The sequence below is a fragment of the Lithobates pipiens genome, unplaced genomic scaffold (assembly GCF_037356315.1).
Source record: "Lithobates pipiens isolate NorthernLeopardFrog02 unplaced genomic scaffold, aLitPip1_a1.2 Scaffold_8, whole genome shotgun sequence".
Classification (NCBI taxonomy): Eukaryota; Metazoa; Chordata; class Amphibia; order Anura; family Ranidae; genus Lithobates; species Lithobates pipiens.
This window is the reverse complement of record NW_027507903.1, coordinates 96708831-97285546: the sequence shown is the minus strand read 5'-3', so window position 1 is coordinate 97285546 and position 576716 is coordinate 96708831. Positions and strand designations below refer to the sequence as shown.

General features: G+C 43.1%; 1 protein-coding gene across 2 annotated transcripts; it reads left to right on the top strand.

The window, feature by feature from the left end:
* Positions 1-100543: 100543 nt before the first annotated feature.
* On the top strand, positions 100544-513622 carry OTUD7A (OTU deubiquitinase 7A). 2 transcript variants are annotated; one of them, XM_077473039.1, is made up of 14 exons: positions 100544-100681; positions 251974-252082; positions 269266-269414; positions 326741-326894; positions 390200-390382; positions 393446-393664; positions 415869-415970; positions 420372-420499; positions 425305-425417; positions 453385-453512; positions 454325-454474; positions 499913-500027; positions 504690-504774; positions 509284-513622. In XM_077473039.1, exons 4-14 carry the CDS (start codon positions 326810-326812, stop codon positions 510703-510705), a joined length of 2730 nt encoding a protein of 909 aa, XP_077329165.1. In that variant the 5' UTR covers positions 100544-100681; positions 251974-252082; positions 269266-269414; positions 326741-326809; the 3' UTR covers positions 510706-513622. The 2 variants fall into 2 exon arrangements, with proteins under 2 accessions (XP_077329165.1, XP_077329166.1); XM_077473040.1 differs by lacking the exon at positions 251974-252082 and having other exon boundaries at positions 100549-100681.
* The last annotated feature ends 63094 nt before the right edge of the window (positions 513623-576716 follow it).

The window sequence follows — 576716 nt, the reverse complement described above, 5'->3', positions numbered from 1 at the left end:
TTTTCCTCCCTGGTGTCATGTGACTCGTTAGTGTTACAAGGTCTCATGTGTGAATGGGGAGCAGGTGTGTTAAATTTGGTGTTATAGTTCTCACTCTCTCATGCTGGTCACTGGAAGATCAACATGGCACCTCATGGCAAAGAACTCTCTGAGGATCTGGAAAAAAGAATTGTTGCTCTACATAAAGATGGCCTAGACTATAAGAATATTACCAAGACCCTGAAACTGAACTGCAGCACGTTGGCAAAGACCATACAGCGAACAGGTTCCACTCAAAACAGGCCTCGCCATGGTCAATCAAAAAATTTGAGTGCACATGCTCAGTATCATATCCAAAGGTTGTCTTTGGTAAATAGATGTATGAGTGCTGCCAGCATTGCTGCAGAAGTTGAAGGGGTAGGGGGTCAGCCTATCAGTGCTATGACCATATGCCGCACGCTGCATCAAATTGGTCTGCATGGCTGTCATGCCAGAAGGAAGCCTCTTCTAAAGATGATGCACAAGAAAGCCTGCAAACAGTTTGCTGAAGACAAGCAGTCTAAGGACACGAATTACTGGAACCATGTCCTGATGAAACCAAGATAAACTTATTTAGTTCAGATGGTATAAATCGTGTGTCACGGCAACCAGGCTAGGAGTACAAAGACAAAAGTGTGTCTTGCCTACAGTCAAGCATGGTGGTGGGAGTGTCGTGGTCTGGGGCTGTATAAATGCTGCCGGCACTGGGGAGCTACACTTCACTAAGGGAACCATGAATGCCAACATGTACTGTGACATACTGAAGCAGAGCATGATCCCCTCCCTTTGGAGACTGGCCATAGGGCAGTATTCCAACATGATAAAGACCGCAAACACACCTCCAAGACGACCTCTGCCTTGCTAAAGAAGCTGAGGGTAAAGGTGATGGACTGGCCAAGCATGTCTCCAGACCTAAACCCTATTGCGCATCTGTGGAGCATCCTTAACCACTTCAGGACCGCCGTATTGCCATTGTACGTCAACACAATGGCACAGGCAGGCACAATCACGTAGATTTACGTGATTGCCTTCCAGCGGGTGGGGGGTCCGATCGGACCCCCTCCCGCTGTTTACGGCGGTCCGGTTCGGTCCAGGAGCGCTCCGTGATGAGGGGATGGCCGTTGGTTTTCGGCCACCCCCTCTGGATCGCTCCTGGCCAATGAGAAGCTTCCTCCCCTGTGTATTGTTTACACAGGAAGGAGGAAGTGATGTCATTCTCCTCGGGGCGGTCTTTTTGACCGGACTACGAGGAGAAGACTAATAGTAAGTGTGCACCAACACTACACTGACATGTAGGTACACACAGGCACACAAACCCCCCCCCCCCCGATCCCCCCCCCGATCGCCCCCCGATCCCCCCCGCCCCCCCTCCCCCCCCAGTCACAGTGTCACTGATTGCATTGATCATTTCTTTACTGATCAATGCATTCAGTGTCAGTTGTGACAGTAAAAACTGTCAGGACAGTTAGTGTTAGGTCCAGGGTAGCCCCCTATCACCCCCCAATAAAGATTTAACCCCCTGATTGCCCCTAGAGTTAACCCTTTCACCCCTTTTGCCAGTGTCACTAAGCGATCATTTTTCTGATCGCTGCATGTGTCGCTAGGTAGCTAGTTATTTTTTTAGGTTCACCGCCAGGTTTTTATATCGCTAGGTACCCCGATATACTACCCAATAATGGTTTTAACCCCCTGATTGCCGCTAGTTAACCCTTTCACCCCCTTTTGCCAGTGTCACTAAGCGATCGTTTTTCTGATCGCTGCATTAGTGTCGCTACAGTCGCTAGGTAGCTAGTTATTTTTTTAGGTTCACCGCCAGGTTTTTATAGCGCTAGGTACCCCGATATACTACCCAATAATGGTTTTAACCCCCTGATTGCCGCTAGTTAACCCTTTCACCCCCTTTTGCCAGTGTCACTAAGCGATCATTTTTCTGATCGCTGCATGTGTCGCTAGGTAGCTAGTTATTTTTTTAGGTTCACCGCCAGGTTTTTATATCGCTAGGTACCCGATATACTACCCAATAATGGTTTTAACCCCCTGATTGCCGCTAGTTAACCCTTTCACCCCCTTTTGCCAGTGTCACTAAGCGATCGTTTTTCTGATCGCTGCATTAGTGTCGCTACAGTCGCTAGGTAGCTAGTTATTTTTTTAGGTTCACCGCCAGGTTTTTATAGCGCTAGGTACCCTGATATACTACCCAATAATGGTTTTAACCCCCTGATTTCCGCTAGTTAACCCTTTCACCCCCTTTTGCCAGTGTCACTAAGCGATAATTTTTCTGAACGCTGCATCAGTGTCGCTAGTGTCGCTAGGTAGCTAGTTATTTTTTTAGGTTCACCGCCAGGTTTTTATAGCGCTAGGTACCCCGATATACTACCCAATAATGGTTTTAACCCCCTGATTGCTGCTAGTTAACCCTTTCACCCCCTTTCACCAGCGATCACATTATAAGTGTCACTGGTGACGCTGGTTAGCCAGTTAGTTATTTAGGTTCCCCGTCAGGTTTTTATATAGCGCCAGGGACCCCCATATACTACCTAATAAAAATGTGAACCCCCTGATTGCCCCTAGTTAACCCTTTCACCACTGATCACCGTATAAGTGTTACGGGTGACTCTGGTTAGTTTTTTTTTTATAGCATCAGGGCACCCACCATTTATTACCCAATAAAGGTTTAACCCCCTGATCACCCGGCGGGTGATATCAATTAGGTTTTAGGGTCAGGGTCTGCGTCGCCCCAGGCAGCGCTAGGTTAGTGCCAGTACCGCTAACACCCACACGCAAAGCATACACCTCCCGTAGTGGTATAGAATCTGAAAAAATCAATATCTGATCTGATCAGATCTATACTAGCGTCCCCAGCAGTTTAGGGTTCCAAAAAAACGCATTGTTAGCGGGATCAGCCCAGATACCTGCTGGCACCTGCGTTTTGCCCCTCTGCCCAGCCCACCCAAGTGCAGTATCGATCGATCACTGTCACTTACAAAACACTAAACACATAACTGCAGCGATCGCAGAGTCAGGCCTGATCCCTGCCATCGCTAACAGGTTTTTTGGTAGCATTTTATATTCAAATCCGGAAGGCAGTGCTTGGTTTTCGGGGTCCCGTACGTGGCTAGGCTCCCAAAAAATCCCCCACATGTGGTATCCCCGTACTCGGGAGAAGCAGCAGAATTTATTTTGGGGTGTAATTTGACTTCTGCCCATAGCATGTGTGAGCAATATATCATTTAGTGACAACTTTGTGCAAAAAAAAAAAAAGTTTGTAATATTCCCGCAACTTTTGGCAAAATATAAAATATTCCATGGACTCAACATGCCTCTCAGTAAATAGCTTGGGGTGTCTACTTTCCAAAATGGGGTCATTTGGGGGGGTTTTGTGCTATTTTGGCATTTTATGGCCTTCGAAACTGTGATAGGTAGTGAGGAGTTAAATCAAAAATTTGCACCCTTAGAAATCCTGAAGGTGGTGATTGGATTTCGGGGTGCCGTGCGCGACTAGACTCCCAAAAAGTCCCACACATGTGGTATCCCCGTACTCAGGAGAAGCAGTAGAATGTATTTTGGGGTGTCATTTCACATATGCCCATAGCATGTGTGAGCAATATATCATTTAGTGACAACTTTGTGCAAAAAAAAAAAAAAAGTTTGTAATATTCCCGCAACTTTTGGCAAAATATAAAATATTCCATGGACTCAACATGCCTCTCAGTAAATAGCTTGGGGTGTCTACTTTCCAAAATGGGGTCATTTGGGGGGGTTTTGTGCTATTTTGGCATTTTATGGCCTTCGAAACTGTGATAGGTAGTGAGGAGTTAAATCAAAAATTTGCACTCTTAGAAATCCTGAAGGTGGTGATTGGTTTTCGGGGTGCCGTGCGCGACTAGACTCCCAAAAAGTCCCACACATGTGGTATCCCCGTACTCAGGAGAAGCAGAAGAATGTATTTTGGGGTGTCATTTCACATATGCCCATAGCATGTGTGAGCAATATATCATTTAGTGACAACTTTGTGCAAAAAAAAAAAAGTTTGTAATATTCCCGCAACTTTTGGCAAAATATAAAATATTCCATGGACTCAACATGCCTCTCAGTAAATAGCTTGGGGTGTCTACTTTCCAAAATGGGGTCATTTGGGGGGGTTTTGTGCTATTTTGGCATTTTATGGCCTTCGAAACTGTGATAGGTAGTGAGGAGTTAAATCAAAAATTTGCACCCTTAGAAATCCTGAAGGTGGTGATTGGTTTTCGGGGTGCCGTGCGCGACTAGACTCCCAAAAAGTCCCACACATGTGGTATCCCCGTACTCAGGAGAAGCAGCAGAATGTATTTTGGGGTGTCATTTCACATATGCCCATAGCATGTGTGAGCAATATATCATTTAGTGACAACTTTGTGCAAAAAAAAAAAAGTTTGTAATATTCCCGCAACTTGTGGCAAAATATAAAATATTCCATGGACTCAACATGCCTCTCAGTAAATAGCTTGGGGTGTCTACTTTCCAAAATGGGGTCATTTGGGGGGGTTTTGTGCTATTTTGGCATTTTATGGCCTTCGAAACTGTGATAGGTAGTGAGGAGTTAAATCAAAAATTTGCACCCTAATGCCCCGTACACACGAGCGGACTTTTCGACATCCAAACTCCGACGGACTGAGTCCGGCGGACTATCCGATCGTGTGTGGGCTGCAACGGACTTTAGCGAAGCTAAAGTCTGACGGACTTTAGAAATGAAGCATGCTTTAAATTTTCCCGACGGAACTCCGCCGGACCCGGTCCCCTTTGAAAAATCCGCTTGTGTGTGTGCTACTCCGACGGACTAAAACCGACGCTAGGGCAGCTATTGGCTACTGTCTATGAACTTCCTACGTCGAATCCAGTCGTACGTCATCACGTTCGACTCCGTCGGAGTTTGGTGTGATGGTGTGTGGTCAAGTCCGTTCGGTCGAAAAGTCCGCCAGAACTCCGTCGGAACTCCAGCGGAACTCCGGCGGAACTCCTTTGGAGGTCTGTCAGACTTAATTCCTCTCGTGTGTACGGGGCATTAGAAATCCTGAAGGTGGTGATTGGATTTCGGGGTGCCGTGCGCGACTAGACTCCCAAAAAGTCCCACACATGTGGTATCCCCATACTCGGGAGAAGTAGCGGAATATATTTTGGGGTGCAATTCCACATATAACCATGGCATGTGTGAGCAATATATCATTTAGTAAAATATAAAAGTAAAGCCGCGCTTATGGAATGGGTCTTGCTCAGCAGGAATATGTATAAGTCTTAATCTATACCTGGGACCTTGTACTCTTTGTAGTTTTTTATTGGTTTAGATTCTTTTATCTGATTTTAGCCTTATTAGTTTAAAAAGTTTAATGAGAGTCCTTTCCGTTTTTTGAGGTTGCTGCCTCCCTGGTGTACACAGGCTGCACTAAACAACCTGCGTTAATGGAATTATTCTTAATTATAGGTAATTGGCGCTACCTCCAACTAGTTATTTTCAATAAAACTATTAAATTTCTCAGAACTCTTTATATCAATCACCTTGACCTGTCCCCAAGGGCTGCGTGAATTAAATCCGTATTTGGTGTTATATCTCAGCTATATCCCATAAGTGCAATACCTAGGACTCTACAAAGGGTGATTCCACACCACTTTATATCGCCTCTACTAGGTGAACTAGTGCCACTAATTTTTTATGTTAATTTACATATAATTAAATTAATAGCCAAGAAATTCTAATCAAAACCATATATAAAAAGTGATAACTAATATTATATGACTAATATTATAATATTATATACCTAATCAAACCTCTAATGTCAAACCCAAGAAACCCAATACCAAAATCAAAAAGCCAAATAATAATAATAAAAAATAAAAAAAATGTGAAAATTAAAAGACCCAAATTACAAAAAGGAAAAAAACCAAAAAAAACTTCCAACTACCTCGCAGTATAAAGGCCCCTCCCTAAAATAGGGAAAAAACTACCTGCGATTTTCATACAAATCACTTGTGTTGATTAATAGATACACTAAATCCCCCTATATTAATACATGTGAAGGGAAAAAAAGGAAAAATTTCCTCATACATTAGCAGAAAAACAGAAAAATAAATATATAAAAAATATAGAAAACGTGAGAGATATGTTTACATCCAATACAATGTTGACACTAATCCTAAAAGCTTATGAAGATGTGAACAATGCAAACAATATATATGGAGGATAACCAATATATATATATATCATAAAAAATATCATAAAAAATAGAAAATAGAGTGTAAAAAATAAAAATATTAATATTTCAGTCCACAGTGAGTCTTCTATCAGATATATCAGTATACAATTGTGCCTCTTCAGAATACAGGAAAGGTGACTTTCGTGAGAGTGCCTGCGCTTTTATTTGGTGACTTTCGTGCTTGTTCCCCCTCAAGGGTCCCCACTCACCAGATCCATTCACCCCCTAAGGGGTTATGCGCCTTTAATCTGTATCCCGTATGACCGGAGACTCCACCATCCACTTGTGTCTTCAGTAGGTCCTTCTCAGGGTTTTTATTGAAGGTGTAAGTGAGTCCTTATATCCACTATTGGTTCCTCAAAGGAAAAAACATTCCCTCATGGTGTAGTATTTTTTAATTCAAAATTCAAAATTTAGGGGAGGAGAGGGGAGAACAATCTGAAATTCTTCTTAAGAGCAGGTTTTTTTAGTTATGTAGAAACAGTAGGAGGCTAATAATCACTTAAAAAATACTTTATTGCCAAAAAAACTTTTTTACAATGCTCTATAAAAAAGGGGATTTCTTATATGCAAGATGCAGTAAAAAAACCATACATCAGCATACAGCACCGTATGTATATTAATATTATACGGCTCATCAAAAAGAAAAGAAAAGAAAAAAATGCAACAACCCTTTTCAGCAAGAAGAAGGGGGGACAAATTTAAACATCAAAAAATACAGTACTGATTCCAGAAAAAAGAAAAAGAATTTCTTCAAGAATCCACAAGTTATAAAAGTAAAAGGTACATAAAAAATAAAAATAAAAATAAAAATAAAAATAAGCATAAAGATCAAAAACAAAATCAAAAGTCACCTACAGCCCTTTCCATGCGTCCATAGGACGGCTGTACTCAGTCCTAGAAAGCCCTGTTTCCCCAATGTTACAGTCCCCTTTACCCAGTGGGGTTAAATGATGGTCTCCTCAGGGGGCCGTTTACCAGGCTTACATAGGCTGTTAATGGGGCTACGTAGAGAAAAGATCAAAAACGAAAAGAAAGAACCTTATTACTGCTAAAAAAACGTTTTTTATAAAAAAGTTATTGGGCTCGCTTCCACTCAGCCCAAGTATTCAGCTACCCGGTCTGCCACAGAGCTATTCCCTTGAACGCGCGGCGTGCGTTCCAAGCTGCGTTCCAACGGGTCTGGCGCACCGGAAGTGACGTGTGTGCGTAATGACGTCATTACGCACACACGTCACTTCCGGTGCGCCAGACCCGTTGGAACGCAGCTTGGAACGCACGCCGCGCGTTCAAGGGAATAGCTCTGTGGCAGACCGGGTAGCTGAATACTTGGGCTGAGTGGAAGCGAGCCCAATAACTTTTTTATAAAAAACGTTTTTTTAGCAGTAATAAGGTTCTTTCTTTTCGTTTTTGATCTTTTCCCTACGTAGCCCCATTAACAGCCTATGTAAGCCTGGTAAACGGCCCCCTGAGGAGACCATCATTTAACCCCACTGGGTAAAGGGGACTGTAACATTGGGGAAACAGGGCTTTCTAGGACTGAGTACAGCCGTCCTATGGACGCATGGAAAGGGCTGTAGGTGACTTTTGATTTTGTTTTTGATCTTTATGCTTATTTTTATTTTTATTTTTATTTTTATTTTTTATGTACCTTTTACTTTTATAACTTGTGGATTCTTGAAGAAATTCTTTTTCTTTTTTCTGGAATCAATACTGTATTTTTTGATGTTTAAATTTGTCCCCCCTTCTTCTTGCTGAAAAGGGTTGTTGCATTTTTTTCTTTTCTTTTCTTTTTGATGAGCCGTATAATATTAATATACATACGGTGCTGTATGCTGATGTATGGTTTTTTTACTGCATCTTGCATATAAGAAATCCCCTTTTTTATAGAGCATTGTAAAAAAGTTTTTTTGGCAATAAAGTATTTTTTAAGTGATTATTAGCCTCCTACTGTTTCTACATAACTAAAAAAACCTGCTCTTAAGAAGAATTTCAGATTGTTCTCCCCTCTCCTCCCCTAAATTTTGAATTTTGAATTAAAAAATACTACACCATGAGGGAATGTTTTTTCCTTTGAGGAACCAATAGTGGATATAAGGACTCACTTACACCTTCAATAAAAACCCTGAGAAGGACCTACTGAAGACACAAGTGGATGGTGGAGTCTCCGGTCATACGGGATACAGATTAAAGGCGCATAACCCCTTAGGGGGTGAATGGATCTGGTGAGTGGGGACCCTTGAGGGGGAACAAGCACGAAAGTCACCAAATAAAAGCGCAGGCACTCTCACAAAAGTCACCTTTCCTGTATTCTGAAGAGGCACAATTGTATACTGATATATCTGATAGAAGACTCACTGTGGACTGAAATATTAATATTTTTATTTTTTACACTCTATTTTCTATTTTTTATGATATTTTTTATGATATATATATATATTGGTTATCCTCCATATATATTGTTCGCATTGTTCACATCTTCATAAGCTTTTAGGATTAGTGTCAACATTGTATTGGATGTAAACATATCTCTCACGTTTTCTATATTTTTTATATATTTATTTTTCTGTTTTTCTGCTAATGTATGAGGAAATTTTTCCTTTTTTTCCCTTCACATGTATTAATATAGGGGGATTTAGTGTATCTATTAATCAACACAAGTGATTTGTATGAAAATCGCAGGTAGTTTTTTCCCTATTTTAGGGAGGGGCCTTTATACTGCGAGGTAGTTGGAAGTTTTTTTTGGTTTTTTTCCTTTTTGTAATTTGGGTCTTTTAATTTTCACATTTTTTTATTTTTTATTATTATTATTTGGCTTTTTGATTTTGGTATTGGGTTTCTTGGGTTTGACATTAGAGGTTTGATTAGGTATATAATATTATAATATTAGTCATATAATATTAGTTATCACTTTTTATATATGGTTTTGATTAGAATTTCTTGGCTATTAATTTAATTATATGTAAATTAACATAAAAAATTAGTGGCACTAGTTCACCTAGTAGAGGCGATATAAAGTGGTGTGGAATCACCCTTTGTAGAGTCCTAGGTATTGCACTTATGGGATATAGCTGAGATATAACACCAAATACGGATTTAATTCACGCAGCCCTTGGGGACAGGTCAAGGTGATTGATATAAAGAGTTCTGAGAAATGTAATAGTTTTATTGAAAATAACTAGTTGGAGGTAGCGCCAATTACCTATAATTAAGAATAAATATATCATTTAGTGACAACTTTTTGTAAAAATTTTTTTTTTTTTTTTTTTTGTCATTATTCAATCCCTTAGGACAAAAAAAATTAATATTCAATGGGCTCAACATACCCATCAGCAATTTCCTTGGGGTGTCTACTTTCCAAAATGGGGTCATTTGGGGGGGATTTGTACTGCCCTGCCATTTTAGCACCTCAAGAAATGAGATCGGCAGTCATAAATTAAAAGCTGTGTAAATTCCAGAAAATGTACTCTAGTTTGTAGACGCTATAACTTTTGCGCAAACCAAAAAATATACGCTTATTGACATTTTTTTTACTAAAGACATGTGGCTGAATAAATTTTGCCCTCAATGTATGACTAAAATTTAGTTTATTCGATTTTTCTTATAACAAAAAGAAGAAAATATCTTTTTTTTTCAAAATTTTCGCTCTTTTTCCATTTATATCGCAAAAAAAAAAAATCGCAGAGGCAATCAAATACCATCAAAAGAAAGCTCTATTTGTGGGAAGAAAAGGACGCAAATTTCGTTTGGGTGCAATATTGCATGACCGCGCAATTACCAGTTAAAGCAGCGCAGTGCAAAATTGCAAAAACACCTCTGGTCCTTAAGGTGTTTATTGGTCCGGAGCTGAAGTGGTTAAACAGAAGGTGGAGGAGTGCAAGGTCTCTAACATCTACCAGCTCTGTGATGTCATCATGGAGGAGTGGAAAAGGATTCCAATGGAAATCTATGAAGCTCTGGAGAACTCCATGCCCAAGAGGGTTAAGGCAGTGCTGGAAAATAATGGTGGCCACACAAAATATTGACACTTTGGGCCCAATTTGGACATTTTTACTTAGGGGTGTACTCACTTTTGTTGCCAACAGTTTAGACATGAATGGCTGTGTATTGAGTTATTTTGAGCGGACAGCAAATTTACACTGTTATACAAGCTGTACACTCACTACTTTACATTGTAGTAAAGTGTAATTTCTTCAGTGTTGTCACATGAAAAGATATAATAAAATATTTACAAAAATTTGAGGGGTGTACTCACTTTTGTGAGATACTGTATACCCGGGTATACGTGCACAATTCTGGCAGGACTCTTGTTGGGCCCTTTCTTGTTTGTACATTAGATGAATGTACTATTATAATTTTTTTTCTTAAAGTTTGTATTATTTCCATACTAAAGTGCATCTATATACTTATACAGTATTTAATGCTGTATGCTAGTTGCAATAGTTCCTCTGCTCCCAATTACTTTGATTAGATTACTGATTAAAGGAAGATGGTCCCTTCTGTTCATGGAGGCCCTGTCTTGGCTGGAGGCACCGCCATCTTTATTATCAAACCTACTCTTCCACTTTGCTGTTTCTCTTATTTACCTACAGGTTTAGAGCAATATACTGTTATACTCTAGCTCCCCATAAGTAATGCCTCCTCCATCTTCTCCTCCACTGTGCAACAAACCACATTAACTCCGCCCACACTTCCTTATAAATGCCCAATCCAGGAATGTTGAGTGACAGCAGCACTCTAGGAGTAACAAAAAAGGTGGGACCACCCCTTAACGGTCCCCACACTTATGCCAAAAACAGCATCCAATTATAGCGCAAACCTATTTAAACAATGGATACATTTTTCTTAAAGCAGACCTTCAGTCATTTTTTTCAACTTTCCATCTATTAAATCTTCTGCCCTTGTTGGTTTACCTTTGGATAGTAAAACATTTTTTTCTGCCATTAAATACCTTATACAGCCCACTTCCTGTTTCTCGTCTGGTCATTAGCATAGGCTTATGACATTATGCACAGCTCTCTCTATCACTCTAGTGAGAGTTTGCAAGGAACGGGGGGGGGGGGGGGGGGGGAGTCATACGAGGGCCAATGAGAGCTGCATCTGTGTGTTTGTGTAAATCCAGCAAGTGATGAACAGGCAGCAGGTTCAGCTGCCCACAGTTAAAATGGCTGCAGCCAGACTCAGTAGAGAGAGATTTCTTCAGCATATTTGGCAAGTACAGAATCACAGTATATATACAATAATCTGCAAAGTTGTTGGAGGGAAGCTTCAGAATTGCAAAGATGTTTTTATTACAAATTATGTGAGCAGACTGCAGTTCCTCTTTAAGTATATGGGGCCCCTTACATTTCCTTTTAGCTTTGTTGTTGCCTTAGGCCAATGTGAACAGTAATACTCTTCTGTGCAAATTTTGTGTTGTGCCCTTACCTGTTTAAAAAAAGTAATGTTAAAAGTTTCCCCACTATTGTTTGATGTATGTCTAGAGGTCTATGTGTGCTGCACACTCTAGGAAGAACACTGCAGAGAAAGAATGATAGTCTACATCAGTGGTCATCAACCCTGTCCTCAGGGCCTTCTAACAGGCCAGGTTTTATGTATTACCCTGGGGAGCTGCAGACTAGAATACGGCAATCACTGATATCACATGTCATGTATTTCAGTTATCTTGCAAACCTGACCTGTTAGTGGGCCTTGAGGACAGGGTTGATGACCACTGGTCTACATTATTTGAGTATTTAAGTGGTTCCAGCAGCATTTACATCCCTCTCCAGTTTTGCAGCTGGACATACTTGGGAGAGAGTAGCCGTTGGAGAAAATTAAGAATGTATTAGAACTTGTGCATATCCCATCTTATTCTAGAATTTACATTATGACCAATCTGCAATTTACTTAAGATCTGATTGGTAAATTTTAAAATGTTCTTTGTAAGAACCAAATTCACTAATCAAGAGTCGGTCTATTCACTTGAAGTTTTCCATCTCTTGGATTTATTGAAAATTACAAATTTTGCTAAAGGTTATAAAATGTAATAAGAAAAAGGTGTAAAATGCAGGAAATTGAATCCTGCGCTGACACTGAATTTTTAGTATTTGGTAAGCTTTAGTAGCCTCTTAAAACCACATTAACACTTTGAGAATTTGTACTGCAACTCGGTAAAGCATAAATATTGCATTTAGTGCAACCTACTTATCCTAGGTGAATTTAATGTTCAATGCCGATCATTAAAAATTGTCATAGACTCTAAAGGAGAATTCGATTTTACTTATTAATCAATCACTGTGAGTTTTTTTTAACCTCGGGTGCCCTGTGAAACATACATGTTCTTCTCATATGACCTGATGAAACAAATCCCATGCTATTAGAAACAATATCTCCAATACAAAATCAGAAAGCAGCTATCACCAAAAAAAAATAAAAACTGCACTTATCACACCCAAATAAAGAAATTAATATTGAAATAGTGAAGTGCGTTCAGTACATATCCCCCATAACCATGCAATATATAGATATATAAATAAATACAATTCAATCAATCATAAATACATCAACAATTATACATAAACATGTGCAGTTAATAGTGTATTCACTTCATAAATTTATATAACACCTTATGAATGTGAATTGTTTGATAGGTCTTACCCATTGGGGGCCATATATGGGGAAAATAGAACTGAAAGCCAGGGGGTTGTTGCCATTCCTGTTCTATGGCCAAAACAGGAAGTGAGGGAAAATCCCTCCAAAGTAAGGGTGTTCCGGGTGTTCCCATTGGAAGATTTGCTATTTATTTCTGTTCTGGTGAAAACTCAAAATTTGGGATTTTGTTTCACATTCACTTTTGGTGATAATAGTAAACAGGATAAATATAGAGAGTGAATCTCCCCTGGGGGACACAGACAGCAATAAAACCCTGACAGGTGTTCTAATCCCTCTCTACTAAATCCAAAACGAAAAAAAAAGTTTGCTCTTAAAGTGGTTGTAAACCCTGTTACGCCACTTTTACCTGCAGGTAAGCCTATAATAAGGCTTACCAGCAGGTACGGTAAATATCTTCTAAAGTTGCACAGGCTTTTCTTCAGGAGTCGTGCCGTAACCGGCAATCACAGCGCCGGAGCCCACAAACCTGGAAATAACTCCGGGAGACATGTCGCTGGTCACAACTGTGTGCGGGGACCGCTGAAACAGCTTCGATCTAAGGTAAGTATTTCTTAAAGAGCAAGTAAACCCTCTTTGTTTCCCTGCCAGGTAAAGCATAATGGGCTACTATGCATTGCATAGTAGCCCATTATGTGTCACTTACCTGACACAGGAGCCAGTGATGTCCCTGCTATCCCCTGTAACAGGAAGCGTCCATCTTCGTCCGGGTATCGCTGCTCCGGCCACTCACAGCGCCGGAGCAGCGATGACGTCACTCCCACGCATGCGCATGGGAGCCGCCACTAACGACATATCGCCGTTTGCAGCGGCATGCTTAGTGCGCCTGTCTTTTTGCAAATATCTCCTAAACCGTGTAGGTTTAGGAGAGATTTCATGGACCTACAGGTAAGCCTTAATCTAGGCTTACTTGTAGGTCACAGCGGTGTGTAAGGGTTTACAACCACTTTAATGAGCTAGTATGCAACGCTTATGCCTTTGTCTTGCAGTTTTTTTGGGGGAGTTTACAACCACTTTAAATGTACCTTAGGAGATGAAATTTGGCAGGGTGATGCAGTAATCAACCCTTGTTCAATCCCAGTGCAGAAATGGCAGAGAACAAATGCAAAATGGCATCAGACATTTCTAATTTTGTCTACCTTTGCGTCAAACTGTATGAATGCATGCAAGTTAGTATGTAGTTGTACTTTGTACTTTTAACAATAAATTCTGCACATTGAAAAGGGCAGTTGCATTTCCAGGCACAGTGTATGATACTTTAGCACTAAGATCCTCCAGGATGTCTACAACTGCTAAAGGGTGCCAATGGATACTGAAATCATAAGCAGGTATTTATGATTACCCTGGACACATCTAATTTCTTTAATCAATGTGTCACGTAAAGGTATGTGGTGCTGGAAAGGGTTAATTAATGTGAACCTGATACTCTGTTGCTTTGCCTTGCATTGTAAAGCACAGGTTCACTTTAATCCAAATTGATGAACAGTATATATCTTCTCTTGTCCACGTGCACTCACAGTCCACGTGCATTATCATCAAAAACGAAAGTAAAAGAAAATGCCTCAATTTTGTGCTGTCCCCAGAAAAGTAATAGAGGGGAAATTTTCCAATGGGAATGCCGTTCTAACCTTAAGCACTTGTCTTTGAAATGCAAGCTGTGTATAGCTATATGGTATTATAAAAATGCTTCTCTTAGTGTCACAGGCAGTGGACTTTGGAAAAGGACATGAAGAATGTGGTAGTTGTATAAACCCTATCGTACAGGGCATGACTACCAGGTACGGTAGAATGTGCCTAGTTCTGAACAGCCATGAAAAGTATTCATACCCCTTCAAATTTTCCACATTTTGTCACGTTACAACCAAAAATGTTTTTTATTGGGATTTTATGTGATAGACCAACACAAAGTGGCACATAATTGTGAAGTGTAAGGAAAATTATAAATGGTTTTCAAAATGTTTCACAAATAAATATGTAAAAAAGTGTGGCGTGCATATGTATTCAGACCCCTTTACTCTGATACCCCTAACTAAAATCTAGTGGAACCAATTGCCTTCAGAAGTCACCTAATTAGAGTCCAACTGTGTGTAAATTAATCTCAGTATAAATACAGCTGTTCTGTGAAGCCCTCAGAGGTTTGTTAGAGACCCTTAGAGAACAAACAGCATTATGAAGGCCAAGGAACACACCAGATATGTTATGGAGAAGTTTAAAGTAGGGTTAGGTTATAAAAAATATCCAAAGCTTTGAACCATCTTACGGAGCACTGTTCAATCCATCATCTGAAAATGGAAAGAGTATGGCACAACTGCAAACCTACCAAGACATGGCCGCTCACCTAAACTGACAGGCTAGGCAAGGAGAGCATTCAGTAGAGAACAGCCAAAAGCCCATGGTAAATCTGGAGGAGCTGCGGAGATGAACTTTTTGGCCTAAAAGCAAAACACTATTCGTGGGGGGAAAACTAACACTGCACATCACCCTGAACACACCATCCCCACTGTGAAACGTGGTGGTGGCAGGATCATGTTGTAGGGATGCTTTTCTTCAGCAGGGACAGGGAAGCTGGTCAGAGTAGATAGGAAGATGGATGGAGCCAAATATTCGAAGAATATTCATGTTTTAGCAGACCTAAATACAATTCAGAATCTGTGCCAAGACTTAAAAATTGCTGTTCACAGATGCTCCCCATCCAATCTGACAGAGCTTGAGGTATTTTAAGAAGAATGGGCAAAAAAAAATTCACTTTCTAGATATGCAAAGCTGGTAGAGACATCCCCAAAAAGACTTGCAGCTGTAATTGCAGTGAAATGTGGTTCTACAAAATATTGACTCACTGGGCTGAATACAAATGCACTTTTCACATATTTATTTGTAAAACATTTTGAAATCCATTTAGCATTGTATTTTAATTATTGCATGAAGCTTTCATTGAGAGTACGGTTGGCATATTTTTGAGATTCTTAATCAGAAATATGTTTTGAATTGTCTATAGGGTCTATAGAAGTCTATAGAAGTCCTACAAGCAGGTTAGTTTATTTTTGTTTTTGATGTTAATATTCGTTTTTTACTTGGGGGCCACAGGGCTTTGAGTCCAAAATTGAAATTGTATATGAGTATGTCAAACTAAAAAGAAATAAATGATCTGCTTTGCAACATGATTGAACATCTGAAAGAAAAAAGTCAGCCCACAAAACATTAATAATTGGAAGTCCACTCTCCATCCAGTTCAACCTTTGTCTGTGTGTATGTTTACGCACACTGCCATTTCCCATATCCCTGTGTATTGCATTCGCTAAAATGCCCATCTTAGCGTTTTTTTTTTTTTTAGATTATTGACACACCCTGCTGACACCACCAACTTTGGAAGGGAGATCCACATCCTTACTTCTCAAACAGTAAAGAACCCCTTACGCAGTTTAAGGTTAAACCTCTTCCCATCCAACTTCACTGAGTGGCCATGTGTCTTCCTAGGAGATCAAAGACTGAATAGTTTTCTCCCTATACTAGAATCACCATTTTAGATGGGCCATAAATGTCACTTTCTGCAAGGAATATTTACTGTATGTATTGGAGTATACACTGCCATCCTATTGTGAATATTAAATGCTATCTTTAAAACCAAACTGTGACCCGAGATTTTAAATGACATAGTATTAATTTAACACTGCTTATCCATGTAAACCTGCTATTGTTCCAACGAATTACTGCCGTCTATATCCATCGGTACTGAAGAAAATACACCACAAATATTAGCTAGACATCTAAATTCACAATTATGTGAAAAAAACACTTTAATATCTGGTATACATTTCCCTTTATAGAACAATGGTACAGCTTTGCTCTGCAGCCAAGGAAACTATTGATTTACATTTAAATGTCCTTCTCTTTGAGTAGCGATAGGGAGGGGAGTAATCACATCAAGACAGAATTCTATATGGCATCTCATGAATTCGGCTTGCACAAAACGATTACTTGAGCCTGATAATATTCCTGTGTAAAGCTGCCATAATCATCAGGGGGCAGATGGTTTTAAGGCACAATCCAACCATCTTTTTTAATAAAAGATCTTTCCATAATAAACATGAACGGTCATGGGGAGTCAAAATGTTGGGGGGATGGGTGCAATCTGATGGTATCCATAGACATACACATTGGCTGCAATTTGATGACAATTGTCTTATGTCTAAAAAAAAACTTTAAACTTTTCTGAACACAGAGCCCTCCTGTGTGCTCCTTGGTGATCCTTCCAATAACACATTCGATGTCCTAACACTCACTGCACTGTATCTATGGAGCGATACTGTTGTCGCTCTAGGACAAGAAGTCTATTAGGTCTATAGAACACCCCCCCCCCCCCCTTCATCTACATAACATTGGCATTTTTTTTAGTGGAGAATTGTCAGCTCACTACAAGATGTTATAGATGATGAAGGCTACAAGATGTTAAATGTATTTTTCTGCACTTATTGAACAGATATAATAAAACACTTTTTATGGTATATTTAACAGATCAAAAAGGAGCAACCCTTGATGTGAATGAATGAGTGACTTTTATAGTGCTACCTATGCAAACTAAATTGCCTCAGGGTGCTTTTTCCACTGGTGTCCATCTGTGTATAGTGTGGTCCTTTACCCCATAGGGTCCTGACATTCTTACAAATACATACACATATTTTTTGGCCAATTTTTAGACTGGGTCTAATTGGCCTACCAGCATGTCTTTGGATTGTGGGAGGAAGCTGGAGCACCCAGAGGAAACCCATGCAGGCACAGGGAGAACATGCAAACTCCAAGCAGATGGTGTCGTGGTCAGAGTTTGAACCAGCAACCCTATTGCTGCTAGGTGAGAGTGCTAACCACTACACCACTGTGCTGGCCCATAATAATGCATGTACATTAATTAATTAATGCATGTACATTAATTGATCCCCATCTTCTGATGCCCTCTCTAACTTGTATAACAGTCTGGCACTTTAAAACATCGCTACATGCCCCCAGAGGCTGTGTAAGGCTGGGTTCACAACCCGGTTGTTTGTGCAGTTTACATGCTTTTTACACACGGTTTTTAGCCACGGTCCCATTGACTTCTGTTAGGTCTCCCATTTTTACTGCATTTTCTGAAAGCGCATCAAGAGTCCTGCATGCTGCATCTTTGGTGTGTTTTCAGAAAAAGCAGCAAAAATGCACAACCTAATAGAAGGCAATGTGATTGCTGCTAAAAATGCATGAAAATGTACTTAAAACATGCATACACCCGCACTGTAGCCAAAACACAGCACACTAGTGTGAACCCAGCCTAACAGCATAATGCGAGCAATGGTGTGTGCTCATTGGTCAGCGCTAGCTACATAACCGCATTGACAATTGAGAATCCTTTTGAAACTCCTTTCTTCTGTGACCTCCTGAAACAAGGAAGAGATTCTCATTGGTCAGTGCGGTTACGTGGACAGCACTGACCTATGAGTGCTCACCACTACAAGCATTATACTGCTATATAGCTCTGTTTTAAAATGGGCGGAGGATTATACTAGTTGGAGAGGTCCATACCTCCTAACTTTCTGAAATGCGAATGAGGGACACCTATTAGCAAAAGCAGGCAGGTATAGGACACACCCCCTGCTACACCGCCTTAACCACTTTCAGACCGGACCATTTTGCTGGTAAATGACCAGAGGTCTTTTTACACTTTGGCACTGCGCTGCTTTAACTGGTAATTGCGCGGTCATGCAATGTTGTACCCAAACAAAATTTGCGTCCTTTTCTTCCCACAAATAGAGCTTTCTTTTGATGGTATTTGATTGCCTCTGCGATTTTTATTTTTTGCGATATAAACGTAAAAAGACCGCAAATTTTGAAAAAAAATGATATTTTCTACTTTTTGTTATTAGAAAAATCCAATAAACTCAATTTTAGTCATACATTTAGGCCAAAATGTATTCAGCCACATGTCTTTGGTAAAAAAAAAGTCAATAATTGTATATTTATTGGTTTGCACAAAAGTTGTCACATCTACAAACTAAGGTACGTTTTCTGGAATTTACGCAGCTTTTAGTTTACGACTGCCTATCTCATTTCTTGAGGTGCTAAAATGGCAGGGCAGTACAAAACCCCCCCAAATGACCCCATTTTGGAAAGTAGACCCCCTAAGGAAATTGATAAGAGGCATGTTGAGCCCATTGAATATTTTATTTTTTTGCCTCAAGCGATTGAATAATGACAAAAAAAAAAATTTTTTTTTTTTTTTACACAAAGTTGTCACTAAATGATATATTGCTCACACATGCTATGGGCGTATGTGAAATGACACCCCAAAATAAATTCTGCTGCTTCTCCTGAGTATGGGGATACCACATATGTGGGACTTTTTGGGAGCCTAGCCGCGTACGGGGCCCCGAAAACCAAGCACCGCCTTCAGGCTTTCTAAGGGCGTAAATTTTTGAGTTCACTTCTCACTACCTATTACAGTTTTGAAGGCCATAAAATGCCAAGATGGCACAAAACCCCCACAAATGACCCCATTTTAGAAAGTAGACACCCCAAGCTATTTGCTGAGAGGCATGTTGAGTTCATGGAATATTTTATATTTTGCCACAAGTTGCGGGAAAATTACAAACTTTTTTTTTTTTTTTTTTTTAACAAAGTTGTCACTAAATGATATATTGCTCATGCATGCCATGGGCATATGTGAAATGACACCCCAAAATAAATTCTGCTGCTTCTCCTGAGTACGGGGATACCACATATGTGGGACTTTTTGGGAGCCTAGCCGTGTACGGGGCCCCGAAAACCAAGCACCGCCTTCAGGCTTTCTAAGGGCGTAAATTTTTGAGTTCACTTCTCACTACCTATTACAGTTTTGAAGGCCATAAAATGCCAAGATGGCACAAAACCCCCACAAATGACCCCATTTTAGAAAGTAGACACCCCAAGCTATTTGCTGAGAGGCATGTTGAGTCCATGGAATATTTTATATTTTGCCACAAGTTGCGGGAAAATTACAAACTTTTTTTTTTTTTTTTTTCACAAAGTTGTCACTAAATGATATATTGCTCAGGCATGCCATGGGCATATGTGAAATGACACCCCAAAATAAATTCTGCTGCTTCTCCTGAGTACGGGGATACCACATATGTGGGACTTTTTGGGAGCCTAGCCACGTACGGGGCCCCGAAAACCAAGCACCGCCTTCAGGCTTTCTAAGGGCGTTACAGTTTTGAAGGCCATAAAATGCCAAGATGGCACAAACCCCCCCCAAATGACCCCATTTTGGAAAGTAGACACCCCTAAATTTAGGGGTACACTAGTGAGACTAGGTAATAAATGGCGGGTGCCCTGAAACTATAAAAAAATAACTAACCAACCAGCGTCACCTGTAACAGTTATATGGTGATCACTGGTGAAAGGGTTAACTAGGGGGCAATCAGGGGGCTTTATGCGGTAGTATATGGGGGTCCCTGGCGCTATAAAAAGCTGCGGCGAACCTAAATACCTACCTGCCTAACTAGCGTCACCTGTGACACTAATACGGCGATCAGAAAAATGATTGCTTATTAGGCTGGGTTCACACTGGAGCGATGCGGAAACGCCGCAAATCCGCGGCGGGTTCCCGCATTGCATGCCTCCCGGCGGCAGTTCACACTGCCCTATGCGAACTGCTGGGAGTGTCAGTGAAATGTTACTGACACCCCCAGATCAGTTCGCATATCGCAGTGCGATCTGCAAACTCGGATCGCATGGTGTGAACACCCATGCGATCCGATTCTGCTGCGGGCCAAAAAAAGGGTCCCGTGCGAATTTGCGGCGGGTGCGGCGGGTGTGGCGGGTGCGGCGGGTGCGGCGAATGGCTGAACTCGAATCGCACAGAGATCGGATGTGATTTGCACTGCAGTGCGGTGCGAATCACATTCGTTCTCATAAACCGCTGCAATGTGAACCCAGCCTTAGTGACACTGGCGACGGGGGGTGATCACGGGGTTAAACCTTTATTGGGGGGGGTTAGGGGGGTACATTAGAACTAAAGGGGGCTAACTCTAACTGCCCTAACAGTTATTACAGTCACAAATGACACCAATGCAAAAAAATAAAAATAAAATAAAAAATGACATTGGTGTCACTGTGACTGGGGGGCAGGGGTAATTGGGGGGGTGATCGGGGGGTAAAGGGGGGGTGTGAGTGTGCCTGGCATGTTCTACTGTGTGTGTAGAGTGTTGGTGCAACTCACCGATCCGCTCTCCTCCGTGTCGGAACGAAAAATACCGACACGGAGGAGAGAATACATCACTTCCTCTCCTGTGTTTACATTACAGGAGAGGAAGTGATGTCACCGGGGATTTCTATTCGTCGGGAGCGATCGCGAGGGGGTGGCCATGAATGAATGGCCGCCCCCTCGTCCCGGATCGCTCCCGGACGAAAACCGACCGCCGCAGGCACCGGGCGGGGGCCCGATCGGGCCCCCGACCCGCGGGAGGCAAGGGACGTACATGTATGTCCTTATGCCTGCCCGTGCCATTCTACCGACGTACATCGGCGTGCGGCGGTCGGCAACTGGTTAAAGAAGAATTATACAAAAAAAATGATTGGATAAACCCAGAAACCTTTTTTTACCACCACTTTTCTTTTATATTGGCTTTTGAAATTTACAAATGCAGCAATTTAGAAATTGGATGAAAGGTTTAGTGCTGGGAAAGACTTTTTGAAATATATAAAGTGCATTTTATATGCAACTACAGTGCTTTGAAAAAGTATTCATACCCCATTCAAATTTTCCACATTTTGTAATGTTACAAACACATCTTTATAAATGTATTTTATTGGGATTTTATGTGATAGACCAACACGAAATGGCACATAATTGTGAAGTGGAAGGAAAATGATAAATGGTTTTCAAAACTTTTTACAAATAAATATGTGAAAAGTGTGGCGTGCATTTGTATTCGGCCCCCCTGAGTTAATACTTGGTAGAACTGCCTTTCGTTGCAATTACAGCTGCAAGTCTTTTTGGGGATGTCTCTAATGCCGCGTACACACAAACAGACTTCACGTCAAACTGAACTCCGAAGGACTTTTCGACGGAGTTCCGACGGAGTTCTGCCGAAACTGACTTGCTGTCAGGGCTGGCCTAGCCCTTCCTTCTCTGGGCTGGCTGCTCAGCTGTCGGCTAATTGCCAGCTCTCATCTCTCTCCACAGTTACCCAGCTGTTCCTGATCATGCTCATCTGGCCTGCCTACTTAAGGCTGTCCAGCTCACTTCATCTCTGCCTTCGCCTTGGTCACATCTCAAGAAACCATCTCCAGCGCTCCTGTTTAAAGACTGGCTTGATGACATCCCTTCTGGCTCCTTATCCTGCTTGCTGTTCCTCCAATTGGATCCCTGACTTCTGGTCTGGCTGACTACTCGATCCGGTTACTGGACGCTGGCTATGCTTTGACTACGCTTACTTTATTTACCTTTTTTATTTTTTATTAATCAACAAGTGTGATTTAATTGTACTTCTCGGTCTGGTTCATGGTTTATGACACTTGCTTACACGCGATCACACCAAAGTCTGATCATTTAGAACACGATGACATACAATGGGACTAGAAAAAGGAAGTTCAATAGCCAGTAGCCAATAGCTGCTCTTGCATTGTTTTTGGTCCGCCGGAACAGCATACAGACAAGTGGTTTTCTCGATAGGAACCGGCTCCGGCGGAAAGATTTGAAACATGTTCTATTTCTAGGTCTGTCAGAATTTTAGAAAGAAAAAGTCAGATGAAGCCCACACACGATCGGAATGTCCCACAGAATGATTCCATCAGACCTTTTCTGCCGCAAAGTCCGGTCATATTAACAGGGCATAACAGCTTTGCACACCTAGAAAGTGAAATATTTTGCCCATTCTTCTTTGCCAAATACCTATAGCTCTGTCAGATTGGATGGGGAGCGTCTGTGAATAGCAATGTTCAAGTCTTGCCACAGATTCTCAATTGTATTTAGTTCCGCTAACACAGGAATATGCTTTGATCTAAACCATTCAGTTGTAGCTCTGGCTTTATGTTAAGGGAAGGTGAACCTCCGCCCCAGTCTCAAGTCTTTTGTGGACTCGAACAGGTTTTCTTCTAATATTGTCCTGTATATGGCTCCATCCATCTTGACATCAACTCTGACCAGCTTCACTGTCCCTGCTGAAGAAAAACATCCCCACAACATGATGCTGCCACCACCATGTTTCACGGTCGGGATGGTATGTTCAGGGTGATGTGCAGTGTTCGTTTTCCGCCAAACATAGTGTTTTGCTTCTAGGCCAGAAAGTTCAATTTTGGTCTCATCTGACCAGAGCACGTTCTTCCACAAGTTTGCTGTTTTCCTCAAATGACTTCTCACAAACTGCAAATGGGACATTTTATGGCTTTCCTTCAACAATGGTTTTCTTCCTTCCTAACAATCCTTCCTGACAATCCAGAAAACATTGGGCAGGATGAATGGTGGCCAATTGGTCATATGCTTGTGAATACGCCATGGCAATGCTGACAATGCTGATGGCCACTCAAGCATGCACAGCCTACATGGGATTGACAACTCTACTCTGAATTTGGGAGAGATGCAGCTTCATTGCCACACCATCACAAGAAGCTGCATTAGGTGAACTTCGCACACTGGCAAGTAGGAAGAACTACAGAAGGAAAAAGATCCACAGTGAGTAGGGTGACCAACCTGTTGCTATGACAATGTGTTTTGGAGGGCGGAGCCTGCTTTTTCAGGTCCCTTGAGAAATGTACTTGAAAAAGGAGGCTCCACCCTCCAAATCACATTGTCATAGAAACAGGTTGGCCATCCCACCTACAGTGGATCTTAATCCTTCCACAGCTCCAAGCCCCATACTGGCTTTACCGGTGTCCATAAGTGTCCTACCGCTGCCACTTCCATCACTACAGCTTGCTCCATTTATTGAGGCCTTGATTCAGAGCTGGCTCAGACAGCGGTGGCAGTGAGGACCATTCTGCCTTGCTGTTCACCCGAGAAACATTGTGCCAAGCTTAAAGTTGTCTCAGACAGTGGCAGCTCTAAGGAATCCAAAGTAACCACAATGGATGTTATGCTTGATACAAGCCTCTGTTTGTGAGTGCAATCCTTTACTTTGTTTTTATTTTTTGGTTTAATAAAGGTAACTGTACTATGGGCCTATGCACTCTCTCTATCTTTTGTTTTATTATTTTTAGATTACAGTACCTGCTGGGGTTGTTTGAAAGCAGCAAGATTCTTTGGTATTCAGTTACCCAGTCATAAGCTATATCTTCCTGTGATCATGGACCTGATTTATGCAGTAACCCTTGGCATTAGGGCAAATACTAGCTGGTGGTAATTACAGTGAGCATGTGTGATTACAGTGAGCCAATAAGGACAGAGCAGAGGGCGGGGCCAACTTTAGGCCTTTTGTGGACAAAACCCAAGAATCTGTTTTGTCTATATAACCCATCCAATTTTCTAAACTGCAAAGTATTCTAATGTGTTAGCCACAGATATTAATGTTGTGAAAATTGGGATAATTTTTATTTGCTTCCTGAATATATTTTGTTGTTCAAGCTTTTGAAAATAATGATTAAAGCATGATCCAATTTACTCCAATTGGAAAGAAAATTAGATACTGCTTTGATCAACATTCTAGCTATTTAGGTTTTGTGCACTTGGAAACAAATCCTTTCAAGAGCAAATAAAACTTAAACTTATTTTCTTCCAGTTGCAAAGAGTTGCCGTTCATCTTCTTTCCTTTTTTTTTTTTTTTACCTTAAACTTTTCCAGTGAGTTTACTGTATGAACTATATATATCCTTATACAAGGTGGTAAATTTCCCCCTTCTTAACGGGACAATACATTCAGTTCAGTTAATCCTTCATCATAGCTGAGGTTCTGCATACCTAGTGTGTCTGCTGTGTACATATATGCTGTTACATATACAGTGTTTCACTTTTTCCACATTTTGTTATGTTACAGCCTTATTCCAAAATGGATTAAATAATGATCCGCCCCGTGATTATCCGCTCGCTCAGCAGGGATCGCTCCGTTGTCCCCGCTGAGCCGGCGGCGGACAGGGCGGTCTCCGCACACTGTGCAGGGACCGCCCTGTCAGCTCTCTCCGCTTTCCTCTATGGGGATCGGATGAGCACGGACCGTCTGCCCGTTGATTTTCCTCCGTCTGCAGAATCGGACAGTTGCGGAGGCAGACAATAGCGGGTGTCTGCGGATGCTCATCCGCTATCCCATAGGGATGAATGTATGCCCGTATTTCATCCGCAAACGGATGGATGAAATACGGACATACCATCCGCATGTGTGAAAGGGGCCTAAATCTCCTCAAAATTCTACAAATAATTCTACAAATAATACCCCATAATGACAATGTGAAAGAAGTTTGAAATCTTTGCAAATTTATTGAAATTAAAAAACGAAAAAAATCACATGTACATAAGTATTCACACCCTTTGCCATGACACTCAAAATTAAACTCAGGTGCATCCTGTTTCCACGAATCACCCTTGAGATGTTTTTACAACTTGATTCCACCTGTGGTAAATTCAGTTGATTGGACATGATTTGGAAAGGCACACACCTATCTATATAAGGTCCCACAGTTAACAGTGCATGTCAGAACACAAACCAAGCCATGAAGTCCAAGGAATTGTCTGTAGACCTCCCAGACACAGATCTGGGAAAGGATTCAGAAAAAATTCTGCAGCATTGAAGGTCCCAATGAGCACAGTGGCCTCCATCATCCATAAATGAAAGAAGTTTGAAACCATCAAGACTCTTCCTAGAGCGGCAACCTGGCCAAACTGAGCGATTGGGGGACAAGGGCCTTAGTCAGGGAGGTGACCAGGAACTCAATGGTCACTCTGACAGAGCTCCAGCATTTCTCTGTGGAGAGAGGAGAATCCTCCAGAACAACAACCATCTCTGCAGCACTCCACCAATCAGGCCTCTATGGTAGTGGCCAGATGGAAGCCCTGCTCAGTAAAAGGCACATGACAGCCCACCTGGAGTTTGCCAAAAGGGACCTGAAGGACTCTCAGACAAGAAACAAAATTCTCTGGTCTGATGAAACAAAGATTGAACTCATTGGCCTTGATGGCAAGCATTATGTCTGGAGGAAATCAGGCATTGCTAATCACCTGGCCAATACCATCCCTACAGTGAAGCATGGTGGTGGCAGCATCATGCTGTGGGGATGTTTTTCAGTGGTAGAAAATGGGAGACTAGTCAGGATTGAGGGAAAGATGAATGCAGCAATATACAGAGACATTTGTGATGAAAACCTGCTCCAGAACGCTCTGGATCTCAGACTGGGGCAAAGGTTCATCTTCCAACAGGACAACAGGCCTAAGCACACAGCCAACATAACAAAGTAGTGACTACGGGAAAACTCTATGAATGTCCTTGAGTGGCCCAGCCAGAGCCTAGACTTTAACCCATTTGACCATCTCTGCAGAGATCTGAAAATGGCTGTGCACCAACGCTCCTCATGCAACCTGATGGGGCTTGAGAAGTCCTGCAAAGAAGAATGGGAGAAACTGCCCAAAAATAGGTGTGCTAAGCTGGTAGCATCATACTCAAAAAAGATTTGAGGCTGTAATTGGTGCTAAAGTGTTGAGCAAAGGCCATGAATACTTATGTACATGTGATTTTTTTAGTTTTTTAATTATTAATAAATTTGCAAAGATTTCAAACAAACTTCTTTCACATTGTCATTATGGGGTATTGTTGGTAGAATTTTGAGGAAAATAATGAATTTAATCAATTTTGGAATAAGGCTGTAACATAACAAAATGTGGAAAAAGTGAAGTGCTGTGAATACTTTCCAGATGCACTGTATATAAATGCAGGATGCACTTGTTTTTTTGTTTTACATGCACTGATCTATATTTGGTAGTGCCCATATACAAAGCACACAGGTAGGATGTTTTACTAATACCTGCAAAAAAAAGTGTATTTATAATGGATTAAGATCCATTCATAGGGGCATGATTGCATAGCTGGCAGAAGATCCTGCAGAAATTACACATCTAAAGTACTCATGGTTAGACACATTTAGATACATACAGTATTTAGATGTGCACAATTCTTCTTTCATTCAAATTAAGGCCTCATGCACACTGAACGTTTTTTGACATTTTTACAGCAGCTGTCGTTTGGCTGTAGACGTTTTTTTCTACAGTCATTAAACGCTCCATCATATTATCCTATGTGTCCATGCACATATAGACTGTTATCAGCAGTTTTGGGCAGTGTCATTTTTGAGCAGTAAAAAAACCTCAAAATTAGTGGGTTCTGAGAGACATTTGTCAGCTGTAAAAACGTTGTAACGCTGATAAACGCTAATAAACATTGATAAACGCTAAAAACCGTCGCTGACCAGAATTTTTTCATGTTTTTGATCCATTGAAAAAAAATAAAATTTCTTTTATAAAGTGCTAAAACGCTAATGTGGAAAAAATGCTAATAAATGCTAACAAACGCTATTGCATAAACGTTAAAAAAAGTTGAAAAACTCACAAGCTACTGACATTTTTATAACGTTAAGGTCCAGTGTGCATGAGACCAAATTGCTACACATTTACATTCGTATGCTTTTAGGCACGGTAATGCGACTTCATGCATAAAATCTGCAGATCTGTGCAGCCCTGGACACAGTGGTGTTCTTTTTTTTTGCACAGCTAACTTCAGTGCACTTTTTTGCAAGTGCATGCAGTGGTGTGTATGGGCTCACTAATTATTATACTGCTGCATTTAAATGCACACAAAACTGTGCACTGTTTAAAAAAAAATTCTGCCCTCGTGAACGAGCCCCAACAGGAAAAATCACCCAGTGACAGAGCCGGATCATCCACAATCAACTTAGACAGAAGACTAGGGTCCAGTGGATTGCAAACCCAGCTTCAGCCTTCAAGATCCTTCAGTAAACCAGTAAATTCGCTTTTTTTGGGCAAAGCAGTACACCTGCCAGTCACTTCATAGGTAAGGATGCACTTTGGTGCTTTGATGGGTTATGCCTATACAGATGAAGCGAGGGGCATAACTATAGGTGGTACAGCAGTCGCGACCTCAACTGGGCCCTGTGCTGCAGGGGGCCCATGCAGCCCCCTCTACATATGGCCGGCAGCAGCATAGGCAGCTAGGGGTACCAGTGCACCATGCACACGGGTGGCTGGAGGTGGAGGGTGATTAGCAGAGCTCCATGCTCGACTATCGCACTGGCTGCTCTTTAGTTGTGCATTCCCCGCAAGACCTCTGTCCTCGGCCGGCTCCTCAGAGTACCCCTCTCCTGCTCCATGCATTGCCGCTCAGTCCGATGTCTGTTCTCCCCAGCCAGATGGGGCACCTAAAAATAAAAAATAAAAATAATTTTAAAAAACTACTGATGCCAGTGGTGGAACTACAGGGCTCACAAAGGTCATACCTGTGACCACGCCCTGGAGTTCCACCGCCGGACTTGGAGGGAAGGGCCCTGGCTGGGGTTCAGGGGGACCCTTCATGGTTTCTTGCATCGGGGCCCTGAAGGTTCTAGTTACGCCACTGGATGAAGCACATGGGTTATCTTCTCTGTGCCTATTGCAATTTGTATCAATATTAATCAAAAAGATGTGGGGGCAAAATGTCTACCTTGCTTGGGACCCCATTTGGCCTTACTCTGTTTCTGTTTAGTAAATGCTTTAAGCCCCTTTCACACTGGGGTGGGAGGTGCGTTGGCAGTAAAGCGTTGCTATTTTTAGTGGTGCTTTACCGTCGGATTTTCGGCACTATTCGGCCCCTAGCAGGGTGGGTTTCCCCCCGCTAGCGGCCGAGAAAGGGTTAAAAACCACTGCAAAGCGCCTCTGCAGAGGTGCTTTGCCGGCGGTATAGCTGCACTGCCCCATTGATTGCAATGGGCAGGAGCGGTGAAGGAGCAGTATACACACCGCTCCTTCACAGCTCCAAAGATGCTGCTAGAAGGACTTTTTTTACCATCCTGCCAGCGCACCGTTCCAGTGTGAAAGCCCTCGGAGCTTTCACATTGGAGACATAGCAGCGCCTGTTTCTGGTCAGTTTGCAGGCGCTATTTTTAGTGCTGTAGCGCTTGCAAAATGACCCAGTGTGAAAGGGGTCTTAGGCTCCATTCACACCTGAGCGTTTTTCTTTGCCTTTTTTTTTTGTTTTTTATTGTAGTGTTTTTGAATGGGCCTCCCTTTGCTCCAAAAATGCTCCAAAGAAGTTTATGTACCAAATCTAGGCACAGAGCCAGGAGCATTTGCGGTTGCGATTTTTGTCGCGATTGTATTGCGTTTTGTTACCCGACAATTGCAGCAAAATTGCACTGCATTTGGGGGTTCATTAGGAAATAATGGCATCACAAACGTGTTCCGATTTTTGCTACGATTCTGGAATTTGCGGGCAGAATCGCTACGATTCCGCCCGTGATCCAGATCGCTCACGTGTGAACAGAGCCTCACTGCTCTTCACCCAAGAATATTTACCAATATTTGCTTAAAATGCAATGATTTGACAGTTCTGTTTAATTTTATTTACAAACAGGTTGAGTTTTTTTTTTTTTTTAAATAGAATGATTACATGTTACAATAAGGACCTTCCCCTGTTAAAGAACAGATATTGCCCAATGTCCGGTAATGTAATTATTAGTGTGCAAACATCCACTAGTTTTTCTTTATACATAGAGTGAACGTTGGCCAAAGAATTCTGGGCAATTGTTGGATCCATTGCCCAATAATAAGTTCATAAATATACCCCATAAAGTGTTCCACTGCTCTACTCTGACTTCCTAGGAGATGGCGTATGTAATGTTGCACACATGAGTTGATAACATTCCATAAGGTGATAAACACAAATGGATGCACACAAAAAAAGAAATTGCAGAATGTATGCCCAAATCACCATTTTTGTACATGTATACTGTTAAAACAGAGATAATTCTCAACTCGCCAACTTGGTATGTCATCCCATTTAAGGTAAGGTATTATTAAACATAAAATTTGCTTGACTAGAGGTTGATCTGTATGCTTAAAAATGGCATAGGAAAAAATATATAATTTATATAAAACATCAGATTGCAAAGGTCTAGGACTGGACATTTGCTCAAGTGTGGCATTTTATTTATAGAAAAATCCCTTCCAATGCGACACCCTGCTAATGTCACCAGGTGGCCATTTTTGAACATGGTTATTATAAGAAAAAGGCTGCTTTTTTCTATGGAGAATATATATAAAATAGGGCTTCAGAGAACCTTCAAGCCATCTTCAAAATATTCTCCCTAAAAGTGAAATTCTACATTAGTCTAGTTACGTATTTAAGGTAATTGTGGGTCATTTATTTTGACTTTCTCTTCTTTTCAGAGTCTGAGCTATTCATAAACTCTTGAAAAGACAAGAACACAAGTGAACTTGTTCAGTGACCAATAAGGTTTCATCTATTTTTCCCCAGGGAAAATATAGCTAGGAATTGGATTGGTGATAATGGGACATTTCTTCAGCTTTATACATGTTTTCCTTTCTGCAGCACCATGTAATAAAAGGTAAAGTTGAGTTCTTCATTGTATTAAAGAATTAAAGGTGGGTAAGAGACCAGGCTCGGACAGCTTCACAGCTTTGTACTATTGGAAACTTGCTGATGTTCTTGCCCCGCATTTGGCGGCTATGTATAATTCAGTAAAGGAGGGTCACTCATTCACACCAAACTAGCTGACCGCCACCATTGTAATGATCCCTAAGCCAGACAAGGACCTTCTTCTTGGGCCAATTTCCGGCCAATCTCCCTAATTAACATCGACATGAAAATTGTGACAAAGATTATGGCCAATCGTTTGAATTTCTTTCTTCTGCGTTTGATAAAAAAGATCAGGTGGGTTTTGTCCCTCGTAGACAGGCAGGGGAAGCCATTAGATGGCTTTTTCAAATCCAACATATAGTACATGATGAATGAATGAATGAATGAAATACTTGTATAGCGCACAATGCGAACTGAATCGCCTCTAGGAGCTGTGGCGAGCTTTGATCATCTGCTAAAAGAGGAAGGTCTTGAGTTTTTTCCTAAAAGCCAGGTGATTTTCTTCCAGGCGGATGTTGATTGGTAGAGCATTCCATAGCCGAGGCCATTGGACAGCGAATCTCCGATCACCCTTGGATTTATACCGGGCTTTGGGCACGAGGAGGAGGTTTTTGTTGGCTGATCGAAGACTGCGGTTTGGTGTGTAATGATTTATTTTCTCCATTAGGTATTGCGGAGCTTCTCTATGCATGCATTTGTGGGTGAGGCAAAGGGTCTTGAACGTGATCTGATTTTTTACGGTTAGCCAATGTAAGCTCCTCAGTGAAGGAGAAATGGATTCCCAGGTTTTTTTTCCTGTTATCAGCCTTGCCGCCGTGTTTTGGATCAGTTGTAATCGCGCAAGTTGATATTGTGGTAATCCTATGTAAAGCGAGTTTGCGTAGTCCAGTCGTGAATTAATGATTGTTCCAACTACCACTGCTTTGTCATTCTTTGGGATAAAAGGGATGAGTCTGCGAAGCATGCGCAGCAGATGGTGAGATCGACTGACTACAGATCCTATTTGCGCATCCATTGACATTTGTGCGTCTAAAATAACCCCGAGACTCTTCGCTTTGGTCTTTGGGGAGATAGTCTGCCCAAAGACGGTTGGTGGAGACCAGGAGGTTTTGGTTGCGGGCTTATGATTTGGGTGTAAGATAAGAAGCTCTGTCTTTGATTGGTTCAGCTGGAGGGAGTTGGTGGTCATCCAGTCCTCTATTGATTTGAGGCAGTTTTCAAGTCGTTGTTGGTGATCTTTTTTTCCATTGATCCGGAAATAAAGTTGCGTGTCGTCAGCGTAAGAGTGGAAGCAGAGATCTGAGCATCTGATGATTTGAAGGAGTGGGCGAATGTAAATGTTGAAGAGAACAGGTGACAACGGAGAGCCTTGAGGGACTCCGCAGGTGACTGCCCGAGTTTCGGAGAGGAGTTTTCCTAGTTTCACTGTCTGTGACCGATTTCCTAGGAAGGACGCGAACCATTGGAGATCTATGTCTTGGACTCCGGCTACTTCTGTGAGGCGGACGAGTAGAGTATTGTGATCTACTGTATCAAACGCTGCACTTAGGTCTAGCAGTACGAGGAGACACGGCTCTCCGTCATCTGCTGCTTCGAGGGCGTCATCCCAAATCTTGAGGAGAGCTGTTTCTGTTCCATGACCCGGGCGGAAGCCTGATTGCAGCGGGTCCAGGAGTTTGTGAGTATCCAGGTGAAGTTGTAGCTGATGTACTACAGCTTTCTCTATGATCTTAGAAATGGTGTTGAGGCTTGTAATCGGCCTACGGTTGTTTGGATCCTGAGGGTCCAGGTTTGGTTTCTTGAGTAGAGGTTTGACGATGCCTTGTTTGAGGATGCTGGGAACAATCCCTTCGTGGAATGATCGGTTTATGAGGTGGGTTATGGTTGGAGCCACGATGTCGGAGCATTCTTTCAGTAGTTTTGTGGGGATGATGTCAATAGGTGAGGTACTGTCACGCAGTTTATTAATGATGTTTTTTGCGGTGTCTACGGTAATTGGGGATAGTGAAAATTTTGGCGGTTGCGGTATGTTGGTGCAGACATCCTCTTTATGTATTTGCTGGCTGAGGTTGGATGTTTTCTTCTGACAAATTGTTTCCCTGATGGTTTTGACTTTATCGATGAAAAAATCCGACAGTTTGTCACAGTAATCCTGGGATTCGCTTTCTGGGGGTTCTAGGCACACCGGATTCATTGATTGATTAACCAGTTTAAACAGTTCCCATGGTTGGTTTGCGGCCGTTGAGATTGTATATGAGAAGTGGTCCTTTTTGGCTTTGAAGATTGCTTTCCGATAATTCTCTGTCAGACCTTTGTAGTTAAATAGGTTTTCCTCGGTGGGATTTCTTCTCCATGTTCTTTCCGCTCTTCTGCGTTCTTGCTTTAGTACGGAGAGGGAGCTATTAAACCATCCAGCATTTTTCTTCCTGATGAGTGCCCTGCATTTTGGTGCTACCGAGTCTGCTGATTGCAGTAATGCCTTGTTCAGGGAGTTGAGTGTTTCCTCCGTAGAGTGGTTTAAGGTTATTGTAGATATCTTTTTGGACAGAGTGGTTTTGAAGGCTTCGGAGTACAGTTTTTTATGCGATCTGGTCCAGTGCGTTGTTACAGGTTTCCGTTTTTGCGTTGGTGATGTTGGTAGTGATTTTGAATTTGATGGCGTGGTGATCCGTCCATGGCAGAGTTATGTTGTCGAGTATGTTGACGTCGATGTTCTGTTTGAAAATTAGGTCCAGGGTGTGTCCTGACCCATTCGTGGGATTCTTTATCAGTTGCTGTAGACCCAGTTCTTCTAGTTGATTGATGTAGGCAGTCGCGATGGGGTCTTTAGGCTCGTTTGCCCAAAGGTTGAAATCTCCGAGTGCCAGGAAATTTTTGAATTTTAGGGTGTGCATTGCAAAGGATTCCGTGAGGGGTGAAAGAAGATTGGACTTTGGTCCCGGTGGTCTGTAGCACAGTAGAATATGAGTGGTGTCATGGGGTGTTGGTTGAAGATGTAGCGTCAGGGTTTCCATAAAAGGAACTGGGTTCTGAGATGATGGTTTAGTGAGATCCAGGTGACCTTTAAAGATCACTGCTAGGCCTCCTCCTTTTTTAATTTCAATAGTTTTTTATTTATAGTAACAGGTAATAAACAATAACATCAGCCATTAGGTGTAAGCAAAATTCGACTTTCAGAATGACAGCTTTACAACATATAATAAGCAACATAGAGAGTACATGAGGGAATGTAGCAAGTCTGGATGCATGTGACTGGCGGAGTTAACCACGAAGTCTATGAAAATGACAGCCAGAGATAATATGGACCTGGCCCTAGCATGCCTACTCGAGTGGGTCACCTTATAAGGAAAAAAGAGAGCCGGCCATGCACAAACAGTTGGAGAACGAGCGAGGAGGCGAGAACGAGGCCCCTCCTCCGCCCCTGGAGGGATCTTGCTGCGGAGGAGAAGACCCCGACTCCCCCCACTCCCCACGCGCCACCCGCCGCCTAAAAAATAGGAGGCCAGGAAACCAATGCCATCCTGAAAACTGCCGGGTAATTGTGGGCGTATAGGGAGTCTATTGAGGGGGATATGTTCACCCCGAGATATGGGAGGGAAGACTGGCACCAAGTGAATGGAAAGTGGTTCTGTAAGCTTTCGAGACGTTCTGCGGGGACCGTAACGTTAAGTGCTAGAGACTTTGCTGGATTAACGCATAGACCCGAGACCTTACCGAAAGCGTCCAGTACAGAGAATACGTTAGGAGTGGAGATCAGAGGGGAGGTAATATATAATAATAAATCGTCTGCGAATAGCGCACATTTGTGTTCTTGGCCTCCACATCTGACTCCAGAAATATCAGGGTGATTCCTAATGGTAATGGCTAAGGTTTCGATCGCTATAACAAATAGGAGAGGAGATAGGGGGCAACCTTGTCTAGTACCTCTCTCTATTACGAGGGGGTCCGAAAAGCATCCCTGAAGCTTGACTTGAGCAGACGGGGACGAATATAGAGCTCGCAGTGATTGTAAAAAATGTGGGCCAAATCCCCATCTCTGCAGTACATTGAATAAGTAGGACCAAGATATGGTATCAAAGGCTTTTTGTAGGTCTACTGAAAGAAGAAATCCCTCTTGGCTGGGACCCCCATCCCAGCGCGAGTTAAGTAGCGATATAATATCCACTGTTCTCCTAACTTGGTCCGGTCCCTGTCTCCCCGGGACAAAGCCCACCTGGTCTTTGTGGATACATTGGGCAATAAAGGAAGACAGCCTGTTAGAAAGAATTTTCGTAAAGATCTTGATGTCGTTATTGATTAGAGAAATAGGACGAAAATTTGATACTAGTGTGGAGTCCTTGCCCGGTTTTGGAATAACGGAAATGAAAGCCAGGTTCAGGGCCTTGTCCAGGGGAGACCCAGACCCGAGCGAATTGTAGAATTTGGCCATGAAAGGTGCTAGAGTAGTCGCAAATTTTTTGTAGTATCCTACTGAAAAGCCATCTGGGCCAGGGGCCGAGTTCTGTTTTAGGTGTGAAATGACTCCCAGGACTTCCGCTTCAGAAATTGGATCTTCTAGGAGATCCGAATGTTCCGAAGAGAGCCTCGGAAGAGGGACAGCGTCCAAAAATTCATCTAACTGGGAAGAGGTGTCAGGACTATTCTCCTTATATAGGGAACTATAAAATTTGTGAAACGCTTCCATGATACTGCGAGGGTTGTTGGATAGATCACCCGAGAGGACACGAATTTTGGGGAAAGCGTGGAGACGCGGTCTCGGGGTTAACTTTAATGCCAGTTTGGGACCTATTCTGTCTGTTTGGGAGTAGAAGCGGGAACCCGACCATCTCAGTTGTTTCTCCGCCCCAGTGGTAAGGGCTAAGTTTAATGCAGTTCTAGCAGTTTCACAGGCAAGTAGCGACGCCCTGGTAGGGTTGCGTTTATGTGCCTTACTGTAGGAATGAAATTCCCTGGTGAGTCTGTCTATGTCGTTCTGCCGCCCCTTCTTAAGCTGTGTAGAAAGTTGGATGATCTTACCCCTGATCACTGCCTTGTGGGCCGCCCATAATGATTCTGGGGAAATCGAACCCGTGTTATTCAGTACAAAATACTCTTGGATATCTCTTTGAATGGAAACACAATTAGCCATGTCACTTAAAAGGGCCTCGTTTAGCCGCCAAGTAAACCGACGTCCCGAGTCAAAAGTTCTTAACAAATGAACTATGACCATAGAGTGGTCCGAAATGGGAGAGTCTCTAATCAATGCTTTAGAAGCGGTTGGAATGTCACGAGATTGAAGGAAGAGGTGGTCGATTCTTGTGTAAAGTTGGTGTGGGGCTGAATAGTGGGTGTAGTCTTTTGTTCTAGGGTTTAGTTCCCTCCAGATGTCCACCAATCCCAGGGAATACAATGAGGAGGCAATTTTAGTGCTCTGTCTCGGGGGTCTCCGCGAGTTGGGGACTCCCCGAGATGATTTATCAAGAGAATGGTCAAAGGGAAGGTTAGTATCCCCTCCCATAACTACCCTCCCTTCCAGCATAGGGCCAAGAATGGACAACATGGAGGAAAAGAAACCCGCCTGGTTCTTATTTGGAGCGTAATATGAAATAAAGGAATACACCGAGCCCTCAATAGTGCCCTTTACCAAGATGTACCTACCCTCTTTATCACTGAATGTGGAAGTGTGAGAAAAACCTACGTTTTTGCCAAAACAGATAGCAACACCCTTTGTCTTATTACTGGCCTTAGAAAGGAAAAATTGGGGAAAATGCCCGGATAGAAAAGAAGGGTTGTAAGACGTAGGGAAGTGAGTTTCCTGTAATAGCAAGACATCTAAGCGTTGGGAATGGTAAAGGTTAAAAGCTTTCCGGCGTTTGACCGGCGAGTTTAGGCCCTGTACATTGTGTGTAACAATCTTCAGATTGTTGTTTGGTTTGGGATCAGAGGCCACGGACCAGAGTTGGAAAGGACTGCTTTGTGTGGACGGATCTTACCCTGAATCCCCGAAGGGAGAGGCTGAGGATGGGCGACCCAACCAGTTGATTCCGGAAACAAACTGACGGGGGAGGATCCTGGAGTCTGGAAGACCTGTAGGGGGGGTGAAAAGCGGGGACAGAGAAAGCAAGAAGAAAAGAAATCGAGGCACCTGAGAAGAGAGTAGAAAACATTATAGCCACCAAATGCAATTTATAACATAACATATTACAGAAACAAAGCACATTGTAAAGAAGCAACCTAAGCAAGACCGAAGTCTTCCGACTGGGTGGGGAGGTTGCACCCCATCCCATGTCACTTACACAGATCATCATCAGATAATAATAAAAAAATCGGGGTGGGTAAAGAAAAAAAAAAGGGGAGAAAAAACCAAAATAGAGGAAGAGAAACCCCAAAAATAGGGGTCCTCTCAAAGTAGGTCTCAAAGAGGGGAAAAAGGCCACTCTAAGAGAGATGGGAGGCGCGGAGCAGCCGCTCCGACCCGTCCGCCAATCAAATGAAAAACCCCTGAGCTATATGCGAGATTAACAGGTTTGGAGAGGTAAATAAACCTAACTATTCAAAACTATAAAGAAAAGCAAAATACAAGTAGCAAAGAAAAAAGGACAAACCCCAAGTATCAAGTATCCCAACAGAATTATACTCCGAGGAGAGCCACTATTCATTAATTAATAGCACTGGAAAGGATTGTCTTTGGGGCTGTCATAGCGTTCTCAGCCCTAAAAGGGCTCCGGAATCCCCCTCCGCGCCCCCAGAAAAAAGGGGGGGGCGGAGAGGGATCCCAAGGAACATGCCCCACCGCAGCCGGGAACTTAAATAACAAACAAAAAGCTGCATTGCCTGTAAGGTAAAGAGTAAATCAGATATGAGGTCTCAGACCGGGTATGTGATGTCACCCAGTATGCAGCACTACCCAGCAAATAGGAAAAATCGAAAAAAAAAAAAAAAAGGGCTGGTAGGCCGGAAAAAATTGAAAAGGACCTGAGGATGTAATGTTCTCAGGGAGGGTGTCCGTCCTTCGAGCGTTTTGCCTGTTGTTTCTGCCAGAGAGGTTTGGGAGGGCTCGTTGGTGGAGGTCTCTTCGAGGAAAGCGAGAGTTTCGGATCCAACGGTAGGACCGGGGAGGTAGAGATGAGGCCCAGGCGCAGCAAGACGCGTTCGCCGTCAACAAAGGAAGCGAAACTGTAAGACTTATTCTGGTATGAGAAAGAGAGTCGAAATGGAAAGGCCCATCTGTATGGAATGGATTTCTGGGACAGGACCTGCAGGAGAGGCTTCAAGGATCTCCTCCTCTGTATGGTGTAGGGCGAGAGGTCAGCGAACACTTGTACTGGATGTCCTTGAAAAGAAAGTGTGTCGGATTCCCTGGCCTTGCGCATTACATCTACTTTGACTTTGAAAAAATGTGGTTTGACAACAATGTCTCTAGGCAGACCACCTTGTCGGGGGGGTTGCAGTGCCCTGTGTGCACGATCAAGTTCCAGTCTGTGCTCCTGGATATCAGGGAGGAGGCTCTTAATAAAAGACTTAATCACTGAGTCTGTGTCTTTAAATGATTCAGGAATTCCTCTGAGCCTGAAATTATATCTGCGATTCCTGTTTTCCAGGTCATCAATTTTAGAGTACGCTGTCTCAAGTTGGTCATGCAGGTCCTGTATCCTGTCGGTATTTTGTTGGGCCATGGCGATCGTTTGGTCAGTTTTTTGCTCAATCGCTTCTATTCTGGCGCCCAAGTGCTGCAGGTCAGCCTGTATTATAGATGTTATTTGTGAAGCGTTTTGGGCTAGGCCTCTGGAGAGCATGGAAGAGAATGTTTCCATTAGAGATGTAAAGTCTGAGGGGACCCCTGGCTTAAGATGGGCCCCAGAAGGATCTGGGGATGCAGAGATATCCTCCATTGGAGTGAGTGGGGAGCCATTGAGAGTCCTGCCCAATAAAGATTCCGTTGAGGAGGGAGACAATGTGGGCAGATGCAGGGTACTCACAGTCTGTCGATGGTACACCTCTCGTTGCAGAGTTGCGGAGGGCGGATTGGCGATGGATTCGTCCGGATCCTGCTGCAGGCCTCGTGCTGCTCGGGCGGTCGCCATCTTAGGGTAGGCCGCAGGCTGTGGGACGGAGGCCAGTTGGTTCGTCAGGCAGCGTCTGGCTGTATTCCCGTTCATGCGGGTAGATCGAACAGAGCCTCGGGATGCCGCGGGGGTGATCGGCGGTGTCAATCTCCGGCTTATGATAGCTGTGGCGGAGTCGGCGGGTCGGAGCGGAGCGGAGCTCTCAGGACATGCGACCGTCCATGGAGCCGCCGCGCATGCGCCTGGCCTCCTCCTTTTTTCCCTATCCGGTGTTCGGTTAGGATCCTGTAGTTTTCCGGCACCAATTCGGTGAGGATGGTGTTGCAGTCAGAGGTTAACCAGCTTTCGGTGATGAAGAGGCAGTCTACATTGTTCTCGATGATGAAGTCGTGTACTTCCAGTCTATGTTTGACTGCAGACCTGGCGTTAATCAAGGCGCAATCTAATTGTAGTGGTCGAGTAGATGTCTTCCTGTGGTTGGGAGCTGGTTGTCGTCCGGTTTTTAATAGTTGTTCTCTTTGAAGTATTTTTTGTATGGAAGATGGCAATGTGGTGTTGATGTTCCTTAGTCTGTGCAGAACTTCAGCTGAGTATTTGAAGTAGCACATGGTTTGTGGATGCTGTTGATGGTACTATGGGCCTAAGATGATGATCCTGATCAGGGTATTGATCCTGAGGTGGGGCTAGGTATCAGACTTGCCGCCGTGCTTGAGGCTATTAGCGCGCAAGTTGATCAGGGGATGCCTATATGGATGCGGAAGGAGTTGTTGTATTCGGTTGCTGGCTGTTCCAGCTACCTTTACTTAAGGTGGAGGTCTCCGCTCAGAAAAGAAGTCTGGCTGTGATCTGGAATAGTCGTCCTAGGATAGCGTAAAAAATGGAAAGGAGGCCGGAGGTAGGGGTATGCTAACCTATGGTTGTTCCAGAGGAAGGCGAAAAAACCCCTGACAGTAGCAGCCAAACGCACCAGTGGGGCAAAAATTCCTTCCTGACCCCCGTAGGCGGTCGGACGGAGTCCCTGGAACAATCACTGGGGGGGGGGGGAGTGGAGGTGCAAGCTTACCTGGCTGCGGTTGTCCCCTTTAAACACTCTGGTTCCGGTGAATCTAGCTTGCTGTCAGCCTGACGTTTCTGGAAAGCTGTCTGGTTGCCCCATGCAGTGGGATCTTTAAAATGGATGGGAGGATGGATGTAGGATAGAGGTTAGAGACTCCTGTCTTAACTCCTGTTTTCAACTCCTGGTTGTTAACTCTCCACTTGTGCTCACAAAATCCACATGCAAGCCACAATCAGGGAGCAAGCTCCTGGGGGAGTTTGTATAACTACCTTTATACACCTGTGAACAATTAATAATTAACCCTGATAGACCCTGGAAACAATGTTTCTGTCTTTAGATGTCAACAAAGCCTTTGACACTTTGTCTTGACACAGGTACTTAGCCACTATGGCTTTGGCACTTCCTTTATGGTCTCAGCTATCTATGACTCCCCACAGGCCAAAGTGCGATATTATGGATATGAATCGCCCACCTTCCCCATAAGGAGAGGAAGTCATCCGATCCCATGTGGACATTTCAGGGGTTGAAGTGGCGGGCACCTCGCACAAAATGCCACTGTTCGTAGATGACATTTTGTTGACTGTCACTAAACCCAGAATTTCTCTCCCTAAACTGTTCTCTTTTCTAAACTCCTTTACCACGCTCTCGGGCCTATCAGTCAACCCGGCGAAATCCAAAGAGATGTCCATTAACCTTCGGCTCTCAGAATTGGAATCCTTACAATCTACATTCTCCTTCCAGTGGACAACATCATTACCCTACCTGGGGATTAAACTTACTCCGAGGTACTTAGGATTATATAGGCCAACTATCCCCCACTTTTCAGTAAATTGGGGAGCATGCTTGACTCTTGGTCCACTCTTCCACTATCCTGGTTTGGAAGAATAGTGACGGTACGCATGACTTATCTCCCGAAACTGCTCTATTACTTTCGAGTTTTGCCGGTCCAGGTACCCCCCCACATCCTCCGAATTCATCAACGTAAGATCATGCAGTTTGCCTGGGGATCATCGATGGCCACTGTGGGCCATCATTGATTGGGTGGATTCCCACCCAACCCCACTAGCTTCTCTTCCTTGGCTCCTCAGGGCACAGCGCCCACCTAACATAGGCCCTTGTTTGGGCCATTCCCTTCGACTATGGGATGCAGTCAAATACTCAGCAGGCTTAATGTCCCCCCACCTATCATTACTTTGTCTCCTTCATTGCCCATTATTCCCGCCAGGTTGTGACAATCCCTTGCAATTTGCATGGTGGACTGATCGTGGTTTTGTAGATGTTCACTCTATGCTCACCCCGACCAAAATTATCCCATTCACAGCCCTACACTCTTCTCACGACATCCCCCTTAGGGAACATTACAGTTACTTACAACTCTGACATTTTCTTCAACAACTAATAAGGACTTAGACTACCCCCTACATCATGACCCCTTTTGAAAGTTTATGTAGATCGTGCCCCCAATCCTCGGGTCTGATATCTCTCATATATACAGCCATAATTAGCTCTAAGAAACCACCACTGAGACCCTATCATCTCCAATGGGAGGCCGAGCTTGGAAAACAACTGGACCCGGAGGACTGGCAGATTATGGCAACTGCACTATCCAAATGTTCCAAGAACATCCTCTTCTTGGAAAATGCATATAAAGTGTTCTACAGGTGGTACTACACCCCGGCCAGATTAATGAGCTTTATCCCATCTTATTCCCCCTTATGCTTCTGTGGATGCTCTCAGTAGGGTACAATGGCGCACATCTGGTGGATCTGCCCCAGGGTATGCAGACTGTGGGTCCGCATATATATGCGCTACTTCGCAATCTTTTCAGTACTACTATAAAGAGAGACCCTTTTGAGGCCCGTTTATGGAAACCGATCACAGAACTCCTCCGTCCTGAACGCCAACTGGCAGCACATATTTTTACTGCGACTAAACAGCTAAAAATTGCGTGAATGACATTATGGTAAATGAGAAACTCACTGCCGTATTATTGGACACTCATGCTAAGTTTCTACGGGTACGGCAACCCTGGGTGGCTCATATCTGCCCCTCACGATTTGACCCAGCACTCCTCTCCCTTTAATAATCCTCTGTTCCTCCCACCCTGGGGACCCCCCCTTCTTCCCCACCCCCCTCCTTCCTTCTTAACTCCTCTCTTTCCTTCCTTTTCTTAAGCATTAAATGCTTACACTACTTGTTTTTCTAGTTCCTCATTCTCCTCTCTGACTTTCCATTCCTTCTTTCTTCTCTTTTTATGTCACTCTAGCCCACAGGCCTGATCCTGCTGGGACTGGACACTTGATAGGACACAGTTTATCTTATATAGTGGGGAATGTTACCCTTCCTCGTGTAATTCGTTTAGGTTGTTCTTTTTCTTTTATAATAGTCTTTGTTATAAGGTCATCCCGCCATATGATTCACACTTGACCTAGAGCGACAATCAGTATATAATTTTGGGTTAAACATAATGCTATTTTACCAAGACCCATGAGGTATAGACATCTTTTTGCAGGTCACCTAAGTCTCCTCTTGGTCTCATAAGGACTGGCTCAAATTTTTCAAACCTCAGACTAATCTCCTTGAATCCTACAGTTGAACACATGTTAGTATATGATGTGTCCACTACTGTTTTTGTACTTTTCCATTGATGTGAATTTTCAATAAAACTCTTTGTATAAAAAAAAAAAAACAGGTAAAGTTGAATAAGGTGTATAAAAGATCAAGCATTTGTAAGAATGCTGTCTGTAATGTATTGCCTATCTCCAGACAGCACCTTAAAACTCCAACCCTCAACCCCTCTGTAAAGAATCTTAGACCCCTTTCACACTAGCAAACTGACAGGCGGACCCAACTTTCTGACAAAAGATCCAATCGGACCCTCCAGCCTCCTCTGTGGAGTGAGGGGTATCAATAGACACATGTCCCTTGACACCCGCTAACATCTGATCCGATACACTAAAAACAGACGAATAGGGATCCATTCCCCATCTGTCTAGCAGGCGGTCCGTTTACATCTGACTGCCCATAGAGGAGAGCAGGTTGTGTCTGATCTGCATAACCACTTCCCGCCGTGCGCGTGAGACTGTGCCTGCGGTACCCATGGGCTCGATCCCACTGGGATACCCGCAATCGTGTCATGGAGCTCAAAAATGGGGAGATGCTGATGTATACAGCATCTCCCATTCTGCCTAATGACAGGATACTGATCGTCTGCTCCCTGTCATCGGGAGCAGCGATCAGTATCCACGTCACACAAGCCCAGTCAGTTAGAAACACTCCCCTAGGACACACTTAACCCCTCCCCGCCCCCTATGGGTTAACCCCTTCACTACCAGTGACATTTTTACAGTAATCAATGTAATTTTAAAGCATTGATCGCTGTATTAATGCCAATGGTCCCAAAAATGTGTCAAAATTGTCAGATGTGTCAGCCATAATGTCGCAGTCATGATAAAAATCACGCCATTACTAGAAAAAAAAAAATGATTAATAAAAATGCCATAAAACTAACCCCTATTTTGTAGACGCTATAACTTTTGTGCAAAACCAATCAATTAACGCTTATTGCAATTTTTATTTTTTTTACCAAAAATATGTTAAAGAATACGTATCGGCCTAAACTGAGGAAAAAAAAATATATTTTTTATATATTTGGGGGGATATTTATTATAGCAAAAAGTAAAAAATAATGTTTTTTTTTCAAAATTTACGCTATTTTTTTGTGTATAGCGCAAAAAATAAAAACCGCAGAGGTGATCAAATACCACCAAAAGAAAGCTCTGTTTGTGGGAGAAAAAGGACACCAATTTTGTTTGTGAGCCATGTCGCATGACCGTACAATTCTCAGTTAAAGCAACGCAGTGCCGAATTGCAAAAAGTGCTCAGGTCAAGGAGGGGGTAAATCCTTCCGGAGCTGAAGTGGATAAGCAGAGCGGACACAGACCAGCCATCTGTCTGCTCAGTGGGGATCAATCGACAGATTCCCCACTGAGTAGGCAGACTTCAACGGAGCCAGCCTCCTGTGTACAGGGCCCTACTGTTTTTAGTTTTTTTTTTTTCTTTAACTACTTGCTGCCCACGCTATACCTGAAAGACGGCTACAGCGCAGGCTTTAATTCTCAGCCAGCCATTAGCCACACATTCCAACACACATTAGTCTCAAATCAATGGTACCGGTACCTACGGTGCTAATGACAAATATTGTACATGACCAAATCTCTATCTAAGGGGTAAAGTGCAAATCCAGGACACTCAGTTTAGGGTAGTGACAGTCATATGAAACAGATCACTGTTTTTACTACCATGTCTTCTAAACAAGAGAATCATGCATTCAGCTGAGCTAAGGCGTTTCACATTGCAATCATTACAGTTCATGCTGTGAAATCCATAGAGACTGCATAATCTATTAGCAAGTACATTAAATGCATGTAAATAGCCAAGTGTGCAACAGCCTTGTCATACACTGAACCAGAGTTCTTGAGCAAATGATAAATTGCAGCACAGGAGCAAAGCAGGATAAGCAGATATCAAGCAGTGGAAAATGCACCTAGTAGCTAAGGCTTGTACATGCAAAGCTTGTCACGCCATTACAAATTCAGACAATCGGGCTTAGACCTTGTACACACGGTCGGAAATTCCTGCGGAAAATGTCCGATCGGACAGTGTTGTCGGATAATTTGACCTTGTGTGGGCTCCATCTGACTTTTTACGTCGGAACGTCCGACTAACAAAGTTAGAGAGCTGGATATAAAATTTTCAGACAACATGATCCGATGCACGTCAATTCCGATCACGTGTAGACTAGTCCGACGGACAAAGTGCCACGCATGCTCAGAATAAATTCTGAGACGGAAGCGCTCGGTCAGGTAAAACTACCGCTCGTAATCGACATAGCACATTTGTCACGCTGCAATGTTAAAAATTGTTTCATGCAGCGCATTCTCTTTTTATTTATAATGCTACAAGAATGAAGTTGTTTTGCTGCTCATATTCACACACACTTCTCCAAAACCTATTTCTTTATTCTTTTTCCTGATTTCATAAATACAATATTTTAATTCGTCAGATCTCTCATTTTTTTTTTTTCTGTAAATTTTGTGGTTGGTTTTTTAATCAAGATCTCCTTTTATGACATTTTGCTCATCTTCGTAATTTTTTTGGTGTGTTTTGTGTGTCAACTTACCATAACACCATTATTATCTTTTTATTTTATTGGTTTCTTTTTTATTCTCTAGGAGGTTGTTTGATGTTGGTGCCCCTTGTTTTAATTTGACTTTGTATTTTTGAAATGTACCTGCCTACTGACAAATAAACTGCCCTTTTTGAAGTAAAACACATAGGCAAGTATTTCTTGAACCAATAAAAAACCTTTATTTAGGTGTCATAAACAAATAAATTGGGAGGCAGCGCTGGAGAAACTGGGGAAATTAGCAAAGCCTTTGGCCCCCAGGGCACACATCAACTATTTAAACACAAAAATTGGTGGCCTGAGGAGTACATTTCTGAGGGAGAACAGTCTGGTCCAGAAGTCCAAGAAACCCGGAACAGCAGCAGATGACATCTATGTCCCCTGGCTGTGGTAATATCAGTCCTGGATCTTCTGTCAGACCAGACTGAACCCAGGTTATCACACTCTGGTCTTCCTTCCACGCTTCCTTCCAGGCTGTGGCTGTGGTGCTGGAGGTGTGGCAGAAGGAGGAGGAGGAGCATGGTCCAAGTCACACAAGTGTGTTTTTTGTGTGATTTGGCCCTTCAACCCCGTATTCAGAGTTTGTATAATTAGCTCCTCACACATGAGGTGTTGCCCCTCCTCCATTTGCTACAGTTTTCACACAGCCAAGGCAGCAAAGGCCTCTTGATATGTGGGGGTGGCTTTGAGGGCCGTAGAAGCCTCCCCAATTAGCTTGTGCGTTGACTCCTCCACATTCCCCCCTTTTTGGCCCTTTTGGGTGGATGGTGGAGGGGAGGGACTTGTGATTGAGTCAGGCTCCTAGGCCTGCCCACCTCTTGGCTGCCACTTACCCCTGCCTCCTCCTGGCTGCCGCATTCCACACCCTCCTCCTGACTGAGGTCTTCCTGTGTATGAAAAAGGGACATAGTTTTAGTTTTTGGTTCATCAAACACACACAATTTTCAGCTCTTGACTGTTGCAAATTGTTAACAAATACTATCATTCTGAGCCCAGCATTTTTCATTCTTGGCCCAAATATTTTGGCCACTACTGTCTATTGATATGTGAAACACTTTCTAAAATCAGCAATTAGTGAGCAACAATCAAGTTAACATCATTCATTTTTGCTCCAAAAATATGTAGAACAATACTATACCTGGCTCAAGCTGGGCTCCTCCACACCTTCCTGACTTGAAGCCTTAGCAGGGGTGGAATGAAGCGTAGAAGGAAGCTTGGAAGGAAGAGTAGAGAGGGATTCCCTGACCTGAGCCTGGTCTGACAGAAAATGCATCCTCTCATAGTACCACAGCCTGGGGACATAAACGTCATCTGTTGCTGCTCCAGTTTTCATGGACTCCAGCACCTTCTTGCACTCCCTCAGATATGTACTCCTCAGGCCACAAATTTTCATTCTTAAATAGGTGATGACTGCCCTGGGGACCACCGCCTTCACAAACTCCAGCAGTTTCTCCATTGCTGCCTGCCTCTTTAATTTGTTGCTGTAGTGAGGATGTTTAGCTTGCCATATACAGGACAGCTCCCTGTACTTGTCGATGAACAGGGGGAGAAAGCTGTGGTCATTAAACCCATCCATATTATTATCTGCAAGACACAACACAAGACAAACCCTAATATCAGGCTAAACTCTCCTAATCTTCTCCCAATCTAGAAGCAGTATAGGCTAGTGATGTACCAAGTTAAAATTGTACCTTCGTTTGAATTATTGGCGCATCAGCTCCTCCTTCTGCTCACAGATCGTACGTACGACACACGTGTGTGGCGTTTTATATACAGTGCCCATGCATAAAACTCCGCCCGCCCCTGACATTCTTTCTAGTCTATTCCCCGCCCCTTCTCTTTTGGCACAGTGGGGAGAGCACATGGCGGAGACACAGCAGGGGCATGCTAATTCCACTAATGAGGAGGACGAGGAAAGCCCGGAGCCAGAAATGTCCCGATCCCGGAGGAGAGGATTTAAGGCCTCAAATATGTCTTTTAGAGAGATGTTGGAGATGGTGGACATATTGAAGAGGAATGACTATGATGGGAAGCATGGACCTTACCCAAACCAAAATGTCAGAAAGGCCAAGATCATGACTAAAGTTGTGAAGAGTCTTCAGAAGAGTTTTGTGGTATGACGATCCAAGGATCAACTGAGGAAACGCTGGTCAGACCTGAAACTGAGGGAGCACAATCAGTACAGAAGGATCAAGCGAGTTCTTCAAAAAAGTAAGTAGTTGTCATGTGTTCATATTATTATTATTGCTTGCATACTGCTCCATGTGCTTTGATTTAATGTTGTACAGTTTAAAATGCCCACTTTCATGTTCATGGGTTCAATCGTTTGTAATAAACATCGTTCGTTAGCCCACTCCAAAGACAATGTTTTGGCAAGTTGCACTTGACTACATTTGTTCACACAACAGGTAAGTATTCCAGCTTGAGAAAGTATCAAAAATAATGTTTTCACCTTTGAACTAAAAAACACAATTATACGACACTTCCAAGCAATGTTTCATATTCCTATTTCTTCCCTTAAATATCTGTGTGCTAAGTATTCCTTTTTTACATTCTCATAGGGGAGAGAAGACTGGGGACATCTGAGGACACCAGGGACCCCACACCTCCCAAAGAAGGGGAAATACCAACACCAGAAGCAGAGAAGGAGGAGGAAGGAGAGATTGTAGAGATTGGTGAAATTGGCACCCCAACAGGTGAGTGTCTGAGACTACAGCTTTAGGTAAGGTAATCAATGTATTCCTGCATATTTATAATACACAGTGGGTTTTTTTGGTTTATTTTTAGGTGATGTGGATGCTGTGGAAAAAGAATCGCATTTTACCAGTGAAAGTGCCCAGATCCTCATTGGGGAGATAATGGGGTGCAATCGTGATTTAGATAATATCAAGAAAAACATCAATGATGTTCAGCAAAAAATGAGGAACATCATTGATGTTTTAGGGAGAATCTGAAACTAGCTAGCATCCATTTTAATCTTTCCAAAACACTTTTATATTTTTAGAAAAGCCAAATTTGGAAGATGCACACAGTGTGTCAACATGTGCTATCTCCCATCATGGGGGATCAATGTACGTGTTTTGTGGGTGCAACCCCTTCCTTGCTACTAAAGTGGCTGAGATGAAGGGGTTGCACCCCCAAAACAAATACATTGATACCCCATGATGGGGCACATGTTGACATTAGGCATGGGATCAGGAGGAAAATGGCCACTTTTTTAATCACAATTTGTGTGCATCTTTCAAATTTGGCTTTTACAGGGGTGACACCCCATGTGATGAAGGCAATATCAACACAGTTTGTACATACTCATGTCTGATATTGTCTTCACTTTTCAAAGTTGAACTTTGTAAGTTCCTGTGTTCTGTATGTTATGTTTTGATACATGCCTGTTTACACAAAAGTGCCAAGTTAGATAAATATTACCAAAAATTATGTTTTATATACACCAAATATGTTGGTTTGTTGTAAAACCCTTTTCTAAACACACATGTGAATGTGCTTTGAGTCAAAAGTTAAATTATCAACAATGTGTGGCTTCCTTTTTCAATGTGCAAAAGCAGTATTTGTAGTAAAGTTGTTGTTTTCTGTGACAATGGGTGTTATTTACTAAAGGCAAATCCACTTTGCACTCCAAGTGCAGTTTCAGGTGCACGTATGCAGTGCACTTGTAGTGCATAGTGGATTTGCCTTTAGTAAATAACACCCACAGTGCTTTTTAAATTTCCCCAATCAGGCCATTTTCATGGCCCCACATATTTCTGCCACAGTGCTGAAAATGAGAAATATTTTTGTCAGTAATGCACTACATACATTAACAACAAAAACAAGGTGTATGTGTAGCAGACCCACAGCATAAGATTATCTGAAGAAGAGACTGTCACCTCATCTCGCACAGAAATTGGGTTTGCACTGTTGTAGAAAAAGGCCTAAAAAAACCTAGGAGACACCTAAAAGAAAGCCAAGCAGTAAATGAAAACAAAGATTATTGGAGTTTGAAATGCCTCTGAGACATTGTCTGGCATATCAATGGCCCCCCTACCCACAAAGTACTCCACATATCTTGTTCTGACCTCAGGGGCGCTTTGGGGGGGAAAGCCAGGACGGCCAGCTTCAAAGGCCATCAGGTTATCATTTTTAGGTAAGTCTGCATCAAACCAAACTGAGGCCACATAGTTTGCCGAGTGTTTCTTCAAAAAATTGTGCAGAATGCAGCACGAAAGCACAATATGCTTGAGCTTATATTCCGCCCATATGGATTGAAGTCAAAAACAGGCGGAACCGGCTGGCCATTATCCCGATAGTGTTCTCCACTACTCTTCTGGCTCTGGCCAGGCGGGAAATTAAAGATCCTCTGGTCCGGGGTGAGGGTCCTCATCAGGAAAGGCCGCATCAGATGGTTTGCCAGAGCAAACGCCTCATCCGTGACAAAAACAAAGGGGAGTGGCAAGCCTAGACTGGCACTCTGGAGAAGCCAGTAGAACTCCGTCCGTACGAACACTCCACCATTCGACATCTGGCCATTTTTCCCCACGTCCACATACAGGAAGTCATATGTTGCTGACACCACCACCAACATCACAGTATTATTATACCCCTCCTTGTAATTATAATAGTAGGACCCCGAGTTGGGGGGTGGGACCATGCGGACGTGTTTCCCATCAATTGCACCTCCACAATTGGGAAAGTCCCAACGGGTGGCAAAGTGGGAGGCCACAGTCTACCATTCCTGTGGGGTTGAAGGAAACTGTGGAGTCAAACAAGAAAAAAAAAATTGTCATTTTGCACATCAACATTGCAAGCAAATTAGACACAAACATTTTTGCCCAAGATCAGTATAACATTTTTGGAAATTAGTATTTAAAGCCAAACGTATACAGTCCCCTTATCAGATTACTCCCCCCCCCCCCATTCGATGGCCCAGTGCACAAAATTAGGGGTGGGGGGGTGTTTTGGACAGGTAACCCTCTCCACTTCATTGAGAGCTGAATGCATAAATAATCTGTGATACTTTGGCCAGTCCCTCCTTACTTACACTATTGGCAGCCCACTGGACAGGTAAGAAGTGTCATAATACAAAAAAACATTAACAAATGGAAGCACATTTTTTTTTTTTCAATTGTATTTTTATTGAAAATTTTGAGAGAAAATACAAAGAGAAGTACATCAATAGAACAATTGTCAGTGTCAACAATGTTACAGACCATAGGCCAAAGAGCAAGAAAAGGAAAGTAAACAAAAAAAAAAAAGGTAAACACAAGAAAAAAGTAGTATATTGGTTAGGCAATATCAAGTCACAAGTGCAGTTAAAGCAGTAATGCATCCATTAACGGGGGGGATAGGGGGGAAGAGTCAGTAGGGTAGGGGAATAAGGAAGAGCCCAATGGGTGGGTAGGCCAGGTAGCTCTATGTCTACAAGGAAAGCATAGCCAGCCATTGGATCCGGGGCATGCTTATTACCGGGAGGAGCCTATACCAGGTCGAGGCATCCTCGGGGAAAGACATGTACTAACAGGGGGGGGTAAGGAAGAGCATCAGGTAATCCCTAAGGGGGGGCTATAGGGAGTCCCGGATTAAGCTGAGAACGGTCCCATAAGTCCCAGACTCGGGAAAACCTAGGCAGCGTGTCATGAACAACAGCGGTAAGGTACTCCATCCTACGGATCTGTTCCAGAGTTTGCAATATCTGTGGGAGCGTTGGCGGGGATTGTGACAGCCATCTGACTGGTATGGCCCGTCTCGCTGCTAGTAAAATATAGCCTAAAAGTTTCTGGACATTGGCAAGCAGGTCAGGAAAGGGCAAGCCTAATAGAAAGTGGAGCGGGGTTAAAGGAAGGATAGTGTCGGAAAGTTCTTGTAGATATACATGTACAGAGGACCAAAAAGGTTGGATGACCGAACATTCCCAGAAAATATGAAAAAGAGATCCAATAGCCTTCCGACATCGCCAGCAGAGTGGAGAAGCCCGGGGATCATATTTATGTAGGAGCTGTGGTGTCCTGTACCAAAACATTAGAATTTTATAGATTGTCTCCTTCTGTTCTACACACCGAGACGTTTTAAAGGCAGTCTCCCAAATTTTCAGCCATTGGGGGGTGGTAATGGTCTGGCCAAGAAACCTAGACCATTTGGGCATGTAAAGGTGACCTGGGCCAGAAAGAGAGGGAGAGGCCTGTAAGTACTTGTAAATTTCAGAGATAAGTTTCGTTTGGTGTGGGCCCTGGGAGCAAAGAAGTTCAAAAGGGGTAGGGTTATTCAAAGTAAGGGTAGGGTTTTTGGAGCTAAAGTAATGTCTGATTTGAAGATAGGAGTAAAACAGACCTTTGGGGACCTGAAATTTACGTTGGATATCAGCAAAGGATAGAAGCGAATGTGTAATTGGATGTACCAGGTTACGGAGTTGGAAAACACCCGCTTGGGTCCAAGGGAGCATACGCGAGTAGGACAGGCTGTCCAGGATATCAGGGTTAAACAATACGTTTAATAATGGCGAACATGGGGAGGCCAGAGAGAAACGTTGGGCACATTTCTTCCAAATAGAAAGGGTAAAGAGCATGGGGCGCAGAGAAAGGTTCCTGAGTTGAGGAATAGAAGTTTCCAATTCCGCCCAAATCATCGAGCAGGGGTGGACCGGAGCAGTAATGCTCATTTCAATGTCAGACCAAACACTGGATGACATTCTATGTGACCATACTATGACCGGTTTCAAATGTGTAGCATAATAATATTTAAGGAGGTCTGGAGCCCCCAATCCACCCCTAGCTCTGGGAGTGAGCACAACCAAACTAGCTATCCTGTGGGCCTTATAGCGCCATACAAAGTTAAGGAAGGACCTTTGAGTAGCTTTAAGTTGGGGCATGGGAACGGGGATCGGTAGCATCTCAAATAGGTATAAAAGTCGTGGCATGATAGACATCTTCAGGACATTGATGCGACCCATGAGGGAAATGGGAAGAAGGTCCCATTGTCGCAAGAGTCGGTCGATGTCCCGGAAGAGTGGTGGGAAATTAGCATGATATAGGCCAGAGTAGGAGGAGGTGAGGTTGAACCCTAGATATTTGAGGGAGTCCGTACACCAGTGATACGCGTAATTGCGCTGCAGAGGGGCAAGCTCTACAGGGGGAATAAGGATAGGTAGAGCTTCTGTCTTATTAGTGTTGATCTTATATCCAGAGAGCGAACTAAATTGGTGTAGGAGAGCATGTAGACAGGGAAGGGAGGTGTGGGGTCTGGTTAAAGTCAATAGGATATCGTCAGCATAGAGAGACAATTTATACTCTGTTTGGCGTAAATGGACCCCGCAAATGTCAGGATGATTACGGATAGCCGCTGCCAGGGGTTCCAAACAGAGAATAAAGAGCAAGGGGGATAGCGGACAGCCCTGCTTAGTGCCATTGCTGAGAGAAAAGGATGGTGATAAGTAGGAGGACAGTTGAACCTGCGAAGAGGGTCTGGAGTACAGCGCCCTCAGGGCGGTGACAAACGGACCTGTAATGCCAAAGCGAGACAGTGTAGCAAACATAAACGGCCAGCTGAGTCTGTCGAATGCCTTCTGAGCGTCGAGGCTTAATATAAGGGCTGGGCGGTTTAGTTTGTTTAACAAATCAATTAAATCTACGGTTCGTCTAGTATTGTCTCCCGCATGTCTAGCCAGTACAAAACCGACTTGGTCCTTGTGAATGAGCTGCGGTAGTAATCGGGACAGTCTATTCGCCAAAATCTTAGTGAAAATTTTGTAATCGGAATTTAGCAGTGCAATAGGCCTGTAATTATCCCGGGAGGGAGGGGTCTTTACCTGGTTTCGGGATCACCGATACATGAGCATGGAGAAACTGGGGGTCAGGAACGGTGCCTTTTAATAAGGAAGAGAATAGGGAGAGAAGGTGTGGACTCAACAATGGAAGGAAAGTTTTGTAATAAGAGTAAGGTAGGCCATCAGGGCCAGGGGCTTTTTGAGTGGGGAGATTCTCTACTACCGTAGCTAATTCCTCAGGGGAGATAGCGGAATTTAAAGACGGGAGGTGGTCAGGAGAAAGCTGGGGGAGGGGCAGTGATTCCACGAAGGAGTTGAATTTCTCCTGGGTGAAAGAGTATTGATCATCAGTGAGTAGACTTATGGTAGAAGTTGCCAAATGTTTTAGACATTGTAAGAGGGCAGTAGGTGGAGGAACCGTCGGGCTGTTTAAGGGAGGCAGGATAGGCCTGGAAAGGTCTAGGTTTAAGTTTGTTTACAAGTATCCGGTGTGGTTTGTTAGAGTATTCGTAAAACTTCTGCTTTGACCATAGGAGGGATTTGTCTATTTTCTGCAGATCGAGTGATCTAAGAAGGTTGCGTAGGTGGGCAACCATCCTAAGCCCCGACACCGTGGGAGAAGATAGCAAACGGTCTTCGGCCTTGCGAAGTCTAAGAAGAGCCGAGGCTCTTTGGTGTGTGGCATCTTTTTTGAGTCTGGAGCTTATTGCAATACAATGCCCCCTGAGTACAGGTTTATGTGCCTCCCACAGAGTCGAGGGCTCGGAGACGGAGCCAGCGTTAAGCTCAAAATATTCAGTAAGGGACGTGGTCAGTTGAGCTTTAGTCTCAGGGTTACGCAAAAGGGTCTCATTGAGGCGCCAGTGACAGGAGCGGGGGAAGGTCGAGGAAAGAGAGAGATCCAAATGAACCGAGGAATGATCTGACCAGGGGACAGGATTGATTTCCGAGGATACTGCAGCTGTCAAGAGGGGTGTGGAAATGAAAAAGTGGTCTAATCTAGAAAAAAGTTTATGAGGGTGGGAGTAAAAAGTATAGTGTTTCTGAGTAGGGTGTTTGATTCTCCATATGTCTAATAAACGGCGGGCTCTAATAAGTCTGCGAAACGATTTAGAAAGGGAGTCTACCTTGGAGGGGGTTTTAGGAGGGAATAAGACATGTTTGTCCTTACCAGGGGACATGACCATATTAAAATCTCCACCAATCACTGTAAAAGGGTGTGCATATTTATCTAACACATCAAAAACAGCACTAAGAAAGCGGACTTGACCAGAGTTGGGAGCATACACATTGAGGATTGTGATAGGCTGAGATTGAAACATGTAATCCAGAATAATAAATCTGCCCTGGGGGTCCAGGTAAGTAGATTGGATTCGTAACGGGCAGGAGCGACTAATCAGGATTGCCACGCCCGCCTTGCCGGACGGATCCGAAGCCAAAAAGGAGGTCGGAAACGTTTTGCTGGCAAATTTAAGGGAACCCCCAGAACGGAAATGAGTCTCCTGGATCAGTATCACGTCCGCCTTAGAAGCTTTAAACTCTTTCAGAGCTAGCCACCTTTTCCGAACAGAGTTTAAACCTTTCACATTACAGGTAAAAAATTTCAATGACATAGCATTATAAATTGGTGAAAGAACTTAGAGGGAAGCATAGAACAACCAGTGGAGGTTGAGTCTCCAGCAGTAGGGAGGAAGAAGCAAGAAGAGAGAAAGAAACATAAAGAGAGAAAAGGAGAGAGCTTGACTTTAGGTAAATAGTGGTGTGACAATAGTATTGACAATGAAAAAAGAAACTTCCCTGGAAGCACATTTTTACATTCTGCTATTACCTATCAAGATAATAATAGGGGAAAAAATTTTTAAACAGTAGCATTTGAAAGTATTGAGGCAGGCCCTTGCACTACATGTTTTGGTGAATTCATCCATAAATCTGACCACAAAAGAGGTAGGTATAGTGTGTATTGGGTTTGGCAAAGTCGGCAGATAGAGGATTGCTATCAGCTGACCTAGCAGTTGGGGGAGGGGGGTTCCTAATGAGTTTGGACCACCAAAAAAAACCTCTGGCACTCTGCATGAATTTAAGCACACACATAACATTTGTACACGTTTTAGGGGGTGTTTAGGGGAAAGCAATACTATGGAGCTGACAAAATACATTGCTAAGTGACTAGGCTATAGGTTTGTGGGCCCAGAAGAGCATTCTGGGGAAGTTAGTGAAGGCAAATATGCATGACGGACAAAAAAGGAACTTTAAAAGCTTCCAGAATGCATGAGGACAAAGGGACACAGCATATCAATTACAGCATATTGCAATCATGGTAATTAGGGAATGAGGAAGGAAATACAGTACATTAGCAAACATTAAATACATAGAATGTGATGTTAAAGGAGAAAACTTACCTTAATATAGTCCTTCTGCAGGACCTGTATGATGGCAGAACAAATCTCTGGAATAATGATTCCCAGAGCCTGGGGGGAGGTACCTGTCGAGAACTTGAGGTCCTGAAAACTTCTCCCTGTCGCCAAGTACCGCAACGTGGCGATGAGCTTCTGCTCCAGAGTGATGGCTTTCCACATGCAGGTATCCTGCCTGCTGATATAAGGGGACAGCAAAGCCAGCAGACGGTGAAAAACGGGTTCCGTCATCCGGAGATAATTCCTGAAATCATCAGGATTATTCTCCCAGATCTCACAAAGCAAAGGCATGTGCGAGAATTGGTCACGTTGGGGCAACAAATTCTTGATCCATGAACTCCTCCTCGCCCTGTTCATGGATTGGGCTTGTGTCAAAGCTAAAAGCCCAACACCAAGCCCCTGCACAGCATGAACTCTACAACGAGTACGTACACGAAACATGGTTTCAAAACGGTCGGCTGGTCAGAACGGACAACAGAAAGCACCGATAAACAGCAAGGCCTGAAAGAACGCACTGAAAACCAGAAACGAGCAGACAATAAGCACTGAAAATCAAAGCGTACTATACCAAGATATAGTCCGCAATGACCAACAAATGCAAACTGACTACACGCACTGATATGCAGATACGCACCCACAAGCACAAACTGAAGAGCAGTAACGATCTGAAGCACAAATCTGAAAAGCACGAATCGTCTCTAACCAAACTTCTACTAACACGCGATAAACACAAGATCAGCAGAAGGAGCCCAAAGGGTGCCGCACCTGGTGCTGAACTTCCCTTTTCTAGTCCCGTCGTACATGGTTTACGTCACTGCGTTCTTGTCAACCGGAAATTCCGACAACTTTGTCCGACCGTGTGTATGCAACGCCATTTCCGGACTAAATCCGCCGGAAATCATCCAACAGATTTGGTGATCGGAATGTCCGACCGTGTGTACAAGGGCTTACTGCATTGCGAGTATACATAACCTCCACACCAGGGACTCATGGATCCCTTAAGTGAACAGATACAGCATACTCCTTGAACATTTGGTCTACAACTGACTGAGCGACCAACTTGCTGATAATAGTGTTCTTGATCCCCTTCAGTCTGGATTTCATCCTCAACACTCCACAGAAACTGCTCTCCTAAAACTAACAAATTATCTACTAATGGGCAAAACCAATGGACACTATTCTGTTCTCCAACTCCTGGGCCTCTCTACTGCCTTTGATACAGTTGACCACCCCCTCCTCTTCAAAAAACTCCACACCTTAGGTGTTGGTGACTGTACTCTTCACTAGTTCTCTTCCTACTTATCCAACCGCACCTTTAGCGTTACTTACAATTCTACTTCCTCCTCTCCTCTTGCTTTCTCTGTTGGGGTCCCCCAAAATTCTGTTCTTGGACCTCTCCTATTTTCAATCTACACCTCCTCCCAGGGTCAGCCTCCCATGGCTTCCAGAATCATCTCTACGCTGATGACACTCAAATCTATTTTGCTACCCCTCAGCTAAATCTTTCAGTCTCTTCAAGTATCACTAATTTACTTTCAGATATATCAGTCTGGATGTCACACCACTTCCTCAAACTTAATCCATTCAAAACCAAACTTACAATTTTTCCTCCCTCACATACCTCTTCCCCTGATCTCTCTGTCAAAATTGATGGCACAACTAAGTCCAGCCCCACATACCAAGGTCCTAGGTGTAATCCTGGACTCTGAACCCCTTTAAGCCCCACGTCCAATCACTGTCCAAATCTTGCCGCCTCAACCTTCACAACATCTCCAAAATACGCCCCTTTCTAACCAATGACACAACAAAGCTCTTAATTCACTCTCTGGTCATCTCTCGCCTCGACTACTGCAATTTCCTCATTGGCTTTCCTGTACATAGTCTATCCCCCCTTCAATCCATCTTGAGTGCTGCTGCCAGACTCATCCACCTTACCAATCACTCTGTGTCTGCTACTCCTATCTGTCAATCCCTCCACTGGCTTCTGCTCACCCAACTAATTAAATTCAAAATGCTAACAACTACTTACAAAGCCATCCACAACTCTGCCCCCAGCTACATCACTGACCTAGTCTCAAAGTACCAACCTAATCATTCTCTTCATTCTTCTCAAGAGCTCCTGCTCTCTACCTCCCTGTCCCATTATCTCCTACTATCTCCTACTCTATTAGCTTTTAGATGATTCCTGAAAACCCTCCTCTTCAGAGAAGCCTATCCTACCAACACCTAACAAGTTTATTTTCATTTTCTCCATCTGATCGTCCCCCACAGCTGTTACCTCTTGTTTCACTTGACCCTCCCTTCTAGACTGTAAGCTCTAACGAGCAGGGCCCTCTGATCCCTCCTGTATTGAATTGCATTGTAACTGTACTGTCTGCCCCCATGCTGCGCAAACTGTGGCGCTATATAAATCCTGTATTATAATAATAATAATAATAATAATAATAGTCCAGCATAAAAACCTCTACTCAATGCCACATTCAGTTCCCCACGGTGCTGTCATGGGTGTCAGAATGAACATACCCACAGGGGATCAATTTAGAGTGACACCAGAGACCCAATACTTTAATGCCAGACACTTTTACCCACTTCCTACGCAGGCCAATTTTTAGCGCTGTCACACTTTGAATGACAATTCCTCAGTCATTGAACAATGTACTTAAATGACATTTTTAAGATCATAGAGACAGATAGAGCTTGACAATTTTTTTTTTACAATTTGTTTTGCACACTGTCACCAGAACAGTACAGTGTCACTATAGTGACACTGTACTGCTCTGGGGAGGTAATCAGGATTTTTTTAATACTATGATTGCTTATTAAAGTGATGAGCACTGTATAAGCAATCATTTTTACACATGCATGGCATCCATTCATGTGCCATTGTTTACTATTGTGATAGATGTGATTGGCCCCAGCTATCACATGACGCAGGTCCTATGTGATTGACCCTGTACCATGTGATCACTGTGACTAATCACAGAGATCACAATAGCAAGCAATGGCTATGGATGGCAGCTAATGTTTACAACTGACATGTGATTACTGTGAATGGATACAGCGATCACATGATACCAGGGCTGCTCACAGTGTCTCACTGTGTACGGTGGACATAGCGGTGACAGATTGCACCACTGCGCAGCCCCAATGGCACACATAAGGGCAGCGAGTGGGAGAACATCATATGTTGTCTACCCAAAACTAGAGAGCACCTGCCCGGCCGTATTATTATTATACTAGGCTGGGTAAGAAGTGGTTAAAGAGGAACTACGGTTTATCTTGACTAGTAGGTGATGGATGATATAACTCCTGCGCATGTGCAGTTCATTCATTAATCCCGGGACACAGGCACCATATCAGAAATGTACCCTGAGCTGCCCATGTGCAGCTAAGAGTACATTTTATAGGAGACTGTGAACAAGCAAGTACGTTTTTTTTATTTCGGAGGAGACATGACATGTAAACAGCCTGCTTGTAAGCTTTTTTTAAATATTTTTATTATAGACTTTAGTTCTGCTTAATAATGCATGGTTGAAAATCTCACAAGTGGTATTTTTCCTGGCTTTAGGCTCATCACTTTGCAACCAATTAGGTAAGGCCTTGCACCGTTGCACGTACATGCATGGTAGATTGTAATGTGTGTGATGAGCCTTATGCTGCGTACACACGTAGCCGACTATCCGGCGTACTTAGTCTGGCGGACTTCCTGCCGGACTGTCCGCTGGACTTTCCGAAAGGGGGTACTTGCCCACACACGGCACTTTTTCAGCAGACTAATACGGTGTACTAAGTCCGCCGGACTATCCGCCGTACTTTTGAAATGAACGGACTCGCCCACACACGCGGAGGAAAGTCTGCTCATTTTGAGCGCGTCTCCAGGTAGCGGGGCCAGCGAAGGAAGCGTCGCTGACCCCATCACCTGGTATGGACTTAAAGGGGAATCCCTACACCAAAAAATCGGCGTGGGGGTCCCCCCTAGGTCCACATTAGACTCTTATCCGAGCACCCTACCCGGCCGGCCAGGAAAAGGGGTGGGGACGAGCGAGCGCCCCCCCCTCCTGAGCCGTACCAGGCCGTGTGCCCTCAACATGGGGGGTGCCTTGGGGAAGGAGGGCCGTGTGCCCCCCAGCCCAAAGCACCTTGTCCCCATGTTGATGAGGACAAGGGCCTCTTCCTGACAACCCTGGCCGTTGGTACGGCTCAGGGGGGGGGGTGCTCGCTCGTCCCCACCCCCTTTCCTGGCCAGCTGGGTAGCGTGCTCGGACAAGGGTCTGAAATGGATCTGGGGGGGACCCCACGCCGATTTTTCGGCGTAGGGATTCCCCTTTAACCATTCAATACGAGGTGACAGGGCCAGCGAAGCCTCCTTCGGCCCCGGCCCCCGGCTACCTGGAGACACGCTCAAAATGAACGGACTTTTCTCCACGCGGGAAAAGTCCGCTCATTTCAAAAGTACGGCGGACTGGCACATACACGGCCGTACTGTCCGCCGAAAAGCGAGTCCGGCGGACAGATTGGAGTGCAAAAATACTTTCTTAGCCCACCGGACTTTTGGGTAAAAAAAGTCAGCCGGAGGCTACACATGGGCAGATTGTCCGGCGGACTTGAGTTTGCCGGACTTTTCTACCAGATTGTTTGATCGTGTGTACGAGGCATTAGACACATAAAGAGTAAGTAAAAGTATAATATCTTTCTAGCTATTTAGAGTACCATAATTAAGACAAAATGGTAAAGGAAAAGCATTTGATCGTGTAGAAGGAATTGTGGAAGACATTGTTGGTGTCTCTAGGAGTGATAAATTGACTGTCACATGAAATCCAAGGAAAGAAAAATCTATAAACATCAGTTAAAAGAAACAGAAAGGGTTCACAATTTGCTGCGAAAGGTGATCATGCAGCAATAGAGAAGTAAATAAACTTGTTCAAGCATTGAATTCAAGGCGTTGTGATCAGGTCTGACCAGCTCAAATGACAGAGCAGCCTTCAGATTTTAGATTCTGAGAAATTGATTTACTTTTTCATCATACTGGGGGTGACTGCAAAACATTTAATCCTGTATGATCGTGCAATATGAGTATTCATTTCAGTGTGTCTGTCTGTGAACACCCTGTGGTGCTTGAATTGTTTTTTTAATGTCCCATGAATGTCTGATGGTTTACTCAAGGTGGAATCAGGAGTAATGAAACCACACATTTACTTTAGTGTCACGTGCATAGGAATTTAAAGTGACATTAACTGCTTCCGGATCAGCCGCCGCAGTTATACTGCGGCAGGTTGGCTCCCTTGCACGAGCCGTCATAGCTGTATGTTGGCTCTTTAAGACGCTTTAGCAGGCATGCACGTGCAGAAAGTCTCCGGAGTCAATGCGCATGCCAGGTGGGCGCAATGACCGCCGGGCACCCGCGATCGCTCGTGACAGAGCGAGAACCGCGATCTGTAGGTGTAACCACAAATCCCGGTTCCCTCAGGGGAGGAGAGATAGATCGTATGCTCCTACTAAGTAAGAACACCGATCGGTCTCCTGCCCTAGTCAACCCTATCCCCCCACAGATAGAACACAGTTAACCCCTTGATCGCCCCCTAGTGTTAACCCCTTCCCTGCCAATGACATTTATACAGTAATCAATGGCTATTTTTAGCTTAGGCTGTATAAATGTCAATGGTCTAAAAAAGTGTCAAAAGTGTCCGATCTGTCTGCCGCAATGTCACAGTCATGATAAAAATCGCTGATCAACGCCATTACTAGTAAAAAAATAAAATAAAATAAAAATGCCATAAATCTATCCCCTATTTTGCAGACACTATAATTTTTGACACAAACCAATCAATATATGCTTATTGCGATTTTTTTTTGATTTTGGACAATTTCATGGTCCCAACTTTGTGGGAGCAGTTTGGGGTGGCCCCTTCTTGTTCTAACATGACTGTGCACTAGTGCACAAACAAGGTCCATAAAGATACGGATGCGTGCACTTGGGGTGGAGGAACTTGAGTGGCCTTCCCTCAGCCCAACAGAACACCATTGGGATGAATTAGAATGGAGACTGTGAGTCAGGCCTTCACAAATGCACTGGACTGTGAGCCTGACTTCACAAATGCACTTCTGGAAGAATGGTCAAACATAGACACACCTAAACCTTGTGGACAACCTTCCCAGAAGAATTGAAGCTGTTATAGCTGCAAAGGGTGGACCAGCTCAATATTGAACCCTACGGACTAAGACTGGGATGCCATTGCTTTAACATACTTGCCATAACTGAAACCTGACTTCAAGATTCTGACTTCACCTTTTGCCCTCTCCCTGAGTGAGCTGCATGCTGGGCACTCACAGGTCACTCAGCTGTGTTAGAAAAGCGAATCAATATTCCCTTTTCTAACACTAAACCGTCTCTCCGCCAATCAGGTGCTTGGATCTGTTACTCGTCACTTGATTGGCTGAAACGACAGGCGCTGTGATTGAACGCCTATCAGGCATCCAATCACAGCAGGGGACAGGAAGAGAGGATGGGAGAAGACATTGAGGAGCTGCGGTTGATGGGGCAGAGTGAGGCTGCATTTGATGGGCACAGTGAGGCTGCATTTGATGGGCACAGTGAGGCTACATTTGATGGGCACAGTGGCTGCATATGATGTCACAGTAGCTGCATATGATGGGCACAGTGGCTGCATTTGATGGGGCACAGTGGCTGCATACGATGGGCACAGTGGCTGTATTTGATGGGGCACAGTGGCAGCATTTGATGGCACAGTGGGAGCATTTGATATGGCACAGTGGCTGCGTTTGATGGGCACAGTGGCTGCGTTTTATGGGCACAGTTGCAGCAATTGATGGGCACAGTGGCTGCGTTTGTTGGCACAGTGGCTGTGTTTGATGGCGCAGTGCATGTGTTTGATGGTACAGTGAGGCTGCAATTTTTTTTTTCAGAATTTTTCGGTTGATTGCGCCCCCCCCAAAAAATTTCGAGCACCAGCTGCCACTGCATTACAGGGCTCTTGAACTACTGTGGCGTAAAACCAAATCCCTGCAGGACTTCACTATATATATATATATATATATATATATATATATATATATATATATATGTATATATATATATATATATATATATATATATATATATATATATATATATCTGCCCTCCTAAAATACAATTCCTGCCTCCATGCTGCCAAACAAACCTACTTTGTCTCTCTTATTGATACCTTATCATCTAGTACTCGTCAGCTCTTTGCAAACCTACTTTGTCTCTCTTATTGATACCTTATCATCTAGTCCTCGTCAGCTCTTTGCTTCCTTTTTTTCTCCATCGTACTTACCTAGGTGGATGCAGCATCATCTGCATCTGTCCCCAGCCACCTCTACACTGAGAACCGATCGATCAATCACCGCCGATCGCTCAGTTTTCACAGCTTCATGAGCAAAAAGCTGTAGAAGATCAGTCACAGCTCTTTGCTCTTCTCCGTCCTCAACCACTGGAGTGCTGGGCTGTGGAGGGGGTGGGGGCGGCCCTCTCAGGCTCTCAGCGGCTCACTGAGAGGCTGAGCTGGGTGTCAGTCCAGGCATGTGGTGGATCCAGACTCGATGATTGGGATGACGCGGTGCCTGGACTGACATTGGTGACGTCAGCAGAGAGCGGACTTCAGTCTTCACATGAGTGTAAAACTAATTGCACTCCTGTGATCCATAGGAGAAGTACAGCCAAATGAGCTTTGGCTATACTTCTTCTTTCACTTTCTGCTTTGCCCCCACCCCAGTGTTGCCAACCCCCTGAAGTGAAATTTACTGGCAGGATGTCAAAAAATTTTACTGGCAAAAATCATGAAAATTACTGGCAGAGCCACATTTTTTAGTGACACTGCAAAAAAGTACCTAAAATTACTGTTTTCAGTGCTAAACAGTGCAAGTATAAATATTTGAACTATAAACACACAGCTAATAGTGATGGACGAACTTCCGACGGGACGTTTCGCAAATGCGGACCGCGTAACGTTCGCGGCGGGCCCCATTGACTTCAATGGGAGGCAAACTTTGTAAACCTACAGGTCAAATTTGCAGCCACAAAATAATTAATAGCTGTGCAAACAAAGTCCCACCACATGGCCAATGACATAACACATGTATGAGGTGAATTTGGGATTACAAGCATTCTTTTTTTATATGTGAAATTGTTGTGACAATTCAGCACTGTGGAGCGCATGAAGGCAATGGAGGAGAGGGAAGGTCAGGGTAGGCAAAGAAGAGGGTGCAGGAGATGATCACCAGCAGCGTGACATACAGCAATGACACCAGCACCGTGATAGAGAGCACTGACATCAGCAGCGTGACATACAGCAATGACACCTGCACCGTGATAGAGTGATCTGACACCAGCACCGTGATAGAGAACACTGACATCAGCAGCGTGACATAAAGCACTAACACCAGCACCATGATATACAGCACTGACAGCAGCACCGTGATAGAGAGCACTGACATCAGCAGCGTGACATACAGCAATGACACCTGCACCGTGATAGAGTGATCTGACAACAGCATCGGATAGAGAGCACTGACATCAGCAGTGTGACATAAAGCACTAACACCAGCACCGTGACATACAGCACTGACAGCAGCACCGTGATAGAGAGCACTGACATCAGCAGCGTGACATACAGCAATGACACCTGCACCGTGATAGAGTGATCTGACAACAGCATCGGATAGAGAGCACTGACATCAGCAGCGTGACATAAAGCACTAACACCAGCACCGTGATATACAGCACTGACAGCAGCACCATGATAGAGAGCACTGATATCAGCAGCGTGACATACAGCAATGACACCTGCACCGTGATAGAGTGATCTGACAACAGCACCGTGATAGAGAGCACTGACATCAGCAGCGTGACATAAAGCACTAACACCAGCATCGTGGCATTCAGCACTGACAGCAGCACCGTGATAGAGAACACTGACATCAGCAGCGTGACATAAAGCACTCACACCAGCACCGTGATATACAGCACTGACACCAGCACCGTGATATACAGCACTGACACCTGCACCGTAAGCAGCCCCAGAAGGAAGTCAGCATAGCACAGGGATGGTGGGAGCCCCTCATAATGAGCATAGCACAGGGATGGTGGGAGCCCCTCATAATGAGCATAGCACAGGGATGGTGGGAGCCCCTCATAATATGCACAGCAGAGGTACAGCCCCAGGAGGAAGTCAGCACAGCACAGGGATGGTGGGAGCCCCTCATAATAAGCAGCCCCAGGAGGAAGTCAGCACAGCACAGGGATGGTGGGAGCCCCTCATAATAAGCAGCCCCAGTAGAAATATGACACCGTTCAACATCCTCAAACAGGAGGGTACGGGCATATAGTACGTTTTTTTTGGAAAAGGAAGTGAGCCAAAAGCCAAAAGAAAGAAGGTCTGTGTGCTCGATTAAAAAAATTGTTTATAGACATGTGCATGGTCTACTGGTCACATGTGTTGAATTCCTCCGAGATCCATGCCTCATTCATTTATAGAAATGTGAGGTAGTTAACACTGTCGTGAGCTAGGCAAGTACGCTTATTGGTCACGATCCCCCCTGCTGCGCTGAACGTCCTTTTGGACTGGACACTGGACGAGGGGCAAGCCAACAGTTCGATTGCAAATTGGGCAAGCTCTGGCCAGAGGTCAAGCCTGCCCACCCAGTAGTCCAGGGGTTCATCACTCCTCAGAGCGTCCACATCAGCCGTTAACCCGATGTAGTCGGAGACCTGACGGTCTAGGCGTTCCCTGATGCTGGATCCGGATGACACCTGTCGATGGGTCGGCTGGAAGAATGACCTCATATCCGAAATCACCAACACATCTTCAAACCGGCCTCTTCTTGCAGGCGCTGTTGGATTGGTACCCGCAACTCCTTCTCTGGGAGTGGGAATAGCTCCTCTGCCAGCGCACGCAAAAGCAGAATGCAGCATTTCTTGAAGCAAGGCCTGGAAGTGCTCCATTCTGACAGCCCTCTGTGACGGCGGTAACATTTCCGCCATTTTGTGTTTGTACCGGGGGTCTAAGTACGTTGCCACCCAGTACTAGTCCTTGACCCTTATGCTTTTTATACGGGGGTCCCTATTAAAACACTGGAGCATGAAGGCCCCCATTTGCACTAAACTGGAAGCGGTGTGGTGGCCTGGCTCCTGCTCATCATCCAGGATAATGTCGTCCTCTTCATTCTCCTCTCCCCATCCACGCACAACAACAGGGATCCCAGAAAGGTTTAAAGCATGCTCTTCTTGCTCCTCCTCATCCGCCCCGGCACCATCCTCCTCTTCAGACTCCTGTTCTTCTCTTGTCTCAGATAGAGTAGCCCCCCCTGGGAATTCATCCAGCATTGCGACTTCCTCATCTTCCCGCTCCTGCTCCTCCACAGCTTGATCAATGACACGAGGCAATGCATGCTCCATAAAGAAGGCATAAAGTACCATGTCACTGATGGCGCCATGGCTGCGACTGACCAGTTTGGTGATCACCTCAAATGGCCGCAGAAGTCTGCATGCGTCGCGCATGAGCAGCCACTGGCGCGGTGAAAAAAAAAACAGCTCCCCAGAACCTGTTCTGCCGCAGAGTTCATACAGGTAGACATTAACTGCACGTTTCTGCTGGAGCAGCCTATCAAGCATATAGAAGGTTGAGTTCCATCGCGTCGGGCAATCGCAAATAAGACGTCTGACCGGCAGATTGTGTCGCCGCTGAATGTCAGCAAGGCGAGCCATGGCCGTGTAAGATCTTCTGAAATGGGCCGAGATTTTCCTTGCCTGCCGCAAGATGTCCTGGACCCCAGGGTATTTGACAACGAATCGCTGCACGACCAAGTTTAAGACGTGTGCCATGCATGGCACATGCGTAATTTTGCCCTGTTTCAATGCACTAAGCAGATTGGCACCGTTGTCACACACCACTTTACCAACTGTCAAATTGAGCGGTGTTAGCCACTGATCTGCCTGTGAACGCAAAGCTGAAAGGAGTGCCGGACCAGTGTGGCTCTTGGCTTCCAGGCACAACAGATGCAGCATGGCATGGCAACGTCTCACCTGGCATGTCGAATAGGTTCTGGGGAGCTTGGGCGGCGCAGCGGAAGAGACGCTAGCAGTGGAAAAGGAGGAGTCAGCCGAAGAGGAGAGGGAGGAGGATGGAGTAGGAGGAGGAGGAGGAGAAGAAGAGCCAGGCCTGCATGCAATCCGTGGCGGTAAAACCAAATCTCCACGGGTGCCACAGGTTACCTGCTTGACGGCCGTCAGAAGGTTCGCCCAGTGGGCAGTAAAAGTGATATACCTTCCGTGCCCGTGTTTGCTAGACCCTTGTCTGTGGTCAGATGTATCTTGGCACCGACACTGTGTGCCAGAGATACATTCACTTGCCACTGAACATGGCCATATAGCTCTGGGATGCCCTTCTCTGAGAAATACTTCCTTCCTGGGACCTTCCATTGTGGTGTTCCAATGGCCACAAATTTGCGAAAGGCCTCTGAGTCCACCAGTTTATATGGCAGTAGTTGGCGGGCTATCAGTTCTGACAAGCCAACCGTCAACCGTTGGGCAAGAGGGTTATCCGGCGTCATCATTTTTTTACGCTCGAACATTAGGCCCACGAAAGCCTGCCTTTTTGCAGAAAAACGTGAGCTTGGCGTGATGGAAGGTGGAGTGGAGGACAATTGTGAGGAGAGAGGAGAAGGAGAAGTAGAAGACGAGGCTGGACGGTGAGAGCCTGGAGTGTGGCTTTGTGTGTTCCGTTGCTCCCACTGGGCTCGGTGATGGCTGCTCATGTGCCTTCTTAAGGCGGTCGTCCCTAGGTGAGTGTTGGGATTACCACGACTAATGCGTTGACTGCAAAGATTGCAGTTGGCAACGCTATTGTCAGCAGCGGACACGTTAAAAAAATCTCACACTGCGGAGCCATGTGCCGGTGTCCTGGGAGTGCCAGATGTGACCGTACATGGTCGATGACTCGCTCCTGATACATTTGCAGTCTGCTTTGTCCCTCCTGTGCAATGTAAGTTATTCCTGCTTCTCCTCCCTATCTGCTGGTCCATATCTCCCTCTGAACTCCCCTCCTCTTCCTCTCTTGTGGGCACCCACGTGACATCACTAGACACGTCATCATCGACGTCACCTTCCCCACCGCTATAAGTAGAGATCTCGGAGTAGGCAGCAACACCGGGGACCAACCTCCTCCTTGGGCTGATCTGGGTACTGTCGTCAGACTGCTGAGTAGCGGTTGTTGCTACCTCCTCTTCCTGATCCAATACCAAGAGTGGCTGCGCATCAGAAATGTCTTGATATGTTGGTGGTAGTGTCTTTGGGGGTGCACATAGCAGAGAGTGAAGAAGAGGGTGCAGATCGAGAGGATGAGGAGGGTGCAGAAGAGCAAGGCTGAGTGAGCCACTCAACCAAGTCTGGTGCGTCCTTTAAAAGAATAGAACACACCTTCTGCAACTTCCCACTTTGGCTCAAGCCTGTTGCTCCTGCCCTACCCCTACCACCCCTGCGGAAGGGCCTGTCTCTTCCTCTGCCTGTCAGTTTTTAAATGACCCTGTGACAAAACTCTCAGTCCCTATACTGATGAAGGACTGCTGCAGTATAGGGCAGGGGTCAGCAGTAGTGCACCTCAACCCTATGTATTGTGGACCGATACCAGTTGTCAGAGAACTCACCATGCGAAGATCCGTCCCCGTGTAGCAGCAGCTCACTTTCGACCCAAGGATCATGCGCGGTGTCCCGGTCGGAGGCGTGCGAGTTCCGGTACGAACGGACGCACGCCAATACGAACACGTGGACGCACTCGGGCCAACCGAACGTGTGTACGTAATTACGCACGCACGGCCACGTCCACCAATCCGGGCACATCTCACCCTATATAAACAGGATCCTGACGTGATACCAGTGCTGGATCGTCTTCAGCTACTCCTGAGACACCCTGACCATTGTTCCTGTGCTCTTGTTCCTGTGACCTTGTTCCTGATACCCATTAGTTTGGATACTCCTTGTTTTGATCTCCTGGACTACCTCTGACCTCGGCTTGGACTTTCGACTTTGGCTTGCTTCCTGATTTTGTACCTCATTGCTAGCACGTTACCAGACCCTTGCTCGTCCTTGACTACGCACCTGCCTCTTGTTCCTGTACCGCATTGCCTGCCAGTTGCCGACCTTGCTTGTTCCAGACGCGCAGAGTTTCCTGTATACCTGCTGAACCTCCGCTGTCTACCTCCGTGATCAACCAACACCTCTTCCTCCGTGAGGTCCCAGCGTCTCCAGGTCTTCAACTTCCACCTGCAGGCACCTGCACCCTTTCGCTGTCTTCACGCTCCCTGTTACCACCTCCAGGGGTGTGGAGACCGGAACCGTGCAAGAGGCCACCCTCAACAGTCTGACTCCGCTGTAAGGTACGTGACACCAGTCCTTATGGAATAGCAGACTGTACCTCACTCAACCCTATGTACTGTAGCACCCTAGACCTTACCAGTCCTTATAAGGACCTTTGTGGAACAAGTAGGTTGTGAAAGATTAGCAGACTGTACGTCAGTCCCTATACTGATGAAGGACTACTGCAGTATAGGGCAGCGGTCAGCAGTAGTGCACCTCAACCCTATTTATTGTGGACCTATACCAGTCCTTATGGAATAGCAGACTGTACCTCACTCAACCCTATGTACTGTAGCACCCTAGACCTTACCAGTTATTATAAGGACCTTTGTGGAACAAGTAGGCTGTGAATGATTAGCAGACTTTACATCAGTCCCTATACTGATGAAGGACTGCTGCAGTATAGGGCAGCGGTCAACAGTAGTGCACCTCAACCCTATGTATTGTGGACCTATACCAGTCCTTATGGAATAGCAGACTGTACCTCACTCAACCCTATGTACTGTAGCACCCTAGACCTTACCAGTCCTCATAAGGACCTTTGTGGAACAAGTAGGTTGTGAATGATTAGCAGACTGCAGCAGAAGGGCAGCAGTCAAGTATAATATTCTTTCTATATTTGGAAGAAAGAATATTATACGTGTACAAGCCTATTACCATACCAGTCCTGAAAAGAACCTTTGTGGGCCTAATAGTAACAGCTACTGATTAAACTGACTGTCCCTCACTGCTTCACACACAGCTTCCTGCCTGTCCCTATATAAACTGATAAAACAGAGGCTGCTGGAACAATAACTTGAATTGCACTTTTGTGGACCTAATAGTAACAGCTAATGATTACACTGACTGTCCCTGCAGCACACAGCGTCCTGTCCCTTTCTCTACACTGACAAAAGACACTCAGGCTGCTGCAACAATCACTAGCACAGCACTGCCTCAAACCTATATCCTAAACTACACCTAACATCTATACCATGATACCAGTCCTTAAAAGAACTTTTGTGGACCTAATAAATAGCGATTTGGGTCACAGAAGTCTCTCCCTGCTCCACACAGCAACCTCTCCCTATAGTGACAGAAGAAAGAATGTAAAATGGCCGCCGGATCGGGTCTATTTATAAGTTAGGGGGAATGTCCAAGAGTGTCCATGTGCTGTAATGTCTCAATTGTCTCAATCCAAAGACATGCAGGTAGGTTAATTGGCTTCTGTCTAAAATTGGCCCTAGTATATTAATTAGGGACCTTGGATTGTAGGCTCTTTGAGGGTAGGGACCGATGTGAGTGTGCAGGGGTGATTGTAGACACTCACTCAGGTTGAACTGGATGGACTGGTGTCTTTATTCAACCTTACTAACTATGAAAACTATGAAACTATGAATTGGCTGTCCTGTACCCCATGATGGATGTGTCAGCATAGGTCAAAGTTCTTTTACACAGTAAACACAGAAGTCTGCCGGACGAACAGCGGCAATAGTCCGCCGATCGGGCGGATGGCAAACAGCCGAAATTTGCTGCGAAACGACCGCCGGGCGAACCGTTCGGCCATCCCTAACAGCTAGTAGACATGTGCAAAAGGAAAAAATTTGTTTAGTTTCATTTCGTTTTAATTCGTTAATTAATTAATTTTGTTTAGTTATATTCGTTAAATTTGTTAAATTTGTTTTCGGATTTCGTTTTGTTTTCTACCGAATTCGAAAAATCGGTCACATTCAAAAAAAATTTCAACCAAATTCGAAAATATTTCTACCGATTTGGAAATGATTTCAACATGATTCGAAATTATTTCAACCGCATTCAAAACTATTTCAACCGCATTCAAAAATATTTTGCGACCCGACTTTAGGGCCATGTATCTCAGGGTCACTTGGCGCTAGAAACCCCAAATTTGGAGATGTTGTTGTGCTAGGTCTACTGTGTTTGGGGTTTCTAGCTATAAGTGGCCCCGAGATACGTGCCCCAAACTCGGGTCGCAAAATGTCATTCTCTGCTGCAGAAAAGTACTTGGCATATTGCCCATATCTGGGTCACTTGGTGGCAGGTGACGTGGCAAGTGGACAATCCACAACTTGGTCACGTGGCACTCATGGCCAGTCACATGTCACTCGTGTCAGGTCATGTGGCCAGTCACGTGGCACTCGTGGCTGGTCACTTGGCACTTGTGGCCGGTCACGTGGCACTCATGGCAGGTCACGTGGCACTCGTGGCAGGTGTTGTGGCAAGTGGACAATACACAACTTGTGGCAGGTGATGTGGCAAGTGGACAATACACAACTTTTGGCAGGTGACGTGGCAAGTGGACAAATACAATACACAACTTGTGGCAAGTGGACAATGACAAGTGGATGATTCGTTAAATTTGTTAAATTTGTTTTCGGATTTCGTTTTGTTTTCTACCGAATTCGAAAAATCGGTCACATTCAAAAATATTTCAACCAAATTCGAAAATATTTCTACCGATTTGGAAATGATTTCAACATGATTCGAAATTATTTCAACCGCATTCAAAACTATTTCAACCGCATTCAAAAATATTTTGCGACCCGACTTTAGGGCCATGTATCTCAGGGTCACTTGGTGCTAGAAACCCCAAATTTGGAGATGTTGTTGTGCTAGGTCTACTGTGTTTGGGGTTTCTAGATATAAGTGGCCCCGAGATACGTGCCCCAAACTCGGGTCGCAAAATGTCATTCTCTGCTGCAGAAAAGAACTTGGCATATTGCCCATATCTGGGTCACTTGGTGGCAGGTGACGTGGCAAGTGGACAATCCACAACTTATTCGCGTGGCACTCGTGGCCAGTCACATGTCACTCGTGTCAGGTCATGTGGACGGTCACGTGGCACTCGTGGCTGGTCACTTGGCACTTGTGGCCGGTCACGTGGCACTCATGGCAGGTCACGTGGCACTCGTGGCAGGTGTTGTGGCAAGTGGACAATACACAACTTGTGGCAGGTGACGTGGCAAGTGGACAATACACAACTTGTGGCAGGTGATGTGGCAAGTGGACAAATACAATACACAACTTGTGGCAAGTGGACAATGACATACAGCATATGCACTTGCTTTGCGATTGACATCCGTGACTTCTTCAATCAAGCATGCTGACATCTTCATTGATACCATAAATATAAAGAATATCTGCTGAAATAAAGGAAATGGCTGCTCTAGTGCAAAATAAGAAAAGAAAAATGAAATAGATGCTAATATTCTGCAGGAGATCTACAAAAAATTAAATTGATGTTAATATACTCCAGGAGATCTGATGGAAATAAATAGTAATCTGCAAAAAAAATTAAATTGATTCTAACAGTCTACAGGAGATCTGCAAAAAAAAAAAGAAATAGATGCTAATAGTCTGCAGGAGATCTGATGAGAAAATGAAATAGATACTAATAGTCTGCTTTTTATATATATATATAATATAGTCGGTTTTATATATATATAAATAAAACCATCTTCCGAAATTCACATTTAGTATATAATATACAAGGCAAGTACATATGCTGTATGTCATTGTCCACTTGCCACCTCACCTGCCACAAGTTGTGTATTGTCCACTTGCCATGACACCTGCCACGAGTGCCACATGACCGGCCACGAGTGCCACGTGACCTGCCACGAGTGCCACATGACCAAGTTGTGGATTGTCCACTTGCCACGTCACCTGCCAGAAGTTGTGGGGTTCCTAGCACCAAGTGACCCCGAGATATGGACAATATGTCAAGTACTTTTCTGCAGAAGAGAATGAGATTTTGCGACACGACTTTGGGGCCACGTATCTCGGGGCCACTTGTAGCTAGGAACCCCACACAGTAGAGCTAGCACTACAAAATCACCAAATTTGAGGTTTCTAGCATCAAGTGACCCTGAGATACGTGGCCCCAAATTCGGGTCACAAAATGTCATTCTCTGCTGCAGAAAAGTGCTTGACAATTAGGGACCCAACTTTGGGGCCCCCTAACTTATGGTCACTTGGAGCTAGAAACCCCAAATTTGGAGATGTTGTAGTGCTAGTTCTACTAGCTACAAGTGGCCCAGAGATACGTGGCCCCAAATTTGGGTTTCGATTAGAATTTTGTCCGAATTCGGTTGAATTCTTTAACATTGTAATTCGATAATTCAGATGCATCTGAATGTCCGAATAATGAAATTTCGTCCGAATTTCGATTCAGAACGAAATGAAGTGCACATGTCTAACAGGTAGTGCTATTAGCAATGTGTTTAAGTTAAACAAGTCAAAAAACATATTTCTCCATTAACATGAAGGTCAAGTTACTATAACCCAGCCAGCACTGGGATCCCCCCTTACATCAGAGTCTGCAGGGATCCCCCTTACAGTAAAAGGGAACTCTTATGTAAAGGGGAACGCTGCAGATCATGAATATTGTATTCACTCCCCTTACATCAGCAACCCCCCCAGACTGGCCTGGTGGCACTGTCACTGATCTCCCCTCAGGTGCATTGTGCAGGGCTCAGCCTGATGGCTCCAGCTTGGTGGCTTTGGTTTTCCTATGGTCTCCTCTCCACAGTCCACACACGTCTGACTTCTCCCGTGACCCCAATGATCCTGGCGGCACTCCTATTCATGACTCCTCTACAGACTCCCCCTCAGAGACTGCAGACATCTTGTAGGAGATGGTCAGAGGCTGCGGACAGGAACAGGAGATGGACAGAGAAGGCAGACAGGAACAGGAGATGGTCAGAGGCTGCGGACAGGAACAGGAGATGGACAGAGGCTGCGGACAAGAACAGGAGATGGTCAGAGGCTGCGGACAGGAACAGGAGATGGTCAGAGGCTGCGGACAGTAACAGGAGATGGTCAGAGGCCACGGACAGAAATAGGAGATGGTCAGAGGCTGTGGACAGGAACAGGAGATGGTCAGAGGCTGCGGACAGGAACAGGAGATGGTCATAGGCTGTGGACAGGAACAGGAGATGGTCAGAGGCTGCAGGCAGGAGATGGTCACCGTCAGAAGCTGTGGGCATGAGATAGTCAGAGGCTGTGGACAGGAACAGGAGTTGGTCAGAGGCTGTGGGTAGGAGATGGTCAGAGGCTGTGGGCAGGAGATGGTCAGAGGCTGCGGGCAGGAGATGGTTAGAGGCTGCGGGCAGGAGATGGTCAGAGGCTGCGGGCAGGAGATGGTCACGGTCAGAGGCTGCATGCAAGAGATGATCATGGTCAGAGGCTACGTGCAGAAGATGGTCACGGTCAGAGGCTGCGGGCAGGAGATGGTCACGGTCAGAGGCTGTGGGGAGGAGGTGGTTAAAGACTGTAGACATGGTAGTTTCCTCCACTGTCCACTTCATATTACTATACCTGTCCTGTCTCCACATCAGACAGTCAGTGGCAGTGTCCGCCTTCTGTCACTCACTGTGACTGTGTCCAGTCAGTGTCCTTCTCTACCAGGCCAGCTTCACCCCCCCAGTAATGTCCTCTACCGGGGCCATCCCGTGGCTCCTCTCTGCACTCCCCCTGCTGAACCGCAGAGAAGAACGAGTGATGGCCGGTAAAAATGGCGCCAGGTTGCAACATTACGTTACGGCATGCGCCGCCCAGCCGAGCTTTCCCGAGTCCTGCAGGCTTCAGAACGGCGCAGTTGCATGGCCGGCCCGCAAACATCTTTTTTACGGGCACCAGCTGTACGTAACATACATTCACGGACACCCAAAAATGGTGTGAAATTTACGGGGCTGCCCATGAATATATGGGCAGTTGGCAGTACTGCCCCACCCCCTCTAGCCACTAACTCACTCACTGCCCAAGAGATTAACAATCATTTCAATTACAAGATGCAATACATGAGGACATCTCCACTGTACAGATATCTTCCCCACGTAACATACCTTGTCTAACAGCACAGTCAACACTTTCCTCATTTGAACTGGCTACTACTGAAGAGGTTACCAAACCTTTCTCAGATGCCCACCTAACCAACTGTCCTGTGGATCCCATTCCCTCGCAATTACTATGGTCACCTTCTTATTCTATCCTATGCCCTCTCACTCGCATCTTCAATCTTTCCTTCTCTACAGGCACACCCCCCCCCCCCTCTAAAGCGTGCACAGATCACTCCCATACTTAAAAAGCTCTCACTGGACCCCAGGAACCTGAACAACTTAACACCCATTGCGTTTCTCCCATTTACCTCTAAACTATTAGAATGCTCAGTCTACAATGGTCTTAGCTCCTACATCACTGAAAACAAACTTCTTGACCCCTTACAGTTTGGCTTTTGCTTGCAGCACCCCACAGAAGCTGCCCTACTTAAACTCACTAACAATTTACTAACTGCTAAAAACAATGGCCATACTCAATACTCTTTCTTTTTTTTTTTTTTTATCTTTTATTCAAATTTACGTTAAGTACACAGAATACAGTTACAATAGAGCTGCAAAACAGAGTAAAATGGCTCAGTAGCAGTGCTAACAAATGAAATTAACAGATACTCAAAACGTAAGCATCAACATGTAACAGGTAAATAACTATCGAAAAGTAGGATTGTCGACCAGAGTAATAGCTAAGCTATAGGTTATGGGTCAAATATCAAGGGTTAGGAGAACCCAAAAGCACTTATAGAAATCCTTTCACTGTCCTATGATACATCGACTAGAGCATAGTCTTTCAAAGGGGTGTACCAAAAGATCAAATGCTGGGGATGTCAATGACTACAGTGTAACCGGCGTTAGGTGGATGAAGCTCATGTGCGCTATGCATAGCATGATCTAAGGAACTAAAGGGATCAGGAAATCCCATGTTGGAAACTACTCCTGTGTAAAGTTTTGGTATCTGAGTCTCAAGGCGGGGGGACTCCGGTTAACAATTGGTTACATTCAACTGAAGTTCGGAAGTGATGCCAGCAAGCCCAGGTTGCCCAATATTTGGAAGGGGTGTCTTTAGCTTGACAGATCAAATTTTCCATTTCAGCTATATTTGAGGCTCTCTTAATCCAATCAGAGACTGAAGGCGGTGTAGTGGATTTCCATAGTGGAGGAATACACATCTTTGTGGCATTTAACAGGTGTAATGTGAGAGAGCGGTAGTATGTTTTCAGTGGAAGTGCGGAGTGATGGAGAAGCATTGGTGCGGGAGAGAAATCGATAGGGAACGTAGTGATTTGGCAGATAAGGCGGTGTATCTCCCTCCAAAAAGGTTGAAGCCGAGGACAGGACCACCAAATATGTATGAATGATCCTTCGCTATCTGCACATCTCCAGCAAGTGGGAGATATGTTGGGATCACGTTTGTGAAGCTTGATAGGTGTGAGATACCACTTAGTGAAAATTTTGAAACTATTTTCCTGTACCGAGACATTGGAGGAACCTTTATGAATGTGAGTATAAATGTTCGTCCAATTAGAATCTGTCAAGGACAGAGATAAATCAGTTTCCCAGCTGTGAACGGCCAAGTTGGCTTTCGGGCTGTGAGTTGAAAAGAATAGTGCATATATACTAGAAATGACATGGCGTTGCGGTTCCGATTGGTTGCATAATGTTTCAAATGGCGTGAGCTGCCTGGCAAAATCAGGTTTTGATTGGCGGTTCATTAAAAAATGTCTTTGATGATTTGAAAATAAACCCACAGCGGGAAGAGGCGTCCCGAAGGTTGTGTAGGGAGGTCAGGTATAGATAGGAGTCTGGCATTGGAAAAGAAGTGCAGAGCCCTAATGTCAGGTGTGTGCCACACTCCAGAGAGGAAAGCATCTGATTGTCCTGCTGGAAATGCGGGATTATGTTTTATCTGGGTCATTGGGCTGTGTGGAGAGGAAATGTGATGGGCGTAACAAGCCGAACGATACGCTTGTAATGTACCCGCGATTAGTGGGTGTTGTTTGCAAGTTTGGGGCACATGTTCGGGGTTCAACCATGGTAAAAATTTAAGCGGGGATAAGGAAAAAGCATTCTCTATTTGTATCCAGGCTTTAGTATCCGAATGGACATTCCAATCTACAATTCTGGCCAAGTGACTAGCCCAGTAATATTTCTTGACATCAGGTAGGCTAATACCTCCTTTAATTTTCGGTAGGGTCAGTCTGGCAAAGCTTAACCTGGCTCTTTGTCCCTTCCAAATAAAATTGGTACAGAGAAACTGGAACGATTTAAAGAAGGCCGGAGGAAGCTTTATTGGGTTCATTTGAAAAAGATATAACAAGCGTGGGAGGACATTCATTTTAATAATTGAGGCTCTACCGAACCAAGAAAATAGTCCTGTAGACCAGGCTTTAAGGTCTTTCTGGATGGTCTGGAGAAGAGGGATAAAGTTGGCCGAGTATAAATTTCCCAGTCTAGCAGGTAGCTGAATGCCTAAATAGGTGATGGCTGTATTGTTCCAGCGAAAAGGAAAGTCCTTACGGCACAAATCAATCATTTTGGAGTTCAAGGATATGTTCAGGGCTTTAAAAGCTTCAAGGTCTTTAAGGAGGTTAGGGATGGAAACGAGGGGTTCAGTAAGGAAAAGGAGGATGTCATCAGCGAAGGCGGCAATTTTATGAGTCTTAGTTCCAATTTGTATCCCCTTAACGTCTGGATTTGAGTTCAGCCTAAAAAGGAGGGGTTCTAAGGTGAGGACAAATAATAAGGGTGAGAGCGGGCACCCCTGGCGAGTCCCATTGGACACAGGGAAGCGCTCGACAGTTGGCCGTTAATCTTGACCTGGGCCGTTGGGGAAGCATACAGAGCCATAATAAGAGATATCATTCGGTCAGGCAAGCCTATTTTTCTCAAGACTTCTGCCATATAGTCCTAGGCCACTCTGTCGAATGCCTTCTCCGCATCCAACGAGAGGAAAAAACCCTGTTGTGTCGAGGAGGAGGTCAGCCAATGGTGTATTGAAAGCGCTTTGATCGTATTATCTCTACCCTCCCTCCCCGGCACGAATCCCACCTGATCGAGAGACACCAGCCGAGGAAGGAGGGGGAGAAGGTGATTTGCTAACATCTTGGCATAGATCTTCAGATCCACATTAAGTAACGAAATGTGTCTATAGTTCGTCACCTGTGTTTCATCTTTATTGGGTTTTGGGATTACCGTTATATGGGCCCTTAGTAAATCTCTGGGGGGCGGTTTGTCTGGTGTTAATGAATTAAATGCCGCAAGAAAATGTTGTTTTAGGGTGACAATAAAGGATTTATAATAGCAAGTGGTAAGGCCGTCAGAGCCAGGGCTCTTTCCAGGTTTCATTTGTTTGAGGGCTGCTTCAAGTTCCGATGCCGAGAGAGGCTCTTCCAATGAAAGTGCCGTCTCCTGCGAAATGGTTGATGGAGCATATTTGTATAAAAAGTTTTCAATTAAATGCCTTCTGTGTGCCTGTTCCTCCTGTGGTGATTGTTCCCTAATGTTATATAATTTGGAATAATATTGAACAAATTGGTCAGCAATCATGTGGTTAGATACTACTTTGTTACCCTTGGGATCCGTGATGGAATGAATAGTTCTAGTGGCCCGTTGCTTTCTAAGCACTCTGGCCAGTAGTTTACCAGATTTATTGCCATATTCGTAAAAAAATTTACGTGAAAGCATATAGTTCCTCTTGATTCGGGAGTTCAAAATCTGGAGCAGATCTTGCCGAGCTTGGTTCAGTTCAGAAAGGGTGTCTCTGATTCTGGAAAGTTTGTGGGCTTGTTCCAGTGTTTTAATGCGATTGGTAAGCTGCGCTATGTGGTTATTTCTCTCTCTTTTCCTTTTTGCCGCTGCTGCTATGAACTCCCCACGAATTGTGCATTTGTGGGCTTCCCACACTGACATGGGATCTATATTTGGAGAGTGGTTCTCTTTGAAATAATTGGTTAGGTTGTCTTGAATGGATGCTGCAATTACTAGATCGGACAGTAGGGAAGGATCTAGTCGCCAAATTGGTGGAGTGTGGGGGTTATCTGCAATTTGTAAGGTCATAGATATGGGATGATGGTCAGAGATATACATAGCCTCTATAGAGGCGTCGCTGAGGCACGGTAAGTCTCTTTGCGATAAAAATAGGTAATCCAATCTGGAGTACCGATTGTGAGGGATAAGAAAAAAAGGAGTAGTCCTTTCCTCGGGGGTTCAATGTACGCCAGGAATCATGAAGGCATAAGTCTTGTAAGTATGATTTGATGGTGCGTAACGCTTTGTACGGAATCGAAGAGGTACCACTAGATGAGTCTTGGACTGGGTTAAGGGGGACATTGAAGTCCCCTCCCAAAATGAGGACACCCTCCTGGAAAGAGGCAAGCTTAGTCAGGGTCGTTCTGAAAAAAGAGGGTTGCCCTGAGTTGGGTGCATAAATGTTGGCCAAGGTGATAAGTTTGCCCCTCAGTCTGCCTTTAACAAAAAGAAACCTCGCCTCTGGGTCCAGGACGGTGTCCACAATCCGGAGTGGGCAGTGTTTAGATATGAGGATCGAGACGCCTTTAGATTTTGTTGTAGGGTTAGTGGCATGTATGACCGACGGATATCGATAGTTAGAGAGTTTGGGGGTAGAGTTAGTCTTAAAATTTGTTTCCTGTAGGAAGACTATATCAGCCCTGCATTTATGCGTGAAAAGTAGCACTTGCAACCGCTTTCGGGTAAGTTGAGTCCTCTTGTGTTAAATTAAACTAATTTAAGGGAATCTCGAGCGTTCAACGGGCGCTTAGGAGCCATACTATGAGCCAGGTAATGTCGAAGAAACGACCTCTTGAGAAATTGGGTGCCTAGGAGGAGGGCGCTGATCTATGAGTGAAGCCGAAGGAAATAATACGGTGGATACTTAACCGCAATAAAGTGTAAAGCTAAGGGCAGAAAACCGGAGTCCCGCCTGGAGGTGTTTGGGAGTTGCCTAGTGGGATATGGGGGCTTCTCGTAGGAATGGGAAGTGGTCCCACGAGACAGGATGGGCAGTATGCCAGACGAAAACGTCCACTGTCTCCTGATGTATAGTGGTATAAAACTGTGTAACTGCGGACCAGTCACTTGAGGACAGGAGGCTACAGGTGGGGAAGGAGAGAGCCTCCCGGAAGGTGATCCGGTGAAGTGTAAGACCTGCTTGCACTTCCACCACTGCTCGCAAAGAGGCGACTAGAATCCGGAGATAATCGGTGGGCAATCTGGGTGAGGAGTTGCATGTATCTATGCTGGTAGGCACCACTGTGAGGGGTGAAGGCCTAAGGCAACCAAAGAAGTGAAAAAGGGGGTACATCTCATATCCCGCTGACCGAGGAATCAGAAAAGGGTCCTGAGCAACCTGGGACCCCGCAATTAGAGAGGCTAGCTAAAGGGTGATACATGGTGATATATGGGCACTTTCTTGTATGCTCTATGAATATGCACTTAGATGTGTTAGACCACTTAACCGCTAGAGGCAGCTTCACTGACAAGCAATGATGCGGCCAGCTTTCTGTAACGAGGGAATTAACAAAAAAGAGAGATTTTAATGCACATTAAAGTAGAACCATCCGCTCACCTGGGAGACCTAAACTGATGGTTGCAACCAGGGCGGGGAGGTGAAATACAACCATTAAATGAAACAATAATCGACGTTTAGCTCCGGCCTGAGGGCAGGACAGGAAGGATGACCAACTTGCCAAACAAACAAACAACAATACTAAGGGTGAATGGGCTCCCCATGAGGAAATAGACAGAAGGGACGTTGCTAACAGTAATCTCAGCTACACCCCCTCCCGGTGAGATCCCCGGGGCGAGCATGGGGAGTGAGAACGATATCATCCGTTCTCGGAGCACTCCTTTGCGTGGGGCTGGTGAGTTGTGCTGCTTGTGAGGGTTGACTTGTAGACTTCACCTCCGTAACATCTCTAAAATTTGGCCCTTTTTAACTAATGAAACCACCAAGCTACTTATTCACTTGTTATCTCTTGTCCAGACTCAAGCAACTCCTATCTCATTGGCCTACCACTTCACAGGCTATCCTCTCTTCAGTCTATCATGGATGTTGCTACCAGACTTATCTAACTTACCAAAGACTCAACACCTGCCATCCCTCTCTGTCAATCCCTCCACTGGTGAATTAAATTCAAAATGCTAACAACATACAAAGCCATTCACAACTCCCTGAAAACTCATCTTTTCAGGGAAGCCTATCAAGCCTCCAACTAAACTTTTATCACTTCCATCAGCTCATCCCCCACAGTTATAACCTTTTGTTCCACTTGCCCCACCCTATTAGATTTAAGCTCTTATGAGCAGGGCTCTCTTTTCCCTTCTGGTATTTTATTGTATTGTAACTGTACTGTCTACCCAGGGGCGTAACTATAGGGGGTGCAGCAGTCGCGACCGCAACTGGGCCCTGTGATGCAGGGGGCCCATGCAGCCCCCTCTACATACATATGGCCGGCAGCAGCATAGGCAGCTAGGGGTACCAGTGCACCATGCACACGGGTGGTGGAGGGTGACTAGCAAAGCTCCATGCTCAAAAATTGCACTGGCTGCTCTTTAGTTGTGCATTCCCCGCATGACCTGTGTCCTCAGCCGGCTCCTCAGAGTACCCCTCTCCTGCTCCATGCATTGCCGCTCAATCCGATGTCTGTTCTCCCCAGCCAGAGTCCCGCCCCCCCCAGAGTCCGGCTCACACTGCACTGCATACTTCTCCCGGGTAGACAAACTTTAAGCACACAGATGCAGTGCAGCCCTATGAGAGCTGGCTCCCCAGAGAACACTGCAGGCTTGTCTGCCAGACCCCTCCTCCCCCGTCATACACAGATGATGAAAGGTCTTTCTGGGAGATATGCTGATCGCCTGTCCAGCACACTGGGTGGAGCCCAGGCCAACACGGATGAGTGCACGGCCTGCAGCTTGGTCATGGTGAGTGAGAGGACCCCATCCCCCACACACCATTACATACCCCCTCCATCTCCCCCTGGGGTCAGGGGCCCCTTTTCACATGGGGACAGAGACCCCCACCTTCCCTGGGGACAGGGACCCCTTCTCACCTGGGGGCAGTAACTTCATCTGCCCTGGAGAAAAGGACCTCATCTCTTCTGGGGACGGGGACCCCATTCTGCCTAGGGACAGTCCCCCAATGGGGCACCTAAAAATAAAAAAATTTAAAAAACGACTGATACCAGTGGTGGAACTACAGGGCTCACAAAGGTCATACCTGTGACCACGCCCTGGAGTTCCACCACCAGACTCGGAGGGAAGGGCCCTGGCTGGGGTTCAGGGGGGCCCTTCATGGTTTCTTGCATCGGCGCCCTGAAGGTTCTAGTTACACCACTGTGTCTACCTTTTCATATTTAAAGCACTGTACAAACTGTTGCCACTATATAAATCCTGTAGAATAATAATAATAATATGGGGAGAAAAATCAATAATTGGTGTTGCGCTCTGAGTAGTAACTAAAATAACAGTGAGGTATAGAAGGTGTTGTAAGAACCAAAATAAATATAAAGTGGACACATATAAGATCAAGTCCTAAATTCTAATCAAATTCTAATGAAAAGGGAAGAAACCTTTACCATAAAGAGCGTCAGTCCCCTCGGAGGTGGGTCCAGAATGCTTTTGACAATTTTGTCGCGTAACGTGGGGGCTCTTGAATATATAAACTTGGGATTGTCTGGAAGTACCCCTTGAAGATATCTATCTTTTAGAGACAATCCCAAGTTTATATATACAAGAGCACTCACGTTATGCAACAAGATTGTCAGAAGCATTCTAGACCCACCTCCGAGGGGATTGATATTCTTTACGGTAAAGGTTTCTTCACTTGCAAATGCTGCTTTGCATGTACAAAAACAAAACAACCAAATAAGAACAAATTCAAGTACATAGGAAGTACAAAAAGACCATTAAAAGTATGCATAACCACTTAAGGACCGCCGCATGTAATAATACGTCGGCACAATGACACTGACAGGCACAAACACGTACCCGTACGTGCCTGCCTTCCAGCGGGTGGGGGGTCCGACCGGACCCCCTCCCGCTGGCTACGGCAGTCCGTTTCGCTTCAGGAGCGATCCGGGATGAGGGGATGGCTGTTGGTTTCTGGCAATCGCTCCTGGCGATTGAGAAGCTTCCCCTGCCTGTGTAGTGTAAACACAGGCAGGAGGAAGTGATGTCTCTCTCCTCGTGACGGTCTTTTTGACCGGACAGCGAGGAGAGAAGACATCATAGTAAGTGCACCAACACTACACTGACAAATAGGTACACATAGGCACACTTTCACCCCCAGTCACCCCCAGTCACCCCCTGATCACTCCCCCGATCACCCCCCCTCCCAGTCACAGTGTCACTGATTGCAGTGATCATTTATTTACTGATCACTGCATTTAGTGTCAGTTGTAACTGTAAAAAGTGTCAGGGCAGTTAGTGTTAGGTCCAGGGTAGCCCCTTACCCCCCTAATAAAGGTTTAACCCCTTGATTGCCCCCCAGGTAACCCTTTCACTCCCTTTTGCCAGTGTCACTAAGTGATCATTTTTCTGATCGCTGCATTAGTGTCACTGGTGCCGCTTATTTTTTAGGTTCACCGCCAGGTTTTTATAGCATTAGGTACCCCCATATACAACCTAATAAAGGTTTTAACCCCCCGATTGCCCCTAGAGTTAACCCTTTCACCAGTGATCACCGTATAAGTGTCACTGGTGACGCTGGTTAGCCAGTTAGTTATTTAGGTTCCCCATCAGGTTTTTATATAGTGTCAGGGACCCCCATATACTACCTAATAAAGGTTTTAACCCCCTGATTGCCTCTAGAGTGAACCCTTTCACCAGTGATCACCGTATCAGTGTCACTGGTGGCGCTGGTTAGCCAGTTAGTTATTTAGTTATTTAGATTCCCCGTCAGGTTTTTATATAGCGCCAGGTACCCCCATATACTACCTAATAAAGGTTTTAACCCCCTGATTGCCCCTAGTTAACCCTTTCACCAGTGATCACCGTATAAGTGTTACGGATGACGCTGGTTGGTTTGCTTTTCATAGCATCAGGGCACCCGCAATTTATTACCCAATAAAGGTTTAACTCCCTGATCACCCAGCGGGTTATATCAATTAGATTTTAGGGTCAGATAGGGTCTGCGTTGCCCCAGGCAGCACTAGGTTAGTGCCAGTACCACTAACACCCATGCGCAAAGCATATACCTCCCGTAGTGATATAGTATCTGAACAGATCAATATCTGATCTGATCAGATCTATACTAGCGTCCCCAGTAGTTTAGGGTTCCAAAAAACGCATTGTTAGCGGGATCAGTCCAGATACCTGCTAGCACCGGCGTTTTGCCCCTCCAGCCCAACCCACCCAAGTGCAGTATCGATTGATCACTGTCACTTACAAAATACTAAACACATAACAGAGGCGTTCGCAGAGTCAGGCCTGATCCCTGCGATCGCTAACAGTTTTTTTTGGTACCGTTTTATACAGTCGCTGACAGCCTAGGTGCTTTTTAACCTGTGAATCTCACTAGTGTATCACTAAATTTAGAGCCCCAAATGGCAAAGCGAAGGTACACTAGTGAAGAGGCCTACACGTTTCTGAGCATGACAGATAGTGAAGAGGAAGTCACTCATCTGTCAGATTCAGGCTCAGTGAAATAAAAAATGAATGCCCTTAGAAATCCTGAAGGCGGTGCTTGGTTTTCGAGGTCCCCTATGTGGCTAGGCTCCCAAAAAGTCCCACACATGTGGTATCCCCATACTCAGGAGAAGCATCAGAATTTATTTTGGGGTATAATTTCACATATGCCCATAGCATGTGTGAGCAATATATCATTTAGTGACAACTTTGTGCAAAAAAAAAAAGTTTGTAATATTCCCGCAACTTGTGGCAAAATATAAAATATTCCATGGACTCAACATGCCTCTCAGCAAATAGCTTGGGGTATATACTTTACAAAATGGGGTCATTTGGGGGGGTTTTGTGCTATTTTGGCATTTTATGGCCTTCGAAACTGTTATAGGTAGTGAGGAGTGAAATCAAAAATTTGCACCCTTAGAAATCCTGAAGGCGGTGATTGGGTTTCGGGGCGCCGTACTCGGCTAGGCTCCCAAAAAGTCCCACACATGTGGTATCCCCGTACTCAGGAGAAGCAGCAGAATATATTTTGGGGTGCAATTCCACATATAACTATGGCATGTGTGAGCAATATATAATTTAGTGACAACTTTTTGTAAACATTTTTTTTGTCATTATTCAATCACTTGGGAAAAAAAAAATATTCAATGTGCTCAACATGCCCCTCAGCAATTTCCTTGGGGTGTCTACTTTCTAAAATGGGGTCATTTGGGGGGGTTGTACTGCCCTGCCATTTTAGCACCTCAAGAAATGAGATAGGCAGTCATAAATAAAATATATGCTTATTGACATTTTTTTTTACTAAAGACATGTGGCTGAATACATTTTGGCCTAAATGTATGACTAAAATTGAATTTATTCGATTTTTCTTATAACAAAAAGTAGAAAATATCTTTTTTTTTTCAAAATGTTCGGTCTTTTTCCATTTATATCATAAAAATAAAAATCGCAGAGGCAATCAAATACCATCAAAAGAAAACGCTATTTGCTTGAAGAAAAGGATGCAAATTTCATTTGGGTACAACATTGCATGACCGAGCAATTACCAGTTAACGCAGTGCAGTGCCAAATTGTAAAAAGACCTCTGGTCCTTAGGCTGACAATTGGTCCGGGGCTTAAGTGGTTAAAGAACATGTGCAGAACATTCTTAAATGATTCAATAAGCATAGTGTTGTTTCTAAACACTTTGCTATTTGTCACAATAAAGATCCTACTCATTTGAAGTTCTCTGGGGTAGAACGTACAAAAGAGACTGGCGGGGTAGTTAAGACCCTAATCCGGTTAGAATCCAAATGGATTTTTATATTAGATACTTTTACACCTCAGGATTGAACATTGAATTTGATCTTAATTGCTTTATCCATGATTTCTAACATTATTGGGTGTGTGTGGTAGTGCCTCACAATATATAGGTGGGGAAAATCAAAGGAAAATATAAGAATAGACAACAGGGAGGGGGAGGGTAAGGGAAAGGATAGTGTGCAATGGGGCGATGGAAGAGCCTCTATTCTTTCTGTCACCTAGAGAGCACTATCTAGCTTCTTTCTAATATGACACCCTCTTCTCTCTCATTGTTTAGTTTCCCTAGTCTTTATCATTAGTACCTGCTCCTGGCTGTCCCATTATCGTGTACCATTGTACTATTATTTCTTCTGCTTCCCTGGCACCTGTCTATGTTGATTACTGCTGTTATGACATCACTTCCGGTGTCGGCAGTTTTACATTGTGTCTGATTTGACACATCTATAGAAATATATGACCTTTTATCTGGTGCCCGGAGCATGGCCTAGTTTAAGTAATAGTGCGATCATTTTGATTATCTACTGGCCGTTCCACACCTTATGTTTTATCATAGTGTCAAAGTAATTTTATTATGTAGTTGTGTTTTAGCCCATACAGGCAGTCCCCGAGTTACGAACAATAAGGACTGTAAGTTTGTTCGTAAGTGAATTTTGTTCGTAAGTCGGAACACTGCATTTGTAAGTGTAACTTCTGGTCGGAACACCGCATTTGTAAGTGTAACTTCCTCCTGTGCATGGATGTGGGATGTTCCGGCCGCTTGTTATGTTATCTGGGGCTAAGACACATCTTACACTGCAGGTAGTACTGCAGTGTAAGATGTGTCCAGAGGTGCTCGGAGGTATCCAGGACCAGTGTGGAGCACAAGTAGCCAGCATTTAAGGCCGTTCATAAGTAGGAGCTGTTTGTAACTCTGGTGTTCTTAACTCTGGTGTTCGTAACTCGGGGACTGCCTGTACTTTCTAACTATTGTGGTTATGGTAAACCTTAGGACAATAGGAGAAAGATTGTGGTTGTAGATAGTCAGCTATATCCACAATAAATGGCTACCCTACCATTTATTTATATGGGGTTTTATTAAAATGGCCGTTTGTTTTATGTTATATCTCAGTCATAACGTCAGTGTTATAACTGTACCGCCAATGGCTTTCCCACACCTCATGATTGTATTTTAGAACAAATTTGTTTTGTTTTTTTATAATTAATTTCACTGCAACTCAACCTATACCTGTTATAGAAAGACCATCGTCCGCATCAGCAAGCAAATGGTCGCTATATTACATACTAAGTAGGGCTACAAGAAAAAACCTAATGTATCTATTTAAGGATACTTATAGTGCCTATCCATATTCCCTGATGAAGTCACATGACCATGACGCTACGTGTTGGAACAAATAGGCCCTGGAAGTGACGTTAGGTTTCGAGCTCGCCGCTCATGGTGCTGTGTTTGTTTGCATGTTTTTAATTTGAGTATCAAACTGGCTCTTATTTTAAATAAATAAATTCTAGTTTATACATACTTCACGATCTGGGCCCCCTTCTTTCTTCCCCTGTATACATCGTTACTGGATCTGGAAATCTTCCCCTTTTTCATGCATTGCTAAGCTGCACAGAGGAGAAACCCCCAGCTATCTACTACAGGAGTGAGGATTTTGCTGGCTGCTATTTTAATTCTGTGCGCTGTTACCTTACACCGGTAAGGTAAGGGACCAATCAACATAAAGGTGTAATTGCACTAAAGAAATCAACCACCAAGTCAACATTCACATTCTCTGCACAGAATGCCAACTGGAGCAGCACTTCACAGCTTCAGTTGACTCACCTATATGGACACTTTCTTTTGGAGTACTTTTATATCTTTTTGAAGAGTTTTATATGTGGCCATTTTTTATTACTACTCAGTTTTAAGATTGTATGTCACCTCTGTCACTTTCATCACTTATACTTTATATATTAGAATGTATCCTTGTTTAGTGGTTGTTTACACCATTGTTTGATTAGAATTTAGGACTTGATCGTATATGTGTCCACTTTCTATTTATTTTGGTTCTTACAAAACCTTCTATACATCACTGTTATTTTAGTTACTACTCGCAACACCAATTATTGATTTTTTTCCCAATTACTTACTGTTGGTTTTGGTTGACCAATTGGATGTTTACGGCAACTAGTATCCTCATCCCTATAGCCACAGGTAGCGCGGGGATAATTAATTTCTTCACAATAATAATAAGGTGTAACATTAGCTACATACAATACGCAGTGCTGTATTCCAGCAGCAGGATCGGAATTTCCCATCTGCTGCCAAAGCAAAATAAAGTAGGGATTGAGCGCTGTTCAGCCATTCACAGGAAGTCTTGTATTTTATTTGTCTCAAAAAACAAACAGGTATTCAGAATGCGGCATTGTGAAATCACCAAAATAGAAACCACTACTACAGTGATCTCCAATTGCTTCTGGGTTCTGTGCCGAGCAGCTGTCCTGCTGCTTTCTGAACACAGAAAATCAGCCAATTAGCACAGGCGCCATTCAGAGAATGCTTTGCATTTTCTGAGTGAATGTAAAGTGTTCTCTGATTAGACGAATTGAGGGGTGTTGATGTCAATGCAGCATGGCAGCCACTCAACCTATGACCCGGAAGCAAGTGGAAATCTGTTTCAGGATTTTACAGCTTCCAGCTTTTTGGTCAGGTATGGTACAGTATCTCACAAAAGTCAGTACACCCCTCACATTTTTGTAAATAATTTATTATATCTTTTCATGTGACAGTAATTAGACTTTGCTACAATGTGAGTGTACAGCTTGTATAACAGTGTAAATTTGCTGTCCAAAATAATTCAACACACAGCAATTAATGTCTAAACCACTGGCAACAAAAGTGAGTCTGCCCCTAAGTGAAAATGTCCAAATTGGGAAAAATTATCCAATTTTCCTCCCAGGTGTCATGTGACTCGTTAGTGATACAAGGTCTCTGAGGATCTGAAAAAAACAATTGTTGCTCTACATAAAGATGGCATAGGCTATAAAAAGATTGCCAAGACCCTGAAACTGAGCTGCAGCATGGTGGCCAAGACCATACAGCGGTTCAACAGGACAGGTTCCACTCAGAACAGGCCTCACCATGGTCGACCAAAGAAGTTGAGTGCACGTGCTCACGGTCATATCCAGAGGTTGTCTTTGGGAAATAGATATATGAGTGCTGCCAGCATTTCTACAGAGGTTGAAGGGGTGGGGGGGGTCAGCCTGGCAGGGCTCATACCATACGCCGCACACTGCATCAAATTGGTGTGCATCACTGTCATCCCAGAAGAAAGTCTCTTCTAAAGATGATGCACAAGAAAGCCCACAAACAGTTTGCTGAAGACAAGCAGACAAAGGACATGGATTAATGGAATCATGTCCTGTGGTCCGATGAGACCAAGATAAACTTATTTGGTTCAGATGGTGTCAAGTGTGTATGGCGGCAACCAGGAGAGTAGTACAAAGTCAAGTGTGTTTTGCCTACAGTCAAGCAAGGTGGCGGGAGTGTCATGGTCTGCGGCTGCATGAGTGCTGCCAGCACTGGGGAGCTACAGTTCATTAAGGGAACCATGAATGCCAACATGTACTGTGACATACTGAAGCAGAGCATGATCCCCTCCCTTCAGAGACTGGGCCGCAGGGCAGTATTCCAGCATGAAACGACCCCAAACACTTCCAAGACGACCACTGCCTTGTTAAAGAAGCTGAGGGTAAAGGCGATGGACTGGCCAAGCATGTCTCCAGACCTAAACCCTATTGAGCATCTGTGGGGCATCCTTAAACAGAAGGTGGAGGAGCGCAAGGTCTCTAACATCCACCAGCTCTGTGATGTCCTCATGGAGGAGTGGAAAAGGACTCCAGTGGCAACCTGTGAAGCTCTGGTGAACTCCATGTCCAAGAGGGTTAAGGTAGTGCTGGAAGATAATGGTGGCCACACAAAATATTGACACTTTGGGCCCAATTTGGACATTTTTACTTAGGGGTGTACTCACTTTTGTTGCCAGTGGTTTAGACAATAATCGCTGTGTGTTGAGCTATTTTGAGGGGACAGCAAATTTACACTGTCATACAAGCTGTACACTCACTACTTTACATTGTAGCAAAGTGTCATTTCTTCAGTGTTGTCACATGAAAATATATAATAAAATATTTATAAAAATGTGAGGGGTGTACTCACTTTTGTGAGATACTGTATATACAGAATTACATTGGTCTAAGCATTGGTGTTAGTGGACACAACAACCCCCATCACTAGTGTCAGTGAATGTTTGGTGTCAGTGGATGCAAGCATAACCCCCAGCATTAGTGTCAGTGGATGAAATAATAACCCCCAACATCGGTGCCAGTGGACGCAATAATGTCCCCTAACATTGGTGTCTGTGGACGCATTAATAACCCCCAAAACTGGTGTGTCAGTATCACCCATATTGGTGGTCAATGACCAAGAAACCGGCAATGTTGAGGGCCGTAGATGTAGTGTTCGGCCAAGGAAACTTAAAGCTGGGTGCCCATTTAAAAAAAAAAATTAACAGTCAGGAGCTACAAATACTCCAGCTGCTGACTTTTAATAATCTGACACTTACCTGTCCCAGGGTTCAGCGATGCGGGGGATTGAAGCCCTGCTCGTCCCCCCCTCCGTTCAGCGGCGCCGGCACTGTAAGTGTGGCTTCACAGCGGGGCACCCACTGCGCATGCACATCTGGGACCTGTCAAGTGTCCCAGATGATTGACAGGAGGGAGAGGGCAGAGCTGAGCCCTTCCTGCGCCGAGGGGAAGTGATGTCACCAGCCCAGGCACTGAAGCAGGCAGACTACGAGCCCCCCCTAGCAACAGCCATTTAGAGGTGAGTGAAAAAAAAAATCCAAATGTTTTTTTTTAGGAATATTAATGATTTTTTTTTTTTGTGTGCAACCCCACTTTAATGCAGCAGATGAAAGACTTACTTCCCTTTGACAGTGGAGGAAATGCAGCAGTGCCATCAGCACGGAACTGGCAGAAACCAGTGGGACCCAGGTACACTCATCTACTGTTCAAAGAGGTTTGACCAGAAGTGGTGTCCGTGGAAGAATTGAGGTCAAAAAGCCATACCTCCAACCAGGGGCGTTTCTAAGTCTGAAAAAGATCTGGGGCTAGAGCCCATAACATCGGTCACCGACCTTTTTGCAGGTCGGGCTGGGGGGGGGGGAGGGGGCAAGGATGCCAAACCAGTGGTAAGCAATTTTTCGCAGGCAATGGCTGGTGTTGATGTGGAGTGGGCAGAGAGAGATGATGTCATCTCTGTTTGTCCGTCTGCTCGCTTCTCTTCTCTCATCTGCCTCTCTCATGCAGCCCCCCCCCCCCGCCCACCGCAGCCGCAGCCCACTGGTTAGACAGGGACCCTGTGGCAAGAGACTCTGAGCTATGGGCCCCAGATTCTGGGCTATAGCCCCAATAGCCACTCCCTAGCAACGCCACTGCCTCCATCATGGAAACAAGGCTAGGCTACTCGACTATACACAAAAAGATAAAAAACTGGGGTGCAGAAAAATGGCAGCAGGTGCTCTGGACTGATGAATCACAATTTTAAATATTTGGCTGTAGCAGGAGTCAGTTTATTGGCAATACAATAATGAGTGCCTGCAGGTAACAGAAAAGCATGGTGGAGGTTCTTGCAAGTCTGGGACTGCATTTCTGCAAATGGAGTTAGAGATTTGGTCAGGATCAATGGTGTCCCCAATGCTAAGAAATACACGTAGTAACTTATCTATCATGTCATACCATCAGGGAGGCGTGTAATTGGTCCCAAATTTATTGTGCAGCAGGACAACAACCTCAAACATACAGCCAATGTCATTAAGAACTATCTTCAGCATAAATAAAAACAAGGATTTCTGGAACTGATGGTTTGGCCTACACAGAGCCCTGATCGCAACATCATTGAGTCTGTGATTACATGAAGAAATTAAAGGATTTGAGGCAGCCTACATCTATAGAAGATCTGTAGTTAGTTCACCAAGATGTTTGGAACAACCTACTAGCTGAGTTCCTTCAAAAACTGTGTACAAGTGTACCAAGAAGAACTTCAACCCTGCCTAAAACAACACAGTAGAGTGTGTGTGTGTGTGTGTGTGTATGTATATACACTGTATATACTATATATACAGAGAGAATGAAATTGTAAAAAGCGTTTTCTATAAAATGGTATGTGATAGGTTAAATTACAGGTCACTTATTACCAGCCAAACATCTAAAGATATGTCCAAAAGTGTTCAGGAAGCAAAATCCTTGTCCAGTGCAGAGAAAAGAAAATGCTTTTAGCGGACCTTTAGCTTTAATGCAATGTGTACACAAAAGTATATCCAAAATTACAGTGTTTATTTTAGATAATGGCTACTACTTGCTTCCTGAAATTTCAGCAATGTGATGATTGGAATCCAAAAGAATGGCTTCATTTTGGCAGAGATCAGAGATTGCAAACTGCAGGTGTGCCCATCAAACAGAATGGGGCCTTTGTAAATTGCACTTTACATAAAACAGGTTGAAGTCTCATTTAATATAGCTTATATTGTCATTTTAATTTACCACATCCATAAGGTGATTGATGTTGGATTTTGAATTAGGAAATGTTTTCTGTGATAGGTTAAAGAAGATCTATAGTCAAAAAATGTCCTTTCATGTTGTGAGTGCTGCCTGTCTGCATTCCCTGCTTGCTTTGAAGCTTCTCCTCTGCAGTTTACTTTACATTTCTAAGGACAACATATCCCATGGTACCTTGCTGCCTGCGAGCAGTCATTCCTGTCTGACTCCACCTCTCAGCAGTGTAGTTTAGAAGGCAGGCTCTGTGAAATGTGTGACTCAGCAGTGTCTACTCACAGGGCATAGTGACTATGTGTCACAGGAAGTAACTGTGTGAGGATCTTCACAAAGTAAATGGACAAACTTCAAGCTCATTCAGAGTAATAGGAGTAGACAAGAAATAATTGAAATGCAATGTGGAAATGAATATTCAATTTTACATTTTGACCATTAATACCCTTTAAAAAAAAATGAGTATTGCTTTCATGAAATATAGATAGCCTTTAAATTATAACTATTGTTTTGGAAATTTTATAGATAGGCAACTCCTATCCTCATATTGATTAGTGGTTCCAAATGAATAATTACTACTGCATTAGGGAACAGACACACAAGATACACTCTGCATCTTTCCAAAATAACTGTTCTGTTTTATTATGACGCAATTGAAGGTTTTTATACACATGATTATGAAGGTATCACATTAATATTACAATTGTACTTTTATGGTAACAAGGGGCGTAACATAGGCAGGCTAATTCTAATTAGGACTCAAATGAATGCAAACATGTAATGAAAACTTTATTAGTGCCGTGTGCACAATGAGTGCAGTGTGCAATAGAATGAGAGAACATAGTGCCCACTGGCATACCCTCCACACTCCTCTCCTGTACATACTACTCACTGTCATACCCTCCATACTCCTCTCCTATACATAGTGCCCACTGTCATACCCTCCACACTACTATCCTATACATAGTGCCCACTGTCATACCCTCCACACTTCTCTCCTATACATAGTGCCCACTGTCATACCCTCCACACTCCTCTCCTGTACATACTACTCATGGTCATACCCTTCATACTCCTCTCCTATGCATAGTGCCCACCGTCATACCCTCCCTACACACTCCTCTCTTGTAATTACTACTTACTTTCCTACTCTCCACACTTGTCTCCTGTACATAGTGCCCACTGTCATACCCTCCACACTCCTGTAGATATTTCCCACTGTCATACCCTCCACACTCTGCTCTTATACATAGTGCCCAATGTCATACCCTCTACACTCCTCTGCTGAGCTTACTGCCCACTGTCATACCCTTCACACTCCTCTCCTGTACATAGTGCCTTCTGCCATACCCTCTGCACTCCTCTCATGTACATAGTGCCCACTGTTAGACCCTCCACATTCCTCTCCCTCACCTGCACATACTTCCCAATTTTATACCATCCATACTCCTCCCCTATGCCTCTTACCCACAAAATCTGTTCTTTAAAATTATACTGAATATCCTCAATGTTACCAGCTCTAGAATGGGCACACATTTGTTAGTTCAACTAAAGGAAATCTCACAGTCCTCATATTTGTTCTGCCCCATTATTAGTACTTATTTAATTTTGTAATTACTATTGTGATGTATAGAGGAACATAGGAGATGTCAGCTACTCTAAATATAGCACTTGTAAAAAAAAAAAAGTGTCCCTGAAAATATTTTTTAACCACTTTCAGACCGGACCAATTTGCTGGTCAAAGACCAGACCACTTTTTGCGATTCGGCACTGCGTTGCTTTAACTGACAATTGCGCGGTCGTGCGACGTGGCTCCCAAACAAAATTGACGTCCTTTTTTTCCCACAAATAGAGCTTTCTTTTGGTGGTATTTGATCACCCCTGCGGTTTTTATTTTTTGCGCTATAAACAAAAATAGAGCGACAATTTTGAAAAAAACGCATTATTTTTTACTTTTTGTTATAATAAATATCCCCCAAAAATATATAAAAAAACATTTTTTTCCCTCAGTTTAGGCCGATACGTATTCTTCTACATATTTTTGGTAAAAAAAATCGCAATAAGCGATTATTGATTGGTTTGCGCAAAAGTTATAGCGTTTACAAAATAGGGATAGTTTTATAGCATTTTTATTAATAATTTTTTATTATTTTTTTTTACTAGTAATGGCGGCTATCAGCGATTTTTATTGTGACTGCGACATTGTGGGGGACCCATCGGACATTTTTGACACATTTTTGGGACCATTGTCATTTATACAGTAATCACTGCTATATAAATGCAGTGATTCCTGTGTAAATGACACTGGCAGTGAAGGGGTTAACCAGTGGGTGGCAGTGTAGGGGTTAAGTGTTCCTAGGGGTGTGTTACTAACTGCGGGGGGGTTGGGCTTTCATTTAGTGAACACTGATCTCTGCTCCAATCACATGGAGCAGAGATCAGCGTCACTAGTTGCTAGGCAGAATGGAGAAATGTTGTTTACAATGGCACTTCTCCATTCGGCCGCTCCGTGAGACGATCGCGGGGATGCCCGCGGCGACCGGACTCACGGGGGTCCCGACCAGCACGGGAGCGCGCCGGCGGCGGCGCGCTCCCGATGGCAGGGCGGCAAATTTAAAGGGACGTACATGTACGCCCATTTGCCTGCCCGTGCCATTCTGTCGACGTACATCGTCGTGCGCTGGTCGGCAAGTGGTTAAATGTTGACAACTATGTACTTAGGCACTGCCCAAGGGCCACAGGGTCAGTAGGGGGCCCCATGAGAGGCTCCTGTGATATTAAGGCGGTAGTAAAATTTTCCAACATTACTACTTTTTAGAGGTCCTGGGGTAGGATATGCCATAATGTACAAGTATGCCCAGCATACTAGCACATTAGGGTACACTTAAATTGTCAGACTGAGCCCTCCAGTGCTGTGCTGTGATCAGTCCCGCGGGGCCCGGGCACTTCCATCTTCACCCGGTCTTCCTTCTGGGTTCTGTGTCTTCGGTCACTTGCCTTGGCCAGGCTGCATTGATGTCATTCCCACGCATGCTCATGTGTATCCTCTTTCTCTCTCATCCTCCCTCCCTTACCCCTCACACCTCTTTCATCCCCTCTCTCTCTCTCTCATCCTCCCTCTCTCTTTTTAATTTAATTTGTTATAACAAAAAATAGTTTGCATTTTTATTTATTTATTGTTTATAAAAGGCCCCACCAAAATCCTCAGCACCAGGCCCACGATGTACTTAATCTGGCCCTGATCACGGGTGTAATGCCAGGCTCCTGCAGACTCTTCCTCCGGTTTTCTGTCCATACCGAGATATGGGCTTTCCATTGGAGAGCTGGAGGAAGTGTCAATGGACTGTGAGTGCCGTGCAGTATTCTACTGAGAAGCACAGGTCTGTCTGCTATGGTGGTAGTTCATTCATTTACAGATCACTGTGCATAAATGATGCAGATGTGCAGTTTGAGCCCCACATGGCTGCATCAATTATTCAAAGTGACAACATTTGGGGGGAGGATATGGGTGTAATATGTAACATGTTGAAAAATTGGAGTTAGCCTTTAAAGTGTTTGTAAACCTCAGACATGAAATGAGAACAAAGCATATCACGCTATACTGTGTCTCGATCCAGAGCACTGACTGTCATCATTTCTGCCTGTGGCTTCATTTTTCTGCTATTAACACGAGTCACTTTCCTGACACCAAGAGAAAAAAAGGTGACAAGGGAGGGATCTCCAGCTGATTGACAGCAGTGTGCTGTATGAAGGAGGTTGTGCCCCCTCCCTCCAATCAGCACTCAGGGATTTCATCACTAAGCTCTGCAGAGTGTAACTTCAGCTCTGTGCCCCCATTTTTCTGACAGCTCAGACAAGCTTTATAAATTCTGAACTTTTAACAGATGTAGAGAAGAGTAGATTGCAGATACTGTAAGCAGGTAAAACTTATGTTTCATCTCTGTGTATCACCTGAGGCTAGTCACTTCACTGGGTATATATGTAAGAGTGTGATGCTGTATATAGAAACTGATTGGTTGCCAGGCACAGCTGCTCCATATTCTGTCTGCTCCAGTGTTGATCAATGTTCCCATAGTGTGAATGAACCCTTACACCCTATGGGGTTGCAGATCCCATAAGCACCTTTTAATGAAATAATAACCAAACCACAAAAAATAGGAAAGCTTAGCTAACCACTTGCCTACTGGGCACTTTCACCCCCTTCCTGCCCAGGTCAATTTTCAGCTTTCAGCGCTGTCACACTTCAAATGAAAATTGCGCACCCATGCAACACTGTACCCAAATTATATTTTACTAATTTTTTTGGAGACAGATAAAGCTTTCCTTTGCTTGTATTTAATCACCACTGTTTTTTGTTTTTTTTTCCTAAAGAAATGAAAAAAGCTAGACAATTAAAAAAAGTTAGTTTCTGTTATAAAATGTTCTAAAGTAATTTTTCTCCTTCACTGATGGGCACTGATGAGGAGGAACTGATAAGGCTGCATTGATATGTGGACCTGATGGGCCACATACCTGATGGGCACTGATAGGTGGCACTGATAGAAAACACTGATGGGCACTGATAGGCAACACTGATGGGCACTGACAGGCAGCATTGATGGGTACAGATTGGTAGCACTTGTGGGCACTGTTGGGGCTGCACTGATCATCAGGAAACGGGTGATCAGTGCCCCTGATTATCAGTGTAGATGTCCCCTGTGTAGATTTGCCAGTTATCAGCTCTCCTCTCCTCACGCTCTGTCAGGGTGAATAGAGGACTACCAATAACCAGCAAATCCTGTTTACACTGTGATCAGTTGTGACTGGACACAGCTGGTCACCTGGTAAAGAGCTCTGTGATTGGCGCTTTACCCCCCCAAATCTGTGATCAGCTGACGGAAGGACAATGCGACCACAGATCCATGATGATGCGCACCGCAGGGGGTGAACGGGAAGCAAGATCATGGGAAGGCATCCATAGATGCCCTCCCACCAATGTGAGCCCACGCTATAGCTGAAAGATGGTCAGGAGGTGGTTAAATAAAGCAACAAAACCTCTATGAAAATATTAAGCCGTGGTGCTTTAAAGGGGTTTAAAGCATATAAGTCAAATCAATAAACTTTCTTAAAAGTTTTATAACCATAAACAAACCAATCTTTTTTTTAAATAGATACCAAATGTCAAAGCTCAGTCACCAAGACTCAAGCTGAACGTAAAGTTTATAATCACACTGTCCACCCACAATAGTGGGCGACAATTACATTGTTATCCCAGTGGACTTTATCAGACATCCTCCATGTTGCATGCCTTGAGGTGCGATCTGTGATCTGCACAGATCATTGTACAGGGGCCAGCACTGGTATCATGTGATCGCTGCGACCAATCACAACGATCACATGTCAGTTGCACACAATGGCTTTTATTCATATCCATTCATTGTGTACTTTTGTGATCTCTGTGGCTGGTCACAGTGATCACATGGTACAAGGCCAATCTATTTTAAAAAAAGATTAGTTTGTTTATGGTTATAAAAATGTATTGATTTGACGTATATGTTTTTAACCCCTTTAAAGCACCACAACTTAATATTTTCCCAGCCGTGGTGCTTTAAAGGGGTTAAAAACATATAAGTCAAATCAATACATTTTTATAATCATAAACAAACCAATCTTTTTTTTAAATAGATACCAAACGTCAAAGCTCGGTCACCAAGACTCAAGCTGAACGTAAAGTTTATAATCACACTGTCCACCCACAATAGTGGGTGACAATTACATTGTTATCCCGGTGGACTTTATCAGACATCCTCCATGTTGCATGCCTTGAGGTGCGATCTGTGATCCGCACAGATCATTGTACAGGGGCCAGCACTGGTATCATGTGATCGCTGCGACCAATCACAACAATCACATCTCATTTGTACACAATGGCTTTTATTCATATCCATTCATTATGTACTTTTGTGATCTCTGTGATTGGTCACAGTGATCACATGGTACAGGGTCAATCACACAGGACCTGTACTATGTGATAGCTGTGGCCAATCCCAGCTACCACAATAGTGCACAATGGCACATGAATGGATGCCATTCACAAAAGTAAAAATGATTACTTTTCACAGTGATCATCACTGTAATAAGAAGTCATAGTAGAAAAATCCTGATCACGTCCACAGAGCAGTAGAGTACCACCCACCCCCACACCAGTCATATGGTGATGCTGTACTGCTCTGGTGACAGATTGTAAAAAAAAAGGGTAAAAAAAAAAAAAAAAAAAACTGTAAAAAAAATAAACAAAAAGAAAATGTTACAAAATCACAGTGCATTCTAAGTCCTGTTTGGGCAAAGCTTTGTCCCATCAGGCACAGTGAATAGCTGGTTGTTAAGGAGCGGGCCAGAAAGACAGCCGTGGCCTCCTTAAAGCGGAGGTCCACCCTAAAGTGGAGCTTCCGCTCATTGGAACCCTCCCCCCCTCCGGCGCCACAATTGGCACGTTTCAGGGGGGTGCAGATACCTGTACAGTACAGGTATCTGTACCCACTTCCGGCATAGATATCTGCAGAAGCTACGCCCCTTTGCGCAGAATCTACGCCCCTTTCAGAAGGTCCCCCGCTGTCTGCTGGGAAACACACGGATCCCAGAGACAGCGGGGACCATCCTTATTGCGCAGCGCGACTCGCGCATGCGCAGTAGGGAACCGAGAAATGAAGCCGCAAGGCTCCACTTCCTGATTCCCATACCCAAGATGGTGGCGGCAGCACCCGAGAGACAATCGAGAGAGCGGCTTCTGGTGCCGACATCGCGGGCGCGCTGGGCGGGTAAGTGTCATTATTTTAAAAGTCAGCAGCTGCAGTATTTGTAGCTGCTGGCTTTTTAAAAAAAAAACGGCGGACTCCCGCTTTAACAACGGTTGAGTCATCAGCTGTCAACGGGCTTTCCTGCTGACAGATAGATGAAAAAAAAAAAATTGCCAGCAATAAAAAAAAATAATAATTTAACGGCATGGGGGGGGGGGGGCCCACCAATCCATACAGACCCTTTGGGTCTGATATTGATTTTAAGGGGAACTCCATGGCAAAATGTAAAAAAAAAATGGCTCGGGAACACCCACACCTTTTTTTTTAAATGCCGTGCGTGCTCCCATCAGTGATATCACATGGGGGACCACCAGGTGGCATCGCCAGGTGGCCCTCGCTTCTTACCAATATAAAAACTGGCAAACAGCGGAGTCTGCAGTTGGTGGTTCAGCCTGCATTGTGGGCGAAGCTTCTTTTTTTTTTCCGTGCCTGAAGGTGGCGGCGGGCATCATGATTGATGATGGATCTACATCGGGAGGACATTGTATTTTTTTATTTTTAATAAAGAAATTGTCAAAAACTGTTTGTGTTTTTATTTATTTTTTACACTTTTTTGTGAATGGTTTGGGGTAGTTGACAGCATGTGGCCTGGTATTGTTCAGGAGGGGGGGGGGGGGGCGCTCTCGCTCATCTCCCCCTCCATGCCGGGCACTAAACTGCCTCTCCACCAATCAGGAGCTCAGATCTGTTACCTGTCACCTGGTTGGCTGAAACGACAGGCGCTGTGATTGGACGTCTCTCAGGCATCCAATCATAGCAGAGGACGGGAAGAGAAGATGGGAGAAGACATTGAGGAGCTGTCCCACCGCCACCAAGACAGGGTAAGTACAGACACTGGGTGGAGGCACACTGGCAGCATTTGATATGGCACAGTGGCTGTGTTTGATTGGGCACAGTCAGAGCATTTGATGGGGCACATTGGGAGTATTTCATGGGCACTGTGAGGCTGCATTTGATGGGGCACAGTGAGGCTGCATTTGATGCGCACAGTGGCTGTATATGATGGGCACAGTGGCTGCATACGATATCACAGTGGCTGCATACGATGTCACAGTGGCTGCATACGATGTCACAGTGGCTGTATATGATGGGCACAGTGGCTGCATACGATGTCACAGTGGCTGCATTTGATGGGCACAGTGGCTTCTTTTTCATGGGCACAGTGGCTGCATATGATGGGCACAGTGGCTGCATTCGATGCTGCACAGTGGCTTCAATTGATGGGGCATAGTGGCTACATAAGATGGGCACAGTAGCTGTATTTGATGGGGCACAGTGGCTGTGTTTGATGGTACAGTGGCGGTAATTGATGGGGTTTTTTTCAGAATTTTTCCGTTTGTTTGCCCCCCCCCCCCCCCCCACCAAAAAAAAAAATTTGAGCACCAGCCGCCACTGAAATTATATATTTTTTTCAAAATTTGGTGTTTTTTTGTATATAGTGCAAAAAATTTAAAATCTCAGAGGAGATCAAATACCACCAAAAAAAAGCTCTATTAGTGGAAAAAAAAGGTATCAATTTTATTTGGGTACAACATCGCACGACCGCGCAATTGTCGGATAAAGCAGTGCCGTATCGCACAAAATGGCCTGGTCATGAAGGGGGATAAGTCTTCTGGAGGGCAAGTGGTTTAACACACTAAATCACCAGAATGGTGTGAATGGGGTCAGTGATTGGCATTGCCAACGTCCCTGGTGTGTGTTTGCACTGTGATTATATATAGGTGTAGATCTCAGGGATGAGGACTGGGCTCGGCTCACGTGCAGGACACACCGGAGGACCAGCGGAGACTAGTAGTTACGGCGTTCAAGGCAACAGCCAATCACAGCCCTGCTCTCCCCATCACCAAACTCCCCTCGGCCTGTCAGTAAAGCCAGCCCCCTTCTCTTCTCGCGGGCGCCACCTACCGGTCAAATGCTTTGATCGACACACGACTTAGCCAATGAGCCGCCCCCGGCCGCTGTCACTCACCGCCAGAGGCTGGGAGGGTGGGTGTGGGCGGAGCCGGTTCGGTGTCGTCACACATCTTGAAGACAAGGGGGCGGTCCGCCAGTTCTGCAGGGTGAAGTAAGAAGAGATCGGATGCTGTGTACGGAGAATGGAGGCAGCGTCCGCTAAACCTGCTGCAGGGATGTGCCGGGAGGAGGAGGCGGCGGCGGCTGTATGAGGCAGGTGAGCGGGGAGAGTGTGCATTGTGGCTGATGTGTCTGCACTGCAGGGACGGGACAGCGATCACCCTCTGTCCCTGCACGGTCACTCCGCATTGTCTCATCACCTTGAATGGATGGAGCGGGCTGCCAGTGTGCACTGCAGTACCGGCCGCCCCGTCCCTCTACATGTGTCTGACCTCCCCGATGGACGGACACCGACCGGGATGGCGGAACCCCCCTGTGTCTGCACGGAGGAGCCCGGCTGGGCTGGGGCATTGGCCATGGACCATCATCACCCCCAATATTATCATATAGTGTCATCACCTCAATATTATTATTATATACTGTCATCATCCCAATATTATCATATAGTGTCATCATCACCCCCAATATTATCATATAGTGTCATCACCCCAATATTATTATTATATAGTGTCATCATCCCAATATTATCATATAGTGTCATCATCACCCCCAATATTATCATATAGTGTCATCATCACCCCCAATATTATTATATACTGTCATCATCCCAATATTATTATTATATAGTGTCATCATCACCCCCAATATTATCATATAGTGTCATCATCACCCCCAATATTATTATATACTGTCATCATCCCAATATTATCATATATTGTCATCATCACCCAAATATTATCATATATTGTCATCATCACCCCCAATATTATCATATAGTGTCATCACCCCAATATTATTATTATATAGTGTCATCATCCCAATATTATCATATAGTGTCATCATCACCCCCAATATTATCATATAGTGTCATCATCACCCCCAATATTATTATATACTGTCATCATCCCAATATTATCATATATTGTCATCATCACCCCCAATATTATCATATATTGTCATCATCACCCCCAATATTATCATATATTGTCATCATCACCCCCAATATTATCATATAGTGTCATCACCCCAATATTATTATATACTGTCATCCTCCCAATATTATCATATATTGTCATCATCACCCCCAATATTATCATATAGTGTCATCATCACCCCCAATATTATTATATACTGTCATCATCCCAATATTATCATATATTGTCATCATCACCCCCAATATTATCATATAGTGTCATCATCACCCCCAATATTATTATATAGTGTCATCACCCCAATATTATATACTGTCATCCTCCCAATATTATCATATATTGTCATCATCACCCCCAATATTATCATATAGTGTCATCATCACCCCCAATATTATCATATAGTGTCATCACCCCAATATTATTATATACTGTCATCCTCCCAATATTATCATATATTGTCATCATCACCCCCAATATTATTATATACTGTCATCATCCCAATATTATCATATATTGTCATCATCACCCCCAATATTATCATATATTGTCATCATCACCCCCAATATTATCATATAGTGTCATCACCCCAATATTATTATATACTGTCATCCTCCCAATATTATCATATATTGTCATCATCACCCCCAATATTATCATATAGTGTCATCATCACCCCCAATATTATTATATAGTGTCATCATCCCAATATTATCATATATTGTCATCATCACCCCCAATATTATCATATAGTGTCATCATCACCCCCAATATTATCATATAGTGTCATCACCCCAATATTATTATATACTGTCATCCTCCCAATATTATCATATAGTGTCATCATCACCCCCAATATTATCATATAGTGTCATCATCACCCCCAATATTATTATATACTGTCATCATCCCAATATTATCATATATTGTCATCATCACCCCCAATATTATCATATATTGTCATCATCACCCCCAATATTATCATATAGTGTCATCACCCCAATATTATTATATACTGTCATCCTCCCAATATTATCATATATTGTCATCATCACCCCAAATATTATCATATATTGTCATCATCACCCCCAATATTATCATATAGTGTCATCACCCCCAATATTATTATTATATATTGTCATCATCACCCCCAATATTATTATTATATATTGTCATCATCACCCCCAATATTGTCATATATTGTCATCATCATCACCCCCCAGTGTTATCATTATTATATAGTGTCATCATCACCCCCAATATTATTATTATATAGTGTCATCATCATCCCCAATATTATCATATAGTGTCGTCATCATCATCACCCCCCAGTATTATCATTATTATATATTGTCATCATCACCCCCAATATTATAATTATTATATAGTGTCACCATCACCCCCAATATTATATATTGTCATCATCACCCCCAATATTATTATATATTGTCATCATCACCCCCAATATTATCATATAGTGTCATCATCACCCCCAATATTATCATATAGTGTCATCATCACTCCCAATATTATTATCATATAGTGTCATCATCACCCCAATATTATCATAGAGTGTCATCATCACCCCCAATATTATCATATATTGTCATCATCACCCCCTATATTATTATTATTATTATATAGTGTCATCATCACCCCCAATATTATCATAAAGTGTCATCATCACTCCCAATATCATTATCATATAGTGTCATCATCACTCCCAATATTATCATATAGTGTCATCATCACCCCCAATATTATCATATATTGTCATCATCACCCCCTCAATATTATTATTATATAGTGTCATCATCACCCCCAATATTATCATATAGTGTCATCATCACTCCCAATATTATCATATAGTGTCATCCTCACCCCCTCAATATTATTATCATATAGTGTCATCATCACTCCCAATATTATCATATAGTGTCATCATCACTCCCAATATTATCATATAGTGTCATCATCACCCCCTCAATATTATTATTATATAGTGTCATTATCACCCCCAATATTATCATATAGTGTCATCATCACTCCCAATATTATCATATAGTGTCATCATCACCCCCTCAATATTATTATTATATAGTGTCATTATCACCCCCAATATTATCATATAGTGTCATCATCACTCCCAATATTATCATATAGTGTCATCATCACCCCCTCAATATTATTATTATATAGTGTCATTATCACCCCCAATATTATCATATAGTGTCATCATCACCCCCTCAATATTATTATTATATAGTGTCATCATCACCCCCCAATATTATTATTATTATATAGTGTCATCATCACCCCCCAATATTATTATTATTATATAGTGTCATCATCACCCCCAATATTATCATATAGTGTCATCATCACCCCCCAATATTATCATTATCATATAGTGGCATCATCACCCCCAAGATTATCATACATTGTCATCACCACTCCCAAAATTATCATTATTATATATTATCATCACCCCCAAATATTATCGTTATTATATATTGCCATCAGCACCCCCAATATTATCATGTACAATGTACCATGTCATGATCAGAATCACCATAATCCCTATTATTGTTATCATCACAATCATCCCTATTATTATTATCACCATCATCCCTATTATTGTTATCATCATTATCATCATCATGCACCTGTCATAGTCTGTTAATGCAACTCTCAGGGTCATTGATCAGGTGATCACATCCACTAATATCAGGGTGACTCCCCCATCCATTCATCATATCAGGGTGACCAGTGTGGGTGTCATATTGGGGCCATTCATGTGACCTGGTGGGTGTCATTGCCTGTCAGTGCTGATCACAGTTGTCACAGTCAGGATTGTCATGGTAGACACTTGTTTTTTGCACTGCCACCATTACTGCTGTCATGTACAGTTACCATCATGGACATCCCCATGTGCCAGGTGGTTATCACTACAAGGGGACCCTGTGGGCTTCATCATATCACCATTGTAGGTGGGGGTCACATTGTAATGTCACCTCCGGATGGCCGCTGTCATTGTCACTGGCAGTCATGATATCATGGTGTGCAAAGTCACAGGACAAATGTCATTGTGGAAGTTGGCACTGTCATCCCATTATGGCCATGAATGGTGGGGTCCATCAGTTTGGGGCCTCATTCCCACGGCTTTAAAAAAACGAAAATAAAATTACAAGCTTTTTTTATATTATTATTTCTATTATTATCATTGTTATTGTTATTATTAATATCATCATGCACCTGTCATAGTCTGTGATTGCAGCTTTCAGGGTCATTGATCAGGTGATCACATCCTAATATCAGGGTGACTGCTCCATCCATTCATCATATCAGGGTGACCACTGTGGGTGTTTTATGGCTGCCATCCATGTGACCTATCGGGTGTCAGTTCTGAACACAGTTGTCACAGTCAGGATTGTCATGGTAGACATTTGTTTTTTGCACCTATAATTACTGCTGTCATATATAGCTGTAGATGGGCCGTCACTCACTTCAAGGGGACCCCTTCAGGCTTCATCATAAAACTGTTGTAGATGGGGGTCACACTGTCATGTCACCTCGGGGTGGCCCCTGTTATTGTCACCGGCAGTCATGGTGTGCACAGTCACAGGATATGTGTCATTGTGGAAGTTGGCACTGTCATTCCGGTGTGGCGAGATGTCATGGCCATGAATGGTGGAGTCCATCAGTTTGAGGACTAAAAAAACAAAAACAAAACAATTACAAGCTTTTTAAAAAAAAATGTATTATTGTTATTATTATCATTATTGGTATTATCATTATTATGACTGTTATTATTATTAATATCGTTATTATAATCATCATGCACCTGTCATAGTCTGTGATTGCAGCTCTCAGGATGACCCGGTGGGTGGCATTGCCTGTCAGTGCTGATCACAGTCAGGATTGTCATGGTAGACACTTGTTTTTTGCACTGCCACCATTACTGCTTTTATGTACAGTTACCATCGTGGACATCCCCGTGTGCCAGGTGGTTATCACTACAAGGAGACCCCTGTGGGCTTCATCATATCACCATTGTAGATGGGGGTCACACTGTAATGTCATTTCGGGATGGCCCCTGTCATTGTCCTGGCAGTCTTTTGAAGTGTTGTCAGTACGTTGAAACGTTACTACATTCGTGTTTGTTGCCTAAAAAGTCAGACCGTGTGGATGCAATACAAACTTACGGCCAACGCCCTTTGTACAAAAGTCCACGGGAAAGTTTGTACAAAGTCTGATCATGTGTATGGGGCTTTAAACAATATTCGTTTGATCACGCGCCTTCCACTTCACGTGTAGGGCAGCCTGTTCAATTGAATAAGCTACCCTATGCGTGCAGCATGACAACGCACAGAAATGCACACAAATAATATGAAAAATGCGTGTCCAGATGCAAATGTAGCCCTAAAGAGGAGCTTTACCCCCTCCATGTTTTTTTCCCCACTCTTCCCTGGATTGTTGGGTTGCCTCAAAACACATACTTACCCACCCAACAATTCCAGTGTTGTCCTGTTGAGATCTGCTCTTCTTGCATGATCCTGCGCCACTACCATGGTCCTTTTTAAGCTCACCATACACTTTACAATCTGGTTGTACATTTTCCTTTAGATCTACTAACTAACGGACAGGTCTGTCTGATTGGATTTAAATGAATTGGATAGATTAGGTAGGTGTTCATATTACATAGTTTTGGTAGACCTAATGTTGGTTGTAGAGGGATTGTATAGTGAGATTTTAGTGGGAGGTGATTCCCCGTTGGGGGTTCTGAATGACATGCATTGGGCCCGCCCTCTGGCTGCTCTGTGCTCCTGGTGATGTGACGTGGTATCCCAGAAGGCTGCAGGATCAAGGATTCGTCATTCTCTGCTATGTGCAAATGGCAGTTGGGGGCATTTCCCATTGGGAAGGGAGGTGCAGGTTGGATGGCAAGGGAGGTGCAGGTTGGATGGCAAGGGAGGTGCAGGTTGGATGGCAAGGGAGGTGCAGGTTGGATGGGAAGGGAAGTGCGGGTTGGATGAGAAGGGAGGTGCGGGTTGGACGGGAAGGGAGGTGCAGGTTGAATGAGAAGGGAGGTGCATGTTGGATGGGAAGGGAGGTGCGGGTTGGTTGGGAACAAACTCAATTTTTGGGGGTGGAGGTGTGCTTTAAAGTGGATGAGGCTTGGTGAGTTTATTGCACAGAAGTTGAGGATATGTATTATGGTCTGTATTCCTTGTATATCTATCCCAGTATACCTGCGGTTCCTCCATGTCATCACTTTGGGATGGTATATAGTAGACCTGACACTTGCTAGGCCTAAGTAGACATCGCCAGCACTATATCAGGTAATGGGGTACCAGAAGGGCGCACGGAATAGAATATCAATGGCAGTATGGATTGTTGTACTTTAGAAGCAATATGCGGTCTTGTGTATCCAGCAAACGCACTGGATTGTTATTTTCCCGCAGCATTCCCTCAGATTTAGACCCCCCCCCCCCCTCCCCAAGATGACCAGACCCGGAGGTTCTAATCCCATTCAGCACATGAGGACCATAATACTCACTCTGTAAATCTAAAGAGGGGTAATAGAGAGAGATACAATTCACTTTATTAAAGTATATCAAAAAGTATTTGATTTATAAAATGAGAATGGATTTAGAGAAATTGAATCTACTTATATTATGCTTTCCCTGGTGCCTCCCTCCTTCCCACATCAGTAAGCCAATCACATCTTTAAAGGGGTTGTAAAGGCAAGAAGTTTTTTTTTTTATCTTAACGCATTCTATACATTAAGATAAAAAAAACACCTTTTCTGTGCAGCAGCCCTCATAATACTTACCTGAGCCACATCTCTCTCCAGCGATTTCCACAAATGTCTAAGCCATCTCCTCCTGATTGGCTGAGACAAGCAGCAGCACCATTGGCTCCCATGTCTGTCAATCAAAGTCAATCAGCCAATCAGGGGAGAGAGGGGGCAGGGCTGAGTCGGGGCTCTGTGTCTGAATGGACAAACCGAGCTGTGTCTCGGGTGCCCCCAAAGAAAGCTGCTGACTGAGGGGGCACTCAATAGGAGGGAGGGGCCATAAGCACAGAAGAGGAGCCCGAGAAGAGGAGGATTGGGGCTGCTCTGTGCAAAACCACTGTACATAGGAGGTAAGTATAACATGTTTTTTTTATTTTTTTAAACAAGACTTTATAATCACTTTAAATAAAATCTTTTTGTTTTCACTATAGACGTTATTTTGGACGCAGTGTTGTCATCATCACTGGGTCGCTGTGCTTTTCTAGGCAACACAAGCAGATCATGGCTGGGAGGGTGCTGTACATAGCATTGCAGCACTCCTCAGGAGCCCTCAGTCCTGATTCAGGCAAGGGGCTGGCATTTGGGAGAGGTTATGCAAATATGAGCATGTCTTGATGGCGCATTTTCCTAGGCAGACTACTATTTGCATGCAGACTGCCCTGGGTAACGCCCACATTATGTTTTCATATTTGAAGGACTTTGATCCCAGTGATGTTAAGGGGTGGGCCAAGGACAACCAGGTTGGGGAGGAAAGGGCAAGATGCTGGATGACCTCCAATCAGGAGATGGGGTGGGCATGATGTGACTTAATAATGCACACTGTGAGAGATTGACAGTGTGCAGTGAAAGCACTTTCAGTACAGGAGAGGAACATGTACAACTGTGCAAGAGTGAAAGGAAGGCAGGAGTTCCTTCCAGTGACAATTCCAGTCTAGTAATATATGGAGTATCACATCATATTAGAAATTGGCTCCTGTGCCAGAATATTTTGTGTTTTTAGCAGTTTAAAATTTGTTGTTATTTGCATAACTCATTTGTTGGTAATCATGGGATTCATTAATATTACATTTCCTTTTCTAAATGCAATCAGGATGGTGACGGCGTCCCCCGGACAGTTCAGCATTGAAGTGTTGTACTAGCTGCAGTCTCCGCTGTATTTCTCAATATATTTCATTTTTATTTCAGTTTAAACATTTTTATTTGTTTTTTTTTCCATATTTTTTTAGCATATATTATTATTTTAATTTATTATTATTATTATTATTATTGGTTTTATATAATTATTATCTGGGCAGTGTATCCATATGCAGTTCAGCATTGAAGTGTTGTACTAGCAGCAGTCTCCGCTGTATTTCTCCATATATTTCATTTTTATTTCAGTTTAAACATTTTTATACATTTTTCTCCATATTTTTTAGCATATATTATTATTTGTATTTATTATTATTATTATTATTGATTTTATATAATTATTATCTGGGCAGTGTATCCATATGCAGTTTAAAGTGTAAGTTCACCTTCAGCAAGATTTCCCCCAAATCCCCCTATGTAATTTCATGTGCTCTGAAAAGTACATACACAGCGACCTTCCTCGTGTTTTAATTGGTGGACATCCTCTCATTACATATACAGCTGTGGGAGGGGCTTCTCCACAAAGACTGCTGACCCCTTGATCCCCCTATATACTGTTTCTTGCAGATTGGACATTACAGTCGTGCGCCCCCTAGTGTTCATCTAGTCTAGGAGGCATATACTAGACAGAGGGTTCAGTTCACTAAGATATAAATCCTGCGTGAATTTTTGAGTTAAAATAGCTCATGAAGTATTTATCTCAAAAGTAGCCAATTCACTAAAAAAAAATGTTAAATATTTATGTTTTGTGATAGTTACCACATAAAATTAGGGTTGCACTGATACTAGTATCGGTGCTGATACCGAGTATTTGCACAAGTATCGCTACTCGTGCAAATGCACCGTTACCTGAAACCAAAACTTTCAGACTCGGCTCTTTGAGCTGTCAGCGGGTCTCCCCTGTGTTAAAGAAGTCTGGTAATTGTGTCAAAAAATAAAAAAAATAAAAAAGCAGCCGGCAATGTTTATTAACAACATTGCTCAGCCCTAAAACACTAAAATAAAAAGAAACAGTTTTTTTTAAATCTTTCAGTTTCTTCATCTGCAGATCAAAGGGATGAACAAATGTTCCTCTGTTTAACCCTTTATTAACCCTTAATGTACTCTAATCAGCTTTAATTAACTCCCTATTCTCCTCCATTAAATTATTATTTAAATTTTTTCTTTATTCTTTTTTTTTTTTTTTTTTTCAAGTCTATTTTATAAACGATAAACAATTAAAACTTTTTTTTGTTTGCTTTGTTAGTAAATATTTTACACATATATATATTTACATATTTCACAGTGAAAAAGCGCTAAATTAAAAAAAAATCTCTTTATTTCATTTGTAAATAACTTTTCAATGCTTTTTACCATTGCTGACAGCTGAAGTTAAAACAAAACAGTTGCGGTAGGTATCGGTAATTGGTATCGGCGAGTATTAAAAAAAAAAAGTATCGGTACTCGTTGCAAAAAAATGTTATCGGTGCGTCCCTAATTAAAATTAACGTTATTTTAGGTAATTTTTTGCAATTTTTAATCCATGTTAACACTGCATCAGAGGAAGATAGTTCTGTAAATAAATGCACTCAGAAATATTATGAAACTGTGAAAACATTGTAGTGTACTTTCATTCACGGAAGGATTTCCCTCTGGTGAAATGTTACAATTTATTTTTATTGCTCGGCTCAGGACAGAACATTTCCACATTGATACATTGTAAACTTTTAATATACCGGCCAGTGCAGAGTTTTCCCCTCATTGTTGTACTTTGCTAAAATACCGACTGCCTTCTGGCCGGCGATAAATAACCAATCTGTATGTTCTTTACGCCCAGTTCACACCGAATGCGACTATGAAATTGCGCTACTTCAGTGCGATTTCATGTGCATATTCATGCACAGATGGTAATGCAAGTCGCACATGAAATCACCAAAAATAGTGCAGGAACCTTTTTTAAAGTCGGTGTATGTTGAAGTAGCGCCAATTTGAATGGTTCCATAGCCAGAAATGGGGTGCGACTTGTCATGCAACTGTGAAATCGCATGACAAGTTGCACAAGTGTGAATGGGGGCTTAGTGAATTGACTTTATCCACTTGACCTCTGGAAGATTTACCCCCCCCCCCCCCTCCTGAGCAGGCCATTGTTTGTGTAGCGGCACTGCGTTGCTTTAACAATTGCGCAGTCATGTGACACTGTAGCAAAATACAATTTATGTACTTTTTTTTTCCACAAATAGAGCTTTCTTTTGGTGGTATTTGATGACCTCTGCGGTTTTTATTTTTTGCACTATAAACAAAAAAAGACCGATTTTTTTTATTTTTTTTAAAAACTACATTTTTTGCTTTCTGCTATAAAATATATCTTATAAAAAAATCTAATTTCTTCATTAATTTAGGCCAGTATGTATTCTGCTACATATTTTTGGTAAAAAAAAAATCCCAATAATCATATATTAATTGGGTTGCATAAAAGTTATAGCGTCTACAAACCATGGGATATATTTATTTTTTACTAGTAATGGCGGCAATCAGCAACTGATAGCAGGACTGCGATATTACGGCAGACAATCGGATACTAATTGACACTTTTTTGGGAACCAGTGATCCTAATACAGTGATCAGTGCTAAAAATATGCACTGTCACTGTACTAATGACGCTGACAGGGAAAGGGTTAACATCAGGCGCGATCAAAGGGTTAACTGTGTGTTATCTGGTGTCTTATTACAGTGTGGGAGGTGCCTTTACTAGAGGATGACATGGATCAGTGTCTAAACTCCTGACAGAGCGGCAATCTGCCTTGTTTACATAGACAGACTGCTGTTCTGCCTCTGTACCGAGCGATTGTCGGGTGCTGGCGGACATCGGGTCCCATTGTGAATAATGAAAGCGGGAGCGAGCCTGCGGCAGCGTGCTTTCCCGCCCCTTGCCCGGAAGTGCAGGATCACGTTTGTGTGTATATTATTATTATTATTATTATTATACAGGATTTATATAGCGCCAACAGTTTACGCAGCGCTTTACAATATTGGGGTAGACAATACAATACAATTCAAGACAAGGGGAATCAGAGGGCCCTGCTCATTAGAACTTACAATATATATATATATATATATATATATATATATATATATATATATATATATATATATATATATATAATCTGTATCTATCTATCTGTAGCTATCTATCTATCTCTACCTATCTCTATCTACCTATATATATCTACCTGTGTCTGTCTCTGTGTCTGTATCTATCTATCTATCTATCTGACTCCTGTCTGTCTTTCTGTCTGTCTTTCTGTCTGTCTTTCTGTCTGTCTTTCTGTCTGTCTTTCTGTCTCTGCCTCTGTCTGTCTGTCTGTCTGTCTGTCTCTATCTATCTATCTATCTATCTAGCTACTAGAGCTGCACGATTAGGGTTGGTTCACACTGAAGCTGCACGACTTGCAGCGCGTCTGCCTCAGGCGACCTGCATCCGACTTCATCGGCGGCTTGAAAAATGAATTCTGTATAGAAGTCAATGCAAGTCGCCTGAAGTCGCCCCAAAAGTAGTACAGGAGCCTTTTTCTAAGTCGGAGCGACTTGTGTCACTCCTATAATGCCACGTACACACGGTCGGAGAATCAGTCGGAATGCGTCTTATCGGACCGTGTCATCAGATAATCCGACTATGTGGACCCAATTTTCCAACATGTTGGAAATATTCCCCGACCAACTGGGCCGGTCAGACATACTCCGATCATGTGTAGAGAATTTTGATCGGACCAAGTGCCACGCATGCTCAGATCAAATTCCTACATCAAAGCTATTGGCTACTAGCCTGAATGTAGTCCCATCGTAACGAAATTACGTCATCACGTTCTGAAAGATCGGATTTTTCGACAACTTAGTCCGACCGTGTGTATGCAACAGTTTCGGACACAATCTGTCAGACTAAATCTGATGGACAAAATCCGACGGATTTGGTTGGCAGAATCTCTGACCGTGTGTACAGGGGCTTAGAACGGTTCCATTGTACAGAATGGAGCGCGACTTGTCAAACGACTAAGTCGCCTGACAAGTTGCCCCAGTGTGAACCGAGTCTTAATCGTCAAGAATCGTTATCGCGATCTTGACTAAAGCGTTTCACAATTCTTTCTATGCAAAGAATTCTGTCTGCTCTTCTGAAGCCACAGTCATCCAAAGAAAGGAAGAGAAAAACTGGGCAGTCTGCCAAGAATCTAAATATTCTTTATCAGTTGAACTTAAGTATAAACATTGTATCAATTTGTCAATGGAATAGACTTTGTGTGTAAGTGAAAAAAGTTTAACCACTTAAACACTAAACCTTTTTTCTGACATTTGTTGGTTTCAAATAAAGTTTTTTGATAGAAAATTACTTAGAACCCCCAAACACACATATATATATATATATATATATATATATATATATATATATATATATATATATATATATATATAAATTTTTTTTTTTGTAGAAACCCTATAGAATAAAATGGTAGTTGTTGCAATATTTTATGTCGCACTGTATTTGCACAGCGGTCTTTCAAATGCAATTTTTTGGGAAAAAATTACTTTAATGAATTTAAAAAAAAAAAAACTAACCAGTAAAATTAGCCCTTTTTTTTGTATAATGTGAAAGATTTTACGTCGCAAGAATCATGTTTATTCTAAGCAAAGAGAATCGTGATTCTCATTTTGGCCAGAATCATGCAGCTCTATCTATCTATCATTCTGGTTGTTGTTTAACATGTAACTGTGGTCAAAATAAAAAATGACCTGTATGATACAGTCTGTAACTGGTATTAACACAGCAGTCATTGTTTTTCGGAGTTCCCCCATAACATAGTTTAGTACCTAGTGATTCCACCATTAAGGCAGGCCATACATGGGTACAATTTTGAAAGAAAAACGATTTTCTAATCAATGATGAAAGAATCATGCTAGAAATGTAATGAAAATAAGAAATACGCACGTGCATGAAAAGAAAGTTCCTGGAAAGAAAAGAAGATACCCAGCCACAAAAATGATTTTCTGTAACAGCATGAGGTTAAATTGAAAGCTTGGTTGGAAAAATTTCAAAATCAACCATGGCACCATCGGATGCAAAACATTTCAGATTTTCAAAAAAAAAAATATTTCGAAATTTGACCATGTATGGCCATCCTTGGTCTGTTGTTTTTCAACTTCCTGTAGAGCAGAACTACATTCCCCAGTATCCTCCCCTCCTCCTCTTTTCAGGGATGCAGTGGTTACATATCTCACCAGCCGCCTCCATCTTCTTCCTGGGTACTGGATTCTCTGCCTCTTGATTGGTCAGCAGGGGATGTGATGGGAGTAGTTGGCACATTCTGGCACAGCTAAAGTGTGCCGGTAATGCATGCTGATCTGCACATGTGCAGCCCAATGTACATTTGGTAGCAAACAAAAACAAGTACCAGGCACAAATGACCAGCTCCAGCATAACCCAAAGAGTCCATAATTAGTCCATATAAATTAAGATAAATAATAATAATAAAGTACGTAAAGTCTGGGCTGCCACCAATGAGGAATAGAAGCCAAAATTCCAGCCAGGCTGAAAACAACAAGGAAAAGGGCGCCTCTAAGTGTAGAAGTTTAAAAATGCTTTAATAATGACAGACAAATGGCAACTCATATGGGTGAAGACAAAAACAGGCACATCTGTGAGTAAAGCATCCAGAGGCATGATAGGTGATCGAGTAGTAGCGGTTTCTCCAATTCTACACTAATCTCAGGAAGGAGCATGGCAGGCACATCTGTATGTATGATAATCCGGAAGGATAAGGACGGTGACCTGTCAGATGCCTTCGCTGCAAAGCGTAGGGTCCTTGCCGGAAAGCGCTTATGGAAGTTCTTGGCAAGCAGTGTTGATCCCAGAACGAGGCTTGGAGTGCATAGAGCAGAAACGCGTAGGGAAATGACATTGCAAAGGTACGTTTCTGAGCGTGCGTGCTGCGTATGTTATGGTAGCTGCTCTCCTTTGTCAAGCAGGAAATTTTGCGTTTCCTAGAACTTTGCGGTAATAACGTTTGGAATTAAAAATTGGAACTACCATTGTTTTATTCACTAGACTAGGGCGTCTGCTTTCAGAAAATATATAATATCGGAGGATTTTATGTAATTTTCAGGCCTAAAATGATTTTTTTAATGTGTGCAAAAAACGCAAAAATGGCTCTGGCAGCGAAAAGGATTTATATTTTTCCATGCAGTGGGGCTGTACCCACACTGCCGGGGTTAACTGCTCATTTGTGTTTTCGATCGTCCTGAATACAGAGCTTCTCCATGTCCAGCAGTGCACTGCTCCTGGTGTACTCACATCCAAAGCCGGCCTTTGGGCGTGATGACATCAGGAACAGTCCATTCACAAGACCGCTAGCGTGTGTGGGTGTGTGTGGGGGGCAGGGGGTCAGGAGCAGCAGGGACCGGTTTTGTGTTCGGAGGATCAGCGGATTAGGTAAGTATATCTCTGCTCGGCAATCACCTAGACCAGAGGTCTCCAAACTTTTCAAAGGGCCAGTTTATTGTCTTTCAGACTTTAGGAGGGCCGGATTGTGGCCAGCAGGGGCAATAGATGTCATGGGCCCAGCATTAATGAAAATAAATAGGGCCCCAGGGTTGGTGGTCAATAGAAGGAGGCGTAGTAGCGGTATCGGTGAAAGATATATGTAAACCCCATTGTTGGTGTCAGTAGGAGGAATATTGCCTCAGATCAGCGGGAGGAATAGTGCTCCAAGGGCCGGATAAAGGCTAGCAAACATCTGGCCCTCGGGCCGCAGTTTGGAGACCCCATGCCCTAGACAAAAACGAGCAGTTAACCCATTCAGTGCAGGCAAAGCCCCACTGCATGGGAATAATGCCCAGAGTTCTTCTTTAAATAAGGCCTGCAAATAGTCCTGTAATGCTGCGTACACATGGCTGGAATTTCCGATGGAAACAGTCCGATGGGAGCTTTTCATCGGATTTTCCGACCGTGTGTATGCCCATCGGTCTTTTTCTGTCGGCATTTCCAACGGTCTTTAGATTGCGAGCCTGTTCTTAAAAACCTTTCTATCGGATTTTTCGATCATGTGTATGCAATTCCAACACGCAAAATTTTGACGCATGCTCAGAAACAATTCAATGCATGCTCGAAAACATTAAACCTCCCTTTTATAGTGCTGTCGAACGTGTTGTAGGTCGCGGTGTTATTGACCGTCGGAATTTGGTGTGACCGTGTGTAGGCAAGACAGCTTGAGCGAAATTTCATCGGAATTCCGACGGGAAAACCATCAGAGCTTTTTCCAATGAGAATTCCGATCATATGTACATCGTATAAGACGTTTTAGTTCTTATTTATGAACATGTCTCCTAGAAGACAAATCAGTGTTACCCAATGGAAAGAATATTTTATTGAGATGCTTTTGAGTTGTCTGTTAGCGTTCTTCTGAATAATGATTCGGGTCATTCAATGTCCTTCACTAGTGATGAATGTAAATGGGTTGCAGTGGACACAGCTGAAACCAAGCCTTAAGGGATCTTGTTGACCTCCCTATGATCATCATGGCTACAAATAACTTCATCTTCACAGGGATTGAGACTTTTCTACCTCTGTGATCATCTCTGTTGATGCTTGAAGGAATAAAAAAATCATCTGCATAAATTACAATGAGGGGCTTTGGTTCCTCGCCTAAAGCTTAGTACACGTTATTAGAAAATCAGACGAAAATCTCTGTATTCCTTTGATTTTTCTATAGTATACAGCTTTTGAGAGCCAATGTCGACTGTTCAGACAAAAATTTCTGAAGGGACGTGCTGGGCAAATTTTCTTAGTTACCAGAATGAACAGTGTTTTTGTTTAGCTGGTACAGTATTCATCTTTAAAAAGAACTGGCCCTTAGGGCTAGTTCACACCACATGCAAGTCCAGTGTGTTTTCGGACCCTAATATAGTGAAAACTTGGACCCTAATATAGTGGCAAAAAAAAATGGAAAAAGGAAGAAAAAAAGCACCTGGAATGGATCTGGAAATGCACCAAAAACGCACCGGAACACATCAAAAACGCGCATGCAGAAAGGCATCCGGAACGGATCTGGAGTGTGGTTTTGTGGTGTGAACCAGCCCTAAAAGTTTTAAAAAATCAACACACTTTCTACACATCTCTGGTGTAAACTGAACATGTTTATTAAATTTTTAAACTTTATACCAGTTCTCACCATAAAAAAGCAGTCCAGATGTGTTCCAGATGCTTTTCTGCATGTGCGTTTTTGATGCGTTTTTGTAGCAGTCCAGTGCAATCCCCCCCCCCTTTTTTTTGTTTAACCATAAATATAAGGACATGTGTGTTCCAGTGCATTTTTGGTGTGTTAATGTGCTTTCTGGTGCATTTTGATGTGCTTTTGATGCGTTTTTGGGGCAGTCCAGTGCAACCCCGCCCCCTTTTTTTGCTTAACCTTAAATATAAGGACATGTGTGTTCCTGTGCATTTTTGATGCGTTTTACAGTGTTCCAGTGCAGGAAAAATGCAGCATGTTCTACTTTTTTTTTCTTGAACTGGAGTGCACTGGAACTGTAAGCATTGATGAGAACTATGCCATTGAAAACCATATAACCTACTTTCCATGTGTTTTTTATGCAGAAAAAGAAACAAAAAAACGCATTGGACTGCATAGAGTGGCCCTAAAAGTAAACAACTGGGAAAAATAAAGAGCTTAAAAAGTAATATGTTTTATTAAATATGGAAAATGGCATAAATACCTATAAACTGCACACTGACCAATATCGGTAATATCGGCACGTTTCTGGCCAATACCAATTGAAAATTTGTGAATATCGGCCCTAATAATCAGCCACTCCCATAATTGGATGACCCCTAATAGAAACTCTCTGGAAACTGAGCATGTGCAGACTTGCCAACACAGATAGAGATAGAGAGCAGCAGGAGCCACCAGGTTTTTTGCAGAATACAGAAAACGAATCTCATATTGACTGAGTGAGTATGAACAGCATGTAATACACTGTTTATTGATTTTTTTTTTTTTTTTTTTTATGATGTGGGTTTAGTGACACTTTAATAGCGCTTTAACCCCTTGCCGACCAGTGCACAATGATACATCAGCACAATGGCATGGCTGGGCAAATGGGCATACAGATATGTCACCTTTAAGATGCAGCATTGTGGGCGCATGCGAGCCGCATGCTCCGTGACTCGATGACCACTAGGTGCCCGCGATTGTGTCATGGAGTGGAAGAGAGGGGAGATGCTTATGTAAACAAGGCATTTCCCCGTTCTGCCTAGTGACATGACAGAGATCATTGCTCGCTGTCATCGGGAGTAGTGATCGCTGTCATGTGAGTGGAAGCCCATCCCCCCACAGTTAGAATCACTCCCTAGGACAAACTTAACCCCTTGATCGCCCCCTCGTGTTTAACCTCTTCCCTGTCAGTGTCAGTTACACAGTAAGGCTGCTTTCACACTGGGGCGGTATTCAGGCGTTACAGCGCTAAAAATAGCGCCTGTGTAACGCCTGAAAAAAACCAGCCCCTTTAACTCCAGTGTGAAAGCCGGAGGGCTTTCACACTAGAGCGATGCGCTGGCAGGACGGTGAAAAAAGTCCTGCTAGCCGCATCTTTGCAGCGGTGAAGGAGCGGTGTATTCACCGCTCCTAAACCGCTCCTACCCATTGAAATCAATGGGACACCGCGGCAATACCGCCGGCAAAGCGCCGTTGCAGTGGCGCTTTGCGGGCGGGTTTAACCCCTTTTCGGCCGCTAGCGGGGGTTAAAACCACCCCGCTAGCGCCCGCAGACCGCCGCTAAAACGACGGTAAAGCGCCGCTAAAAATAGCGGCACTTTACCGCCGACGCCGCTCCCGCTGCAGTGTGAAAGCAGCCTAAGCAGTGCATTTTTATAGCAATGATTGCTGTATAAATGACAATGGTCCCAAAATAGTGTCAAAAGTGTCCGATGTGTCCGCCATAATGTCACAGTCACCATGAAAATCACAGATCGCCACCATTACTAATAAAAAAAAATTATAATAAAAATGCCATAAAACTATCCTGTTTACTCTGTTTTGTAGACACTATAACTTTTGCGCAAACCAATCAATATACGCTTATTTTCCAAAAAATATGTAGAAGAACACATATCGGCCTAAACTGAGGAAAGAATTTGTTTTTTTTAATATATTTTTGGGGGGTATTTATTATAGCAAAAAGTAAAAAAATATTGCTTTTTTTTCAAAATTGTTGGATTTATTTTGTTTATAGCGCAAAAAATAAAAACCGCAGAGGGGATCAAATACCACCAAAAGAAAGATCTATTTGTGGGGAAAAAGGACGTCAATTTTGTTTGGGTGCAATGTCGCACGACCGCTCAATTGTCAGTTAAAGCGGCACAGTGCCGAAACGCAAAAAGTGCTCTAGTCAGGAAGGGGGTAAAATCTTCCGGGGCTAAAGTGGTTAAACTTCTTGTAGTATACACAGCAGGTACTTACTGAGCAGAATTCTCACCTCTTTAGAATGACTGAAACAATCTTAAATGTGAATTTTTTTAGCCTAAAAAAAAAAAATCTAAAATACGCCAAGGAATTTCTACCGTAGAGAGAAAGCTGGATTATGCGTTTCTACTCTGCGATCTGGGCATCTGCCATTTTCTTACTCATTTGCTTGTTCTGCGTGTGTATATTGGGTTGCTGTGTATTCTGATCCCCCAGGAATGGGAAGAATTGTTGAATCAAGATTGCAGAATGTATGCTTGAAATATCAAATGTCAGTATAGAAAGTAAACAAGTCGGTAATCAAATGCAAGTTGTGCGACGTCTAACCATTTCATCGCATACGAAGACCGGGTATAATCGCAGCCCGGGCTAATCTTATAATTGGCCGCTGTTCCAGGACTGATCAAAAAACAAGGCAGCGCGAGTATGTAACCAGAAACTGTTCACCTCAGCAGTCTCATGACCGCACAGCCAACGTCTATGAGCCTACACTAAAATCTTGTGTCTCAGTGCCTGCAGATGCTGGCGCGGTGCCCGACTAGACACCCGAGTCCTCCATATAGTTCATAAATCACAGCTGTAATCGCAGCAAGGGTTTGTTATTTAAAAGAAAATAGATTGAACACTATGTGAAGCGTCTAGAACAACCAGTAGGGTGGATGTAATCAAATACTAATTAAAAGGCACTTTTCCATGTATCAGATCCTGTAAGTACATTCTACCTCCGCTGCAAATGACACGCAGCCAAAGCGAAAGCCATTGTTTACACTTGATTACATCTTGCTGCACATTTTTCCACCGAAACAACATTTCTGCCCCTTTTACGCTTATTGTATCGGTTATATACTGTAGGGGTCATTTGGAAAAGAATTAATAAAATACATAAAAGCAAAAAAGAAAAAAAAAGAAATTTAAAGCCTAAGTACATCTAAAATAAATTTAATTAAAAAAAAAATTATAAAAAAATGAGCATAGCTTACAGTCAGTAGGATGTGTCCCTTGTGCTGATTCTTCTTCTGTTGTATGAAATCCTCCTCCATCCATCACCCCCCCCTCCCACCACCTTAATCTTCCAGTGTGGCATAGGTTAATAGGGCACACAGTGGGCGGCACAGTGGTGCAGTGGTTAGCACTCTCACCTAGTAAAAAAGGGTCGCTGGTTCAAATCCCAACCAAAACACCACCTGCCTGGAGTTTGCATGCTCTTCCTGTGCCTGCATGGGCTTCCTCCAGGTACTCCGGCTTCCTCCCGCACTCCAAAGACATGCAGGTAGGTTAATTGGCTTCTGTCCAAAATTGGCCCTAGTATATGAATGGGAACCTTGTATTGTGGGCTCCTTGAGGGTAGGGACCAATGTGAGTGTGTGCAATGTACAGGGATAGGGACAATTGTAGACACTCACTCAAGTTGAACTGGATGGACTGGTGTCTTTATTCAACCTTACTAACTATGTAATAGAATCCCCAACTATGCTCATCCTTTCCACCATTCATAGAATATATACTATTATTATTAGAATAGAAAAACACATGTGTGAGCTACTGGTGCTGCACACCCTGAAACATTTATATAATGGAAAAATCCCCTCATTTTTTAGCAGCCAAGAAATTGTTCAAAGGTCGTTAATTTAAATTCTTTATTGTATCAAAAAGCTATTTGACAGTTACATGGGAGTTATAAAAAAAATGAGCTCCGGCATTCACATGAAAATGACAAAACCATCAATCAAGATGGAACGACATATTGTATGAATATATCTAATCACACAAAGAGATGTATATTTACCAAGCAAGACGATGGAAGAGAGAAAAACATGTCCTATAGCCAGAGATTTCTTTTAAATTAGATATATTGGCAAACAAAGCAAATGATTACTAAAATTTTAAATACTTCCTTTTTTCTTTGCATAGAATAAAATGCCTCCCTGAAGAAGACCACAGTTAGAAGGGTCGAAACGCGTAGGAGTTTTTATGTTGAAGACCATTTTTTGCAGTAAAATGCAGTTTTATTAAGATTTCATGCAATATGTAGTTCCATCTTAATTGATTATTTTGTCATTCCCATGTAACTGTCAAATTGCTTTTTGATACAATAAAGAATTTTAATTAACTACCTTTGAACTATTATTATTATACAGGATTTATATAGCGCCAACAGTTTGCACAGTGCTTTACAATGTGAGGGCAGACAGTACAGTTACAATTCAATGCAGGAGGAATCAGAGGGCCCTGCTACAGCTTCTATGAATGAAACACCAGCTATGAATGGAGGATGGGCGGTTGGTTAAAACCTCCATTCATAAATCACATTGGAGGAGCTGGCGGAAAGGGTGGGCATAGTCGGGTATTCTTGATGAGATCCTGTGACAGCTCCCCCAGTACTGTTAACCCCGCTTGCCGCTGTAATCTTCTGGAAAGGGGGGTGGGGGCCGGCAACATTAGTACCAGGAACACATCCTACTAACAGTAACTTATGTCCCTTATATTGATGCACTTAAAAGAGATGTATGTTTTTTTTTTTTTTGTATCATACTTACCTAGGTGGATGCAGCATCGGTCCCCCAGGGCCTCTAACACTAAAAACCGAGCGACTGAACACTGCCGATTCCTCAGTTCTCACTGCTCTGTGAGCAGAGAGCTGTAGACTGTCAGTCATCGGCTCTCTGCTCTGCCGCCCCCCCCCCCCCCCACTATGCTTTGGAGGAGGTGCGAGCGGCCGGTGTTCTGTGGAATACTGTCTCCTGTTGAAAAATACCTCCGATGGGTCTGCGCATGTGCAGTACGGAACGTCACTCCAGCTCATATGTTGATCAGCTGCCAGGAGTTGAACGTAACGTATGCACAGATTGTCCATTGCATTATCCAATGCTATGCAAACATGTGCTATGTTCAGGTCCTGCCAGCTGATCAACATACTGCATCAGCTGGAGTGGAGTTCCATACCGCGCATGCGCAGACCCATCAGGGGCTAGACGGGGGGCAGTATTCGGTAGAACACCGACTCAGACTCTCAGCTGATCCGGGTGCTGGTCCAGGCACGTGGGTGGATCCCGACTTTACGTAAGCAGAGAGCGGACTTCAAACGGGTTGCATTAATGCAAAATGAAGTGCACTCCAGTGATCAACAGGAGAAGTACAGCCAAACAAGCTTTGGCTGTATGTCTCTTTTAAACTGTTTTTTTTTTCTAAAACATAGAAAGTTTTATTGAGTATAAAACAGACAAATACAAAGTGAGCAGCATGATAACCATACAGCAGGGATTTGAAATTAGCGGACCTCCAGCTATTGCCCAATGACAAGTCCCATCATGCCTCTGGGTGTCATGCTTGTGGCTGTCAGAGTCTTGCTATGCCTCATGGGACTTGTAATTCTGCAACAGCTGGAGGTCCGCTAATTGCATATCCCTGCCATACAGGAAACAAATAGGGGAAACATGAGTACAATAAAACCTTGGTTTGAGAGTAACTTGGTTTGAGAGTGTTTTACAAGACGAGCACAATTTTTTTAATAAATTTTGACTTGATATACAAGAAGCGTCATGTCACAACTGAGTATAAAAGAGAAGAGAGGCGCCTCTAAGTGTAGCAATACAGCTACATTTACTGAAGGTTCAACATTTATAACATCAATGGTGGTGAGAAGAATGGTCTATGTGGACAGCTTTACCCCGGACTCCTGCATACTTACATATGTCTGTTTTAATCATCAACCATGTGAGTTGCTAAATGTTGTACCTTCATTAACCACTTCCATACCGGGTCTATTCTGGCACTTCTATCATTTATGTACAAATCATAATTTTTTCACACTTGTGCGACTTAGGACTACAAAGTCGCATGACAAGTCGTACCCCCATGATTTTCGCCGTTTATCTTCGGCTATTTTCGTAATGTGGTTGTCCTGTGTACTGCGCATGTGCAGTACACAGCGGACACTATCCGATGGGGGATATTATGTGATAGGACACTCCTTCCCTCCAATCAGCTCTCTGATATCTCACCGCGATCTGCAGAGTGTAACTTCAGCTCTTCGCCCCCTTTTTTATGAACTCTCATGCTTTATAATTCATTTAAACAGATGTATAGAAGACCTCAGATAAACAGGTACAACTTATGCAGGAGGATATGTTTCTTCTCTGTGTATGACCTGAGGCCAGTCACTTCACTGAGTGTACAACTTAAGCTGGTCGTACCTGGTTACTTTTTTTGCAGGGCTTTTTTTCTCAGAGAAAAGGTGCAGGAACCCCCCCCCACACACCAGGTCACGACTCTACCCGCCCTAGAACCCCCCCTCCTAGGTCACGCCCCTAAAACCACCCCTTTAGAGCACAGGGAACCACGTATAATTTGGGGGCCTATACAAGTCATTTGTATGGAATCATAAAAGGAAACGCAGTAAAATGTGCAAAAATGAAATATCCGTTACTTACCAAAGTAAGCTCAGAGACACTTTCAGCATTCTTGTATCCGAACATACATGAGCTCATCCCTACTGTTCAGCTTTAACAGCCCATGTGCATGAGCCCTGTGAGTGCAGTAAAAGCAATAATAGACCCACCACAGCAAGAATAGATCCCTCCAGCATCAATAGACAGCCCCCATATAATTAGCAAGATATTCCCAAATATCCAGCAAAATGAGACAGCCACATCCAGCAATAGACAGCCGACATATCCATCAAGAGACAGCCACAGCCAGCAAGAGACAGCCACAGCCCAATCCAGCACGAGACAGCCACAGCCCAATCCAGCACGAGACAGCCACAGCCCAATCCAGCACGAGACAGCCACAGCCCAATCCAGCACGAGACAGCCACAGCCCAATCCAGCAAGAGACAGCCACAGCCAGCACGAGACAGCCACAGCCAGCACGAGACAGCCGTAGCCCAATCCAGAAAGAGACAGCCACAGCCCCATCCAGCAAGAGACAGCCACAGCCAGCACGAGACAGCCACAGCCCAATCCAGCACGAGACAGCCACAGCCAGCACGAGACAGCCACAGCCAGCACGAGACAGCCGTAGCCCAATCCAGAAAGAGACAGCCACAGCCCCATCCAGCAAGAGACAGCCACAGCCAGCACGAGACAGCCACAGCCCAATCCAGCACGAGACAGCCACAGCCCAATCCAGAAAGAGACAGCCACAGCCCCATCCAGCAAGAGACAGCCACAGCCCAATCCAGCACGAGACAGCCACAGCCCAATCCAGCAAGAGACAGCTACATCCAGCAAGAGACAGCTACATCCAGCAAGAGACAGCCACAGCCCAATCCAGCAAGAGACAGCTACATCCCAATCCAGCAAGAGACAGCCATATCCCAATCCAGCAAGAGACAGCCACAGCCCAATCCAGCAAGAGACAGCTACATCCAGCAAGAGACAGCCACAGCCCAATCCAGCAAGAGACAGCGACATCCAGCAAGAGACAGCCACAGCCCAATCCAGCAAGAGACAGCGACATCCAGCAAGAGACAGCCACAGCCCAATCCAGCAATAGACAGCCACATCCCAATCCAGCAAGAGACAGCCACATCCCAATCCAGCAAGAGACAGCCACATCCCAATCCAGCGAGAGACAGCCACATCCCAATCCAGCAAGAGACAGCCACAACTCAATCCAGCAATAGATAGCCACATCCCAGTCCAGCAAGAGACAGCCGTAGACCAGTCCAGCAAGAGACAGCCACAGCCCAATCCAGCAAGAGACAGCCACAGCCCAATCCAGCAAGAGACAGCCACAGCCCAATCCAGCAAGAGACAGTCACATCCCAATCCAGCAAGAGACAGCCACAGCTCAATCCAGCAATAGATAGCCACATCCCAGTCCAGCAAGAGACAGCCGTAGACCAGTCCAGCAAGAGACAGCCGCAGCCCAATCCAGCAAGAGACAGCCGCAGCCCAATCCAGCAAGAGACAGCCGCAGCCCAATCCAGCAAGAGACAGCCGCAGCCCAATCCAGCAAGAGACAGCCGCAGCCCAATCCAGCAAGAGACAGCCGTAGACCAGTCCAGGAAGAGACAGCCGCAGCCCAATCCAGCAAGAGACAGCCGTAGACCAGTCCAGGAAGAGACAGCCACATCCCAGTCTAGCAAGAGACAGCCGCAGTTCAGTCTAGCAAGAGACAGCCGCAGTTCAGTCTAGCAAGAGACAGCCGTAGACCAGTCCAGCAAGAGACAGCCCTAGACCAGTCCAGCAAGAGGCAGCCGTAGACCAGTCCAGCAAGAGGCAGCCGTAGACCAGTCCAGCAAGAGACAGCCATAGACCAGTCCAGCAAGAGACAGCCGTAGACCAGTCCAGAAAGAGACAGCCGTAGACCAGTCCAGCAAGAGACAGCCGTAGACCAGTCCAGCAAGAGACAGCCGTAGACCAGTCCAGCAAGAGACAGCCGTAGACCAGTCCAGCAAGAGACAGCCGTAGACCAGTCCAGCAAGAGACAGCCGTAGACCAGTCCAGCAAGAGACAGCCGTAGACCAGTCCAGCAAGAGACAGCCGTAGACCAGTCCAGCAAGAGACAGCCGTAGACCAGTCCAGCAAGAGACAGCCGTAGACCAGTCCAGCAAGAGACAGCCGTAGACCAGTCCAGGAAGAGACAGCCGCAGCCCAATCCAGGAAGAGACAGCCGTAGACCAGTCCAGGAAGAGACAGCCACATCCCAGTCTAGCAAGAGACAGCCGCAGTTCAGTCTAGCAAGAGACAGCCGTAGACCAGTCTAGCAAGAGACAGCCGTAGACCAGTCTAGCAAGAGACAGCCGTAGACCAGTCTAGCAAGAGACAGCCGTAGACCAGTCCAGCAAGAGACAGCCGTAGACCAGTCCAGCAAGAGACAGCCGTAGACCAGTCCAGCAAGAGACAGCCGTAGACCAGTCCAGCAAGAGACAGCCGTAGACCAGTCCAGCAAGAGACAGCCGTAGACCAGTCCAGCAAGAGACAGCCGTAGACCAGTCCAGCAAGAGACAGCCGTAGACCAGTCCAGCAAGAGACAGCCGTAGACCAGTCCAGCAAGAGACAGCCGTAGACCAGTCCAGCAAGAGACAGCCGTAGACCAGTCCAGCAAGAGACAGCCGTAGACCAGTCCAGCAAGAGACAGCCGTAGACCAGTCCAGCAAGAGACAGCCGTAGACCAGTCCAGCAAGAGACAGCCGTAGACCAGTCCAGCAAGAGACAGCCGTAGACCAGTCCAGCAAGAGACAGCTGTAGATCAGTCCGGCAGGAGACAGCCCAGCCCAGCTCAGCAAGAGACAGCTGTAGATCAGTCCAGCAAGAGACAGACACAGCCCAGTCCAGCAAGAGACAGCCACAGCCCAGTCCAACAAGAGACAGCAGCAGCCTTTTTTTTGTAAATGTTTTCTGATAATTATTGGTGAGATATCTGTGCTTGGGGGTCTTGGGCCTGCACACCTGTTGTAGCTTTTATGAGAGGTCCCGCTCTCCATGTTCTCCATGAGACTCTATTCCTCCGCTCAACCAACTAACAGTGGGGCACTATTCCTCTCCTAGTACCAAATATGAGGCATTGTTTACTCCCACTGACGTCAGGTCAATTTCTACTCCCACTGGCAGCAGACCGACCCACCTAAAGTCTGAAGGACTTACACTGGCCCTTTGTTTATAAAGTTTGGAGAGCCTTGTCATTAAGCAGTGGTCTCCTAACTGCGGCCTGGGGGCTGGATGTGGCCCTTTGCTTGCTTTTATCTGACCCTGGGGGCATTATTCCACCCACTGTCAGCAACAGTGGGGCATAGTTCCTAGTACTGACAGCGACAATGGGGGCACTAGTCCTCTCACTGATACTAATTATGACGCACTATTCCTCCCATTGATACCAATGATGGGGCACTATTTCTCCTATTGATACCAACAGTGGAGCAGTATTCCTTCCATTGCTGCCAATGATGGAGCACTATTTCTCCCACTGATCCCAATGATGGGGCACTATTTTTCCCACTGATCCCAATGATGGGGCACTATTCCTCCCACTGACACCAACAATGGGACACTATTCTTCCTATTGATACCAACGATGGGACACTAATACCCCCCTAATACCAATTATGGGTCAATGTTTAATCCCACTGATGCCAAGACCTTTTCTTCTTCCACTGGCCACAGTCCAGCCCCCCCCTAAAGTTTGAAGGACGGTAACCTGGCCCATTGTTTAGAAAGTTAGGCGGCCCCTGTCCTAAAGTATGCAAAGGTGGGTGAGAGCATCTGAAACTCTTCAAGGAGCCAGAAACTGAGTTGGGAATTACAGCAGAAGGTTCCCGCTGTTGGAGTATCCAAGATATACAAGTCTGTGGGAGTGCAAAACTCAATTTAATCAGGTCAAATGCAGGTCAATTGTACCCACTAATGAATTCCGAATGATTTCTGAAGCATTTCAAGCTGGTATCAAACTGAAGCCATTATCACAAACCCATAGCCTAGTGACACAGGCCCTTAATTTGGCAAATGTGGTGTTGGCTAAATCTGAGCTAGGCAGAGAAGTATCACAATATTCAAAATAACATTTGAAAAAAATACATCATACACATTCCTGGCCTGTGCTGGAAAAAAGCCTAAGCTTCAATTATTTGACATTATGAATGCATTATGTGGCACAAGGCCCCTTGCATGGCAAAGTAATGTCCCCTGTAGGGGAAGTGCTGAGAATTTTAATTTAAACACATGGAACCTCAAGCTATGCTTGTCTAAATATAACCATATGTAAATTATGGTCATAGCATCATTACTGAATTCATTTTTGAGAATAAGTAAATCTGGTATTGGCAAATTTTATTACTTTCTAAACATCGTACCAATTACTGGCTTGGTTATTTTGCCCAAGAGGCAACACATGCATAGAGCATACAGAGATACTCCAATAAACAAGCCAAAATTCCCATCTGTAGGGCAGCAGTATTAACCGAAACCACCCAACGGTACTAACTAAAACCACCCAACAATACTATCTAAAACCACCCAACAGTACTAACTAAACCACCCAACAGTACTAACTAAAACCACCCAACGGTACTAACTAAAACCACCCAACGGTACTAACTAAAACCACCCAACAGTACTAACTAAAACCACCCAATGTTACAAACTGAAACCACCCAACGTTACAAACTAAAACCACCCAACAATACTATCTTAAACCACCCAACGGTACAAACTAAAACCACCCAACGGTACAAACTAAAACCACCCAACGGTACAAACTAAAACCACCCAACGGTACAAACTAAAACCACCCAACGGTACAAACTAAAACCACCCAACGGTACTAACTAAAACCACCCAACGTTACAAACTAAAACCACCCAACGGTACTAACTAAGACCACCCAACACTGCTAACCAAAACCACCCAACGGTACGAACTAAAACACCCAACAGTACTAACCAAAACCACCCAATGGTACTAACTAAAATCCCCCAACAGTACTAACCAAAACCACCCAACGGTACTAACCAAAACCACCCAACGGTACTAACCAAAACCACCCAACGGTACTAACTAAAACCACCCAACAGTACTAACTAAAACCAACCAACAGTACTAACTAAAACCAACCAACCCCGCTGACATCATGTGATTGTGGCTTCATCAGCAGGTATAGTGATTAGTCCATGATGAGTAAACCTTAGGCCGCGTACACACGGGCGGACTGTTCGCCCAACCTTGTCCGCTGAACAGTGTTTGGGCGGACAGTCCGCTCGTGTGTGGGGCTTCAGCGGACAGTTTCAGCGGACAGTTGGACGAACAAGGTCTTACGGAAATTCCGAAAAACTGTCCGCTGAAACAAGGTTTCAGCGGACTGTTCGCTCGTGTGTAGGCTTGTTCGGCCAACTAAGTCTCGCGCATGCTCAGAAAGGATTTCCACGTCGGAAGGTTGCATTGCAGTGTATAGGACGTCGTATTTTTCGTCCCGTCGTACGTGCCGTTCACGTCATCGCGCACGGTTTCAGCAAACTGTTCGTCCGTCGTGTGTGGCCATGTCCGTCCATGCTAAGTTTGAGCGGACTGTTTGCCGAAACTGTTGGACGGACAAAGTTGGGCGAACAGTCCGCGCGTGTGTACGCGGCCTTAGATTTCTGTGGATTCGTTTTACCAGATCCACTTGAATAATTAGTTCATTGTTCATATAGCAGATCTTCTTGTCCTATTGTAACTAGTTGCAGGATCACGACTTGAGATTTGTGTTCCTGTTGTTGCTGTAGAGATTCGCAAGGAAATGGAAAGAATCTGGCAAACTGACAGGGAGAACCATCAGTGGAATATGATGGCAAATGCAGCTTTGTGAATATGTGCTCCTTAGAGACTCAGCCAATGTACATACCTTCTTCACTCTTAAAAAATATAAATGTATTTGATTAGATTCCTTCTTGCAGAGTTTGCACTTAAAGTGGTATTAAAGCGGTAGCAATCTTTCACCAATAAAAAAAAATGCTGCTGCAAAGCAATGTCATAATGTAAATACTTACCTTAGAACGAAGCCCTCCAGCGGCACGCTGTCACAGCTAACAGGGCTTCCATCTTCACCTGGTCTTCCTTCTGGGTTTGTGGCCTACGGCCACTTGATTGGCCAAGCCACAATGATGCCACTCCCGCTCATGCGCGCGAAAGTCAAGGCTGCGGCATGGAACTCTAAAGGGACAGCATGAGTATGCCGTTCCTTCAGAGCGTATGCGCAGCTGACATCATTGGCTGCAGAAACAGAGAATATCTCGTAAACAGTGCATGTTTAGGACATATTCCTTGTACCATCAGGTAAGCTTTATTATAAGTGTAAACCAGGGCAGTGTACCAGCGCTGTTTGCTACCGCCTTAAACCCAAAAGCAAAGATTGTTTATATAGCAGCTTTCCAATTCTTGGATTTGATGGCTGCATTTGTTTTCTTTTGTGGACATTCTTTCCTTTATTTTCACCTGGTGATCTGGCCAGTAAGTCTGCTGTTTTTCAACAGAACAAGCTGTCCTGCAGATCTAGCAGTTACAGGATTGGGACAAGCCATTTAACACTGGAAGGGGTGCTTACAATGGTCAACTCTTATTTATTTATGTAAAACCTTTATCCCAATAGGGATAAAATGTTACTGTACCTGCTTATAAAGTGTTAGCTGGACTTCAGATTTAATCTATTAGTGTATCTAAATCTGCTAATACATCCAGGGCCACCGATAAGCCAGTACAACCGCCCCTATTATACCGGGCCCAGCATCATCAGCTCAGCAAGGGGGCACAGGCAGCTTCACAGACAGTTCAGAGTAGAAAAAAAGGGCTTTCTAAATTACACCGCCGCTCTTCCGCTCTTACTAGCTTAGGGGGTTTTACTACTATTTGCTGGGCCCCTCTCTGATGATGTGATGGTGGAGCATACCAAGGCAAGGCATACCTCCCAACATTTTGAGATTGGAATGAGGGACACCTACTAGCACATGTATGTAGACGTAGGACACACCCCCGCCACACCCCCTTAAAGGAGAATTAACCCAAAAATAAGGTTAATTAAATCCACAAGTGCTTTTTTTACCACTACTATTCCTTTATATTGGCTTTTAAAATGTACAAATGCAGCAATTTAGAAATTGGATGAAAGGTTTAGTACTGGGAAACATGTTTTGAAAGATAAAAAGTGCATTTTATATACAGCTATATAGATCAGACCAAAATAAGGGACAAATGAGGAGGAATGAGGGACAGAGGGACATTGCTCCAAATCAGGGACAGTCCTTCGAAATCAGGGACAGTTGGGAGGTATGGTCAAGGGCCTTGTTTACAATTTTCGGGGTCATGTGCATTACACATGTAGCCAATCACAGCACAAGGACAAACCTGCACTTTGTTCCAAGGTGGGGTCTGGGGAGGGGCCAGGGGTGGGGCTGAGGGTGGAGCTGAAGGGGGTCCATAAGGTGGGCTGTACAGGGACCAATGAGTTCTATTAGCGGCCCTGAGTACATCTAACACTCCTCTCCCCCTAGATTAACAATGCTGCTGCCCAAAGGTGTCTCTGTTGCTCCTTCATACACAGTGTAGGCAGTGATACTGACTGGATCACCACGTGAAAACAGTGGGGAAAAAAGCCTAACAAAGGAAAACTAATGCAGCCAGCACATCTAATGACTAGTAGGCTACAATGGAGATGATTTGCAAAATCTGGTGAAGCTCTGCTTAGAAACCAATCAGCTTCCAGTTTTTTTCTTTGTCAAAGCGTAATTGAACAAGCTGAAGTTAGAAGCTGATTGGCTGCCATGCGCGGCTGCACCAGATTTCGCACTCTCCAGTTTTAGTAAATCAACCCCAATATGTCACATTTTCGGGTTTGGGTTTAATACCACTTTAAGACATTCGTTGGCCTTACAAGATCACTTGTGACCTTGTAAAAAGTATTGCTTTTCTATTTTTTTAGCTCTAGCATTCAGTAAAGGGCACACATTTTTTTGTAATTCTTCAATACATTTGTTTATTTTTGAAATGACTCCAAACTATACATCCAACACAGGAATTTGGTCACATCCCAAGGCAACATATGACAAAATATACGGACAGAGCAGCATACAATAAGCTGCATGCACTGCAGAAAAAAACAGCAAATGGCAAATATTAAAGCCCAGTTGAACTTTCATTTTAACCACTTGAAGACGAGGCTTATTCTGACACTTTTTGTTTACAAGTAAAAATCAGCATTTTTTTTTTTTTTTGCTGGAAAATTACTTAGACCCCCCAAATATTATATATTTTTCAGCAGAGGCCCTAGAGAAGAAAATGATGGGCGTTGCAATTTTTTATTTCACACGGTATTTACGCTGCGTTTTTTTTTTTAATGCAATTTTTTGTGAAAAATACACTTTAATGAATTTAACATAAACATGTCACACTTTAAAATTGCGCACACTTGTGGAATGGCAAAAAAATACGACACTTAAAAAATCTCCATAGGTGAAGCTTTAAAGATTTTTAAATGCTGCAGAAAAGTACAGAAATATTCTACTTTATTCAAAAATAAATACAAAACTCAATTGGGGCCCAACTATAAGTACACAGGTGTACATGGACACTATTGTAAATGATTTATGACTTGTATATCTTGAATATAAAACATTTATTTTACCTTTATTGTATACAGGTGCAATGCATTTTCTGAGGAATACATTTTAAGTTATAGTCAAAGGAATTCTAAGGGCCAGTTTACACCACATGCAGTCCAGTGAGTTGTTTTTTTCTGCATCAAAAACTTATGGAAAGTAGGTTATATGATTTCCAAAAGCATAGTTTACACCAGTGCGGTCATTTTCAGGGCATAAAAAAAAAAGTAGAACATGCTGCATTTTTCCTGTACTGAAACGCTGTAAAACGCAATGCATTAAAAACGCGCTGGACCCTAGTACAGTGAAAAAATCAGGAAAAAAGAAAAAGAGCACCTGGAGTGCATCCGGAAACACATTAAAAATGCATCAATAAAAACGCACATGCAGAAATGCATCTGGAACGGATCTGGATCGCGTTTTTGTGGTTTGAACCAGTCCTTAAAGTTCACTTTTAAAGCGAGCCTGTCACAAAAGTATTGGATTACACAACCCTAAAGCTCCAGGCTCACTGAAGCGCATAAACGTCCTTTTTTTGGGAGTTTAGGCGCTTTTTTTTTTTAACAGCCCATAAACGCCCCTCTATGTTATCCTATGTGTCCATGAATACATGGACGTTTTTGGACGTTTATCAGCAGGTGCGTTCACGGGCTGTTGTCTGAACCCCCTAAAATCGCATTAAGTGCAGTCCTGAAAACGCCAGAAGCTGTTAAACACAGGTTAATGCTGTAAACAGAGCATTAAGCCTCATCAGGTGTTTCTCTGCCTCTATTAAAAATCAATAGTTCCCAATGGTAGCCCATTGAATTGAATAGAAGTCTCACCAGAAATCGGATCAAGATGATCCGACTTGCGGTGCGACTTGTGTGCTGAAGATGAAGGGGAACCCCCACCAAAATGAAAAAAATAATTGGCATGGGGTTCCCCCCCTCAGACGATACCAGACCCTGCGGTCTGGTATGGATTTTAAGGGGAACTCCCAAATCCATGCCAAACCCTTATCCAAACACGCAGCATGGCAGTTCAGGATTGGGGGGGCCGAGCGAGCTCCCCCCTCCTGGACCATACCAGTCCCTCAACATGGTGGGTGTGTGCTTTGGGGCAGGGGGGGCCCTGCGCCCCCACCCCAAAGCACCTTGTCCCCATGTTGATGAGGACAAGGGCCTCTTCCCCACAACCCTGGCCAGTGGTTGTCGGTGTCTGCGGGCAGGGGCTTATAGGAATCCGGCCCCCCCACCCTAGGTGAATGAGTATGGGGTACATTATACCCTTACCAATTCACCTAAAAAAAAGTGTCAAAAATAAACACAGTACACAGGTTTTTAAAGTATTTTATTAAGATTTTTTTAAGGCAGCTCCGGCATCTCTTTCTGATTTCTCCTCCCCTCTCCGGCTCATCTCCCTCCTCCAGTCCTTCTCTCTCCCCGGTTCTTCTCTCCTCTCTGGCCTTTCTCCTCTCTGCGCTGTCTTCTCGCTCTTTTGCCAGGTAAATAGATTAGCAGATAGCTTGTCTATTCACAGCACAGCTCTGCAAATATCTTCATTCTTCTGCCTATGCGGATGGGGGGTGTGTGCCTTTCCTCCAATCAGCTATCACACAGTGTATGCCAAGACTCCCTTCCCCCTGTTGGAAAAGGAAGAGCAATTTCAAAAACGATGTGCACTTTCTAAAGAATATAGCAAGCTGAAGAGAGCAGATATACATGTAAAACGTATGTAGGGAGATTTGTTTCATAGGTATCATCTGAGACTGTTCACATCACTGGGTGTATGTGAGGGTTTACATCCACTTTAACTACCCACCAACTGAGTAAATATACTGCGAGCGGGTTGCAGGTACAGGCACAATCACGTATGGCCTTCTTCCGAGTTTGGCACATGCTGGTTTGGGCTGATATTGGACACAGCTCAAGTTTGGCAGCAGATTTCAGCCAATAATTTCAGCTGAAATCAGCTGATCCGCTGTGTCCAATCACACACAGAGTTCTGTGTACAGGCAGCAGCAGCGATCTGGTTGTTTCTTCTCCCTGAAAAGCAGGGAGAAAAAACAGCCAGATAGTAAAGTAAAAGCAGCACACATCACTCTGGTTAGGCACACAGTTAACCCCTTGATTGCCTCTAGATGTTAACCCCTTCCCAGCTGTGGGAGCATTTTAGAAGCGTTACACCTTTTTTTTCTGCTGGAAAAACGCTCCAAAAAAAGTTACAAATTTATTTTTTTCTGCTCCTAAATGCTGAAGCTCAAAAAATGCTAAAAGCCTAAAGTCGTGTGCGTGGGCACATAGGATAACACTATTTAGCTTTTAGGAGCAGAAAAAAAAATGCTAATACCTACTAGGAGCATAAAATAATGCTAGTATGCATGGAGCCTCAGGCTTACTTTCTTCCTTTTTCATCTGGTAATCCAGCCAGCAAGTTTTTGTTGTTTTTGAAAAGCCCAAGTTCTTCAGCAGAATATATCAGTTTACATGGATGAGACAAACCACTTAACACTGACAGGGGTGATTAATCTCTTCACACTGGTGCCTACCGGTTCTTTAAGGCCTCTTACTCAATACACCGGTTTGAGCATTTGCTTTTTTAGACTTCTTTTATGGATGTATTTGCACCCATTTACGTGCATTTTCGCGTATATGCGTTTGCGAGCACTTTCATGCAAATGCGCCATAACGTATTCTCGTGTTCTGTACAATATAAAAATGGGCATTTGCATGCATTAGGCATAAATTACTGACCAAAAAAGCAGAATTTTAAATTTTTTTTACTGAACAAAACACATCGCTTGTTTGCGCGCCTGTGTGCATAGGCACATTACAATTAATGGGCAGTATTTTAGCTCAGTTAAAAAAAAGCTGTACTGAGTTTTCCAAGCTGCAGTGTGCAAGAGGCCTAAAGCCCCATACACACTATCAGATTTTCTGCTGATTTTTTCCTTCAGATTTACCAAAACCATATAATATGAGGTCAAACCTTAGGAGTTTCAATTTGTATTTAATCAGGCAGACCCTTGCACTACATGGTTTTGGTAAATCTGAAGGAAAAACTCAGCAGAAAATCTGATAGTGTGTATACAGCGATTGGGAGCTTTCGTCTAGATGCTGGTGACTGTGTCGGGAGCGTGCAGGGCGCATGCTCTGGGCACAGCGCTATTGATTGCAATTCACGCAAATATGTAGCCTCTCGGCACTGAGGCTGAGTACAGTTTGTACTGCGGCAGAATGGCACGGCTGGGCGAAACAACATTATGTAACGTCACTTTGCCCTGTGGCCACTAGGAGGCCCCCTGCTCGCCCACGGAGCCGATGCTCCCTCAATCGCTCGGGTCAAATGGAGAACTGGGATCTGTATGTGTGAACACACAGTTTCCAGTTCTCTGAGGGGAACAGAGTCAGAGTATGAACAGCGATCCATCTCTTCCCCTGCACAGTCCCCTCCCCCTTCAGTTAGAACACACACTAGGGAACACATTAACCCCTTGATTGCCCCTAGTGGTTAACCCCTTCATTGCCAGTGACATTTTTACAGTAATCAGTGCATTTTTATAGCACTGATTGCTGAAAAAATGACAATTGTCCCAAAAATGTGTCAAAATTGTAATAATCTCGTAGTCCCGATAAAAATCACAGATCGCCGTCAATACTAATAAAAAAAATGAATAACAAAAATGCCATAAAACGATCCCCTATTTTGTAGATGCTATAACTCTTGCGCAAACCAATCAATATACGCTTATTGCGTTTTTTTTTTTTTTTTACCAAAAATATGTAGAAAAATACATAAACTGAGGGAAAAAAAATGTTTTCCTATATTTTTGGGGGATATTTACGTCTACGTTTTTTTTCAAATTGTTAGTCTTTTTTTGTTTATAGCTTTAAAAAATGAAAAACCCCAGAGGTGATCAAATACCACCAAAAGAAAGCTCTATTTGTGGGAAAAAAAAGGGATGTCCATTTTGTTTGGATGCAACGTCGCACGACCGTGCAATTGTCAGTTAAAGCGTCGCAGTGCCGAATCACAAACAGTGCTCTGGTCAGGAAGGGGGTAAAATTTTCCGGGGCTGAAGCGGTTAAAAAAAAGATAGTTGACTCAAAAAATGTTCTGATGATTTATTTTCCAGGTTTTCCTTATGAATGTTCTAATGAAAATCTAACCGCGTATGGCCAGCTTTATGTTGCGTACTTGTAGGCTTTGGAATTCTATGATAAACTGGCTTTTTTTTCCGTTCGTAGTATTTTGCGTATTTTCTCAAGTCACATCAGCTTCTTGTGTGCTGCTCTTTGTTTAGCGCTGCAATTGTAGCAGGTATGTAGAACACTGTAGTCATCTCCATCCAGACATACAGTAATACATCCTTATCTGCAGACTCAAGGTTATGTAGAGGGGCATGTGTGCCAGCAGTGAAATAAGTGAAATATTTCCCAGTCACTTCGATGGCCAATTTTCTACGGTAAAAATTCCATAAACACTTCTTTTTAACACCAGAATGCATTTAGGCAATTATTTTAGATCTCGCTCGGTAAAGACGGCTTTATAAATAATTCAGCATTGTGAAATAAATAATATTTGCAAGCTCAAAATATCCCTGTCTCTAAGGACAGGGGAGATCAGTCTCTCATTCATAAGCAATTATTTTTGCATTTTTACCTGGAGCTCACTGTATTTTTCCTGTAATTTAAAGCCTAAATGGTATGTAGAACTTCAACAGAATCGCCCACTGGGACCTTCCTTCCCATGTAATTTATTTCTTAATTCCACTCTGTGTGTGGTCACCTAGTGCAGTTGTCATGTCTTGTATAAGCTGCCTCTGCACAATGGAAATTAGGTTAAAGAAAGCTGGACGCTTCATCTTGTGGTTCTGTGGCACCTCGAAGACCCTTGGCTGTCTGTGCCTGCAGAACATGCACGTTTTCTCTAAATATTGCCTACTGCCTTCACTTGGCATTGAGTTCACATAAAAGCCTCATTTACATGGGTACTGCCATGCAGAGGGCCATGCAGAGTGCAGTTTTGCCAACCCCCCAAAGTAAAATTAACTGGCAGGACCCTAAAATTTACAAACGCACAGGAAAAACCCATTAGAGGTGCCCGGGGCAGGCTTAGGCCCCCAGACCGACTACCTTTAAGTTGATCTCCCCCTCACCATTATACCCTATAGCTAGGGGTAGAGTCATTCACCCCACAGTACTGCTGGTTAAACCATACTGGGCTTATGTTAAAGATTCACTGTATTACTTAAAGTGGGAGTAAAACCGCTGAAGTTTTTTTTTTTTTGTGGAAAAGGCATAATGAGCTAGTATGCACTGACCTTAAAACGAGGCCCCGACATCTGGCCTGATCCACGCTGAGGGAGCTGATCCCTCGGCGTGTCTTCCGGGTATCGCGGCTCTGGTCACTCCCGTGGATGCACGCAGGAGATTTCTTTCCGGCAGGGCCCGGCGTCTGCCGGACTTTCAGCCGAGAATCCCCTGTGTGCATGCGCTGCTGCAGTCAGCGGCGCATTGCGAGGGGAATATCTCCTAAACCGTACAGGTTTAGGAGATATTTTTTTTTACCTACAGGTAAGCCTTATTATAGGCTTACCTGTAGGTAAAAGTAAAAAAAATGACTATACAACCACTTTAAGCATCTGTTATATTGTGTTACGTGACCTACCTTGGGTCGAAGATTTGATATGCCTATATTTTGTTTGACTTTGAGAAATTAATAAAAATGATTGAAAGTAAAATTTACAAACGCCACCAATTTTCTTTACTGTCAAAAATCATGAAATTTACGGACAAAGCCACATTTATTTACTGGCACTGGAAGAAAATACCTGCAATGCCCGTTTTTCAGTGCTAAACAGTGCAAATATCAATAGTTAAACTATAAACATGTAGCTAGTGGTATTAGCAATGTATTTGAGTTAAACAAAAGTCCAAAACCATATTTCTCCATTTACATGGTACAGGAGGGGGTCAGAGGCTGTGCGGACATGGTACAGGGGTCAGGGGCTGTGCGGACATGGCACAGGGGTCAGAGGCTGTGCGGACATGGCACAGGGGTCAGAGGCTGTGCGGACATGGCACAGGGGTCATAGGCTGTGCGGACATGGCACAGGGGTCAGAGGCTGTGCGGACATGGCACAGGGGTCATAGGCTGTGCGGACATGGCACAGGGGTCATAGGCTGTGCGGACATGGCACAGGGGTCAGAGGCTGTGCGGACATGGCACAGGGGTCATAGGCTGTGCGGACATGGCACAGGGGTCATAGACTGTGCGGACATGGCACAGGGGTCATAGACTGTGCGGACATGGCACAGGGGTCAGAGGCTGTGCGGACATGGTACAGAAGGGGGTCTGTCTCTGTGGGTGGCTCTGCTCCTGCTCAGCCGCTCTGTCCTATCTGTCCTCCCTCCTCCTCCACTTCTTGGCTTAGTATAGATCAGCACAATGCACATCTGAGGTCTGACTGACCTGGATGGATGGTCAGTCAGTGTTCCATTCCAGAATCCTATCAAGGCCAGGCACTGACATCATTGACCTCCCCGGACCCGCCTGCGGTGCCCGGCTGAGCGTGTACACGTTCTTCTCAGCAGGCTTCGGAAAGGCGCATGCGCAGTTGCGCTGTCGGCCCACAGCCATCTTTTTTACGGACACTGCTGCCCGCAATGGACATTTACGGGCACTCCGAAAATTAGGTTGAATTTCCCACGCTGCCCGTAAAAATTAACGGGCGGTTGCCAACACTGGCAGAGTGCGTCACAGCGCACAGGGACAGAGCCCGACACCAAATTCAAAAGGTGCAAAAAAAAAAAAAAAAAAACCCACATACAGTACACTGTAATCTTGCAGATTACATTAATGTATCAAATTATTTTCACTCCCCTTTGCCCAGTGCCCTGCATGCAGTTTTATATAGAAAGCAAGAGTCTGTGGGACTTTAAATGAGGGAATGCCATGTCACGAGAAAACAACAACATTGGAATGAAGTTACAGTACATGATTTATTTATTACAATCTAGAATACATATCAGATATTTTGTATTTGTAGTCATAAGACTAAATATGCTGCTCATAGCATGCAATGCACATAAAAAATAGACATGGCAAATATACACGGTATAGTAAATCGATTGAAAAATATATGTAATAGAGACAAGTAACTGTTGGCATCTAGTGGCACTCAATGCGTTTCCTGGCATTACAGCCATTCATCAGGAGTGTTGTGAGTGTTTAGTGTAAGTCTTGTGACTACTTATCTATTTGATACAAAATATCTGATATGTATTCTAGATTGTAATAAATAAATCATGTACTGTAACTTCATTCCTATGTTGTTGTTTTCTCGTGACATGGCGTTCCCTCATATAAAGTCCCACAAACTCTTCCTTTCTACCTACTAAATCAGGGATGGAGGTCACCATGTGTTTCCATGCAAAACAATTGTACCGCTTTGAGCTTCAAAAATCTGACATAATCATACCGCCAGGGAGGTTAAGCACATTTTTTCACCTTTTTTCCTGCCAGGAGAAAAGGCGTTTAGAGGAGCTGGGCAAATGCCCTTTGTGAATGAGGCCTTAGTTCAGGGATATGCAATTAGCAGACCTCCAGCTGTTGTAGAACTACAAGTCCCATGAGGCATAGCAAGACTCTGATCGCAAACAAGTATGACACCCAGAGGCAGATGCATGATGGGACTTGTAGTTTTGCAACAGCTGGAGGTCCGCTAATTGCATATCCCTGCCTTAGTCTATGAAATAAATCTACATTGGCCTTTATGGTGATTCATAAATGAATATTTGGTGGCTCCCAATCATGTAGAGTTCCTGCTCCTGCAGCCAGGGGTGAGAAGGGAAACTCAGAGCCTGCAGTGGAGTACAATTCTGTTGATTTACACTGATATTAAAATGATTGATACACATAGGGGTCTAGTTACTAAATGCAAATAGACTATGCACTTTGCAGGTGCAGTTGCACTCATGTTCCCCAGAGCTTGGTGAATGTGAAGCTCCGCTTTGTAAAGAATACCCAATCAGATGCAAAAAAAAAAAAGATGTTTGTTTGCACATGATTAACCACTTGCCGACTGCTGCACACCGATATACGTTGGTACAATGGCAGCGGTGGGCAAATGGGCATACCTGTACATCCCCTTTAAGAGGCGAGGATAGCAGGCATGTGTACAGCGTGACCGTGCCCCATGGACCAGCAGACTCTATGTCCGTCGGTCTCCCGGCGATCGTGTCACGGAGCCGCAGAACAGGGAAACGAGGCATTTCCCCGTTCTGCCTTGTGTCATGACCGAGATCACTGTTCCTTGTCATCAGGAGCCGTGATCGCTGTCATGTCAGTGGTAGCCCATACCCCCCGCAGTTAGAACACCTCCCTAAGACACACTTAACCCCTTCATCACCCCCTAGTGGTTAACCTCTTCCCTGCCAGTGCCATTTACACAGTATTCAGTGCATTTTTATAGCCCCGAATGCTGTATAAATGACAATGGTCCCAAAATAGTGTCAAAAGTGTCCGATGTGCCCACCATAATGTTGTAGTCCTGATAAAAATTGCAGATCGCCATCATTACTAATAATAAAAAAAATATATAATAAAAATGCCATAAAACTATCCCCTATTTTGTAGACGCTGTAACTTTTGCGCAAACCAATCAATATACGCTTATTTTACCAAAAATATGTAGAAGAATACATATCAGCCTAAACTATATATACTATATATAGTGTATATATATAACTATATATTTTTGGGGGATATTTATTCTAGCAAAAAGTAAAAAAAATCAAATTTTTTTGTTCATATCGCAAAAAATAAAAAGCGCAGAGGTGATCAAATGCCACCAAAAGAAAGCTCTATTTGTGCGAAAAAAAGCACGTCAATTTTGTTCATGGCAACGGCACATGACCGTGCAATTGTCAGTTAAAGCGATACAGTGCCGAATCGCAAAAAGTGCTCTGGTCAGGAAGGGGGTAAAATCTTCCAGTTAAATGATGAAAATTAGCCTCATTCACTAATCTCTGGGGAAAATAAATGACACTGCACCTGCGAAGTGCACAGTCTAGTTGCCTATAGTAAATCAACTTCATAGACATGAGCTAAACACAAAGTACTGACATGAATTTTCAGTAGAATGCAGAAAAATAGTCAAGTTTAAGTGAATCACAAAATAGGGATACTAATATATTGCATTGGGCTGAGATTATGATTCTTCATTAGACGGGTATTGTTCTGTTAAAAAAAAGTAGATGGATGGAGAAATTGTACACACTGCCGGTGCTTGTTGATTACTTGGAGAATGTTTAGCTATTGGTCATTTTTATTGACAGATCGATCTGACTGGTGGCTGGTATTGATAAAATGTGATGTCTGTGAAAATGAGAATATATAGGTTGTGCCTATCTTTAGATGCATGTACAGTATGTAATAAATAGCTAATATGCGTAGCCCAAAATATTTGGACCATTTCTAAAGATGAAGAATTTATGGTTATATCATTGCTGTTGGTGTGTACTACCACCACTTTAATAATCTGTCGCTACAATGGCAACAGATTCTTAAAGTGGTTGTAAACCTCAGACATGAAATAGGAACAAAGCATATCCCTCTATAGTGTGTACTTGTCTCAGTTAAGGGCACTAAGTGTCATTTCTGTCTACTGCTTCGTTTTTTATGCTATCAGCATGAATACATTTTTCCTGACACCTGAAGAGAAAAATGGTGACAGGGAGGGACTTTCCAGCAGACAGCCTCAGCTCATTTTCTGTGTGCTGTGTGAAGGGGGTGGGTCTCTTCCTTCCAATCAGCTCTCAGAGCTCTCCTCACTGAGATCTGCAGAGTGTAACTTCAGCTCTCCACCCCTTTTTTGGAACTCTCAGACAAGCTTCATAAATTCTTGACTTTAAATAGATGTAGAGAAGAGAAGACAGCAGACAAACAGGTACAACTTACATAGGAGGATTTGTTTTATTTCTGTGTATCACCTGAAAATAGTCCCTCCACTGGGTAAATGTGAGGGTTTATAACCACTTAAAAGAAGTAGGCCCCATTCCCATGGGACATTTTAATCTGTTCCCTATGCAAGGGCATGTATCATCCTAATGCCAGCAGTCCCAGCTGACTCGAGCCATAAGGCAAGTGCCCTGATTAGAAACTAGTTCCTACAGCTGCAGCGCCTATTAGGTGAGCAGAGCCAGTTGGGGAACTGGGAGACCAGTTCCCCATCAGTGTGTAGGTCAAATAGCACCAAAGGAAAAATCCTTTGGAGTCCAAAGTTAAAGCGGTGTTCTGGTCGAATTTTAACTTTTTAGATAAAAATACCCCTATAATACTCATGTTTAGTGTTGTCTACTACTGTAAACTAAGGCCCATTTTTATATATGTGCAGCATTTTTGTCTTACCTTAGGAAGTCCCAGCACGCCGTGACCATCTCCTGTGTGGGCATCTGAAGCCGCAGTGTATTACTTCCTGGATTCCATGCATGCTTGCTACCCAGCATGCACCTACCGATCTCACGCATGCGCAGTGCGGCGCGAATAGTATAATAGCTTGTAGGTCGGGTTTCCATATCCCCTATTGCCTATTGCGTCTTGATATTGATGGCACACATCTCCCAGGACACATTACAAAGCTGGAAATGACGTGGTGCTTTGGGGCAGGGGGCCTTTGCCCCTCCCCACTCCAAAGTACTTTGTCCCCATGTTGATAGGGACAAGGGCCCCTTCCCAACAACCCTGGCTGGTGGTTGTGGGGATCTGTTGGCGGGGGGCTTATCGGAATCTGGAAGCCCCCTTTAACAATGGGTACCCATTCACCGAAAAAGTGCTAAAAGTGAGTAAAGATACAACACAAGTTTTTTCTTTTTTAATATTTTTTTTTTTAAATGTTCCCCAGTGTAGATCCATCATAATTTACGATGCCCGCCGCACCGCTGGACTTGAAAAAGAAAAGGAAAAAAAACCTCCGGTCTTGTTGAAGGCTCCTGCTGTCAGCCATTTCTTAAATAACTAAGGGACGGAGTCACCCAATGCCATCTTTTTTTTCGGTCTTTTTTTTTTTTATATCGCAAAAGATAAAAACCCCATTGGTGATCAAATGCCACCCAAAGAAAGCTCTATTTGTGTGTAAAAATTATAACATTTAGTTTGGGCACAACGTAACTGCGCAATTACTAGTTAAAGTAGCGCAGTGCTAAATAGCAAAAAATAGGCTGGTCATAAAGGGGTAAAATCTTCCTAATCTCAAGTGGTTAAAGAAGACATGTTTACTTTTAATCTATAAATCACATGTGTACAGTTCGGTCTGTCTGAATCTGTGCACTTGGGCTTCTGTACGGGATGTGTTAGTAGCTCAATGCTGCTAGTCAGGGCGCTGACACTTTAGCATCTATGTATGTAGTTCACTTCATTATTATTCTTAGATGATCTGCCTGTCTGGATGAAGACTGAACATAATTTGACACTCTGCAAAATACACTCACAATAATGCAAAATTCTTATGTGATACACACCAAACTGATTTTCTCAGGAAATGTATGTTAAAGCAGTATTAAACCCAAAATCCAACATTGCAGCTTACCAATTATTAGATGTGATGTTTTTTTTGGCTTTCTTTCATTTATTTTTAGCTGGTGATCCTGCCTGTAAGTCTGTTGTTTTTCTGGTACAATAACGTTTAATGTAAAAAAGGGAAGCATACCAGTACAATAACTGTTCACCCATGCAGGGGTACAACAAAACAAACATAACTTCCAGACATGGGCAAGAAAAGACATATGAGCAGTTAACTTTTGAAGAATGACTGACTACTGGCGGCGCAAGCCGCAGGTCCACTTATGTCATCTAGACCCAAAGGCCAATAGAGGGAGCCCATGGGTCAGGTGCACCAGTTTGCGCTAAGGGGTAAGGTGCGTATAAGTCTACTGGGCATCCCCAGTTGCTAGTCAGGATGAGTGACTAATAACGAAAGGGGGAAAAACGCATCCAGTAGAACAACTCAGTGGGAAAAACGCAAAAAGATTGACCTAAAGCAAGTCAACAAAAGTTCCCTAGGACCGGGGACTTAGGGTAACACAAAAATAAGGAGGGGCGGAGGGCGGTCAAGTGTCCAGCTTCGGCATAAAAAAAAGGAAACAAGAAATAGAGAAAATATCTCTATGCAGTGGTAAATATACATAACCAACTATATGGTTAGGGAGCAAAATCTCTAATCCACTCTGAAAATAACAGACAAAAGAGATATATTGTATATACTATTGGAGGTTGAATCTGGTAAATATCATCGGACTCAGAGATCACATTTTTTATTTAGACCCCTTTCACACTGGGACGCATGTAATGTGCCCTGCTCCCACATAATGTGCCCTGCCTCCGTGCTATGTCCCTTGTTTCCCATGTGCCCTGCCCTCATGTAATATGCCCTGCCTCCTTGAAATGTGCCCTGCTACCACATAATGTGCCCTGCCCTCACGTATTTTGCCCTGCTCCCACGTAATGTGCCCCACCCTCATGTAATGTGTCCTTCTCCCACGTAATGTGGCTTGCTTCCATGTAAAAGTTTACTTTAAATGTAATTATAATGCCTTCTATTACCTCCATTGTATCAGCCGCCACCTTCTCTGGGTTCAGATACTGATCTTCCCTGCACAGTCTTTAAAGCCATTTTTTTTAAAACAACAAACATTTATACTTTCCTGCTCTATGTAATGGTTTTGCACAGAGCAGCCCCAATTCTTCTCTTCTGGGGTCCCCCATCGATGCTTCTGGCTCCTCCTGCCTTTAGAGTGCCCCAATAGCAAGCTGCACATTATAATATAGAGTGCCCCTATAGCAAGGTAAAAAAAATTCTGCCTTTAGACCCACTCACTTCCTGCCCAGGACTACATGTTCCATGAGGCATTGCTCCTCACATTCACATTCACAAGTTCTCAGGCACTTACTGACATGTATGGACGGTGTACTGAGCTGTATGTGTCCTGCACTGTATTTCCTGACATGTAAACAAATAATGCATTCTGTATGCAGGCCAACTAATCGACTGGCCGATTAATCAATTATGAAAATAGTTGACAACTATTTTCATAATCAGTTAGTCGATTAGTTGTTTCAGCCCTAATGTTGTATATACTTGCACAATATTACTAAAAAGAATACATATACCCGTAAACATCTAATATTGTAGTAGTGGGTAAAAGGAATATAAACTGAAAAAATAGTAACAGTAATAATAATAATAATAATACCATATAAATATGAATTGTAAATAATATATTGATTGAATACAATGAGGCATGAGAAATATGCTCAATAGAAAAGGCATGTATGTGCATATATTTATACATGCACATACACACACATCGTTCATCCCTCATACAACCATAATTCTAAAAACGTATGAAACAAAAAAACAATCATAATTATAATCAGAGCATCAGGCATAATTAACCACTTGACCACTGGGCACTTAAACACCCTTAATAACCAGACCAATTTTCAGCTTTCAGTGCTCTCACAATTTGAATGACAATTACTCGGTCATGCAACACTGTACCCATCTGAAATTTTCGTCCTTTTTTTCCCACAAATAGAGCTTTCTTTTGGTGGTATTTGATCACCTCTGCGTTTTTTATTTTTTGTGCTATTAATGAAAAAATACCGAAAATTTTGTAAAAAAAAGCATTTTTCTTCATTTCTATTAAAATTTTTTGCAAATAAGTAATTTTTCTTCATAAATTTGGCCAAAAATGTATACTGCTAAATGTCTTTAGTAAAAATAACCCAAATTAGTGGATATTATTTATTCTGCGTGAAAGTTATAGGGTCTACAAGCTATGGTGCCAATCACTGAAAATGTATCAATTTGATCACAGCTGATGTACTGACAGTCTATCTCATTTCTGGAGACCCTAACAAGCCAGTAATGTACAAAAACCCCCCAAATGACCCCTTTTTGGAAAGTAGACATTCCAAGGTATTTAGTACGTGGCACGGTTAGTTTTTTGAAGTTGTAATTTTTTCCCACAATTCTTTGCAAAATAAAGATTTTTTTTATTTTAATTTTTTTTCACACCAAATTGTCATTTTACCAGGCTATTTCTCTCACACGGCATATACATTCCACAAATGAAACCCCAAAATACATTCTGCTGCTCCTCCTGAGTACGGTGATACCACATGTGTTAGACTTTTACACAGCCTGGCCACATACACAAGTCCAACATTGAAGTAGCAACTTCAGGCGTTCTAGGAGCATAAATTACACATCTAATACCTCAACCACCTATTACACTTATGAAGGCCCTGGAGCACCAGGACAATGGAAACGCCCACAAAGTGACCCCATTTTGGAAAGCTAACACCCCGACGTATAATCTATGAGGCATAATGAGTCTTTGGAACGGTTCATTTTTTTCCCAAAGTTTTTGGAAATTGTGGAAAAAAATGAAAATGCATTTTTTTTTACTAAAAGTTGTCCATTTATAAGATATTTCCAACACATAGCATGTACATAGCAAAAATGACACCCCAAAATATATTCTGCTACTCCTCCTGAGTATGGCGATACCACATGTGTTAGACTTTTACACAGCCTGGCCACATACACAAGTCCAACATTGAAGTAGCAACTTCAGGCGTTCTAGGAGCATAAATTACACATCTAATACCTCAACCACCTATTACACTTATGAAGGCCCTGGAGCACCAGGACAATGGAAACGCCCACAAAGTGACCCCATTTTGGAAAGCTAACACCCCGACGTATAATCTATGAGGCATAATGAGTCTTTGGAATGGTTCATTTTTTTCCCAAAGTTTTTGGAAATTGTGGAAAAAAATGAAAATGCATTTTTTTTTACTAAAAGTTGTCCATTTATAAGATATTTCCAACACATAGCATGTACATAGCAAAAATGACACCCCAAAATATATTCTGCTACTCCTCCTGAGTATGGCGATACCACATGTGTTAGACTTTTACACAGCCTGGCCACATACACAAGTCCAACATTGAAGTAGCAACTTCAGGCGTTCTAGGAGCATAAATTACACATCTAATACCTCAACCACCTATTACACTTATGAAGGCCCTGGAGCACCAGGACAATGGAAACGCCCACAAAGTGACCCCATTTTGGAAAGCTAACACCCCGACGTATAATCTATGAGGCATAATGAGTCTTTGGAACGGTTCATTTTTTTCCCAAAGTTTTTGGAAATTGTGGAAAAAAATGAAAATGCATTTTTTTTTACTAAAAGTTGTCCATTTATAAGATATTTCCAACACATAGCATGTACATAGCAAAAATGACACCCCAAAATATATTCTGCTACTCCTCCTGAGTATGGCGATACCACATGTGTTAGACTTTTACACAGCCTGGCCACATACACAAGTCCAACATTGAAGTAGCAACTTCAGGCGTTCTAGGAGCATAAATTACACATCTAATACCTCAACCACCTATTACACTTATGAAGGCCCTGGAGCACCAGGACAATGGAAACGCCCACAAAGTGACCCCATTTTGGAAAGCTAACACCCCGACGTATAATCTATGAGGCATAATGAGTCTTTGGAACGGTTCATTTTTTTCCCAAAGTTTTTGGAAATTGTGGAAAAAAATGAAAATGCATTTTTTTTTACTAAAAGTTGTCCATTTATAAGATATTTCCAACACATAGCATGTACATAGCAAAAATGACACCCCAAAATATATTCTGTTACTCCTCCTGAGTATGGCGATACCACATGTGTGAGACTTTTACACAGCCTGGCCACATACAAAGGCCCAACATTGACGTAGCAACTTCAGGCGTTCTAGGAGCATAAATTGTGCAGCCAATTTCCTTACAATCTATCACATTTTTGAAGGCCCTTCATATTTCTAACATAGCACGTACATACCAATAATTACACCCTAAAATACATTCTTCTGAGTAAGGGGTAAACAAAAAAAATTACCTGTGGTTTTAGTAGTCCAATTGTCCGCAGGAGAGCCCTGATCCAGGCAGCAGGCAGGGACATGGTCAGCGACAGTAAATGGAATTGTCCAGGTAGCAGGCAGGAATATTGTCCATCCTGGGAGTAAGCAGGGACATGGTCCGAGTAGCAGGCTATGAAATAATGGGGACAGGGGTAGAGGCTTCTCCCGCCCAAATCTCTTTGAAGCCTCCGAGTCTCCAGACCCTAATCCGGGAATGAGAAAACTAAAAAATTAGTTTTCTTCACCCAGAAAACAATTCTGGAGCCCCTCACATATGTGAGACCCCTTTGTTCCCACTAGCCTAGCAGGGTAAAAGATCAATCCAAGAGGCAGGCAAAAAACGTGGTCAAACAGTCCATGGTCAGTTCCAGAGCAGGCAGAGGTAGGTACAGTTTAGCGTTAGGCAGAAGCATGGTCGTATAACAGGCCAGGGTCAGTTCCGGAGAAGGCAGAAGTATTTTAGCGTTAGGCAGAAGCTTGGTTGTATAACAGGCCAGGGTCGGTTCCGGAGAAGGCAGAGGTACGTTTAGCGTTAGGCAGGAGCTTGGTCGTATAACAGGCAAGGGTCAGTTCCGGAGAAGGCAGAGGTATGTGTACAGTTCAGTGCAGTGGCATAAAGGGTGTGGAGGAAAATGACAGGAAATGAGAATTACGTTTACCATACTTCCCTAATAATGTAGAGAAGTATGGTAACGGCGGAAGCATTCACCTATACAGAGGCCTGGTTGGGAAGGACAATCGGGACAATAAAACGTGGTGTCTCTTCTAATTCCTCTTCTGGAGCACACCCGGCATTTCTTCTGACGCCTGTGGCCTGTTTCGGGGAGGGGGATTTTGTCAGGAAAGTGGCGCTCGTGGAGTCTGCTCACACAATCAGAGCGAATAGTTTCTGGTGGGCCTTCAGGGTACAAAAGGGCGGAAATAACTTCTTCTTGGTAGTACAGATAGGATACGGGGTTCACTGTAGATTTTTGGTAAAGGACATAAGTATTATACATGGCCAAACTGAAAAGATAAATGGACACTTTTTTATACCAGTGGCGGGATTTTCTTGTGGGAAGGTAGGGTTCAATCATCTGATCGTTAAAGTCCACTCCTCCCATAAACAAATTGTAATCATAGATGCAGGCTGGTTTCTGGATTGGGCCGTTTCTTCTGGAGACTTCTATGTAGGTGTCATTATGTATTGTCGTCAGCATGTGGACGTTTCGTTTGTCCCTCCACTTGACAGCCAATAGCTCCTGGTTCCGCAAAGATGCTGTCTCCCCTCGTTGTAGCCTTTCATTGACTAGTTTTTGCGGGAAGCCCTTTCTATTGGCCCTCACTGTACCACATGCTGGGGTGTCTCTCCGGTGAAGATTGCGGAAGAGGGGCAAGCTCGTATAAAAATTATCCACATAAAGATGGTATCCCTTTCCAAGGAGTGGATAGACAAGCTGCCAGACCACTCTTCCGCTGGCTCCAATGTAGTCTGGGCATTCAGGGGGGTGCAGTTGGGAGTCCTTTCCTTCGTACACCAGGAAGGAGTAGATGTACCCCGTGGCTCGTTCGCAAAGTTTGTACATTTTAACCCCATATCGGGCCCTTTTGCTGGGGATAAACTGTTTGATGCCAAGCCTGCCTGAGAATTTTACAAGGGACTCATCCACGGAAATGTTCTGATCGGGGGTATATAATTGGGGAAATTTTTCTGAGAAATAATTTAGGAGTGGCCGAATTTTAAATAATTTGTCAAAAGCTGGGTCATTTCGGGGAAGGCACTGGGTGTTGTCATTGTAGTGGAGGAACCGCAAAATCATTAGGTATCGTGATCTTGGCATATGGAATGAGAAGAGTGGAATGTGGTGGACAGGTTTGATAGACCAATAGGAGTACAATTGGTTTTTTTTTGAAAGTCCCATTGAAAAAGTTAGGCCTAAGAAAATTTTGAATTCCTCTACGGTTATTTCTCTCCACTGAAAGGGACGGGCATAACTAGAGCCAGGGTTGCTTACTATGTGCTGCTGTGCGTAGAGGTTGCACTGGGCCACAATGGATGATAGTAAGTCTTCGGTGAAAGCCAAATGAAAAAAATCTAGCATTGAAAAATCATCGGTGTTCACCTGGACACCTGGCTGGGCGGTGAAGGGGGGGATATTTGCTTCTCCGGAATTAGAGGGCAGCCACAGGGGGTGTTGAAGGGCATAGGGAAGGCTGGCATGGCCCCTATTCAAGGTGGACGGCACTGCTCTCAGGGTGGGCGGCACTGCTCTCGGGGTGGGCGGCACTGCTCTCGGGGTGGGCGGCACTGCTCTCGGGGTGGGCGGCACTGCTCTCGGGGTTGACGGCACTGCTCTTGAGGTTGACGGCACTGCTCTTGAGGTGGACGGCTCTGCTCTCGAGGTGGACGGCTCTGCTCTGCCGTCCATGGTAGTAGGCTGCGGCTCCACACCAGAACGCCTTCTTTTCACTGGCACACATTCCTCTTCTGATTCTGTATCAGACCCGCTGCTTGTAACGGGTTCATAGGCCGAATCCGTATCAGACTGAGACTCAGAGAGCTCCCCGCTGCTCTCGCTGGTCATACTTAGAAGCTTGTAGGCTTCCTCACTACTAAAATATTTTTTTGCCATTCTTGTGGCTGGTGAGGCTGCACTGCAGAGCACTGTCGTGGCACAGGCGGCACAGGTGGGCACTGATGGACACAGGCGGCACAGGTGGGCACTGATGGGCACAGGTGGGCACTGATGGGCACAGGTGGGCACTGATGGACACAGGCGGCACTGATGGACACAGGCGGCACTGATGGACACAGGCGGCACTGATGGACACAGGCGGCACTGATGGGGCACTGCAGTGGCACAGGTGGCACTGATGGGCGCAGGTGGCACTGATGGGCGCAGGTGGCACTGATGGGCACAGGTGGCACTGATGGGCACTATAGTGACTTTGGTGACACTGGTGTGGCTCTGGTGGCACTGATTAGCACACAGATGGCACTGGTGGGCACAGGCGGCACTGGTGGGCACAGGCGGCACTGGTGGGCACAGGCGGCACTGGTGGGCACAGACGGCACTGATGTGGCACTGCAGTGGCGCAGATGAGCACTGATGGGCACAGATGGCACTGATGGGCACAGGTGGCACTGATGGGCACAGGTGGCACTGATGGGCACAGGTGGCACTGGTGTGGCACTGGTGTGGCACTGGTATGGCACTGGTATGCACTGTAGTGGCACTGGTATGCACTGGTATGCACTGGGGTGGCACTGGGGTGGCTCTGCTGGCACAGAGGTGGCACAGAGGTGGCACAGAGGTGGCACAGAGGTGGCACAGAGGTGGCACAGAGGTGGCAAAGGTGGCACAGGTCGCACAGGTGGCACAGATGTGGCACAGGTGATAGATGGCACTGGTCTGTCACTGGTCTGGCACTGTTGTGGCACTATTTGGGCACTGCTGGGCACTGCTGGGCACTCACGGTTATCTTTTATTTTCACTGGGATGTTCTCCTCTCCTCTCACGCTGCATCGGTGTGAGGAGAGGAGACTGATGACCTTAGCTTGACCCGGCAAGCCGAATTGTTTACATTTGTGATCGCTCCGTCATTGGACGGAGCGATCACGTGGTAAAGGACCGCTGCCATTGGTCCTTTACCGCGATCCGTGTTGCGCCGGGTCCCGTGAACTCGGCGAGCACGGATGTTCCGGCGTGCGCGCCCCAGGGGGGCGCGCACGAACGATTCTCCGGGAGGCCGTTAATTAACGGCCTCTTAGAGATAGCAAACCGACCTATAGCCGTTAATCGGCTATAGGCCGGTTATTAAGTGGTTAAAGGTATATATCATCTCTCTATGATGAATTATAAAGATGAAACCATAAAAAATGGGTGTGATATATAATACTGGTTATTTTCTTAGAAGACATAATTAGTGAGCACATCTCACATTGACCAAAAATCTGAGGAACAAGGTAGATGGTATACTTATAGATATTGGGGAATCTCATGTTAAGTGGACACAGATCACAAACGTTATGCCTGCCACCCCCAATAAAACAGACTCCTCAGAGAAAGTGATAAAAACATTATGAGTCAAATGGTATAAAACAAGGAAGGGTGGGGGAAAAACATAATACCAGAGTAAGAGGACTAGAGAACAGTGGCAATTTAAATTCCCTTGTTCAAACCTCCTGGCGAAAGGACATCAAGATTGTAAATCCATAAGGTTTCCCTGGCACATAATTTTTTGAAACGTTCGGCCTCAGGGAGGGATATGGGCATCTGTTCAATAACCCACACTTGTAGTCCAACAGTAGTTTGTTGGTGGAACTCAGCAGAATGTTGTGGGACGCTGTGTTGATCTTTGCTTTCTTCTATGTTGGCCGAACCGCTGCCTTAGAGGATGGATGGTGCGGCCAACATAGATCAATCCACGTAAGCCCATAAACAATAAATTCTGAGGAGCAATTATAAAAATTGTCCAGCTGATAAGTTTTCCCTTTAGAGCAGAATATTTTTTTTACCATGCTGGACAAATGTACAGGTTTTACACAGGGCTTTGCGGCTCTGATACTACTAGGGGTATCAGAACCGAAGGGCTAGGTCTACTGTCAATGGGTTCGAGTTTGCTTGGTGCAATTATATTTTTATGGTTAGGGGCCTTTCGGTAGGTAACTCTGGGATATTCCGGAAGAATATTTTTTAGATGGGGATCTTGTAATATATTTCAATGGTTGGCAAGGATTCCTTCTATTTTTTTGTGTTGGAAATGGAAGGTAGTAATAAACCTGGTGGAATGGTCACCAGGTTCCTGGACTGTTTTGGGAGTTTTTCCTTTTATATAGAACTCATAGGCTTGATCTACCAACCGTTCTGGGTATTGTTTATCTATAAATTTTCTTTTGAGAGCCACACTCTTTTTCAGTATCTGGTGTTCAGTTTTGTCGCAAGTGGAAAAACTGCCCTTTTGGGATATTCTGAATCCACTTTGGGGTAATGACAACACTTGTGATGTAAGAAGGAGTTGCCTGCAGTGGGCTTGGTATAGTTTTTGGCATAGATGGTATCATCTTGATGACCCAACTCTAAATGCAAAAAAGCCAAGGTGCTAGGATCTGTAACATATATGTAAATAACAGACCATAGGTGTTGTTATTACAATAATTGACAAATGGAAGCAATAAGGTCGACAAATCCATCCCAAATGATGATAATATCATCAATGTATCTTCCAAAGAAGACAAACAATATGTACAGAGAATGGGTTCTGTTGCCAAATATGATTAGTTTCCCAGTAGCCCATTGCCAGAATGGCATAGGACAGTGCAAAGTTAACCCCCATAGCAGTACCCCGTAACTGCAAGTAAAATCCGCCATTAAATTAAAATAATTGTGAGTAAGTGTCATGTACCTGATGTTTAGAGAGGGCTTCTTCTGCACCTCCTGTCCAATACCCCTGATAGAGATGACAGGGAGTGTAGGACATAGAGTGGCATGAGGGCTAGTATAGCAGTAGGCACCAGCTGAGGCTTGACAGGAACCCAATGGCCGTAGATCACCAGACAGGGACTGGGAACTGGAAATCCATGTTGCTAAATCAGCAGACAGAAGCATAGCCATAAAATAAGCCAGGGGGTCGCCAACTGCTGGGCAGAGCAGACAGTAGATTGAAGCCGAGACAAGATACAAGCTAGGTTCTGTAAACAATCGGCAGCAAGGTACAGGAGCATGAGAGAGGAGCAGAGTCAAACACAGCCCAAGGTCACAGGTAGGCAGGAGGAAGTCCAGAGGAGGGTTCACGTGAAGCCGGGTCAAACGCAGGTAAACTGGAACAGATCAGGGCACAGGTCAACAGGAACAAGCTAAAAGACCACTCAGCAATGCATATGTGTCATTGCTCAGTTTAAATAGGCTTTCTGGTGCCAGTACATGCATGTGTGTTGTGCACTCACGCCTACACGCGCTCATGCATGTGCCAATACATGTCTCTTCTTGTGCATACACTGGTGTGCCCGCGCCTGCGTGCCAATGCACGTTTGTTAACCGTACTTCTCTTACAGTAAGGCAAAAATTGGTTGTTTCCAAAATGAAAGCAGCCTGTCTAGGGTTGATTAGTGGATCTTTGGCAAGAAAAAATTCCACAGCTAGCAAACCAGAACTATGGGGAATGGAGGTATATAAAGAATTGAAATCTAGCCACACATATGTGGATTCTCACTTATATGGGGATAGAAGTTCTAAAAGATGTGTCACATTCCTAATGTATGGTTGTAGCTGATGGACCAGTGGCTCCAGATACTGATCTACTGTATATATTGGCTGACACCTGTGGTCACACTGTCTATTGCAGCCACTATTGGCCTGCCTGGAGGGGATTGTAGATCTTTGTGGATCTTTGAAAGATGATAGAAATACGGAATTTGGTAAAAATCCCTACGACAAAAATGAAGCCTCTATTTTGTGATTCCCTCCTGAAGAGCTGATTTTACCAAGATATCGACTTTGTGTGCAAAGTCTGAGGTGGGGTCTTTTCTGAGTTTGATGCATGTAGTATTGTCAGAGAGGAGCCTATTAAAGAGGAAGTAAACCCTTCCAAACAACTTGGACCTATAGGTAAGCCTAGATTAAGGCTTACCTGTAGGTCCAGGCAATATCTCCTAAACCTATATGGTTTAGGAGATATTTGCCCGAAAATGGGAACCGCTGTCTACGGCGCATGCGCCGTAGACAGCGGCGCGCAGGCGCACTAAATGCGGCAAATCCAAGAATGGATTTGCCTAATTTGTCGACTCCCGTGCGCATGCGCGGGAGTGACGTCATCGCGGCTTCGCCGTATGGCAGCGGCGGAGCTGCGAGGCGCGACTCCCGTGCGCATGCGCGGGAGTGACGTCATCGCGGCTGCGCCGCTGTGATTCGTCGGAGCTGCGAGACGCCACCAGCAACATGGATGCGGCGGACTACAGGGGACAGCGGCGACTTCGCTGGCTCCTGTGTCAGGTAAGTGACACATAATGAGCTACTATGCGATGCATAGTAGTCCATTATGCTTTACCTTTGCAGGGAAAAAAAGAGGAAGTAAACCCATCAGGGTTTACTTCCTCTTTAACTTCTGCTAAATAGTTCTGTAACTATTCTGTTCATCCTTTGTCAGCATATTTAATAATGATATCTGCTGCTTGCAACGGAGGGAGAAAGGTTATGGTTATTGGGAGTGGACGACAATCGACATAATTTTAGGAAGTTAGCATATACAACCCTATAGAAGCTCTCTAGGTAGGGACCTTTTACATGAGCAGGATAGAAGATGGATTTTGGTCTATGGGAGGAGTGGACTATGGGAGGGGAGGTGGCTATGTCACAGATCAGCTGTGGAGCTGATCTGTGTCTCACCTTTACTGCAGTGGGTCGGCTGGCATCTGTTGTCCACTGTCAGGTGTTCAGCTCTGTGCACTCTGCAGCTATAGGCGTCAACGCCCTTCACCTGTTGCCTGATATGTTTCCTTCCTGCTACTTCCTGTCCAGCCCCTCATGTGCTTCTCTATTTAAATCCCTTCCTAACTTGCTACCATTGTTTGAGCAACGTTTGTTTCTGAAGCTCCCCCGTGTAACCTGTTTTACCTGACTTCTCGTGAACTGATCTTCTGTGTACCGACCCGGCTTGTTCTGATTACGTTGTCTGTGGCCCACCCTGACCTTGGCTCCCTACCTGGCTTTCCTTGCTTCATCCATCCATCCTTGTCTACAGTGTCTTCTGGTACTTCCCTAGCGAGCAGGGTGAACCCGGGGGTCGTGACCTGGGGTCAACACGCAGCTAAGTCCAAACCTTCGTGAGAGGGTCCCTGGCCGAACACCGGCTGACTCTTAGATTCCACGCCCTGGGAGATCCCGTGTCACCTGCTCGCCTGTGGGTTTGCTGTAAGTAGTACCGCGACAGGCTAGATGTTGTGTAAATAAATTGAGCGAGCCATCCTCCATGGATAGTGAATTCAATGTGTCAATTATGTCAGTATCACACTCAAAAAGCCTAGGGGATAGAATGGGTGGGTCAATGTCTGTAGAGTCCGTATCTGGGACAGATTTCTCTTTGGCTTGTTTAATATTATAATATCTTTTTAAAGTGAGATTACAAATGTATCTATTTAGATCTTTGAATAACAAAAAAAGGATTGGGTTTATTAATTGGAGCAAAATTCAATTCTCGGCTCAGAAAGGAGGTATCAGTGGTGGAGAAAACATGCAATGATAAATTAAATATTTTCACAGTTTGCGGGATTTCTGGATGTTTGGTTTTGGACCTGGTCCGTCCTCTACAACCTCCCCTGTGAATTTTCTTTTTTAGGAGGTGGCCGGAGGAGGACTGTACTAAAAAGATATGTCTATAGGAAGAGGTTGTGTAGTTATATTCAATTTTGGCATACTAACTACTGGAGAAGTAGGGGCAACGGTAGCCTGTCTAGCTGATGTGGAGAAGTCCAGTATGCCAACAAAAGGTGGTTGGGTGTTATCTTGATCTATATGACTTATATCATCACCTGTATGGGTGACATCTGATGGTCTTTTTCTGGAGGAGTTACCTAATAGGGCAGATTTGTCACTCTGTTTTTTTTCGTAGTGGGCAGTGGCCTGAGGGTGGTCAGATGCATGGAGAGAAACCCTGGAGCCATGCTCCAGAGTATTCTCAGCACTAGGTGCCTCCATGCATCTGTTCAGTCGATTCAGATCAGCCAAGATTTCAACATTCTTATTATTAACTTTGGCTGTCTAGAATTTAATTTGGGGGGGGGGGGGGGTCAGGACAGGTGATTCCGCTCGGTGACGACAGACTCATCCGAGGGAGAGGAAGAAAGGGGGGGGGGGGGTGGGAGGGAAAAGGGACGTGTCAGGGGAGAAAAGGAAGGCAGTGTTCTAGTGAATGGATGTATAGTTTTTTGTTTCCAAGAGAAGACTCGTCAGAGTTATAATCGTCCAGATCTCTTCTGACCTTCCCTACTTTAATTCCAATTAAAGTATCTTCATCTTGCCCATGCTTTTTCTGCCCAATTTCCTCAAGGTTTTCCACAATTGACTGAATCATAATTAGAACAAATAACTAGAAGGAGACTGGAAAAGAAACCAATATCTCAACTTTATGTCAACTTATTTAGTGAAAACTGCATTATTAGAGATAAGTAAGTTACAAGCACGTTGGATGAGAGATGTCCCAATGGGGATTCACTTTTCCAGATATAGATTATATAGAATGTGCCAATTGAACCCTCCGAATTGTTGGTGATGTGGGTATACTCCAGGGGATTTTTTTCCATACAGTCTAGTCTTGCCCCTCTGTATGCCCCTCTGTATCGGCATTTTGGAAAGAGGGTATAAATGTAACCACTACATTTACATCAGTGGCTTCAGAACAGGATGCAGAGAAGAACAAGTAAGTCTGTTTCTTTTCTATGCGAGAAAGGCAATAGTACTGAATTGGAAAAAAACACAGAAGCTCCCTCATTAGCCTTTTGGAAATATTTAGTAAATTTCAACTTGCCGCTGAATAGAGAAATATATTGTAGTAGAGGATGTGATGAAAAATATGAGAGTTTGGGCAAGCTGGATAGTAGAATCTACAACGGCTTCTGGGAAACCTAAAGAGCGAACAACTAGAATAATAAGAAAGAAAGTACCGGTAACTAGATGTTGGATAGGAAAGTGAAGGGGAACAACAAACCACACCATCAACAAAAAGGTTTAGGGGGAAAAAATGAATGTTTTTATTTGTTGTGATTATTAAGAAAAATTATGTGAAAGCTCCTGCGAAAGTGAGAACGTAGAAGATTGAAAGTACATGTTGTAATATGTTTTTCTATTGGAAAAAAAAAAAGTATCTTGGACTTCATGAGTGGGTTTATCAAACCTATATGATCTATGTTGGACGAGTACATCCATCCACTTAGATGTATAAGATTCAGAAATTCCTTGCTTGTAAAGTGTTAGCTGGAGTTTAGTCTCAATTTGTTAGTGTATCTAAATCTGCTAGTGCATCTAACACTACCCCCAGATGATCAGTGCTGCAGTCCAAAGGTATCTCTGTTGCACCTTCATCCAGACTGGGGGTGGCACTCTAATACAGGTGGTGTGTTTCTGGCCAGATCCCTAGGTGAAAACAGAGGAGAAAAAAGAGAAAGGGATTTAATACAGCCACCTCATCTAATGATTGCAGAACTGCAATATTTAAACATTTTGGCTTGGAGTTTAATACCACTTTTTTTCTCCTCTCCTAAATTCTTCCAATGTGAAGGATGACAGTGATTGGGATGAACATACTGATATATTGCAGAAAGCCACTTTACTGATTGCAGATTAGTCTACACTTAATCAAACTGATAGGTCTAAGATGAGATTTAGAAGGTCTTACAGGCATCTTAATTGTGAAATATTGCAAACACCCTCGGCTTTGTTTTTGTTTTTTTCTGAAAATATGGGAACTGTTATCAGGAACAAATCAGTGGTCAGTGTTTGCATTGTGGCACAAGCATTGTGGCACAAGCATATAGAGAACATACTGTAGATCCAACCTCCCTTTCAGCCCCTAAAGCGCCTGCTGGTTCTGATTTTGATTCTGTAGTAGAACTATTATCTACAAAAAAACAAAAACAAATGGATTTCCATATAAAGGTGTCACCTAATAAAGATGATCAGCATTCCCAAGAGTAAATAGTCAAGAAATGGTGTCCATATTTTTAAAGCTAAACTTTAGGCAGATGGAACAATTTATTCATGGAATGCCATGCATTTTGACATAACTAGCCAACGTGTGCACATCCCAGAATGAGAGTGTATTGGGTATATACCAAACAATGCAAGAAGTGCCTTAGGGGGCAATAGATGCTGGAGAATACTATGAGTGGAATGGCAGCAGGCACTATGTGCAGGAGAGGAGTACAGAGGGTATGACAGTGGGCAGTATGTGCAGGAGAGGAGTGCAGAGGCTATGACAGTGGACAGTATGTGCAGGAGAGGGGTGCAGAGGGTATGACAGTGGGAAGTATGTGCATGAGATGGGTGCAGAGAGTATGACAGTGGGCAGGATGTGAGGGAGAAGGGTGGAGAGGGTATGAAAGAAGGCAGTATAAGCAGAGGAAGAGTGCAGAGGGTTTTACAGTGAGCTCTATGTGCAGAAGTGGAATGCAGAAGGTATGACAGCGAGCAGTATGTATAAGGGAGAAGTGCAGAGGGTTTGATCGTGTGCAGTATGTGCAGGAGAGGAGTGAAGAGTCTATGACAGTGAGCAGTGTGTACAAGAGAAGATTGCAGAGGGTATGACAATGAGCAGTATGTGCAGAAGAGGAGGGTATGACAGTAGGAAGTATTTACAGGAGAGGAGTGTGGATGGTATGGGTACAGTGAGGGGGGGTGAGAGAGGATGGGGGCTACCCTATTCCCCCATCATACACCAGGAGACCTTCCCCAAAGAAATTGCAGAGGGGGAAATCCCCCCCCCCCCCGACAGATTTCAGTAGGGTTCCCTGAGCACTACATCAGCCGTGGTGAAGGAGTCAGTGTCCATTCATCTAATATTATGGACTTCTCTCACCTGGGATTGCAATCTGCCCTGCCACTACATGACATGTAAGCTACTTCCGGGATTGGAGATCTCTGGGATGCCTTCTCCTCCCATCCCCTCACCGTCACTAGCAATCCCCTGCTGGTTGGATACACACTTCTCCCACCTCCTCATCCACTCCCATCCTGGACTCCCCTCAACCTCCTGCTATATATACTGCCCCTTGTGTGATATATGTGGAGGCTTTCATGGGGCCCCCTACTGACCCAGGCACTTGGGCACTTGTCAGCCCCCCATCCCATTGGAAGATTTCCACTCTATTATTTTTCTGGGGACAAAATTTGGGATTTTCTTTTACTTTCACTTTCAGCAGTAATGGTAAACAGGACAAATAGGGTGAATCTCCCTAATAGGGGCACAGACAGCAATAAAAACTGACAGGGGTTCTAATCCCTCTCCAATCTATCCAAAACTAAAACAAAAGTTTTGCCTTTGGTTATACTTCAAGGATTCCCTTGTCAAGCATTAATGCGCATTATGACCTGTGTTAACGCAAGTTTGAATGGGCCCTTTGAGTCTTTTGGCATTACATAATTTACATGTAGTTGTGTTTATCTTTTGGACTACATATATACTGATTAAAATCTCCATGAAGCTCTGACACAAGCTAGCTTATTGTTGTCTCTAGGGTTGCACCAATGCCAGTACCAGTACTCGTGCAAATGCTCCGATGCTTAATACCTGTTGTACTGAGCCCGGCATCCTCAGCGTAGCATGGGGGGCTGGGCAGCCTCACAGATGATTGCTGCAGTGATGGGGGCAGTTACAAGCTCCAATCTCCCTGTATTGCTTTCATTGATCCCTGACTCAATTTACGATGCTCAGTTACGTATGGACAATGTTTACAATGCTTCAGTTTATGAATGAACAGGAGCCGCTGTCTCCTGTCCATTCATCTTCAGTGCAGCTGGGGCTACAGAGAAAGGGACTGGGGAATCTGTGTCCTCAGTCCCTTTTCCCTGTCTCAAAAGGGAGATGTCAGGTGTCTGTTTAGACCCCTGATATCTCACCAAAGCCACACCAACAGGGCTGATAAAAATAAATATATAAAAGAAAGAATTGTAATAAAAATGTCCACCCTCCCCAAAGAAAGAAAGCATTGTTAAAAAAACAAAAACACATTTTTTTTTAAAAAGAATAAAAAAAGAAAATTGTAGAAAAAAATAAATACTGACACAGTCCACGCCTCATTAGTGCTCATCAGTGCTGCTAATGAGTGCCACCTCATCAGTGCCCATGAGTGCCACCTGTCAGTGCCCACCAGTGCTGCATATTAATGCCACCCCGTCAGTACCACCTATCAGTGCCCATCAGTGCTGCATATTAGTGGCACTGTCACATGACATTATAAAACGTTTTGGTAATCGGTATCGGCGAGTACTTGAAACAAAGTATCAGTACTGGTACTATGTCTTAAAAAAGTGGTATCGGTGCATCCCTAGTTGTTTATAGGGCACTTGTAAAGCTTATAGTTAACTGTCTTTTATGCCGTTTATCCTTTTTTTTTATCTCATCTAATTGATCTTTTCTCCCTTTCCTGTCTGCATGATATGTACATATGGATCTGATACAAATCTCATCTCTTTTTGCAGCAATATAACAAGGCTGTATAATCATATCACTGAATGTAATGCCTTATATACAGTAAATGTATATTCTGTATAGGCTGTGTATTACGCATACAGAGGGGTAGCTCTTCCTTTATGATTCCTTTTACAATTTGACACAAAAAAATTAAGACCTTTTAATGAGCCCATGATAACACTTGGTGGTATTTATAAAACTGGTAATAATAAGAGAGGTGTATTTCAGACGGTGCTGTGGTTTTGTGGTCTTTTCTCTATCTCTGAGTGTATGTTATAAGCAGGACATGATGTGTTTACATTGCACTGTCTGCTGTTGCTACATTACGCTTTGTGATGGAAAGTAAAGTTGAGGCTCTTCTTCTACGTATGTCTTTGTGGCTTTCTGCCTCGTATGCAGTATTTCATCTCTATACCTTTAGTTCTATGCGCAGCCAACATTAAAGTAGATTTGTGGTTGTGGACCTGTTGTGGGTGGGGGTCGTGTCTGTCATATATACAGTGGGACAAAGAAGCAGAATAAAATAAATGCAGATATCAGGTTTTTAAAAGTCCTATATTAAAAAAACTGTGAGCAGACAACAGAATAAAGATGCGTTTAGGAGAGACAATTAGGCCTCATACACACTAGGCTGGGCAAGTTTAGGAGAGACAGTTAGGCCTCATACACACTAGGGTGGGCAAGTTTAGGAGAGACAGTTAGGCCACATACACACTAGGCTGTGCAAGTTTAGGAGAGACAGTTAGGCCTCATACACACTAGGGTGGGCAAGTTTAGGAGAGACAGTTAGGCCTCATACACACTAGGCTGTGCAAGTTTAAGAGAGACAGTTAGGCCTCATACACACTAGGCTCTTCTGAGCCCTTTCCTCTTGACAGGAGAAAAGCAGCGTTAAAAATGCGCCAAAAGCTGCGTTTTTCAAACACGTTTAGGCAAGTTTGAATTTGTCCAGGTGCATAAAACATTTGGGCGTTTATTAATTTAATTGGCAAGAATATTACGGTAACTTATTCTGGCCATTGAAATGAATAAAAGCTCAAGCACAGCATCTAGCGTTTAGGCACGCCACGTGTTTTTAATTTTGCCCCAAACGTTCCTCTCCTGAATGCAATTTTGGTGCACTCAGATTTCTGCCCCTAAATTCCCCTGCCTGTAAACTTTTCTAAAAAAGACACATAGGCTAACATAGGGCATTTAAGGGCAGGAAAAAAAAGTCAAAGGCCTGTAAAATGGGTGTTTGACAGCTGCAGTATGCATGAGTCCTTACAAGTTACTAGATGTTGACAAGGAATTTACATATTAAAGCAGAACTAAGGTCCGCAATACCTCTCCTTCAATGGTCTGAAGTCTGTTAACGGCACAGGCATATTCGAGACATGCAACATCTCTTCCACAAACATGTTATACTTACCTGCTCCGTGTAATGGTTTTGCACAGAGCAGCCTTGGTCCTCCTCTTCTGGGGTCCCCCGTTAGCGCTCCTGGCTCCTCCCCCCTGCCAAGTGCCCCCATAGCCAGCTGCCCGAGCCCCACTCCCTCCTCATTGGCTGTGATTAATAGCCAATTGCTCTCACTGCTGTGTCTGTACCAATGAGGACAGAGAGAGCCAAGAGAACCGCTGGATCGAAAACCCACTGCACAGGTTTTTAAAATAATTTATTAGGCAGCTCCAGGGGTCTCTTCCTTCTTCTCCACGCTCTCTCGCCTCTTCTCCATGTTCTCCAGTTCTTCTGCCGATGTCCGGTATCTTCTGCAGGGCCCCCCCTGCCCCAAAGCATCTACCCCCCCATGTTGAGGGCATGCGGCCTGGTATGGTTTAGGAGGGGGGGCACTCAACCCCACCCCTTTTTCTGATCGGCCAGGTTGAGTGATAAGGATCTGGTATGGATTTTTGGGGGGACCCCATGCCGTTTTTTCAGCAAAGAGGGTTCCCCTTAAAATCCATACCAGACCAAAGGGTCTGGTATCGTCTGAGGGGGGGGACCCCACACCAATTTTTTCTTCTTTTTGGCGGGGTTCCCCTTCATCCTCAGCACACAGGTCACACAGCAAGCCGGGTCATGATGATCTGACTTCTGGTGTGACTTCTATTCAAATCAATGGGCTCCCATAGGGAACCATTGATTTTGAATAGGGGCAGAAAAACGCAGAATGAGGCTCTTTTTACAGCATTAACCCGCGTTTAACACATTTTACCTGTGGCTGGCATTTCCAGTACTGCTCTATGGCGTTCAGAGAACAGCCCATAAACTCCACTGCTGATAAACGTCCAACAACGTCCATGTGTGCACGGACACATAGGATAACATAGAGTGGAGTTTATGGGCTTTTAAAAAAAACGCCCAAACTCCAAAAAATGGCTGTTTATGAGCTCCAGTGTGCATGAAGCCTTATGGTAAAACCTTGTACATTTACAACCACTTTTATTAAAAAAAAGAAAAAAAAACTTTTGACTTTAGGACCACTTTAATTTTTTCATTTGCCTGCACCCTGAGATCTCCAGTTCCTACTCCGGTAGGGGCCTATGTTTGGAAATAGTATCCCATTTAACATTGCACTTCCTCCCACAGAAGAGTCATTTTCCATCACATGATTGTAGCCCTTGCAGTGCTTGATTTTCCTCAGCTTTATCCCACTGCTGAGGGGCCTAGTAAACTAAAGGGTCAACAAGGATCAGTCCCTACTGTTCCCTTCCCTAGTGAGGGCATGACTCTTCAGTGCCTTCCAGCAATTTTGGATCTGGCTTACAACACCGACCCTAATGTCCTTTCTAGTGCCTTTTCCTGGCATCCCACACTCAGGAGACCTTTCCTGAAGATTTTTGCAGCTTGTGTAAAGATGTGCATGGCATTTTCTTTAATGCATTCCTGTGTGCAAAAATATACTCTGCTACTGTGGCTTCTGGGTGCAACAATTGTACCTTGCTCTGTTCGCCTGTACTCTGAAAATTAGGACTGGGTGTAAGAGCCCTAAATGTTTTCCTATTGGAGCAGTTCTCTGTGGACAGACTGAACCCTTTTGACAAACACACCCATGGTTACATTTATAGAAAGCAAAGCTCTCTACACCCAATCCTTATCCTGACCGTGAAGCATGGCGGAGGGATTAGAAGTGTTGCAGCTCTGCTTTGTCATACAGGTATAGATGACTTGTAATCAATGAGATCCAATAAATTCCAACTTGCTTGGTGAAATTTCAGAGCAATATAATAGGAAGCGTGTGATCAAATATTCAAAAAAACCTTGGTAATGCAACATGGCACCAATCCCAATTGAATGAGTAAATGAACAACAGAGTGCCTTGTACATAAATGACATGTTTTGGAATCGCTAAGTCAGTTTTCTGATATCTGTTCTGAATAATGCTGCTGCTACCCTAAAGCAGGTAGTTCTAGCAAAACATCAGATAACTATACATGAATAAAATCATTTTATATCCAGTAAAGGAGCACAATACTTCCTAAGGCCTCTTGCACACAGTACTGATGTTTGGGCATCCGCTTTTTTGGATGTAATTTCAAGCGTTGGTTTTCCCCCCTGCAATATTAGGCCTCGTTCACATCTGGCCATTTGGAATTGCGGGCAGAATTGCTGCGATTCTGCCATGATTCCAAATTGCACTGCAATAGTGGCAAACTGCAGCATGTGTGTTTGAGTGTCATTCAGTTTTAATGGCACCTCAAATGCAGTGAGGTTTTGCCCGATTGTCTCAAGTGTATGACACAGTAAAAGCAAAAGCCATCTAAAGCATGCAATGTATTTGTTGATATCTAGGAATATGGATTTTTTTAAGGATTCTTATAATATTTTTTTCCATGGGAATTCTGGATTGAATCTTTGGAGACCTAATCTAGGAAGTTTGTCTTGGACACTTCTTATTAATTCCTGCCATTGATTTCCAGATGGTCCAATCAAGGGTACATTACTTAGTAGCAAGACATTTAAATTGTCTCTGAAGCCCAAGTTTTGGAAATTGACTTATCATTTTATGGTGACAGGTAAATCCTCTGCATCTGTCACACTCCAATACAAAGCAAAAACTCCTTCAAGGGTTACCTTTTGAGTAGGAGGACAGATGTGTGACTTTTCAATTGAGAGTCTCAATTGGAGTATGGGAACGCCATGGTACCTGGAAAGATTTCTGAAAGGATCCTGAGTGAAATGTAATTTTTTTATCGTTCACTGAGGGCCTATTTAATCCTTTGGAGCACAGGGCACTAGTATTATAGATAGGCCGAAGAAAAAAACCCAATAATAATAAGCAAAGGGTTGGCATGACTAGGTAAACTAAGAAACAGGCAGATACAGCTCAATCAGCAGATAGGAAGTTACACCACCACGATTGATGGGCTTCAGGGATTAGGAGAGGCTTGTGGTATAGGTGGGATTAAGGAGTATTTCATGCAGTTTAATCTCAATGGACGAACAAGAAACTTCCCACCCTCCAGCACAGATGCTTGGATCGTAGTGACTTGGATATTGGGATCTTTGGAGGTCTTCTAAGCCCTTGTACACACGGTCGGAGATTCCGACAACCAAATCCGTCGGATTTTGTCCGACGGATTTTATCCGAAACTGTTGCATACACACGGTCGGACAAAGTTGTCGGAAAATCTGACGTGATTACGTGATTTCATTACGACTATGTTCACGCTAGTAGCCAATAGCTTTAGTGTAGGAATTTGATCTGAGCATGCGTGGCACTTTGTCCGATCGGAATTCTCTACACATGATTGGAGTATCTCCGATCGGAGCATTTTGTCGGAAAATTTTACCAACAATTTGGAAAACTTGGTCCGTCGGATACTCAGACGGAAACAGTCCGACGTAGACCACACACAGTCGGAATATCCATCAAAACGGTCCGATCGGACACATTCCGTCGGAATCTCCGACCGTGTGTACAAGGGCTAATAATGCATAGTGGGGACTCATCTATGGTATGGTGTCTTCCAGAAAATTCCAGTTAACGTTGGATTAACTGGGTATTTGGGACATGGAGAACATCGGAGGATTAACGGGGCATTTGGGACATGGAGAATATCGGAGGATTAACTGGGCATTTGGGACATGGAAAACATCGGAGGATTAACTGGGCATTTGGGACATCTAGAACATCGGAGGATTAACAGGGCATTTGGGACATGGAGAACATCGGAGGATTAACTGGGCATTTGGGACATGGAGAACATCTGAGGATTAACTGGGCATTTGGGACATGGAGAATATCGGAGGATTAACTGGGCATTTGGGACATGGAAAACATCGGAGGAGTAACTGGGCATTTGGGACATGGAGAATATCGGAGGATTAACTGGGCATTTGGGACATGGAGAATATCGGAGGATTAACTGGGCATTTGGGACATGGAGAATAAAAGGAGAATTAACTGGGCATTTGGGACATGGAGAACATCTGCGGAGAATGTGGAGAGCTGGAATTGTCACTGAGTCAGTGTGTTGTGGCTGGGGATCTGTAAATGGTTACCCAGATACAAAAACACATTTTTGGTTCTTCAGTGCCTTTAAAAATCAGCAACCCTTACTATTGTTTATCGTTGATATTATGATGTTTCTGTTTAATGGAATGTTTTGTATTGGTTATATGTTAAAGTGGATGTAAACCCATTCTGCTTTTACAGGCGTTTGTGCTTTTTCTTTTCTCTGCCTCTTATCTCCCCTTCATCTTAACCTATGTGTCCATGCACACTATAGGCATTTACAAGAGTTTAGAGGTAGAAAAAAACCATCACTTGTGTGTTAAAGAGAGGAGCATTTCGCCAGAAAAAAAAAAAACACCTGACACGGATAAACTCATCTAAACACGCTTTAATGCTAGGCGCTTGAGCAATTTATTTCAATGGGCAGAATAAATGAATATTCTGGCCAATGAAATCAATAATTGCCTAAGTACTTGACACACCTAAACGCGCCTAAATGTATTTGTAAGTGTTTTTGCATCTGCTTTTCTCCTGCCAGTAGAAAAACGTAGAAGATCCCCAGTGTGCATGAATCCTAAGGCCTCATGTACACTGCGGCTGCTAAACGAACGTTCAGAGGCAGTTGGATGTTTTTTTCAGCTGCCCCTGAACTCATCCAATGTTATCTTAAGTATACATGTACACAGGTTTGTTTAATGTCATTTTTTAGGCAGTTGCATTTAGAGGCTTTTCTTTGAAGGCAAAAAAATGAGTTCAGACGCCGAAGTTTCCGACGTTTTAGATGAGAAAACGCATCTAAACTCGGTACCGCCATTTAGCCGCATTTTCCTTTAGAAGTGTTTTTATAGGTGCCCTATTTTTTTTACATTACAAAATTTAAAAATGATAGCAAATGATGAAAAACCACAAAATAAATATATTTTTAAACTTGTAATTGCTTGCAATGCTTCATAGATCATTTTTATACCCCTAATGAGCCCATGATCCAATCCAATACACCGCTAGCATTGCTGTTAGCCAAAGTTGAATTGGAATTTGGCCTGTATGTTGTTAGATTTGAACCAGATGAACTCTGGTCCTCGCACACAATTTTCCACGCCTTTCCAGCCTCATCAGCAGCAACGTCAGGAGCATTTCCCCACATATACTCATTATGGGATCCTTGAGGTAGATACAAGTACATTGCTGCTCTCTCAGCTGCTGCTACTCACTCTCTTCTCACTGAATGGCTGAAATAGTTAAATAATTCAGTTTTTGTGCTTTGTGAGGGTCTTATCATGTTATCTTAAATAAACGCTCCTAGAAGCAAACGCAGCAAAATGCTGCTAAACGCGGAATGCAAATGCGGCTAAATAGGCACTTTTAAACGCCGGTTTCAAGCTGTCAAAAAAATCGTTCAGAAGAGGTTGCCTCAGCGTCAAACACAGAGCCATGACCCGGGCCCACCCCCTTTCTCCTCTGATTGGCTCACTGACTTTGATTGATAGCCGTGGAAGCCAATGACACCGCTGCTGTGTCCCAGGAGGCGAGTCCCGGACGGCTTAGACATTAGTGGACATCGCTGGAGAGAGGGGGCTCAGGTTAGTATTGGGGGGGTGCTGGGGAGGCTGCTACACACAAAAGGCTTTTTATCTTAATACATAGAATGCATTAGGATAAAAACCTTCTGGGTCCTTCTCCAATTGGCCACTGCACTGACTACCAATATAAGAAGGCACTTTTCCACTGACCACATTTTTCAGCATTGGTGTTTATTTTCTGTCCATTAACCACTTCAATACAGGGCATTTGCACCCCCTTCCTGCCCAAGCCAATTTTCAGTTGCAATTTGAATGACAATTGCGCGATCATGTAACACTGCACCCAAATTTTTATCATTTTTCTTCCCCACAAATAGAGCTTTTTTTGGTGATATTTGATCGCCTCTGCGGTTTTTATTTTTTGCGCTATGAACAAAAGAAGAGCGCCAAGTTTGAAGAAAAAAAAAGCACATTTTTTTTCTCAGTTTAGGCCTATATGTATCCATCTACATATTTTTGGTAAAAATAAAAAAAATCGCAATAAGCGTATTTTGAACGGTTTGCGCAAAATGTATAGCATTTACAAAAAAGGAAATAGTTTATGGCATTTTTATTATTATTATTATTTAACTAGTAATGGCGGAAATCTTGCGATTTTTATCGCGACTGCGACATTGCGGCAGACATATCGGACACTTTTGACACTATTTTGGGACCATTCACATTTATACAGCGATTAGTGCTATACGAATGCATTGATTACTGTATAAATGTCACTGGCAGGGAAGGGGTTAACACTAGGGAGTGATCATGGGGTTAATTGGGTTACCTGGGGAGTGATTCTAACTGTAGGGGAGGGGACTCCCAAGGGGAGGAGACCGATCGGTGTTCCTCTGTACTGGGAACACACGATCTGTCTCCTCTCACCTGACAGGATGTGGAACTGTGTGTTTACACACACAGATCCACAGTCCTGCTCTGATAATGGGCAATTGCGGGTGCTCGGCGGACATCGCGGCCTCTGGGCATGTACATCAGCTCCCAAGTGACGCGCAGGGGGAGCGTGTGCAGAAGGCCGGGAAGCCCTGGACATCATATGACACCCGCCCAGGATGGGAGAAACTTCCTGCGGATGTCATATGACTATGGCTGGGATGAGAAGTGGTTAAACATTAAAGTATAACTAAAGACAAAACTTTTTTTTTTTTCGGATAGAGTGGAGATGGAGTAGAACTATTGTCCATTTTTATTGTTGTCTGTGTCCCCGTTAAAGTACAGCTAAGTAGAGGTCGACCGATATGGTTTTTTCTCTGGCCGATGCTGATGCCGATATTTAGAAATCATGGCGGCCGATGGCCGATATAGGATGCCGATTTTTTTTTTTGGGCCGATATGTTAGGCCGATTTTTTATTTTTTATTTTTATTTTTTCCTTTGCCGTGTGACATAAAATATTGCAACAACCGCTATTTTATTCCCTAGGATTTCTGCTAAAAAATATATATATAATTTTTGGGGGGTCAAGTGATTTTCTGGCAGAAAATACAGGATTTTTACTTGTAAGCAACAAGTGTCAGAAAAGATTTAGTCTTTAAATGGTTAAACTGAGAACTTCTACACACAGAGATGAGTTCATTCATTCAAGTTTAAACATTGTATCTTTTTGCTCTTTTCTTGGCAGACTGCCCAGAGAGGAGGAAAGTGTTTCTATGACGACTCAGGCAACTTGCACTGACTTCTATTACAGAAGTCATTTCCAAGTCCCGCTGTTCTAAATCTGCCTTTTTATCAGCTCAATCGGCCGATGCGGATTAATTAAAAAACTGCAAATATCGGCCGATATATCGGTCGACCTCTACAGCTAAGGGCAAAACCTTTTTTTTTCAGTTTTGGACAGAGTGGAGAGGGACTAGAATGCTTGTCAGTATTTATTGCGGTCTTTGCCCCCATTAGGAAGATTTGCCCTCTCTATTTGTCCTGTTTACTATTATCATTGAAAGTGAAAGTAGAAGAAAATCACAAATTTTGGGTTGTCCCCAGAAAAGTAATAGAGGGGAAATCGTCCAATGGGGATGCTGGTTCTGCTGACCTGGGGGGGCCCCAAGGGATTCCTTTAATTTGCAGGTATTTCCTCTCACTTCCTGTTTTGGCTATGGGACAGGAAGTGAGGGGATATCTCCCCAATGTGACAAAGATGGCAAAATAAACCTCCGCCATGTTAGGTTAAGGGGGCTGTCGGGGGGGGTTTGTAGTAAAAATGTGGATCAGCTTAGTTTCCTGGTGCTTGTTTACATTAGAAGACTGGCAGGCTACCAAGATTGGTGCTCTCTATGGAAAATATAGCTAAGATTTCAAGATTTCAATTTTAAGATTGCATTTCTCCAAAGTGTCCAAAGCTACAGAGGTAGGAGATAAATAAGCGATGTTTTAAAGTGCTTTTACTGCTAATTCAGTTTATGGAATTTAATTAGTGTGCATAGTCTGTGCACAGGTTCATTTTACAAAAAAAATGATAAAAGCATTCACACTCCTTGCTAATTGCAGAATTTTACTGGTGACAAGCTGGGATGAGGGTGCATCCTAACACTGCAGAGACTGCCTCTCTTAACATTGCCCACCAACCCTCGAGCCTAGTACGCATGGGCCAAATGTTGGCCAGCATCGGCTGGTTCAATAGAAGCCGGCCGACATTTGGCCCATGTGTATGGCAGCTGATCCGACAGAAGGCTGTTGAAGGCTCATGACTGAAAAAGGTTTGCCTACTAGCTCCTGTTTAGGGATGAGCCCAGGCGTGTTCGCCTATTCCATGCGCAGAGCCCGCCAGGAAATCGGCGCAGCGCTGCGCTAATCACAAGCAGTGAGACATTGCCCGATCTCTGCAGCCGCGCATCGGGGCAATGTCTCACTGCACGTGGAGTATGCGAACACGCTTGAGCTCATCCTTAGTCCTGATCAGTGCTCACAGCCAATGGCTGAGAACGCTGACCAGAGTGTTCTGACGCCCCCTTGTCAGAACACAATAGTTCAGCAGGGGAGATGTGCTGGGCTAATGCCAGATTGTAAGTATAGCAATTTGAACCTAAACTGTTTTTTTTTTTTTTTTCAACCTGCTGGCCATAGATGGGTAATTAGATGAAATTAGGCTAGCCATAGACAAGTCTTTTTTTTTTTTTTTATTGTTTCAACTAGCACAGTGGTCTCCAAACTGCCAGTTTGCTTGCTTTTATCCGGCCTTGGGGCACTATTTTCATCCACTGATACCAACAATGGGGCATAATCCTACACCCCACAGACACCTATGAAGGGGCAGAATTACTCTAAATGACACCAAAGATGGGGTACAATTCCTCCCAATGACACCATCAATGGGGCACCATTCCTCCCACTGACATCAAAGATGGGGCATTGTTTATTCCCATGTGGGGACCTTTTCTACTCCCAATGCCCACAATCCGGCCCCCCTTAAGTCTGAAGGACCGTAAACTGGCCCTTTGTTTAAAAAGCTTGGAGACCCCTGAACTAGCAGGTTTAAACCCCCCCAAAAAAAGAAATGTCTTGATTCCTCCATCCACACTTTTGATGTGAATGGGAAATCCTTCCCTCTGCACTATTGCATTCTGAAAGCAGGGAGATTTCCCTATCATCAGAATACACATATCAGCATTGCAGGCGATAGCCGGCGGCACTGATCAAATGGCGGCAATACAACAGGGCGGTTGTACAGAAGGTGATCGGTAGATCGACTTCTGTACAACCACCCTGCCTATACATGGATCAAAGTTTGGTCGGTCTATGCTGAACTGGCTGAATTGTGATCCATGTATGGCTGGCTTTTGCTGCATCTTCTGGATGGGTACAGATTTTCTTTCAGTTGTAGACAGGGGCGTAACTATAGGGGGTGCAGCAGTCGCGACCGCAACTGGGCCCTGTGCTGCAGGGGGCCCATGCAGCCCCCTCTACATATGGCCGGCAGCAGCATAGGCAGCTAGGGGTACCAGTGCACCATGCACACGGGTGGCTGGAGGGTGACTAGCAGAGCTCCATGCTCGACTATCGAACTGGCTGCTCTTTAGTTGTGCATTCCCCGCATGACCTGTGTCCTCGGGCCTGCTCCTCAGAGTACCCCTCTCCTGCATTGCCGCTCAGTCCGATGTCTGTTCTCCCCAGCCCCTCCCCCCCCCCGAGTCCGGCCCACACTGCACTGCATACTTCTCCCAGGTAAACAAACTTTAAGCACCCAGATGCAGTGCAGCCCTATGAGAGCCCCCCTCCTCCCCCGTCATACACAGATGATGAAAGGTCTTTCTGGGAGATATGCTGATCACCCGTCCTGCACACTGGATGAAGCCCAGGCCGACATGGATGAGTGCGCGGCCTGCAGCTTGGTCATGGTGAGTGAGAGGACCCCATCCCCCACATACCATTACATACCCCTCCATCTCCCCCCTGGGGACAGGGACCCCTTCTCACCTGGGGGAAGTAACTTCATCTGCCCTGGAGAAAAGCACCTCATCTCTTCTGGGGACGGGGACCCCATCTTGCCTAGGGACAGTCCCCCAAAAATAATAATAAAAAAACTACTGATGCCAGTGGTGGAACTACAGGGCTCACAAAGGTCATACCTGTGACCACGCCCTGGAGTTCCACCGCCGGACTTGGAGGGAAGGACCCTGGCTTGGGTTCAGGGGGGCACTTCATGGTTTCTTGCATCGGGGGCCCTGGAAGGTTCTAGTTACGCCACTGGTTGTAGAAGGGGAGCTTTGTAAAAAAAAAAACTGGACAGTAGCACAAAATAGCTTACAACCAGATCCCTCTGTAGACCAAAATCCACTGAACAAATAATATTGTTCAATTGCAGGTGCAAAATCCTCCTATCCAGTGTGCATCTACTACCGAATCAAAAGGCTTTACATAGGATATTATCCATCCATAAAATCCACTTGTTGTATCTATCTGAGTCTGTGAGATTGCAAAGTGCATGTCACCAAATGATATTACAATATCATATAGTGTATCCAGAGCAGCTGCAGAAAGCAATGTAAGCAAACCCACCTGTTCAATGTCACATTGGTATGAATGTGTTTTGTTTAAGTAAGAAATGGCGTTCCTCACACTCTCTTTCCTTCCGTGCTTTAAACATAAATGCCGGAAATATTGGTTGTATCAGGATTATGGGCTGCATCTGACCTGCTTTTTCCTGCAACACAAGCAGATCTCATTGAGACCAGCTGTGCCCAAACAAATTCCAAACAAAGCAGGTCAGATAAATGCATGGTCAGAATGGTCATCTACACAATACAAAGTAAATCGAAATAAATCGAAATCTATTTTTTAAACTTGTAAGCAGGACTCCTTTGAAAAGGACCATGTCCGTGATCAGCAGGAGGTGATCCATGAACAGATCCCATGCTGAATTGGAGCAGAACATCAAGAATGGAACTTTTATTCCATCCCTGTTTTCATCAGTTTCTGGAGCTTTGCAGACTCATATTGGATCCATGGGCAACCAGATGTAAACAGCACTTGAGTTTATCAGACTACCTCCGATCCGACACGCTTAAGTTGGAAAAAACAAAAAAGGACATGGGGCGTTTTTCATTTTTTTTTCTCAGCTTGGTGGACAACTCTGAGGTAATGAGATGTAAACGGTTGTACGTCTATATATCTGCCTGCCCATAGACTTGCTGTACATGCAGCTTCTGATCATGTCCACCTGAAAATCTGATGGGCCTGAATAGGTGTAGGACTATGTATAGGAATTCATAGGATTTATTGAGCGTACAGATATAAACACAACAGGAGGTATTTTTATTCTAAGGCTGCTTTCACACTGAGGCGCCATAGCGCTAAACATAGCGCCTGCAAAGCGCCTCTCCTCTCACTCCAGTGTGAAAGCCCGAGTTCTTTCACACGGGCAGTGTACTGGGAGGACACTAAAGAAAGTCCTGCAAGCAGCATCTTTTGAGGCGCTATAGAAGCAGTGTATACACCGTTCCTATAGCGCCCCTGACCATTGAAATCAATGGGCAGTGCCGCCGTAGTGCCAGAAAAGCACCGCTGCAGCAGTGGTTTGCGGGCAATTTTACCCCTATTTTGGCCGTTAGCGGGGATTAAAAGCACCCCGCTAGCAGCCTAAAAGTGCCACAAAAAGGACGGTAAAGCACAGCTAAAAGGACGCTTTACCTTCGATGTCCCCCAACGCCCCAGTGTGACAGGTGGCCTAATAATCACAGCACGCTTCAGGGGTTGCACATTTTGGGCATTATATTTATTTATTTCATTTTGTTAAGTGTTTTTTGAGTGCTAGACCTTTATTTGGATTTTTAAGTCTGGAATTATAACCCATATTTATTTATTTATTACAGGTACGTATATATCTCTGTCAATTTCTGTAGCCCTTTTACATATACAGTATATTACACATTCACATCAGCAGTGTGGCCCCTTGCACCTAAATGGGTCACATTTGCCAGGCAGTACTGTCCGCTGAACCTGACAGAATAATTTTTGCCATGAGGCAAAGCACCTCGCCCGCTGCAATGCAGCTGCCTAGTGCCTTTCAGAGGGTGTAGCACATGCCTAGTGCGACCCATCTAAGTGAGTGGGGCAGCTCTGGAAAGCATGCTTTTAATGAGTTAAAGTAGTTGTAAAGGCACAAGGTTTTTTACCTTCATACATTGAATGCATGAAGGTAAATAAACCTTCCGTGTGCAGCAGTCCTCCCAGCCCCCCCCCCCCCCCCCCACTGCTTACCCGTATCCCCTCTCAATCCAGTGAACAGCCTTTATTCTCCTGGGACTCACACTCCCGATATGCTTGTGGCAGTAGCAGTGGGAGCCATTGACTCCTGCTGCTGTCAATCACAACCAGTGAGCCAATTAGGAGTTGAAGTGGACCAGGCTGCGCCCCTGCTCCATGTGTGAATGGACACATGGAGCTGTTGATCAGGAGCGTGCCTGCAGCTGCTTGCTGTGGGGGCACCCGGCAGAAGGTAGAAGCCAGGAATACTGGTGGGGGACATAAGAAGAGGAGGATGCAAAACCATCACACAGAGCAGGTAAGTATAACATGTTTGTTAGAAAAAGCCAAAAAACTGACTTTACAATCACTTTAAAGCAGGTAGTAAATAGGCAATACAACGCCTGCTCATCGCCTGTCAAATGCTCTCTGAGGAGTGCTGTGAATGTGGATCGCTCAAAGCACGTGTGAATGAGCCCCGAGAGGAATGTTGTAAACGTGTTTAGATGCGCTTGCGTATGTTCAATGAAGGCTTTTAGGAACTGTTTCCATGACAAGAATCTCATGCTCAATTTGATCATTTAGAATTTGCTGGTAGTCTTGTGTTTGTTGCATTTAAAAGCTGTTGGTGGAAAGAAAAAGCAAAAAAAAAGCAAGTGATGTTATAAGATGTGACAGCCATCGAGGGATGACAGCAATTCTATTCCCTTTGCTTTGTGTCCAGTGGTGAGAAAACCTGGGGCTGATGAACTGGGACTTCAAACGCGACTCCGGCTGGCTGGAGGCGCATTTTGTGATTGCGATTTCAATGCTCGATATGCCGCAAACAGCTGGGACGTCGTTAATTTCCAGCAGAAGAGGCTCGGGCTCTGCTGAACATCACCTGATCACATCATGATCACTTTGACACTGCAGATACAGCCTCGCTTTTTTTTTTTCTACATCTGTCGTTTTTGTCCTCATTTTATTTCTCATTTCCCTACAAGTCTGACACAGATACATTTCAAATATCAGGAAACCTTCACGTCCTCAGGGAGTGGAAAAAAATGAGTTATCAGAGCGCGGTCATAGGTTACGGACAGGATTCCCAAACGCCGTGCTGCATGACTGCAGAGATGACTGTTGACTGCTGTGCAGATCATTACGGTGTGTTGTGTTTTGCCTAAGGAATATGAACGAGCAGATGTCGCTTTAACAGCACCTGCCATCCTATAATAAACGCTGCAAAGGAGATTGACGGAGCTGCCTAGCCACCGCCTGTTTGTTTACATCACATGACGGCTGTGTCCAATGTGATCAGGAGGGTCAATCACAGAGCCCTCCTTCCGATCCGAGATGCTCTGTGTCCCGGATGACACAAGCGCATCGGGATCGCGCCACTGCGCGGGCAGACGCGCACGATCCCCCTCCTTCTGAAGGACGTTCCTGAATGCCCAGTAAGATGCACCGTGTATATGTATATGTACATTGGCTGGGTGGGAAGTAGTTAAGAAATGGCGCATCGGGATCGCACCACTGCGCGGGCACGTGCGCACAATCCCCCTCCTTCTGAAGGATGTTCCTGAACGTCCAGTAAGATGCGCCGTGTATATGTATATGTACATTGGCTGGGTGGGAAGTAGTTAAGAAATGCTTACCTTAGATCAGTGCTCTGGATCAGCATCACCCCTCCGAGTACAGCGCGAACATCTTCCACCAGAGTCACTTCCAGTTTTGCAGCTCCGGCACTGTGATTGGCTGGAGCCGCAATGACGTCACTCCCAGGCATACATGCAGGAGCCGCCGGTCATGGCACGACTCCTGAAGAAACGGCACCAGCGGCCTGTTTCTTCATGCGCCGATGAAGTTGGCAGCAGCGCATATACTAAACATCTCCTAAACTGTGCAAGTTTAGGAGATATTCAAGGTAGCTACATGTAAGCCTTGTTATAGGCTTAAATGTAGGTAAAAGTGGTGTAACAGAGTTTACAACCACTTTAAGAAAATATTATCTAAAAAAAAAAAAAACTCAAAGGAGCTTGAAAAAGCTTGAAGAAGCAGAATAAAAACGTGCACAAGACTACAAAAAAAGCACAAGCTTCTTCAAGCTGAAATAAAAGCTCAAATGCCTGTAAAAGCTGTTTTTTTTTAGCTGCAGTGTGTATGAGTTCCTAAAGGTTGTAGTATGTTTTGTAAGAGTGGTATTAAGCCCTGCCTCCTTAACATTTAGCCACACCCACCGTATCATTAAAGCAGACTTCCAGTCCCCCAAATCTTCTCTTTTTTAAATTTTTAAACACTTCTCCATACTTGTCTAAACATATACAGCAACGTTTAGAACATGCCAAACGTTTAGAACATTTTTTGAATACTAACCATATCTCAGAGGCAAGCAGGCTCCATGTCAGCTGTGGGCATCTGAAACCTCCTCTCTTCATTCCCGGGATTCAGTGGAAATGGCTACCCAGCATGCACCTCCCCATCTCGCGCCGGTGCAGTAATGCCACTTTTGTGGCTCTCCGTCTTCCTGACAGGTTGCAATAGCAATGGAATAGGTAAGTGACTCCAGCGCTGTCAAATTTAGAACTAAGGGTACACTGCAGCAAACACCTGATAAACTGTTCCTGAAAAGATGGGGTGAAATGAATAAGACCCCTTTCACACTAAGCCGCCGCCGGCGTCAGTGGTAAAGTGGTGTTAATTTTAGCACCACTTTTCCCGTCGTTTTAGTGGTGCTATTCTTTAAAACCGCCCCGCTAGCATCCGAAAAGGGGTTAAATCTGCCCACAAAATGCCGCTAGAGTGGAGTTTTGCCAGCGGTATCCCAGCGCTGCCCCATTGATTTCAATGTGGAACTCACCGCTCCTTCACCGCTCCAAAGAATCTGCTGCCAGGACTTTTTCTGACGCCCCGGCCAGCGCGCCGCTCCAGTTTGAAAGCCCTCTGCCTTTCACACTGGAGTAAATGGAGCAGCTGTTTTCGGGCGTTTTGCTGGTGCTATAGCATTAAAAATGTGAAAAAGGTCTAAATGATGGTGTAGCGCTGTGTAAATACTAATAAACTAAAAGCATGTGCAGCAGAAAGCTACATAAGGGTCGGTTCACACTTGTGCGATGTGAGAACCCTGCGAATCCACTGCGGGTTCCCGCATTGCACCCGACACGCACGGCAGTTCACACTGCCATATGCGAACTGCAGGGGAGCGTCATTCAATGTTAACGACATCCATTTCAGCTCGCATATCGCACTGCGAACTGACAATTCAGACATGAATCAGATCGCATATGTGTGAACACACATGCGATCCGATTCTAGTCCGAACTGAAAAAAGGGTCCTGTGCGTGTTTTCACAGAATGCGGTGCGATATCAGCCATACTATCTGTATGGCTGACATCACACCCACACAGACATCGCATGTAATATGAACAGCCGTGCACTACGCATTACATGCGATGTCTGTCATCGCACAAGTGTGAACCGGCCCTTAGTGTCATCAGGGAATGAAGTCACGTGATGTGACAATCCGCATTGGGATTGGAGCAATTGGCACCGACGGACGGACGTGACGCCACCCGCAGCCATTGCTGAAGTGTACACATACATGCTGTTTTACCTGGCACTTGGTCTTAAAGGGGTTGTAAAGCTTCGTTTTTTTATTTTCTAAATAGGTTCCTTGTTGCTTCACTTACCTTTTGCTTTGAATTCTCTTCTAAATGTTTTTTTTCTTTGTCTAAATTTCTCACTTCCTGTTTCTCCTCTGTAAACTTCACACCATTATCCAAGCGGTGTTTAGTCAGCCAGAACAGCTTACTGAGGAGGAACAGGAAGTGAGATATTCAGACAAAGAAAAAAAACATTTCGACGGGAAATCGAAGGAAAAGGTAATTGAACCAACAATACACTAGCTTAAAGGAACCTATTTAGAAAATAAAAAATGAACCTTTACAACCCCTTTAAGTGCCATTTTTGTGAGTTTTATTTGTATTCATTATATTATTAAATTGTGCATATACGCAGAGAACACTATGAGTTGTTTTTTATGTTTATGACATATGTGGCTTTGGAGTGTATAGCACTGAACAGTAAGCCCAGTCTTAAATGGTCCTTTTGAACACTAACTGTGGATCCACCCTTTGATACCCCGAGCGGGAAGGCTTGTTAGACCCTCTGTAATGAAAGGGTCCATATAGTGAGGTGAGCTGCCATCTTTACTGTGTTTCCCACAAAGTCACCTGCATGCAACATTGTGTTCATCACTGAAGATTTCAAGGATTCTATTTATTCAGATTTCTTATATGGACTTGTTTGTCTTTTTTTGCTTGCTGCAATAAATACATTTTTAAACGGGATTACGCTATGGGCACATCTCTTTCCTAGTTTTAACTCTGGCATATCGAGCATATCAGTGAAGGAAGCCTCATTCATAACCAAGAGGGATCTCTGAAGACCACTGCCAGTGATCTATTTATGCTGTAACTTTACGGCAGTAAAGTGAGGGACTTGGGCACACATAGGTGCCATCACAGAGGATTGGCCAGGCACCCCCTTTTGTTGGTTCATGGTGGAGGGATCTACTCTGCATTTTTGGATCACATCTTTTAATCGTTGGATTGTTTCAAACTTGTTTTAATTATACTTGCATATCCTATATTTAATTGTGCACTTTTGATACTTTGTTTCACTTATTCATCTGCTTGATGTTCATTATATGTTTTGGATTCAGCTTTTACTTTCAATTATCACTGTTTATTTGTGCCATTTCTCACATAATATTATTTTAACACTTATGTAGCTTTCTGCTGCACATACTTTTAGTTTATTAGTATTTACACAGCACTGCACCATCATTTATTCATTGCCATAGCAATGGCGCCGTCGGCGGCAGTTCCTGCCCCATTGCTATAGCAACCTGTCAATCAAATCCTCTGTTTGCATCATTTCCGGTCTAGAAATAACACAAGATTTTGTCACTAGGAAATCTAGTTGGACGCATGGACTCCTGAGATACACAACGTCGCTATCCCCAGAGTCCTTGTGAATCGCCTAGTGACGGCGTCGCCTAGGTGACCGCAGCCGCAAAGGCTGCTAAAAATACAAGAAAAAAGGTATTTACTTAAAACAAAAAATAAATAAAAATAATTGCCATTGCCATTGCCATTGCCATTGAATTGCCCCCCCCCCCCCCAATACTTACCTGAGCTCCCTCTCAATCCAACATTGCACTCAACAGCATCCACTCTCCCTTCTAATTGGCCTGGTTGGGTGCCCCCATTGCAAACTGTCTCCCCTGGGGGCACTCGACAGGGGGGAAGGGCCAGGAGCACTGGTGGGGGACCAGTGAAGAGGAGGATTGGGGCTGCTTTGTACAAAACCACTGCACAGAGCAAATAAGTATGACACATTTGTTATTAAAGAAAAAAAATCTTTAACCACTTAAAGACCGGAAAGGATTTGCCTCCTTAATGACCAGTCCAGTTTTTGTGATATGGCACTGCATCAGTTTAACTGATAATTGCGGGATCATGCGACTTTGTACCCAAACAAAAACGTCCTTTTTCTCACACAAATAGAGCTTTCTTTTGGTGGTATTTGATCACCTCTGCGGTTTTTATTTTTTGCGCTATAAAATAACAAAGACAATTTTGAAAAAAACTACATTTTTTTAACTTTTTGCTATCATACATGTACAAAAAAAAATATATATATATATATAAAAAAAAATATTTTTTGCATCAGTTTAGGCCAATATATATTCTTCTACATATTTTTGGTAAAAAAAAAAAATCGCAATAGGTGTATATTGATTGTTTTGCGCAAAAGTTATGCAGTCTGCAAACTATGGGATATATTTAGGGATTTTTTTATTGTGTTTACTGGTAATGACGCCACTCTGTGATTTTTATTGGGACTGCAACATTGCGGCGCACAAATCTGGCCTCAAATGACACTTTTTGGGGACCAGTGACATTGCAATGATCAGTGCTATAAAAATTCACCGATCAATGTAAAAATGACACTGGCAGGGAAGGGGTTGACACTAGGGGGCGATCAAGGGGTTAAGTATATTCTCTATGTGTGTTTTAACTGTAGGGGGGAGTGGCTGCCAGGGACATGACAGAAATCACTATTCCCGATCACTTGGAACAGAAGATCTCTGATGTTCCCTGTCAGAACAGCAATCCTCTTGTTCACACTGGCAGATCCCTGTTCTGCCTCTGTACTAGGAGATCGCGGTTCTCCGGCGGACATTGAGTCAGCCTCACAGCGGACACGCTCTCACAGCATGCAATGGGAGCAAGAGCGCACTGGCGGTGGGATGCGCCCACAACTTGCACCTGTGCGAGCCGCCATACAGGTTCGGCGATTTAAGCAGGAGAGCCGACCTGCCGCCATATAACGATGGCGGCTGGTCGGCAAGTGGTCAATATCACTTTAAGGCCCGACCCTTTGTGTATTGATTTTCCATGACACCTGTAAACCAAATATGAGATTGGCCCATATAGGAACGTTACCACCCTTGCTGGTGAGTTAACACAAGCATCATGCACACCATGTTCAATTAAATTTGTTGTAAATCTCTGAAATGAAAAATGAACAGAGCACATCCCTTGATAGAGTGTACTTGCCTCAGCTCAAAGCACCTGGTGTGATTTCTCTCGGCTCTGTCAATACCCTCCTTGCACGACTCACATCTAACAAGTCATGCCAACACCACAGAATCCCAGGAGGGGCCCACACTCTCTCCAGTACACAGCAGGTGATTGGCAGCCTCTGCTGTGTATGTTTCCCTATGACACTGTGTAGAGGAGTTGTGTCCCCCCCCCCCCCCCCCCACTCAAGTCTCATATTACACTCAGCTCTACTCATTATGCTGTGCTATTTGTGACATCAGATCCCAACCCCCTGCCTGCTGGAGCTGATAAATAGCATGTGATCTGTGTGTTTTAGAAAGCTGTAGAGGAGCAGGCTACCGATACAGGTACAGTTTATGTAGGAGGATATGTTTCATCTATGTGTATCACCTGAGGCTAATCACTTCAGTGGGTATATGTAAGGGTTTATGACCACTTTCATTTTAATGGCAACCCAGCATACTAAAGGAATGCGCCCCAGACACACCTGCAGTAACATACTACCATACCTTGCCATGCTTTGCATTGTAAAAAATAACACAGGCGTGAATTATTGTCCATTGTGACGCATTGCAAGTTCATATAAATGATTGAGCTACCCTAATGCAACGCATGTTAATAGCATGTGCACTGCTGGAAAATTTGTTCGTTTTCATTATATTCATTTTTTTATTTTTATTTTTTGGAAATTTGGAAATTTTCGAAAATTCAAAAATCCGGAAATTCGAAGATTTGAAAATCCAAAAATAAAAAAATAAAATCAGAAAATTTGAAAGAACGAAAATCCAAAAATTCAAAATAGCTAACTAATAATAACTATTAAATTACAGGTATTGGAATATCCTTTTAAATTTGGCTGTTAGTGAACGTAACGAATACAAATTTATCTGAAGTTACCAATTATCCGAAATAACGAATGCTGCATCCAAATGGAACAGAATGAAGTAATGATAAATAATAATACAGTGGAACCTTGGATTATGAGCATAATCCGTTCCAGGAGAATGCTTGTAATCCAAAACACTTGTATATCAAAGAGAATTTCCCCATAGAAGTCAATAGAAGCAAAGATAATTTGTTCCACATTGACTTCTATTGCATGCAATACCGCATGTGACAAGAGGTGGGGGGGCACCAGAGAGCTTCAGAAATACTTGGGGACAGCTCGGCTGAACTCAGAAACCTTCGAAAAGGCTCGGAAACACTCGGGAACTGAGTATTTCCAAGTGATTCAAGTATTTCCAGACGGCTCCGAACCATTCCGAGTGTCACTGGCGCCCCTGCATCTCTGGCCAAATGTGGTACTGCACACCACATTAGCTTGAATTCTGCTCGTTTCGCGAGACAACACTCGCAAACTGAGTCAGAATTTTTTTTAAAAAAAAGTTGCTCGTCTTTCAAAATGCTCATTATCTGTGTTACTCATTAACCAAGGTTCAACTGTACGTTTTTATTATCATTATTTATTATTATTCGCTACATTCCATTCGTTGAGCTACGGCATTCGTTATCACGAAAAATTTGTAAGATAAATTTGTATTCGTTACGTTCACTAACGGCCAAATTTGAAAGGAAATTCCAATACCTATAATTTAATAGTTAGAAATAGTTAAGTTATTATTAGTTAGTTATTTTGATTTCGGATTTTTGAATTTTCAGACTTTCGTTCTTATTTTTCGGCTTTTTGTGCTTTTGAATTTTTTGATTTTTATTTTTGGATTTCTGAATTTTCAAATTTTACGTTTCCGAATGATGGAATTTCTGAATTTTGAATTTCAGAATTTTTAAATTTCCGAATATTTGGAAAAAATCTGAAATTTGGATATTTCCGAATTAACGAATTTGTCTAAATTTGTTAAAAAACGAATTTGGAACTAAATGAATTGCACATGTCTAAATTTTAATACGAGACATAGTAGCATGCGACAATACACTGCTCTGCACCGAAAGGTCTCAATGGGACCTTAGTGCCCTTCTCCTCAGCAGTACATAATGGTTTTTCTTTGTTCCCTGCTGCTCTGTTCAGCTGCTGGAAGTGAAGAAATAAGGTATTAATTGTGGGTGTGGAGGAGCGTGTGAATGATTGGATATCATGCAAGAAATACCCAATTGGTTTAAGTCTTTCACACGACGGTCCATTCTCCCCTATGGACAGCCGAGTGTAAACCAACTTGTGTCCGTTTTACACCTGTGTACCACCCATCCGATCCCTTAAAATAAAAACAGAAGGGTATCCGTCCACCATCTACGTGGATTGGATCGGAGGGCAGGTGGGTGTAAACAGACAGCGCAGTCCGTGAACTCCTGGCCACCCATAAAGCAGAGTGGGTTCTGTTCATATCCACCTCCTTAAATGCTGCACCACTGCTCCACAAATGCATGGTTTGGATGTGATTGTGGGGTAGTTTTGTTGCAACACTCATGTTGCATGGGTTGAGTTTGTGTGATGGCCTTCAAATGTGACTTGCTGTTTAATCTTTCTTGTGGCAACTAGGCACAGCATCGCAGGCGCGGCATGTGTTCAGGCGGTGGGAGGGGGGGTGGGTTTCTGTAAAACCAAAGTTCAGCCTCCTGGTCTTACCACCCCCTAGCTTAATGTGTGAACGAACCACACAGTACAGCAGGGGGCATTGAGGTGCTGCATGAAAAAATAGTTGCATCCATGAAAATGAATTGGCTTCTTTAACACAGCCCACCTAAAAGTGGAGGACCACCCTAAAAATAAAAATAGCATTAATATTCTTTAAAAAAAAAAAAAATAGAATTATTTTTTTTACTTACCAGAAACCCCTGTTGCCAAGCAGTCTTCCTAATCTGCCTCTTCCTATTCCGCGGTGCTTCCTCCTCTTCGGCGAGCGGCCCCATTGCCTTCTGGAACATGTGTGTGTCCCAGAATACAACGGGGCCATTCACAAAGCGCCGCGCATGCGCAGTAGGAAACGGCCACTGCCTGTTTCCCTTAGTGAGGATGGCGGTGCCGGGACACGATACCAGGGACGTATCAGCCGGGGAGGGAGGGGGGTTTGGCCGACATCGCAGGTGCCCTGGACAGGTAAGTGTCTTTATTAAAAGTCAGCAGCTACAGTTTTTGTAGCTGCTGACTTAATTTTTTTTTTTAAGGCTGGAAAGGCTCTTTAACATATGATAATCCAAAATGATTTATGTACCACTAGAAACAAGGGTTAAGGGTAAATCTTCCAAATGGGGGCACCTGTTCCAGCACCAGCATCTAAGAAGGGAATTTATTGTAATGTCTTTGGGACAGGAAGTGAAAGGAAATCTCCCAGCGGAAGAGAGACAGCAAAAATGAAGGCAACATATATATATATATATTTTTTTACATTTTTCCCTACTTATAAAAAATAAAAATCTGGCTAAAAATGCTGTCAATAAACCAGACAGACATTATACAAACTTTAATATTTATCCATATTAAACTTTATGTCACTCCCATTGAAAGTCTGATTTACGCAAAATGTCAAGTGTGTGAATAAACATTGTAACACTTCCTCTGTTTTTAATTATTTTAGGATTTCTATTTGTTTTTTTGGTTATTAAATATTACGTGACTGAAATATCATTGTGCATCTTGAATAGGAAATCACCACCTGTGAATCACAGCATTGAAAATTCACACTGCGGAGTAGTTAGGGCAGCAATTAGTCATGTATTTATGCCTTTTCAGAAAACGTTCCATTTAACATTATATTAAAAGAAAAATACCATGTCAGTCTATTAGATGAAAGGGCACCTTGTGCCTTTACCCTTTAACTTGTGGAAATAATGACTCATTAAGTGGGAAGTTTTTATTGCACATATGTGTGCAGCTTTGGGATAAATTAGTGCTATGTTGGTAAATTTAAACAGATATTAAAAGTCTCCCCAGCCACTTGATTTCGATTTTTAACCCCTTACCACTGCCTGTACACAGGGGCTTATATCTACCGCGAGGCAAACAAGGCATCTGCCTGGGGCGGCATTTTTCAGGGGGGGGCGCCGCCTGTACTGGGATGATGCCTGCAGCTGCGGGCATCACCCCAGTATAGTTTTTTTAGAGCCTGTGGTCAGATCTCTTATAATAGCAATCGGAACGGCTTACTACCTGCTCGATTGCTATTATATTCAGCAGTAGGGGACACCCCCCCCTTCCACCGCCTTGTGTGGCCATCGGGAGACCCAAGCCACCAGCTGGTGTGTCTTGGTGGGACAGCCAAGAAAAGCTATTCTATTCTGCTATTCGTAACAGTAAACCGGAAATGATGACATGACATCGCCTTGTAGACCTTATAGAGTCCCCTCCATAAAGAGTACCTGTCACTGCCTATTAGTGTCACAAGGAATCTTACATTCCTTGTCACTGTAATAAAAGTGATAAAATAAATAATTAAAGCAACAGTGTAAAAATAAAACATAGAAAATGTATTATTAATAATAATAAAATATTTTTAAAGTGCCCCCGACCTCCCATGGACGCATGCAAAGGCAATTGCGCATGTCGTTACCCACACAAATGCAAGCAGCGATCGTTCCACACATGTGAGATATCGCAGCGAACGTCAGATCATGGGCAGTAATTCCAGCACCAGACCTCCTCTTTAAATCTAAAGTGATAACCTGTAAAGGCTGTTAAAGCTTTGCCTATGCATAGTAAAATTTACGTTGTTTGTCGCCGCTGCACGGGTGTGTGCAATTTTGTAAGGGCTGGGGTGGGATAAATTTAAATGGGGGGGTACTTTTTTTAGGGCAGCACAAAATCAAAATACACCACTGCCTGTACAATGCACTCCCAGCACAGTGATCAGCCTCTCAGTGGGAGGCCAGGCCTCATACTAATGATTGAGAACCAGGGCTCCCATTCCCCAATTACCTGCAATAGAGGGGGCTTTTGGGACTTTGAATGAGACGCATGGTAACATGCATCTCCATCCCTATTCAAGTACATAGTGAAAGAGGGTCTGGACTTTAAATGATGTGTCTATATTGTGGCTAATAGAAGGAGTAAAAGTGAAACACGAACAAGTATTTATTTGTTTGCCATGATTGAGTCGGTACATGGCAGACCATACATGCAATAATGGCACATAATATAACAAATCATGTATCCAAAACATTTACATGTTAAAAGCATGAATAGAATATACAATAATATTGTCCTCAATAATAAAAAATCATTATAATATAACAGTTATAATCCACGGCATTGCCTGAATCCAAAGACCATGTAAATATCTATGCATTGCATCTAGATTAGGTCCAGCGCGTTTCATGGGATCTATCCAATCATCAGGTATGGATGCATGATACATCTATAAAAAGAGGTAAGTATATCAAAATCAACCATTCATAGACAAAAATGGAATTCCCCAATTACCTGGTCTCTGTGATAGCCTCTGATTGGCTATCACAGTGATCAGTCATTGTGCAGCATGCCCATGTGTTTTTGTTTTTCCCTCTAAATGGAGAGAAGGATACATTGCATCTGTCTCTCCTTGCCAAGGGCTAAAGATGTAAATAAACAAAAGTGTGAAAATCAAAAAATATTTATAGTAAAAAGAAAAGAAAATGACTAGATCAAGGCTTGATCTAGGTCAGTGGCAGCCCTTGTACACACGGTCGGAAATTCCAACCACAAAATCCGTCTGATTTTTTTCCGATGGACTTTGTCCAAAACTGGTGTTGCATACACGCGGTCGGAGAAAGTTGTCGGAAAATTCGATCGCTCGGAACGTGATGACGTTCGTTCAGACGGTACTACGTTCAGCCTAGTAGCCATTAGCTTTGCTCTCGTACTTTGATCTGAGCATGCGTGGTACTTTGTCCGATCGGAATTCTCTACAAACTATCGGAAAAAGTCTGATTGGATTTTGTTGTCGGATAGAGCCCACACATGATCTAATTTTCCGACAATATAATCTGATCGGACCGTTTCTGTCAGAATTTCCGACCATGTGTAAAAGGGCTCAGGGTTAGTGTTAGGGTAAGGATCAAGGCCCGGGTCAGAGGGCCAGCAAAATGAATCTTCGCCTGTGTAGAGAAAAATTCCTTGCACCAGTCTTGTCTTTAACCACTTTGTATCCGAGGCATGTTTTCAAATTTTCACATACTGTACATATTAAAATTTGCATTTTTTCTAGAAAATGACTTATAACCCCCAAACAATTATATATTTTCTGAAACTAGAGGCCCTGTAGAATGGTAGCAGTTGAAGTTATTTGTGTTACATGGTATTTGTGCAACTGTTTATCAAAATGCTAATTTTTAACACAAAATGCAATAAAATTAATTTTAGCACACATAAGCACAAAAAAAAAAAAACTTTTTTTATCAAATAAAATATGGGGTAGCAGCAAGTAAATAGATAAAAAAACATGTCAAGAATAAAAAAAACTGAGTATGCCTGTGCAATAGTAAAAACTACAGAACCTAAAATTTTTCTTAAGTGATGCTTTTAAAGCCTTTACATGTTTAGAGTTTGTCATGAACTAAGTCACTAGAATTATTGCTCTCACCCAGACGCTTGTGTGACACAATCATTCTTTACATACACTCGCGAACCCTATGTGCGCTTAGTTTCACAAAAGGAGGGGGAGGGGTGCGTAAACCCTGTTACACTCCTTTTACCTACAGGTTAGCCTATAATAAGGCTTACCTGTAGGTACCGTGAATTTCTCCCAAACTTGCACCGTTTAGGAGTTATTCACTATATGTGCATGTGCCAAAGTCTGCACTTGCACATTGAAGAATTAGCTCACTCGTGACGTTTCTTCAAGAGCTGTGCCATGACCAGCGGCTCCTGCGCGCATGCGGCCAGTCACATCATCGGAGCCTGCGAACCCAGAAGTAACTCCGGGAGACAGTTCGCCGGTCACATAGGTGTAGGGGGACTGCTGCAACAGCTTCGATCTAAGGTAAGTATTTAATAATGGGCTAGTATGCAATGCATGCTAGCTCATTTATGCCTTTGTCTTGCGGGGTTGTTTATTTTTTTTTTTAGTTTACAACCACTTTAAAAAAATGCATTTATCATTTTTATTTATTTTGTTATAATTTTATTTATTTTTTTACACTTTTTTCATTTTTCTTTTCATCTAACTCTATTGCTATCACAGTTCCTTGCCAAAACAGTGATCAAAAAAGCTTTATGTTTACTGAACAACTGTTTGCTGGCTGAAAAATATGATGCTTTGAAGTCATGAGCTTTTTTTAACTTTAATTTGAATTCCAGAACATTTTTCAAATAGTAAATTATTAAAATGTATTTAAAACCAACGCATTATTTTTTTATGGTTTTGTATAGAGTGGTAAACTCTTAGAACCCCTGTCTTTTTTTTTCAGTTTTAGGTCCCTGTTCAGTACAGTGTATGTGTTCTCCTAAAATTATAATGCTAAATACCTTCTTTCCAGAGCCGTGCTGTGCAGACATGTGACCTCCCCCTGCTAGCTTGTATTCAAGGAGAATCTCGGCCCCCCCCACTGTGCTCACTTAGGAAGGGAAGCAGAGGGAGGTCACATGACAGGGCAGGAACCTGCAAAGAAGGTTTTTAGCATTGTAATTTTAGTATAACGCACACTGTTCTGAATAGGAACCTAAAACAGAGAGACTCAACGTAATTAATACATGAGACTTTACAACTACGTTCATTCTTAAAATGAATGGTTTGCCCTAAACACGATGAATGGGAACGCATGTGCGCCAACGCACCTCTGAGTTGTGAATGGAGCCTTAAAGATCACACAGGGACCTCGGGAGGTGTCGGGGTTGAGATTTTATTGAGCATTAGCATATCATTTTAGCTGTTGATATCTGTGGATCTGCAATTTTGATCCTTCAGCTTTTGTAGTATTTCATAATGTATTTCAGATTGTCCAGGTTTTTGGCAACTAAAAAAAACTATGCTGTCTAATACCATTCATGATATTTTTGTATTGTGTTTTTTGTTTTTTTAAAGTTAATTAATCCGACTTTATCTCCAGTACAGAGCTTCATCCTGGAGTAAGATTTTAGTAGTAGTTCTTGTTATGCAACAATGGCAGCAAGCAGCGTGTTGTCTAATTGTCCCACTTTTATTGCATCTGTATTCTAGAACAGCTGGCAGTATTTAAGAACCTTCTGTGTAAGCATGTATTCCTGTCTGTTAGGCAGCCAAACATATTTTTCCCAGTGTGCTATACAGGACACCCTTAGGGTAGTCACTGGTACCTTGCTTTTAAGATTATTTTTAATTTATCTTTAATGCTGATATGTTTTTTTTTTCCTGTTAGAGCTCTAACACATTAAGTGTAGCTTTAAGTCATTCACATTAGTCCTTGTATCATTAGAACTGGCAATCTAATTTCGCTGTCTAGTGGTTTTGCAAAAAATAGTCTGTCACCTTTTGTTTACACCTATAATGCTATTATTGCAAAATTTATTCAAAAGAAGGAAACATGGACTTTAGAGGCACATCTGCGGCATTGAAATGCAAAATGGACCTTTATTCATCTTTAAAATTCACACTATTGACATGATATGTTAACCACTTGCCAGCCAGCCGCTGCAGTTGTACTGTGGCAGAATGGCACGGCTGGGAGAAACGACATTATGTTACGTCACTTTGCCCTGTGGCCACTAGGGGCACGCACATGCCCGCTGCTCGCCCCCGAAGCCGATGTGAGTGCCCGGCTCCCGCGATCGCTGCTGACACATGCAGAACCAGGATCTGTGTGTGTCTCTGAGGGGAGAAGAGACAGATCGTCTGTTCATACAGAGTATAAACAGCGATCTGTCATCTCCCCTACACAGTCCTCCCCCCCCCTTCAGTTAGAACACACACTAGGGAACACACTTAGCCCCTTGCTTGCCCCCTAGTGTTGACCCATTCCCTACCAGTGAAATTTTTACAGTAATCAGTACATTTTTATAGTACTAATCGCTGTATAAATTCCAATGGTCCCAAAAATGTGTCAACATTTTGTGATGTGACCGCCATTGTGTTGCAGTCCCGATAAAAATTGCAGACCGTCATTACTAGTAAAAAAAGAGAAAAAAATGACACAAAACTATCCCCTATTTTGTAGATGCTACAACTTTTGCGTAAAACAATCAATATATGCTTATTGCGATTTTTTTTTTATTATTGATTTTTTTACCAAAAATATGTACAAGAATACATATTGGCCTAAACTGAGAAAAAAAATATTTTTTTTATATAGTTTTGGGGGATATTTATTATAACAAAAAGTAAAAAATATTGCGTTTTTTTTCAAAGTGGTCGCTCTTTTTTTGTTTGTAGCGCAAAAAAATAAAACTCACAGAGGTGATCAAATAACACCAAAAGAAAGCTTAAAAAGGACGTCAATTTTGTTTGGGTGCAATGTCGCACAATCGCGCAATTGTCAGTTAAAGCAACGCAGTGCTGAATCGCAAAAAAGTGCTCTGATCAGGAAGGAGGTAAAATATTCCAGGACTGAAGTGGTTAAAAACAAAGCACAGTGTTTGGTCTAAACGACAGTCATGTGTATGGTACTAGTGCCCGGTTTAAAGTTCCCTAATTTGCCTGTTGAGGATATGGTTATTACCACCGTCCCATACAAGTTCTAAGGACCCTTCGGTAAGCACCTTTTGAACTCCATACACCATCCTTGGCTGTTTTTTACAGATAGGGTGTTTCTCTTGTGCCTTGTTTTTCTATACGTATAGACACATACATATTTGTGCACTTTCTTCTAGAGCTCTATATTGCTTAAGGAATGAGAAACCTCTGATTGGTGGATGATCCCGCTAGGTTTGCCTGTGTATACTGTTTCGTATACTATGCACCGTAAGTATGCTTCCTCGCTGTTTCATACTAGCAGTTACCTACCTTAGGAGATCATGTTGGTACAGTTTTATACGCCCCTGCAATTGGGTTGTGTCCGCCTATGATCACATGTTTTCTGGGTTGGTTGCTTCCCAAGGGTTTTTTTGAGGGGTAGGGGTGAGGGGCAGACTTCTTGACATGTTAGTTTTTGTCTACACTATTATTAAACAAATGATTGTTACATTATCAGTTCTGATTGATTATTCGGCTGTTTTTGTTTTTTAATTATTTTTATTGTTTTCATGTATATATTAGACTGCAAGCTCCTGAAGAAGCGCTTAAGGGCACGTAACATGTTGAGTTTTCTTCACTACGCCTCTACCACCAACCATTGTAATATGAAGGAAAAGGGATCTCACCGCTCCAGGAGCACAAATGCAGACTGTAAACTGTTCTCTTCGGCTGGGAAGCCACAGGTGCTAGCTATTACCAATAACAACAGACGAAAAACAAGCTCTGGACTGCCATACTCTTCAGAAAACCACTTTCTTTTATTGGAAAATCACATCACAGCTCAATAAACACAGCGAACAAGGAAAAATTGCTGACATTTCGCACTAGCTGTAGTGCTTAATCATAGCTATGATTAAGCACTACAGCTAGTGTGAAACGTCAGCAATTTTTCCTTTTTCGCTGTGTTTGTTGAGCTGTGATGTGATTTTTCCAATAAAAGAAAGTGGTTTTCTGAAGAGTGCTGCAGTCCAGAGCTTGTTTTTCGTCTTTTGTTCTACCACCAACCAGCTGCTCCTTCCATTTGACATCATCTCATTTTGAATCATTATTGATTGATCTGTTCCACTGTGGTAATAACTCAAACAATAGTATAGTGAAAGAAAAAACGCACCCCTTTTCCTTCTTACACCACCACTGCGCACAAAGAATACTAAAGAAAATATGTGTACAATAAACCTCCAGCAGCTACTTATAAATAATATATAAATGTGTGATTTCAAATGAATAAAATAGTAGCACTAATATTCACAAGTAAATGAATAAACCTAAACAATCGCCCTGTGAGAAAAGTGATCAATAATAGTGTCCATAAAATCCAAACTCAAGTCCGTGAATAATTAATTAAATAATTAATTAAAACATCCAAGTGATAAGACTCCAAAAGTGAACAGGCAATCTTGAAGTGACTTGAAGCAATCTTCCACCACACCATATGTGTTCAGTGTCACTCACCAATAGAACATGCCTTGCACGCTCATGCTTGGCAATATCACTTAATATTTCCCCAAGGGTATCAAACGACCCCAAAGGTGTTATTTAAGAAATTTGCACTCCACATGTAAAGATAAAAAGTGCTTCCAATAGCGAAGTATAGTAAAACTATTTATTAACCCCTTCAATACTGGGCACTTAAACACCTTCCTGCCCAGACCAATTTTGAGCTTTCAGCGCTGTCGCACTTTGAAGGACAATTGCGCGGTCATGCTACACTGTACCCAAATTAAATTTTTATAATTTTTTCCCCACAAATAGAGCTTTCTTTTGGTGGTATTTGATCACCTCTACATTTTTTATTTTTTGCTAAACAAATAAAAAAAAATACTGAAAATTTTGAAAAAAAAATGTTTTTTTGTTTCAGTTTCAAAACTTTCTAAATAAGTACGTTTTCTCCTTCACTGATGGGCACTGATAAGGCCGCACTGATGGGCACCAATGAAGTGGCACTGATGAGGTGGCATTGATGGACACTGATATGTGGCACTGATAGGCGGCACTGATGGGTGGCACGGATGGGCACTGATAGGTGGCACAAATTGGCACTGATAGCTGGCACGGATTGGCATGGATGGGCGGCATAGTTGGGCATGGATGGGCGGCACAGATGGGCATGGATAGGCGGCACAGATGGTCATGGATAGGCGGCACAGATGGGCATGGATGGGCACTGATAGGCGGCACGGATGGGCACTGATAGGCGGCACAGGTGGGCACTGATAGGCGGCACAGGTGGGCACTGATAGGCGGCATTGTATTATGTTGTACTGTACTAATGGATGCCAATCAGTGCCAAACAATAATGCTTGCCAATCAGTGATGCCCATTGTGGGCACTGATTGGCATCAATTATGGGCACTGATTGGCATCCATTGTGGGCACTGACTGGCATCCCTGGTGGTCTAGGGAGGATTACCTTGTCCTGGGCATCCCTGGTGGTCTGGTGGCGTCCCTGGTGGTCCAGTGTGGGCATCCTCGGGGGGGGGGGGCTGCGCTGATAATCGATCAGCACAGACCCCCCCTGTCAGAGGAGCAGCCGATCGGCTCTCCTCTACTCCGGCTTTTCCTATTTACACTGTGATCAGCCATGATTGGACACGGCTGATCACTTGGTAAAGAGTCTCCGTCGGAGACTCTTTACCGAGATCGTAGTTGCAGGGTGTCAGACTGACACCCCGCAACAACGATCGCCGCGATGCACGCCCCCAGGGGCGCACAGCGGCTCAAAATCCTGATCACGTCATATGACGTCCGATCAGGATTATGAAACCACTTTGCCACCGTCAATTGCCTATAGGGCGGGCGGCAAGTGGTTAAAACAGCACACAAAATCTTCAGTTATTGCACTTACATCCTTTTCAACAAACAAAGGCACTGCAACATAAACTTTCCAAAGTGGGGAGTTCGCAGTGGTAACGCGATGCGGACCCAAAAACAGCTGGTAAGTTTCGCCCTCCACTCCGCTCGCTCTCCTATCCACTCCACTTTTCTCCACTTCAAAAGCACTGCACATTCAATGGCGGGTAAATCCGAAAGGTGAAAAGCTCCTAATGGTTGCCATGTAGCCACACCCAGACATGTTTCGTCAATATGACTTAATCATTGGGGTGCAAATTGCAGATAGATAGGCTTATATTGTCAGAGGAGTAAGTGGAGGGTGCAAAAGTTCTACCTTTTGAAGTTAGATTCGCTACTTTGGGGTTCCAGAAACATTCATGAAAATAATAAAGAGACATTTGGATTTTCCATAGACTACATGAATAATATTTTAAATCTTAAAAATATATATATATTTTTTAAAGTGGTTGTAACCATAAAAAAGAAAAAAAGATCCTGTTCCTTTAAGGCAGTGCTTGTGCCATGTAATTTGTCCCATCCTATGTTGTCATATACCTAGTTGATCCTGCCTGTCCCTTTGTCTCCCTGTCTGTGCTGACGACGTTAATCATGGCTGCTGATCCATGATATTGTGGTCAGGTTACGTGCCTCCGTCAGCCTGCTCTCTGCTGTGAGTTGCTCCCCTCTCCCCCACCCTCCCTGTCTGTCAGCGTGAGAGCAGCTCTCCCATCTGCCCCTCCCACTGGTATTCAGCAAAAATACATGTACCCCCCTGGATTATTCTGGCATTATCTACAGTGTGTGTGGCTAAATACCTTTTCCCACACCGCCGCTGTGTGGTCACATGACTTCCTTTGGCTAGCTGGCTGCTGTCTCAGCCCCTCCTGCTTCTCTCCATAGATAGGGAAAGAAGAGTGGGAGAAAAGGTATTTAGCCTTTTCATTAAAAAAACAAAACACATACACTGTAGTTAATGGCAGCGTCATCCAGACAGGATACCAGTAAAGTCACTATGTGACTTTACAAGCACTTTAAGGTAGTTCTAAAGTTAAAATATCTTTGGATGTACACAGCCTGGCTCGGAAGCGACCCTTCACATGTGCCCCCATAGCAAGCAAGGGAATTTTTCTTTGCTTAAAGTGGTTGTAAACCTTACATATATCCATTGAAGTTAGCGGCCTCAGGTGATATACAGAGATGTCCTACATAAGTTGTACCTGTTTATCTGCCGCCATTTTTTCTTTACATTACCGTTCAAAGTGCTGAATTTTAAACCTTGTCTGAGAGTTCAGAAAAAGGGGTGGAGAGCTGAAGCTGTGCTCTGCAGAGCTCAGTGAGGAGAGGTCTGAGAGCTGATTGGAAGGAAGGGACACACCCCCTTCCTACAGCACACAGGAACAGAGCTGAGACTGTCAATCAGCTGGAGGTCCCTCCCCTGTCACCATTTTTCCCTTGGTGTCAGAAAAACGTGTATAAAGTGATTCATGCTGATAGCAGCAGACAAAAATTATACTTATTGCTATTAATTGAGACAAGTACACACTAAAGAGGAGGGATATTCTTTGTTCATATTTCATGTCTGAGGTTTACAACCACTTTAACTGATCCCGACCAGCCTCCACAGTTATACTGCGGCAGGTTGGCTCTCCTGGGAGAGCCGTCGTAGCTGTATGTTGGCCGCTTTAAGAGGTATAGGGGGCACCCACCTCAGCACTGAGGAGCCGATGTGCATGCCCATTGGCCCGTGATGCCCGCCGGGTACCCGAGATCGCTCCTGACAGAGCCCGAATGGGAATGTATGTGTGTGTAAACACACAAATCCACATTATGGCAGAGGAGAGGAGACAGATTGTGTGTTCCTTGTATGGCAGTCCCTCCCCCCTACAGTTAGAACACACTGAGGGAACACATTTAACCCCTTGATCGCCCCCCAGTGTTAACCCCTTCCCTGCCAGTGACATTTATACAGTAATCAGTGGCTATTTTTTTAGCTCTGATTGCTCTATAAATGTCACTGGTCCCAAAAAAAGTATCAAAAGTGTCTGCTGTATCTGTCCGCCGTAATGTCGCAGTCCCGATAAAAATTCTCCATTATTAGTAAAAAAATAAATAAATAAATAATAATAAAAACGCCATAAATCTATCCCTAATATATATGCAATTTTTTTTTAACAAAAATATATATCGGCCTAAACCGAGGAAGAAATTTGTTTTTGTTTTTTGTGATATTTATTATAGTAAAAAGTAAAAAATATTGTGTTTTTTTTTTTTTCCAAAATTGTTGGTCGTTTTTTGTTTATAGCACAAAAAATAAAAACGCAGAGGTGATCAAATACCACCAAAAGAAAACTCTATTTGTCAGAAAAAAAGGACATACATTTTGTTTGGGTACAGCGTCGCACGACCGTGCAGTTGTCAGGTAAAGCGTCTCAGTGCCGTATCGCTAAAATAAAATGGCCTGGTCAGGAAGGGGGTTAAGGAATAAAGTGAAGCTCTGCTAACTTCTATCACCTACTCATGTGCTAGCAAAAATACTGTTTTTTATTTTCCATGCATATGATTAAGTAAATTTCATACCATTTCCTAAGCTATGGGAAAAGTCTCTTTCTGAACAAACTATTTGCCTTTTATTAAATCAACTCCAAAATACCAAGTGACAATTAGACACTTCTCAAGATATGGAGAAAGATCATTATGTAATTTTTCTACAGAGACCACATTTTGATGGAATTTTCTTCTGTGTGTAATATACCTGTCATCTATTCCATCCTTATAAAGCCTACAATGAATTTATTATTAGTAATATGGAATCTTTCAAATACTGAGAAACAAAATAGCGAGAAGCTGTCAGAATATGGTTAATCATCTTCTGTATTAGTGAATTAAAAGGTATTATGTTTCCTAAAAAATACTTTTTTCCAGAAGTCTCGTATTTTCAGACAAAACCAAAATATGGTCTACAAAGCCTTGTTGACCAGAGTTATGGAAATGTTATTTAGGCATAGTGGATTATAATACCAATAACGTTTTTTTTTTTTTTTTTTTTTATTAAGCAGTACTTCAAAAATTATTAAAATTTCCACCACCCCAGTCGATAAAGGATTTAACACTCAATTTTGTCATTTTTTTTACTCTATGACCACCATCTGTCTGTTCTGATGGAATGTGGGTGGGTGATTCTGCTGTCTTTTGAAAATTCCCTCCTGGCTCCATCCCTCTGAGTGCAGCCTGCCATGTTAAAAATGTACCTTCCTCCCCTTTTTTAGTGATCTTTATTGTGTGTCCTTGCCCAGCAGCACACATCAGTTCTTATGCATATGTCACTGCCAGGTCCTCGGAATATGTACATGTGCCGGTGACCTGCTCATTCAAGATGGCTGGAGCATGACTTACCCATAGAACCAATTGGGGCTACAGCACATGTGTGCAGTTAAAAAAAAGTATTCTTTGAAAGAAAGGCTGTATGGAATTGGGCAGGGCTTCCCAATGCCACACAGTGAAGATCGCACTGAAGATAACTAAAATGGGGAGGAAGGTAAGTATTGAACACAACAGGTTGCGCTCAAGGACATTCTTTTTTTTTTTTTAGAAAGGGCCTCCTGCAGGGTTATTCCATGATGTGCTAGTATGCACTGTATACTCACACATTATGACATATTTACCTGTAAAATGCAGTCCTCCAGCACTGCTCTGTGAATGCTCCCGGTGCTTCCATCTTCACCTGGTCTTCCTTCTGGGTTCGTGCTTTCCGGCTTTTGAATGGCCATGCCACCTTGAAGTCACTCCTGCTTATGAACATGGTAGTCACACTCACAACCTTGTGACACTCACTATGCCATGAATGCACTGGTACTGTGCATGTGCTGGTGACGTGAATGGCTTGAGCTGACTTGCATCTTTCTTAAATACCGCAAGTTTAGGAGATGCAAAAAACATACAGGAGGGCGCAACCACCTTGTGAATTACCATTGATAAATTTTATTGAATCCACAAAGACAAATGGATACTAAGGCCGCGTACACACGGGCGGATTGTCTGTCCAACTTAGTCCGCTGAACCGTGTTTCAGCGGACAATCCGCTCGTGTGTGGGCTTCAGCGGACTTTTTCAGCGGACAATCTGACGAACAAAGTCTTACGGAATTTCAGTAAGACAGTCCGTTCAAACTTGGTTTTGTCCGTCCAAACTTGGTTTCAGCGGACAGTCCGCTTGTGTGTAGGCAAGTTGGACGGACTAAGTATGGCGCATGCTCAGAAAGGGTTTACACGGCCGAAGGTTGCATTGCAGTGTTTAGGACGTCGTTTTTCTAGTCCCGTCGTACGTGCTGTACACGTCATCACGTACGCTTTCAGCGGACTGTCTGCTCATCGTGTGTGGTCAAGTCCGTTCATGCAAATTTTGAATGGACTGTCTGTCGGATTGTCTGCCGAACTTAGTTGGGCAGACAATCCGCCCGTGTGTACGCGGCCTAACATGCCAATAATATACATCAAGTAAAACAGATCTGCTCCAGCTTGAGCTCTCAGGAAAGGGGCACGATCCCCCGAAACGTGTCAGACATCCAACCATTTGTTCCTAGGATGAGTCATATTGCGTTCAAGCTGGAGAATGCAAATATCCATGTGTCTTTGTGGATTCAATAAAACATATCAGTGGTAATGAATGAAGTGGTGGCACCCTCCTGTATGTTTGCAGTTCGTTTGGATGACTTCCCAGTCGTTTGACATTGTGAAAAGAAGCAAGATTGAAGATTCCCCTTGGGTTTAGTGCCAAAGTGTTTTTTGGACAGCAACTTCAGGGGATATTGGCCGTACCTACAAGTAATTCTTGTTATAAGCTTAAAGCGGAGTTCCAATAATAAAAAAAAAATAATTAAAAGTCAGCAGCTACAAATACTGCAGCTGCTGACTTTTAATAATCAGACACTTACCTGTCCCAGGGTCCAGCGATACGGGGGAACGAGGATCCGCTCATCTCTCCCTCCTCTCTGCGGCGCCGCCATTGTCACTGTGGGTGGCCGGCTGTTGCTTCACAGCTGGGCACGCACTGCGCATGCACGAGTCGCGCTGTGACTGGCCGGGCAATCAACTGTCAGGGGTCACCTTCCCTTAAAGCGGAGTTGCACCCAAAAATGGAACTTCCGCTTTAAGTGTAGGTATAAGTTTTAATTTAGAGTTTAATCTCTCTTTAAAGTGCATGTGCACTTTTAATAAAGGAGTATGAAGTTTAAGGTATATCTATATATTTTTGGGAAACTATGTACTTACCTTTTTTTATTGTGGTCTGGTTACACGATACTGCAGCTTTGGCCTCCCTGTGTCAGTGAGTGGTGAGGAGTGATCCTGGACAATGGCTAGGCCATGGGAGCCTATGGGTGATGTCACGGTTCCCAGAATTCCTAGACATTGTGTTCCCTGAGCCAGAGCTGCAGGATCACATGACTAGACCGTAGAGGACAAAAAAAAAAGGAAGAAGGCAAGATAAGTAGGATGAGTGGGAAGGGATATTTTTTTAAGAATCTTTGTATTAGGCTTGAATACCACTTTCATTGTTAAAAAATAATTTTTTATTTCTGTCTATGTTGCTGGTAGTTTCCATCACCTGCCTGGTGAAAGGGTTTTAACAGATCAGAAAGTGAAGTAAAATCTCTCAAACAGGACAGCAGTAAAACATGACAGGGTTTCTAATCCTTCTGAACTCCATCCAAACTAGGAAGCTAAAGATGTACTTTAATTATAGTTATTTCAGGTACTTTTATAGCACCCTCAATTTGCGCATCACTTTACACATATATTGTACGTTCACATCAGTCCCTGCAATCAAGGAGCTTACAATCTAAGGGTCCCTACCCTAATGGAGCTTACAATCTAAGGGTCCCTACCCTAATGGAGCTTACAATCTAAGGGTCCCTGCCCTCAAGTAGCTTACAATCTAAGGGTCCCTGGCCTCAAGGAGCTTACAATCTAAGGGTCCTTGCCCTCAAGGAGCTTACAATCTAAGGGTCCCTACCCTAATGAAGCTTACAATCTAAGGGTCCCTACCCTAATGGAGCTTACAATCTAAGGGTCCCTGCCCTCAAGGAGTTTACAATCTAAGGGTCCCTACCCTAATGGAGTTTACAATCTAAGGGTCCCTGTCCTCAAGAAGCTTACAATCTAAGGGTCCCTGCCCTCAAGGAGCTTCCAATCTAAGGGTCCTTGCCCTCAAGGAGCTTACAATATAAGGTTCTTAACTCTTATTCATATACACACACATACTAGGGCCAGTTTGGAAAGCAGCCAGTTAACCTACCAGCATGTCTTTGGAGTGTGGGAGGAAATGGGATTATCAAGAAGAAACCCACGCAGGCACAAGGAGAACATGCAAACTCAATGCAGGTAGTGTCGTGGTTGGGATTTAAACCAATAACCCTAGTGCTGCCCCGCGGAAGTGCTAACTACTTAGTCACTGTGCTATATACAGGTTTCCATCACTTCTATCTTCTTTACATAGCTTGATTCAGGGCAAAGTGACAGCCTCTCCGATAGTCCACCCTCCTTAGCAGGGAATACTTACTCCAGCTCCATGCTGCCTCAGAAGTCCTCCCAGGGTATGCTGTATTGTGGGGTCATATCAGAGATTACCCAGGTCAATGATGTCACTGCCATCCACAAATTAGCTTTAAAATTATATAAAAAAAAATGTTAGCCCTACAGATAGACTCCAGAGCAAAGGCGGATCCAGAGTCAAGTCTCGGGAGGGGCACTGCCAAAATTCTTGCTCTTTTTCTATTTATATCGCAAAAAATAAAAAACACAGAGATGATCAAATGCCACCAAAAGAAAGCTCTATTTGTGGGAAAAAAAGGACATCAATTTTATTTCGGTACAGCGTTGCACAACCGCGCAATTATCAGCCAGTCAAAGTAACGCAGTGCAGTATCACAAGAAACAATCATACATAATGGCACACATGTATTTTGCGATTTGTCACATGACATTCATTCAGGGGAGGGCTGGCAGCCTTAGGCCTGGGGGGAAAGTCCAGTCAAGTGGCCCATAGAGCTAGTGGTGGCAAAGTGATGGATCAGGGAAAACAATCTAAGGTTTTACATTATCACAAAGGTGGGTTAGGGGCAGGGAGGACAATGTGGCCCTCCAGGGTCCATTTGGGACTTGTATCACCATGGCCTCCAGGAACTAAAGTGAAAACAAGTCTCTGATTGAATCCCTCAGAGCTGAGGAAGCTGGGGACCTGACCCCCCTGCAACTATTGAAGGACTAAAAGTCCAAGCATTAACGCCTGAGATCTAAGGATGTGACCCCCCCCCCCCCCCAATTAGCTCCGGAGTACAAGTCATAGCATGAACACCTGAGATTTAAGGATGTGACCCCCTTAGATATCAAGGATTCATGCTGTGACCTGTAATTCACTAGTGGGGGGGGGGCGTTGTGACACATCCTGAGTGCTGAGGAGTTCATGTTGGGACCTGTATTCCTTCACTTTGGGGGTCACATCCTCAAAAGTGAAGGACTAAAGCAAGTCCCAGCATGAACTCCAGAGATTTAAGGATGTGGCCCCTTAGTCCTACACTATTACGGGGGTGTGACACATCCTGAGTGCTGAGGGGTTCATGCTGGGGACCTGTAGTCCTTCACTAGTTTAAGGGCCGGGGGACACGTCCTCAGTTCTGAGGGGTTTAAGCTGGGACTGTGGGACCTGTAGTAAAACAACCCCCCTATTGGAATGCATGTATCCGACATCCTGAAAGGGGTTGGGTGCATGAATGGATGGCGGCAGCAGGGATTTGGGGGGCGGTTCCCACAATACATGGGCTGCTACATTTGTATTGTTGCCCCACACAACAGATCAGGGGGTCTGTGACAAGTAACCTGTGGCCGACCATGTTGCTGCTTCCAGAAAAGGGTCATCACCTTGCTCAGCTGCAGTGTCTTCCCAGCAGGGAAAGGGGAAATAATTCTTCCCTCTCAGGCTCCTCAGGCTTCAACTCGTACTCACTGCCTCATGATCCCCTCTCATCTCCCTCGATGTCCTTTGCAGCCTCCTGGTGTTCTCTCCCCTCCCCCTGTGCATGCTGCGGGCTACAATCAATTCTTAGGCAATCACCATTTTTCCACTGGTACTTGGGACTTCATATCCCATGATCCTCTCCTGCTCTGACACCTCCCTCTCATTGGCTCTGGCCAGGGCCAATGAGCGAAGCAGACGAAAGGCAGTGTCTATGTGAAGAGGAAAGGGAGGGGGAGGAAATCCCCCCGCAGCTGAAGGTTATATCCCTTCACCTAGCCTGTCAGTGTCTGCGCCGCTGCCTTGTGGATCCTGTGGCAGCGGCAGCTGGTAGTATGTCCGCATGGGGGCCAAACATGGACTATAAAGCTGCCACCTGATGGGGTTGTACTCGGCCAATTGCGGAACTGCGCATGCGATGTTCACCACTGGCAGCACAATAGCACATCAGCCTTTTTCTGGGGAATCAGAGCGGCCCAGGGGGCAATATTATCCCTGCCCCCCGGCCCAGCCCGCCCCTGCACATAACATTGACTCTCCTGTCCCTGGCTGCCTGACCTGTTCTCCAGCAGCTCCGCCTCCGTCACATTGGCTCAGTCTGAGAGTGAGACTCCCTCCCACGTCACTCACTCAGACTGACGTCACTCGTTGCTAGACGCCAGGCGGCCCAGGCGTTAGCAACGAGTGCAGGAGAGAGGCTCCACCCACCGCTGTTCCTCCTCCTGATATCCTGGTCAGTGCTGGGCGTAACTACAAGTCGAGTCTCTCTCTGCGCTGCTGATCGGGTTATTTGAGAGAGACTCGGGCAGAGGAGGCAGCGGCACGGCAGCGCAGACAGAGCAAATGAGAATGTGACAATGACATGTCACTGTCACTGCTACTATTTCAGGGGGGGGGGCAATTGCCCTGTTGCCCCCCCCCCCCTGGATCCGCCCCTGCTCCAGAGGTGCTTTCTTAAGAAGTTGGAAGCCTTTCTTAACCTTCAAGGAGGCATAGGTCTGGGAACCACCATCCTAGAATTTACATCTCTGATAAGATAATTTTCATCTTCAGAGATCTGATTTGAGAATGGTTAAATATAAATATTAAAATACTTCCTTTAGAATGAAATAACTGCATTGTAGTATAGATTAGGCCTGCCATGAAGCCTCAGTTACAATTTTAAAATATGTTCTTTTTAGATTAACATATATATATATATATATATATATATACAGTATAAACTTGCATATGCCTAATGGCCTTCTATAATATTGTATACAGTCATTGTTCTAATGCTTGGTTGTTCTTCCTTTTTCTAATTTCTAACAAAATTGCAGTTGACCATTGCCCTTTATCCAGTGTTGCCTTGGAAATGTTTTGTGAAGAATCAATGAGGATGCTCAAACATTAGCAAGGAGAAATATATAAATCAGCTATTATAAATGAGGATCATAGTGCATTTCATATTATACAGGATTTATTTCTGTATGTGTTTGATTTTAGCTACTGGCATAATATCAAAGGGTCCGTCTAACCAAAATTGGTTAGTTCTGGATACTGATAGGGTGGGATGAACCCCTCCCTGGCTTCTTTTCTTTTGGGGACTCCAGAGACAAGATATACCCACCTTTGTTCATGGGGCTTTTCCATTTTTCAATGGATATTTACTGCTGCTGTTGAGACAAGTCTCACTTCAACTGCTTTTTCTTTTCTTACCTGTAAAGTAAAAGCAAAATGTGCTAGTATGCATCGCATACGAAGCTCTCGTTGTCCACACTGGAGGCCGCTTCCATCACCACCCATCTTCCTTCCGGGTCCACAGACTCTGGCTGTGTGACTGGCCAGAGTCATGTGACGTCACTCCCACACATGCGGGCGTGGGCTACCAGTCACGGCACACTCACCTGGTAAAACGGCATGGGCAGCCGTTCCGTCAGAGGGCATGTGCCGACGCCATCACTGGCACAGTATACAGTAAATATCTCCTAAACGGCGCACGTTTAGGAGATATTTACAGTATACAGTACCTACATTGGATATAAAAAGTCTACACAAGCCTTGTTAAAATGTCAGGTTTCTGTGATGTAAAAAAATGAGACAAAGATAAATAATTTCAGAACTCAGTTGAACAACAAACTAAAATCTTTTAGGTGGATGGAAGCAAAAATAAAAATATTAAATAATGTGGTTGCATAAGTGTACACACCCTCTTATAACTGGGGATGTAGCTGTGTTCAGAATTAAGGAATCACATTCAAACATTTGTGAAATAGTAGTAGGTACACACCTTTCATCATTTAAAATGCCTCTGATTAACCCCAAATAAAGTTCAGCTGTTCTAGTAGGTCTTTCCTGACATTTTCTTAGTTGATTCCTACAGCAAAAGCCATGGCCTGCAGAGAGCTTCCAAAGCATCAGAGGGATCTCATTGTTAAAAGGTATCGGTCAGGAGAAGGGTACAAAAGAATTTCCAAGGCATTAGATATACCATGGAACACAGTGAAGACAGTCATCGTCAAGTGGAGAAAATATGGCACAACAGTGACATTACCAAGAACTGGATGTCCCTCCAAAATTGATGAAAAGACGAGAAGAAAACTGGTCAGGGAGGCTGCGTTTTTTTTCTAATTTCCCTAAAGCCTCATACACACGATCGGACTTTGTGCAAACTTTCCCGTGGATTTTTGTGCAAAAGGCGTTGGCCGAGAACTTGTATTGCATACACACGGCAGGAATTTTTCAGCCAACTTTCACCAAATCACATGGTTTTTCTGCTCTTTACCGCGACCTTTGGTCAACTTCTGTATTGTTGTCTGATCTTTTGCATTGGTTCTGAGCATGCGTGTTTGTACTTTGTACAAAAGTCCTATGGTTTTCTGTACACACGATCAGACTTTGCTCCATCTGACTTTTGTTGCCAGAAAGTTTGTCCGTTCACACAGCCAACAAAAGTCCGAAGAAAACCCGAAAAAGTTTGTCCGATGGAGTGTACACACAGTCGGATGTTGCTCAAAAACAGCTAATTTGCATGTTTGTTGTCAAAAAGTCAGATCGTGTGTATGGGTCTTAAGCCTGACTTACTCAGAATCATGTTCTTTCTGTGTGAGAGCACAAAGTGCTTTGTACTCTTCACTTGGAAGAGTTTTTTACACCATATGAAGATTATTTCATCCTTAATTCACAGTGGCCTTTTTTGTTTCTATGGACATTCTATTATAGACACACACTTTAGACTGTTGATCAGTTTTGTTTTTGTTTTATGAGCACTTCACTTAAGTTTAGGCTTATTTGATATTACTATTTGGTACCTGTTTGCCTTTTTTCTTTGGGACTTTCGTCCTATGTCACTGCGCTGAGGTACGTCACCTCCACAGTTGCATGCGGCCCTCCTCCTTCCCCCACTGCCTTCTGGGACACACAAATGGGTCTCAGAACGACGATAGGACCATTCATAAAGCGCTGCGCGACTTCCACATGCACAGTAGGAAACCGGATGTCAAGCCTGCAGGCTTCACTGCAGATTTCCCTTACTTGCAATGCCATCACCGGTGTCCAAATGAGCGGCTTGGGGTGCCGACATTGCGGGCTCCCTAGACAGGTAAGTGTCCTTATATTAGTAGTCAGCAGCTACAGTATTTATAGCTGCTGACTTAAAAAAATGTTTTCCCCAGGCTGGAACTCTGCTTTAAGCTATGGAAAATGTTACCCCTTTCATGACCAGGGTTCAGCACTGTGCTACTTTAACCGGTAATTGCGTGGAATGAATGCAACACTATACCCAAATGAAATGCATATACGTTTTTTTCCACACAATTAGAGCTTTCTTTTGGTGGTATTTGATCACCACTGTATTTTTTATTTTTTATGGTATAACCGAAATTTTGAAAAGAAAACAAAATAGATTTTTTACTTTTTGCTATAAAACATGTCCAATAAAAAAAAAGTAAATCTACAAATGATGATGCCGATTATATACTGTAAATAAAAAATAGATTTCGATAATACTAATGGGTGGTAATCAGTGACTTATAGTTGGACTGTGCGGCGGATAATCTGCCACTAACTGACACTAGGTGGGAACTGCCACTGACATCAAGGCTTCCTTTCCCTATGAGGCTCAAGGGGCCTTCATTACGCTGTTTCTTAAATCAGACCTTGCACTCCATACAAGGCCAGTCTGATTGGTGAAAGCCCCCCTCCCGGGTAATGCCCTTTAAAAGAACACACTTTTGGGGGATAAATCCTTCAGGAGATATCCTATTCTCACTAGAATGACACTTAGGAAACCTGCATTCTGTGCTGGTTTCCCACACTTCAAATTGCACAGCCCTTGCGATTTGCAGTAGGTATCAGTGCAAAGTTAACGACACCCCAAAAGCAGGTTAAAGACCAGATTGCATGGTAGTTTTCTACCAGTTGCAGTGTGTTTCCGAAGGTAGTGCATGCACTGCTTTTGGTGTGGTGTGGTGCAATTTCAGCCCATTCGCAATGAGTGGACTGAAATTGTACTGCACAGAACTGCGTGTGAATCGCAGAGGAACAGACATCGCTTTCCTGTGCTATTCACATGCAGTTTTGAGTGTGAATGGACCCTAAATGAGATTATTCTGCAGCAAAGGCACAGTACAATAGCATCTTCTAGCAAGATCAGGGCTTCTTGCAATTTCCCAAGATATTGCCAAAAAAGATGCTGATGTCACCCTTTGCCTAGGTGCTCCGGAAACGGCAATAGTTACATAGTTAGTAAGGTTGAATAAAGACAGTCCATCCAGTTCAACCTGAGTGTGTGTCTACAATTGTCCCTATCCCTGTGCGTTGCATCTCATTAAGATGCTCCTCTCTTATATTATTATTTATTTAAGGTACCCATATAGCGCCATCAATTTACACATACAATGCACACTCACATCGGTCCCTACCCTCAAGGAGCCCACAATCCAAGGTCCCCAACCCACATTCATATACTAGGGCCAATTTTGGGCAGAAGCCAATTAACCTACCAGCATGTCTTTGGAGTCTTTGGCAATACGGTACTTATGTTCAGTTTTTTCCCCTGTATATTTTGTTCTTCATTTTTTTGCAGCATTTTGCAATTGGATACCAATGCCATAAGCAGATTTGCAATTTTAGTGCAACATCCACTTTAAAAAGATGGTTGCAGAGCTTTCACAATAGCCCTACCACAGTTACTTAGCCATTGATGGGGTTACTGAAGTGGACTAGAGGTTTCCACATTGTTGATTGGAATGCAAAGACATCTGGTTGATCCCCAAAAGTATGGAGGATCATCAAAGGCCTCCCCAGCAGATCATCAAAGGCCCCCCCAGCAGAGTAAAAGAATCCAGATGTCTGGTCAAAGGCATCATCAGTGTGGGGCCACATATGCACTATTGTGGTTCAGGGATGGTGTACTTTTGGTTAGGCTGGTGAGAAATCTTTCCTGATGGCTAAAGATTAAAAGATTAAATGGCTTCTTGTGCATTTATTAAAACATGCATTTTGTATGCCATCTGTTGCTTCTGCTAAGGAAATGACAATATACTGTATTTACGGTGTAGGGTGGGTAGACTATTGCTTAGAGATATTGTTACTATGCTTGAGACCTAGCAACAGAGTCAACAATCCCTATAGGATTAAAAATAGTCCACAGAAACAAATATGTATTTGATGAATGAACACGACACAATCACATTTTTTTCTGACTATGACCCTGATTCAAAGAAAACATTGTTGCAACAACGAACTGTGCAACATTTCAAATTCAATTTGCCTCAATTTATGCAACACCTTGCAACTTTTTTGATGAGCTTTTCACAATGCGTGTGAGCGGGGCTAAAGTCTCTTGAATCCGTTTGATTCTGTACAGAATTACAGCTTCTGGTCACATGATTCTTTTCAGTGTAGCCTCCTGTGCAATCACCTGTGTGTTCAGGTGTGAATGTAGGGGCTCAAATATATGGCATCATTAAAAATAAAAGGCTGGGCAGAATAAGAGCTATGTATACTGTTATTGGTAAAGGAGACCACAAAATCAGAATGCAATATGTATGGATAGCTTAACCACTTCAGCCCTGGAAGAATTTGCCCCCTTAATGACCAGGCCATTTTTTGCGATAGGGCACTGCGTCACCTTAACTGACAAGGGCGCGATCGTGCGACGCGGTACCTAAACAAAACTGAATTCCTTTTTTACCCACAGATAGAGCTTTAGTTTGGTGGTATTTGATCAACGCTGCGGTTTTTATTTTTTGCACAACAAAAAATAAAAACAAAAAATAAAGACCAACAATTAACAACAATTACTTTTTGCTATAATACATATTAAAAAAAAAAAAAAAAAAAAAAAAATATATATATATATATATATATATATATATATATATATATAAAAAACAAAATGTATTCATCAGTTTAGGCTGATATATATTTTTCTACATATTTTTGTTAAAACAAAATCTGACTTATATTGATTGGTTTGCACAAAACTTATCACATCTACAAACTACGGGATAGATTTAGGGACTTTTATATATTTTTTATTGTTTTTACTAGTAATGGCGGCGAGCTGCGATTTATAGTGGGGCTTTGACATTGCAGCAGACAAACATGACCCCAAATGACACTTTTTGCGGACCAGTGACATTATTACATTGATCAGTGCTATAAAAATGCACTGATCAATGTAGAAATGTCACTAGCAGGGCAGGGGTTAACACTAGGGGGCGATCAAGGGGTTAGGTGTGTATCCTCAGCATGTTTTAACTGTAGGGGGATGGGCTTACTGGAACATGACAGAGATCACTGTTCCTGATCACCGGGAACAGTAGATCTCTGTCATGTCATCTGGCAAAATGGGGAATCGCCTTGTTTACATAGGCAGTTCACCGCTCTGCCTCTCCTCACCATGATCGCGGGTTTCCAGCAGACATCAAGTCTGCAGGACCTGCAGGCATGCTCCCGCTGCAGGCACGTGCACTGGTTCGCGCAGGAGAGCCGATCTGCCGCAGTATATCTGTGTGAGCTGGTCGGCAAGTGGTTAAAATGGATTCATGAAATTTGAGCTGGGCACATATATCTGCAGTGTTTTCTTATCTCTCTTCAAAGCACTAAGTCCTGTGGCTTTCTGCTGCTCATTTCTTTTATCAGCCTGATAACTTCTGAGAATTTCTCTGTCAACTGAGATAAAAGCAGCCTGAGTTTAGATTAGCAGAAAGTTGAACTATTTAAACATCTGAAAGTTTCTACCTATGAGGAGAGGGGGTGTGTGCCTTTCCTCCAATCAGCTGTCTTGGCTCTATTCCCAGGCTTCACTGCAGTGCTGAACAGAAAGATAAAATCTTCTAACCTGATCTGAGCATTCTAAAGAATATGTAAAGCTGAAGACAGCAGATATACATGTACAACTTATGTAGGGAGATTTGTTTCATCCCTGTGTATCATCTGGGGCTGGTCACTTCACTGAGTATATGTGAGGGTATCTGATCACCATTGCGTTTTTTATTTATATTATCAATTAAAAAAAAAAAAGATATTTGCTATTTTCTGTTATAAAAAAAATATATAAAACAAAATCAAATTTCTTCATAAATTTGGGACAAAATATATTCTGCTTTATGTCGCAAATGCTATCAGTGAGTTTTTGGGGACACTATATTATTGGGGACACTAGTATAGTTCTGACTGTGACCAGGATACCGATCCATACAGACACTATACTAGTAATGGTGGTGATCATCAATTTGTAGTGTGACTGTGATAGTGTGGTGGGCAATCCGGGACTGGCGCTGACACTGTCTGGGAGGAACGCTAACTGACTCTGACACTATCTGATCTCACTAGTGACTCTAATACAGTGATCAGTGATAATACTGTACACGGACACTGTCTGGGAGACAGGGGTGATCAAGAGGGCAATCAGAGGGTTAACTGTGTGCCTAACAAGTATGTGCTGATTTAACTTAGGCTGGCTGACTGTCCTCCCTGATTTCATCCCTGAACAGTAAGTGAAATTGGGGAGAAAAACAAAACCAGACAGATTTGTGTTGTGTTTACTAACACACACAGAACTGTGCTGTGATTGGCCGCAGCAATCAGCAGGTTCACAGCCAAAATGATTGGCTGTGTGCCTTCTGACAAACTCGTGCAGTGTCCAAGCACAGCACAAGAGGCAGGGGGCGCATGCGCCTGTAAAACAGTAATTTTGGCAAAACGCAAGGTTACGTTGCGGTGCTCTGGGGATCTGCCAGCCAGTACTAAAATTACTACTGTCCAGTCGGCAAGTGGTTAATGTCTGATGTAAACACCAGCCATGTGCTCTTTGGGGGCGAGGGGGGAGCAGAGGGACTTTTATTTGATGTTATCAACTTGATCAACGTCTTTTCAACCACCCTGTTTAGATTCCTTTCCAGCTGATCAGTCCTGCAGGCTATAGACTGCAGCACTGATTAGTGTATTCTAATGGCAGGGAAGTCTCTCTGCTGTCAGAATACAATGTCACAGCAGGGAGGTTTCTTCCATAAAATGTGTGAATGGGGAATAAGATAATTTTTCTCATTCAACCCGCTGATTGAATGAAAAAATATGACTAATATATGGGCAGCTTACCTTTAGGCACAGCTAGCTAGGAGATGGCTTTTGCCTATATAACAAACGATATAATATATAATATAATCTAATATTCTCAGCCAGAAAACGTTCTGTATAAATACGGGGATTCTTTAGGTGAGATGTTAATTTGATTGTCAATGAATGTGCGCATTAAATATTATATACGCACTTGTTTGAGGTCAGCGGGTCGGCATGAAAGCCGGGTAACCAATATTTACAGAAGGAGATCAATAACTGCAGCCTACCTTTTTTTTTCCCCAGCGTAGGTGACCGCAATGTGTACGTTAATATTTCTTATCATGATGCACTGTGCTGAGAGAACGTTCATCTAAATTTCCTTTCACAGCTTGGAGTGCACAGCTCTGCTCACTTTTAGCTCTGAAACTACACTGAAACTGACAGCTTTTGGTCTCTGCTAGCCAAAGGGAGCCAATTAGTGTCCTTTTCCACCTTCATGGTCCATGATGTGTTCGCTGTGTTAGCTATAACAAACCGCTATTGTTCCAGGTGACAGTTTATTGCTTCCTCTGCGCATAAAGAAATGCATTTTTTTTAAATGAGCATGAATGAATATATATATATATATATATTATACACACACACACACTATATTGGGGCACCTGCCTTTACACGCACATAAACTTTAATGGCATCCCAGTCTTAGTCCGTAGGTTTCAATATTGAGTTGGCCCACCATTTGCAGTGATAACAGCTTCAACTCCACAAGGTTTAGGAGTGTGTCTATGGGACTGTTTGACCATTCTCCCAAATTTTCTCCATGTCTATATGGACCTTGGTTTGTGCACTGGTGCCCAGTCATGTTGGAACAGGAAGGGGTCATCCCCAAACTGTTCCCACAAAGTTAAGAGCATAAAATTGTCCAAAATGTTTTGGTATGCTGACGCCTTAAGAGTTCCCTTCACTGCAACTAAGAGGACAAACCCAACCCCTGAAAAACAACCCCACACCATAATCCCCCCTCCACAAATCAAGGTCCATAAAGACATGGAGGAGTGAGTTTGGGGTGGAGAAACTTGACTGGCCTAACCTGATAGAACACCTTTGGGATGAATTAGAGCAGAGACTGCGAGCCAGGCCTTCTCAGCCACATCAGTGCCTGACCTCACAAACGCACTTCTGGAAGAATGGTCAAACATTCCCATAGACACCCTCCTAAACCTTGTGGACAGCCTTCCCAGAAGAGATGAAGCTGGTATAGCTGCAAAGGGTGGGCCAAATCAATATCGAACCCTATGGACTAAGACTGGGATGCCATTACATTTCATGTGCATATATATATATATATATATATATATATATATATATATATATATATATATATATATATATATATATATATATACACACACATGAAATAGTTATGTAGCATGAGGCTGTATATTCTGCAATATTTACATTTTTGGTAAACTCATTCAATGAATCTAAGCTCTGCAAGCTGAGATAACATGCACTGCATTGATGCATTCACACAATTTTACAGTAACCATGAGATAAAAAAAGTTCAGGAATATTCCTTTATCCCATTGTTTTGCAAATCTATGTACACTACAAACTGTATGATTGAATCAGTTCTGATATCGCTGTTTTACTAACCTGACAGCTTATTATTCTAAATTAGAAACTTTCATTCTGTTTGCAAATATTAAAGATTCTAACAGCAAGAATAAGTGCTTATGTTTAAAGAGCACCTGTCATTTCAGATCCATCATGGCAGCACCTGTTAGCTGGCATTCACTCACCTGCTGCCACCACATCCCTCACCTTGTTGTGTCACTGCCGCATCACCAGCCGTCCCTTTAAAGTGAATGACACTGTCGGTGAGTCAACAGCGGGTCAGAGGAGGAGCCACTGCGGGACAGAGATGACAGCTGCTCTTTAAAAATTATGATTTAAATCGATATATATATATGTTCTTCAAAAAGTTTCCACACGTTTTTTTAACTCTATTAAACAGAAAAAAGTGTGGAAACTTGTTGAAGACCCCTCGTATGCTGTGTGTGTATATCTATCTATCTATCTATCTGTATGTGTGTGTGTGTGTGTGTGTATATATATATATATATATATATATATATATATATATATATATATATTATTTATTTATTTTGATAGCCAATAATAATACATATGAGCACAGTGTCCCAAATAAGAGCCTTGCATGCCCTTTAAAAAGGTCTGTTAAAACATTTCTTAAGGTATTTCTAAAGGTAATTTTTTTTCTCTTTTTTTTTCCCACAAAACAACAAACATGTCATACTTACCTGCTCTGTGCAATGGTTTTGCACAGAGCAGCCCCAATACTTTTTTTTTTTGGGTCCTCCAAGGGCGTTCCTGGCTCCTCCTCTTCATCCAGTCCCCTTATAGGAAGCTGCTTCCTAAGGGGGCACTCTTGCGGGCTCGCTCTTGAGCCCCACTGCCCGCGTCCATAGACACAGACAGTGGGACACGACCCCACCCCCTGCTCCCTCATCACAGAGTTTGATTGACATCTACTATGTATCAACCCTGTAAGTAGGTGCTGAATCGCAATGGGTCTCGGGCAATCATGGGGGGGGGGGGGGGCAGCTGAGGGAGGATCTGGATAAAGAAGTAGATTACATGAAGGCATAGGATGCAATAAGGTGAAAAAAAAAACTTCAGCCTTTAGAACTACTTTAAGTAGGTAACTTATTCGTAAAGTTAATATCATGCTAACCGCTAACGTAGCTGAATTTGGTCTGGACATCCACACATAATTGGCCTCTGGTCATGAAAGGGTTAAACCTCTCTTTGATTGACTGATTACTATGCTGTATATTTACTAAAATGGTTCCCCAAACCCTGGTAGCTTTTTTAATTTCATGTTTGTTTTTGTAATTTCGTTTCGTGTTTTACGCACATGCTGCTCTATACCAAAATCCTTTTCCTTCATTCACAGAAAATATATTTGGATTTGGCTATTTGCCTGTTTTTCATGGGCGATCGATAATGTTTTATGTTTATATACAGTTTAATTCTATACTAGTTAAATAACAGAAATGTCAAGAATAAAATTGGAGCTATCTGTGTCTGGCCATTGTGTAGGTTTACCCAAGTCAATTTAAACACAGTTGGGTTGATTTACTAAAGGCAAATAGACTGTGCACTTTACAAAGTGCAGTTGCTCCTGAGCTTAGTAAATGAGGTAGGACTATACTTTGCAAAGAATACCCAATCACATGCAAGGAAAATTAAAAAAAAAAAACAACATGTTTGCTTGCACATGATTGGATGATGGGAGTCAGCAGAGCTGCTGCTCATTTACTAAGCTCTGGAGCAACTGCACTTTGCAATGTGCACAGTCTATTTGCCTTTAGTAAATCAACCTCAATGCTTTGATGATTGAAATAAAGAGATCATACTTTATGTGCAGTGGTTTAAGCAGACATATCATTAAACTGTCAATGCAATTTGATTTTGTGTATACAGCAGGTGTTCTAGCATGTTAAATTTGTTTTTCAATAATACTCTTATGCACGGACTCAATGTTTATATCTTAGTTTTTTTTTTTTTTTGTTTTTTTTTCTTGCGTCTAAACTTTTTTGAACACACTATTTAAATGCAAATATTAATGTGTCCTCGTACATTTATTTTTTTCTTCTGTCATGATAGGTAATGCGCAATCACCATCTTAATCCTTTTGCCTGCCCCTGCTGGCTCTTAACTGCTATTATCTTGGCTGTTGTCCCCTGTGACAGCTCAATGAGCAATGCTGGAAGATTACATTTGACGAGGATGCATTTTGAGAAGCGTTACATAATGGATGATTTTTCTATCATTACATAGTAAGCAGTGAAAGTGTTCCTCTCCAGTCTGACCCGCATGCTATTGACATTATTTTGCCATGTTGGAGCAAGTCATTGCAGTGTATGTGATGAAGATGAATTTTCATTTTAATTACAAAAAAAAAAAAAAAAGGTTAGATTGTTGTGGAAAATATCATGTAGAGTGCCACAAATACAGTAGTTTTATACCAATTATAACACATTTATCCCTTTCATGACTAAGCCTATTTTTGGAATTTGGTGTTTACAAGTTAAAATCCATATTTTTTGCTAGAAAATTACTTGGAACCCCCAAACATTATATATATTTTTTTAGCAGAGGCTCTAGAGAATAAAACGGCGATTGTTGCAATATTTTATGTCACACGGTATTTGCGCAGTGGTGTTTTAAACGCAACTTTTTGGGAAAAGGGACACTTTCATGAATAAAAAAAAAAACAAAACAGTAAAATTAGCCCAATTTTTTTGCGTAATGTGAAAGATAATGTTACGCCGAGTAAATAGATACCAGACATGTCACACTTTATAATTGCGCGCACTTGTAGATTGACGACAAAGTACGGTACCTAAAAATCTCAATAGGCGACGCTTTAAAATTTTTTTACGGTTACCAGGTTAGCGTTACAGAGGAGGTCTACTGGTAGAATTATTGCTCTCGCTCTGACGATCGCGGCGATACCTCACATGTGTGATTTGAACACCGTTTACATACGCGGGCGCGACTTCCGTATGCGTTTTCTTTGCTTCGCGAGCTCGCGGGGACGGCGGGCGCTTTGAAAATGTTTTTTTATTTTTTTATTTATTTTATTTATTTTAAAATGACTAAATTGTTTTTAAAAATAAAATAAAAATTTGATCACTTTTATTGCTGTCACAAGGAATGTAAACATCACTTGTGACAGTAATAGGTGGTGACAGGTACTCTTTATGGAGGGATCGGGGGTCTAAAAGACCCCCCACCCCTCCTTTACACTTCAATGTATTCAGATCGCCGAAAACGGCGATTCTGAATACCGGATATTTTTTTAAAACCGGCGCCATTGGCAGCCGAGTAAACGGGAAGTGACGTCATGACGTCGCTTCCGTGTTTACGATAAGGAGACTGGAACGAAGCCGATTACGGCTTCGTTCCAGTTCCTCCGCAGCAGCCAGAGCCGACGGATCGCTAATCGGTGCTCCCGATCGAGCGGGAGCACCGGTAACAGCGGCGAGAGGCGGCGGGAGGGGGGGGACGTCCCCTCCCGCTCCTCCGGCATAACAGCCGAGCGGCTTTTAGCCGCATCGGTTGTTATGGCTGGAAAGCCAATCGCCCGCTGTAAAAAACGGTACCGGGATGATGCCTGCAGGTGCGGGCATCATCCCGGTATACCCCCCGGAAGCCGAGTACGCAGATCTGCGTACGCTCGGCGGGAAGGGGTTATAACACATATAACAACATCTGTAGAAATATATATATATATATATATATATATATATATATATATATATATATATATATATACATACACACACACACACACAGTATCTCACAAAAGTGAGTACACCCCTCACATTTTTGTAAATATTTTATTATATCTTTTCATGTGACAACACTGAAAAAATGACACGTTGCTACAATGTAAAGTAGTGAGTGTACAGCTTGTATAACAGTGTAAATTTGCTGCCCCCTCAAAATAAGTCAACACACAGCTATTAATGTCTAAACCGCTGGCAACAAAAGGGAGTACACCCCTAAGTGAAAATGTCCAAATCGGGCCCAATTAGCCATTTTTCCCTCCCCGGTGTCATGTGACACGTTGGTGTTACAGGGTCTTCGATGTGAATGGGGAGCAGGTGGGTTAAATTTGGTGTTATCGCTCTCACTCTATCATACTGGTCAATGGAAATTCAACATGGCCAAGAACTCTCTGAGGATCTGAAAAAAAAAATTGTTGCTCTACATAAAAATGACCTAGGCTATAAGAAGATTCCCAAGACCCTGAAATTGATCTGGTGGACAAGACCATACAACAGTTTAAGAGGACAGGTTCCACTCAGAACAGGCCTCATCATGGTCGACCAAAGAAGTTGAGTGCACGTGCTCAGCGTCATATCCAGAGGTTGTCTTTGGGAAATAGACATATGAGTGCTGCCAGCATTGCGGCAGAGGTTGAAGGGGTGGGGGGTGAGCCTGTCAGTGCTCAGACCATACGCCACACACTGCATCAAATTGGGCTGCATGGCTGTCATACCAGAAGGAAGCCTCTTCTAAAGATGATGCACAAGAAAGCCTGCAAACAGTTTGCTGAAGACAAGCAGACTAAGGACATGGATTACTGGAACCATGTCCTGTGGTCTGATGAGACCAAGATAAACTTATTTGGTTCAGATGGTGTCAAGCATGTGTGGCGGCAACCAGGTGAGGAGTACAAAGACAAGTGTGCCTAGAGTCAAGCATTGTGGTTGGAGTGTCATGGTCTGGGGCTGCATGAGTGCTGCCAGCACTGGAGAGCTACAGTTCATTGAGGGAACCATGAATGCCAACATGTACTGTGACATACTGAAGCAGAGCATGATCCCCTCCCTTTAGAGACTGGGCTGCAGGGCAGTATTCCAGCATGATAACGACCCCAAACACACCTCCAAGACGACCACTGCCTCCTTTAAAGAAGCTGAGGGTAAAGGTGATGGACTGGCCAAGCATGTTTCCAGACCTAAACCCTATTAAACATCTGTGGGGCATCCTCAAATGGAAGGTGGAGGAGCGCAAGGTCTCTAACATCCACCAGCTCTGTGATGTAGTCATGGAGAAGTAGAAGAGGACTCCAGTGGCAACCTGTGAAGCTCTGGTGAACTCCATGCCCAAGAGGGTTAAGGCAGTGCTGGAAAATAATGGTGGCCACACAAAATTTTGACACTTTCAGCCCAATTTGGACATTTTGGTTTAGACATTAATGGCTGTGTGTTGAGTTATTTTGAGGGGACAGCAAATTTAGACAAGTTGTACACTCACTACTTCACATTAGCAAAGTGTCAATTCCTCAGTGTTGTCACTTGAAAAGATATAATAAAATATTTACAAAAATGTAAGGGGTGTACTCACTTGAGATGCTGTGATCAGGGCAGGACTTACCATTGGGCTTGACTGGGCTCAAGCCCATGGGCCCCTCCAAATAGGGGGCCCCGCTGAGATACATAGCCGAGTGTACTCAGCTCAGCTCCGCTCACAGTCATGCCCAGTCCCGCACTATGATGGACATAACACAGGGACTGGGCGTGAACGTGAGCCAAGCCGAGTACACTCGGATACTCTCTGCACCGCTCGTGGACTTCGACAGGACCCAAGAGCCACCAAGAGGACCCGAGAGCTGCCGAGATGTATCACAGTGACGCCATTTTTAAATTTCAAGACTGCAATGACAAAGGCTTCACTGACAAGGCTGCAATGACATGGACAAGGCTGCAGATGGATGGGCAAGGCTGCAGATGGACACAGATAAGGCTGCATTGATGGGCATTTAAATGTAAGTTTTTTTCCTTAAACTTCCCTCCTAAAAGTTTTTTTTCCTTAAAATCTCCTCCTAAACTTCGGGTGCGTGTTATACGCCGGTGCGTGTTATAAGCCGATAAATCCGATAATGTATAGAAGGTAGGGCCCGAAAATGACTCAAGCCCAGGGGCCCCCACCACCCTAAGTCCTGCCCTGGCTGTGATGCTATATCATAGTTGCATAGTTAGTCAGGTTTAAAAAAGACACAAGTCCATCTAGTTCTACCAAAAAAAAAATAATACAATCCCATATACACAATTCTTCACCCACAGTTGATACAGAGGAAGGCGAAAACACCCAGAAAAGCGTGCTCCATTTTGCTACAGCCGGGGGAACAAATCCTTCCTCATCCCCCGACAGGCAATCAGATTTTAGAAGTAGCATTTATTTAGTTAAATTCAGTAATTAAATCATGAACTTCAGTCCTAAAACCCTTGTAACTCAACCCCCTCCACAATTCTTAATGCCACATTTTACTTTTTAGATTTATTTACCTTTTTTCTTACGCTTCTAACTCCAGTCTGCCCCCCAACTCCATTCCAACCTAGGTAAGAATGGTGTGTCCCTTCCTCCAGCAGCTTTTTGGGAGTCCTACGTCAGATATCACAGATGGCATTGACCTCCACAGTGCAGATGGAGGAGGGCAGATCTGTGGCTGAAGAAGGGCAGACCTGTGGCTGAAGGAGGGCAGACCTGTGGCTGAAGGAAGGCAGACCTGTAGCTGGAGGAGGTGCATCATCGGTGACTGGCTGAAAAAACTCAAGACCTGGATCCTATTAACATAAAATTAAAAATTGAAAATGGTGTTGCAAGACCCAGCGTGCATCGGGGGATCAGAGCAGACTATGCTGTATTTGCTTGGCATGTGAGTTTGGTAATTGTAGATAGCCCCAGCAACAAAAGTAAGTAGGGATATTAAAGCGGGAGTCTGCCGGGACTCCGCGTTTTTTTTTTTTTTTAAAAGCCAGCAGCTACAAATACTGCAGCTGCTGACTTTTAAAATAGTGACACTTACCTGTCCAGCGCGCCCGCGATGTCGGCACCCGAAGCCGATCTCTAGATCGGTACTCGGGTGCTGCCGCCGCCATCTTGGGTATGGGAATCAAGAAATGGATTATCCAGGTAACTGCACCCCCCTCCCCCCTGAAAGGTGCCAATTGTGGCGCCGGAGGGGGGGAGGATTCCGATGAGCGGAAGGTCCATTTTAGGGTGGACCTCCGCTTTAAAGAAAAAAAAAGCATTGGAGGATGAAGTTCATGTATAAAATTTATCATAGACAGTTCTATTACTGGAGTTGGCAACTGGATGATAAGACCCACATGTACTGTGCTGCCGACCAATGCTTTATATCATTCATGTTCATTATTAGAAAGATACTTGTATTAAGGGTGTAAGTGGTTCTATGTGTCACCTTTGTTGGTGTCAGCTGGTAGGTGACTGGTAACTTGTTTGTTAGTTTAGAGATATTTTATGTAATGTCTTGCCTCCATTATTGGCCTACTTCTGGGAGAGCTTCCAACCAAAGACCGTAAAGCAAAACAATGATTTAATTTGCCCTTTTGAGATATTTTTCTCCCTAGAGAAAGACAGATTAGCTTGGTGCCATAGATCCAAAATGGACAAATAATGTAATTAGTATTTGTCCTCTAGTCTCCACAATACAAACAGAGTAATTGAAATGGACATGAGTCCGTATTAGGAGATGAATCAACGTGTCTCAGTATTTCCAGCTTCTTATCGACAAAGCTGAAGCTCTGCAAGTTTAGTGCTGTCAATATTTTGATTTGATCATTAAAGGTGGCATAGGTCTGTCCAAACGCATGTCCCAAGTGGCCAGAGAGTGACGTGTCATCGTCATCAGGAGAATATCTTAATGAACTTCATTAGTGCTTGTGTAGTTTTGTAGCATTATGGGAATTAAGCTTCCGCATCTCCTGTGCGCATTGAAGTGGTAATGGAACACTGAATAACAAACATTGTAACGGTACATACTCTAGTTTGTGTCCAGGATTTTCGGACTCAACAGGCAATAAGAAAGGTATTTTAATACGATATCTCTCTGTATGATGTTTATTATACCATTGGGTTTTTTGAGAAGAATAATGTTGGAAATTAACAGTGACCACATAACCATTAGGATAAATCAACTAGTTGTTTAATCTAGAGGATAGATATCTACAGACAAAACAGACTATAAGCGGAATTTCTTCCCTCAGACATTTAAAAATGAGACCCAAAGTATCCAGGAAGTGCCTTACCAAAGTCCTTCATGACTGATGAAGGCCTCCTGACCATCCAAAAAATGACCCATCCTGTCGTGACAGAAACTGATGGGAAATCTCCCTTAGCAAAGATACAGACAGCAATAGAAACCCGACAGTGGCACTAACCTTTCCCTGTTTTATCCAAAAGAAGTAAACGATTTTGACTGGAGTTGGGTTTGTTGCAAGCTGCCAGCAAAACCAACCCAGTTGTGAGGACACTGGGAAAGGTCTTTCAGCTTGTATTTTGTAGATTTTTATATACCATTAGGAAAATCCAATATAACTATAACAACTCTTTTCTGCTGGTAGTTTCCTTAAGACCTGCCTGCACTTAATTCAGGCAAGCATTTTCTGCAGTGTCAATAACATTGCCAACAGGTGTGGCACTGGCAATTTCAGGTAGTTCTTGCTATTGCCACTTTTAGAACCCGTTGCTATGGCAAACAAAATTGATTGAAGGCTACCTATAGGTTAGGGACTGGAACCTAAGCCACATCCCATATCAAAGAGAAAAAACAAAAAAGGGGTGCCTCAGGGTTTTTATGGGCGAGGGTAAAGACCAGATGAAGGCGTTCATCTGTTCTTTACCCTTGCCCATACAATCCCTGGGGCACCCCCTTTTTGCTTTTTCTGTTGCTTTGGCAGTGACAAACTTGATGAATTTCTGACAGTTCTCAGCAAAAGAAGCTGGGAATAATTAAGTACAAGTTTGAGTTGGTGACAGAGGTATCCCAATTGGACATGTCTATGCTGGGAAACTGTCATGTATGTGACAGCTTCCCATAAAGTGCTCTAGCACCAACATCATTCAGCTGTTAAGCGGCAATGTCCATAATTTGGAAAATGACTTGTCACTGGCTGGGTGGAGTCTAATGGGGAACTAAAGCCAAATATACAGCGCTGCTGCCATCTCTCCCTAATTAAGTTGAGTGTATGCAGGGATGTACCTGTGGCGAGGCAAACCAGGCATTTACCTTGGATGGCATTTTTAAGGGGGACAACGCCACCACTCTAGCAACCGTGCTATAGCTGAATGACGACTACAGCATGGTCGGCTCAGTCTATAATCCCTGTGTCCTCTGGACACAGGGATCACAGATCGTGGTAAAGAGCCAGTCACAGTGGCTTTTTGCCATGTGATCAGCTGTATCCAATCAATGCTGATCACGATCGAAACACGCCAGATATTGGCATTCTTTTCCTAATGCTGTCACAGCGCCAGAAGAGGAGAGAGCCCATAACCAGCTAGTGTAAAAGGAGACATCTACACTGATAATCAGGGCACTGATCATCAGTGTCCTGATGATCAGTGCAGCCCCAACAGTGCGCAGCCCCAACAGTGCCCATCAGTGCTGCCAATGAGTGCTGCCAATCAGGGCTTCCTCATCATTCCCCGTCAGTGCCGCCTATTAGTGCCCATCGGTGCCTGCTCATCAGAGCCCATCAGTGCGGCCTCTTCCTCTGTCCTGCTGACCCCATCCTATATCATTCTGACCCCATCCTTTGCTCCATTGATATGTGGCACTTGGAAGAATTATGTCATCTTCCTCATCAGACCTGAGACAAGAACTGTATACCGCTGCTGGGGTTGGACAAATTTATATGGGGGGGGTCACCTGATTTTAGTCTTGCCTAGGGCAACACAAAACAAAAATACACCGAGTGTATGCAGCGGTGCTCTGGCTGTTGGCTGCTGTGAACCCCGTAGAGACTGAATCTTGATAGAATGCCAACACTTAGGTAAAATCCACAGGTAAGTAGCCTTTATTTAAAAAAAGCAAAGCATGAAATACACACAAAGGTCCAATGTGTTTCGTCCATCAGGCCTTAATCATGGCTGGCAATGTTTTGCAAATGCATACTATATATATAAATAAATAAACCACATACACCTAGCGGGAAGGACAAATGAAAGCTGGGTAATATATAAAAATTTGAATTAAAGGAAATATGGATACAAAAATAATATACCGCATAAAGATATACCAAATCACATGATGTACATAATAACTATTTCAGATTATTTCAGATATATATCTACATCCCAATGATAACTGAGACCATCTGGTGCATGAGTTTGTAATTTTATATATCCACCATATCTAAAAACTTGCAATATCTGTCACCATCTCTGTCTGTAAAAGTTACCTTTTCTGTGGCAGAAAATACAAATGGTGACATATTGCCACTGTGTGCAGTTCTACAGTGTCTAGATACACTGGAAATATTTTTGTCAATTGCATTGACCGTATCACAGTAATGTTCCCCTATCCTTGTAATTAGGGGGAGAGTAGTACAACCCACGTATTGCAGTTTATCACTTACAGCTATGCTGAATATCCATGGGGGGGTAGGTTCCCCCCCCCTTGCTAATTTATAAATAAGGTAGTGGCAGGAGCTTTACATCTTTCACCCACATAACTCTATTTGCCAATAATTTTTATTGACACGGCCATTTTATTGATGAACTGCTTATTATATGCCAGGGGGACCCAGATCAAACTTTACAACAGTAAAATAGTTATGTACATCGTCTGATTTGGTATATCCTTATGTTTCTATGGTATATTAAATTTGTATCCACATTCCCTTCCGTTCTGATGCAATTTTCATATATTACCCAGCTTTCTTTTGTCCTTCTCCCTAATTAAATGTGGTTTCTTTATTTCTATATATGGTATGTATTTGCACAAAATTGCCAGCCATGATTAAGGCCCAATGGCCAAAACATGTTGGATCTTTGTGTGCATTTGTTCTTCTTAAATGAAGGTTACTTGCTTGTGGATTATACTGAATTGTATCAAGATTCAGGAAATAAAATACTAGTTTCCCATCAGGTCTTCTTTACTTTTGATTGAGCGCACACTGCAGTGGGTGGATTCAAAAGTTGTTGGATTTGCCCACTGCTGTACACAGTCAATCAGAAGTGGAGTGGGCCTAATGGCAAACTAGTCTCTCAGTTCCCTATTGGGATCTACCCTCCACTAGTACACAACTTCTCTGCCATGCGTCTGCCAGTATGATGAGTGTAGTGATGACGGAGTGTTCAGGATGTGTCTGACAGATTCATAAATTGGGTGCAAGCACCAACACTTTCACTACTACACCCCAACAGAATCCTACGACAACATTTATGAAGTTTCCCCAATATGCATTAGTTAATGCGAACTGCAATAATACGTGTCTGTGAAAGCATAAGGAGCACCGTTTTACTTTGATGTAAACCATGACTTCCTTATGGATATTGATATTTTAGAGAGGAAGTCTGTCCTACTTCCCATATCACGAACATGGATTAACGGATAGTCTGCTCTGCTAGTGACTGAATATATTAAAGAAATCCCTTCTTGACTAGATTATAATTTTGTATTCGTTATTTATTTCTATTTGGACTGAGAGAGGATGAAAAATCACCAGAATGGTCAGACATACAGAATATTTCCTTACAGTTAGAGCTGCATGATTCTAGATAAAATGAGAATCACAATTTTGGGCTACCTTTAAGCCCCATACACACTATCAGATTTTCTGCTGATTTTTGTCTTCAGATTTACCAAAACCATATAGTGCCTGATTGCGTACAAATTGAAACTCCTAAGGTTTGACCTCATATTATATGGTTTTGGTAAATCTGAAGACAAAAATCAGGGGCTTTACTGTTTTTTTTTTAAATTAATTGAAGTGTATTTTTTCCCTAAGAATTGCACAAATACAGTGTGACATAAAATATTACACTGTAACCACCGCCATTTTATTCTTTAGCGTCTCTGCTAAAACAAAATATATAATGTTTGGGGGTTCTAAGTCATTTTGTAGCAAAAAATACTGAATACATAACTTGTAAGCAACAGGTGTCAGAAAAAGGCTTATGCCTTGTACACACGGTCGGAAATTCAGTCGGAAAATGTCTGATTGGATTATATTGCCGGAAAATCCGATTGTGTGTGGGCTCTATCTGACTTTTTCCATCGGAAATTCAGACGGAAAAAATTTGAGAGCAGGACTTTTTCCGATCGTTTGTAGAGAATTCTGATCGGACAAAGTGCCACGCATGCTCAGATCAAATTGCCAGACCAAAGCTATTGGCTACTAGCCTCAACTTAGTCGTGTCGTAACGAAGGAACATCATCACGTTCCGAACGATTGGATTTTCCGACAACTTTGTCCGACCGTGTGTATGCAACACCAGTTTAGGGCAAAATCCGTCGGAAAAAATCAGATGGATTTTGTGGTCGGAATGTCCGACCCTGTGTACAAGGCATTAGTCTTTAAGTGTTTAAACTGACCTCTTTTACAGACCGAAGTTCCATCACTTTGATCTAAAAGAACCAAATGATACAAATGTTTCTTTTTATCTCTCAGCTCTGAGAAATGTTGTGATAAATTTTGCCAGCTTTTTTTTTTTTTTTTATGACAGCTCTGATCAGAGAACTGCTCTGCACTTGTTACATGAATCTTGGAAGTGCCTGATTAAGATCATGAGGGGGGTTGAATCGTGATTTTTTTAATGGTTAATTGGTTTAATGGGTAATTATGGCAGAGAATTAGAATAGGGTTTCTGTTGACAAAGTTAGCACCTTGGTGGGTTTATCGGAATGTGTGGTGATAAAGGCCATTGTGGATTATTTTTCTGAATATTAGTTCTTTATGGCTGTGCAACTGAGGCAATGACATTGGTGTGTCCTTTGTACATTTTGTCACCGGCCCATCACTCTCCCCATCTAGGTCACGGCGGCTGTGGGTGGCCGCTTCCCTGCATCACACTGTGTCTCTCCTCCGACGGTCTTCCTGAAGGACTTTTGACGGAGTTACGACTGATTTCCGATTGAACGGACTTGCTGACACACAAACTGAATAAAGTCCATTCATTTTAAATGTGATGACGTACAATGGGACTAGAAAAGGAAGTTCAATAGCCAGTAGCCAATAGCTGCCCTTGCGTCATATTTGGTCCGTCGGACCAGCATACAGAAGACCGGTTTTCCTGATAGGAATTGAGTCCTTCGGACAGATTTGAAACATGTTCTATTTCTAGGTCCGTCTGAATTTTTTTAAAGAAAAATGATCAGACTCTCCCACACGATTGGACTGTCTGACGGAATGATTCTGTCAGACCTATTCTGCCAGAAAGTCCAGTCGGGCGTACCCAGGAAAAGCATTTGCTTGTGCCTTCTCTATGTTCCTGGAATTTTCTGAGTAAATTAAAATGAAAGAGTATCTCAAGCCAACATTTTTTTTCATTTAAGGTGTAAAAAAATCCTCCAACTGAGATATGCCCACCCAGCGTTATCCAAAACGTCTTTCCCATGGCATTGCCTGAACTACAGTTGGTGCTGGATCCTGAATTGTGGATAACCAGGGTATTCTTTATCTTTCCCATGTAATAGCAAATTAAGTAATTAAACAGTTTTCTACTTTGCAGACTGAATTCTCTCTACCCAATTTTATGATATTTCGGTTTCTTCATTTACATCATGCTCTCAGATCCCAATTTGCATTTTGGACTCCAGAGTTCCCTTCCCTGGAGCTTGTAGAAGTTTTACATGATGAAGAGTCCAGTAAATTCATCTGTAACTTTTACAATCTTCTCCTCAGTCATTCAGCAAACAGATTGGCCTATGCCCTTAAGGCTCAGTGGGAACCTGATATGGGGGAACTGGATGATGAGGAGTGGGGTGAGATTTTAGAAAATTGTAAAAATATGTCCCTAAAAATCTCTTATCGTTTAGTTCACTTGTACGAGGTGGTATCAAAATGTTTCAAAGCTAGTTTTGTAACACGCCAACAGATGGTTGCACGCACAGTCACAGGGAGCACTGACCTTCATAAGTCAGTGTGCCAAAAGACATCGTCCTATGTACATCGGGAGCTGTGCAACTGGTACTATTCTGACCATGTGCGTTACCACGTCTGCTATTTCATCATGGACAGCAAGTTAGAACAAAGAGCAAACCTTAAATTCTGCGTGAAACTGGGCAAATCTACCACAGAGACATTTTACATGACAAAGCGACACTCATGTTTTCACACAGCAGTGCGGTGTGTTGCGCTGCTATGTGGTGATATGCGGTGCCAACCTACGCACTTCCAGGCAGTGTTCCAGTGTGAAAGGGCCACACTTAATGGTGACTGGCGTATATCCAGTACAGAAAATTGCCAGTCACCGCACTCACTGCACTGTTTGTGAATGAGCCCTTAAACATAAGCATTCATTACAGCAAAACACCCTTTAAACAGGACTACACTTTGGGAGAATCACACCACTTTACGTGGAACTGTTTGTCATTACACTCATCTTTAACTGCTTGCCGCCCGCCCACCATCAAATGGCTGGGCAGCGCGGCTCTCATCATATGACGGCGTCCCAGAATGGCCGTTCTCGCACTCCCATGAGGGCGCACGGCGATCGTGTTGCTAGGACATGGCGCGACCCCGATCTCTGTAAAGAGCTGTGTCCGCGGCTTTTTAACCATGTAATCGGCTGTATCCAATCACAGTTGGTCACATGTAAACACGGAGAGGGCGGTAATTGTCTCTCCTCGCCTCACACTGACAGAGTGTGTGGCGACGAGAGCCAATCAGTGGCATCTCCATGCAGGGGAACATCTAGGAATGTAATCAGGGCACTGATCATCAGTGCCCTGATTACAATATAGCAATACAGCATCACCAATCAGTACCCACCAATGCCAGCAATCAGTGCCTACCAGTAGCAGCAATCAGTGCCTGCAAGTGCCACCAATCACTGCCCATTAGCGATGCCAGTCAGTGCTGGCAATCAGCACCACCTATCAGTGCTGCCCATCAATGCCCATCGCTGCTGTCGATCAATGCCCACCAGTGCCGCCTATTAGTGCCCATCAGTGCCACCTAACAGTGCCCATCAGTGAAGGTAAAAAATTACTTATTTACAAAATTGACAGAAAAAAAGTAAAAAACTTTTTTTTGGTCTTTTTTTGTAAAAATAAAATAAAAAAAAACAGCAGTGAATAAAGACCACCAAAAGAAAGCTCTATTTGTGTGAAGAAAATTATAAACAATTTGGGTACAGTGTAGCACAACCGCGCAATTGTTATTCAAAGTGTGACAGTGCTGAAAGCTGAAAAATGGCTTGGGCAGGAAGGGGTGTAAGTGGCCAGTAGGCAAGTGGTTAAACAATGACTCCACTGCACACCGCTCTGTGTTGTTGTTGTTCGCACTGATAACATTTGAACGATGCTTAGATTTGACATCCTGTTTGAAAATCATTTTCTCCGTGTTTGCCAGTCATTTTTGTAAATGAAATAGCCCAATTATTGTCAGTATTTAGCAAATCTTTGTCATATTGGAAAAAAAAATGTTCTGCCTATGATGAGCCAAGGTTTATGCAAGTATTTAGAATTCAACTTTGTTTTAACCTAATCTATTAAAATTTGGTTAGTCTACTAATCTTCATTTTTTTCTGGCTTTAAAGTGAATTTTCCCAGGCTGTGAAAATTCTATTTCCATAAAGTTTGTTTTTTATGGATGGTTTTCTGAAAGCATCCACAGCCTAAGTGGAAAAGCCTGTACCCCGCCATCATGATCGAAAAAAGAACCCCCTGCTCTCTTTGTGGAAGCCATGTTGTCTTTGTAGATGTCTGACACCCCCAGCTGATTCAGTACTACGGCTACCAAGGAAGGGTCCCGCTGTACATTTTTTTGGGCTGGGGACAAACTGTTACGCCCTGTACACACGGTCAGACTTTCCAATGTAAAATGTGCGATCTGATTGTGTTGTCGTTTAATTTCCGATCATGTGTGGGCTCCATCTGACTTTTTCTGTCGGAATTTCCGACACACAAAGTTTGAGATCTGGATCGAAAATTTTCCGACAACAAAATCCGATCATTTAAATTCCCATCGTGTGAAGACAATTCCGACGCACAAAGTGCCATGCATGCTCAGAGTAAATTATGAGACGAAAGCTATTGGCTACTGGCCTCTTTATAGTCCCGTCATACGTGTTGTACGTCACCTCGTTCTGAAAGATCGGATTTTCCGATAATTTTGTGTGTGTGTATGCAAGACAAGTTTTGAGCCAAATTTTGTTGTCGGAATGTCCGACCGTGTTTACAGGGAATAAGACTTCACATTGTCTCCATGTTGCAGCACTATCCTCCCCATCTTTCTCGCATCATGGCTGCCAGTCCTCTTCTGGTTTGCGTTGCCCAGCATCATTCAACTAACTTCCTGTGAGCCCATCTGTCATAGACACCCCCCTGGGGGTGCATCATCAGACAGCTAGGGTTTAGAGAAGAAGGCTGCAGAGAACAATGCTCTACAGCAATAGAGAGCTAAGCTGCATGAGAGAAAACTTAAAGCAGAGCTCCACCCAAAAGTGCAACTTCGGCCTATATGCTCCCTCCCCCCTCCAATGTCACATTTGCCACCTTTTTGGGGGGAAGGGGTAACGGGCCCCTGTTTATTAAAGTTCAGCCCCCCTCCTCCTTCCCCCACCTCTGGGCCAATTAGGTAGTGCATCACGCTTCACACATGTGAAGTAGAGAAATCAGCAGTGAAGCCAAAAGACTTAACAGGAATGGCAGCAGCAGCACCCAGGAGCCGATCCGAAGATCGACTGGGGTACCGACATTGCAGGCTCCCTGGACATGCAAGTGCCCTAATATTAAAAGTCAATAGTTGCAGTATTTGTAGCTGGGAACTGTCACATGGCCCAGATGAATGACAAGAGGGAGGGGGCAGAGCTAAGCCCTTCCTGCGCCGAGGGGAAGTGACGTCAAGGGCCCAGGCACTGAAGGAGGCAGACTACGAGGAACCCCTTAGAAACAGCCGTTTTAGAGGTGAGTAAAAAAAAAAAAATCCACATTTTTATTTTCATTTTTTTTTTAGGCACGTTCATGAATTTGTTTTGTTTTTTTGGGTTGAACACCACTTTAAGGACATAACTTTAGTGCTATAAATACTTCTGTTGTGAAACTTGAGGATGAATTGCTCCACAGTGCCTGTAGCTACAGAGGCTTGTTTTAAAGCTCATTTACTGCTTGTTAGGAAAAGTGTATGTCCATGGCATGCCAAAGGTTCACTTCCAAGTAAGTATATGTAAGTGGAATAGTAACTCTTAACCACTTGCCGACCGCCGCACGACGATATACGTCGGCAGAATGGCACGGGCAGGCATAAGGGCGTATATATAAGTCCCTGCCTTCCCGCGGGTGGGGGGCCCGATCGCCCCCCCCCCCGGTGCCTGCGGCGGTCGGCATTCGTTCGGGAGCGATCCCGGACGAGGGGACGGCCATTCATTCATGGCCACCCCCTCGCGATCGCTCCCGACAAATGGAAATCCTTCGTGACATCACTTCCTCTCCTGTAATGTAAACACAGGAGAGGAAGTGATGTATTCTCTCCTCCGTGTCGGTATTTTTCGTTCCGGCACCGAGGAGAGAGCATCGGTGAGTTGCACCAACACACCACACATACAGTAGAACATGCCAGGCACACTCACACCCCCCCTTTACCCCCCGATCACCCCCCCCAATTACCCCTGCCCCCCCAGTCACAGTGACACCAATTGCATTTATTTTTTATTTTTTTGCATTGGTGTCATTTGTGACTGTAATAACTGTTAGGGCAGTTAGGGTTAGCCCCCTTTAGTTCTAATGTACCCCCCTAACCCCCCCAATAAAGGTTTAACCCCGTGATCACCCCCCGTCGCCAGTGTCACTAAGGCTGGGTTCACATTGCAGCGGTTTATGAGAACGGATGTGATTCGCACCGCACTGCAGTGCAAATCACATCCGATCTCTGTGCGATTCGAGTTCAGCCATACAGACAGTATGGCTGAATTCGCATCACACCCGCCGCACCCGCCGCAAATTCGCACGGGACCCTTTTTTTGGTCCGCAGCAGAATCGGATCGCATGGGTGTTCACACCATGCGATCCGAGTTTGCAGATTGCACTGCGATATGCGAACTGATCTGGGTGTGTCATTAACATTTCACTGACACTCCCAGCAGTTCGCATAGGGCACTGTGAACTGCCGCCGGGAGGCATGCGATGCGGGAACCCGCCGCGGATTCGTGGCGTTCCCGCATCGCTCCAGTGTGAACCCAGCCTAATAAGCGGTCATTTTTCTGATCGCTGTATTAGTGTCACAGGTGACGCTAGTTAGGCAGGTAGGTATTTAGGTTCGCCGCAACTTTTTATAGCGCCAGGGACCCCCATAGACTACTACCCCTGATTGCCCCCTAGTTAACCCTTTCACCAGTGATCACCATATAACTGTTACAGGTGATGCTGGTTGGTTAGTTATTTTTTTATAGTTTCAGGGCACCCGCCATTTATTACCTAATAAAGGTTTAACCCCCTGATCACCCGGCGGGTGTCATTTGTGACTGTAATAACTGTTAGGGCAGTTAGGGTTAGCCCCCTTTAGTTCTAAGGTACCCCCCTAACCCCCCCAATAAAGGTTTAACCCCGTGATCACCCCCCGTCGCCAGTGTCACTAAGGCTGGGTTCACATTGCAGCGGTTTATGAGAACGGATGTGATTCGCACCGCACTGCAGTGCAAATCACATCCGATCTCTGTGCGATTCGAGTTCAGCCATACAGATAGTATGGCTGAATTCGTGTCGCACCCGCCGCAAACTCGCACGGGACCCTTTTTTTGGTCCGCAGCAGAATCGGATCGCATGGGTGTTCACACCATGCGATCCGAGTTTGCAGATTGCACTGCGATATGCGAACTGATCTGGGTGTGTCATTAACATTTCACTGACACTCCCAGCAGTTCGCATAGGGCACTGTGAACTGCCGCCGGGAGGCATGCGATGCGGGAACCCGCCGCGGATTCGTGGCGTTCCCGCATCGCTCCAGTGTGAACCCAGCCTAATAAGCGATCATTTTTCTGATCGCTGTATTAGTGTCACAGGTGACGCTAGTTAGGCAGGTAGGTATTTAGGTTCGCCGCAGCTTTTTATAGCGCCAGGGACCCCCATATACTACCGCATAAAGCCCCCTGATTGCCCCCTAGTTAACCCTTTCACCAGTGATCACCATATAAAGGTTACAGGTGACGCTGGTTGGTTAGTTATTTTTTTATAGTTTCAGGGCACCCGCCATTTATTACCTAGTCTCATTAGTGTACCCCTAAATTTAGGGGTGTCTACTTTCCAAAATGGGGTCATTTGGGGGGGTTTGTGCCATCTTGGCATTTTATGGCCTTCAAAACTGTAACGCCCTTAGAAAGCCTGAAGGCGGTGCTTGGTTTTCGGGGCCCCGTATGCGGCTAGGCTCCCAAAAAGTCCCACATATGTGGTATCCCCGTACTCGGGAGAAGCAGCAGAATTTATTTTGGGGTGTCATTTCACATATGCCCATGGCATGCGTGAGCAATATATCATTTAGTGACAACTTTGTGAAAAAAAATAATAAAAAAAAAAGTTTGTAATTTTCCCGCAACTTGTGGCAAAATATAAAATATTCCATGGACTCAACATGCCTCTCAGCAAATAGCTTGGGGTGTCTACTTTCTAAAATGGGGTCATTTGTGGGGGTTTTGTGCCATCTTGGCATTTTATGGCCTTCAAAACTGTAATAGGTAGTGAGGAGTGAAGTCAAATATTTACGCCCTTAGAAAACCTGAAGGCGGTGCTTGGCTTTCGGGGCCCCGTACGCGGCTAGGCTCCCAAAAAATCCCACACGTGTGGTATCCCCGTACTCAGGAGAAGCAGCAGAATTTATTTTGGGGTGTCATTTCACATATGCCCATAGCATGTGTGAGCAATATATCATTTAGTGACAACTTTGTGTAAAAAAAAAAAAAAAATTTTTTTTTTGTCATTATTCAATCGCTTGAGGCAAAAAAATAAAATATTCAATGGGCTCAACATGCCACTTATCAATTTCCTTAGGGGGTCTACTTTCCAAAATGGGGTAATTTGGGGGGGTTTTGTACTGCCCTGCCATTTTAGCACCTCAAGAAATGAGATAGGCAGTCGTAAACTAAAAGCTGCGTAAATTCCAGAAAACGTACCTTAGTTTGTAGATGTGACAACTTTTGCGCAAACCAATAAATATACAGTTATTGACTTTTTTTTTACCAAAGACATGTGGCTGAATACATTTTGGCCTAAATGTATGACTAAAATTGAGTTTATTGGATTTTTCTAATAACAAAAAGTAGAAAATATCATTTTTTTTCAAAATTTGCGGTCTTTTTCCATTTATATCGCAAAAAATAAAAATCGCAGAGGCAATCAAATACCATCAAAAGAAAGCTCTATTTGTGGGAAGAAAAGGACGCAAATTTTGTTTGGGTACAACATTGCATGACCGCGCAATTACCAGTTAAAGCAGCGCAGTGCCAAATTGTAAAAAGACCTCTGGTCATTTACCAGCAAAATGGTCCGGTCTGAAAGTGGTTAAAGATAACTGACATTTGGCAGTACAATTGTCTGGGGACATTCGGGGGCAAACATTTTTATAAGCAAACTGAAAACGTTAAGATTTGTAAAAAGATGTTGCTTGTAATGGCCATTTTTAAAAAAAATTTAATTTTTTTCTATAAACCATTTGAGAGCACATAATCTTTGTGTGTGTTTTTATTTTTTTATTTTTTTTGTAATATAAAAATATAGAAAGTACCCATGTTAGACGTCAAAATATTGCTATACTTTTTTTTAGGGGAAATTTGAAATGATGAATGGTATGTCTAGGATACACAATGTTCCTCACGAAGCAGATATTACTGTATCTTTATTCTTTACGCATTTATTTTCCATTGCACATTATGCATGCAGCAGCACAAACAACTTGCCAGAAGAGGTTGGCGTCTTTAAATATAGCTCATCTTGTAGGAGGAAGGAAGTTAGCTTTTTCTTTCTCTGTCTTTTAATTCACCGTTTTATGGAAATAATGATTCTTCTTTACATATAACTTTTCCAAGAATCAAGCAGTTGAAGTTGAACTAAAAAAGTAGCGACAATGCATATAATATATACAGCTTGTATATATGATGTATCCATACTGTATATACACATGTCAATGACAGCATTAAAATTGACTATATTCTCAATAAACAGTTTGCTTTCCATCAGTCAAAAAATTGTGCTTGCTAGGAATCATGGTCTTACAGATTATTTGATCACAAACAAGTTGAGTGTTAAGCCCCGTACACATGCGGTGAACATCGGGCGGTCAGCTCATTAGAAACAGGCTGACATTCGGCCTGTGTGTACGGCAGTCGGTACAAAAGAAGACGGCCAAACATCCAGCTTCTGTCGAAGAGGCATGACCAAAAAAGGTCTGCCAGAGTGTTCTGGCGGGGGGCATTCCCCTGTTGGAACACGATAGCTCAGCGTGGAGATTACTGTACTAACATCGGATTGTTAGTACATGATCTCCCCCCTGAGCTTTTTAGTTTTTTACATTCAGCCTGCTGGGTTGAACAGAAAAAAAACTGATAGTGTGTACTAGGCTTTACACTTTGCGTTGATCTGGGGTGGCAGATTTCCATTGCTCTGAGGCTCACCAAAGCCAATAACTTCTACCCCTCATCGGCTTAATGTACAGTATCTCATAAAAGTGAGTACACCCCTCCACATTTTTGTAAATATTTTATTATATCTTTTCATGTGATAACACTGAAGAAATTACTCTTTGCTGCATTGTAAAGTAGTGAGTGTACAGCTTGTATAACAGTGTACATTTGCTGTCCCCTCAAAATAACTCAACGCACAGCCATTAATGTCTAAACCACTGGCAACAAAAGTGAGTACTCCCTTAAGTGAAAATGTCCAAATTGAGCCCAATTAGCCATTTTCCCTCCCCAGTGTCATGTGACTCATTAGTGTTACAAGGGCTCAGGTGTGAATGGGGAGCAGGTGTGTTAGATATGGTGTTCTCACTCTCTCATACTGGTCACTGGAAGATCAACATGACACCTCATGGCAAAGAATTATCTGAGTATCTGAAACAGGGCAGTATTCCAACATAACTACCCCAAACTGTCACGTACCTGGTGGAGATCGAGCTGTAGAGAGGGCTTCTCTTGCACCTCCTGTCCAACGCCCCTGGTAAATATGACAGGGAGTGAAGGACATAGAGTGAAACGAGGGCTGATGTAGCAGGTGGCACCGGCTGGGCCTTGACAGGAACCTGTTGGCTGCAGATCACCAGATTGGCACTGAGAACTGGAACTCCGTGTCGCTGGACCAGCAGGCAGAAGCATGGTTGAAACGTAAGCCAGTGGTCATCAACAGCTGGTCAGAGCAGGTACAGGAACGTGAGGCAGAAGCTAAGACAGGATACAGGCCAGGTTCGGTACACAGTCGGGCAGTGAGGTACAGAAGCATAAAACAGTAGCAGGGTCAAACACAAGCCAGGGTCTCAGGTAGGCAGGCGGAAGTCCAAGGGAAGGTTCAGGTGAAGCTGGGTCAAACGCAGGAAACTGGAACAGATCAAGGCACAGGTAAACAGGAACAAGCTGAAAGACCATTCAGCAAAGTGTATGTGTCATTGCTCCGTTTAAATAGGCTGACTGGTGCCAGTACGTACATGTGCGCCTGCTCGCACATGTGCGCCTGCTAGCACCATGCATGCGCCAGTACGTGTTATCCTTTGTGCACGCACTGGTGTGCCCGCGCCTGTGCGCCAATGCGCTTCTGCTAACCGGACTTCTCTTACAGTGCCCCCCCAATGGGCAACCTCTGGATGCCCATCTGTAACCTTTTTTCAGGGTGAGCCTGGAAGAATGCACGTATCAATCTCTTGGCATGAAGATTGGATTCTGGTTCCCAAGAGTTGTCTTCAGGTCCGTAGCCTTTCCATTTAATTAAAAACTGGATCTCGAACCTTCTTTTCCTACAATCCACAATTGTCTTGATCTCATATATCTTGTTACCATCGATTATAGTAAGTGCAGGTGGACCTGACTCATGACCAGGAAAAGGGCCTAACCTTGCGGTTTTTAGTAAGGAAACATGGAAGACAGGGTGAATTTTGTATGTCTCAGGGAGTGAAAGTTCCTAGGCTGCTGGATTAATGTGCCTTTTGACAGGAAAAGGACCGGTATATCTAGGTCCGAGCTTCTTAAATGGACATAATTTTAAGTTGGCAGTGGATAACCAGACCTTGTCTCCTACTTGATGTTTTAGGTCTCCTCTTCTTTTCCTGTCAAATAATTTTTTATTATATTGTTGTGCTTTAGAAATGGCATCTTGCAATACTTTGTTGTTCGATTGAAGAGCGTTTATCCCTTTTTGGACTGCAGGAACCGAGAAATCAGGCAAGATGTCGGGTAGGAAGGTTGGGAAGTACCCATAATTAGCAAAAAATGGGGCTTGTTCTGTAGCCGAGTGAACTGCATCATTGTATGCAATCTCTGCCAGGTGTAAAAGTGATACCCAGTCATCCTGGACAAAGGGTGAGAAGCACCGAAGATACTGTTCCAGAGTCTGATTTGTGCATTCAGTTTGGCCATTTGTCTGGGGGTGGTAGGCTGATGAGAAACAAGTTTTGATTTTTAATATCCTGCAAAGATCTTTCCAGAATCTGGATGTAAATTGTACCCCTCGATCAGAGGTGATGCTGCTGGGTACCCCGTGGAGTCTAACCACTGCCTTGATGAAGGTGCAAGTGGTCTCTGTTGCTGAAGGGGTCCTAACATAGGAACAAAATGGGCCATCTTTGGTAATCTGTCTATGATCACAAAGATGGTGGTGAATTTTTCAGATGGCGAGAGCTCAACAATAAAGTCCATATTGATCATTTCCCAGGGCCTCTTGGGAATGGGTAATGGCCTTAACAGACCCCAGGATTTGGTTTTATCGTTCTTGTTTCAAGTGCAGACCCCACAGGTACTGACATAATTCTTGCAGTCAGACCTTTGTCCTGGCCACCAAAAGGACCATTGCCCTAGCACCATTGTCTTGGTTACCCCAACATGTCCCACCCAGGGATGGTCATGACACAGGGTAAGGATCTTGGAGCGCAGACTTGGGGGAACAAACGCCTTTTGGTTATGTAGGAATAATCTCTATTGTTCCTGGAAGCAAACACTTGGTAGTAGAACATCCCTTGTGGATGCCTGTTTAAGCTGGGTGGTTAGGTCAACTTGTAGTATCAGAAAACTTTGGGCTGGCAGGATTGTGTCTGTTTGGAGAAGTTCTTCCTCTGGGTACATGCGCGATAGCGCATCAGGCTTGCTATTCTTGGAACCCGGTCTGAAAGTAATGTGGAAGGAGAAACGGGAAAAGAACAATACCCACCTGGCCTGCCGAGGGCTTAGTCGTTTGGCTGTTCTAAGATATTCGAGATTCTTGTGATCGGTAAAGATCAAAATAGGGTGTGCTGTTCCCTCCAGCAAATAACGCCATTCTTCTAGGACTGTCTTTACGGGTAATAATTCTCGGTCTCCCACATCGTAATTTCTCTCTGCAGGGCTTCTTCCTAGAAAAGAAGGCAATGAGATGTAACAGCGACTTCATTCCCTGGCGCTGTGACAGGATGGCACCCATAGCATTCTCTGAAGCATCCACCTCGAGAACATATGGTGATGCAGGATCTGGGTGTTGTAAGATGGGTGCTGAGGTAAACAGAGTCTTTAACTGACCAAAAGCTGCTTGTCCTGCAGGTGTCCCCTGAAAACGGGTATTCTATTTGTTCAGCTGGGTGATGGGGCTGATAATGGTGGAGAAATTTTTAATAAACTTGCAATAAAAGTTGGCAAATCCAGTGAACCTCTGTGTGCTCCTCCTCTCTGTAGGAGTGGGCCATTCGAGGATGAATTTGACCTTTTGGGGATCCATGGAGATGCCTGAAGTGGAAATGATAAGTCCCAAGAATTGGATAGTTTCCTTTTCAAATTCGCACTTCTCTGCCTTTGCATATAGTCCATGGTCTCTTAATCAAACTTTTTCACATGTTCATGGTGTGCTGAGATGGAATTAGAAAAGATAAGGATGTCGTCTAAGTATACGATCAGGAATGGGTCAAGGAAGTCTCTAAAAATATCATTGACAAAATGCTGGAATGTACTGGAGCATTGCACAGCCTGAAGGGCAAAATGAGATATTCATAATCTTCTAATCTAGTGTGGAAGGCCGTCTTCCATTCGTCCCCTTTGTGGATCCGTACCAGGTTATCTTAGAACAGCCAAATGAATAAGCCCTCGGCAGGCCAGGTGGGCACAGTTTTTTCCCATTTCTCCTTCCACATTTCAGAACGGGTTCCAAGAATGGCTTGATGCAATATCGCGCATATACCCAGAGGAAGAAGAACTTCAAGGAGGAGTGGAAGAGCACTCCAGTGGCAACCTGTGAAGCTCTGGTGAACTCCAGGCCCAAGAGGTTTAAGGCAGTGCTGGAAAATAATGGCGGCCACACAAAATATTGACACTTTGGACCCAATTTGAATGTTTTCACTTAGGGGTGTACTCACTTTTGTTGCCAGCGATTTAGACATTAATGGCTGTGTGATGAGTTATTTTGAGGGGACAGCAAATTTACACTGTTATATAAGCTGTACACTCACTACTTTACATTGTAGCAAAGTGTCATTTCTTCAGTATTGTCACATGAAAACATAATAAAATGTTTATCTCACTTTTGTGAGCTACTGTATTTAGAATCTATTTTCGCTTTCCTGGTTAAAATTTTATTGAACTCATATTTCCAAAAAATGCTGACAGGCAGGATTTTTATAGCAAAGGGGACTCTAGTGTTCTCTGCTGTCCCCGCCTGTAAGTGGCAATGTGATCTGAGCCACGCATGGCGCAGCTCAGAACACATTTATGGCACCTTCTGTATGTCGTGGTAATGTGACTCCTGCACACATGTGCAGGAGTGACTTAATTGCAGCCTGGCCCTTCAAGTGGCTGAAGAGACAGAATCTAGAAGGAAGTCCGGGCAAAGATGGAAGCACCTAGGATCAGCAGGAGTGGCTACAACACTGAATGCGGTGCATAGTAGCACATTATGACTTAAATCTGTAGGAGGCCATTTAAATTTCTTTTTTTTTTTTTTTATAGTTTAACACAACTATAATTTGAAAATACAAGGATAAACAGTAAAAAGGAATCTTTGTCAGTACAGTTTATAACTGATCAAATTTTTTTACTTTATGGTTGTGTTGGACTATTCATTGTGTTGAATTATATTTATTACCACTGGAAAGCTGTAGAGCAGGGTTTCTCAACCAGGGGTTGTTAGGGGTTCCTTGAGCAATGAGCAATATATGCCTCTCAGATAGGTTCCCACTGACACCAATAATTTTTTATAGGTATCTTTAACTTCTTCAGATCCGCGCTATACCCGAATAACGGCTACAGCATGGACCTACTTTGCCGGGAGTGCGTCAATAGACGTCCTCCCATGCCCAAGCGGCCTGCAACCCCCCCCTGTAGGGAGTGTGCGGCGTGCTCTGAGATCAGCGAGTCTATGATTGGTCACAGCTGATCACATGGTATAAAGCCTCTGTCAGATGCTTCATACAACGATCGGAGCTGCAGTGTGTCAGACTGACACACAGCACCTCTGGTCACCACACTGTGTGCCCCTGCGGGCGCATGCCGGCTCTGTTATCCTAACCATGTCATATGATGTCCGATCAGGATAACTAAACTACTTTGCCACCATTATTTTGCTATATGGCTGGTGGCAAGTGGTTAAACTTTATTTTCCATATATCAATGGTTAAATAAGAACATTTTATAATTATAACATGTTAAAATCACAGTTAGTGTTACTTGGTCCAGGACATGCTGATCCTGACAGGAAGGAGCAAAACGGATGGCCTATGCATTTCACGGGGAGCCCCGCTTCGTCAGGGCCTTAAAGTAGCGCGAATCTGGTACAAATATTATAATAACTTATGAATGAAATATTGACAAGCTTATAAGTAAGTGCTAGTAGATGCTTAAATCATTATAAGAGCATATCATTTAGAAGATTTATGAGGCATTCACAAATGCCCAAATAGCATTGCAGTTTAATATAGCATAAAACTTGACAAATTAAAGTTGCATTCTATTTGTTTGATGTCCAACAATGTGTCAAGAAACCAAGAACAAAGCAAAGGAACAAATATCGTATTTATTGGCTTATAACACGCACTTTTTTACCCCTAAAATCGGGGAAATCGGGAGTGCGTGTTATACACCGATCCCCCACTGTTTCTAACCCTTTCTGCCGTTCTCTGCGGCTTCCGGGTATTTTCGGCCGCACTCGGCCGTTCTGGGGTATCTTTGGCCATTCTCTGCTATTTTCGGCTGTTCTCAGCTATTTTCGGCCGCACTCGGCCATTCTCGGGAAAGCCACCGAGAACGGCCGAGTGTAGCTGAAAATAGCTGGGAACGGCCAAGTGTGGCCGAAAATAGCAGAGAATGACTCGTGTTATATGCCGATAAATACGGTAGATCAATTAATGCCTATAGCTCAAATTATATTAATGTATTGTTCTTTCACCTATATAATGTCGATGATGCAGTCAGTCCAATTCCGGGGGAAGCAGCCTTTTTGATTTTAGTTGAAATACTGTTTGTAGTTATTAGAGAATAAATGGCATTTGTAGGATCTTGAGTTGGCTCAAAAGTTAATCTCCTTTCACAGATGGGTGGATTCCCATCAATAGGTTACGCTTTTCTGTTTTTAGAATTGTATTGATTGATGGTCCATCACTCATTTATATTTCATAGAAATTGGTAACACTAGAATAGGAAACATGGTATTAATCAATTACTACCGTAGGAGGCAAGGAAATTGAGGGAACCATTAAATGGGAGAAGTTTGTCTCTGCTCATAAAGATTTGGGGTTTGGATTAATTTGTCAGATGGTTTTAGGAAATCCCATTTATAATAGACTGGTCACTTTATTTTCCAACTTCATACCGTGTTTCCCCGAAAGTAAGACAGTGTCTTACTTTCTTTTTATCCCCAAAAGCCCCACTATGTCTTACTTTCGGGGTATGTCTTATATTGGAAAAAAATTGTCGAATTTTTTGTTTTAACCATAAAATTAACATCCTATGCCTGGCACCCCCCCCCCACCTTAAAATGTAAAAACACCTCACTACAAGTCCCAGCAAGCAAGGCTGCACTGCATTACAGAGGACTACAAGTCCCAGCATGCAAGGCTGCACTATGGAGGACTACAAGTCCAAGCATACAAAGCTGCTATGCTCAGCAGAGGAGAACTGTAAGCCCACACAGCCCGGTATGTTGGGACTTGTAGTCCTCCTCAGATGCATCTTGCGGTTACATACCGGTAATACCGTAAGAGCTGCAGAGAATCTCTTCACACCCCCCCTCCCCCTCCTTGGTCTCTCTCTGTATCAGCACTGACCTGTACCGGGAGGACACAGAGCCAGTGACACCTGTCGTCAGTGATCCGGGACCTGGCGCAATAATCCCCTTCTCTGTGGTTGCGTCGCGCCGTTCTGATCAGTCTCGGGCAGCAGCTGTCACTCACAGCCGAGCAGAGTGAAGCCACCTCCCCATCCTCTTGTATGGCTACACAGTGCTGTGTATGGAGGAGGAGGAGGAGGGGGAGGCGGCTTCAGTGAAGCCGCCTCCCCCTCCTTCTCCTTTATGGACAGCACTGTGTAGCCATACAAGAGGAGGGGGAGGCGGCTTCACTCTGCTCGGCTGTGAGTGACAGCTGCTGCCCGAGACTGATCAGAACGGCGCTGTCTCTTCAGTCGGAGGGGGAGGGCGCTGGCCTGGCACCCCCCCCAGGGTGTGGCACCCGGTGCGGCCCGCACCCACCGTCCCACTCTTAGTACGCCACTGGAGGCAGCAATACCCCCGTGTTTCCCCGAAAGTAAGACATACGTCTTACTTTCGGGGTACGGCTTATATTAGCCGACCCCTCTGAAACTCCCGATACGTCTTACAATCGGGGGTGTCTTACTTTCGGGGAAACACGGTATTAAAGGATTGGATAAAATCTGGCACTTCAGACTCCTGGCACTTGAAGCCACCCATCAACTAATAAATACCATATTTATCGGTGTATAACACGAACAGGCGTATAACACGCACCCCAATTTAAAAGGGAAGTTTCAGGGGAAAAAATTATTTTTAAAATAAACCACTTTGAAGCAAAATAATGGTCCATGACCATCAATGCAGCCTGATTAGTGCCCATCTGCAGCCTCAATGCAGCCTAATCTGTGCCCATCTGCAGATTCGGTGCAGCCTGATCTGCATCCTGATCTGTACCCATCTGCAGCCTTATCTGCACCCATCTGCATCCTGATCTGTACCCATCTGCAGCCTGATCTGTGCCCATCTACAGCCTGATCTGCGCCCATCTGCAGCCTGATCTGCGCCCATCTGCAGCCTGATCTACACCCATCTACAGCCTGATCTGCGCCCATCTCCCCCATCAATGCAGCTCACCATCACTCATCTCTAGCAGAAAATCACTGAGCCATCATCTCCTGTTTACTCGGCTCTCAGTCAGCAGCCACATGCGCAGTCCCGCCTCCACCATTGGACCAGCTCCTGTGATAGACAGAACACTGGTCCGGTGGCAGAGGCGGGACTGTGTGTGTGACATGAGAGCCAAGTGGAGAGGAGATGGAGGCTCTGTGAATTCTGGCGGCACTCATCCCCCTCCTTCCCCTCCGAGGCAGGCATGTACTGGCCATCGGGACTACCGGGAGTTTCCCGGTGGGCCGATGGCTCAGTGGGCCAGTTTCAGTGACAGCCTGCCAAATTAATGGCTGCGCTACTCGCGCGGCCATTAATTTGAGCACCGCTGTACTTCCGAGCGCAGAGCGGCGCACTTCGGCTCTTTCCGCCCCCACTCGGTGCTTGCAGAACACTGCACAGATCTTCGGCCACCTCCGGCCCACATTCGTCCTTTTTCGTCACCGCTCGGCTTCCCCCGCCCCCTCCTCTCCGACAGCTCTTCAGCTATGAAAACTCGGCTATCTCCGGCGGCCCCCGTGGTAACGGACGCTGTGAATTTAAATGAGCCGGGGCCGCCGTGTGATGTCATGAGAGCAGCCGACACCGACAGGCAGAGAAGTCCCTGGCAGATGAGGGAGGCCGGAGGATGGTGGTGCTGCTGGAACCCGCCCAGGTAACCGGCCGGCCCAGCACAGCCATTGCATATGGCTGTATATATATATATATATATATATATATATATATATATATATATATATATATATATATATATATATATATATATATATATATATATATATATACTGTATATAGCTGTATATAGAATATGGCTGTATATATATATATATATATATATATATATATATATATATAGAGCAAAGGATGTGACGCTAAATAAAATAACATGTATATATACTGTATATAGCATATGGCTGTATATATATATATTGTATATAGCTATATCTATCTATCTATCTACACACTGCATATCTATCTACACACTGCATATAGCTATATATATATATATATATATATATATATATATATATATATATATATATATATACACACACACTGCATATAGCTATATATATATATATATATATATATATATATATATATATATATAGAGCAAAGGATGTGGCGCTAAATAAAATAACATAGAAAATCAATTTGGTGAAAATAATGATTAAAATAATATGCAAAATCCAACATACGGTAGCTAAAAGTTCGCCAAAACTGTCAATTAATATAAAAATGTGCATAAAAATATTGAAAAAATAAAAAAAAATTCATATATAAACCATGCTTATAATTAAAACCCCCCTTTTTTTTTTTGCATTCTTTTTGCGCTTTAATACCAAGGACATACCGTATATACTCGAGTATAGGCCGACCCGAATATAAGCCGAGGCCCCCAATTTACCCCCAAAAAACTGGAAAACTTATTGACTCGTGTATAAGCCGAGGGTGAGACATGGCTGTCCATCCCTGTGTGTCCGTCCATCCCTGTGTGTGTGTCCGTCCATCCATCCCTGTGTGTGTGTCCATCCATCCATCCCTGTGTGTGTGTCCGTCCATCCATCCCTGTGTGTGTATCCATCCATCCATCCATCCCTGTGTGTGTGTGTGTGTGTGTGTGTGTGTGTATTCATCCATCCATCCATCCCTGTGTGTGTGTGTGTATCCATCCATCCATCCATCCCTGTGTGTGTGTGTGTGTGTGTGTGTGTGTGTGTGTGTGTGTGTGTCCGTGCAGCCTTGTGTGTGTGTCCAGCCTACCTGTGTCCCAAGCCTCCGTCCCGAGCCGCCGTCGTCCCGAGCCTCCTCTGTCCCGTGCCTCCTCTGTCCCGTGCCTCCTCTGTCCCGTGCCTCCTCTGTCCCGTGCCTCCTCTGTCCCGTGCCTCCTCCGTCCCGTGCCTCCTCCGTCCCGTGTCGTGCCGATGGATCGCCGCTCCAGGATCGCCGCTCTTCTCGGCGGCCATTCTACAATTCAAAAGCCGCGCCTCCTTCTCCGCCTCCGCCTGTGATAGGCGGAACACTCAATTTCCCAGCAGCCTGTGTTCCGCCTATCACGGACATCCTCTCATACTCGTCCGTAGTATGAGAATGAACGGATGTCCGTGATAGGCGGAACACTGACTGCTGGGAAATTCAGTGTTCCGCCTATCACAGGCGGAGGCGGAGAAGGAGGCGCGGCTTTTGAATTTTAATGTCCGCCGTCTGTCTGCTCGATACGCTGATCGAGCAGTCAGACAGCGGTGACTCGAGTATAAGCCGAGGGGGCACTTTCAGCCTCAAAAAAGAGGCTGAAAATCTCGGCTTATACTCGAGTATATACGGTAGTTTGGATATAATGGTTGCAATTATGAAACCATTATATCCAATGGTTATAATGGTTTTATAATGAATGGTTTATATATGAATTTTTTGCTGAAATTTTTTTTATGCACATTTCAATATTAATTGACACTTTTGATGTACTTTTAGCTATGTTGGATTTTGTATATTATTTGAATCATTATTTGCACCAAATGGATTTTTTATGTTATTCTGGTTAGCGTCACATCCTTTTCTATAAATGCAATTTATCTGTGGATTTGTGTTAACCTGTTTGATGTTGGCAGCTACTCACTACTGCGGTTGATCAAAAATAAGTGTGTGCATTAGTTGTTTATTTTAAAATATATAATGCAGAGCCAGACTTTGGGCAGGTGACAGGGGGACACCAGGGGGTAGAGAGGGACTGGAAAATAAAAGATCACCAGGGGACCCATGGAATGAAGAGGCTTTTGTGGGAAGAAGGGGTCCTAAGGCATAAAGATTTGAGATGTAGAGGCCCTATCAGAAGGACCCTATGGAATGAAGGGGGCCCCCAATGGGAAGAAGGACCCTATGGGATGTAGGGGTTGTATGGTATGTAGGGGGCCTAGAAGAAGGACCCTATGGAATGAAGGGGGCCCAATGGGAAAAATGGTGTTATGGTTTCTGCATCAGTCTTGATGACATCAGAAGACATTGGAGCATGGGGGGAGAAGACTCTGAGCACCAGTCTAACAGGATGGAGGATCAAGTAAGCAAATCTTCCTGTTTCATGCTGCCTGGACCTAAACAAGCCCTTACAGTGTGGGGACGATTTTATTGTCAGATGACAAACTGACCTTTGAAGCAAAGCCCTCCAGTAGTGCGCTGTCACTGCTGCCGGGGGCTTCCCCCTTCACCTGGTCTTCCTTCTGAGTTTGCATACTCCTGCTATGTGGCTAGCCGGGCCGTGATGACGTCACTCTCATGCAAGTGCGCAGCATACTGTTTTTGTGCGTGTTTTCAAAATTGGAGTGGGCCGGTCTTGATGAAGTCCAGGGCCAAATTTTTGTCCCAGTCCAGCCCTGCTCCGAGGTACGCTGTCGGAGTATAAAACACACCCATAATTTTTCCCCTATTTTCAGGGGGGAAAAGTGCATGTTATATTCCGATAAATACAGTATTTAAAAAGAAAACATTAACAGGTGAAAAGAAATGTGAACGGTCTCAGCCTTGCACTCCTTCTGATGCATTTCACTCCACCCATTGGGCTTTAAGATCTCTATAATTATGGCCCAATGAGCGTGGGGAAATGCATCAGACAGGGCTCAGGAGGAGCTCAAGGCACCCTGCACCCTATATTTCTGTGAGACACCAGATCTACCAGAGCACCTTGAGCAGTATTGTATTGGGTATAGTGGTTTTAAATGCTTATTTGCAGTGTTTTTTCCCTTCAATAAATGCTTTTTATTCAGAAAAGTGTACTGCTCTAGGAGAGTCAATTCCCTTGCACAAACCTTTCCTTCCTTGCACGACATAGCTCTCTCCTCTTTTGGAAGTATCTAGTTATGACATAACCTTTATTATAACTTCTGGGGGGGGGGCCTGCTGTCTGCTGGGACTGCTGACATCACATTCAAGATGGCGGCACCGAGCAGTAGTCATAGGGATTTTTATATGTTTAAACAAGGGAGCCTTTTAAGTTAAATAATATGCCTAAATTATGTTAAATGCAAATATAATTTATTGTGAAGGTTTCTGTTGAAATGAGTAGCATAGCATTCCTTTATTTAATTTTTCCCATTCTCCCACAAAAGAATGTGTATGTTTAATCATAAACTTCAGGGAACTTTAAAGGAGAAGTAGGACCAAAACTTTTTTTTTTTGGCCCTACTACTATGGATCACAGGAGTGCAGTTCGTTCTGCAGCCCCATGATTCATTTTCAGCCGACAGCCGGTCCAGGCCCTGGATCGATCACGACTTTCCAGTCAGGATCCACCCATATGCCTGGACTTGCAGCTTGCTCCGCCTTTCAGCTAGCCGCTAGGAGACTGAGCCAGCCGCTCCTGCCCCCTCCACAGCCCGATGCTCCAGTGAGCGCTGGAGGGGCAGAGCAGAGAGTCAGTGACTGGCAGTCACTGGCTCTCTGCTCACTGAAGCCTGAGAACTGAGCGATCATAAGAATGTAGGTCCCACACATTGACTAAAAATAGTATTAAATAAAAAAATACTCAACACAATAAAATTCAAATATCAGTAAGTAAATAAATATATATTAAAAAATTTAAATAAACTTAAACTTTTTTTTCTGCTTTTTGGCTTCATAGACTTTAATGGCTCAAAAACGTGTATTGAAAAAGGCAAAATGCACCTGGAATATACAAAGTGCAACCTGCATGGGTGTGAACCAGGCCAACGTGATTGTAAATGACCACCTTGTAAAAGAACACATTCAGTTTAAAATAGAAATGAATAGCAAAACATTTTTGTATAGCTATACAAAGATTATAGATTATAAAACAACATTATAAATACCTTTCCTTTTTTTATAAGTGATCACATTTCCTCTGTTCTCAGCTGCATAAAAGCTGGGGGAGTAGAAACAGCAGCACACTGAGCTTCCCAGTAAATGGCTGGGCAGCGGGGGCGTGTCAGGACAGGTCTAATCATTGAAGGAGAGTACACTGAGTTCCCAGCGTAACTACAGAACTGACCACGCTGTGTTCTCCTGCTTACTGTTGTCAGTTTTTAATAGGAAAGTAGAGGAACTGGCAGGAACACTGGGGATTTCACACAAAACAAGCAGATAACAGTATACTTTCTCATACAAGTACATGGTACAGCAGGCACTTATCAAGAATATGAAGTAACAAACTCTTTAAAGTGGTGTTGCCCCCCAAAAAATAAAACTACTTAAAATTCTTAAAAAAAATCAAAAAAAAATAATTGGCAAAAAAAAAAAATTTTTACTCACCTCTAAATACCGGTTGCTAGGGGGTCCCTCGTAGTCTGCCTTCTTCATTGCCCGGGCTGGTGACATCACTTCCCCTCACGCCGCACATTCACCTGGGACCTGTCACGTGTCCCAGGTGACTGTACGGCGTATCACGGCGCCCTGCGCCGCTCGCGCATGCGCAGTGGGTGCCCGGCTGTGAAGCCACAGCCGGGTGCCCACAGTATGCATGACGGCGCCGCGAGCGGAGCGGGGAGCGAGGGGGGGCTTCGTTCCCCCGCATCGCTGGACCCTGGGGCAGGTAAGTGTCCGATTATTAAAAGCCAGCAGCTGCAGTATTTGTAGCTGCTGACTTTTAATTTTTTTTTTTTAGGGGGTACCCCACTTTAAGATAAACTAGTCACCTTATCTTTAAGCAATATTTTTAGCACCTGTGGATTGGTGGTGTTAGCTTTTGGTATAAGACTAGTTTGGGGCACATAATAGGGTTAGTATGCTTCTCAGGGGGAGTTAGATTAGTGCTAGTCCTAGGGAAAATATCTGCATTATTGGGCTGCTAACACAAACATTATCTGCAACACTAACTTTATCAATTTACATTACCCATAAAGAGTTCCATTGTCACTTAGCACCCTCCATCCCCCAACAAATAACCCCAAAAAATAACCCTTAACAACCAAATGAGTCAATCATGCCCCAATTGAGCAGAGACCAGGAGAAAAAGTGGGAGAAAAAGCTGCAAGAGGGATCCTTCTAAGAATAGTATTCCGTTTGTACATGGAAAGTATAGTAAAAAATGTAGTAAGCTAATACTCACACATTAAAGTTGCTGGATACCTATCCTAGGGTATTTTAGCACGAGGAGAATAAAACTGTCTCCGTGCATAGTATCGGCAATTGCATTCGAATGTTGGTTAGGGTTTTCCGGAGATTCTTGCACTATGCTAGGCTAAGATCAGATACAGTGAACAATGGTAAAGAGAATAAAGCCCCAAAATGGAACCAATGTGTGCTCAGCAGAGGCGCCCATTAAATAAAAAAGATACTTCCAAGTGGATTCTTCCGGAAGGTTGGTATTTATTGATCATAAGAACAGGCTAAACACCATCAATGGCTCTTTAGTGACCACTTTGCCAGGAAAAGGTGTACAGAACACTGGATGAAATTCCTAAAAATATAAAGAAAACATTTTCAATGTGCACCGAAGGGGGGAAAAAATATACACTGATTGTACAGTGATTGTATTGTATGTAAATTTCATGATCGCCCCTTTACTCTGATCTGTGATCAGCCGAGTCCCAAGGACTCAGCGATCACAGAGCGTGCTGCCCACGCGTGAGGATCTCCATGTACGCCCACCAGGCATTTTAAGCCCACGCTGTAGTCGTTTTTCGGCTATAGTGCAGGTGTGAAATGGTTAAGTATTCTCGAGTAAAGGTGTGCAAGTGTGTAGACGAGTTAAATTCTTTATTGCCATTATTGGGGCACTATTTCATCCACTGACACCAATTATAGGGTGCCGTTCCTCCCACAGACACCAATTATGGGGCAATATTCCTCCCATTGATACCAATGATGGAGCACTATTCCTCCCACTGACACCAATAATAGGGAAACCATTTCTCCCATTTCTCCCCAATGATGGGCCACCTTTCCTCCCACCAACACCAATGATGGGCCACCTTTCCTCCCACCAACACCAATGATGGTGCACCATTCCTCCCACCAAAACCAATGATGGGACACCATTCCTCCCACCAACACCAATGACGGGGCACCATTCCTCCCACAAACACCAATAATGGGGCACCATTCCTCCCACTGACACCAATAATAGGGAAACCATTTCTCCCACTGATACCAATGATGGGCCACCTTTCCTCCCACCAACACCAATGATGGGCCACCTTTCCTCCCACCAACACCAATGATGGTGCACCATTCCTCCCACCAAAACCAATGATGGGACACCATTCCTCCCACCAACACCAATGACGGGGCACCATTCCTCCCACAAACACCAATAATGGGGCACCATTCCTCCCACTGACACCAATAATAGGGAAACCATTTCTCCCACTGATACCAATGATGGGCCACCATTCCTCCCACCAACACCAATGATGGGGCACCATTCCTCCCACCAAAACCAATGATGGGACACCATTCCTCCCACCAACACCAATGACGGGGCACCATTCCTCCCACAAACACCAATAATGGGGCACTATTCCTCCCACCAACACAAATGATGAGGCACCATCCCCCCACAGACACAAATGATGGGGCGCCATTCCCCCCCACAGACACAAATGATGAAGCATTATTCCTCCCACTGACACCAATGATGGGGCACTATTCCTCCCTTGAATACCAACAATAGGACATTATACCTCCCACTAGAATCAATGAGGGTATTGTTTACACCCACTGATGCCGGGGCATTTTCTACTCCTACTGGACACTGTCCTCTAAAGTCTGAGGGACAGTAACCTGGCCATTTGCTTAGAAAGTTTGGAGACCCCTTTGATATGAGACTAGCATGCAAAACAAAAAGGATGATAATTTATCCGATAAACTCGTGTGTACCAGGCGTTCGTTCTCTACACCTAACCCACTTACCTAGTCACCCAAGGTTTACCCCTATCTCACAGCATATTATTTCCTAAATCAGATACTCGTGTGCGTCGTGCAGTGAAATCATACAGCACCAAGGTCCCAGCACTAGAAACAACTTCACTGCAGTGAGCACATAATCATCTACTAATTGCATCAACATAATATTAGTTCAGAATTATTTAATGGCTATCAATGAATGGGAAAGAAATGCATGAGATGAATGACTAATTGCATTTCTACTCTCCATTTTCTGTTAATTTCGTTTAGATATTGTGAAACAAAATGGGTGTCTCAGCAAGGCCTGATTTGACCTTCTTTTCAATGGAAAAAGAGACCTGCGGGGAAGACATCACTACTGGGAGTGTTTCATTTAGCTTTGTCTGCTTGTGGGGTTTCATATGATTTATTTAAGTAGTACAGGGAATTCCTTGGCATTTCGTTTGTTTTAAGTTTATCCACACCATTTACCTCATGGTTGCCTAAAATATTCTCCTCTTAGTTTCATTTGTGTTTATCTTTCATTTAGACTGCTTGGATATATCATTGGAATGTGTCTAAAACGAGTTATTTGGGAACCACTATTGGGCATTTAGGGAACATGCCAAATCTTCAGTTCTACAGAAAACGCTTTACTTTTTGGTGATTATATGTGTTTTTAGGCAAGGCCGCGGCTTCGGCCTAGTCTGCGAGGCCAGACGTCATGGACTTGCCTAAAAACTCCTGCCCGCAGCTCCTCAGGACTGGCGCGGTGTCCATAAAAAAAAAAAAAACTTGATTTGAATCGTGAATCGAGGTTTTTTTTTAAAAATGGCAGATTTTTTTTTTTACAAAATCGCCCAGCTCTACGATGCACATATTGCAGCACAATGGTGTGATTGGTGCTGACTATGTGCAAGCAAAATAGGTGGGTTTTTTTGTTAGATTTTTTTATTTTGTTGCATGTGATTAGGTAATCTTTACAAAGGGAAGCTTCCCCTCATTTAGTTAGCTCGGGAGCAAATGCCCTTGCAGAGTGCAACAGCAGTTGTGAAGTGTACAGTCTTTAACCGCATGCCGACCAGCCGCTGCAGTTATACTTCGGCAACATGTCTCGGCTGCGATAATCGCCGTCATGGTACGTCGGTACCATAGTCGCCCATGGAACTGATGCAAGTGCCCGGTGGTCGAGATCACCGCCGGGCTTCCGCGATCGCTTGGGGCACATAAGAACTGGGATCTGTGTGTGTAAACACACAATTTCCGGTTTTCTGAGGATAGAACAAACGGATCGTCTTTTCATACAGAGTATGAACAGACGATCTGTCATCTCCCCTGCACAGTCCCATCCCCCCTTCAGTTAGAACACATATTAGGACACACAAAACCCCTTCACTGCCCCCTAGTGGTTAACCCCTTCACTGCCAGTGACATTTTCACAGTAATCAATGCAATTTTGTAGCATTGATCACTGTAAAAATGCCAGTGTTCCAAAAATGTGTCAAAATTGTCCGACGTGTCCGCCATAATGTCGCAGTCCCGCTAAAAATCGCAGATCGCTGCCGTTACTAGTAAAATAAAAATAATAATAATAATAGAAAAGCCATAAAACTATCCCCTATTTTGTAGACGCTATAACTTTTGCACAATCAATATACACTTATTGTGATTTTTTTTTACCAAAAATATGTAGAAGAATACGTGTCGGCCTAAACTGAGGAAAAAATATGTTTTTTTTTAAAAAATTTTAGGGGAGATTTATTATCGCAAAAAGTTAAAAATATTGGGTTATTTACAAAAGGAAAATCCACTTTGCACTGCAAGTGCACTTGAAAGTAAAGTCGCTGTAGATCCGAGGGGGACATGCAAGGAAAATAAAAAACAGCATTTTAGCTTGCACATGATTGGATGATAAAATCAGCAGAGCTTCCACTCATTTCAGATCTACCCCTTAGATTTAGAGTGACTGCACTTCCAAGTGCACTTGCAGTGTAAAGTGGAGTTGCCTTTTGTAAATAACCCCCAATGTGTTTTTTCAAAATTGTTGCTCTTTTTTTGTTTATAACGCAAAAAATAAAAATGGTATAGGCGATCAAATACCACCAAAAGAAAGCTCTATTTGTGGGGAAAAAGGACGTTAATTTTATTTGGGTGCAGCAGCGCACGACCGCGCAATTGTCAGTTAAAGCGACGCAGTGCGAAATTGCAAAAATTGCTCTGGTCAGGAAGGGGGTAAAATCTTCCGGGGCTGAAGTGGTTTAATAAACCAACCCTGCATTGCCTAGCTATTCTATAGAATGCCTGATTTCACATATTGCCTGTAACATATATAATACTTTTTTTTTTAGCCAAATTACTGTTATAATTGATTTCTTTATGCAGCTGCAATAATTTGTTTAGTTCTTTCATATATTCGTATCCATATCCTTTCTACTTTCTTTGGTTCCAGAAGCCGATCATTGATTTCCTCAGTTTTAGAAGCCATCACTCTTTGTTGTTTATGTTCTGAATTCCCATACAGGTCTGTCTTGCAGTCATTTGCTATTTTCAATTCTGGGTGCGAGTGTGGCTGTTCTATTTTTACTTTTCACACATTCTCAGTGAATGTGTAATTCAGTGCATTACCGCAGCAGCAGCTCCTCGCTCACTTCTATTTGTTTTCGTGCGTTTTGCAGGGCAGACATCCTTCAAAACAATAGTTGGACGGGTGTCAATCCAGCTTCCCCTACGAGTGTAATCAGCCATGATGTCTGGAAACAGCTAACCTGACAAAGGCAACCAAAAGTGAGTGCTCCCGTGGAAGCCTGCCTTCCCTTCACTGTGTTTTTGTTGTAAGCATCTTATGTGCCGAATTAGCTGCGCTCAGCTTCATATCCCATCCCCCGTGAATTGGCTGCTGCACTAATTCCATTCATCTCGCTATAACTGCATTTTATTCTTCGTGATGAGTAACTCCACCTGCAAGTTCATTTTATCCTGGAGATGGACCCCCATACCCTTTTCTGACACTTTTCTTGCCAGAAAATTAGTTCGAACCCCCAAACATTGATATATTTTTTTTAAAGCAGAGATTAAAATTGTAAGTTTTGCAATAATGTTACACGGTATTTGCGCAGGTTTTTTTAACCACTTTAAGACCAAGCCTATTTTTCAAACTTGTTGTTTACAAGTTAAAATGTTTTGTTTTTTGTTTTGCTAGAAAATTACTTAGAACCCTCAAATATTATATATATTTTTTCTAACACCTTAGAGAATAAAATGGAGGTCGTTGCAATACTTTCTGTCACACCGCAGCGCAGCGGTCTTACAAGCGCACTTTTGTAAACATGCCTTGTGACAGCAATGGGCATGTGACAGGTACTCTTTATGGAGAGATCTGGGGTCTATAAGACCACAAAGTCCTCCTCTACCCTTAGATTACAGAAAGATTGCTTTTGATTTTTGAATATGGCGCCGTTGACATCCAGGTAAACTGGAAGTGGCGTCAGGTTATCGCTTCTGGGTTACTGGCTTCTGGGTTACCATAGCCGAAAGCCCAACAAAGCTGATCTGGTCTTTCTCGGGAGAGCCCTCAACATCCCCTACCTTTGTCCGCAATGTCCCCTCCCTCTACTTGTAAAAGCAATCCAGGGGCTAGTTAGCTGCTAGGATTGATGTTACAGGAGACAGACCTCTGACTCTAAAAAAACATTTTGGGATGATGTCTACAGCTGCAGGCATCATCCCGGTATAACCACTTGAAGTCTAGTGACATACAGGTATGTCACTGGTTGTCAAGTGGTTAAATTGCCAGTCTAATGTTGGCCATACAATCTGTGAAGCCCCAGACACACTATTCGATTTTCTGCTGATTTTTTTCCTTCAGATTTACCAAAATCATGTAGTGCAAGAGCCTGTCTGATTGCATACAAATGGAAACTCCTAAGGTTTGACTTCATATTATATGGTTTTGGTAAATCTGAAGGAAAAAATCGGCAGAAAATCTGACTTCGGGCTTTAGACACATTTTGCAATTTCAAACAGCATTCAGTTGTCAAAAAATGCTGTATGGTTTAAAGCTGAACCTTTGGGCAGATATAAAAGACACATATTACCAATTCCAGTCCAAGCCAATTCTGACGCTTCTCTCCTAAATGTAAAAAACATTTGTTTTTGCTAGAAAATTACTTAGAAACCTCAATCATTCTATATATTTTTTAAGCAGGGGCCCTAGAGAAAAAAATGGTGGATGTATATTTTTCACTGTCCATTCATTAGTTGGGTTATTGAATTCTTGTCTGGATGGGCTTTTTTTTTTTGCTTCAAGCGGGTTTTACATTCCCATACAAGTTTATAAAAATGCAAAACCCCCTTGAGGCAGGTCAGAAGGAGGTCAACTGCACCTGTCAATGAATTCTAAATTATCTCAGAAATGTTGCAACGTGTTGTGAAACTGATTATTGACACAAGCCAAATCTCAGCCGATGAATACAATCCGATTTAAAAATGACAGTCACCTAACTATAAATATCCTTGTTTAACCACTTTAGCCCCGGAAGAATTTACCCATTCCTGACCAGAGCATTTTTTGCGATTCGTCACTGTGTCGATTTAACTGACAATTGCGCGGTCGTGCGGCGTTGCACCCAAAGAAAATGTACGTCCTTTTTTCCCCACAAATAGAGCTTTCTTTTGGTGGTATTTGATCACCTCTGCGGTTTTTATTTTTTGCGCTATAAACAAAAAAATGCGACTATTTTGAAAAAAAATATTTTGTACTTTTTGCTATAATAAATATCCCCCATTTTTTAAAAAAAAGCTAATTTTTCTCAGTTTAGGCCGATATGTATTCTTCTACATATTTTTGGTTAAAAACAAAAACGCAATAAGCGTATATTGATTGGTTTGCACAAAAGTTATAGTGTCTACAAGATAATGGATAGATTTATAGCACTTTTATTATTATTATTTTTTTTTACTAGTAATGGCAGCGATCTTCAGTTTTTATTGTTACTGCGACATTATGGTGGACGCATCGGACAATTCTGACACATTTTTCGGATCATTGGCATTAATACATTGATTACTGTAAACATGTCACTGGCAGTGAAGGGTTTAACACAAGGGGGCGATCAAGGGGGTAACTGTGTTCCCTGGGAGGTGATTCTAACTGAAGGGAGGGGACTGACTAGAGGAAGTGATGGGTCATGGTTCCTAGCTAATAGGAACACACGATCTGTCACTGACAGATCAAGTAAGTGTGTGTTTATCGCCACCGTCTGCAATGACCTGTCTACCAGCAGGAGCTCCCTCACCGTCACCATTTTTCTCTTGGTGTCAGGAAAACTTGTCAGAAGTGATTCATACTGATGGCAGAGGAACGAAGCAGCAGATAGTGCAGTGTACTTGTAGTGCAAAGTGGCTTGGCCTTTTGTAAATAACCCCCTTAGTGCTCTTAATTTAGACAAGTACACACTACAGAAGGAAATCCTTTGTTCATATTTAATGTCTCCTCCCACATACATTGTATCTGTTTATCTGCAGTCTTCTCTTCTCTACATCCATTAAAAGTCCAGAATTTATAAAGCTTGTCTGAGCTGTCAGAACACAAGGGGAGGGGAACTGAAGTTACACTCTGCAGAGCTCAGTGAGGAGAGCTATGAGAGGTGATTGCAGGGAAGAGACCCACCCCCTTCACACAGCACACAGGAACAGACCTGAGGATGTCAATCAGCAGGAGCTCCCTCCCCTGTCACCATTTTTCTCTTGGTGTCAGGAAAACTTGGCAGAAGTGATTCATACTGATAGCAGAGGAACGAAGCAGAAATTAGACTTAGTGCTCTTAATTGAGACAAGTACACACTACAGAAGGATGAGCTTTGTTCATATTTCATGTGTGAGGTTCACAACCACATTTTATTTTATACCTATTATATGGATAGATAGATAGATAGATAGATAGATAGATAGATAGATAGATAGATAGATAGATAGATAGATAGATAAATACCGGTAGATAGATGAGATATTCCCAGATGACCAGATAGTTACTATGGAATCATTTTTAAAAATGACAAGTAGCAGTTATAGAAAACTAGGAAGAATGAAAAGTCTGCTATAGAATATTAATAAGCTTTCATTTAGGGCCCGTTCGCACCAAAGCGTGGTGCAGAAAACCTTTCTACGCGTTTTCCACACCATGTTCAAAACGAACTGGAGGTGTGATCTGCTGCAGGTATCAATGTATTCCTAACGACAACCCAAAGCACATGACAAACGCAGTGTGTTTGCCGGCACCAGATTGTATGGTGGTCCGTTTGCAGTACACGTAGCGCATGCAGTACTTTCAGTGCAGTCCAATGTATTTTGAGCACATTCAAAAGAGTGGGCTGAAAATCGCATTACACCGTATCGCACAGGAAAGCGCGTTCTGTGTTCTTGTGCGATTTCAGTGTAAATCAGCACTAATAACTCCAGGAATCTGGATTGTCTGTTATTTATTATGTTAGTACCAATATTAAGCAGACCCGCATATAAAACAAATTGCAACAACACATTGTGTGCTCTATGGGTGTGTTAATCAGCAGAGCAGTGTGAAATTCGGCAGTACCGTATTATAAAGTAATAACACACAGAGAAGACCTGAGCTTGGGCTCTTTTCATTCACCACTATTAAAGAAAAAAAAGATTGAATATATACAGTACATATGCGTTTATATAGACTCCAGTATCATCAGGGACCTCCAGACACACAGCTAAATACAAAGTTACATACATGTTTACATACATGTTTACCTGCCAAAGGACTTTTCTAATTGGCATATATTTTCCACAAGCTAAATGTGAGGCACTCGTAGTTACCACCTCAGGAATTCAGCTTTTTATATCCCTCCAGCTTTTAATTGTCTTTCTTTTGTGACCGGATTACTCTGTCTGTCCCTCTTTTGCCGTCCCTTTTTGGTTTGATGTATATACCTCTTTAACCGCTTGCCGTCCATGGCAATTTTGACATTTTTCATATACATGGTAAAGTCAGCATTTATTTTTTGCTAGGAAATTACTTAGAACCCTCAAACATTATCGATTTTCTGAAAGCAGAGGCCCTGGAGAATAAAATGGTGGCTGCTGTAATTTTTTATGTTGTGCGATATTTGCGCAGCCATTTATCAAACCCAAATTTGTAGGAAAAATATATTTAAATGAAAGTGCACACAAAGTATTGTACCTATTTTTTTTTGGTAAAATGTAAAAGATGATGTTGTACCAAATATGTTAAGATTAAAAATGTTGCGTGCCTGTGAAATGGCAACATACTAAAATACCTAAAACCGTCCATAGGCAACGCTTTAAAAGCTAGGTTCACACATGTCCGATGCAAATTTTCCTTCAGTTTTCACTGTAAATTTCCAAAGCAGCTGTTCAGCTGAGATTTAGATGCGGTTCAAGTGTGAGTTTTTGGAGCCGGCGGTCACCGGCATCTTTATCATCAGCTGGTTGTTAAGGAGAGGGCCAGGTTCCCCGCTGACAAAACAAAACCATTGGCAGCAATAAAAAAATGCCAAGGTGTAGGTGGACAAGTAAATGTGATAAAAAGAACAAGCATGGAAAAGAAGGGAAAAGAAAAAAAGGAAGAAAAAGAGAAAAGGAAAGGAAAGAAAAAGGGGGAAAAAAAAGAAAAAAACTAAAAGACCATGAGACAGGTAAAGGTGACACAATAAAAGTGAGTAATGTATGAGCATAAACAGGAAAGAAAAAAACATGTAATTACCTGTTTAGGATATAAAAGTGGGTGCCATGTGATGTGCAGTTTTGATGTTGATTGGGACAAGGGCCTCTTCCCCACAACTCTGGCTGGTGGTTGTAGGGGGTCTGTGGGCAGGGAGTTTATCAGAATCTAGAAGATCCCAGACTCCCAGATCCCCCCCCATTTAAATGAGTAGGGATACATACCCCTACTCGTTCACCCAAAAAAATGTCAAAAAAATAAAAACACAGAGACTATTTTTTTAATAAAGGAATTGTCAAAAACGATGTCCCCCGGTGTAGATCCATCGTCAATCAGGACGCCTGCTGCCACCGGCTGCCAGAATAAAGAAAAAAGGCTCTGCTCACACCGTCTGCCTGCTCTGCCGACACATTCCTTAAAATCTAAGGGGCGGGACCACCCAGTGACATTACCAGGGACACTGCCCCTTGTGACATCACTGCCACAGCATGCATCAGTTGATAATGTCACAAGGGGGCAGTGCCACCAGGTGACGTTGCCAGATGGCCCTACGCTTTAGCTATAAAGGAAATGTCAGATGGCGGGAGCATTTGTTACATGTGTTTGCGGAGCTTTTTTTTTTTGGGTCGGTGGTGACGGTGGGCATCGTAATTGATGATTAATCTACTCAGGGGGATGTTATTTAAAGCGGTAGTAAACCCGCTATTTTATTTTATTTTTTTAACACCTGCAAAGCAAAAGGCATAATGAGCTAGTATGCACCGCATACTAGCTCATTATGATATACTTACCTTAGAACGAGGCCCCGACATCTGCCACGATCCACGCCGAGGGAGCTGACATGCTCCCTCTGCGTTTCTTCCGGGTATCGCGGCTCCGGCGCTGTGAGTGGCCGGAGCCGCGATATCGTCACTCCCGCGCTTGCGCGCGGGAGATTTCTTTCCGGCCGCCGGCCACTGCCGGATTTTCAGGTTTAGGGGATATTTTTTTTACCTACAGGTAAGCCTTATTATAGGCTTTCCTGTAGGTAAAAGTTACAAAAAAGAGTATACAACCACTTTAATAAAGGGATTGTCAAAAACTGTCTCTGTGTTTTTACTTCTTTTAGACACTTTTTTTGGTACAATGCATCCCATACTCATTCACATGGGGTGGTGGGGCAGGATCTGAGGTGCTTCCAGATTTGGATAAGCCCCCTGCCTGCAGACCCCCACAACCACCGGCCAGGGTTGTGGGAAAGAGGCCCCATAAGCAGAGCCACCCCAAAGCACTCCCCCATGTTGAGGTCATGTGCCAGGGTATGGTTCAGGAGGGAGGGCTGCTCACTTGTTTATTTTCAATCAGCTGTGTTTACTCTTTTTAAATCATAATCACAACAGAAACTACCCAAATTACCCTGATCAAAAGTTTACATACCCTGGTTATTTTGGCCTGATAACATGCACACAAGTTGACACAAAGGGGTTTGAATGGCTATTAAATGTAACCATCTTCACCTGTGATCTGTTTGCTTGTAATTAGTGTGTGTGTCTAAAAGGTAAATGAGTTTCTGGACTCCTGACAGACCCTTGCATCTTTCATCCAGTGCTGCACTGATGTTTCGGGATTCTGAGTCATGGGGAAGGCAAAAGAATTGTCAAAGGATCTTTGGGAAAAGGTAGTTGCTCTGTATAAAACAGGAAAGGGATATAAAAAGATATCCAAGGAATAGAGAATGCCAATCAGCAGTGTTCAAACTCTAATCAAGAAGTGGAAAATGAGGGGGTCTGTTGAACCCAAACCACAGTCAGCTAGACCAACTACCTGTTCAGTCACAACTGCCAGGAAAATTGTTTGGAATGCAAAGAAAAACCCACAAATAACTTCAGGTGAAATACAGGACTCTCTGAAAACATGTGGTGTGGCTGTTTCAAGATGCACAATAAGGAGACACTTGAAGAAAGATGGGCTGCATGGTCGAGTTGCCAGAAGAAAGCCATTACTATGCAAATGCCACAAAGTATCCGACTTACAATACGCCAAACAGCACAGAGACAAGCCTCAAACCTTCTGGCACAAAGTCATTTGGAGTGATGAGACCAAAATTTAGCTTTTTGGCCACAGGCATAAACACTGTTTTAGAAAAGAGTCAACAAGGCCTATGATGAAAGATACACCATTCCTACTGTGAAACACGGAGGTGGATCGCTGATGTTTTGGGGATGTGTGAGCTACAAGGCCACAGGAAATTATGTCAAAATTGTTGGCAAGATGAATGCAGTATGTTATCAAAAAACACTAGAGGAACATTTGCATTCATCAGCCAGGAAGCTTTGCATGGGACGTACTTGGACATTCCAACATGACAATGATCCAAAACACAAGGCCAAGTCGACCTGTCATTGGCTACAGCAGAATAAAGTGAAGGTTCTGGAGTGGCCATCTCAGTCTCCTGACCTCAATATCATTGAGCCACTCTGGGGAGATCTCAACCGTGCAGTTCATGCAAGACAGCCCAAGAATTTACAGGAACTGGAGGCTTTTTGCCAAGAGGAATGGGCAGCTTTACCATCTGAGAAGATAAAGAGCCTCAACCACAAATACTACAAAAGACTTCAATCTGTCTTTGATGTTAAAGGGGCAAATACAAGGTATTAAGAACTGGGGTATGTAAACTTTTAATCAGGGTCATTTGGGTAGTTTGTGTTGTCATTATAATTGAAAATAAATGGCTTCAGCCAAATAACCATGAGTGAAAGAAAAGTTTTTGTGTTATCATTCATATTCTCTGAAAAATGGCCAAGAAATCATAAATTCTGCCAGGGTATGTAAACTTATGAGCACAACTGTATATGTGAACAGAGCCTTACAGGTTATCAGTTTAGATTTGAAGTATAACTAAGGCCCCCTTCACACTGGGGTGGGAGAAGTGTCGGCGGTAAAGCGCCACTATTTTTAGGGGTGCTTTACCGTTGGATTTGTGGTGCTATTCGGTCGCTAGCGGGGCAGTTTTACCGCCCCCGCTATTGGCCGAGAAAGGGTTAAAAACCACTGCTATACCACCACTTTGCCGGCGGTGTAGCTACACTGCCCCATTGATTTCAATCCAAAGATGCTGCTTGCAGGACTTTTTTTACCGTCCTGCTAGCGCACCGCTCCAGTGTGAAAGCCCTCTGGACTTTCACATTGGAGAGACAGCAGCGGCTGTTTCAGGTTGGTTTGCAGGTGCTATTTTTTAGCGCTGTAGCGCCTGCAAAACGACTCGAAAGGTGGGAAAGGGGTCTAAAGGCAAAATCTGTTTTTTTTATTAGTTTTGGATATAGTGGAGAGGAATTAGAACACCTGTCAGTTTTTATTGCTGTCTGTGTCCCTGATAGGGAGATTCACCCTCTCTATTAGTCCTGTCTGCCTTTACAACCATGTAAGGACATTTTAAGCCTATGTTATTACATGTGGTTAGTAAAGGGATTTGGTAATTTAGGTCAAGTCCAAATTGGTAGCTTTTAGTAACAGCGTTTTACTATAAGAAAATGTTTGTCATTTTCAATTTCCCCAAAATGATCGTTCTTTATGAATTTTATGTGTATAAACAACCTTGCAGCCTATAGATTACTCCTACTCAGACGTTTTTTGAAAGTGAAAATTGTCCATTGAGCGCTCCCCTTCTATTATTTTGTGCCTGGCAGTACAATGTACATATTGTATATTTTCTCTATATATATTATGCATTAGGGTGTCCTCTGCATGAAATCTGAGGCAGCCAAAGTCCCCCAGGAGAAGGAGGCTGCTTTAACCTGCATTCCGGTAAACTCCTCATCTATTGCTTTAACCCATACAGGCGCAGGCCTAATGGCTAAATGTGCCACTTAAATGAACATCAATTGGAGATTTCTTTTACCGGCACAGCAAATGCAATAATGTAAGGTAATAAAAAATACATTTGTGAAAATGCTTTGCCGAGGAGAAAAGTTTGGATAGAAAATATGTCTTTGTCTTGTGATCTATTATAGTTGGATAACAGTTCATGAAGGATCTTATCCATGGCAGTTTTTTATTGTAAACTGGAAATTTTTCATAATGCTATAACCTAGGTGAATATGACAGTCAAGGACCATTACTTTTAAAAACTGATGAGAATAGAATTGATGACATTTATACTGTATATACTTTGCGGTTTTGACGCGGTTTACTGGGGCTATGGCTGTAGCTGTCAGCTGTGAATAAAAAATTTTTTAGTTAAGAATTCTCTTTTTCTTAAACGCGATCCGAACGGCTGCCTTTTAGCTGCTCACAGGTGCTTCCCGAGCTTACCCGTCTCACCGGGAAGCCCCTGGCATCCGATCCGGCGGGTTGTGGCTGGCCATAGAGGTGAAGGGGGACCAGATCGGTTGTGATCACCTCTATGATCTAGGAGGGAGGGAAGTGACGCCATGACATCACTTCCGGTTTAGGGCAGATGTAAACACTGTCTTTTTCTTTTCTTTTTTTCAAGAAAGCAGTAGATCAATGATTTATTATTATTATTTTTTTTTGATCTGATGTCTTTAAGCCCAGGTTCGCACTGAATGCGGGTTTGAAATCGTGCGAGTTCAGATGAACTCGCACAATTTCAAACTGGCATTCCAGTCTGACTTCGAAGGCGATTTGAGAGACATCTGTGCGGGTTCATGCACATGAAAAATCGCACATATCTCCACTGAAGTTGCCAAAAGTAGTACAGAATTTACTTTTGGGAATCTGCGCGGCCTGCACAGTTGGTATCGCATGGATTCGGACGGTGCCGTTGCGGACAATAAGCTCTGATTTGGCATTCAATTTGACATGTCAAATCGCATGTCAAATCGGGCCGGTGTGAACAAGGGCTAAGGGTAGGGAAGAGATCTGGGGTCTTAGGTACCCCAGATGTCTCCATAAAGTGGACCTGTCATGCTTTTTTATCACAAAGGATGTTTACATTTCTTGTAATAAAAATAAGGCCCCTTTCACACTGGGGCGGTGCGGGCGTCGGCGGTAAAGCACTGCTATTTTTAGCGGCGATTTACCGCCGTTTTAGCGGAAGTATGCGGCCGCTAGTAGGGCAGTTTTAACCCCCGCTAGCGGCTGAAAAAGGGTTAAAACCGCCCGCAAAGCGCCGCTGCAGGGGGCGCTTTGCCAGTGGTATAGTCGCGCTGCCCCATTGATTTTAAATGGGTAGGAGCGGTTTAGGAGTGGTGTATACACCACTCCTTTACCGCTCCAAAGATGCGGCTAGCAGGACTTTTTTCACCGTCCTGCCAGCGCACCGCTTCAGTGTGAAAGACCTCCGGCTTTCACACTGGAGTGAAAGGGGCCATTTTTTCAGGTGCTACACAGACCCTATTTTTAGAGCTGTAGCGCGTGAAAATCGCCTCGGTGTGAAAGGGGCCGAAAAGTGATTTAAAAAAAGTAAAGGGACTGTGTAAAAATATATATATTTTTTTTAAATAAAATAAATAATGAAAAAAAAAATGTAAATCACCCCTATTTGTACCACACATGTAAGGTATCTCCATGAATGTTTTAGCAAGAGCAATAATTCCAGCTCCAGAGCTCCTTTGCAACTGGTAACCTGTAAACATTTTAAAGTATCGCCTATGGAGATTTTTAAGTATCGTAGTTTGTCGCCATTCCACAAGCGTGCTCATTTTTAAAATGTGACATGTTAAGTATGAATTTGCTCAGTATAACATCATCTTTCATATTTTAAAATAAAATTGGGTTATCTATTTTTTTTTTGCATTAAAATTCATTAACCTCCCTGGCGGTATGATTAGTTCTGGTTTTAGGTGCTGAAAGCGGTACAATTATTTTGCATGGAAATTTGGCGTTTTATAATGTAGTCCTGTAATTCTTAGGCCGCGTACACACGGGCGGACTGTCTGACGGACTTGGTCTGCTGAAACGTGTTTCAGCGGACAGTCCGCTCGTGTGTGGGCTTCAGCGGACTTTTTCAGCGGACAGTCTGGCGGACTAAGTCTTTCGGAATTTCCGTAATATTGTCCATCCAAACTTGGTTTCAGCGGACAGTCCGCTCGTGAGTAGGCAAGTTGGACGGACTAAGTATGGCGCATGCTCAGAAAGGATTTACACGGCCGAAGGTTGCATTGCAGTGTATCGGACGTCGTATTTCTAGTCCCGTCGTACGTGCTGTACACGTCATCGCGCAAGCTTTCAGCGGACTGTTCGTTCATCGTGTGTGGTCAAGTCCGTTCATTCAAAAGTAGGACGGACTGTCTGTCGGATTGTCTGACGGACTTAGTTGGACGGATAGTCCGCCCGTGTGTACGCGGCCTTAGGAATAACTCTCTTAAATCTACTCATACCAGAGTCTAGCAGACATCCCGGGTATGATGAAGTTTATAATATAATAAATAATAATAAAAAATTATTCAATAATGTAATCAAATCCAAAAACACAGAAATTTGCTCATTTGGAGAATTGTCGCTGTCATTAGATTTAGTGTTTGATGACGAATTTCCCCACAACTCGCTATCGCTCAATTCTGCAAGTGATTCTAATTTATTATCGCTGTTTTCTAGTTGGTCTAAAATCATTTTTGACATAAAGGGACACTTTTTGGTTGCTATGGACAATCGTCAAATTCCAGGCAGAAAAAACTGTATTTATAATATAAAAGTGCATGCAGGGCACTGGACAGACCACTAGGGGCAAAGGGGGTGTGTAATTTTTTTATACAGTACTGTAATCTGTAAGATTACAGTACTGTGTGTGTTTTGTGTCTTTTAACTTTTTTGAATTTGGCGCCAATCTCCGATCCTGTGCGCCGCAACGTCGCAGGGAACGGAGCTCGGTGGTACTCGGGCACTGTGTGAATCGAGTGGAGGACAGCTCGATCACACAGTGCGGAGGACATCGCTGGATCCAGGGGACAGGGTAAGTAACCTCTCCCTGTATCCAGCGATGCGATCCTGAGTCTGATAGTAAAATCCTAACCCGAGCCAGACTTGGGATTACCGCCAGGGAGGTTAAAGAGATACTAATATTTTTTGGGTTTAAAATAACAAACATGTTATGCTTACCTGCTCTGTACAGTTGGTTTTGCACAGGGCAGCCCAAATCCTCCTCTCCTCGGGTCTCTCTTCAGTGCTCCTGACCCCTCCCTCCTGCCGAGTGCCCCCACAGAAAGCAGCTTGCCCCCTCTCTCCTCATTGGCTCACTGACTTTGATTGACAGCAGCGGGAGCCAATGGCACCTTGTGCTGTCTCAGCCAATGAGGAGATGATGGGGCTCAGTATTAAAATAGCTTTTTAAAATCCGCTGCACAAATACCGCGTGACATAAAAAATTGCAACAACCGCTATTTTATTCTCTAGGGTCTGTGTTAAACAAAATATATAATATTTGGGGGTTCTAAGATAGTTTTCTAGCAAAAAATACAGATTTTTACTTGTAAACAAAAAGTGTCAGAAAAGGCCTGGTCTTAAAGTGGTTAATTGGCTTTGCTGATGGTTGGGTTTTCTGTACTGGTTGAGATGATGACTGTGTTTGGAGATCTTTTGGATACACCTGGTGAATCGGGTCACACATTGAGGCTGGGTTCACACCAGCTGCGGCCGCGGCTCGCAGCATGGGGTCCGGTGCGTCTTTGTTCTCCATTTCAGGGGCACATTTTTGCTTCAATTTGGATCTGAAAAGGAGCCAAAGATGCACAGGACCCTTTTCCTGTGGGGACTGTGTGAAGTAGGTCCATAGAGAGTCGGTCACAGTCTGCTATAATGCGAATTGGATGCAGGGAAAGCAGAATCCAATTCGCATCAGTGTGAACCCAGCCTAACAAGTTGCTGTGTGTATATATGTATATATATATATATATATATATTTAAATATATTTTTTTATATATTTATTTTTGTGGTTTCTTATCATCTAATTGTATTCTTTACTCTTTATCTAATTGAAGCATATGCTGTACTGGGAAACATGTTAGGGTTTAAAACTATTGTTTTCGCATATGCCGGCTTTCCATGTACTGTTGATTTATTTGCTATTTACTGAGCACAGACCTTCCTCCTTCAAGCTGCTGTGTGTCGCAAAATTCTTCTGGTCCTATAGTTTAATCCTATTAACTCTTGTTTCAGTGTTGTCATACTGTTAAAGCGGTATTAAACCCAAAACCAATAATATAATATATTGCAGCTTACCAATCATTAGCTGAGGTGGCTGCATGTTTGCTGTACTGCACAAGATTACAGGGCATTCGCAGAGTGGCCTCATTCACTTGAATGGGTCATGTTTGACAGGCGCTACACCAACCAATCATAACAGGGTGTATAACTCTTGCTGCGGTTGCAACATTTGTATACCTTTTGGCCCTTGCATCTAAAGGGGGTGCAGTTGGGGCAGGGGTGGAAAAAACACGTCTTAAAGGGGTTGTAAAGGTAAATGTATTAAGGTGAAAAAACATCTCACAGTGCCGGCGCCCCCCCCCCCCCCCCGTTTTACTTGCCTCACCCCTCGAAAGTCCCGTGCTTGCCCCCGCCGTCCTCTTCACCGCTCAGCCTGGCCACTGATTGGCTGGAGTGAATGGATTGAAGCCAGCGCAGCCATTGGCTCGCGCTGCTGTCAATCACATCCAATGATGCGGCATGCCAGGGGGCGGGCCGTGTGATACAGCGAGCTGCTATAGTCGCCGGCTGTATTACGGGAGCACGCCCGTAAGTGCTTCTCACCATGCGAGGGAGCTCGCATGAACGTGAGAAGTACCTGCGGGAGGAAGCAGAGACAGCCACAGAGGGACCCCAAAAGAGCAGGTTCAGGGCCACCCTGTGCAAAACGAGCTGCACAGTGTAGGTAAGTATAACATGTTTGTTATTTTAAGAAAAAAATAATTTACTTTACAATCCCTTTAACTATGGGGTTTTATCACCCACAAAACTACAAATGTAAATTAATGCTTACTGTTCTGAGCCCCCTATAAGGCTGCTTCCACACTGATGCGCTGCGGTTTACCCACACTGCGGGTGCAGCGCAGTGCATCTGTGACCTTCCTGGGTTAGCTGCGCTTTGCCGTAGACTTCTATTATATCCTGCAGATGTGATGCACTTTCTGAAAGTGCACTAAAACTCCTGCATTCAGAAGGTGCACCAAACTCACAGGATATAATAGAAGTCTAAGGCTAAACCCCCAGGAAAGCTGCAGGTACACTGCAGTGCATCTGCGGTGTGGGTAAACCACGGCACATCAGCGTGAAAGCAGTCCTATAGCATTATGCCCAGTGTATTGCTTTACACTGACCTGAAGATCTCTTCTCTTTGCTGCTGCTGGCACCACTCTTGAGACCGCTAGCTGGGATAAGAGGTGGAGTACAGTTGGTATCACTCCGCACAGGACATGAGCCAACACTACAGAGGAGACATCAGCTTATGCCCTCATGCTCCCTACTACAACTCCAACTTTACAAGTAGTCCCTCTGTATTGCCCTCTGTTTGATGCTCTGGGATGGCAGGTCAGCAAGCCCAGACCGCGATCTACCAGTCGTCTGGCCTTGATCTACTGGTTGCTGACCCCCATTTTAGAAGAAACACGTTATTGGCGTAATGCATACATGGCTAAATTCAGTAGGGTTAAGAAGCATGGTGCAGCCTTTTATCTTTCTTAAAGTGTGCCGCCCTAGGCCCAAAGCTGGTGTGACCTTGGGCCATTTGAAGAACTAGATCTTTCAGAACACAAGAAGGCCCATGAAAGTCATGCAGTCAGATTCTTGCTTTGAATCAAATCCCTTAGTGCAGCACGTCTTTTTGGCTTATGACATAAAAGGTTGGTTGTTGTATCGAATACTTTTTCCTCTGGAGGGTACTTCACAGAGACAACGTTGGTTTGAGATCTGCAGTTACCTGGACGAAGATGATAGGATTATAACATTAATAGTTGTCTTATATTGTAAATTGCAGCCATAACAGTTATAGCTACTATATAGATGTATACACATTATAGATTTTTTATATACAGGTATAGAATGAGTTCTTTAGGAATCCATTATCCAGGATCTTCCCAAAGCCAGGAAGACAAAGTAGTAAATAATTCATGCTGTCAAGTAATAACACACTCAGACATGATTACAAAGCACTTTCTCCTAGGATAATTATGTGAAGCATGGCTAAGCAGTTTAAAGAGCATAGTAATATTGGAAGCAATGCAGGGAAAACTGTTTATTTTTAAATGCAATTTAATGTAGATTAAATGTTTAATGTTCTGTTTACTTTTTAACTATTTCATGAATGAAATTAATATTTTTAACTATCTTTATTCTATAAAGGGGCTGTATGTATTTGATATGTAGCTTACAGAAAGATAAAGCAAAGGGATAACCCTTTCAGTTTACTACTTTTCCCTCACTGACCAGTATTAATCTGGGGCAGAGAGGTGGCCAAGTAATACCACTTTAGCACAGTGGAGAGAAGTGTGGTCACCAGCCTTCTATTGACAATGGCACCTGGATCATATATACTAATGATATCAATATACCTAATGTCCACTTAAAGTGACACAAAACTTTGGTTTAAAAAGAATAAAGAATTCTATACAAGATACAAGTATGTATGCTTAACTCAGAAAAGTACCTCATATTGCCCTCAACCTCTTCCAAATCCCCCAAATGGGAAAACGTTTCTGTAACTGCTTGAAAAGTATTAGCTGGCCATAGATGGTTCAAATCTCGGCTAGTTTAGCAGGTTTGGACCATGTATGGGTGGGCTGAATGTACCCAAGTTGATCAATCGATCAACTTGGCTACAACCAGCATGTCAGATTCTACATGTCATTATTGCTAGTGGCTGTTATAACCTCTAGCAATAATTACTGTGTGGGGTGGGGAAAGCCGTCCCCGCCAGGAGCACACAATGGCTCAGTGGGAGGGATGCCCCTGTCAACACTGTCTGTGGTTTTGTGGTTGCATGAAAGAAAACCAATCTTTGGCTAGTCTTCGGCTTTAATTTGTAAGATACTAATGTAAATATACTAGGCCATCTAATGCCCTGTACACATGACCGGTTTTCCCGTCGGAATAAACTCTGAAGGTTTTTCAGATGGAATTCCGCTGAAACTGTCTTGAATACACACGATCACACCACAAGTCTGACCGTCAAGAACGCGGTGACGTACGACACATACGACTGGACTACAAAAAGGAAGTTCAATAGCCAGTAGCCAATAGCTTCCGTCTCGTAATTGGTCGGAACAGCATACAGACAAGCGGTTTTCCCAATAGGAATTGGTTCCGTCGGAAAAATTTAGAACATGTTCTCTTTCTAGGTCCGTCAGAATTTTCAACGTAAAAAGTCTGATGGGGCATACACACGATCGGAATATACGATGAAAAGGTCCCATCTGACTTTTTCTGTCGGACATTTCGCTTGTGTGTACACGGCATAACACTATCCTCTCTAGAGATTTCTGCTGTTCACAGGTGTCTTTGTTGCTCCTAGATAGAGGAGCCACCCCAATGCCTGGTACACACGATGAGATTATCGAACTGGTTTTCTTTTTTGTATGCTAGTCTACATATTAAGAGTTTACTAAAGTAACAAATTCTTGTACGACAAAATAAAAATTCAGAAGTGATGTAATGTGTTGTAGTGTATTTGTATTGTATTTTTGGCCGAAAATTATACTGATTAAAAGAAAATGATCTGGTATCGTACGGGAAACATTTTCATGATTCAGATTTTGTATTGTGTGTACGGTCCATAAGATTGGAAGTTTCATAGTGTTCAGATCACCAGGTGAAAATATATATATTTTTTTTGCAGAGGGTTTGGATACGCTTTAAATACCTGAATCTGTTTGTATATAACCTTAAAGCAGGATTCCACCCTAAAGTGGAACCTCCGCTGATCGGATCCCTCCCCCCCTCCGGTGTCACAATTGACACCTTTCAGGGGGGAGGGGGGTGGAGATACCTGTCAAAGACAGGTATTTTCACCCACTTCCGGGCATAGACTCCCGTGGGAGTCTACGCCATTTCCTGTCCTGCCGCACTGCCTGCTGGGACGCCAGTCAGGACAGCAGCATTAAACAGTTAATGTTGATTTGTAGAATTTAGTTGCGCTTTATATATTTCACATAAATTCTGTGAAGACACATAAGAACCAGGACTCTTCTTATTAGTAAGGGCCTGTTGTTTTCATCACTTCAGATGGTCGTTACTTTATTGTATGCTTCGTCACGTTCTCCACGTTGCATTGTAGAATATTTTTTTCTGTAACCAAGAATTTTTTAACATATTTTTTAAAATTTTTAATTTCAGATTCTTTTTAAGAAAACTCTGACTGTAATCGCATTGCCTGGGCCGAAAGGAAATCTACACCAGAGCACGATGGAATGTAAAGTTCCTTCATACAGCATGTTACCTGCTTGAAGCATTTCTTCATGCATTTCTTTCAAAGCCTAATAAAAGTAAGTGCAAGGTGCTTCATGAATGCCTTCAGAGCTGGTTCCCACCAGATGCAGTCCAGTGCCTTTTTAATCTACATCTAAAACGCATGTGCAGTGTTTTCCATGGATTCCAATGGTCCTAGCTCACAGCAGTGCAGTGCTTTCCAGTGTATTTTTTTTTATGTTTGGAACGCAGCAAAACAAATCAAAATTGCACCAAAGCGCACCGGAAAGCACACGTCTTGTATTGAGGTGATGATAAAAAAGGGGAAAACGCATTGGAATGCATCATAAACAAGCATGGAAATCCAGAACACAGAAATTGTGGCGTGAACCAGCCCTTAAAGTGTTACTAAACCCACAACAGTAAAATCAGTCTGTATATGCATTAAAGCATGCTTGTTAGGCCTCATGTACACAAGATGTTTTTAAAATCTCCTGAACGATTTAACTTGACAGATAGTAACCCACGTTTAAAATGTCAGTTTTGCCGCGTTTACATGCCACGTTTAGCGGCGTTTTGCAGTGTTCGCTTTTAGAAGCATTAATATATATATATATATATATATATATATATATATATATATATATATATATATATATATATATATATATATATATATATATATATATATATAATTTTTTTTTTTTTCTTCAAAATAGCCAAAAATTAAAAACACCTGTAAACAAAAAGTGGCTAAACGCGAGTTACATCGTTTAGCCGGGTTTCTAAGCGCTTGGCGCTTGAAATGCCTCCAAACTCAGCGTCTGAACCCATTTTTTTGCGTTACAAAAAAAGCCTCTAAACTCAACTGCCTAGAAACCACTATAAACGACCCTGTGTACCGATAAGATAACTCAGAGGAGAGTTTGGGGGCAGTTGAAAAAAATGCCCAACTGCTCCTAAACGTCCATTTAGCAGCAGCAGTGTACACGAGGCCTTATACTCGCTATGGAATCTAAGGGGTTAATCCTCAGCATAGTGTAAAAAGGCTGTTTCATAATCCCCTTCCTCCACTGTCCCCAAACCATCTTCTTATAGAACAGAGCCTGGAGTGAAAGCTGCGCATGCTCAGTTTGGTGTATATTGCTAGAGAGTTTTTTTTTTTTTCTCTTGGGAAAGTGCATGTGATCAGCACAGGGCCAATCAGCACTGTCCAGACAGAGGATTTAGGGGTCCAGCAGCCTCGTAGGACAGTCAGAGCAGAATGAAAACTCCTCCTACAAGCTTTAATCAGACACTAATAGAAGTCACAAAACTGTTCTAATGATGAGAAAGGGTGTTTAAAGTGTAACTCCACTTTTGTTGAGAAAAAAAACATTCCCCTCTGGGTGATCTATGTACATTACAAGGATTGTAATAACCTTTGTGGCAGATTCCTACCTTTTGTTATTCTGAAGAAATCCATGTGTGTTTGTCTGTGCCCCTGTACTGAGTGGGTCTAATGGGAGTGGTTTCATAATTAACTGTCAGGTGTGCAGCTGCAGGGCACTAATGAGGAAATCTGCTGGGCCTGCATCCCTTTAGACACACTCCTATTGAAAGTATCTCTCAAAAAATGACATTTTTGTTGCAGGGGATGCCGTAAATCTGACTTGTATCTTAGGCAGACTTCTGGGGAAATTGGTGAGCCAATCACACAAGCAGGAAATGATGTTCTGGGCAGTGGTCAGTCCACATTCTGTATAAAGAACAACTCCATGTAGCCATATTGCATTGCATTCTCAGAAAATTACAGTGGCTACAGATTCAAAATGAAAGGTCATTTTTAATAACATTCAATTACAATATGATTATTGTCACAATTATATGTGTGTTATTATTTTTTCTTTATTTGCTATTTTTTTTCCCCACGAAAGTTGAGTTACCCTTTAACAGTTTACATTTACTGAAACTATTGCATTTCCATGTTCTGTGTACTGTGGGAGATCAGATATAGTGAATGCAGGGTCCTGGGTTTAGTAACACTTTAAGCCCAGTACACACGATGAGTATAACGAACGAATTATCGTTTTTTGCATGCTACTCTCAATAGATTACTAAAGTTCCGAAAATTTGCGTAAGACAGACTACACCACGGAAGTGATATAATAGATTGTATTGTATTGCAATTGTATTCTTTCATTTCTGAGCATGCGTGGTCTTGGTCACACAGCTTTTTTCATACAAATACTATACTAATTACACGAAAATCGTTTGTTATGGTATCGTCCAAGAAAAATTTAGCAAGAACTGTCCTGATCGGCTCTCGAAAGCTGTGTACTAAGGACCAGATTATCGGAGGATCACTTTCCGAAATAAATATTTTGCGTTCGATATTCTCATGTGTACTAGGAATTAATCAGCTCCAGAGTCGTTCATTGCTATGACTAACAGTATCAAGGGACCTCGATTTGTTCCAGCTGAATGTGAACAATTGTTATCTGCTCTTCAAAGGCAATATACTTTATAGAGGCTCCAAATGCTGGGGTTTAATCTGTTGGCAGCTGAATTGGCATTACAGCTAGTGAGAAATAAAGAAAGTTTGTACTAATCTGTCATTATTAATTCAGCTGTGAAAGAGAACTGACAATAAATGGTTAATGCACCATGGGGTTATATTAATTTGAGGACAAAAAGAACAATTTTAGGCATGGCTGCTTGGTTTCAGAAGAGGTAATGAGGATATTATTTTTGCAGTAGTTATCCTTAAAAAGTGGGGGTCATCAATTTTGTTTAATTCATTCATCTGTTTTTTCATGAGCAGTGATTTTAATAATGCTTAAAGTGAAACAATAAAAATGAAATATTCCTTTTAATATCATGCCTGGGGGGTGTCCTTAGTATGCCTGTAAAGTAGTGCATCTTTCTTGTGTTTAGAACAGTACCACAGCAAAATGACATTTATAAAGGATAAAAATGTCATTTAAAACTGCTTGCGGCTGTAATGAATTGCCGGATCCCAGCAATATAGATAAAAATCATTGAAAAAAACGGGCGCCCCCTCCCCCCCATTACTAGGCCCTTTGGGTCTGGTATGTATATTAAGGGGAACCCCTCACCAAAATTTTAAAAAATAAGTGTGTGGGGGATTTTAAGCAGAACCCTGAGCCAAAATTGTAAAAAATTGCATAGAGGTCACCCCAAAAATCCATACCAGACCCTTATCCAAGCACGCAACCTGGCAGGCCACAGGAAAAGGGGGGACGAGAGAGCCCCCCCCAACCATACTAGGCCACATCCCACCCTAAGCACCTTGTCCCCATATTGATGGGAACAAGGGCCTCATTCCCACAACCCTTGCCCGGTGGTTGTGGGGGTCTGCAGGCAGGGGGGCTTATCAGAATCTGGAAGCCCCTATTAACAAGGGTACCCCCACATCCTCCCCATGTGAATGGGTATCGGGTACATTGTACCCCTACACATTCACCCAAAAAAGTGTCAAAATTATAAAAGTGACAGGAGACAGTTTGGGACAACTCCTTTATTTAAAAAAAAAAGTGTAATTCCATCTTCGATCACAACATCTGATGACCCAAAAAGAAAACCCGGAAAAAACTCCACCTCGATGGGAGGCTCCTGCTGACTGCAGGCTTTTTCCAATGACAGCTGTTATATAGCTCAGGGTGGGGCCACCAGGTGACGTAAATGGGTGACCCACCCCCTCTGATGTTACGTGAAGCACGCAACCTGGCAGGCCGCAGGAAATGGGGGAGCAAGAGAGCGCCCCCCCTCCTGAACCGTACCATGCCACATGGGCAGGGTGCTTTGCGGTCCCCCCAAAGCACCAAGTCCCCATGATGATGGGGACAAGGGCCTCATCCCCACAACCCTTGCCCCCAGATTCCACCCTCCCCTATGTGAATGGGTATCAGGTACATTCTAAAAAAAGTGTCCCCTCGATGTCCATTCATCTTCGATCACAGCGTCCAATGACCCAAAAAACCCCAAAAAAACGTAAAAAACTCCACCTCCATGGTTAGGCTCCTGCTGACTGCAGGCTTTCTGCATTGACAGCTGTTATATAGCTGAGGGCGGGGCCACCCGGTGATGTAAGTGGATGACCAGCCCCCTTCTGATGTCATGTGACATCATGTAACATCAGAGAGGGGTAGGGTGACCTGTTTACGTCACCGGTTGGCCCCACCCTCAGCTATATAACAGCTGTCATTGGAAAAAGCTTGCAGTCAGTTTTTTTTTGGGGTCATCGGACGCATTGATAGAAGATGGAGTTACATCACGGGACTCTTTTTTTTTTTTTTTTTTTTAAATAAAGGACTTGTCCCAAACTATCTGTAATTTTTAAAATTTTTACACTTTCTTGAGTGAATGTGTACCCGATAGGGCAAGGGTTGTGGGAATAAGGCCCTTGTTCCCATCAACATTGGGACAAGGTACTTTGGGGGGATATGGACTAGTATGGTTCGGGGGGGGGGGCGCTCTCTCACCCCCTCTTTCCTGCAGCCTGTCAGGTTGCATGCTCGGATAAGGGTCTGGTATGGATTTTGGGGGGGGGACCTACGCCATTATTTTTTAATTTTGGCTTGGAGTTCCCCTTAAAATCTATACTAGACCTGACGGGCATGGTATGGATTTTGGGGGGACCTCCACAAAATTTTTATTGACATATTGGACCAGGGTTCCCCTTAATATCCATGCCAGACCAAAAGGCCCTTGTAATGGACTGGGGGGGGGGGCCCATTCCATTTTTCAATGATTTTTATCTATATTGCTGGGATCCGACAATACATTACAGCCGTGAGCAGTTTTAAATTAAATTTTTTTCCTTTACAAATGTAATTTTGCTGCTCTCATTCATACAACTATGTATGCCGTGTAAGCAGCCTTACATAGTGTGGGCTGTGGACTCAGCCCTCTGAGCCATGTTTGGCCAATCATGGCTCTCACAGCAGAGAGTGCTGTGATTGGACAAAGCATGCAGGTCAAGTGCATGCTTTGGCCAATCAGCAGCCATAAGTGGATCATGGACATTATTTTGCATTTTGTAATAGATAACTTATTTCTCAATTGTTTTAGCTTCTTACAACTGTTGATTACTGTATCCTTTGGGGACTATAAAATGTACGTGTTTTGACAGATCAACTGAAGTAGAGGTGCACTCATTAGTGATGGTGGGTCCATTAGGATTCTCTGCATTCTATTATATCTCAAACAGTCTCTGGTGACATATTTTCAAGATGTGTACCCAACTAATTATGCGTTTTCATGCTGTTAATGCCAGATCCAGAAACAAGAACATCTGTTTTATTTTTCTCAGGATTGACACATTAGGCATTGCCGACATTGTCTTCTGCTAATATTTTAACATCATGGGAGAATCTTGTATGAATAGTTTTGTAGCAAACATTTTTTTATTTTGTTTACAGTACAAATGCAAGTTATGTTTTAATTATGTAGAAATACAAATTAAAATTATCATATAATTTCCTATAGTTTTAACCCATATGAGGGTAAATGTACTCTTATGCCGCGTACACACGATCAAACAAGCGGGTGGAAAAGTCCAGCAAACTCAAGTCCGCCAGACAATCCCCCCGTGTGTAGCCTCCGGCATACTTTTTTGACCCGAAAGTACGGCGGACTTAGAAGGCAGTGTTGCACTCCAATCTTCCCGCCGGACTCGCATTTCGGCGGACATTCCGGCCGTGTGTATGCCGTACTTTTGAAATGAGCGGACTTTTCCCGCGAGGAGAAAAGTCCGCTCATTTAGAGCGGGTCTGCAGGTAGGCGGGGCCCGCGAAGGAGACGCCGCTGGCCCCGCCACCTGATATGGACTTAAAGGGGAACCCCAACGCCGAAAAAAATCGGCGTGGGGGTCCCCCCAAAGTCCACAACAGACCCTTGTCCGAGCACGCTACCCGGCCGGCCAGGGAAGGAGGGGCGAGCGAGCGCCTCCCCCTCCTGAGCCGTACCAGGCCGCGTGCCCTCAACATGGGGGGTGCATTGGGGAAGGGGGGGCCGCGCGGCCCCCCCACCCCAAAGCAGCTTGTCCCCATGTTGATGAGGACAAGGGCCTCTTCCCGACAACCCTGGCCGTTGGTTGTCGGGGTCTGCGGGCGGGGGGCTTATCGGAATCCGGGAGCCCCCTTTAATTAGGGGGCCCCCGGATACCGGCCCCCCACCCTATGTGAATGAGTATGGGGTACAATGTACCCCTACTCATTCACCTGTCAAATAAAGTACAAAAAAAACACAACACACAAGATAAAATAGTTTATTGCACAGCTCCGGGGGTCTTCTCGCCGGACTCCTCCGCTATCTTCTTGTAGCTCTTTTACTAGCGGAGGAGCCCGGCATTCTTCTTCGTCGCCGCGGCCTCTTCTTCCGACTTCGGGGTCATGTCCCCCTCTTCGGTTCTTCTGCCGGGCCACCGCCTGTAAAAGAGCTAGAAGAAGTCGCGGTGGCCCGGTCTTCTGTCGCCGCCGCCTTCCGTTCTTCTGTTCTTCTCTTCTTCTTCTTCTTCTTCTTCTTCTTCAGATGTTGCCTCGACGAGCCCTCCGCTCACAATGACGGGGACCGGGCACGCGGCGACTTATATAGGGACAAGGGGCGGGGTCTTCGGTGGATGTCACATGGGTTCATGTCACATGGCGACAGTCCCAGCATCCTCCGGGACTGTCATCGTAAGGGGGCGGGGTCACCATGTGACATCAACCCATGTGACATGAACCCATGTGACATCCACTGAAGACCCCGCCCCTTGTCCCTATATAAGTCGCTGCGTGCCCGGTCCCCGTCATTGTGAGCAGAGGACTCGGCGAGGCAACATCTGAAGAAGAAGAAGAAGAACAGAAGAACGGAAGGCGGCAGCGACAGCGGCGGCGATAGAAGAACCGAAGAGGGGGACAAGACCCCCGAAGTCGGAAGAAGAGGCCGCGGCGACGAAGAAGAATGCCGGGCTCCTCCGCTAGTAAAAGAGCTACAAGAAGATAGCGGAGGAGTCCGGCGAGAAGACCCCCGAAGACAGAAGACCCCCGGAGCTGTGCAATAAACTATTTTATCTTGTGTGTTGTGTTTTTTTTGTACTTTATTTTACAGGTGAATGGGTAGGGGTACATTGTACCCCATACTCATTCACATAGGGTGGGGGGCCGGTATCCGGGGCCCCCTTATTAAAGGGGGCTCCCGGATTCCGATAAGCCCCCCGCTCGCAGACCCCGACAACCAACGGCCAGGGTTGTCGGGAAGAGGCCCTTGTCCTCATCAACATGGGGACAAGGGGCTTTGGGGTGGGGGGCCGCGCGGCCCCCCCTTCCCCAAGGCACCCCCCATGTTGAGGGCACGCGGCCTGGTACAGCTCAGGAGGGGGGGGGGGGCGCTCGCTCGCCCCTCCTTTCCTGGCCGGCCGGGTAGCGTGCTCGGACAAGGGTCTGTTGTGGACTTTGGGGGGACCCCCACGCCGATTTTTTTCGGCGTTGGGGTTCCCCTTTAAGTCCATACCAGGTGGCGGGGCCAGCGGCGTCTCCTTCGCGGGCCCCGCCTACCTGGAGACGCGCTCGAAATGAGCGGACTTTCCTCCGCGTGTGTGGGCGAGTCCGTTCATTTCAAAAGTAGGGCGGATAGTACGGCGGACTTAGTACGCCGTATTAGTCCGCTGAAAAAGTGCCGTGTGTGGGCAAGTAGCCCGTTCGGAAAGTCCGACGGACAGTCTGGCGGTAAGTCCGCCAGACTAAGTACGTCGGACAGACGGCTACGTGTGTACGCGGCTTTACTACATAATTGGTAAATGGACTCTTACTTAGAGTTTCTAAGCAAACTTTCTAAGCAAGGGCCGGTTTTCAGTCCTTCAGGCTTTGGGGGAACCAGACTGAGGACAGTGGGCATAGAAAATGCCCCAGCATCAGTGCCCCATTGTTGGTTTTAATTGGAGGAATAGTGCCCCATTAATGGTGTCGGTTGGGGGAATGGTGGCCTATCATTGGTGTCAGTAGGTGGAATTATGCCCCTAGGGCCAGATAAAGGCAAACAAAGGGCTTCATTTGGGCCGCAGTTTGGAGACCACTGATATAGAGTAATGTTAGCTTCATATAGTGAGAACCAAGCAGCTTAAAGATAATGAATATACTTTCCATAACACTTCAAACATATCAAACATATCAATAATACAGGTATACCGGAACTTTGCTAAAAAAAGTTCATTACTGCTGGTTCTACCCCTATCCCCAGCCTGTAACTGAGTTATAGTTTTTATTTGGGAGGGGGGCGAGTAACAATTTTTATAATTGCATGATCCCACAATCCTCCTCTAGGTGAGAACGATGCCACTTGCCTGCCCCCTCCCACCCTGCGGCCTCCTGGTATATGATACATGTCCTAGGAGACAGCACCAAGTAAATAGACACCCAACATGTCAAACTTAAATTTGTGTGCGCCCGTGAAATGGTGACAAGCTTCAGTACCCTATATTTTCCATAGGAAAATCTTTAAAAGCTCCCTACAGGTTATCTTGGTCATCAGTTTAGTGGTATGAATGAGGTTTGTTTCTAGAAATATTGCTCTCACTCCGGCCTGACCAGCGATTTGTAATGTATCTCAATCAACGTTTTTCATATGTAGGCACCCTCAATGTGTGCGTTTGTGTTTGTTGGTGTGTATATGTGGATGGGTCTTAAAATTTCGGGAGGAACTTTATGTGCTTGGGTGTCACTTTCATATATTTTTTTTTTTACTTAATTTTTTACTCCACTGAATGTAATGCAATGCAGATCACATTGCATTACATCCTTTCCCAGCCATGCTGCCAGGAACACTGAGAGGCAGACCCGGAAGTGATATGTTGCTTTCTGGGTCAGCAACAAAGAGGGGAGGAGAGCGGATGTGAATTTGCTCAGATCCCTCCCCTCTACCCGGCTATGCCAGTCCTGGGCCCGCAGATGAGCAAGCAAAGCCTGGGATACATGGTGGGGGTGGGCACATTACTGAGAGTATGTGGAAGAAATCAGGCAGCAGCTCAGCTGGATGCATAATGTGTGTAAAACTCTCTATGACATATGGACCTGGCAGTAAAAGGGTTAAAGTGGTATTAAAACCAAACACAAACATTTGTTATATTGCAGCTTGTCTCTGTGATGGCTGTAATCATTTTATTTTTTAGGTCTCTTTGTTCTACTTTTATCTGGTGATCAAGCCAGTAAGTCTTTTGGTTTTCAAAAGAACAAGCTCTCCAGCAAAATGTATCAGTTACAGAGATGAGACAAACCATTTAATACTAGCAGGGGTGCTTACAGTGATCAATTTTTATTTATGTAAAACATTTATCCCAAAAGTTGTAGCTGCTGACTTTTAATAAACAGACCCTCGCCTGTCCCAGGATCTAGAGCTGTGCTCACCTGAGCCATTTTTTCCATAGTCCCTGGTGCCTGCATCTTAACTGGACACCCGGCTATGATAGCTTGCGGCTTCATACCCGGCTGCCCACTGCGAATGTGCAAGCTTCGCTGCATACTGTGAATTTTACTTGTCCCAAAAGACTGCGGGGGGGGGGGGAACTTCTGCTCGGATCGCCTAGGTAAACCTGTCAAACTAGGTGCCCGCTCAGCCCAACCGCCCCCCCCCCCCCCCACAAAAAAAATTGGCCTAATGTTAAAAAAGGTCGTGGGTGGAAGCCTAAATCAGGACTTCCCCTTTTGGTAAAGTTCTGCTTAAAATATTTTTTATCCTCTGTTACTAGCATTAGGGAAAAATATGTCCAAGGCTCTTTTGGCCCTACTTCAACTGTGGGTCACAGGAGTGCACTTAGTTCGGGCTAACGGCTGATGTCACTCCAGGTCCAGACTCTGGAGCAATTCCAGCTATAATCTTGGGATCCACCCAGATGAACCGGCAGCTAGCTTAGCTCAGCCTCTCAGCAAGCCGTTGAAAGCCTGAGCTAGCAGCTCCCATCCCCTCCACGGCCTGGGTCTCCAGTGAGTGCTGGAGGGGCAGAGCAGAGAGCTGGTAGCTGACAGTCACCGCCTCTATGCTCACTGAAGACCGAGAACTGAGCAATCAGTGGTCTTTGATCATTCAGTTCTTGAGTTCTTGGTCTTAAAGGCGACAGGGAACAAATACAGCAGCAGACTGATGCTGCATCCACCTAGGTGAGTATGTAGTTGTGGTTTTTTATTCCGATACGTCTTATTTAGTAAATAGATAGAAAGGTATATTATATTTACTTGCTTTTAGACCCCTTTCACATTGAGGCTATTTTCAGGCATTTTAGCACTAAAAATAGTGCCTGTAAAGCTTCTGAAAAGCGCCTCTCATGCTTCCCCAGTGTGAAAGCCCAAGTGGTTTCACACTGGGGAGATGCGTTTGCGGTACGGGAAAAAAAATCCTGCAAGCAGCAGGGGCGGTGTGGGAATGGTGTATACAATGCTCCCAAAACACCCTGCCCATTGAAATGAATAGGCAGCGCTGCCGGAGCGCCTGCAAAGCGCTTACACGGATGCTTTTAACCCTTTCTTTGGCCCTTAGTTTTTTATTTATTTACATTTTCTCAGTTGCTTCCTGGTTTCTGGCCTAGGCCAAAAGGTCTGAAAGGTGTGAGGGATAGAAAATATCAGAAGAGACATCAGAAACGTAATATATACAGTCTGGAGGGAAGATGGGAAAGGGGAGACGTGATTGAAACTTTTAAATACATCAAGGGAGTGAGTAAGGTTCAGGAGGGCAGTATTTTCAATATGAAGCCAATATCAAGAACACGGGGACATGACCTCAAACTAACTGGAAGAAAGTTCAAAATGAATCTTAGAAAGTATTATTTTACTGAAAAGGCAGTTGTTTCACATGGTCGGATTTTCCGACAACAGCCTGACATCCAACATTTCCTGTTGGAAAGTCCGATCGTATGTACGGGTCTTTAGAATAAATTTCCAGCAGAGGTAGTGAGTCAGTCAACAGTAAGTTGGTTCAAACGTGCCTGGGACAAACATAGATCTATACTTAGTCAAAAAAAAACTTCATGAAACCCCCCCCCCCCCCAAAATAAAAATAAAAAATAAAATAAAATAAAATAAAAAAGGTACAGACCACTTGGTCTTTTTTCTGCCATCAGTTTTCTGTGTTTCTAGGATTCCTCGTGGCTATTTTTCTCTTTCAGCTGGAGGTGGGAAGGGGGGGGGGGGGGGCTTTCTCAGCTAATCGCACCCTCCTGCCTGCATGCCTGAGGTAAGGGCAGATGGACTCCAGGAAGTAAATGCTACATGGATCATGTGCCGTTACTCAAGATGGCTGCAGCTAGAGATGCTAGAGGGGTGTTTTCTCAACAAAATAAAACACAGAGACATAGAAAGATGATGTAATTTTCTAGCAAAAACATGATGAATTTTACATGTAGGAGAGAAATGTCAGAATTGCCCTGGATTGGAAGTGGTTAAAAATTAATTAAAACACAGATAATTAAAACAAAGTTGGGTGCCCCCTAAAAAAAAAAAAAAAAGCTACAAATACTGCAGCTGCTGACTTTTAATAATCAGACACTTGCCTGTCCCAGAGTCCAGCGATGCGGAGGAACGAAGCCCCCCCCCCCCCCCCGTTCCCCACTCCGCTTGCAGCGCCGGAAATTCTTACTGTGGACACCCGGCTGTGGCTTTACAGCTGGCCACTCACAGAGCATGCGCAGGCGGCGCCGGGCGCTGTGATACGCCGCACAGTCATCTGGGACACGTGACAGGTCCCAGATGACTGTGTGGCGCGAGGGGAAGTGATGTCACCAGCCTGGGCATTGAAAAAGGCAGACTACGAGGGACCCCCCTAGCAACAGGCATTTAGAGGTGAGTAAAAAATTAATAATAATTTTCCAATTATTATTTATTTATTTATTTTTTAGGAATTTTGAGCTATTTTTTTTATTTTTTTTGGTGCCAACACCACTTTAAATTCCACTTTAAGTTGCATTGAGCTGCTTTCAATTTGCTTTTACACTCGCATGGACTTGTATGGAAAAAAAAGCATCTAAAACAAAAAACAAAAGCATGTGTATACGACCCCTCACTAAATACAATCAAAATACACATTTTCATCAAAATGACATTTTTGGTTTTGAGCATTTTTCTCCTTTGTTCTGGTTCGGCCTGCTGGAGGCAGCCATTTAATTTGCTTTAGACTAAAAGTCAGCTCAGCCTTTCATATAGTTACCGTATGTTAGCAAGTCAATAATACTCCATGATAGTAGCATTTTCAAGGCTTGTGCTCCCTGTCCAGTGGCATGTTGGTTTTCCCTCTTCAGCTCACATTAATCATCACACTTGTGATCAGACTGCATTTGTTAGTGTCAGGTATCGCCTGCTACTGGCTAATGCTGAGTAGTCACATTACTGGTTTACAGTGCAATATTTTGATTTGCGTCTTTTGTCAGCCATATAAGGTCCCTTGGGTTTGGTTGCTGCAAGCTAGTCCTGAACACAAATATTTCTTTGTAACGTGCATTTTGTTACTTTCTCTAAAGCAAGATGTATCAAATTATAAAAAAAGAACATTTTCCAATATTCTACAAATCTGATTATTCTTGTATGGTCTTTATGTAAATATGGCAGTTTAGCGCTAGGCTGTATGCAATTTCAATGTAATGAACTGCAAAAAAGCCTCATCTCTGCCCATTATTGTGCTGTAACCTGGAAGATTGAATTGTGACTCTTTGCATAAACAGTGATTTTGTATAAACAGATTTTATTAAACTTTTACAGTTTTTACATGGTGAATAAACTGCCTTTTATAAAGATACAGCTTTGTTATCTTCTTTCATACAAGAAGAAATGCAAGGCAAAAGAACATACTGGTACATTTGCTTTTATCAAATATAGTCCAGTGACGGTGAACTTTGGCACCTCAGATGTTTTGGAACTACATTTCCCATGATGCTCACCTGCACTGCAGCACAGTACAAGGGCAGCACAGTGGTGTATTGGTTAGTACTGCCACCTAGCAACAATGGGGTCGCTGGTTCAAATCCATCTGCCTGGAGTTTCCATGTTCTCCCTGTGCCTGCACGGGTTTCCACCGGGTACTCTGGTTTCCTCTCACGTTCCAAAGACATGCTGGTAGGTAAATTAGATCCTGTTGAAAAGTTGGCCAAATATGTTTATGTGTTTGTAAGCTAGTTGGGACTCCATGGGGCAAGGACCACACTATACCGCAGATGGACACCAGTGGCAAAAGCACCCTGAGGCAATTCAATTCGCATAGATAGCACTATACAAGTCACTCATTCATTCACTGCACTAGGTGACCCCTCCCTCCCTAGGCGGCCCCTCCCTTTTGGCAATCTTCTGGGACACGTCACAGGTCCGAGAAGATTGCCTGTCCACTCGGATAGCGCAGCGTGACCTGCGCATGTGCAGTGCGCGCCCGCTTGTGAAGCCGCAAGCTGACTTTTAACCTCTTGCTTACTAGGCACTTAAACCCCCCTCCTGCCCAGACCAATTTTCAACTTTTCTGCGCTGTCACACTTAGAATGACAATTGCGCGGTCATACTACACTGTACTCAAATTACATTTTTATCATTTCTTTCACACAAATGGAGCTTTATTTTGGTGCTATTTAATCACCATTTGGGTTTTTATTTTTTGCTAAACAAACAAAAAAAGACAGACATTTTTGAAAAAAAAATATTTCATAGTTTGTTATAAAATTTTGCAAACGGTAATTTTTCTCCTTGATATTCGCTGATGAGGCTGCACTGATGGACACTGAAGGGCTGCACTGATGGGCACAGATAAGACGACACTGATGGGCACTGATAAGACTCGCTAATCACGCAGGGGGCACGCAGGCCGCTCAAGCATGAGAGGATGTTCAGGGACGACCTCCCGGCAACTTAAGTCTGCGCTGCAGCCGTCTTTCAGGCTATGGCAAGGCCGGGAAGTGGTTAGTAAGCGAAAAAAGCCTGGAACTCCGCTTTAAGGAAGCACTGTCATGTTTTTTGTTCTGTCCCTTATGGGACACAGCACATGTAGTGTCAAGCTCTGCATATATATTGTCACTGCTTATCTATAGAAAGTGCTTACAGCTGAGACAAGCTACATTTATGAATCAGCTGTATTACAGTATTATTTATTATATAACCATCTCATAAATGGTAAATCTGGATTTTTTAGATGAAAACCATTCCACTACAAGACAGTTCAAAGCATCAAGGAGATTGTTTTTTCTACCTACTATTGTGATTTTGTAAAAGATCAAAATACAAATCAGTGTTTATATAGATATAGATAGCTTAGTTTTGTGAATATCTGAAGACTGACTGCCACATCCCAATTACCAGAAGTGTACCAGAGAGAAGAGCCCCGATAAGATATAAAATTAAGAACAAGACGATATTAAACATACATAAATACTAATGTTATGATGCTCATAGTCTGGAACACACGGTTGGTCTCAAATTGTGAGAGGCCAACCCAAGGAAGGGTTCACAGGAAATTCCCTACATGTTTTGGAAACTAACATAATTCTTTCTTCAGTGGAAGGTCAGAGCAAAATATAGTTTTCTATGGGTATAATAATAACATATCAGTATGTACATAAGTGTATATGGCCTTAATTGCCTACCCTTCAGTCTATTATTAACGCTGCTATTAGACTAATACACTTCACTAGTTGATCCGTGACTGCTGCCCCTCTCTGCCAATCCCTTCACTGGCTTGTCCTACCCCACCATATCAAAATTCAAAATGATAACCACAACATACAAGGCCATCCACAACATCGCCCTCAGCTACATCACCAACCTCATTTGCAGATATTGCCCAAATCGTCCCATCCGCTCCTCCCAGCTTTCTAGCTCCTTTGTTACCTCCTCTCATGCTCACTTTCAGGACTTCTCCAGAGCCTTTCCCATCCTCTAGAACTCCCTGCCCCGGTATATACAATCAGCCCCTAACCGGTCCACCTTTAAGAGATCCATGAAAACTCACTTATTCAAGGAAGCCTGTCCCTAACAACTGTCCCAGAGCCACCCCCCATCAAATCATTCCCTGCATCTGTTACCTTTTGTACCACCACCCCCTCCCTTTAGAATGTAAAGGGAGGGGGTGGTGGTTCAATACAGAAGGTGGTCCCTGAACTGTACTGTAATTGTGCTGTCCCCCCTCTACATTGTAAAGCACTGTGTAAACTGTTGGCGCTATATAAATCATGTATAATAATATATATTCTACAGTTAGTATCAATACAGATAAAGCATCCAATATAGCAACAGATTTTTATACTCACAATGTATAACTATGTCAAAAGCAATATGCAAAAAACGGTGTGCCCCACCGCATTGGACCCAGAGTGAGGGTGGTATGTAAAGGGATAGAGGTTATCCCGTGCAATAAAGTGGTGAGCAGATGAAAAACAGATGTTGGATGAAGCCACAAATCAGTGTTCGGTTTCCAGATGCATTGCCATGCATTTGTTAGGTAAGGAAATAACAAGTCTGTCTTCAAAATATGTCAACCTTTAAGGTGAATGTGTAGTGTGGATTCCAAACATGGGTATGTCATATATATTATTTTCAAGTATGTTTATTACACTGTATATTTTCTAAATTTGGTGTGGATAGTTATAATGAAATATTTGTAGTAAAACTCGTAACTATCAATGTACGGTAGTTGCCAGTAGCGGAGATGAGTAAACAAAGCCAGACAAGGTCCCTTCTGAACTGGGCTTGTTGCCACACAGCCTGAATACCCCCCAGTGTCTGTGAAAGCAGTCAGTATGCCCATCAGCATTGGGCCATTCTATTAAAAGATAAGGGGCCCAAAGGAAATGTGTACCATTTCAAACACCAGCCAAGTGTTGTGTTCCAATACATAATTGGCAGCAGTTGTAGTTACAAATATTTGTAGTTACCCAGTCAAAGAATAGAGAAACAACCTGCAGTATACATTTTGGGTTTAGGGAATAAGGATAATTTAGCGCTGATGATGAAAACCCACTGATGACTCTTTATGCTGGATATTTTTATGGTCATCAAAAAAACGTTCACAGTAAATAGCAAAGCATTGTGTTATTACCAAACTACAATTTGTGTGAAGGTTTTCCTAAGGCTAAGAGTTTCATCCATTGTACATCAATATACAAACCTAGTACCTGCATTGTAAGTTAAAGTGGACCGTTCATGTTTTGCCTTTTTGCTACGTGACCTTTTAAAAATAGTTGCTTTATCATGTAATAGACCATAGACAGTTGCCTGTTTTCCATTTTCTTCTTTCTGTTTGCGTTGATGAGATCATTTAGCCTTGTACCATAATGTAAGCGTTAAGCCATCCACTTTATAAGAAGAGTGGAAAAATAACAGAGCAGTCGGTTCAAGAGGTTCGTTTTTATTATCACAATACATATTACTAACCAGTGGGTGATTTTAGTTCTTTTGGCCCTTTAGACATAGACTTCTAAATGAGATGTGTGTCACATCGTAATAATAGATATTTGGGATTGAGGGTGAATAGGATAGCAGGATATGAAGATTAATATAATACAGTGCCTTGCGAAAGTATTCGGCCCCCTTGAACTTTTCAACCTTTTGCCACATTTCAGGCTTCAAACATAAAGATATAAAATTTTTATTTTTTGTGAAGAATCACCAACAAGTGGGACACAATTGTGAAGTGGAACGAAATCTATTGGATATTTTAAACTTTTTTAGCAAATAAAAAAATGAAAAGTGGTGGGTGCAAAAATATTTGGCCCCTTTACTTTCAGTGCAGTAAACTCACTCCAGAAGTTCAGCGAGGATCTCTGAATGATCCAATGTTGTCCTAAATGACTGATGGTGATAAATAGAATCCACCTGTGTGTAATCAAGTCTCTGTATAAATGCACCTGCTCTGCGATAGTCTCAGGGTTCTGTTGAAAGCGCAGAGAGCATCATGAAGACCAAGGAACACACCAGGCAGGTCCGTAATACTGTTGTGGAGAAGTTTAAATCTGGATTTGGATACAAAAAGATTTCCCAAGCTTTAAACATCCCAAGGAGCACTGTGCAAGTGATCATTTTGAAATGGAAGGAGTATCAGACCACTGCAAATCTACCAAGACCTGGCGGTCCCTCTAAACTTTCAGCTCAGACAAGGAGAAGACTGATCAGAGATGCAGCCAAGAGGCCCATGATCACTCTGGATGAACTGCAGAGAACTACAGCTGAGGTGGGAGAGTCTGTCCATAGGACAACAATCAGTCGTACACTGCACAAATCTGGCCTTTATGGAAGAGTGGCAAGAAGAAAGCCATTTCTCAAAGATATCCATAAAAAGTCTTGTCTAAAGTTTGCCACAAGCCACCTGGGAGACACACCAAACATGTGGAAGAAGGTGCTCTGGTCAGATGAAACCAAAATCAAACTTTTTGCCCACAATGCAAAACGATATGTTTGGCGTAAAAGCAACACAGCTCATCACCCTCAACACACCATCCCCACTGTCAAACATGGTGGTGGCAGCATCATGGTTTGGGCCTGCTTTTCTTCAGCAGGGACAGGGAAGATGGTTAAAATTGAGAGGGAGATGGATGCAGCCAAATACAGGACCATTCTGGATGAAAACCTGTTGGAGTCTGCAAAAGACCTGAAACTGGGACGGAGATTTATCTTCCAACAAGACAATGATCCCAAACATACAGCAAAATCTACAAAGGAATGGTTCACAAATAAACGTATCCAGGTGTTAGAATGGCCAAGTCAAAGTCCAGACCTGAATCCAATCGAGAATCTGTGGAAAGAGCTGAAAACTGCTGTTCACAAATGCTCTCCATCCAACCTCACTGAGCTTGAGCTGTTTTGCAAGGAAGAATGGGCAAGAATTTCAGTCTCTCAATGTGCAAAACTGATAGAGACATACCCCAAGCGACTTGCAGCTGTAATCGCAGCAAAAGGTGGCTCTACAAAGTATTAACGCAAGGGGGCCGAATCATTTTGCACGCCCCACTTTTCATTTTTTTATTAGTTAAAAAGGTTTCAAAAATCCAATAGATTTCGTTCCACTTCACAATTGTGTCCCACTTGTTGGTGATTCTTCACAAAAAATAAAATTTTTATATCTTTATGTTTGAAGCCTGAAATGTGGCAAAGGGTTGAAAAGTTCAAGGGGGCCGAATACTTTCGCAAGGCACTGTATACACATACATAATTGCACAAAATTGTGCAGATCCAATGAATCCTATGAAATATAAAACATTGCTCAACTGTGGTATATTAGTGAAAATGAACAGGAAATAATAATTCACTACATTCAAAAATGTCCTTGATAACAAGAAGGATATTAATCGCAGTCTTATTATTAATTCTCCAAAAATTGATAATAGTGATCCAGAAAGTGAAATAATATATACCGTCTAATAATGTGACTTTAGTGAAGAAGATTGATAGAAGATCCACCACCATATACTCTTAAAGGCTTACCGGAAGGATTGGACCCAGGTGTACACCCACTGAGTCAATCAGGCTTAAATGGTAATAGGCCCGAGAGGAGGCTACCTCAACAGACACGAACTCCAGGGAACCAATAAAATGAACTTCCGAAGGGTTAATGAGCCCAAACGGATACATATCAATGTTGCAAGAGGAAGAAGAAAACAGGAGGGCACATAGCGTGATTCCGTGAAATAATTCACAGCATATTTATTAAATGAAAGTGTAAGACCTTGTACACACGGTTGGACATTCTGACAACAAAATCCGTCGGATTTTGTCTGACGGATTTTGTCCGAAACTGGTGTTGCATACACACAGTCAGACAAAGTTGTCAGAAAATCCGATCGTACGTAACGTGATGATGTTATTTTGTTACGACGGGACTACGTTCTGGCTAGTAGCCAATAGCTTTGGTCTAGGAATTTGATCTGAGCATGCGTGGCACTTTGTCCGTCAGAGTAGGCTATTCGGATCAGATTCGGATTCGATCCAAATTCTCTACACACAATCGGACAAAGTCCGATCGGATCATGTTGTCGGAAAGTTTTATAGCCCAGCTCTAAAACTTTGTCCCTCGGATATTCCGACGGAAACAGTCCGATGGAGCCCACACACAGTCGGATTATCCGACAACACGGTCCGATTGGACATTTTCCGTCGGAATGTCCGACCGTGTGTACAAGGGCTAACACTCACATTTATGATGATATAAAAGCGCTTTAGAATAAAAATGGCAGTAACAGTGGCATCAGCAAACCTTCCTTGGCATCTGGGTCCAGTCCTTCCGGCAAGCCTTTAAGAGTATATGGTGGCGGATCTTCTGTCAATCTGTTTCACTAAAGTCACATTATTAGACGGCATATATTATTTTACTTTCTGGATCACTATTATCAATTTTTGGACAATTAATAATAAGGCTGCGATTGATATCCTTCTTGTTATCAAGGACAATTTTGAATGTAGTGAATTATTATTTCCTGTTCATTTTCTCTAATATACCGCAGCTCAGTAGTGTTTTATGTTTCATAGGATTCATTGGATTTGCACAATTAATGTATGTGTATATTATATATTGATCACCATTCTCAGTAGGAATCTGAGATTTTTCATTTTAGCTCTGCACTTTACCACTTTATCTTACACTTTGCAAAATTGATCCTCTGCCGTGCTAGCTGCTTTTTGTTGATTTAAAGGGACAGTGCGGTATATATGTTTTTTCTTTTTTCTATTAAGACAAATGACAAAATCTAGCCATACAGGGATCAAAATTTCAATCCCTGTATGGCCACTGTGGTTGAATAGAAGTCGATCTACTGATCAATTTCTGTTCATCCATCCAGTCGTATTTTAACTGCTTGATCAGTGCTGCAAGCTATACACTGTAGTGCTGATCTGTGTGCTCTGATTCATGTTAGAACACAAAGAAACAGAGGGAAGGATTCCCCCATCCACATGAATGTGTGGATGGAGGGATCGGGTCAGTTTTTTCCATTAAAACCACTTGTTGGATGAGAAAAAAGTGACTCCCCTATGGGCTGCCTAAAGCCTGGTACACACGAATGCCACATACAGACAATCAGAATTTCCGACAACAAATGTTCGATGTGAGCTTGTTGTCGGAAATTCCGACCATGTGTATGCTGCATCGAACATTTGCTGTCTTAATTTCCGACAACAACTGTTTGAGAGCTGGTTCTCAAATTTTCCTACACAATTCTGACATACAAAAGTCCATGCATGCTCGAAATCAAGCAGAAGAGCCGCAATGGCTATTATACTTCATTTTTCTTGGCTTGTCGTACATGTTTTATGTCACCACGTTCTTGGCGATCGGAATTTCTGACAACATTTGTGCGACCGTGTGTATGCTAGACAAGTTTGAGCCAACATCCGTCAGGAAAAAATCCACAGTTTGGTTGTCGGAATGTTCGATTGTCTGTACGTGGCATAACAGTTTTCTTTCGTTCAACCCAGCGGGCTGAAAGAAAAAAAAAAACCTGACAGCTCCAGTCAGAGCTGCTGTACTACCCATCCAACCTTAGTACAGCAATCTCCCTAGCTGTTGTGTTCTAACATGGAGATTCCCCCCCTGCCAGAACACTCGTATCAGCACTCTCCGCCACTGGCTGAAAGCCCTGATCGGAAGCTGGTCGGCTGCTGGTTGCCAGCATGTTCATACGACAGAAGCTGGCCAAACGGCCGACTTCTGTCACACCAACTGACATACACACGGGATGGAGCAAATGTTGGAAGTTTTTTTATTGAATCGGCCGATGTCTCCCGACATTCGGCCCGTGTATACGGGGCTTTAGTGCACACGAATGTCTACACTTCATCCAAAGGACGGGGAGGTTTAGCTTCTGTTTCAAAACCTCTTTTGTTCCGAATAATTCGTAACCACTTCAGCTCTCACACCTGTTCACCCCTTATGGACCAGATCAATTTTCAAATGTCTTCTATTAACCTGTTTATTCAGCGATAATTGTGTCACTAAGTAAGATAACAACGTAATATATACAGTATTTCACAAAACTTGTAAATATTTTCTTCTATCTCTTCATGTGACAACACTGAAGAAATGACACTTTGCTACAATGTAAAGTAGTGAGTGTACAGCTTGTATAACAGTGTAAATTTGCTGTCCCCTCAAAATAACTCAACACACAGCCATTAATGTCTAAACCGCTGGCAACAAAAGTGAGTACACCCCTAAGTGAAAATGTCCCAATTCAGCCCAATTAGCCATTTCCCCTCCCCGGTCTCATGTGACTTGTTAGTGTTACAAGGTCTCAGATGTGAATGGGGAGCAGGTGTGTTAAATTTGTGGTGTTATTGCTCTCACTCTCTCCTACTGGCCACCAGGGCCGCCATCAGGGGGGTACAGGCATTACACCTGTAAGGAGCCCGAATGTTCCCAGGGGCCCGACCACCTCCCATTCTCAGCTCGTGGCTGAGAGTAGAGAAAACACTTTCATTTTGGCAGTTCCTCCCCCCGCTCTCATGTCGCGGCTGGAGAGAGGAGAGAAAATGGTCACAGCAGACTTGCAGTTCAGTCCAGCTGTCATTCAGCCGCCCCCCCCCCCTCCTCCTATCACGTGTCCCTGCGGTGATCTCTCCTCCCCCTGATCCTCGGTGGAGTCCGTCCCAGCCTGCCAGTGACCGTCTCAGCAATGATGGTGAGCGGCGGAGGGGAGGGCGGGGGAATGGATGAATGGATTGGCGCCTGTGCAGGGCATAGTGCTGGCTGTGGGGCCCGGGGGCTCTGTGAGGAGGGTGTGTTTTGTTCTCTCTTTGTAGCAGGAAGTGGTAGAAGCCTTTCAAGGAGCCAATCCATTCATGCACTGACAAGACGCTTACTGATAGAAAGTTAAGGCAGAGGGGTGAGCTCATCATTGTGTGTATAGATACCTCCCATGGCATACACTACTTCCCATCCATTCACCTCCCTGGCATAGTCTGTGTCTTATTCACTGACCCCGTCATAGACTGCCCCCTATTCACTGAGCCCCCTGTCATAGACTGCCCCCTATTCACTGACCCCCCGTCATAGACTGACCCCTATTCACTGACCCCCCGTCATAGACTGACCCCTATTCACTGCCCCCCTATTCACTGACCCCCCATCATAGACCGGCCCCTATTAACTCTGACCCCCCCGTCATAGACTGACCCCTATTCACTGACCCCCATCATAGACTGATCCCTATTCACTAACCCCGCCGTCATAAACTGAACCCTATTCACTGACCCCCCCAGTCATAGACTGACCCCTATTCACTGACCCCCCTGTCATAGACTGACCCCTATTCACTGACCCCCCTGTCATAGACTGACCCCTATTCACTGACCCCCCTGTCATAGACTGACCCCTATTTACTGACCCCCCATCATAGACTGACCCCTATTCACCGACCCCCCCCCCCTGTCATAGACTGGCCCCTATTCACTGACCCCCCCGTCATAGACTTCTCCCTAGTCACTGACCTGCCCCCTATTCACTGACCCCCCATCATAGACTTCCGGGGCCGCCATCAGGGTGATACAGGCAGCACCCCCCTGTTTCTCAACTTGCTGCAGGAGAAGGAAGAGGAGGTGAGATGACACTTGAATTTTTAGCCCCCCGGTTCTCTGCTCCAGGGGGCCCATGCCTGAAGCTATGTAAGGGGCCCCAAAATTTCTGTTGGCAGCCCTGCTGGTCACTTGGAGTTCAACATGGCACCTCATGGCAAAGAACTCTTTGAGGATCTGAAAAAATTGTTACTCTACATAAAGATGGCCTAGGCTATAAGAAAATTGCCAATACTCTGAAACTGAGCTGCAGCATGGTGGCCAAGACCATCAACCAACAAAAATCAGCCAACAAAAACCTCCTCCTCATGCCCAAAGCCTAAATCCAAGGGGGATCGGAGATTCGCTGTCCAAGGGCCTCGGCTATGGAATGCTCTACCAATCAACATCCACCTGGAAGAAAATCACCTGGCTTTTAGGAAAAAACTCAAGACCTTCCTCTTTTAGCAGATGATCAAAGCTCGCCACAGCGCCTAGAGGTGATTCAGTTCGCATTGTGCGCTATACAAATATTTCATTCATTCATTCATTCATACAGTGGTTTAACAGGACAGGTTCCAATCAGAACAGGCCTCGCCATGGTCGACCAAAGAAGTTGAGTACATGTACTCAGCGCCATGTCCAGAGGTTGTCTTTGGGAAATAGATGTATGAGTGCTGCCAGCATTGCTGCAGAGATTGAAGGGGTGAGGGGTCAGCCTATCAGTGCTCAGACCATACACCGCACACTGCATCAAATTGGTCTGCATGGCTGTTGTCCCAAAAGGAAATATCTTCTAATGATGCACAAGAAAGCCCGCAAACAGTTTGCTGAAGACAGGCAGACTAAGGGCATGGATTACTGGAACCATGTCCTGTGGTCTGATGAGACCAAGATAAACTTATTTGGTTCAGATGGTGTCAAGCGTGTGTGGTGGCAACCAGGTGGGGAGTACGAAGACAGGTGTGTCTTGCCTAAAGTCAAGCATGGTGGTGGGAGTGTCATGGTCTGGGGCTGCATGAGTGCTGCTAGCACTGGGGAGCTACAGTTCATTTAGGGAACCATGAATGCCAACATGCACAGTGACATACTGAAGGAGAGCATGATCCCCTCCCTTCAGAGACTGGGCCGCAGGGCAGTATTCCAACATAACGACCCCAAACACACTTCCAAGATGACCACTGCCTTGCTAAAGAAGCTGAGGGTAAAGGTGATGGACTGGCCAAGCATGTCTCCAGACCTAAACCCTATTGAGCATCTATGGAGGAGCCCAAGGTCTCTAACATCCACCAGCTCCGTGATGTCATCATGGAGGATTGGAAGAGGATGACAGTGGCAACCTGTGAAGCTCTGCTGAACTCCATGCCCAAGAGGGTTAAGGCAGTGCTGTCACATGAAACAATATAATAAAATATTTACAAAAATGTGAGGGGTGTACTCACATTTGTGAGATACTGTATATTGATTTTTTAAGGACAAATGGCTTTCTTTTTGTGAATATTGTCCTGCAACAATGATTTTTTTTTCACATTCTTTAGACAATTAAACTTGATAAAACTAAACAAAAGGCACTTTTTTTGAGCAGTGTATAAAAATAAATAGTGTTACTGCATGTAAAAATTATGATTTTTGTACAAAGCATTGCAAAGTTTTTTTACAAATGAAGTAAAGTTGTTTTTTAAATTTTGTGCTTTTTTCAGTGTGATACCTGTAAATTATATGTAAAAGGTGTAAAAATATTATGAAACAAAGCAAACAAAAACAGAAAAAAGGTGAAATAATAGTTAACCACTTCCCGCCCCGGCCTATAGAAAAATGACGGCCGGGAAGTGGTTCAGTTATCCTGACTGGGCATCATATGACGTCCAGCAGGATAACAAGCCAGCGTGCGCCTGCGGGGGGCGTGCAGTGCGACAATCGATGGTGTGGTGGGTCACTCTGACACATGCCGCATCTCCGATCGTGGTACAGAGCCACTGATGGAAGCTCTTTACCTTGTGATCAGCTGTGACCAATCACAGCGTGAACCAGGAAATGCCGGTAATCGACTTTCCTCAATTCACACTGACATGGAAAGCCAATCGGCGGCTCTCATGTCAGAGGGGGCGTGTGTGCAGCCCCCATCAGAGGTGCCCACCACAAAGCCAATCAGTGCCCTTCCACTGCCAGTCAGTGCCCACCAAAAATCGCCAATCAGTGCCCATCAGTAACGCCTGTCAGTTCCCGTCACAGATGCCCATCAGTAATGCCTGTCAGTACCTCCTCATCAGTGCTGCCTATCAGTGCCATCTATTAGTGCCCATCAGTGTTGTATGACCGTGTAATTGTCATTCAAAATGTGACAGCGCTGAAAGCTGAAAATTGTCTTGGGCAGGAAGGGGGGAAAGTAGCCTATATTGAAGTGGTTAGTAAAATAGAAAAAAAAAAATCACCAGGGAAATTATATTGAATGGAGAAGAATAATGAGTTAATTGCGGCTAATTAGAGTAAACTAAGGGTTAATAAGGGGTTCAACAATAAATCTAAGGGGTAGATCTGAAATGAGTGGAAGCTCTGCTGATTTTATCATCCAATCATGTGCAAGCCAAAATGCTGCTTTTTTAAATTTTCCTTGCATGTCCCCCTCAGATCTACAGCGACTTTACTTCCAAGTGCAATTTCAGTGCACTTTCAAGTGCACTTGCAGTGCAAAGTGGATTTTCCTTTAGTAAATAACCCCCAATGTTTCATTGTAGCTTTCTGTATTTTCGGCTGAGCAATGTTGTCGATAAACATTGCCAGACTGCTTTCTTTTCTTTTCTTTTTTTAAGCTCCTGCTTCTGGGACCTTTGCTGTCCACTCGGCAATGTCCTCTTGAAATTTGAGGTAGGTTAGGAAACTTGGAAAAGATAACCTATGAATTGCACAGGGCTAGCTGAAACAAGTAAATGGTGACTTTCTTATACCAAAACCGTGATCTCCCGGTGGCCAAGTAGGTTTGCATCAGCTGGTTATTCATATCAACTCCCCCTTAAATAGGTTATATTCCTGTACACATTTTGGCTTCTGGACAGGACCTCGTCTTGTCTGAAGTTCCACCAAGGTGTCATCATGTATTGCGGAAAGGATGTACATGTCTCTTTTATCTCTCTACTTTAGGGCTAGTACCTCTTTATTATGCAAACTGGCTTTCCCCCATTTCAATTTTGTGGTGACCAATTTCTGTGGGAAGCTCTTGCAGTTGTGGTTCCACGGGCCACAGCCTTCTTCATGTAGAGATGGCGGAATAGTAGAAATAATCAACATAGAGGTGGTAACCCTTCCCGAACAGCGGTAAAAAGGCTCATTATGCCTCATAGAATATACATGGGTGTGTTTGCTTTCCAACATGGGGTCATTTTGTGGGTAAATCCATTGTCCTGGTTCTCCAGGGCCTTAAAAAAATGTGATAGGTAGTCAGGAAAATAAATGTGTAATTTATGCCTTTAGAACACCTGACGGTGCTACTTGGATGTTGGGCCTCTGTATGTTGCCAGGCTGTGGAAAAGTCTCACATATGTGATATTGCCATACTCAGGAAGAGTAGCAGAATATATTTTAGGGTGTAATTGCATGTATGCCTATGCCATGTGTGAGAAATAACTTGTTAATATGACAATTTTGTGGGCACTATGCCTCTTACTTAATACCTTGGACTGTCATCTTTACAAAAAGGGGTAATTTGGAGGATATTTGTACTTTCCTCACATTTTAGGGCCTCAAGAAATGAGATAGGCATTCAGTGCATCGGGATTAATCAATTTCCAGTAATACGTAGCATAGCTTGTAGACACTATAACTTTCACATAAACCAATTATCATACACTTATCAGGATTTTTTTTTTACCAAAGACATGTAGCAGAATATATTTTGATTTTATTGCATTTTTTTTTTTTAAACAAAAAGAAAAAATATAGTTATTTTTTTATTAAATGTTCGCTCTTTTTTCACTAATATTTCAAAAAATAAAAAACCCAGTGGTGAATAAAAATTACCAAAAGAAAGCTCTATTTGTGTGAAAAAAATGATAAAAATTAATTTGGGTACAATGTAGCATGACTGAGAAATTGTCATTTAAAGTGAGAGAGCACTGAAAGCTGAAAATTGGTCTGGGTAGGAAGGGGGTGAAAGTGCCCGGTATTGAGGTGGTTAATGAGAGCTGAATTGCTGTGTACTGGGATGGAGGACTGGACTTCCTAGACACATCCTGGGTACAATGACTACATTTTTTGGGCGTGTCTAATACGGCCAGAGTCTGTGTCAGGGATCCCGTGCAGTAAAGTGCTCATTCCCATGCAGTAAAGTGCTCATTCCCGTGCAGAAAGGTGCTCATTCCTATTTAGCAGCTGCTAATTCCCATTCAGCAAGTGCTAATTCTAATGCGGATGTGCAGAGCCACAAGCATAATATCCAAAGATCCCCATTGGTGCATATGTGCGAGTACGTGCGTGTACACATTAGCACACGCATCCACAGATTCTGACACCCAGCTACCTATTTATACTGAGAGTCTGCCTGCCTTCAATGCTGGATTGTCTTCAGCTTTGGTTCCTGTGTCCCCGATTCTAATCTATGTCTGCTAACCTTGTTCCTGGCCTGGCTATGTCGGACACCTCTCTCAGATCACCCCTGCCTGCTATATCTGCTTCTTGCTTATGTTAGATTTATGACCACGTCTCCGTCTTCTGATTTGGCACCCCACCGCTAGCACATTACCGACATCTGCCTGTTCTTGACCTTGAAAATGATCCTGATTCTGAACCTGTCTGCCTGGCTCCTGCTGAACAAGGCTTGTGACCAAGCTCCACTCCACCACTGGAAGGACACCTGTGTCTTCAAGCTACAGCTCACTCCTACAGCTGCCAAGCTCCTGCACCCTTCCACTGCACTAGCAGTCCCTGTCTCCACTACCAGGGGTGCTTGGATGGGAATTGTGCAAGAGGCCACCCTCGTCATCTCGGGCTCCACAGTCAGGGACGTCACAGTCTGCAACTGGATAAGGAGCTGAGAATTCCACCTGCTGTCTGTTTGTGAAATGTAAGAGGTTCATATGAAATATGTGTTATTGGCCCAGTTTAAAGTATCTAAAGCTATAGATGATGATTGTAAAGGTTTGTTTTTTTCCTAAAATAATAAGCATTTCACCTGCTGTGTAGATGGTTTTGCACAGAGCTGCCCCGATCCTCCTCTTCTAGGGTCTCCCACTGCTCCTGGCTCCTCCTGTCTTCCGAGTGCCCCATAACAGTCCACTTCCTATGGGGGCACCCGTGTAGGCTCAATCCTAAGCCACACTGTGTGCGCTGTTGGCACACACAGTGCGGCCCAGACCCCCCCCCCCCCCCCCCACACTCTGTTCACAGGATTTTATTGACAGCAGCAGGAGCCATTGCAGAGCCTCCTGTGAAAAGAGAGGAGAAAATAGTTTTTTTTACCTTAATGCAGAAAATGCAATAAAGGATAAGTTCACCTTTTGGAACATGTTACATGTTCCACCCGTATTTAGGGTGGAACATGGAACACGTTCCAACAGCTGTAGCCCCCCCTCTCCAGTGACAGCGAGCCGCCATCTTCTCCAGGAAGCCACTATCACTGTTTGAAAATAACGTGGCTGTGCGGGGCTCCATCCACCCGGCCACGTCATTCATTCACAGTCCTCTGTGGATGGGGAAACTACAAGTACCGACATGATTTGTGGCTGTTGGCTTGTAGTTTCAATGAACTAACGTGGCACTGTTAAGAGCTTTGGTAGTTCATTCTCTCTTCAGGTCAGTTTGTATCTGCCTGACTGTACGAGGTATGAACAGATAGATATACAGACAAGTGTAGGAGTCCTGGATGGCACCTGTGATCTGCTGATTGTGCGTGCAATGCTTTACAGGTAAAAGAATAATAAATGCACATTTTTTTTACCTGCAAAAAGATGTGCACTTATTATTTTTTTTTAAGAGGTAAACTTCTTCCTTAAGGTTAAAAACCTTTTATCTTTGCAGACATTTGAAGAAAGATTTTTCATAGATTAACTGCTTCAGCCCTGGAAGATTTTACCCCCTTCCTGACCAGAGAACTTTTTGGCACTGTGTCGCTTTAACTGACAATTGCTACGTTGCACCCAAACAAAATAGAGGATAGTTTTAGAGCTTTTTTTTTTTTTTTTTTTTTTTTTTTTTTACTAGTAATGGCGGTGATCTGCGATTTTTATTGTGACTGCGACATTATGGTGGACACATCGGACACTTTTGACACTATTTTGGGACCATTGTCATTTATACAGTGATCAGTGCTATAAAAATGCACTGGTTACTGTGTAAATGACACTGGCAGGGAAGGGGTTAAACACTAGGGAGTGATCAAGGGGTTAAGTGCGCCTAAGGAGTGATTCTAACTGTGGGGGGGGGGCTTCCACTGACATAACAGCGATCACGGCTCCCGTTGACAGGGAACAGTGATCTCTGTTATGTCACAAGGCAGAACTGGGAAATGCCTTGTTTACATAGGCACTTGCCCGTTCTGCGGCCTCCGTGACAAGATTGCTGGGAGACCAGTGGACATCGAGGCCATGGATCCCGCGGGCATGGTCACGCTGTTTGCGGTGGGCGCCCTTTAGCCCCGCCAGTTAAAGGGGACATACAGGTAGAACCATTTGCCCACCGCTGCCATTGTGCCGACGTATATCGTGTGCAGCGGTCGGCATGTGATTAAGGAAGGTTTTAAAACCCTGGCAGGTGAATATTGCTGTTTATGTTACCAATTTGTCCTGGTGATCATTGTCAAAAATTTTACAGACTCCTTAATCTATCCAAAACTTAAACAAATTGGCTTTAGGTATACTGACCATAATAAAGGAACAAAATATGTACAAAACTGATACAGTGCCTTGCGAAAGTATTCAGCCCCCTTGAACTTTTCAACCTTTTGCCACATTTCAGGCTTCAAACATAAAGATATAACATTTTTATTTTTTGTGAAGAATCACCAACAAGTGGGACACAATTGTGAAGTGGAACGAAATCTATTGGATTTTTAAAACTTTTTTAACGAATAAAAAAATGAAAAGTGGGGCGTGCAAAATTATTCGGCCCCCTTGCATTAATACTTTGTAGAGCCACCTTTTGCTGCGATTACAGCTGCAAGTCGCTTGGGGTATGTCTCTATCAGTTTTGCACATCGAGAGACTGAAATTCTTGCCCATTCTTCCTTGCAAAACAGCTCGAGCTCAGTGAAGTTGGATGGAGAGCGTTTGTGAACAGCAGTTTTCAGCTCTTTCCACAGATTCTCGATTGGATTCAGGTCTGGACTTTGACTTGGCCATTCTAACACCTAGATACGTTTATTTGTGAACCATTCCTTTGTAGATTTTTCTGTATGTTTGGGATCATTGTCTTGTTGGAAGATAAATCTCCGTCCCAGTTTCAGGTCTTTTGCAGACTCCAACAGGTTTTCATCCAGAATGGTCCTGTATTTGGCTGCATCCATCTTCCCCTCAATTTTAACCATCTTCCCTGTCCCTGCTGAAGAAAAGCAGGCCCAAACCATGATGCTGCCACCACCATGTTTGACAGTGGGGATGGTGTGTTGAGGGTGATGAGCTGTGTTGCTTTTATGCCAAACATATCGTTTTGCATTGTGGGCAAAAAGTTCGATTTTGGTTTCATCTGACCAGAGCACCTTCTTCCACATGTTTGGTGTGTCTCCCAGGTGACTTGTGGCAAACTTTAGACAAGACTTTTTATGGATATCTTTGAGAAATGGCTTTCTTCTTGCCACTCTTCCATAAAGGCCAGATTTGTGCAGTGTACGACTGATTGTTGTCCTATGGACAGACTCTCCCACCTCAGCTGTAGTGCTCTGCAGTTCATCCAGAGTGATCATGGGCCTCTTGGCTGCATCTCTGATCAGTCTTCTCCTTGTCTGAGCTGAAAGTTTAGAGGGACGGCCAGGTCTTGGTAGATTTGCAGTGGTCTGATACTCCTTCCATTTCAAAATGATCGCTTGCACTGTGCTCCTTGGGATGTTTAAAGCTTGGGAAATCTTTTTGTATCCAAATTCGGCTTTAAACTTCTCCACAACAGTATTACGGACCTGCCTGGTGTGTTCCTTGGTCTTCATGATGCTCTCTGCGCTTTCAACAGAACCCTGAGACTATCACAGAGCAGGTGCATTTATACAGAGACTTGATTACACACAGGTGGATTCTATTTATCACCATCAGTCATTTAGGACAACATTGGATCATTCAGAGATCCTCGCTGAACTTCTGGAGTGAGTTTGCTGCACTGAAAGTAAAGGGGCCGAATAATTTTGCACGCACTTTTCAGTTTTTTTTTTTTTCTAAAAAAGTTTCAAAAATCCAATAGATTTCTTTCCACTTCACAATTGTGTCCCACTTGTTGGTGATTCTTTACAAAAAATTTAAATTTTATATCTTTATGTTTGAAGCCTGAAATGTGGCAAAAGGTTGAAAAGTTCAAGGGGGCCGAATACTTTCGCAAGGCACTGTATATAGTCCAGTGTTTCTCAACTCCAGTCCTCAAGACAACCCAACAGGTCATATTTTCAGGCTTTACATTATTTTGCACAGGCGATTTGCTCAGTTTCACGGCCTCAGTAATTACCACAGCCCTTTCATCTGAGGGGAAATCCTGAAAACATGAGCTGTTGGGACGCCTTGAGGGCTGGAGTTGAGAAACCCTGATATAGTCTTTTTGATAGAATTTTCTTATTTGGTTTAAACACTTATGCCCCATACACACAAGTGGATTTTCCGTCTGAAAAATCTTGGATGGTTTTTCTGACGGAATTCCGCTCAAGCTTGGCTTGCATACACACGATCACACAAAAGTTCTCTGAACTTTCAACCGCCAAGAACGCGGTGACATACAACATTATGATGAGCTGAGAAAAGGAAGTTCAATGCTTCAGAGCATGCGTCAAATTGATTCTGAGCATGAGTAGGAATTTTGTGCGTTGGAATTGCTACAGACAATCGGAATTTCCGATCTGAACTTTTTCCGACTGAAAATTTTAGAACCTGCTCTCAATATTTTTCTGGCGGGAATTCTGCTAGCAAAAGTCCGATAGAGCATACACGGTCTGAATTTTCGACCAAAAGCTCACATTGGACTTTTGCTGGTGGAATTTCCAATCGTGTGTACGGGGCATTAGGCTCCATGCATACTAGTGTTTTTTTAAGTGCCTAGAAGCTGTTATTAGCATTTTTTCTGCTCTAAATAGTGTTATCCTATGTGTTTGTTTAGGCTATTTTGCGTTTTTGAGCTTCAGCGTCTAGGAGTAGAATAAAAAAAAGAATTGGAGCGTTTTTCCAGTAGAAACGCTCCTAATAGCATTTCTTTAGCCTTTTTTTCCCCTTTTACTGCGAAAATGCTAACGCTCCTAAACGGCTGCTAAAACACTACTACAAAAAGCTATTATCAGCGCTTTTTTTCCAGAATTTGTTCCCGTGTTTTTTTAGCTTAAAAACAAAAAACGCTAGTGTGCATGGAGCCTTAAAGGTTTTTACAACTCGTTGATATTTGTGAAACTGCTGGTGACAAGTAATGCAGTATTGTTACTTTTATAATGACAGGGGAGATGTCTGAGAGCTTATCTGACTTTACAGTACCTGTGATCCTAAAACATGAAATTCCATTTTATGTAGAGAAGTACGGTTATGTACACAGAGATGTAATGCAGTAATTGTCAGCTAAATCAAGTGTGGACAGCCTTGCTTGCAGTGACATGACAGATAATCTTGTTGGTATGTTTTGTGTTTGAATGGTACCTCTTATGTTATTATCCAGTGTCTATGGGGATGTAAAAACGGATTTGCTATATGTTCTTTGTCATTTAGGATGATGTTTTAAATCAAATCCAATAAGGTAGTAGAGCTTTACAGGACATGTTCTTTGCTATGTGAGTCTGTTAATGGAGAGACTCACAAGAAGCTCTAACAATGATCAGTGGCATCTCTTTAGTCACCATATTATTTTGCTGTAAAAGAAATGAGCTTATATATCTTGTGATTCTACATAGTAAAAATAAAATTTACTTAACCACTTGCTTACTGGGCACCTAAACCCCCCTCCTGCCCAGACCAATTTTCAGCTTTTAGCGCTGTCACTCTTTGAATGACAATTGCACGGTTATGCTACACTGTACCCAAATTACATTTTTATCATTTTTTCCCCACAAATAGAGCTTTCTTTTGGCGGTATTTGATCACCTCCTGGGATTTTTATTTTTTGTTAAAAAAATTAAGAAAGACTGATTTTTTTGAAAAAAAAAATACAAAATCATTTTATATTTTGTTAATTCATTTTGCAAACAGGTAATTTTTCTCCTTCATTGATGTACTCTGATGAGGCTCCACTGAGGAGCACTGATAGGCTGCATTGATGGGGACTGATAAGGCAGCACTGATGGCCACCAATAGGTGGCACTGATATGGTGGCATTGGTGGGCCCTGATAGGTGGCACTGATGGGCGGCACTGAAGGGCATTGATAGGTGGCACTGAAGGGCACTAATAGGTGGCACTGATAGCTGGCACTGATGGGCACTGATAGCTAGCACTTGTGGGCACTGATAGGTGGCAGTGTTGGGCACTGATCAGCACTGGTAGCGCTGTAGGGGTTAAGCGTGTCCTAGGGAGCGATTCTAACTGTGGGAGCAAGGGGCTGTGTGTGACACAACACTGATCACCGCTCCCGATTACATGGAGCGGTGATCAGTGTCCTGTCACTAGGCAGAACGGGGAAATGCTTGTTTACATCAGCATTTCCCCATTCTACCTGTCAGTGAGATGATCGCGGGGATCAGCAATCACGCTCACAAAGCTTCCTGTGCGTGCCCGCAACCTGCCACGTACAGGTACATGATTCTGCCTGTACGTGTCTTTCTGCCACAGTATATTTGCGTGAGGCGGTCAGGAAGCAGTTAAAGTCTTGTTTTTTTTTTTTTTTTAAATAACAAACATTTTATACTTACCTGCTCTGTGCATTGGTTTTGCACAGATCAGCCCAGATCCCCCTATTCTCAGGTCCCTCGTCTGCACTCTCGGCCCCTCCCTCATGCCAAGTGCCCCCAGAGCAAGAGCAAGCAGATTAATATAGGGGCACCCAAGCCGTGCCACTGCTCTGTGTGTCCATTCAGACACGGAGCCACAGCTCGGCCCCACCTCCTTTCCTCATTGACTCACCGAGTTTGACTGCAGTGGGAGCCAATTTGGACATTTTTGGGTTGTCCTCAGAAATAGAGGGGGCATCTTCTAATGGGGACATTAGTTCTGGTGATCTGGGGGTCCCCAGGGAATTCCTTAAATTTGCAGAGATTTCCTCTCACTTCCTGGTTGGCTATGGGACAGGAAGTGAAGGGAAATCTCCAAAATGGGACACAGATGGGGGAAAAAAAATCTGAGGGTGGGTTATAGCTTCCCTTGCTCTATTTTTTATGTTTTGCCTGTAGTTCTACTTAAGCCCTTGGGAAGTAGTTCTTCATAGGCCCTCTTACCACCAACAAACTAACTAATAAAAAAGTAAAAAATAGTGTAGCGCTTCTATAATAGTGAATGTGATCAACACGCACACAAAAAATTCTATATAAAGTAAATGGTCACATGGAGAAGTCCATAATTATATGAAACAAAGTCCAATTAGAATGGATAAACACTTCCGTGATGTAACTGGTGCAGAGATGGTTAGACCGCTTCAAGGAAGATAGGGGTCTTGCTAAACAGATATGCCCATGTAAATCAGCTTGTCTGTCTCACGGATGGAACATCGGGATGATTTCTTATCCAGCTCAAAACGTGGCACGATCAACGCAGGTACCCCGGTCACCCCAAAATGGGGTGGAAGATGTTATGGGTTTTAGGCCAAAAAAGAGAAAGGAAAAAAAGAGCTCCACATGGTGCGGGTCAGACGGTATTAAACGGCAAATTTATTTAAAAGTCACAAAATATATAAAACATTTTTTTCCTCATGCCCCTGTCGAAGACATTTATGTCAAAACGCGTCGGGCTAGCTGTTGGCACCCTACATTGCTTTTATTTTTATTCTTATTCAATCTCTTTGTGATCACTAAGTCATACATTTTTTTTTATTTCAATAATTTTTATTGAAGATTTTCAGCAGAACAAAGCAAAATAGATGAACATTCCTTATAATAAGCAAGTAAAATCCACTTTTGCAGAAACAAGGGTAATCTAGAAGAACAAAGATCTAGACAAAAACCTAAAAGTACATATCTGTATAACAACTAGACATGGTGTTTCCATATCAACTGCAGTGTCATGGACCCATAGCATTCAATTAATTCCCAACCGTGGAAAATGTCCAGGCAAGGCTCACAAGCCCGTAGCCCCTGATGCCCCAAACGGGATCAAGCTGCAGACCAGGGGCTGGGCTCGCTCACCAAGACCAGGGCACTCCCCATCCATCTCCTCCGAGGTAGTCATACATTTTTTTTATATATTTTGTGACTTTTAAATAAATTTGCCGTTTAATACCGTCTGACCCGCACCATGTGGAGCTCTTTTTTTCCTTTCTCTTTTTTGGCCTAAAACCCATAACATCTTCCACCCCATTTTGGGGTGACCGGGGTACCTGCGTTGATCGTGCCACGTTTTGAGCTGGATAAGAAATCATCCCGATGTTCCATCCGTGAGACACACCGCTTGGTATACAGTTGGTTGGAGTTTCCTCACCAGTTTGACGGACCTACATCGATCCACCCTTTGGTCCTAGGTTGGGACCCCAAGCCTTTCAGACTCAACCGTCATATGACCGTGTGAGTCCAACACAGTTGGTAAGAGTATTTATCTACCTTTCTAATGTCTACAGACAAGCTGATTTACATGGGCATATCTGTTTAGCAAGACCCCTATCTTCCTTGAAGCGGTCTAACCATCTCTGCACCAGTTACATCACGGAAGTGTTTATCCATTCTAATTGGACTTTGTTTCATATAATTATGGACTTCTCCATGTGACCATTTACTTTATATAGAATTTTTTGTGTGGGTGTTGATCACATTCACTATTATAGAAGCGCTACACTATTTTTTACTTTTTGATTGTTGAACTTTGTTTGTTTTAAGTGTTGGCAGCTGCTTTCTTATTTAGTCATAGCGCAGTGCTTTCCCCCACTTTTCCAAACTAACTAATAACCCATACTTTTTTTGCCACTCATCAGACTATAGCCAAAGCATGGAGACTACCCTCCCTAAGCTTAATAGAGGTAAAGCAGTGGACAATGGCACAATGATTGAGAAACTCACCTCTATATTAAATAACTCACGTTACAAATTCCTAAAGATATGGCCCTTGTGGATGGACTAACCTCTCTACTTTCACCAGGAAGCTCTTGGGTTGAATGTGGGGGGTTTTCTTGGCAAGTCCCCGATGCCCCTTCCCTCTCCTTCCTCCATCATTATTTCCTCTCCTCTTTCCTGCTCACAGCTGATGTGGCAGAGCTGCTCCAGAATCTGGAAGGATCCCAACAATATTGTCATGACCCACCAAGATGCCTCTGCCTCTCAGCGCACTTCCGAGAGCTGGAGTCAACCACTTCTGCTCCTCTCCTGCCCAGTGCTCCAGTGAGCGCTGGAGGAAGAGAACAGAGAACAGTGACTGTCAGTCATTGGTCTCTGCCGGAGACTCATTTCTTCTTTGCAATCAAAGAACACTTTGCTTTTACAATGCAGCAGGGCAACTGCTCAGTTCAAAAAAAAAAATGCCATAAATCTATCCCCTATTTTGTAGACGCTATAACTTTTGAGCAAACCAATCAATATACGCTTATTGTGATTTTTTTTTTTTTATCAAAAATATGTAGAAGAATACATATTGTCCTAAACTGATGAAGAAATTAGTTTTTTTACTTTTTTGCGGGGGGGGGTGGATATTTATTATAGCAGAAAGTTAAAAAAAAAAAAAAAATTTCAAAATTGTCGCTCTTTTTTTTGTTTATAGCGCAAAAATAAAAACCGCAGAGGTCATCAAATACCACCAAAAGAAAGCTCTATTTGTGGGAAAACAAAGAACATCATTTTTTTTTGGGTACAGAGTCGCACGACTGCACAATTGTCAGTTAAATCGGCTCAGTGCCGTATCGCACAAAATGGCCTTGTCATTAAGGGGGAAAATCTTTCGGTCCTCAGGGCCCCTTTCCCACTGGGGCGTTTTTCAGGCTACAGCGCTAAAAATAGTGCCTGTAAAGCGCCTGAAAAAATCTGGCCCCTTTCACTCCGGTGTGAAAGCCGGAGGGCTTTCACACTGGAGCGGTGCGCTAGCAGGACGGTGAAAAAAGTCCTGCTACCAGCATCTTTGGAGCGTTGTATTCACCGCTCCTAAACAGCTCCTACCCATTGAAATCAATGGGGTAATGTACGCTTTTCGGGCGCTAGCGGGGGTTAAAACCTCCCTGCTAGTGGCCGCATAGCACCGCTAAAACGGCGGTAAAGCGGCACTAAAAATAGCGCCGCTTTACTGCCAAAGGCACACCCTCCAGATTGCGCATTGCAAGTACCTGGAAGCATTTTGTTCATAAAGGACCCAGAACATATAGAAAACTGTTGATTTTGAAGGGGGTAGATTTTAGCACAGAAAAGGCCAGCCTTCTTCAGAGATTATCATGGTGAAGGAGGGGTATTCAAGTACAATTTGTGGATGATGAGGTTATGTGGGGTAACTGAAAAGCTAAATTATCTGTTCTCATACTAGATTCTGTGAATCTCTTTAGTGTTCAGACCTTAAAAGCAATATAGTGTAATAAAGTCAGTAAATCCAGTCTATTTTTTTGTCAATTTCAGTCTCAGAAATCCTCTGCATTCTGATGCTTCAGGCTTTCCCTGGTGCTTCTGCAGCCTTTTATTACATCGTTCTATACATCATCTCTCTGACAGTCCAGCGTGTGTAGGCAAGACTGCAGTGGGTGCAAAATCAGGTGGATGCTAACTAGGGAAGAGATGATCCCATTATTTGCAGGCACATATTCAGACCTTTCCAGAGGTTATCTCTATAGAGGTTTATTGTATTAAGCAGTCTGGTACTGGAGCAATTTACTACTCTTCTCACCCATTCCTTCATTGAGGGGGAGAGAAGCATCAAGGATAATCAGTAACTGCTCAATCATCCCCTCCCTACTGCTGTTTAATTCTAAATGTCCACACCTGACTGTTATGCCGCGTACACACGATCGGAATTTCAGCCAGTAAAAGACAGATGAGAGCTTTTCATCAGAAAATGCGACCGTGTGTATGCTCCATCGGAATTTAGCTGGCCAAATTCCCGACAGAAAAAATTTGAGAGCATGTTCTCAATTTTCACGATGGAAAAACTTTGTATTGGAAATTCCGATCGTGTGTATTCAATTCCGACATGCAAAAACTCACGCATGCTCAGATTCAACTACGAGATGGAAGCTATTGGCTACTGGGTATTGAACTTCCTTTTTCTAGCCCCGTTGTACGTGTTGTACGCCACCGCATTCTTGGCGGTCGGAATTTGGTGTGACCGTGTGTATGCAAGACAGCTTGAGCCAAATCCCATCGGAATTCCGTCGGGAAAACCATCAGAGTTTTTTCTGACCAAAATTCCGATCGTGTGTACGTGGCATTAGGACTATTGAAAGGTGATAAACGCTCTTTATTAATCACAACCACAGTCACAAGAAAATTCAAAGTAACAGGATGGAAATTTTTCGAACAAACAAATTTCTAACATTGAATGTTGTTTTCATTCAAGAAAGTCCATCCACTCTAGAATTGAATACTAAAAACCAACGGGTAGTACTCCATATTCATACTCTTATGCCGCGTACACACAACCGGTTTTCCCATCGGAATAAAAGTTGAAGGATGAAGGTTTTTCCGACGAAGTTCTGCTGAAACTGTCATACGTACACACGATCACACCTTAGTCCGATCGTTAAGAACGCAGTGACGTACAACACGTATGACATTACTCTAAAAAGGAAGTTCGGTAGCCAATAGCCTCTGTCTCGTACTTGCTTCAGAGCATGCGTTGTTTTTGGTCCATCGGAACAGCATACAGACGAGCGGTTTTCCTGATAAGAATTGGTTCTGTCGGAAATATTTAAAATATGTTTTATTTCTAGGTCCTTCAGAAATTTCGGGGAAAAAAAATGTCCGATGCGGCATATACGATCGGAATATACGATGAAAAACTTCAGTCTGACTTTTTCTGTCGGACATTCTGCTCATGTGTACACGGCATTAGACCTTTTTGCTGCCTTTGACACAGTTGACCACCCACTCCTCTTCAATAAACTCCACTCTCTTGGCCTCTGACGCTCTGCTCTCTCCTGGTTCTCCTCTTACCTTCCAGTGTCACATACAACACCAGCTCCTTTTCCTCTTTCTGTTGAGGTACCCCAAGACTCCGTCCTTGGGCCCCTCCTATTCTCTCTCTATACCTCTTCCCTGGGATGGTTGATAACCTCCCATGGCTTCCAATACCACCTCTATCTCTCCACTCCCCAACGCACCCCCTTGAACCCCTCATATATCACAAACTTACTGAGCGACACATCAGTATAAATGTCGCATCACTTTCTCACCACAAACTCAATCTTTCTAAAACTGAGCTTGTAATATTTTGCTCCTCCCTGATCCCCTCATGACTTTACCATTAAGATAAACGGCACCACCAATTGGTCTCTCCACACATGCCAGGGTGCTAAGTGTAACCCTAGACCAGTGATGGCGAACCTTGGCACCCCAGATGCTTCGGAACTACTTTTCCCATGATGCTCATGCACTCTGCAGTGTAGTTGAGAATCATGGGAAATGTAGTTCCAAAACATCTGGAGTGCCAAGGTTCGCCATCACTGCCCTAGACTCTGACCTCTCCTTTGGCCCTGACTTCCAATCACTGGCTAAATCTTGCTGCCTTAACCTCCTCAACATTTCAGAATTCGCCACTTCCTAACAACACCACAAAACAACGTATTCACTCCTTGATTATTTCCGCCTTGACTACTGCAACTCCCTTGTCACTGGTCTACCTTTGCACAGGCTATCCCCCCTTCAATCTCTTATGAATGCTGCTGCTAGACTAATATACCTTACTAAGTGATCTGTGACTGCTGTCCTTTCTGTCAATCTCTTCACTGGTTTCTGGTAGCCCAATGTATACAATTCTAAATACTAACCACATCGTACAAAGCCATCCACAACATCGCTCCCAGCTACATCAGCAACTTCATCTGCAGATATCACCCAAATCGTCCTCTCCGCTCCCCCCAAGACATCTTGCTCCTTGCTCTTGCTTGTTACTTCCTCCCATGCTCGCCTCCTCTTCCATCCTCTGGAACTCCCTATCCCAGTATGTCTGGCCAGCTCCTACCCTGTGCATCTTTAGGTAATCCTTGAAAACTCATTTATTTAGGGAAGCCTACCCCACCTCCACCTAAGAACTGTACCCGAGTCACCTCCATCCGATCCTCCCTTGCAGATATCACCTTTTGTATCACTTCCCCTCCTTTTAGATTATAAGCTCCATGAGCAGGGCCCTCCTATTCCTTCTGTATTGAATGGTATTTTAATTGTACTGTCCCCTTTATATTGTTGTGTAAACTGTTGGTGCTATATAAATCCTGTATAATTATAATAATTAATAATAAAACCAATTTTTTTTTTTATGACATTCGACTTGTTCATGTTAAGAGTTTTCATGTTAATGTAAATATTCATACAAATCTACTAGTGTATGGCCAGCTTAACCCTTATCAATAAATCAAATGTCAGTTCATTTAAATATAGATATTATTTCTGATTCCTTGCTGTGGGTAACTGCATTTTGACCATAATCTTTCCTGTGTTACTTTACTTGGTTATTATTTTATATGGTATCTTTTAATGTACTGTACAGCCGATATTCAACTTGGACATTTGTAGAAACATAGTTGGTTCCTAGGGAAGCTATGCCGCTTATCCAGAAAGTCACCTTATGTTCCCAAATTAGTATCGCTCCAGGCAGGACTATAGAATCCTGTTGCTGTCCACGGGTACTCAGACCAAGCAGGAACTGTCTGCTTCTAAATTGTCTGTTCCCCGAGTAGACAAGACTTTCCTATGGTCCGGCGGTGGACGGTCCCTCAACGTCCTTATGTTCAGTGCAGGACTATGGATCATGTATCAATCTTGATGAGATCGAGACCTTAAACAGAGCATGGGGGTGAAGAGGCTGTGGGAAAAAGTCTAGCAGTGCAGAAGAGCGGAGGATTGGGTAAGTAAGTCTACTTTTCCATGCCCGCTAGACCTAAACGAGATGTTAATTTTCAACTTTCCCGGAGTTCAGCTTTAAAAGATGAATTACAGGTATAGATATTTTATTGATATGTTGCATTGGTCCAGCTTTGACCAATGTATCTATGTATAGTCAACACCACTACTCCGGTCATTTTCACTTGCTTGCATGTCCTGCGCTGAGTGGCTACCCTGTTGCATTCTAAAAACAGGAGGTCGGACTTTTTGCATGGGCGCCATTCATTGAATGATTTGCCTTTGCTGAATGAATGCAAAGCGTTCTCTGATTGGACGAGGTGGAGAAGTGGGGCTGTAACCTAACAATATCCACCTTATCCAATCAGAGAACACTTTGTGTTCAGAATGCAGCAGGGCAGCAACTCAGCCTGGATCTGGAAGCAATTGGAGATCCCAGAGTATTTGGTGTCTATTTCAGTGATTTCCAGCTTCCAGGGGCTTTGGCCAGGTATGGTATATGCATAACTACATTAGTCCAAGCTGGACGTAACTATGTATGTAACTATGTACTGTGTTTCCCCCAAAAATAAGCCAGGGTCCTATATTAATTTTGGCAACAAAAGACACAATAGGGCTTATTTTCAGGGGTAATGTGATGTCTTCTCTCTCCCTCTCAGTCCCTTCCCTGTCAGGAATCCTCCATGTGAACCGAGTTAAAATGGTTGTAAAATCCTATAATCCACGCTATTACAGTATTATATAATCTGCAATGTGTTTGTTTCTGTAATATAAATGTGCCAAATACCTTCGTTATAGCTCCGCTTGGTACTTCCGTGCCCCGCCGCAGCTCTCTTCCCCATCCCGAGCATTGCAGTGGGGGGCCGTATGGAAGGTATTTGGCACAATTATATTACAGAAACACACACATTGTACATCATATACTACTAAAATAGAGTGGATTATAGGATTTTACAAGCATTTTAAACTAGGGCTTATTTACAGGGTAGGGCTTATATTGCAGCTCTCCTGGGAAATAAAACTAGGTCTTATTTTTGGGGAAACACAGTATAACCACTTCTCTTCCAGTGACATAAAAGTTTGCCGCTGGATCGGAAGAGTGATATCTCGGTCATTGCTGCGATTGCCTTCATGGTAAAAGTAATCCTAGTGGTTATGGAACCGCTGCATTACAGGTGGTGGTCCCACCCACCACTGCTGCTGCCGCCACATTTACCGGGCTCTCCCATGCATTAAGGGAGCTCAACAAGGATGTGACTGGTGCCATCTGGTTCCTGGGACGTGGTGGGAGGAACTGATGTTGTCATAAACCGGAAAGCAAAGAGGATTGTCATTTCTGCCTTCAGTCTCTAAATGTAAACAAGCCATTACCGGCTTGGTAATACAATCCATTACCCGCTTGTATAAGTGTGAGATCAAACCAATCTTGGTTTGCTCTAATAGATCTAATAGACACCAGATCTCTCCTTAAAGAGGGCCTGTCATCACAAGGGATATTGTTCATCCTTTGTGATAGCAATAAAGTTGATCAAAAATAAGTAAATAAAGGTACAATGTTACTTTTTTAAATAAAATAAATAATACAAACATTTTTAAGCACCCCTATTCCCCCGTGCTCATGCACAAATGCGAATGTACACATTGAGTGGGAGCAAAAATTCTAGCACCAGACCTCCTGTGTAACTCCACACTAACTTGTAAAGGCTTTCAAACTGTTGCCTATGGAGATTTTTAGGTACTGTAGTCTGGTGCTGTTCCACGGGCATACGCAAGTTTAAAGTGTGACATGTTTTGTATCTATTTACTCGGCGTAACATAATGTTTTATATTTTACCCCGAAAATTGGGTATTATTTTGTGTTATTGTGCATTAAAATTCATCAAAATGTATTTTTTCCAAAAAAATTACATTTGAAAAACGACACGCGTATATTGTTTGACATAAAAATATGCAACACAACTAAGATGGTTGATGTGACTTATTCCACGTTTGGAACTTGGTTAAGATTTGTGTTCAGCTATTGAACTATTAGTTGTTTATTTAAGCTTCGATGACTTATCCTGTCATGCCTAATTTGATGCGATATCTTATTCATTGCCTGTATTTTCATGTATGACTACTCTATCATAATAAAACTTTGTGAAAAAAAAAAAAAAAAAAAAATATGCAACACCTGCTATTTTATTCTCTAGGGCCTCTGTTTAAAATATGTATAATGTTTGAGGGTTGTAAGTAGTTTTCTGCATGTAGGAGAGGGATGTCAGAATTGGCTCAGACTGGAAGCGGCCTAAAGCAGGGGTGCCCAACCTTTTGAAGAGCGATGGCCATTTAAGTGAATTGGTAACTGGTCGCAGGCCACAATGAGCGGAGCAGGAGGATGACAGGTCCGTGTCCACAGACACAGCCCTCTCTACTCTATGGGCCCTCTGATCCAATCCGATTCGTCCAGACAAAAGGGGCAGATCCCTTTCTATTTTTTTTTCTTTTTAGGTAGGCGGGTGTAAACAGACACAAGTCCGTTTACATCTGCTGCTCCATACAGGTGAATAGTAAGTCCGGTTGCGTCTGACCAATCATGTAAAAGGGGCCTAAGGCTGCTTTCACACTGATGCACTACTATTTACCCAAAGTGTGGGTGCAGCGCAGTGAACCTGTGGATTTTCTTCGGGATAGGTGCACTTTGCCATAAACTTCTATTATATCCTGCAGGTGTGGCGCACTTTCTGAAGGCGCAACAAACCTGCAGGTAATAACAGAAATCTATGGCTCAATGCAGGTAACCCGCAGGTGCACTGATCAGTTTGAAAGCAGTCCAGTAACCACTGCAAAACAGATATATCCATATCTACTGTGAATTTAGTAGTAAACTTACCTTTAATAACTGTCTTCCATTAAGATATCACTGACTGTTGCGGCCCTAGGTGGAGTGCATTTGGTATCACTCCGCCTGTGACAGGAGTGGGCGCTATACAGGAAGCATTGGCTTATGTGGCTCTGCTCCGCAGCCACTTGCTTCCACTACCAGTGGCTTCATTCACAAAACTGCTGCTCTGGGATGACTGGTCGGCAACCCATGATCTGGGCTTGCCAACCTGCCATCTTAAAGCAGGAGGTCGAGGGCCACATCAGAGGGCCCCGTGGGCCACATGTTGCCCCCGGGCCACTGGTTGGGCACCCCTGGCCTAAAGTGACCCTGAATCATATTATAGAATTTCAATGCCCTGGTCATATTATAGCATTCTTTCTATCAATAGGTACAGCAGAAGCTATGGCTTCTTCTTTTCCTTCATTTGCAGGATTCATGCAGTTTATTGTGTAGGAATATATTTTGTTAGGTTTTTTATTCTTTGAATGGATTATAACTGTTGGGGGAGGGGGGGGGGTCATATAAAGTTCCTGCCTCTGCTTTGGCTGGTATTTACTCTCGGGTGCCCTTGGCTGTTGTACCTACTTGCTGGATTCAGTGAATGTAGCTTGAACAGCTTTTCATATGTGAATGTTCTCACCTGAATGCCGGATACAATAGATCATACTGCTTCCAAGGTCTATCCAGCATTTTATATTGTGTTTTTCATTGATAGCAATGATCTGTATGCTGACATCCATTCACCCTGTCTCTACTATGAACCGAGGCCTGTAACGAATACATCTAAATAAAACCGTTCTCCCAATTAGAACACATTGAGACGGAACTTGTACGACAATGCTAACACCGAACGTCAAATTACGAAAATAATTGCAAATCCTTTGTGTCCACCCCTTCCTGTAAGCACTGCATTCATCGCAAGTATGGACAACACTTTCTCAGTAATTAAACCCCCTTCAGATACAATGAAGCTTGACTGCTAATACATTAAGTCGAAATGTCGAGAATCACAATTTCCGAGTAATGCTGAAAAACAAGTGTGTATTTGCATATGAGCCGCTATATCTGAGCTCCCTTCAGCTTTTCTGTTAGTCGCCAATGAGTCATTGTCACACAGAGCAGCATTTGTTGCTCTTCTGAGCAGAAGCAGCATGGTACAGGCAGCCCACGGTAAGCACTAACCATTGGCACACTGTGTATTTTCCCTTCTAATAGAGATCGCCTATTCAGCAAAGGAAACCAGACTTCCCAAGACTCCTTTCAGATCATTTCATGTTAAAATGTCCTTTTTTTTTTTTTTTTTTTCAAAGACACACTTAGCAGCTTCTTGGCAGCCAGCCTTGATTTGCTTTTCCATTGATAAACTACTCTGTTTGGATTGTACTTGCTTATTTTATTTGTATGGCATGTTTTTTTGTGTTTAGTCTTTTTTTATTAGTGTAGCGCCAGTTTTATGGGGCATACTGGGCTGAGAGGCAAATTAGTCTAGCGCCCCCATAAAACGGTCGCACTGCTTCCAGTATGCGGGCTGCCGGCTTTCCACAACTGTGCGGGGGGGGGGCACAGCTTCTGATTTTGACTGTCCTATCATCCTGGACCACAAACCTTCCTCACTGTGTGCTATGTTTTCTGCTGCACCATTATCATGGTTATATCGTCTTAGTCCTCTCTATAAAATTATCAGAAATTTGTGCTTAAAGTAGAACTATAGACAACACTTTTTTTTCCATTTTGGATAGAGTTAAGGAGGGTTATAGCCCCTGTCAGTTTATTTTTTTAACATTCCTGTCCCATTCTAGAGATTTCCCTTCACTTCCTGCCCCATAGCCAAACAGGAAGTGAGAGGAAATCTATGCAAATTAAGGGAATCCATTGCCGCCCCCCCCCCCAGGCCCCGAGAACTAGTGTCCCCACTTGAAAATTTGAGCGTAGCTCTTAAACAGCAAGGGGTGTGGCCTTGACAGATAGGGGTGGGTCATAATTAAAATTAAGGGGTACACGAGTTTAGTCAGGCCTAGGGCAGCACAAAACCTAAATACGCTACTGTGCGTATCCCATGGCCTGCAGACAGCAGCTTTTGCACAAAATTTCCCGTGTTGTTTCCCCTCTTATATAAAAAGAAAGTGGCTGCACACTGAAATACCAAAAGTCCATTTATTGCAAAATCCCAGTAAAATACATGATACACACCACAGATGCAAAAGCTGGTACAGAGGTTAACGCGTTTCACACGTTTCACAGTTACATTGTGCTTACATGTGTGAGCAAGCACAATGTAACTATGAAGCGTGTTAACCTCTGTACCAGCTATTGTGCGTGTCAGGTATTTTGCTGGAATTTTTCAATAAATGGATTTTCAGACCCCTTTCACACTGAGCCGTGCCGGGTGTCAGTGGTAAAGTGGCGCTATTTTTAGTGCCGCTTTACCATCATTTTAGCAGTACTATTTGTGGTTTTAACCCCCGCTAGCGGGCAAAAAAGGGTTAAATCTGCCTGCAAAACACTGCTGCAGCGGTGCTGTGCTGGCAGTATGGCAGCGCTGCCCCATTGTTTTAAATGGGCAGGAGCGGTGGAGGATTAGTATATTTGCCACTCCTACACTGCTGCAAAGAAGCTGCTGTCAGGACTTTTTGTGATGCCCTGCCAGCGCAGCGCCCCAGTGTGAAAGCACTCAGGCTTTCACACTGGGTTTGCAGCTGAGGCATTTTTATGGCGCTATGCAGGCACTATTTTTAGCGCTGTAGTGCCTGAAAAATGCCTCCAGTGTGAAAGGGGTCTAATGTCGCATACACATGAGCGGAATGTCCAACAGAAAAAGTCAGACGGGACCAATTCCTATCAGGAAAACCGCTTGTCCGACGGACCAAAAACTATGCATGCTCTGAAGCAAGTACGAGACGGAAGCTATTGGCTACTGGCTATTGAACTTCCTTTTTCTAGTCCCGTCGCATGTGTTGTACATCACTGCGTTCTTCATGGTCGGACTTTGGTGTGATTCTGTGTACACAAGACAGTTTCAGCGGGATTTCTTTGGAATTCCATTGGAAAAAGCTTCAGAGTTTATTCCGACCGGAAAACCGGTCGTGTGTACAGGGCATTAGTATTTTGGTGTGCAGCCACTTTCTTTTGACATGAATATCATATGGCTGGCATGCCGAGGCGTGCACCCATGAGAAGAGTCCCATCCATTGAAGTCAAACATTGTGTCCCCTCCCAGCCATTGGGTACTGCCTAGAGCATTCTCTCTCTCTCTGTCACTCACCTTCCTACATCTTCCGCCATTCATAGAACTTGGTTTACTACACTCCCATGATGCACTGAGTTATGTGAATGGAGCAGTTGAATGACAACAGTGTGTAGTAAGTTCTATGGATGGTGGAAGATGCAGGAGGGGGCAGGCAGCAAGTGCAACCCTCCGCATTTGCTCTGGGCAACATGTGGAGGCTGTGAAGGGGACACATCATGGGGGATTTTGAGTAGATGCAGATGCCTGCAGGTAATAACACAACATTACACATAAGTAATATGTATGATGCTAAATAAAAAGAGAAAACAGGGCACCAGGTCATTGTGGATAAAAACAACAACACTTTATTCCAATATCCACTTACATCTAAAAATCTTGCACACTAGATGTAGAGGTGCTGTGGGATAATGCGTGGTAATCCAAGATGGTAGACTGGAGGGCTGCTAGGAATGTCCGGACCCACTGGAGATGACAACTGGGGCTAATGGCATAAGCAAACTCCAAGACTCCCACGCTGAGTGACCCGAGGTAAATGGCCAGATGACGAGACAGCCACTCACACAAGCCTAGACCCACTGCATAAGAGTGCAGGAGAGCGGCGGTGTCACAGGCTCACACGCACCAGAATAAGCTGCAACAAGACAAGGCACATAAGCTGGGGAGGGGAGGGGGCGGGCCGAAACGTGTTTCCGAGGCCCTGTCTCCTTCATCAGGCTAAAGAAGGCAGCCTGTTTTTTCCTTTTATTTCTGTTCTTGAGGGAATCCCATACCTAATGAGCTTCCGTCTTGTGTGATTTCTATCCAGTCATCACCTGCCGTTTTTTCCCATTGGCCTTGTCATCATGTGATTTCACCCATTGATGGACTACATGGACTTGATTCACTATTATAATTGTATTTTCTGTTTTCATCAGTCTGCATATTTTTATCTTTATTATTTTTTTTTCTAACTTATTACATATAGATCTCATCCAATGTCAGTGAGCGTTGACTCACTTACTTTCAGTTGGTGAATTGCTTGCATAATGTGTATGGTGCTGTGTAGAAATTTGCAGAATGGAAAAAAAATAATTTTGTTTTGTTTCGATTCATCATTTTACATAACTTAGTTTAGTTAAATTTGTTAAATTCATTTAATTCCTTTTTGAAATTCGTCTTGTTTGAATTTGATTCAAATTTTCTGAATAGTTAACACCCAGCTACCTCCGATCCGTCACATCTGACAAAAAAAAGAAGGAGATCCATTCCCCTCCATCTGAAGTGGGCAGAGTGGGCTGTTTCTGTGTCCATTCTACATAAGCGGAGCGGACTCGGACCTGTCATCCGGCCGCTCCTCTTAATGCAGAAGGGAATCCGCGGGCAGATCTCCTGCTGAGCAAAACAGATCTAGCCCATGTAAAAGGGGCCTTAGGGGTTACATTGCACAATTTGCCCTCTTGCACACGGCTGCCTAAAAATGCAGCAGTTTTAGGCATACATGTCTTTTGTAAATACAGACCATTATTTTCAATGTGCCTGTTCACACAGGCACGTAAACATACTCTGTGTATAGATCAGTAAAAAAATATACAGAAATCTATGTTGCCAGTCACTATCGTTTTGCACATATGTGTGTATATGTGCAAATAAATGCATATGGCACACTCCCTTGAATAAAATAAAACTAGAAGAATTTCTACATGTGCACACAAATGTGTGTGAATATGCACAAGTGATGTACAGCCCATATTTTCATTTTTTTCTGCCAGGAATGTCTGATATTCACACATCAGTACAGTGTGCAGGTTCCCTTGGGGCTAGTTCACATCTGCGTTCCTATGAGACTCAAAGTTGTGCGATTTTTCAGCCCTTACATTTGAGTGGGCTGAAATCACACTGCATTGCACCAAAAATGCATGCACTACTTTCCAAAAATGCACTGCACCGGATTGCATCATACAAGCAAAAAGCACTGCATTTGTGATCTGCGTTTGGGGTGCCATTAGCATTATATAGACACCTGCATCACAGTGCACACCTAGTGCGTTTTGAACACGGTGTGGGAAACACGCACAAAATCTGGGTGAGAACAAGCCCTTAAACTAGATGTAAATTTTAACTTGATTCATAAATAATTACCATATCCTTTTTTTTTTTGAAAAATACATTGTTTTAATAATGTATTTATTTATCAAATATTTTTTTAATAGTTTACGTTATTTTAATAAACATACAGTATTTATTTCATTTTAGAAAATTGTGGTGCTGATCTCCCACAGCCTCTTTTAGCTACCTCCTGTTTACATGCTTCTCTTCAGAGGTAGCTACATGTCTTTGCTCTGGGACAGCTTCCAGACAATGATATTAGCACAGCGTGTGCACAGCCACTTATAGGCTTCGAGTAGAGAGGGTGACAACACAGAAAAACCATTTAGGGAAAACATGTTTCCTTATACCAGTCAATGCCTAAACATGACCCTTGGCAGGATCATAAGGTATTATTTTAATGAAATCTGTGGATTTAAAAAAAAATCTGATTACTTCAAAGTTAGTTTAACATGTAAAAGCATTCAAAAGAATGATTTGGGTTTGGATCTACTTGAAAGTGATACAAAACACACACTTTTTCGTTGACATTGCCCCTTTTATTACTGTATGTGGATGATGGCACTGTAATTATTTTATTTGGAAAAATCAAAGTACCTTTTTCCTAATTAATATATACAACTGTCACATGACCCAGATCTTTCCCAGCCTGTCTGCAGGGAAACATAAGCAGGAGGAGCTTCTAGTCCTTTGCTGCTGGTCACATGTTCATAATAAAAATAAATAAAAAAATATAAAAAAAATATATATACAGAGTAAAAATAAATAAATATTATCAGTAAACTGTTTTAAATTATCATACAACTATATATTTGAAATACAATTTTTATTAAGGTTAACATGGTTTGGACAAGATTTCTGCCAGTCACGGGCTGTGTCACACCCCTCCAGCCTGTGTCTTGAAATAGGAGGAAGATGAAGCCTCCATCAATCTACATGCAATATCCCATCCCCATTGTGTTCAGCTGGTTAGTGGGCATGGAGGAGGAGGGAGGGACTGGGCTGTCATTTACCACTCTGTATACACCCACATGTGCGACTCTATAGTCACATGGGCTGCTCAGATGTGAGAGGGAGGAAATGCTCAACATAGAAACTCACTGAAAACTGAGCATGTGCAGAGCTGCCAACATTGCTCTGAAAAATCTCTAGCTGGAAGAGGGGGATAGAGAACAGCAGGGGCATCCAGGTTTTTAGGCAGAATACAGAAAATTAATCTCATATTAACTGAGTAAGTATGAACAGCATGTGATACAGCATATATTATTTGTTTGTTTATAACAGTTTTAGAAATCTTACAATGTGATACAAAGAATAGGGCATTTCAACATAAATAAGCATTACATATACAGATGAGTGTGACATATCAGGATCATGGTATAGTCAAATAATAAGGTTTTTCATCTCAGGTCAGCAACACATACAGTGGTGTGAAAAAGTGTTTGCCCCCTTCCTCATTTCCTGTTCCTTTGCATGTTTGTCACACTTAAGTGTTTCGGAACATCAAACCAATTTAAACAATAGTCAAGGACAACACAAGTAAACACAAAATGCAATTTGTAAATGAAGGTGTTTATTATTAAAGGTGAAAAAAAATCCAAACCATCATGGCCCTGTGTGAAAAAGTGATTGCCCCCCTTGTTAAAACATACTATAACTGTGGTTGTCCACACCTGAGTTCAATTTCTCTAGCCACACCCAGGCCTGATTATTGCCACACCTGTTCACAATCAAGGCATCACTTAAATAGGAGCTGCTTGACACAGTAAGGTCCACCAGAAGATCCTTAAAAGCTACACATCATGCCGAGACCCAAAGAAATTCAGGAACAATTGAGAAAGAAAGTAATTGAGATCTATCAGTCTGGAAAGGGTTATAAAGCCATTTCCAAAGCTTTGGGAATCCAGCGAACCACAGTGAGAGCCATTATCCACAAATGGCGAAGACATGGAACAGTGGTGAACCTTCCCAGGAGTGGCCGGCCGCCCAAAATTACCCCAAGAGCGCAGCGATGACTCATCCAAGAGGTCACAAAAGACCCCACAACAACGTCCAAGGAACTGCAGGCCTCACTTGCCTCAGTTAAGGTCAGCGTTCATGCCTCCACCATCAGGAAAAGACTGGGCAAAAATGGCCTGCATGGCAGAGTTCCAAGGAGAAAACCACTGCTGAGCAAAAAGAACATCAAAGCTCGTCTCAATTTCTCCACAACACATCTTGATGATCCCCAAGACTTTTGGGACAACATTCTGTGGACCGATGAGACAAAAGTGGAACTCTTTGGAAGGTGTGTGTCCAAGTATATCTGGCGTAGAAGGAACACTGCATTTCATAAAAAGAACATTATACCAACCGTAAAATATGGTGGTGGTAGTGTGATGGTCTGGGGCTGTTTTGCTGCTTCAGGACCTGGAAGACTTGCCGTGATAAAAGGAACTATGAATTCTGCTGTCTACCAAGAGATCCTGAAGGAGAATGTCCGACCATCTGTTCGTGTACTCAAGCTGAAACGAACTTGGGTTCTGCAGCAGGACAATGATCCTAAACACACCAGCAAGTCCACCACCGAATGGCTGAAGAAAAACAAAATGAAGACTTTGGAGTGGCCTAGCCAAAGTCCTGACCTGAATCCTATTGAGATGTTGTGGTATGACCTTAAAAAGGCCGTTCATGCTCGAAAACCCTCTAATGTAACCGAATTAGGACAATTCTGCAAAGATGAGTGGGCCAAAATTCCTCCAGGACGCTGTAAAAGCCTCATTGCACGTTATCGCAAACGCTTGGTTGCAGTTGTTGCTGCTAAGGGTGGCCCAACCAGTTATTAGGTTTAGGGGGCAATCACTTTTTCACACTGGGCCATGATGGTTTGGATTTTATTTCACCTTTAATAATAAACACCTTCATTTACAAATTGCATTTTGTGTTTACTTGTGTTGTCCTTGACTATTGTTTAAATTGGTTTGATGTTCCGAAACACTTAAGTGTGACAAACATGCAAAGGAACAGGAAATGAGGAAGGGGGCAAAAACTTTTTCACACCACTGTATGTACCATACCATGCAAAATTGTAAAAATAAATAAAACATCAAAGAACTATGAAGACAGTATAACAAATAAATAGCACCAAGGAGACCAAAGATCGCAAACGTTACCAGAAACATAACGGGAGTTGTATACGGGACAATTATTTAAGATTCATTATTTTCAGGAGAGTACTCAGATTCATCCCAAACTTTCCAAATCTTATAAAAAGAAGGTAATGAGTCATTGATCAATGCAGTTAGATGTTCCATCGAATATCAGCCACTGTAGAAAGAAATTGATGGAAAGTAGGAGGGGAAGTGGATAGCCAGTATCTAGGTATAACTCGTTTTGCAGCTAGTAAAATGAAAGACATTAATCTCTCTAAGGCTTTAGAGATGCCTGAAAAAGGGAGGCCTAATAGTAAGTGTATGGGGCTCAGAGGTATGGGGGTGTTCAGTAACTTCTGCAAGAACTCTTGGATTTGAACCCAGAAAGGGCTAATAGAGCAACACTCCCAAAATATATGATAGTGGGTGCCAGTAGCTTCATTACATCTCCAACATTGTCTAGAGGCTGCTAGACAATTCCCACGAATGTCAGGATGGGACCTGATGGCCAAAGCAAGGGGTTCCAAACTTAGAATAAAAAACAAGGGTGAAAGAGGGAAACCCTGTCTGGTGCTGTTATTCAGGGGGAACGTCTGTGACGGATGAGAAGACAGCCACACTTGGGAAGAAGGTTTTGAATATAGAGCCTTTAAAGCCTGAATGAAAGGACCCGAGAACCCATATCTGGAAAGGACTGCAAACATAAATGGCCAGCTTAAGCAATTGAAGGCTTTTTGTGCATCCAAGCTTAAAACAATGGCAGAGCGTTGTGTCTTAGGAGATCTATCAAGTCTATTGTATGCCTTGTGTTATGCCCTGCGTGTCTTGTTGGAACAAAGCCTACCTGATCTCTATGTATTAATGACGGCAACAATAGAGAAAGTCTGTTGGCTAGACTTTTTGTAAATATTTTATAATCCGAATTTAATAATGAGATGGGTCAATAGTTAATAGTCGGATGCCACAAAAGCAGTAGGGAAATGCTTGGAGGCAAACTTGAAAGAACCCCCGGGTCGGAAATGAGTCTCCTTAATCATGATAACATCCACTCTGGAAAAATTGAATTCCTTCAAGGCTATCCATCTTTTTTGAATGTAATTCAAGCCCTTCACATTGCAAGAAAAGACTGTAAGAGCCATTCTATATCATAGAGGCATGTAGCTAATGTAGTACAAATAATAGTCAGACAAACACTGATCCATGGAGCAAAAAACGTGAAATACACTAAGGCAAGCATGTTGAAATGGTGCATAGAAGCATAACTGAACCCCCCACCCCTCCCAACAAAAAAAATAGAAAAAATTCCAAGAATTTTTTTTTTGAGAGGCCTGAAGGAAAAAACATCTTCAGGAATCCAAGGCAAAAGCCTAGGACTATGGTGAGGTGCTTGGCTACCTGCAATATCAAACGTGAGGTCCTGTCTTCTCTTAGAAGCATATAACAAACTTCAGAGGGAGACAACCAGAGTAACAAAGGAGAAAAAAACCTCAAGACAGCAGAAGCGATCTTCAAGGTAGCAGTATATGACTCAAGCATTGGAGTCCATAGCCTAGACAAACTAGTCGCTGTCTGTCCATGAAATTGAAGATCTGCTGGAGGTGGGGAGTCATCAGGTGGGAAATCTGGAAGGGGTAGCTCATTGAAGAGTTAAAGAAGCCTTCTGCGATCTGGGGGTCCAGATCTTGGCTGGTGTCAAGTGGCTTTGGGTTTGGGACAGGAAGCTGAAGTTCATCCTCAGGAATGGGTGGAAGTCCCAAATTGCAAATGAAGGCTTCACTCTCATGGAGGTCTCTCAATGAGAACAGGACACTATCTTTAGAGGCAGATAGGCGAAAGTGGAAACCCCAGCGGTAGGTAACTTGGTGGTTTTGTAGGTGAGTGATGACAGGGCGTATTTGAATCTTAGAGTGCTTAAAGCGGGGTTCCACCCTAAAGTGGAACTTCCACTGATCGGAACCCTCCCCTCCTCCAGTGTCACAATTGGCACCTTACAGGGGGAGAGGGGTGGAGATACCTGTCAAAGACAGGTATTTACACCCACTTCCGGGCATAGACTCCCATGGGAGTCTATGTCATTTCCTGTCCTGCCGCGCTGTCTGCTGGGACACACACGGGTCCCAGTGACAGCGCGGACAATTCCTATTGCACTGCGCGACTCGCGCATGCGCAGTAGGGAACCGGGAAGTGAAGCCGATTCGCTTCACTTCCTGATTCCCTCACCTAGAATGGTGATGGCAGCAGCCGAGAGCCGAGCGATCGATCAGCCTCGGCTGCCGGCATCGCTGGAACCCGGGACAGGTGAGTGTCCATTTATTAAAAGTCAGCAGCTGTAGTATTTATAGCTGCTGGCTTTTAATATTTTTTTTTTAGGTGGAATCCCTCTTTAAAGTCTATGCGAGATTTATTACATGTTGCAATAGTGAGAGCTTCCTTGCTTTCCTATTAGTGAAAGCAAACAATAATGTCTCTTGGATTAGAGCCAGGAGGTGGCTTGGGGCAAGAGACTTGCAAGCTCTATCAAGGCGACAATCAATATCCGGGATATGGGGTGCCAAAGTGACAAACAAGGCCAGAAGATATAGATGCAGTTCCTTGTCACTGATAGTTTCAGAGACACCAAGGATCCTTAAATTTTGATGGCGTTCCCTATTCTCCAAATCTTCTTGTTGCAATTGGAGTTGAGAGACTGTGTGTTTAATACCAGCATTATCTTCTTCTAGGACATGCACATACTGAACAAGCTCATCAAGTTTGTTTTCTAATGTATCGGTGCATTCCCCAAGTAGGTTAATCTCCCCTCTAAGGTCAGTTGCAATTTTACCAACCTCTTTGGCAATGTTGTGAGTCAGGTCCTTTGATTTGAGCACATGATTTAGTTGTTTGAGTAGTGCTACACTATTTTATTATGATCTGTGTGTGATTTAATATGCTAAAAACAAATTCTAAATTCTATAATCGGAAGAAATATGAGTTGAAGGTTGGGTAAGGACAAAAAGCCTTATAGTTGGAAATGTAACTGGCGCCTTCAGGTCAGGGCCCCAGTACAAGAAACCATAAAGGGCCCTCCCGATCCCTGGTTGCGCCCCCCCCCCCCGTGACATATATCCACTTCCCGACCTGCGCACGCTGATGTACGTCGGCAGAATGGCACGGGCAGGCATATTGGCGTGGAGGTACGTCCATTCGTCCATTTTTATATGCCGCCCTGTGCCGGTCGGGACCCCCGTGAGTCTGGTCGTGGGTCCCGCGGACTCGATCACCGTGGGGATACCCATGATCGTCTCACAGGGCGGCTGAACAGGGAGATGCCGTTGTAAACAGCATCTCCCCGTTCTGCCAACAAGTGATGCTGATCTCTGCTCCATGTGATTGGAGCAGAGATCAGTGTTCACTAACACAAAGCCCAGCCCCCCCCCCACGGTTAGTAACACGCCCCTAGGAACATTTAACCCCTACACTGCCTCCCCCTGGTTAACCCCTTCAATGCCAGTGTCATTTACACAGGAATCACTGCATTTGCATAGCATTGATTGCTGTATAAATGACAATGGTCCCAAAAATGTGTCAAAAATGTCAAAGATGTGTCTGCCACAATGTCGCAGTCACAATAAAAATCGCTGATTGCCGCCATTACTAGTAAAAAAAAAAAATTATTAATAAAAATTTCATAAAAATATCCCCTATTTTGTAAACGCTATAACTTTTGCAAAAACCAATCAATAATTGCTTATTGCGATTTTTTTTACCAAAAATACGTATCAGCCTAAACTGAGGGAAAAAAATTTTTTTATATATTTTTGGGGGATATTTATTATAACAAAAAGTAAAAATAATGCGTTTTTTTTAAAAACCGCAGGGGTGATCAAATACCACCAAAAGAAAGCTCTATTTGTGGGGAAAAAATGACGTCAATTTTGTTTGGGAGCCACATTGCATGACCGCGCAATTGTCAGTAAAATTGTTGTATGTATATGATGTCTGGTGACATACCGTATGTCTCTAATGGAGAATGAAGTTTTTGTTTTTATATATATAAAATATTTTTAATAAACTCAAGTGTTGCAAAGGTAATGCGCAAAGCTGGTGCACCCTTTTTTCTTTTAGAATCAGAAGGCAGGCGTTGAAATAGAGCTTCACGATTCTGGCCAAAATGAGAATCACAATATTTTTGCTTTGCATAAAAAGATCACGATTCTGACTGTAATGTCGGGACCTTTCCCTTGGTTGGTGTTTAATAAAACTTATACTTGAAAAAAAAAGATCACGATTCTTACCACGTAAAATCTTTCACATTATACAAAGAAGAATAGGCTAACTTTACTGTTTTTTTTTTTTTTTTTTAAATTCATTAAAGTAATTTGTTTCCAAAAAATTGCATTTGAAAGACCCCTGTACAAATACAGTGTGACATAAAATATTACAACAAGCACCATTTTATTCACTATTGTCTCTACTAAAAAAAATATATATATAATGTTTGGGGGTTCTAAGTAATTTTCTAGCAAAAAAATATATATTTTAAGTTGAAAACAACAAATGTTAGAAAAAGGTTTAGTGTTTAAGTGGTTAAACTTTCCTCATTTACACACAGTCTATTCCTTTCACAAATTGTTACAATGTTTATACTTAAGTTCCACTGCTAAAGAATGTTGTGATTCTTGGCAGACTGCCTGTTTTTTTTTTTTTTCTTCCTTTCTTTTGAGACTGTGGCTTCAGAAGAGCAGAGAGAATTCTTTGCATAGAAAGAATCGTGAAACGCTTTTGTCAGGATCGCAACGGGGAAAAAATTGCGATAACGATTCTTGACGATTCATCGTGCAGCTCTACACTGATATATCTGCTTAGTACAAAAGATGTTTTGGTATTGTGAATGTGCACATCATTATGGCAAAACAAATTGTACGGTTCACAATGTGCTGCCATATAGACTGCTTTCACACTTGCTCCATTGCAATAACATGGTAAACATGTATATGTGCTTTAGCTGCATTTCTAGTGTGCTTTGCACTTGTGAAAAAGACAGGTAACTCCAAAACCGCAACAAAAAATGCAACCATTTTTACCATGATTTATTTTTGCCTCATTTTTTCCATTCATTTCAATGGAGAAGTGCGTTTTTGGTGCATTTTTTTTTTCACCACACCAAAAATGCAGTATGCAATGCAGGACTTTTAAAAATGCAACTGAAAAATGAAAATGCAGGATTTAATGGTCATGCTTTTTTCTTCTGCTTTTTGTAAGACAAAATCAGAAGAAAATCTGATAACGATTTGATTCAATGACACCTTATTATTTTATTGGTATGAGACTGACCTGTCTGCTTTGTTCTGTATTTCAGATGGAATCATTTTACTAGCATCATTCTGGTCCTGCTGCTGCTGGGCGAGCAGCGTCACTACATGATCACATGACTCTGGATATGGACTCAGTCCTGTCAGACTTTGTTCGGTCTACAGGGGCTGAACCTGGTCTGGCAAGGGACTTGCTGGAAGGTAAGGTGACTTACCTGACTTTTTTTGTATTTCTTGTGTTGTTACGTTGTTGTTTTTTAAAAAGTAGTCCAGGCAAACAGCAGATGGCATAACACAGGAATGGATTTACTTGCCAAAAATTTAAAACGTTCTACCTACTCTATGTAATCACCAGTGCAACACTGCAAAGCCTGCAAGGTGACACCCCTGTCTCCTGCTGCAGGTTTGAGGCTCCATGGTGTCACCTGCCCTCTCATTGGACAACAAAGGAGCATAATCACACTGCTGTGTTCTTCCTCTACACTTCCTACAAACTGTCCTTTCCAACCTCCAGTGCCAATCTGGTTCATAATACACACAGTAACTACCCACTTCTATGTTGGAAACTCAGATATGAACTGCCTGACCAACAAAATGTTAATGAATACAGTTCACGTCCGTATAAAGTATTTTCCAGTATATATATATATATATATATATATATATATATATGTATATATGTATATATGTCTTTATATTATTAAGTCACATTTCAGTAACCAGTGTACATGACAGTTCCAGTCGATCAGTAAATTATATATAGGGGATACCCTATGGATTTATTATTTAATGGCAGGAACAGTATATACTGAGTTGCCACACTCTTGTATTTTTCATAGCACATTTTATCGATCATGTGTACACTGATTTACCTGCCAAAGACAGAGCCTGTTAACCAAAAATATACACAGTACTGTACTTTGAAATATTTGACGCTAAGATCTGCTGTACTTTGTACAATTAATGTTCTGTTTACTGCAGCAGGATCAATTAGGATCAGATGGGAGGTTTTGGGTCACTACACTATATGCAGAGTTCGTTCACTTTGCACTGTCTACCGAAATAAGCAAAATTAAACTGCATTCTGATGACTTATTGAGGTTAGATTTACACTTGTACATTGCAGCAATAAGGGATAAAACACGCAATTGACTGTGCTTTACTACAATACATGGATATACGTGCCATCTGAATGTCACCCCGATATACATAAGCAATGACAAAAAAAAAAACATTCTATAGCACGCTACAATCCACAGACCTGAATACTTTGAATACTCTGCCAAAAATATTGCTTTTATGCCATTCTCCCCCTAGGTCTCCAAACTTTTTGAACAAAGGGGCCAGTTGTTAAAAAATGCTGTGGTGTCAGTGAAAGCAATGTCCATCATTGGTTTTAGTGGAAGGAATAGTGCCCTATTGCTGGTATTCAAGGTAGGAATGTTGCCCCATCACTGGTATCTGTGGGAGGAATTGTGCCCCATCATTGGTGTTTGTGGGAGGAATGGTGCCCCATCATTGATGTTTGTGGGAGAAATGGTGCCCCATCATTGGTGTGTGTAGGAGGAATGGTTGTGCCCTATCATTGGTGTCTGTTGGAGGAATCGAGTCCCATCGTTGGTGTCTGTAAGAGAAATGGCGTCCCATCATTGGTGTCTGTAAGAGAAATGGTGCTCCATCATTGGTGTCTGTGAGAGGATTGGTGCCACATCATTGGTGTCTGTAGGAGGAATGATGCCCCATCTTTGGTGTCAGTGGGAGGAATGATGCCCCATCATTGCTATCTGTGAGAGGAATGGTGCCACATCATTGGTGTCTGTAGGAGGAATGGTGCCCCACCATTAGTGTGTGTTGGAGGAATGGGGCCCCATCATTGGTATCTGTAAGAGGAATGGTGCCCCATCATTTGTGTCAGTGGAAGGAATAATGCCACATCAATGGTGTCTGTGGGAGGAGTGGTACCCCACCATTAGTGTGTGTGGGAGGAACGGTGCCCCATCATTGGTATCTGTAAGAGGAATGGTGCCCCATCATTGGTGTCAGTGGAAGGAATAATGCCACATCATTGGTGTCTGTGGGAGGAATGGTGCCCCATCATTGGTGTCCATGGGAGAAATGGTGTCCGATCATTGGTGTCTGTGGGAGGAATGATGCCACATCATTTGTGTCTGTAAGAGGAATGGTGCCCTATCATTGGTATATGTAGGAGGAATGGCGCCCCATCACTGCTGTGTGTGGGGGGAATGTTGCCCCTACATTGGCATCTGTAAGAGGAATAGTGCCCCATCATTGGTGTCAGTGGAAGGAATAGTGCCCCATCATTGTCTGTGGGAGGAATGGTTCCCCATCATTAGTGTCTGTGGGAGGAATGGTCCCCCATCATTGGTGTCAGTGGAAGGAGTGGTCCTCCATCATTGTTGTCTGTGGGAGGAATGGTTCCCCCTCATTGGTGTCTGTGGTAGGAATGGTCCTCCATCATTGGTGTCTGTGGGAGGAATGGTCCTCCATCATTGCTGTCTGTGGAAGGAATGGTCCTCCATCATTGGTGTCTGTGGTAGGAATGGTCCTCCATCATTGGTGTCTGTAGGAGGAATGGTCCCCATCATTGGTGCCTTTGGGAGGAATGGTCGCCTATCATTGGTGTCTGTAGATGACATGGTACTTTATTGTACTTGATTGGTGTCAGTAGAGGTCATATTGTACTTTGCTCATTTACAATATGATTAGACTTGGACTCTAAACCTGTATTTTTTGGTACTGGTCCTACAGATTTGGTCATACGTCCATTGATTGTCCCATCCAATTGATTCAAAAGAGATGTAAGAAGGATGAGTCGTTTTGTGCATTGAAATTTTGGATTTTGGTTTCCTGCATTATTCCTTTAGAGATTCTTATTTTTATATGTTTGATTACAGATTTTAAATGTCTGAGGTTTGTTGGTACAGATTCGGATTGTTCCAGCAGCATCGCCCCATCTTCATCATGAAGTCTCGGTGTACACGGTGTTCTTAGTTGTACTCAACCCATTTAGGCAGGTGTAAGAAATGACTAACGACAGCTTGTATATATAACAGAGACCATTTCAGATGAGGTTGCAGGTTTACGGAAATGAGAATTCATCTATTTTTAATAAACCTACGTATGTACAGTACATGCATCAGTTGCTTTTCTGCTGAGAAGAGCAGACATAGCAGAAATATTTCCCTACTGCGATTCCTAAGGTGACTTAAAGCAAGTTATATTGTTGATTAGTGATTTATTTTGTTTGATGTCTTTATTTCCAAATTCTGGTTGTAATATGAGAATTATACTTTTCATATTCTATAAGTTTCAGTCAAATTATAAACATTTAATAAAAGTGTTATTAAACCCAAAATCATTAGATGTGGTGACTGCATCAGTTTTCTTTTTTTAGGCTTTTTTCACCTGGTGAACTGCCCAGTAAAACACCTCCTGTATTAGAGTGTCCCCACTCTGGATGGAGGAGCGCAGGGGGTACCTTTGGACAGCAACATTATCATTCTAGGGGGGGGGGAGTGTTAGATGTACTAGGAGATTTAGATACACTAACAAATTTATGCTGATCTCCAGCTAACCCTCTTTCACTAGTTGCCGGCCGTCAAATGACGGCCAGGCGGCGCGGCTCTTGTGGCGGGAGGGCATCATATGACATCCTCCAATGTAAACAGGGAATGCATGCGATCGTGTGCGCGCATCCCTGTTCCTGTCACAGAGACACCGCTCGCCACTGAGGGGGGTGAACAGCCATTGGGTATGGCTGTTTACCACGTGATCGGACGTGACTTCATATCACAGATAGTTCCACCCCCACTGTGCACGGCGCATGCGCATGCACGTGATCGAGAGCGCGCTGCGCGTGCACGTCTGTGGCATGTTCCTGGGAACACTGCTTGTCATTGACGGTGGTAAACAGCCATTGGCCAGCTGTTTACCCACGTGATCGGCTGTGATCCTTTCACAGCCGATCACTAAATGTAAACAAACCGCAGTAACAAGATGTTACCAGGTTCTCCTCCTCACACACCGATCGTGTGTGAGGAGGAGATTGCGGTAACATCTCGTTACTGCCTACAGTGTACACCAGCACACACTGATTGCCCCCCCCCCCCCTCCCCAATAAAAAGGACCTGTCACCACCCATCATAATACCTATCACTCACAGTCCATCAGAGTACCTGAGTACCTGTAACAGTCCATCGGAGTACCCGAGTACCTGTCACAGTCCATCAGAGTACCCGAGTACCTGTCACAGTCCATCAGAGTACCTGTCACAGTCCATCAGAGTACCTGAGTACCTGTCACAGTCCATCAGAGTACCCGAGTACCCGTCACAGTCCATCAGAGTACCCGAGTACCTGTTACAGTCCATCAGAGTACCCGAGTACCTGTTACAGGCCATCAGAGTACCCGAGTACCTGTCACAGTCCATCAGAGTACCTGTCACACTCCATATGAGTACCCGAGTACCTGTCACACTCTATATGAGTACCCAAGTACCTGTCCCAGTCCATCTGAGTTACCGAGTACCTGTCTCAGTCCATCTGAGTACCTGTCATAATCCATATGAGTACCTGAGTACCTGTCACAGTTCATCTGAGTACCCGAGTACCTGCCACAGTCCATATGAGTACCCGGGTACCTATCACCACCCTTCAGAGTAGCCAAATACCAATCACCAGGCCATCAGAGTACCCGAGTACCTGTCACAGTCCATCAGAGTACCCGAGTACCTGTCACAGTCCATCAGAGTACCCGAGTACCTGTCACCAGCCCGTCAGAGTACCCGAGTACCTATTTGCAGCCCATGCCTCATAGAATATACGTTGGGGTGTTTGCTTTCCAAAATGGGGTCATTTTGTGGGTAATTCCATTGTCCTGGTGCTCCAGGACTTTCAAAAGTGTGATAGGTAGGAATGCAATTAGATGTGTCATGTATGCTCCTAGCTTGCCTGAAGGTACTACTTCAATGTTCGGCCTCTGTATGTGGCCAGGTTGTGTAAAAGTATCACATATGTGGTATTGCCATACTTGGGAAGAGTAGCAGAATGTATTTTGGGGTGGAATTTTTGCTGTACACATGCTATGTGTTAGAAATATCTTATGAATTGACAACTTTGTGTAAAATAAAATGCGTTTTCATTTTTTTCCCACATTTTCCAAAAACGTCTGGAAAAAAATGAACCATACAAAAGACTCATTCTGCCTCATAGATTATACGTTGGGGTGTTAGCTTTCCAAATGGGGTCATTTTGTGGGCAATTCCATTGTCTTGGTACTCCAGGGGCTTCAAAAGTGTAATAGGTGGTTGAGGAATGAGATGTGTCATTTTTGCTCATAGAATGCCTGAACTACAATGTTGGTGCTCTGTATGTGGCCAGGCTGTGTAAAAATCTCACACATGTGGTATCGCCATACTAGGGAAGAGTAGCAGAATGTATTTTGGGGTGTAATTTGTTGTATGCATATCCCTCCCTTTTGTTGTATGCATATGCTGTGTGTGAGAAATAACCTGATAATATGACAATGTTGTAAATAAATAAATAACAAATAAACAAAAACTTAATGTTGCAAAAAATTGTGGGAAAAAATTACAACTTAAAAAAAACCTCACAATGCTACTTACTTAAAGCGGAGGTCCACCCTAAAATGGACCTCCGCTCATCGGAATCCCCCCCCCCCCCCTGCCACAATCGGCACCTTTCAGGGGGGAGGGGGGTGCAGTTACCTGGATAATCCAGGTAACTGCACCCACTTCCGGGCTAGCTCTCTGCGGAAAGGGGCGTACGTTACGCCCTTTTCCGCAAGCGCCCGCCCCCTTCAGCAAGTGCCCCGCTGCCTGCTGGGAAACACACAGCTCCCAGAGGCAGCGGGGACCGTCCGGATTGCGCCGCGCGGCTCGCGCATGCGCAGTAGGGAACCGGGAAATGAAGCCGAAAGGCTCCATTTCCTGATTCCCATACCCAAGATGGCGGCGGCAGGACCCGCCAGACGAGCGAGCGATCAGCTTCGGGTGCCGACATCGCGGGCGCGCTGGACAGGTAAGTGTCACTATTTAAAAGTCAGCAGCTGCAGTATTTGTAGCTGCTGGCTTTTAAAAAAAAAAAAAAAACGCGGAGTCCCGGTGGACTCCCGCTTTAATACCTTGGAATGTCTACTTTCTAAAAAGGTGTAATTTTGGGGGGTATTTGTACTTTCCTGACTTGTTAGTGTCTCAAGAAATGAGATACACCTTATGTACTGAAGGCCTGATCAGATGTGATCAATTTTCAGTGATTGGCACCATAGTTTGTAGACTCTATAACTTTCACAAAGACCAAATAATATACACTAATGTGGGTTATTTTTACCAGAGATATGTAGCAGTATAAATTTTGGCCAAAATTTATGAAGAAAAATTGCTAATTAGCAAAATTTTATGACAGAAACAAAGAAAAAGGCATTTTTTTTCACAAAATGTACTTTTGTTTAATTTATAGCACAAAAAATAAAATACCCACTAGTGACAAGTAATTGTCATTCAAACTGTGAGAGCGCTGAAAGATAAAAATTGGTCTGGGCAGGAAGGGGTGTAAGTGCCCTGTATTGAGGTGGTTAAGCAATTACAGCAAACTGTTTTTTTTTTTCCTTTTGGGATAAAGGTTTTACATAAATGAATAAAAGCACCTCCTTCAGTTGTAAATTGTTTGTCTCAGCCCTTTAACGGCTACATCTGCAGGACAGCTTATTTTTTTGAAAGACATCAGACTTACTGGCCAGATCGACAGGTGAAAATAAAAGAAAGAAAGCCAAATTGTGTATGGCAACCTATCAGCTCCTAACTTCAGCTTGTTCTGTTAGCCTTTGAAAATGAAAGCTAGAAGCTGATTGGTTGCCATACACAGCTGCTCCAGTTTTGATAAATTGCCCTCTTTATCCGGAAAGTTCTGTAAAGTTGGTATTGGCTAGTAGTTCCGAATTCAACCATAATGATGGTATGGGAATTCCATGCTCTTGGCACACTTGGTGATTATTCAATTCACCTATTTAATCATCTGTACTTTTGGATTATTTGAAAAAAATATTTGTTGTGGAAGCTGGAATTTCCCTTTAACCGCTTCCCGCCCGCCCTATAGCCGAATGACGGCTATAGAGCGGACGCTCTCGTCCGGGAGGCCGTTCCTGGATGTCCTCGTGTTTACTTCCGCAATGCGCGCTGCCGCGGGCGCGCGTCGGGGAAGTTTTGTGTTTGCCGTGTCCCCCGGAGACAGGCAAACACAGATTGCTGTAAACGGCCAATCACAGTGGCCGTTTACAGTGCGATCGGCCTATCCAATGAGAGATGATCTCATATGTAAACATATGAGATCATCTCTCAGCGCCGCTCTCCCTCCTCACACAGACAGCGTGTGAGAGGGGAGAGATGAACGGCTGCAGCGGCCGTAAGTGAAAAAAGTAAAAAAGTTTAAAAAAGTGTCATCCGCCCCAGTGCCATCCTCCCCCAGAGCCATCCTCCCCCAGAGCCATCCTCCCCCAGTGCCATCCGCCCCAGTGCCATCCTCGCCCAGTGCCATCCTCCCCAGTGCTATCTGTCCCCAGTGCCACCTGTTAGTGCTATCTGTCCCCAGTGCCACCTGTTGTCAGTGCCATTTGTCCCCAGTGCCATCTGTCATCAGTGCCACGTATAAGTGCCATCTGTCATCAGTGCCACGTGTCATCAGTGCCACATAGTGCCATCTGTCATCAGTGCCACATATTAGTGTCATCTGTCATCAGTGCCACGTATCAGTGCCATTTGTCATCAGTGCCACCTGTCAGTGTCATGTGCCATCTGTTGTCAGTGTCACATGTCATCAATGCCACTTATCAGTGCCATCTGTCATCAGTGTCACGTGTCATCGGTGCCACATATTAGTGTCATCTGTCATCGGTGCCACGTATTAGTGCCACGTATTAGTGCCATCTGTCATCAGTGCCACGTATTAGTGCCATCTGTCATCAGTGCCACAGATAAGTGCCATCTGTCATCAGTGCCACGTATATGTGCCATCTGTCATCAGTGCCACATATTAGTGCCATCTGTCATCAGTGCCACGTGTCATCAGTGCCACGTATAAGTGTCATCATTGCCACATATCAGTGCCATCTGTCATCAGTGTCACGTGTCATTGTCCTGGTGCTCCAGGGCCTTCAAAAGTGTAATAGGTAGTCAACAAGTTAGATGTGTAATTTATGCTCCTAGAACACATGATGGCGCTCCCTGCATGTTGGGCCTCTCTATGTGGCCAGGCTGTGAAAAAGTCCCACACATGTGGTATTGTAATACTCAGGAGGAGTAGCAGAATTTTTTGGGGGGTGTCATTTGTGGTATACACATGCCATGTGAGAAAAATAACCTATTACAATGACAATTTTGTGGAAAAAAAATAAAAAAATAAAAAATCTTAATTTTGCAAAGAATTGTGGGAAAAAATGACAACATCAAAAAGCTCACTATGCCTCTTACTAAATACCTTGGAATGTCTACTTTCCAAAAAGGGGTCATTTGGGGGGTATTTGTACTTTCCTGGCTTGTTCGGGTCACAAGAAGTGAGATAGGCCACCAGTACATCAGATGTGATAAATTTTGTATGATTCGCACCACAGCTTGTAGACCAAAGATATGTAGCAGTATAAATAGTGGCCAAAATTTATGACGAAAAATTAATAATTTGCATAGTTTTGTCACAGAAACAAAGAAATATGCGTTTTTAAAAAAACATTTCGGTCTTTTTTCATTTATAGCGCAAAAAATAAAAACCCCAGAGGTGATCAAATACCACCAAAAGAAAGCTCTATTTGTGGGAAAAAAGGAAAAAAAATCATTTGGGTACAGTGTTGCATGACTGAGTAATTGTAATTCAAAGTGTGAGAGCACCGAAAGCTGAAAATTGGTCTGGGCAGGAAGGGTGTTTAAAGAGGAGCTGCACCTAAAAAAAAAAAATATTAAAAGCCAGCAGCTACTAATATTGCAGCTGCTGACTTTTAATAATATCACACTTACCTGTCCCAGGTTCCAGCGATGTCGGCAGCAGATAACGAGCGATCGCTCGTCTCGCTGCAGCCACCGCCGCCATCCTCTGTCAGGGAATCGGGAAGTGAAGCATGAGGGCTTCACTGCCCGGTTCCCTACTGCGCATGCGCGAGTTGCGCTGCGCTTCTCTTATGGTCCCCCGCTGTGTCTCTGGGAACTGTGTGTTTCCCAGAACACAACGGGGGGGGGGGGGGGGGGGGGGGGCGGAGCCATGCGGGGGTGGGCGGAGCCATGCGGCGGTCTGGCCGGAAGTGGGTGCAGATACCTGAATTATCCAGGTAACTGCACCCCCCTCCCCCCCAAAAGGTGCCGATTGTGGCACCGGAGGGGGGGAGGGATAATACTAGCGGAACTTCCCCTTTAGGGTGAAGAACCGCTTTAAGTGCCCAGTAAGCAAGTGGTTAAAGGAGAACTACAGACAAAGCTTGTTTATCTGTACTTCTCCTATGGCTCACAGGATCCACCCAGACTGGCACCCAGCTTAGCCTCTCAGTAAGCCACTGAGTGCCTGAGCGGGTCTACTCCCACGCCCTCTACAGCACAGTGCTCCAATGGCAGAGCAGAGAGCCGGAGACTGACAGTCAGCAGCTCTCTGCTCAAGGAGCTGTGAGAACCGAGCGATCAGCGGTGTTTGATCACTCAGTTCTCAGTCTTAGATTAGGCAGGGGACAGATGCAGCATCAGACTGATACTGCATCCACCTAGGTAAGTATGAATAAAAAAACCCCCAAAAAAACATTCCCATACGTCTCTTTTAAAGTCAACAATTTTTATTATTTTAAAGGGGTTGTAAAGGTTCGTGTTTTTTCACCTTAATGCATCCTATGCATTAAGGTGAAAAAACCTTGCAGTCACCGGCCCCTAGCCCCCCGTTTTGCTTACCTGAGCCCCGAATTTCTGTTGGCGTGTCCCCACCGTGCATCTCTCCGCGGGTTCCCGTCTCTTGATTGGATAGATTGATAGCAGCGCAGCCAATGGCTCCCGCTGCTGTCAATCAAAACGATCCTTTGGTATCACTTTAAGGTTATGCGTATTTTTGCAAAAAGCAAGATATTTTGTAAAACAGCTGTATAATGAAAGGCTTACTTGGCCAGTAGCTGCATTAGAGAACCATTTTATATTTTAGCCCTGATTCACATTGATGTGATTTGGCATGCGATTTGACATGTCAAATCTCATTCCGAATCGGTGGCTATTGCCCACAATGGAACCGTCCGAATTCCCAAAAATGGTTTCTGTACTACTTTTGGTAATTTCCGGTGTGATTTCAATAGACATCTGTGCAGGAAACCACACAGATGTCTCTGAAATCATCAGACTGACATGCGGGAATGAAATTGTGTGAGTTCAGCTAAACTATCCCACCAGTCTTGCTTCTGGGTTCACGGACTCTGGCTCTGTGACTGGCCACTCCCAGGCAAATGCGCGCAGGAGCTGCCGGTCAAGGCATAGGACTCTGAAGGAACAACACGGGTGGCCGTTCCTTCAGAGCGCATGTGCCAGTGATGTCACTGGCTGCATGTACAGTAAATATCACCTAAAGGGTGTACGTAGTACTGAGTACCGATACTTTGCGGTGCAATTTGCATCAATACAGGAAAAAAATTGGCACAATTTGCACGGCAAAAAATCGCATGCAATTAGAACTGGGCTGCAGTGCAATTCCTGTCTGAATTGCATGCAATTTTCCCCACCGCTCTTGTGTGTACATGTATAGAAAGGGTTTAAATTGCCATCTAGTGGGCAGTTTAAATAAAATGTTAGAAATCACTGGCCACATGCAAAATAATCAACATAGCTGTCCTGGTCCACCGATGGTAGCAAATCAGGGCCACTGGAGGTGCTCCCTGGGCTGGAGGAGACGTTCCGGGACCCCATGGGTATGGGGCGGAAGTGATGTCAGCTTGGGGGCGGACCTCATCTACATGTCCTCCAGCCCTCTGAACACTTCCAGTGGCCATGATTTGCTGCCAGATATGTACTGTAAATCCCCCCCAAAAAAAACTGCCCACTAGATGGCGCTTTAATCCCTTTTTTTTAAGACACAGCAGCGGCGGGGGAAATTGCATGCGTTTCGGAAAGGAATCGCAAATTGCATGCAATTCTTTGCAGTGCGATTTGCACCCATTCATTTAGTATTGATGCCAATTGCACTGAAAAGTATCGGTTTCGGTATCAGGTCCATTTGAACAAGTACTGATACTCACACAAATGCTTGGTATCAGGACCAATACCAGTATCGGTGCATCCCGATTCCCTACACACTGGTCTTTCCAGTGAATGGCAGTGCAGGGGGGGGGGGGGGTGAGATCAGAGGGAATTTAACACCAGAGATTTCATACAAAGAGGAAGCAATACAAAGAGAACAGGATACCTTTTCATACAAGTACATGGCACAGCGGGCACATATCAGGAATATGAAATTTTGCATTGACATATTCTTTAAAGAAGTTAGGCAGAAGGTTTTTTTTTATGTTAAAGCGGTGTTCCAGGCGTTTTTTTTTTTTTTCGTTTTTTTTTTTAAGTCAGCAACTACAAACACTGTAGCTTTTGACTTTTAATAAGGGCACTTACCTGCCCACGATGTTGGCTCCCTGAGGACGATCCATCCATCAGATCGGATGCTGGCACTGCCATCCTAATTAAGGGAGACAGGCAGTGGAGCCTTGCGGCTTTTCACTGCCCGCTTCCTACTGCGCATGCACTTTGTGGATGACCCTGTTGTGTGTCCCAGAAGGCAGCGGGGCAGCTTGCAGAAGAGGAGGAAGTAACCAAACAGATCCACGGAATAGGAAAAGGTAGATTAGGAAGACTGCATAGCAACAGGGGTTTCTGGTAAGTGAAAAAAAAAATGTTTTCTATGTTTTTTCATTTATTTCAAAGAAATTATTCATGTATAAATGTGTTTTAGGGTGGACCTCCGCTTTAATGCATTCTATGCATTAAGATAAAAACCTTCTGTGTGTAGCAGCCTCCCCAGCACCCCCTGATTACTTACCTGAGCCCATCTCTCTTCAGTGATGTCCACGAATGTCTAAGCTATCCAGGACACTCCTCCTAATTGTCTGAGACACAGCAGCAGCACCATTGGCTCCCGTGGCTGTCAAAGTCAGTCAGCCAATTAGGGGAGAGAGGGGGCGGGGCTGGGTCAGATGACTGTGACTTGGCTCCAGTGCCCCCATAGAAAGCTGCTTGCGGTTGGGGCACTTGATAGGAGGGAGGGGCCAGGGGCAACGAAGAGGGACCCCAGAAGAGGAGGATCTGGGCTGCTCTGTGAAAAAACACTGCACAGAGGTGGGAAGTATAACATGTTTGTTATTTGAAAAAAAAAAATAAGACTTAACAATCACTTTAAGGTGTAACATGGTGCAAATGCTTCCTTCCCCCCTTCCCCTGCTGCCACAGCAGATGGACTTGTAGTTCTCAGTGGAATGTGAATGTGGTGATTAGTACCAGGTCAGTAACTGATGTTTGTACCGTGGTTTTGACATAAAGTGAGAGGAAAGTTCCATACACACCATACAGGTGCGACTGCGTGCGCGCACGTTTTCAGTATGTTCCCACACATCACGGTTAGGGCAGCCCATGAATTTCAAAGTGTTTCCCTACATGCAAGAAACAACACAAAAGAAGTGCTTTATTCTTTTCAAAAATCGGCCAGCTCCAATATACATGGTACCCATTGTGTTTTGACATGTACAAATGCATGTGTATTAGCAAGATGCATTAGGGTTTTAATAAGAATTAATGAAATTAAAGAGGAAGTAAACCCTATAGGGTTTTACCTCCTCTTTTGTTCCCTTAAAACCCTGCAAAGTAAAAGCATAATGGGCTAGTATGCCATTATGTGGCACTTACATGTAAACGAAGCCGCGTAGTTCCCGCTGGAGGCCGCATCTATCTTCGTCCCTCTTCCTTCCGGGGCCTCCGGCTGTGTGACTGGCAGAAGCCGCGTGATGTCACTCCCACGCATGCATACCGGAGCTGCCAGTCACGGCACTCGCTCGGGTAGATATGGCTCAGAGGGCCGTTTCTTCACAGCGCATGTGCCGATGACATCATTGGCGCACTACAATGTAAATATCTCCTAAACGGTGCACGTTTACGAGATATATACAGTACCTATAGGTGAGCCTTATTCTAGGCTTACCTATAGGTACAGGTTCTAAAAAGGGGTTTACAACCACTTAAAAGAATTAATGGCACCACCACATACAGAAGTGCTTCGTGTTTTTGAGCATTGTGGGAAAGCGCATGAATTTGTGTGCCTTCCTGCAATGCACATGTGTGATTGAAGCCAAAGAGTTTGCGGGAGAGCCTGGCATTGCACCCGCAATCCATTAATCGCAGTTGTACTGCTTTGCAGGCTGATTTGCAAAAAAATCAATAAAAAAATTACAAATGCAATTTTTTTTTCCTTGCAAATATATGTGCATTTATTATATTTCTGTAAAAGGTGGGCTTTTCCCTTAACCACAACAGTTAATTTTTATTACAATACATTTTTTAAATGTTCAGTTAAACACAAAACAATTGCTTTTTCGTGAGGATATTAAACCATTAACAGCCTCTATTTTTCATGATTTTTTTTTTTTCTCTTCACCTGATATTGACACCTCCCTCACCATTGAGACATCTCTGTGGGAAGAATACCTAACACCCCCCCAGTGGTCAGAGAGCCCCCCATATGGAGCTGACAAGTGATAATTGCCTCATTGTGCAGTTTCTATGCAGGATACTCTCCCAGCCAGAAGGATCTTTTGTCTATGGGAACCGTGCAATTGGCCAAGTAATAAGTGTTGTTTATCACAGATGTAAACAAACATATGGCTCTATATTAACATATCTGAGAACAGTGGGGGGGGGCTGGCAGTGTACTCCTGTGAGGAATTGGTATCTCAGAGCCTTGCTCGGGGCAGAAGTCTAATCTGTTGGGAGTGTCCCTCTCCTTAGTATCCCTTCCGAGATCCCTGAGGGTTAGGGGTAGAGAGCTGAGGGCTGTGTCATGTATGTGACTGTCATCCTTTCACACATACAGTATCTCACAAAAGTGAGTACACCCCTCACATATTTGTACAGATTGTATCCCTTTTCATGTGACAACACTGAAGAAATTACACTTTGCTACAATGTAAAGTAGTGAGTGTACAGCTTGTATAACAGTGTAAGTTTGCTGTCCCCTCAAAGTAACTCAACACACAGCCATTAATGTCTAAACCGCTGGCAACAAAAGTGAGTACACCCCTAAGTGAAAATGTCCAAATGCAGTGTGCGATGTATGGTATGAGCCCTGACAGGCTGACAGCCCACCCCTTCAACCTCTGCAGCAATGCTGGCAGCACTCATACGTCTACTTCCCAAAGACAACCTCTGGATATGATGTTGAGCGTGTGCACTCAGCTTCTTTGGTTGACCATGGTGAGGCCTGTTCTGAGTGGAACCTGTCCTGTTAAAGCGCTGTATGGTCTTGGCCACCGTGCTGCAGCTCAGTTTCAGTGTCTTGACAATCTTCTTATAGCCTAGGCCATCTTTATGTAGAGCAACAATTTTTTTTTCAGATTCTCAGAGAGTTATTTGCCATGAGGTGCCATGTTGAACTTCCAGTGACAAGTATGAGAGAGTAAGAGTGATAATACCAAATTTAACACGCCTGCTCCCCATTCACACCTGAGACCTTGTAACACTAACGAGTCACATGACACTGGGAGGGAAAATGGCTAATTTGGCCCAATTTGGACATTTTCACTTAGGGGTGTACTCACTTTTGTTGCCAGCGGTTTAGACATTAATGGCTGTGTGTTGAGTTATTTTGAGGGGACAGCAAATTTACACTGTTATACAAGCTGTACACTCACTACTTTACATTGTAGCTGCGTGTCATTTCTTCAGTGTTGTCACATGAAGTTCTCACTTTTGTGAGATACTGTATATATTCTAGGTGATTATACTCTGGTAGGCCTTGTCCTTTATGTACAAGTCATGGGAAAACGGCTTTTTTTTTTTTTACATGTGAACGTAACTGAGCCTTTCTGGATTTGCAGCAAGCTGTTCCAAAATGTACTTCCTGATCAAAACTGCCAATTCCTGCCTTTTATGTCTTTAAGAAATCTTCCGATGTTTCTTGAGCCATTGATGTAATTGCTAGGCTGACTGGAAGGACTTAAATGAAAGGCATTGTGCAGTGATGGGAACTAATAATCTGCCAAAAGAGCTGCAAATCAGAAGCTGCATGCTTGCCTTCTCCTTGAATAGTTCTGGCTGTAGTAGTGCTGGCTGAAGAGTCATATTCATAAAGTGGAATAAATAACTACCTACAGTGTCTTCTGCCCTAAATGGTGTAAACTCATCCAATCATTTAAAGGTCCGCTGTCATTAAACTAAGGGATCCATATGCATATAGTGTTTTCTTACCAATTGTATACTGATTTTTCTTCCATCTTTCCACATCTGCCCAGATTTAATTACACTGAGAAGTACCATCTCATACCTCCCAACATTTTGATATGGGAATGAGGGACACCTATCGGCAAAAGTATGCAGACATAGGACACACCCCTTGTCACGCCCCCTTAAAGGGGAATTGTACAAATAAACAAGATTGGTTAAACCCACAAGTGTTTTTTTACCACTACTATTCCTTCATATTGGCTTTTGGGATTTACAAATGCAGCAATTTAGAAATCAGATGAAAGGTTTAGCGCTGGAAAACACTTTTTGATAGATAAAAATTGCATTTTATATACAGCTGCAGGGCTTTTTTTCTCAGAGAATAGGTGCAGGAACTCCCCCTTTCTGAGTCACCCCTTTTCTCCGCTGCACCCTCTACCTACCTCCCATCACTGCCCTTTTAGAGAATACAGAACCAAGTATCATTTTGTGGTGATAAGGAATTTGTTAATGATAAATGTAAATGTAAATGTTACTGTATCCAGTAACAATAGATCCCAACATTAACAATAGGCCACCTGAAACAAAATCCCCCGACAGCAACAACAGAGCTCCTCACAGCCAGCATCAATAGACTCTCCAGCAGCCAGCAACAATAGTCGCCTCCCTCAACAGTAGATCTCTCCCAGCCATAACTGACCCCTCAGCGATATTAAACCCACCTCAGCAACAATAGGTCCCCCACCAGTAAGAATAGATCCCCCTGCAAAAATAGATCCTGTCCAGGTAGAATAGATCCTTCAGCAGTCAGCATCAGTAGACCCTGCAATACACCCCAGCACCCCTTACCATCACATACAGTCAATGCTGGAAGGTGCTGGAGGTGCCGGAACTGCGTTCCCCCACGTTCCTGCTGAAAAATGCCCTGTACAGCTGTATAGATCAGACCAAAATGAGGGACAGATGAGGAGGAATGAGGGACAGAGGGACATTGCGCCAAATCAGAGACAGTCCCTCGAAATCAGGGACATTTGGGAGCTATGTAATTTCATTGTTTGTCAAATCAGGTGTTTTAGCTCTTCTAATCATAGGTAATTATTCTCTATGCTTGTATTATTTCAGAGAAGCTTTCCTAATAATGTAACAACAGCAGTAAGTCTTGGGTAGTGATGTGAGGGTTAAGGCCGGAGAGGCCTCTCTGTATTACTTGAGCTACCAGAGCATTAAACTGAAAATTCCCTTTAAAGTACTCATTTGAAGGATCTGCTAAGGGAAGCTGTGTGCAGGCTCGTCTCTGAAGATGAATATTGAAAGCTTTGTGCATGTAAGTCTCTCCTTGCCTGTGGTTACCCCCTCTACCCCCCTTATCTCTTTCCTTTCCTGTGTTTTTCTGTCTGTCTTTACCTGTCTGTATATCCCCGATGGCTTCCCGAGTGTCTGTTTGCTTTGTCTCTTCCTGTCTGTGTCCCTTTTGTCTTAAACCGTTTTGCTCTGTCTGTGCTTTTCTATCCCCATTTGATTGTACCTGTTGTGTTTTTCCCTCTCTGTCTCCAATACCTTTGTCTGTCTGTATATCCCTATCTGTGTTTTATCTCTCTTTACTTGTGTTTATCTTTATCTACCTCTGTCCCTTCATCCTTACCCGTCAATGTCTGGTCCTACCTGCCTGTGTCTGTCTTTGTGTCCATGTTACTTTTACCAGTCTGTTTGCATAGCTCCCAACTGTCCCTGATTTCGAGGGACTGTCCCTGATTTGGAGCAATGTCCCTCTGTCCCTAATTCCTACTCATTTATCCCTCATTTTGGTCTGATCTATATAATGCACTTTTTATCTATCAAAAAGTGTTTTCCAGTGCTAAACCTTTCATCTGATTCCTAAATTGCTGCATTTGTAAATTTTAAAAGCCAATATAAAGGAATATTAGTGGTAAAAAAAGCACCTGTGGGCTTAACCAATCGTGTTTTTTTTGTACAATTCTCCTTTAAGGGGGTGTGACAAGGGGTGTGTCCTATGCCTGCATACTTTTGCTGATAGGTGTCCCTCATTCCCATCTCAAAAAGTTGGGAGGTATGGGTTTGTGTCTCAATCTACCTGTTAATCCTTTCCCTGTCTCTTTCTGTCTTCTTCCTCCAACTGTGACGTCTACAGTGCCTTCAAAAAGTATTCCATCCCCTTGAAATGTTCCACATTTTGTCATGTTACAACCAAAAACATAAATGTATTTTATTGGGATTTTATGTGATAGACCAACACAGAAGTGGAGTGAAAATGATAAATGGTTTTCAACATTTTTTACAAATATGTGAAAAATGTGGGGGGCATTTGTATTCAGCTCCCTTTACTCTGATACCACTAACTCAGATCTAGAGGAACCAATTGCCTTCAGAATTACCTAATTAGTAAATAGAGTCCAAAGAAGTTTAAAGCAGGGTTTGGTTATACAAAAATATCTCAAGCTTTGAACATCTCACGGAGCACTGTTCAATCCATCATCTGAAAATGGAAAGAGTGTGGCACAACTTCAAATCTACCAAGACATGGCCGTCCACCTCAACTGACAGGCCGGGCAAGGAGAACATTAATCAGAGAAGCAGCCAAGAGGCCCATGGTAACTCTGGAGGAGCTGCAGAGATCCACAGCTCAGGTGGGAGAATCTGTCCACAGGATAACTATTAGCCCTTGTACACACGGTCGGAGATTCCGACAACCAAATCCGTTGGATTTTGTCCAACGGATTTTGTCCGAAACTGTTGCATACACACGGTTGGACAAAGTTGTCGGAAAATCCGACGTGATTACGTTATTTCGTTACGACGGGACTACATTCACGCTAGTAGCCAATAGCTTTGGTGTAGGAATTTGATCTGAGCATGCATGGCACTTTGTCCGATCGGAGTTCTCTACACATGAGCGGAGTATGTCCGATCGGAGCATTTTGTCTGAAAAAATGTAACCAACTAGTTGGAAAACTTGGTCCCTCGGATACTCCGACGGAAACAGTCCAGTGTAGACCACACACAGTCGGAATATCTGACAAAACGGTCCGATCGGACACATTCCGTCGGAATCTCCGACCGTGTGTACAAGGGCTTAGTCGTGCACTCCACAAATCTAGGCTTTATGGAAGAGTGGTAAGAAGAAAGCCATAGTTGAAAAAAAGCCATAAGAAGTCCTGTTTGCAGTTTGCGAGAAGCCATGTGGGGGACACAGCAAACATATAGAAGAAGGTGCTCTGGTCAGAAGAGACCAAAATTTAACTTTTTGGCCTAAAAGCAAAACACTATGTTTTTGGCGAAAAACTAACACTGCACATCATCCTGAACACACCATCCCCACTGTGAAACATGGTGCTGGCAGCATCGTGTAGGGATGCTTTTCTTCAGCAGGGACAGGGCATTCTTTACATTTAGAGGAAAAGAGATTTCATCTTCAAATACGGAAAGGTTTCTTCACAGTAAGAGCTGTGAAAATGTGGAATAGACTCCCTCCAGAGGTGGTTCTGGCCAGCTCAGTAGATTGGCCTGGATTATTTCCTAAGTGTACATAATATAACTGGGTACTAACATTTATAGGTAAAGTTGATCCAGGGAAAATCTGTTAGCCTCTCTGGAATCAGGAAGGAATTGTTTCCCCTGCTGTAGAAAATTGGTTCCAGATTGTATGGGGGGGGGGTGCCTTCCTTTGGATCAACTGTGGGTATAGTATTGGGTATATGGGATTGTATAATATTTTTAATTTAAAACATTTTTTTTAATGGTTGAACTAGATGGACTTGTGTCTTTTTTCAACCTGACTAACTATGTAACTATGATCAGAGTTGATGGGAAGATGGATGGAGCCAAATACAGGGCAATCTTAGAAGAAAACCTGTTCCAGTCTGCAAAAGACTTGAGACTGGGGCAGAGGTTCACCTTCCATCAGGGCAAGGACCCTAAACATACAGGCAGAGCTACAATGAAATGGCTTAGATCAAAGCATATTCATGTGTTAGAATGGCCCAGTCAAAGTCCAGGCCTAAATCCAATTGAGATTCTGTGGCAAGACTTGAAAATTTGCTGTTCATAGATGCTCTCCATCCAATCTAACAGAGCTTAGGCTATTTTGCAAAGAAGAATGGGCAAAAATGTCATTCTATAGATGTGCAAAGCTGGTAGAGACATACCCTAAAAGACTTGCAGCTGTAATTGCAGTAAAAGGTGGTTCCACAAAGTATTGACTCAGGGGGGGCTGAGGTTTCTAATTTTGTGCCACTTTGTGTTCGTCTATCACATAAAATCCCAATAAAATAAACGTATGTTTCTGGTTGTAACATAAAACATTTGGAAAATTTCAAGGGGTATGAATACTTTTTTAAGGCATTGCAGCTATTCCTATTCCTCCCAATTTGTGCCCCTTCTGTTCATATTAAACAAACCATAGATTATGCAATTTTCTTCCTTTCACCATGAGCACTGCGCTTTTTAGGATTATATTCATGTGATTATTTGTTTGGACACTGGGTAGATTGATTTCTTTGGACTTTATTATTTACACATAATAGTGGAAAGTGGAGAGTGCAAAAACTGGTGCAGCTCTGCATAGAAACCAATCCTCTTCCAGGTTTTATGGCCAAAGCTTAACCCCCCTGGCTCGGGGTGGAGATTTTGTACCAAAAGACTTGGGACCGCATCGCTGAATGCAGGGAGACTTTACTTACCTTCTCTCCTGCATCCAGTGATGTCCCTCCGCTGTACGAGCGAGCCGTGTCTCGCTCGATGTATCACGGAGGTGGTCTCCGTTCCCTGTGAGCGTTGCGACGCATGGGGACGGAGAACGGCGCCAAATTCATAAAGTGAAACACACACATTACATACAGTATAATGTAATCTTGCAGATTACATTGCTGTATGTAATAATTTCACATCCCCTTTGTCCCTAGTGGTCTGCCCAGTGTCCTGCATGCAGTTTTATAATATAAAAACTGTTCTTTATGCCTGGAAACTGGAGATTGTCCATAGCAACCAAAACTGTCCCTTTACATCAAAAATGATTTTAGACCAGCTAGAAAACAGCGATAATAAATGAGAATCACTCGCAGAATTGAGCGACATCGATTTGTTGGGAGATCCGTCATCAAATACTGAAAAGTAATGACAGTGACAATTCTGCAACTGAGCAAATTTCAGTGTTTTAGATTTGATTACATTATTGAATCATTTTATTATTGTTATATTATTATTTGGTATAATTATTTATAGTTATTTATTATATTATAATTTATGATTTCATTTTTCAAACTTTATCATACCCGGGATGTCTGCTAGACTCTGGTTTGGACAGATTTAAGTGAGTTATTCCTAAGAATTACAGGACTACAATATAAAACGCCAAATTTTCATGCAAAATAATTGTACCGCTTTCAGCACCTAAAATCTGAAATAATCATACCACCAGGGAGGTTAATTGAACAAACTGAGGTTAGAAGCTGATTGGCTACCATACACAGCGCTTCCAGATTCTGAGTGTTCCAGCTTTAGTAAATCCCTTTCATGGTTTGCTTGATATTTGATTGCGAGTATTGTTTGTGGAGCATTTTGTATAGTTGTAGTACGTCAGAATTTAATCACATCAGCACTTTGTGTAGATCTTTAGATTATCCAGGTGAAGCATTGCTTTGAGGATTCTGATTGATTATCTTTATATTTATTTTTTGAGTGGGATTTAAGTGGAACTTCGCCCTAAAGTGGGAAGTGGGAAACACTTTTTGAATGATAAATGCATTTTATATACAACTATATAGATCAGACCAAAATGAGGGACAAATGAGGAGGAAAGAGGGACAATCAGGGGACAGTCCCTCGAAATCAGGAACAGTTGGGAGCTATGCTAGTGTGACAGTGCTTGGGCCTGAGAGGCTAGTCAGCAGACCCAAAAACTGGCAGGTGGGTGAGGCAGTGACGTTACCCATCCGGGTAAGTGCCAACACCTTTTGATTCTGACACATACCTAGGATGAACTCCTACAGCTGGGAGTTGGAGAAGGAGTGCAAAAGAGAATGCTGGGGTAGGTGGGCTATCGGGACACACTGTCATTTTGCCCATTTAGGTTCTCCCTTTAACTTACAGGTGCCCCCCAAATCAGCTGCAAATTGTTCTTTAGCCCAGGTTCACACTGAGCTGTGGGAATGAAGCCATGTGAGTTCAGCTGAACTTGCACAATTTCACTCCCGCATGTTAATCCAGATTTTGGCCAAGATTTCAGAGACATCTGTGCTGGTTTCTGCACAGATGTCAATGTAAATCGCTGCCCGAAATTGCAAAAAGTAGTACAGAAACTACTTTTTGAAATCAGTGGCGCGCCGCAAATGCAGCATCACACCGATTAGGATGGTGCCATTGCCGGCAATTGCCGCTGATTTGAAATGCGATTTGCGATGTCAAATCACATGTCAAATCGTACCAATGTGAACCACGGTTCAAACATAACGTTTTATGGAAGACCCTCGGGCAGCTTTGTGAGATTTTAGAAAGCTAATAACGTTGCAGTAAATGTTCTTATTACAAGCATGATAATCTGCATCTGTTCCAAGAGAAAGAGGTGCCAGTTTTACATGATGTACTTTTCATGTTGTCAACTGCTTATTTCCAGTAATGGTACTTGGCAAAGCCCTTACAGTTCACACTGATTGCCTCTGCCACCTAAATGTATTTGTATTCAAGCACTTCTCAAACAGAGTAAGTGGCAGAATACGTGTCACAGGCAAATTCAATTAGTTATTGATATGGATTTCCCTTGGCACATCTTGGAAGCAGCCCTTTAACAAACCTTGCTTGCCAGCATACCATATTTAACAGGTTTGATGCAAAGTGCTTAGAGATTTTTTTTTGAGGCTCAGAACCTTAAAAGGATAGTTCACCTTTACAAAAATCCTGCCTATGCAGTTAAGATTAAAACAAACTGTGCAGCTCTGACTAAAGATTAATTTTACTCTTGCTGTAGCCTGACTGCAATATTCTCAGGACGTTGCTAAGTACTCCTAGAACATTAAGTGAGGCCTAGTCATCACTAATCACCTCCACCATCACAGGACTGAGCTCTTTCTCTGCTTCAGCCCCTCACATACTTTTTCTTCCCCCTGATGCAGTAGCTCTGAGCTCAGCATTTAAGCGCTCACTCCTGTGATAGTGGAGAATGACTAGACCTCACATAGCAACGTCCTTGGAGTACCTAGCAATGTCCTGGTTGTATTCCAGACAGGTTTCATAAGGTATGTAAACAGCATACACTTGTAGTCAGAATCTTCAATTGGAAATGCGATACCCTGACTACCAAGGTCTGAGGAGTGCCTTGGCCTAGCTGGTCAGTACGCCTGAAAAAGAGGGAATACCCTGGATGTATGAATATGAAAAATGTATGATGTGTAAGTAAATGAAGATTTGGGGAAAAAAGGATGGGTGGGAACCTCGAATGCGAGCCGACCCAGGAACACGCAGAGGAGGAGTGATATGTACCCCTCAGAGTCCTCCTACAAATGGAGGCTAGCATGCCCAGATGGCTTCAGTATACGGATCCGGTGTATCAGCTACAACAGGATAAACAACAACGTCCCATGAATTGATGATAAGAAGGCCCCCCCTGCTTGGAACCTGCAACTGCCCAGAACCAACATGATAGCCCATAACCGATTTGGATTAAGCCCAATTTCCGAGAAAACCCAGACATGGGAACGAACTGCTTGTGCGAGAGGAAACGTGAGGGGAAAGGGCTGACCCGAGAATCCCTTGTGAAATAATGACAGAGAAGCACAAACGCTACGAATGGACACCAGTTAAATAGCTCCCTGGAATTCCCATGAACCCCTGGCCTGTCTATACTTGGTATGGGGAAGTTTTAGAGGGTGAGCTGCAAAAATGGATGAACTGACAGGAGTTGTTAGTGGTCTGAATTGCTGGATACCTGATGAATATGTTTGATAGTGTTGGCGGTTAAGGCCAATATGCTGTGGCAATAAGCACCGTAAAACATAGAGAAACCATACCAGACACCCAGAAACTGATCCCACACTATATAAATCGGGCCATGCATCTGCTTGGGACCCGACAACTGAGTTTGAGTCCTGACCAGAGGAAGGAGGGCGAGACTGCATCCTGGGGAATAAGTCTCATGGCATGATTCAGCATACCCAAAGTGACTGTAAGCCCCCCTTTTGAAACAGACTGGGGATCGGACAAAAGATGACTGGTCTAACATACCTGAGCAGTTCTTCAGGCAACATCGTAATCAAGAGATTGCACCACGAGTGGAACCCAGAATAATGATAACCGGAACCCACCACTTTTTGGGCCATCAAGGGGGCATTGGCCCAGCACACACCCTGAGAGAGACTATAGATCGCTGGGTGGTAACCAGGGTCTCCATGACAGGACATAACTGAATGAATTAACCCCTGACACCCCTGCAGGTACCCAAGACCCAAAGCAGTGCTTGGCAAGGTTTTCGAAGCAAGGACTGATTTCGACCCAAGGGTGAGCCCAGTGGTGAAACAACATAATAGGTAAAGAACCAGACCAAGTACCCTTAGGAAATACCGCCTCCGGTAACTTGAATGGCAGCGAAAGCATGACTGTCAGCTGAAGCCAAGATACTACAAACAAAAGAATCTGACGAGATAGAGATGAGGCCTGTGTGCAGGCTTGAGAAATGCTGCAGTAGGGCTGTCTGAAGACCGGGAATGGGAAATTTCCAACACCGCCCCTGACAAGGAACATGCTTGGCTCAGGCATATAAACCAGAAGGCTTGACAAGACCGGTGAACTGAGGGGATGTAAAAAGAGCAGGCGCTGGGGGTCCGCTGACACCCCATCTGACCAGGCAAGCTTTGATCACCTCCAATCCTGTCTTGGAACCATAACAGACCGTGAAGAGCACATCTGCCCACCAGAATCTGCATTAAAGAATACTGCCCAGAACCTGTTCCATGCTGGCAGGTGGAAGTAGCTGGGACGGAATTGGAACCAACCTGAAGTGTACCGCCTTCCCGGCTGTGGCTTGAAAAGTAAAACCCATGTGACAAAGCACTGCTCACATGGAGCAACTCCTTGATGACGGAGTGCTACCATGCTCCGAACCCCCCTCCCGTGAGGTTGAAGGGATGAACATGAATTGGTTGCTTCTGAAACGTGCTGCATGCCCAACCCAAGGAAACAGAAACTAGAGAAGAGACAACAGACAACCAGACATGAGAATGCCACCCCTCTGTGCCTATGAGGACATAACCAGAAATGACAAGACCACAGCGCGTGAATGAAGCTGATGACAAACCCCCCCACCACCACCCCCCCCCCCCCCCCCTCTAGTGTAGAGACAGGTAGTAAAACTGAACACTCAGGGCTAGTGTACCCACAGACCATGGTGGGTAGTCGTACAGGTGTAATGAAATGAAACATGCATCGTTTGACGTATGGTATACGGGCAAGAAGATTGTGGTCAACAATCATTTAAAAACCGAAACCTCAGCCCATATGGATCTGTAGATGTGACAGATCCTGAGATGTGAGCACTGATATCTAAACCCAGGTGTATGAAGAACACTGAACAAAGGGTAAAATGAGACATGGAAACAGACGAAGAAGAAACGACTATTGGTGTATGTCGTATGGCACCGATGTGCTACAACAGAACATGCTGTAACATGACCGCTATGACAGAAGCGCAACAACAGAAATGCTATGGCGAACACGCTGTGACAGAACCGCAGAGCAGGCTAAGACAAGAACCGCTGCGACTGAAACCCGCTGCTAAGCCAGAAACGCTAAGGCAGAAACGCTGTCACGTACCTGGTGTTGGAGCCCAGAATGCAGGGAGCGGCCTCTCATAAGCCTCTGGCTCACGAACCCCTGGTAGAGGAGACAGGGACTCAAGAGTTCAGAGGGCACAAGTGCCTGATAGATGGCAGGTGAGGGACTGGTCTGGACCTCTGAAGTAGCAGTAGAAAGGCAGGCAGGAACAGCAAGCTGGAACTGGTGACCGGAACACCGCAGACCGCTGGGAGTTCTGTAGTGCAGCAGGAGCGCAGGATCTGCAGGCTGCGAAGTGGTGCACAGAAACTTGGCACTGGAACAGTGGAAGTATGCCTGAGCTTGGCAGGGACTCTGAAACAGCTGACAGCGAGGAGGTGTCCTGTAGTACAGCAGGTAGCAGGAAGGTACTCAGAGGTCAGGCAGGAACACGGCAGAGTCAGACAGGCCAGATCAATACTAGCTGGCAGAGCAGGTACCACACAGAGGCAGAAGGGTAGTCGAGGTACAGGCCGGGTCGGTATCAGGCGGGCAGCGATCAGTCCAAAGGAAGAGGCAGTAGCGTAGTCAGGCAGGCCGGGGTCGGAGGCAGGTAACAGGTAGCAGGGTCACAGGAAACGCTGTAGGCTGGACAGCAAGGAGGCACAGTGACTTAATAGCCTTCTGGGTGCCAAAAACAGTCACACGGCGCGTCTGCGTGCGCCAGTTCGCGCCATCGCGCACCCGTGTGCGCCCGTTCGCGCTAACGCGCACTTACCTATAGCAAGGGCTTTATTCAACTATAGTCAGAGCTGCATCGTTTGTTTTTATCTGTAGATGCCCCTTATCTGCATAAGCAGTTTTGTAGTAAAGGTGAACTATCCCTTTAAGGTGTTGCTGTCTGAGCATCCTTTGATATAATCCACCACAACTTTATCATGTCAATGTCTGCTTGTGCATTGCCCCTAAGCCTACAGCTGTTGCTACCACCCGATACTGTGGTGTAAATGAAAGGCAAAGTTTTGAGCAAACCTGTGTTTTCTCCATTCTAGACATATCTCGGGTATACTTTAATACCCCCTTTAGTTAGTATTAGTGCTGGTCAGTGAAGGAAATGACCAGTAACTCTGGGTATAGAGGGGCATATGACTCACTTGATAGGTCAATCTGTGCTGTGACATTGAGGAGATTATAGTCCTGTGTAGCTACAATGCTGGTGGCTCATAGTTTACACGGGACTTTTCTTGGCTCCCAGGGAATGTGTCAGCCAACATTCCCAACAGTTCATGTGGAACTAGATATTACCAACCACAAGATGCCCTTATATTAAAGAGGAACTTCACTCTTATCTTAAAATCGAACTTCACTCCCTCAACATTGACTATTTGTAATCCTTATGTTAATAGTATTAGTAAATAGATAGGAAAGTATGTCATATTTACTTGTGTTAAACTTTTTTTACATTTCTTCAGTTACTTCCTGGTTTCCAGGCCTAGGAAAATAATGTCATACATCCCAGGAGTCTTCAGGAAGGAAGCACACCCTCTTGTCAGCATGCCTGAGCTAAGGGATGGATTCCAGGAAGTAAATGCTACATTAATCATCTGCCCTTACTTAAAGAGGAGTTCCACCCAAAAATTGAACCTCCAGTTTAAGGGAAGGTAACCCCCTGACATGCCACATTTGGAATGTAATTTTTTTTGGGGGGGGGGGGAAGCGGAAACCCTCTTTTTAGAGGGTTACAGCTCCAACTTCCTCCCGGGGAACCGCGGCGCTGGAAGGAAGTTCACCTCTCCCCCTCCCTCTCGGGAATCATCTGGGACATGTCACAGGTCCCAGATGATTACCCAGCCAGTCACAGCGCGCAGCGCAGCTTGCGCATGCGAAGTGCGTGCCCACAGTAACAATGCTGGTGCTGCAGAGAGGACGGGAAGACGAGCAGGACTTCGTTCCCCCACATCGCTAGACCCTGGGGCAGGTAAGTGTCCGATTATTAAAAGTCAGCAGCTGCAGTATTTGTAGCTGCTGACTTTAATTTTTATTAATTTTTTTGGTGGAACTCCGCTTTAAGATGGCCACAACCAGAAATGCAAGGGGAGTGTTTTTCAAAGTGTTTTTTAAACAAAATAAAGGATGAAGGCATGGATGGGGTAGTTTGCTTTGAATATTAAAATGTTTTAAATTAAGTAGAGTTTTTGGTTTGTGGTGCTCAGGTGCAGTGTATTTCTTCTTTAAACCTTACAAAAAAGGCCCCTTTTATAAATGCTTAATAATGGCAGTCTACAAACAGATTGATATAGTTAATTGCAAGTTTTTTTTTTTTTCCTTGCATACCTTATTTTTATTTTTCTCCGCATTCTTCTCAGGGTGGTCATTTGCACTAAGAGCAGGTGAATCCATTTCCCTTTACTAACTCCTGGAACATGCAAAGACACTGGTGATGTAGCCTTCCCAGGATGCATCTATGGGGCCAGGGTTACATCACCAGTGCCTCACTCAATCAGGAAGTGGTAAAATGGTAATTGTAGGTAAAAGCAAAAAGTGTTTGTTTCACTGATGAATATAGATGCATGCTGATGTTGTTTTTAGTAAAAGGAGTGAAAGGGCTGCTTTATGTGGTGTAGATACATACATAGATGCATACTGGACCAATGTCCCCCTTTGCTATTCCCCACTTACTGTATCTCCTATTTTTACTGCACCCCGCCCTTACTGTCCCCTTTCCTGCATGCCACCACTTTTCTGCTCATAGCATATGATATAGGCAGGGAACACCGCTGAGGGAAAAAATGCTGCAGTAAGAGCCTCCATGCAAGAGTTGTGGAGCAAAGCTGCTAAGAGCCAGTATACAGTACTGTGAGGCTTATCCATTCCCTTGGTCCTATTATCGGTTATAACATAAACCCAAGGATGTGTGTTACAATCACTGTATTCTGCATCAGCCCCCATGCCATCCTTACACAGTGAATCATAGCTCACTACACTATGCCTAATAATAACTGTTTTTATATACCAGGGGGAGCTTTAAAGGTGGATATGGGGGCCTTGGCACAGAGGATTGTCTACAGCTACAAATACTTAAACCCTTTTTCCTACACTTCTGGTGCTAATTTAACCTCCCTGGCAGTATGATCAGTTCTGATTTTAGGTGCTGAAAGCGGTACAATTATTTTGCATGGAAATTTGGCGTTTTATATTGTAGGCCTGCAATTCTTAGGAATAACTCACTTAAATCTGTTCAAACCAGAGTCTAGCAGACATCCCGGGTATGATAAAATTTATAATATAATAAATAATGATAATAAATAATAATAAAAATTATTCAATAATGTGATCAAATCCAAAACACTGAAATTTGCAGAATTGTCGCTGTCATTAGATTTAGTGTTTGATGACGGATCTCCCCACAAATCACTATCGCTCAATTCTGCAAGTGATTCTAATTTATTATCGCTGTTTTCTAGTTGGTCTAAAATCACTTTTGACATAAAGGGACAGTTTTTTGTTGCTATGGACAATCTCCAAATTCCAGGCAGAAAAAAACTGTATTTATAATATAAAAGTGCATGCAGGGCACTGGACAGACCACTAGGGGCAAAGGGTGTGTGTATTTTTTTTATACAATACTGTAATCTGTAAGATTACAGTACTGTATGTGTATTGTGTGTTTTTACTTTTTTTAATTTGGCGCCGATCTCCGCTCCCGTGCGTCGCAACGTCGCAGGGAACGGAGCTCAGCGGCACTCGGGCACTGTGTGAATCGAGCGGAGGACAGCTGGATCCAGGGGAAAAGGTAAGTAACCTCTCCCTGTATCCTCCCTGTATCCAGTGATGTGATCCCGAGTCTGGCTCGGGGTTACCGCTCATGGTACTGAAATCCCAGCCCGAGCCAGACTCAGGATCACCACTAGGGAGGTTAAAGAACATCACAGGAAGCACCCTCATGGCTAACAGGGGACAGAATTAGAATTAGACTTGGGAAAATTAACTTTAATAAATCACCGGGACCAGATGGCTTGCACCCGAGGGTACTTAGGAAACTCAGTCAAGTAATTGCCAGACCATTGTTCCTAATTTTTACTGACAGTCTACTGACTGGAATGGTACCAGCTGATTGGAGAAAAGCCAATTTAGCACCAGTATTTAAAAAGGGCCTAAAATACATCCCTGGGAATTACAGACTAGTTAGCCTAACATCAATAGTATGCAAGCTCTTGAAGGTGATGATAAAGGACTATATACAAGATTTTAGTAATGAAAACGGTATCATCAGCAGTAATCAGCATGGATTCATGAATAATCATTCTTGCCAAACCAATCTATTGACCTTTTATGAGGAGGTGAGTTGCCAACTAGATAAAGGAAGGCCTATAGGTGTGTCAGGATTTTACTGTACAAAATAAGGTCCGTTGGCATGCACCGTACATGGATTGAAAACTAGCTACCAGGGCGATTTCAGAGGGTGGTGATAAATGGGGAGTACTCAGAATGGTCAGGGGTGGGAAGTGGGGCCCCCCAGGATTCTGTGCTAGGACCAATCCTATTTAATTTGTTCATAAATGACCTGGAGGATTGGGTAAACAGTTCAATCTCTGTATTTGCGGATGATACTAAGCTAAGCAGGGCTATAACGTTTCTGCAGGATGTAGAAACCTTGCAAAAAGATCTGAACAAATTAATGGGGTGGGCAACTACATGGAAAATGAGGTTTAATGTAGAAAAATGTAAAATAATGTATTTGGGTGTTCAAAAATATGAATGCAATATATACACTGGGGGGAGAACCTCTGGGGGAATCTAGGATGGAAAATGACCTGGGGGTCCTAGTAAATGATAGGCTCAGCAATGGCATGCAATGCTAAGCTGCTGCTAACAAGGCAAAAAAAAATATTGGCATGCATTAAAAAGTGATTAACTTCAAGGATAAAGTGATAATTCTCCCGCTCTACAAGACTCTGGTCCGGCCTCACCTGGAGTATGCTGTGCAGATCTGGGCACCAGTCCTCAGGTAGGATGTACTGGAAATGGAGTGAGTACAAAGAAGGGCAACAAAGCTAATAAAGGGTCTGGAGGCTATTAGTTATGAATAACTTATTCTCTCTGGAGAAGAGACACTTGAAAGAGGGGACATGATTTAAATTTACAAATACCATACTGGTGACCCCACAATAGGGATAACATTTTTTGCGGAAAGGAGTTGAACAAGACACGTGACCACTCACTAAAATTTGTAGAAAAGAGGTTTAAACCTAAACTACGTAGAGGGTTTTTTATTGTAAGAGCGGCAAGGATGTGGACTTCCCTTCCACAGGCGGTGGTCTCCGCGGGGGAGGGGGGGCATTGATAGTTTCAAAAAACTATTAGATAAGCACCTGAACGACCGCAACACACAGGGATATACAATGTAATACTGACCTATAATCACACAGGTTGGATTTGATGGACTTGTGTCTTTGTGTCTGTAACTATATGTAACTCTCTTGTTCATTGCTTTAATGGCTACTTACTTTAACCAATTTATTTAAGTGTCTCCAACTTGTTATCTGCCTGTCAATTAAGATTTTTTTTTCAGTGAAATAATTTGTCTCATGCATATACGGTACTGTCAATAAGAAGTCACTGCGGCCTGATTTACAATAACCAGAGCAAAGAAAATGCAGCTGTCATCAAATCGAATTTATTAATGTAGGATGGAGTTGGATGGAGTATGGATGTTGCTATGGTTATTGTGATTTTATGATTTTTTTTCTAGTGTTTCTGAAACTGTAATAGTGGTCCGAGAGATGGCACATTTTTCCAGCAAGGTCTAAGATGACAATTTTTCTTAATAGTAGTAGTATGCTTTTTTGTATAGTAGATGCTGTCTACATCCTCATTAGTAAGATCCCCCCACTTCTTGTCCCAGTGACTTTGGTCACTCAGGAAGGGTAAGCTTTTGAGCTCAACCTCAATGTAAAAAATATATATGCAATGTATGTGTTACAAGGTGACCTAGTAAAGTAGTCTTACACATGTAACAATATAGAAAACAACTTTATCTCCTCCTTATTGTAATATTTTAATGTGTAGCTTATAATTTGATGTTTTTGTGGATTCCTAAATATGGATCCTTTGGTAGAATATATTCCAGGACTAGTTTAAAGTTTAATTTAATTTCAAATCCATTAGAAGATCTCATGGGTGAACAGAAATCCAATCCACATATGGACAATATCGTCCCCGTATGGCCAGTAGTATTATAATTCCTTTGGGCTGTAGCATTAAAAGAAAACACATATAAATGATATAATGGGCCACTACATGCGGTTAATGGCATTTAACCACTTCAGCCCCTGAGCATTTGGCTGGCCAAAGACCAGAGCACTTTTTGTGATTCGGCACTGCGTCGCTTTAACTGACAATTGCGCGGTTGTGCGACATAGCTCCCAAACAAAATTGACGTCCTTTTTTTTCCCACAAATAGAGCTTTCTTTTGATGATATTTGATCACCCCAGCGTTTTTTATTTTTTGCGCTATAAACAAAAAAAGAGCGACAATTTTGAAAAAAAAATACATTATTTTTTACTTTTTGCTATAATAAATATCCTCAAATAATATATAAAAAACATTTTTTTTCCTCAGTTTAGACCAATACATATTCTTCTACGTATTTTTGGTAAAAAAAAATCGCAATAAATGTTTATTGATTGGTTTGCGCAAAAGTTATAGCATCTAAAAAAATAGGGGATAGTTTTATGGCATTTTTATTAATAATTTTTTTTAATACTAATGGTGTCGATTTTATCGTGACTGCGACATTATGGAGGACACATCAGACACTTTTGGGACCATTCACATTTATACAGTGATCAGTGCGATTAAAAATGAACTGATTACTGTGTAAATGCAACTGGTAGTGAAGGGGTTAACCACTAGGTTGCACTGTAGGGGTTAAGTGTGTCCTAGGGAGTGATTCTAACTCTGGGGGGGAGGGGCTATGTGTGACACAACACTGATCACTGCTCCCGATTACAGGGAGTGGTTATCAATGTCCTGTCACTAGGCAGAACAGGGAAATGCTGGTTTACACCAGCATTTCCCCGTTCTTCCTCTCTGTGAGACGATCGCGGGTATCCCCGTAGACATCGAGTCCGCGGGACCCACGGTTGGACTCATGACTCGGGCACGCGCCTGCTAGCCAAGTCTCGCGAGATCACATACCATAACGTGATTTTGCGCAGCGGAGCCAACTTGCGGCAGTAAAACTGCGGAGGCTGGTCCGCAAGCGGTTAAAGTCCATGAAGGTGTCCTGTGTAAGACCAACCCCCATATAAACAGCATGGAGTCAGAGTGAATATGGCACTTGTGTAGCTTAATATCATGGCATCTTCTACTTTCCCTTTGTTGACAATTAGATAAACACAGGATGTAATTCATCATTGCCCAATGTGGGAGCCATCAGTCTAAATCAAAGGAGAATGTCCAAGCCATATAACACTCAAATAGAAAAAGTGTTCTTAGCCATCCATGTGGTTCTTGAACAATCCGAGCAGTAACAAACATCCATATCCAGAGAGATCTTGGTCCCTTAAAAGAATGTAAGAGATAGGGGAGGAGGTATTCCAGAAGCTGGCAACGTGGGAGCAAGGCTGGAAGCCTGACTGGTTTCATCGGTCACGCCATCTGCTTCAGGTGATAATTGCCTCTTCCCTTTTCTCATACACTGGGGAAAATAATTATTGGATACCCTGCAGATTTTGTAAGTTTACCCATTTACAAAGAAATGAAGGGTCTAAAATGTTTTATCATAGGTGTATTATAAATGATAGAGACAGAATATCAACCAAAAAAAAACACATAATACAAACTGACAGTCACTGCTCTCTGCTCAGAATGGACCGAGAACTGAGTGATCAGCAGATACGACTTGGAGTCAGCAGGGGACAGCTGCAGCTTTACAGTGATGCTGCAGCATGAAGATGAGTATGTATGTGTTTTTTATAACCCCAAATGTCTTTTTTTTTTTTTAAATAACACCTGGTAATACCCTCTTGAGGGTCCATGTTCAGGCAATGTTGTGGGATGACAACTATTTCTTATGCCGCGTACACACGAGCGGATTGTATGGCGTACTTAGTCCGTCATACAATCCGACGGACAATCCGTCGTAGTTTCCACTGAACGGACTTGACCACACACGGATACACAAACAGTCCGTCGAAAGCTTGCGCGATGACGTGTACAGCACGTACAACGGGACTAGAAATAGGAAGTCCAAGACACAGCAAAGCACCCTTCTGCCGTGTAAATCCTTTCTGGGCATGCGCCATTCTTAGTCCGTTGAACTAGCATACTGACGACCGTATTGTCCGCTGAAACCAAAGTACGTCGGACAGATTTTTGGAAAATCCGAAATTCTTAGTACTCCGGACTGCACGCTGAAAAAGTCAGCTGAAGCCCACACAGGAGCGGATTGTCCGCTGAAATGTGTTTCAACGGACTAAGTACATCAAACAGTTCGACCGTGTGTACGCGGCATTAGTTTTATTCCTGTGTGGTCAACTTATCACAAGTGTTCCTGTTGAAGACTGCTGGTGGTTGTGCCGACATACTATGCACAGGCATGGCCACCATTGTCAGGGATCATTAGGTCCAGAGCAATGATTTGCAGCCAATGCTGGAGTAAGTGCCTGTAGACACAAAGGGGGTTATTTACGAAAGGCAAATCCACTTTGCGCTGCAAGTGCACTTGGAAGTGCAGTCGCTCTAAATCTAAGGGGTAGATCTGACATGAGGGGAAGCTCTGCTGATTTTATCATCCAATCACGTGCAAGCTAAAATGCTGTTTTTTATTTTCTTTGCATGTCCCCCTCAGATCTACAGTGACTTTACTTCCAAGTGCGCTTGAAGTGCAAAGTGGATTTTCCTTTAGACCCCTTTCACACCAGGGCGTTTTGCAAGCGCTATAGCGTTAGAAATAGCGCCTGCAATCCGCCCAAAAAAAGCTTCACCATTGTCTGTAGTGTGAAAGCCCGAGGGCTTCCACACTACGGCGGTGCGCTGGCAGGACGTCAGGGAAAATTCCTGCCAGCAGCTTCTTTGGAGCGGTGAAGGAGTGGTGTGTTTACCGCTCCTCCACCGCTGCTCCCCATTGAAATCAATGGGGTGTAGCGCTGTAATACCGCCGGCAAAACGCCGCTATTGCGGCGTATTAACGGTGGTTTTAACCCTTTCTCGGCCGGTAAAATAGCGTTTTATCGCCCACGCTATGGGCGGTGTGGTGTGAAAGGGGTCTTAGTAAATAACCCCCAAAGTGTCTGAAAAAGGCAGAAGGAGATCAACAGCCCTAATGGCCCATACACACGATCCGAATATCGTACGACCGATCGTACGACCGTTTTTGTTTAATTGTAGAAATTAAATAGCTAAATAAAGTCACAAAAAAATTCTTGTACGATAGAAAAAAAAATCGGAAGTGATGTCATGTGTTGTAATGTATTTGTATTGAATTTTCAGAGGACAACTATACTGACTAACCAAAAATCGTACGATCTGGAATCGTACGAGCAAAATTTTCGTGAATGCCCGAACGAATAAGATCGGATGAACGGTTGTGATTGGCTGTCGAAAAGTAGTGTATACACGGTCCAAAAATCGTATGATCCTCCCTCAGACGACCGTTTTGGTACGATATTGGGATTGTTTGTAACATTACATTTTTGCTAGTTCTGTCGGTTCACAACACTTCATGTCTTAAGATAGCCTTGTATTACACCTGCTTGTTTCTGTGTCATTTACAGGAAGCTAAAAATTATACCCCAGAATTGAAGTCATTTTCTTAATTAGGATTGTATTTTCTCTGTTTCATTTAAACTCAGCATAGACAGAACTGATTGATGCACAGTTTTGGTATGCGTCTTTTATTAGTCTAATACAGTACTAAGATGGTGTGAAGAACATGTGAATCTCTAAAATACACTCATAAACAAACATTAAAGTCAATGGCTGACATTAAGGGTTCTATTTATAAACATATATCCTAGCCATTCACCCAGCCTGTACATTCATTCTTTGTGAATTGGACAAAAAAGAATGTTTTTAAAGTGTATGTTACCCTAAAATACTGTTTTGATCTATGTGAATGTTTGTCAATGTACAGTTGTGCTCATAAGTTTACATACCCTGGCAGAATTTATGATTTCTTCGCCATTTTTCAGAGAATATGAATAATAAAAACTTTTCTTTCACTCATGGTTAGTGTTTGGCTAAAGCCATTTATTATAAATCAACCGTGTTTACTCTATTTAAATCATAATCACAACAGAAACTACCCAAATGACCCTGATTAAAAGTTTACATACCCCTGTTCTTAATACCGTGTATTGCACTCTTTAACATCAATGACCGATTGAAGTCTTTTGTGGTACTTGTGGATGAGGCTCTTTATCTTCTCAGATGGTAAAGCTGCCCATTCCTCTTGGCAAAAAGCCTGCAGTTACTGTAAATTCTTGAGCTGTCTTGTATGAACTGCACATTCGAGATCTCCGCAGAGTGGCTCAATGATACTGAGGTCAGGAGACTGAGATGACCACTCCAGAACAGTCACTTTATTCTGCTGTAGCCAATTATAGGTTGACTTGGCCTTGTGTTTTGGATCATTGTCATGTTAGAATGTCCAAGTACGTCCCATGCGCAGCTTCCTGGCTGATGAATGCAAATGTTCCTCTAGTACTTTTTTATAACCTATCACATTCATCTTGCCATCAATTTTAACCAAATTTCCTGTGGCTTTGTAGCTCACACATCCCCAAAACATCAGCGATCCACCTCCAGGTTTCACAGTAGGAATGGTGAACCTTTCATCATAGGCCTTGTTGACTCCTCTTCAAATGTAGCTTTTATGGTTGTGGCCAAAAAGCTAAATTTTCTTCTCATCACTCCAAATGACTTAGTGCTAGAAGGTTTGAGGCTTGTCTCTGTGCTGTTTGTTGTATTGTAAGCCGGATAACTGTTGCATTTGCGTAGCAATGGCTTTCTTCTGGTGACTCGACCATGCAGCCCATCTTTCTTCAAGTGCCTCCTTATGGTGCATCTCGAAAACAGCCACACCACATGTTTTCAGAGAGTCCTGTATTTCACTAAGTTATTGGTGGGTTTTTCTTTGCACCCCGAATAACTTTCTTGGCAGCTGTGGCTGAAAGTTTAGTTGGTCTACCTGACCGTGGTTTGGTTTCAACTGAACCCCTCATTTTCCACTTCTTGATTAGAGTTTGAAAACGGCTGATTGGCGTTCCTAATTTATTGGATATCTTTTTTTTATACCCCTTTCCTGTTTTATACAGTTCAACTACCTTTTCCCGTAGATCCTTTGACAATTCTTTTGCTTTCTCCATGACTCAGAATCCAGAAACGTCAGTGCAGCACTGGATGAAAGATGCAAGGGTCTGTCAGGAGTCCAGAAACTCATTTACCTTTTATACACACACACTAATTACAAGCAAACAGATCACAGGTGAGGATGGTTACCTTTAATAGCCATTCAAACCCCTTTGTGTCAACTTGTGTGCATGTTATCAGGCCAAAATCACCAGGGTATGTAAACTTTTGATCAGGATCATATGGCCAAGGGGAATGGGCAGCTTTACCACCTGAGAAGATAAAGAGCCTCACCCACAAATATAACAAAAGACTTCAAGCTGTCATTGATGTTAAAGGGGGAAATACAAGGTATTAAGAACTGGGGTATGTAAACTTTTAATCGGGGTCATTTGGGTAGTTTTTGTTGTCATTATGATTGAAAAAGGGTAAACACAGTTGATTGATAATAAATGGCTTCAGCCAAACACTACCCATGAGTGAAAGAAAAATGTTTGAGTTATCTTTCATATTCTCTGAAAAATGGAAAAGAAATCATAAATTCTGTAAACTTATGAGCACACCGTTATATGTTTCTTTTCTATGCCTTTCATATACCTGGCTGATCCTGCCAGTCCACCTTCTTCCTTTCTGTAAGCTGACCACACCAGGCACAGAAGCAGATTCATGGTCAGTTTGTGTTCAGATACAGAATGCTGTGCCTATGCATGGTGTGCCTGTATCTCCTGTAGTCTGTTTACTGATCATGCCCTCAGTCCTGCCTTATTGATTGACAAGCACTCCCAGCCTGAGCTTCAATGTCGAACCCGCAGCTGCTAGTACTGTAAAGCAGCAGACTTCTCATTTAAAAATCTGAATTACACAGTTTCAAGAAATTCTACACTCTTTCTGCAGCAGCAGTAGCTTCAAAGTAGCCATGAAGCATTAGCCAATCACAGCCTGCCACTTGCAGCTTCAGCCTATAGTAAGATAAATTGCAGAAGGCACAGCCTTCTGAAACACATAGTACACAGACAGGGAATATACTGTATTTATACAAAAGAAATACTGCGCTTGTGCAAAAAAAATCATACATATAAAATTAAACCATTACAGTGTAAATATCCAGCAGCACCACTAAAGTGAGATATAATCGCTATACATAGCATATACAAAAAACAGTGTTGTGCTAAACATACATTTTGCTCATAAAGTGTTACAAAAAGTCCAATTGTGACAAAACTAAAAAAAAAACGAATCTGTGAAATTGCAGATGAATCCACAAGACCCTCCACCTCGTGCATATACCACCACCACCACATGCAATATAGACTCTTACCAGAGAGCCTGGACCCTTTATTACAGAGGGTCAATCAGGCTTGATGGAATAATCTTTTCAGGGGTCATCAGCTGGAGATGTGTCCTCAGATCAAATTAGGAACTTTAATTGGATAATCAAACCAGGCTCCATTCTCCCCACGACCAGATTTAACCATGCAAATGAAGGAGATGCCAGATAGTGTAAAATCTCAAAGGACTCATTTATTAAAAGTATTGCACTTACATTTGTTCAGATCAAAACCAGCATTGTATACAACATAGGCGGCCACCATTAAAACATCCAGATACTGTAAACAGGAATGCGATACGATAGCAAGAAACAGCTCCTTTACCCAATCGGTTTAGTCACTAAGGCCGCGTACACACGGGCGGACTGTTCGCCCAACTAAGTTCGTCAGACAATCCGACAAACAGTCCGTTCAAAATTTGCATGAACGGACTTGACCACACACGATGAGCAGACAGTCCGCTGAAAGCGTGCGCGATGACGTGAACGGCACGTACGACGGGACGAGAAATTCGACGTCCAATACACTGCAATGCAACCTTCGCCGTGTAAATCCTTTCTGAGCATGCGCCAAACTTAGTCTGTCGAACTAGCCTACACACGAGCGGACTGTCCGCTGAAACCAAGTTTGGACGGACTGTCTTACGGAAATTCCGTAAGACTTTGTTTGTCAGACTGTCCGCTGAAACAGTCCGCTGAAGCCCACACATGAGCGGATTGTCCGCTGAAACACTGTTTAGCGGACTAAGTTGGGCGAACAGTCCGCCCGTGTGTACGAGGCCTAAGAGGACTTCTTCCAGGGCATGTATATTTTAAGGCCCTTTTCTCTTCTGAAAGCGCGTTCTTTTATTATGGGCAGTACTAAAATACTTATGGTCACTGTATGGCGCTAAGGAGCATAGGAAATACTTATGCATTTGTAGCAAGAGATACAATTCAACAATACTAGAGAATGATAGAGTGAATTAGCTAATAAATTAAACAATGGTTATGTTCACCAGCTATAGGATCGATGATGGATAAACTATTCATCCCTCCTGCAGAGTCTGAGGCCGCGTACACACGCGCGGACTGTTCGCCCAACTTTGTCCGTCAAACAGTTTCGGCAAACAGTCCGCTCAAAATTAGCATGGACGGACATGGCCACACACGACGGATGAACAGTTTGCTGAAACCGTGCGCGATGACGTGAACGGCACGTACGACGGGACGAAAAATACGACGTCCTATACACTGCATTATAACTTTCGGCGTGAAAATCCTTTCTGAGCATGCGCGGAAATTTGTTTGACGAACAAGCCTACACACGAGCGGACTGTTCGCTGAAACAAGGTTTCAGCGGACAGTTTTTCGGAAATTCAGAAAAACCTTGTCCGTCAAACTGTCCGCTGAAAGCCCACACACGAGCGGACTGTCCGCCCAAACACTGTTCAGCGGACAAAGTTGGGCGAACAGTCCGCCCGTGTGTACGCGGCCTCACCAGTGAGGGACTGATTCTGTGGAAACAGATATTTTCTCTGCACTCTGCTGATCTTGTTGATGAGCTGTCACTAGTAACAGAAACCTAAAAAGCAGTGGCGGAGTCATGTTTTGCTTGGGGATCAAATACTTATTTTACTTACTGAACTGCAACTTACTTAGAATTAGTTTTATGTGTTTTTTCTGGATTTTTGGTTGATATTCTGTCTCTATCATTTAAAATACACCAAAGATACTTGTGTATGACACAAATTGTGCAATGATTGAGTCCCGTCTTGCATTGGGCCCTGTTGGTGGCTAAAGCCCCTTGCACACTATTAGATTTTCTGCAGATTTTTGTCTTCAGATTTACCAAAACCATGTAGTACAAGGGCCTGCCTGATTGTATACAAATTGAAACTCTTAAGGTTTGGCCTCATATTAAATGGTTTTGGTAAATCTGAAGACAAAAATCTAATAGTGTGTATGGGGCTTAAAGTGGTTGTAAACCCTTACAGACCACTTTTACCTACAGGTAAGCATAGATTAAAGCTTACCTGTAGGTACAAGAAATATCTCCTAAACCTATATGGTTTAGGAGATATTTGCAAAAGACAGGCACCATAGACATTGGCGCGCAGATGCACTGAGCATGCACGGGAGTGACGTCATCGCGGCTCTGGCCAGTCATATCCCGGTCAGTCCGGGATAGATGGCGGCGTCGGAGAAGGACAACGAGGGTCGCTTCTGGGGCTTCCATCTCAGGTAAGTTATTCATAATGAGCTAGTATGCTATGCATACTAGCTCATTATGCCTTTGCCTTGCAGGGTCTATTTTTTTTTGTTTGTCTTTACTTCCTCTTAAAGACCTCTCTCTTTTTCTGTTTTCATTGTTGGTCTTTTCACATTGGAGAGAGGTGGAGGCCTCAAATGCTTGTTTGATGGTACAGCTCGCCTGTAAACCCTGCCTTTCACAGTTCCTGATGAAGCAAGTCAACTGACTTGAGAAATGCGTAGAACTCATCTGGACCTCACCATTGTAGCCAACATGCAAGATTAAATTGATATTTAATCTTATTATAATGGATATATCTAATGTGTATGTACAGTATTTCGGCTGTACGACAGTACATGGAAAGTCCCAGTGGATAATAGAGTGTTTTTTGCATTGAGTGAAGTGAATCCACTACATGCTAAGCCTGGTACACACACAGATTTTAATTTCACTCAACCCAATGGGCTGAACGAAAAAAAGAGGAGCTCGGGAGGAGCGCCCTGTATTAATGCTAAGCAGACATTTACAAAATGTTGTTAGAAGAAGAGGGGATATTACACCATGGTAAACATGGCCCTATCCCAACTTTTTTTGGAATTGGAGTTTTACTTTGCCAGCTTTTTGTTGCCCTGTCCCAACTTTTCTGAGACATGTTACTGCCATCAATTTCAAAATTACCTTATTTGTTTTCTTAAAATGGTACATTTTCTCAATTTAAACATTTGATATGTTTTCTATTTCTATCGTGCGACGTGGCTCCCAAACAAAATTTACGTCCTTTTTTTCCCACAAATATAGCTTTCTTTTGGTGGTAATTGATCACCCCTGCGGTTTTTATTTTTTGCGCTATAAACAAAAAAAGAGCAACAATTTTGAAAAAAAATCATTTTTTTAATCTTTTTGCTATAATAAATATCCCCCAAAAATATATTTAAAAAAAAAAATTTTTTCCTTAGTTTAGGCCGATATGTATTCTTCTACATATTTTTGGTAAAAAAATTGCAATAAGCGATTATTGATTGGTTTGCGCAAATTTTATAGCGTTTACAAAATAGGGGATAGTTTTATGGCATTTTTATTACTAATTAGTTTTTTACTAGTAATGGCGGTGATCAGCGATTTTTATTGTGACTGCGACATTATGGCGGACACATCGGACACTTTTGACACATTTTTGGGACCATTGTCATTTATACAGCAATCAGTGCTATACAAATGCACTGATTCCTGTGTAAATGACACTGGCAGTGAAGAGGTTAACCAGGGGGTGGCAGTGTAGGAGTTAAGTTTGTCCTAGGGGCGTGTTATTAACTGTGGGGGGCTGGGCTGTGTGCTAGTGAACACTGACCTCCGCTGCAATCACAGGAAGCAGAGATCAGTGTCACTTGTTGCTAGGCAGAACGGGGAGTTGCTGTTTACAACAATCTCTGTTCCCTGCGAGCGTTGCGACGCATGGGGACAGAGAACGGCGCCAAATTCAAAAATTGTTTACAACGGCATCTCCCCGTTCTCCTTCCCCGTGAGACGGTCGCGGGTCCTTCGACCGGACTCACGGGGGTCCCGACCGGCACGCACGCACGCGATGGCAGGGCGGCAAATTGAACTGGACGTACCTGTACGCCAGTTTGCCTGCCTGTGCCATTCTGCCAACGTACATTGTCGTGCGCCGGTCGGGAACTGGTTAAGAGGCTCCTCTGTCATCCACTCATTACCTGTATTAATGGCATCTGTTTGAACTTGTTGTCAGTATAAAAGACACCTGTCCACAACCTCAAACAGTCACACATAGTTGAGGTATACCTATGATGACAATTACAGGCCCCTCTCATCTTTTTAAGTGGGAGAACTTGCATAATTGGTGGCTGACTAAATACTTTTTTGTCCCACTGTATAGTCGTTTCCTAAGTACTTATTTTAGTGAATTATGTTCAGGACTGCTAAGATAAAAATTAAAAACCTTCTTTAGATTTAGTAAATATGAAATACTATGTGTTAACATTTTGCATTCTGCTTTACAGACCACACTTGGAGTCTTCTTTTCAGGTTTAGCTAATTTCTTACAGAATTCAGTCAGCAGTGACTCATCCTTTATCAGACAGTAGGAGGTTTTAATCAGACAAAGAATGCTTCTGCTTTGCTGTTTCTTTAGATAACCCATGGTGCTCTAATAATCCTTTGTCCGATGACCATTAGAGCATTCCATTAACCCCCTTGGCGGTATTCCCGAGTCTGGCTCGGGGTGGAGATTTTATACCAAAAGTGGTAACCCCGAGCCAGACTCGGGACCGCATCGCTGAATGCAGGGAGATGTTACTTACCTTGTCTCCTGGATCCAGCGATGTCCCCCCCCTGTACGAGCAAGCCGTGTTCCGCTCGATCTATCACGGAGCCGATCTCCATTCCCTGCGAGCGTTGCGACGCATGGGGACGGAGAACGGGGCCAAATTCAAAAAGTGAAACACACACAATACATACAGTATAATGTATTAATACAGATTACATTGCTGTATGTAATTATTTCACATTCCCTTTGTCCCTCGTGGTTTCTCCAGTGCCCTGAATGCAGTTTTATCTTATAAAAACTGTTCTTTATGCCTGGAAACTGGAGATTGTCCATAGCAACCAAAACTGTCCCTTAACATCAAAAATGGTTTTAGACCAGTTAGAAAACAGCGATAATAAATTGGAATCGAGCGATAGCGATTTGTGGGGAGATCCGTCACCAAATACTGAAAAATAATGACAGTGACAATTCTGCAACTGCAACTTTTATTATTGTTATATTATTATTTGGTATAATTATTTATAGTTATTTATTATATTATAATTTATGATTTCATTTTTCAAACTTTATCATACCCGGGATGTCTGCTAGACTCTGGTTTGGACAGATTTAAGTGAGTTATTCCTAAGAATTACAGGACTACAATATAAAACGCCAAATTTTCATGCAAAATAATTGTACCGCTTTCAGCACCTCAAATCTGAAATAATCGTACCCCCAGGGAGGTTAAATGTCTTCTATGAAGTAATGATGTCTTAAATAGTTACCACCTGTCAGCACTGAATAAATTCTAGCAAACATTGCTTCATATAGCTGTAATTTACCATTCAATGAAAAACCCATGAAAACGCACATTCATTTGATAATGTTTTTGCGTCCCATTTGACTACCTTATTTTAAAGGCACTACATAGAACAATGAGAATGCAAGACAAAGCAACCCATAACAATTAATCAGAAATGAATTAATTTAAATGAATCATCAAATTTTTCAGTACTAATTGAAATATTATTTAACCACTTGCTGTCCGCCATATAGCAAAATGATGTCGGCAAAGTGGTTGTGTTATCTTGACATCTGGCATATGATGTCTTTCAGGATAACAAGTCACGGCGCACCCCCAGGGGCGTGCATCCCGGCGATCGCTTCGGTGTTTCAGTCACCGCAACTTCGATCTAGGTTAAGAGTCTCTGACGGAGACTCTTTACCACGTGATCAGCCGTGTCCAATCACAGTGTAAACAGGAAGAGCCGTTGATCGGCTTTTCCTCACTTGCGTCTGTCAGATGTGAGTAGAGGAGAGTCGATCGGCTGTTCCTCTGACAAGGGAGGTCTATGCTGATTTATTAGCGCAGCCCCCCCCCTCCCCCCCGAGGATGCCCACAATGGACCACCAGGGATGCCACCAGGACCACCAGGGATGCCCACCACTAGTCACCATCAGGTATGCCACCCATGGCCACCAGGGATGCCAATCAGTATCCACAATGGATGCCAATCAGTCCCCACAATGAATGCCAATTGGTGGCAAACAATAATGCCTGCCAATCAGTGATGCCCCTCAGTACCATCCATTAGTGTACAGTGGCCATCCGTGCGACCTATCAGTGCCCATCCGTGCCACCTATCCCTACCGCCTTTCAGTGCCCAGCAATGCCACTTATGTGTACCCATCAGTGCTGCATATCAGTGCCACCTATCAGTGCCGCCTATCAGTGTCCCATCAGTGCCGCATATTGGTGCCCATCATCACTGCCACCTCATCGGTGCCCATCAGTGCTGCCTTATCAGTGTCTGTCAGTGCAACCCCCTCAGTGAAGGAGAAAACTTACTTATTTACAAAGTTTTGTAACAGAAAATATTCGGTCTTTTTTTTATTTGTTTAGCAGAAAATAAAAATCCCAGAGGTGATCAAATAGCACCAAAAGAAAGCTATATTTGTGGGAACAAAATGATACAAATTAAGTTTGGGTACAGTGTAGCATGACCGTGCAATTGTCATTCAAAGTGCGACAGTGCTGAAAGCTGAAAATTGGTCTGGTCAGGAAGGGGTATTTTCTTAGCTGATCCTTTCCTCCACTTTTCTTATTCATTTACATAGTTACATTGTTAGTCTGGTTGAAAAAAAGTCCATTTTGTTCAACCAATAAAAGTGAAATGCCCATGTGCCTATAGAGTGGACACAGTGGGTTACAGCACTCAGTACCCAGGCCGCTGTGAGTGGCCAGGGTATCATGTGATTGCTATGATTGGTCATAGCGTTCGCATGGTTACGATATAAACAAAACAGCCATGAATGTCTTCCATTCGTGCCTGTTTTGCTTACTGTTGTGATGTTGTGATTGGCCCACAGCTATCGCATGGTACTTGTACATGTGATTACCTGTAGCCAATGACAGATCATAATATCAAACAAGCTTTCATGAATGAAATCCATTCATGACAGCTAAAACTATTGCTTATAACAGTGTCATCACTGTTATATGCAATAAATGTTAAAAAAAAATTAAAATTTTTCCTTTTTTTTTTACACACTATCACTGGTGACAGAATGTAAAAAAATATATATATATTTATATATATATATATATATATATATATATATACATCTAAAAAGTATCAACCAAAAAAACAAAAAAGAAGAGAAAAGAAAAGGTATTAGCTAGCAAGAGGGTTCATTGCTATATCAGAATAGACCAAGCTAGAGATGTATTACATAGCCCCTTTTTATCAAAGCCTGTATAGAAGGGGAATGCTTACCCAAGATCTAAGTTGATATGCTATCGTAGTGAATCAAAGATGAAGTCCAAGTAGATTGTAATGCCTGTAGTGCGATGGAGGGGCTCACCACACTATACTGACATGAGAACAATCCAAGCTTTGACCACTCATAGAAATAAAGTGATAGATTGATAGCACATTGTCCACCTCAGATAAAAATGGTAACTATGCTTACCCTCAGGTGTGAATGATGGACAAATGACGCATAAAGCAGCAATAATTCCCAAAAAGGGCCCAATTGGCTCAGACAAATAAGTGCAAACCACATATGCTCCTATTGGTAGCTGCTTTCCACTTCTGAGCCAGCTTGGGTAGCACATAGTCTACAGAACTGCTGAGAATGCCTTCTTTTCATATACCTCTGTATTGCAAGAGCCTTGTGCCTGCTGACTGCTTTATTGTCTAATAAAAGGAAATCTGAACTGCCATTGTCCTTGATGATCCTAGGAGAGATTTTATAGACTAGCGGTATAAATGTACTAAATCTTAGATATTTTGAACTTGCACTTATTCGTTAACAGATGTCTTTTTCCTCCATGATGTGAGTGCACAGCGCCATTTCACAGATCAAATCTAAATGTTTTCTCAATGTGTCAGAGAATCCAAGAATAGAAAGTGTTACCAAAGGACATTGTATTGCAGTGTTAATGGGTATTTAGCTCAGGTTATAGATCTAAATAATGCAAGCTAAACAGAGGAAAATGTGCAGGGAAGATAGATAGAAAAATGTGCACAGCAGCAAATATTCCAGGTAGGAGGAGATCACATTGAAAGATAATAAAGAGTGCATAGCCTTCTTTGGAAAAAAATGTACTGTAAGTGTTCATGTGCACACTGTCAGCAGCATGTACAAATCAAAGTCTGGCTGACGGACTTCATGGCTAGATGCAGGGGCGTAACTATAGGGGGTGCAGCAGTCACGACCGCAACTGGGCCCTGTGATGCAGGGGGCCCATTCAGCCCCCTCTACATATGGCCGGCAGCAGCATAGGCAGCTAGGGGTACCAGTGCACCATGCACATGGGTGGCTGGAGGTAGAGGGTGACTAGCAGAGCTCCATGCTTGACTATGGCACTGGCTGCTCTTTAGTTGTGCATTCCCTGCATGACCTGTGTCCTCGGCCGGCTCCTCAGAGTACCACTCTCCTGCTCCATGCATTGCCGCTCAGTCCGATGTCTGTTCTCCCCAGCCAGAGTCCCGCTCCCCCCGAGTCCGGCCCACACTGCACTGCCTACTTCTCCCGGGTAAACAAACTTTAAGCACATAGATGCAGTGCAGCCCCTGGAGATATGCTGATCGCCTGTCCAGCACACTGGATGGAGCCCAGGCCAACAAGGATGAGTGTGCAACCTGCAGCTTGGTCATGGCGAGTGAGAGGACCCCATCCCCCACACACCATTACATACCCCCTCCATCTCCCCCTGGGGACAGGGACCCCTTCTCACGTGGGGACAGGAACCCCCATCTCCCCTGGGGACAGGGACTCCTTCTCACCTGGGGGCAGTAACTTCATCTGCCCTGGAGAAAAGGACCTCGTCTCTTCTGGGGACGGGGACCCCATCCTGCCTAGGGACAGTCCCCCAATGGGGCACCTAAAAAAAAAAACGAATAAAAAAAACTACTGATGCCAGTGGTGGAACTACAGGGCTCACAAATGTCATACCTGTGACCACACCCGGAGTTCCACCTTGGAGGGAAGGGCCCTGGCTGGGGTTCAGGGGGGCCCTTCATGGTTTCTTGCATCGGGGCCCTGAAGGTTCTAGTTACGCCACCGGCTAGATGCATATAACCATACAAGTAGATAAGCGGCCTTGGATGCAGACTGTCAGGGGCTGCTCATCCATCCCTGTGAGGATGTAACTGCTCAGTTGTGCATTTACATGCAGACAGCCGCCACATCTGTCAGCCTGCCATTGATTTGTATAGGCTGCTGGCTGCAGCTGTAAGCACACATGAGACTACCAGGCATAGAAATACACTTACAATATGTACACAAATGTAATAATAGATCACCTTTTAGACTCGGTTCACACTGCCGCAACTTGAAAGTTGCATGACTTACAGTGCAACTTTGCCAGGCTACGCAAGAGAGACTTAGAAGCGACTTGAAGCTCATTTAAGCAGCCTTGAAGCAATTTCAGCGAATGCCTGGGTAATCTTCCTGTAATATCGGATCTAGGGTTGCCACCTGTCCAGGATTCACCCAAACAGTCCGGGTTTTGATCGTGTCTGGGTTTCAGTCTGCCTGAAATCTGGACACATTATTCAGACTAGGCTCTTGCCCTCCAAGTGTCTGAGATAGTTGGACAAAAATCTGTTGCTGTCTGGGAGCTGTGGGCTGCAGTCTGGGGGCAGATTCGGCATCACTGGGATGGGTGTTTGGCAGATCGATGATGTCAGAAAGACAGTAAGAGCAGTTTGGCCATGCCCACTGTTCACTGCAGTGCGCTGCTTTATCACTCTCCTTGGGGCACCCTAAGCCCTTGTACACACGGTCGGACATTCTGACGGAAAATGTTTGATCGGACCATGTTGTTGGATAATCTGATCGTGTGTGGGCTCCATCGGACTTTTTCGGTCTGAATGTCCGACCAACAAAGTTTGAGAGCTGGATATAAAATTTTCCGACAACATGATCCGATCGGACTTTATCCGATCGTTTGTAGAGAATTCCGATTGGACAAAGAGCCACGCATGCTCAGATCAAATTACGAGACCAAAGCTATTGGCTTCTAGCCTGAACGTAGTCCCGTTGTAACGAACAAACGTCATCATGTTATGAACAATTGGATTTTACGACAACTTTGTCCAACTGTGTGTATGCAACACCAGTTTCGGACAAAATCCGTCTGAAAAAATCTGACGGATTTTGTGGTCGGAATGTCCGACCGTGTGTACAAGGGCTAAGGTGTCCCAGGTCTTTCCTAATCCTATAGTGTATACTACGGGAAAAAAATTGCCCTGTGCAACTAAAGTGTCCAGGTTTGGCTTCATGAAAAGGTGGCAACCCTAGCTGGATCCGAATCACATCAATGATGATCCAACTTGGAGGCGACTTCTATTAAAGTCTATGGGCACAAGTCGGATAGAAGTCGCCTTGAAGTAGTACAGGAACCTTTTCTAAAGTCAGAGCAACTTCAGTAGTACTAAGACAGCTCTCATTGACTAACATGGGATTTCACATCATACAACTTGGGGTCTCAGATCCCAAGTCATGGCAGTGTGAACCAAACCTTACTCTGCGCTTCTGGATATTTGCTCAATAGTGCAAAATAACATCAAATCAATTTAGGTGCATTAAATCAAGAGAACCTGGTATAAATTATAGCAAAAATGTATATGCAGCGCTAATAATTATTAATGGATTGAAAACCTTACTCCACAAAATCATAACCTCAAACTTCCATACCTTGTATAAAGATTACATAAAAATACATACAACTCCAAACCAAACATCAGTGTACAATCCAATTAAATTTGTGCAACACATTTAAATAAATTAATAAAAGTCCAAAAAGTTAATAAAAATTTACTTCAGCATATTAAACTTTGCTGGGGTCCAACCCCTCATCACTTTAATCTAAGCTAAAAAAAATACACTTAAAAATCTTTATAATAAATAGAAATATGTATTGCTTGGCTCATTGTGAACCCAGAGAATGACTACATACAAAGGCATTTGTAGTTTTATTAGGTAGGCATAACATTTCTACCATTATTAGTGCTCAGATAGTCTGCAACATACAAGGAGTAAAGTTTCATATACGGTATATACCCAATGATTTTCTTCTTCCCAAGAAGGCTATTAGAGACCTATATGTTATGAGTATATGGATGTATGAACAGCCTGCCACCTAGTGGATGGAAATGGGATTATAACAAAAGAATACAGTGTGATCCCAACCAACAATGAGAGGAACAATCATAATTTATTTTCCACTGATCACTGAGTCTGGCTGTTACGGATTACCATAGCTTTACTTTTTGCACTTTGTAAAGTTGAACAATCCCTTTAGATATAGGAATGCACATTGTACATATAGCTATTATAGCTGTTTACCCCATTTGGATCAAAATACATATTATATTTCAACTATGGGCTTAGGGATCAGACAATAATGTTATCATTATTAATAACATTAAAGAGCTAATGCTGTTTGTGGGAGGATAATACAAGGCTTTTTTTTTTACTTTTTTTGGTTCTAATGTCTTTTTTTTCTGGTTCTATTGTCTTTTTTTTACTTTTTTTAAAATTTACTAGGCCTCATGCACATGGACAGAAAAAAAAACACTGCTTCTAAAAATCACTGCTTCTTTTTTTATTTTTTATTATTGCCTCTGAACACAGTTGTATTTCAGGCAATGTGTCCATGGCACATTGTGGCGTTTAAATTCATATTTTAGAGCAGCGTTCAGAGGCATAAAAAAAAAAAAACTCCCCAAACCTGCATTTAGAGAGGTGCTTAATGACATAATTTATGTACATAAATGCATTCTGATTTCCGTCTAGGACCTAGAATAAAGAATCTGACCAGTAGAATGAATTTAGGTTTCATATGCTTCTAAATGCCATACAACTGTAAACGTGAACTACACACCAAAGCGAGCATTTTTTACATTTGATTTTTCTGTTAGCTCCTGGAATAAAGATCCAGCATTGATAGGAGTATTTTAATATGTCTGTGTGCATGCAGCCTTAGGTTTTAGAACAAAATCTGCAGGGAAAAAACTGATTAGAAGAATACAAGCTATTTTGTTTTTGTTTTATTTTATTTTATTTTTTATTTAGGCCTCATGATACATTGGCAGCCCATTAAATAAATAACCCACCTTAACACAATGTATATTAATGTGCAACATAACACACTGCAAAGGTCTTAATCTTGTTTAATAACCTATAAGGATTATAACAAATGAGCCAAAATGAGAAAACAAAACATAAAAAATATTTTGAGTATAAAAGTAATTAAATCTCCAATGCCATAATTTCAAAAAGGCCAATATTCACAAGGCTATAATAAAATGACTGATTATAAATGCAGAATGTACATTGGGGGTACAGTTTTGGTCAGCATTACAGAGAAAAAAAGATTGGGGGGTACTTACAGGCATATCCCACTTTTAAGTACACAATGGGCTTTATTTACTAAAGCTGCAAAGTGCAAAATCAGGCTCACTTCTGCATAGAAACCAATGAGCTTCCAGGTTTTATTACCAAAGCTTAATTGAACAAGCTGGGGTTAGAAGCTCATTGGTTTCTATGCAGTAGTGAGCCTGATTTCGCACTGTACAACTTTAGTAAATAAACCCCATTGTGATTGTGTACTTAAAAGTGGGGTATGCCTGTATTTCAGATGATTGCAAAATGAGAAAACAGTGTGACCAGATGGTGGGGAAAGTGAAAAGAATTCTAGGATGCTTCACTAGGGATCACCAGCAGGAGGAAGGAGGTTCTAAATCCTCTAGATCTTTTTTTTTTTTTTCAAATAACAATTTTTATTGAGGTTTTTTTTTTTTTTTTTTACCAAAAAACTAAGAAAAATAACATTCAAGAATATGAGCACTATGTTCATAACAAGTAAAGATCACCCATAATTGCAGGAAAAACATTTTGAGGCAGTCATAACAGTGGCAGCCACAATTATATAGGTCTTTAGTTATCACTAGAGGGATCACCAACAGGATGAAGGAGGTCCTGATTCTCCAATATAGATATTTAGTGAGACCTCATTTAGACTACTGTGTCCAGTTCTGGAGACCTCCCTTACAGAAAGATATTGATAAGATAGAACGAGTCCAGAGACCGCTGGACCGAGTCCAGAGACAAAAATGGTGACAGGTCTGGGTGGAAAAAACATATTGAGAGCGACTTCAAGAACCTATTATGTACAGCCTGGAGGAAAGAAGGGAAAGGGGAGATGTGATTGAAACCTTTAAATATATCAAGAGGGTGAAGAAGGAAAATATTCAGTATGAAACCAAAATCAAGAACATGGGGACATGACCTCAAACTAACTGGAGGAAAGTTTAAAACTGATCTCTGCAAATATTATTTTACTGAAAGGGTAGTTGATGCTTGGAATAAACTTCCAGCATAGGTAATGACAGTCAACAGTAAATGGCTTCAAACATGCGTGGGACAAACATAGGTTTATACTCAGGGAAAAAAGTTAACAAAAAATAAAATAAAATAAAAATGGGCAGACTCAATGCATTACTGTCTTTTTTCTGCTGTCAATTTTCTGTTTCTGATGTTGCTGTCAGAAAGGTCCTGCATAAAAAATGCAAGTATGGTCCTTCAAGTGCATGCTTTTTTATAGGCACGTAAACATGCGCATGCATTTACACATGTAAAATTCATATATTTTTTGCAAGCCAGGATTTAAATTATGCGTATACGTATATGCATGCGTACACAATTACACACACCAAGTGCCCATTCACACAGGGGCGACGCGACTTGCAGCGCGACTCACAGACGCGACCTGCACACGACTTCAGCGCCGACTTGTAAAACGACATCTGTATAGAAGTCAATGCAAGTCACCTGAAGTCACCCCAAAAATAGTACAGGAACCTTTTTCTAAGTCGGAGCGACTTGAGTCGCTCCTATTAGAACGGTTCCATAGTACAGAACGGGGCGTGACTTGTCAGGCGGCTAAGTCGCCTGACAAGTCGCGGTAGTGTGAACGGGCACTTACACGTGTTATGTGTGTTATGTGTGTAAACACATACATTTCTGGCCTCAGCTGCAGGTTCTTCGATTAAGGGTTTTGTGAATCTAAATTCAGCACAGTTTTACAGATTTTTATGCATTGTGTACGTGGACCTGTAGAAAAAAAGTAGAACTGCATCCAGATCCTTAAAAAAACAATTGGTATCGATGTCAATGCGATTTTATATGCGGCTACATGCGTGAGCCCATACTTCAGTCAGGCTGGTGTATATGTAGACTGAAATGTGTATACAACCCCAATTAAAAAAAAGTTGGGATGCTGTGTAAAGTCTACATAAAAAGCACAAAGATTTGCAAATCTCATAAACCCAAATTTTAATCACAATAGAAAATGGAAAACATCAAATGTTTAAACTCAGAAATTTGAATAATAAAAAAATTTATGGCAGCAACACGTCTCGAAAAAGCTGGGACAGGGCCATGTTGACCGTGGTGTAGCATCCCCCTTTCTTTAACCACTTCAATACTGGACACTTTTACCCCCTTCCTGCCCAGGCCAATTTTCAGCTTTCAGCACTGTGGCACTTTGAATGACAATTGCACGGTCATGCAACACTGTACCCAAACTAAATTTGTATCATTTTGTTCACACAAATAGAGCTTTCTTCTGGTGGTATTTAATCACTACTGGGTATTTTTTTTCCCTAAATAAACAAGAAAAGAACAAAAAAAAAACTATTCCTTCGCTACTGTTTGCTAATAAATAATTAGTCTTTATCATTTTCTTTGGTGAAAATAACCCAAATCAGTGTTTATTATAGTATGTAGGAAAGTTATAGAGTCCACAAACTATGGTATATATATATATATATATATATATATATATATATATATATATATATATGAAAATTGATCAATCCTGATTTACTGATGGCCTCTCATTTCTTGAGGCCCAAAAATGCCAGAACTGTACAGGTATTCCCCCAAATAAACTCCTTTTAGAAAAAAGTAGACAGTCCAAGGTATTTAATAAGAGGCATGGCAAGTTTTTTGAAGGTGTAATTTTTCTTGTCATAAGTTTTGGAAATTGAAGAAACACATATTTTTTATTAATTTTTTTACATACTGTCACTGACCGGTGACAGTACAAAAATAATAATAATAATTTTTTTATTATTTTTTTTTTCTATTTTTACGATTTGATTAGTATTTTTTATTTTTTTTAGACATTATGTTTGCCTATAGCAATGCATTACATTGCTATATGCAAGCATTTTACTGAATGAAATTGATTCATTCAGTTTATTTTGTTGTGATTAGCTGTGATTGGACAGAGCTAATCACATGGTACAGATGGGCTGTGATTGGCCCAGTCTGTACTATGTGATCACACTGACCAATCACAGCTAGCAAAACACTCGTATACAATGGATGACTTGAAAGAAAGCCATCTATTGTATACAACTGTCATGTCACCTGCTGTGATTGGTTACAGCAGTCATATGGTACCGGCAGTTGGCCGGTATAGTGATCAGTCATCAGCTGTGTCCAGTGCCATGCGTGCGGCGAGCTCGCACGCAGAAGCAAACGCATACATAAGTCGTGCCTGCATATGAAAACGGTGTTCAAACCACACAAGTGAGGTATCGCCGCGATCGTTACAGCAAGAGCAATAATTTGAGTAAAATACCTCCTCTGTAACTCAAAACTGGTAACCTGTAGACATTTTTAAATGTTGCTTATGGAGATTTTTAAGTGTCAAAGTTTGTTGCCATTCTACGAGCGGGTGCAATTTTGAAGCATGACATGTTGGGTATCAATTTACTCTGTGTAATATTATCTTTCACAATATATAAAATAAGATTGGGCGAACTGTACTATTTCCTTATTGTTTCATTTTAAAAAAAAAAGTGTATTTTTTCCCAAAAAATTGTGTTTGTAAGACCGCTGCGCAAATACGGTGTGACGCAAAGTATTGCAACGACTGCCATTTTATTCTCTAGGGTGTCTGAAAAAAAATATATAATGTTTGGGGGTTCTAAGTAATTTTCTAATTAAAAAAAAAATTATTTTAACTTGTAAACAACAAGCTTGAAAAATAGGCCTGGTCCTTAAGTGGTTAAATGAGCCTTGGCCCAGAGAAGACCGTGGCATGTGTGGATCATGTTCACATATGGCTTCTTCTTTGTATGATAAAGCTTTAATTTGCATTTTTTGGATGGCATAGTGAACTGTGTTCACAGACGGTGATTTTTGGAAATATTCCTGAGTCCATGCAGTGATGTCTATCACAGAATCATTCCTGTTTTTAATGCAGTGCCATCTGAGGGCCTAAAGATCAAGCATCTAATATTACACTTGGCCTTGTTCCTTGTGCACAGAGATCTCTCCAGATTCTCTGAATCTTTCAATGATATTATATACTGTAGACAATGATATATGTATGCAATTTTATGTTGAGGAACATTATTCTAAAATAGTTCAACAGTTTTTAGACCCAGCTTTTCACAGATTGGTGAATCTCTGCCTACATTTACTTAAACTTAAACATTTGATATATTTTGTCCTCTATGGGCTGATGAGATTTGAAAAAACATTGCATTGTGTATCTTTTAGGGCACTTTCACACTGGGGTCATGCCGCATTAGCAATAAGGCACCGCTAGCTTCAGCGGCACTTTACTGTCACTTAGCTACACTTGCAGCTGAAGAAAGGGTTAAAACCACCCACATTGCAGCACTTTCGAATCGCTTTTCCAGGCGCTTAAGAAGCACTGCCCATGCATTCCAATGGGCAGGGGTGGTGTAGGAGCGATGTATATAAGCTTTTGAGCGTTTATGGACTCCATTGGCCAGAATATTAATTTATTCTGGCCAGTGAAATGCATGAATGCTTAAGTGCTAAACATTTTTACATGCGTCTAGGCATGCCAAGCATTTGTTTCTGCCCAAAAGCTCCTCAGGTGGTGTTGATAATTCAAAAGATGGGCATCTTAGCAAACACAATATACAGGGATATGGAAAATGATAGAGACATAAATACAGTGGTGTGAAAAAGTGTTTGCCCCCTTCCTCATTTCCTGTTCCTTTGCATGTTTGTCACACTTAAGTGTTTTGGAACATCAAACCAATTTAAACAATAGTCAAGGACAACACAAGTAAACACAAAATGCAATTTGTAAATGAAGGTGTTTATTATTAAAGGTGAAAAAAAATCCAAACCATCATGGCCCTGTGTGAAAAAGTGATTGCCCCCTAAACCTAATAACTGGTTGGGCCACCCTTAGCAGCAACAACTGCAACCAAGCGTTTGCGATAACGTGCAATGAGGCTTTTACAGCGTCCTGGAGGAATTTTGGCCCACTCATCTTTGCAGAATTGTCCTTATTCAGTTACATTAGAGGGTTTTCGAGCATGAACGGCCTTTTTAAGGTCATACCACAACATCTCAATAGGATTCAGGTCAGGACTTTGGCTAGGCCACTCCAAAGTCTTCATTTTGTTTTTCTTCAGCCATTCGGTGGTGGACTTGCTGGTGTGTTTAGGATCATTGTCCTGCTGCAGAACCCAAGTTCGTTTCAGCTTGAGTACACGAACAGATGGTCGGACATTCTCCTTCAGGATCTCTTGGTAGACAGCAGAATTCATAGTTCCTTTTATCACGGCAAGTCTTCCAGGTCCTGAAGCAGCAAAACAGCCCCAGACCATCACACTACCACCACCATATTTTACTGTTGGTATAATGTTCTTTTTATGAAATGCAGTGTTCCTTCTACGCCAGATATATTTGGACACACACCTTCCAAAGAGTTCCACTTTTGTCTCATCGGTCCACAGAATGTTGTCCCAAAAGTCTTGGGGATCATCAAGATGTGTTGTGGAGAAATTGAGACGAGCTTTGATGTTCTTTTTGCTCAAAAGTGGTTTTCTCCTTGGAACTCTGCCATGCAGGCCATTTTTGCCCAGTCTTTTCCTGATGTTGCAGGCATGAACGCTGACCTTAACTGAGGCAAGTGAGGCCTGCAGTTCCTTGGACGTTGTTGTGGGGTCTTTTGTGACCTCTTGGATGAGTCGTCGCTGCGCTCTTGGGGTAATTTTGGGCGGCCGGCCACTCCTGGGAAGGTTCACCACTGTTCCATGTCTTCGCCATTTGTGGATAATGGCTCTCACTGTGGTTTGCTGGATTCCCAAAGCTTTGGAAATGGCTTTATAACCCTTTCCAGACTGATAGATCTCAATTACTTTCTTTCTCAATTGTTCCTGAATTTCTTTGGGTCTCGGCATGATGTGTAGCTTTTAAGGATCTTCTGGTGGACCTTACTGTGTCAAGCAGCTCCTATTTAAGTGATGCCTTGATTGTGAACAGGTGTGGCAATAATCAGGCCTGGGTGTGGCTAGAGAAATTGAACTCAGGTGTGGACAACCACAGTTATAGTATGTTTTAACAAGGGGGGCAATCACTTTTTCACACAGGGTCATGATGGTTTGGATTTTTTTTCACCTTTAATAATAAACACCTTCATTTACAAATTGCATTTTGTGTTTACTTGTGTTGTCCTTGACTATTGTTTAAATTGGTTTGATGTTCCGAAACACTTAAGTGTGACAAACATGCAAAGGAACAGGAAATGAGGAAGGGGGCAAACACTTTTTCACACCACTGTACATATACACTTATACACCCACACAGGATGAACTGGATAGACTAATTTCTATATTCAACCTTTCCAACTATGTAATGATGCCCTGCCACCATACCAGTCCCACTCTAAGGTTTGGTGTATCCCATCTGCTTCCGGAATCCCAAAGAGAAATCTCTCACAGTTCAGAAACTTTTCCTCTCCGGTAGCTGCCTGTTTCTGACCATGGTAGGGAGCAGTATGGTGCACAATTCAGCGCATCGCACACAGCTCCCTTTTTGATTGTTTTTGTACAAACTTTATTAAGTGTATGAAAGTACACTTTGTTCATGTTGGTTTAGAGCAATGCGATGCTGTGCCATGCTGTTCTATACAGAGGTGCGCAGTGATAAAATGTAGCATCTACAGTGCAGCTGAGCTTAGGGCTGTATTAATGGGATAACGTAGTAAACTGCCTGTCACCAAACTATGTGTGAATTCACCCTCAATCCCAAGATAGTTCAGCCTGCTAATTCAGCTGTGTCCAGCCCTGTCTCACTGCCAGGTGCCGACTGCTTCCTCTTCCTTTTCTGGACTCTTAGGCATCTGGGTTAACCCCTTCAGGACCAGAGTCCCCGTTCCTCCCTCCACCCAATGTTTCCTGCTGCTGTATCTGAGCCAATGGGGAACAAGAGAGCCTGAGGGAGCCTCCGCTCTCATGCACATCACTGGATTGAGATCAGGCTTAGATATGTTTTTAGGGGGGCTGCGGGGAGAGCTACATGCAGAAGTGTTTTTACTCTTATACATAGAATGGCTTCTGCCTTTAGAACTACTTTAAATGGACCACAACCCAAATAGTGAGGAAATATACAGTACCTGCTATCCAGGACCCGTCCCTGGTATGCTGTGATATAGAGATAATATACGCTGGGCACTGCTCCTTTGCACTAGGGCACACACAGGGTCCTGTAACCTTGCACTGGAGCACCCTATACATTGGGCACACAGAGACTGCATTATATTTTGGCACTACCATACCCAGTATAGACCACTTGCTGTTCTCTTGCACAAAAAGAAGGCATTGTACCCATGCATATTTTATGTACATCATATACACTTTGTTGGGGACACAGTTCAAATGTATGCCCTGACACTAAGGCTACTGTACCCTGGCACATGGTGTATACAATGAGCAGTGCCCTCAGCAGGAAGCACAGTACATATGTCACCCCCACCCCCTGGGCAGAGGTCAGTGTACTCATAAAACATATCGGTAGTTATGTAAAAGAACCACACGGTTCTCCTTACAACATTGCAGAGTCAGATAATGGGGTCTCCAGTACCAGAGCCATGCAAAGACTGACACTTATCACCACTCCCCAGCCAGTTTGAGACCCCTGACTCTGCAGAGCATAGAAGAATCCGTTGAATGTGGTATGGGAGGCGTGGTTGTATGGCCTGGCCACTGTTGGTAGGCTTCAGTATCAGTCATTTGTTAACATATTAACTACTGATGTGCATGCTCCTCTCTCCCCACCAGATTTGTTTCCTTGTATCATTGCCAGCAACACATCCATCTGAAAATTAGAACATTTTAGGGTACCGTACACAGCCCAATGCATGTATCAGTTGCAAGGAGAGGGGAGTCAGAGAGAGGCGCCAGGCAAACACTCACTGGAGCGATGGGCTGTGTCAGGGTTGGGAGCGGCTGGCTCAGGCTCTCAGCAGCTCACAGTCAGTGGTCATAAAGTTGTATCTGTCTGGTGTATGCATGAGTATATGGCGGTGTGCAAAGATCTGTTGACCAGACACACAAGTCAGGGAACACCATGGTTTTCTCTGCCACTTATTTAGCCCATAAGGGGCTGCAACAGGTTTTAGGCACCTTACAGATGGAGCGGATCCACCTGCTCAGCGGGGGATCTCTCCGCTGATTCCCGCTGTTCAGGCAGGTCTGTGTCCGCTCTCCTCTATGGGGCGGTCGGGTGGAAGTGGACCGCATGTTTGTTTCCATCTGATTGTCATTCCAATCACCATCCGTCTGTTTTTAGCGCCCCGGATCAGATCTGATGCCGGCGGGTGTCAGTAGACACATGGCGCTGACATCCACCGCCCCATAGAGATCAAGTGGGGGTCCGATCGGGACGGCTGGTGTGAAAGGGGCCTTAGGGTGCACACATGTCTGACCGCTATTTGTTTTTAGAAAAATATCTGTTTATGATCAGCTTTATTAGCACAGCCATTTATATAAACACTGCTCATGAAACACTGGGGGTGATTCAGTAGAGCATTTGCAAAATTTTATTGGCGTTATGGCTGTATTAAAAGTGATGGGCCAAAATTCGGAAAGCTGTGTAACAATTTGTTAGATATGTCTAACGCATGTGACAAATCCCGGTAGTTCTTTTGTGTGATACTTTTACATTCAGACCTTAACTTTGAAAATTCAGTAGGGGAATCAACCATATCAGTGATAATAAAAGTGAAGGTAAATAAGACTCTTCCATGTTGGAATACAATTTTTCACATGTGTAAGTATTGTGTCCATGACAAAATTCTGTCTGTGGCATTTTATCACCAGATTTTTACAGTATTTAGTTGCACCATTTGTTGCAAGGGCAGGAGGCAGATTTCTTTTCAATTAATTTTTATTATAAATTTGACAGTCAAAACAATGGCAAAATACAAAATATAAAAATTGAGAGTCACACAATAATACATCGTATACATCACTCAATTATCTTGGAATACAAAAGTATCTCTAGTAATTTAAAGGACAAATGGTTTCATCATTTTTTAGAGTGGTTGAGCAAAGTTATTCCCAACCATTTCCTGAGTAGCGGTGATACCACTGTAGTTCCGGAACCCCTAATGGGAACTAACTGTGCCTCGAACCACAGGGCCGCACCAGTGGATAATAGCTTCCACATGACCGTCTGTCTTTATTTCTATATTCTATTCCATTAGGTGTAGCTCTCAAAATTGAGCACAAAGGAAATAAAATTATGACTGTGTTAACGTAAGCCATATTTACATATAATAACATATAACATGTACCACCAACAAGCGTTATGAGTAAGATCTCCAACTTTATTAAATAGGATAATATGCTTCCCATGTTTCCCAACAGGAATTAAAACTGGTCGTATTCTGGGCCCTGATGGCAAAGAATTTTTCATACGTATTTTGTGTTTGAACTCTATATATGACTTTTGATAGAAGAGGTGTGGAAGCATTTAGAGGTTATGGTTAACTTTTTCTGCTATCAATATGTTTGTAACTAGGGATCTATATTTTGTGGGAGTGAGTGCACCCCTACGTTAACAATGGCCAGCTGTGGCACGGGTACAATGGTTTCTCCTGTAACTTTGTTTAGCAGGGAAAATACCTCTTTCCAAAAGCTTTTAGTTACTTTACAGTTCCATTGTATATTTAGGGTGCCACCTTTTCCCCCCACACTCCCTCCAACAATCAGGGGAGGAGTCTGGGTAAATCCATGCCAACCTCTGTGATTTACACAGTGGGAATATTGAAAATGGGATTGGATAGCTTTCTGCCATTCCTTCTGCGTAAAAAGAGTTCCCAGTTCCCTTTACCAATTTTGCATATTCGTGGATTTCTGGAATTTGCCACTGTACTGTTGTAAAACCATGACAGTCCTTTTGTACTATCTCGGTCTGACTTCAAGCGTGACCAAGTTTCCCTATGTATATTGTAGTGTATATTTGGGTTATTTTTATGAAAGTGAGTTGGATATGGGAGAATGAAGTGGACCTAGGATATTTATTTACTAATTCTTTGTAGGTCTGTATCCCTTCTCTTGTCCATTGATGAGTATTAAAATGTGGTATAATATGTTCATAAATTTGCAGTGGAATATCCGTACATTAATCTGTAGTGTCTTGAGGTACTGTGTTATGGAAGTTCTTCTACGCTAAAAGCGTGGCATCTATAGAGGGGAAGGGTTTCAGGAGGCAGATTTCTAATAAATGCCCACAACACTGATTTTCATGTCTGGTCTTTACTAGGGAAGAACAAAGGTTTAGTCCGAACTTGGGTTCAGGCTTAAAGCAAAACTATAGGCAAAACTTTTCTTTTCATTTTGGATAGCGTAAGGGAGGGTTAAAGTGGTTGTAAACCCTTACAAACCACTTTGACCTACAGGTAAGCCTAGATTAAGGCTTACCTGTAGGTCCAAGAAATATCTCCTAAACCTACATGGTTTAGTAGATATTTACTAAAAGACAGTCACAGTTATCTACGGCGCGCAGGCGCACTATAGCCGTTAGCAGCATGCGCGGGAGTGACGTCATCACTGCTCCAGCGCTGTGAGTGGCCGGAGCAGTGATACCCGGAAGAAGATGGATGCTCCGGACTACAGGGGACAGCGGTGACATCGCTGGTTTCTGTGTTAGGTAAGTGACACATAATGGGCTACTATGCGATGCATAGTAGCCCATTATGCTTTACCTTTGCAGGGAGACAAAAAGAAAGTAAACCCATCAGGGTTTACTTCCTCTATAAAATCCTGTTAGTTTTTTATTTTGCCAGCGAAAGCAACAGTATACTGATCTTCCCAGTGAATAGCTGTGCAGGAAGGGTGTTTACCCTGTGTCCCATTGGGGAGGTTTATCTTTATTTTCTGTCCCATAGGCAAAACAGGAAGTGAGGGGAAATTCCTGCAAATTCAGGGAATTACTGAGGGATCCCTGGTCACCAGAACTAGTGCCTCCATTGTAAGATTTCCCCTCTAGCCCCTCTATTACATTTCTGGAGACAACATAAAATTTGGGATTTTCTTTTGCTTTCACTTTTGATCTTTTGGATCTCCCTAAGGGCCGGTTCACACTGCGGGCGATGCGAGGCGACACGACTCGCCTCGCCGCTATCTTACAAGTCGCCCCCGTTCTGTACAATGGAACCGTTCTGAGAGGAGCGACTCGAGTCGCTCCGACTCAGAAAAAAGGTTCCTGTACTACTTTCGGGCGACTTCGGGGCGACTTGCATTGACTTCTATACAGAAGTCATCTGCAAGTCGCCGCTGAGGTCGCGGCAGGTCGCGGCGAGGCAAGTCGGTGTCGCCTCGCATCGCCTGCAGTGTGAACCGGCCCTAACAAGGGCACACGCAGCAAAAAGCAAAAAACAAAAACAAACAAAAAAAAAAGAAACGAAAGGCGTTCTAATGTCTCTTCATTCCATCCACAACTTAAAAAAAAAAGTTTGTCTGTACTTTAATTAAATTGGAGTTCCACCCAAAAGTAAAACTTCCACTTATCTGCTTCCCCCCTCCGGTGCCACATTTGGCACCTTTTGGGGGGGGGGGGGGTAACGGGTACTTGTGCGCACTTCTCGCATGTGCAGTAGGGAACTGGAAAGGCTTCATTGCCAGTTTCCCTTACAATGAATGGAGGGAGGAACACCTGACAGCCCATCCGAAAATTGGCTGGCGTGCCAACATTGTCGGCTCCCTGGGCAGGTAAGTGTCCATATATTAAAATTCAGCAGCTACAGCATTTGTAGCTGCTGACTTATATATATATTTTTTTCCCCAGGCGGAACTCCTCTAAGCAAGAAAGAAACTGCTACTCCCACTACTGCCCAATCATCTGCAACCAGGGCACTTACTCAAAGGGGTGGGAATGCCCATGACATCATTGCCCTGGTATTGTCATGTGGCCATTTTGGGTCAATGTCATTATATATACAAAACTAGGTCAATGATGTTACAAGCATCCCCATCCTTTTTTGTACATGCAGATGTGGAGCAGAGAATGCTCTGGCCGTAGTTGATTAAAGTAATAGGAACCCTTACCTTGCAGAACAAACCATTTAGTTTAAAATAGAAATGCAAGACAAAACATTGTGTATATACTGTATATACATGTATACACACACATTAGAAATACCTTTTTATTCCCATAATTTCTGTTCTCAGCTGCATTAGGGGCTTAGAGAGGTGGGGGTGGAGAAGCAACAGAACACCGATCTTCCCAGTGAATAGCTGTGCAGGAGGATGTCAGTACAAGTCTTATCATTGGAGGACTCTCTCAGCACACCCCAGAAATCTGACCACACTGGGATGGATGTGCTCTCAGGCCTATCGTGGTCAGTTTGAAATAGCAAAGCTGGGGACTGGGGCAGGATAACCAGGTATTTCACCCAAATGAAGCAATAAAAAGAGAACAAGATACTTTTTAAAGTGTTACTAAACCCACAATAGTCAAATAAGTCTGTATATGCAGTAAAGCATGCTTGTTATACTCACTGGGGAACCTAAGGGGTTAACCTTCTGCATTGTGTAAAAAGGCTGTTTGATCCTGTCTTCTCTGATCCTCCCCTTCTTACACTGACACCAAAGCAGGTCTGGAAAAGACAGAGTTACTGGAGTCAGGCTGCACATGATCAGTTCGATGTGTATTGCTAGAGAATTTTTTTTATTCTTGGGAGAGTGCATGTGATCAGCACAGGGCCAATCAGCACTGTCCAGATAGAGGGCCAGGGGTCCTGGATCCTTATAGGACAGCTCAGTGCACTATGAAAACTCCTCCTACAAGCTTTAACCAGACACTGATAGAAGTCACAAGACTGCTATGTACTGCTGATTGGTAAAGGTATTTAGCAGTTTATATTTACGAAAATAATCACATTTCCATGTTCTGTGTACTGTGGGAGACCAGATATAGTGAATGCAGGGTCCTGGGTTTAGTAACACTAACACAAGTAAGTACATGGTACAACAGGGACATATCAGGACTATGAAAGGTTGGGGTAACATATTGTTAAGGTGTCAGTGGGCGGGAGTGACTGATTTCTTTTAGGTCTAGACCAAGCATGTGCTTGTCACTAGTCTTTACAACCCATCTAAATGCTTAATGATTTCTTTGCTTGTGAAATATTGTACTAATGCTATTACAATGAAAATGAATAAAGGCCACAAGCTGTCTCTTTAACTGCTGCACATGTTGTCACTTGCTGTATAGTTGTTAATCGGCTTGTCGAACGTTTCTGCTTGTCAGGAAAGAACTGGGACCTCACAGCTGCTCTAAGTGACTATGAACAACTACGGCAGGTGCACACGGCAAATTTGCCTCAAGTGTTTAATGAAGGAAAATACTATAAGCAGCAGGACAGAGAAATCACCCAGCATATCAACAAGATCGACAGACCCAACCTCCAAAGACAGGATGATATTGCTCAAGGTACGGTGGCTTTTTAAAAGTAATTTATGGTGATCACACAGAGGATTGTATATTTAACATTATGTTTACTTTGCTACCTATTAAAGGCAACTGATTAGAGTGGATATATGGAAGCTGTCCTTGACAGCATTTTTTATCGCTTTATATACAGGTTAGGTGTTCCGACTTCCCTGGCTGCCTGCTTGTTCCAAGCCTGGGGATCACTAAATAGTGAAGTAAGGCTATGGGTAACAAGATGGCATTGACAGTTTCCATTTTTCCATCTTGACAAGCTTCTTTTATGCTTTTTATAAAATCTTCTCTACCCAAGCCATTTCAATATACATTTATGTAAACATTAAAGAGCCTGATGCTATAAAGGAATTAGGGATAGGGGTGGATTTTGTTTGTCTTTAACCACTTAAGGACCTGGCCTATTTTTCAGACTCGATTTTTATAAGTTAAAACCTGTTTTTTTTTTTTGCTAGAAAATCACTTAGAACCCCCAAATATTATATATTTTTTTCAGACACCCTAGAGAATAAAATGGTGGTTGTGGCAATACTTTTTGTCACACCGTATTTGCGCAGCGGTCTTACAAATGCACTTTACAACAGTAAAGTTAGACAATTTTTTTTTTTCTACATTGTGAAAGATAATGTTACGCCTAGTAAATTGATACCCAACTGTCACGCTTCAGAATTGCACCCGCTCGTGGAATGGCGACAAACTCATACCCTTAAAAATCTCCATAGGCAACGTTTGAAAATTTCTACAGGTTACCAGTTTTGAGTTACAAAGGAGGTCTAGGGCTAGAACTATTTCTCTCACTCAAGCGATCGCGGTGATACCTCACATGTGGGGTTTGAACACCGTTTTCATATGCGGGCGCGGCTTACGTATGCGTTCGCTTCTGCGTGAGAGCTCGGCGGGACAGTGTGCTTATTTATTTATTTTTTTATTATATATATATATATATATATATATATATATATATATATATATATATATATATATATATATATATATATATATATAATTGTTTTTTTTTTTTTGTTTTTTTTTTGTTTTTTTGGGTTACATCCCTTGTAATAGAAAAAAAGCATTGCAGGACCTCTTAAATGTGAGATCAAAAAGAGCTGAGATCTCATATTCACACTAAAATGCAATAAAAAAGAAAAAAAGAAATGTAAAGTAATTTGAAAAAAAACCTCCCCTTTAAGAGCTTCGGGCGGAAGTGGCGTTTGATGTCGCTTCCGCTCTCCAATGCTTAGGAGCCCAGCAGGGGTCACCATTCCCTCACTCTGCATCCATGCAGTGAGGGGAGAGGAACCAATTGGCTCCACCATTACCGACGACTGGAGTGCTGTCGATAAAAGTGATTTTGCAGAGAATCCGCAGCAGAGACCACTTTTATCCTAAAAAGGGCAGTTTTAAAAATACTGGAGCTATGGCAGCTAGCTGCTGCCATAACAACGGTATTTAATGTCAAAGTAGTTCTTAAAAAATAAGAAAACAGTAAAGTTAGCCAATTTATTCTCTTTATATTGTGAAAGATAATGTTATGCTGAGTAAATTGATACCCAACATGTCACACTTCAAAATTTGGCCCTCTTGTGGAATGGAGACAACCTTATACCCTTAAAAATCTCCATAGGCGATGTTTAAAAAATTATACAGTTTGCATTTTTTAAAGTTACAGAGGAGGTCTAGGGCTAGAATTATTGCTCTCACTCTACTGACCACAGCAATACCTCACATGTGTTCCTTGAACACCATTTTCATATGCGGGTCACTTTTATTCCTATTACAATGAATGTAAACATCCCTTGTAATAGAAAAAAGCACGGCAGGACCCCTTAAATATGAGATCTGGGGTCGAAAAGACCTTAGATCTCATATTTACATTAAAATGCCATAAAAAAAAAAGAATATTTTTTGTAATTTAAAACAAATTAAAAAAAAATGGCCCTTTAAGAGCTATGAGCGGAAGTGAAGTTTTGACATCGTCTCCATACACAGCAAGGGGACAGACACGATCACCTCTGTCGCTGCCGGCGGCTCTGGTAAGCAATGGAGGGCACCGGATCGCAGTGGTGGGGGGGGGGATAAAATTGATCTGTAGAGACCACTTTTATCTTAAACCGGACGGCCTGCTGAGAAGGTGCTAGTTGCTGCCATAACAACAATATCCTCCTTCAAAGTACCAACGTAAAACTACGGTGGGTGGTCCGGAAGTGGTTAAAGAGGTTCTAAAGCCTCAATGTTTTCACCTTAATGCATTCTATGCATTAAAGTGAAAAACCATCTCTGCTGCAGCACCCCTCCAGACCCCCCTTTTTCTTACCTGAGCCCGATCCAAACCAATCCAGCGATGTGCATGAGCGCAGTGGCTCTCACCGTTGTTTCTCCCCTCGGACAGTTTGATAGCAGCAGGAGCCCACTGCTGTCAATCAAATCCTGTGACACTGGAGTGAGGGGCGGGCCGAGTCCCACTGTCTGCGCCAATGGATTCAGCAGTGAGACTCATGAGCGAGCCTGCATGGGTAGCCCCCGGCAAAGCAACTTTTCTTGGGGGACCCCAATGAGAAAGAGGGGCCTGGAGCAGAGAAGAGGATTGGGGCTGTGCTGTCCAAAACGATTGCACAGAGCAGGTAAGTGTTTGTTATGTTTGTTGTCACGTTTGTTATTTTTAAAAATTTAAGGTTTACAACTACCGGTACTTTGAATCCAGGTTCTAAATGGTCATATAACATTACGAATCTTCTCTAGTGAAATCAGTGGGTGGTCATTATTCCTACACAGAGCTGCACTCATGTAATGACATGTGCGCACCATTCTTTGTAGCAGGACTGTGGGCTCACAGGAAGTGGGTTAAATGACACTGGGTGTAATTCAACCTAGAAAAGGAGCGCCATCTAGTCAATGAATGGACATCACGGATTGATAATTATGCTTGCAGCAATAGCTGTTTCTTTTTTTCTTAATAAGTGTCGGGCAATTTATTTACAATATTTTTTCATTATGAAGTGGACTGTGGCTTTAATAAGTTCTGTGTTTTTCCTTTCTGTTTCTTGCATGTAGAAAAAAGACTGTCGAGAGGCATATCTCATGCCAGTTCAGCCATTGTGTCCCTGGCTCGTCTGCATGTGGCCAATGAATGCAGCAGTGATCCCTTTCCCCTAGAGATGCCCATTTATACATTCCAGCTACCAGACCTCAGTGTTTACAGCGAGGACTTCAGAGTCTTTATAGAAAGAGATTTAATTGAACAGTCCACAATGGTGGCTTTGGAGCAGGCAGGTAAGCGGTTATATCCACTTCTCCTTGTGGAGGTATTCAGATTTTTATTATGCACAAGAGTGAAATGTAATTCACTATGTTTAATATTTTATATTGCTGCAATTTGCAAAGAAAAACCTATCTGTACAGCTTTTCTTCATTTTGATAATGTGCTGATTTTTTCAGTTAAATAAAGATTTTAGGAAAGGGGAACAGACATTGTGTGTTTTATCAAAGACACGGTATTTATGTGTTTTGGTCTTAAAGAGAATATATGTTTTTTTCAATAATGTGAATGTACATTATGTTAAACTTTGTGTAAGGGCTCTTTAACATGGGGTGCTTTACTGCGGGCCCTGTGGAGGTCATTGTTTTCCCAGCATGGGGATGCACAGGTGTTGTGTGCATTCCCATGCTAGCGTCTCATTAATTTCTATTGGGACACGCAACAGCACAGACACAGTCACTATGTCCTAATATGACATACGGGTGTGTGCGGGTCCCCGAACACACCCCGTATGCCACATGTCATGTTAGGACACAGTGATTGTGTCAGTGCAACTGCATGTCCCAATAGAAATGAACGCACACAACACCTGTGCATCCCCGTCCTGAGAAAGCACAGACCTGCACAGGGAATGCAGTAAAGCACTTCTTGTGAACGAGCCCTAACACAGAGTTCTACATACTGTGCACAGTAAAGCATCCTAAATTGTCAACACTTTATAGTAAATGCTTGTTGTAATAAGTAAATACATTATTTATTTTAGTTATGAAGACATTAGCTCAATGTAAATCGTTTTATCTATTCATATTAATGTTTGAATGATTACAGTGAGGTCCATAGATATTTGGACACAGGCACAATTTTAGTTTTTTTCAGGTATTTGCCAAAATATATTCAAGCTATAGTTATATAATGGATATGGGCTAAAAGTGCACACTCTCAGGTTTAATTTGATGGTATGTACATCCAAATCGGAGTAAGGCCCCTTTCACACAGGCTTACTGATTAGGTCAGTTTTTCAGGCAGACCTGATCGGACGTTCCATTCACCCCTACGGGGAATTGGATGTCAGCGGTGACATGTCCGCTCACATCCACTGCTATCCGATCCAAACCTGCCTGCCAAATGCAGATGGATGGTGACCCTATTTTACAACTGTCTGGTGGATCGGATGAAAATGGACAGACATCCCCATAGCATAGAGCATGACTCTGACAAGTCCAAGTCAGCACAGCAAACAGAGACGGACCTGTCAGCCACCTGATCAGCGGGGATCAGTGGATCAATCCCCCCCCCCCCCCCCCCCCCCGCATAGCAAGAAAAGTCTGTCAAATGGACAAGGCCGTGTGGAAGAAGCCGAAGAGTTTAGGAATTACAGCTTTTAAGAATAGCCACCCCCCCCCCCCCCCTCTTTTTCAAGGGACTAAAAGTACTTGGACAATTGAATCAAAAGCTGTTTCATGGCCAGGTAAGGCTTCAAAAATGAAACAAATCCATTAGACAGATAGCAGCAACATTAGGAGTGGCCTAATTAACAGTTTGGTACATTCTGAGGAAAGAGGAACGCACAGGTGAGCTCAGCAACATAATAAGGCCTGGACGTCCACGGAAGACAACAGCGTGGATGATTGCAGGATCCTCTCTATGGTAAATAAAAACCCATTCACAACATCCAGACAATTGAAGGACACTCTCCAGGAGGTGGGCGTAACATTGGCAAAGTCTACAATCAAGAGAAGACTTCACGAGAGCAAATACAGAGGGTTCAAAAAGCCAGTTTAGATTTTGCCCAAAAAAAAATCTAAAAAAGTCAGACCAGTTCTGGAAAAGAATTATTTGGACAGATGAAACTAAGATTAATCTGTACCAGAATGACAGGAAGAAAAAAGTGTGGAGAAGTCTTGGAACTGCTCATGATCCAAAGCAGACAACGTCATCTGTAAAACATGGTGGAGGGAGTGTGATGACATGGGCATGCATGGCTTCCAGTGGCACTGGGTCATTGGTGTTTATTGATGATGTAATAGATGACAGAAGCAGCCGGATGAATTCTGCAGTGTTTAGAGATATACCCTCAGCCCAGATTCAGCCACATGCAGCAAAGTTGATTGGACGAGATGGACACTGATCCAAAACATGCTGCAAAAGCAACCTATGAGTATTTGAAGGAAAGTAAGTGGAATGTTCTGCAATGGCCGAGTCAATCACCTTATCTTAAACCAATGGAGCATGCATTTCACTTCCTGAAGGCAAAACTAAAGGCAGAAAGACCCACACACAAAGAACAACTGAAGACAGCTGCAGTTAGAGCCTGGCAAAGCATAAGAGAGATGAAACCCAGTCTTTGGTAATGTCCATGGGTTCCAGACTTCAGGCAGTCATTGCCAGTAAAGGATTCTCAACAAAATATTAAAAATTAACATTTTATTTATGATTATATTAATTTGTCCAATTGCATTTGCGCCCCTGAAAATGGGGTTCTGTGTATAAAAATGGTTGCAGTTCCTAAAATTTGTACTTGATATATATGTTCAACCTTTTGAATTAAAGCTGAAAGTCTGCAGTTCAAATTCATTTGGATTGTTTAATTTTAGTTTTATTCTGGTGGCATACAGTGCCAGTCTGGAAATCGTGCCTGTGTCCAAATATATATGGACCTAACTGTATGTACATTTTTTTTTTTTTTTTGCATTTTCTTTCTTTTTCTACACAATAGTTTTGCCTTTGCAATGCATGCCAGGTTACAACTGACACACTGAAAACAATGCACTTCTTTAGTGACTGATATCTTTTAACAACAGTTGTTCAGCTAGCCATACGTTAGTAAAATTTGTACAAACATTCATATGAAAATTCTCAGTACATTTTATCATTTTATCGTTTGAAAGTACTTCAAAATTTCATCTGCTTTTTGGAACGAATGGACCTTATTGACTAAAAAGCACATTTACTGTTAAAAATTATTTTATTCAAGAATTTTTTTTTCCTCCAACTCCTTTGAATTTTTTTTCACTGCAGTTAAAAACAAATGTTGATTTGACCCCACTAATGATTAGAAAATTAAATTAATATTCTAAAAATGAACAATTTGGGATAAAATTCTACTAGTGTATAGCCAGCTCTAGGCAGAGTCAAATCTATCTATTCTTCCTCTAGGGACTGAGCTAAAAATCCTTTCATTAAAGCAGAACGTCACTCAAAATGTTTTATTTTATTGGTACCTGCTCCCACTTCCACAACCATTAGGCTTTAGGACCATTTACAGAGCTGTGCACAAGCTCATGCATACACAGTGGGGTGCTGGCTGTGGCTCGCTCCCCAGGAAGCCACAGCCAACTCCTGTATCCAAGATGGCAGAACTAGCTTCCCAAAGACAGTGAGTACCTAATATTTAAGTCAGCAGCTACAGTATTTGTAACTGCCAGCTGAAAAAAAACGAAAGTTCCTCTTTAAACAGATTAGCAAAAATATGCAAGACCGAGCATGTGAAAACAACACGGAAAAAAACATGACAAAAAAATGCAAAAAGAAATTGATATAACTTTACTGAAAATACAGTATACTTTCCATTTGAAAAAACAACATTTCTCAACTTTGCTTCCATGGCATAGTATTATGTTTGCAGCAGGACCTCCGAGAACTTTCTTCCCCAGGTTTTGTAATTGGCTCCCTGCTTAACCTAAAAATCTGCACAAAGCTTGAGGTAAAATTACATACAACCTGTTATTTGGACTACTTTATCTTTTGGTGACAAACCTCTCACTTTGAACTCATTTTAAATGAATTCAAGAATCTTTCAACCCAATCCAACTGATATTTTAGTTTTTGGTAGGTTTCTGAAGCGTTAAACCACCTACAAATTTCTTGGGTATTTCATTGGTAAGATCACTTTTGTGAGGTTCCTGGGTCTGCATACCTGCAATGGTAGTTATGGAGGTGGAGGGGGTGCCACGCTCCCTGTTGGATTTATGGGTATTATAGTGTACATAGAAGAATACAACATGAAGTGCTGGAAAGCCCATAGAAGAGCAGGAACGCCCAAATCTTAATAGCACTGACAACATGCAACATGTCTCTTAATGTTGACATTGTACAGGATGTCAGGGATGGGCCCAGGAAGGGAGGTATGTTTCCTAGTTATTTGGTTGTGGTCCGTTTAAGGGGGATGATGAGACATTTTTGAGTACTCAGGAGGTTCTCTCTCATATAGGGTGAGGGATTCCAGGGTAGACCATTGGAGAGGAGAGGACTGATTTACAGTCCTGTCAGGATTGATTAGTTCTCACGATTACAGGGACATTGGTTCTGAAAGGGTTAACCTGGCTACAGGGGAGGTCAGAAAACAAGAAAGGGTCAGCACCTGTCTGTGAGGTAGAGTGAAGCAATTCACAGCCGTGAGAAACCATACAATGTCTTATGACTAAGACATTGTTTGCTGAGCTCCTGCGTCCTTTCTTGTACCCTAAAGCAGAGGGGAACCTTACACCCAGGCGTGGGACTGGTATACTGGTGGGGAGCCACTGTATTATTTTCAATACACCAGAACTATGGACTGTTTATATTTACATTGCTGAAGAAGAATGTTTTGTTTGCTCAGTTTTGAAAGAACAATAAAGTTCAACATACTTTTACAAACAGCTGGCTGGTGATCCCTGGCTCCCCATATTACAATACATATAGTATTCACTACATACAGTACAAGCAGTTAACATATAGTATAATGGTCAGCTAAATCCTTATGAAATATTGAGGGTGAATAATTATTAGTTGTATTTTATGTTTTTTTTTATTGAAAAGTTGCATAGTAAGTTACAGTACATCTGACCAGTCAATAAACACAGAACGGCTTTCATACAGTTGTGCTCAAAAGTTTGCACACCCTGGCAGAAATCATTACATTTTGGCATTGATATGATTTGTCATGCAAAAAAAACTTTTATTTAGGGATAGTGATCATATGAAGCCATTTATCACATAGTTGTGTGGCTCCTTTTTAAATCATAATGATAACAGAAATTGCCTAAATGGTCATAATCAAATGTTTACATACCCTGCAAAATTTTGCCATGGTACAGACACACACAGGTTAAAATTGAAAATAAAGGTTCATTTCCCACATCTGTGGCTTTTTAAATTGCAATTATTGTCTGTGTATAGATAGTCAATGAGTTTGTTAGCTCTCATCTGGATGCACTGAGCAGGCTATATACTGAGCCGTGGGGAGCAGGAAAGAACTGTCAAAAGACCTGCCAAGGTAATGGAACTTTATAAAGATGGAAAATATATAAAAAGATATCCAAAGCATTGAATATGCCATTCTGTACTGTTAAATCACTTAATAACCAGTTGTCGACCATCCTGTTGTAGCTTTACTGCTGCAGGGAGGCTGCTCTGTGCAGAATCACGTATATATAGTATACGTAATTCTGCAATTCCGGGTAAGGGGCACATCGCTTCTGCTGTGATTAGTCACAGCAGAAGCTGATAAGCGGGTGGCAGCCAATAGATGACCACCGGGCCCCGGTGAGGCGACACACTGGATGGAGCTCAGTAAACATATAAACAATGCAGAGCTCTGTACTGTTAGCGGGGATGTGCTGGATTTGGTTTCCCTACAAAGCAGGGATACAATCCAGAATGTCGCTTAGTCAAATCACCATACTGTACACACAAAAACACTGGTTAGGCACACATTTAACACTTTGCTCACCGTACTGTAGATGTTTAACCTCTTCCCTGCCAGTGTCATTACCGTGATAGTGCATATGTTTATGCACCCCCATCAAATCATTCCCTGCATCTATTACCTTTTGTACCACCATCCCCTCCCTTTAGAATGTAAGCTCTATGAGCAGGGCCCTCCTGTCTCTTCTGTATTGAACTGTGCTGTAATTGGGCTGTCCCCCCTCTACATTGTAAAGCACTGCATAAACTGTTGGCGCTATATAAATCGTGAATAATAATAATATGTTTAGGACTGATTACTGTATTAATGTCACTGGTATCCAAAAGGTGTCAGTTAGTGTCAGATTGCAATATTGCTGTCCTGCTATAAGTCACTGATTACTAGTATAAAAATAATTTCAGTATATATACCATAGTTTGTAGATGCTATAACTTTTATTGGGGTTTTTTTCCAGATATGTAGCAGAATACATATTGGCCTAAATTTATGAAGAAGTTCAATTTAAAAAAAATAACACACTGTAAACTGGAGGGATGGAACCAAAATGTGATGGGGGCTTATGGTCACAACCATAAGTGCTCGCTTTGCAGAGGGGTCAACAAGGCTTATAGTGAATACCATCCTCACTGTGAAGCATGGTGGTGGCTCACTGGTGTTATAGGGGTGTGTGAGCTCTAAAGGCACCAGGAATCTTGTGGAAATTGTTGCCAAGATGAATGCCGCATGTCATCATTATATACTGGCAGATAATTGGCATTCTTCTGCACAAAATCTACGCATGGAACACTCTTGAACTTTCCAGCTTGACAATGACCACAAGGCCAAGTTGACCCTCCAATGGTTACAGCAGAAAAAGGTGAAGGTTCTGGAGTGGCCATCACAGTTTCCTGACTTTAATATCAAGCCACTCTGGGGAGATCTCAAATGTGCAGTTCATGCAAGACGGCCAAAGAGTTTGCATGGCCTGGGGGCATTTTGCCAAGATGAATGGGCAGCTATACCGCCTGCAAGAATTTAGGGCCTCATAGACATCTATTACAAAAGACTGCAAGCTGTCATTGATGCTAAAGGGAGCAATACACGGTATTAAGAACTTGGGGTATGCAGACTTTTGAACAGGAGTCATTTAATTTGTTTACTTGTTGCCAGGTTTTGTTTTATGATGGTACCATTCTGTTATGACCTACAGCTAGAGAATATGAATCCCATAAGAAATAAAAGAACTGTGGTTTGCCTGCTCACTCATCTTTTCTTTAAAAATGGTACATACTGTATATTACAAATTCTCCAAGGGTATGCAAACTTTTTAGCACACCGAGGTTTCTATAGTTTTACCCTTTGTAGTTTTACCATACAGTTTGTGTATGTTCCAGAGATAGAAATAAACAGCAGCAATTAAAGTTTGCAAATATTAGAAAGTGAACATTTCTGAGCATTTGCAGTTAAAAAACAAAAACAAGCAATAAGAATGTGAATGCAATGAGCTGAATAGCTACTTGGAAATTAAACATCCTAACATCTTGTTATAGCGGTGTTTCCACATGGGAACTTTTGTTTTCTAGGCCTGTGACCACATTTACTTGTCTTGCTGTTCAGAGAAGTGAAATGAGAATGACCCAGTGCACATGCACGGCTAACCTCTGGAAAACCGGCTCTTTTATGCCTGACCTAGTTTACTTAACCTCCCGGCGTCCCACTATAATTCATATATCAAGATTTCTTATTTAATTGGATGCCCCAACTGGGCCGCACATTTTATATTTCAAGGACATATGTAAACAGTTATATTACCAACACCACTAGGGACACCAAGACTAACAACAGTGCGTCTGTTCATTAATTGGTAGAAATATATTCAAACGGGGAAAATTGAGTGTATGGCTATGGGAAACTGAAGTGTTGATGTTTTGGTGTATTGCGCTCACTAATTAAAAATAACTTATATACCAATTAATAAAGGATCTGATTCCCGGAAGGAAAAATTGTAAAATGAACTTTATGCCAACCTGTAGGAAAATAAGTCAAACAAATTATTATCAGGCAGGTGGAAGCAAAAATTGCCAACACATACTTTTTATTTTATCACCCAGGGCACTACCAGTATGCCTATACTACATTATGGTGGGGAATAGCTTCCCCTCGGCCCAGTTCCCCAATGTCCAATGCCTAGACATTGTGTTGGCAAGCAAAATCTTTGCCACATGGGGGGTTGCCTAGGCTAGGCAGATATTCCCTTTGGGAAAGTTATATATATATATATATATATATATATATATATATATATATATATATATATATATACATGCAGGTCCAACAGGAGGCACAGGTCCTAAATCCAAAAGTATGTACTGAAAGCTTGTCATTCTGTCAACTGTCTGCTTTATCTACTAGTATGCATGGTTTCTTCTCCTGATAGGCTCACAATACATATATGAATTGCAAATCTGATGATTAAAATAAAACAGTATAAACATATTTATGTTGGAGAGGGGAAACATCATGAAGTTATGTGTGCTCACTAATTTGGCAGAGGAGGCAAGAAGAGAACTAATGGTACCCAATTAAAAACTGTTAACTGGAGATCAGCCCAAAACTGGTAAAAGGGGGCATCAGGCTACACCACAGAAGAGACACACCCCTACTCCTATTAACTAATGGAGGGAAAGAGAGGGGCGAAACTGGTTTCAATGCACCGTGGCATCATGATGTTGCTGCAGGCAACTCGCGTAAGTGCCGCACGAAACTCAAAGTGGAAGGCATTCCATTATTACAAATCTCTGCTTCATCTAAAACGTCAGAATTTTACCCCACCCCAATTCCACATTATTGATCAGAAAGTTTGTCCATCACTTTTTTTAGATCAATTACAAGGGTTGAGGAAGGCAAACATTGATTTCCTAGATCAGGGGACTCCAAATTTTTCAGTGCAAAAGCCAAATCGTTTATATTACAAATGCGGCCTGAAACTTTTAATGAATGAATAAACAAGCTCCAAGAAATAACTTCATATCAGAAGCCCCCCCATCACATCAGACATCTCCCTTTACACCAGAAGCTTCCCCATCATTTCCGAGTCTGCCTTCACATCAGAGTTTCCCTTTCACATCAGAAGTCCCCCATCATTTCAGAGCCCCCTCCTTACATCAGGGTCCCTATCAGAGTTCTACCATACATTAGGTACCCCATCAAAGTCTCCCTTTCACATTGGAAGTGATTACTGCCAGTAATCATTGTACTCTGCCAGCAGAGAAGGCTCCCCTCACCCCCTCTCGGCAGAATACCATAGCGCTGCAAGAGCATTCCCCCATCAACACTGCATGAGGAAAGCATATAGAATAGTCTACGGGCAGCTTAAAATGATTGTAAAGGCGTCTTTTTTTTCTTTATAATAACAAGCATGTTATACTTACCTGCTTCAGCCTCCTATTCTTGGCCCCCCGCCGGCACTCCTGACCCCTCCCTCCTGTCATGTGCCCCCACAGTAAGCAGCTTACTGTGGGGACACCTGAGCAGACTCACTCCTGAGTTGATGCTCTGTGTGTCCATTCACACACAGCTGCGGCTTGGCCCCACCCTCTGCTCTCACCTCATTGGCTCACTGGCTGTGATTGACAGTAGTGGGAGCCAGTGGCTCCTGCTGCTGTCTCAGCCAATGAGGAGGGAGAAACCTGGGACAGCTGAGGCTCTCGTGCACATCGCTGGATCAAGATGGGGATCAGGTAAGTATTGGGGGGGCTGGGGGGGGGCTGCTGCTGCACACAGAAGGTTTTTTATCCTCATGCATGGAATGCATGAAGATAACAAACCTTGAGCCTTTACAGCTATACTACATTATAGGATATGCCACTAATCCTAGCTGTGGTCCAAATAAACTGTCTAACCGGACCGTAGTTTGAAGACCTCCCTACCCCAAATGAGAGTTTACATAATAGAATGACCTATGTTTTTGGGGTTCCCAGGGCTCTTTGTTTTACAAACTTTTGAGTTCCTGCTGTAATTTTGTTAGTATTCTAGTGCCAGTTCAACTACATATAGGTCAGTACAGCTATAGCTTAAGCCAGAGGGACTGTCTGTATTAGTTATTAGTCAGAGGGCGCCGTCAAACATGCAGGCATTGCTGAGATTTTTACTAGAATGCTTTGCGCACACAGTGAATATACCTCGTAGCGTAAGTTTTTTTTTTTTTCTTTTTTTATATATATGAATAGGAAAATGGTATAAAGCAGTCTTCAAACTTTCAAAACCATTATACTTTTCTCTTATGAGCTATGGAGGGTTGTCTCTGTGCATAACTGCTCTGGCAGGATATCAAAATGCCAAAGGCATGAGAGGCTGTCACCATACATGACAGTATTCCCTAGCTGTTACACACACCTAGGATGAGCACTAGCTGCTCTCCATTTCGTCTTTGTACGTAAAGCCTTGCAATTATCACCAGTGAGTCTTTAAGGCACTGGGTTCCCATGGGATAAACTCCAGCTAGTCAACAAGATAGGGTCATAAAATAAGGACATTCAGCTAACATCGCATCCCCCTGCTATTTTACAAAGATCAGTTAAATAGCGTTAACATGAATAGGGGTAAAATCCCCTGTTGAAGGTGCAGGGTAAGTAAACGGGGAGCTTTGCTCTACATTACCATTACCATACCTAGTGTGATAGATTGTGCAAACAGTATATATAATGCTACCAATGACATTTATTTATGTTCTGAATCAGATTAAAAAAAAAAAGTATACCAAGGCTAATACCACCTGCACTTCCCTTCAGCGATTCTGAGATTCCTATAATTAATTTGACAGTAACCAGACTTATGAAAAGTTATTTTTTGAATCCAACAAGTGAGTATTATAGAGGTAGGGGATCATAATAGCATATAGCATTATCTCTACAGAGCACAGTGGGGATTGGGATCCACCTATCTACCCCAACAAATTTGTTTCCTAGTCTACCAGGATAATCTACAACTTTTATTTTCTATCCTTCAAAAGGCACATGAGAACTAGTATCTGGTTGCTATGGTCAGCAGATTCTTATTTTTTAAAGGGGGATTCCACTTACAATTCCATTTCAATCTGAAGCCTCTGGAATTTTCTAAAAATAGCAAAACATTTAATGCAGTATGAAAATAATATAGCAACCGGGGTAAAATGGCGCTACCTAAAAACAGGTTCTCACTTCATCTGGACTCATAAAAGATAGATGTAGGTGAAAGCCAGGGTTTTTTTCAAAGACCCCAATAGCCCCCCTGTACCTTATATTAATGAACCCAGGAATAAATGCAAAAAACCACAGCTTCACCCAGAAAATGTTATATCAAACAGTATGTGTAATAAGTCTCCAGACCAGCAAAAATATTGTTTTCAAAAACTGTAATTCTAATAGCAGGGACTACTAATCAAACAAATTATATAATGTGTCTCCAATCCAACGGAGATTCTGAAATCAAAAACTGATAATGCTAACTGTGATAAATCACAGAAACAAATCAGTGCTGAAATAGGCCAAAAAACTCCCCACTGAGTATAATACGACAACCTCAATCCCAAAAACTCAAAAATGTAATCAAAAAATCGTAAGATCCCACGTGTAACAAACTCCATGTATGGCCCAGTGCGATTATAACTCAAGTCACATATATGCAAACATATATATAAAAAGTGTCATTCAATAGTAAACCTATTAACCTAAAATCCCATAAGTGCACTATACCAGTGTTTAATGGAAAAAATGTATATATAATGTATCAATCAATAAAAAACCTGTCAACCTGAAATCACATAGGTACACTATATAGGTGTTTAGTGACAAAGATATATAACCAATAAATAAATGTGAAAAATGTGCAAACACTCAGAAATCAAAAAACATGACAATACCAAGTGAAAAATGTGGAAAATGTGTATGTCTATACACACAGGGGGTACTATGAAACCTAAAAATATAGCACAACCCCTAGTGATGAAAACCCAAAGAAATACTTATAAAACATAAAAGACTTATAAATATGTGAAAAATACAAAATACGGATAGAAATAAAAATAAAAGTAAAAATAAAATAAAAATAAAAAATAAAAATGAAGAGCAAAAAAATATATATAAAAATATATATCTGATAAATAACAAGAAAAAATATATATTAAATGAGTCCCAAATAAATGTCCATTAGTGCAGATCCAGAAAACATAGTTTTTTAGAAATTGACTTTAGTGCTTCCTGTGCAATCTTCACCGTGACTTCTGTGCTCCCCCACCAGGAACCCCACTCACCAGAAGTAAATACCCCTGCAGGGGTTGTTCGCCTTTAAGATCAATCTCCGAATATCCGGTTCTTTACTTCGTAATTGGTGACTGAACGTATTCCAACATGGATTCCATATATCCTCATAAGAAAAAAATGGGAGCCTCCATAGTATAATCCATATAAAATTTGATTTATTTGCACAAAAAAGTAAAAATATATAAAAACAACCGTAAAAAACAAAAGGACAAAACAAAAAATAAAAATACTGAATATAACCACAACTCTCGTATAATGAGATACACTGTGGAAAACACAGTCCACCAAGGGGATTAATATAATGATCACCCCAAATGTTCCAGAATAAATCCAGAGGATGCCATAAAAATATATATAATCTTAATAACAGAACAAACGCTGATGTGATCTCTGTCTCAGGGAAACCATAAAAACCTCCTACTAGGGAAATAAAACATCGGAATAGAAAAGGAGCGCCTTTTTTAGGTGCTTAGCCGGAATTTACCCTGTGAAGGTGGAGAAACTATCACTGTGTTCCCCCCTGGGATAGAGTCTTTAGCGCGTAATGTTCAAAAAATCTCCTCGGAAGCCGTACGGTGGATACGCGGTTTGCACTCCACCTGCGTTCCAACCACCGAACGCGTTTCGTCATTGACGTCTTCAGCGGCGGTCTTGACGAAACGCGTTCGACGGAGCTACGCTGAATACGTCACTTCCGGGTTGCCGTCGGTGGTTGGAACGCAGGTGGAGCGCAAACCGCGTATCCACCGTACGGCTTCCGAGGAGATTTTTTGAACATTACGCGCTAAAGACTCTATCCCAGGGGGGAACACAGTGATAGTTTCTCCACCTTCACAGGGTAAATTCCGGCTAGGCACCCAAAAAAGGAGCTCCTTTTCTATTCCGATGTTTTATTTCCCTAGTAGGAGGTTTTTATGGTTTCCCTGAGACAGAGATCACATCAGCGTTTGTTCTGTTATTAAGATTATATATATTTTTATGGCATCCTCTGGATTTATTCTGGAACATTTGGGGTGATCATTATATTAATCCCCTTGGTGGACTGTGTTTTCCACAGTGTATCTCATTATACGAGAGTTGTGGTTATATTCAGTATTTTTATTTTTTGTTTTGTCCTTTTGTTTTTTACGGTTGTTTTTATATATTTTTACTTTTTTGTGCAAATAAATCAAATTTTATATGGATTACACTATGGAGGCTCCCATTTTTTTCTTATGAGGATATATGGAATCCATGTTGGAATACGTTCAGTCACCAATTACGAAGTAAAGAACCGGATATTCTGAGATTGATCTTAAAGGCGAACAACCCCTGCAGGGGTATTTACTTCTGGTGAGTGGGGTTCCTGGTGGGGGAGCACAGAAGTCACGGTGAAGATTGCACAGGAAGCACTAAAGTCACTTTCTAAAAAACAATTTTTTCTGGATCTGCACTAATGGACATTTATTTGGGACTCATTTAATATATATTTTTTCTTGTTATTTATCAGATATATATTTTTATATATATTTTTTTGCTCTTCATTTTTATTTTTTATTTTTTATTTTATTTTTATTTTTATTTTATTTTTACTTTTATTTTTATTTCTATCCGTATTTTGTATTTTTCACATATTTATAAGTCTTTTATGTTTTATAAGTATTTCTTTGGGTTTTCATCACTAGGGGTTGTGCTATATTATTAGGTTTCATAGTACCCCCTGTGTGTATAGACATACACATTTTCCACATTTTTCACTTGGTATTGTCATGTTTTTTGATTTCTGAGTGTTTGCACATTTTTCACATTTATTTATTGGTTATATATCTTTGTCACTAAACACCTATATAGTGTACCTATGTGATTTCAGGTTGACAGGTTTTTTATTGATTGATACATTATATATACATTTTTTCCATTAAACACTGGTATAGTGCACTTATGGGATTTTAGGTTAATAGGTTTACTATTGAATGACACTTTATATATATGTTTGCATATATGCGACTTGAGTTATAATCGCACTGGGCCATACATGGAGTTTGTTACACGTGGGATCTTACGATTTTTTGATTAAATTTTTGAGTTTTTGGGATTGAGGTTGTCGTATTATACTCAGTGGGGAGTTTTTTGGCCTATTTCAGCACTGATTTGTTTCTGTGATTTATCACAGTTAGCATTATCAGTTTTTGATTTCAGAATCTCCGTTGGATTGGAGACACATTATATAATTTGTTTGATTAGTAGTCCCTGCTATTAGAATTACAGTTTTTGAAAACAATATTTTTGCTGGTCTGGAGACTTATTACACATACTGTTTGATATAACATTTTCTGGGTGAAGCTGTGGTTTTTTGCGTTTATTCCTGGGTTCATTAATATAAGGTACAGGGGGGCTATTGGGATCTTTGAAAAAAACCCTGGCTTTCACCTACATCTATCTTTTATGAGTCCAGATGAAGTGAGAACCTGTTTTTAGGTAGCGCCATTTTGCCCCGGTTGCTATATTATTTTCATTCTTGTAAGAAACCCAATAGGGGGTTTCTTTTCTTCGGGGGGCAGCAGCCTATATAGAGTTTTATATACAGGTATACTAGACACATAGAGAATTTATATCTATCCGGCTAAGGCTTGGGTTTACCTACTCCTGGTGGTGATTAGCGCGGTTCTTCCATCCTTACTATTTCATGCAGTATGGCAGCCAGTTGGTATACAAAACGCCACCAGGAAATGTAATTTCCTGCTTGTGTGATAGGATTAAGGATTTTGGCAGATGTTAGCTTTGAGATACAAGTAACGTTTTTGGCATCCCCTGCAATAGGGATTTTAATTTTGGTGAAAAATTCCGAAAATCTTATAAAAGATTTTCGTTTAAATTTCGCACCATTGGTGAGTTGCAGCAACGGTCAATTTTCATGCGGCCATCGAATTTCAGTGATCAGCATGTTGGAAATTTTTTTGAAAAACCAATGATTTTCTAATCAATGATGTGAGAATCATGTCAGAAATATATTCCAAAAAGAAATGAGTGCAAGAAAAGAATAAAAAAAATATATATTTTCTGTAGAAACATTAGGTGAAATTTAAAGAGGAAGTAAAGGCTAAAAAACAAAAACAAAAAAACACACTCTGTAAGGCAAAGGCATAATGAGCTAGTATGCATAGCATACTAGCTCATTATGAATAACTTACTTGAGAATGAAGCCCCCGAAGCGGTCCTCCGTCTTCATGTCCGCTGCTGCCATGGATCCCGGAGTGACTTCCGGGTCTCGCTGCTCCGGCGCTGTGATTCGCCGGAGCAACGATGACGTCACTCCCGCGCATGCACATGGGAGCCGACACTCACGGCATATTGCCGCGATCTGCGGCCTGCCCAGTGCACCTGCGCATGCGCCATACACAGCGGTGGCTGTCTTCGGGTAAATATCTCCTAAACCGTATAGGTTTAGGAGATATTTCTTGGACCTACAGGTAAGCCTTAATCTAGGCTTACCTGTAGGTCAAAGTTGGTTGTAAGGGTTTACAACCACTTTAAAGAGGAACTAAACCCTGATGGGTTTACTTCCTCTTTGTCTCCCCGCTAAGGTAAAGCATAATGGGCTACTATGCATCGCTTACCTGACACAGGAGCCAGCAATGTCACCGCTGTCCCCTGTAGTCCGGAGCATCCATCTTCTTCCGGGTATAACAAGGGGGCCCCCAGATCCTGCCCCCCCATGTGAATGGGTAGGGGTACATTGTACCCCTACCCATTCACCAAAAAAGGGTCAAAAAGTAAAAACCACAATAGACAGTTTTTGACAATTCCTTTATTTAAAAAAAAGGGGTCCAACCATGTACATGGAAGCCCTGTCAGTGGTGACAGTGTGCGGATCGAGGGCTTTGTTCTAAGGTAAGTCATTTATAATGTTCTAGTATGCGATGCACATTATGCAATCGTCTTATAGGGGAATTTTTTTTTTTTTTTCTGCATTACTGCATCGGTTTACAGCCACTTTAAGCCAACTTGGCTGGATGTTAGTATCCATATCTGATATCCTTATGGCTGTTGGGGAAACTGAAAATCACTGCAGTAGTCTTTGCTACATACAGTGATAGTCATGATCATCTGCAGCTAACCCTCTGCACACTGCATAGTTGCTTGGTGCTGCTGGCAATCAAACAAACGGCTTGCATTTATTTTGTTTCCAATAAATACAGTGTTCACTAATTGGATGTACTTTGCAGAACAGCAGTGCCAAGTAAGTGACCCCCTGTGTTCAGTGTGCAGAGTGGAAGCCGCTGGAGCAGCACCTGGAAGATCACGACCATTGCTGTATGTAGTGTGGACTGCAACAGTGATTCTCAGCATCCTCAACAGCCCTCCAGATATGAGATATAAATACTTACATTGAGCGAAACGGGACCAATGTAAGTTTGCAGAAAGGGTTAGTCCTGGAATTCTGCTTTAACCACTTTGTTATAGAATGTTTGCCCTGAAGAGCACTATTTCCTTCAATAAGAACATCACATATTTAGGTGTAAGTGCAGGTCTAGAAATGATTTGTGGTTGAACTATTCCACAGTCAGTATCCTGGACACTCCATCTCTTCCTCAGCTGAGAGAAAAAATCACAGATAAATCCAACAATATCTTATATTTCTTGAACCTGATAATCACATGCCTGGGAAGCAAAGGTATTGATTGCTTCCTTCCACTTCAGAAATTATAAATGGATTTAAATGTAGACCAGATTATAGGAAACAATTTGTATCTAGGGCTTTGCAAGTTTTATAGCAGGTCTTTACCTTAACCACACAGAAAGAAATTACTTATTGATCTGTACACAGTCCCAGTACAACCCAACACCACATTGCATGCAGAGTACTGAGACAAAGGAAAGGGATGATGTGGCAAGGGCAGTAAAGCTGGCCATACACTGGTAGAATTTTCTTTGAAGATTTTTGTTTTCAAAGTCCTTGTTGGCTTTTGTAATGGTCATCTTGGGTCAACTAAATACTAATTTTTGACTATAGCCTTTAGAAATTTGAAGGATCGGGATGGAAATTGTTTTTCGAAGAAACAAAATTCAAACTGTAAACGCAGTCTTCGTAAAGAAAAAAATCGCACATATTGTAATGAAACTCATTTAACACATCTGGCATTCCATTCAAATAACAGGTCTGGACGAAATCTTAAGGCCGCGTACACACGGGCGGACTGTTCGCCCAACTTTGTCCGCTGAACAGTGTTTCAGCGGACAGTCCGCTCGTGTGTGGGCTTCAGCGGACAGTTTCAGCGGACAGTCTGACGAACAAAGTTTTTCGGAATTCCCGAAAGACAGTCCGCTGAAACTTGGTTTCAGCGGACAGTCCGCTCGTGTGTAGGCTTGTTCGACAAACTAAGTTTCGCGCATGCTCAGAAAGGATTTACACGGCGAAGGTTGCATTGCAGTGTATTGGACGTCGAATTTCTCGTCCCGTCGTACGTGCCATTCACGTCATCGCGCACGCTTTCAGCGGACTGTTCGTTCATCGTGTGTGGTCAAGTCCGTTCATGCAAATTTTGAGCGGACTGTTTGTCGGATTGTTTGACGAACAAAGTTGGGCGAACAGTCCGCCCGTGTGTACGCGGCCTTAGGGCTTTAAAATGAAATTAGTTGACTTCAAATATCAAATGATCAACTGTGTATGGTCAGCTTAACCCTAAGCAACCAATCAGATTTCAATTCACTGCAGGCACTGTACTACCATGGACAGTTATAAACAGATAGGGATGCACAATTTATAAAGTGCATAGTACTAGCAAAGAAAGCAGCTGAACACATATAGGAAAACCTAGTCACAGTTCTAAAAGAGATTTTATCTCCAAAAGAAAAAACAATGGCTTTGGGTATCAAGTGCAGACATCTAGAAGTACCTGCAGTAACCTGAAAAACCTGCAGTTACAAGCAAATAATGAGCGTTCTGACAGCGAAGACTCTGGCACTTCCTCATAGTGTTCTGGCCTGACTACTCCTTCCTGCCTCCTGCACATCCCTATTGACCACTGAGGCAACCTTTTGTAGTGGGCCAAAAGGAATGTGGGGAGATAGGACTTAGCAGTAGCAAGCTCTGACACTACCAAGAGGTATTGGCAGTTTGCCTGATAGAAGAACCCTTGAGCGCTCATTCACACTGAAGTCGTGCGAGTTCATCTGAACTTGCATGATTTCAAATCCGCATTTCAGTCCGACTTCAGGGGTGATTTGAAAGACATCTGTCTGGGTTCATGCACAGATGTCTATTGAAATCACCCCCAAAGTCACCAAAAATAGTGCAGGAACTACTTTTAGAGATCGGAGCAGCGCTGCAAAGTCGGCGTTGCACCGATTGGGACACTCCTATTGCCAGGAATAGGCTGCGATTCGACATGCGATTTGACCTGTCAAATTGCATGTCGAATCGCACCAATGTTAACTGGGCTTATTCAGGTCTTTCAAGACTGCTGCTGATTATGTGATGGCTGCAGTGGTCAGTAGGAGCTCAGCCTCACTGAGGATGAAGTGTTTGTATGGACACTCCAGCCTCGTCATGCCTCCGTATGACAGATGTTGGTGCTTGCTCCGAATGCACCTGTTTCCAGCAATACTACTCCAAAGACATGCTGGTAGGTTAATTGGCTTCTGTCCAAAATAAATTAGCCCTAGTATATGAATGTGAGTTGGGGACTTTGGATTGTGGGCACCTTGAGGGTAGGGACCGATGTGAGTGTGCGATGCATGTGCTTAAATTGATGGCGCTATATTTATAGGTTTTCAAATATCGCCTGTGTAGCGCCTGAAAAAAACAGCCCCTTTCACTCCAGTGTGAAAGCCGGAGGGCTATCACGCTGGAGCGGTGTGCTAGCAGAACAGTGAAAAAAGTCCTGCTAGCTGCATCTTTGGAGCGGTGTATTCACCGCTCATAAAACGCTCCTACCCATTGAAATCAATGGGGCAGCGCGGCTATACCGCCGGCAAAGCACCGCTGCGGCACCGCTTTGCGGGTGGTTTTAACCCTTTTTCGGCTGCTAGCGGGGGTTAAAACTGCCCTGCTAGCGGCCACAGACCGCCACTAAAATGACGGTAAAGCGCCGCTAAAAATAGCGGCGCTTTACCGCCAACGCCCGCACCGCCCCAGTGTGAAAGGGGCCTAAATAAATGATAATAATAGCTGAGCATCTTAATGAGACACAATTTACAGGGATAGGGACAATTGTAGGCATACACCCACACTCACTCAGGTTGAACTGGATGGACTGGTGTCTTTATTCAACCTTACTAACTATGTAACTAATACTATAGAGACATCATTGACACTCTTCATGAATTCCTTGGAGGGTCTCTGTAAAGTCCAGAGTGTCAGGCTGTAGCTGACCACTGAAACCTCAACAAAAGTGTAACGTTTAGACAAAGTACCTCCACTCTTTTTTAACAGTTCAAAAGGTTTTTTTGTTTTTTTATTACAACCTAACACAGAACAAAAGCTTGTACCACAAATCATGTACAGCATACAAAACAGGCTCATATAGAAAAGACCTGTTACCCATATAAGTGTCCCAGAATAACTCCGCTTTTATTGAGAAATAAACAATCCCTTCTGGTAGATCAATGCGCATTGCAAGGATTTTAACAAACGTTGTTGCAGATTCCTTCCTGTTTCTGATCTAAAGGAATAGCTCTATGCTTGGTTATTTGGTTATGTCAGTGGCAAAGTGAATCTAAATGGGAGTGACTTTTTCATTAGTAATCAGGTGATGCACTTGCAGTGTTCTAATGAGGAAAGTGGCAGTGTTTGCATCCCTTGTAGAAGTAATTAACCTTGTGGGTGTATTTTACCTAAAATTTGACTCTTAGTGCAGACATCTAGAAAATACAGTGAGCCAATTACACAAGCAGGAAATTACGGTTTCAGGGAACGTATGTACACCAACTGTGTACAGAACGCCTCTAGGTTGCCATATTGCTATGAATTTTACAGAATATTACAGCGCTGCAGGTTGAAAAGGAATGGCTATTTACATTATTTTTTTACTCATGAAAGTAGAGTTACCATTTAACACCTATCCGTCCAGAAGGGTTCCCTTACGTGGCTATGCAGCAGCACGATCTGTCACCAGCTGTGTCCACTGGACTGATCAGTGTACCGGCTTGCTGCTGGTACCATGTGACTGCTGTGACCAATCACAGCAAAATGAGGATACTTGCCAAGCACATCATGGATCGACAAGTAGCATTCAAACTGATTTTTTTTTTTATTGAAGCATGATCACACACGACCCCTTCGTCAGGCGTGTAGTATCAATCACAGCAGAACACATGACAGTTGGAAACAATGGATAGCTTCCTTTCATGCCATCCATTGTGTACAATTGTGTTGCTAGCTGTGACTGGTTAATGTGATCACATGGTACAGACAGGGCAATCACAGCCCATCTGTACCATGTGATTAGCTCTGGCCAATCACAGCTAATCACAACAAAACATACTGAATGAATCAGCTTCATTCAGTAAAATGCTTGCTTATAGCAATGAAATTCACTGCTATAAGCAATCATTGAAAAAAAAAAACTTAAAAAGAAAAAAAAAAACCTGATCACTTCTCCAGAGTAGTATAGTAATATTAAATTGCTCTGGTTACAGTGTGTTATAAAATATTGTAAAAAAAAAAAAGTAATATGCAATAAAAAAATCAATTATTACAAAACTACTGTCAAAATTACTGTCATCAGTCAGTGTCCCTGATCACTGCCACACCAGATTTATGGTGATGATGTACTTCACTGGTGACAGTATGTAAAAAAAAAGTGAAACTTCTTTTTTAAAATTACTTCATTTTCCAAAAAATTATGGCAAGAAAAATTACAACTTCAAAAAACTTGCCACTTAGTAAAGTGGGCTATGCCTCTTACTAAATACCTTGGACTGTGTACTTTCCAAAAAGGGGTCATTGGGGGTACTTTTACTATCCTGACATTTTTGGGCCTCAAGAAATTAGATAGTCTGTTAGTACATCAGGATTGATCAACTTTCAGATATATACCATAGTTTTGTGATCTCTATATCTTTTCTACAGATTAAATAATATACACTGATTTGGGTTATTTTCACCAAAGAAATGTAGCAGAATACATTTTGCCCTAAATTTATGAAGAACAATTATTTATTTGCAAAGTTTGATAACATAAACGAAAAGAACCCCAGTATTAATTAAATACCACCAAAAGAAAGCTCTAGTTGTATGAACAAAATGATAACAATTTTGTTTGGGTACAGTGTTGCAGTCAAAGTGTGACAGTGCTGAAAGCCGAAAATTGGCCTGGGCAGAAAGGGGGTAAAAGTGGACTTTTACATAAGCCTGTAGTTGCTTGACTCTTTTTAAAGAATAAGGGTGCTTTAAGTAAAAGTAACCTAACCCCCTATGACCTAATCTTTCTTGTAAAAACCACTCAACCCAACTACTTTCCTCTGGAAGACAGCCATTTGTTTACATTGTTCGCCTATGTCCTTTACAATTCTGGGTAGTGCCTGTGCAGTGAGCTTTCATAGACTCACCATCTACAATGTACTTAATTTTTAGCACCAATTACTGACACTTATATAAGACATAAAAGCAGCCAAAAATTCCTACATCTTGGATATAAACAAAAAAGTCAGTGCTACTACTCATACATCACATAGATAGCAGAGCTCCCAGGTGCTCGATCCACAGTCGTTGGCTGAGTAGGGAAATGAGGAAAAGATGATCCGCACTCCGGTGATTGCTCTTAAAAAATGTAGTATTTATTAACAAGCCACAGTGACCAAACGCAAATAAGAAAGGTTGATGCGTTTCAGCCTATTAGGCCTTAGTCATAATGACTAAGGCCTAATAGGCTGAAACGCATCAACCTATCTTAATTGCGTTTGGTCACTGTGGCTTGTTAATAAATACTACATTTTTTAAGAGCAATCATCGGAGTGCGGATCATCTTTTCCTTATTCCTACATCCTGTCTAGAACTAAAAAATTATTGTTATTATTTTTTGGCTGACGTTGGAATTTACTTTATCTACCTTTACCTACAGATAAATACCCAACAAGTCCAACTGACATTTTTTTAGACTGACCACTTTATACAGTATAAAGAAGACAAGAAATATTTTCAATTCACAAGTGACAGTTCTCTGTAGAAGTTCTCTGATCAAATGATTAGACATCAGTGGAAAGTCTGATCCTGCAGAAACCTGGGCATTGCCAAGCCGTTCCTTCTGGTAACATTCTCTCCTTTTATCCCAGGGAGACTGAACTGGTGGTCTACAACATGCTCAAGCTGCAAACGTCTTCTGCCTTTAGCAACAACCGGAGATGGAAACTGTCTACTTCATGCTGCTTCTTTAGGTAGGAGATAAGTAGTAATAATAAAACTAAAAAGGATTATTTTTTTATATAGCGCATATATATATATATATATATATATATATATATATATATTTTTTTTTTTTTTTATAGGTCTTTTCTTAAAGCGCTGAGCAAAGAGCGAGAAAAAAATCCTGGACGGCCGCACACCAATACAACACCTTTATTTGTGAAGTAAAATCCAAAACAGTCAGTCCATGCTATGCAGAGGTAGAGGAACTTACGCATTTCACACTGTGAGTTAGTGCTTTATCATAACTATCATCAGCTATGATCAAGCACCAACTCATGGTGTGAAACGCGTAAGCTATTTGCCGCTACCTCTGCGTAGCATGGACTGACTGTTTTGTATTTTAATTCACGAATAAAGGTGTTGTATCTGTGTGTGGCCGTCCAGGATTTTTTCTTGCTCTTTCATCCATTGCAGAGCCTGCACCTGTGTGCCTTATCAGGACACGTGTCTCAAGGAACTCTTGTCTGGAGTGGCATTTCTTTCTTTTGGCTTTACAAAGAGCCCTTTACAGTTACAAAGCTATTTATATTTGTCCTAGAATTCAGTCCAATAATAAAAACAATTTATTTGTGAATACTATATTATTTATTAAACAGTGATTTTGACATCCTTAACCCCTATAACTCTACCAACAGCTAACATGGTCATCTTACTACCATCTATAGCAAAGCCCCAGCCCTCATGAAATTACCTGAAAACAGAATGAGTGTGGAAAGCATGAGTAATCTGCTACCCTACTAACATCCCTTTCTGACCTACTACTCTGCAAACATTGCATCCTAACCTGCTACTCTGCTAACAACCCATTCTAATGTTTGCCTTGCTAACATACCATTTGATGTGCATTCCTGCTAACATTAGCCTGACCTGCTACACCGCTAACATTCCATCCTAACCTGTTAATCTGCTGTCATCTCTTCCTGTCCTGTTATCCTATTAACATACCATCCTGCCCTGCTAACATCCCATTCTGATCCACCTCTCTGCTGACATCACAGTTGATCTGCTTTCTAGCTAACGTCCAATCCTGACCTACTGCCCTGCTAACATCCCATCCTAACCTGTTACCCTGTTGTCCTCTCATCCTGACCTGCCAGCATCCCATTCTGACTGGCTTCCCTGCTAACATCATGTACTAATCTGTTTTGTTGCTAACATCCCATCCTAAACTGCTACCCTACTAATATCCTATTCTGGTGTGCCACGTTACTGTCTGCTAGACTTGTCTAAACCCATTATATGTGCTGTCAAGACATTGTAAATGTTATTATCATGGAGCTGCAGGCACCTGTTAATCACCTGTTACTATTTACTTTACTAGCCAAATCTGTAAGTTAAATATATACACTATATTACCAAATGTATTGGGACGCCTGCCTTTACACACTTATGAAACTTAATGATATCCCAGTCTACATACACACTATCAGATTTTCTGCCGATTTTTTTTCCTTCAGATTTACCAAAACCATATAATATGAGGTCAAACCTTAGGAGTTTGCATTTGTATGCAATCAGACAGGCCCTTGCACTACATGGTTTTGGTAAATCTGAAGGAAGAAATCAGCAGAAAATCTGATAGTGTGTATGGGGCTTTAGTCCGTAGGGTTCAATATTGAGTTGGCCCACCCTTTGCCGCTATAACGGCTTTAAATCTTATGGAAAGGCTGTCCACAATTTTTAGGAGTGTGTCTATGGAAATGTTTGACTATTCTTCCGGAAGCTCATTTGTGAGGCCAGGTACTGATGTGGACAAGAAGGCCTGGCTTGCAGTCTCCGCTCAAATGCATCCCAACAGTGTTCTATCAGGTTGGGGTCAGGACTCTGTGAAGGCCAGTCAAGTTCCTCCACCCCAAACTCGCTCATCCATATCTTTATAAACTTTGCTTTGTGCACTAGTCCAAATCATTTGGTGTAGGGGGAATTATGGCATGGGGTTGTTTTCCAGGGGTTGGGCTTGGCCCCTTAGTTCCAGTGAAGGGAATTCTTAAGCTGTCGGCATACCAAGACATTTTGGACAATTTCATGGTCCCAACTTTGTGGGAACAGTTTGGGGATGGCCCCTTACTATTCCAACATGACTGCACACTAGTGCACAAAGCAAGGTCCATAAAGACATGGATGAGTGAGTTTGGGTTGGAGGAACTTGACTGGCCGGCACAACCCAAGCCAAGTCTTGACCTCAACCCAATTAGTCACCTTTGGAGACTGAGAGCCAGGACTTCATGTCCACATCAGTGCCTGACCTCACAAATGCGCTTCTGGAAGAATGGTCAAACATTCCCATAGACACACTCCTAAACCTTGTGGGCAGCCTTCCCAGAAGAGTTGAAGCTGTTATAGCTGCAAAGGGTGGACCAACTCAATATTGAACCCTATTGAGTAAGACTGGGATACCATTAAAGTTTATGTGCATGTAAAGGTAGGCATCCCAATACTTTTGGCAATATAGTGTATGTGTGTCTATAATTAGATTTATGTGCTGCTTAAAATATATTTCCATATCCAAGGTATATAAGCAGTGTGTTTTAGATACACATTTAATATAGAGCAACTTGATGGAAATACTCCTTTCACACTGGGGTGTATTTATAAAAAGGTTGCTCAGTAAAAGTGCATGTACATTTAGTTTAGATCAGGTTTTTTCAACTCAGGTTATTCCAGAGGTTGCTAGGGGTTTCTTGAGCAAGTAGAAATTAATGATACTCAAATAGGTTGCCACTGAAACTGATGATCTTTTTAGCTATGTGTAATAGCGGGATTATTCATACAGATTACAAATGTAAGGAACATTCTTCTCCTTGACCATCACACAAATGTACGGTGAGCTGAATATGCAGTATTTTTCATTCATTAGTATAAACCAGGGGTCTCCAAACTTTCTAAACAAAGGGCCAGTTTACTGTCCTTCAAAGTTTAGGGGTGCCAAACTTTTGCCAGTGGGAGAAGAAAATGCCCAATGCCAGTGGGAATAGACAAGGTCTCAGGCTTGGTGGTTGGAGTAAAAAAATGTAATAATGCCTGTGGTCAATAGAATGTAGAATAGTACAAAAGGAAAAAACAACGGCGCCCTCTAAATGCAGCGTGTTTTACAATAAGTTTAATATAAATGTATTAAAAACACTGATATGGGAACAGTAAAATTTCAGCGTGTAAAATTCCAATAGATCATCCGCAATGGTATAAGGTTCACGGGCTGATAGAAGCGATCCTCAGTCCTGTAGCTGTCCAGTCGTACTGCATGCACACAGCACTTTCGGGAGGCTGGACCATAGATCGTGAATGCTCCGTGGTGCTGTGATGTCATCACATCCGGGAACGGTGTTGTTGGGCGGTGCTTTGCGTTTGGACCATGCATGCTCCTTCCTCAGGCTAGCCTTTTTTTTTTAGTTCTTTTTTACTTTTGTCTTGTTCCAGAGCCTTCCAGCTTTTATGGACTGGCTGCCTTCTATATGTTAAGCAACTTATCATCCTTACATGGACACATTTATTATGGATCTGTTCTGAAATACCCATATCTACTACCAGTTCCCTTTCCCAGTTCATGTCCCCCCCCTTTTTTTCAGCTATTTGTATACAGCCACATCCAGAGTACACCATATTAACCCCTTGTTTTTTGAATGTGGAATAGTGCCCCTTGCTGGTATTAGTGGGGTGCCCAATTGTTGGTGTTGTTGGGAGGAATAGTGCCCCATCGTTGGTTTCAGTTGGAGGTGTGGCGCCCCATTGTTGGTATCCGTAGGAGAAATAGTACCCCATTGTTGTTTTCAGTAGGAGGAATAGTGCCCCATTGCTGATATCTGCGGGAGGAATGGTGGCCTATTGTTGATATCAGTGGGAGGAATAGTACCCAATGGATTTAAGTGGGAGGAATAGAACCCAATGGATTTAAGTGGGAGGAATAGTGCACCATCATTGGTGTCAATGAGAGGAATGATGCCCCACTGTCGGTGTCAGTGAAAGGAATGGTGTTTCATTGTTGGTTTCAGTGGGAAAAATAATGCCCCAAGGCCTGGATAAAACCTAGCAAAGGACCACATCTACCCCGCAGGCCGCATTTTGGAGACCACTGGTTTAAACTGTTGGAAAGTTGATTTCTTATTGGTTTCTTTGGTTTGTTATTTCTCACTGTGTTTTTCTTTTGGTATTATATAACCAGAGGAAGATAGCTTAATTTCTGTAAACTGTTCATATGCTGTTATTTAAACACAATTCATATTTCTTTTATTGGTTCACAAGGTAACACTCACACCTAATACATTCATCGAAGAGGGAACAGTTAGATCCTTGCCCTTCTTGGTTTCCCCATAGATCAGGCTTTGTAGTTATCAGCACGTTGTCTGCTTCACTGCTTGTGTCTTGTCTCTTAGGGATGTGGGGATTTCATGACCGAGACCTTGTTCTAAGGAAAGCTCTTTATACCATGATGAGAAGTGGAGCAGAGAGGGAGGCACTGAAGAGGAGATGGAGGTGGCAGCAGACGCAGCAGAACAAGGAGGTATTAGTGTCTGGCTGTTTAACGCCTGCTGATGAGCACATAACGATATCTTCGTGTACCTTGTTATTATCACATTGCCGTCACATGAGTTACATGCTGATACCTGTCCAGAGCAACACACTTCTGATCTTACAATATACACCCTAATTAGGCTCTGGTGGAATAGTCTGCATTTCACTTTTTTCATTGGTTCATTGCAGAACACTCTAGAGTCTTCTTGAAGTCCTGCCAAGGTTACCCTGAGATAACCCTCAAAATCACCATTGTTTAATGTGTTTTTCTTGGAAAGGCAAACAATATCACAGGTATCAAGAATGGGGTTAGTGATGATGATTAAACAGCATTCCCTCAGTATTTCCATGTACATGGGGCAGTTGAAAAACCTCTTCTGAATGCTGGAAAATGACAGCTGATAAATGACAGTGAAAAACTTCAGTTTAACAGCTTTTACATACTGAGTTTAGCAGCAGTTATCAGCAGTTGAGGTTAGAAGCTTTTTGGAAAGATAACCTCAGGAGACCCCCCCAAATGTCCACAATGCAGGGAAAACATGTCAATTATTAACTATTTCAGCCATTCTGTGAGAAGAGAGAGCAGTGCGCTTTAACTATGGAGTCTTTATCTCACGCTGTGCCAATCCCTCTCTCTCTCTCTCTCTCTCTCTCTCTCTGCCTCTCTCTCTGCCTATCTGTCTCTCTCTCTCTCTGCCTATCTGTCTCTCTCTCTCTCTGCCTGTCTCTCTCTCTCTCTGCCTCTCTCTCTGCCTATCTGTCTCTCTCTCTCTCTGCCTGTCTCTCTCTCTCTCTCTCTCTCTCTCTGCCTCTCTCTCTGCCTATCTGTCTCTCTCTCTCTCTGCCTGTCTCTCTCTCTCTCTGCCTCTCTCTCTGCCTATCTGTCTCTCTCTCTCTCTGCCTGTCTCTCTCTCTCTCTCTCTCTCTCTCTGCCTCTCTCTCTGCCTATCTGTCTCTCTCTCTCTCTCTGCCCGTCTCTCTCTCTCTCTCTCTCTCTCTCTGCCTGTCTCTCTCTCTCTCTCTCTCTCTCTCTGCCTGTCTCTCTCTCTCTCTCTCTCTCTCTCTCTCTGCCTCTCTCTCTGCCTGTGTCTCTCTCTGCCTATCTCTCTCTCTCTCTCTCTGTCCGTCTCTCTCTGCCTGTCTCTCTCTCTCTCTCTGCCTGTCTCTCTCTCTCTCTGTCTGTCTCTCTCTCTGCCTGTCTCTCTCTCTCTCTCTCTGCCTGTCTCTCTCTGGCTGTGTCTCTATGCCTGTCTGTCTCTCTCTCTCTCTGCCTGTCTGTCTCTCTCTCTCTGCCCGTCTCTCTCTCTCTGCCCGTCTCTCTCTGCCCGTCTCTCTCTGCCTGTCTCTCTCTGCCTGTCTCTCTCTGCCTGTGTGTCTCTCTCTCTGTCTGTCTGCATCTCTGTCTGTCCGTCTCTCTCTGTCTGTGTGTCTCTGCCTGTGTGTGTGTCTCTCTCTCTGTCTGTCTGCCTCTCTGCCTCTCTCTGTCTTTGTCTCTCTCTCTGCCTGTCTTTCTCTTTCTCTTCCTGCCTCTCTCTGCCTGTGTGTGTGTGTCTCTCTCTCTCTCTCTGCCTGTGTGTGTGTCTCTCTCTCTCTCTCTGCCTGTGTGTGTGTCTCTCTCTCTCTGCCTGTGTGTGTGTCTCTCTCTGCCTGTGTGTGTGTGTGTGTCTCTCTCTCTGCCTGTGTCTTTCTCTCTGCCTGTCTCTCTCTCTACCTCTCTCTCTCTGCCTGTCTCTCTCTCTCTCTGCCTGCCTGTCTCTCTCTCTTTCTGCCTGTCTCTTTCTTTGCCTGTGTGTGTCTCTCTCTCTGCCTGTGTCTCTCTCTGTCTCTCTCTCTCTGCCTGTCTCTCTCTGTCTCTCTTTGCCTGTGTGTGTGTGTCTCTCTCTGTCTCTCTCTCTCTGCCTGTCTCTCTCTGTCTCTCTTTGCCTGTGTGTGTGTCTCTCTCTGTCTCTCTGTCTGTCTCACCCTCTCCCCCCCTGCAGACTACAGCATGTGGTGAAAATTGTGTTTTTCCCATATCTTACATGTTCCTCTTTAGGAACGCTTAGGCTTAATGTACATGGGATCTTTTTATAACCTCTCCTGAACGATTTAACTTGACAGATAGCAACCCATGTTTAAAACGTCTGTTTTGCCACGTTTACATGCTGTGTTTAGTGGCGTTTTGACGCGTTTAGGTTTATTTTATTTTTATTTTTTTAAATAGCCAAAAATGAAAAACACCTGTGAACGAAATGCAGCTAAATGTGAGTTACCGCGTGTAGAAGAGTTTGACGCTTGAAATGCCTCTAAACTCAGCGTCTGAACTCTAAACTCAACTGCCTAGAAATGACTATAAACGACCCTGTGTACATAGAGGAGAGTTCAGGAGCAGTTGAAAAAAATGCCCAACTGTTCCTAAACGTCCGTTTACCAGCAGCAGTGTACATGAGGCCAAGATGAACTGCTGCCCTCCAGCATAAAGTTAACATAGGAAATTTGAATGATGACCAAAATTATATACTGCTTTTCCACTTCTCCAAGAAGTCATTTTAAGCAGAAAAAGAATATAGGTGTTTAGTAAGAGAGTGCGGTATATTCGTGTGGAAAATGGGAACTTGGATACAATATAAATAAAAGTCATTTTTAAACCATGTAAATGTGGATTTATAGCACGTGGTATTTTTTTAATTGGCCATATGCATAGTTACATAGGTTGAAAAAAGACACAAGTCCATCAAGCTCAACCAAAAAAATAAATAAATACAATCCCATAAAAAAATTAATAAATAAATAAAAAAACAGAAACAAATTTGTGTGATCATTAGTGGGTTTCATGCCACATCTTGGTCATCAAAGTGTCACTAAACCCAGTCCAAAAAAAACAAACAAATGTAATATTCCTTGCCTACTTAAAGCAGTTCTTCACCCTAAAGGGGAAGTTCCGCTAGTATTATCCCTCCCCCCCTCCGGTGCCACAATCGGCACCTTTCGGGGGGGAGGGGGGTGCAGTTACCTGGATAATCCAGGTAACTGCACCCACTTCCGGCCAGACCGCCGCAGACCCCCGCATCGCTCCGCCCCCCTCCCCCCCCCCCCGTTGTGTTCTGGGAAACACACAGTTCCCAGAGACACAGCGGGGAACCAGTGCAGCGCGACTCGCGCATGCGCAGTAGGGAACCGGGCAGTGAAGCCCTCATGCTTCACTTCCCGATTCCCTGACAGAGGATGGCGGCGGTGGCTGCAGCGAGACGAGCGATCGCTCGTCATCTGCCGCCGACATCGCTGGAACCTGGGACAGGCAAGTGTGATATTATTAAAAGTCAGCAGCTGCAATATTAGTAGCTGCTGGCTTTTAATATTTTTTTTTAGGTGCAGCTCCTCTTTAAGTCCTCATCTACATACCTATAAATACCAATGTCATATTGTATATGAAGAAATATATATGTAATTATCCTGCTCAGCTGACTTCCTTTATGAGGTTGGCTACTATAGGTAGAATGTAGCCACTTTCCTTGCTGCACTCCCACTATAGACTACACCCAGTTTAGTAATCATAACATAAAATTTGTTGGCAGTGAGAAATGCAGTCCATTAATCGCTGATCCACCCTTGCAGCATGGCACTGAATCTTGGGAGATGAAGTCTGTGTAAAGCAGTGCACGGTCATATAATACACGTGCACTTTCACTGCTCATAACACAAAACAGAAAGTGTGGGAATAGCAGGGATAGCACAATAAGGGGATCACCAGTAAAAGTAAGCACTGTTTGTTGATTCAAAAAAATAGTCTTTTTATATAATGCTCGATTGCAAGCTTGTTTTTAGTTGCAGGGTTTAGTGACAAATCAATCGATCTTGAACACAAACGAACCTCTTAGCCCTTGTACACACAGTCGGAGATTCCGACGGAATGTTTCCTATCGGACCGTTTTGTCGGATATTCCGACTGTGTGTGGTCTGCATCGGACTGTTTCCGTCGGAATATCTGACGGACCAAGTTTTCCAACTTGCCGGTAAAATTTTCAGACAAAATGCTCCGATCGGACATACTCCGATCATGTGAAGCCTACTCCCACGGACAAAATGCCACGCATGCTCAGATCAAATTTCCTAGACCAAAGCTATTGGCTACTAGCCTGAACGTAGTCCCGTCGTAACGAAATAACGTCATCACGTTATGTACAATCGGATTTTCCGACAACTTAGTCCGACCGTGTGTATGCAACATCACTCTCGGACCTCTTCCGGAATTAATCCGTCGGAATTACTCCGACGGATTTGGTTGTCGGAATCTCCGACCGTGTGTACAAGGGCTTAAGCTAGGTATCAATTGAAAGTAGAATACTGCTCATGATTGCCTGAATTTGTCTCAGTTGGTCACTGTATTTAGTTTTATTGTGTTTTAATCAGTTTGAATAAATTGTGAAAATCATAAATGCATTGGCTGGTTGGCTCTGGTCATGATGGGGTATAACTAATCTTCATTAAGGAACTTTGCTTCCTAAAAGATCTCTGCAGTTTTTTCTGGAATTTTCTCGAAAGTGTATGTGAACCATTGGAGGTCCGCTTTATGTAGTAGACCTCAAGTTTGGCCCCTGATATCACCAAAGGCCGCACATAATATTCAATGCTTGCATTCTAGACACTGTTCCACACTAAATGCATGAATGATGTCTGGCTTTTGACTTGAGGTTGTCTATAAAATTATTATATTCAGAACAAAAAAAAATTCAACAGTTCTGTCTAGTGCGACTAGCCAGAACTAAAAAAAAAGTATATGAATTCAAAATGATGTCTATTTTTTCCTTTGTACAGTCTGGACTGGTTTACACAGAGGATGAATGGGAGAGAGAGTGGAACGAGCTTCTCAAACTAGCATCTAGTGAGCCTCGGACACACTTCAGCAAGAATGGAGGCTCTGGTGGTGGGTAAGTTTTAACTAATACATTATGTAGAAAAATGAATAAATTGTAAAAAAAAAAAATCATCCCAACACTGTATAATCTAAAACTTGAATCTTCTAATGCTATCTTGAATGTCTAAAGTGTATTTCTCATATTTATTTAACAGAAGTGGCTCGCCGTCTTCTGTTGATCTACCCCAGTGAGGGCAAACCTTGGCACCCCAGATGTTTTGGAACTACATTTCCCATGATGCTCATGCACTCTGCAGTGTAGTTGAGCATCATGGAAAATGTAGTTCCAAAAGATCTGCGGTGGCAAGGTTTGCCATCACTGATCTACCCCTTCTTGTGTGGTCTATGTCCCTTTCAATCTCTCCGTTGAGATAGAGAGTTTGAATTTTGGGCAAGGCACCAAGAAGTCCCAGAGGCTGTTCACTGGACTGGATGGTCACTGGACTAGATTGTCCCATCGCCGTTTTTGGGAGGACTTCCCTCACTTGCTTGCTTAATGGAATTCTTGCTTGCCCCTTAACTCTGGTTCCCCAGAACAGTTTCTGAGTTGTCGGGGGACCCCTCTGTTGTTGGTCTTCTGACTTGACCTCTGTTGGACAACTTCTGGATACTGCAAGATCTTTACCTTTCAAAAGCTTTGAGAACACCCCCATAACAAACTGGATGACCTACTCTGTACGCTAAGCAGCATTGAGTATGAAAATCGTGACTACACGGTCTTTCCTAGAATCAAAGTATTGCCTTTTGGATCCCCTCATCTAAGAATCCCTATCTTGAAGGGTTAGGGCAGTGATGGCGAACCTTGGCACCCCAGATGTTTTGGAACTACATTTCCCATGATGCTCAACTACACTGCAGAGTCCTCTTTTTGTGAATGACCTTCAGGCTTTGGGGAAATCTATTTGATACCTTCCCTTTTTATATTCTCTATCAGGTGAATACCTATCAGGCTGTCACTGAGATTTTTACCCCTCACTCCTTGATCCAGCCTTTACGTGGGTAGGCTGGATGATTCCTAGAATCCTTTAATTAATAACTGATTAGGCAGGTTTGCTGTGTGGCTATCACCTGTAGGTGTTGATTGGAAGGACTACTACTCATCCTTCTGGTCATGTTATCATACAAAGGATTGCAGTATATCCCAATCCCTGCTTCCCTTTTTTAAGGGTGTTGTTGATCACCCCACCCCTAAATTTTTCCAGTTTATTGAATTTTCCCTCTCTCCATTTATGTTTTATGCTCCAACATCCATGGATATCGGATAGTCATTTAATCAGGTACCGACCTTCCATATTATAGACCTCCCTTTTTCTGCAGCCAAGGATTAGGAACGCTCAGCTTTGGACTGGTTCATCTTTTCTCTGAACATGCTATGTCTGTTCAGACATCCTTTCACTGTCAAGGTTTATGTAGGCTAGGCTTAAAGTGGAATGCCAGTCAAAATGAAAAATATACCCTTTATTTCTGTGGATAATATTAAAAACTTTTATATTAAGCACTATTTGAATTGCTAAATGTCTGATTAGAAAAACTGTCTAATCTAGACATTCGTCAGCCTTCCTGTCTTTTACCGACAGTTGCTTTATGCAGCTGAATATAGCTGCACACAGGCTGTGATTTCCTGATACTATTATTGGTCTCTGTTCAAGCTGCCCCACACCGCCCCATCCAGACATCACAGGCTCTCTCATGAATGAGAGTGTAAAAAACAAGAGAAAACCAATGGCAGTATAAGAAATAAAACAGACAAATCATTTACACAATAAGGATTGCAGAAGGTTAGGTCTACATATGCAGCTCTGCAGGGCTCTGAATCATTACTGGCAGCGGATGAAGGGAGCTGTATCGGGAGATCTGTCAGTGCAGCGTTAAGTGCTGTGGGCTGTCAGCACAACTCACATTGCAGGGTTAATTGTCCCACGGCACCCGTTTTGTAAATGATGACCCAGAAGAAACACCCCAACCCAAGGCAGAGTAGAGAAGACAGCACTGCAGCCTGCTGGAGCGAGTTGTAAGCTACGTATTATAGCCTTTCAGATTCCTCTTAGATCTAATAAGAATTTATCTCTTGTAGTGCAAGCAGCCCAATTACAATTTTTTTTCTCCACCAGAGTTGGGCTTTACATATTTCCTGTAGTTAACCAAATAATTTTTTTCTATTAGCCCTTGTACACACGGTCGGACATTTCGACAACCAAATCCGTTGGATTTTGTCCAACGGATTTTGTCCGAAACTGTTGCATACACACAGTCGGACAAAGTTGTCAGAAAATCCGATCATGCTTAACGTAATGACATTATTTCGTTAGGACGGGACTACATTCAGGCTAGTAGCCAATAGCTTTGGTCTAGGAATTTGATCTTAGCGTGCGTTGCACTTTGTCTGATCGGAATTCTCTACACATGATCGCACAAAGTCCGATCGGAGCATATTATCAGAAAATTTTATAGACAAGTTGGAAAACTTGGTCTGTTGGATACTCCGATGGAAACAGTCCGATGGAGCCCACACACTGTCGGATTATCCGACAACACGGTCCTATCGGAAACTGTTCATCGGTGTACCGTGTGCATGATATGTCTGCTCAAACTTCCCCTAGAGATTTGTTTTTTTCAGTTAATAGTTTCTTGTTGACCACATTAGTTGTTGGTTGTGTTTTCTCCTGCTCGCAGTATGTTGTAGTATGTCCGTAGTATGTTGTTCTACCTGTAATTTTGTGATAATTGCTTGGTCTTCCATTTCATTGATCGCGGTTCATTGCTCATTCAAGTAGCCATTCCCTGGTGCCTGCTTCTTGGTAATGCCAATTTCTATATTTGGTTTGGCCCTTCCTCATCCAGCCTTTGTTCAGGCATTGATTCCTTATGATACTCTCTGTAGTATGATCTCCACATCTGTTGGATTTCTTGGAGGCTATTGTCCACCCCTCAGTTGGAATGTTTTGGACATCCCGACCGTTTAAGAATTCCTGTATCCCTCAATAGACAATACAAAAGCTAAAATGTTTGTGATTGCTGTGAAATCTTTTTCTTGAAGTTCATTGAGGGACACAAGTCCCGGCCCTCTGTCATTGGCTGTTGTACTGCTTGCTTATAAAACTAAAGGCTTTCAGGTGGGCTTAAGTTTTGGATAGAGTGGAGAGGGATTAGAATACCTTTCAGGTTTATTGATGTCTGTGCCCCCATTAAGGAGATCCACCCTCTCTATTTGTTCTGTTTACCATTATCATTGAAAGTGAAAGTAAAAGAGAATCCAAAATTTTGTGTTGCCCCCAGAAAGGTAATAGTGTGGAAGTCTTCCAATGGGGACACTAGTTTCAGTGATCTGAGGGTCCCCCTAATTTGCAGGCATTTCCTCTTACTTTCTGTTTGGCTATCCTGGCTTCCCAGCTGAATCAGCGCCATTTGTTTGAATGCAGAGGCTGGGTGCGATGTTATGATGTCATGCCCGGCATCTGCATTCAAACGAATGGCGCTGATTCAGCTGGGATGATTATATGTTTACCATTATCATTGAAAGTGAAAGTAAAAGAGAATCGAAAATTTTGTGTTGCCCCCAGAAAGGTAATAGCATGGAAGTCTTCCAATGGGGACACTAGTTTCGGTGATCTGAGGGTCCCCAAGGAATCCCCCTAATTTACAGGCATTTCCTCTTACTTCCTGTTTGGCTATCCTGGCTTCCCAGCTGAATCAGCGCCATTCGTTTGAATGCAGAGGCCGGGCGCGATGTTATGATGTCATGCCCGGCATCTGCATTCAAACGAATGGCGCTGATTCAGCTGGGACGATTATAGAAACTCTGGTGACAATCTGGTCTGCCAGAAATCTCTATGATGAACACCCAGGGCCGGCGGATCCTATGTCCGACTCACCGATCATAGTGGTGAGTCGGTAGAAGCACCGGAGGGCTACGGGTGGGGGGGGGCGTCCCCTCTCACCTCTCGTAAAAACCATCAAGTGGCGAAACAGCTATGCTCATTCTTATGGTGCACAGCCGGCTCTAAAAGACGATATCTGAATAATGCCTGTAGCTTCAAAACAGGGGACGTCATTTGGCGTATGGCGGGCGGGAAGCGGTTAATCAGTGGCATTAAAACTCAACTGTTTAACCACTTGAAACCTAGCTGCTGTTTTAAAATGGTGCTGTTATAGCGGACATTTATTACAGCTCTATTTTAAAATGACACCTAGAATCAGCTGCTCCTGCGTGTCCCAGCATCCAGCACTAAGCCCAAGAGCTGAAAGATCAGCAAAATGCTTCAGAGCTACAGTTAACACTATGCTTCCACGTAGTGTTTATATCAAGAGCGGCTGATCAAATTCCTTTTTCTTAGCAATCCCAATTGACAGAAGTCGATTCACCAATTGACTTCTGTTGAATAAGGAGGGCCAGACATAGAATAAAATTCAGCCAGTCCTTACTGAACTGGCCAATTTTCAAACTGTGGGTACCCAGCTAAGGTAACATTCTGACCACCATTATAAGATGAGCATTTGTGGCACTGGCCCGCAATGAATTCATTTTGGAAGAGGTTTTTTGAGCCCTAAAAAATATTTAAATCATCAGGGTTGCTGTAGAGCATGATTTATCACGACAAAGCCCAGCCTTAAATTATTATTACATTTTCACATTAATCTGAATACTGATATAATCTGTATAAATCCGTTATTCTTTAATGCCGGCCATAGATGGTTTGAATAAGTCCCTGCTGAACCGGTTGAGATTCGAACCATTTTACCCAAGTTGATCAATCAATCAACTTGGGTACAACTAGCCTGTTGGATTTTTCATGCAATTATTGACTGTGTTGATGGGGGGAATCAGGTGTTTTTCTTTCCTGTGACCTGTGGTTGCAGAAAAGAAAAGTGTACCTTTTTATGGCCGGCTTTAATCTGATTAGAAAATTGCAAATTAAGCTCTCATTTATAGGTAACAGATTCTCTTTAACAACCTTCCTTACATAATCTATATTTTGCTTTCTGAGAATTACAACCCCTGAGATGTGGGAGAGTTAATAGTAGTGGTACTTTAAAAGCACACAAGAAATGAGTAAAACTCATTTAGCAGCTATTGAATTGAGCAGATATTTTTCAATGGCATTTGCGCAAGTGTCGAGGGAAGCCTGACTGCATACAGATTAATCTGCACTGCAAATTGAAAATGAACAGCACTGCAGTAACTGCTCATCAGCTAAACGAACAATGTTTCACAGTGAATGAAGCATAATTACTTAGAATAAAAATTTGTTATTATTACAATCATACGGGAAGACGTGCCGCTTTGTGAGCAATTCTGTATGTCACTCTGTGCCACAGATAGTAGATGCCTAGATTAAAATTCAGTCTCTCTAGGTGTGTACGTATGATTTAAGGCCTATGTATTGCTGAAGAATAGACTGAAGAATGGTACTGGTCAAAATAAGCAATTTATGTAAATGCATTTAAAGCAGAACTAAACTTAAAGTGTTACTAAAGTCAGATTTTTTTTGATTTTTTTTAATTAAAATAACAAACATGTTATACGTACCTGCTCTGTGCAGTCGTATTGCTCAGAGTGGCCCCGATCCTCCTCTTTCTGGTGGCGATATTGGCTCCTCTTCTTCTTTGTGTGACCCCATAGGACAAACGGTGCATACTTGCGCCTGACCTTTGTGTCTATGGAGCTGCACTCCATAGACTTACACAACACAACGGGACTTAGGCCCGCCCCCCTACTTACTCTTCACTGCATATGATTGCTAGCAGCAAGAGCCAATGGCTGCTGCTCGAATGCTGTGTAAAGAGGATGTAAGGGGAGAATAGATGCAGCCATGCACAGCTCTGATCTCTTCTCCCCTCTCTTGCCCTTCACACAGGGAAGGGGGGCGCAGGGAAACTGATTTTTTTTTTTTATCTTAATGTAAGCAATGCATTTAGATAAAAAAGGCTTTTAGGTTTAGTAACACTTTAAAGCTGAACTCCAGCTTTACCTTCACAGTTATACATGCTCATATCCTGCACTGAAGAGGCTTAGTCTGAGGCTTAGGCCGCGTACACACGGGCGGATTGTCTGCCCAACTAAGTTCGTCAGACAATCCGACAGACAGTCCGTTCAAAATTTGAATGAACGGACTTGACCACACACGATGAGCAGACAGTCCGCTGAAAGCGTGCGTGATGACGTGTACAGCACGTACGACGGGACTAGAAAAACGACGTCCTATACACTGCAATGCAACCTTCGGCCGTGTAAATCCTTTCTGAGCATGCGCCATACTTAGTCCGTCCAACTTGCCTACACACGAGCGGACTGTCCGCTGAAACCAAGTTTGGATGGACAAAACCACGTTTGAACGGACAAAATTACGGAAATTCCGTAAGGCCGCGTACACACGCGGGGACTGTTCGCCCAACTTTGTCCGTCAAACAGTTTCGGCAAACAGTCCCCTCAAAATTAGCATGGACGGACATGGCCACACACGACGAACGAACAGTTTGCTGAAACCGTGCGCGATGACGTGAACGGCACGTACGACGGGACGAAAAATACGACGTCCTATACACTGCATTATAACTTTCGGCGTGTAAATCCTTTCTGAGCATGCGCGGAACTTAGTTTGACGAACAAGCCTACACACGGGCGGACTGTTCGCTCAAACAAGGTTTCAGCGGACAGTTTTACGGAATTTCCGAAAAACCTTGTTCGTCAAACTGTCCGCTGAAAGCCCACACACGAGCGGACTGTCCGCCCAAACACTGTTCAGCGGACAAAGTTGGGCTAACAGTCCGCGCGTGTGTACGCGGCCTAAGACTTTGTTCGTCAGACAGTCTGCTGAAAAAGTCCGCTGAAGCCCACACGCGAGCGGATTGTTCGCTGAAACACGGTTCAGCGGACTAAGTTGGACAGACAATCCGCCCGTGTGTACGCGGCCTTAGTCTGATTTCACTGCACACTCTGATCTTCTGCAAGTGAGCATTCGATGCTGCAGCAATTCAGATAGAGCCTCTCATTACCTATCTGGAGGACATCCAGCATCATCCAGTTCTGGCTATCTCTTGCCCTCCCCTTTCATTTATTGGATGTCAGTTCTTTCAATCATGAAGTCTCAGCATCATGCGTGGGCATTACCTAGGGCAATCTGCTTGCAAATGCAGCCTGTTTAGGAATGCTTGCATCTCCTGACTAAGATAGTTACATAGTGAGGTTGAAAAAAGGCACAAGTCCGTCAAGTCCATCCTATGTGTGTGATTATATGTCAGTATTACATTGTATATCCCTGTATGTTGTGGTCGTTCAGGTTCTTATATAATAGTTTTTTTTAAACTATTGCTACCCCCCCCCCCCCACTGAGACCAGCGCCTGTGGAAGAGAATTCCACATCCTTATCGCTTTTACAGTAAAGAACTCTCTGGTTAAACCTCTTTTCTTCTAATTTTAATGAGTGGCCACGTCTTGTTAAACTCCCTTCCGCAAAAAAGTTTTATCCCTATTGTGGGGTCACCGGTATGGTATTTGTAAATTGAAATCATATCCCCTCTCAAGCGTCTCTTCTCCAGAGAGAATAAGTTCAGTCCTCGCAACCTTTCTCAATAACTAACATCCTCCAGACCCTTTATTAGCTTTGTTGCCCTTCTTTGTACTCACTCCATTTCCAGTACAACCTTCTTGAGGACTGGTGCCCAGAACTGGACAGCATACTCCAGGTAAGGCTGGACCAGAGTCTTGTAGAGTTTGCGAATTATCACTTTATCCCTGGAGTTAATCCCTTTTTTAATGCATGCCAATATTCTGTTTGTTTTGTTAGCAGCAGCTTGGCATTGCATGCCATTGCTAAACCTATCATCTACTAGGACCCCCAGGTCCTTTTGCATCCTAAATTCCCCCAGAGGTTCTCCCCCCAGTGTATAGATTGCATTAATATTTTTGCCACCCAAATGCATTATTTTACATTTTTCTACATTGAACCTCATTTGCCATGTAGTTGCCCACCCCATTAATTTGTTCAGATCTTCTTGCAAGGTTTACACATCCTGCAGAAAAGTCATTGCCCTGCTTAGCTTAGTATCATCTGCAAATACAGAGATTGAACTGTTTACCCCATCCTCCAGGTCATTTATGAACAAATTAAATAGGATTGGTCCCATCACAGAACCCTGTGGGACCCCACTACCCACCCCTGACCATTATGCATATTCCCTATTTATCACCACCCTCTGAACTCGCCCTGGTAGCCAGTTTTCAATCCATGTACTCACTCTATGGTCCATGCCAATGGACCTTATTTTGTACAGTTAACGTTTAAGGGGAACTGTGTCAAATGCTTTGCAAAATCCAGATACACCACGTCTATGGGCCTTCCTTTTTCTAGCTGGCAATTCACTTCCCCATAGAAGGTTAATACATTGGTTTGGCAAGAACGATTCTTAATGAATCCATGCTGATTACTGCTAATGATACCGTTTTCATTACTAAAATCTTGTATATAGTCCCTTATCATCTCCTCCAAGAGCTTACATACTATTGATGTTTGACTAACTAGTCTGTAATTCCCAGGGAAGTATTTTGGGCCCTTTTTAAATATTGGTGCTACATTGGCTTTTCTCTAATCCGCTGGTACCATTCCAGTCAGTAGACTGTCCGCAAAAATCAGGAACAATGGTCTGGCAATTACTTGACTGAATTCCCTAAGTACCCTCGGGTGCAAGCCCTGGCGATTTATTAATGTTAAGTTTCCCAAGACTAATGCCCTGTACACGCGGTCGGAAATTCCGACGGAAAAGGTCTGATCGGATTATGTTGTCGGAAAATCCGATCTTGTTTGGGCTCTATCAGACTTTTTCAGTCGGAGATTCCGATGGAAAAAGTTTGAGAGCTGGATCTAAAATTTTCCTACAACAAAATCCGATCAGACTTTTTCTGATCGTTTGTAAAGAATTCCGATGGACAAAGTGCCATGCATGCTCAGAATAAATTACAAGACAAAAGCTATTGGCTACTGGCCTCTTGGTAGTCCCGTCGCATGTAATGAACGTCACCTTGTTCCGAACGATTGGATTTTCCAACAACTTTGTCCAACCGTGTGTATGCAACACACATTTTGGGCCAAAATCCATCGGAAAAAATCTGACCGATTTTGTGGACGGAATGTCCGACCGTGTGTACAGGGCATTATTCTGTCCTCTGTTAGCCATGTGGGTGATTCCTGTGATGTGTAACGAGGACAAAGACTGCAGTTTTGGTTACTGAAGCCCCCCGATTCCCTCGTGAAGACTGAGGAGAAGAATAAATTCAATGCCTTCGCCATCTCCCCATCCTTTGTAGCCAGATGTCCTTCCTCATTCTTTATGGGGCCAATATGGTCTGTCCTCCCTTTTTTACTGTTTACATACTTAAAGAATTTCTTGGGATTTTTCTTTGCTCTCCTCCGCTATGTGTCTTTCATGTTCTATCTTAGCTGCTATAATTACACCCGTACATTGATTGTTGCATTCTTTATAAAGTTTGAATGCTGATGATGATCCCTCAACCTTGTATTTTTTGAAGGCCTTCTCTTTTGCTTTTATATGCCTTTTTACATTGGCGTTAAGCCATCCAGGACTTTTGTTCATTCTTTATTTATTACCCAATGGGATGCACTGGCTAATGCCCTTATTTAATATGCTCTTAAAGCGAACCCATCTCTCCTCCGTGTTCTTTGTTCCTAATGCCGCGTACATATGACCGGACTTTTCGATTGACTAGGTCCAGTGGTCTTCCCGATGGACTTTTGGTGGACTTGGCCACACACAAGCAAAATGACGGATTCAAACGTGATGACGTATGACCAGACTAGAATAAGGAAGTTCATAGCCAGTAGCCAATAGCTGCCCTAGCGTCGGTTTCCGTCCCTCGGACTAGCATACAGACGAACTGATTTTTCAACCAGACTCAAGTCCGTCGTAAAGATTTGAAACGTGTTTTATTTCTAGGTCCGTCTGACTTTTGGGAAAAAAGGTCCGCTGGAGCCCATACACGATCGTAATATCCAACGGATTCATTCTGTCGGACTTAGTTCGTCGAAAAGTCCAGTCCTGTGTACACGGCATAAGATTTTATCTCAATGTATATCTTATATCAAGATTCATATTTTAGGGAGGTTGATTCTTTTGAAATCCAGTGTCTTTGTATTTCCCTTATGTTTCCTATTTGTGTAATTTATACTGAAGCCAACTGACCTGTGATCGCTGTTTCCTAAATTGCCCTGTATTTCCACATCTGTGATCAGGTCTGTATTGTTGGTAATCAGTAGATCTAGTGACGCTTTATTTATAGTTGGTGCGTCTACCATCTGACCTATGAAATTGTCCTACAAGACATTTAGGAACTGGCGAGCCTTAGACTAATGTGTGGTTCCCTCTGCCCATTCTATGTCTGGATAATGAAAATCCCCCATTAGGATAATGCTTCCCATACATGCTGCTAATCCAAATTGTGATAGGAGGTCCGCTTCCCCCTCCTCCCTCAGGTTAAGGGGCCTATAGCATATGTTATAAACAAGGCCAAGGATAAATCCAAGGAAACAAAACAAGGGTAACTTACCTATAGCATACTCCTAGTATTATTTTCCCCTTAGCTTCATCCCTTTGGAGCTTTACCCATAAGGATTGCACCTCCTCCCTAGCTCCCTTAGTGATGTCATCTCTCACATTCACTTGTACATTGTTCTTGATATACAGGCATACCCCTCCCCCTTTTTACCTTCTCTATCCCTGCGATAAAGGGTATAACCTTGAATGGTTGCCAGCCAATCATGAGAGCTTTTGAACCAAGTCTCTGAAATTCCCACAAAATCCAAATGCTCCCTGTACAACAATAACTCTAGTTCACCCATCTTGTCCGACAGGCTCCTGGCATTGGTGAGCATGCCACGTAGTTTAGACCAGTCACATACTATCCTCTTATTGGGTGTTCCCGAGATTGCAACTAGCACTTGTTACTATACTTACCTTGGGTTTATGTGCTTTAGTCAACCTACCACCAATGCCCCCAATACTACCCTCTGGACTATGTTCTGCTCTGACTATCTCTATCTCTGGACCCTCCCCCCGTCGCCTAGTTTAACAACCCCTCTAACTTTTTGGCCATCTTTACTCCCAGCAGATCTGCTCCCTCCTCATTTAGGCATACATCCATTAGGTATTTTCATATTTAACTAACTCCTCCCTGCCATCCCCTCCATCCATTTACAGTATCTCAAAAAAGTGAGTACACCCCTCACAACACTGAAGAAATTATACTTTTGTACAATGTAAAATAGTGAGTATACATCTTGTATAACAGAGTAAATGTGTTGCCCCCTCAAAATAACTCAACACACAGCCATTAATGTCTAAATTGCTGGCAACAAAAGTGAGTACACCCCTAAGTCATAATGTCCAAAGTGGGCCCAATTAGCCATTTTCCCTCCCTAGTGTCATGTGACTCGTTAGTGTTACAAGGTCTCAGGTGTGAGTGAGGAGAAGGTGTGTTAAATTTGGTGTTATTGCTCTCACTCTCTCATAATGGTCACTGGAAGTTCAACATGGCACCTCATGGCAAAGAACTCTCTGAGGATCTGAAAAAAAAGAATTGTTGCTCTACAAAAAGGTGGTCTAGGCTATAATAAGATTGCCAAGACCCTGGAACTGAGCTGCAGCATGATGGCCAAAACCATACAGCGGTTTAACAGGACAAGTTCCACTCAGAACAGGCCTCGCCATGTTCGACCAAAGAAGTTAAGTGCATGTGCTCAGCATCATATCCAGAGATTGTCTTTGGGAAACAGACATATGAGTGCTGCCAGCATTGCTGCAGAGGTTAAAGAGGTGGGGGGTCAGCCTGTCCGTGCTCAGACCATACTCCACACACTGCATCAAATTGGTGTGCATGGCTGTTGTCCCAGATGGAAGCCTCTTCTAAAGATGATGCACAAGAAATCCCACAAACAGTTTGCTGAACAACCAAACTAAGGACTTGGATTGCTGGAACCATGTCCTGTGATCTAATGAGACCAAGTTAAATGTATTTGGTTCAGATGGCTTCAAATGTGTGTGGCGGCAACCAAGGAAGGAGTACAAAGACAAGTGTCAAGCATGGTGGGGGGAGTGTCATGGTCTGGGCCTGCATGAGTGCTGCCGGCACTGGGGAGCTACAGTTCATTGAGGGAACCATGAATGCCAACATGTACTGTGACATACTGAAGCAGAAAAACAACAAATTCTCCTGCGCTCTGGTTTCTTGGTCTTTAAAATGTGATATATACAGTTTGAAGTGGTGTTGTCACTAAGTCTTGCAGCCCTCCTTTAGAACATTGGGTGTTCAAATACTAGAGAGAAACAATACAAAAAGGGAGAAGGCGCACTGACCTAGTGCATTACCAAAAAACAGCTTTATTTAAATAAAACAAATAGCAAAATGGCTACTCACAAACGAGTGTTGGTCAAAGGCAAAATCAATAAAAATGAATCCATCGCACCAGACGTTTGGCGAATCCAGACTAGATGTCAGAGGAATTGGTAGATACCTCTACGGAAATGGCTCAGCCTTTGACCAACACTTGTTTGTGAGTAGCCATTTTGCTATTTGTTTTATTTAAAAAAAGCTGTTTTTTGTATTGTTTCTACATACTGAAGCAGAGCATGATCCCCTCCCTTTGGAGACTGAGGCGCAGGGCAGTTTTCCAACATAACGATCCCAAACACACCTCCAAGACAACCACTGCCTTGTTAAAGAAGCTGAGGGTAAAGGTGATGGACTGGCCAAGCATGTCTCGAGACCTAAACCCTATTGAGCATCTGTAGGGCATCCTCAAATGAAAGGTGAAGGAGTGCAAGGTCTGTAACATCCACCAGCTCTGTGATGTCGTGATGGAGGAGTGGAAGAGTACTCCAGTGTCAATATATGAAGTTCTGGTGAACTCCATGCTCAAGAGGGGTTAAGGCAGTGCGGGAAAATAATGGTGGCCACACAAAATATTGACACTTTGGCCCCAATTTGGACATTTTCACTTAGGAGTGCACTCACTTTTGTTGCCAGCAGTTTAGACATGGCTGTGTGTTGAGTTATTTTGAGGGTACAGCTAATTTTCACTGTCATACAAGCTGTTCACTACTTTACATTGTAGCAAAGTGTAATTTCTTCAGTGTTGTCACATGAAAAGATATAATAAAATATTTACAAAAATGTGAGTGGTGTACTCACTTTTGTGAGATACTGTATGGCCTAACTACATTGCATAGAGAAGCACAGAGATCTAATGATGACATAACTGGGTCTAGAAAAAGCAATGTATTGAAAATGGAAGGATTTTATTTGACAATTTTACTAGCATGTTGATGACTGGAAAAGTAGGAGCCAGGAAAGGCCAAATACATCTTTAAAATGTCCCCTTCCTCTTTCTTCTACCGATCCTGCATACCCTGTATAAAAACAAAAAATAAATAAAAAATAAAATTAAGATCTAAATATAGACCTGTGTAACAAAAAGATGTGTACTTACCTTTTTTGGTACAGTCATGTGATCAGGAGCTGTGACTTCCCAGAGCTGCAATGTCACCCATAGGCTTACATGGCCCATCTATTGGTGGCGCAGCTGCCACTCACTGACACTGGATAAGGTTATAGTCAGATTTTTCTTCCACTTTAAGCACAGTTGTGTTTACTGAATTCTTAAAAGTGCTATTAATGCTTTCGCTTATTTCCTGTAATTGCTGTTTAAAGTTGACCAAAAACTACCAAGATTTAATTATTCTTATGATAGAGATCCAGAAGACAAGGCTCTTTCATCAGGAGCACATTTAGCTTATCCATCTGTGGTGAAGCAATGATGTCATTGTGGATACACTGCATGGTAGGGAGTCTTTACAGTTGGCTGCAGTGTGAGAAAGCCTTTGCATGCTCAGACATAATATTGACGCAGTAGCTCCAAAAGGCAGGACTGGCATCAGGGGAAAAAACTCGGGATGGTTTGATGACCACCTCTCTCTACTAAAGCAGGAACGTAGAAGAGCTGAAAGAACATGGAGAAGAAATCCCACAGAGGAAAACCACATAAACTACAAAGGACTCATGGTGAATTATCGCAAAGCAATCTTCGAAGCCAAAAAGGACCATTTCTCGAAGGCAATCTCAACGGCACTAAACCGCCCTCGGGAACTCTTTAAAATAGTCGCTCAATCGATGAACCCGGTATGCTTAGAGCCCCCAGCAAACGAAACCCAAGATTTCTGCAATGAATTATCAGATTTTTTCATCAACAAAATCGAAACCATCAGGAAAACAATTCATCAGAAAAAAACAGCCAACCACAGTCAACAAAAACAAAAAGAAGATATCTACACCAACATCCCACAACTGCCAAAGTTTTCACTGACCCCAACTACCACTGACCTCACTAAAAACATTGTCAGAAACCTTTGTGACAGTACATCACCTATTGATATCATCCCCACAAAACTCCTGAAAGAATGCTCTGACATTGTGGCTCCCACCATAATCCACCTCATAAATCAGTTGTTTAAAGAAGGGACTGTTCTGGGCACCCTCAAACAAGGGATCATCAAACCCCTGCTAAAGCAACCTAACCTCGACCCTCAGGACCCAAACAATCGCAGGCCGATTACAAACCTCATCACCATCTCCAAGATCATGGAGAAAGCGGTAGTTCAACAGATCCAACACTGCCTGGATACACACAAGCCTGGGCCATTTAACAGAAACAGCACTTCTTTAAGATATGGGACGACACCCTCGAAGCAGCGGATGACGGAGAATCGTGTCTCCTGGTACTGTTGGACCTCAGTGCAGCATTTGATACAGTGGACCACAATACTCTACTCATCCGCCTCACAGAAGTAGCAGGAGTCACAGGCTCAGATCTTCAATGGTTCGCATCCTTCCTAGGAAATCGGTCACAGACAGTGAAACTAGGAGAATTCACCTCTGAAACCAAGGCAGTCTCCTGCGGAGTCCCCCAAGGATCGCCCTTGTCGCCAGTGCTCTTCAACATATACATCCACCCACTCCTCAATATCATCAGATCATCAGACCTCAGCTTCCACTCGTACGCTGATGACGCGCAACTTTACTTTCGTATCACTGAACAAAAAGTCCATCATCAGCAATTAGAAAATTGCCTCGCTCTGATAGAAGACTGGATGACCACTAACTCCCTCAAACTCAACAAATCAAAAACAGAGCTTCTCATCCTCCACGCAAACCATAAGTCCCGAACCAAGATCCCCTGGACACCCCCCACCATTTTTGGACAGACCGTCATCCCAAAGACTAAGGCAAAGAGTCTCGGGGTCATCTTTGACTCGCAAATGTCTATGAATGCCCAAATAGGAGCAGTAGTCAGTGGCTCTCACCATCTGCTCCGCCTGCTATGCAGACTAATACCATTCATCCCACAGAAGGACAAAGCAGTGGTAGTTGGAACAGTCATTAATTTGCAGCTTGATTACGCAAACTCCCTTTACTTAGGATTACCCCAATATCAACTTGCGCACTTACAACTTATCCAAAACACGGTGGCAAGGCTGATAACAGGAAAAAAAACCTGGGAATCAATCTCCCCTACCCTGAGGAGCCTACACTGGCTAACCGTAAAGAATCGAATCACATTCAAGACCCTCTGCCTCACCCACAAATGCATGCATGGAGACGCTCCTCAATACCTATTCGAGAAAATAAAACAATACACGCCCAACCGCAGTCTTCGATCCTCTAACCAAAACCTCCTCCTCGTTCCCAAATCTCGGTACAAATCTAAGGGGTAACAGAGATTCGCTGTCCAAGGACCACGGCTATGCAACGCTTTACCAACCAACATCCGATTGGAAGAAAACCTCCAGGTCTTCAGGAAAAAACTCAGGACCTTCCTCTTCTAGAAGCTGGACAGCAAAGCTCCGCACAGCGCCTTGATGCGATTCAGTTCACTTTGAGCACTATACAAATTATTCATTCATTCATTCATTGAGACCCACAGATCTAGGAGGGAGTATAGTGAAGGTTGGAGCTTTTACCTGTGCATGTTTTAAATTAACTGCAAACAGAAAAGCTTGGGCTGGTGGTGTGTTGTTTTTTTTTTTTGTTTTTTTTAACAAAAGGCTGGAGTTTTTTAAAATATAGGTTTTGGTCAGAAGCTTTAGAATGCTAAGATTAACCCAGTACAACAGCTGCAATAGACCTTAGACTGGCCATAGATGTAACGATTTTCTTTCCTGCAACCACAGTCATTCCTCCCGTGGAGCCATTAGGGTTGCTTTACTATAACTGGAGAGTTCAAAATCTGGTGTGGCTGTGCACAGAAAACCATCTTCCGGGGTTTTTGTCAAAGCTTAATTGAACAATCTGAATTTAGAAGCTGATTGGCTACCACACACAGCTGCACCAGATTTTGCACTCTTCAGTTTTAGTAATCAGCCCCATTGTCTTCTCCTGGAGGGGGGCCCCATTGGTAGAGCACAGCAGGTATAACAGCCTCTAGCAATTATTGCATTTAAAATTCGATAGGTTGGTTGTACCCAAGTTGATCGATTGATCAACTTGGGTACATTCAGGCTACCAATACATGGTTTATATCTCGGCCGGTTCAGGAAAAAAACAGCAATGGCCAACTTTATCTGCTACAGCAGTAAGCCTAAGTTCTAGGAAACTCTACCACTCCACCACAGTCATTGCTGTTACTGTTTTCCCTGCAAGCATCAGATTCTGAAACCCTAAGGGTGCATTCACACTTGCAAATGCACTCGCAGTCCAAATACATGCAAGAACTCCAGCAGAGGTTTCGATGACTACATGCAAGAACTCCAGCAGAGGTTTCAATGACTAGCTGTGAGAGGCAATTCAAAGAAATAGTAGGTGGGAAACAACCTAATCATCTAATTGCACCTACTTGCATGTAATCTCTCATGCTGCGATCACATATAAGTGATCAGCCCAGCATGCAGACTGCCTCTCCCAGCTAATTGCGGGAACTCCTGCTGGTGTTCTTGCATGTAATCTGACTGCAAACACCTGAAGAGACTTGAAGGCACCCTGGTTGAAAAAGGCTGATCTAGGGTTCTGTTGCTTTTAAAGACACTAAGAAAAAAAAAAAGCATGCATCAATGGAAGGAGCCAGACCAAATGATAAGTGTCCAAATTAATTTACTGGTTTACACTAAGAAAATAGCCAATGTGTTTCGGGGGCCAGAAGAAACTCCCCCTTCATTAGAGTTTCAGTTAAAGTGATATAAGGCACAATGTAAATTATACAGTGTGTGTTTAGTATTTCTGTATATGGATGGTGGCACTGTAATTATTTTAATAAACATCTAAGTACCTTTTCTCTTTCGTTCGTTGACAGACACAGCTCCATTAATTCTTGACCTTAGGGTTATCATGCCACCTTCAGGAGAGGACTAGGCAGAACATGTAAGACATGTAAAAACAGCAAGACTGCACAGCACCGCCCAGGGGGTGGTCCCTCTGGCTTTAACCCCTCACTTTGCTTCCTGCAGCTCAGTTTTTTTCTGCCTAGTGTAGGGGAAGGACTTGGCTCCCTGAGGGGACCATTGGTCCTGGGAATTATTTCATTTTCTCTACAATTTTGATCCTGTGATCTACAATCAACAGCCGGGCTGGGTGACAGGCTGGATAATATAGAACCTTGTAGTCTCCCCAGCCTGGCCATTGAGCGTGAGCAGACCCTAGCTACGCGCTGGATTGACCACAACATGCCCCTTCTTCTCCAAGGGCGGCCGTTAAGCTATATGCTCCGGGGCGCACATATGACCGGGCTACTGCTGTCCGTGTCACAGTGTGCCATGGCCAGCAGCCACCTCGTACTGCTCGGGTGATGGGTCTGTGATGGAATGTGTCCAGCAATCCCAACAGGTGGGGTAAGTATGGCTCTCCCTGCTTCGGCAGGATAGAACAGCTGGGCATTCAATGGGAGGTTGACTAGGGGGTCTCTCACTCTCCCTTTCCTCTCTCCCTGTCCCTCATTCCCTCCTCCCCCTGCTGGGGCCGCTGTGTGACTGGGCATGAGGTGCAGTGTATGTACCTTCCTCCGGGCTTTGGCAAGGGGTTGCGCTGGCTGTTAGGGTCCTTTTTACCTTTTCTGCCCTTTTTTCTTCACTGTGAGGTGCTTGGGCTGTTTGAGCATTTTCCTGTAGTCTTATGCAATGTTTGTGCCATCAGCCATTTTCTAGAAGGTTCGGCAGCCATTTTCTTGGTGATTTTTTTGCTAGGACTGCCGGTGGCCATTTTCTTGTAGCCCCAGCACGGTTTACCTCTTGAGCTGGTGTCTGTCTACCTCAGAACAATGCGGTTTTTACTCTGGGCACTTCATAACTGACACAGGGCAGTGCGGTCAGCAGAAGCACAGCGCAGCACTCGGTCAGGGTGCTGAGTCCTGCGGGGAGGGCCCTCAGTCTGCTAGCAGCTAGGAGGGTGGGATTTGTGTACTTTGCTTTAAGTCCCTAAGTTGTGGCAGGCGAGTGAGGGTCAGCATGACATCATAAGCTGGCGCTTCTTCCCCAGACATCCCTGCTATTGCAACCGGCTCATCTGCTAAAACTGTGGTGCCCATGGACGCTTTGTCTGTGGTCCTGGAGACCTTTGTTGCCAGGGTAGAAGCGGCGTGTGGGCGCAGGGGGGGTAAAAAACACCCCTTGCCTCTCCCTGTCTTCTGGAGAGAGCTCTGATTCAGACTCGGCCCCCGTGGTGACTGGCGGCCCCTGTTCTGAGGTGTCAGAGGATGCGGACCAGGACTATTCGGACAGTGAGAATGACTCTGTGTCCGGGTTAGCGCAGGAAAAAGCATTAGTAGGAGCACTTATCACTGCAGTGTGGGATAACCTGAAGATACGGGATACAGCAGGAACTTCTGCTGAGGTGGTGGTCCCTTTTGGGTCCCGCAAACTGGCCCGCATGCCTAAGGTGTTTCCGTATTTGACTTATTTTGATAAGTTCATCTACAAGGAATGGGGAAGTCCGCAGCGGGCCTTTTCAGTCCCAAGAAGAATGGCGGTTCGTTACCGCTTTGAGGAGAGCCTCCTGGAAAAATGGACGTCTCCTCCGGTTGTTGACCCCCCAGTATCCAGGTTAAATAAAGTAACCATAATTACAGTAGAAGGGACTCCAGGCTTCAAGGACCTTGCTGACAGGAGGGCCGAGGCAGTGGCCCAGTCCATGTTTAGGTTAGTAGGGTCAGCGTTATGACCTGTGCGGGCCACAGCCTTGGTGACACAGACATTTACTGATTGGGCAAAGTTGTTGCACCGTCAGTTGGAGAAGCAACAGTCTGCGTAGAGCTGGCAGACCAGTTGGTGCATGGCCTTAAGTATGTCTGTGATGCGGCCCTGGATACGGCCCCCCTGCTCTCTAGAGCATCAGTATCAGCAGTGGTGCTATGGCGCCTGATTACGCTGAAATGCTGGTCTGCGGACCAGGCATCTAAAAAGTACTGGTGGATTTGCCCTTCCAAGGTGAGAGGCTATTTGGAGCTTTGCTGGATGACATTTTTAAAAATGTTACCTGTGGGAAGAGCACGTTGCTCCCACAGTCCAGGAAGGGTTAGGAGCCACACCATAGGCAAGGGCCCTCTTTTTCTGCTCAGAAACAGCTTTTTCGCCCGCCCGGGTTGGCAGGTAAGCATTCCCAGTCTGACAAGGTGCCTGCTGAAGGACAGAAGCGTCCCTGGTTTCACAAACCAAACAAGTCTGCAAGCAAAAATGTTACTGCGTGAAGGTTTGCCCCTGCCCAACTCTCGGGTGGGGGGGGTCCCCTTCGGGAGTTTGCAGCTTGGTGGACCTCTCTGCTGTTCGACCAATGGGTCTGCGAACTGGTTTCATCGGAATACAAGATTTCTTTCTTTAGAGTTTCTTTCTTGTCCACCAAACAGATTTTTTTCCCTACAACCTACCTCTACTTCTGGCTCGTCTGGAAGCCCTGTTCAGGGCAGTACAGGATCTGCTACTGCGTGGGGTGATAATACCTGTAGTGACGCTGGAAAGGTTTCAGGGATTCTACTCCAATCTGTTTGTAGTCCCCAAAAAGGAAGGGGTACGTCCAATCCTTGAAGGCCCTCAACAGCTTCAGGATGGAATCAGTTCGCTCCGTGGTCGCTGCACTCCATCAGGGTGCGTCCCTGGATATCCAGGATGCGTACTTACATGTACCCATATGCCTCATGCATCAGAGGTTTCTGTGATTTGCAGTCGGGGAAGAACTCTACCAGCTTGTGGCTCTCCCTTTTGGCCTGGCGTCAGCACCCCGAGCCTTTACCAAAGTGTTAGCTCCAATTCTGGCACTGTTAAGGCAATGTGGGATCGCAATCGTGGGTTACCTAGACTACCTCCTTCTGATGGCAGCTTCAGCCTCAGTATTAAGGGAGGATGTAGCGATCACCATGCAGACTCCCTGTGAGTTTGGTTGGATGCTGAACCTAAAGAAATTGGTGTTAGTGCTGACTCAATGCCTGGAGTACCTGGGCTTACTGTTGGACTCCTCAGAAGCGACAGTTTTTCTCCCTTCAGACAAGCTACAGACTCTTCAAGCTGCAGTGAGGTTATTGGTGAACCGCAGGTGGTCGTCGCTTCGCTTCTGCATGCGAGTTCTTTGCCTCATGGTAGCCACTTTCGAAGCAATACCGTATGCACAATTTCACACTCGAGTCCTACCAAAGGAGATTTTATCAAAATGGGACAAATCTCCGTTATCCCTGGATTGCCAAATTCGGGTGGGCCAGCTAATCCGGGATTCCCTTCTCTGATGGCTGAGGTCTCCGACCCTCTGGTCTAGGAGATCATTTCTTCCTCTCCATTGGACAGTGATCACAACAGACGCCAGCCTGACAGGTTGGGGGGGAGTTCTGGGAGTACAGTCGGCCCAGGGCCTTTGGTTGCGGGAAGAATCCCAACTGCCAATCAACATGCTCGAGCTTCGGGTGATCAGGCTTTGCCTCTCCACATGGTCAAGGAGGCTACAAGGGCGTCCGATCAGGATCCAGTCGGACAATGCCACGGCGATGGTGTACGTCAACCATCAAGGAGGAACAAGGAGCTCAGATGCAGCACAGTAGGTCCTTCAGTGGGAAGAGCGACACGTGCCGACCCTGTCCGCCATACACATTCCGGTCGTAGAAAACTGACAGGTGTACTACCTAAGTCGACAGATGCTGGACACAGGGGAATAGTCGTTGCATCCGGATGTATTCCAGCTCCTTTGCCTAAGGTGGGGTACACTAGATGTTGACCTCCTGGCCTTGGCTCAATCAGAAGGTGCAGAGGTTTGTGTCTTGGACAAGAGACCCCTGGGCGGATGGATCAGACTCAGTGGCTCCATGGGGGCATTATCGGCTGATTTATGCCTTCCCCCCACTCAAACTTCTACCACGTCTGCTGCACAGAGTGGAGGCCGAGGGGATTCCAGTAATTCTGATTGCCCCAGATTGGCCTCGGCATCCTTGGTACGATGACTTAGTACAACTGGTGACGGATGTTCCTTGGCAGCTACCGATGCGAGAGGACCTTCTATCGCAAGGTCCAATACTTCATCCTGCTTTACCGTTGCTGATTTTAACGGCATTGCTGTTGAAAACCAGGTGCTAAGGGACCGAGGTCTGTCAGACTCTGTAATTTCCACTATGCTGATGGCACGGAAGTCATCTTCTCTGAAGATTTACCATTGTACGTGGAAGGCTTGCATCCCCATGTGGGAGGAGATGGGGTAGCATCCGCGCACTTATTCAGTTTCCAGGATCCTGCTGTTTTTGCAGCGAGGAGTGGTTCAGAAACTTGCCTTAAGCACTATCAAGGGACAGATATCAGCCTTGACTGTCTTTTTTCAAGGTCCCTTGGCGACTCACTCATTGGTGGGTACTTTTGTGCAAGGGGTTTAACACGTAGTCCCTCCGGTTTGACCTCCAATACCTCCGTGGGATCTGAATCTGGTGCTATCGGCGCTCCAAAAAACACCATTTGAAAACATTAGGGAAATTCCCTTGTTGACTCTTTCTCAGAAAGTAGTCTTCCTAGTGGCTATTACAGTTTCCGAGTTGGCGGCCTTGTCATGCAAGTCTCCCTACCTGGTCATCCATAAGGATAAGGCGGTGCTATGTCCGCAGCCTTCTTTCCTTCCAAAGATGGTTTCGGCATTCTATCTAAATGAGGACATTGTGTTACCATGCCTTTGTCCTAAGCTGACACACCCAAAATACGTGGGCCGGGCTCTACGGGTGTATCTGTCTGTTACAGCTCCCTTCCGGAAGTCAGACTCTCTGTTTGTTTCAGTGGCTGGTCCGAAAAAAGGTCTGGTGGTCTCGTCTTCCACCATTTCTAGGTGGATCAGACAGACCGTGGTTCAGGCCTATGCCTTAAAGGGGCAGGTGCCCCCTTTTTCTGTCACTGCTCATTCCACCAGGGCAATTGGAACCTCCTGGGCTTTCTGACATCAAGGCGGCGACTTGGTCGTCCGTTCACACATTCACTAAATTCTACAAAGTTGACGTAAGCACATCTTCGGATGCTTGTTTTGGCCGCAAGGTTTTGCAGGCGGCTGTGCAAGGTTGCAAATTATGCTTTCTTAAGTTAAAAGTTTTGTTGTGAATTCATGTTTTGATGCATAAGTTGGCTGTAGGTTTTGATGGCGGCCGTTTAAGACGGCAACTCCTCTGTTGAGGTGTTCCTTTTGTTGTGGGTGAAGTTATGTTTTGCTGTCCCCCCCCATGTTTTTTGACACTGCTTGGGGACGTCCCTAAGGTCAAGAATTAATAAAGCTGTGTCTGTCAATGAATGAAAGAGAAAATGGGATTTTTGTACTCACCGTAAAATCCTTTTCTCTGAAGTTTATTGACGGACACAGCACCCACCCCTCCTATTTATGTTTGTACTGCTTTTTGACGAACTGAGCTGCAGAAATCAGGGTGAGGGGTTATAGCCAGAGGGACCGCCCCCTGGGTGGTTCTGTGCAATCTTGCTGTTTTTACATGTTCTGCCTAGTCCTCTCCTGAAGGTGGCGTGATAACCCTAAGGTCAAGAATTAATGGAGCTGTGTCCATCAATGAACTTCAGAGAAAAGGATTTAAGGGTGAGTACAAAAATCAAATTTTTCCTAATTGATATACAGCTGTCACATGACCCAGGTCTTTCCCAATCTGTCTGCAGGAAAACAGTGGCAGGAGGAGCTTATAGTCCTCTGCTGCTGCTCACTTGTTCAAAATAAAAATAAATTAAAAAAACAGCCTTTGGAATACAGAGGGAAATGTAAATCATTATTATCAGTAAACTGTTTTAAACTGTCATAGAAATATTTATTTGAAATCAAATCTTTATTATTTTTTGGCAATAACACAGTGTGGGCAGATTTCTGCCATGTCACACCCCTCCAGCCTTTGTCTTAGAATAAGTGGGAGGTGAAACTCAACTATGAGTTATATCTCAGCCATCTTTTTTGAAGAAGAAATACATTTCTTTGGTAAAAATTCAAATTTGGCCTTACCTACCTGATTATCAGTGAAACATACCCATACTTGGGCATTGAGAGGGCTGATTTCCATACCTGACTTGAGAAGAATGAGTTGGCAGTACTGAGCACTGAGTCAGAGGGTGATTGGCGGAATTGATCTTGGTCGTTAGAGATGCAGAATCAGATCCGGCACAAACAATATTTGTGAAATTGTTTAGGACCAGGAAGAAACCAGTGACAGAAGCAGCTGAATGAATTCCTCAGATGCAATCAGCAGAGCATGATTACCATCAAACACCCTGCTTGGCCTCAGTTCTGCTTTTCAGTATCTGCCTCCTGATTGTATGTTTTTTTTTTCCTGAATCAATTTTCACTTGCTTGAAAAAATTAGCTTAGCAGCCGCTATTATATATGCATTCATTAAATCTCAGGCAAAATGTATTTTTAAATGCCTCAGATTAACTGTAATAAAGAGTATACCAGGCTCCGGAGAATATTGTTCTGCATTATTGTAAAACAGACATACCCTTATGGGAAAAATAAATAGTTTACTAATGGATGTATATGATGAATAAGACCAGTGTGCTGGTATTGCTTATGGAGCCACATTTCTCAGAATCCCCTTTGTTGCTTGTGGGCAGATTCTATAATGATGCTTTTCTTTATAAAGCTTGTTGACTTTGCTCTCTGGGGTTGTAGAGAGAGACTTCCTCTGCAGCTGCGGCAGCACATGCCGCTCAGACTGAGACCTTTATTTCATAGTGCAAAGAGCAATTACAAATTGTGTGAACTGTGGCAGCCATTAGTGTCACAATTTGTACACATCGGAAGGAGTTTACCGCTAGTGTCCAAAAGCATAGTATTCAGACTGGGCATCTTGGAAAAGGGTTATGGGTGGTTCCATGCAAAATGGTAAATAAATTGATGTATGGGAACTGCTGCCCCTACAGATACACCTAGGTGGGGATGTAGAGATTAAAGGATAAAATTAGGTGTGGCGCTGTTCTAAAATCCTAGGATTTTTTTTGGAGTGCTCCAAATTCCCAATCCTAACCAGTGACTTGTATATCTAAACACTCTTGAGTGTGTTATTAAAAGTGACTGGTGCTAAACATAATTATTGTGCAAACAGTGCAATCATAAAAAAGTGACAAGTGCTGCAAAATTAATTGATTGATGTGCCCAGTGTTGATCTAAAAGTCCAAAATGACCAGTGCTCTTGAATTGTGTGTGTTTTCTTCTATAAAAAAAATAATATTTACAGTCCTTATAAAACATATAATATTCCAAAGTGACAAGTGCTCTTCAATCCGGTGTCTGCTGTGCTAGTGCTTCTTTACAGTGCACCTAATGGTAATGCACACACCAGAAATATTTATCCCTCAAAGGGGTATTGCGCATTCATAGTATTTGCCACTGTGCAGCAGTATCCAGATCTACGCCTCGAGTTACTCCTAATATGTATTCTTCCGAGTCTCCCACATACAGAAGAAAAATTCTCCCATAGTGTGATAACGTTTCCAAAAGCTTTATTAAGCATAGTGGCGCCCCCTGGGCGGTGCTTCTAGCATCTTTGCGTCACTTCCGGTTTGAATCTGTGGATCGTGAATTGTCCCGGCTCCCTTTTTAAACAAACGCTTACATATACCATCGTGGTGGTGGAACTGCGCTAAAAATTGATATTGTGATAAGAAGGTCTATCACACAGATTTAGAATTAGGTAAATCCAAATTTGATTATAACACACCAAAGTATAAATAATTTAAGATAGAGAAAAGTCCATAAATAGCGAAACATAAATGAACTCTTGAGTTGTCTTCAAACCACCACCATAAATGCGTGCACTACCACCACATAAAGTGCGTGCTTACTAGAAGGCAAGCTGTTATGAGCCTGCAGCTAAAACCCAGCCAGGGTCTTTATCCAGGGAATGTATATCACCAGCTTGGGATAACTTGATTGGTAGGGTGGATTGGTACAGCAAAAAACGACCAGGGAACTCGATCACTCACTGATCAAAATGAATGACCAGGTATTACCCAAAATATAAAGGGGCTCACTTTAGTGTAAATCGTTTCATACAATAATTTATTAAAAATGTTCACTTACAAAGGTAGAATATAAATGTCACGGTTTTGTGAAAGCCGGCCGATTGTTTAGCTGAGAGGACGGGTGTTCGCAAGCCAGCTGGCTTTTACAAAACCGTGACATTTATATTCTACCTTTGTAAGTGCAACTTTTACGTTTTTTTTTTATAAATTCTTGTATGAATCGATTTACACTATGGTGAGCTCCTTTCTATTTTGGGTAATACCTGGTCATTAATCTTGACCATTGAGTGACTGAGTTCCCTGGTCGTTTCTTGCTGTACCAATCAAGTTGTCCCGAGCTGGTGATATACATTGCCTGGGTAAAGGCCCTGACTGGGTTTTAGCCGCATGCTCATAGCAGCTTGCCTTCCGGTAAGCACACACTTTATGTGGTGGTAGTGCATGGATTCATGGTGGTGGTTTGAAGACAATTCAAGAGTTCATTTATGTTTCGCTATTTATGGACTTTTCTCTATCCTTATATTGTTTACACTTTGATGGATTTACCTAATTCTAAATCTGTATGATAGACCTGCTTATCACAATATACATTTTTAGCGTAGTTCCATTACTATTATTGTTTGTATTTATGTGTGTATCCCCCTTTTGAGCTGCTGCTCCTTTGTATTAGTTTCACTTAGCGCAATATTTTACTTTTATTAATGCTTACATATACCAAACAGATCTAAATATGTTTTTTACTGCTTATGGTTAATAAAGCTTTTGGAAACGTTATCACACTATGGGAGTATTTTTCTTCTGTATGTGGGAGACTTGCAAGAATACATATTAGGAGTAACCCAAGGCGTAGATCCGGATACTGCTGCATAGTTGCAAATACTGGGGGGGAGTGAGAGAGGGGGTGAGGGGGGGGGGGAAAGTGGGGGAGTGAGAGAGAAAGAGAGAGGGGAGGGGGGATAAAGAGAGAGGGGGTATCCCCATACTACACTAGGAGGTTTCCCCCCCCCCACAAAAACTACACCAGACTCTCCACTTTCCACAGACCGCTGGTTCCTTTTTACCATCTGTGTCTAGTGAGGCTGCCGAGGCACAATCATAGCCTAGGACTCTGACTTGCTCTGCCAAGTTAGCTACTTCCAGGATCGAAGGCTGCAGTCACTGCTTCCACTTTGCTCCCCTGTCACCGATCGGTCAGTCTGCATCAGCCCTTGGTGTCACCCAGCAGTGGTCTACACCCCCATAGTGATGCCACTGCTCATAGTGCAACTGCTTGGGCCGCCCCCCCCCCCCCTAGAAAACTGCCGCCCAAGGCAAATGCCTTGTTTGCCTTGCGGTAGATATGCCCATGGTCGGGACTCCTTTTGCATGAATTACTCCATCAATGTGGTTTGGCTTGTAGGAGATCAGCCTGTGGCACTGCTGAGATATTATGGAAGCCCAGGTTGCTTTGATAGCTCCCTTCAACTCGTCTGCATTGTTGGGTTTGGTGTCTCTCATCTTCCTCTTGACAATACCCCACGGATTCTCTATGGGGTTTAGGTCAGGTGAATTTGCTGGCCAATCAAGCACAGTGATACCATGATTATTAAACCAGGTATTGGTACATTTGGCAGTGTGGGCAGGTGCCAAGTCTAAAATACAGTGGACCAACACGAGCAGATGACATGGCTCCCCAAATCATCACGAACTATGGAAAATTTTGCATTTCACTTGGAAACAAGGTCCCAGAGTCTGAAGGAAGAGTGAAGAGGCACAGAATCCAAATTGCATGAGGTCCAGTGTGAATTTTCTGCAGTCATTGATGATATGGGGAGCCATGTCATCTTCTGGTGTTGGTCTTCTGTGTTTTTTCAAGTCCAAAGTAGGCACAGCCCTCTACCAGGAAATTCTAGGACACTTCATGCTTCCCTCTGCTGACCAGCTTTTTGGAGATGCTGATTTATTTTCCAGTAGGACTTGGCACCTGCCCACACTGCCAAAAGTGCCAATACCTGGTTTAATGATAATGGTATCACTGTGCTTGATTGACCAAGAGAAGACGTACCATGTGAGCTCCGAGTCACTCTGGATAGAACTTATACAAGCCTGAGAACTTTTGCTTAATTGTCCTGTCACCCAGCATGTACTCTCGAACAAAAAAAAGAACGAGTTGCATGTTCTGTATGACTGGACCTAGCAGGCATTTAATTTTACTCCCATTGCCTTTTAAAATGTGCTATATTGTTAACATCATACATCCAGAAGGTAGTACTGACATATTTTGATATAATGGTACAAGATTATGTGTGATATAGGTTGTCTGCAGTGGGCCTCAGTGAAGTTTGTGCATGATAAAATGTCACTTCTTCCCTTCTCATATGACTTTTAACTATAATTGATTTCACAGACCGATTGTCTTTTGAAAAAAAAAAAGTAGGCAGTATGAAGCAGAAAACTATTAATTTATGTATTTGAATTTGTTAATTATATTTCCCTAGAGTTGACAATGCAGAAGATCCCGTGTATGAAAGTTTAGAAGAATTCCATGTCTTTGTCCTTGCTCATATACTAAGAAGACCAATAGTTGTTGTGGCTGATACAATGCTTCGTGACTCTGGAGGAGAAGGTACATGTAAAAGCCATTTTATATTTTTTTTTCTTGGTTAGCCCTGTACCTTTTTGTTACTCTTTGCAAAGATTATTATGTCACAGGCAAACTGTGGAAAACACGTGCGCTTTTTTTGGAAATAAGATGTCTCGGCTCATTGCCCAACAGTTTACGTTACGCAAACTGTCAATACCTCAGGAAAATACTACTGAAATAACAGTAAATTATGAAGGTTACTTTGAAATGGTACTTGCATTTATCACAGAGGTGACTTTCCTTGTATCTTTGATCTTCATCTTTGACCACGGAAAATTAATTTGAAAAAACAACATTATTTTTAAACATTTTTCTATCTAGAATGTATGTGACACTTTATCATGTAAGAGCAGAGATAGATAGGCATTTGTCCTTGAGAAATGACTGCATGTGATGTATTTGAGCTGACAGTGCTTGGGGTTATACAATGAAAAGGTCTATTTATATATTTTTATTGGAATTCCCTGTCTTCCGCTGTGCTAAATATTGAAACTTTCATTTGCCCTGTTCTTGTCAAAGACATGTAGGCTTATACTTAAAGACTGATTGATGCCTGCTAAATATTAAAAAAAAAGTGTTGACCCAAGCAGCCATTTGGATGTTAGGTTTCATTCTCCAACCTGCTCTGGGAAAATGAAACCCGGAATCTGATTGGTTGTTTTACTCAACACAGATCATTTCTTATATTATCTCCAGTCTTTTCCTCCGCATGAATTTAGTTACTGTTTAGGTAGCATTTGACCTACTGTGATAGCTTTAAAGCTTTAATTTTAACCGGATTTATGCTTTTTCAGCCTTTGCACCTATCCCATTTGGTGGAATTTACTTACCCCTTGAAGTCCCTCCCAATAGATGTCACTGCTCACCACTGGTCCTGGCCTACGATCAAGCTCATTTTTCAGCTCTGGTGTCCATGGAGCAGAAAGATCAACAACGTGAACAAGGTAGGAGTACCGGTCCTTTGTTAGGAAAGTTTGACATCCACAAAATCGAATCCCTTGATTATGTTTACGTTTTCTGTGATAGTTTCTGTAGAATGGAGACCTGATGTATCATTTTTTTAACACCTTGTTTTATTATAATTGTTCATAGTTTAGTTTGATTTCCAGAATAATAGTACACATTTTGTCTTTTAGGTTTATCTTAAAGCAAAGCTCCACCCAAAAGGGGAAGCTCCAGTTGTTCACCTCCTCCCCCCCCCTCGACTGCCACATTTGGCACTTTTTGGGGGGGAGGGGGAGGTACCCCCCTCCCCCCCAGGTACCCACTCCCACTTCCGGGTAAGATCGACAATCTAAGACATTTCGGCCCCTCCTTCCCCCTGCTGCCTTCTGGGACACATACAGGTAGACAGCAGGACCATTCAAGAGGCACAGCACTACTCACGCACATGCAGTATTTGTAGCTGCTGAATTTTTTTTTTTACTTTCCAAACTGGAGCTCCTCTTTAATGAAGGAAGAAATGCTAATTAAAGATGGTATAAATGGTTTAAATTCTAGCTTGTGCTTTTGTTCATGTTAGTTTTTATGTTTGTGGTCATTCTGAATCTCCAAAAAAATATCAACTCTGCAATGTGTATGTTTTACGTTGGAAGTTAAAGCAAAATTAAAATCTTCAATTTTTTTTTATTATTATTATTAAATGCCTCCTCTTCCCGAGACCTTTATGCCATAATGTACTATTATGCACCGCACATTTTGGCAGACTTACCTGTCAAAAAATGCGCTGTCATAGCTCTTCCCTGTCATGGGCGCTTCCATTTTCTTCCGGTCTTCCTTCCGGGTTCACTCTGTTCGGCCACTTTGGCAACATCATCTTTTACATTTTACCAAAAAATTGGCTATTGCATTTTGTTTGTCTGCACTAAAATTCATTTATGATACAAATTTAGAAGAGTATCTGAAATAATTCCACACCGTCCATCTTGTAAGCATCATCTGCTTCTTGTTAGCATCAGATTTATCCTTTCCCAAGAGATCAGTTTTTTCATATGGCTAATGGAATCCATTTCACAAGCCCATTCAACTAGAGGTGGAGTGTCAGGTTTTTGCCAATTTCTGGCAATCACAGTGTATGCTGAAGTTAGGAAATGTCTGAGTAAATGTTTTTGTTTTATTTGTAGGATTCAGACATCATTGACAGCGGGGTGATTGAGGGGTGATAGGGATCTTATTACCCACAAGCTTATAATAAAGCTGAATTTTTTTTTACCAGAAGGGCGACAAGTGCCCCATATATGTGTCATGGTACCAGGGGCCTGCAAACATCTCCAGCAGGTGTCAAGAATGGATGAATCTATATTATGTGAAACTGTTGGGCAGTGATACCACCTGAATAGAATTTTGTAATTAAGCTCTAGTGCTTGAAATAAATGTCCTGTATGTAAACGCCAGTACCTTGTTCCAATCCAACTCATCAGAAGAAATGCCCATTTCACGCGACCATTCAGATATAAACTGTGGACCTTGTAGATAGCATTCTTCAACGGAATTTGATATATCAAGGGAAAATGGTCAGGTCTGGTGGACTGGGAGAGTAAGGGCTCAGTCAGTATACAATCTGGTGAGAAAGTCCATAGGGAGAATGTTCCCAAGATATTGTTGCAATTGGAAATATTCAAGCCTCGTGCTGGAGGGATTGTGACAAGTCGGAAAACTACCCCCCTCCCCCCCAAATGGTATGTTTTATTCTCGATTTCTTATGTTGTCATGTGAGGTTGTGTATAACTTTAATGACAGCAGAGAAAGCCTGATAGTGGGACTGTTTGAAAAGTCTAGAGTAACTTAGGTAATATATCCATCTTTATGACGTTCCTATGTCCAAACCAAAAGATATTTGGTTTATTGTATGGTATAAGACACTTTTGTGCTAAAAATTAAGAATTTGAATGTACATTGTAAGTGAGGTTGAAAAAATACCTTTTTTCCATCAAGTCCATCAAGTCCAACCTGTGATTATATGTCAGTATTACGTTGTATATCCCTGTATGTTGTAGCCATTCAGGTGCTTATCTAAAAGTTTTTTGGAAACTATCGATGCTCCCCGCTGAAACCACCGCCTGTGGAATGGAATTCCACATCCTTGCCGCTCTTGCAGTAAAGAACCCTTTACGTAGTGTAAGGGATCTTCCCGGGGTAGGGTGTGTTTGGACACAGTTCACAGCAGACTTGGAATTTGATAAATCAGATCTTGGCGTTTATTCGTGGTACAAACAGTCCAGCAAACAAAATATACAGCAACACCGTGCTTTCTAAGTACAACAAAAATAAAAGTCCTAGCCCGGCTGGGCGCTTACTAACAGGTTCTGCTCACCTATCTGACACTTACAAACACAGCGTCTTTCGCCTGGATATCGCAGGGTGAGTTTTAGCTCCAGCAGTGGCTGTGCTTGCAGCTTCCTTCAACACACAGATTGTTCATTCCCTGGCTGAGAAGCAATCACCTGCAGACCCTACAGAGCCTTTAGCTTCCCAGGCTAATTAGGATCCAAGCTCACCTGATCCCAAACCCAGAACTGGATCGGGGGATGTGGAATGACAGGTCCCACTACCAAACCTACCTGCCATTCCATATAAACCCAGGCCCGGCAAAATTAAATAACAACTCAGCAGCATATCGCTGCTGAGAAACTGATCCATCCTGGATTTACCATCTCACACTGTGTAGCAACCTAGGTGAGATGTACACCCCCTCGATCACTTCTCCAGTGACATGTCTACATATCCCCCCCCTCTTTTTCAGACCGGAGGGCTGAGCCTTTTGTCCCCACAGACAACTTACCCTTGACAATGCGTCAGCATTTGCCTGTAATTTCCCTGGCCTGTGTTCCACAGTGAAATTAAAGTTTTGTAGGGAGAGAAACCATCTAGTCACTCTTGCATTTCTCTCCTTGTTTAACTTCATCCATGTTAGGGGGGCATGGTCTGTCACCAACTTGAATTTCCTGCCTAGCAAGTAATACTTTAAAGATTCTAGGGCCCACTTCACTGCCAAACATTCTCGCTCCACAATGGCATAATTTTTCTCGGCCGGGGTTAGTTTTCTACTCAAGTACGTCACCGGATGCTCCTCATCATTCACTACTTGTGAGAGTACTGCACCTAAGCCTGTGCTAGAGGCATCTGTCTGGACCAGAAATTCTCGCCTGAAATCGGGGGTGACTAACACAGGTGGTTGGCACAAGGCAGACTTAAGGCTTTGGAAAGCCTCCTCGGCCTCTGGGGTCCACGTGACCATTGCTGTCTTTCCGCCCTTTGTCAAGTCAGTTAGCGGAGCAGCAACTGAGGCAAAGTTCGGCACAAATCTACGGTAATAACCCGTAATACCCAGGAAAGCTCTAACCTGTTTCCTTGTCAGGGGTCTAGGCCAATTCTGTATTGCCTCAATTACCCCCAGAGCAAGCATACGTTTTACCTCGGCAGATACGGCTTCCCTACGTGCCTCGGGTATCCTATAGGGCTTAAGGTTTACTCTGCTTCTAGGCTCAGTTTCAATGTGACGATGGATGAGGTGTGTACGCCCTGGGAGGTCAGAGAACTTGTTTTTGTTTTTCTGTAAAAATTCCTGAGCCTCCTGTTTCTGTGACACTGATAGAGTATCACCTACCTTGACTGGAGGGATTGGTTGTGACAAATTATTAACAGTATTTGTCGCCCCCAAGGATTCCCTGTCTTTCCAGGGCTTGATCAAGTTTATGTGATAAACTTGGAAAGGCTTCCTTCTACCTGGTTGGTGCACCTTGTAGTTCACCTCACTGATCTTTTCAACAATTTCATAAGGACCTTGCCACTTCGCCAAGAATTTACTCTCAACAGTGGGGACTAGTATAAGGACCCTATCGCCTGGGTTGAATGTCCTGATTCTTGCGGACCGGTTGTAAATTCTACTTTGGGCCTCTTGAGCTCTCTGGAGGTGTTCCCTTACCAGGGGCATTACAGTGGCTATACGGTCCTGCATTTGTGCTACATGCTCAATAACACTCTTGTATGGGGTGGACTCATTCTCCCATGTCTCTTTTGCAATGTCTAGTAGACCCCTAGGGTGATGACCATAGACCAACTCGAATGGTGAGAACCCTGTGGACGCTTGGGGCACCTCCCTAATAGCAAACATGAGGTAGGGTAATAAATGATCCCAGTCACGACCATCTTTTGCCACCACTTTCTTCAACATATGTTTCAAAGTTTTATTAAATCTCTCCACCAATCCGTCCGTCTGGGGGTGGTACACAGAGGTACGGATGTGTGAGATTTTAAATAGTCTGCATAATTCCTTCATTACTTTCGACATAAATGGCGTACCTTGGTCAGTTAGGATTTCTTTGGGGATCCCAGTCCTAGAGAACATATAAAACAACTCACGTGCAATTGTTTTAGATGCAGTGTTTCTTAAGGGTACAGCCTCAGGATAGCGGGTCGCATAATCCAGGATTACCAAAATATACTGGTGTCCTCTAGCTGACTTTACAATGGGACCCACTAAATCCATGGCAATACGCTCAAAAGGCACCTCTATAATAGGGAGCGAAACCAAAGGACTGCGAAAATGTGACACTGGGGCACTAACCTGACATGTGGGGCACGACTCACAGTATTTTTTAATGTCATCATATATGGCCGGCCAAAAAACCCTCTGGAGAACCCTCTCTCGCGTTTTGTCAGTCCCCAAGTGTCCCCCAAGAACATGGTTATGTGCCATGTCAAGCACCTGACGCCGGTACGGCTTAGGTACCAGAAGCTGTTCCACAATCTCATCCTTAACCTTATTGACTCTATAGAAAAGATCATTAGTCACCGAAAAATGTGGAAATCTTTTTTCAGCATCTGGTTCCTGAGGTACCCCGTTCATAACAGCAACCTGCTCTCTCGCATTTTTGAGAGTGGGGTCCTGTAATTGGGCAGCCCCAAAATTATCCCTAGACACCTCTAAGTCTAGTATATTTTGCTCAGTGGGAGGAGCCTCCTCCTCCCCAGCCAGGACCTGCAAAGGAAAACAATTATTTTCATCCTGTACACTTTTATCATTTACAGTGGACAAGGCAACCACCTTAGAGGTATCCTCACTCCTTTTGGGGATTTTTCTTTTTTCCCAGAGAGCCCAGAATAAAGGAAAATCGCGCCCCAATATTACATTATGCATGAGGTTTTTAACCACACCCACTTCATATTGTACTGTGCCTTGTTCAGTCCCGACTTTAGCCAGCACTATAGGGTACACTTTTGTATCACCATGTATACACACAACGCTCATATGCTTTTTAGACTCTAAGTCCCCAGTCACCAGGCTAGCATGCACCAAGGTTACAAGGCTTCCTGAGTCCATTAACGCTTTAACAGGAAAGTCATTGATTGTGATGTTGCAGATTTGCGGTTCAGTCTCTAGTCCAGGAACTGCAGCACAAGATGGTTCCGCAAATAGCGACTGACGCCTGCTAGCGTCACATTCCATGGGTTCAGAGGTAAGAGGGCAATGGGCCGACACGTGTCCCGCCTCATGGCATCTCCAACACTGGATAGGGCCTGGTCTCTTTGGCAAGGAGTCCTTTTCAGAGCCCCTTAGCCACCCGGGACCATCACCAGTCTTTTGTCCCTGGGACACCACTTGAGCCCTTTTCCCCCCATCAGCACCCCTCCACACTCCCCCAATAGATGGAAGTCTCTTACCAGCTGACGGCACAGATCTGGCGCTCCGGGGAGGTGAAGATGCTGCAGGAACATCACGGAGGTAGTCCTCAGTCGCCTGGAACCTCTCCACAAGGTTGACAAGTTCGTTTGCATTCTTAGGATCACCTTGTCCCACCCAGCGTTGCAAGTCAGTAGGAAGGGCTCGGAGGTAGCGATCCATCACAACCTTCTCTAGGATTTGTGCAGGAGTAGAAGTGTCTGGCTCCAACCACTTTCTTGCCAAATGGATTAGGTCATACATCTGGGACCTCGCTGATTTGTCCAGACTGTAGCTCCAGTTGCGTACCCTCCGGGCACGGACTGCAGTAGTAACTCCTAGTCGGGCAAGCATCTCCTCTTTTAGCCGAGTATAGTCCTTAACCTCTTGCTCACTGAGGTCATAGTAGGCCTTTTGAGGTTCACCTGTTAAATAGGGCGCAATTACCTCTGCCCACTCAGCGGCTGGTAACTTCTCTCGCTCAGCCACGCGCTCAAATACTGTTAGATAGGCCTCAACATCGTCCTCAGCAGTCATCTTTTGCAGCGCTTTCTGCACAGTCCTTCTCCCAGAAAAAATCTCTGGAGCGGCTCCCTCCATTGTGGGTGGATTAGCAACCACAGGCGCCTCTCGATTTACTATCAGGTGCTCGATAAGTTGTTGTTGGCTTTGGCGCAAAGCTTGCAACTCTTCCTTATGCATCCGCTGTTGTGCAGCCATCATCTGCTGTTGTGCAGCCATGGACTGTTCATGTCGTCTATTGGCCTCTGTCTGCGCCTGCTGTTGTGCAGCCATCATCTGCTGTTGTTCAGCCATGGACTGTTCATGTCGTCTATTGGCCTCTGTCTGAGCCTGCTGTTGTTGCAAACTCACTTGCATAAACTGCTTCAGCATCTCCTCCATGTTGCTGGACTGTTTTTGGAGTGTAGTTGCAGCTTTCACCCAGGACATCAGCAGCTGTAGCCAAGTCTGTCCACACCGTTGCCCCTAGCAACCGCGTTGCCCGCATTCTCCACCAATTGTAAGGGATCTTCCCGGGGTAGGGTGTGTTTGGACACAGTTCACAGCAGACTTGGAATTTGATAAATCAGATCTTGGCGTTTATTCGTGGTACAAACAGTCCAGCAAACAAAATATACAGCAACACCGTGCTTTCTAAGTACAACAAAAATAAAAGTCCTAGCCCGGCTGGGCGCTTACTAACAGGTTCTGCTCACCTATCTGACACTTACAAACACAGCGTCTTTCGCCTGGATATCGCAGGGTGAGTTTTATCTCCAGCAGTGGCTGTGCTTGCAGCTTCCTTCAACACACAGATTGTTCATTCCCTGGCTGAGAAGCAATCACCTGCAGACCCTACAGAGCCTTTAGCTTCCCAGGCTAATTAGGATCCAAGCTCACCTGATCCCAAACCCAGAACTGGATCGGGGGATGTGGAATGACAGGTCCCACTACCAAACCTACCTGCCATTCCATATAAACCCAGGCCCGGCAAAATTAAATAACAACTCAGCAGCATATCGCTGCTGAGAAACTGATCCATCCTGGATTTACCATCTCACACTGTGTAGCAACCTAGGTGAGATGTACACCCCCTCGATCACTTCTCCAGTGACATGTCTACAGTAGTTTAAGGTAAACCTCTTTTTTCTTCTAATTTTAAGGAGTGGCCACGTGTCCACGTGTCTTGTTAAAATCCCTTCCATGAAAAAGTTTTAATAATACTAGTAATATTACATTTTATTTATAGTGCCCTTTTCATCAAAAGATCTCAAAGAGCTAGAGGTTAAAAACAAAAAAGAAAATTGTGTAATTTATACGATGAAACAAACATCTTAAAGGAACAAAAGGCTTTGCTAAAAAGTAATGTCTTAAGACATTTTTTAAAACCGTCAGTTGATTGAGGCGCCCTCAAGGTGTCAGGTAGGGCATTCCACAGGCGCGTGGCAGCTGCACAAAAGGCCTGTCTCCCATTGTCCTAAGTCTAGTTCTGGGTATATGAAGAAGGTTTGAGTGAATGGAGCCAAGGGGACATGATGTGTTTTGTGGTTTGAGAAGTTCTTTGAGGTAGGGAGGGGCATGTCCATATATACACTGGTGTGTCAGTAGGGAAACCTTGTACTCAATCCTGGCGGAGACAGGAAGCCAGTGGAGTGAGTGAAGAATGGGAGTAATGTGCTCATGTTTCCGCACTCTCATCAGGATCCTTGCTGCAGAGTTTTGGATATACTGCAGCCTCTGCAGACTCTTTCTAGGAATCCCAATGAGAAGAGTGTTACAGTAGTCCAGTGTGGAGGAGACAAAAGCATGAACCAGCTTTTTGGCATCTCAGGGAGAGAATGGGATGGAGCTTAGAGATGTTACAGAGGTGGTAGAAAGAAGTCTTGCATAGGTGATTTATATGGGCGTCAAAAGTAAGTTGGGAGTCCATTTTTACATCAATATTTGTGACTATTGATGAGAAAGGGATGTTAGAACTAGAAAAGGTGATGCTGGTTAGGGTTTTATCCCTATTGTGGGGTCAACAGTATGGTATTTGTAAATTTAAATCATATCCCCTCTCAAGCGTCTCTTCTCCAGAGAGAATAAGTTCAGTGCTCATAACCTTTCCTCATAACTAATATCCTCCAGACCCTTTATTAGCTTTGTTGCCCTTCTTTGTACTCGCTTCATTTCCAGTACATCCTTCCTGAGGACTGGTGCCCAGAACTGGACAGCATGCTCCAGGTGCGGCCGGAGCAGAGTCTTGTAGAGCGGGAGAATTATCATTTTATCTCTGGAGTTAGATTCCCCCAAGGGTTCTCACCCCGTATATAGATTGCATTCATATTTTTGCCACCCAAAAGCATTATTTTACATTTTTCTACATTAAACCTCATTTGCTATGTAGTTGCCCACCCCATTCATTTGTTCAGATCTTTTTGCAAGGTTTACACATCCTGCGGAGAAGTTATTGCCCTACTTAGCTTAGTATTGTCCGCAAATACAAAGATTGAACATTACTTCAACTTTAGGTATTAACAGTTAATTGTAGGGGTGAGTTAACCTGTCAAACTCCTCAGGTTTATTACTAATGTGTAAGGGTGATGATAAGTTTAAGGGAATAGGTTATTCCAGTGAATTTTATATTTGTTTCCAACATCCCTAGTGTTGGGTTGGCAGCACCAAAAACGTCTGTACTGGGGAGGTGCAAACAGAGTAGATAGCACAGTGGGCCATAAGTGTGCGCAGCATATTGCATTATGGTGTGCACCCCTAAGCTCAAACACACATGCCTTTCTCTGCAGCTTTAGCTGCATGGGGAAGTGAATGAATAGGAAGAGCTCTGTGCTGAGTGGCTTCCTATTCATTCACAGACTGAAAAAGAGGGCTGGTAAGTTACATTTACTAGCCCCTTCCCCTGCTCTCTATCCTGAAACATACCCCACAGCAGCCAGGGGGAAAGGAGAGGAGGGAAGCCAGGTGCACTGTGGGGTGGGGGACCAACAGGGGAGGGGGGCTGGGCAGTAGGGGGAATCGCCACCACACATAGTGGTTAGGGTGTGGCCCAGGCACACTTAGCACACCCCCTGTGCATACATATGCAATGGGCTAAGAATGTGCACAGCAAAGCAGATCGACTGTATTCAAAACCAGACTGATCCTTACAACCATTATGTAAAACTTTGGACAGTTAACAGCTTTAAATTATTTTAGAAGAAATACGCCAACTGCACAAATTAATGAGATCATATGAAAGGAATCTAATGCACTAGACCAGTGTCTCCAAACTGCAACCTGTGGGCCAGATGCAGCTTTTTGCTTGCCTATATCTGTCCCTCGGACACTATCCCTCCCACTGATATGAGGCACTATTCCTTCCAGTGACACCAATGATGAGGCACAATATTTTCCACTTACACCAACAATAGGGCATTATTCCTATCATTTACAGCAACGATGAGGCATTATTATTTCCACTGACACCAATAATGGGGCATAGTTCCTCCCACTGATATAAAAGTTGGAACACTATTCCTCCCACTCATACCAAATAGGATAATATTCCTCTCACTGGTACCAAAGATGCGGCACTATTCCTCCCACTGAAACCAACAGTGAGGTACTATTCCGTTCACTGACTCCAATAATGGGGCACTTTTACTCCCACTGAAAGATGGGGGCAATATTTCTTCCACTGACTCCAGTGATGAGGCATTCTTCCTCCTTCTACTGACCACAGGTGCTACAGTATATCATTTTTAATTACACCCAATAACCACAAAGCCAGAGACAATGTTTATTCCCAACTCATAAATCCATATACAGTGCCTTGAAAAAGTATTTATACCCCCTTGAAATTTTCCACATTTTGTCACGTTATAACCAAAAACGTAAATGTATTTTATTGGGATTTTATGTGATAGAGCAACACAAAGTGGCACATAATTGTGAAGTCAAAGGAAAATGATAAAAGGTTTTAATTTTTTTTCCAAATAAATATCTGAAAGTGTGGCGTGCATTTGTATTCAGCCCCCTTTACTCTGAAACAATGAGAGGAAAAAATATTTGACTCCCTGCTAATTTTGTATCTTTGCCCACTGACAAAGAAATGATCAGTCTATAATTTTAATGGTATGTTTATTTTTACTGTGAGAGATAGAAAAACAACAAAAGTATCCAGAAAAAGTAATAAATTGATTTTCATTTTAATGAGTGAAATAAGTATTTGATCCCTTATAAATCAGCCAGATTTCTGGCTCCCAGGTGTCTTCTATACAGGTAATGAGTTGAGATTAGGAGCAATCTCTTAGCCCTTGTACACAAGGTCAGACATTCAGACGGAAAATGTCAGATCGGACCGTGTTGTCGTATAATCCGACCGTGTGTGGGCTACATTGGACTGTTTCCATCGGAGTATCCGACAGACCAAGTTTTCCAACTTGTCTATAAAATTTTCCGACAACATGATCCGATCGGACATTGTCTGATCGTTTGTAGAGAATTCCGATCGGACAAAGTGCCACGCATGCTCAGATCAAATTCCTAGACCAAAGCTATTGGCTACTAGCCTGAACGTAGTCCCGTCGTAACGAAATAACGTCATCACGTTCTGACCGATCGGGTTTTCCGGCAATTTTGTCCGACCGTGTGTATGCAACACCAGTTTCAGACAAAATCCATCGGACAAAATCAGACGGATTTTGTTGTCGGAATGTCCGACCGTGTGTACAAGGGTTAAAAGGGAGTGTTCCTAATCTCCGCTTGTTACCTGTATAAAAGATACCTGTCCACAGAAGCAATCAATCAGATTCCATTTTCTCCACCATGAAAAAAACCAAAGAGCTGTCCAAGGATGTCGGGGACAAGATTGTAGACCTACATAAGTCTGGAATGGGCTATAAGACCATCACCAAGCAGCTTGGTGAGAGGATGCCAACAGTGCTATTAGTCGAAAATGGAAGAAACACAAAATAACTGTCAATCTCCCTCGGTCTGGGGCTCAATGCAAGACCTTGCCTCGTGGAGTTTTAATGATCATGAGAACAGTGAGGAATCAGCCCAGAACTACACGGGAGAATCTTGTCAATGATCTTAAGGCAGCTGGGACCATAGTCACCAAGAAAACAATTGGTAACACACTACGCTGTGAAGGACTGATATCCTGCAGTGCCCGCAAGGTCCCACTGCTCAAGAGAGCACATGTACAGGCCCTTCTGAAGTTTGCTAATAAACATCTGAATGTTTCAGGGGAGAACTGGGTGAAAGTGTCGTGGTCAGATGAGACCAAAATCAAGCTCTTTGGCATCAACTCAACTCGCCATGTTTGGAGGAGGAAAAAAAAAATCTTCACATAGAGGGGTCACTGTATGGAATGAAGAGACACCTGTCACTTCATAGTTTGAGCGGTTAAGATTGGAGCACCACTCTTCACTCCTCACACCTGCAATTCCAGGGTTATTTTAGAGACATTATTTATTTTACACTTTATCGATTGAGATGTCGATGTTTATTCTTATGAGCACTGATTTATTTCTATATAAGATTTTTGTTTGCTTTGGATATCTTGCATCACAGCTGCATTTGGAAGGTTCCTTTGCATTTACATGTTTGGTTTCTACTGCCACCTTGTGCACAATTTCAGTATTACTTTCTACTTTACACCCTGTGGCACGTAGGTTACGCTGCAGTTCAAATAACAGCGCAGCACCATTCATGATACACATACTATATTGGTCACCGATTCACCTATCAGTGTTTGCAGCAGTTTTGTTTTTTTGTTTTGTTTTTACACATTGCTTTTCACCTTCAGTGATAGCGTGGTACTATTCCTTTATTATTTTCCCATTGTTGAAAGAAAGCCATAAGAAGTCCTGTTTGCAATTTGCGTGAAGCCATGTTGGGGCCAACATGTGGAAGAAGGTGAACTTTTTGGCCTAAAAGCAAAATGCTAACACTGCATAGCACCCTGAACACACCATCCCCACCATGAAGCACAGAGATGGCAGCATCATGTTGTGGGGATGCTTTTCTTCAGCAGGGACAGGGAAGCTGGTCAGATTTGATGGGAAGATGGATGAGCCAAACACAGGACACTCTTAAAAGAAAACCTGTTTGTCTACAAAACTTTTGAGACTGGGATGGAGGTTCACCTTCCAGCAAGACAACAACCCTAAACATACAGCCAGAGCTACAATGGAATGGTTTAGGGTTGAAAATAAATTTATTAACGATTTGACAGATAACACAGTGAACAACATAGAAAATAATAATCCAGAGACAGTCGCAAGTAAACATGGGTAAGGAGTCAGCCCAATGGCTATCGCCCATAGCTTGACTCCTATTCTCTAACATTTTTGCCCTAGGGTGAAAGACCGGCCTCTGTTACAAGGAATAATTCTGACTAATGAGCCTTGATGTTCATAACAAAAATTAACATATATGTAGGTTTTAGAGGGTAAAAAGAGAAAACCAAGTCAGAGAAAGGAAAGAGAGAGAAGGAGGAAAAAGAAAAAGGTAGAGAAAGAGAGAGAAAAAGGGGGGAAAGGGGAAAAGTCAATAAGGAGCAAAAGGGCTGCTGAGGAGACATTCGCATAGATAAGTAGATGTTAGGGTAGAGGGTGGGGGACTAGTGGATATGTGCACCCCATGGATAGGATGCTTGCTAGGATAATCCTAACGGGTTCAATAGTATGTTTGTGAGGGTATCTGAGGCGGTGAAAAGGAGCCAGATAGACCACAGCACCTTGTACTTATCATAAGTGTCATTGTCCAGGGCCAACATCTCCTCCATTCTCATGGTATCATTCATGATCGAAACCCAACATGACAAGGGAGGAGTGGTGGTTGTCCTCCAATATGATGGAATGAGCTGTCTCGCTGAAGACCTAAAGAAACGTAGTAGGTTCCGTTTCTGGGCTGTTATAGACGCGGGAAGTGTGGAGAGGAGAGCAATCTTTGAGGAGGTCGTTAGCGTTTCATCATAAATTTCATTATAACATTCAAATACCTGAGTCCAGAAGGGGCTGATCCTCTCACATTCCTACAATGGAATGGTTTAGATCTAAGGCCCCTTTCACACAACAGGGGCGCTTTGCAGGCGCTACAGCGCTAAAAATATCACATACAAAGTGCCCTGAAACAGCCGCTGCTGTGTCTGCAGTGTGAAAGCCTAAGGGCCTAAGGGCTTTCACACTGGAGCGGTGCGCTTTCAGGATGTTAAAAAAACTCCTGCAAGCAGCATCTTTGGAGCAGTCAAAGAGCGGCATGTACACTGCTCCTTCACCGCTCCTGCCCATTAAAATCAATGGGTCAGCCCGGCTATACCACCGACAAAGCGGTGCTTTGCCAGTGGTTTTAACCCTTTTTCGGCCCCTAGCAGGGGTTAAAACCATCCCACTAATGGCCGAATTGTGCTGCTAAAACTATGGTGAAGCGATGTTTTACCGCCGACGCCACTCCCGCCCCAGTGTGAAAGGGGCCTTACAATATTCATGTGTTAGAATGGCCCAGTCAAAGTCCAGACCTAAGTCCAATTGATATTCTGTGGCAAGACACTCTCCATCCAATCTGACAGAGCTTGAGCTATTTTGCAAACAAGAATGGGCAAAAATTGCACCCTCTACCTGTGCAAAGCTGGTAGAGACATCCCCAAAAACACTTGCAGCTGGTTCTACAAAGTATTGATTCAGGGGGGCTGAATACAAATGCACGCCATACTTTTCACATATTTATTTGTAAACAATCTTGAAAAACATTTATCATTTTTCTTCTTCTTCACAATTATGTGACACTTTATGTTGGTCTATCACATAAAATTGCAAATAAATAAGTTTACATTTTTGGTTGTAAAATTACAAAATGTGGAAAATTTCAAGGGGTATGAATACTTTTTCAAGGCACTGTAATGTGAAACAAAGGATGTCGACCTAAAATATTTATACTTTTCTGGAAATGAGCTGCCTTGCAGCAATGCTTGTTTCTGAGATGTAGAAGTAACTTTGGGGAATAATAGATCCATATAAAACAGGAATTTTCTTTTAAGTGTTGATGGTATGTCATGATTTGAAAAAAAAGTGTGTTTAGTGCTTATTTTATAGTTTGGTAACATAATCTTGATGTGCTTTGAAGAGAGATGCTTAGTTCTGTAGAACTTGTAAATAAATTATCAGTTGTCATATTTGGTAATGTTTCAAAAGGTTCTCAAGGTTCTTTGTTCTTTATTTTGTCAGTTATATGTCCCAGTTTGTGGTAAAATCACCCTAGTTGAGTTAAAAGGTTATGTCATGAAGGAATCTCAATTTTATTTAATTTTTTAGAGATAAACTGTAGAAAAATAATAGGTACAGATATTATTTTCCCTTGTCAATCATTCTATGTTGTAGATTTCTATTGTCTGGCCTTCAGATGTTGTTACTGTATTTGATTGCTTGTAGGTCACCTAGCACAAAATGAGGGAATTGTGAATTCTGAAAGTTCTGAAAGTTTTATTTTGGATAAAAAAAACAAAAAAAAAACATTCAACTGTATTAGTGAATCACTGTATCACTGAACAGCTGGAAACATGGGAGTTGAGTTACTAAAGGCAAATAGGCTATTCACGTTGCAAGAACTGGGGGAGACCCAGATCTTAGTACAACTCTGTTGACTTCCATCATCCAATCTTGTGCAAGTAAAAATAATATTTTTTTTTCCTTGAACATTATTGGGTATTCTTTGAAACGTGAAGTTTCACAGCATTCACGAAAATCTGGGGGCAATTCTCTTGCAGGGTGTAAATTCAGTAGCAAAGTGAACCGTGTATTTAGCTTTAGTAAATCAACCAAATTACAATGAACCTGATTGCAGTGTATTAAACTACAGTGGGAAGCCAATATTTTTTAATATGTTTTAAGTATCTTACTTGTATGATAGATGTAGATTTGTAAGTGCTTTTTGAAGTGGGAAAAATATATTTTTTTTAGTTATGAAGGACTGTGCTTTTCTCAAATTTCACCCTTTTAAGACCATAACCCCCCAGCAGATGACGGGGGCTCACTAGAGGTGTGGAGTCTAAGCACAAGCTGATTTTCACTAAAGCTCCTGATGGTGAAGATGGACTGCATGCTGGTACCAGGTTGTGGCCCACAAGATTGCCCCACCAAGGGGTGAGATAGGTCAAAAAAAGGCTACAATGTGGAGAATGTACACTGTGGTTTCTGTATGAGAATACTCAGGCAGGGGTTGAGGCAATCTGAATTATAACATAGCTCTTAAAAAGACTCAGCACCGGCCACATCCAGGGCTGTTGACTAAATACCCCTCTAGGTCAGAGGACACATCCAATATCATTTCGGGAAGCACTGGAAGTCCTGGCAAGGATACGTTGAATACCATTGAAAGTACTGATAATGATGCGCTAACACCTGGTAGGGATTCTGTGATCAGAATTGGAAATACAGGCAGAGATCCTGTGAGGGCCATTGAAAATACTGGCAGGCAGGGTTTTTTTTTAGCCGGAACGTGCTGGAACGAAGTCTCGCCACCTCCGACGCTATCCCTTTCCCACCACTCACTGCTGTCACTTCTACACAGAGAAGCTTCTGTGTGTACAGGTGACAGGTTCCTCTGCAGCGGGAGACAGGCTTTTTTCCCGGCAGTGCGCACCTCTCCCAGCGAAGTATTCACAGCCCTCTCTACCCTGCACTATCTTTAAAAGCAGAGAAGGGAGGGCCAGGGTGATGTGTACAGCAGCTCTAATGGCCCAACGGCAGCCTATACAAGCCCTGAAACTGTAAGTTGTAGCTGCCCCTCTCTCTTCTCTAGGGTACTCTCTAGGTCTGTGCCCAACCTTTTGAAGAGCAAGGGCCACTTAAGCAACTTGGTAACCAGTTGTGGGCCACAATGAGCAGAGCAGGTGGATGACAGGTCCGTGTCTACTCTGCATATGCAGGGCAGACACAAACACAGCTCACTTTCCCTCCGTTCTGATCCACCCAGATGGAAGGGGGCAGATCCCCTTTTGTTTTGTTGTTTTTTTAGCTGATCGGATTGGAGGTAGGCGGGTGTAAACGGACACAAGTAGTAGTAATTGGTCATGTCTATGCCCTTGTACACACGGTCGGACATTCCGACAACAAAATACGTCAGATTTTGTCCGATGGATTTTGTCCGAAACTGGTGTTGCATACACACGGTCGGACAAAGTTGTAGGAAAATCCGATCGTTCAGAACGTGATGGCGTTCTTTCATTACGACGGGACTACGTTCAGGCTAATAGCCAATAGCTTTGGTCTAGGAATTTGATCTGAGCATGCGTGGCACTTTGTCCGATCGGAATTCTCTACAAACGATCGGACAAAGTCCGATCAGATCATGTTGTCGGAAAATTTTATAGCCCAGCTCTAAAACTTTGTCAGTCGGATATTCCAAAGGAAACAGTCAGATGGAGCCCACACACGTTCGGATTATCTGACATTTTCCGTCGGAATGTCCGATCGTGTGTACAAGGGCTAAGAGTCTCATGTGGCTAGTCTGTCCGGCAAGCTAGCTGACCTTGCAGTTTATTATAAAAGTTGTCACTCTGTGGTGAAGATTGCTGTGAAACTTATTAAAAAATATGTTTCTTGTTTCTAGTTTCTGTATCTATGCTGACTCAGATACTAGCTTTAGCACATGATGTTTAAATTCTGTAGCTAAGCACTATTGGCCAAATTAAGGATGTACCCTGTTTTTATTGGTATCTAAAATATCCATAAAGTACAGACACAACACAGTCAACGTATTACATAATATTGGTGTTCTGCTTTGTCTCTACGCTTTATAAATGATTGTTATATATTTTTCTAGTTTGCTGCCTTTTCTATATAGCAAATTAATAGTATGTTGGCAGCTTGAGATACAGTCTGCATTGCCTTGGCTTATCACTGTGCTTCTAGTGCGTCCCATGAATTAGTATTAATAACCTTTTCACTTTTTTAATGTGCAAAAGCAATGGAGAAGAAAGGCTTTCTTGTATTGATAGTTGCTGGTGACAGGCATTTAAGACTCCCAGGATGTAGGGCTGGTTTACCATTCAATATGAAATGTGTCAAGATTGGTTAGAATTTGAAAGAATCTGACAATATTAAGTTAATTTTTTCATAAGATATTTTTATGAAATACGTCTAATATCTGCTGACAGTTGAAGGATGTGCACTGAATGTTCAGTAGATATCTTTTTCATTTTTATGATCTACAGACCTATGCTCACAATTAAAGTGGTTCTAAATGCTTTTTTACCTTCATACATTCTATACATGAAGGTAAGAAACCTTCTGTGTGTCCCTCAGCTCCACAAAATATGTACTTGAGCCTGATCTTGATCCAGTAATGTGCACAAGAGCAGTGGCTTTTCCAGCTCTCTGTCTCCTCATTGGCTCAGACACAGCAGCGGGAGCCATTAGCTCTTGCTGATTTCAGTTACAGCCAGTGAGGAGGGAGCAGGGGCATGAGGCTGATCCATGCTCTGTGTGTCTTGTGGACACACAGAGCGGGACTCGGGAGCGAGCACGCATGAGTGCCACCATAGCAAGTGTAGGCAATCAGCAGGGAGGAGCCAGAAGATCCGACGTGGGACCAGAGAAGAAGAGGATTGGGGCTGCTCTATGCAAAGCCATTACACAGAGCAGGAAAGTATGATATTTTGTTATTTTCAAAAAAGTCTAGCTTTAGGATCGTTTTAAGTAAAGTAGTAGTCAATGTACTGTCCTGAGTATATTTACTCATGCCTTCTGTTGCCAGGTAAGATGGGTGGGTTTTGACCTTTGGAGAGCAGGAACTTCCCACAAGAACTGCAGTTTTGGAGTTACTCTGACCCGGTTGTCAAGTCATTAAAATTTGGCCCTTGTGCTCAAATCCTTACACTTGCCTATTTTTTCTGCTTTCAACACATCAACTTCAGGGAAACATGTTCACTTGCTGCCTAATATATGCCACCTACTTGTCGGTGGTCATAATGTTATGGTTGATTGGTGTATACAGTATATAGTTTGACTGTGCTGTGCCCTGCCATTGCCATTGGGTTGAAATAGGTAAAAAATTACACAGGGTTCTCAAGGAGCCAGATTGAGGGGTTCCAGAAAATCTGTTCAGAGCAGAGAAAACTGGTCTTTCGATTTCTCTGAGTTTTTCTCCTGGATTGGAGTCTGGATTTCAGAGACTTCAAAGGGCCCCAGAGGACCAGCAGGCTATGTGTACAAATGTACACAACCTTTATAATCTAAGGCTTGGCCATAGTTTAGGTCTCCACCCAGGTCATGGCATGGGCCCCATGCAGCAGGGAGCTGCAAGAAATATGCAGAGGATGCATGAGAGAGGTGCATAGATAGCATGTGAACCAATCAGTTTGAGGCCTGTGCAGCGTCACTGCAAAAGTGTGCCAGGAGGCTGAAGGAAAAACCTGTGTATTCTATGGCATTGGAGAAAAACTCTTGCGAGGGAAACCTTTGGTTTTGAGCAACTATTACTTTTGTTTTAGATAAAAGTGGCCATCAAACCCTGAAACATAGTTCCTGGCTAGCAAGAACTCACTAGAAAGGCACTACAAGCATTGAGTGAATTCTGAACTGGGGAGGAGTCCGGTGACGTCGATGTCCATGACATCACCGGACAGCCTGGACAGTGATGGTAAATATGGATGTGGTTAACTGGGATCATTCAGTGAGCTAAGTGTAGGCACATTTTTTGATAACCTCCGTTTATAACATTGTTGTCCTTAGAGGCTGATAAGCTGTGATATTTTTGCCGTGTGGCTCGGCTTCTGCTGTTGCAATGACGGTGGCGCTTGCTTTCGATTGACGTGTGATGTCCTAGCCATGCCCCGCTATGTCCGGCTTTGGCCATTGCCATAACAACGGTGCTATTTAAATAGACTGTAGAGTGATGACTACTTGCCTACTATAAAGTGTCTGACCGTCAATATACTAGATACGTTTTATAATGAGTTAAACTAACTTTCTAAGTTTTTCTTAAAGTTTAATAAAAACATTACTTACGTCAGTGCTACAGTTTGAATTTAAAACATATTTGTGTGAACTGTGAAGTTAAGTCATGGATTGTGGAAACTAACTAGTGTTGGGTGATTGTATATAGTGTATACCACATTTACCACTGACTAATGCAGAGTTGCAATGCAAGGAGATCAGCTAAAAGTAGTTGGATCTGTATGTGCATTATAATTAATCGAAATTAATCGATTTAAAAAATTGATTAATTGAACAAGAAATTGATATATATATATATATATATATATATATATACACATATATATCTATAAAGGCCAGTATTTATGGGAGGAGCCTGGGGGGGTTCCTGTGTGCCATTCGTTACGTCACTAGGCCGACTCTTCCAACTCATTGGCGTTTTTGAGCTGCATGTTCGAAATATTCAGAGGCTTTCGGTTCCCGTTCAGTTTTTCGTACAACGCGTCTTGCTCGGCTGTCGCAGGTAAAGTTTCGTATAACATTTCTTCATTTCATGTATCACCATTTTCTAGATGTCTTGTGTCATCCAAAGCCCAAGACGGAACTTATAAGTCATCCGTTAAAAAGCCCCACACGTAGCCATAATTTTCAGACATCGATTTTGCCTCTGTTATAACAAAATATTTCATTTATTTTAACGTACCTCACTCCAATTCGAATCCCGGTTTGTTTCCGGCATGTCTCAGTTGTTGTCTCATTTTACATCTCAACGGTCATATGCACAACAAAGTTACACGACCCGGCACTCCGTCACCTCCTAAATTTAGATAGTCAAGCTTCTCACCATAGTCGTCAGTCGTTTCTCCTCTAGGTCAGTCAAGTCAGTAGTTCCATCCTGCACCAGGTTGGACGTTTTTTTCCCTCAGGTGTAAAAAAAAAAAAAAGGAGGGGTAAGAGGGAGAAAGAGTATACATATGCATATATGTATAATTAAAAAAAAAGGAGAGAGTGAAGCCCCATACACACTATTAGTTTTTCTGCTGAGTTTTTCCTTAAGATTTATCAAAACCATATAATATGAGATCAAACCTTAGGAGTTTCAATTTGTATGCAATCAGGCAGGCCCTTGCACTACATGATTTTGGTCAAACTGAAGAAAAAAAATCTGCAGAAAATCTGATAGTGTGTATGCGGCATAAGAGAAACAGCCTTGACTTTCATGTCACCCTTAATACTGGTTCCGGTCGATCGGGTTTCGACCTCAAAGACTGGGACTTTGCGTCTAGGTCACAAGTCAGCCAAAGCCATGTCACAGGACGGCAGCGAAGACCTCACATTGGCCCTTCTGTCACCTTCTTCGGCTTCAGAGAGCGGCAGCGTGCAGTCCCTCAGGGGATGAACCATCCCCAAGTTGACAAGGAAACAGGCGCAGACATGTGCCCTTCCCTGCTATGGCCAGGAAGGCCGAGCTCTTCAGGCTCCTCTTCCCTCCACCAGCCACAGACGGACCCAGCAGGCATCTCTTCAATCCATATCTGCCGCCATCTCTTGGCTCCACACCATTGTGTCATCCCTGTCCACCGCAGTCATGGACGTTCAGGCCAGAGTGGGACTCATGGAGGCTCGCCTGGCTACGGCCATCCCTGACTCAGTTGCAGTCCAGGTTCTGACAACCCCTCTTTCAGGCACCACAGGGAAGAGTTCCACGGTTTTCCCAGCACACTTGGTCCCAGCCAGCATCAGGAAGGACATTCTGGACGGCAAGGACATAAACCTTGCCTCCCCTCTCATTTCGGTCCACGACCTGGCAGAAAATAAGTCTTATGCCTGGGGAGATGTTTCAGTGGTCCTCAAGGCCAAAGATCCCAGGCTCAACCGCAAATTATCCATAGCAGAGTTTGTGTTGACCTTTGGGATGCTGAGGAATGTCCTGTGCTCAGCCAATCCCAGCAGGAGGGAAGAGCTGGACCTATATCTACACCCCGTGGTGGACCTGGGCTATAAGTTTGGGGGATTCTTGTTTTACGATTACCATTGTTCCTTCTCGGCCAAAGCAGTAGCTAGGCTCATGCAATTCCAAACAGGCATGGATTGGAGCCTCTTATTCACAGAGTTGTTCTGCCGCCACTTTGCCTGCCTATGCTCACCACTATGTGCCATCTGCCAGTCCTCCACCCACACCACTGCCTGGTGCGCCAACACAGCAGTCAGACACCCCTTCGAATTCCCCTCTGCCTCCAGTGCAGCTCAGGACCTCGGCCCCAGTACAGATGCTCCAGGTGGACAAGTTCGGACGTCCCGTTCAGACAGTAGGGGGAGCAGCCATCTACAATAATTTTAATTATGGAACATGCAATTTCAGCCAATGCTGGTTGCTCCATGTCTGTGTCATATGTCATAGAGCACATCCTACAGCTCTATGCCAGGTCAAGCAACAGAAAAAGTCCTGACTAAGCTGTATTAACGTCCTATGGCTGGGGCTTTACCTCACCTCACACCCCACTCCCTCTCTGGCCACCTTCCTTATCCAAGGATTTACAGCAAGATTTCATACTGGCCTAATTTCACTGACCCACATGACCCACAAATGCAGCAATTTTCACTCAGCAGCCACCACCAAACAGCATAGAGCAGCTTTTACAGGCCGAATTTGAATGAGGCTTCATCATGGGCCCTTTTTCTCAGCCCCCTTTCAAGACCTGGAGAGTTAGCCCTTTTGGGCTTGTCACAGGCACTTCTACGCAATCTACACCCCAATCAGTACTCCGGTCATTGGAGCAGCCTCGGCCGCATTCCAGCATGGGGTTCCAGATCACATTATCAAGAGACTGGGCAGGTGGAAGTCTGCCTGCTTTGCTCAGTACATCTCGAATCCTCAAGTAGAAATGGCATGAGCATTCACCAAGCTCGCGCAGTGAGTGACACTAAACTAATAAAAGCTACACCCCTACCTGAATGTTTTTTCCCCCTTATTTGGTATACCGACCAGCAGAACAGGGCACACTTCAGGTCCATTTCATATTGTAAGTCTTATGGCAAGTTTATGTTGTTCACATCCATCCAGCCATAGGACTTCGATCATAAATAAGAAGGCCAGTATGGTGGCCTGAATTTATGGAAGCAACCTGAGGGGTATTTAAGCAGCCCGCTCCCCTGTGGTCTTTGTCGGTTCCTGTGCGCGATACCCACCCTCCCATCCCCTTTTCAGGTCATTTCTTAAATTCATTTCTCTTCACAATTTTATTTCTAACCATGGGTATGCCCCCTTATTTGGTATACTGACCAGCATCCGGCTATAGGACTTTGATCATAAATATATGTGTGTGTGTGTATATATATAGATAGATAGATAGATATACACACACAATGCCTTGAAAAAGTATTCATACCCCTTAAATTGTTCCACATTTTGTCATGCTACAACCACAAACGTAAATGTATTTTATTGGGATTTTATGTGATAGACCAACACAAAGTTGCACATTATTGTGAAGTGGAAGGAAAATTATAAAATGGTTTTCAATTTTTTTTACAAATAAATATCTGAAATGTGTGGCGTGCATTTGTATACAGCCCCCTTTTACTCTGATACCCCTAACTAAAAGCTAGTGGAACCAATTACCTTCAGAAGTCACTTAATTGTAAATAGAGTCCACCTGTGTGTAATTTAATCTCAGTATAAATACTGTTCTGCAAAGCCCTCAGGGGTTTGTTAGAGAACTTTAGTGAACAAACCGCATCATGAAGGCCAAGGAACACACTAAACAGGTCAGGGATAAAGTTGTGGAGAAGTTTAAAGCAGGGTTAGGTTATAAAAAAAATCCCAAACTTTGAACATCTCACGGAGAACTGTTCAATCCATCATCCTAAAATGAAAAGAGTGTGGCACAACTGCAGACCTACCAAGACATGGCTGTCCACCTAAACTGACAGGGCGGGCAAGGAGAGCATTAATTAGAGAATCAGCCAAGAGGCCCATGGTAACTCTGGAGGAGCTGCAGAGATCCACAGCTCAGGTGAGAGAATCTGTCCACAGGGCAACTATTAGTTGTGCACTCCACAAATCTGGCCTTTATGGAAGAGTGGGAGGAAGAAAGACAGTTTGAAGTTTATGAAAAGTCATGTGGGGGGCACATGGAAGACACAAGAAGGTGCTCTGGTCAGATGAGACCAAAATGTAACTTTTTGGCCTAAAAGCAAAACGCTATGTATGGCAAAAAACAAACACATCGCTCGGAACACACCATCCCGCCGTGAAACATGGTGGCAGCATCATGTTGTGGGGATTCTTTTCTTCAGCAGGGACAGGGAAGCTAGTCAGAGTTTATGGGAAGATGGTTGGCACCAAATACAGGGCAATCTTAGAAGGTAAACAGTTAAAGTCTGAAAAAGCAGGACAACGACTCAAACCATACAGCCAGAGCTACAATGGAATGGTTTAGATCAAAGCATATTTATGTGTTAGAATTGCCCAGTCAAAGTCCAGATCTAAATCCAAATGAAAATCTGTGGCAAGACTTGAAAATTTCTGTTCACATACACTCTCTATCCAATCTGACAAAGCTTGAGCTATTTTGCAAAGAAGAATGGGCAAAAATGTCACTCTATAGATATGCAAAGCTGGTAGAGATGTGCCCAAAAAGTCTTGCAGCTGTAATTGCAGCAAAAGGTGGTTCTACAAGGGGGCTAAAAATGCAAGCCACACTTTTCACATATTTATTTGTAAAAAAAAATAAAAAGCCATTTATCATTTTCCTTTCACTTCTCAATTATGTACCACATAATAATTTGTGTTGGTCTATCACATAAAATCTCAAAAAAATACATTTACATTTTGGTTATAACATGACAAAATGTGGAAAATTTCAAAGGGTGTGAATACTTTTTCAAGGCACTTTATATGTATATACAGTGCTGTGAAAAATAATTGCCCCCTTCCATGCTGAATCATATTTGGGACAGCTGAGTTAAATTTCACTTTCCACACCCAGGTCTGATTACTGCTGAATTAAAAAAATCACTTAAATAGAATCTCTCTGACAAAGAGAAGCAAGCAAAAAGAAATTCAAGAATAGATGAGAAACAAAGTCATTAACACATATCAGTCTGGAAAGGATTACAAAGCCATTTCTAAAGCCCCATACACACTCTCGGATTTTCTGCTGGTTTTTGTCTTCAGATTTACCAAAACCATTTAGTGCAAGGACCTGTCTGATTGCATACAAATTGAAACTCCTAAGGTTTGACCTCATATTATATGGTTTTAGTAAATCTGAAGGAAAAAATCAGCAGAAAATCTGATGTGTATGGGGCTTAAGGCTTTAGGACATCAGCGAACCATAGTGAGAGCCATTATCCGCAAATGGAGAAAACTTGGAACAGTGGTGAACCTTACCAACCGTCGACTCATCCAGGAGGTCATAAAAGAACCCAGAACAACATCTAAAGAACAGTTTTTCTCACTTGCCTCAGGTAAGATCGGTATTCATGATTCAACAATAAGAAAGAGACTGGGCACCAATGGCATCCATGGGAGAGTTGCTCGTCTCACATTTACCAAAAAACAGCTTGATTATCCGCTAGACTTTTAGGCAAATATTCTGTGGACAGTCAGACATGGTGGTGGTAGCATGATGGTCTGGGGCTGCATGGCAGCTTCAGGACCTGGACAACTTACCATAATTAATGGAACCATGAGTTCTGAGCTCTACCAGAAAATCCTAAAGGAGAATGTCCTGCCATCAGTTTGTGACCTCAAGCTCAAGTGCACTTGGGTTATGCAGCAAGACAATTATCCAAAACACAACAGCAGGTACACCTCCAAATAGTTCAAACAAACCAAAATTTAGGTTTTGGAGTGGCCTAGTCAAAGCCTGGACTCAAATCCAATTCAGATGCCGTATCATGACCTTACACAGGCCATTCATGCTGGAAAATCTTCCAATGTGGCTGAATTAAAACAATTCTGCAAAGAGTGGGCCAAAATTGCTCCACAGCAATGTGAAAGACTCATTGCCAGTCATCGCAAATGCTTGATTGCAGTTGTTGCTGCCAAGGGTGGCACAACCAGTTATTAAGTTTAGGGGGCAATTACTTTTTCACATAAAGCCAGGCAGGTTTGGACACCTTTTTTTGCCTTAATAAATGAAACTATCATTTAAAAACTGCATTTTGTATTTACTCGGGTTATCTTTGTATAGTAATAACAATTGTTTGATGATCTGAGTCATTTACGTGTGACAAATTTACAAAAAATAAAATAATCAGAAAGGGGCAAATACTTTTTCACACAACTGTGTGTGTGTATTATATATATATATATATATATATATATATATATATATATATATATATATATATATATATATATATATATATATATATATATATATATATATATATATATATCTTATATATATCTTACAGTATTCTACCCCTTCTTTAAATGCATACAATCATGTTGGAATTTCTTACATGGATTCATAAGCAGGTTTCTATTTATTTTATTCAATTTTTTGTGGTGATATTTTGAAATGTATTCATTTCCATAAACTGCTGTGTGCAAGTCAAAAAGAAGACATTTATTGAATGGTTATATTGATTGGAAATTATTATTAACAATAATCATTATTCCAGTTATATCTCACTCTAGAAGAAGGTACTAACTGCAATCTGTAGCCTAAATGACATTTGGATCAATGAATGTTATATGCTAATGATGCTGTACAGAATGTCCTAGAATCTAGAATGACTATGTACATTATGTTATTATGTATTAATTATATAGAGTGATGCCTTCCAAAAGTATGTGGGTGACCAGCTCATAAATAATACACTTTTTTTTTTGAGTTTGCTCGTAAAGTAATATTATTTGAGTGGTTGTTTTATATGTGATTGGATATCTGTTTACCCTGTTGGCTCTGTGATATCTAATTCTATTAGATAGTATTGCCCATAGTATTATGCAAGCTTTCTTTTACTGACCTACATGACAACAGTGTCAGATGAAACCTGATTGACTGCCACAGGAAACACCTTTATCGCCTTTGTTGCTGGGTTCTCTTCAAATAGGGATTGCATTGCTATATAAGTATGGGTAGGGCCAAACACCCCCCATGTTCGGTTCACTGTAGAACTCCCGAACAAGGTAAAAATTTCTGACCTGAATGGCGAACCCAATTGAAGACTATGAGAGCTGAACAGGAAAAATCAAAAGTGCCCATTTGAAGGCTTATATGCAAGTAATTGGCCCCATGTCTCTGTGGGTCATGTTTCAATGCAAACATTTTTATGTTTTTAAAACAATTGTTTTTTCAGGAGCAGTGATTTTAATTATGCTTAAAGTGCAACAATAAAAAAGTCCTTTAAATATAGTGCCTGGGGGTCCCTTTAGTCTGTCTGTAAAGTGGCACGTCTGTAGCATGTATAGAACATGTTGCAGCAAAAATGAAATTTTTAAAGAAAAGAAAACACTGTGTTGTTAAATTTTCATATAATTTGTGTTCTCATACACTGTACAATCCCATTACCATCACAATTTTACTCTCGCCTGCTTTATTTGAGCCAAACTCAATCAGTTCTACTGCACGTTCCCCTTTAAGCCTTGGTTCACATGAGTGCGGCTTTGAAATCACACTACTTCAGCTCGACTTCAAAGCTGCAGATTAGTGCAATTTGGATCTTCAATTCAAATATTAAATTAAATTCAATTCGACAGAAGTCAATGCAAGTTGCAATAAAATCGAAAAAAGTAGTGCAGGAACCTTTTGAAAGTCACTTAGACTTGAGGTGCGATGATTTGAATGGTTCCATTGCCGGCAATGGCACAGTATAGAAATTGTCCAGCAAACCACTGATCCTTAACTGCTTGCCGACCTGCCCCTTCCCTTCTACAATGGCAGTTTGGCTCTCCTCCTCGAATTGCCATAGCTGTACCTGGGATCAGATGTCTGTGTTCATTGTTTACATTTAATAAATTACATTTTAAAGTCTTTTTCACATCAATCTACTAGTCCCTTTTGATGCGCTGTTTTTGATCGTTTTTTTTTTTTGTACCTCGGCTGGTGCAGGCACACTTACACTGCTGGCGATCTGCGATCACCTAGTACAGAGGCAGAATGGGGTTCTGCCTTTGTAAACAAGGCGAATCCCTATTCTGACAGGGGACATGACAGAGATCTACTGTTACCAGTGATCGGCAACCATAATCTCTGTCATGTCCCTGGCAGCCCATCCGCCATACAGTTGGAACACACCCAGGGAACACAGTTAGCCCCTTGATCACCCCCTAATGTCATTCTCTGCCAGTGTCATTTTTATATTGATCCGTGCATTTTTATAATACTGATCAATGTAATAATGTCACCTGCTAATTTGGGGTCCGATATGTCCACCACAATCTCGCTGTCCCATAGTTTGTAGACACGATAACTTTTGCGCAAACCAATCAATATACACCTGTGGGGATTTTTTTTTACCAAAAATATGTATAATATATATCAACCTAAACTGACAAATCACACTGATGTAAACCAGAGCTAACTGTGGGTATAGGATTGGGTTTATAAGATTGTATTCTTTTTTTCTCTCTCTTTTATTGGTTGAACTAGATGGACTTTTTTTAACATGAATAACTATGTAAATGGGGTCTGTAAATGCTGACTGGTAACTCCTTCACCATTTCTGGAAAATCAGTCCTCCTCTATCCTTAGCCATCTATGGGAATAACGTCACAATTCACCCAAAAAAATAATGATACTACTAGTGCTCACTGTATTCCCACCTTTATTTAAATAGCCACTTGCATAGCTTAGCGCACTGTTCTGGTGCACTTCAGAGATTACAGCATGTATTTCCCTTTAAAATTACAGCCTGTTGGTACCTCTCCAAAATGGCATTCCGCACCCTTCCTCTTACGGCATGACAACATTGGCTCCTCCCTACGCGTTTATGTCACTAGGACATGTGAATGTGGTATATAGTGTATTTTACAAATACTGGACTTTTGATTTTCTGGGCACCTAATATATTTGAGAATAGGGGTGAATTACACTATGATTTGTGTTTGATAAGTTTGTACAGTTGATTGGTAGTATTTACCATATATAAGAACACAGATAAATATTGTGCAGCACTGTTTTTGTATTTACATTTATTGTGGTGGACTGTGGGTACACTTTGAATGTCAGCTGCAATATATACACATATAATATTAGGTTAGTAGGGGAACGTATTTAGTATTTTTTTTTTTGGTTATAATGTCAAGCTGAAGTTATCAACACAAGCCCAAAGCCCGTCAACACAAAGGGGGTTATTTACTAAAGGAAAATCCACTTTGCACTGCAAGTGCACTTGGAAGTAAAGTCGCTGTAGATCTGAGGGAGATATGCAAGGAAAATAAAAAACAGCATTTTAGCTTGTATATGATTGGATGATAAAATCAGCAGAGCTTCCCCTCATTTCAGATCTACCCCTTAGATTTAGAGCGACTGCACTTCCAAGTGCACTTTTAGTGCACTTTCAGTGCAAAGTAGATTTGCCTTTCGGAAATAACCCCCAAAGCCCTTACTTACAGATATCTATTAATAAACTTAAAGCGGTTGTAAACCACTGTAGTGAAAAAAAAAAAAGACGTTCCCCTGTAAGACAATTGCATAATGTGCTAGTATGCAGGCTTACATCTTCCCCGGTCTTCCTTCCAGATTCACGGACTATGACTGTGTGAGTGGCCAGAAGCACGATGACGTTAGTCCCACGCATGTGCTCTGAATGCGCCAGTGACGTCACCGGATCCATCCAATGTAAATATCTCCTAAACGGTGCCCATTTAGGATATATTCATTTTACCTACAGGTAAGCCTTATTATAGGCTTACTTGTAGGTAAAAATTACAAAGCAAACTTTACCACCGCTTTAAAGCCCAAAAATTCTAAAATATTTCAAGGGCAGGTTAAGTCTTTTCTGATAGCATCCCAACCCTTGAAGAATACTAGCCTAACACATCAAGCATATAGGTTGGTGCCTTCAGCGCCATTAGGACAATTGCCTGTAGGCCCAAAGAAAGGTCTCTCTCTAAGGCCCCTTTCACACTGGGGCGGTTTTCAGGGAGGTTTTCAGGCGCCTGTGTAGCACCTGAAAAAACCGGCCCCTTTCAATCCAGTGTGAAAGCCGGAGGGCTTTCACACTGTAGCGGTGCGCTGACAGGATGGTAAAAAAAAGTCCTGCTAGCCGCATCTTTGGAGCGGTGAAGGAGCGGTGTATTTACGTCTCCTAAACCGGTCCTACCCATTGAAATCAATGGGGGAACGTGGCTATACCGCTGGCAAAGTACTGCTGCAGCGGCGCTTTGCGGGCGGTTTTAACGTTTTTTCACCCGCTAGCGGGGGTTAAAACAGCCTCACTAGCGGCCGCTCACGGCCGCTAAAGCGACCGTAAAGCACTGCTAAAAATAGCGGCGCTTTACCGCTGATGCCCGCACTGCCCCAGTGTGAAAGGGGCCTAAAATCATCAGCCTGATGCTGAAGGGCATTGAGTGCCTGCTTGATGCTGAAAACTTAACTTCCCCCTTACCCAGCTGTCCTTAGCAGTTGCCCTATGTGGATATTGCCCTATATTTATATTTTAAAACATAAAGAATCATTTGTAAATTAAGTCAAATACATGACAGATGTTCGTTGTTGTTTTTAAATCAAAGTTAATGAGGTATTTTCTGTTTTCTGTAGTCCTTTACTAAGTATTGTGTTCATTGTTTAGCTCACTGAAAAAAAAAAAAATACTAGCTGGAGCATTATTCTTTTCAGTTCTTGCATTCAAGGGGAGAAGTAAATTCTAATTGGCACCTGTCACTTGTCAGATAGCCCGCCCACACGAGCTTTCAGCTAGAATAGTTCACTGCATTGATTTCAAGCTGTCCTTTTCAGACACCGATCCCTTTGAGATCATTAAAATAAAGCCATTAATGTGTCACAATGTTCTAAAACTCCTGACCTGGAGGAAGATATTGATGGTTATTTACTAAAGGCAAATCCACTTTGCACTTGAAAGTGCACTTATAAGTAAAGTCGCTGTAGATCCGAGGGGGACATTCAAGGAAAATAAAAAACATCATTTTAGCTTGCACATGATTGGATGATAAACTCAGCAGAGCTTCCCCTCATTTCAGATCTACTGCTAAAGCCGCGTACACACGGGCGGACTGTCTGGCCAACTTAGTCCGTCGAAACACATTTCAGCGGACAGTCCGCTCGTGTGTGGGCTTAAGCGGACTTTTTCAGCGTGCAGTCTGGCGTACTAAGTATTTCGGAATTTCCGTAATACTGTCCGTCATACTTTGGTTTCAGTGGAAAATCCGCTCGTGTGTAGGCAAGTTGGACGGACTAAGTATGGCGCATGCTCAGAAAGGATTTACACGGCGGAAGGTTGCATTGCTGTGTATTGGACGTCCTATTTCTAGTCCCGTCGTACGTGCTGTACACGTCATCGCGCAAGCTTTCGACAGACTGTTTGTTCATCGTGTGTGGTCAAGTCCGTTCATTCGAAAGTATGACGGACTGTCCGTCGGATTGTCTGACGGACTAAGTTGGCCATACAGTCCGCCCGTGTGTACGCGGCTTTAGATTTAGATTGACTGCATTTCCAAGTGCACTTGCAGTGCAAAGTGGATTTACCTTTTGTAAATAACCCCTCACTGTCTGATACTGGCTTTCTAATAACTTTTTCTATATTTTGGTTATAATCTTTGGTGTATTTTAGTTAGGAAATTATATGAATGAGTTCATCAGTATGGAAGTATAATCCATCTAAGATACAAATTCTGAAACATGATCTACAAAGAGTCATTCTGCCTGACAAATATAATACTTCAGCTGAAATACACTCATCTAAGGTGCCACACAGTGACCGTTTTGATACAGAAATTAAAAATTAGAACTGTATTGTAATGTACAAACAGGTGCCACATTGATCACTGTTGCATATAGAAAAGTACCCATACACTATGCTAAAGTGCTCTGAATACATGGCAATTGGTAAGCTTACTGTAGGTATACACTGTTCTTTGTTTAGAGATAGTCTTTTAATATAAGTAGTTAGATTAAGTGCTGGTTCACACAGGAGCGACTTGTCAGGTGACTTAGCGGCCTCACAAGTCGCGCTCCGTTCTGTAGTATGGAACCATTCTAATAGGAGTGACTCAAGTCGCTCCGACTTAGAAAAAGGTTCCTGTACTATTTTTGGGGCAACTTCAGGCGACTTGACATGACTTCTATATAGAAGTCGTTTTGCAAGTTGCTGCTGAAGTCGTGTGCAGATCGCATCTGGAAGTCACGCTGCAAGTTCTGTCGCCCCTGTGTGAACCGGCACTTATGGATAACCATAGTTATCTAACATAGTCAGGGTTTCAGGAGGTGGCACAGCGCTACTCATACATCATGATGCTGACTGTCCGTTATGCATATCTGTATATAGTGTGACAATGAGATGCCCTGCCACTGTGAAAATGTAGGAGAAAAGCACATGATTTACATTAAGGCTCAATGCAAGGTTCCAGAATATCGTTTCTGAGCAAAGAAAGCTGTGTTTTTGGCTTTCTCTGGGTTCTGTAAACCTTGATTTGGGGCCTGGAGCTTGAAGTTTCCAAAGTGTCTTGGGTGGGACCTTCAATCCAGTGTCTGGATTTTACTGGATGCCTGCAGCTTGTGTGAGCACCCAGGTATGCAGGGTCATTAAATACTCAAGCCTGAGGACACCTCAGGGCTCCCAGTTTGGAGACAGCCCTCATGTTGGAGATAGGAGATCCCAGCCAAGAGTCAAGAAACAGAAGGTCTCAACCAGGGGTCAGAGGTGCCTATAGTTGCCACCTCATCCCTTTAAACCCAAACACATTTTAATTACACAAGATTAAGGTGGTAATTAAACTCACTTTGTGCCTTACCTGCATTTAATTAGCCTCAGAACCTGTGTAATTCAAAGGTGATCGGGTTTAAAGGGATGAGGTGGCAACTTTAGAGGTGCCCCAGCCAGGAGACAGAGGGTAACTTCACAAGAGTCAAATGGGCTCCTATCATGGTGTCAGGAGAACCCCTTTGAATGGGCCATGCAGCAGTGCTGTGACTAAAGGCTGAGTGAGCCAAGTCAAACAAGAGAGCTGGACAACACGGTCAGAGGGACTGGTAAGGAGAGCAGCGGTGCTGTTCACAAGGAAGCCAGGTGGCTTGGTACTTTCAGTTGGCTTTCCATGTTGATGGTGGAAACTCCTACGTCTGCAACTGATTTATATTTGTGAACTGTTCCATTCTGTTTAAATAAAAGTGGGGTGCCACACCCTAAAATGCAGCTTTTTTTCTAGGTATAGACTCAGTAAGTCAATATTGCTGCTTTTAAATATGGAGCCCATAATGGCTCTATTGTGGCCAGAAATATACATGTGGTATCGAGCAGAAGTAACATTATGGGTATGGCTTTCACAGATGGCTTTCTCCAGCTGTATGAAAGCCTGGGCCTTGCCTTCTATATCTCCTTCACACCTCCACATCAAATACATCATTGGTGTTAGTGGGAGGAATAGTGCCCCATCATTGTTGTCATTGAAAGGGATAGTGCCCCATCATTGGTGTTAGTGGGAGGAATGGTACCCCATCTTTGATGTCAATGGCAGGAATAGTACCCCATCTTTGATGTCAGTAGGAGGGATAGTGCCCCATTATTGGTGTCAGTAGGAGGAATAGTGCCCCGTCATTGGTGTCAGTAGGAGGAATAGTGCCCTGTCATTGGTGTCAGTAGGAGGAATAGTGCCCCATTATTGGTGTCAGTAGGAGGAATAGTGCCCCGTCATTGGTGTCAGTAGGAGGAATAGTGCCCTGTCATTGGTGTCAGTAGGAGGAATAGTGCCCCGTCACTGGTGTCAGTAGGAGGAATAGTGCCCCGTCATTGGTGTCAGTAGGAGGAATAGTGCCCCGTCATTGGTGTCAGTAGGAGGAATAGTGCCCCATCATTGGTGTCATTAGGAGGAATAGTGCCCTGTCATTGGTGTCAGTAGGAGGAATAGTGCCCCATCATTGGTGTCAGTAGGAGGAATAGTGCCCCGTCATTGGTGTCAGTAGGAGGAATAGTCCCCCGTCATTGGTGTCAGTAGGAGGAATAGTGCCCCATCATTGGTGTCAGTTGGAGGAATAGTGTCCCAAGGGCTGGATAAAGGCAAGCACATTTGGCCCATGGGCCGTAGTTTGGAGACCCCTGCTCTAGAGGATAACAAGTCATAACTCTGGAGGCTGTAAAATTAAATTTTTTTTTTTGGGGGGGGGGGGTTGTGGAGTCCAAGTACTGGCTAAAAATCATTAGACAAGATCGTAGCTCTTAGACTGCTGACTGTACAAAGGCCCATTGTTCTTGGAGACAGATCTGTTGTGTAGTGGAAGGGTTTGAGTAATTCTAAAGTAAAAATAGTATTTTTTTTTAAATAAAATATTGAAAGAGTTTAGTAACAGCTACGGTGCTAGCAGCCCTCTGAACGCACCATGTACATTTTCATGGCTTTGCTTTGTTGTTTTATGTTCATTTCGAAGGTAATCGTGTTTTGAAATCATTAACTGATAGGAAATGATTGAGCTAGGGAGATCGTAACTTTATTTAGTATAAAATAAGACAATGGAAGATTTTAGTATTTATTATTGCACCTGGGAAACACCGTAGAGAATTTGCATTCCCCACTTGAGTCATCAGCCGCAAGGTGACTGTCCATACAGAGCATACTCTAGTGATGGATTTGTTATGGAGACAATAAGGAGTCACTTCTTAGCAATAGCATGTTCTCTGCTGCCATCTTATGGAGGAAATCTATTACTGCAGCAAAATCCTTGCTTTTTAAAGAATATGTTCCCCTTATTGGGCAGAATTTCAGTTTTCATAATAAATAGAAGTTTTCCAATGCCATTTATGGCCCAGCTATCCCAATGTGCTTTTCTCTCACTTACCTTATCTACAGGAGGTTTATTTGTATTTTTAGAAGGATTTTCTTCACTTCCTTGTTGCATCACAGAAAATAATGTAATGGGGTTTGTTCACCACTCTGGACTGCCCCTCCCTCATTACAATACCACCTTCCACCCATTTTCTATACAATTTTTTATTTATTTTTAATAGAAAAGTTTATTTCCTATACAATCTGATTGTACAATCTCCTTTAGATCTTCCATCAGCTATGTAGTACAAGGGCCTGTCTGATTCGGTACAAATTGAATGAATTGTTCAGGTGTGTCCTCTATTCCATAGTTCTGGTAAATCTAAAGGAGATTGTACAGACATTGTACAATCAGATTGCATAGTGTATGGCCATCTTTATAGAAATACCTAGGAGGGAGTGGACGGAGTTGTCAGGCTCTGTTCACATCTCTACGTAGCAAAAACACACATTCCCGCATAGGTTTGTTTTGGAGCATTTTCACGTATCACGCATAGGGCAGTCGATTTATTTGAATGGGTTGCCCTACACACAACAATCGTCCCAGCTCCAGGCCCCAGTACTTTTTATGGTGCATTACTGTAGTTTTTGGTGTGTTTGTTGCACTTTTGGTGCCTTTAACATGTAATGACAGCACGCATTTGCAGCGTTTATGAAACTCATGGCAAAGTGCACATGTTCTGTGTGGTTTACCATGCGTTTGGAAACACACAGGTTTGAATGGAGTTTCATTGTTGTGTAAATGCGCCAATTTCACTTTCAGGCACCACTCACTCTAAGCCCACGTACACACGGTCGGAGATTTCCACAACCAAATTCGTCGGATTTTGTCCGTCGGATCTTGTCCGAAACTGTTGCATACACACGGTCGGGCCAAGTTGGCGAAAAATCCGATCTTTCAGAACGTGATGACGTAATTTCGTTACGATGGGACTACGTTCAGGCTAGTATCCAATAGCTTTGATGTAGGAATTTGATCTGAGCATGCGTGGCACTTGGTCCGATCAAAATTCTCTACACATGATCGGAGTATGTTCGATCGAACCAGTTGGTCGGGAAATATTTCCAACATGTTGGAAAATTGGGTCCGACGGAGATTCGGACGGAATCAATCCGATGCATCCCACACACAGTCGGATTATCTGACAACACGGTCCGATAAGACGCATTCCGACGGATTCTCCGACCGTGTGTACGCGGCATAAGCCCTTGTACACATGGTTGGAGAATCCGTCGGAATGTGTCCTATCGGACCGTGTTGTCAGATAATCCGACTGTGTGTGGTATGCATCGGACTGATTCTGTCGGAATATCCGTCGGACCCAATTTTCCAACATGTTGGAAATATTTCCCGACCAACTGGTTCGATCGAACATACTCCGATCATGTGTAGAGAATTTTGATCGGACCAAGTGCCACGCATGCTCAGATCAAATTCCTACATCAAAGCTATTGGCTACTAGCCTGAATCAAGTCCCATCGTAACGAAATTATGAAATCCGACCGACAAAATCCGACGGATTTGGTTGTTGAAATCTCCGACCGTGTGTACAGGGGCTTAGAGTGGTCGGAGCACATTTTTTATTTTTTTTGGCTTGTTTTTCAAGTGACACACATAGAGCAGCCTGTTGACTTTGTGGGCAAAGTAGTTCATGAGACATTTCAGCGTGGTGCCAGTTACACGTTTTTTTACTTCATTTGTCATCTGTTTTTCATGTGGAAAAATGTGTGTTTGCTTCTGTGTTTGGTGTGCCATTTAGGTGTATAAAGGTGGCCATACACTATCAAATCAGATTGTACAATCTCCTTTAGATTTAACAAAACTATATAATAAGAGGACACATCATCTATTCAATCACTCTGTACCCTGTCAGGCAGGCCCTTGCACTACATCAGGGGTGTCTCGTGGGCTGCATGTGGCCCCAGGCAGTGTAGCATGCAGCCTCAGCCTGTTTGAAGGGATTCTGGGAAAGCCAGGCAAATGCATTTGTGGAGAAATGCCAGGGGTGCTGTGGGTAAAGGGTGTGTGCAAATGAGGTCAGCTGGTAAACTCCTTCCTGTGTCTTACTGGTTCCTCTGTCTCTGTCTGTATACCAGGGAAGCTCTGATCCTTTCTAAGCCCTTGTACACACGGTCGGAGATTCCGACAACCAAATCCGTCGGATTTTGTCCGACGGATTTTGTCCGAAACTGTTGCATACACACGGTCGGGCGAAGTTGTCGGAAAATCCGATCGTTCAGAATGTGATGACGTTATTTCATTACTACGGGACTACGTTCAGGCTAGTAGCCAATAGCTTTGATGTAGGAATTTGTTCTGAGCATGCGTGGCACTTTGTCCGATCGGAATTCTCTACACATGATCGGAGTATGTCCGATCGGAGCATTTTGTCGGAAAATATTTCCGGCAAGTTGGAAAATTTGTCCGACACAGACCACACACAGTCGGAATATCCGACAAAATGCTTCGATCGGACACATTCCTTCGGAATCTCCGATCGTGTGTACAAGGGCTAACAAATGTAGCAATGACTAAGGTAAGGCCTTGTTCTCCAAATCAAAGAAAGCTTTATTTTTCTGCAACCGAGGTACATGAACTACTTCAGCCCCGGAAGATTTTACCCCCGTTCTGACCAGAGCACTTTTTGCGATTCAGCATTGCGTCTCTTTAACTGACAATGTGACGGACGTGCAACATTGCACCCAAACAAAATTGATGTCCTTTTTTTCCCCCACAAATAGAGCTTTCTTTTGGTGGTATTTGATCATCTCTGCGGTTTTTATTTTTTGCGCTATAAAAAAAAAGCGACAATTTAGAAAAAAACACAATACCGTATATACTCGAGTATAAGCCGAGATTTTCAGCCTCTTTTTTGAGGCTGAAAGTGCCCCCCTCGGCTTATACTCGAGTCATCGCAGTCTGCCTGCTCGATCAGCGTGTCGAGCAGACAGACAGCGGCCATTCTATAATTCAAAAGCCGCGCCTCCGGCTCCGCCTTCGCCTGTGATAGGCGGAACACTGAATTTCCCAGCAGCCTGTGTTCCGCCTATCACGGACATCGTCTCATCCTCGTACTACGGACGAGGATGAGACGATGTCGGTGATAGGCGGAACACAGGCTGCTGGGAAATTGTGTTCCGCCTATCACAGACAGGGAGGCGCGGCATTTGAACAGGGGAATGGGCGCCGACGAAGAGCGGTGATCCTGGGACGGGACCGGACGGAGGCTCGGCTTGGGACAGGACGGGACCGGACGGAGTCTCGGGACGGGACGGGACCGGACGGAGGCTCGGGACGGGACGGGACCGGACGGAGGCTCGGGACGGGACGGGACCGGACGGAGGCTCGGGACGGGACGGGACCGGACGGAGGCTCGGGACCGGACGGAGGCTCGGGACACAGGTAGGCTGGACACACAAGGCCACACACACACACACACACACACACACACACACACACACACACACACACACACACACACACACACACGGATGGACACACACACACACAGGGATGGATGGATGGATGGACACACACACACAGGGATGGATGGATGGATGGACACACACACACACAGGGATGGATGGATGGATGGACACACACACAGGGATGGATGGATGGATGGACACACACACACACAGGGATGGATGGACACACACACACACAGGGATGGATGGATGGATGGACACACACACAGGGATGGACAGGCATATCTCACCCTCGGCTTATACACGAGTCAATAGGTTTCCCAGTTTTTTGGGGGTAAATTGGGGGCCTCGGCTTATACTCGGGTCGGCCTATACTCGAGTATATACGGTATTTAATATTTTTTGCTATAATATCCCCCCAAAAATATATATAAAAAACATTTTTTTTTCCTCAGTTTAGGCCGATACGTATTCTTCTACATATTTTTGGTAAAAAAAAATCGCAATAAGCGTATATTGCTTTGCGCAAAAGTTATAGCATCTACAAAATAGGGGATAGTTTTATGGCTTTTTTATTATAATTTTTTTTTTTTTAATAGTAATGGCGGCAATTTTAATGAGGACTGCAACATTATGGCAGACACGTCGGACAATTTTGCCACATTTTTGGGACCATTGGCATTTTTACAGAGATCAGTGCTATGAAAATGCATTGATTACTGTAAAAATGTCACTGCCAGGGTGTTCCCTATTGTGTGTTCTAACTGAAGAAGGGGGGGGGGGGGGGGACTGTGTATGGGAGATGACAGATCGCTGTTCATATGCTGTATTAACAGACGATCTGTCTGTTCTCCCCTCAGAGAACCGAAAAAAGTGTTTACACACACAGATCCCCATTCTCGGTGCCAGGCACTTGCATCGGCTCAGTGGGTGAGCAGGGGTTGGTGTGCATGCGCCCTCTAGTGGCCGTCTATGTTACCGACATGATGGCGATTCGCGCAGCCGAGCCATGTTGCCGCAGTACAACTGCAGCGGCTGGTTGGCAAGCGATTAATGGTATATTGGTACATAGGGGAGCTGGATTTTAGAACTAAAAAGGTGAATGTAGCCTTTAAAATATCTAATTTTAGTATTCAAGCAGAAGTTTGGTAATGGTAAAAAGTTGAAACAGCTGCAATTGTCCCCTGCCGATCTTAAAGCAGAGTTCCACCCAAAAAAATTAATTTCTGCTTATATACACTTCCTCCCACCCTCTGGTGTCACATTTGCCACCTTTCAGGGGGGAGAGGGAAACAGGGACCCGTTTCCCCCCCCCCCCCCAGCTCCGGCTAATTAGAAAGCATAGCGCACTTCACGCATGTGCAGTAGGGAACTAGCAGTGAAGCCAAAAGGCTTCACTGCCTAGTTCACTTACCAGGAATGGTGGTGGCAGCACCCGGGAGTGGATCCGAAGACCGGCTGGGGTGCCAACATTGCAGTCCCAGAAATCAACCAGTATACCACGGCGACGGCATACCACTGCATTTGGGTAGACTTCCTGGGAACTTACCTGCTGTTCACACTGGGTGTCAGGATTACAGGCACCCTTACATGAGAGTTTAATTACTATGATTTGTATACGGAATAAATGTTTTAAAAACGTTGCTGTGCAATGAGGCTTTTTCTTTCATTTGCATGAGGAACATCTACCCCAAATAACACTAGTATATAGAGGAATGAGGCCCTCTCTATCATATCCAGTCATGTGAGGAAGTATCAATCCTGAACCACATCAGTCCACGGAAAATCCACGGGGACTTGCCCCACATGCGTGTTTGACCAAACTAGAAATAGTTGGTCCATTTGGAGGGGTGAGTTCACATCCATGTGGGGGCACTGCCCTGTGAGCCCTTATCAAGCACAGATTCATATCCACTTTGTAGAACACAAGCACTCTAATTGGGATTTGGAACTTTTTATTGCTTCACATTAACTGATGTTTGCAAAAAATCTTCTGTATGGGACTTTGTAGTGATTTTTCTTCTTCTTTTATTTTTTTTCTATTTTTTTTATGCACCAGGTTTCAAATGTGGCACTCAGTGTTAATTATCTGCATGGGACTTTTTAGCATCTTTTCAAAGTCGCATCAGTTTTCAAATGTGATATTTATTTAACATCTGTGGCACATAGCGCGGTATATTTATTTTTTACAGGCAGGTTTGCAGTCCAGATAATACACCCCTGAAACACCTATGGGAGTGAGCCAGAAGGACTCCTCATCCTTATAATCCTGTTGTCCTTGTATGCCAGTTTGTGTATGATATATTTTCACCCCTGACTACCCCTTGTTTGTACAGATTGTGTTGTTTTCCCCTCTCTGTCTATCAAAAGGATTCAGCTCTACTATCCTTTATTTTTTTCTAGCTTGATGGTTTATTTTCCCTCTCTTCATTTGATTTATCTGCTGAGACGCTTTTGCATCAATACATGCCTCCCTAAAGTGTTACTGAACCCACAACAGTAAATCAGTGTGTATATGCAGTAAAGCATGTTTGATATACATACATGCCTTTAGAACCTAAGGGTTTAATCCTCTGCATTGTGTAAAGAGGCTGTTTGATCCTGTATTCTCTGATCCTCCCCTTCTTCCACTGTCCCCAATCCATTTCCTGATAAGACAGAGCCTTTGGAGTCACTCTGCACATGCTCAGTTTGGTGTGTATTGTTAGAGTTTTTCTTTTTCTAGGAAAAGTGTATGTGATCAGCACAGGGCCAATCAGCACTGTCCAGACAGAGGGTCAGGGGTCCTGAATTCTCATAGGACAGTCAGAGGAGAATGGAAAATTCTCCTACAAGACACTGATAGAAGTTTTAAGACTGCTATATACTGCTGATGAGACAAGGTATTTAGCACTATATTTGCTAAAATAATTGTATTTCCATGTTCTGTATACTGTGGGAGAGCAGATATAGTGAATGCAGGGTCCTGGATTTAGCAACACTTTAACCAGTTGCTGACCAGCGCATGCCGATGTATGTCCGCAGAATGGCTCTCCTGCGTAAAGGGGCATACCTGTGGCGTGTGATCGCGGACCAAATGTCTGCCGCGGCCCGCAATCGCAGTGAGGAGAGGCAGAACGAGAAACTGCGTATGTAAACAAGGCATTTCCCCGTTCTGCCTAGTGACATGAAAGAGAACTACTGTTCCCAGTGATCAGGAATAGTGATCTGTCATGTTTCCGTAAATCCATCTCTCCCCCCTACAGTTGGAGCACACTGAGGGAACACACTTAATCCCACGATCACCCCCTAGTGTTAACCCCTTCCATGCCAGTGTCTTTTTTTTACATTGATCAGTGCATTTTTATAGCACTGATCAATGTAACAATGTCACTGGTCCCCAAAAAGAGTAATTTGGGGTCAGATTTGTCCGCCGCAATGTCACAGTCCTGCTAAAAATCGCAGATCGCTGCCATTACCAGTAAAAACAATAAAAAAAATGAAAGTCCCTAAATCTATCCTATAGTTTGTAGACGCAATAACCAATCAATATACACCTATTTCTTCACGCAATTTCTTTTTAACAAAAATATGTAGAAGGATACGTATTAGCCTAAACTGATGAATACATTTTTATTTATAATTTTATATATATATATATATATATATATATATATATATATATATATATATATATATATATATATATATATATATATATATATATATATATATATATATATATATATATATATATATATATATATATATATATATATATATATATATATATATAATTTGGGTTTATGGATTATAGCAGAAAGTTTTTTTTTTGTTTATAGCGCAAAAAATAAAAACCGAAGAGGTGATCAAATACCAACAAAAGAAAGCTCTACTTTTGTTTGGGTACAGCGTTGCACGACCGCGCAATTGTCAGTTAAACTGACGTAGTGCTGTGTCGCAAAAAAGGGCCTGGTCAGGAAGTGGGTAAAACCTTCCGGGACTAATGTGGTTAAATGATTTCTTATCCATCAAATAATATCAATTCATTTATGGAACTCCCTCTCCCTTAAGTCCCTTTTTTTTTATGTCACACGATATTTGTGCATCAGTGTTTTAAACGCAACTTTTTGGGAAAAGGGACACTTTTGTGAATTTTTAAAGTGGTTGTAAAACCTTACAAACCACTTTGACCTACAGGTAAGCCTAGATTAAGGCTTACCTGTAGGTCCAAGAAATATCCCCTAAACCTACATGGTTTAGGAGATATTTGCCAAAAGACAGGCACGGCTGTCTATGGCGCACTGAGCGCGCCGCTGTTAACAGGGATATGCCGCGAGTGGTGGCTCCCATGCGCCGGAGCAGCAAGACCCACCAAGAAGATGGATGCTCCGTACACAAGGGGACAGCGGTGACTTCGCTGGCTCCTGTGTCAGGTAAGTGACACATAATGGACTACTATGCGATGCATAGTAGTCCATTATGCTTTACCTTTGCAGGGAATCAAAGAGGAAGTAAACTCATCAGGGCTTACTTCCTCTTTAAAAAATGAAACCGTAAAGTTAGCCCAATTTGTTTGTATAATGTGAAAGATGATGTTATGCCGAGTAAATAGATACCAAACATGTCATGCTTTATAATTGCATGCACTCGTGGAATGGTGACAAATTACGGTACCAAAAAATCTCCATAGGCGACGCTTAAATTTATTTATTTTTTTTTACGGTTAGAGTTACAGAGGAGGTCTAGTGCTAGAATTATTGCTCTCGCTCTGATGATCGCGGCGATACCGCACATGTGTGATTTGAACACCGTTTACAAGCTCACGGGGACGGGGGCGCTTTAACATTTTATATATTTTTTTTTCTTATTTATTTTATTTATTTTTATATGATTAAATTGTGTTTAAAAAACAAAACAAAAACATTTTTGATCACTTTTATTGCTGTCACAAGCAATGTAAACATCACTTGTGACAGTAATAGGTGGTGACAGGTACTCTTTATGCACTTCAAAGTATTCAGATCGCCATTTTCGGCGATTCTGAATACTGTATATTTTTTTAAAACCGGCACTATTGGCAGCCGAGTAATCAGGAAGTGACGTTGTGACGTCGCTTCCGTGTTTACAATCAGGAGTCTGCAACAAAGCCTTTTCGGCTTCTTTCCAGTCTGTCACTAGCCGCCAGAAGAGCCGAATCATTGATCGGGTTTCCCGGTGGGACGGGAGGCCCGATCAGAGCAGCAGGAGGGGGGGGGATGTCCCGCACGATCAGAGCGGCGGGAGGGGGGGAGTTTCCTCCCACTCCTCCAGGATAACAGCCGAGCGGCTTTTAGCCGCATCGGTTGTTATCCCTGGAAAACCAATCGCCCGCTCTAAACAACCGTACTGGGATGATGCCTGCAGCTGCGGGCATCATCCCAGTATAACCCCCCGAAAGCTGAGTATGCACATCTGCGCATGCTCGGCGGGAAGGGGTTAAAATAGAATTATAAAAGCAAGTAAAATGTTCGATTTGAAAATGAATGTGCAAAGGATGTTTGTGCGAATAGTCTCATCCAAAAAACTATTAGTGTATGGCCAGCATAAACCTTGCCCCCATTCCACAAGGCGGTGCTCAGTGATGTTTAGCCGAACTCAAGCATTGGCAGGGGTAGGTGGCAGGGGGTGGGGGGGATACAGAAAGTCTGTATTTTATAGGAAATTCTGGGGGTTTCAGCAGTATTGTCAGGAGCACAACTCTAAATAAGGTACGGTTCTTTAGCATTTACAGTAAAACCTTGGTTTGAGAGTAACTTGGTTTGAGAGTGTTTTGCAAGACAAGGAAGTTCATTAGCCAGTAGCCAATAGCTTCCCTCACGTCGTATTTGGTCCGTCGGACCAACATACAGACGAACGGTTTTCCCGATAGGAATTGAGTGTTCTATTTCTAGGTCCGTCTGATTTTTTATTTTTATTTTTTTATGAAAAAACTCGGATTAGCCCACACACGATCGGAATGTCCGACGGACTGATTCCGTTGGACCTAGTCTGCCAGAAAATCCGGTCGTGTGTACACGGCATAAGTGTAGCAATATGGTTACATTTTATGAATGCACAATGTTTAGCAACATATTACTACACTTATGCCCTGTACACATGGTCAGACTTTCAGATGGAAAATGTGTGATCTGAACGTGTTGTCGGAAAACCATGTGGGCCCCATCGGACTTTTTCCGTTGGAATTTTCGACACACAAAGTTTGAGAGCTGGATCTAAAATTTTCCGACAACAAAATACGATTGTTTAAATTCCGATCATGTGTAGCCAATTCTGACAAAGTGCCACGCATGCTCAGAATAAATTACGAGATGAAAGCTATTGGCTACTGGCCCGTTTATAGTCCAGTTGTACGTGTTCTGCATCACTGCGTTCAGAATGATTGAATTTTCCGACAACTTTGTGCAACTGTGTGTATGCTAGATAAGTTTGGGCCGAAATCCGTCATCGGAAAGTCCGACCATGTGTCTTAGAGGCGCCTCTCTTCTCTTTTATACTCTGTAGCTCCTGCTGGATTTTGCTTCTAATCCCCTTGTGGAGGCTTCCATTTGTGGGTGGACATTTTATTGGTTACACAACCTGGTCACATTGCTATAATTTTTTATATGGACTATAAACTGAAGGACTTATGAATAAATGGCTGTGGAACAAATCATTTGAGTTTCCATTATTTCTTATGGGAAAATTTGCTTTGATATACAAGTGCTTTGGATTACAAGCATGTTTCTGGAACAAATTATGCTCACAATCCAAGGTTTTATTGTATATTGGTTTATATTAGGTTTTCTCCCTGCAGATCTACTGTAACCCACCTTTGATTGGCTCTGTAAAACCCCATACACACGATCAGAAATTCTGCCAGCAAAAGTCGGATGTGAGCTTTTGGTCAGAAATTCCGACCTTGTGTATGCTCCATTGGACTTTTGCTGGCAGAATTCCAGCCAGCAAAAGATTGAGGGCAGGTTCTCTCTTTTTCAGTCGGAAAAAGTTCCGATCAGGCCGCGTACACACGCGGGGACTGTTCGCCCAACTTTGTCCGCTGAACAGTGTTTCGGCGGACAGTCCGCCCGTGTGTGGGCTTTCAGCAGACAGTTTCAGCGAACAGTTTGCTGAACAAGGTTTTTCGGAATTTCCGAAAAACTGTCCGCTGAAACTTGGTTTCAGCGAACAGTCCCCTCGTGTGTAGGCTTGTTCGTCAAACTAAGTTCCGCGCATGCTCAGAAAGGATTTACACGCCGAAAGTTGTAATGCAATGTATAGGACGTCGTATTTTGCGTCCCGTCGTACGTGCCGTTCACGTCATCGCGCACGGTTTCAGCAAACTGTTCGTACGTCTTGTGTGGCCATGTCTGTCCATGCTAATTTTGAGCGGACTGTTTGCCGAAACTGTTTGACGGACAAAGTTGGCCGAACAGTCCCCGCGTGTGTACGCGGCCTCAGAAATTCCGATCGTCTGTACAAATTCCAACACGCAAAATTCCTACACATGCTCGGAAACAACTTGACGCATGCTCGGAAGCATTGAACTTCATTTTCTCGCCTCGTCGTAGTGTTGTATGTCACCGCGTTCTTGATGGTCGAAAGTTCAGAGAAGTTTTGTGTGACTGTGTGTATGCAAGCCAAGCTTGAGCAGAATTCCATCAAAAAAAAACATCCACATTTTTTCTGAAGGCAAATCCGCTCGTGTGAACAGGGCATAATACCTGCACGAAGTGTGGGAACCTCACCTTTGAATGTCCCCACAAAATACAAGAAACCAGTTATTCAAGCCTACAAGTGAATTATTCATTTTTGTGTTGCATTAGATCTTTATTCTTATGTGTATGGTTATTATTTTCTTTCCATTATATTTAGTCATATTTGCTTTAAAACATTTTTTTTTTCTTGTTGATTGCAGCGGTTATTCCATTAACAGACTCTGAACATAGGCTTCTTCCCTTGCACTTTGCTGTTGATCCTGGAAAGGACTGGGAGTGGGGAAAGGATGATAATGACAACATTAAGCTGGCCAGGTAATTGTGACTCTAAATCTCAGCTTCATTCATTGCCTATTAATTTGAACAAAGATCCTTTTATAGAATCACTGCAAACATACTGTTGATGTTGATTTAATCAGTATCACACACGGGTAGAAAATGTTTTTGTAGCAAGAAGCAGAATATTCGCAGTTGCAGGAACTATTCTCCAGTACAGACAGACACTGCTTACAGAAAGGAAATATGCACATATGGTTAATTACAGGATAACGGCAACCACCCATTTTTTGAACTGGGAAATGAATTCAACATTGGCCACAATTATTTCTGGTCCAGAGGGAGTGAAGACAATTATGTGTCAAGATTGAAGGGCATTTGTACAATATCTGCATGTGAATGCAGGAAACCAACCACAAACATATAATCACTAGTGTTCTGTGTAGTTTACTATTTATGGGTTCAAAGTGGTTGTAAAAGATATATTTATTTTAAATAACATGTCTATACCTACCTGCTCTGTGCAATAGAATTGCACAGAGCAACCCCAATCCTCCTCTTCTCGGGACCCTCATCTCCTGCGCTGGTGCCCTCAATAGAAAAATGATTTCCATGAGGGCACTCGTGCACAGCGTCACTTGACCCCCCCCCCCCACACACATACACATGCTGACTGGAGCAGCTATCGATCTGCCCAGGGAGGAGAGACAAAGGCAGGAGAGCTGCAGCTCACTTGCATAGCACTGGATCCCGATGGGATTCAGGGTTAGGGGGGCGAGTCTGTGACACAGAAGGTATTTTTGCCATAATGCATAGAATCCATTAAGATAAGAAATATTGAAGCTTTAGAACCACTTTAAGGCTAGCCATATGTGAGTCATTTTTTTTGTATTTTTTTTCAACCAGCGGGCTGAATGAAAGAGACTCTATTCCCCCCATCTGCATCCCTCCCATTGTGCTATTATATTCTGAGAGCATGGAGATCTGCCGTCAGATTACATTAATCAGCACCGTCAGCTATAACTGGTGGCACTGATCGAGAGAAAACTGGCTGGTTGTAGACAGGTAGATACAGTAGATGGACTTGTGTACAACCAGCTTGCCCATACATGAATTGAAATTTGGCCGGTCCCAGCTGAAAAGGCCTCATTTCAATCCATGTATGGCCATCTTAAGGCACCAGTAAATCACTTCTAATATATCTTTGAAATGTTTTTTTTTTTTTTTTTTGCGCAAATCTTTCAATACATTACAACAGAGAAGAGTTTCTAAACCCAATAAATATTTTCAGATCTTGATCTTTAAAGGTGACCATACACTGCAATCAGTTAGATCTTAAATAAATTCGATTTAGTTTAAGAGCCTGTTTAATTTCCTATAATTTGAATTAATTGTTCAAGTGCATCTTCATATTACCTATTTTGCCTAAATATCGAATTGTACAGAGATTGATCAGATTGCATAGTGCATGACCATCTTAAGTGACAAATTTGGAATGTAGATGTGCCATGACCCACTTATACAAAGCACATGAAAAAACACCTTTTTTCATGACATGCTAGAGTGATCAGGACTCCTCAAACTACGTCTCTCCAGCTGTTGTGGAACTACACATGAGGCATTGTAAAACTCTGACATTCGCAGACATGACTAGGTATGATGGGAATTGTAGTTCCTGAACAACTGGAGGGCCGTAGTTTGAAAACTCCTGTGCTAGACCATTATTATGCCTCCAGAATTGGGAGTGGGGCATCTACCCAACTTCTCTCTGCTGGTGGACACAAGAATCTACATATAGAGAGATATAATATATATATAATCTATATCTCTCTCTCCATATATCTATATGTACACACACATACTGAAACAGGAAGCAATATACATTGGGCCAGAAATGAATCTATACACAGTAATTAGGTGTGTGTTTTGAGGCCAAATCATTTAGACATACACACATGACCCACACAAACACCACCCCATGTAAAAATAAATAAAAAATTATCTTAATCTGCAAATAAGGATCATCTCTTCCTCAGAGAACAGTGAGCGGGGCATGGTGGTGGGAAGAAATTAGAAGTAGTACAAGCAACTTCCTGGAGGGGTGTGATGTCATTCCTGTGTGCTGGCCACCCCTTCCGGGTACCAGATATGTGCCACGGGTACAAATCTGTTGCATGAAAATTGTTTGGGGGGGTAGTGTAAAATGCAATACTTGGGTTGAGCATGCATCTGCAAAACAAATTATTAATAAAACACAAAACATAAAAATGTGCTACAAATTTTATTGGTCAACAAAACGGGACTTGGGAAAGAGCAAGGAGAGCAAAAAAACACATGTATGTTAATTTGAGATACTAACAGAAACTGGTTTTGAGGTCTGACCATTTTGCAGAGGAAATGAACAGGAGTTAAAGGGACTGCACCCACAATCCACAAGGATTTAAACATTTAATAGTCACAACAGATTGAGGAAGATTTTGCTAAATAATGCAGCACAGACAAATCAAAGTGAAACAAACAACCTACAAACATAGATTGACAACATCAAAACTATTTCAGTGAAAAATATCGCCCCCCCCCCCCCCCCAAAAAATTTTTTAAAAAAAATACTTGCTCTAAAAAACATCTGTTTTGCAAAGACAAAATACAAAGAGAAAATACATGTGTTACAAACTCTATAAATACACCCTAATGTACTCTCTTCAGACAGACACACGCCCAAATGTACTCTCTTCAGACAGACAGACACACGTCCAAATGTATTCTCGTCAGTCAGACAGACGCACACCCAAATGTACTCTCGTCAGTCAGACAGACGCACACCCAAATGTACTCTCGTCAGTCAGACAGACGCACACCCAAATGTACTCTCGTCAGTCAGACAGACGCACACCCAAATGTACTCTCGTCAGTCAGACAGACGCACACCCAAATGTACTCTCGTCAGTCAGACAGACGCACACCCAAATGTACTCTCGTCAGTCAGACAGACGCACACCCAAATGTACTCTCGTCAGTCAGACAGACGCACACCCAAATGTACTCATGACAGACAGACGCATGCGCACCCACAAACACACCCAAATGTACTCTCGATAGACAGATGCCTCTTTTCAGGGCAAGGTAAAGAATGCTATCTGCAAGCTTTATATAACATAGGTTTGTGTGCTAATGAGGCAATTAAAAACACATGCACAGTCCATGAAACGCACAAAATGCAAGTTCACCAAATGTAGAGAGAGCTTCAAAGTGGGTACACCTGTTAAGGATGTCTTTAAATTACTAACCCAAAAAAACACACTCTCTGAGCATGCACAGAAAAATCCAAGTGCTGTTCACACACAAAAAGCACCAAAAAAAAAAAAAGTCCCTGAGCATTCCCAGGCCCACCCTGAGGGACATATATCAATGTCACCAATTTGGACAACCCCAAAAACGAAACAAGAAGTGCCTTTTAAAAATGAAAAATTGCTTAAAAGCTAGTAACTTGGGGGGGCTTGCGCTACCTGTAAAGTGGTGCATCTGGATTGGTGAAGGCAGCTCACAGCCTCTTCAGAATAGAATGGAGTGTGACGTTCCCCTTTAAAAGCAAAAGCTAGCCCAAGGAAATCATATGCATTAGTGGGGAAGGTTAAATGCCCTTTTAGGAGGAGCTAGAGGAGTGAGAGTCATTTTACATAATTTTAACAAGGTGCATGTCACATGTTGGCAACATAACATGCTAACATGACATGTGTGCAAATCTCTTTAAAAAATACATAAAGGTGAACCAGCATAAAAAAAAAAATGTGTCAAGTTTAGAGATGTGCCCATTTAACCCACGCAATTGTATGTACGTTGCTTAACATTTACTAAGATCTTGGCCGTGCAGTGAACAAACGCATGTGAATGAGTGCAACAGTCCCATGTGCAGTGCTTACATTGATCTCACGCAGTTCTAAACATACTTGCAGCAACAGCAGGCTTTAGCTCTAAAAAAGTTACTTTCTCATTTTATTTTGGTCATATTTACTTGGGCAGTTGTTACTAAACTTCCTCACATCACCCCATGATATTGGCACCTCCATCTTCTGTGAATATTGAATTGAAGATGCCATGCACCATGTCCATAGTGGCACACAGATTGCATTCTCCCATGCACCGAGATCGCTATAGTAAATGGTGGTTTTGCGCTCTGTTCCCAGTGCACTTTTTTCGAAATATGAAAATGTGTGTTGCGCCTCACCGTGCGCCTCTACTGATGGCGTGCGGCTTTTGTAAATCAGCTCCAATATACTGTCATTTAGAAGAGATTCTATTTGTGAGAGAAGTCATTATCAATCCAGAAAGACTATCACATAATGCGGTCCTCAGGGGACAATGGGTGATGGGAAATCAGGAGCTCAGCTTTCATTTGAGTAGCAATATATATACATGTTCGATATAGCAAATTACATCCAGATATCAGCTTTCTTTTTACATACATACATACATACATGCATACATATCAGTGTTTCTGTATTGCCGTTTGCTTATGAAAATTAGCAAATGGGGAAGTTGGCTGTCGAAATATTTCAGATTTCCATTTTTAATCTTCATTTCATGAAGCTGTTATTTCAGCAACATACTTATTATTTAATGTGTTAAATGCTGCTCTTTATTATTACAGCATGCTATCATTTGTATAATATTTCCTACTGTTCTTATGTTATTCTTCAACAGTTTGATTCTGTCCCTGGAGGCCAAACTGAACCTTCTGCACAGCTACATGAATGTAACCTGGATACGCATACCCTCTGAGACACGGGTAAACCTCCACTGATTCATCAAACCAGTACAAGTTCCTTTTGCTGCTCTTTTCCAGAATTGCTGTTAAAGAGGATCACTTTCAAATATTTAGTTTATTAATTGGAAGCAAGTAATTCAGTTTTCCAGACCCAGACCCATATCCTTTTTCAGTTGGCTTAAATCTAAGTGGAGAGTCTGACCTACGGTGACATCCTTCTACCTGAGGCAGTTGTACATTCATGTAACGTTTTATTTTCCTAATTAGTCCTAGCAAAGCCAAGGAGGTTAGGTAGATGACAGTTAACACTGATGTAGAGCAGATCTGTGTTGGAGGAATCTCCTAATATGTACATTTTAAGCCTGAACCTTTCTGTGGAAATAGCTAATTTCTAAACTAGCAATGTCTGGTAAATAAAGTGTAATAGAAAGCGTAAATGTGTTGATCATTTTCTGTATATTTTGAGGGGTTCATTCAAATGTAGTACTTTTAATTAACTTCAGTCCAGATAATCAAGTACATTTCGGGCCCTTTTGACCACTTTAATTCAAAAACGCACATGGAAGCTTACCCTTGCAGGGGTTATCAGCATCTCTACATCACAAAAAAAAATGTTCAGGCTCCTAACTATCTGGACAGCATAGTCCTTGAGTCGTCTCTGCAAAGGCCCACTACATTAAGTAACTCAGCCTTGTGACAAACCAACTGCTCAGCTTGGGGCTGTACAGGCTCCTGCCTAATTATAGTCTCTTAGGTGATACCCTGTTCAGATAGTATTGCCTCTCTGTGGGGCTGGGCGGGGCATTCTGCCAGCGTCTGTATACACATGTTGCTCCTTCAACAGCTTGCCTCTATGTGAATAAGCCCTGAACCATAGACGGCCACTATAATTAAAAAAAACTGCACAATCAGGATGCAGATTTACAGTAAAATGTGGACATGGTTAGAGGCTTCATTTCTCCCAAGTCTTTACAAAGTCTCTGGACTCCAGAACCCAATCCAGGTTTTACTAACCTTGGAGAAGACTGCAAAACCATTTTCTCTACTCAGAACAGACATCTTGGAGCCCCTCAACTTACATACATGAGAACTTTGGGTGGTATCTAACCCTTCTGACACTAGCAAGGCGCAGCAATGTCACAGTATGTAGAAGTAGGCAAAAAATGCATAGTGAAAAATCCCAGTCCAGATGCCATTCCCAAAACTGTAAATGCCTAGATTGTGCATTTTCCTTTTGTCTGCCTTGGATAAATGTTAAGGGTAGTAATATAACCCTTCTATTTGACATTAATAAGACCCCTTTCACACTGGGGCCACCCATGCATTAGGGTTAAAGCGCTGTTGTTTAAGAAATGCATATTGACTGCTAGCGGGGCGCTTTTAACCCCTGCTAGCGGCCGAAGAAGGGGTTAAAAACCCCTGTGTTGTGACGTTTGAAAGTGCTGCCCATTCGTTGCAATGGGAGCACTGTATACAGAGCTACCAAAGCACTCCAAAGACGCTGTTTGCAGGACTATTTCTAACATCCCACAAGCGCTCTGGCTTTCACATTCGGGTGGCATAGGAGGCAGTTTTCAGGTGCTTTACAGGCACTATTTATAGTGCTAAAACACCTGAAAACTGCCTAAAGAATTGTGTTATTCAAAGTATATGTAAACCCTTACCTTGTAAAACAACCAATTCAGTTTAAAATAAGAAGGAAAGGCAAAACATTTCTGTATATGTGAAAAAAAATATATAAATACCTTATTTTTACAAGTGGTCACATACCTTAGGTTCTCAGCTGTGTAATCGCTTTTGAGAGCTGAGGACTGAGAAACAGCAGTACACTGATCTTCCCAGATAATGTCTGTGAGGGGGGGGTATGGAAGCACAATTCTGACTAATAGAGGACAGGCAGGCTGTCCGTCTGACACACCCAGAAAACTGACCACACTGAAATGGATGTGTTCTCCTACATAGCGTGGTCAGTTTGAAATAGGAAAGGAGGGCGACTGGCAGGATCACCTGAGATTTTACACAAAGGAGGTAATACAAAGAGAACAGGATACTTTTCAATTATTGAAAACATGCAGTTCATGCAAGACAGCCAAAGAATTTACAGGAACTGGAGGCTTTTTGCCAAAAGGAATGGGCAGCTTTACCATCCACTGATACCACAAAAGACTTCAAGCTGTCATTGATGTTAAAAGGGACAATATACGGTATTTAGAACTGGGGTATGTAAATTTTTATCAGGGTCATATGGCTAGTTTCTGTTGTGATTATGATTTAAAAAGAGTAAACACAGTTGATTGATAATAAATGGCTTCAGCCAAGCACTTACCATGAGTTAAAAGTTTTTGTGTTATCATTCATATTCTCAGAAAAATGGCCAAGAAATCATAAATTCTGCCAGGGTATGTAAACTTATGAGCACAACTGTATTTGTTGGTCAGGAGGTGTTGGCAGAGGTCATAATATGACACAGACACACCGTTTTTTTTGTTTTTTCCCAGCTGACAGTGATCACCTGGATTGGGTTTACTATGGGTTCCTTTAGGTTGACTGTCAGAATCTTTTACGATTTACAGTGGAACCTTGGATTATGAGCATAATCCGTTCCAGGAGAATGCTTGTAATGCAAAGCACTCGCATATCAAAGCGAGTTTCTCCATAGAAGTCGATGGAAACTGAGATAATTCGTTCCGCATTGACTTCTATTGCATGCAATACCGCATGTGGCCATAGGAGGGGGGGCACCGGAGAGCCTCGCAAATACTCGGGGACTGAACTCGGAAAGCCTTGAAAAGGCTCAGAAACACTTGAGAATGGAGTGTTTCCGAGTATTTCCGAACGGCTCCGAACCATTCAGAGTGTCACCAGCACCTTCGCACCTCTGGCCAAATGTGGTACTGCACACCCCATTAGCTTGAATTCTGCTCGTTTGTGCGAGACAACACTCCCAAACTGAGTCAGGATTTAAAAAAAAGTTGCTTGTCTTTCAAAACGCTCAATTACTCGTTAACCAAGGTTCCACTGTATCTGCTGCTGGACTTGTTCTGCTAAGTCAGGGGTCTCAAACAGGCAGCCCTCCAGCTGTTGCTAAACTACAAGTCCCATGAGGCATTGCAAGGCTGGCAGTTACAAACATGACTCCCATAGGCAGAAGCATGATGGGAATTGTAGTTTCGCAACAGCTGGAGGGCCGCCAGTTTGAGACCCCTGTGCTAAGTTGTAATAATTCTCATATATGTAAAAAGTTTGTTTCTTATGATAAATACATGTTATGTAAATATCCTGTCCAATTCCCAAAAACTTCAGAAAATTGGAACACTTTAGTATCAAATCGACTTCCATGGTTGTTCGTTCTAGCCTTACGTCTTTAAACTTTCACTCTTCATTATTGGTTAGCAAGTCAGCCAATCCTAATGGTGTAACTATAGTCAGACAAAACCATTGACCACAGAACTTAGTATTTGAATACCATAGCACCCTAACTTTATGAATGTTAGGAAACGCCACAAACTGAGGTTATGAAGTACAATTGGTGTTTTTCTAACTTTAATCTCTCTACAGTTTTATTGCAAAGTGAACCTGTGCTTTGCCCATCCAGAGCAAAGCAACAGGTTTGCTTTATTGCCAACTCCTGCAGCCACGTATACCTACTTTCCCTTCACTCTCCCACTGCTCCATTCACCCACAGGAGCGAGGAGAAGAAACTATGTATCTGTACTGAATTAATTCTGGACTAAGGGGTCTCTACTGCAGGGATGTCAAACATGCGGCTCTCCAGCTGTTGCAGAACTACAAATCACATCATGCCTCTGCCTGTGGGAGTCTTGCTTTTAACTGTCAGCTTTGCAATGCCTCATGGAACTTGTAGTTCTATAACAGCTGAAGGGCCGCCAGTTTGACAACCATGCTATACTGTGACAGCACTGGGTGCCTGAGCTGCCAATTGACAAGCATTAGTGCTGTTACATGCTGCCCCATACCTGCAAGTACAGGTATGTTATTTTGCTTTCCTGGTCAAAAGAAGCAGCAAGGGAGCAATGTGAAATCTGCAGGGGCCAGTTGCTTTTCAAGTGCACAAAAAATATATAGCGTTTAAAGACATAATAAAAGAGGTCTCATCAGTATGATTCTGTTTTAATAGTAGCACTGTAGGAGAGATTGGGTAAATATTGGGTGAACTGATGTACAACACGTCAAAGAATAAAAGTACTCACCTTGTCATATGATAAAGGAGCCCACCAAGTGTTCGCAATACTTCTCAGGTAAAACAATAAACATACAGATCAGGTATATCTTTATAATGATCTGGTTAGAGTATTTGTTGTTCTTTCCAAGGACAGGACACTCTCATTGGCACAATCTGGAAATAGTCTTGTTACTGGTATCGTGCATGGCATTGCAGTAAATATTTAGATTGTCCAGTTTGGCAATCTTCAGCTTTCTTCAAATTACAAATGAAATGTTGCTTGCTGCCAAGAAAGCAGGATTAGCCAATGCTTGGCAAAACTAATATCTTAATTCTTTTCATTTTAGGCTCCTCTGGCCCAACCAGAATCTCCAACAGCATCTGCAGGAGAAGATGTACAATCGCTGGCTGACTCTGTTGAATCAGATCGCGAATCGGTCTGTAGTAATTCCAACGTCAACAATGGAAAAAATGGGAAAGAAAAGGAAAAACAAAGAAAAGAGAAGGAAAAAAATAGAACTGATTCTGTGGCAAACAAACTGGGAAGCCTCAGCAAAACATTAGGCATAAAGCTTAAAAAGAACATGGGAGGTCTTGGCGGCCTAGTGCATGGAAAGATTAACAGAGCTAATTCAGGCAATGGAAAAAGTGGAGATTCCACTGAAAAAACCAAGAAGTCAAAATCTCGAAAAGGAAGCAAGGAAGAATCCGGTCAGTCTGCTAGCACATCGCCTTCAGAAAAAACGACCCCATCACCCACAGATAAAGCTAGCATCTCTCCCATTGAAAAACTCACAAACAAATCATTATTAGACAATAAGTCAGACCCTTGGAAGTATAGCACAGATGTTAAACTCAGCCTTAATATATTGAGAGCTGCCATGCAAGGGGAGCGCAAGTTCATTTTTGCAGGCCTCCTTCTAACCAGTCACCGGCATCAATTTCATGAGGAGATGATTGGTTTTTATTTGACCAGTGCCCAGGAAAGATTTAATGCTGAGCAGGAGCAAAAGAGGAAGGAAGCTGAAAAGAAAGCCGTCCTCAATGGTTCATCTTGTAGGAAACTAGATCAGGAGGGATTTGTCAAAGAAAGGCTGGACACATCTCCTCAGGACAGGGCATCCCCAGTCTTGCCTCAAAGCCATACCACGCCACTAGTTCTAAAATTAAAGGATCGATCTAGCCCCACACCTGCATCCTATCCCTCACCCAGCAATGGTGCTAAGAAAAGTGGTCCTGTACCAGTATCTGCTCATTATAGCCATACACCACCAGTCCAAAGGCAAAGTGTTATCCATCTACATGATGTCAGCTCCAAGTCATCAAGCTTCCAAGATGATCCTTACAAGCCATTGGTTGGCTCATTAAAGACATGTGCAACATATCCCCAACAGAACCGCTCCTTGTCTTCGCAGAGCTACAGCCCAGCTCGAATATCGGGCATCCGCACAGTGAACACAGTGGAATCCCTTTCATATGAAAAACCAACAGAACATAAATCTCAAACATACACAAATGGTTTTAACTCTACTGACATTAGAGACTGCTTGGAGTACGCTGATGAGGAGTCTCCTCAAACGTGGTTGAACAATGATAAAAACAGCAGAGGCAGGAATATGGGCTGCCCTATATACTCGCTCCACCAGAGCAGGTGTAAGAAAGAGAACTGCTCTTTCTACGGACGCCCCGAGACTGACAATTTCTGTTCTTACTGCTACAAAGAAGAGCTGAAACGACGTGATCGGGAAAATAAAGTGCACAGGCACTGAATTTATTTGAAGGGTTCTGACCTCTTAGAAATATAATTTTTTACATGCAAAAATGAAATACTAAAATCACTTTAATTGCAATGGAACAAAATAGCCAAAATCAGAGAGAGCAAGGGAGAAATGATAGTGCTGCTTGTTGTTATACAGGTCGAGCTTTTATCTGACAGCTTTGTTTGAGGAGGGAGGAAAAAACTTTTTTTTAGATTTCTTTTTCTCTAAGTACATTTCATATATTTGAGCTGGAAGGTTGATCATGTCACAGTCAGTGCTATGTATGACTTAACTACTAAGGTGCCTGATTTTCCTTTTATTTTTTTCTTTGCTATCACTCAGGTAAGTAGGAAGGATCATTAAAGAGGTCCTGTCATCAAAACATTGTTTATGCAGCCATTTTGTTTGCTTACCAATATTCACCCCATAAGCTTGTGTGGAAATCAAAACATCACTAAGGACAAGCACACATGGAAATAAATTATAAGGCTGACCAATTCTGCTGTCCTTATTGTTCCATAATTGGTACTCAAGACAATTAATAGTGTACTTTTCATGCAAAATAAAAAAAAAATGATTCCCCTCCCTTTCCCTGAGCCTCTGTGGAAAAAGCCTGTTTACCTTGGTGCAGAAGAAAGCACCCTTTACACTGCTTGGGGCACAGTATTTATCAGCTCCTATTCGAATAAGTGAATTTTGAAAATGGAGCCTGGTCATATGGAATAATGAGCATGTGCCCAGGTGACAGGGAGCGGACTGACTAACGATTATTCTCTGTGGTCATACCATATAAATATGTTTCGTAATCTGAAATTAGAAATTAAGCTGGTAAACATTGCATCAGACCTGCACAAGCCTGGCAGCAGCCAGGACAGGTTATTTCCTAAGAAAGTCATGTCTAGTGGCAGGGATGGGAAATAGGATTCATTTTTCTTGTGTTAAAACATACATATCCTTTAAATTTGAAAAATGCTGAAAAACTGAAAGATAAAAATAATTTCCCAGCATTGTGAAAAATATTTAATGACCTGCACTTGGTCTCAGTCACAGCTTAACTCCGATATTACCCAATTATTACTAGCAATGAGAAAATACTTTTCATTGCAAGTGAAAATTGGTTAATGTATAGCCAGCCTTATGAACGAGAACCAGTGTGTTTCACTAGTATGCGCTCAACTAATAGCTTGCATTCACATGATTATTGTTTTTTAGCTACTAAATGGCTGCTTTACTCTGTGCCGATGATGGGGCCGATTTAGGTTTTGTACAGCTGAAGTACCTTTAATGCACTTTGGCTATCATATTTGTCTTGATGTATTAGAATATTAATATATACGTTTGTACTAACTTTTTTAGGCTCTGTTGCTTCATGTGTATTTTCCATCAACATTTTGTAATTAATGTGTATGTGATGCATCTCAGCAACAGATTGAAGAACTTGGCATAATGTCTAAATTGTTGGACGACTTCTAAGTCTAAAGCCATTGTAGACAAGAATTTGACTATCTTACCACCAGGATCTGTTTGGAAAGATTGTGGTGTGTTTCATAAATAATGGAGGGAAGCTACGTGTTGCGTCCTGTACTGTGATGATATTTATACAAACATTGTCTTACAATTTTTAGTAATGCTTTTATGTCTGCGGTCGTCGCTTGTACCTCTTTCAGATTTGATTTTACACCTTGTATGGAGCTGTCTGTTCATCGCAAATAACTAAAATCATTTCCACAAGCTCTATGGAATCAGATGGTATTTTGCTAGAGGTCCTTTTGTTTGACATTGGCTGCTTCCCCGCTTTTTTTTTTTTTATAACCCATTGCCTGATATTACAGTTTTTAACCAGAAAACCTCTTCTGTGTGTTTTTTTGATTCAGGCTGTCTTTAATGGGGACCAGCTTTTTCCGACATGATAGGTAAGCTCCCCCCGTTAATATCCATGTGTCCAATCAGAGCCATTGAGGCAGTCTCCTTGGACAACAGAATGGCAGTTTGCAGGCCATCGCCATGAGGTCAAAAAACAATCCCCAGTCACAAAGGGAAATTACTCAGAGAGGCACACAGAGGATTGTTTTGTGGCCCATAAAGTAATAGCTGGCATCTTGGCACGTCTGTTCTCAGACAGAAGCCTTCTTTTCAATGTTTGAAACAGAGTACAGGTTTTAAGCAAGGCTGTTGAATTTGGGTTTTTGAAAGTTTGCAAAACCCAGTAGGCAGGCATAGATCTATTTATCTGGGGTCTGAAAAACAAAACAACTATACTGTAAAATAGCGTACTTAAAGACTATGTTGGTCCTATCAAGTTGCTTAGGAGGATTTGCTAGCAAAGGACGCAAGGGTTTTGCAAGAGAAGCACAGGTTTGACTTTAACCATATGGTTTAGTAAGCAATTTGCATTGTAAAAGGCTATCTTAACTTTCTATATGGACATACAATGTAGCATCTGAATATACACTTTCTGTTAATTCATGTTAAATGGAGTTACAGTCAATCATTTAAAATTAGCAGACACACACAAAGCCATTGTAGTGTCATTTATTGTTTACATCAAAACTATTGGGCGTTTTACTTGATGCCTAATGTAAAACACAGTCTATCTCCACTTAAAGCGGGAGTCCACCGGGACTCCGCGTTTTTTTTTTTTTTTTTTTAAAGCCAGCAGCTACAAATACTGCAGCTGCTGACTTTTAAATAGTGACACTTACCTGTCCAGCGCGCCCGCGATGTCGGCACCCGAAGCCGATCGCTCGCTCGGCTGCCGGGTCCCGCCGCCATCTTGGGTATGGGAATCAGGAAATGGAGCCTTTCAGCTTCATTTCCCGGTTCCCTACTGCGCATGCGCGAGCCGCGCGGCGCAATCCGGACGGTCCCCGCTGCCTCTGGGAGCTGTGTGTTTCCCAGCAGGCAGCGGGGCACTTGCTGAAGGGGGCGGGCGCTTGCGGAACGGAGGCGTAACCTACGCTCGTTCCGCAGAGCGCTAGCCCGGAAGTGGGTGCAGTTACCTGGATTATCCAGGTAACTGCACCCCCCTCCCCCCTGAAAGGTGCCGATTGTGGCGCCGGAGGGGGGGGGGATTCCGATGAGCGGAGGTCCATTTTAGGGTGGACCTCCGCTTTAAGGTATATTGTCTGTACATTGTAGCAATAGATTAAACAAAAATAAGACCCCAATATATGTCTTTATACAATGTTTGATACTGTATGCCTTTTGCTAACCCTGTTCCTGCTTCCTTGTGGCCATAGTGTTTTTTGAAAAGATTTCTTTAAAAAAATACTGATAACCAGAATACAGCAATACAGATTTAATCCTCTTAAAACAAAAGTATAATAAGCATTTCACATGATCATAATATCTTGATACAGCAGACAATAAAGTTAAGTCACTTGTGCAGAAATGTCCTCTATTTATAAAAAAACTAAAGTGTTACTAGTAACAGTAATAAAGATGCTTTGTATAGACATAAAGGCAATGATGTACAGATACTTAAAACACTACATTGGTTTAGCTGACACTTTATTATTACTATACGTAACATGAATTTGTACCTAGGCAATGCATAATAAAGTAAATAACATATTCTGAACAAGCAGTAAATGCAATTTCAGACTCTTTCAAATCTATATGGTCATTGATGAGAAATTAATCTTCAGAGTTTACAATAGAGGCACTAAAATCACAACACCTTTTCCAATTACTTTCCACAGAGAGCAGAATCTTAACAGCCTGCACCCTTCTATCGTATACACATAGTAGATGTTTCTAAGCTTCTAAAACAGACTGAAACACAAATTTACAGTCTTTTGTGACCTTTGAAGAGCTTTGAAAATGAATGAATCAGTACAGTCAGCTAGATGGGTCAGGTACAACTTGTTTTAAAGACATTTTACTGCTTGTTAGGAATATGTAAATACTTAATGTCTATAGTCTGGACATAGATCTACGTTAAAAGGCAAGTCCACCCAAAACAGACATTTTAGCTTTGTCAAGATCTCTGTGCTTGAGCTTCTCATTCTGCACATCTGATATGGCCTTTGTGAGAGTTCTCACTTTACCTATTGGATGATTTTGTGAAATGCAACAGGAGTCCCTGCAGCATGTATAGCCTCATAGGTGGACAGGAACAGGGTCAGATGTTAGTTAGCATACCAAAACATATAAGAAGCCAAGTTTGACTCCACCATTGAGGTTCTACCTAAATTATATATTTTGGTTGAACTGTCCCTTTATATTTACATTTTCTTCAGCTGGTTTGGATTGGAGTACTGTGAAAAAAATACTGCTTTAGCCCATTTCATTTTCGAAAAGGAGAAGGAAGCAGATTTTACCCCTCTTAGCTCTGGGACAATCAATAGACCTTTGAAATTACATATTGGAAAATCATAATTCCCTAGTATAGAGCCATTAAAAAGAATGGAGCCTCCATTATGTTGTATAAAGGTAAACACTGGATCATGGTCATTTACTATGAAAGTGGTTTGGCATTGAAGATTTTTCAACCTTACATATGTGCCCCTTTAATGCTGAATATTTGTGCATATATCTTATAATTGTATTGTGAATGTTTAAATCTAAATTCTAGTGCAGCTGGTGATGCCAACAGTTGAAGAACATAACACAAACACACAAAGATAAGTACAATAAATTGAAAAAAACTTTATTACAAATAACAGTCGCTTCATACCAACCCTTCTCAATCTTTTTAACGTGTAGGAACCCTTGAAATACCTTTCTAGTCTCATGGAGCCCCTGCTAATTATTACTATAGCTAGAGCTCACAGTATATCAGTGTGATGGTCAAAAGGAATAATGCTCCTTACATTTAAGGTTGGTAGGAAAAAATCCCTCTTTACAAATAGTTCTAAAAAGATCATTGGTGTCAGTAGTTACTTATCTGAAAGGCAGAAGTTGATCATTGATCCCCTTGTTCATTGTTCAAGGAACCCCTAACATCTTCTGGAGGAGCTCCAGGGTTCCACAGAGCCCTGGTTAGGAAATCCTGCTGTACATATTCATAGCATCCATCAATTGTAGTGCACCACATAAAAAAACCCTAAACCCCCAAATGGCATGCCACCAATCCCTCATAAATAGGGGAACTCGTATTGAGTCCAAATCTGTTCACAAGAATAATGAACTTCATACGCACAACAATGCAATATATATATACAATGTTTGGGAGCTCTAAGTCACTGTTTTTAACTTGTAAGCAACAAGTGTCGGAAAAAGGCTTAGTCTTTAAGTGATTAAATTGACCTCATTTGCAGCCCGACGTTCATCCCTTTGATCTAGTAAATGAACAGAAAGATACAATGTTTCTTTTTGTCTATCTTTCAGCACTGAGCAATGTTGTTGATAAACATTGCCGACTACCTTTTTTTTTGACAGCTGTGAGCAGGAAACTGCTCTACATTTGTTACATGAATTGTGGAAATGCTGGATTAGGATCGTGTGGGGGGGTTGAATCGAGATCACAATTTTTTTAACGATTAATTGTGCAGCTCTACAATTATTATATTTGCAGTGTTGTATAATAATGAAGGACTGGTGGTATGGCAGTTGGGGTTTTTGGGGGTTTTTATATTGTCAGATTATTCAAAGGATTCTATGAATGTCTACACTGATTGTTATTAATAGTAAAGGCTTTTTCATTTAGTTTATTCTTGCTGTGGGGACATTTGTTTATAAGGGTTCTTCTCTTTGTGTGTGTTAGTGTCTTATATTTTTGGCTCCCTGTCTCCACACACAGTGCTGCTGGCTTGATACAGTTAAAGCATGCAAAAAAAAAATCGAATTTACTCAACTTCTGTTCTAGGGATCCATTTCTGTCATAAAGCAAGCAGGGGGATCTTTAGCATTTCCGCAGTCAGAAATTACCATTAACTTAGCTACTTGCAAATTTAAATACAGTGTTCTTTACAACAGGCGTTCACAATAATGTTCTCATAGGGTACCTCTGGCACATTTAAAGGGTAATTCATCTATTCGGTTATAATAATAGCTTAGTTCTAGCAGTAACAAAAATAATGTTATACACAACATTAATATAGGCATTCAATACTTTCCAAGCATGGGTAGGGGTTACTACGATGATTGTACTTTTTTAGGGAGGATCTCAGAGAAATGTATACACATCACAGTATTTAAATGACCTGTTACAATGGATTACATAATACAGAAATATAGGAATCACTGCCCCACACTATGACCGTTTTTACAAGGATTTCTAGGAGTGTTCATTGGTGGCTTTTTATGTTGATTCATTTATAGGTTAGGTTTTATTCCTCAGTTATGCTATGATAATACACATAAGGTTAAGTTCACTAACATTTAGTCATGTGACTGTAATTTTTAAATCTCATTGGACTAAAAAGTAATCATCACTTTCTTGATAATAATGATCCGTATCCTGGTGTGTTATCTTTGTTAATTATGCCTAAGGTCTGATTTCCTTAAAATTGGAGCAGCTGCTCAAAACAACCAATCAGATTTCCATATTAATTCAAAATAATAGTTGATTTTTTTTGTTTGTAATAGCTCTACAATATTCAATATGCATTGGGCTTTATGTAACAGTTGCCACAAATGAATATGTTGTACTTCTTTTTCTTTTCTATGTTTATCTTTAAATGTAATTTAATGCAATCTTACTGAAAGCCAGGAAAAAATGAACTGTGTTGCTGTCTGACAGGCTTTTGAAGATTTCAAGTTATGATCTGAGTTGTATTTTTTTTTATGTTTTTTTTTTCCTCTATAGGGACGTGACTTAATTTGCAAATTGCACAAAAACTGTAAAGGTCTGTGAATTATATTGATTTGTGCTAACACTTTCCTGTATAATAAGAGTCGCTATGCAAATGTTTACCTTATATACTGCCAGCTGTGCGAGATACAGTATTGTAGAAGGGATTTTCATTTATTTTTTGTTACTATTATATTAAGTACATTGAATGTGAAATCGGAATGCATTATTCATTGATTGGGCTATGCTGAAGAATATCTGTGTACACTGAATGCAGTTAGCAGTGAAAAGATAGACCATGTCAAGGCTTTTTCAATTGCTGCGGATATGCTAAACATGACTTTCTGATGGGTTCAACATAATATGGCCTTCTTTAATAATGTGGTGCAAAGGGGAATGCTATGAATTAGGCCATAGCAATGAGTAATGTGGGTACAGTAATAAAACAGGATCTGCCCTTGGTATCTATGGGTTACTATAAGTTATTACTCTTTGTCCCATGTTATGAAAAGGAAGCTGTTTTGAAATTCCATCCAGTGAGACTGGAAGTCAGAGAGCCTGTCAATTGTATTCTATTCCCCTATCCTTTTAGTCTTATACCTAATATAAGGAAGTTCCTAGTCTTGTCACAGTGCACTTCAATTCCCCTTCACAGGGTGTCAAGATGATACAAGATGACCTTTACATTGTTATGGGAAATCACAGCACATAGGGAGATTGGGGCACAGGCCACACTGGGGCACATTGCTCACACTGAGACTTTTAAGTAGAGCATAAAGAACAAGTAGTATTCACTTTATCCACCCTCCTTGATTTGTATGCCTTTTACATATATTCAGAAGTAAGAAAATTGGAAAAAAAATCATATGTATATGCATATATACAATTATCTAAAATTATGTATAAATACATCATAACAATTTCTAAATCTTGACAAAGGATACATCATGGTATTACACAATGGCCTTCATTATGATAACACATAAACCCCATGGAGTGGACAGAACCAATATAGTGTAGAGTAAATAAAAACATGGCTTATAAGTACATGACATAATTATATATGATGTGACTTTCATAAGCCCAGTAGCTAGTTTATAGAAAACTCTTTTTTTTTTTTTTTTTTTTTTTCGATCAGCCAGCAGGCTGAAACCAACAGATTCCATTATACTTTAGTGAAAGTAGAATTTTGCTGTTTGGTAGTTCATTTTGCTCACTGACTTAATAAAAAAGCCCATGAGTCTGTCTCCCTGCTATGTGTTTTATATGAATGTAGCTCAAAAGCTGACAAAATTGTAGAACTGTACTGCTTTAAATATGACTCCTATTTTAGAAAATATAATACATCTGCACTTGTCCCAGTGGCCTGTGAAAAAATGGCACTGGTAAAAAGCCCTGTTTCCATGAATACTGAGCGCACCCTCCTGACTTTGAGTACTTCCTGCTGTGCACTAGAAAAATGACTGTTTGCTCATTCAGCCCAATGCAGGTCAAGTCTTCCATCTTCAAGCAGTACCCTCTACTGATGGCTAGAAAGTTTGTTTGAAGCATAGATGGCTGCAAACACAGATAGTTCATACTAAACAGGATTTAAAAGATTTAAAGAGGAGCTTCACTTTACCATGCTTTTACCCCACCTATCACCTCTTACCTGAGGTATAATCAGAAAACTTACTCCTCTGCCCAGCGGATCCAGTGCTCTCCTACTGGAAACCACTGTAAAAGTGGCACAGCCTATATCCCACACTGCCATCTTGATGCACTCAGTCATCAGGAGCCAGGCTGCCTCTTCCAAAAACCCAGAAGAGACAGCTAGACCCTCAATGATACACTCTGTGAATGGGTTCCCACTGCCTTCTGGAATATGTGACGGGGATATCACAAGAGGCTGCAGGAGCAGGACACTCCATTCTTGGCGGTAATGGTGATGGGTGGGTGGGGCCAAAGAAAAAACAATAAAAAATTATAATAATAGAACAAGCCCACAAAAAGTTTGGATAACATGGAGTGGCTGAGGCACAGACTTAAAGCACTCTTTCTGGGTGAAGATCTGCTTTAACTTGAGAAAAAGTTACCCACCAGAAGCTGTATTCATAGGCTACAAGGACATCTGCAGATGCATAATGTTTACTGAAAATGCAGTTACTGTTGAAGACGACAGCATCCTTTTCATTTTAATGTTTTCCTAACCTGTTCCTTTAACTTGCTTGTGTTATCCCTTGAAAGATGTGATGTTGATTGTATGTGACTTTGTTTCATCTAGACTTATTTGTGTGCTGTGCAGATCTCTTTACAACTGCTGTAGATTATTTATATTGGCCAAAGGTGCCATTGCTGCCATTGGAAACAAGGAATCTAAAATGGCCTTTTTTCACCCTGTAAAGGAAATACATATCTCATATGCTTTTCACCATACTGACTTACCGTATATACTCGAGTATAGGCCGACCCGAGTATAAGCCGAGGCCCCCAATTTACCCCCAAAAAACTGGAAAACTTATTGACTCGTGTATAAGCCGAGGGTGAGACATGGCTGTCCATCCCTGTGTGTCCATCCATCCCTGTGTGTGTGTCCATCCATCCATCCATCCCTGTGTGTGTATCCATCCATCCATCCATCCCTGTGTGTGTGTGTGTGTGTGTGTGTGTGTGTGTGTGTGTGTGTGTATCCATCCATCCATCCATCCCTGTGTGTGTGTGTGTGTGTGTGTGTGTGTATCCATCCATCCATCCATCCATCCCTGTGTGTGTGTGTGTGTGTGTGTATCCATCCATCCATCCATCCATCCCTGTGTGTGTGTGTGTGTGTGTGTGTGTGTGTGTGTGTGTGTCCGTGCAGCCTTGTGTGTGTGTCCAGCCTACCTGTGTCCCAAGCCTCCGTCCCGAGCCGCCGTCGTCCCGAGCCTCCTCCGTCCCGTGCCGTGCCTCCTCCGTCCCGTGCCGTGCCTCCCCCGTGCCGTGCCTCCTCCGTCCCGTGTCTCCTCCGTCCCGTGCCGTGCCGTGCCTCCTCCGTCCCGTGCCGATGGATCGCCGCTCTTCTCGGCGGCCATTCTACAATTCAAAATTCCGCCTCCGCCTGTGATAGGCGGAACACTCAATTTCCCAGCAGCCTGTGTTCCGCCTATCACAGACATCCTCTCATACTCGTCCGTAGTATGAGAATGAGCGGATGTCCGTGATAGGCGGAACACTGACTGCTGGGAAATTCAGTGTTCCGCCTATCACAGGCGGAGGCGGAGAAGGAGGCGCGGCTTTTGAAAATTAATGTCCGCCGTCTGTCTGCTCGATACGCTGATCGAGCAGTCAGACAGCGGCGACTCGAGTATAAGCCGAGGGGGCACTTTCAGCCTCAAAAAAGAGGCTGAAAATCTCGGCTTATACTCGAGTATATACGGTACAAAGATCTTTTTTTTTCTTTGCAGTTTTCACAATTTTCAATTTATTTGCACATCACATAATTAAAAGTATGGTTAAAAATAAACGAGTATATTGTTGAGAAAATAAAAGAAAGTTGTTTGTATGTTTTCTGTTTGTAGATTAAAGGCTGTATTATGTTGAAATTTTACAAGCCAAGTTTAAATTGTAATATAGAACTTATTTTTATATTATTTTCAAAATATGCTATAGAGCAATATTTTGCGCCTTTATTATATACAGGGTTTGTCATTTTAATAAGTTAACTGCAGAGCCGTTGGTAGAATAACCATGACATGAAGAATCTTTGTAAACAGTCTAGTAAGTTATGAATGCTATTTATTGTTATGCACTCAAAATGATTAAGAAAGTTGAAATATATGAATGGTTTCTATTAAAGTTATTTGGTGTATGCCTTTTTGTTCTGCAAAAACTCATCATCGTGCCTAGATAAATTAAAGATTGGTACTAGTAACAAATGCCTTTATTAGCAGGGACAGTCATGTGCAAAAACTTAGCAGCCAGTTGGCTTTTAGCAACAATACTGTAGATCAAGGAGCTCCCCGACTTTTTTTTTTTACCAAGCTTCCCATATGAGTTAAAGCTTTCCCTCGTTTATAAATCAATGGTTGTGTCTAACAACTAATAAAAAAGTTATATATGTGTGTGTGTATATACAGCATCTCACATTTTTGTAAATATTTCATTATATCTTTTCATGTGACAACACTGAAGAAATTACACTTTGCTACAATGTAAAGTAGTGAGTGTACAGCTTGTATGACATTGTAAATTTGCTGTCCCCTCAAAATAACTCAACACACAGCCATTAATGTCTAAACCGCTGGCAACCGAAGTGGATACACCCCTCATTAGTGTTACAAGGTCTCGGGTGTGAATGGGGAGCAGGTGTGTTACATTTGGTGTTATCGCTCTTACTCTCTCATACTGGTCACTGGAAGTTCAACACGGCACCTTATGGCAAAGAACTCTCTTAGGATCTGAAAAAAAGAATTGTTGCTCTATAAAGATAGCCCAGGCCAGTGATGACCATCCTTGGTACCCCAGATGTTTTGGAACTACATTTCCCATGATGCTCATGCACTTTGCAGTGTTGTTGAGCATCATGGGAAATGTAGTTCCAAAACATCTGGGGTGCCAAGGTTTGCCATCACAGGCTTAGGCTATAAGAAGATTGCCAAGACCCTGAAACTGAGCTGCAGCATGGTGGCCAAGACCATGCAGCGGTTTAACAGGACAGGTTCCAATCAGAACAGTCTCGCCATTATAGACCAAAGAAGTTGAGTGCACATGCTCAGCGTCATATCCAGAGGTTGTCTTTGGAAAATAGAGGTATGAGTGCTGCCAGCATTGCCGCAGAGGTTGAAGGGGTGGGGGGGTCAGCCTGTCAGTGCTCAGACCATACACTGCACACTGCATCAAATTGGTCTACATCACTGTTGTCCCAGAAGAAAGCCTCTTCTAAAGATGATGCACAAGAAAGCCTGCAGTTTGCTGAAGACAAGCAGACTAAGGACATGGATTACTGGAACCATGTCCTGTGGTCTGATGAGACCAATATAAACTTATTTGGTTCAGATGGTGTTAAGCATGTGTGGCAGCAACCAGGTGAGGAGTACAAAGACAAATTTGTCTTGCCTAGCGTCAAGCATGATGGTGGAAGTATCATGGTCTAGGGCTGCATGTGTGCTGCCGACACTGGGGAGCTACAGTTCAATGAGGGAACCATGGATACCAACATGTACTGTGACATAATGAAGCAGAGCATGATCCCCTCCCTTTGGAGACTGGGCCGCAGGGCAGTATTCCAACATGATAATGACCCCAAACACACCTCCAAGACGACCACTGCCTTGCTAAAGAAGCTGAGAGTAAAGTTGATGGACTGGCCAAGCATGTCTCTAGACCTACACCCTATTGAGCATCTGTGGGGCATCCTCAAACAGAAGGTGGATGGTGGCAAGGTCTCTACCAACCACCAGTTCTGTGATGTCACCATGGAAGAGTGGAAGAGGACTTCAGTGGCAACCTGTCAAGTTCTGGAGAACTCCATGCCCAAGAGGGTTAAGGCAGTGCTGGAAAATAATGGTGCCCACACAAAATTGCGCTTTGGGCCCAACTTGGACATTTTCACTTAGGGGTGTATTCACTTTTGTTGCCAGCGCTTTAGACATTAATGGCTCTGTGTTGAGTTATTTTGACGAGACAGCAAATATACACTGTTATGCAAGCTGCACACTCACTACTTTACATTGTAGCAAAGTGTAATTTCTTCAGTGTTGTCACATGAAAAGATATCATAAAATATTTACAAAAATGTGAGTGGTGTGCTCACTTTTGTGAGATACTGTATATCATATACAATATTATATATACAATTGTTACACAAACCATTTTATATAAAGATACTAAAATGTACTTTTTTGTCGTTCATTGAGGGACACGGAAATGTAGTAAATCTTCAGCACTTGGATTTTATTGCCACTTTCTGGAGTTTGGACACTGGCAAACAAAAAATGTTCAGCCCATATGACTCAGCCTCAGCCATCACCATTTTATGTTAGGATCACAAGAGGTTGGTCACTTTTTCCTTAGCTCTGCTGAGAAAAACTAATTTTTTTTTTTTCATTTTACGATTCCCACCATCTTACCATAGTAATGGTTAAATTGATTGTAAGGGTAATTTTTTTTTTTTTTTAAATAACAAACATATACTTACCTCTACTGTGCAGCTCGTTTTGCACAGAGTGGCCCCCAACCTGCTCTTCTGGGGTCCCCCTGGTGGCTCTTGCGGCTCCTCCCTGCATCAGATAACCCCCTGGGAGAAGCTCTTTCCTTGGGTGGCCTTGCTCATTGTACAAGTCTTCAGTGCCTGGGTCACACCAGCTGCTGTGATATGGCTCTGAATCCAGAGAGTGCTCTGTGGCTAACTATCTGAGAAGCAAGAGCAGAAACTGGAAAGCACTTTGCAACAGTCTTTGATGTTCCGATTGATGCAGTGCATTCTACCATGCAATTGAAGCATCAGCTTGCTTTACCAGGATTAGGATCTTTTAGAGCTGTTACTCCAACGACATTTCCAATACGCTTCAGGAGGACTGGAAACAATCTGTGGATTCATGGCTTCTTCCTGACAATCTGAAGAAGCTTTTTTTTCCTTTGAACGAGAATTTACTGCAAAATGGTCTCTGCCTACTGTAAACTCTCTAGTCATCCACTTTAACAAGCATACTACCCAACAGGTTGATGATGTTTCATTGACAGACAGTTGGGTCTCTACTTTAGTTTAAGAGATATTTGCAGTAACTGTCCAGCCCCTATTAGTGGTGTCTCATTTGTGAATCTATGTATGTGTGGATCAACTCTCTTAAACAAGACTGTTCAATTTCAAGAATAAGCCTTTGTGTCCTGAGGATTATGGAACAATTGTCTGGTGTCCTGCATTTCAGCTGCTCTAATCTCTTGTAAGCATCTAAGCTTGTGTCATAATGTCTGTTCAGAAGTGTGGGTTGATTTGGCTTCCTGTCTGGCACACCAAGTTTGCACTTAAGGAACATTTCCTTTACTTACCCTTTAAGGGTAGGTGTCTTTTTGGTTCTGCCCTTGACATTGTTCCTAATGCCTTAGCTTCCATGATGAGTGTCCCCCCCCCCCATCCATAGAAGATCTATGGATGGGGGTATGGAACCACATTCTTCATCTACAACTACAACTACCTAGTTGACAATCAGTTTACCTCCCACTAAAGCATCATATCTAGAGGCCAGAAGTCCTCTAACTAATTTTCTCAGCCTTCCATTTAAAATGTACATTTTCACTTTTAGAGGTGGGAGGTTGCGTGTTTTTCCTGATAGGATTCCTTATAGGTTTATGTCCTTGCAGTTTATGGATGCTCAGGGTTCCCATGGAGTTCCACTTTTAATATTTGGATCAGGCATCTTTATTTAGTAGCTCCTTCTGGAATTACTGCACCCCATTGAGCATTGTTTTTAGAATATTTGGATTCCTGACTCCCTAGAGCCTCTGATTATTGCTCTGGTAGGAATATATCTTTGGGAGTGGCCTCATATTCAATCCTACACTACTCTTGGTTTGCACTCCTTGAAACTCTTCAAGCCTTTTTCCTTGTGGGATTTTGCCTTGCTGGATTGACAGGAATCAGTTCCCACTATTCCCTTGTGTCTGTGATAGCCAGACTCTTTAGTGTACCCTATCCCAAAAAAATGGCTAGTATGTCCATCCTAGTGACCAGAAAACCTTCTTTGAAAAGGCATAGGGATTGATTTACGAAAGACAATTGTTTGCTTTGCAAGAGAAGTTGAACTTTGCAAGGGAATTTTCCCCAAAGCTTAGAGAATGTGGTGCAATTTCACTTTGCAAACAATACTCAATCATATGCAAGCAAATAAATAAAAAAAACTACATTTTTGCTTGCACATAATTTGGTGATGGAAGTAAGCAGAGCCTTACTTCATTCACTAAGTTCCGGGGGAAAGTTTCCTTATTTATTGTATTTATTACAGGTACTTATTTAGCTCTGCCAATTTGTGCAGCACTTTACATATATATTGCAAAGTGCCACTTCTCTTGCAAAGTAATTTGCCTTTAGTAAATTAAGCCTTTAGTATCCTAGCTTTCCACAGGTCTGCTAAGCCATGGATCATATCATCTACTCTCTTTGAGGATAGCATATGCCTGCCCACTTGCCTCCTCATGCACTCATAGGAAAGTGAGCAATGAACAAACTAGTTCTTCTGACCATGTAGTCCCACTATTTGTCAAAATCTACTCAGGGTGATAATTATCCCTTTCACTTTTTCTTCTTCCTGCGAGGATTTATGGAAGTATACATTTCCCTAATTCTTGAGTCTAGTTCGTTGTAACGGTTATTTCATTTTCTCTAGTCCAAGGGGTCTCACTGTTGGTCGGTTCTTTAAGTTGTGCTGTGCTGGATTTTATATGAAGGTTGTGAGATCTTTACCCACTAAACCAGTTGACCACACCTCCTGTACCTGAGTGGAACACTGAAATGCGTTTTCCTTGATTTTTTTGTTGGTATTCTGTCTCTCACTGTTAAAATAAACCTACCATTAAAATTATAGACTAATCATTCCTTTGTTAGTGGGCAAACGTACAAAATCAGCAGGTGATCAAATACTTTTTTTCCCTCGCTGTAGCTGTTTGTCATTAGTGGTGATTATCTGTCCTGCCTGGAACACCAAGTTGATCCTTGGCGTCCTTTCTTGCTTCTAGCAATATGCTTATTTTCTTCTTTTTTTTTTATAAAGGGACTGTCCTAACATTTTGTTTGCCAGTGTCCAAACCTCCTAAAGGTGGGAATATAGTCCAAATGTCCAAGAATTACTATTTGATTGGTTGTTTGCATTTCCAGAATCCCGCACAGAGCTTTGTATCAAATTCAATTCATCCCTTTGCATTACCCATTTCACTTTTAGTGATACCTTGAATATTTTCAAGAAGAACTTAAGATTCATATATCATATAGATATACAGGAATATGACTATGCTGTAAATATGTGCAAATACATTGTATCAAAATTTTTTGTGACTGCTAAGATCCACATAAGTCCTTTATATGCAAAGTAGCTCTCTTTGACACCTTAACAAAAAGAATAAATAGATGTAAACCTTCTCTTTGAAGAGAATGGGGGAATTCCAACATTCCAGCATCTGTTTTTTTTTCCTAATGGGGGTACAGCTCATGCACTTGGTATATGCATGTCACCATCTAGTGGCTGAATCTGAGATGTACATCTAATGAAGCTAGAGATGCAACATTTCTTTTTTTTTTCTAAGACTCGGATCTGTCTGTAGCTATAGAATATACTGAGTAGTTGGGGGAGGGGCACAGAGATTGTTACAGCTATATGAAATCCAAACACAGAGTTATTTATTTAAAAGTGAAATAAAGTTTTCCAAAAACATTGTTATGTATTATTTGGAGGTATAAACCTGGTCAACCAAACTGGAGTGTTACTATAACTGTGTCTCATGCATGTTTGGTTAAAGTTACAAAATATTTAGTTGTTGTGTTACTACAAATTACCATAATTCTGCACATTTACCAAGAAAGCTTGGAAGAATTAATTTTTTTTTGCAATATATGGAAGATGCCGATTCTCTGGACCTCATCTGACTCTTCGGAATATGTCTCTTATTTTTGGTAAAGTATTGGGGCTTTTTTCTGCTGTCATTAAGGCTGGGTTCACACTGCTGCGGTGACGAGAATCAGATTTGATTTGCACCGCACTGCAGTGCAAATCACATCCGATCTCTGTGTGATGCGAGTTCAGCCATACAGATAGTATGGCTGCATTCGCATTGCATCCGGCCCAAACTCGCACAGGACCCTTTTTTTGGTCCGCAGCAGAATCGGATCGCATGGGTGTTCACACCATGCATCCGATTCCTGTCCGAGTTTGCAGATCGCACTGCGATATGCGAACTGATCTGGGGGTGTCATTAACTTTTCACTGACACTCCCAGCAGTTCGCATAGGGCAGTGTGAACTGCCGCCGGGAGGTATGCGATGCGGGAACCCGCAGCGGATTCGCAGCGTTCCCGCATCGCTGCAGTGTGAACCCAGCCATAAGCTGATTGCTGTCACAATTGAATATCAGTTTGGACATTGACCACGGACCAAGGAAAAGGGGAGGCAGTGAAACCCTAAAACACATCAAGGGGGTGAATAAGGTTCAAAGGGGCAGTTTTTTCAATATGAAGCCAAGATCAAGAACACGGCAACATGTCCTCAAACTAGCAGGAGAGTTCAAAATTAATGTTAGAAAGTATTATTTTACCAAAAAAGTAGTTGATGCTTGGAATAGACTTCCAGCAGAAATAGTAATTCAACATTAGGTGGATTCAAACATGCTTTGGCTAAACATAGATCTATAATCAGACAAAAAAAGAAAAAAAAATGAGGCAGACCTAATAGACCATTTGGTCTTCTTATCTGTTGTCACTCACTATTCTAACACTACACGTGGTATCAACTTGCTTGAACTATATTACATGGTTTCTTTGAGATTTTAATGCAAAATTGTCTGACCAGGCCATTTTTTTTGTGCTATGGCACTGCGTTACTTTTACTGACAATTACGAGGTCGTGCGACGCGGTACACAAATAATATTGATGTCTTTTTTTCGCACAAATAGAGCCTTCTTTTGGTGGTATTTGATCACCTCTGCCTTTTTTAATTTTTTTGCGCTATAAAATCGAATTGTTCATCAATTTAGGCCAATGTGTATGCTGCTACATATTATTGGTAAAAAAAAACAAGTACCAATAAGGGCCATTTCACACGTGTGGACCGTTCAGATCCACCTGTCAGTTTTTTCAGCGGATCTGAACGGTCTCTTCATACATCTCTATGGAGCGACGAACGTCAGTGGTGACATGTCCGCTGACATCCGATCCGCCCCAAACCGATCTGCAAAATCCAGACGGATGGAAACCCTATTTTCCATCCATCTGGCGGATTGGATTGGATGAAAACAAACATGCAGTCCGTAATCATCTCATCCCCCCATAGAGGAGAGCAGAGATCTGACAGGTCCGTCCCTTCAGTGTGCAGAGACGGACTTGTCATCTGTTGGCTCAGCAGGGATCAAAGGATCGATCCCTGCTGAGTAGGGATGAGCCGAACACCCCCCCCGGTTCGGTTCGCACCAGAACTTTCGAACGGACCCCAAATTCGTACGAACGTTAGAACCCCATTGGAGTCTATGGGACTCGAACGTTCGAAATGAAAAGTGTTAATTTTAACGGCTAATATGCAAGATACTGTCCTAAAAAGGGTTTGGGGACCTGGCTCCTGCCCCAGGGGACATGGGTCAATGCAAAAAAAACTTTTAAAAACGGGCGTTTTGGCGGGAGCACTGATTTTAATGATGATTAAAGTGAAAAAAAAAGTGAAATATTCCTTTAAATATCGTGCCTGGGGGGTGTCTGTAGTATGCCTGTGAAGTGCCACGTGTTTCCCGTGTTTAGAACAGTCCCTGCACAAAATGACATTTAACGGAAATAACGTCATTTAAAGCTGCTTGCGGTTTTAATGTTATATCTGGTTCCTGCAATATGGTTGAAAATCATTGAGAAAAATGGCATGGGTAGCCCTCCCTGCCCATTACCAGCCCCTTTGGGTCTTGTACGCATATTAAGGGGAACCCCGTACCCATATTAAAAAAAGGAAATACATGTGGCGCCCAGGCCCTATATACTCAGAACAGCAGTATACAGGCGGTGCAAAGAAGACAGGGACTGTGTAGGTTTGTTGTGTTAAGTTGAATCTGTTTGTAATTTTCAACTGGTACATTTTTAAAGTGTAGCTCCAGTCAAAAAAACGATTTTTAAGCTTTTTGGAAAACATAGGGAAGGGTTATCACCCCTGTATAATTTGTTTTGCTGCCCGTCTTTTTCAGAGCATGCAGACAGCACGCACAATCTCCTACCGCTGACTGCAAGCTTTATTTAAAACAAGCAAGATATTTAGCTATATAGGTGGATATATCGGTGTATACTGCGTTCAGAGCACGCAGACAGCATGCACAATCTCCTAACACTGACTGAAAGCTCTATTTAAAATGAGCAAGATATTTAGCTAGATAGGTGGATATAGCGGTGTATACTGTGTTCAGAGCACGCAGACAGCACGCACAATCTCCTAACACTGACTGAAAGCTCTATTTAAAACGAGCAAGATATTTAGCTAGATAGGTGGATATAGCGGTGTATACTGTGTTCAGAGCACGCAGACAGCACGCACAATCTCCTAACACTGACTGACAGCTCTATTATAAAAGATAGATATATCGCTAGATATATAGGTGAATATAGCGCTGTATACTGCGGTCAGGGCACGCAGACAACAACCACTACAGAAGAGCAAGAACGAAAAATCGGCCGATAACGATCGGTGTATACTGTGTTGAAGGTACACAGAACACCCACTAACTGCTACAGATGCCAACACACTACACAAGGTCGCCGCACTGGCAGCCTTATATAGTGTGGGGCGTGTACTACACAGCCTGAGCTATGATTGGCCACAGGCATCCTGCCTGTGGCCAATCATGGCTCTCCTCGCTGCCGGCGCTGTGATTGGCCAAGCATGTGGGGTCACAGTGCATGCTTGGCCAATCATGAGCCAGCAATGCACTGCGCCATCGCAGTGCATTGTGGGCCGTGAGCGCCACACGAATTTGGTGCGAACGGCCCATAACGTTCGGAATTCGCCGAACGGGCGAGCAGCCGATGTTCGAGTCGAACGTACAGTGGTGTGAAAAAGTGTTTGCCCCTTCCTCATTTTCTGTTCCTTTGCATGTTTGTCACACTTAAGTGTTTCGGAACATCAAACCAATTTAAACAATAGTCAAGGACAACACAAGTAAACACAAAATGCAATTTGTAAATGAAGGTGTTTATTATTAAAGGTGAAAAAAAATCCAAACCATCATGGCCCTGTGTGAAAAAGTGATTGCCCCCTAAACCTAATAACTGGTTGGGCCACCCTTAGCAGCAACAACTGCAACCAAGCGTTTGCGATAACGTGCAATGAGGCTTTTACAGCGTCCTGGAGGAATTTTGGCCCACTCATCTTTGCAGAATTGTCCTAATTCAGTTACATTAGAGGGTTTTCGAGCATGAACGGCCTTTTTAAGGTCATACCACAACATCTCAATAGGATTCAGGTCAGGACTTTGGCTAGGCCACTCCAAAGTCTTCATTTTGTTTTTCTTCAGCCATTCGGTGGTGGACTTGCTGGTGTGTTTAGGATCATTGTCCTGCTGCAGAACCCAAGTTCGTTTCAGCTTGAGTACACGAACAGATGGTCGGACATTCTCCTTCAGGATCTCTTGGTAGACAGCAGAATTCATAGTTCCTTTTATCACGGCAAGTCTTCCAGGTCCTGAAGCAGCAAAACAGCCCCAGACCATCACACTACCACCACCATATTTTACTGTTGGTATAATGTTCTTTTTATGAAATGCAGTGTTCCTTCTACGCCAGATATACTTGGACACACACCTTCCAAAGAGTTCCACTTTTGTCTCATCGGTCCACAGAATGTTGTCCCAAAAGTCTTGGGGATCATCAAGATGTGTTGTGGAGAAATTGAGACGAGCTTTGATGTTCTTTTTGCTCAGCAGTGGTTTTCTCCTTGGAACTCTGCCATGCAGGCCATTTTTGCCCAGTCTTTTCCTGATGGTGGAGGCATGAACGCTGACCTTAACTGAGGCAAGTGAGGCCTGCAGTTCCTTGGACGTTGTTGTGGGGTCTTTTGTGACCTCTTGGATGAGTCGTCGCTGCGCTCTTGGGGTAATTTTGGGCGGCCGGCCACTCCTGGGAAGGTTCACCACTGTTCCATGTCTTCGCCATTTGTGGATAATGGCTCTCACTGTGGTTCGTTGGATTCCCAAAGCTTTGGAAATGGCTTTATAACCCTTTCCAGACTGATAGATCTCAATTACTTTCTTTCTCAATTGTTCCTGAATTTCTTTGGGTCTCGGCATGATGTGTAGCTTTTAAGGATCTTCTGGTGGACCTTACTGTGTCAAGCAGCTCCTATTTAAGTGATGCCTTGATTGTGAACAGGTGTGGCAATAATCAGGCCTGGGTGTGGCTAGAGAAATTGAAATCAGGTGTGGACAACCACAGTTATAGTATGTTTTAACAAGGGGGGCAATCACTTTTTCACACAGGGCCATGATGGTTTGGATTTTTTTTCACCTTTAATAATAAACACCTTCATTTACAAATTGCATTTTGTGTTTACTTGTGTTGTCCTTGACTATTGTTTAAATTGGTTTGATGTTCCGAAACACTTAAGTGTGACAAACATGCAAACGAACAGGAAATGAGGAAGGGGGCAAACACTTTTTCACACCACTGTATGTTCGACTCGAACACGAAGCTCATCCCTACTGCTGAGCAAGTGGATGGCTGGATACGGATCTGCACGTCTGAAAGGGCTCTAAGCATATATTGATTGGTTTGCGCAAAAGTTATAATGTCTACAAACTATGGGATAGATTTGTCTTTACTAGTAATCGCGGCGATCAGCAATTTTCAGCAGGATTGTGGCAGACAAGTCTGGCACTAAATGACACTTTTTGGGGACCACTGACACCAATACAGTTTGATCAGTGCTTTAAAAAATGCACTGTCACTGTATAAATTACCCTGGCAGGGAAGGGGTTAACATCAGGGGCGATCAAAGGGTTAAGTGTGCTCCTAGGGCATGCTTTCAAAGTGTGGGGGGCATGGATACACTAGAGGAAAACAGAGATCCGTGTTCCTGCTTAGCAGAAGACTTCCATTTCCCTCCCTTGCAAAATGGAGGTCTGTCTTGTTTCCTTTCGAAAGATTGGCAGGACCCACTGATTGGCTCCCACTGTGTCCAATCACAGCGGGAATGGAGCTCAGGTGCGCCCATGAGCCCATTCACACAATCAGGTACAGGTAAGTGATTTTGCGCTCAAGGGCCACCCTGCCGAAGTATATGTACGTGGGGCGGTCCTTAAGTGGTTAATTATTATTCCTCAAATGCCATAAAGAATATGAATCCACTTTGTGTACAATTTTTTTCCTAGCCCAGTTATAACCTTGTAAAAGTAGCAGTGACATCATCAGTGTGCTCAATTTAACCCTATAGAGAACAGAGCCGTGGGAGGAGCCTGGCGGTTCCTCCCGCCACAGACTGCCTATAGAGTGCTGGGGGGGGGGTGATCATTCTGTATTACACAAAGCTCCTGCACGAGCTGTTTAGTGGTTGTTTTATGTTGGATTACTACTCAGTTCTGGAAGAAAAACGCAGAGGACATCAAGAGTCAAATAAGAATACACAAGACAATATTTGTTTAGCCCAGAGTTCAGATTTAATATTTAAGAGGAAATAGCAACACATCAATCGTTATCTATTTCCCCCTATGAAATAAATGATAGCAACCAATGAGAAATCATCTAATGTTATCATTATTATCATCTTATTACAGTAAACATAAAGTTGAACTATGGGCTCTCATAAAAAGTATTTGCTGCTCCACTTAATCACAAGTCCATGTGCAATTACTGCTTTCTCCTAATCCCCTTGCCAGTGAAGTCCACCTAATGCAGCTTCCTGTGATGGTGTGGAAATGATGAGCTGCACTGCTCGTTACTTCAGAGCAGAGTTGCCACTCTCATGTAGACTGTTTTGGAGGGAAGGGTGTGGAAATCAATATTGTGACATCTGTTTAACAAGTCTGTAGATCAGGGGTGTCCAAACTTTTTTCAAAGAGAGCCAGATTTAATGAAGTGAACATGCGTGAGGGCCAACCATTTTGCCTGACATTCTTTGCATCATTAAAATTAAATGCAAATTAACAAATACACTGCCCAACAAGAATTCTATTGCCTTCGTGGCTGTGTGTGGTGAATAGTCTAAAGATGAGCTTGGGCGTGTTATTTGGATATGCACAGACATATAACACGCACAGACATATGACACGCATTTTCACTTTAGAAAAATTTTTAATTTTAAATACAGAACTGTGAAGCAAATAAGGGTCAGTGCCCATCAATGAAGCCCAATCAGTTCCCATCTGCAGCCTCACCATTGCCCTGAATGCAGCCTCACTATTGCCATGAATGCAGCCTCACCATTGCCCTGAATGCAGCCTCACCAATGCCGTGAATTCAGCCTCACCATTGCCATGAATGCAGTCTCACCATTGCCATGAATGCAGCCTCATCATTGCCATGAATGCAGCCTCACCATTGCCATGAATGCAACTCTGAATGCAATCTCATCATTGCCATGAATGCAGCCTCACCATTTCCATGAAAGCAACCTCACCATTGACATGAATGCAGCCTCACCAGTGCCATAAATGCAGCCTCACCATTGCCATGAAAGCAGCCTCTGAATGCAACCTCACCACTAACATGAATGCAGCCCCACCATTTCCATCAGTGAAGCCTCAGAGGGGACAGGGAGGGGTCAGGATGAGCGGCAACAGATTACGTACAGGAGAATCTCATGTTTACTCAGCAGCCTCTTTAATACAAAGTCCCGCCTTCTATGATAGCCAGAACAGTTGTCCAATGTCAGCCCAGGAGATGGGACTTCCTATTACAGAGGCCGCGTAAACAGGAGATTCTCCTGTATGTAATCTGATTACACCCCCCCCCCCCCCGAGGCTGCCAGAACAATAAATACAGTATATATTTTTTGTGGCCCACCAGTGATTTGTTGGGGGCCACAAAAGATATATATATCCAAATTACCAGTAGGGCTGCATTAAACTGGAATGTGGGCCGCAATTGACTTTGGACATGCCTGCTGTAGATGGTCACGCCACACCTATCCTTTCCCACTGCTTTCTGGATTGACAGCACAGCCTCTGTTGCCAAAACCCTCCTACTGTGATGTGCAGTGTCTAGGAGAGGAAGTGTGTGGGACACGAACAAAGGAGCATGAAGTTGATTCAGGGAAGGTGAAGGAGGTGTTTTGTTTATTTTATGAGGCTTGTGCATCACATAAAAGTTGGATTTGAGACTTTTTTAGAACATCATACAGGAGCCTTTCGTTGTACTTTAACTACTTGGCGCCCATGCTATAGTTGAAAGACGGATACAGCATGGTCTTACATTGCCGGAAGGGCATAAATGGACATCCTCCCTTTTTGGTGCTGCCCGTGCGCCCCCTGGGGCATCGTGCTCTGTGATTTCCGAGTCCTTGAGACACGGCTGATAAAAGATTGGGTAAAGGGCCAATGATAGTGGGCCCTTTAACACATGATCAGGTGTCAGCCAATTACAGCTGGCCACAGAAGTAAACAGAAGCCGGCTTTTTTCTTTTCCTCATGCGGTCAGCATGAAGAGAAGATGAAAGCCGCTAACCGGCTTCTGTTGGAGGGACATCGGGCCCACACAGTGCAGATCAGTGCCCCTATTCAGTGCCGCTAATCAGTGCCCTGCAGTGCTACTAATCAGTGCCATATATCAGTGCCATCAGTACTGCTATTCAGTGCCCACAAGTGCCATCTATTTTTTTATAAATTTATTTAGAATTTAAAACAAAATATGAAAAATTAAAAATCCAAATTTTCTGTCTTTTTTGTTTGTTTAGTAAAAAAATGAAAACCCCAGTGGTGATTAAATACCACCAAAAGAAAGCTCCAATTGTGTGAAAAAAAATGATAAAAATTTCATATAGGTAGCGTGCTGCATGACTGCGCAATTGTCATTCAAAGTGTGACAGCGCTGAAAGCTGAAAATTGGCCTGGGCAGGAAGGGGTATAAGTGCCCAGTAAGCAAGTGGTTAAAATATATGTAGACCCTAACAATGAACTTCTCTTATATGCTTTTTATTGATCAGTTGCAGTAAATCTTGACAGCACTGAAAGTGTTTTGCTCTAGCTACTTAAAAAAAAAACTGTTGATCCTGCCAGAAATCTTGTGAGTTTATATTTCATGTGCTCTCTGCCCAGGTTATCCAACTCACCAGAACTTTTTTTACTGAAAAAAAAACAACGGAACCTATTTTTTTTACTGTCTCAAATATGACGGACATTCCCAAACCATGCTAAACGATCAATATTTAGGCAATGTGTAAAAATGAACACAATAATTAAACTGTCTGGCAGGCATGGCTTGACGGGTGAGGTCAAATGGGAATAGACATGGTGAACCAGTGTAATGTTGGCAGAGGTATGCCCCTCTTGGCCAAGAGAGCACTGACACGATAGAAGAGACTGTTAGAGGTCACCATGATGTTGGCAGAGCGTACTGGGGGCCACTTATGTGTTACAAAAAAACAACTGTAGTAGTGATAGGCAAGGGTTCTGTGCCTCTACTTTTCCTTACTGGAGGAGAGAGAAGGGGGAGAGAAAGAGAAGGGAGGGAGGAAGCCGTCCAAATAAAAACAGCTGTTTTGGACCATAGAAAACCTCTGCCAAGTTTTTGGCAGATGATCTATCCAGAGCACGAGGCCCGGCACAGAACTTTAATGCAAAGCATGTTTAAATCAATATTTTTGTTGACATAAGGTACAGTAGTTAAAGAGTCCAAGTCTGACAGACTTTTACAATGCACACTAGCCAGTTATTTCACCTCTTAAGATAAACTTTTGTGAGCTTTAAGAGTTCAGCTAAGGTTCTGTTTTGCTACCTAATGTAATTGCTTTGGACACTAGCCAGATCTGATATAGTAAAAGCTTGCACACATATATTTTCCACGCGGCTCTCCACGTTCCCATTTATAATTAAATGCATCCAGCAAGCAGCTGTATGAAGAAGTACTGTTAGTCACATCAGGGCTAAATTATTCTAACTGCTGTGGCGATTATGTTTCAGGTTCTTCTTATTATATATAGTGTTTGGGGGGAAAAAAATCTTTAAAAAATACACTGTTAATATAAAAAATACTTTTACCTGAATTTTGCCATTTATTTTGCCAGATGACACACAAACACACAGACACTCATTATATCATTTCCTCTGCTACTTTTTAGCAATGTGGATTTTAGAGTACTTTGTAAAAGTTGCTCTGCCAGACTCTAAACACTGTCTGCCTTATGGCGGCTACCGAGGAATAGTTTAAACACACCTTGGCAGCTAACAACTTTCAAGAGCTGCTAGGACTGCTAATTATTTAAAGAAGAACTCCAGCTTCATTACAAATGATATTAAAATGCTGTATAAGTCATTGTGGGTTAAATTTAAGACAAAAAAAAAACAACTTTATTTCAATTTGCAGCCAGCCTTGATCTTCTATATATATAAAAAAAAATCTTCCTAGCTACCAATGTAAACATTTTCAGTGTGTAGACAGGACTTCCCAGAATCCTCATCACCCTGTTACCATAGCGGTCTTTCCCAGCGATTTCCAGAAAGGTTGTGGTCAAATTACAGACAGCCTGTTCTTTGGAATATTCACCCTGTGGGCGATGTCCTGAGAATGAGATAATTGTTGCTTAACAGACTGCTGTGAGCATTGTTACTACTACTTGCTACAAGAGACTGATAATGTGATCATTGTATGGGAAGAACCTCCTCCTTGATACTCCTTGAAACTTGTTTTAAAATTCTATCTCTGCTGAACATAAACAGGTGAGTATCTTTTACCTTTTGTACCACCACGCCCTCCCTTTAGAATGTAAGCTCTACGAGCAGGGCCCTCCTGTACCTTCTGTATTGAACTGTACTGTAATTGTGCTGTCCCCCCTCTAAATTGTAAAGTGCTGCGTAAACTGTTGGCACTATATAAATTGTGTATAATAATAATAAGAAGAAACATTGCAATATATAGTGTTTGCATGGAGTGGATTATTGTTTATCCACAGAAATTGAATTTCTCCACTCCTGTTCCAGGACAGCACCTGAGAGGCAGGAGCCTTTTTCCTGCTTCATCCAGTCAAGCAGGAATACTATGTTTGTATTATCTTAATCGTACACTACAGGACACAGGTTTAATATTCATAGATCTTGGGTTATAGGCGGGTGCCTTTAGGTGATTGGATACTGACCAGCTTTTGAGAACTCTACCCCATTCTGTGAGTTTTTTGCTAATGTCATAAGGTGATGGACCTCTTCTCAATTACAAAAAAATCACAATAGAAATAGTGCACCTGGACCAGTGCAACCTCAGTAAAACATTGGGAACTGTATCAAGACCCAACACCATTGGGACAACCTGTAATGTTTCTTTGGACACTGTATCCTGCATGGGCACTCACCTTGGCACTCTGTGCAATTTGTGTAGATATCTACAGGGTGCTATACAGATCCAAGGCCATGGTCCATTCCGAACCCAAGTACCCACTGTAATGGGCAAAGGCTGGGCCCTATATAGGGATCAACAACATGGACAGGAAAGAGAGTGTCGTCCTGTATCTCAGACTATTACTGTAGCCCCCACAATCCTGAATAGCATGCATTCATATGTTAAAACTATCAGGAAACAGGAAATATTTGAAATGTATCTACACACGGGCGGACTGTTCGCTCAACTTTGTCCGCTGAACAGTGTTTCAGCGGACAGTCCGCTCGTGTGTGGGGCTTCAGCGGACAGTTTCAGCGGACAGTTTGACGAACACAGTTTTTCGGAAATTCCGAAAAACTGTCCGCTGAAACTTTGTTTGAGCGAACAGTCCGCCCGTGTGTAGGCCACTTTCGAAATGAGCAAACTGTTCCCGCTCGGAGAAAAGTCCGCTCATTTCGAGCGCGTCTCCAGGTAGGCGGGGCCCGCGACGGAGACGTCGCGGGCTCCGCCGCCTGGAATGGACTTAAAGGGGAACCCCAACGCCGAAAAAAAATCGGTGTGGGGGTCCCCCCAAAGTCCACAACAGACCCTTGTCCGAGCACGCTACCCGGCCGGCCAGGAAAGGGGGGCGAGCGAGCGCGCCCCACCTCCCGAGCCGTACCAGGCCGCGTGCCCTCAACATGGGGGGTGCCTTGGGGAAGGGGGGGCCGCACGGCCCCCCCACCCCAAAGCACCTTGTCCCCATGTTGATGAGGACAAGGGCCTCTTCCCGACAACCCTGGTCGTTGGTTGTCGGGGTCTGCGGGCAGGGGGCTTATCGGAATCCGGGAGCCCCCTTTAATAAGGGGGCCCCCGGATACCGGCCCCCCACCCTATGTGAATGAGTATGGGGTACAATGTACCCCTACCCATTCACCTGTGAAATAAAGTACAAAAAAAAACACAACACAGGGAAAAAATATTTTATTGCACAGCTCCGGGGGTCTTCCGTCTTCGGGGGTCTTCTCGCCGGACTCCTCCGCTATCTTCTTGTAGCTCTTTTGCTAGCGGAGGAGTCCGGCTTTCTTCCTCCCCGCCGCCGGCCTCTTCTCCCGACTTCGGGGGTCTTGTCCCCCTCTTCGGTTCTTCTGCCGGGCCACCGCGCCTTCTTGTAGCTCTTTTGCAGGCGGTGGCCCGGTCTTCTGTCGACGCCGCCTTCCGTTCTTCGTTTTCTTCTTCTTCTCCAGGAGATGTTGACACGTCGCTCTCTCCGGCCGGAATGCCAGAGCCGCCCTGCGCTGCCACTTATATAGTGACAATGGGGCGGTGTCACATGGTATATGTCACATGGGTTGGTCACATGGGTTGATGTCACATGGGGACTATGACATCGTAAGGGGGCGGGGTCACCATGTGACCAACCCATGTGACATATACCATGTGACACCGCCCCATTGTCACTATATAAGTGGCAGCGCAGGGCGGCTCTGGCATTCCGGCCGGAGAGAGCGACGTGTCAACATCTCAAGAAGAAGAAGAAGAAGAAGAAGAAGAAGAAGAACGGAAGGCGGTGGCGACAGAAGACCAGGCCACCGCATGCAAAAGAGCTACAAGAAGGCGCGGTGGCCCGGCAGAAGAACCGAAGAGGGGGACAAGACCCCCGAAGTCGGGAGAAGAGGCCGGCGGCGGGGAGGAAGAAAGCCGGACTCCTCCGCTAGCAAAAGAGCTACAAGAAGATAGCGGAGGAGTCTGGCGAGAAGACCCCCGAAGACGGAAGACCCCCGGAGCTGTGCAATAAAATATTTTTTCCCTGTGTTGTGTTTTTTTTTGTACTTTATTTCACAGGTGAATGGGTAGGGGTACATTGTACCCCATACCCATTCACATAGGATGGGGGGCCGGTATCCGGGGGCCCCCTTATTAAAGGGGGCTCCCGGATTCCGATAAGCCCCCCGCCCGCAGACCCCGACAACCAACGGCCAGGGTTGTCGGGAAGAGGCCCTTGTCCTCATCAACATGAGGACAAGGTGCTTTGGGGTGGGGGCCGCGCGGCCCCCCCTTCCCCAAGGCACCCCCCATGTTGAGGGCACGCGGCCTGGTACGGCTCGGGAGGGGGGGCGCGCTCGCTCGCCCCCCTTTCCTGGCCGGCCGGGTAGCGTGCTCGGACAAGGGTCTGTTGTGGACTTTGGGGGGACCCCCACACCGATTTTTTTCGGCGTTGGGGTTTCCCTTTAAGTCCATTCCAGGCGGCGGAGCCCGCGACGTCTCCGTCGCGGGCCCCGCCTACCTTGACACGCGCTCGAAATGAGCGGACTGTTGCCTCATGTGTGGGCGAGTCCGCTCATTTCAAAAGTTGCGCGGACTTAGTACGACGAACAAAGTTTGCCGTATTTGTCCGCTCAAAAAGTGCCGTGTGTGGGCGTGTTCGTTCATTCAAAAGTTTGAGCGGACTGTTTGACGAACTTAGTTTCGGCAAACAGTCCCCGCGTGTGTACGCCGCCTTAGTGTAAACTTTTCAAACTTGACACTAAAGTTTAACCATCAGAACTTAGTCTCAGGTAGTTCACCAGGAAGTAATTTCTGCCTTATAAGGTACTCAGGTCTTTTCTCCCACTCTTCTGCCACAAAAACTTTGCTACAGTATGTTCTGCACCTGGGTTGCTGCATACTCATTCTTGGACACAATTACCCTATTTCCACTCCCCCCACAGGGGAATACCCCCACTCATAGCAATAGGCAAAAACAAAACATTTGCTCTGCCAAAGACCTGCACAACACTTATGCCCCGTACACACGAGCGGACTTTTCAACATCCAAAGTCCGTCAGACCGAGTCCGTCAGACTATCCGATCGTGTGTGGGCTGCAACGGACTTTAGCTTCGCAAAAGTCTGACGGACTTTAGAAATGAAGCATGCTTCAAATTTTCCCGACGGAACTCCGCCAGACCCGGTCCCCTTCGAAAAATCCGCTCGTGTGTATGCTACTCCGACGGACTAAAACCGACGCTAGGGCAGCTATTGGCTACTGGCTATGAACTTCCTTATTCGAGTCGGGTCGTACGTCATCACGTTCGAATCCGTCGGAGTTTAGTGTGATCGTGTGTGGCCAAGTCCGTTCGGCCGAAAAGTCTGTCAGAACTCCGGCGGAATTCCGGCGGAACTCCTTTGGAAGTCTGTCGGACATAAGTCCTCTCGTGTGTACGGGGCATTAGTCTCAGTGACAAGGCTTCCCTTGCAGCGCAGCAGGCCCCGACTTTACACCAGTATCTGCATGTAATTCTAGCTCCATCTCAGGCACACAACAAACAGCCTACCTGACCAAGGCATACACACAATCGGATTATCCGGCGGACAATTCGATTGTGTGTGGGCTCTTTTAATCCCAAAAGTCCTGCGGACTTTGAAAGAAGAACTTGAATCAAAATTGTCCGCCGGACTTGGCTTTCTAGCGGATAATGCGTTCGTCTGTCTGCTAGTCCGGCAGACCAAAAATGACGCATGTTCAGAAGCAAATACAGGACAGAAGCGATCGGTCTGGTAAAAATAGCGTTCGTATTGAAGCTAGCACATTCCTCACGCTGCTAATTCTGTGATCTTTTAATACAGAGCATTCTTTTCTTCTTTATAATGCTAGAAGAATGAAGTTGCTTTGCTGCTTATATTCACACAGAGTTCTCACTCTTTCTTCATTACTTATCCTTATCTTATGACTAATATTATAATAATAATAATATTATATATATATATATATATATATATAAAAAAACAGCATTTTAGCTTACACATGATTGGATGATAAAATCAGCAGAGCCTCCCCTCATTTCATATGTTACCCTATTGTAAATAACCCCCATAGTCTTTTGACATGTACCTGCCTTCTCACAAACAAACTGTTGTTTTGGAATAAAAACACATATTAAATTATTTGGGGAAAATTAAATGTCCATTTATTCTGGTTAAAACAAAATAAAGAGGAAGGCAACACTGGAGACACTTTTAGAGTTTGTGAAGCCATTTGTCCCCCAGGGCACACATCAAGTAAGTGGCCAACAAAATTGCGATCGTGCGTAGTCAATAAAATAGGGAGCACAACATGGTCCAGGAATCCCACAGACAAGGAACAGCAGCAGATGACATCTATGTCCCCAGGCTGTGGTACTACAACAGCCTGCGTCTTCTGTCAGACCAGACTGAAGCCAGGCACTCACTTCCGACTCTTCCGTGCAGCCTTCCCTTCATGCTGCCCTGCAGTCTTCCCTCCACGCTTCCTTTGAGGCTGTGCCTCTGGTGGTGGACTTGTGGTAGGAGGAGGAGTTGGGGCAGCAGTAGGGTCTGCATCATACAGATGGGTGTTTGGTGTAAGTTCACCCCTCAAACCCCTCTGAAGGGTGTAAAAGAAATACCCTCACACAATTGTCGTTGGCCCTTCTCCATCTCCAGCAACCTGCTGGCCAAGTATGTTCCATAGACCTCTTCAGCATTGGGTTGGCTCAGGAATTTACTAGCCTCACGAATTAGAGCAAGTATTCCTCCTCAGTTTGCGTCATCCTCCTGGGCCTTCTGGTGGTTATGTGGAGGAGAGGGCCTCGGCTTTCAGCCCGGCTCTTGCTGGGCCCAGCCATCTCCTGCCTGCGGCTGGCCCTGGCCTCCTCCTCCATACCACTGGTCCAGGCCTCCTCCTGGATGAGCTCATCCTGTGAATTAAAAAAAAAACGGACATAGTTTTTTTTTTTTGCTTCATCAATCAAAGAAAATTTTCTGTTTCTCACTTGCAAATAGATTTTTCCAGAAATCAAAAAGGCTATTGTAGCACTACCCCCGAAGGAGCTGCTGGTTAGATTTGGGCTTACTGTTACCTTCTGTTCTCCTCGTTTCACATCTAAGGGTGTCCCGTGGTAAATGGCCCAGTAACTCGAGAGACTGACAACAGATCCACTTGAATGGATTTTATTTGCAAAATGTAGACAATGAACAATCTCTTAAATTGGGAGCAGAGGATTGGAAAGAAAGTTCAGGTACTCTTAGTGTCAAAGTCAAAATGTTGAAGAACTTGCTTACTTTGACTGCATCCAGAGAATAGCCATTTGCAACTGGATGTTCACTCAAGTTGGACAGTCCCTCTCTCACAAGGCCTTGCAGCCAACAAGGTGCTTACTCAGGAACAAGTCTCTGCCACAGACGTTGTTGAAGAACATACAAGATATGTCTCTGCCACAGACATTGTTGTAGAACACGTAGGGAAACTAAACTTGAAAAACACTCGTAGGATACCTGGATCTTTCAGCCAGCTTGGCAATATCCACGAGACCGGATTCTCTTGGGTACTTCAGCCCTTCCAGGCTCTTACTAAGAAACGAACCCATACGTGGTCTTCTTCTGAAGAGTCCTCCCCTGGAATGCTTGAAGTCAATGGGTCGCTCCCAAATCGGAGACGGCGCCCAACCACCTCAGAATCCTCCATTCGTTTTCCTTTTCAAAATCGGATGGCCATAGCCCTCCTGGGGGCTGGTCAGGAGGATCAGGACCATGAAGTCAGTACATCATTCTGGACCGTAATGTCAGAAATAGACTTAGTCATGAAAGGGTTAATACAATACATTAGCAAACATACAATACATATAATGTAATGTTAAAGGAGAAAACTTAGCTTAACCACTTCAGGACCGCCGTATTGCCAATGTACGTCAACACAATGGCACAGGCAGGCACAATCACGTAGATGTACGTGATTGCCTTCCAGCGGGTGGGGGGTCCGATCGGACCCCCTCCCGCTGGTTACGGCGGTCCGGTTCGCTCCAGGAGCGCTCCGTGATGAGGGGATGGCCGTTGGTTTTCGGCCACCCCCTCTGGATCGCTCCTGGCCAATGAGAAGCTTCCTCCCACTGTGTATTGTTTACACAGGAAGGAGGAAGTGATGTCATTCTCCTCGGGGCGGTCTTTTTGACCGGACTACGAGGAGAAGACTAATAGTAAGTGTGCACCAACACTACACTGACATGTAGGTACACACAGGCACACAAACCCCCCCCATCCCCCCCCCTATCGCCCCCCGATCCCCCCCCGCCCCCCCCCCCCCCCCCCCCAGTCACAGTGTCACTGATTGCATTGATCATTTCTTTACTGATCAATGCATTCAGTGTCAGTTGTCACAGTAAAAACTGTCAGGACAGTTAGTGTTAGGTCCAGGGTAGCCCCCTATCACCCCCCAATAAAGATTTAACCCCCTGATTGCCCCTAGAGTTAACCCTTTCACCCCCTTTTGCCAGTGTCACTAAGCGATCATTTTTCTGATCACTGCATGTGTCGCTAGGTAGCTAGTTATTTTTTTAGGTTCACCGCCAGGTTTTTATATCGCTAGGTACCCCGATATACTACCCAATAATGGTTTTAACCCCCTGATTGCCGCTAGTTAACCCTTTCACCCCCTTTTGCCAGTGTCACTAAGCGATCGTTTTTCTGATCGCTGCATTAGTGTCGCTACAGTCGCTAGGTAGCTAGTTATTTTTTTAGGTTCACCGCCAGGTTTTTGTAGCGCTAGGTACCCCGATATACTACCCAATAATGGTTTTAACCCCCTGATTGCCGCTAGTTAACCCTTTCACCCCCTTTTGCCAGTGTCACTAAGCGATCATTTTTCTGATCGCTGCATGTGTCGCTAGGTAGCTAGTTATTTTTTTAGGTTCACCGCCAGGTTTTTATATCGCTAGGTACCCCGATATACTACCCAATAATGGTTTTAACCCCCTGATTGCCGCTAGTTAACCCTTTCACCCCCTTTTGCCAGTGTCACTAAGCGATCGTTTTTCTGATCGCTGCATTAGTGTCGCTACAGTCGCTAGGTAGCTAGTTATTTTTTTAGGTTCACCACCAGGTTTTTATAGCGCTAGGTACCCCGATATACTACCCAATAATGGTTTTAACCCCCTGATTTCCGCTAGTTAACCCTTTCACCCCCTTTTGCCAGTGTCACTAAGCGATAATTTTTCTGAACGCTGCATCAGTGTCGCTAGGTAGCTAGTTATTTTTTTAGGTTCACCGCCAGGTTTTTATAGCGCTAGGTACCCCGATATACTACCCAATAATGGTTTTAACCCCCTGATTGCTGCTAGTTAACCCTTTCACCCCCTTTCACCAGCGATCACAGTATAAGTGTCACTGGTGACGCTGGTTAGCCAGTTAGTTATTTAGGTTCCCCGTCAGGTTTTTATATAGCGCCAGGGACCCCCATATACTACCTAATAAAAATTTGAACCCCCTGATTGCCCCTAGTTAACCCTTTCACCACTGATCACCGTATAAGTGTTACGGGTGACTCTGGTTAGTTTGTTTTTTATAGCATCAGGGCACCCACCATTTATTACCCAATAAAGGTTTAACCCCCTGATCACCCGGCGGGTGATATCAATTAGGTTTTAGGGTCAGGGTCTGCGTCGCCCCAGGCAGCGCTAGGTTAGTGCCAGTACCGCTAACACCCACACGCAAAGCATACACCTCCCGTAGTGGTATAGAATCTGAACAGATCAATATCTGATCTGATCAGATCTATACTAGCGTCCCCAGCAGTTTAGGGTTCCAAAAAAACGCATTGTTAGCGGGATCAGCCCAAATACCTGCTAGCACCTGCGTTTTGCCCCTCTGCCCAGCCCACCCCAGTGCAGTATCAATCGATCACTGTCACTTACAAAACACTAAACACATAACTGCAGCGATCGCAGAGTCAGGCCTGATCCCTGCCATCGCTAACAGGTTTTTTTGGTAGCATTTTATATTCAAATCCGGAAGGCAGTGCTTGGTTTTCGGGGTCCCGTACGTGGCTAGGCTCCCAAAAAGTCCCCCACATGTGGTATCCCCGTACTCGGGAGAAGCAGCAGAATTTATTTTGGGGTGTAATTTGACTTCTGCCCATAGCATGTGTGAGCAATATATCATTTAGTGACAACTTTGTGCAAAAAAAAAAAAAGTTTGTAATATTCCCGCAACTTTTGGCAAAATATAAAATATTAAATGGACTCAACATGCCTCTCAGTAAATAGCTTGGGGTGTCTACTTTCCAAAATGGGGTCATTTGGGGGGGTTTTGTGCTATTTTGGCATTTTATGGCCTTCGAAACTGTGATAGGTAGTGAGGAGTTAAATCAAAAATTTGCACCCTTAGAAATCCTGAAGGTGGTGATTGGTTTTCGGGGTGCCGTGCGCGACTAGACTCCCAAAACGTCCCACACATGTGGTATCCCCATACTCGGGAGAAGTAGCGGAATATATTTTGGGGTGCAATTCCACATATAACCATGGCATGTGTGAGCAATATATCATTTAGTGACAACTTTTTGTAAAAAAAATGTTTTATTTTTTTTTTGTCATTATTCAATCCCTTAGGACAAAAAAAATAAATATTCAATGGGCTCAACATACCCATCAGCAATTTCCTTGGGGTGTCTACTTTCCAAAATGGGGTCATTTGGGGGGGATTTGTACTGCCCTGCCATTTTAGCACCTCAAGAAATGAGATCGGCAGTCATAAATTAAAAGCTGTGTAAATTCCAGAAAATGTACTCTAGTTTGTAGACGCTATAACTTTTGCGCAAACCAAAAAATATACGCTTATTGACATTTTTTTTACTAAAGACATGTGGCTGAATAAATTTTGCCCTCAATGTATGACTAAAATTTAGTTTATTCGATTTTTCTTATAACAAAAAGAAGAAAATATCTTTTTTTTTCAAAATTTTCGCTCTTTTTCCATTTATATCGCAAAAAAAAAAAAAAATCGCAGAGGCAATCAAATACCATCAAAAGAAAGCTCTATTTGTGGGAAGAAAAGGACGCAAATTTCGTTTGGGTGCAATATTGCATGACCGCGCAATTACCAGTTAAAGCAGCGCAGTGCGAAATTGCAAAAAGACCTCTGGTCCTTAAGGTGTTTATTGGTCCGGAGCTGAAGTGGTTAATATAGTCCTCCCTCAGGACCTGAATAGTGGCAGAACAGGTCTCTGGAATAATGATCCCCAGAGCCTGGGGGGAGATGCCAGTCATGAACTTGAGGTCCTGCAAGCTTCTCCCTGTCACCAAGTACCTTGATGTGGTGACTAGCCTCTGCTCTGGAGTGATGGCTTGCTGCATGCAGGTATCCTGCCTGCTGATATAAGGGGTCAGCAAAGCCAGCATCAGGGTCCGTCATCCTGAGATAATTCCTGAAATCCTCAGGATTATTCTCACGGATCTCGCGGAGCAAAGGCATGTGCGAGAATTGGTCACGCTACCGCAGCCAATTCTTCGTTCATGAACTCCTCCTCGCCCTGTTCATGGACTGGGCTCAGGTCAAAGTATTAACCCCAACACCAAGCCCCTGCACAGCACGAACTCGAGAACGAGTACGTCCATGCTCCATGGCTTCAAAACGGTCGGCTGGTCAAACAAACTTAACCGAATGCACTGAAGAACAGCAAGGCCTATGAAGAACGACCTGAAGAACAGGAACGAGTGGACCAGAACTGCCTTTGAATAGGTACGAACTGATCCACACACACTGAAAAGCAGGTACAAACCTCACTGAACCGCAAGTCTGAAAAGCGCGAATCATCTCTAATCAAACTTCTACTAATGCAAGATAAGCACGAGATTAGCAGAAGGAGCCAAAAGGGTGCCGTACTGGGTCTTGGACTTCCTTTTTCTAGTCCCGTCGTACGTGCTGTATGTCATCACGTTAGAAACCGCCGGACTTTTGGAGTGATCGTGTGTGGCCAAGTCCGTCCACTTGAAAGTCCGGCTGACCTCCGCTGGAAAGTCTGGTGGATTGTTTGCTGGACTAAGTCCACTGGATAGTCCGACCGTGTGTACGCGGCATTAGTCACAATTGCTTTGACAAGTAACAACTTTAATATTAATTATAAAATAAACTATTAGATGTGCATCTTGATGATCACAACATACAGGGGTATAGAACACTTGCACACACACACACACCAAAGGTTGAACTGGATAGACTGAAGTCTTTTTACAGCCTTACCGACTATGTAACTGTGTAACTAAATACAGCCATTACTCCCCAGTCTCCTTCTCCAGCTCCACCATCGCTACGAGAGTTGGAATTTTTATATGCCCGCCCTAGAAGAGGCAGATATAGAATGGAATGAAGAAGCCAGTGTCGGAGGAGGCCATGGAAAATGTCTCACCCCCAAGCTCCTATACAGCTGATGTTGCAGCTTCATGCAATATGTTTCCCAAGGTTATTATGCTCATTTCTGTTGCGTGCAAAAGCCATACCCCTTTGGGTACAAAGAAACCTGATAACTCCAAAAAGACATTACCCGTTTGTGAACAAACACAATGGGAAATTTATGACAACTGGAACAATATTTTTTACCCCTACAAAAACATTGACGAACTCTATCCAGTGGAAATAAAAATTCACAAAAAGTGTTCTGTTCCAGTAGTAGACTCTGCCATCTCAGTTCTAAGCAAGCATCCCTTTCTTCCAACTAAAGATAATCCTTCCTTTAAACATTCTGCAGATAGGAAGTTTGAAAGTAGTAGTTAACTCTTGTTAAAAAAAAATCCCCAGCAGGTTAATGTGACAATGTGCTAGTATGTCCCATATACTAGCACATTATGACAGACCTGTAAAGCAGATCCCTCCAGCCACACATTGTCACCGCTGACAGAGCTTTCATCTTTACCCAGTCTTCCTTCCAGTTTACATGTTCTGGGCGTTTGAATTTTGCAAAAAATCCACAAAGTCAGTTGTTGCCCCTCTGAGACAAGGAGAGTAAATTACATTCATAGACATCCAAGAAGCCTACCTGCATATTCCCATGTATCCACTTCATCAGTGCTTTCTACCTGATGCAGTGTGAGGCAATCAGTTCCAGTTTGTCGCACTGCCATATGGCATATCTTTTGCTCCCAGGATATCTGCAAATGTCCCTCGCACCTTCTAAGAACTCAAGGTATTCAGGTCACAGGATATCTAGATGTTATTCTTCTAGACTCATATTCCTTCTAGCTACAGTATCTTCAAATGTCCACAGGACAATTTAGATGCTTTTGGTTGGGTGGTCAACCCAATCCAAAAATCTTCTCTCCAGCCTTCTCCTTACCTGCAATAACTGGTCCTGCTTCAAATCACTGCCCAAGCAAAAGTCTTTCTTCCAAAAAAAAAAAAAAACATTATTTTTCTCTTAGAACTCATACATGGGACTTGAGATGAAAGACACACCCCTCTGAGATTTGGGTTTCATTGTGGGCTCCTTCGAGGTTGTCCCAATTGTACAATTTCATTCAAGACCTCTCTAAGGCAAGATTTTGTTGGCAGTCACAGCTTAAGGAACATGGCCATCAGAGGAAGCCAAGCTCCCCATCCACATCTTGGAGCTCAGAGTGATAAGGATGGCTTTGCAACACTGGATTCCCCCGCTATAAGGTCACCCATGCAGGGTGCAATCATACAACGCCATGGCTGTGACCTACATCAATCCTCCAGGGTGTACCAGAAGTCATGCAGCTTTGAAGGAAGCAAACCTGATCATCTCATGAACAGAAAAACACTGTTTAGCTATCACTTCTGTCGACATCTTAACAGTGGACAATTGGAAGGTGGATTACCTCAGCTGTCACTTCCTGGACCAAGGGCAATGGGCCCTTTACTTTGACATCTTCAACCTAATATGTTATGAAGGACCAGGAAATATCTATTATGCTCCACAGGCAATTCAATCGCAGAGACTAATCTGTGCCTCGTGTTCTGGCCTATCTACAAAAAGGACTTGACCAGAACTTGGCTGTACACACTCTGAGCCCTTGTACACACGGTCAGACATTCTGACAACCAAATCCGCTGGATTTTGTCCGACTGATTTTGTCTGACGGATTTTGTCCGAAACTGTTGCATACACACGGTTGGACAAAGTTGTCGGAAAATCTGATTGTACATAGCGTGATGATGTTATTTCGTTACGACGGGACTACGTTCAGGCTAGTAGCCAATAGTTTTGGTCTAGGAATTTGATCTGAGCATGCGTGGCACTTTGTTCGCCGGAGTAGGCTACACAAGATCGAAGTATGGCCAATCGGAGCATTTTGTCTGAAAATTTTCCGGACAAGTTGGAAAACTTGGTCCATCGGATACTCCGACGGAAACAGTCCGATAGAGACCACAGACAGTAGGATTATCTAACAAAACGGTCCAATAGGACACATTCCGTCGGAATCTCCGACCGTGTGTACAAGGGCTGAAAGGACAGGTATACGTTTTGTCCATTTCTCAAAAGGACAAGGTAGTCTTACACCCAAGACCATCCTTTCTTCCTAAGGTGGTATTAGTCTTCCACATCAATGAATATATTGTCCTTCCCTCTTTGTGCCCTGCTTCAAAGCATCCAAAGGAAATTGCTCTTCCCTGCCTGGATGTAGTCAGAGTCATCGGAGTCTACCTCAAAACAACAGCTTCTATCAGGCTTCTACCCAAAGGAACTCACAAGGGACATCGTGCTTCCAAGTCCACCATCGCTAGGTGGATATGGTAACTAATCAGCAATGCTTACACTCTAATGAACAAAACTCCACCTGCACTTTTACACACTCATTCTAACAGGTTGGTGGGTGTTTCCTGAGCATGCAAAATTAATGTGGATGTAAACCTACTGTCACCATTTTCAAAGTATTAACATAGTTAATATATATAAGGCTTTACATGCCTCCTGCATGTATCCTTTATATATATATATATATATATATATATATATATATATATATATATATATATATATATATAAATTAGTGACCCCCTCACCTGCTAGGAGCCCGCAATCTGCTGTATTATGTGGGCAGTTTCTTTTTCTGCGCTCGGTGGGCGGAGCCGTGATGTCAGAGGACACCTCCACCCACCGCTACACTATGCTACACAGCCAGGATGAACCTCGCTCCTGGAGCTCCCTGCTCCTTATTTTCTTGCCTCCTTGTCTGGTCTTTTTCCTCCTCTCTTCTGAATCCATTTTGGATTTGACTTTGGAGCAGGGAGCTCTTATTCCTTCTGACCCCAGTCATGGAATAATTGAATAAAGTTATGAATGTGTCAGGTAGGGCTCTTAGTCCTCCTGAGCTGTCACTTCTGTCCAAAGGATTACATTTTTGTCCATCAGAACATTTTGATATTTTTGGGACCTTGTTAGACATCAATAGGTTCAGTAGAAATGTCACTATTAGGAAACATTACTTAACTTCAGACACTGAAGCACAGGATTGTGTTGAAAATTGTTTTATATGTAATTTCTGATTTTTTTAAATTTATTTAAATTTTTTATGTTTTTTATGTTTTTTTATGTTGTTTATTTAATTTCAGGAGCATTGCTCAATAAAAGATCTTACTGATCTAGCAGTTGAAGAAGGTGGTACAGCTTGTTTGGGAGACATTGTTAGTGAAGGTCTTAATAGAGTAAGGATTGGTAAACACTCTTATTTTTATCCTATTAATTCCTACACTGTGGGTATGGATAGATTTCAGAAATGTGTAGAGAGATTTGGTCCAATTAGCCACTACAGTACAAGCCAGAAGGATTCACACTGATAATCTTACCGTATAGAATTGCATTACGCAATTTACAAAATGACTCCTCTATAGTAATACGCAACTCTTATAAGGGTGGTGTGGTAGTTATCATGGATATTACTGCATATCATGCAGAGGCCATTCGACAGCTATTAGACCAAAATACATATAAGAGGTTGCAGGGAGATCCCACCAGAACTTATAAAGGTGAACTGTATAACTTGATTCAGAAGGGTTTATATTTGAGTGTTTTCAGTATTAGGGAAGCAGAATCTCTTGTTCCTGAATGTCCAATCTTGCCAAATTTTCACTACTTACCCGAAACGCATAAGGGGTTAGATCCCCTGCATAGAAGACCCATTGTTTGCAGGCATTGACTCTCTGAATGAAAAGTTGGGACACTGGTTGGATGTAAGCTACAATCATTAGAAGGTCATTTGCTGAGTCATTTGAAGGATACCAACCATCTTTTAAATGCCATGAAGGGGGTAGTGTGGAGACATGATTACGTTTGGGTGACATGTGATGTCGGCACTTTATATTCCAGCATTCCACATCACCTGGCTAAACAGGCAATATCCTTATATTTAGAGCATCACACTGATTTATCTATTCCTCAACATCTTTTCATTCTGGATGTCCTTGAATATCTTTTAACTCATGTTTTTTTAATTAATGGGTGATCTGAACTCTTTCCTGACATATCTCAATTCCAACAATAGCAACTTGACATTCACAGGACAAATGGAAACTAGTGAGATTTGGGTCCTGGATGTGCTTCTGGATGCATACCAGGACCACGTGATAACTCTCATTTATATAGGAAACCTCTGGAGGGTAATAGCTTTCTTATGGCACAGAACAATCACAGTAAAAAATACTGTAAAAGGGATCCCAGTGGGGCAATTCATCCATTTTTATGCTGCATTTGTAGCGAGGACAGTGATTTTGAAGGAGAGGCTCAGGCTTTATACAACAGATTTAGGCAACAGGGTTTTCTCCATTGGATTTTGGAACGTGCTTCTAGGATTGCCAGGCGTAAGAATAGGGAAGAACTCCTTAGTAACCATCAAAGAGTGCAACTCAAGTACACCAAGAAACCAGCCTTAGTTACCCCTTTTAGCCAGGAATTTTATAAGGTTAGAGGTGTCTTTAATAAGTATTTGCCACTCCTATTCTAAGATGACTCACTGATGGGGATTTTACAGGATGGGGTTAATTTTATACCTAGCAGAACCCAGTCTTTAAGTACCACTCTCTTTCCTAGTTTCTTCTTGTCTCACATCTAAACAATCTACAACACAGTTACATTTTAAAGGTAACTTTAGATATGGAGCAAGAGAGTGTCCACATGTTCTTGGGGGTCAGAATGTGACATCAAGTAGCAACAATAAAATTGTACATTGGAAGGGTTTCTTCAATTGTAACACTATCTATGTTATATATGTTATTACATTCAGGCCCTGCAACATCCAGTACATGAGACAAACTACCCAAAAATTATGACATCCTTCCAGAGAGCATTTGGGCGATATTAGGCTAGGTAAATCCACCAATGTAGCAAAACATTTCAATAATTACCATAATTGAGACACTGGCCTGATTAATATACAAATAGTGGAGAGAGTGAGACTTCCAGCCAGACTTCCAGCCAGAGGTTGGGATTTATTTAGGCTTTTATGCAAGAGGTAGGTTTACTGGATTTTTTATTTATGTACCCGTATCCCCTTGGGTTTTAATTATGAATGGAATATATCCCATTATTTTAAATAGCTTTGAATTTAGTCCTATTATAGATAAAATTATTTATAATGTATTCTCTCTAAATATTTATTTTACATTGATTTCTATTTGGATTTGGGTATGGATTTTAAGTTTTGAATGTTCTTTCATTCCTTCTCTTAATGATTTATATTCTTTGTTAGTTTATATATAAATTATTTAATTTATTGATGTATGGTTCCAATATATTTGAATATACATGTATATGCATAATAATTTTTGTTTATTTGTTTTTTCTTTTTGTTTTCCTATCTTTTCTTGTTTCCATTCGTCTGATTTATTTGGGATCAATTGGGAAAATATTGGGAAAATATAGGTCAGTGAGGTTAATGGTGTTTTTGTAGTGTCGAACAACATCTTCCCTTTCTAAAGTTGTTTATGTCGCCATCCACATCTTTGTTTTTTTTGTTTGGTTTTATTGTTTTACATGTCCCTTCCTTTGTTGGTAAGGTTTTTTTTCTATGTTCTATAGGAACATACATGTGTCTTTTACTTTATCTATGTTGCATTATGTGTTATCTATATCTTTTTCTTTATGTATATATATTGTTATTTGTATGCTTTCTCGTAATATATATATTTCATTTGATTTCATATGTAAGTATATCTTTGTGTGTGTATGTTTTTATTTCCATTGTGGCTCAATTGTTCCCTTCGGGCGTGTGAGTTTGTTCCTTTCATGGGACTTGTTTTTTCAACCTATCCAGTGTTGATTGGTTCCACCCCAATGCTTTTTGGGTATAAATGAACATGCACACTTGGAACCAATTTTCAATGAGTAAGCACGATTAGTGTGAAAAACGCATCTGCTGAGTACCCTGTCGGTTGCGTCATGCTTTTTAACCTATGGACTTCTAAATAAACTTCTATTTTTCATCTCAGATGGGCCGCCATTCTTTTTGTTACATGGCTGCCAGGGTTGCCAACTACTCACAACTTTTTTACTGACAAAACTGGAAAATTATGCTGATGGAGCACATTTTTTATGAACAACCTTAACCACTTGTCTACTGGACACTTTCACCCCCTTTCTGCCCAAGACAATTTTCAGATTTCAGCGCTGTCACACTTTGAATGACAATTGCGTGATCATGCATCACTATACTCATATGAAGTTTTTATCACTTGTTTCACACAAATATAGCTTTCTTTTGGTGGTATTTAATCACCACAGGCTTTTTTCATTTTTGCTAAATAAAGGAAAAAAAAAATTTTTTGAAAAAAATAAAACATTTTTCATAGTTTATTATAAAATTTAGCCATCAGGTCATTTTTCTCCTTCACTGATGTGCACTGATGAGGCTTCACTTATGGGCACTGATGGGCACTGATTAGGCGATACTTATTAGGCGGTACAGATGGGCACTGATGAGGCTACACTGATAGGTGGCACTGATGAGTACTGGTAGCGGCACTGATAGTCAGCACTGATATGTGACACTGATGAAGAGGCACTGATCAGCACTGATTGACAGCACTGATGGGCCCTAATTGTGAGCACTGGTTGGCATTGATTGGCAGCACTGGTGGGCACTGATTGGCAGCACTGGTGGGACTGTCCTGATAATCAGATGTCCCTTGAACACAGGCCGTTTTCGACTCTTATTTCCCTTCCTCAAACTGTCAGCGGAAGGAAAAATCGATAACTGACTGGTGTTTACATCTGTGATCAGCTGTCATTGGACGCAGCTGATCACATAGTACAGGGGCCATGCAGCCAGCGCGATCACGGGAGGACACCCATGGTAGCCCTCCTGGGAAAGTAAGCCAGTGCTGTAGCCATGGGAAGGAGTTCAAGGTGAAGTACAGCCAAAGCTGCACTCCTGTGACCCATTTTCAGCTGACAGCGGGCTGACATCACCGAGCCAGTCAAGGCTCTGGAAAAATTGCAACTGTATGGTCAGGATCCGCCCATATGCCTGGACCGGCACCCGGCTCAGCCTCTGAGCTGGCCGCTCCTGTCCCCTCTCCCCGCCCAGAGCTCCAGTGGGGGGGGGGGAGACAGAGCAGACAGCTCTCTGCTCAGGGAGCCCTGAGAACTAGGTAAGTATGATCTAATAAAAAACTATTTGATTAAAAAATGTATGATTCCAAAAAAACTAAAATAATTCCCATACTTCTCTTTTAAAAATGCTAAAGTCTATTGCAATCTAAAATAGTCACATTTGCTTTAAAGTTAAAAAGTGAGTGTAAAAAAATTAAACATGGCTAAATGCCTTATCGGATGTTTAACATGCTTAAAAGTCAGTAAGTGTGAGATAGGGGCAGCATAAAGGACAATAGCCATACAGAAATCGGGATACATGCTGCTCTTTTGCATCACTGCAAAAGGCAAAAGAAAGAAAAGAAAGGCAACAGCTGTGGTGTCATTAGTGCACTGCAGCAACCTGAAGGGATTACTAGCAGGCCACCTAGTATACTATAGTGAACAGTGGCAGAGGAATGACATGCCCTAATATCTGTAGTGTCAGTGAATGCAAAAAATGCCCCAGTGTCTGCAGTTTCAATGAGAAGAAAGAAATGTGTCCTAGGATTTAGGGTGTTGTGTATCAGCTATATCACACATTCCTGTCTAGCAGATGTTGTTGATCCTGTCAAAACACCTGCAGCTACAAATTGTGCCCAGGTGCTGCACAACCTTCTAAACTGAAATTTTTTTTCAGCAGGTAATCCAGCTCTGCAGATGTCGGTGTAGCACCCTCTAGTGCTTGCTACTAGTAGTGCAATGTAGGAAAATCTAACTCTGAGGCGGCGTACACACGCGGGGACTGTCTGCCGAAACTAAGTTCGTCAAACAGTCCGCTCAAACTTTTGAATGAACGAACACGCCCACACACGGCACTTTTTGAGCGGACAAATACGGCAAACTTTGTTCGTCGTACTAAGTCCGCGCAACTTTTGAAATGAGCGGACTCGCCCACACACGAGGCAACAGTCCGCTCATTTCGAGCGAGTGTGCAGGTAGGCGGGGCCCGCGACGGAGACGTCGCGGGCTCCGCCGCCTGGAAAGGACTTAAAGGGGAACCCCAACGCCGAAAAAGATCGGCGTGGGGGTCCCCCCAAAGTCCACAACAGACCCTTGTCCGAGCACGCTACCCGGCCGGCCAGGAAAGGGGGGCGAGCGAGCGCGCCCCCCCTCCTGAGCCGTACCAGGTTGCGTGCCCTCAACATGGGGGGTGCCTTGGGGAAGGGGGGGCCGCGCGGCCCCCCCACCCCAAAGCACCTTGTCCCCATGTTGATGAGGACAAGGGCCTCTTCCCGACAACCCTGGCCGTTGGTTGTCGGGGTCTGCGGGCGGGGGGCTTATCGGAATCCGGGAGCCCCCTTTAATAAGGGGGCCCCCGGATACCGGCCCCCCACCCTATGTGAATGAGTATGGGGTACAATGTACCCCTACCCATTCACCTGTAAAATAAAAGTACCCAAAAAAAAACACAACACACGAGATAAAATAGTTTATTGCACAGCTCCGGGGGTCTTCCGTCTTCGGGGGTCTTCTCGCCGGACTCCTCCACTATCTTCTTGTAGCTCTTTTGCTAGCGGAGGAGTCCGGCTTTCTTCCTCCCCGCCGCCGGCCTCTTCTCCCGACTTCGGGGGTCTTGTCCCCCTCTTCGGTTCTTCTGCCGGGCCACCGCTCCTTCTTCTAGCTCTTTTACAGGCGGTGGCCCGGTCTTCTGCGGCCGCCGCCGCCGCCTTCCGTTCTTCTTCTTCTTCTTGTTCTTCTTGTTCTTCTCCAGGAGATGTTGACACGTCGCTCTCTCCGGCCAGAATGCCAGAGCCGCGCTGAGCGGCCACTTATATAGTGACAATGGGGCGGTGTCACATGGTATATGTCACATGGGTTGGTCACATGGTGACCCCGCCCCCTTACGATGTCATAGTCCCCATGTGACATCAACCCATGTGACCAACCCATGTGACATATACCATGTGACACCGCCCCATTGTCACTATATAAGTGGCCGCACAGCGCGGCTCTGGCATTCCGGCCGGAGAGAGCGACGTGTCAACATCTCCTGGAGAAGAACAAGAAGAACAAGAAGAAGAAGAAGAACGGAAGGCGGCGGCGACAGCGGCGACAGCGGCGACAGAAGACCGGGCCACCGCCTGCAAAAGAGCTATAAGAAGGCGCGGTGGCCCGGCAGAAGAACCGAAGAGGGGGACAAGACCCCCGAAGTCGGGAGAAGAGGCCGGCGGCGGGGAGGAAGAAAGCCGGACTCCTCCGCTAGCAAAAGAGCTACAAGAAGATAGCGGAGGAGTCCGGCGAGAAGACCCCCGAAGACGGAAGACCCCCGGAGCTGTGCAATAAACTATTTTATCTCGTGTGTTGTGTTTTTTTTTTGGGTACTTTTATTTTACAGGTGAATGGGTAGGGGTACATTGTACCCCATACTCATTCACATAGGGTGGGGGGCCGGTATCCGGGGGCCCCCTTATTAAAGGGGGCTCCCGGATTCCGATAAGCCCCCCGCCCGCAGACCCCAACAACCAACGGCCAGGGTTGTCGGGAAGAGGCCCTTGTCCTCATCAACATGGGGACAAGGTGCTTTGGGGTGGGGGGGCCGCGCGGCCCCCCCTTCCCCAAGGCACCCCCCATGTTGAGGGCACGCGGCCTGGTACGGCTCAGGAGGGGGGCGCGCTCGCTCGCCCCCCTTTCCTGGCCGGCCGGGTAGCGTGCTCTTACAAGGGTCTGTTGTGGACTTTGGGGGGACCCCCACGCCGATTTTTTTCGGCGTTGGGGTTCCCCTTTAAGTCCATTCCAGGCGGCGGAGCCCGCGACATCTCCGTCGCGGGCCCCGCCTACCTGCACACGCGCTCGAAATGAGCAGACTTCCCTCCGAGCGGGAACAGTTTGCTCATTTCGAAAGTGGCCTACACACGGGCGGACTGTTCGCTCAAACCAAGTTTCAGCGGACAGTTTTTCGGAATTTCCGAAAAACTTTGTTCGTCAAACTGTCCGCTGAAACTGTCCGCTGAAGCCCCACACACGAGCGGACTGTCCGCTGAAACACTGTTCAGCGGACAAAGTTGAGCCAACAGTCCGCCCGTGTGTACGCGGCCTCACTCATGCTGTAAATCTGTGAGCCTTAATTGGGTCAGGGTTATGAGAGTTCAGAAATGGATGACTCATCCTGGCATCTCTCTGGTGCCTCCCCCTGTTTCCAGAATTTTGAAGAATGTTCTGAAAATAGTGGGCAGGGGTGAGAAGGAGATACCTTGAATATTTATGGGACCTCAGCCAATCCCTATGAATGGTCTGGTAGGGGACTGATAAAATCTCATAAATAGAGATGAACCATTCCAGCAGGGGAGTCGGGTGGAAGCTGGAGATACAGTGCTGAGGATAGTCTGCCGGTGGCCTTTGAGGGACTCCATTGCCAGGGGGAGTTTACCTCAGGCTAGAGGCTTGGGCTAGCTGGCCTGGAAGGATCCCACCACAGGAGGCAGCTGGAGGAGAAACTTCAGGAGAGGTAGCGTGAGAAAGCAAGCAAGGACAGTGAGTAAGGTCAGCCTGGTGCAGGGAGAGACTCTCAGCTGTAGTAGTGCTCTCTGAAGACAGCGACGGGCTTAAGTCTTCATCCTTACCCTGGGGAAGCTCCATGGGAGTGTGTTCAATCAGGAGGACTGGGGAAGTGTGTCACTCAGGAGGACTGGGGAAGAAAGCAGCCAGGTTGGCTGGTATCTTCTGCAGCGGTGGAACTGGGCTCAGGATCTACAGGAAGGCAGTAGAGGAGGCTGTTCACTCCATAATGCGCTACTTTTACCCACAAAAAGGGACAGGATGTCCCTAGCCTGTAATTGGCTGATGGTGAATTAACATTGGAGACTGTTAGTTCTCCTGGAGTGATCAGCAGGTGTGTGTGAACCAAGTTTGTGCAGGAAGAAGTGTAGTGTAGTGTAGTGAAGTTGTCACCTTGTTAATATTTTTGGACATAGTTCAAGTTGGGCATTCCATAACTCCCTTCCCCATCCAAGCCCTGATAAAACATCAAAAACAAGCCAAGGACTGTTTTCTGTGTTTAAATGCATGAAGGAAATGCTTTGTGCCTGGCCACTGGCTGTGCAGTAGTGGGGAATCCTAATTTTTGCAGCTCCTATGAGGGGTGTGCTACATCAATAAAGATGTTATGCATATTATTTATCTAAATGCACGTAATATAACTGGATACTAATACTGACCTCTAAAATCACCATTCTCTGTAAACCCTAAAGATGGTTGTGTGTGATAATCCCAGTAGATCAGCAGTTTTTGAAATACTCAGACCAGCCCGACTGGCACCAACAACCATGCCACATTCAAATTACTTAAATCCCCTTTCTTGCCCATTCTGATGCTCTGTTTGTACTTCAGAAAGTCATCTTTAACACGTCTAGGTTCCTAAATGAATTGAGTTGCTGCCCTGTGATTGGCTGATTAGCAATTTGTGTTACCAAGCAATTGAACAGGTGTACCTAATAAAGTGGCCAGTAAGTGTATATTTGAAATTAAATCTGTATGATTTTTTGGCAATAACATGGTGTTACACCCCTTCAGCCTGTGTCCTAGAATAACAGGGAGAAGAAGCCTCCATTAATCTACATGCAATATCCCACCCCATTGTGTTTAGCTGGTTAGTGGGCATAGAGAAGGGAGGGAGGGAGTGGGCTGTCATTTACCACTGTGTATACACGCACATGTGTGACTATAAAATATTGAAAAGTGGTGTTGCGCTCCCAACGTGAAAATATAAATAGTTCATATAAAGTGATGAATAAATAAATAGAAGGTCAATAATTCATGTGATAAATAAATAAAAAACAAATAAGTGAAACAAATCTAAAATATAAAGTGAATGGTGCTATCCGTAGAAATGCTACTATGCTGATAATAGCCACAATATTAACTGCTAATGTGCTATAGTCTTCATAGTGATCAACCTGTAGTAATCACACTAAAAATGTCAATATGAAAACAAACCATAAATACACGTGAAGAAAAATTTATAAAGAAAACTGTGATATATAAAATTGCATATATCCCGATCCAAAAATAGCAACTGTCACTCAAGTGAAAGTCAATATATATAGTGAATTAAATCCTCCAAACAACAGTGAGAGAAGCATCACACATATGTGGCAAATGGTGTCCAGCAATACTAGTGATTCTCAGGTGTTCACCAAACCCGTGAGTACCAGGTAATTACCTTACAGCTGTAAGGTGAACAGCACAAACGTAAATCCTGAAAGGGGGGCTTCAATATCTCACTTCTCCTCCTGTCCAGACCACTTCTTATTTCCAAATAAATACAGAGGGTAACTTAAAAGAGATGCTCAGAAAACAAAAGTGGAGCCTGCCATAGTGTAGTAGTTCATGTATTAAAGAATTTTATTAAAAGTACATACGTATGTGAACGTCACTTCTGGTGTCCGTCTGCTTTCCTACGCATTACGTCACTGTCACGTGACTTTGACTGGGACCAGGAACACAGCAGAGAGTCTCTAGATATGTTTAACCAAGGTGAAGGCAATTGATGAAATGAACCAGGCAGTTTAAATAGCCAGGAGGGGCTGGCAGTGGGCTTGACTGATGAGCAGGTGATGATCATCAGGTGAGCCACTGTGGAATGATGAGTTACATAGTTATTAAGGTTGAATAAAGACACCAGTCCATCCAGTTCAGACTGTGCCTACCCTCAAGGAGCCCCCAATCCAAGGTCCCCATTCATACACTAGGGCCAATTTTGGACAGAAGCCAATTAAGCTACCTGCATGTCTTTGGAGTGTGGGAGGAAGCCGGAGTACCTGGAGGAAACCTGGAGTAAACCCATGCAGGCACAGGGAGAACATGCAAACTCCAGACAGGTAGGGTTGTGGTTGGGTTTTGAACCAGTGACCCTTTTTACTGCAAGGTGAGAGTGCTAACCACCACACCACTGTGCCGCCCCAATTCTAGCAATAACCGACAGCTGAGCACAGAGAAGGAAGGACAGAGCCCAGCCCTTACAGTACCCCCTCCTCAATGACCCCTCCCGCTCATAGGACCACCAGGTTTGAGGGGAAAACATCTATGGAAAGCACGGAGGAGGACAAGAGCATATACATCTGAGAGTGAGACCCTTTCCAATAAACCAGGTACTGTATGCGCACACAGAACCTACAGGCGTCAATTATCGATTGTATCAAATACTCCTCATGGTTCTCGACCTTCACCAGGTGAGGCCGTTGTACTGAGGTGGTGAAGCAGTTGCACACCAAAGGTTTCAATAAGGAGACATGAAAAGCATTTGAAATGCGCATTTTAAAAGTAAGGTCTAATGTGTAAGCCACTGGATTGCTCCTACGTAGGTAACAGAAATGCCAAATAAAACATGGTGGCAGTTTCAGTGAGGGAACACAGAGTCGGAGGTTATGAGATGACAGTCAGACCCTCTCCCCAACCTCTTAGGAAGGCACAGATAGACGTCGGCGGTCAGCTTGGAGTCTGAACCTCTCACTGGCACATCGCAAGGACTCCTGGATCTGCACCCAAGTGGAGCGAAAATCGCGGAGATGCTGCTCTAATGCAGGAATTCTTTGAGGAACAAATGAGTCAGACAACATGGATGGTTGGAAACCATAATTCACCATAAACTGAGACAATTGGGAAGCAGTATTGACGGCACTATTGTGAACAAACTCCAACCAAGGTAGGAGTTCTGACCAGTTGTTATGGTGGTCAGAAATATAGCAGCATAGAAACTGCTCCAAGGCTCGGGCTGGCTCGTTCTGTGGCCCCATTAGACCTGCGGGTGATACGGAGAGGAGAAGGAAAGCTGAATTCCTAACTGTGCACAAAATGCTCACCAAAACCTGGACAAACTGGCTACCCTTGTCAGAGATGATAACCTTGGGTAGCCCATGTAACCGAAAGATCTCTCAAGCAAAAATGGATGCCAGTTTTTTGGATGTGGGCAACTTCTTTAGTGCAATACAATGTGACATTTTTGAGAACTGGTCAACCACCATAAGAATAGCTGTGTTGCCCTGGGAGTTGGGTAACTCCACAATAAAATCCATAGAAAGGTGGGTCCAAGGCCTCTCTCCGTTAGGTATGGGTCGTAGGAGGCACACTGAAAGGTGTTGTGGTGTCTTTCTCTTTGCACACACAGAACAAGCAGCTACAAAGTCGGTTACATCAGCGTGGAGACTAAACCACCAGAATTGTTGAGAAATAGCCCAAATTTGTTGATTCTTCCCTGGCTGGCCAGCCGCCTTGGAGAATGGTAAGTCTGGACCAGAGCAGTGCAGAGATTCTCAAGGACAAAGTAGCGGCCACCAGGCTTCTCGGGAGGAGACTGGTTCTGAGCGGCACGAATTCTGTCACCCAAAGGTGAGGTGAGACTGGTGCTTACAGTAGGCGGAATGCGATCTGGAGGTATTACAGGAATAGGCACCAACTCAATCTTGGAAGCGGAGGAAAACTCTCACGACAATGCGTCAGCCCTTACATTCTCAGTACCAGGTAAGAATGTTACTATTTAATTGAAGCTTGACAGAAAAAGAGCCCACCGCGCCCTTCTGGGAAATAAGCGTTTAGCCTCGGACAAGAATGTGAGATTCTTATGGTCAGTCAAAATGAGAACTGGCAGTGGTACCTTCGAGGAGATGCCTCCATTCTTTAGGAGCTAAAATGATAGCTAACAATTCTCTATCCTCAACCTCGTAAATGCATTCTGCTAGAGACAATTTCTTAGAAAATTAGCCACAAGGATGCATGGTGCTCTCATAGGTAGGACACTGAGACAGAAGGGTGCCCACTCCATTTTTAGATGCATCAACCTCAATAATGAAGGGTAGCATAGGACCAGGATGTGCCAACACAGGAGCTGAAACAAATGCAGCCTTGAGAGACTCAAAATCCGGAGACCAATTCTGTGGGTTACCGTTGTTTCTGGTCATATCGGTCAGGGGTTTGACCAGAGAAGAGAAGTTTCAAATACATTTCTGATAATAATTGGCAAAGCCCAGAAAACATTTTAAAAGACCTAGACCTACGGGTCAAGGCCACTGTAGAACTGCAGATAATTTCTCTGGGTCCATCAGAAAACCGGCAGTAGAAATGTCATAACCCAGAAATGTAACCTGTTCACGATGGAACTCGCACTTCTCCAACTTACAATACAGGTTATTATCTCTCAACCTCTGTAGCACACAGGAGACATCTGTGTGGTGGGTCTCTAGGGATTTAGAATATATGGCCATATCATCAAGATAAATCACCGTACATTGCCGCATCATATCTCGGAGAACATCGTTGATGAACTCCTGAAAAACTGCAGGAGCATTACAAAGGCCAAACGGCATTACAAGGTATTCATAATTTCCTGTCTTGGTGTTAAATGCAGTTTTCCATTCATCACCCTCCTTGATTGTATGCCCCTGTCAGATAGAGCTTTGTGAAAACCGTTGCTCCCTTGAGGCAATCAAATAATTTTGTAATCAACGGAATCGGGTAGGCAGTCTTAATCATGATGCGATTAAGGCCCCTATAATCAATACAAGGTCTCAGTTCACCACTCTTCTTTTTCACAAAGAAGAAGCCAGCACCAGCAGGAGATGAGGATTTGCGGATGAACCCTCCAGAAAGGGCGCCAGCAACATGGTCCTCTGTAGCTTTATCTTCCGAGACAGACAAAGGATAAACCCGGCCATGGGGAGGCATAGCCCCAGGTTGAAGGTCAATTGCGCAATCATAGGACCGGTGTGGAGACAAATTACCAGCTTGACCTTTGTCAAAGACATCGCTTAATTTGCAATTCTCCTCTGGCAAGGAGGAGAGGGAAGAAGTGCACAAGACCACTTTCCGAAAACATGTCTTACTGCATTGTGGCGACCAGGAAAATACCTTAGCAAAAAGCCAATCAAAAGAGGGGTTGTGCCTCTGTAACCAAGGATAACCAATAACCACCAGATAAGGAGGAATGGAAATGACTTGAAATTGGATTATCTCATGGTGAAGAGCCCCTATGACCATGGTCAATGAAGCAGTCTCATGAGTCACATGGGCAGGCTGTAGAGGTCTCCCATCAATAGCCTCAATGGCAAATGGAGTGGCACTAAGCATCCGTGGAATCAAATGCTTAGACATAAAGGCACTGTCTATGAAAAGGCCTGCAGCCCCAGAGTCTATTAGAGCCCGAGTATCGATGGACGACTCAGACCACAAAAGGATAACCAAAACTAGAGGCTTATCCTTCAAGGTAGCTAGGGACATAACCAGGGCCTTCTTTAATATTGATTGGGCCCCGGGCAAAATTTTCTTGGGCCCCCAGAGACATACAAAAAATAGCAGGTGGAATCAGAATCAGTTTACTGCAACAGATCACACAGCTATTGCAATTGGTTGCCAGAGGTTATAGCCTATCCTTTCCCCTCATTGGCTAGTTGCTAGAGGTTACAACACATAATTTCTGCTTGCCGATTGGTTGCTAGAGGTTACTGCACATTATTAGTGCTCACTGATTGGTTGCTAGAGGTTATAGCAGATCACTACTGTTCATTGATTGGTTGTTACAGGTAAATCCACATTATTACCACTCACTGAGAAACGGAGCAATCCCAAACAATTGAGCAAGTAAAGCGGCACATTAATACAAATACTACAGGAGATGATCAGAGACTACAAATATTCTGCAGGAGAGCATCAGAGATGGCAAGTATACTGCAGGAGATGACCAGAGACTGTGGTCAAGCTACAGGAGACAATCAGAGACTGCAGACATGCTACGGGTGACAATGAGAGACTGCAAACATGCTAAAGGTAACAATAAGAAATTGCGGTCATGTTACAAGAGACAATCAGAGACCGCTGACATGCTACAGGTGACTATAAGAGACTGAGGACATGCTATAGGTGACAGAGACTGCAGACATTATACAGGAGATGGTCAGAGAACTTTCAGCAATACACAGCTTTACAGTTGAATAACACAGCTCAGGGTTTCAGCAATCTGGCATTTTATGGGTGTAAGGACATACCTGGCCAGTCGAGCTCACTGCATACAGTCAGTGGTCGGGGGTGGGGCTTCCACTCTCTGCTCTCGCTACTACCGCTACACCCTGAGCATACAGGCATGGGGTGGGGTTAGAGCATCAGTGGAACTCCCGCCCCCTGGACCTCTGTATTCCCCAGCCAGTATAGAGGGGGTGGGGCTTGAAGCTCCATTGACGCTCCCACTCCGATAACTGCCCTCACTACAGCTGCTCTGCTCTGTTCCGAGCGTACAGGCTGCATAGGGTGGGGTCAGAGCATCAGTGGAACTCCCAGCCCCCTCTCTGCTGGCTAGCTCGGGAATACAGCCTCCCGTGTCCTCTGTGCACTCTGCAAAGTGTCACCAGGGGCCCCAATTTGCATATAGCATGGGCTTAATGCTTTGGGCCCCCCAACAAAGATTGGGCCAAGGGCAGGTGCCCCATTTGCCCTGCGTTAAAGACGGCCCTGGACATAACAACATCACCTAGGGTCTGTCCCCTACATGACCTCAGGTGCAAGTGTCTCCGCAGATGGGTAGAACAAGACTTCAAAAAGTGACCTGCCTGGCCACAATAAAGGCACAATCTCTCCCTCCTCCTAAAGGCCCTCTCATCCGCAGAGAGACAAGTGAAGCCTAAATGCATTTGCTCTACTTCACTGGCAGACTCAGTACCAGGAGGCATGGGTGGGACTGCAAAGCTCAGAGCCAAACGTACAGGAGCCTCCCACAAGCCCTCCTTAAAGGAAGGTCTCTCTCTGAGTCTGGAGTCAATGAGAATGGCAAACATGATCAACTTCTCCAGATCTCTAGGTATGTCTCGGGCTGCTAGCTCATCTTTGAGGTTATCTGAGAGACCATGAGAAAAAGCAGCCACGAGGGCCTCATTGTTCCAAGTGACCTCTGCTGACAGAGTATGGAACTCAATGGCGAAATCGGCAACAGTTCTCATACTTTGTTTGATGGACATGAGGCTCTTGGTGGCAGAAGTGGAGTGTGCAGGAACGTCAAATACCCTTTTAAAGGAAATCACAAACTCTGGGTAACTCAGGACAATGGGTTTTTTGTGTCTCCTATAGAGGGCTTGCCCAGCCCAAAGCTCTATCAGAAAGCAAATGATTAAGCCTATATGGCTTCTGTTCATGGGGAACGCCTGGGGCAGCATCTCAAAGTATATCCCAACCTGGTTCAGAAACCCTCTGCATTGAACTGGATCGCACCCAAATCACTGCGGAAGTGGAGCGGAACCAGACAGATCTAATATTCGAGGCGGGTGCCTGCACAGAGACTGGAGCAGCAGCAAGGATGGCCTGCAACACAGTTGTACCGAAACAGCCATAGTGGGAGGATCCAGGTGAGCAGTGCGAATCAGGAGCATCTGTCACACTATGGCAAACTGAGCACAGAGAAGCCCAGCCCTGACAGAAACTCACTGAAAACTGAGCATGCACACCATAGCTGCAAAATCCCTAGCTGAATTGGGGACATGGACAGAGGGGAAGGATAGAGAACAGCAGGATCAACCAGGTTTTTGCAGAATACAGAAAACAAATCTCATAGTGACTATGAACAGCATGCAATATACCATTTATTGATAGTTTTATATGATGTGGGTTAACTGATGCTTTGGTTGCCCCTGGATTTTTCTGATCCATCTGAGCCAATTGCTATATGCACATGAACTTGTTGGTTAGTGATCAGTGGCACCTGAATAATACATGGCTGTAAAAATGTTACCTCTAGCATTTATGTAAAAAATGTGGACGTTTTCCTATGCCTGGCTTTCTAAGAGCTGCATTTCTTCTCAACCTTGGGTCTCCTGTTTAGTTGTGTAGTCAGGATGGGGTTGATAAAACGTTAGCAGCATGATGCAGACAACAGTCCTGGGGATTTACAGTACTTTGGAAGTAAATTTGTTGAAAGAGAAGTTCCTCATTTTCATTTGGAATCTTTCCCCAGTGGGACCTTTTGGTGTTTTTTTAAGGCCTCCTCAATGTACCCTTGGAACTCATTGAGGAACTGAGAACTTAATTATTGTGAAGCAATATTGCTCAAGCTCTCAACCATTTTTATTAAAGATGCAGACTTTTGAAACAGCTTAGGTTTCTTAGCCATGCTTAAACAAAATTCTCTTCACAAGTTTAGCAACTTCATTTAGACAACAAATGGTATTACTGAAAGTGACCTTGTTGATATGTATAAAAATAAAATAAAATGCACTATGAGAAGAATAGACGGAGCTCATTCAAGAGCTCCAGTCACCACTGCTATCAGACACAGTTGTTTTAGATTGACCATTCTTTCACAGGAGGCATCTCATTTAATCTCTTTGGGATAGCAACAGGGTCACTTTAAAAATAAAATGTTCTGCATTAAACTGTGGCTAATATACTACAATACTCCGCTATTACAGTAATTTGTTTTAATTTGTTTTAATAGGAATGGTTTTGGGCAAATGATTTCTCACTTTATTCGTAATTTTGAGTGTATGCATGTTCTTTCCCACCATCCTAAATGAAAGTTACTTGTTAGAGGGTAAATATGTTCAATTTTGTGTAATGTAAATCTATATGTTGAATGGAGAGAACTATTTCGATAAAAATGTTGCATCTCCCATCACTGTTAAGTCACATTACCTCTGATAACAAACAAGCTGCATCTTGATTGCTGTAATTACTGCTTATATATGAATAAACTGGGAGCAATTGTCTGTAATTTGAGCTTTGGCTGTTTCCTCTGGGACTCCAGAGTGACATCCAAGAGATCCAATGTCAAACCTGTAACAGAGATTTACAGTATATGACAACATGGGGCAGCAGGCCAAACGCATTCAGGTATGTGTAATATGTAATGCAGTACAATAAAATACAGATAAGTGCATAATTTTTCCTATGCACAGAAAGTTTTTACAATTGTTTACTGTGACCATGTCCTAGAAATGCTTTGTATGATGTGGGGAGACAAGGGCGCCTTTATTTCTTGTAGTGAGTTTTCCTTGCATTTTATGTTCTTGCAGAATATTTTATTCTCCAGATGATGCCTTATTAAGGTGAAACGCGTTGGGTGAGGTTTGCTGACGCCACTGTGTTGCCAGAATTTTAACCACTTCAGCCCCGGACCATTTTGCTGGCTTAAGACCAGACCACTTTTTGCGATTCGGCACTGCGTCGCTTTAACTGACAATTGCACGGTCGTGCGACATGGCGCCCCAACTAAATTGATGTCCTTTTTTTCCCACAAATAGAGCTTTCTTTTGGTGGTATTTGATCACCCCTGCGGTCTTTATTTTTTGCGCTATAAACAAAAATAGAGCGACAATTTTGAAAAAAAAAGCATTATTTTTTACTTTTTTTTATATTAAATATCCCCCAAAAATATATTAAAAAAAAATTTTCCCTCAGTTTAGGCCGATATGTATTCTTCTACATATTTTTGGTAAAAAAATCGCAATGAGCGATTATTGATTGGTTTGCGCAAAAGTTATAGCGTTTACAAAATAGGGGATAGTTTTTAATAATATTTTTTTTTTTTTACTAGTAATGGCGGCGAGCAGCGATTTTTATTGTGACTGTGACATTATGGCAGACACATCGGACATTTTTGACACATTTTTGGGACCATTGTCATTTATACAGCAATCACTGCTATACAAATGCAGTGATTCCTGTGTTAATGACACTGGCAGTGAAGGGGTTAACCAGTGGGTGGCAGTGTAGGGGTTAAGTGTTCCTAGGGGCGTGTTATTAACTGTTGGGGGATGGGCTTTCTTTTATTGAACACTAATGTCTGCTCCAATCACATAGAGCAGAGATCAGCGTCACTTGTTGCTAGGCAGAACTGGGAGATGCTGTTTACAATAACATCTCCTAGTTCAGCCACCCCGTGAGACGATCGCGGGTATGCCCGCGGCGTTCAAGTCCACGGGACCCGCGACCGGACTCATGGGGGTCCCGACTGGGACGCAAGTGCACCGCTGGCGCCGCGCTCGTGATGGCAGGGCGGCAAATTTAAAGGGACGTACAGGTACGCCCATTTGCCTGCCCGTGCCATTCTGCCGACGTACATCGGCGTGCGCCAGTCGGGAAGTGGTTATTGTACATACCTTTTATGTCTTCTCACATGTGAGTACCCATTTTTTTTATTGAATAAACATTTTTTATATAACGGTAATACGCTATGTGGCTCCATTTCCACCTTTTTTGGTATATGTAACCTGGGAGAGACTCACAGTGTATACCTGGCTACTATATTTTGGATCCCTTTACAATCCACATATGGAAGAGTCTAATTCAAACGTCTGATGTGTATGGAAGTTCGGAGATATAAAATCCCCAGGTGTGATTACACCGTTAAGCCTTAATGACTCAGTGGGCATAAGCCTAGTTGGGTCCATCACTTCCGGTAAGCCTCATTCCATAAGGTGTTGGTTATCTTCAGACAAATTACTTGTTTTTCCAGTATCTACAGCACTCTTTGGACTCTTCATGGACTTATAGGATTTTATTTTTTTGCATCATTGCTTCTATTACAGTGTTATAGTGTCTTTAAAAGAAACATTTTTTTATAGGGAGTTGGGGAAAAAAAATAAAAAATTGAAGGAACCTTCACACAAAAGACCTCAAAGAAAAGTGTAGGTTCAATTGGACTTTTTAGGCAAGAGAAAAAGTTGTAGAAATAACCAATATATTAAAAAATATTATTTATTATTTAAAAAAAAAGAATTAATATTACTGTAAAAAGTCAAATTAAAAAAGAAAAAATTTATAAATATACATTACCGTATATACTCGAGTATAAGCCGAGATTTTCAGCCTCTTTTTTGAGGCTGAAAGTGCCCCCCTCGGCTTATACTCGAGTCATCGCTGTCTGCCCGCTCGATCAGCGTGTCGAGCAGACAGACAGCGGCCATTCTATAATTCAAAAGCCGCGCCTCCGGCTCCGCCTTCGCCTGTGATAGGCGGAACACTGAATTTCCCAGCAGCCTGTGTTCCGCCTATCACGGACATCGTATCATCCTCGTACTACGGACGAGGATGATATGATGTACGTGATAGGCGGAACACAGGCTGCTGGGAAATTCAGTGTTCCGCCTATCACAGGCGAAGGCGGCGGCGCAGCTTTTGAATTTTACAATGGCCGCCGAGGCGCCGACGAAGAGGGCACGGGACGGAGGCAAGGCAAGGCACGGCACGGGACGGGACGGGACGGGACAGGACGGAGGCAAGGCACGGCGGTGAGGCACGGAGGCAAGGAGGCAAGGCACGGGACGGAGGCTCGGGACAAAGGCTCGGGACACAGGTAGGCTGGACACACACACACACACACACACACACACACACACACACGGATGGATACACACACACACAGGGATGGATGGATGGATGGAGACACACACACACAGGGATGGATGGATGGATGGATGGAGACACACACACACAGGGATGGATGGATGGATGGACACACACACACACAGGGATGGATGGACGGACACACAGGGATGGACGGACACACAGGGATGGACGGACACACAGGGATGGACGGACACACACACAGGGATGGACAGGCATGTCTTACCCTCGGCTTATACACGAGTCAATAAGTTTGCCAGTTTTTTTGGGGGTAAATTGGGGGCCTCGGCTTATATTCGGGTCGGCCTATACTCGAGTATATACGGTAAGTTCCATTTGATATCCTGTCAGGATTGATACAGTCTAAACATAATTCATATTCATTTCTATATATATCCAAAGATTAACAGTTTGTACAAATATAGGATATAGAGGATATCAAATATATAACTGAAACTTAAGTATGTTCTGGTGCTCTACATGTTTCGCGTTTTTTTGGGTAACGCTTCTTCAGGAGCTTTAGCAATATTCTACAATATAAAAAAAAGGAAAAATGTATACAGTATATCAATGGAGTCCAGACCATAAAATATTACATATATATTCATTTATGCATTACATATATATTTATTTATACAATCTATCAGAATGCTAAAATGTTCTAAAGGGAAAAAAAAAAAAAGGGGGGAGGGGGAAAAGGGAGGGAAGGAATTTGTGAGGATTCTCATGAGTAGCCAACTTAAGGTTAGACATAATAAACCTAACCCCATATCAGTTTACCAACACTGAATTGGAGGTTTTGGGTCTGGGCCTGGGGTTCTGTCCTTCCACTAATCTGGATAAGTATGAGCTCATTAAAGATGTTTACTTATTTGCACGAAGCCTGACCTATAGATATATATACAACCCGGAGGTCATTAGAAATAGACAGGAACGTGAATTATCTGAAAGTATTAAACATTACTCAATGGCTGAATTTAGAGCCCTCCGGGATTTAATTCTACTATTGGAGGAAAATGAAGTAAGGAAAAGTAGTGCTGATGCCACACAAGGAAGCTCTGAAAATCAGCTTTCCCTAATGCCAGAAAAAAGGAACGGGACCCCTAGACCCAAATCACAAAACTTCCCTGATCTAACTAGAAATGCATTTATTTGGACTTTTCTAATTAGCGTAGTAAGCGACATTAAACAAATGCAAATTTCACCACATGAGTCCAATATGAGCAACCCCCAAAAACGAGCTATTAGAAAATTGAGGAACCGTCCTGATCTAGTAATTAAGGCATCTGACAAAGGAGGGAATATCGTCCTTATGACGAAACCACAATATGAAAAAATGTGCTATGATATTTTAACCAATGAGAATTGGTATAAAAAGATTTCATCTCTTAATGTAACTAGGTTTAAAACTCAATTTTTGAATATCATAAATAAGGGGTATGAACAAGGATTGATAGACCAGGATACATATAAATATTTAAACAACTCACACCCACGAGAAGCAACTTTCTATACCCTGCCGAAAGTACACAAAGGGGTCATACCCCCCCCTGGACGTTCTATCATTTCAGGGATCGGCTCCTTAACCGAGAATGCCAGTAGACTCATAGATGCCACGCTTATGCCACATGTAACAAGCCTCTCCTCATATACTAGGGATACACTCGATCTTCTGAAGAGGATTGAAGGTATGGTGGTCCCTCCCGACACCCTCCTCGTGACTTTAGATGTGGAAGCTTTATATTCCAGCATCCCTCACGAGAAGGGCGTCGGGATGGTACGCACCTTCCTTTATGAGGAACCACACACCAGATGGAAATACAATGAATTCATTCTAACCCTTCTCAACTTTGTCTTGACACATAATTGGTTCAGTTTTAATGGGTCCCACTACCTCCAGGTACAGGGTGTCACTATGGGCACGTGTTGCGCACCGGCCTATGCGAACTTGTACCTGGGGGGGTGGGAACGCGATATATTCTCAAATGAATCCCTTTCTACTTTTACTGATTGTGTGATGTCGTGGATGCGTTACATCGATGACATTTTCATAATCTGGACAGGAACAGCTGCAATGCTGACTAACTTTATTGAACTACTGAACATCAACACATATAACTTGAATTTCACTTTAAATGTAGATCTTGAAAAAATAATAACTTTCTTAGACTTGGAAATTTTCAAGGATAAGAACAATTGTCTGGCCACTAAACTGTTCCGTAAGGAAACTGCAGGAAATACCTTACTCCATGCAGCGAGCGCTCATCCCAATCCATTAGTGAAAAACATTCCCTATGCACAGTATGTTAGACTACGTAGAAATTGCACTCACGACAATTACTTCTACAGGGAAGCTGGTCTCCTTCGTACACGACTGTTAGCTAGAGGATATAGCAAATCCCAGCTACGGAAGGCATACAATAGAGCATGTAGAAAACCGAGAAATACCTTACTATACTCTAAGAAAAACCACAATTCTGAGATAGAAACCAATATAAGACTGGTTACACGCTTCTCATCCCAACATGAAGAGGTCCGTAGCATCCTTACAAATCACTGGCACATTCTACATCAAGACTAAATAATCAAAAAACATATAAGAGCAAAACCTCAGTTAACATTTAGACGTACCACCTCATTACGGGATCATCTGGTATCAAGTTTCTATTCATCTAAGGGACAAGAGACAAAAAATGTACTGGTCTATACAAATGTGGAAACTGCGACTTCTGCCCCTGGATTAAACAGGATGCAGAAACCGCACTCCCGAATGGAGAGGTCCTCCATCTAAAATCCAGAGCAGATTGCAAAATGCAAGGTGTAGTATACTTAATGACCTGTATATGCAGAGCCTTTTACGTCGGAAAGACTATGAGATGTCTGTGGCAACGCATTAAAGATCACGTATACGTATCCTCAAATGGAAAAATGTTAACAACAATTAGTAGACACATTGATCTATGCCATGCGTTTGATGCAACCTGTGTCATGTTCAGTGTCCTGGAGATCATATCAAGGGACCCACGTGGGGGAAACTGGGACAAACGCATCCTACAATGAGAGACGATTTGGATTGAGAGACTCAATGTCACTCAAGCTCCAGGTCTGAACGAGACTCAATCATACAAATCTTTTCTGTAAAATCCCCTTATTTCCCCCCTCTCCCCTCCTCCCTCCCTTTCTTTTTTTTTTTTTTTTCTCTTTCCTCGCCTGCTTAATGTCCTGATGCGAATATAGACATATAAACATTTGGATAATGTCCTTAAATCCTATCAAACTATGCATTCGATCGGGATTCAATATTTATTTACTAACTGTTTCTGTGGGTTTTTTTTTGTTTTTTAAAAAATAATTAAAAAAAAACAAAATAATTTTATTTATAATCAATTTTGATTTAATTTTTAATAATGGTGATGTGATGCTATCTCTGTGTTTAAATGCTCTATTACTGTTTATGTGAAGGATGTTTTCTTCCCCCCCCCCCCCTTTTTTTTTTGTTTGTGTTGTATTTCTCATTGATGAGATTGCAATATGCGACCACGTAAGCGCCGCCCACAATGGCCCCGTTGTTCTCTACTCGGGACCAGTGGGTTGGCGCCATGTCATGGGGGACTGTGGTTATTCACAGTCTCCCGTGATGTTTCCCCTCGAGGTACCCGGGTCAGCCTCCCCGCCGATCGGGGAGGGTCTTACATGGTGTTCCTCTCTGATCCGACGTGTGTATCTGGATAATGGGCGGAACGATCGAGCTGCCCATATCCACTACATGCGCTGAATGCGAGGACATCGCACTTCCGGTCCGCAATCTTTCGGCTGACCGTGATTACCAGAGGAGGCGTGGTCGGGTGGATGAACGTCATTTTCGCCCAGTGCGGAGTGACATCACTACCAGGATGGCTATGCATAAATGGACATACGGGGCCGGCGTCCATGCACAACGGTCCCATATCTGCACGAAATGAACTACTATAGGGGTGAATAGGGTTTTTCCTCCCCCTCTTCTTTACTTTGCACAACTGTGGGAAGCCTGTCTATATATTTATCCTTACTAGGAAATCGCTGGAAGTGACCACTTCATTTAAAGGTGACTGAATACCACATCTATTTATTTCTCTATTCATTTTGCAATTATATGTTTTTCGCTTTACCACACTGCCATCAATACTCTATATGCACCACTACTCTCGTCTGCAACCATTACTATATACGCTCTATAACCCTTTTAAAGCTATTCACTATTTTTTTTTTTTTGACATTTATCAATAAATGTTGTTTCTTTTTTTTTTTTTATAATGGATTACCTACTGAATAAACTAGGTTATATTTCTATATAGATACACAATCTTCCCTATATATCCATCTATAAAAATTCTAAAAGTATCTTTATTTCTCTACACAGTGCACGGGGCACCAGAACTTCTACCACTATGTGATCTTTGGCCACAGCACATCATAAATAATTATCTGAAACCCTTATGTGAAACTACAGGGTCCAACATAGATTGAAGTGGTTTCACTAAATGAACCTTTATTATTCTAACCCCTTCGGGAAAACATTCCCCCCTTTTTCAATCTTCATGTTTCTTTTTGGTCCTTTCCTCTTTTGGGGCATATCCACGAAGAAATGTAAGTAAACTTACTAGAATATTAATATTACATGCACGAAATACAAATCTCATACCCGTTCCCATATTACCTTTCTACTCATGAGAATCCTCACAAATTCCTTCCCTCCCTTCCCCCCCCCCCTCCCCCCCTTTTTTTTCCCCTTTAGAACATTTTAGCATTCTGATAGATTGTATAAATAAATATATATGTAATGTATAAATGAATATATATGTAATATTTTATGGTCTGGACTCTATTGATATACTGTATACATTTTTCCTTTTTTTTTTTTTATATTGTAGAATATTGCTAAAGCTCCTGAAGAAGCGTTACCCAAAAAAACGCGAAACATGTAGAGCACCAGAACATACTTAAGTTTCAGTTATATATTTGATATCCTCTATATCCTATATTTGTACAAACTGTTAATCTTTGGATATATATAGAAATGAATATGAATTATGTTTAGACTGTATCAATCCTGACAGGATATCAAATGGGACTTAATGTATATTTATAAATTTTTTCTTTTTTAATTTGACTTTTTACAGTAATATTAATTCTTTTTTTTTTTTAAATAATAAATAATATTTTTGAATATATTGGTTGTTTCTACAACTTTTTCTCTTGCCTAAAAAGTCCAATTGAACCTACACTTTTCTTTGAGGTCTTTTGTGTGAAGGTTCCTTCAATTTTTTTATTTTTTTTCCCCAACTCCCTATAAAAAAATGTCTTTTAAAGTCATAACTAGGACGTGGCAATCGGTTGTTTTGACCTTTCAGTGTATCCACAGACACCACCCTGTGACAGATACACACCCTCATCTAAGTGTTATAGTGTCACCACTGACTTTTTGAGTTTTTACAACACTTATTTGGATTTTCTGTGTACAGATGGGAGTTTATATTATTTGCACAATATATATCATTATTGATTATTGTTTACATTCATATTTTGATTATCACTGTTTATATTTACACAGATACTTTGTTTATTTGGATTATCACAGTATATATTTATACAGATACTTTGTTATTGCATACAGTCTTTTATTGGTTGTAGCACTTTACTTATATTTCATTAAAAGTAAACTTGACCATTACTTTATATTGCTTTTACCACATAGATTTTCCATTGTGCAGGCAGCTAATTGCGGTTGTGTTTTTTAGACAGCGCGGTTTTGTCTTTTTATATGTCTTTTTATAGAATATTTTATTGACTCTTTAAATAGTTGCAGAATTTGTGGAAAAGAAAATGGAAAATTGTGTACTTACCTTTCCGTAATTTTCCTTTCCTGGTGCATCTTCATGGCAGCATACAATGGGTTGACTCCACTCCCCGCACAATCTGATAGGACTGGTTAACTATGAATCAAAGATTTATTTATACCTTTGTTTTCATCGCAGATGAAACCTTCGGTCTGGGTGAGCACCCGATGAGGCCGTTCCCCCAAAAGACTCTCACCCCAGAGAAGAGGGTTTTTAACTACCGGCTGGCCAGAGTGAGAAGAGTTGTGGAAAAATAACTTTGGGATAATGGCCAGCCGGTTCCGTTTGTTTCTCTCAGCCATCAATATGGCGGACTATAAAATCAATCACATAATCCTATGCTGTTGCATACTCCATAATTTTTTACACAAACATTCTCAAACATATCTTACTTCAGTTGGGCCTGAATACTGGCCTGGATACTGGCCGTACTGGCTTGGCCCCCCAAACTGCCCGTCAAGTGTGGGACAGATATGTCAATTATTTTAATGGTAGGGGGCCATTGCAATGCCAGAACATATTTAACAATTCCATTAATAAATAAATCTTTTTTTATGATAAAA

Bases quoted from the DNA above. Each gene is read 5' to 3' on its own strand.
- OTUD7A (XM_077473039.1), top strand. From the start codon at position 326,810: ATGACTCTGGATATGGACTCAGTCCTGTCAGACTTTGTTCGGTCTACA. The intron at 326,895-390,199 runs GTAAGGTGACTT...TCTGCTTGTCAG, and splicing joins GGCAAGGGACTTGCTGGAAG to GAAAGAACTGGGACCTCACA. The intron at 393,665-415,868 runs GTAAGCGGTTAT...CTTTTATCCCAG, and splicing joins GGTGGCTTTGGAGCAGGCAG to GGAGACTGAACTGGTGGTCT.